Here is a 576,716-nt window from a genome sequence, read left to right on the forward strand (position 1 = left end):
AATTCTGGAATCATACTGTCAATGGAAAACATAACAAGGTGGAAGGGGGTGGGGCAGTGAAGGCAACAACTCTCATATTGAGGGTCTTAAAATGCATATATGGTAAATGATGTCGATGTTCCCTGACTGTCCCCTAGAGCAGTGAGAAGCTTTAGGATGTTTTTTGGTAGGATCAGTGGAGAGTTAGACCTATGTTTGATTACCTAAGGCAGTGATGGCGAACCTATGACACACGTGTCAGCACTGACACGGGTAGCCATTTCTGATGACACGCGGCCGCATGCCGAGGATGAAACATTTGCTGCTCCTGAGGATGAAACATTTGCGACTAGAGTCTTGGAGTTAGTTTTTTTCCTCAAAGTGACACACTACCCGAGTTATGCTCAGTTTTTTGGCGAAGTTTGACACACCAAGCTCAAAAGGTTGCCCATCACTGACCTAAGGTAAAGTTGGAGAGACTTGAGCCACCATTAGATTAGCTGGTCACACCCAGAGATAAATAGAAACATCTATCAAGGGTGGGGGGCAGTTGGTGTACACCTCCCTCCCACCTTGTTGGGAGTTGCCTCTGATCAACTATTCTCCCAAGATTGCATCCTGCCCATGACCTCTCACATTTTTCTTGTCTCTGTGTAAATTGCTATCTTTTCAGGAGGTGCATGACAGCCTCTGTTAGCTGGTGCCTCCATTTGTACAGAAGCTGTTATTACGGAATAAGTTTAATGGGTCGTGAATTTTGTGGAGAAAGGGAGGGTCTCTCCATGACTTTGTATGTACCAGGCAGGGACCTATTGGCTCCACAAGGAGTGCATTAGGCTAAATATTTTTAGCCCATTGACTCTGGAGGTAATAACCCTAAATGCTTCATTAAATTTCGTGGGTGAGTGACAGAAGCTATGAGGGGAGAAAAAACAAAACTCAAATCCACCACATTAGCTTTATTATTACACAGCTGGAAGGCAGGAGTTTGGCTCCTAAAAAGGATCAAAGTAAACTTTTTAAGGAACTGTTGCATTTCTCTCTCTCTCTCTCTCTCTCTCTCTCTCTCTCTCTCTCTCTCTCTCTCTCTCTCTCTCTCTCTCTCTCTCTCTCTCTCGGCTTCTGCTCCAATGGGGCAGTCCTTGATTTGATTTTCCTCCCACACCTGGCATTTGGGTCGCTGGAGGCCAGTATATCGCAACAGGCATTTACTGGAGTTGAATCCAGTCTCAGGGTAGAAAAATTTCCAGACCAACCCAGTATTTTCTGTCATTTATTGGATCTTTGTGAACTAAGACCAGAAGTAGGGAGCTAGGGCCCTCCGCTCCTGTTCTAATCTGAGGCTTTTGCTCTCCCAGGATCCTAAGAAAGGGAGTGGGGAAGGTGGAGAGGAAGGAGAAGAGTTGGGGTTAACCTAGGCCTGCACCCTCTCAGGGGCAGGAATCCCTTGCTAGGAAAACCAAATTGATTACAACCCCCACCCAATTCAACCTGGGAAACCTCAGGGAGGACCAAAGCTGCCAAACCCGGTTTGACCGCTGGGGGCTAGCGCCCCCTCCCGCCAAGGGATGTGGGGGCAACACGGCCTCGCCGGACCTCCGTTTTAGTGTTCGCCCTCTGGCACTCTGGATATTTGGGTGTAAGATTGTAGGGAGGCTTGGATAAAAGAGTAGGCCCTAGGGAAAAATGAGGGAGGCCAGGCGGGGGCTGCTGGTGGTGATGGTGACGAAAACACTGGACACTTACTAAAACCCAAGTCCGCTAGCTTTCCCCCCTTCTCTCCTCACCCCTCCACCCGCCCGCACAGCGGGGGCGGGGACCGGCACTCAGGCCAGGCTCGCTCTCTCCGCGCCGGGATGCGGAGTGAGCGCCACGGGTCCACAGGCGCGCCTGCAAACCGCGGCGCCCCCGCTCGCTCGCTGGCTCGCTCTTCCTCCTCCTCCTCCTCGTCGCCACCGCGACTCAGCTAAGCTCGGGTGGCGCGGGAGGCGCCCGGGCGGGAGCGGGAGCGGGAGCCGCGAGGTCCGAGCCAGGGGCGCGCGGCGAGCGGACCTGAGGCTGCAGCCCCGAGCCAGCAGGTGAGCGGCGCTACAGGGCGCCCCGTGGGTGTGCGGTGGGTGGGGCGGGGGCTGCGGGAGGAGGCGGGTCTGCACGCGGGGCGGTCTCCTCCCCCAGCTCTGACGCGAGGCCCGTGGCTCTAGGGGAGGATGGACTCCGCTCCACGCTCGCCCGGGCTTCCCCGGGCTGGAGAGCGCGCCTGAGTGCCGCCGCCCGCAGGGCACGGGGAGCCGCTTCCCGGGCGGCTGCGGCAGCGGAGGAGGATGCTCGCGGCAAGCCGAGGTGAGGCGCGGGCGGGAACACAGCGCCGGGACACCCGGGGCCCCCAGGGGCGGAGGAAGGCTCCTGGGGCTCGCCTCTCTGGAGTTTGGCTAGGGGTGCCGCGCGGAAGGCTGCTGCAGTTTCCTCCGCTTGCTGCGGGGGAAGGGGCGACCTTTGCCCCTTCCTTGTGGGTCTTCCCATAACCCCTATTCTCCCTACTTCCGACCACGCGCGATCCCCTCTCCACCCCTGCTCACCGAAACGCTCCTCTCTCTCCGGGACTCCCTGCACCCTTCTTCCTCCTGCGCTTTCGGCTCTACTCCTTTCTCCCACTCCTGACGCTACCGGTGCTCCCGAAGCCTCCTTCCCGCCTCGCTAGCGGCGTGCCCGGGCCGGACCCTCTTTCTTACTCGCTGCTTTTCACTTGCCTACACCTGGGCAGCGCGCGTCTGCCCCGACCTGTGGAAGAACGGACCTATCTCAGTAACGCCTAGCCCTTCGCAGGCACAGGGCTACACTCCGAGTCTCCTCGGACCCCAGCCCTTCCCTGCGTCCTCCGTGGGCTCAGTTCTCTGCCGCGCCCCCCACCTCCATTCCACTCCGCAGTCCCACGCCGCTCCGACAGACTCCGCGCTCTGCTTCCGATGCAGACCTCAGGGTTTTGTGGGGGGCTTTGTTTTTTTGTTTTGTTTTTTCTTCTCCTACTAGGGAAACTTTAAAATCCCTGCCGTTTGGCTCGTAAAGAAGCCCAGAGAGGAGGGCTAAGGCTCGGGGAAAACCTGGAGTGGGGGAGTCAGGGATGCGGGGAGGTTGTGCCGCGGCGTCGTAAAGGGGCCATTGGATGCACATTTTGAAATGTGCAAAGTACGTTTCAAAACCGCGGTGGTTGCTGCAGCCCAGACTCTTCCTCCCCCCGCTGTCTCCGTCCCGGGAAGTATTATTGTGACCCCTGGTGGGAGGGCGCATCTTTTCTGGGCACTTTTTAAAGCTCCCCCTCTCCCCTTTTTCCTGGTGTTGCTTGTGGACCGGGCCGGGGGATTGGGGGAAGTGGGGGGGGGGGGGCGTGCACCAGGGGAGGCTGACTCTCGCGGCCCACGCCACTTAGCTTCTGTGTAGCTCCCTCCGGGACCCGCCAGACTGTGTCTGTCTCACTCCCAGTAAACTCGCCTCCACCCCCAACTGCCTCACACAAGTCTTCATTGTTGGGGGTCTGCCTGGGCACTTCCGCCTGGGCTGGGAGAGTCTGAAGGAATGGGGTAGGGGTGGGGAGGCCCAGGCGCTGGGCCGCCGCGGCGGGGCTCGGGCTGGGTGCTCGGCGGCGGCGGGCGAGGCGGAGAGCGCCGCGGCGTGGGCATCGGTGCGCTGCCGCGGGGGCCGGCGCGGGGGGGGGGGGGGGAGTGCCCGCGTGGGTGCGCGCCTGCGGGTGTGTGGATGCCGGTGCACTGCTGGGCTTCGCTCCTTTAGAAAGAGGGACGAGTGGAAAGCTTGCAGAAGAGAGCGCGCCCTTTGCTGCTCCTGAGTGGGGTGGACGGGCGGGTTCTCTGGGATGGGAGCTACAATGCAGTTCTGGGCGAGTGGCTGGGACGCCAGAGCCGGGATCCGCTGACCCTTGGCGCTCCCTCCTCTCCTCCTGGCCCCTTTGATACACTTTCACAATGTTTATGGTTTTGAATAAAGGCCTTGTGGGGTTCGGCTGACACTTTATAACGCTCAACATATTTTTAAGTAATCATATAAATTAAAGGTAGCTTACGTCCACAACCCCCTAATTATCCTGTTCACGTCTGTACATTTATGCACCAATTATAGGTCTTTGGGAAATCCATAACATTACAAACCATCCCCACCCCCTGAATTAGCACCCATTGTTTTTGTTATCTCAGTGGTGAGTGATACTAAATGGAACCCTGTATCACACTGGCTTGGAGAGAGAGATACGGGGGAGTTGGGGGAGGGAGAGGTTGGCTGGAGTAGGAACACTCCTCCCACCACCCCATCTCTCTCGCTTCCTATCCTGACAAGGCTTGGTGATAATTCGGGAATCTAAAAGGGATCAAGGATTTTCTTGATTTCCTATTGAGAAGGGCGACCTAATCAAAAGCTGTGCAAAAGTCAACTTCTAAGCAATCAGAAATCGTCTGCTGATGTCTTTGATTGAAACCCGGCATTCAAATAGAGTATCTGAGTACTCGCAGACATGGCTTTTGAAGCACTATTGTTCTTTTCCATACATAGAGGCCCTCTTAAAGGTTTAGGAAGTTCAAAATGCGGTGATTTGAAAGAGTGACATTGGAACTATTTGGCCACGCTGAGAGGCTCCGGAGGGATGAGAGAAGAGGCTGAGGTGGGAAGTGCAGACGTGTTGTTACTACCTGCTTGGGAACGGTGCCCCTCTCAAATGGGAATTCAGTTCTACACATCAAGTTGGCAATTCGAGCTCTTCCTACAGCAAATTTAGAAGATGGTTTTTATAAGGTTTTTTTTTTTTTTTTTTGGTGGTTTGCTTATGGGTTGAATAGGCGTATCTGAAACATTTAATCATGTGCATTGTATTCAACAATAAAATCTGAATAAAAATTACTTATTGTTGATGAAGCTCATCTCTCAAGCTGTTTCACAGTATGTTTCCTTTGCAAGGCATACCATTGTGTGAGGCTGCCAGGAAGAGATGGTATCACTCATTGTTCATTTTCTCCTCCCAAAGCCAGACAGGAATCTGCCGCTTCACTCCTCCTTTGCCCTCCAGAGTAATTTTTCTGAAATGGGTGGGTGTTTGGCATGGTACCCGATAGTACCCATCTTGCAAATTGCAGTTGGTGGATTTCAGATGCCTAGAGCTATCCTGCAGGCAAATGAAGAATCTAATTTAGGCAGCATTTCATTTTGATAATTCAATCAAGTCAAACATTTTGTTTTTTGCTGAAATTTAATCCTTCTCTGAAACTAACAAAGCTAACAAAGCAAGAAAATCACAATTTATGTCTTTTAGATGGCACTTTTAAAATTGAAGGCTGCTGTCAGGAACTTTCAATGCTATTGAGGGCTTACTGTGACAATGTCCACTAGTGATGGAGGATAGTAAGTCACGCTCAAAACCTCAGTTTCATCATTTGCAAAACAGGGGCAATATTATCTACCTTGTGGATTTTTGAGCAATTTTATAGGGGGGAAAAAGTCTCATTGGGTGTGTTGGCAGGATTTCAGGAGAAAGGTAACTGTTAGCAACAGAGAGCATGAGATTCTACTATGGAGAGAGCATAGCATTTGGGATTGGAAGGCCAGGGTTGAATTCAGGTACTTTCTGACTTGGTTATGTTTGGCAAATCAATTCTCTTATTAATAAAAACAAGATTAATTCACCTTTATGGAGTACTTACTAAGAATCAGGTATCCTTTTAAGCACATTGAATTATTTATTTATTCTTTTTACATTTTTAAAAAATATTTTTTTCTTGATTTCAGAGAGGAAGGGAGAGGGAAAGAGAGATAGAAACATCAATGATGAGAGAAAATCATTGATCGGCTGCCTCCTGCAGGCCTCACACTGGGGATTGAACCCACAATCCGGGCATGTGTCCTGACCTGACCAGGAATCAAACCATGATCTCGTGGTTCATAGGTTGATGTTCAACCACTGAGCCATGCAGGATGGAAAATTCTTCTTTTAAAAAGTATTTATTGTTGAAATATGACATATGTCCCCTTTCTCCCACTGACCTCTTATAGCCCCACCTCTACTAATTTATTCTTTAAGTAACCCTAGGAAGTAAATACTTGTATTCTCATTTCCATTTGATTGATAAGGAAACTGGAGAGCAGAGAGTTGGTAACTGGCCCAAGGTTACCAACATGGCTGGGAAGGAATAGAACTAGGATTTGAATCTAAGCATTCTGGTTCAAAGCTGCCCTAATCACTATTATGCTGCCTCTGAGTGGGGAGGTGACCGCAGCCATCTCTCAGGGGAGTTGTAAAATTTAATGGGGAATAGTGGTGTAACAGGTGATTAGATGTCTGGACATGGGTGCTAGACTGCTGGGTTCAGACCTCAGCTCCCCCAGCCCTGCCAGCTGTGTGGTCCTGACCAACTTACTTTACTTCTCTGTGCTTCCGTTTTCTTTATAATAAAACTAGAGGCCCAGTACACGAATTTTGTGCACTGGTAGGGTCCCAAGCGGCTGCAGGCTGCCGGCCGGGTACTCCCTCCCTTCCCCCGGCTGCCTGCTCCCCCCGGCCCCCGCCCCCCACCACTGCCACTGGTGGCCGCCTGCGAGGCCTGATCGCCTAGTTGATCACCCCGCTGATCGCCCCACAGCTGCCTGGCTCCCAGGTGCTAAGGGAGCAGGACAACAGTGCCACCCCCTCGCCACCACCACCGGTTGCCCTGCGATCAGATGGGCGTGCCATTGGGCCCCGCCTGGCGACCAGTGCCTTGCACCTGCCTTGGCCTGGCACTGCCCACTCAACTGCTCCACCATCCCGCCCTGTCCCACTGTCATCGGGGCCCATTGGTGCCTGCAGCGCCTCCACTGCTGCCGGCTGCCAGCGCAGCATCACCAACACCCACCATGTTCTGTGCTGCCCCCTGGTGGTCAGTGCACATCATAGCAAGTGGTCAAACTCCCCGCAGAACTCCTGGTTGAGGGGACAATTTGCATATTAGGTTTTTATTATATAGGATAACAGCACCTGCCATATAAGATTGTTGTAGGGATTATAGGACTTAACACAAAGTGCTTAGAATAGTATCTAGCATGTAATTTTATTTAGCTATTAATGTTATCCTTCAAATGAGGTAAATCCATCCCCGATAAAATGTTTCCTATTTGTAACTGATATCCTGGGCCAAGTATCCCAGTAGTATCTTTTTTTTTTTTTTTTGCTACCCACTGGGTACAGTGTAAAATATATATTTCAGCATTTCAGGCAGAAGTTTTGTTTAGCATACTGGAAATATTTCCTGAACATTTTCCCTCTTAGTGAAAATAATTTTGACGTACACATAATGCTAAAATCTCCATACCATTGCACTTTTCAGCAATTACTTTCAGGGAAATAAAATGACTATTTGGTTGAATTTTAGAAGCAGAATAGTCATCTCTCCCAAATTATGGATTGGAAAACAAACCAGGCTCGGGAGATACATAACTTCACACCTGAGAGGCACTATCAGAACCCAGAATTATTGCACTCTTTGTCCAGTGCTCCTTCCTCAGGACCAGATTGCCTCTTATACCAGGACAGAGAAGTGGCATGAAAATATAAATAGAACATGGAAGCATGGAGATAGTGCCAGGCTAAGAGCAGGAGCCAGCCAGATGTTCTGTTCTGAAAAAAAAAAAAAAAAAAAGAAAAGAAAAGAAAAAAGAGTATCCAGTAGGAAAAGGAAAGCGCTCCCCTGGCAGTACATTTATATACATGAACATGAGCACTGAACTCAGTCTCTGCAAGATAGGAACCTGTGCTAAAAAAATAAACATCAAGTCAATGAATCACTTGAACACTTCCCTTAGGTTGGAGCACAAATGATCAGGTTTCCTTTTCTGTGAGATGCTCTTTGTATATTTCCTCCATTTAGTCCTCAGATGTGGAAAGGTTTTGGTTCAGGAATCACAAAACTCCTCTGGCTTCTAGTTCATGAAATATGCAGCATATTCTTTTGGAAAGAAATTGCCAGCTTGCTTTTATTATCATCATTATTATTATTATTTTATTTTATTTGAACCCGACATACAACCAATCTACATTGCCAGTGGGGGATTCTCATAAAGAAAAAGGAAAACAAATAAAATTCTGCTGAACAGAAGAACTCAAAGTTAAAATGATAAAAGTTCTGTGGTGGCGAAGATGGTTGTTTAGCTTAGGGGATAAAAATGAGAGGAGGGCCCTCTCAGATGGAGGTGACACATTCAGAGGGAACCCAAGTCAGCGGTGTTGCCTGCTTGCCATGAGTCTTATAAAGTTACCAACCCTGCGTATTGGCTGCGAGCTTCATGCCAATTTCTGACTCTCTGTTGGTCATCCTCTGTTTCTTGCTGGTCGCATGATTTATCGGTTCACTAACCATCAGTTAGGCCATTCCTTTCTCTTCCTTGTCTCTCCTTGTTTCTGCCTCAGAGTTTGTCTCTCTTTCAGTCCTTGTGTGTGTTTGTTTCTTCTTAGTGCCCCAATTGACAATAAAGACTAAAAAGTTATGAATATGTATTGAGAGGAACTGGGAATTTGAGGAAGCCAGTCATCCTCATAGACATCACTTCTCTGTCCACACATATTTACTGAGCACCTACTGTGTGCTTGCTGTGGCTCTGTACTGTACTAGGCATTGTGAGCAGTGCCAAAATGCAAAGATGCAGTCTTGGCCATCTAGGCACCTGGCCTCCGGCATAAATAACTGCTCCAGTGTGAGATGTGGTACAGAAAAATATCTGTTCAGCACTGGAAGCTTCCCGAGGAGTAATTTGTTCCACCTGGAGAAAGGAAAGAGTGGGGAAGTTATCACAGATTGCATTTCAGCTGGAAGCTAAAGGGAGACCAGAAGTTTCTCAGGGATCGAAGGCATTCCAGACTGAAAGAATTACATGGGTAAAGACAGGTGGGCATGAAAGTTCATTGTTTGTTTGGAGCTGGGCATAACTGTGTGTGGCTGTCATATAGAATATGTGGTTAAAATGGGTGATTTTATAAAGCATTTCCCAAAACTATGTTCCTGAGAGCACGAGTATCCCCCAAGAGAATCATGCTCAGGGGTTGAGCATCAACCCAGGAACCAAGAGGTCACTGGTTCCATTCCTGGTCAGGACACATGCATGGGTTTTGGGCTCAATCCCCAGTAGGGGGTGTGGAGAAGGCACTGGATGATTCTCATCATTGATGTTTCTATCTTTCTATCCCTGTCCCTTCCTCTCTTTATCTAAAAAAATCAATAAAATTTTTTTTTTTAAAGTTTCCAAACATATTTGCCATAGAGCCTTTGATTTCAAGGAGCCACTTCAACAATGTCTTATGAGATAGATTAGAGAAAATGTTTATAGGTAATCACTTATGTTTCTTAGGAACAGCAATTAATTAATTTTATCATGAAAGTAATGTGTGATTCGAAATATAGTATAGTACATTAACACATACAAAGAACATAAACAACAATACTGTAAAAAACAAACGACAACTCTGTACCATAACTCAGCTTAAGAAATAAAGCCATACAATTGAAACCATTTAGTACCCTCTCCCTGATCATATCTTTCCCTCCTGCCAGAGGTAACCACTATCCTAAATGTGATGTTTGTCATTCCATATATTTCTTTTGAATATGCTTTTCAGAGGGACACACAAAGAATTCCATTGACTTCTCATCCAGTTTAAAGCTCACCACAACAGAGACAATAAGAAACAGTTTTTTATCCAATAAATGTCCAATAAAGGACATTTATAAGTTCTTTAGGGGAAGGGAATGTGGCTTCTCCTTTGAACAACAGTTCCCGAAATGTAGTTGATAACTCAACAAGTTTCTGCTGGATTGCAATGAATTAAATGTGTGTAGTCTGATGTGGTTCATTAAGTTCATGTAGATAAAAAGATTGGGGTAAATTGTTTTTCATTGACAGTATCGAAATGCTTTGCAATCAACGATCTTGAAAACATATTGTTTTGTTGCAGTTCTTTATTTTGTAATCTGGATTTGGAAATGAATAGTAACAGTCTTCTATTGAAAGTCACGGCAGTGTTTTCTTGACATCTTTAGAATCATTGACAAGAACTACTTACCCAAATCTGTCCTGTTAAATGGCTGATTCAGTGGAGGCATCTACTTCCATTACAGAAAAACATGATTAATATAAATGCTTTCCATCAAAAAGGAAACTTGTAAATTACAATGCTAATTAATTACTCAGCACCTGGACACTAAATACTTTGGGGGTCCTATCCTTAGGGTCCCCGAGAAGTAACTTACTATTAGTGACAGGATGTTACAATTAGGCACTCTCATTCCAACACAAGTATTTCTCTTGATGTATGTGAGGGACATCCTCTTGAAAAAGCTCACATAATCTAAAACATATGTCCTATTTGGTTGACATTTCCCTTTCTTATTTTCCTACCCTATCATATATCACTGTATACATGTCAACATGTAGAATGGACATTGGAATGTTGCTGAGGGCTGCAGGGTTGAAAGAATGAGAGGGGAAACAAAGTAGAAGACTTCCAGGCTCACGGGGAGAGGCTTTTTGTACTAAAGCATGGTCATTATGGGACAGAGCAGATTAGCTTTTCCCACAGGATTGAAGTTGATCATGGCAGAGAATCTACCCTTAGGGTTTCTGCCTTTGGTTGCCCTGGTACCGATTTCTCCTAGTAGTTTTGGGAGGAGTAGTGTAAAGTCCAGCAGATAGCAGAATGAGAGTTAATGTGGGGTGTGAATGGTCAAGGATGCAAACACAGCACAGAAGGCAAGGAAGGGAAACCATGCAATGCCGTACCCTTGTGATTGCCCAGTGATGCCCACATACTGACAATGACATTTGTCATCGTGGGACACATTCTGAGCACTATCACATGCATGCTCACAAAAGTTCTAAATATAAAACACAGCCGTTCAAATATACTCAAGTGAAACCATAAATGCCAATAACCCAATTGTGGATGAAGTCAGAGATGGGCCAACCATATGCAGAATCGGAGCTATGGCATGTATTGTTAGAACGTAATTCCAATGAATGCAAAAAAGGTTACTGTAATTTATTCCTTTGGGAAGCTGAATAGATTTATAGACACCATAGAAGTTGGATTCCTGCCAACCTTCTGCTATCTAACTTCCTAATTTTAATGTAGTTGAATTTATCAATCTTTCTTTTATGGTTAGTAATTTTAATGTCTTATTTAAGAAAGCCTTTTCTTTAACCTTGATGTCATAAAGATATTCTTTTTTATTATCTTCTAAACGCTTTATTGTTTTGCCTTTCACAGGATCTATAATCCATGTGGAGTGTGTGTGTGAGAGTGTGCTTGTGTGTGAGTGTGCATGATTGTGTTGTGTGTGTGGTGTGAGGTAGGAATGTGTTCTAATTTTCTTCCATATGGGAAAACAATCATCCTGACATTTAGGGTCAGTTTCTAGGCATATATTTTGTCCACTCTTTTGCCCAAATCATGCTTCTTTATTATTACAGCTGTATAGTAAGCCTTGGTATTGGGCAGGACAATTCCCCAGAATGTCCATTTGTCTTCCATATACATTTTATAATCATCTTTTAAAATTACACAACAATACTTGAGATTTGATTGACATTAACATTGATTTTAGGGATTATTGTAGGAAGAATGACATTATTATATTGAGTATGCTTACTTATTGAGCTTTTATTTATAACTCTCTGTCAATACACATTATAGTTTTCTTCATAAACGTATGTACTTTTGTTAGATTTATTTCTAGGTGCTTTATATATTTTCAGGTTCTATTGTAAATGCTATCTTTAAAAATTATATTTTCTAATTATCTTATTTTTCATCACATTCCACCTGCATTTCTTAATCTGGATGGTGGGAGTTAAGGAGGACCGTAACTGGGGCTTGAGTGCTTACTAAGCATAGGTGCCTTACAAGCTCTCATTTGATACCCAGAACAGCCTCAAGGGGATGGCTGTGGGTAGCTTAGCACCGCTGATCACTTCTGTTCCTTAGAGACTGACAGTGCAGGGGATGATGTCCTTTGTCCCAGGGCCCGTGGGAGTGCGGAAGTGACAAAGGAGGCTAGTAAGGGGGAGATCAGTCCAAGTAGCAGCCAGTTACCTTGTTCAATGGGCAGAAGTCTTTGAAAGACATCTCTGATTTTCCCCTGGAGAGCGAGGGGATGTGTGCAGGATGGCACAGGCCTTCCCTGGTTAGATACCTGTCTGGCGTGAGTAACTCTAGCTGCGACCTGGGGGCCAGAGTGTGGCTCCCAGACAGGCTGGTCTGGCATTGCGGGCAGGCCATAGTCATCTGGCGGCCTGAGGGATGCAATTTGGCTGATAGCTACAGTCTAATTTGACTTTGCAGGGCTATCTCAGGTCAGTGACCATTATTCCCACTTTCAGATGGGGAGACACAGATCTGGAGAGATGGAAGATATGGCCAAGTCATCAGGCTGAGCTTGAGCGAGGCCCAGGTCTTTTTGCACCCATATCAATGCTTTTTCCACCTCACGTTGACTTAAAATCCTCAAATATGTTATGATGCTATTATAGTGCAATTCTGGAACCACTTTTCATTGGAGGAAATACCATTATGCATAAAAATTATAAAAAAGGGATAATGGGAGAGATGTCTGATTATGGCCCATGTGTTGACTATTACTTGTCACTTTGCCTCTCTTCCCTTCCCCTCTCCTCCCCTTTCCTCCCTTCCCCTCTCTTTCATTCCTTATGCCCTTAATTCTTTTATAAGCCCACTCCCGCTCATTTCTTCTCATTCAAATAATATTTATATTTTAGGATATTCATTTCTCTCCAAAAATTGTCCCTACGACATCAATATTGATAAAATTTCAAATTATCAGGTGCTGTACCTCTGCCCTCTTCTCTCATATCCCACCATCAGCACATTTCATTGTCTTTTCTGGAATGAAGATAACACATACCGTACTCGTTTAGGTTGATGCAAAAGAGGATCTCTTATAGAAAGCATGATTAGGGGAGAGACCACTTGGTTAATTTGATGACACTATGTATATTTTTTCTCTTTGCTGTACATGTGGGTTCATAGCTATGGGGTCAGATACCATTCTGTACACATTTGACTGCTCCAAATGTAGCAGCGGAGAGCAAAGTCCTGGTTGAGTAGCCATAAATCAACAAGGGTGGGAGAAGGGGGTTGGATTCTGGACTAACATTGCCCTCTTAAAAAAAATAAATGAAGAGCATTCAACATGGGTTCAGTCTAAGTTGGCTGCGTCCCTCTGCCTGCCTCTCCCAGGCATGGGTGTCTTTCTCAGGTGTCTGGAGCCCCGTCTCTATTAAACACTATACTTCATTACACCCTCAATTGTTCTGACTGTGGACTCCTCTACAGACTGAGAGTTCCTCAAGGACACTGTAGGCTTGTCCTTCATGCCCCATATGCTTGCTTTTTGAGGCAGTTCAACTTAAATCCTTGCTGCCTTTAATTTTTAAAGCCCATCATAGCTTCTTTGCAGTGGAGGTAAAAGTGTCCTTATAGAGAACTATTTTGAGTCTATGAAAATGAAATAAGTGCTTTCTATTGTAATTTTAAACATTTCCTTTTGGGACATGTTTTTAGGTCAATTTATTCCAAAAAAGGTACCTTTTCTGTCCTGTCTTCCTTCCCTCTCCTTTTTTCCTTCCTTCCTGTTTCCCTTCCAGTTTTATCAAAACAAATCAACAACAAAAAAGGGTTCTCAGCCTCAAGGTTTATGCATGATCTTACAGTCACTAGGATGTGCTGCATCCCCCTCTTTCTCACACGCACCTTTCAGCGCAGGAGGAAATATCTGGGGAACGGGCAGGATGTGGACTTCGTAGTTCTTGTCAGATGCCCTAGTAGCATAAGTATTTTTGTGGGTGATTCTTACATGGTGAACTGTTGGCAGCTGATTTAAAAATGACATCCTAAAGAGGAGACTCTGCCAAGCAGCAACTGTCAGGGGTGTTATCCCTCTCTGTATCATCCCTGAACACACCCAAGCCCACATCAGCCCACCATGACTCCTAAGCAGAACTGAATACTTTTAATGATATACACGGTATCAGTGAGAGTCTAGTCAGGAGACACATACCAGATCGCTTAATAGGATGAATTTAATGCAGGGAACTAGTTATGAGGTGTTGGAAAAGCTGAAAGTAAGTGTGACAACAAAACAAAGAACCAAGACTAGCCCACCTGCTCCCAGACCTGCAGGCACTAAGGGGTGGAGGGGGGAGGGCGGGGAAGGTGTTACCAGAGCCCAGGAGCTGGCTGTTGGGAGCTTAGCAGAGGCTGCATGGTAGGAACAGGCACCCATAGGGGTGGCCTGGCACCTTGGCAGAGACTTGGCCAGTTCTGGGGATGCTGCCTTGAAGCAGAAAGAGAGGGAGGAAGGGGGAGAGAGACCTTAGCTTCTCCTTCCCTCTCCTTCAGGTCTCCTGCCAGTCCTCCCATTCAGTGAATCTAACTGGAAGCCATTGGCCCGGGAGCCTGGGAAATGTAGTTGGGATCAGCCTCTTGCTACACTCAACAGAGCAGGGGATGGAGAGGGAGGCAAAGAGGCAAAGGACTAGTTCATAGGCCAGGAAAAGGAATCTCGGACAGAAGTGGTTAATATTGCAGAGCTAAAGGAAAGCAAGGAGGTGAAACACTTACTCCTCCTCTGCCCTCTGCCCCCACCCATCCCATCCCATCCCACTCTGCAGAAAGCTGAGAATGGCTCTGCTGGCAGTTGCATCTCTATCACCAGGGTGAGCTGTCTCAGCGTTGGGTGCCTGGGGAGCGGTGCATTAGGAGGAGGACCATAGAGTCCCTTTCTGCAATTCCAACATCTAAAAGCCTCTGAAAACTCAGTGTGTGTTTATTTTTTTTTTAAATAACCCATTTAGTGGCCAAACCTGACCTCTCCTGAACTGTCATGAGGCTACTTACAATCTCTATTGATCTCTCTGAGTGCGGATAGTCAGACGTATAGCTCAGGAAGCATTAATGAATTTGATTGCAGGGTGCCACCCCAAACCCAGGAAGGGATATTATAAGAGGTAAGTGTATGGCGTAGGATATGCTGCCTTTCTAAAATGCAAAATAAAATCTGTGTTCTTAACACGTCTGACCCAGAGGATTTGAATAGGGGATTGTGAACCTGTGTTTTGACCCGACCGAGGGAGAATGAATGGAAACATGGCCCTATAACCATGCAGTTATAAGGCCATGACTGCAGCTCCTTGGCAAGAAGCTGTCTGTGCATGGGTTTCTGCTCTGTCTAATGGAGATGGTGATGCTGGCAGCAGTGATGATAGTGATGCTGAGGATGACGGTGCCTCTCTGGAATCATGGAGGGCTGAGCCGGCTTGGCCCCTGGAGCCTGGCAGAACAGAACAGCCCACTCGTTCTGTGGAAGAGGGGACCTTGCTTAGGTAGGAGGCCTGGCACATGTGCCATAGGGGCACCAAGGTGTTAATAGTGGAGTTGGAACCATGTATTTCCCATTTTCAGTGAATGATGTTTTAGGTCTGATTCTTTGGTTACGTTCAAATGTTTAAATACTCGACATTTAGATGGAATAAAGGAAGCCAGCAGGTGCACACATAGGTGGATCTGCACTCTAGTCATATATTTCTGTAGTATGTTGTGTGTGCGTGCACGCGGGTATACACTATTCAGATATTTTGTCCTTTGATCTTTAAGATAATCCTGTCAGATAGACAGGATGGCCATTATTATCCCCACTTTACAGATGTTTAAACCAAAGCTTGGTTTGGCCAGTAACTAGCTCTGTGGCCATGGGCGAGAACCTTAACTACTCCGAGCCTCAGTTGGAAAAATGGGTTCTTATAGGGTTGTTTCGTAAATCAAAAGAAGTAACGCCTGCAACACTATTAGAACTGTGCCTGGTGCACTCTGACACTGCACAAGTGGCACTTCTTTCTGCCACACCCTCCACCTGCAGGCAAGGGAAACAAACTACAGGAAGTCACACAGCTCCTTCCTGTGAAAAGGACATGCTTCATATAATGAAGACAATTCAGACTTGAATGACCTTCACTCTCTGTGTTTTGTTTTTGTTTTTTTTTTTTCAGCTTTAAGAGGAAGATCTTGAACTAATGCCACCTTGTGCTAATTTTTCTTTTCTTCAGAAACTGGGTCATGGTTTGCTGTGACCTTGGTGGCCTCTCTTGTCTTCCCAGGTCAGGATACAGTTTGATATTTTGTTTACTCCACTTCTGACGGGAGGGGAAAGAGCCGCCAACAGCACACACAGAATTTGCTGCAGAAAGCAAGTTTATTTCTTGTCAGCACACGGGGGACTTGATTGATCATAATTCACTTCAGATGGGCGTAATAAAATATTTTCTTTTTCTGAATATTTTGAAAGATTAATAGAGCTGCATTCTTAGGGAAAGTTTATTAATCCATAACTTACAGAAAACTCCAGAGAAAGAAGAGGTGAGATATGTTCTATAGGTACAGACGTCAGGCACGCCACCGCTGGAATTGAATTGCGCATACATTATTCAGCGAGCTACCTTCCAGGTGCATTACAGTTTGCTGATGTGTTGGTGACTGTGTCTTGGGCATGATTTAAACAAGCTGTTTATTTTATTTTTAAACTAGAGGCCCAGTGCACGAATTTGTGCACTGGGGTGGGGGGGGGCATCCCTCAGCCCGACCTGTGCCCTCTCACAGTCTGGGACCCCTCAGGGGATGGGATGTCCGCCTGCCGGCTTAGGCCCGGTGGGGAGCGGGCCTAAGCCAGCAGGGGGACATCCCTCTCGCAGTCCGGGAGCCCTCACTCCTTACTGCCCACCTGCTTGCTGCTCCTTACCACTTGGCTCACTGTTCCTTAGTGCTGCTGCAGAGGTGGGAGAGGCTCCCGCCACCTCCACTGCACTTGCCAGCCATGAGCCCGGCTTCTGGCTGAGCAGTGCTCCCTCTGTGGGAGTGCACTGACCACCAGGGGGCAGCTCCTGCATTGAGTGTCTGCCCCTGGTGGTCAGTGTGCATCATAGCGACTGGTCGTTCTGGTTGTTCTGCCATAATGTTTGCTTAGGCTTTTATTATATAGACTAGTGGCCCAATGCACAAAGTTTGTGCACTGGGGGGAGGGGGTGTCCCTCAGCCCAGCCTGCACCCTCTCCAATCTGGGTCTCCTTGGGGGATGTCCGACTGCCAGTTTAGGGATTGGGCCTAAACCAGCAGTCGGACATCCCACTCCCAATCTGGGACCACTGGCTCCTAACCACTCACCCGCCTGCCTGCCCGATTGCCCCTAAGCACTCCGCCTGCTGGCCTGCTCACCCCAACTGCCCCCCCCCCGCCCCCGGCTGGCCTTCTTGCCCCCAACTGCTCCCCCTGCCGGCCTTCTTGCCCCCAACTGCCCCCCCCTGCCGGCCTGCTTGCCCCCAACTGCTGCCCCTGCCAGCCTGATGGCTCCCAACTGCCTCCCCACCCGCCAAGCCTGCTCACCCCAACTGCCCCCCTGCTGGCCTGATCACCCCCAACTGCCCCCCACTGCCAGCCTGATCACCTCCAATTGCCCCCCCTGCCAGCCTGCTCACCCACAACTGCCCACACTGCCAGCCTGATCGCCCCCAACTGCCCCCTACTGCCAGCCTGATCACCCCCCAAGTGATCCCCCACTGGCCTGATCACCCCCAGCTGCCCTCCCCTCCTGGGCTGATCTCCCCTAACCACCTCTGCCTCAGCCCCGCCACCATGGCTTTGTCTGGAAGGACATCTGGAAGGTCTCCCGGAAGGTCTCCTGGTCTAATTAGCATATTACCCTTTTATTAGTATAGAAGATAGAGGCCTGGTGCATGGGTGGGGGCTGGCTGGCCTGCCCTGAAGGGGGTCCTGGATCAGGATAGGGGTCCCCTTGGGGGGGCGGGATGGGCCTGGGCAAGGGGCTGATGGCCGTTTGCAGGCTGGCCATGCCCCCATCGGGGTGGGGGTCCCTTCTGGGGGTGTGACTAGCCCGGGCGAGGGGCTGAGGGCCGTTTGCAGGCTGACCACGCCCCCATCAGGGTGGGGGGTCCCTGCTGGGGAGCGTGGCAGGCCTGGGCGAGGGGCTGATGGCTGTTTGCAGGCTGGCCATGCCCCCATCGGGGTGAGGGTCCCTGCTAGGGGGTGTGGCCTGCCTAGGCGAGGGGCTGAGGGCCATTTGGGGGCGTTTGCAGACCAGCCAAGCTCCTGGCTTTGTCTGGAAGGACGTCGAAAAGGTCTCCGGAAGGTCTCCCGGTCTAATTAGCATATTACTCTTTTATTAGTATAGACTAGTGGCCCAGTGCATGAAATTTGTGCACATTAATTGGGAATTAATTAGAGGAAATAATTTAATATTGCTATTTGCTCTTTCTCTATAATAGAAGTGTCAGAGATGAAAGAAAATTAGTAAAATGTATATGAAAACCTTCCTCCTGTCAGAGTCTGAGGCACACCATGGGACCCAGAGTCAATTCCTCGCCCACCCACATGCACTTCAAAATCTCATGAGACCCAGACCCAGCTGCCCCCCCCCCCACCCCATTGGGCTAGATCCAGACCTGGCCAGTCCCACCCTTGTGAAGCCCTGCCAGGCAGGGGGCATAGCCTTGGGTCCCCTGGCCTGGTTCCAGGATGGGGGACATGACCTGAGATCCCCTGCCAAGCCCTGCTGGGTGAAGGGTATGGCCTGAGGTCCCCTGTAAAGCCCCACCAGGTGGGGGGGGCACAGCCTCAGGTCCCCAGCCCAGCACCAGGAGGGGAGCTCAGCCTCAGGTCCCCCATCAAGCCCCACTGGGCGGGGGCATGGCCTGAGTTCCCTCAACGCAGCACTTGGGGTGCACCTTGAGGTCCCCCATCAAGCCCCACTGGGTGGGAGGCGCGGCCTGAGGTCCCCCGGCCTGGTGCTTGGGCGGGGGGAGCAGCCTGAGGTCCCCTAGCCCAGCACCAGGATGGGAAGCGCACCTTGAGGTCCCCCATCAAGCCCCGCTGGGCGGGGGTCGTGGCCTCAGGTCCCCTGGCCTGACACTAGAACGAGGGGTGCGGCCTGAGGTCCCCCAGCCTGACGCCAGGGCAGGGGGTGCAGCCTGAGGTCCCCTGTCAAGTCCTGCCGGGTGGGGGGCCCGGCCTCAAGTCCCCTGTCAAGCTCCACGGGGGCGGGGGAGGGCATAGCTTCAGGTCCCTGCTGATTGCTCGTTAAGGCTCCTTATGGGAACTTGTCCTCAGCTGTGGGTGCAGCCATCTTTGTATTCTCTCTTTATTAGATAAGATTGGGAGGGTGTGAAAGAGTAGGCGGCAGCACGTAGAATAATCACGGTCATCAGGATGCCAATCCTTCCCATCCCCATGGCTGCGCTGCAGCTACGTTAGACACAGAGGCCTGCATGTGGTCCTGGCTCCTTGGCGTGAAGCTGCCTAGTGATGCTGAAGATGACGGCGATGAGGAGGATCATGGTGCCTCCCTGTCTATAACAAGGCGTAATGATTTATGGGAAAGGACTTTGTGCTCTATCATCTCATCCATTTACTCAGCATGTATTGATACTGGCACAGGGGTGGGCTCCATGGTGATAGCCATTAAAAAGACACAGGCTACCCCCTGGCAGTGGGCAAGGAGACACCTGATTGGTGGTGTTGCTCTTATATCATTCAGGAGCAAAGCAGATGTACAGTCCTTAGTTCATCCTAGCTTGATGCCTGTGTCAGTGGCCAGAGCTGTTTCATGCCTGAGGCACATATAAAAAAAAAGACACAGGCTCTCACCTTACGACTCAGAATTAGTCTGAGAAGCACAAATGAATAGGTAATAATACGGTGGCTAAGTGTAACCAAAAAAGTATTAGCTGAGATAAAAAATAAGACAGATGGATTTTGCCAGGGTAAGGAAGGGCCAGCATCTAAGTTAAATATTTTGCAGTGACTTGAAATTTGCTGGTGAGTCTTTTATGCATTAAACGTGTTCTGAGTACTGTGATGGGCTTACAGGGTTAGGGTGACAGAAACTACAGTTGCTCACCTAGTATGTACAGCAAGCATGTCAACTCGTGGCCCACGGGCCACATGCCTCATTTATTTGGCCCATGTTAGCCTTTGAGTTTGACATGCTTGGTGTAAAGTCTACTGGGGAAGACACAAAATGGATGAAGGAGGCATGCCCTAGGTCAGGGGACTATGACAATGATGGGCACTTCTGTGTGTGGGGAGCCCTAAGTCAGTGATTATGAATGGATCACAAAGGGGCGGGATGGCAGGAGCCAAGGAAAGTGAGGGTGGGAAGGTAAACGGCCAGTTCATGGAACACCTTGTCACCAAGTGTTCACCTGAGACTGTGATTGGGTGAAGTAGCCTTTCCTAGTGTCACCTTCTCTGTACTTCCTGGATTCTTCCATTGACTTGGGTCAAAAAGCAGTCTAAGGACAACTATGGTTATATTTAACTAGTGACCCAGTGCATGAAATTCATGCACATTAAAAGGGGATTAATTAGAGGAAATAATTTAATATTGCTATTTGCCCTTTCTCTATAATCGAAGTGTCAGAGATGAAAGAAAATTAGTAAAATTTATATGAAAACCTTCCTCCTGTCAGAGTCTGGGGCTCACCATGGGACCAGAGTCAAGTCCCTGCCCACCCACATGCACCTCAAAATCACGTGAGACCCAGACCTGGCCGGACCCCCCCCCCCCGCCAATTGTGCTAGATCCAGACCCAGCCAGTCCCACCCTTGTCAAGCCCTGCTGGGCAGGGGGCGTAGCCTCAGGTCCCCTGGCCCAGCGCCAGGATGGGGGCGTGGCCTGAGGTCCACCAGCCCAGACCGGAGCAGGGGGCATGCCTTGAGGTCCTCTGTCAAGCCCCACCTGAGGTCTCCCATTAAGCCCCACCTGGTGGGGTGCACGGACTGAGGTCCCCTGGCCTGGCACTGGGGCAGGGGGGAGCAGCCTGAGGTCCCCTAGCCCAGCACCAGGATGGGAAGCGCACCTTGAGGTCCCCTGTCAAGCCCCGCTAGGTGGGGGGCACGGCCTGAGGTCCCCTGTCAAGCCCTGCTGGGTGGGGGCCATGGCCTGAGGTCCCCTGTCAGGTCCCTGCTGATTTCTTGTTAAGACTCTTTATGGGAACTTGGCCTCAGCTGTGGGTGCAGCCATCTTTGTGACAGAGTGATTGTCAATTTGCATATTCCCTCTTTATTAGATAGGAGGATTAGGTGAAGTGAGGATGTGTGTGTGTCAGGTGTGGTGCATTAATGGTGTCTCCAGGTTTAAGAACTACATGCTCAGGTGCCTACAAGGGCCATGTGTGAGTGAAACTGTCAGGAGGACAGGTTGGGGAGCACTGGGTAAGCAGATAGTTGTAATGAGAGAATGCTGGACCAAAGTAGCCAGTTCTTCAGCCTCTGCAAGAAAAGCTGGACATCTTGTATTTTAAAGGTGAAATCCCTCTATTTAAAAAGTTAGCACTAACGTAAAACAATGTTGAATGTCAGCTGTAATTGAAAAATAAGAAAAACAAAAAAAGTAAAAATTTGGCACTAAGTCAATTAAAACAACAAATAAAATACATTTGTAGACTAAAGATAATTGGACTTTAGGATTTTTTTTTTAAAGCTCAGGAACCATCCATGGTGAATTCTGACCTCTTCATAATTAGTACATGATGATTACATAAGCTCCCTCAGGTGGAAGTCCAGTCAATTTACCAAGTGGTAAATTGGGCCAATTTTGGTAAAGGAAAATTTCCCTGTGACAGTTTAATGGTGGAAATCGGTCCTCATTTATGTTTGTGTTTTGACAATCATCTTGTTTGTTGTTCTTGATCAAATGCTTCCGATACAGGGTAGAACTACAGTAAAATCAGTGTCCATGACAATTCTGGTGTGTTTTTAGCTGTTTGCTGGACAGCACTGAGGTTTGTTTCTGTCTGCATCTACAGCCGCCTTAATTAAGCTGGTTATGTACGGCCACCCTGCATTGAGTCAAACGCTTCCTCTCAGGGTCTGTCAGTGATAGGGTTCTGTGCCTTTCTCATTTAGGGTTGAGACTCCCAGCCACTAAAATATGCACATTTCAAATCAGAGTGAGCACATGAGCAACTTAGTAGTTATTGTGGAATTGAGTGGATGTCATAAATATTTATTTATCTTTTTCATAGCTGGCGTAAAAATGTTAGGATATAAAAAAGTTGTTCCCTATAAAAACAACAGAAAATTCATTGGCTATACATCTCCAGAGTGCGTGTGTCTCCTTGTGTTTTCATTAGTGTCTAGCAATATACTTTGAGAAATTAGATTTGAACAGAGGCTCCAGCAGAATCTGAAAGCTCCCGGTGTTCATAATTAACCCGTTATCAGCAAGGATCCATTGCCTACTGCCGTCATCTTTTAACCAAACAGTGGTTGTAGTCAAATTCAATGAATTTTTCTTTCAGAGTTTTTTTTTTTTCTTAAAAAATAATCTTTTGTTTAGTGAATTTGGAAAATACAAAAGAGTATAAGAGAGAAAAAGTCACTTCTAATATTTCTACCCAGAGGCATCACTGTCAGTGTTTTGCTGAGATAAAGAGGCTACGATTTGAAGTCAGACCAACATCGGTTTTAGTCCAGGCTCCTCCATTGATTTAATCTTGGCAAGTCTTATTTTTCTCATATGTAAAAAAGAAATAAAAATACTATCTATTTTATTTGATAGTTTGATTATTAACCCAGATAATGGATAATGCATATTAAGCATTGAACACGTTGCTTGGCACATAGAACACATTTTAAAAATGAACTATTATGATTACTTTTTATATTCTTTTTGTATAAACATCTCTATGGAGTTCATGTAGTCAATATACTATTTCTTTTTTTGTAAAAAAAAACCAACTCACATTGTTCTCATATCTCTTTAAAGAACATTCTCTAAATGTTATTTTTAACAGTCATATAGTATTTCATCACATACCTGTGTCATCATTTAACTCTTTCCCTGTATATTTAAGTTGTTACTAATTTTTTTTATTATAAATAATTTTGGATGAATATTTCCATTCATCAGTCTTTTGCGGCAACTTGATTTTGGTGAGAACAAGTGACTACATCCCACATCTGGAATGGGCAGAATATTGCAGGCATTTTCCATTGGAACTTTTGGGAATGTTCTATGTCACTATCCAATTAGCCACATATGGCTATTGAGCATTTTAAATGTCATCCATGTTTTAACAAACTGAATTAAAAAAATTAACACTATTTAATTTTAGTTTAAATAGCCCCATGTGGCTAGTTGCTACCATATTTGACAGCATGGGCTTATAGTGCTCTGGTGTGAAGTGTGGAGCAGACTTAGGCTACAATTTTGTTTTTTATATAGACATACCCATAGAACATTTAGCTTTTACTTCTGGCCTTTTAACCTCTGGTGTATAGTCTCAAGATATTGTATTTTCCCTTTCTATACAGACATCCTGTTTCTTTTTTTTAAAATATATATTTTATTGATTTTTTACAGAGAGGAAGGGAGAAGGATAGAGAGTAAGAAACATCGATGAGAGAGAAACATCGATCAGCTGCCTCCTGCACACTCCCTACTGGGTATGTGCCCGCAAACAAGGTACATGCCCTTGACTGAAATCAAACCTGGGACCCTTAAGTCCGCAGGCCGACGCTCTATTCACTGAGCCAAACCGGTCAGGGCCATCCTGTTTCTTTTGATGGAGGGTTGATAGAGAGTGTCTCTCATGCCTGCTACTGTGTTAAGTTAGAAGTCTGCATTTAAATTGTTGACTCTATGCAGACTCTTCAGGTTGATAGTGACAAGAATTGAGCTCAGTATGACTTCAGTCAAAAAGGGAATTTCTTGGCTCATGTAACCAAGCCTAGATGTGGTCTGGTTAGAGCGGAGGGCTCAGCCAGCTCTACTTTCTCTGTGTTGACTTTGTTAGAAAGCTCTCCCAAAGCAGGGACAAACCTGGCCACCAACAGTACAGGATTACATCCTGCTAGCTTAGCAGCCCTGGCGTGAGGAGAGAGCTTTTAGTCCAGTAGATTCACAGAATGGTGTAACGTTGGCTCTCAGTACACTTGTTCTCATTCCTGAAACAGCAACCGTGGTCAGGGTTGGGAGGTATAATTCATGCCCATTGGCTACCAATGGAGCCAGATGGTGAGGTCAGCCACACCCAACGACATGAACTAAAATTGGGATAAGAGGATGATACCCCAAAGGAAAATCAAAGTGGGAAATGCTTGCTTGGCAGGTGGCAGATGCTATACAACTGATGCTCATGGCACTGTCTTGGAAGTGTTCTTGGTTCCCTCAGTTCTCCTCTTAGGAAAGTCACGTTGTTGGAAGAGGGAGCTAATTTTTTGTCCCATGAATTGCTATCAATTTACATAGCAGGCTTCTGACGTTTAATGGGATATATTTCCTTACCCGGAGGACGGTCCCGAGATGCGTCTTCCAATTATGAAAGCTTTAGGACACTTGGATTTAGACTGGTCTTGCTGTCTGTGTTTGTGACAATATGCTCACAAGCTCATTCCTCCTCTCTAGGAAGTAGGGAACTATGCCCTGGAGAGTTAACAAGGTACTAGTAAGCAAATCGATGCATCTATTGTGATTATTTTTCTTTATGAAGAAGGCAAAATATATATGGCCTAACCCCTTCCTAGAAGTATTCAATCAAAGCTGATGGGATTTGCATGTCAGAGTCCAGATAATCTAGGAATCTTTTAGAGTGGGCACTTCAGTCCCCAGCTGCTGTATTGAAGAGGCATCTTGGGGCTTCTGGGTGTAATTAAACCATCCCTAGTAGTAATTACAAAACGGGACTCATTGCCCTTAAAGGTGACTGTAACAAATCAGATCTTCATAAAAGCATGAAGCTATTTATTTCATCAGCAAAATTCATGTAAAAATATTTTATTAATATTCCAATTTTCTGATTCAGCTCTCTGTGCAATAAAATTTGGTGACTAACACAGTTTCCTTTTTGCTGTTCTTGCTCAGCCTCATAAGGGAGGTTGAGATTTTTTTTTTTTTTTTTTAGTACCACTCATGTCAATTTTCCTTTAAAGTTTCCAGCGTAAAGCATGTCAGCAAATTAATATTCCCTGACTCGGAGATGAGATTGACCTCATAGATATAAGTTCATCTCTTGTCCTAACATCTACTGTACCGTGAAATTAGGAGTCTTTTCCTTTATCTGCTATATATTTTTACTTCATTTGCACTGTGGCGGGAGAGGTGGTTAGGAGCCCCTATTTAGATAATGTGTCACCTAACATATGATGCTCGTAACTAGTCCGTGGTTACTGTCGAATGATGCAGGCAGTGCCATGATGCAGCTCCCTCTTAGTGCTCTTTCATTCCAGCTGGAATCATGGAGAAGCTCTCCAGAAATAAAAGGAACTGAAAACATGGAGCTTCATCTTAGGGAAACCCTGGGGTCACCTCTGCTGAGTCCCCTGTGCTGCATGGAGTTACCTGTGTACAGGTAAAAGATATGAAGCACTGGTGGGCTGTATAGCAGGGAGTCCTGGGATACCATAGAACCGTGGTCGGCAAACTGCGGTTCACGAGCCACATGCGGCTCTTTGGCCCCTTGAGTGTGGCTCTTTCACAAAATACCACGGCCTGGGCGAGTCTATTCTGAAGAAGTGGTATTAGAAGAAGTTTAAGTTTAAAAAATTTGGCTCTCAAAAGAAATTTCAATCGTTGTACTGTTGATATTTGGCTCTGTTGACTAATGAGTTTGCTGACCACTGCCATAGAACATATGGGTTCTGTTTTCGGGTCACTCAGAAGATCTGTGTGTCCGTGAGCTACTTCCTTGACTTCTCTGGACTTACACATTCTCAACTGAGAAAGAAGGGTTTGAATAGACAATATCTAATATCCCTGCCCACTGTAACCCTCTGATTTTATGCACACTTTGTTCATGTGCAGCAGAGCCTAATGACGAGTGTTTAGAGTTCAGAGTTACATGCACACACTCTCCCCCTCTCTTTCAGATTTCCTTGACCTGGGCTCTGTCTGCCTCTGTTCTTAATGTACTTTTAAAAAAATTCTCACCCAAGGACATGCTTAGAGAGTGGAAGGCAGGGGTAGAGAGCTAGAGATAGAGACAGACAGACAGATATTGATGTGAGAGAGAAATATCAGTCGGTTGCCTTCCGTATGCATCCCAACTAGGGATTGAACTTGCAACCTGGGTATGTGTCCTGATCAGGAATTGAACCAGCAACTGTTCAGTGCACAGGCCGATGCTCAACCAACTGAGCCACTAGTGATTTTGTGTATCAGAGAGGGTGTTTCTATGTGTCTTATCCTCCCCACAAGCTGTGAGTTCCTTGAGGGCAGGTGCCTTTTCATACATAGATTCCCATATATGAAAAGTATTTTGCAGCGACTCTCAGTACATACTGGCAACCATCATTTAGAGATCTTACGGGGAAAGACAAAAACAAATACAGATACAAATATGTCTGAAAACTCCTGTGTAGTTGGTGAAATTGCTTAGGTCCTGACACCATGTAAAGTTAACTCAGTCATTTCTCAGGGAGGGTTCATGTTAATGTAGATGGCATGCCTGATTTTTGCAGTTGCATGGAGCAGTAAATCACTTCATGCACATAATGGAATCCTTTTGTACATTTCTGATTGCTCAGCGCCTTATGGTAGGGCTGTGCTCTGTTACTTCCTGACCTGCCCAGATGTGGCCTTTTGGGGGTCAGGTCATTTCAGTGCTTTTAAGACAGAAAAGAGCTCCCGCCCTTCTCCCTGGTGTTTTGAGGTTGTTTTTGCATGGGCTCTGGGAGAGCCAGTCTGCAAAGCTAGACCCCGAGAATACATCTCCCCAAATCAATGCGAACTGTGCTGGCCTCTAGAAAATTAGGTTGGAGCCACATCCACGTGAGTGCCTGAGACCGAATAAATCCCATTTCGTGATTGCGCTGTGTAAGAATGGTGTAATGTGTCTAGATGGACACCAGCTATGATTGCTTCTCTTTCCTCGGCATTACTAAATGGTAATGCGGTGGGCTCCTGTGAGAAGAGTCTCAAACAAACAGCCCAGGCTGCATGAGATAATTCAGGGCCCGCACTTGGGGAATCTCTGTGGACCAGTGTAAGATGTTACCATCAACCAGAGACAATGGGAAAAACATCCTTTGTGGCTTTTTTTTTTTTTTAAGACTGATATTGGCAGGAAGCAGACAGTGTCCTGTGTAAGCTCACCATGTTGTTGTGGTAAGAACCTCCAGTTGGGGAGTTAGTTCAGGGGGAGGTCAGGTGACCCTTCATGACCTTTGTTCATTCAGCCCCAGGAGTAAGTGCCTACTATGGGCTGAGCACCATTTTAGGTACTGAGGGTGGCGGTTAAAGTGTTTACATAGAACACCTTTGCAGACTGAAAGCCTACTGTGTTTGCATCCTCTCCACCCCACGTGTTAAAAATTAACTGGAAAATAAATGCTCCGGTACCGATGACTGTTTGTGTCTCGCACAGACTTGCGGACTCTCAGGGGCAATGTTTCAGATCTCCAGCATTTTATACTGGGAGCGAGCTTTCCCAGGGATGAACCCTCAGAGCTGTCGAACACCAGCACTATTGTAAGTTTGAAAGAAATTTAAATGGTAATTTTAAAGGCCCTCTTACCTCCTAATTCTTTGGAAACTGCCCATAACTTTAATTCAGGGCATGTTGGGCCTAGGCAGCCACGCAGTCAGCCAGTGAGTACGTGGAGCGTGGGGAAGGTAGGACAGCAGTGCTGTCCGTTTTGGAGCGATTATCTTTTTCATTTCAGCTCTGGCTCCTGATGTCCTAGAGTTGCTGGGTCTTCCTTGCAAAACAAGAACCTCGGAGTTAATTGAGTCCATTAGGACTGCTATGGCTGGAGTTGATGCATATTATTTTTCTACCTTGAATGTGAGTGACCAGCTGTCATGGAGAAGCAACAGTAAAGTCAGTCTAAGCTAGGCAGCTTATAGCTGTGTGACCTTGGGCAAATCACTTCACTTCTCTCAGCCGCACTTTTCCTATCTGTAAAGTGAGGGCTCTTTACCTTTAACGTTCTAGGATATATAGCAGGGGTCCTCAAACTACGGCCCGCGGGCCACATGCGGCCCGCCGAGGACATTTATCCGGCCCGCCGAGGACATTTATCCGGCCCGCCAGGTGTTTTTGCTGCCACTGCCTGTCCTGCTTAGCAGCCGACTCCCGGGCCCGCAGTGCGCATGTGTGGAATGTACGCCGCACTCTCCAACTCCCCTCCTTCTCTCTGAGGGACAGTGAACTGGCCCCCTGTTTAAAATGTTTGAGGACCCCTGATATATAGATAGGATTCTGGTTCTCAGTGCTGTGCTTGTTAGACCAGTCAGCTGATGAGAAGCATCTGGGTCCTATGTGCTCTACAGGCTACTGTGTGCATTTATGCATATTATCCAAGTAAATACGCCTGCCGATGTCCTAAGTTATTTCACAAAATAATATAAGCCTAGAATTCCAAGCTTGAATTAATATTAAACTTTTATTTAATTAGGACAGTTCCATTTTGAGACCAGGAAACTATGCCATCCTTCCATTCATCATGTTATTCTCTTACTCAGTATTTATTAATATTAAAAATCTGCTATATGCTTGGTGCTAAGAAAACAAAGAAGAATAAGATACAGTCCCTGTCCAGGAGTCAGCATTTCCCTGATGAAAGACTTCAATATTGGAAGAACACATATTCAAGACTGTACCCCAGCCCTCAAGTAAGTGTTCAAAGGAAGTAAAAGGTGACACAGAGAATGAAATGGAATAAGGTGTCCCGTGAGGAAGGGGCCAAGGCTCAGGAGGCCTTGAAAAGCCTCAGTGTGGCCAGTCCCCAAGCCCGGAGCCAGCATCTGTGGGCTCTCTCAATGGAGGAGCAAGTACCCACATTGCTAAGACATCCAGGGTTGTGAAACGAAGGCTGGAAGGATTTGCCTCTGACTTGAGAATATGGGGTGTTTTTACTTTGTAGTTCAAGATAGAAAAGGAATAAATGTTACTGTAAACTCTCAAATCACAAGCTGGAAGTGGAATGAACTGTTCGTAGTTGGGGAGAGGTCTATGAGATGACAGTTAACACACTGACTACTTTTCAGGAAAGTTTCCCAAAGGGAGAAAAATATTCCAGAACAAACACACAAAAAATAGTTGTGTCGCTTGCATCATTTACAAACCCATTTTCTGTAAGTTTCTGTTATCTCCCTTTCCCCACCACTGCATGCTGAACTCCTGCCTATCCGTCAAGGCCCCGGTCCATTGCCCTCCTCTCCCTCAGGCCTTCTTAGACCCTGTCCTCTCAGACAGAATGAATGGCTCCCTGAACCCGCTCCACAGCACCAACATTAGGCCCCAAATTCTAGTTATTCATCTACATGCGGTCACTTCCTTCAGACTCTAGTGTCTCCAGTGCAGTGACCGTGTCTCAATCACTTTATAATCCTCTCCCTTGCCTGTGGGCCTTGCTCACAGAGGCACTCAGTAATGTTGACTGAATGAATGGAAGACCTTAACTATCCAGTATCTCTGCTAAACTTGAGCCGCCCTGTGGAAGTCATTTCGTTGTGAACAATTTCTAAGGGATTAGGAGAAAGTGGACAATTACCCCTGCCTGATTGGCAGGAAACACAGAGACCAGAGAGCCAAAATGATAGTCATAAGACAGATCTTCACACACAAGAAGGTTGATTGAGTCAAATAAGGTAAAATTTAAAAGCACTAAATGCAAAGTCTTGTGCTAGGTGTGAATCATGAATATTAACAGCTAAATACAATGTGGTGACTATCTGACCATTCTTATGAAGGAGATGGGGAGGGAGGGAGTTGATTTAAGTTAATTCAAGTCACCAATACACTATTGAAGATGCCTGCTCAGTCTTGGGGTAGATTCACAGAAGAATTTAGTACCTAAAGAAGAAGTTAATAGTGAATTCCTGTCTCTGCCCTCTGGGTGGCCAATCAAAAGGTCCAAGTATGTATGGGCACATCTGTCTCCCATACCAAGTAGTGACTCCCTGAATGTGGCATGGTATCCTATAACTCAGCTCCTTTCTCTGAGCCTAGCACTGCGCCTGGAATGTAGTAGATCAGATAAATGTTGGTAGAATGGCGGCTGACCAAACTAGAGTGTGTCTGGAGAAATATAGTTGAATGGTTAAAAAATAAATAAAAAGAAAGTAAAGATTTTTCCTCAAAGAATTAGAAAAGTAATAGTAGCAACTAGAGATATTTATACTTTAACATACGTGTTTGTTGGCATGGATGGGTGTATGGGGGGAGAGTGGAATATAATCACCATCTTCAGATATTTTTAAAACTGCCATGTGGAATAGGAATTAGAATTCTTCTGTTTACCATCAAAGGAATGGAGGTTAAAACAAGCAAATTTTGATTTAAAGAACTGTCTAAATGTGAAATGGTGTATATGAGATAATGGGCTCCCTTCCCCAAATGTTGTAGGCTGAAAAAATTGAGGGAAAAGTGTATTGGAGGAGACTGCCACATTGGATAAGGGGATTGGATAAAATGATTTCTAGGGATCCTTTGAATCATAACATTTTATGATTTCTTTAGAATAAATAGTTTCTTTTTAACTCTCGAAAAACTTAGTTTATTAATATTAGAGAAACTCTTGTTGTGGTACTTTACCTTCTTACCGCAAATGAACATCATAAGAGATACGCACATTCTGTAGATTAATAACCCACTGACTTGGTGTGGACAGACGACTTGTTCAGGGTTGTTACAAGATTTGGGTCCTTCACTTAATAACAAGAGCTCACAGTCTGGCTATGTTAGCAGTTCAGAGATCCCTAAGAGGTAGATTCCATTCTTGTCCCAATTTTAAGATGATAAAACTGAGGCATAGAGAGTTTAGATGCTACTACATTGTCAAGGTCAAGGAGCTGTTAAGTGGCAGAACCGGTGTTTGAACCAGACAATGTGATTTCAAAGCTCGTATTTTTAACCTCTGTGGTGGCTTTTCTATAATCAGTATGGTATGTCTGAGGACAAATTGCTAACATCGTCAAGTCAAAGAGAAACTGATAACTTACTTGGCCATTAACCATTCAAATGATCAAGATACAAAAGTAACAACTAAAAAGTGTTTCTTCCCCCCAAATATGGAGTCCTGGGATCTGTGTCAAAGGTTAGCAAGAACAGTCAAAGAAAGACACAACTTCCCAGAGAGCCCCAGAAAATCTGGCCCCTCAAAGTGCTTCATGACAGATGCACCTCGCTCACCTGGCCTGTTCAGCATGGAGATGTTTAGGTTAATGGATTTTTCTAAAACCTGCATCTCATGGTTTGAGCATCCAAACCTTTTGTGTGCTTCAGTGACAGCAAATAGAAAATGAAAGTATAACATGGTGAAGTGCAGCCTTTTGGCCATTTTTTAATTATCCTAGACTTCTGGGTGCTCTTGACCTCCTTGCTGTGTCTTTGCCTAGCTCACCTTAGAGCTTATTAAAATCCTTTGGGTGGTTTGACCCTACAAGGAATATCTCTAGCCTGCTATGTTCCCCTAGCTTGTGCTTTATCTTTCTCATATGTCCTGCTTTCACTTTTTTTTTCTACTATACTTGCCATGTCCCATGCCCATTTTCCCTCTGACTTACTGTCTTTGAGATCCATTAGCTCCTTGATTAGTAAGATAAGGTAGAACTTGAGGTTGATAGTGGAAAACTGACAGCTTCTTGGTTTCTATATAATTGAGTCACATAGCTTCTGTCTTTAAGAAAGGAATCGATCTATACTTTCCAATATGGTAGCTCAGGCTCCTGTGGCTATTTACATTTAAACTAAATAAAATATAGTAAAACATCCAGTTTCTCAGTCACACTAGTCACATTTCAAGTGCCCAGTAGCCTCATGTGGCTAGTGGCTAGCGTAATAGAGCTAGCGGACAGCACAGATAGACCATTTCCACCATGGCAGGAGGTTCTCTTAGCACTGTCCAAGTGTGTGGACTAACGTTGTGTTATTGAAACCTGAGTATAGATTGAACCAGATAGGCATGAGTTCAGTGCTTGTTATTTTGTAGTTGGGAAAGTTACTTTCAAACCCCCAATTTCCTCTTCTGCAAAATGAAGAAAAAAAAAAAAGGTAACCCCATCTTTTTTATAGCTGCATAGTATTTCATTGTATACAGCTATAAAAAAAGAAGGATCTCTTACCCTTTGAGATAGCATGGATGGACCCTAGAGAGTGTTATGATAAGTGAAATAAGCCAGTCAGAGAAAGACAAGTGTGACATGATTTCACTCAGATGTGGAATCTAATCAACAAAATAAATGATGAACAGAATAGATCCAGAGACATAGAAGCATGCAACAGACGGGCGTAGTTAAGAGGGGAGGTGGGAGAGATTAACCAAAGAACTTCTATGCATAACCCATGGACACAGACGATAGTTCGGTGCAAGCCTGGGAAGGGGGCAGGAGCAGGGTGAAGGGAATCAATCAAGGAGGGGGAAACGGGACATCTGTAATACTTTCAGCAATAAAGATACATTTTTAAAAAAGTAATTCCATTGCAGGGTTGTTCTGAAGATTAAATGCAATGTTACATGGAAAGCAGTTCTTGGTTTGCAGCAGTGGCTGAAGGGACATTCATTCCTTTAGTTATGATCTGTGACATCCAGTTTGATGGCTTAGAGCCTGTTTGTAAGGCTGTGGTTTGCAAACAGTCTCCTAGAAGTTGTTTCCCTTGGTGTTGAGTGATAATGTAGGATTCAATATGTACATTAGTAATGGTAGTGGTTGTTCAGGCCCCTTTAGTAGGTAGAATGGCAACAAAAAACCACCCTGATTTTTAATGAGAAGATGCTTTCTAAGAGAGTATCTAAAGTAGGTCACGTCTGTTAGGAAACATTTCCATAACCTAAAGAATGCGTCTTCCAAGCTGTGTTTCTGGGAAAATCAGTCCCACGATGACTTCCATTCATCCGATAAATTTGGGAAACACTGGATTTTTATTTGTTCTTGGAGACTCATAATGCACAACTTAAAGGCTCTGAGAAGTCCTGCTGAAATATGTTTCACCTTTTTAGACTCCAGTGTTTTGAGCTTTCATGGACATGGGCATGGACCCCCTTCCCGCTCTTATAGAGCAACTATTAAAACACTGGTAGTGTTCACAGAAGTCATTCAGAACAGACTGCTCCGAGCACCTGGGCAACCACTATTTGCCAGAGGCATCTGCAGGGAAGGCTCCTTGAAAAGCACTTCTTTCTGCACTAACCCCTAACGCTAACATAATAAAAGGGGGAGGAGGGGTGCATGCAGCTCGGTCTCTTTTGTAGCTCCTTAAGGAAAGGATAAGTCTGAAGCTAGTTCAGGACCCGAGAGTGACCTATTTTATCAAGGGTTAAGGTTCAGTAAACAGCGATTGAGATCTCTTGTATTTCAGACAAGCACAAAAACGGTTTTTGTTCTTCAAGACTAGAGGCTAATGTAACAGTGTGTTGCCAGTGGAAGGCCAGCATTTTCGAAGCTCTCTGCCTTCAGCAGTTTGTCTTTGTAACACAATGCCCATTGGGTCTGACGTCTGTCTGATGGAAAAGGGGGAAGGTAATTCAACCTGTGCTAGTGAAATGATTGCTTTGAATAAAACTCTCCCCGTGTTGGCTCTAATAATCTGCTAAGATCTAAGGTAATAGTTTTAACTCTGTTCTCTACGGCAGCACATATGATAAAAGCTGACAGATAAATCCACACATGTAAGCAAATCACAAGATGGTAGGACATGGAGAACTGCTAGTCAAAGCCAGTGGCCAAAGCAGGAATGGATAATGACCACATTCTTGAGTCAAGTTTCTGGATTATAGATACACGTGCATATCTATGTGACATCATCTCTTTTTAAGCCATTTAATCATCTATCTCTAGGGGTTGGCAAACTTTTTCTGAAAGGAGCGAGATAGTAAAGATTTTTGACCTGGTGGGCCATATATTCTCTGTTGTAACTACTCGATGCTGCTGTTGTAGCTAAAAAGTAGTCACAGACAATAAACAAATGTGTTCCACTAAAACTTACAAAAACAATCAGTGAACGGGATTTGGCCCACAGGCAGGAGTTTGCTGCCCCATCATCTATGTTTTTGATGATCAGTATGAGCACCAGTTATGGGCAGTTCCTGAAGTACTTGCCCACATCAGATCCTTATGCTGAACTGGGACTTTGGGAAAACCAAAAATCCTTTTAATGAACCACAGGCAACAATAGTTTTGTTAGAGGTGGATCATTAGCGCAAATATTCAGTGATTGGGCATTATTCTAAATGCTCATTTAGCTGTCACCACAACCCTGTGAGGTAATTACTATTTTATCACTTGCATTTTGCATAAGAAACTGAGTGAGGAATTAGACTTCTCAGGGTCACACAGGAGGAAGTGGTGAGTCCTGAAAGTACAGGGCAGGCAGTTGGAGCCACTGTGCATGGGTGGGGGAACTGGGATCAGATACCAGCTCTGTCACTGACTGGTTATGGATAGGACCAGATGAGCTTCTCCCACACAGCTGGAAAAAAAGCATGGTTGCTGGGAACAGGGTTGAAAGACTTAAGTTCTTTCCCAGAAACGATCATATGGACGCTTTGAGGATGGAAGGATGCCATGGAGACAGTTGTATGAATCATGGTGCATGCAGATATGGAAGGAAAAATAGCCACAGCTTGGGTTAGGAATTTGGAGGTCCAGAAAGCAGGTTTCACCTCTGGCACCAGCTCACACTGTGGTAAACAGGAGTAAAGTTTGTGAACGGGAAGTTGGGAGAAGAGGGAAAAAGCAAAAAATAAAAATAATGAAGATCACAATAGGATAAAAAAGTGAAAAGAAGCCAAAGCCGGATTCTTTCCTTTTCTCCTTGATTTCTCCCTGCCTCATTCTTGGGGCAAACCAGAATCATGTCTGCAAGGCCTTTTCAAGGGAAGATCTGAAAGGAGGAGTAAGTTTATACAGGATAAGTCTGATATAGTCCAGAAAGAGGTTGCATGCTGCGGCTCTGATTAGTCATGCCGCCAGGATAAATTTAGGGCACACACTGGCGATATGTCAGTGTTCATGAATAAGGAGCTTCCGGTGATTTTCATATCAGGAGCATAAGCATGGTTATTTGGGTGTCTGACTAGAACGGCTAGAATTGGAATGAGTACCTTTTGCAGATATTTTTATCGATATTATCTAATTTATACTTTAGAGCATCCCTATGGGAATAGGTGTTATTATCTCCATTATAGGCAGAAATTGAGGTTCAAACTAAATGATTTGCCTAAGGCCACACAACTAATGAGCAGCATAGATAGAACTTGAATAGATAGAACTTGAATCCCATCAGGTCTTTTGACTCACACTCCATTTTTTTTTTTCACTGTGATGGGCTCTCGAAGAATGTTACGGTTAAGAGGGCCATGTAGGCCCAAAACTTTCATCTATAATGAGACAGTGACCATGCAAGATACTGAGGAGTTACTGAAGAGAGCTTAGTATGGGTTAGACTGCTTATGATGATGTCACTGCCAAGGTCCCCGTGACTTAGTTCCATGTGCCTCCTCATTGCCACAGCAGGCCTATGGGAGACTGTATCTGGCCTCCTGGAACGGCAGAGTCGGTGTGACCAGGATTTCCGGTTTCCCCTCTTCATTTGAAAACTTTGATATGGAGATCATGTTCTTCCATGAGAGAGGGGGGGAGGGAGAGAGAAATACATATTTAAAAAGAGCAGGTGAAGAAGAGGAAGAATGAGACTGTACTGTGTGGAAAGGGGAAGAATTTTATCTCAGGAGCAAGCCCCCAACTAATGGAGTTTCCTTAGGTGACTCAGGGCCTCGTTTGTTAATCTGCAAAGTGCAGGAGCTGATCCATTTGATCTAGGTTTTCCCTAGATCTTCCAGGCTCTATTCTAGAATATATAGAACGATCACAGGTTCTATTCCGTCTTGGGTTCCTTTGTCAGCAGTATTACAGGACTACTCTTAAGTCCCTGTAGATGCCATGAAAACTGATAAAAACTCTGCCCCATCCTTCTTACGGAGATAAACTAGACAGCGCCCTATTTTCCAGGGGCCTGAGTGGTAGAGAGAGAAAACAAATTGGCATTCTGTTGTCCTGTTGCATAATTATGTCTGTTTGACCCACTAGCCTGAGGGCTTTTTGAGGAGACAGGACTGTGCCTTATTTATCTCAATCCCCAGTGTCTGGAACAGTGCCTATGAAACGTCTGATGAGAGAATGAATAAGTGGATGAATACCATCCATGCCATTTAGGAAGTGCTGACCATGTGCTGAGCACTTGATCTCCGTTACTTCACTCAACCTGCACATCAACCCAGTGAAATAGGAGCATTCTTTCCCCCGTGTTATATTGTAGACACCGGCACTGGGCAGCTCGGTCCGGTCCTTCACTTCAGACCTCACACCCAGGGAGCGACAGGCACAGCTGGGATCGAAGCCTGGGCGTTGCTAACTCTACAGCCCATGCTCCTAACTCACTGGGATGTGCGCCTCTCAAGAGGTGGGTAAGGACATATTTAAATTCCTCCCAAGGGGAGCGATCAATGAGCCATCATTTTTTGTAAGCAAAATGAAATCAGCAATGAAGTGAAGCACCATTTGGTTGTCTCCATGGCACCTTGCCATTTTGGGGACATTTTTTTTTAAATGGGGACACACGATCATATGGCTGGAGTTAAATTGCACTTCGTTCTAACCCAGTAATTTCTTAGCCTCTTCTCTTTCTCGTCTCCTGTCTGGAAGCCACTCTTACTGAGCTATTTACTCTTTCTCTGAGTGCCTCATGCTGTCTCTTGCCTCTGGAATCTGCACGCCCTGAAATGTAATTACAGGGTCTCGTCTCTGACTCCTCAACTGGACTTAGTCTCCTCGAAGGCAGGGGCTATGTCTTATTTACCTGCATGTCCTCAAGGCCTGGCCATGGGCTAGTTTAGGGTAGTTTCTAACTAAATGTTTGCTGAGTGAATGCGTTACAAATCATCTGAAAGGTGATTTTCTGATGCCCTGGACCTGCACAGAGAAATGAGCTTGTGAAGCTGTTTTTGCCGCTCAGCTTGTTTTATGTAGGCGAGGCCATGCCTCTGTCTAGGAATTTCTCTGGAATTCTGAAGAACAAAAAGGGCTTAACACAAATCCAAGGGGGAATTTTCGGTGGAACACCTATAAAGGTGTTCAAGGTTCTATTCTACCTTTTCAAAATATGGTAACATACTTGCGATGATTTGCAGTGTTTGAATAATAGCGTATCCCTCAGTTCTTCATCTGGGCAGTGGGGGTGTGGGGTCTGCCACAGAAACCTTGAGAAAGTGTATCCTGTGGCTGCTGTGACCCTGGGCGGACACCAACCCATTTTGTGAGCTGTACATTATCTGGGAGGGGTTTGTGTTTCTGTATAAACCATCTGTCTTCGCAAAGAGCACCTCATGTGGGGGGGGGGGGCAGAGTGTACATTTCTAACATGCTGTACAAACATCGTATACACACCTCCTTACCCATCTTACATTATTATTTTTTTAAGTTAAAAATTTAATTGTGGTAAAATACATATAATATACAACTTACCATTTTGACTGCCTTTTAAAAATGTTTTTATTGATTTTTAGAGCGAGAGGAAGGGAGAAGCAGGAAAGGAGAGAGGGAGAAGAAGGGGGGAGAGGGAGAGAGAGAGGAAGAGAGAGAGAGGAAGAGAGAGAGAAACATTGATCCATCGGCTGCCTCCTGCACTCCCCTTATGGAGCCTGTAACCAGGGTATGTGCCCTGACTGAGAATGGAACTGGGAATTTCTTGGTGCACAGGACAATGCCCAACCAACTGAGCCACACTGGTCAGGGTCCATCTTAACTACTTTTAAGTGTTAGCTGTATTCACATTTTTGTCCACCAATCTCTAGATTTTTTTTCTCTTGCAAAACTGAAACTGATCCATCAAACAACTCCCCATTTCTCTCACTCCCTAGCCCCTGGCGACCGCCATTCTGCTGCCTGCTTCTATGCATATGACTACTCTAGATGCCTCATCTAAGTGGAATCATGCAATATTTGTTGTTTTGTGACTGGCTTATTTTACTTAGCATAATGTCTTCAAGTTCGCCCATGTTGTAGCCAACTTCAAAATGTCCTCCCTTTTTAAGGATAAAAGGATGCTCCATTGTATGTATATAGCACATTTGTGTAGTTATACATCCATCAGCGGATACTGTGTTGCTTCCACCTCTTGACTATTTGGAATAATGCTGCTAAAAACGTGGGTGTACAAATATCTCTTAAGACTTTTGTTTCAGTTCTTCTGGATGTATACTTAGAAGTGAAATTGCTGGATAATACAGTAATTTTATTCTTAATATTTTGAGTAATGCCTTGCTGTTGTATTCCATAGTAACTGAGCAATTTTACATTCCCACCAACAGTGCACAAGGGTTCCAGTTGCTCCACATCCACTCTAGCACTAATTTGTTTTCTTGGTAGCAGCCATCCTAATGGGTGTGAGGTGGTATCTCATTGTGGTTTTGAATTATGTTTCTTTAATGATTAGTGGTGTTGGCCCATTTGTGTATCTTCTTTGGAAAAATGTCTATTCAGTTATTTGTTCATTTTTTAGTTGGGTTGTCTTTTTGTTGTTGTTATTGAGTTATAGGAGTTCTTTATATATTCTGTATATTATACCCTTATTGGATTTATGATTTACTAATATCTTCTCCCTTGCCTTTTTACTAGTATTCTGTTGATTGTGCCTTTTCAATGTAGTCTAATTTTTTCAATGTAGTCTAATTGTTTATTTTTTCTTCTGTTGCCTGTGACTTTGGTGCCATATCCAAAAAGTCATTTCCAAATTCAATGTCATGGAGCTTTTCCCCTATGTTTTATTCTAAGAGGTTTATAGTGTAATATTTTTCATTTAGGTCTTTGATCTGTTTTGAAATAATTCTTGTATATGGTGTAAGGTAAGGGTCCAGCTTTATTCTTTTCTATGAGGCTATCCATTTTTCCCAACACCATTTGTTTCAGAGACTGTCTTTTATCCATTGAATGGTCTTGGCCCCCCTGTCAAAAATCATTTGACCATACATATGCAAGGATTTATTTCTGGGGCTCTCTATTCCATTATTTTGGGTCTGTAGGGCTTCCTTTATCCCAGTACCACACTATTTTAATTACACTAACTGATCATTCTTCTCCAAATAGCACAAGATTCCAGGGTCAAGTGTCAGTGGACCCATGAAGACTTTGGGATCTGGGGAGGGAAGATGTCCCAAGTCTTTCACTTGTTAGTTGAAGAGCTGGGCCTTTGCACTCTTCACCTTGGGCCAAGATACCCCACCCTAAGCACCCGAGGGACAAATTTTAGCAGGCTTTTGCTTTTCATTGAAAAATAATTGCTATTGGAAGGAAGAAAAGAAAAAGTATATGCTTGGCTCTCTAAATACATTTGTGAAAATTAATGACCTTGTCATTTCCCATAATCTCAGTTTCATGCATTTGCCCTCTGACCAGCAGCTCACTCTCTCTAATACATATTACCCTCACCTTTAATACGAGAGTCCGCTCCCCGGCATTGTCATTTCCCTCCCCCTTCCCTTCCTCTGTTTACATTTTTTCTGTAGCACTCATACCCCCTAACATCCTGAATTCTTTGCTTATTTTTTATGTCTGCTGTTGATTGACCCTGGAATCTTTACTCCCTGAAGCAAGATCTTCCTCTTGTCCACTGATATCTACAGTGTGTGCTTACTGTAAGCAGAACACCCCCTAAAGATCCCCATGCCCTAATCCTTGCAGCCTGTGACCATGTTGCTTTATATGGCAAAAGAAGCTCTGCAGATAGGACTCAGGTTAAGGGCCTTGAGATGAGGCACTGTCCTGGATTATCCAGGTGGACCCAGAATAATCACACAAGCCCTCAGAAGCTGAGACCCTGCTGGCTACAGAGAACTGGAGTGCAGCATGAGAAGGACGCAGCCTCCATTGCTGGCTTTGCAGATGTAGGAAGGGGCCGCCAGCCATGGAATCAGTGGCCTCTGGCAGCTGGCACAGACAAGGCAGTGGATTCTCCTCTAGAGGCTCCAAGAAGAGCGCAGTCCTCTCAACATTGGATTTTAGCCCAGTGAGACCTTTGTTGGACTTCTGTATCACGGAAAACCATAAAATTGTGCTATTTAAAGCCACAAAGCTTGTTAGGGCAGCAATAGAAAACTAATAGAGCACTCAATAAATGTTTGTTGAAAGAATGAGTACATGAGCCTCCCATCAACATTGGCAGGTAAGGACGCACCCTCAGAAAGGGGGACAGACTGCAAGGTGAGGCAGTTTGGTGGGTGGCCGCAGTCCGTGATCAGCAGATCAGGGTCTCCCATCTGTCTGCCTCTCAGCCTTCGCCCTGTGTTTCCTTCTTCGCTGTTGCATGAGAGGATGTTGGTTTGGTATTGCTCTCCCCAACCACACACAGCACCTTGGCATGTCAGTTCACCTTCAGATAAGGTGGGCAGCAGGGTGGATGTGTTTCACACCTGAGGCGGGGAGGGGAATGAAAGCATTCGTCTGTCCTGTATACTGGAGACCTATTGCAAAACTCAGCCCAGACCACAGGCTCTGTTCTTAAGACAGACAGGCAGACAGACCATCCAGGAGCTTCTTTGTTGTGACCTTCAAGCAGCAGCCACAGCTTCCTTCAGCACCTTGACTTGGGAGATGGTTTGGGGAAGTTCTCAGGGTCAGCTCACCTAGGCCCAGAGGCTGTCGTTAGATCTGGGAAGCAGTGAGCTAAATGTTTAATTTCACACCATCCGTTCTGAGAGGCATCTCAGAACGAATGTCCAGTTGTTAACATTAAGGTTTGGGATAGACAGAGGAGTTATAAAGCCACATTCTTAGGGAACGGATTGTACGTACACAGACTTATTTCCATGGATTTGGAGCCACTGTGCATGGCAGGGTAGCCAAGGCAGATGGCATGTGCGGGAGAAAATAGTGGGGAGACTGGTTTCCTCATAGAAATGTTCCACTGAAAGCTTGGCTGCAATGTGGAGGGGATGCCTTCTGGACCTGCACAGCATGGAGGCCTCCATATGAAAGAGCAGTGAGCAGACTGCGTGAGTGACATGCCCAACTCTGAGGTGCAGGCAGTGTGTTTAATCTACAGATCAGTATCTTAAGAGTAACATCTTCTATATAAAAATACGCAAGAGCCTTATGCTTTAATGCTCTGGACTCCACGATGATTACACTCCCTCCTGAACAGATGTGAGACGCCTGGATTGATTACCAAGGCTTGTTTCCTCACTTCTGTTTCCCTCTCATTTGACAGGTACCACTATTCATTTGTTACATTAGCTTCTGAGTGCGAATTGGAAAAATAAGCTAAATCAGAGCAGTCTTTCTTGAGTTATAAAACCAGCCATGTGAGGATGCTCCGAGTGCCGTTCTGCTTGTATATAACTAAGATCCAGCTCCTCGCAGTAATTTTGCAAGTGATTAGCCTGTCGTGTAGAAGCCTCCCTTTGGGGATGACAAAGGAACAGTCCCTTGTGCGGCTTTACAATAAGCAGATTAATCAAGAGACTTTCTTCTCGCCACTCCTTGGAAGTTTCTGGAATGGAAATATTTTAGAGAGGGGTGAAGCATAATCTTGGAGGAAGTAGAAGGGACTTATAGTCATCAACTCTTACATTTCCAGTGTGATCAGCTTGCTGCTGTGTGTGTGCTAGGGCTAGGGATTTGAGGAGAACTTAGACACAGTGTCTCTGTTAGGGGTGCCCTTTAATTTGTATTCGATAAACTTCTCTTTATCCTACATTCCTAGGTGTCATAAATCAAGGCTGCCTCCTCTGTGAAGCCTTCCTTGATTTTTCCTGACAGAAACACATCTTATCTTTTGCTCTAACGCACTATTTGTCCCACTCCCTCTCCCGTTGCTATATCACCTTTGTATCCTTAGTATTGGCACTCAGTAATTATAGTAAAGGCATTATCACCATCATTCTCATTCTTATCCTCACTGTGCTCCAGGCTTTGTACTAAGCAGTTTATCTGAATTCAATGCCAATAATGTTAAATAAAGGTATTCAGTAAGTAAAGACACAGATATTAAATATGATAAAAATATATAAATATCCTATATAATAAAGAGGTAATATGCAAATTGACCCTCACACCCTCACAAGATGGCTGCTTATGACCAGGCCTACAGGGGGGTTAGTGAGGGATGACCAAATGACTGAACAAGCAGTCTGTGTGGGGCGACCAGGCTGGCAGGGGGGAGGGCACTTGGGGGCGACCAGGCTGGTAGGTGGGGCAGTTAGGGGCGATCAGGCCAACAGAGGGGTGGCAGTTAGGGACGACCAGGAAGTCAGTCAGGTGAGCAATTAGGAGCCAGTGGTCCAGGATTGTGAGACGGATGTCCGACTAGCAGTTTAGGCCCGATCCTACAGGGGTCAGACGTCCCCCAAGGGGTCCCAGATTGGAGAAGGTGCAGGCTGTGCTAAGGGGACCGCCTCCCCCACCCCCATGCATGAATTTCGTGCACCAGGCCTCTAGTGGTATATGATTGATATTTGGGAAATAATGTACTAAGCAGTATGGTAACATAAATGATTATGATAGTAGGTGCTATTTATTAGTACCTTCTCTGGGCTAGATGCTTTGTTTACATAACATCATGTCAGCTTCACAGTAGCCTCCAGGGAAGATAGAGCCTACTAGCTTTGTGTCAGCCAGTTTAGATCTTTAGATTGTTATTAATTTCTTTAAGCCTCAATTTTTAATGAAAATTGTAATACTTACTTCAAAGGGTTGTTGTGGGGTTCAATGAAATGATGAACTATGTCTAGCACCTCATAGGTGCTCAATAAATATTTGATGACAAGGATTTTTTTTTAATATATATATATATTTTATTGATTTTTTACAGAGAGGAAGAGAGAGGGATAGAGAGTTAAAAACATCGATGATAGAAAAACATCGATCAGCTGCCTCTTGCACAACCCCTACTGGGGATGGGCCCGCAACCAAGGTACATGCCCTTGACCGGAACCGAACCTGGGACCTTTCAGTCCGCAGGCCAATGCTCTGTCCACTGAGCCAAACTGGTTTCGGCAACAAGGATGTTAATACTATGAAAAGTGCTTGGCATATTAATTTATTTACAACTAAAATGTGTGGGAGGCTTGGGTCGCCTGGGCCGGCTGCCAAGGGAGGGGCTTGCAAACGGCCCTCAGCCCCTCACCCAGGCTGGCCATGCCACCATCAGGTTGAAGGTCCCTGCTGCGGGACGTGGCCAGCCTGAAAATGGCCTTTGGCCCTTTACCCAGGTGGGCCATGCCCCCATGGGGTGAGGGTCCCCCACCCCAATGGAGGCATGGCCGGCCTGCAAACCATCACAGGCCCCTCGCCCCCCAAGGGAACCTCCATCCTGATTTGGGACACCCTTCAGGGCAAACCAGCTGGCCCCCACCGTGAACCAGGCCTCTATCTATACTAATAAAAGGGTAATATGCTAATTAGACTGGCAGACCTTCCAGATGTCCTTCTTGACAAAGCCATTGTGGCGGGGCCGAGGTAGAGGCGATTAGGGGCCAAGAGGGGACAGTTGTGGGTGATCAGGCCAGGATGGAACAGCCGTTGGGGGTGAGCAGGTAGGCAATGAGGGCAGGTGGGGGCGAGCAGGCTGGCAGGGGGAGAAGTTGGGGGTGATCAGGCTGGCGGGGGGGGGGTAGTTGGGGGCGAGTAGGCTGGCAGGCAGAGTGATTAGGGGCAATCAGGCAGGCAGTCAGGTGAGTGGTTAGCCGTTTGCACTCGCTTGCTTTTTTCTCGACATCCGAGTGCAAAAGGTTAGGAGCCAGCAGTCCCAGATTGCGAGAGGGATGTCCGACTGCCGGTTTATACCAGCAGTCTAACATCCCCCAAGGGGGTCCCAGATTGGAGAGGGTGCAGGCTGGGCTGAGGAACACCCCTCTCTCCCGTGCACAAATTTCATGCACCAGGCCACTAGTCCTATCTAATAAAAAGGGAATATGCTAATTGAGCCTCACGCTGTCGCAAAAGATGGTTGCGCCCACAGTCAATAAGGAGGGAATATGCTAATTGACTTCCCCGCCCTCAAAGATGGTGGCGCCATCCCCGTCCCCTCAGCCCCATTGGGGCAGCAGGCACATGGCAAGGCCGGGCCCGCCTGCCTCTGGAGTCCCCCAGTCCCCTCAGCCTCCCAGCCCCCCAGGGTCAGTCCATGGCACAGGGAAGCCTCGGATGTTGGCTGCTCAGCTGCCCAGGGCCAGCCCGGGGCGCAGGCAAGCCTTGGATGGCGGCTGCCCAGCTGCTCAGGGTCACCCGTGGCTCAGGTAACCAGGGCCAGCTGAGGCGTGTGCTGCCGGCAGTGGCAGCAGCAGAAGTGTGATGGGGCGTTGCCTTCCCCTGATCGCTGGGTCGCCTCCCGCCCCTGAGGGCTCCCGAACTGTGAGAGGAGACAGGCCGGGCTGAGGGAACCACCCCCTCCAATGCATGAATTTTCATGCACCGGGTCTCTAGTATTAATTGAGTGTTACTGTGTGCCAAGTACTTTTCTAAGAGCATCACCTGGGTTTACATATGCACTAATGTCACCTGTTCCATTGGCAAGTAGAGGAACTGGGATCAGAATGGTGAAATAATTGGCTCAAAGTCATGACATGCATGAGTAGTGGACCACTCTTGGAAGCAAGTCCTCAACCTTGATTTCTTTCTGTTGTGTCAATTTCCCTGTCTGCAAAATGCTGAGAGTAGTAAATCATATTCTACAGGTGACTTGGAGATCAGCCTTTATCCAATGAATTGATGCTGAGTCTGTCCTCATTTGCATAATACAAGAGGCAGTTGTTCCAGCTGGTCAGAGAGCAGACAGCCTTATTTGTGTTACCCGGGGCACCCTCTTGGTTGAATGATGGAGGCTGGCTTGCCTGTTTCCAACCACAGGCTGTTGCTAACATGTCATGATCAAATCATTGCTGAAGTAGCTCACCCATGCCTGGCGGGAGAAGACCCAGTCTACCTTTATTCTAACAAATATTCATAACAAACTTGCCTGAGAGCCATGGTATTAATTTCACTCTAAATAAATGATTCTTCCTCTGTAGCTTCATTAAATACATTAGTTCATGCTTTATAACTAGAAGGTAGAGTTGGGCAATTACTTCGTATTGTCACAGCTTTTAATACAATGGGATGTGACTGAGTTCATAACATTATCTTATGGCACATTTTGAGGAATCTTAAAGACCAGCTACTTCAAAGTGTTTGTTGTGTTTGAAGCAGTGGAAACCTGTTTAAACATGAGATTTAACGTGTAACTCCGCTGAATGAAATTGGTAAAGACTTGGGGATGGCTCTCAGCCAGCAGCCCCTCCTGACCACCACTTTCCCCCTCACCTTCAGGAGCCCTCCTGTTAGTCCCTGAGACAGGTGTAAAACAATCACCCCAGGCAACCCACCTCACCGTTTGGAAACTCCGGGTTAGTAGCTTCAATCCCAGACATTTATAGCTTAGCTGTGACAGAGGCAGCGTGTCAGAGCCAGGTCATTGGACATTTCTTCCATGCTCCCCGCCACTGCCCCCACTACAATTAACTTACTTTAAAGGGAAGTTAATCAAAGGTAGGAAATGCTTAAAGTAGCAACAATTTTAGGAGGCAGTGACAGTCCTCACTATTCTCCTTTTGGGTTCATGAAAACGGCTATTAAACACATGCTCTCAACCCACCTCCAAGTCGCTGAGGCATGCTGTGCTGCTTTGCCAAATTCTGTACATTCCAGTGACTCCTTCGTCTCCCTGATGCATTGCTAAAAATAAGGACACTCACACCAAAGCATATGTTGTGGTTCGCCTTTGATTTGGACACAGATTATCCAAGTGTAAAAGCAAAATTGGTTGCTCTCTCCTCCTAATGCACAGATTTGCACATCTGTACTGTACTAAGTGGGGGCACTTGTAAGTTACATTTTATAGGGCTTGGCAATTTCACGAAGACACCTAATACCCACTGTCTCCTGTGATGATTATGGGAGACATACCAAGGTAGGCAGAGAAGGTGATGGTTTTATTGATACTCATTTGATCATTGAGAAAGCAAATCAAATTTGGGGCTCCATTTCACAGGATTTGAAACGAGCACCTCAGCTCCAAATCTTCTCTCATTTCCTGGCTGACGGCCTATCTCTCATTTTTAGGCAGAGGTGGAATTTTAGCAGTTCTGGTTGGTATTGCCAAACCAGCCTTGGGACTGTGGGTGAGAATGTGACTACTTGGGTTGGTAATTGTTTGGAGGCACTTTCCCTCCGGCAGAGGGGTCACAGATATGCAGTGTTCGTATTGAGTGTGTTCGGGGCTTGTCCTGGACACCTTCTGTTTGCCCCTCCAGGTTCTGCCTCCATTCTGCTCCGCATGCTGGAAGGCTGACAGGTATGACTCCTTTAGCATCTTTGTCCTCTGGCTTCTGGTTCATTTTGCCAGTGGGGACATTGGCAGAGGCCAATGGAAGGGCATGAGTGAAGTTGGGGATTTTATTCTCCATCTCCCTCATTTCAGGTTCACTACATGCTGGTTGCTTTCTTCCATCGGAGGTCACCGTCCAATAGGATGGCCCTCTCCACCCAGCCTCTTGTTCTTTTTTTATTTTAAGACTAGAGGCCCAGTGCATGATTGAATCATGCACGTGTAGGGTCCCCTACACGCTTTCGCTTTTGATCATGGGGGAGCTGGGTGCCTGTCCGCTGGTGCACCAGGCCTTTCAGAAGCCTCCGGCATGGCGAAGGCTTCTGAAAGGCCTGGTGCCTGAGCGGACAGGCACCCAGCTCCCCCGCTTTTGATGGTCCGCAGTGGGACGTGAGCTCGCTGCCCCAGAGGCCCCTTCTGTGCCGCAGCACAGCCAGGGCGCAGACGCTGAGCTCGAGCCGCTGCGTGAGCTCAGCGTCCCGCCGGCCCAATCGGCCACCCCGTCCACCCTGAGTCCCGCCCCCCGCGCCTCCTGGCCAATCGCGGGCATAGCGAAGGTACGGTCAATTTGCATATTTGTCTATTATTATATAGGATTTTTTTATTATTATTGATTTCAGATTGAGGAAGGGAGAGGGAGAGAAGGATAAAAACATCAATGATGAGAATCATTGATTGGCTGCCTCCTGCACGCCTCCTCCTGGGGATCAAGCCCAAAACCTAGGCATGTGCCCTGACTGGGAGTTGAACCATGACCTCGTGGATCATGGGTCAATGCTCAACCACTGAGCCACACCAGTGGCCGGGCCAGTCTCTCGTTCTTTAGGTTCCAGTGACTACTCCTTCCTGTGTCTCTTTAGGACTTTGGGTGGTAATAGCTCTCCAGTAACAGCTCCCATGGTTCCTAGCCCTGCAGTCTGCGTTGTGCCTGAGGCTTCCCTGGAGCCCTACCCAGGCCTTTGCAAATAGTCCCTTTATCAAGCTCTCCTAAAGTTACCCAGTTTGAGGATCTCATTTAGGTTTTGCTGGGCCCTGATAAAAGCTTCTTAGGTCACATAGAATAAACCATGATGGCCTACATTTTTGAGTCCTCCATGTAGACAGAGTGGGACTTTTGGGGAAAAGTCCTGTGCATCACCGTATTGTAGTTCTCTTTGTCTAACTTTCAGATATGCCCTTGGCAGTAACTGGAGTTGAGGACTACATACATGTGTCTATGATTCTCAAGTTTTATATGCATAAGAATCACCTGCCAGCTTCTGAGTGCCTCTCTGCAAAGATTCTGTAGATAAGATTTGCTTTATATAGTTAGACTAGACTAAGGGAAATAATTTGAATAAATGCTTTAATATTTCTATTTGCCCTTTCTCCCTCAGCACCTGGGAGCCGGGTGGCGGCCCCAACCCTCACCGCTGCTGCTGGTTGCCATCTGCGGGGCGATTGGCGGGGTGATCAGGCCCCTGCTCGCACCTGCCTTGGCCTGGTGCCGCCTGCTCACCTGCTCCACCATCCCTCCATGGTCTGGCTCTCATAGGGGCCCATTGGGGCCAGCAGTGTCTCCACTGCCGCCCGCTGCCAGTGCTGCATCGCAGATGCCCACCATGTTTCGCACCGCCCCCTGTTGGTCAGTGCGCATCATAGCGAGCAGTCAAACTCCTGGTCTCCCCTTTGAACTCCTGGTCGAGGGGACAATTTGCATATTAGGCTTTTACTATATAGGATTGCATAAAGGTTTACAAGGATTATATCCTCTTGTTGGATTGATCCCTTTATCATTATGTAGTGCCCTTCTTTATCTTTTATTATATCCTTTGTTTTAAAGTCTATTTTGTCTGATATAAGTACTGCTATCCCTGGCTTTTTTGTTTGTTTGTTTCCATTTACATGATGTATCCCTTTTTATCCTTTTACTTTCATTCTGTGTGCCTCTTTTGTTCTGAGGTGGGTCACTTGTAGACAGCATGTATATGGGTTCTTTTCTTATCCTTGTCTGACCGACCTCATAGGGGTCTGGTAGGATGCATGTGCTTATTTACGTAAAGAGCTTGGAGCAGTGCCTGGGTCAGAGCCAGCACTATGCAACTGTTGGCTGTTATGGTGGTTAATAAACAATGGGTGGTTAGAAGCATGGCTGCTATAGTCTGAGTGTTTGTGTTCTCCCCAAATTCATATGTTGAAACCTAACCCCCAGTGTGATGGTTTTGGGAGGCGCTAAGGTCATAAGAGTAGAGCCCTGATGTATGAGATTAGTACCCTATAAAAGAGACTCCAGAGAGCTTCATTTCCCCTTCCACCACGTAGGAGATGGCTGTCTATCAACTAGCAAGTGGGCTCCACCAGACACGGAATCTGCTGGCACCTTGATCTGGGACGTCCCAGCCTCTAGAACTGTGAGAAATATATTTCTGCTCATAAGCTGCCTAGTCTGTGGTATTTTGTCAGAGAGGTCTGACTCAATGGCCTTTGTCATCAGAATTAGATCCAAGCTCCACCTCTGCTACTTCCTGGCTCTGTGACCTGAGGCAAGGATGTCACCTCAGTTTCTTCCACTACTTAGGTGGTCATGGTAATGTCGCCTGACTTGGAGAGCAGTTGTGAGGGGTCAGTGAGATCCCACTGATCAGGCAATGAGCACAGCACCAAGAACTCCCCACCCGGCGTGCTCAGCGGCGGTGGAGGAAATGAGCGGCGCTGAGACAGCCACCTGCTTGTGTGGAGGGCTTCTTTTGGGGGAAGCTCAAGACTAGGCCCAGGAGAGTCTTTATGCCCATCAGATGCTCCATGCGCCATTCTGTGACATAGCCAGGGGTACAGAACTATGGGGATGGAGGGTGGGGGCAGAACAAGTCCTAAATGAAGGTACTAGCATTAGGATTAGTTTCTCTCAAACCTGGCAGAAGGCTGTCACCTAGGACAGAGTGGCAGGTCCTAGCAGGACCAGCTACTACAAAATGGGATGCTAAGCCCTGTGGGAATTTAGAGAGGGACATTGAGCCTTCCAGTTCTAAAGGGTGGGCTTCAGCTACTCTCCAGGGATGAGGCAGAGCCCTCAAGCACTGATTACACATTAGATCTTCTTTAATAAATACCTATGTACAGGTCAATTCCAAAGTAATTACATCGTTGTCTTGGGAAAGATATGACCCAGATAGTTTATAAAAGATCCATAAATGATTGTAGTGTGCAGCCATGGTGCGAGAGATCCCCAGGCAGACTCTGTGGGCAGGGCCAAGCTGTTCTGTTAGGAGAGGAGAGGTCAGAGTGTCCAGGGAGGGTAAGGGAATGAGGAAGGACTTGGCAGGTCTCTCAGAGAGGTTAAAGCTCTTTGTATCTTAAACACTCTATTTTTTTTAAATCTCCAAATAATGCAACTTTGAATTTATTCAACATAATTAGAAAGGTGATTTACTCTGGGATAAGTTTTTTTGTTACGTCAAATATTAGTAGAATGGTAATTTGTAAGATTATTTACTTCCATCGAAAGATTGCTTTCCAGGCAAGAAATAATACTTTGCTTCATATAGAAGTTTTAAATAAATTAATAAAGGTGTACATGTTCTTGATTTATTAGTGAACAAGGCATTGAAATTACAAAATTTTTCCCATTAGGTGGTCTGTATTATACATAGTTTTGACAAAAATGCTTATTTATTCTTAGGACTTTTTTGTTTATTCTTTTCTTATTTACTTTCCTGCCAAAATATTTAGCTTTATCATCAATCATAAACTATCCATTTGTTCACCTATTCAACAAATATTTACTGCTAAAGCAAAGGTTTTTGTTTGTTGCTTGGTTGGTGTGTTCTAATTTGTCACGAGTATACTTAGCATATCTGTATCAGCACATTCAAATCCCAGCCAAGGGACCTGACTCCCTGCATGTGCCATAGAAAGGCTTTGCAATCAAGAATTGTCCTGGCTTAAAAAAACAAGCACATGCTTCTTTTTTTTCCCTTTGGGATATGTTTCCTGGAGGAGTTGGAAATAAGGCTAGAAAAATTATTTCCAGTTCTTCTTTAATAATCTTTTATGTATCTTCCGATATGCATTTCAGAATGGTGCTGCAGATATCTCATTTTCAATGGGAAAAATTAACTTGAATTTTACAAGGAACTAGTGATTATGTTCTTGAAATCTGTTCATGCCTATGCTAGTGGCAAGGGGAGCCACTCTCTCTGATTCATTCTGCTGGACCAGAATTTGCAACTGCTGATTTCTTGCATTCCACTTTTGCTGATAGAGTCAGGAGGTAGTTTTCAGATGTAGAAACAATAGATAATCTATACTAATAAAAGGGTAATATGCTAATTAGACTGGATAGACCAGACATCTTCTGGATGTCCTTCCAGATGTCCTTCCAGACAAAGCCACAGTGGCGGGGACCAAGGCAGAGGCAGTTAGGGGTGATCAGGCTAGCAGGGGAGAGCAGTTAAGGGCAATCAGGCTGGCAGGGGAGAGCAATTAGGGGCAATCAGGCCAGCAGGTGAGCAGTTAGGGGCATTAGGCAGGCAGGCAGAGGTAGTTAGGGGCGATCAGGCAGGCAGGGGAGCAGTTAGGGCATCAGGCAGGTAGGCAGAGGGGTTAGAGGTGATCAGGCAGGCAGGCAGAATGATTAGGGGTGATCAGGCAGGCAGGCAGGTGAGCAGTTAGGAGCCAGCGGTCCCAGATTGCGAGAGGGATGTTGGATCAGGCCTAAACCGGCAGTTGGACATCCCCTGAGGGTCCCTGGATTGGAGAAGGTGCAGGCTGGGCTGAGGGACCCCCCCCACTCGCCCATGATTGAACTTCGTGCACCAGGCTTCTAGTAGATAATAACAGTAGAGCATAGGCAATTTGAAAGGTAGATAAACTTATATAGTTGAGATCTCTTCATTGTTTTGCACTTGTAGCTGCTGTGCATTGTCTTTTTTTTAGTTTTTCTTTTCTGTCATCATTTCTCCCCCCTACCCCCTTCCCCACAACTCCCCCTCCTACCTCCCCCCACACAGTCACCACACTACTATCTGTGTATATGACTTCTTTTTCTTTTCTTTCCTTTTTTGCTCAACCTCTCCACCCTCCTCCCCAACAGCTGTCAGCCTGATCTCTATGAGTCTGTCTCTATTTCGCTTGTTAGTTCATTTGGCTCATTAGATTCCACATATAAGTGAAATCATATGGTACTTGTCTTTCTCTGACTGGCTTATTTCACTTAGCATAATATTCTCCAGGTCCATCCATGCTGTCGCAAAGAGTAAAATTTCCTTCTTTTTTATGGCTGGGTAGTATTCCATTGTGTAAATGTATCACAGTTGTTTTATCCACTCATCTACTGATGGACACTTGGGCTGCTTCCACATCTTGGCTATTGTAAACAATGCTGCAATGAACATAGGGAGCATATTTTTTTTGAATTAGTGTTTTGGGTTTCTTTGGATAAATTCCCAGAAGTGGAATTGCTGGGTCATAAGCCAGTTCCATTTTTAATTTTTTGAGGTAATTTCATACTGCTTTCCACAGTGGCTGCACCAACCTGTATTCCCACCAGCAGAGCACGAAGGTTCCCTTTTCTCCACATCCTTGCCAACTGCCAACATTTGTGTTTGTTGATTTATTGATAATAGTCATTCTGATAGGTGTGATGTGGTATCTCATTGTGGTTTTAATTTGCATTTCTCAGATGATTAGTGATGTTGAGCATCTTTTCATATGTTTACTGGCCATCGGTATGTCCTGTAGTGCCTATTTAGGTCCTTTGCCCATTTTTAAATTGAATTGTTTGTTTGTTTGGTACTGAGTTTTATAAGTTCTGGATATTAACCCCTTTTAGATGTATTGGTAAATATGTTCTCCCATTCAGTGGGTTGTCTTTTCATTTTATTGATGATTAGAGGCCTGGTGCACGAAATTCGTGCATGGGGGATGGGGTGTCCCTCAGCCCAGCCTGCACCCTCTCCAATCTGGGATCCCTCTCACAATCCAGGACTGCTGGCTCCCAACTGCTTGCCTGCCTGCCTTCCTGATTGCCCCTAACTGCTTCTGCCTGCCAGCCTGATCACCCCCTAACCACTCCCATGCCAGCCTGATTAATGTTTAACTGCTCCCCTGCCAGCCTGTTTGCCCCCAACTTCCCTCCTCTGCTGGCCTGGTCACCCCTAACTGCCCTCCCCTGCAGGGTTGATTGCCCCCAACTGCCCTCCCCAAGGCCTGGTCCCTCTCAACTGCCCTCCCTTGCAGGCCTGGTGCCTCCCAACTGCCCTCCCTTGCTGGCCATCTTGTGGTGGCCATCTTGTGTCCACATGGGGGCATCCATCTTTGACCACATGGGGGCAGCCATCTTGTGTGTTGGAGTGATGGTCAATCTGCATATTACTCTTTTATTAGATAGAATAGAGGCCTGGTGCATGGGGGAGGGGCAGCTGGCTTGCCCTGAAGGGTGTCCTGAATCAGGGTGGGGGTTCCCTTGGGTTGTGGGGCGGCCTAGGCGAGGGGCCTGTGGTGGTTTGCAGGCCAGCCACGCCCCCTGGCGATCCAAGCAGAGGCCCTGGTATCTGGAATTTATTTATCTTCTATAATTGAAACTTTGTAGCCTGGAGCGGAGCGAAGCCTCCTGCTCGCGTCGTGGCGGCAGCCATTTCTGTTGGAATTTATGTATCTTCTATAATTGAAACTTTGTAGCCTTAAGTGGAGGCCTGGGCTGGCCAGGGTGTGCGGAAAGCTTGGCTTCCTCCATCACCCAGGGCAACCCTAGCCTCCTGCTCTTCTAGCTTAGTGGCTGCCACCATTTCTGTTGGAATTTATTTAACTTATATAATTGAACCTTTGTACCCTTGAGTGGAGGCCTGTGCCCGCCAGGGTGTGTGGAAAGCTTGGCTTCCTCCATTGCCAGGGAAACCCAAGCCTCCCTCCTGCTCTCTGTGGCTGCAGCCATCTTGGTTGGGGTTAATTTGCATACTCCCTCTGATTGGCTGGTGGGCGTGGCTGGTGGGTGTAGGGGAGTGATGGTTAATTTGCATATTACTCTTTTATTAGATAGAATTTCCTTATCTTCCCTTAAATAAAAATACTTTCATTTGGGCTTGGAGGGGCAGAGAGTTGTATAAGGATTGCTTCTGCTACACACACACACACACACACACACACACACACACACACTTTTTTTTCTATCTTCAGGGAACTTTACATGCCCTTAACTACTCACTTGGCTTATCAGCTGAGTTACCTGTTGTCAACCTTTTATCACCATTGAGCGTCATTAAGGGGTCATGGAAGCTGAGGAGGCAGAGGGATGGAGCAAACCTACCAGCAGCTAAGTGTGTCCCTCAGTGGGTACCTTGATTTATTTTTTTAAGGTAGCCTTGGAAGGGAGAGAAGACTGTTTTTTTTGCTTGCAAAGGGGATGAACAAGAAAGTATATTACATATTTATTTTAAAGGTCACATGTATAAGCGGAAAGATTTCTTGAGGTCAGTATCATATTATTACAAGATAATCTACTGTACATACAGCATGTGTCGGTACTCTGAAAGTAAAATGGTATTTTTTATCTGGGCTCTTTAGTCTTGATAGGAAAAACAGCAACTTAGATATATTTTCTTGAAGGCAAGTTATGTGAAAACCCTTTTATGGAGCTTGTGTGCTACAGCATGCCGTGCAAAGTCAGCCTGAGGTCATTACCGTTTTTATTAGGTGATTATATTATAAATATGAGTTGGGCCTCAATCATAAGCAGAGCCTTTATGTGTGTTTCTGAATGTTCTGGCTCCAAAGTGCTAACGTCCAAATTGGAACATTGATTGTCTGATGCCTGAGTTACAGCCTTCTCCAAACCTTGAATTGGACCTTAGGGTCCATGTGTCTTTCTGGAGATAAGGTCTTTTTGTAATTGAGAGATTGAAGGTCTGAAACAGTGGGCCCCACACAGTGGAAAACCCAAAGGCAGACTGGGGCGCTGTCCTCCCCCGGTGAGGGGGGAGGTGTGACACACACTATTTTGTTATGTATAAAGAAATTGCCATCAGTTGTAAATGTCCCCCAATTTCCTCCCGGGTAAGGCAAACATTAATGCAGTCCTGCAAATGTTTTTTATTTCCATGCAAATTCAATTGAATCGTTTTCTTTGATTCTTTAACTTTTCTTTTTCATGTAACCTCAGGCTTCTTTCCTAAATTTCCCACTTCTATAAAGCTCCCTGCCTTTTAAAGTTTAACCCTAGTATCTGAGAATGGTCAAACACACTTGAATCAGGAATTCTCAGTCTCAGGCCCCTTAACGTTTTACCTCCGGTGGGTGTTTGCCATAATTGTAGGATGGAATGGTTAGCTGCCTTCCTGGCCTCTGCTCAGTAGATGTCAGTGGCACCTCCTCCCACTTGTTATGACAACCCCAAGACATCTCCAAACGTTGTCCCCTGGTGGGTAAAAGAGCCCCTGGTTGAGCATCACTTCCTCAAAGGGGTGTCCAGTCAAGACGTGTCGACATTCTAAATGCAGAATGAAAAGAATCTCAGAGTTTAAAACAAGAGGCAGCTGCGAACCTGAGTGTTACAAATATTGTTCATATACTGATTTCCCTCTAGGGTGAGAGGGGAAGGCAGGGCTGTGTTTTTGTATTGCTTATAGCCTGGGACTGCTGGCCAAGTAACTATTTGCTGGATGAATAAGAGAAACCAATTAGTTGTCACTAAATGTATGTTTAGCTTCCATAAGCATATGTTTTTATGTATATGTATGTACATATGTACTGTGGATGTATTTCCATATCCTATATAATAAAGATGTAATATGCAAATGGTCCTTATGCTGTGAAGTGTAACGACTGACCGAGTAACGACCAGATCACGGATCAGCAGGAGGGTGGGGCAGTGAGCTACAAGCTGGTGTCAGAGAGCTACAAGAGGGGGCAGGGCAGCAAACTATGAGTCGGGGGTTGTGGGGAGGAGGGACAGGGGAAGCTACAGGAGGGTGGGGCAGCAGGCGGAGAGCTACTGGAGGGCGGCAATGAGCTACTGGCGAGCTACTGGCACATGGATTCGTGCACAGGGCTACTAGTTTCCATATAAAACTCAACTAAGTGTCTTTATTATTATTTTCTACCCCAGTGTCCAAATAATGGGCATAAAGCAGATATTTGGTAGATATTGGTGGAAAGGCTACCTGGCATAAAAAAAAAAAAGTTCATTAAAATGACTAATTAACAGAACATTCATGATCCCGTGCTGTCAGAGATGTGTTTTAGGGGTGATTGCAAGGATCTGTTGTTGGAGTTGGTTACCCACAAATGGGCACTGTGAGAGGCCTATTTGCTTGGCGCCCTTTGACCGTCACATCTGATACTCTGGGTGTCCAGGTCCAAGGAGGCCTGTTGGGCACTTCTGGGTCCACACTGGCAAGAGGGAGAATGCTCTGGTTCGGTGGGGGATGAAATCTTTTATTTTACAATCCCAGGTCATCACAGCTGTGCAGATAGGTGCTTCTTATTCCCGGGCCTCTCCTGGCTGCCCTGCTGGAGCTATGCCCAGTCTTCCCAGGATGGCTCTGTTCTGAAGGCCTGCATTTAAAGTCATAAAAAAGTCAGAGGATAGCAACCTTCCCCAAGATTTATGCTGAAATGGCACAAAAATTTAGTGTTATTGGAAGGTATTTGAAATCACTTTTTAAAGTTTAGATTTAAATTCATTCTCTAGGCTTTGACCATTTACAATGGTGTGAATTTTAAAAACATTTACAAGGTACAGTGGATTTCTAGGTCAGGACTCAAGGCGTGCGCAGGAAAGTGGAATTAAAAGGCCCTTCAGTTAAAATCAGAAAAGATGGTAGAAATGACCTGATTCAGCCCTCTCAATTTATAGATGGGGAGACTGGAAGTCACTGGAAGCTCAAATGACTTGTCCAAGGTCACAAATTTTTATTTTTATTTTTTTACTTATCTTTTGGATTTCTCTGTCCCCTCTCCCTCCCTCCCTTTCTCATTCCTTCCCTCTGTCCTTCCTTCTCTCTCTCTTTCTCCACACCCATAACCAATAAAATTAGAACCAAATTCACATGCACAGATAAACAGTGGTTTTCCTAGATTGCCAAAAGATATAGTAACTTAAGAAATAATGAACTGTGCCCAGACTGGTGTGGCTCAGTTGGTCGAGCATCGAACCATGCACCAAAAGGTTGCTGGTTTGATTCTTGGTCAGGGCATATGCTCTGGTTGCAGGATAATCCCTGGTGGGGGAGTGCAGGAGGCAGCCAATTGATGTTTCTCTTACATCAGAGTTTCTCTCTCACACCCTCTCCCTTCCTCTCTCTCTAAAATCAATAAAAATGTATTAAAAAACATACAAATCATCAAATGCAATTATTCGATTTAATTTATGAGAAACCAGAAATCCAGAGATAGGGGATTGTGCTATTGGCAGGAGGGGGTAGCCCGTGACAGCAGCTTAAACCCAGGTGTCCTCTCTGTTCAGTTAGCCTTTCACTAAAGCATACAACTTTCTTATTCTATTTTGCATTCTTCTTTTGGGAATCATTCATTTATTCATAAGCTAATATATCCAGCTGCTTTATGTTGAGTAACAAGACACAGCATTCATCAGGGCATGGCCTCTGCCTTCAGGAGCTCAGATTTTGGTGAAGAAACAGAGAAACCAGCAGACAATGCCCACTGAGCATAGTATTAGGGCTGAGAAGACTGTGTTGTGTGGCTGTGAGTGGGGACTGCCAGTGAAGGTTCCTGTTGGAGGTGACCCTGGGAACATGATGGTCATTGCAGGCAGAGTGTTGTTCATCACAGTGGCTGAGAGGAAATGCTGAGCCAGGCAGGAAGCCTGGAAGGAGAGTGAGCAGAGTGCTGGGGAAGATCACAGCCCCAGACTAAAGATGAGGCCCCGTGACTTCTCAGCTGCATGGTCTTGGCTCAGTCACTCAGAGTTTTTGTCTGCATTGGGGATAATGAGATGATCATTATAGTAACACTGGAGGCCTGGTGTATGGATTCGTGCACCAGTGGGGTCCCTCGGCCTGGCCTGTGCCCTCTCGCAATCTGGGACCCCTAGGGGATGTTGGAGAGCCGGTTTCAGCCTGATCCCCGCAGGCCAGGCAGAGGGAACCCACTGGTGCACGAATCTGTGCACCGGGCCTCTAGTATGCATATAAAATCTTTAGTTAATCTCTTCCTGCCCTCCTCCCTCCCCTCTTCCCTCTTGAGATTCATCAGTCTGTTCCATGTCTCCATGCCTGTGCATTGAGCATCTTCCCCCTGGTGGTCAGTGTGCGTCATAGCTACCGGTCGAACGGTTGAACGATAGAACGGTCAGCTGGTTGCTTAGGCTTTTATATAGAATAGATTTAGTTTCATTATATTCACACACATTCTTTTCTGAGCACTAGGTCTCCAGTCCTGTGTTAAGTGCTTGGAAAGGCATCGTGATCACATGAGGTTCCTTCATGTTCCAGAGAGGGTGGTTTTCTATGGGTTCAGAGCAGAGCCTTGATTTCATCTCAAGTCTGACTCCAGAGCCCACGCTTGGAGCCTGTGCTGCCTCTGGGAGTGCAGGACCCTTCTGAATATTCAATGGGCTGATATCAATACAGGGAAGCATACACTACATGAATGGTAATTGTTCTATACAAGACAATTTCCTCTGTGTCCACTTTGTAGGCTCATGTCTGGGGATATATATTTGCATCACTCATATTTCTCATCAACTAATTTTCTATTCATGGTGGATGGGTAAAATATGAAAAGGAAAATGTTTATTAAGAATATCAAGTGCTTGGGCTTGTAAGAGGAAAAATATATATTTTATTCTTTAATACTTTATTTTAATCCTCACTAGAGGACATGCTTGGAGAATGAAAGGGGGAGAGAAAAAGAGAGAGAGAGAGAGAGAGGAAAACATTGATGTGAGAGAGAAACATTGATCAGTTGCCTACCATAGATGCCCTGACTGGGGATTGAACCCACAACCCAGGTATGTGTCCTGACTGGTAATCAAACCAGCAACCTTTCTGTGCACAGGATGATGCTCAAGCAACTGAGCCACTCTGACTGGGCTAATTCTTTTTTTTTTTCTTAAATAAACTCTGGAATTTGTATCACCTTGAGACTACATGAGTACCAACCCCAGAGATAAAAGGATGGATCTTCTTCCTGTCCCTCCCTATCGCAAGGTTTGTTGGGATTTTACTCCCATTGACTAAGCTCTTGCTCTGTGCTAGCCATTGTGATAAATCATCACAGCCTTTATTTTTTTAATTAAATATATTTTTATTGATTTCAGAGAGGAAGGAAGAGGGAGAGAGAGATAGAAACATCCATGATGAGAGAGAATTTTGGATCGGCTGTCCCTCGGTTCCCCACTGGGGTTCGAGCCCACAAACCAGGCACGTGTCCTTGACTGGAATCGAACCTGGGACCTTTCAGTTTGCAGGCTGATGCTGTTTCCACTGAGTCAAACCAGCTAGGGCTCATCACAACCTTTATAACAGGAATGTGGACACCAAGGCCTGGAGAGGTTGCCTGCCCTGCTGCCAGCAAGTGGAGGAGGCAGGATGCGACCCTGGTTCTGTCTAGCTTCTACAGCCAAGCTCTAACCACTAAGCAGTATTGCCCATCTCCTTGATTTGAGTTCATTCTTTTGGGCATTTTCTGCCACCCATTATGGAGAAAATGAAGTGCTCATTCTCCTAGAGTCCTAAGCTACATCCTTTCAATCCCCACTCACCTATTCCCTACCTTTCTGTGTGACCTTTATCTAAGTTTGTGTCTAGTGTAAGCCTTTTACTAGTTCTGGGAGGTGAGTGTAAAAATACCTCTTGGGTAGGTTTACCCGTAGTTACTGAGTGGGCAAGTGCATGTCCTGAGACGTGGACTTGAACTTACACAGTTCCTTTAGGTAGCTGCCATTCGGGGAGCATTGGCTGTTTTGCTGATTTTGGTTCTCACTGCAGTAGGCCAGGGTAGATGTTACTGTATCGTTTTATAGTGGAGGAAATGGAAACAAGTTCTTGGAGTTACTGGTGCCGGACCCCAGTAAGCCTGTGGAAATACGGGTTCTCAGGTTCCCAAATATGCAGGGCAATTGGATTAGAACTGTCTTTCAGACTCCAAGCCTCTTGCCTTTTTCCAGCATGTCACTGTGTGTGACCTTTATAGTCAGGTTGCATTCCTGGGCTCCATTCTCTCCATCTCTTCTAAGAGGTGTTCAGGATAACGTGAAGGTTGAAGACACAGGTGGCCAACAGCCTGGATTCCAGCTCTGTCGCTCCCCAGGTATGTGATGATGGGCAAGTGCCATCATCATTTTGAGCCTCACTTTCCTTTCTTTGAAATGAGGATAAAAACAATACCAGCCTTTTGATATTATTACAAGATTAAGTGAGTTAATGTATGTAGGTAGAATGCTTAGAACCATTGTCTGACATATGATAAGCTTTTTCTATATGTATTAGCTATTATTATTTACTCTTTAAACATTTAATAAGCCATTACCATGTGCCAAACACCGTGCTAGGTAATGGGCTGGATCCCGGTGCCCTTTCAGCTCTGACTTTGAGTGATGGGTGTAAACAACTGGACCCTCCGTCACGGGGGAAGAAGCATTGTAGGGTTAGCTTCAGGGGACTCTCTGACTCTGCTTACAGATCGTTATGTGTGAAATGAAAAATGCATTTAGCTTTCACTTTCTTTTACCCATCTTGTTCACGTAGGTGGATTGTATTTTACTACCTAATTAAGAGTAATGGAAATAAAATGGAAGGAAGCACATTTGTAGCTTATGTGTGGGTTGAAATTTCCCGAGACGGGAAACAAACTCATAAACAGGAAAGACAATAGCACTGTTTAAATGAGAAAATCCATGGATAGCAGAAATGCAGTCATGCCATTTTGTTATTTGGGGTTGGGGGAAGGAAGGCGTGAACGTATTTGCACATATTTGCACATAGTGTCCTTGGAGAAAATTGGCCTTTCAAAGAGCAAGATACATTTGTAGATGAAAATTACATTCAGACTGCCATATTAACATACTCCTATCTTTCTGTACATCTTTCCAGTGCCGCCAAGTATCAGAGTTAAAGTCCCTGACCTCATGCAAACCTGATCAGGGGGGGATAAACTGGAGGGGCTTAGTCTGCTTCCTCTCTTTTGGAACTAGCATGGCAATACTAGTTTCTCTTTGCCTACAGTTTACAGGATTTAGCCAGGCATGCTGGGAGGGTCCTGGACTTTAGGGTCAGATCATTGACTCCTGCTCTTTTAATGATAAATTCCTGGGCAACCTTGAATACAACACTTCATCTTTCTGAGAATCTTTCCTTCTTGGTAGCCTGGGATAGTAATTGTAGTTGCCCTGCCTACCCAGAACCGGTGGGGTGGAAAGTACGTGGGCTTTGCAGACAAAGAGACCCCATGGGACTCATGGTCCTTTTCCTTTATTGAACTGCCCAGAACCAGTTTTCTCGTCTGTAAAATAAAGCCAAGCTGTTGTGGGGCTAAATGGTATATAGCATGTATTTGGTTCCAATACAGTAGTCCTCTTTAATTAAAATATTGGTTCCCTTTAGACCTGTTTTGTGTGTGAAATACGAAACATGTGAAAAAGAGTCTATGACCACATATGTAGATAATTAATGAACAATAATAAATTTAAAATAGAAACCCAACCACCCACTCCTCAGGCCATGAAGGAGGATGTGATGAGTCTCTGGAAGCTTCCTAAGGGTTCCTCCTTGATAGCACCCCCTTTCCCCCAGGCACTTTCTAGCCTGAATTTCATGCTGCTTATTTCCATAGCTATCCCTAAACCATTTGTTATTTCATTTTATCCTGCCTTCTTTTGAACTTTATAATTATATTGTAAAATAGTCACATGGCTTTGCTTTGCATCATATTTCCTGGATTTCGTGACATTGATGCCTGTAGGTACAGCTCATCAGTTTTCGCTCTTGTGTAGTATTCTGTTCTAAGACTTATTGATCTCATCTAGTACCTTTATTGATCTCATCTAGTAAAGGAGACATTTGGCTAGTTTCTACTATTTTGCTTTTATGAAATGTGTTGCTATAAATATACTTCTATCGCTTTGATTCTTATGCTGAAACAGTCTTTAGAGACTGTTTGGTCTGACACCTGGCCTCTGCCTAGTTGGTTTCCTTATCTAAGGCAGCCGAGGCCTAAGAGATCAAGGTCATTCCCAAGGCTTCTCAGCTAGTAAATGGCAGGTGGGGCCAGTAAGCCAGGTCTCCTGTCCCCATTGGGCCCATTGCTGTGACTAGACAATGTCTGATAGTTGGCCTTTTTATTTTGAACAGAAGTTTCCCATGCTATGGCTATGACAAGTTGGGAATTTTTATTTAGACTAGCTCTTCACTACTCTCCTAGGAATGTGCTTGACATTTGCTGTGGAGTTGACTTGCTCCCCATCCAAAGTTGGGGCAGTGCTGGCTTCTCTAGGGTCCTGTCTGTTAATGCTGGCCCTGGGCACACTCCATGGCTATGGGCCTGTGGACAAGCTTCTACTGCTTCATCACTGAGACCCTCCGAGACATGTTTCAGTGAGTGAAGGAGTCAACATAGACCCAAAGCGGCCTGGGTTGAGGGGGGACTGCTGAGGAAAGAGGATCCGAATCCTTACCAGGCACTTTCTCAGGAAATGTCCCTTTACTATAAATAGGAATGGATATTCAATTTTAGACCTACTTAAAACAAAACTCTCTGAGACTGAAATTAGATTTGAGGCTGACGGAATGAATGTCGGAGGGGGCGTTCTGTGCCATGCTGAGGAGCGTCTGAAAGTCTTGAGCAGCTGGTGCGGTGGAACAGCTGAGCCACAAACAAATATCAGCTGATTTGAGCACTTCTTATTTCTAGATGCCCTGGTTTGTGAGCTCCAGCACTTGGCCCACTTGTACGTTCTCTTCTTGAGGCCCCTCAGCGTTTCATCTCGCTCTGCCAACGGTGAGCCACGCAACCTTGGACAAGTTATTCCTCTTTCTGGGCCCTGCATGTTAACATGGGAATAGTAGTTGCTGTTATTCAGAGCTTCTAATGTGTGGGCACTGTGTCAAGCACTTTCCATGGATCACCTCTTTTAGTTTTCATGGCACTATGAGATAAGAACTGTGATTACCCCCATTTTACAACGAGGAAATTGAACACAGAAAATTGAGGTACAGTTGGTCGACTGATCCCCATTAAATAGGGTATTTGGAGACTTGTTCTGAGAAAGATCTCTTGGGGCCTCCGTTGTTCATACTTTGAATTGGGAACTATTGTATTTTAGAGGTGTCCCCCTCCCCACACTCTCTTTCACCACTGACACCTGGCCATCACGTCATCTATCACAGAGGAGAATGTGGCCAAGAGTCTGAATTCTTGATGTGCATTTTTTTGGAGAGAGTGCCCAAGATTTCTGTCACTCTCAAAAGGGTCTGTCACCCCAAAAAGTTTAAGAACCCCTTAATGACTTCGATGTTAAAGTGGGGGAAAACAACAAACAAAGCAGCCGGCCTTTTCAAGACAGGGAAGTATATCTATTTTGCTTATGAATGGATAAACTTTTAAAGGCTTATATTAATTGCTTTTTAAATGATCAGATATTTTGGAGTTGTAAAATTACAATGGAAAGTCTTTGTAAGGAATTTACCTATGAAACAAAAATGATAACCTATCTTGTGAGTTATACTGTACTTAGCCCAAATATTTCACCACTGTGTCTTTTCAAAGGAATTGAAAACAATTTTTCTTATTAATTATTCAAATATGGTAACAGAAACTCTAACAGTAAAAAGGATTGTGTATGTGTGCACATTTTGGGAAGGTCATCAGTTTATAGTTAAACATAAAAATAAAATTTGGTGTTTTATACTTGGTGGCACTGAGAAGCTATAGGAGTAATCTCAGTAAATTATTGCAGGTATTAGTTATTGAATAGTAATAATAATCCTAACAATGGTTTACATTTATTGAGCACATATTATGTTAGACTCTCTTTGAAGGACTCTGCATGTATTAACTAATATGATCATCACAACTGCTGTTTGAAGTAGATGCAGACCTAGACCTACCTATCCCTTTTACAGATAAGAAAATTTAGGTACAAAGAGCTTAAGGACTTGCCCAAGGTAAATTTGAGAGTCAAGCTAGAATATGTTCAATTAATTCTAATGGCAGGTATCTCATATGGAACAAATGAATATATTCATGTTTTGACATGACCTTCATTATAATTATTTAGCTCTGAGACTTTTATTTCTTCCTGGAAGGTCCAGGGTGAAGGAATCAGACATTAATTTAAGGCCTAATATGGAACAAGTGTCTTTACATGTGTTAGTGGTTCTTCAATACTATCCCATGCATGCATTTATCATGGCACTTTTCTGATTGCTGTATCATTAGCTGTTTGACTTCCTGTTAGCCTATGATCTATTCATTCATTTATGTGTTGGTGAACCTTGGCTGTAGTAAGAAGCCACCCTCACGTTTCAGTAGTTATTCAGGTCCCGCAGTTCTGCTCCACTCTGTTCTGAGATCTTCTCATTCCAGGAAACTACGCTCTGGGAATAGTCCCCTCTGGACCATGTGGTCTTCATGACAAAGGGCAGAAATACAAATGTCTGAACTGAACAACCTAAGTGCATTTCAAGTGCTGCTTGGTTGTGGTGCACATTATGTCCACTCATATTCCACTTGCCAAAGATAGCCACTTGGCCAAACCTGACTATGGGGTAGGGGATATTCTCCATCTACCTTGAAGGGCTGGCAAGTTCAGAGATAGCTGGGAACCAGAATATAGCATACTACCATCTGAGTGTTCCTAAAACTCCATTTTTATGCACAAGAAAACTGAAACCTGGAGATGTTACATACATACAGATTACATATTTATATAATTCGAGCTCATTTTTCTGATTCCATGTCTTTGCTCTTTTTCCATCTGGTTTCCCACTTCATCTTTTTCTTCCCAGAAACATAAACTGTGTTCTTGGGACACACTGGATTTTATGTAATTTACCAAAGCGATTCATGTATTTGTGACTTAGCATATGATGTTGTATCTGCAATTGCATTTTCCTCTCTCTATGCTGCTACACATTCATTCCCCCCTGAAAAGTTAGGCCTTCTGAAAGCCTATTTTTTCCTCCTTGACAGGCAGGGAGCCCTCCCTCACTGCTCCCTGGGGTCCTCTGTTGCCTCATAGTGATTTATCCCTCTGCATATTAGTTGTATATGGACTTCTCTCTTCCCCTAACTAGGCTTAGAGTCTCTGGAAGGCAGAGGGAGAGGGCCTGCTTTTTACCCAGGGTTCCCAGTGGTGCAGAGAAAGGACCTTAAATGTGCATTGAAATAAGGAGTAAATGAAGTTTTCCTACAGAAGAATGACACTTGTCATTGTAGGGCCAGTAATCTTGCCTTCCATGTACATGTCAGGTACGCTGGATTGAAATCATTCCAGAACAAAGGGCCTGGGACATCCGTTCACTATCATGACTTACACGTGTTCTGTCTGCAGATTGTTCTTCCTTTGAAAACTCAGCAATTTTTATACAATGTGTTTCCAAAGTGATTGTTATCCCTCCATTTTCTAGTGTAAAATAGGCTTCAATTATTCTCTTTAATTAAGTGGTTTTATTTTATTAATTGTTTCTAACTTACAGGATTCCCTAGGGACCCTTTACATGTTTCCAAATGAAGCCAGGAAGAAAACTGTATTAATTATACACACAAACTCCTTTTGGTGAATTAAGCATGATGCACAGTGAACATGAAATGACTCCCCCTTCTGAGCTATCAATCTTGTCATTAGTGATGGCTTGTATTAGTAGTATTGACATGGGCTTATCCAAATTGGATTCTTCAAAGAGTCATTTCAATTTTGCACAAATATAAGATGACAAAGTAGTTTGACGTGCTTTTGTTAAACATTCAATTTATTGGGGTGACATTGGTTCGCAAAACCATATAGGTTTCAAGTGGACAACTTAAAACATCATCTGAGCACTGCATTGTGTGCCCATCCCCCAAAGCAAAGTATCTCTCTGTCCCCATTTATCCCCCCTTTGCCCACCTCCACTTAGCCCCACCCCCTTTCCCTCTGGCTACAACCACACTGTTGTCTGTGTCTATGCGTTATATGTGTTTTGTTTTTGTTTTTTTTTGCTTAATCCCTTCACTTTCTTTCATCCAGCCCCACAATCCCCCTCCCCTCTGACAGCTGTCAATCTGTTCCATGTATCCATGCCTCTGTTTCTATTTTGTTTGTCGGTTTATTTTGTTTATTAGATTCCACATATAAGTGAGATCATGTAGTATCTATCTTTCTCTGACTGGCTCATTTAACTTAGCATAATAATCTCTAGGTCCATCTATACTGTCGCAAATGTTAAGATTTCCTTCTTTTTTATGGCCATGTAATATTCCAATGTGTAAATGTACCGTGGCTTTTTTATCCACTCATTTACTAATGGGCACTTGGGCTATTTCAAGATCTTGGCTATTGTAAATCACGATGCAGTGAACATAGGGGTACATATATTCTTTCCAATCAGTGTTTCAGGTTTCTTTGGATATTCTATATAATAAAAGGCTAATATGAAAATTGACCGAATGGTGGAACGACTGGTCACTGTGACGCACACTGACTACCAGGGAGCAGACACTCAATGCAGGAGCTTCCCCCTGGTGGTCAGTGAACTCCCACAGGGGGAGCGCTGCTCAGACAGAGGCCGGCAAGCACAGTGGCGGTGGCAGGAGCCTCTCCCGCCTCCAAGGCAGCGCTAAGGAGCAGCGAGCCAAGTGGTAAGGAGTAGCTAGCAGGCGGGTGGTAAGGAGTGAGGGGTCCTGGACTGTGAGAGGGATGTCTGACTGCCAGCTTAGGCCTGCTCCCCGCCGTCAGTTGGACATCCCCCAAGGGCTCCCAGACTGCGAGAGGGCACAGGCCGGGCTGAGGGACCCCCCTGAATGCACGAATTTCATGCACCGGGCCTCCAGTAGGATATATTCCCAATAGTGTGATCACGGGGGCAAAAGGCAGTTTCATTTTTAATTTTTTGAGGAAACTCCACACTGTTTCCCACAGTGGTTGCACCAGTCTGCATTCCCACCAACAGTGCATGAGGGTTCCCTTTTCTTTACATTTTTACCAGCACTTGTTGTTTGTTGATTTATTGATGATAATCATTCTGGTGAGTGTGAGGTGATATATCATTGTGGTTTTAGTTTATATGTTTTTTTAAACCCTCTATTTTGATGAGTGTCTTGAGCTTTTCAATTTGTAATTCCAACTTAATATTTTATAGTGCTCTAGGATTTATAAAACACCAGATGTTCCTGTAAGCCACAGGGCAAACCTAGATCACAAGTGAGTTTCACAGGTAAATAAATTGAGACTCTGCAGCTAAAGGTTTTGCCTCAAATTGTATAAATGGAAAGGGCCAGAGCCTCTTGAGGTGTGTGTGTGTGTGTGTGTGTGTGTGTGTGTGTGTGTATCCTATATAATAAAACCGTAACATGCAAATTGACCGAATGGCCGAACAGCGGAACGACCATCTGGATGACCATCCAGGACCACACTATAACACCCACTGGTGCCAGGCCAGCCAGGGCGGGTGCAATGTGATTGGTCAGGGGCCGGCCATCGCCCCATGATCGCCACACAGAGGGTGGCCCAGGCCGCCCACTGGTGGGCTGCGGTGGGTCCCGGATGCTGGCAGCCGGAGGGAAGCCCAGGTCCCAGGTGCCAGTGGCCAGACGGAAGCCCAGGTCCCAGGTGATAGTGGCCAGAGGGAAGCCCAGGTCCTGGGTGCCAGAGGGATACCAGTACTGGCAGCCTGGGAAAGGAAGGCCTACTCTTGCATGAATTTTGTGCATCAGGCCTCTAATATATACACTGAGTGGCCAGATTATTATGATTTATAAACGCATAATAATCTGGCCACTCAGTGTATATCCTATATAATAAAAGGCTAATATGCAATTGTCCCCTCGACCTGGAGTTCGACCAGCAGGCAGGCCGGCCAATCACCCATGTCCCTTCTCCCTGGCCAGGCTGGCCAGACCCCAACCATGCACAAATTCATGCACCGGGCCTCTAATACACACACACACACACACACACACACACACACACGCTGAGTGGCCAGATTATTATGCGTACAGAGATCATAATAATCTGGCCACTCAGTGTATATGTGTGTGTGTGTGTGTGTGTGTGTGTGTGTGTGTATACGTCTATATCTATATATATAAAAGCCTAAGCTACCAAATGACCGAAAGACTGAGCGACCGGTCGACAGTTCGCTATGATGCGCAATGACCACCAGGGGACAGATGCTCAATGCACAGGATCAGGCTCCCTCCTGTCTGGATTGGGCCTATGAGGATCAGGCTGAAACTGGCTATCCAACATCCCCAAAGGGGTCCCGGATTGTGAGAGGGCACAGGCCAGGCCAAGGGGCAGAGGACATGGGTGGTTGAATCCGTGCACTGGGCCTCTAGTATATATATATTTCTCTGAGCAGGGATAGGGGTTGATTTGTACCTAAGCCTCTTTCCTATCATTTTTAGTGAGCAAGTAAGAGGAAATTTGGATGTGTTTATTACACTGTCAATTCACTTGTGGGCACCTGTTGTTACATTCTAAAATGTATTGATGAGAAAATATAACATTTTTGGACATGTACTATGCTCCAGGCATTCTTCTAAGTGCTTCACAGGATTGACTCAGTGAATCCACGCAGTGACCCTGTGAGATAGAGTCCTTATTGTTCCCAATGTGCAGTTGAGGAACAGAGAGGTTAAGTCACTCCCTTAAAGTCATACAGTTAGAAAGTGGCAGTTGGGATGCAAACCCAGAAGTTGGGCCCTAGCTCACAGCCTCTTCCCCAGCAGTGATGCCCTTCTGTTAGGATGCATGTGGTCCCCTGCAGGAGGCATTCAGAATTTCAAAGTAATATTGTAAATTGCCATGGTAGCTGTATGATGATGTCATGGAAGATGATCCTCAGTGGCTTGAAGGCCCTCATTCGTCACAGCTGAGCATCAGTCCTATAAAGCATATTTCATTTCCAAGACTTCTTTCTCTCTGAAGAGTGTACAGAGTGGGGCAAAAGTAGGTGTATAGTTGTGAGTATGCAAAACACCATTTATTTTTGTATTATTATTTAATTCATTAAATAATGTACTATTTTATTTTTTAAAGATTTTTGTTGACTTTTAGAGAGAGCGAGAGAGAGGAAGGGAGAGGGATAGAGTTAGAAACATTGGTCGGCTGCCTCCTGTATGCCCTCTACTGGGGATCAAGCCCACAACCCTGGCATGTGCCCTGACCGGAGTCAAACCAACAACCTCTTGGTGCTCGGGATGATGCCCAACCGGCTGAGCCACACTGGCCAGGGCTATTGTATAATTTTCCATACGAACAGTTATAATCCTACTTTTGCTCTACCCATGTATAGTGATGCCTAGAATACTCTGGAGAAATTACTAATCTTCAGACCAGAAGAGAGAATCCTTTGGGTTAATGGTTCAGATTTCTGATGAATCAGAACCATTCATTGAGCCTCCGACTAAGACCAGGTCAGGTCTTCAAGCACTTCCCAGGCGGTGGGGATTTATACGATATCTACAAAAAACATAAAACCATAGTTGACATTTATTGAGGACTTACTAAAAGTCAGTTACTGCTCTAAGTTTTGTTACATGACTTTTTATTGTAACTACTTTTAAAGTAGGCATTTCACCTGCATTCTGCAGGGAAGTGAGACTGAACCAGTTTAAGTGATAATATGTCCTTTAAAGGCAGTGTCTTTTGTTTAAATAAAATGCTGAGATGATTGGGCTTTACTGTCTTTGAAAAGACTATTTTATTCAACAATATTCATGAAAAATCAATTATGTGCGTAATTCTGTTCTAGTACCAAAGGATACAGCAGTGGACAAAACTCAAATTCTTGCTCTCAAAATGGAACTTATATTTCAGTGGAGGCAGAGAGATGATAAATAAAATTAATAAGTAAGTCTTGTTAACCTAAAAAAATAAAAGGCCTGTCAAAGGGAGAGGCAACAAGCATTTATTCGAGATCAAAACAAAGAATAGCTATTCAGGAAGCGCTGATTTATGCAGAAGCCCAAATAGTGTTCCGATTAGTAGATGAAGACAAGGTGTGTTTCTGAGAAAGGGAAGGGGAAGTTATATCTGCAGAAGGAAGGCATTTCTATTGCTGCAGATGAGCTAACAGAGTGATGTTAATTTTAAACAGTGTTTTTAATTTTCAGTCCCATAGCCATCAGTCTGGTAGTCAGAATATCTGCTTTCTTGTTCTTGCAAACAGTTCTTAGGACACAATGTTGCTTTAGGCCCAGCCCAAAGGCTGATTTGCCCAGTTTTAAACAGTATTCTAGATCAAAGGATACAGCAGAGGACAAAATTCACATCCCTGCTCTCAGAATGGAACTTACATTTCAGTGGCGGCAGATACATGATAAATAAAATGAGTGAGATTTGGGGTGTAAGACATGCAAGGCTGTTCTTCTGGCATGGCAGGTCTGGCTCCATTTGGAAGTGGCTCTGTTTGTATTTTTACAATCTGCCACTACATGGTGATAAGTGCCATGGAGGAATACAAAGTAGGGAAGGGGGATAACTAGTGAGTTATGTTGCACTTTTAAAATAGTGTGCTCAGAGAGGACCTGTGTGTGTGTGTGTGTGTGTGTGTGTGTGTGTGTGTGTGTGTGTGTGTGTTTATTGAGGTTTAATTAAAAGTCTAGTCACCACCACCACCACCCCTTCTGCTTATGGCTGTTATTTCTCCCCATTGCCTTCGTAAAATCCTATGTACATTTTCATAACAGGGCCTTATCTGCCTCTCCAGACTCACTTCATATCACTTTCCCCATTCCCCATGAATCATGCTCCGACTTTACTGATCTACCCACCTTTCCTTGAAAAGTCCATGTCCTTTTGTCTTGCTGCCATTGCACGTGCTACTTCCTCTGCTGCCAACACATTCCCACTTCATCTGGGAAGTTCTTCTGAACATCATGGCCCCTCTTCCCCCATGCTACTGTATTCTGCAGCACTGCTGTTTTATTTTCACTATATTGGGATTGTCTCGATGTGGGGGTCTGTCTTCCAGTAGACTAAGTTCTCCCATTAGGGAATGGTTGTTCTCTGTAAGTGCTTAATCAGTGTGGAAGGAAGGAAAGCATAGTGGTGAGTAGGTAGGTAAGAAAGAAGGAGCGGAAAACAGGAAGATAAGCCAGAAAGGAAAGGAAGTTAAAGGAGGAAGGAAGAAAGAGAAGGAGGAAGGGAGAAAGGAAGGAACATAAGAGAGGAAAACAGGGGGAAGCAGAGGAGGGGAAGGAGGAAAGGAAGAACAGAATGTTTTGAGCAGGCATGACAAGATCAGAATTGTACTTCAGAGACAGCAATCTGGACATTGTGGGGAGGAAGTTGCTTAATCCAGACACGCATCTGCCTCACCTAACACATCTCTTCAAGTTTCATTCTTTGGGTGGGGAAGACACTGAGTTTTCTCTGGCCCCTAGGACTTAACTTGGCTAATAGGAGAAGGGAAGGCGGGGCTGATGGAGGAATATGCCTCTGCAAACTTCTTCCCCCTCCCCCACCTCCCATAGCATGATGAATCCTGGAAGTCCTGATTGAAAATTCTAATCACAGCTCTGCAGTCCCTCAGACCCCCAACCGCTGACAGTTGATCCACTCCTTTTCATGCCTGCTGCCTCTCTCTAGTGATGGTGGCTCTTATGCATGAGTCTATCATTAGCAGACAAAGCATGATGGATTGGCCAGGGTTCCCTTCAGCCCCAGAATCTGGGGAGTGCTTCTTTTTACAGTCTCTCAGGGCCTGTGTAGGATGAGTGAAAGAAGGAAGCAATACAATATTGGATGTGCCTGTGTGTTGCCAGTGTTTAGAAGGAGAATGATGCATTATGGGGAAGGTAAGTATAGAGTGTGCATCTCAGCCCCCACCCCCAGTCCAGTGGCAGCTGATGTGGAAAATCATCGATCACAATCGATGCCCCAACTGAGTCTGGCGATTTCCTTGAAAATGTCTAGCCCTTTCAAAATCAAGTCGGGAACACTTTCTAAAATTGAACCTCGAAAAGAAAATCAACCCACGTAAAATCTTCGGATTTTAGACATGATCGAAGACCCAGAAGGATTAGGGTGGATTGATTTGTATCTGGGAAGTGGGTTCACCATAGTTCTCAAATTCGTGGTCTCTTTGGGTATGATGCTACGAATGTCATACCCAATATGTGCCTGGCACTAGTATATTTTATTTTTAATTTGATTCTCGGACCCTGAGTCTGTATTTAATGTTTCAGTGAGCAAAACAGTTATGCTTGGCTCCAGTGAAAGATTGATAGAAGCTATTTTTCAGATGTGGAATCAAAACAGAGTGAAAAAAATGTCACGTTTAAATAAAATGCAGTACTTGCAGGCATCATGTGGCCTCATAATAAATGAATTCACGGCACAAAGTTGACATATTTTGAAGGAGAATTTCTTTTAAAAATTTGAGGTGATTCATTTTTATGATTAACTGCAGTAAAAACAATTACTAGAGAATTTTTAAGTGGAAGGAAAAGAAGCTTTGAGGTATTTATAGATAACATTCGATTGCCTTCATTTTTTTTAATGCTTCACCTCATATAAGCGCTGAAGTTGTATGTTTGTGGAGTTTGGCTGAAGGCCCTGGCGCTCTAGGGGTGCCCACTCATCCCAGGCCTCCTCTGTTGTTTGTAGTTTGGGAGGGTTAGAGCAGGGAGCTGTAGCAGAAGCAGTGGGGGAAGTCCGCTGGCTTTGGGCTCCAGCAGACCTAGGTGTGAATTACTCTTTGTGACTGTGGGAAGGTGATAGAGCCTCCCAGTGTTTCCCTTCCTGCTCCTTGAAACTGAGACAAAAGGAGATAGGAGTGAATGCCCAGCACATGCGCAGGGAAGGGTAAAATAAGCAAGTATAGATAGTAGTCACTTTGTCAACATGGATGGGCATTTACTCGGTCTATTTGAAGCTCTGCACTTGATGTTCTACAAAGACTGGTCACAGATCTCAAGGATCTAGTAATCCAGAAAGACGATGGGTAGACTAACAAGGGATGGACACCATGGGGAGAATAGGACTGAGTGGAGAGTATCATCTTGACCTTGCAATCAAGTCTTGTGCAGTGCCTGGTTCAGGTGGAGCACTCAGAAAATAATCGGCTGAATCAATTGAGTTGAAAGATAAGGCCTGGGAGGGGGGTGGGGTGGAAAGTAGAATTAAAAGAAACCTATATATTAGTCAAGGATTTCCAGAGAAACAGAACCGATAGGATGTGTGTGTATAGAAAGAGATTTGTTACAAGGAATTGACTTGTACAGTTATGGAGTCTGGCAAGTCTGAAGACCAGGTGGTGCAGATGAAGTCTGAAGGCTGTCTGCTGGAAAACTCATTCTTGATTGGAGAGGTTGATCCCTTTTGTTCTAACTAGGCCTTAACTGATTGGATGAGACCCACCCACATTCTGGAAGGGTAGCCTGCTTAGTCAAGGTTCACCAATTTAAATGTTATTCTGTACCCTATTGCCTGTGCCCATGGGCTATGCATATAAGTATATAAGTTCTTCGGTTTATCTCTTCTTGTCCCCCGAACCCCAGATCGAGGTATGTCAGTCTGATCCATGCCCCCATGCTTTGGGTCTTATTTTGTTGGTCAATTCATTTTGTCCATTAGTGAAGACCTGGAGGGAGGAGAGGGACTGGGAGGAGAGGGGAAAGGGAGAGAAAATGGGTGATACATTTAAAATAAATAAATAAAATAAATACTATTTTCACCCCAAAACACCTTCCAAGCTGACACATAAAATTAACCATCCCACCCCAGGAGTAATGAAGTCTAAACAGATGCCTTAGGGAAGGCTCCAAGTTGCTAGAATATCTGAGTTTAAATCTTACTCCTTCCATTTCTACCTGTGTTATCATTGGGCAAGTCATTGAATTTCTGTGTCTTGGGTTCTTTGCCTATAAAATGGAGGTAATAATAGTGCCTGCTCCACAGAGTGGTTGTGAAGTTCAAGCGAGACAGTGCAAGGTGTTATGGTGAGTGAGCTCTTCATAAACCAGAGTGCTGTGATTGGAAGTATTAGAAATACTCAAGCATTTAAGCAGAGGCATACCCAATTCAAGCCTAAACTCTTCTTATATTTTAAGAACATGTTTTAGACAAACGTGTTTTTAGATTATATTGAATCCTAAAATTTTCATGTTGCTGTGTAAGTATGGCTTGTCATCTACTGTGCTTAAGTACTTTATAGGCGTTTTGGGATTTGATCTTTATCAAAAACATGTCATTAGGCATATATGTGCCTATTTCTGATGAATTGAGGCTTGAAGGGGTTGAATGATGTCCTCCACACCATACAGTGACTCAGTGGTAGGGGCTCCAGCAGAATTCTCTTAAAAAACACACAAACGTTTTTATTGATTTTAGAGAGTGAGAGAGGAAGGGAGAGGGATAGAGAGACAGAAACGTCAGTGAGAGAGACATAGATCGGCTGCCTCCTGCACGCCCCCTACTGGGGATTGAGCCCAAAACCCCGGCATGTGCCCTGACTGGAAGGAATCAAACCAGGGACCTCTTGGTTCATGGATTGACATTTAACCACTGAGCAACACTGTCTGGGCTCCAGCAGAATTCTCTTGACTCTTCTTCATCTGGTTCCTTTTCCATCTTATCATGCCTGTGTGTTGTTGGATGGGACAAAGTCAGCCAAGTCTAAGTTTACTGCCTCCTTGCATTTGAAAATACAGTCACTTCAGGGGCTCACTCTAATAGTTTCCTTTTCATGTAAAGAGATTGTAGGTACTCCCATTTTTCATTTAGTTTTGATTTGTTTTCCTTTACTTTGCTTCATTTCCTCTTTTATTATAGTCAGGTCCCCTAGAAAATGACAGGTGCAAAACATGCCACATTATATGTGCTGGGTACTTACTTTTGAGCAGGAAGACATAAGTAAACGCGTGCAGGTGTTTGATATAAGCTAAGTGTCAGTAGACTTGGCTCTTTGCAGCTGAATGGCCCCATGAAAGTCAATCACAGCCTTAGCTGAATTCTGCTTGTTTTCACTCACACCTGGGATCCAATAAAACTCAAACTAGTCCCTGTTCTGGGGAAATCACCCAAAAAGATGGTGTGTGTAATGTTCGTGCACACATGTATATGTATGATCCTTTAGCCTGTTCACTGCCTATATTTCAGCCAACTTGTTATCCTGATCCTAGTACCACTTTATATAATTTATGTACAGAATTCCTTGCAGCTCCTTAGTGGACTATGATCTCTTATGCCTCTGGGCTACTGAATTCTTTCTGCCTTGAATGTTCAACTCCTGCCTTTAATATTTTTTTTTAATTATTATTGATTTGAGAGAAGGGAGGGGAGAGAGAGAGAGAGAGAGAGAGAGAGAGAGAGAGAGAGAGAAACATCGATGTGGGAGAGAAACATCGATGTGGGAGAGAAACATCAATTGGTTGCCTCCCACAGGCACCTCAACTAGAGATCAAATGCACAACCTGGGTATGTTCCCTGACCAGGAATCAAACCTGCAACCTTTTGGTGTTCAGGATGAAGCTCTATCCAACTGAGCCACACCAGCCAGGGCTCGACTCCCTCCTTTATTTGCCTGATGAACTCCTAGGTTTGCTTCAAAACCTAGTTCAGGTATCACCCCCGTGAGGGATCGCCTGCCTTTCCTTTGCACCCCCTAAATGGATCCCTTTCTCTTTGGTGGCTCCTCTTGGATGTGTGTATATCTCTGTTGCTGCTCTTATGATGCTTCAATAGAATTTCTGAACATGGAGCCAGCGCAACTTAGTGCTTAAGATAAAAGTCTTTGGAATCTGAAAGATCTAGGTTTCAGTCCCAGCTCTACTATTTACTCGATTTTGAAACTTGAGCAAGTGACTCAAAAATGCAGAGAACAGACTGATGCTTATCAGAGGGGCGGGGTGGTTGGAAGGGGGGGGGGTGGTGGAAAAGGTGAAGGGATTAAGAAGTACAAATTGGTAGTTGCAAAATAGTCATGGGGGTGTAAAGTACCGCACAGGGAATGTAGTCAATGATGTAATTACTATGTGTGGTGCCAGGTGGATACTTGAAATATCGGGGGAAATCACTTTGTAAAGTATATGATTGTCTAACCACTAAGCTGTACATCTGAAGCTAATACAGAGTAATATTTAATGTAAATTATAATTGAAAAATAAAATTTTAAACCAAGTAGGTAATAAGGATGAAGCAACTAGCACAGTATCTGGCCCGTGATAAGTATACAGGAAGTGGGATGCTAGTGTGGCTACCTCAATATGTTTGTCACTCTGTTTCATTCTAGCTTTGTGAGGTCAGAGGCCTTGTCCTATTTATAGCTGTAGTATTTCTAACCTTGGCTGGTGTAGCTCATTTGGTTGAGCATCATCCCATGTACCCATAGGTCTCTAGTTCAATTCCCCATCCAGACATATGCCCCATGTTGTGGGCTTGATCCCCAGTAGGGGGCATGCCAGAAGCTGCTAATCTCTGTTTCTTTGCCTCCTTCTCCCTTCTCTCTCTCAAATCAATTAGAAAACCCCCACATGTTTTCATTTTTGTGTCTCTAACTCTAGCACAGCGTGCTCGGGAAATCTCTAGTAAATTCTATGTGAGCTGAGTCCATAGAATCATTTTCCAAACCCACTGGTTCTGGTTTACCAAGTTCACCATGATCTTTCATGTCATGTTAGTGTTTGGAGATGTGACTGGCGCAGCTATTTTTCTTTGAAGACACCTGATGCCAGATGTTTGGACTTTGCATGGAGTCACCTGGAATTTGAGATTTATATATCTTTTGTTTGTTTTTTCTCAAGGTCATTGTCCCTTTTTCATGTCAGCAGAGGTATAGGCATGCCTTTGATTGGCTCAGTCAGGCACGAACTTAGAGTTATTGCTTCTCTCCCTGGGAGACATCCTACAGAGTTGATCTCAGTACAGAGAAAGCTCATTCCATTCAGGTCTAGTGGGAGCTGCACTGCGCTTTTCCCGGCACCTTTCACTAAACATTTCACACAGTCAAACACGCGTGAGTGTGTGGTTTGTTATGACACAGCATTGAATCTGTAGGATTGGTCAGCTCTATTAGTGGATGATAATGGCAAGTATGGAAAAGTAGACAGTGATGAAATCAGACAGATCTGTGTTCAAATCCTGGCTGCACCACTTGGAAGTCCTTAATCTCTCTGTGCCTCAGTGTCCTTATATAAAAAAAGGATAAAAGTAATGCCTGCCTCATAAATATGGAGGTTGAATGACTTGAGAGATATTTAGGTTATCACAGGGCTTGGCATATGGTAAATTCTCGATAAAGAATTGCTGATCAGCACAGCCCTCAGGATGATGTGCCAGTAGGCTATGAAGAAGAGCACTGGGCTCTTGGCCATGTGGCCGTTTAAGGAATTAGTTCCATTTAGGAAGATGTGTGCCGATGGCAATGGCTCACTGCTGTAGAGATGTAGTATGCTATGCCTGTCACTTCTCAGCCATGAATAAATGTATCTGTCTCAGAATAGCCACCCAATGGGAAGATTCCACAGGCATGATTGTTAAGGAAAAGAGGCCACGGTCGGCATCTTAGTCAAATTAGAGTATGTGCTTTTGGAGTGACTCTTGGACAATGTACAGATGAACGTAATTCATTTTGGGCCACACCTTTATTTTGTTTTGTTTTTCCCTTACGAGGGAGGACCCTCCCCCCTCTGTGAGAATCCCTCTGCAGACACTGAAGCAATGCACGTGGCTTTCCCCTTGAGGGTGCCTAAGTGGTGAGGCTCTGTGTTAATCATCAGTCCTGAAAGGTGTCATTTAGCAGCAGGGGAAATGTGTTCCTCTTGCATTAATGCAAAAGAGATTATTTTCAAACATTTTAAAACCCTGAGGACCCTCTTCAGGGAAATTCCTTTCTTTTTCTTTCTTACCCACTTAGAGGAAAGTTACCATAGTTTTCCACGATTTAGAAACACGGCTCTAAGGCTGGTAGAGGGAGCTTAATGTCGGAAAACTTAAGGCTAAATGTGGGATGCTCAGTCAGTGTGGGGTCGATAGCCCAGATCACAGAGCCCTGCCACACACATACAAAAAAAAAAAAAAAAAACACAAAAAAAACCCCACAATAGTCCTCTACCCAAAATGTGATGGTTATTTTACAAAAGCAAGGCAAGGGTTAGAGAAGTGCTTGAAAATCCCCCCAATGCCTGATGGTGTGGGTTGGAAGCTCTCTCAATTTGACTATGAAGGAGAGATGAAATCAAAGGAAAATGAAACAAAGAATGTCTGTGTGGAAGGACCCACCGTCACGGGACGGGTTAATACAACCGGATGAAGAAGGTCCCGTCCTCTTTGGAATGCGGGGGGGGGGGGGGGGGGGGGGGGGGGAGGGCCGGGTTCACTTGTCCAGAACTTGGTTTTAGTGGGTGAAATAAATTTCCAGTTCCCTTTAGAATGGGAGGCTGAAGGTTCTCTCTTCCCTGGTGGGAAGGAAATGGGTCTGAATGACAGGGCTGGGCAGAAATAGGTATATTGGTGTGAGCCTATGAAACACAGACTTCTTTCCTGTATTATTATGTATTAATTGTTGCACTGTTTTCCATAGGAATAACTTAACCCTAACCCTAAACCTACTTTTGCCCCCCCCTGTGTATGTCGGCTCTCATGTCCCGCGCTGCTGATGGCTGGACCCTCCTACCTCTGTGGCCAAACACTGTGTTTGGGAAGATGAAAGGATGAGGCCAAGTGTTCTCTGGAATCTTCTTAGAGAGAGAAAGGAACTCACGCCACAGGTTAGAGGGCTAAACGCGAGAGATGTTTCCGGAGGGGAGAAACCAAGCTGCGTGGCTCCAGCTTTGCATAGTTGTTCTGGTCAGACAGGCAGAGAGGATTGGTGCCACTGAGATGCTGAGAAGGCGTCGCGTCATGGAGGTACTTGGGGTGGAGAAAGCATTCCAGCCAGCTTCCTTAAGGGTAGATAGGGTTTCATTTCTGGCTCTGGCAAGTACATTTCTGCGTCTGTTACTTCACCTGGATGGTGGGAGCCTAAATGGGGCAAGGATTATAAGACACACACTAGTAATGCTGGGCCTCACACATAAACATTCGTCCTTGCTTCTCAGCCACCCTTTCAGTATTTTGCAGCCATTTATTTACATTGTAAGCTATAGATTAAGGCTCACCTACTACAGGAAGAGTTCTCTTTCACCTTTTTTAAATTTATTTTATTTCTTACCGAATTTACAGGGGTGACATTGGTTAATAAAACTATATAGATTTCAGGTGTACAGTTCTATAACACATCATCTGTATATTGTATTGTGTGTTCACCACCCAGAATCCTCTCCTTCCATCACCATTTATCCCCCCTTTATCCTCTTCTACCTCCTCCACCCCCCTTATCCTTGGGTAATCACCATTGTTGTCTGTGCCTATGAGGTGTTCATTTTCTTCTTAATCCCTTTACCTTTTTCCCCAGCCCTGTGACCTCCCTCCCCTTCTTCCACCTTCTACACTGGACCCAGCCTCCCTTCACTCTGGCTCTCCCTTTCCCTGTTCCCAGCTTGGCTGTAGCCCTGTGACAGTTCAGCAGATTTCTTAAGTCACTGATGGTCCATTTCCTACAGTAGACAGCGAGCTTCCAGAAAGCAGGGAAAAGCCTCTACATTATTCCCTCCTTATCTTTGGGGTTGCTTTCCACCGTTTTAGCTCCCTGTGGTCAAATGCATGCGTGTGGCGTGCCTCTCACTCCATCTCGTCACACAGGCATTTTAGCATCTCATCTCATCACAAGAAGAAGGGTGATTATAGGACAATAAGATATTTAAAAAGCAAGAGAACACATTCGCATACCTTTTATTATAGTCTATTTTATAATTATTTTATTATTAGTGAGCCTAGTGTATTATTTAAACTTCATCATAGACATGTATGTAAGTATAGGAAAGCACACAGTATGTATAGGATTGAGAGCTCTCTGAGGTCTCAGGCATCCACTGGGGGTCTTGGAGCCTCTCCCCACGGATAAAGGGGCAATTGTACTCCATTCTGTTTTCCCATCTCTCAGTAACTTGTCTGGCACAGAGGAACGCGGGTAAGTTTTGAATGCGTCAGTTTGGCCCTTCGGTCTTGTGTTCATGTGTCATTGGAGGGGAATTTTTATTCCTGTTCTCCCTGGGATACCTTCCCTGATGGCTCCAGGTATCCGTGATCAAAGGGTCAAGTGCTCCATCGAGAAATTTTAAAAAGACACTGTATTTTGAGAACGGGCCACATGGAAAGTTTTCAAATATATTTCCTCGAGCTTAGAATAAAAACAAAGGAGTTCTGCTGTAGTGTCAAAGGAGTGATGGAACCCCGAGACCCATCCAGGGACTACAGTGTGGTAACCCCTCATTTTATCTGGAGTCATTGCTTACCTGGAATTCGCTCTTTTTAGCAGTAACATAACTAAATAGGACTTGGAAGGCAGCTCTGATACTTTAAAAAAAAACTGAAATACTGCCTAAAACCAAATTAGAATAGGCCTTTTGGATAAGCTATTTTTGTCTTTCATTAGTGCTGATAATTAGCAGAATTAAGGATGGGCATTTAAATTAGCTTTAGACAACAAAACATCTCTAAGAATGAAATTACCATTCAACTTACATTTTCAGTAAAGATTTTGAAATCATTTAAATGAGTCTGAAGAATGCTTTGATACTGAGGGCTCTGAACTCCAGAACCAAAGTGGATCATTGGAATAATGATAAAACTGGATGTGATGACCATTATCTCACACTTTGTGCAGCAAATTAGAGTTTATAAGGCTCTTTCATATCAATAGAATCTTAGCAAATTAGAGCAGGAAGGGGTCACAGAAGTCGTGTAATGCAAACCCTTCATCTTATGGGCGAGGAACTATTTATTTTATTTTATTTTATTTTATTTTATTTTATTATTTTATTTTATTTCTGTTGCTTTAAAATCACTTTAAAAATGCCTAGAAAATTACAACTGCTATTACCTCAAAACAGCTTTACTTTGGATATTCCTGTATTTTGTTATAGATGTTTCTTATGAATCATTTTGAACCTGGCCATTTATATTTTAAAATCTAAGTACTACCAATTGAAGTATAAAAAACAACCGGAAATCTTTTCCAAATTGAGATATAATTGACATATAACATCGTATTTGTTTCAGGTGTACAACATAATGATTTAGTATTTGGGATGTATTACAAAATGATCACCACAATCAATTTAGTTAATGGCCATCACCATACCTGTTACTTTTCTTTTCTTTTAATGAAAACTTTAAGATCAGATCTCTCAGCAACTTTCAGATATACAGTACAATATTATCTATGATAGAAGTTTGTACCTTTTGACTACCTTCACTTGTTTCCTCCTCCTGCTCTGGGAAATAGGATGTTTTATGGGATGTTCACAGCAGACCTATTTTATAAGGTAGGCAGGACAAGTGTTATTATTGTTACTGTGCCAGATAAGGAAGCCAAGGATTGAAAATGAGAAATGTTTGGGCCATTTTGACACAGTGGAGCAGGACTTTGCTAAGGTCCTGCTGACCCTAACTCCTCCCCTGGTGTGAATAACCCATCCTTGTTGATAGCTTTACCTCCTAGAGGGGCCTTCCCTGTCCTTGACTGAACTAGTCTCTTGTCTTCCTGCCTCTGCCCAGCACTCTCTCTCCTTACCCTCTGTGATGTCATTGCTCTTATTACCTCTTCATGTTATAGAAGATGTATTTCCTTTGATTTGTTGATTTTCTTCATCAGAATAACTTCATGGACTTAATCTATTTTGTTTACAACTAGAGTCCATGCACCTGAAACGGTGCCTGGCACACCATAGGCACTCACTAAATACTTGGTAAATGATTGAATAAATAATTGAAAGAGGTAAAATGGAAATTTAGATAGTTTTAAGGAAAGAGAGTTAAGAGAACTGGTGTGTTGAGAACTGGTCACATGGCCCAATAAAATGGCCTATCCATTTACTCTGTTGTAACCTCTGTTTTTACTTCAGTTACTCTTCTATTGAACAAATGGTTCAGAGGGCTTCCTATGTTCTCCACACTGTTCCAGGCATTGGGGACCTGCAGTAACAAGACTTTAGGAATTCTTGTCAGAGGAGAGCTTCCATTTTTGGTAATCAAGATGTCACTAAATAAATGTATGAATGAATTTATAAATTTGCATCTTTATGCCTACTATAATAATTAAAACGTAAGTAGGAAAGCGAAGCAGAGCTGAGAAGTATGGGAACATCCTTTTGCATGAGGTGGCCAAGAAGGTCTCTCAACATTTGATGAATGGATGAATATTTTATCATTCACTGTTTGTTTAAAGGGTGAATGTCTTAAAATACTAATTATTTCTGCATCAAAATACCTGAGGTAACATTCCTCAAGTAAAATGCATAGAAGGCTTTTAAGTTCTCATTTATGAAATGAAGTGAAAGGTGAAATATTATCTGGAATGTTGTGGATTCCCCCTCCACTTTCTCGCTTCTCCTTGGAGATTGGTAAGAACTGCCACTCAGGATCTGACTATGTGAAGCCTTGATTTACTGGTAGACATTACTCAGCCTAGTTAAGCCCTTTTGTGGGTGAAACAGCATAGCCTGAGCAGCCAAATAGCACGAGTTTCCAGCTTCACTCACCTCTGTGACCTTGGTCTAGTTACCTTCTGCAATCTCCTGGTTTTCATTTTCTAAACGATGACAATATCTCCATTAGCTGTGTTTGGAACAGGCTTACTCATGCTTGACCTCTACAACAGTAGCTCAACAAATGTTCATTGCTTTCCCCTTTTGTATCTGTTGGGCGTTAACATTGCCCTTGTTATCAAGGGATTAGAATACAATGCAAGTGGGAAGAAGAAGCAATCCAGATTCTTTCCGAATAGGCACCAGCAGTAACTGCCGGGCTGAGATACATGATAACCATCTCAGCTCATCCACCATGGCACGTTTTAATCAGATTTTAGATATTAAGAAGGCTCCGAGTAATTGCAGTTATTTTTGCCTTAAAATTGAACTGCTGTTATTGAAATTCTTTTATTAAGCCCTTTTCCCCCTTTGGTAGTTATGAAAGATTGTACAATTTCTGAGTCAGATGACTGGGCACTAGATGTCACTTAGATATAAACTCTGATTACTTAGATGCAGAAATAGCTCTGAAAGGTGACATTGCTCACCAAGGGCTTGCTGGTCAGGTGGAGCCTGTAGGGAGGCGGTGGCTCTCCTGTCATCCCTGCTGGCTCCCCCTTCATCCCCTATCCTGCGGGGAACTCTTTCCCCTTACAGAGCACCCTCATGTCTGTTTGCTCTGAAGCAGTTATTGTTATTTTAATTTTTCCAATGAGAAAATAGTGGTTCATATATGTTGTTGTTTGTTCATCAAAGCTATTTATTGCCCAGCCGGGTGGCTCGGTTGGTTGAGTATTGTCCCGTATGTACACCATAAAGGTTGCAGGTTCGATTCCCAGTCAGGGCACGTACCTGGGTTGCGAGTTCAGTCCCCGGTTGAGGCGCGTACAGGAGGCAGCCGGTTGATGTTTCTATCACACATTGATGTTTCTCTCTCCCTTCCTCCCTCTCTAAAAATCAATAGAAATATCCTTGGTTGAGGATTTTTAAAAATCCATTTACCAATGATGTGCTATGTTTGAGGCGCTGTGCCAGGCTATCGAATGCTCTGTACTGCTGCCCCTGCCCAGGAGGAACGGCAGATCCAGGGTGGGAATGCAGGTCCCCAGACTAACATGTATCTATACCTCTTTTTGCTCAGTTATGACCCACTCAAAGTCTAGACTGTTTTGCTACTAACATTATTATGGATGATAATAAAAGAATAATCATCCTGAAGAAGACTGGGATCTAGGATGATACAGACATGCCAGGAGCATCGAAGTGAACAGGACAATGTCTCTGCCCTCAGGGTATGCACATCCTATCAGTGTGGTAATGACAGACACCATAACAATAGCAAATATTGACTGGCTTCTTACATGGGCGGCACTATCCTTAGGTGTTTCCCATATGCTGAAGAATTCTAGCAAAGCTTTATGATGGCTGTATTGTTATCATCCCCATTTTACAGATGACAAAACAAAGGTTTCATGTCTTACATAATTCACCCCAGGCCATGTAGCTTGTAGGCTGCACAGTGGGAATCAAACCTAGGCTTGTGTGCCCCAAAGTCTGAGATCTCAGAGAAACAGTATTGATTTTGGGGGGAATGCCTCCTTAATGAGGTTACAGCCTGGGACAGTACACACTCACATTGTGGGCCACTGACATGTCTCTATACCTCTTTTTGCTGGATCCTTCTCTGACTTCCCCCTTGGCTCATTGGGGTGACCAAGCTTCTCATTTGAGAGGCTGCTGGGTATGCCTAAAGTAACAGCATTTGAGCTAATTGTATACAATTTAGCATTCCCAAAGCGCTGACAGTCCTCATTCAAACCAAGTGTGAAAGTTTTAAATTAGCTTTCACAGTTTGATTCACAAGCAGCAAATGCAAAACGGCACAGGATTAATTTTTCCAGCCACCACCACGATGGCATAGCTGAAGGCTATCTTAGCTCATTTCCTCTAACAGTTAGAGGAGAGGCTAGACAGAGGCAGTGTTCTTAGGGGATTGATGTTCTAGAAGAGACCTCAGTGCTCTGGTTACAAAAAGAATTGGGTATGCAAATTACTCGGTGGCAGCATGGAACAGGGTGCGTGAGGAGCAGGAACTTTGGAATAGGAGGGTCTTGGGTGCATGTGGTTCTGTTGAGCATCTTGCAGTATTTTGTTCTTGCAAACTGGTTGTGTGAATCGGGACAGGTTAATTACCCTGCTTTAGCCTCACTTTATCTCATTAAAAATGGAGGTAATATTTCAAATGTGTGAAAGACTTCTGGTGAGGGTGAAATGATGGGCTCTATGGCATGGCTTGTCATAGTAGCTGACACATCAGAGTATCTTAGTCAATCAGAGCTATTATTGATATTATCTCTGAACTTTGTTTTCCTGCAAAAAATAGTCATGGACATAGGCAGGGAGTTTTTTCTTTCCCTAAGGAAACATTTATTGAGCCTGTGCCCAGTGCCGTGCCCAGCCCCGGAGAGAAGGAGAGGCAGACACAGACACATAAAAACATCCTTGTCATACAACAGCATGACGAGCGTGGTGGGGGTGTCCAGAAGGAGCTGATGATCCACCCTGGAGGCAGTGGGAAGAGAAAACCTTGGGGACAAGCAGAGCCTCTAAATCTATGGAGGAATCATTCAGATAAGAGGCAGAAGAAATAGCCCAGGCAAAGGCAAAGAGGCTGGATAAGCCAGCTTCATTCTGGGAACTTCTGAGTGGTTCCAAAGGGTTGGAGCAAACCAGATGAGCAAGTTATGTAATTCTGCCTCAACTTCCTCACCTATAAAATGGGCATCATGATAGTAGCTGCCTCATAGGGCTGTTGTCAGGATACAATGAAACAAGGCAAGGAAAGCACTTGGAATAATGCCTGGCACAAAGTACCGGGGAATGTTCTCAATGGACATTAAGTAGTGTGGGACAGTGTTCAACAGGTGTCATTACCAGAGAGCTTCTCCGGAGTTTCATAATATCTGTGTATCTTCTGAAGCATCATAATGGTTTTTTACATGCATTCCCTGAACCTATTTGACCATTGCATGGGTGGGAAATATTTCTTTTTAGTCAATTCTTGGTAGTAATCTTTTCTCAGAACTTTGTACTCTAAAGTTTGGGAAATGCAGTGGTTAGCTACTGCAGACAAGTTCTGTTTTCTTGTCTAAAATAAATTAAACCAATTGAGAGTCTGTAGCTAAAAAGAAAAGAAAGAAAAGCAAAAGAGGTGTTTTTCTCTCTTCTCTTTTAGGGACTCTTGTTTCCTATAGATGCATCAATACTTGACATTTGAATAAAAACCCACATTCAGAGGGGTTAGATCCTGAAGAATTAGAAGGAGTCTCCCTTTGTTTATTAGAATTCACCTCTGATACTCATTAGACTACTAGTTTTATTGTATAGGTGTCTGTGGACATGGAGTGGACAACTGAAAAATCCCAGGGCACAGAAATAAGTCCCATGGCTTGATTGCTTAGTGCTAAAACCAGGGTTTGGTAACAGATCATCTCCCAGCTCCTTCCCAGCTCTGTGACAGAGAATAAGCAGGCAGAATGGATTGATCTGAATGTAGGGAGAATAGGGGTGGAAGGCTAGAGGGTTTAGACATAGGGAGCCTCTGATCAAAGATGTAGCACAGGAGTTAAGAGCACACCTCTGAGATCAGACCATCCACATCAGGATCTCTGCTCTGCCATGCACCAGCTATGTAACCCTGGGCAAATAGCTGATTACATGGGCCCCAGCTTCCTTATATGTAAGAAGGGGGTGAAGAACAGTAGTACCCATGGAGCTGCTGACTGTTACTGCATGAAGCTCTTAGGACAGCACCTGGTATAGGAAGGGCTGTGTACCTGCTGACTGCCAGGTGAAACCCAGCTCTGACTTCTCCTGGGTGAATCAGTCACCTTCCCGGAGCCTCCATTCCTACTATCCAGAACTGCCAGGAAGATGAAAAGGTACAGTGAGTGGGTGCTCAGGTGCTCGGACATGACTTGGCCTGGAAGGCCCTTCCAATACTGGTGTCAGACTGACCTGTGTACTAACCACGAAGCCTTCCTTGTGTACTCAAACTTGGTGCTTCAGCTTCCTCAGTGCACACACCTCAGTGGTTGTAAGGGTTAAACAGTGCAACCCATTCACTTAGCACAAGGCCAAAGAGAACCATGCTCAATAAACGTGACCTGTTGTTATGTACTGAGCCCGCTGGTCAGAGATGGCCTGCATACTGCAGCTTCTGAAGGAATTGAAGCAAATGTAGACTGTGTCTTGATGGAGCCTAGCAAATGGTTCCAGTGGCTGCCTGCACAGTGGCTGTCTCCATGGTGGCCACACAAATCAGTCCAGATGGCTGCCTGATCAATTCAAGTGCAGTGTATCTGTTAGACAAGACTTCATGGGCCATGGCTCACAGAGGCAGCGGTTTGCCCCAGCCACCGCAGCAGGATGGAGCTTCCTTGTTGGCTCCTCATGAGGTCCTGGGTGCTTATTTTCCAACACAGAATGCATGCAAATTGATAACAGGCACACACTCTTAAATGTAATCAAGAAGACTACGCTTGCGTACAAGCATGAATTTGCTTTAGTTCAGTGTCAGGATTTCCAGAGTTTGGTGATATGTGATTTTGGGGGGATTTCCTTTTTCTGGAGAAGGGTTTAAGGCATATAAGTAGTGTCTTAGCTGTTCTTCCAGTTTTCAAATGAATCAAACGTGGGCAAGTTTGCAGTCATGTCTACTGAGCAAATTCCCTTCAACTTGGGGTACTTGAAGGGCACAAGGATTTGGCTTCTGCTCTCTGAGGTTTTCCCTTCATGCCTGAGTGACCAGCATTGGCAGTTTCCATCACAGGACAAATCTGCTATGAGTGCAAAGTGTCCTAGACCCTGCTCCGTCTCCACTCTACAACATTCAAGAGTGCTGCCTCCCTGGTGGTCACTTGGAAATTAATTAAGTGCTGCTCTAGGATAATAGACCCTATTGCTTAAACATTCACACCGTTTGTTGACACTGAACTTTTTGGCACTGAATGTCATTTTGTATTACTAGATCGTAAGAGCTGTGATGAGGGGCCACTTCTTCATTTTTTAATTCAACACATTTCTAATTATAACCCTTGAAAACTGTCTGGCATCTAATTTGGTAGCATCATGCACCTTGTGTATGTTCAGCAAATACTAGTTGGATTTTGATTAAAAGGTGGCTTTTTGAAAAATGAGACTATTAGTACCTTAAACATATCAGCTCAATTAATGTGTCAGCCTGAATTTGTTGGTCTGCAGTCACTTCTTGTCATCCCTACTTTACGTTCTTAAGTGTGCCCTTAGAATTAGCAATTTAGCGATAAGAATATAACAGAGTGCATTGTGAAAGGCTTGTGAAAAGAGAAGTCAAGGAGAAGAAGAGCAGAAACATTATGGACGTGTCCTGAGTAAGGACCGTGTGGCAGGCTTTCTTATGCACCTTCTCTCCTCTAATTTTCACTCAGCAGTAAATTACTCTACAGCTGGGGGAACCAAGGCTTAAAAAACATAAGAAATTTGGCTAAGATAATATAGCTTCTACACATTAGCGTTTATACATTACTTGCAAATATATATCTAATTTGTTCCTTTCAGTAAACTTAGGAAATCGGACTTCTTAGTAACTTTATAGTTGAGATAACAGAGCTGGAATGGCTGTCCAAGGTCCCTGAAACTGTAAGGGTTGAGGCCATAACTAGTACACAAGACTATGGACCTCAGAGACTGCATTTGAACATTATTGCATTACATTGCCCACTGAATTATATATATATATATATATATGAAGAGTTACAGGCTTAGATTGGGGTTACAGCTTCCTCTATAAAGCTAAGTAGAAATAGGTACATGTATGTGTTTAATTAGGTCTCTTTGCCTCTCTAAGGTTATGGACGTGTGCTGAGTTGGGACACCAGGAATTCAAGGAGGAATGGATAGAGAGGAAGGAAAAAGAGAGAAGAAAAAAGCATGAACAGGAAGACCCTGGAATCGCAGCAGTCCCTGGGGGAACCTGGGTGGCTCTGGGTGCAGTGGATACTCAGGGAAGCCTGAGCTGTGCCTCACACTTCCTTCTCTCCTCACTTGCTCCTTCATGCACATGTTTGTGAGCACTTGCTCATGGGATAGGCATTGTCCCTGGTGCTGAAGGTACAGCAATAAATCAAACAGTGTCTGCCATTATAGTTGGGAGATTTGCACAGTAAACAAAATTCGTGTACAAGGTTCATGGTATATTAGAAAGTGTGATGAAGAAGTACATAGGGGAGGCAGATTGGGAGCCCAGGGGAGGGGTTTATAATTTTAAATGGGGACACTGAGGAGGGCTTCCCTAAGATAGTGACATATTTGCAGAGTCCGGAAGGAGGCTGTGGGTGCCTGCTGTTGTGATATCTGGGACAGGGTGCAGCAAAGGCAAAGACGGGCATGTGTTGTGTGTTTGAGGAATGGCCTGGCAGTCATGGTGGCTGGAACAGGCAAGAATGGTGGTCAAGGCAGTCAGAGAAATAAAGGGGGTTAGGTGGGGAGAGATGTATTTATAGAGAGCCGAGTGTTAGAGGTGCAGCTGCTGGGAACTTTCTGTTATAGAGAGTCCTTTAAGTGCTTATTGAGTTTGTACTTAGGTGCCAGGCACTGAGACACAGGGAATTGGATAGGGGAAGAATCGTGTCCTTCAGTGGTGAGTAAATAACACACACTTGATTTGAGAGGCTCCTCAGAGCAGCAGTCGCCAACCTTTCGGACCTCATAGACCACCAGTGATCCACGGACCACCAGTTGGTGAACACTGCTCCAAAGGTTTCCTTAAACCAACAGTCACCAACCTTTCAGATTTCATGGACCACAAGTGGTCCTCGGACCACTGGTTGGCAACTGCTGCCTTAGAGGGCCTGTGACCGGGAAGGAGAAGCAGTGCTCTGTAGGAGAAGGAGATTGGCCTCCAGAGTTCCCATCCTGCCCTGCCATGTGCTGGAAGAGGGGCCTTGAACAGCAATCATTTAACCTTTGAATCTATTTTCTTATTTGTAAAATTAGAGGCCTGGTACACGAATTTGTGCACAGGTGGGGTCCAGCCGGCCTGCCCTGATTGGGGCCAATCGGGTTGGGCCAGCCAGGGGGAGGGGCTGCGGGTGGTTGGCTGGCCACCCTCACCCCCGATTGGGGTGGAGGGGGCCTAACGGGGGCAGAGCCAGCTGGGAGGAGAGGCTGTGGGTGTTTGGCCAGCTGGCCCTGCCCCCTGGTCGAACTCCAGGTTGAACCCCCGGTCGAACTCCCAGTCAAGAGGACAATTTGCATATTAGCCTTTTATTATATTGGATAAGGTGATCTCTATTTGTATATAGTAATCCCTCCTTATCCTTGGCAATATGTTCCAAGACGTCGAGTGGATACACAAAACCATGGGTAGTATTGAACGCTGTACATACTATGTTTTTGCCTGTATACACATTCTTATGATAAGAGTTTAGTTTATAAATTGAGTACAGCAAGAGATTAACAACAATAACAAAAGATTAGGACAGCCGATCTGATGACTGAGGTGGCTGCTAGGTGAATAACAGGTGGATAGCACACCATGTGGGTGTGCTGGGCAAAGCGATGATTCGTGCCTCAGGTAGGAAGGAGTGGGGAGGTGTGAGATTTCATCACGCTACTCAAAACAGCCTGCAGCTTAGAACTTATGAGTTGTTTATTTCTGGAATTAAAAAAAATATTTTCAGACTACTGCTGACTGTAGAAAACCCAAATTTCAGAAAGAGAAACCTCAGATAAGGAGGGGGGGGGAAATACTGTACTTACCCTAATATATAAAAAGCCAGGGACCGTCACGACCAAAACAACTGGACAGATGACCGAACAGCAAGCTGCTGGGGCGACAAGGCCAGCAGGGGGGTTAGTGAGGGATGACCAAACGACTGAACAGCAGGCTGCATGGGGCAACCAAGCTGGCAGGGGGACAGTGAGGGGCAACCAGGCCGTAAGGGGGGAGCAGTTGGGGGCAACCAGGCCAGCAGGAGGGGCAGTTAGGGGTGACCAGGCCAGCGGGGGGGGCAGTTGGGGGTGACCAGGCCGGCAGGGAGGGGGCAGTTGGGGGTACCAGGCCGGTGGGGGGCATTTGGGGGTGACCAGGCTAGTGGGGGGGCAGTAAGGAGCAACCAGGCTGGGAAGGGGGACAGTTAGGGGTGATCAGGCAGGCAGGCAGGTGAGCAGTTAGGAGCCAGCGGTCCTGGATTGTGAGAGGGATGTCCGACTGCTGGTTTAGGCATGATCCCCGGGATCGGGCCTAAACTGGCAGTCGGACATCCCCCTGATTGGAGAGGGTGCAGGCTGGGCTGAAGGGACCCTTCCCCCGTGCACGAATTTCATCCACTGGGCTTCTAGTCTAGATAATAAAAGCCTAAGCGACCGTTACAATGACCGGAATGACCAGAATGACCAGTCGCTATGATGTGCACTGACCACCATGGGGCAGATGCTCAATGCAGGAGCTGTCCCCTGGTGGTCAGTGTGCTCCCACAGGGGAGCGCCGCTCAGCCAGAAACCAGGCTCATGGCTGGTGAGCACAGCGGTGGTGGCGGGAGCCTCTCCTGCCTCCCCTGCAGTGCTAAGGAGCAGCAAGTAGGCAGGCAGTAAGGAGAGAGGGGCCCTGGACTGGGAGAGGTCGCGGGCCAGGCTGAGGGACCCCCCATCCCCAGTGCATGGGGATTTTGTGCACTGGGCCTTTAGTGCTGTGATTAAGAGCCCAGACTCAGAAGAGCCCAGACTCAGAAGCTAGACATCTTCCAACACATAACTTTGTACTCACGGGCAAATTACTGTGCCTCATTTGTAAAATGGAAAAGGTGGTACACCTCCTGGGGCTGGTGTCTGGATCAACTGGTCTACTATGTAGCACATTGCCTGGCACACAGTAATCAAGACTGGTCCCTAGTGGAGGTGTGAGTCCCTAGGAAGTGGGTCCGAATATCCTCAGGTCACTCTCAGCACCTTTGAGCCACCTTATGCCCATTTCCAGTGCATTTTTTATTTCCATGTTTTCTAAATCCAAATTTTAATGGTCGAACAATTTCACTGAAACCCAATCTTTGTATTTGGTCCCCTGTTTAATAAGAGCATCTTTTTATTTCTTCTTGGACCAGTCATGTTTACCCTCAGCCCTAACAATGCATCCCAGCCTTCAGAAAGAAAATGACAATAGCGGCAACAAAGTCGTAGAGGCTGTGTAAACTTGTCTTACTCGAAGTTAATGTGAAAAATGTGGAGAAGAAAATAACGAGGGGGAATTTGGAAAATTGGGCAATGATGTTTAACCAGAAAGACAGCGGCTCTGCATGTAAATGCGCCACTGCCTTCCTGCCTCGCTGGCGGTGGCTGCTATCCTGAGGTTTTATCACATCGTAATGTGGTGATGAGGTAGTTCTCTGCTTTTTTTCAGTCTTCCCACTCACAGATGCCAACAGTGATTATTTGTAATTCCAGAAATAAAGATGCTCAAAAGCAACATCTGTGATTCCATATTTTTCTGCAGGATGCAAAATACATGTCTTATTCCTATCTGTAACCGGGGAATGATTGCAGTCTGACGTGGTTCCTCGGTAGTTGATTCAGCATGGGTCCAGACTGACTCAAAGATTTTACAAGGGAGCCCGGGCTCTCGGTACCTACAAAGTGTGGATTCTCAACCTTTTAATCCCCATTTTCTTTAATACAAATAAGAGAGAGTTTTATCAGTTGATTCAGATGAGTGGGAGTGTGCCATGTAAATTTCAACGAATTATGCATAAATTACAGTACCCATTTGGGGGCTTAAATGTTATTCTCCACTACGCGGAATTGGCATGGATTTTATTTGAACTGAAATGGCACACAGTGGCAGGCAATTATTTTTGTTATTGTATTTCCTATCCTGGCTTCCAGAACCTAAGGACAATGGAAGGGGATGTTCATTTATAATTTGACCTCCTGAATTGTTCTTGAAATGCAATTTAATCCCCCTATCAAGCAATGTCTAATGTTGTATTTGCCAGTAAAATAGTCATTTGCATTTTTTATTGACAATACAAATTGTGTTTAATCAGGCAGCCGGCATGTTAGCATTTCCAAATGATTGAAGACCCCCAGGTTTGTTAAACTACATTCCATTTTGGGTCAAATGTATTTTGTTCTTTTAAATGATCAGAGCACATAAAGTTGCTTTTTAACATTGTGCTTTAAAAATAAAATTACCCAGGCCTCACATAGGTGTATTCACTTGATTCCAGAAGGAAGCTGGGAAGCTCCTCCATTAAGTTTTCACATTTACAGGTTTCAGGCCAGCTCAGGGGAATAGTTAGAACATGTTTCTGCTAACGTATTAGATTTTTGAAAAGACTATGTTCTGGAAGGCTGTGTTGTTTGAATAATCCAGAAAGAAAGTGACAGTCAGTTTTCCTGTCTCCAGCTATGTGAGTCTTTCTTTCTTTATAAACTGGAAGGACAGTGTCCCTTCATTTTCTTTAGGATTTTCATGAGGTTTTATCCTTTGAGGGGTATCATAACTAAACTGGGTCAGAAGTCCAGCTCCACTTCTACTAACCAAAAGCCTCAGGCAGGTTCATGAATCCCTGACTCAGTTTCCTCATCTGTATAGTGGGTATAATCATAGCATTTACTTGGAAGGGTTGTTTTAAGTCAGAGTTCATATATGGAAAGCTTAAAACATGGCCTGGTCTGAGGGAAGTGCTATTTATGTTTCCTATTATATTATTATCATCATTCTTCTTAGTACTAGCATTTCCTCACAGGGTTATTTGTAGGTTAAGTCAATTATATTTGTGAAGTACTTTCAACAAACCCTTGCATGTGATAAGTACTGTGAGTGTATGCTAATATTTATTAATTATCTACCTTTTATTAAGTGCTTACTGTATATAAGACTTATGTTAGGAATCCTTGTAAGTAGCAACTTTTGAGGGAGGGGTGTTATTAACTTGACAGATGAGGACAAAGGCTGAGTGGGTAAGCCACTCGTCCAGGGGAGTCCACTGAGTGGGCAGCAGTCGGGACGGGAGAGCAGGGTAGCCACAAGAAGGCAGCCTTTCCCGTTTGGGCTTCCTCTGGCCTCAGTGTCCTGGGCATGCAGTCAGTCCACTCCAGACAGGTGTCCTCTGAGCTGCCTTCCAGGCTCTTTGCTCACACACAGGGCTGCACAGTTTAGTCTGGCCTCCATATTCACCATGGAGACCTTGGCCATGTCACACCGCCCCATGCACACCCCCCAGGACAGCGTCCACTTTCCTGGTTTTCCTACTTCAAGGAAACAGGTCCAAGTCCTGGGGACTTATTTCTGTTTCCTTTCCCCCAAAATACCTGCTGTAGCTCTATCACTGCCTGCCTTCCCTACCTCCTCCAGCCCGGTCTCTACCTTGTTATTCCCAGTACAGTGTGCTTTGCCAACATAAGGGCTTAGGACAACGACAGGGATAGTGATGGGCTCTAGTTTGTTTTGAAGTAGACATTCAGTGATAATGGAAAAGATCAGATTTGTTTAGATTGGTCTACGCAGACACAGATTAGAATAATAACAAACATTTTTTGAGAGTTTACTGTGAGCCAGAACTGTTCTAAGCAATGAATACATATAAACTTATCGAAAGCTTGCAGAACCCGAGGCAATAGGTACTAACACTGTCTGCAAACTACAGATAAGTCAGCGGACCGCCATCTGCAGGGAGCTGGATAGGTGTGTGAGGGGCAGAATTGGCTGATCTCTAAACGCTCAGTTCTGTGTATACTTCTCTGTGTTAATTAAGCAGAAATCCTCTAACACCATGCTCCTGTAGGAGATGCCAGTGAGTGGAGGAATAAGAGGGGGCAGGAACAAAAGTTTATGGGCCTGTATGTGCCAGGCACAGGGCTACATCCTCTACCCATGTTGTTGGATCCCATGTTAATAGCAGTCCGATACGGTAAGTAGGCCCATTTTCACGTTAGATGTGAGGATGTTCAGACCCTGAGCCTCTAGGTGGGTTGCTTTACCTCACAGTTACCTGGCAAAGTTGGGATAACAGCTTGGTTCTATTCAGGTGTTCTTTCCTCTCTTCCTCCTTCCAGCTTTAAGATTATGGTGGGTAACAAAACAGGCTAGATGTCTGCCTTAAGGAGGCCCACATTCCAGTCAGGGACTCAGTCAGTAAACAAATAAATAAACAGATCGTGCCAACTACTTTTATTTTTAAAACAGGAATAATGAGCGTATTTAACTAATAGGGTTATTGGGAGGATAAAACAATATAGTCCTCATAAAGCGATTGCCATAGTGTCTGGCATACAGTAAGTGCATACTAAATATATGGTAGCTGTTCTTACTATTATATTTTTACTGTTTTTCTTGTTTGCGGGCAGTTTCTTTGCTAACGTGTATGGATACCGAGAGTCAAACAAAACAACACAGCCTTGCTTTGTAAGGGCTCACCTGTTCAGACTTGTTTGTCAATAATAATTTCCAATGTTAAGTGTAATGTTGGAGCGAGGGGCAGCAGTAGCCTAGGTGAGGGAGGGACTGAGGGTGCTTGGCAGTGAACGGGAAGAGATGGGCAAGGGTGATGTAGTCAGGGATGAAGGGATGGGCGTTCACAGAGGGAGGGTGCTCGTTAGATGGCTAAGGAAAGGGGACTGACTTCTCAGGGAAGAGGAGAAAGAAGGGTAGTCCTGGCCTAGGGAAGAGCATATGCTCAGCAGTTGCTGAGCCCCAGAAGGGTCACACCTGAGGGGAGAGTTGCAACTATTTCCAACAGGCTGAGTGGGGGCAAGGCCATGCAGCAGGCTTGAGCATGATTCCTTTGTCCCAGGTGCTGCCCTTGGCCCTAGGGATACAGTGAACAGTGAGGTGCAACCCCTGCTCTCCAGAAGCACATCCCATAGACACTCAGTCTTTTCATTTGCTAAGTGGGGGAGGGGAGTGAAAGAAGCCTAAATTGTGTTAATGCAGCTGCTCTATGCCAGATTTAAGGCTAGGTGCTTGGTGGGCATGGTCTCGTTGAACCTCTAGGTCATTATTATTCTCTCCCTTTTACAGACTAGGAAACTGAGGCTCGGTGAGTTTAAACGAGTGGTCCAGAACTGCCCAGCTGGTGAGTGGAGCAGCAGGGATTCTGATTCAGGTTTCTCTGATTCTCAAACCCCTGTGCTCCACTCACTGCACTGCTTCCGGAAACCTGGGTGGTACCACTGGCACCACCCCTGGTGGTGAAAAGCAGCAATATCCCAGAGCATTTCAAAGCCAGATGCAATATCAATATCAGGTGCTGGGGGGGGGGGGCGGGGGGGCGGTGTGTGGGTCATTTTATTTTAAGGTGAAAGAAAAGCCCCTCCTTTAGGACTGCAGTAAATTTCCACAAGCTTGTCAGTTCTTAGCCACTCTGATTTAGCTGGAGTGGAGCTGTCCATGGTGCTTAAGTGAAGGCGGAGGACTTGATTGTAGTTCAATGCCTTAGCTGTCACCCAGCTGCCTTCCTAAATATGATCCTTATTGCCCTGCTCACCCCTCCATAAACACCACCGTGATGAAAACATAAAACATTAAAAACATCCCCTGGGTGACTGCTATCGCCTTTTGAATTAACACCAGTAATGCTCATTTGAGAGCTGTGGTTTAACTCCCGCAATATTTCTTGACGGTTTAATGAATATCATATGTTATATTTTAACCTAATATAGCACCATCAATTATTTACTTATTGATTGACCTCTTCCGGATTATTTAATAGTAGATTTTTCACTATTGAGAAGATTTAATGCTGAGCACGCCGGCACCTGCTTTCTCTGTTATGAGTGTCCTCTGAATATAGAGGTGTGTGTGTGTGTGTGTGTGTGTGTGTGTGTGTGTGTGTGTGTATGTATGGATGTATACATATATTCTGAGAGAAACAGATTGCAGAGCATCCTGGAATTAATGAACGTGATGCATAAATAACCTTGCTAAATCTACACATAAAAAGAGGCTCAGACTGCAGATGACAGTGGAGAAGGCTTTCACAGAGGCCAATCATCAAGCACACACAATTTTAATCACTGTTTAAATATGCAAAAAGCAGAAAGGCAACCCTGGAAGTGGAGGATGGGTCGCAAAATCGGTGAAAATGTAAAATGTGAGTATAATAGCCCATAAAAGCCTACCTATCAGTGACTTCATAACCAGGAACTAGAGAGCAGTATAGAATTGTGTCCATTTAGCCTGTGTTATGGGACACAGTATTCAGCTTCCAAGGACCTCTCGTGGGCTGTACAGGAAGGAAGGAGGATGAATCTGGAAGACAGGCTGCCTGGGATCCACTTCTCTCATAACACCGATTCATTTTGTGACCTTGGGATTAATTGGTCTGCTAATCCACATCTCTTGACCAGAGTCTAGTTCTCCTTGCATTGAACTCTGGCTGCTCTGTGGGCGTTGTTCTATAAGGGTGGGTGAGGGTTTCAGAATGACTGCAGCATATGAACTATGGAATTATAGGAAGGTGGGATGCTGGGATAGCAAATTTACTCAGATCAGAAGATTGTGTTGGAATTTGTTTCTTGAAGGGTTGTCAACATAAATAACTTGTCCTAAAGTCCCCTTTTCATGTCAGCCATTAGCACTCTTCATATATTAATGTTATTACTGATAATTTTATCACTGATAGCTATAAATTGATTTATAATTTGCAAAGTAATATCTAGATATATTATTTCATTTCATAAACCAAACGGACAGACATAACTTCAAGCGGGTGTCCAAGTTCCTCCCCAGTCAGTTTAAGTCAATGGTGGAAATAAGAATCCTGTCATGGCCTCCAGGTGTGGAAACTGGTGGAATAGAGCGAGAACTGGTCATCGGATGACCTAGCATGGAGTCCTACATTTCCAGTTATTCGTTTTGGGATCTTAGTCAAACAATCTAAACCTCATGAAAGTCTTCCTGCCAATATTCTTACAACATTTTAAATAAACCTGACCAAGAAAATGATGTACTCGCTATTGGGAAATACAGTGAAATGTGTAGGATTCTTGTAGCCTTGGGCTGTCAAGTCCCTGGCATCTGGGAGACCACAGCCCACTTTGACAGTGAACATCTCTAATCTCCTGTGGCATTCTTCCACTGACTTGATGTGCAGCCTCAAAATACTTTCTAGTACAAGACTCAGGGTGCCTCATTCTAGGTGTTCAAACATGGCAAGTGAGATGAAAACTCACTTGCCCTCCTAGCCCTGGCCCAGATATGGGACCCAAGATCTGCCACCATCCTCCCCGTCCCCCAACTCCTCAGAGGTTGTCCTTTCTCTTTGCCTCTATAATCTGGCCCCCAAAACTCACAAACTGCCCACCTCTCGGCAGCTAGGTAGATATGTTCTGTACTACTAGTTAGGTGGCACCTGCGAGAAATGTCACCCTGCAGGATGCAGCAGCCGTCATGGTTAGCAAACAACCTCGTGACGCCAAGAGATGTGTATTTTTAGACCCTAGAGACTCAGTAACTTGTGCTCTGCTATGATTAGATTCCTTTCCCAAAATGTGACCTGTGGGGTCCTTAGAGACCCCAATTATTTTAAAAAATCACTGAAGGTTGATTTTTTAAATATATATATTTTTCATATTGAAGGGGTGGGGGGGAAGAGAGAGAGAGGGAGAGGGAGAGGGAGAGGGAGAGGGAGAGAGAGAGAGAGAGAGAGAGAGAGAGAGAGAGAGAGGAGAAACATTGAAAGGCTGCCTCCTGTACACCCCCTACTGGGGATCAAGCCTGCAATTGGAGCATGTGCCCTGACCAGGAATCAAAATCAATCTGGTGACCTCTTGGTTCATGGATTGACTCTCAACCACTGAGCCATACCAGCCAGTCTGAAGGTTGATTTTTCAATATCCTAATGGAACCTGAAATCTGAATTTCAAATCTATCAATCCCATGTTCGTTCATTTATTTATTTTTTATTACTTATTTATTTTTATTTATCTTTAATGTCTTTGGCTTTGAATAAGTGATTTGGCCATTCACATCTCAAGGGGCCACTGTGGCACTACCCAGCCCATAGGACTGGAATCCTTTGCTTCCCATTTTAGTTCCATTCCCTGGCAAACTGAATGCAATTTGTCTCAGCACTTACACTTCCCCTCTCCTACCAAGGCACGGACACTGCTTTCTGGCTATCATTTTGGTGCTCTCTTAACCTTCTTTTTCCCCTGACCCCTTCCATGGCAGAGCTAACCATATTAGGAGACCCGGTTGTTGGTTTGGCAGCAGATCTGAAGAGGCCCCATCTGTAGCCCTGGAGGACTGGAAGATGCTTTCTCTGTGGGTCACATAGAGATGCAGTCACACCCTTAAGAAAATGTACTAACAAAGTGCTCTGAACGCATGGCCCTGGTGCTGCAGATTGTGGTGCGTGGGCTAGACTTGGGGAAGACAGGTGCCTAGCTCTCCCTCATCTGATGACTTGTACTCTAGATGATCTCAGCAAGTCTCCAAGTGTGATACTGTAGCCACACTCAGTATTCCTGTAAAGAAGGCTCTGTGTGGAAAATGCTGGGCAGTGCTGCCTGTTACGGACTGATAATTGTGTCAAAGCCCTACTATCCAGTGTGATGGTATTTGGAGGTGGGGCCTTTGGGAGGCAATTAGGTTAGATGAGGTCATGAGGGTGGGCCCCTCATGATTGGATTAGTGCCATTTAGCCAAGAGACACCAGAGAGCTTGCTCTCTTTCTCCCCACCATGTGAGGACACAGCAAAAAGGTTCCATCTGTAAGCTAGGAAGAGAGCTTTCACCAGAAATGGTGTCTTCCAGAACCTTGACCTTGGACTTCCCAGCCTGCAGAATTGGGAGAAATAAATGTATTGTTTAGCCCCCAGTCTGTGGTATTTTGTAATGGCAGCCTGAGCTGAGTGAGGTGCTGCTTGCTCCGTCGTCTTCTTGGAGAGCATGCAGGAAACACCCAAACTGGTTACTAGTGTCAGGGAGGAGTCCAGCTCCATGGTGGAGATAAAAGATCATCACAGTGCCAGCCATCCATTATAGGTCCAAACACTGCTGCCTGCAGCATCTTGGTATCAGAGTCTCCAAGGAAAACAATGCAGTCAAGCACTGGATGGAAAGAGCTTTACTTACACGGAGAAGAGATAGATTAAGATGAGCTTCAGCAGTGGGCTTTGGTCCCCCAAGGCTGGTAGCCAAAGCAAGGCAATCAGCTTACACATACCTCCTCCTCCCCAGCCTCATGTGGAGGAGTCTGAAATACTAAAAGCTGGGGGCATACCTGATGGGCCATTGATGAACAACCCTTAAATATAACAAAGGGGCACACACATTGATTCTGAAACAGGGAAATACATTCCCACATAGAGCAGAGCCCAGTACAGACAGTGTGGGCTCTTTATCTCCAGGTATGGAAGTGTTTCAGCACCAAGAACCATTCTTATGTGGCTCAGGGGGTATTGAAGGACTATATGCAAGAGGCTGCCTTTCCCTGGAGGAAGTCACCGAGTGTATGGTAACATCAAAGGCTCTGAGAAGTCCTGTAGTGGAGAGATTAACTCAGTGCTCCCCAGATGCACCTGTCCATAGAACCCATTTTCAAAGCACTTCTGTGTCCTATTTTTATGCAGAAGTTACTTTGGGAAAAGCTGGATTAGGTCATAGTTTGCTTCCGGCTACATTTAGAATTTATGCCTAGCTCAGGTAGAACATGAGCATTTCCTTTTTGCTTGACCTGGAGCTTAGATATCCCAAAGTTCATGTCCATGTATGATCTGGGTAGTTTGGGGGCTAACAAGAACAAGGTGAACTGAATACTGCCCAGTATTTTGAATATAAAAGCAAACTATGGAAAGAACTATAGGGTCAATTTCCAGTGTAGTTTTAATTATTCCCAAACAGTTTACTGCTGGACTGTGAGCTCCATGAGGAAAAGAAGTGTGTCCCATGCATTATGCCCATGCCTAGCGCATGTTGAGAGCCCCAATAAATCTAGAGCACATGCTTGTTGAATAAATGAAATCATTTGTAGGTAATAATAAATTCATAAACCTTTAATGCTGGAAAGAAGCCAAGTGATTATTTAATCCAGATTTATTTTAGAAACAAAGAAAGCAAGAGAATGGAAAAGAGATCAGTGATAGGCGGGTGAAATGGCCCTGATTTGCAGATGTGATAAACAATGACGAGGTCCAGTTAGTTCCTGATTTCTTGAAATCATGAATTTCATTATTTCTAGAGGGATATTCTAGAGAAAGGAGTATGTTCTCTGGGTTGGGGTGTTTTGAGAATGGAATGTTGAGAGAGGCCAAAGATATTTCACACATTGAATTTGCCCTTTATCCCCGTTTAGCTTTAATTATTTACTTCAGCAACTATTATACCTACTTACAATGGTTGACTTGTGGTTTATAAACAACAAATTTATTTCTCACAGCTCTGGAGGCTGAAGTCTGAGATCAGGGTGCCAGCATGTTCGGGTGCTGGGGAGGGACCCTCTTCAGGATTGCAGACTGGTCTTCCATGTGTTCTCATATGGTGGAAGGGGCAGGGAGTCCTCTGGTCCCTTTTATAAGGGCACAAATCCCATTGATGAGGGATCCATCCTTATGACCTAATCACCTCTCAAAAGCCCCCACCTCCTAATACCATCACTTTGGGAGTTAGGATTTCAATACATGAATTGTGGGGGGCACAAACATTCAATCTATAGTCGCTTGGCTCAGAGCTCTAGAGGGGAAAGTGGTAAATAAGACACAATCTGTGAATATCTGGTTATAATAAGAGTGCCCACTTGGTACCAGGCACCATGTTAGGCCACGTTGCATATAGTGGTTCCTTTAGTCCTCATACCAAACCTACATTCAGGAGAAGTTTATCCTCTTTGTACAGGTGGAAAACCAAGGTTCAGAAAGGTTAAGTGATTTGTTCAAAGCAGCAGGGCCAGGTTTTGATCCTCGCTTTGTTTCCCAATGTGTCATGCGTGCACACCAGAGCAGACGGACCCCCTATGGCTGCAGCAACAACACTGGGTCTAAAGAAGGGACAGCTGATTTGTGCCAAAGTCATGGGAGCTGTTTTTTCTCCCTCCTCTTGTCTTCCTGCCTCTGCCCAAGGCTGGCCTGAAAGGAACTTGGTGGGGGTGGATGGGTGGGTGGGTGGGTGGGAAGAGATCAACCAATAGAAGGCCTGGGTCAGTGGACGGCCAGATGATGGGCGGGCTAGAAGGGGCCAATGGGGGAAAGAGAGGGATATATGTAATACTTTTAACAATAAAGATTTAATGTTTTTTAAAAAAAGGAACTTGGAATTGAAGCACAGGGAAATCTGGCTTCACTGGAAAGTAAAAGTGAAAGGTGAGAAAAAGAGGCCAAAGGGGCGGGGCTCCAGGATCAGTGGGATCTACATGATATGCCTAGCTAATGGGGGATGGAGCAAACTTCTGTTGAGCACCTGCTCTGTGCATGGTATGGAAATAGAAGAGGAACAAATCTCAGCCCGGCTATGAAATAGTTCTCAAGTGTCAGTTGAAACCCAAATGCCAGAGTGATGGGGCATGGAAGAGGGGACGGTAGCGGGAGGAGACTGTGGACTTTTTCACAGGATGCAAAGACTAAATGGGAAGTCAGTGGGAGCAGAGAAGAGAGGACTAAACCAGGGTGGTGTGTGAGCAAAGGCTTAGAAGCTGAGAAGGAGGATGGATGTCAGGGAGGGGCTGGCTAGTGATGCATGAAGAGGCAAGGCAGGAGGGAGGAAAGGCTGGTGGGGACCAACCTGGGGAACCTTCAGAGCCCTGTCACATGGAGGCATTTAAATATGAGCGAGTCCCATCTCTTAGTGGTCTCGTCTCCAATACCCACTGCTAATGGATTTTTTTATACACTCCAAGACCCACATTAACACTGTCTATTTTTAATTCCATACAATGGGGGAAATCTCCTTTTATTGACTGCTTCTTTATCTGCCTTCACCTAATTAGAAAATAAACAGATAAAGTGATACCTTTACTAATGAATAATTCATGTTTTCTTTGTCTTTTGTCATAAAGAAAGCCTCACAGATCTGTCTTAAATTAGGATATCTGTAGATGAGAGAAAAATGTGAGCAATTCATTCCAAATTGAGATGAGTGCCGATTTCTGAGAATCAGATTCCTCCTCTGTAATGAAGTGCAGATTGGTTCACGTAATGGTTCACCTGGCTCTGGTGGAGCCCAAATTCAGAACATATGAGTGCTGTTGACCTGTTCATTTGGAATGTGTTAATCTGCATGAAAACGGGTGTATTAATTATCTCGAATTAACCAGGGCTGACTATAATAATGTCCGATTGAATTAGGCTGACTTTCCTTTCTCTTAGCCCTTTGCAGTTTCATTTGCCCAAAATATGGGTAATATTTTCCCCTCGATGCCAGTAATCTGAACACGTTAGGCTGTGCTGCTCTCAGATTAGTCACAAACCACACCTGCCTTCTGCAAATTTACTATATGTATATATACACACACCCCCATCATCCTCACATTGTCTGCACTGCTCGACACCTCTCTCAGAAACGTTCCTCTTTTCTAATTACCCTTGGTAGCATTTCTCCACCCCAGGTGCACTGCTTTACATTGTTTTCAAAATCTCAGTAAATAACTGTCATGTCTTACACCAATCTGTGCTTCAAAGAAATATTGGAACTGAAAGATCAATTTTTAAAATCACAATTTATAATTATCTTACAAACATACTCTGAGATCTGTAGTGGGCTGGACACCCTGTTTGGTACTGAGGGCATGTAATATAGTTGAACGTGATTTGGCCCTTGAGGAGGTCATAGTGTGATTCTGGATTAAATGTATGGAAAGTTAAGTAATGGTTCAACTCAACTGTGAAAGGAAAAATACCAGGTCAGATATATGGTTAAATGAGTGATGGAATCTGAGGAGACTAAGAAACACTTAAGTTTGCTGAATAGGTCCTGTGTTTTGTATTGCCTCTGCCCCCCCTCCCCTGCCCCAGCCCCCATTTCTAAGGCTATGCCCAGTTCTTTGCTGGGTTTGGAATAACTTTCCTCTGTGTAACTCAGTGAAGTTACAGCCTGTTTTGGGCAGCCTTTCTTGGCCACCACCAAACCCTTTTCTGATTAGATGTCCTCTTCTGGGCTTTCCTAGCTCCTCATAAATCATCATTGTGTTTGTCTTACCATTTATTTGACTCTTTCAATTAGCTAGAAGGAAGGGTTCAACTTGCAGTATACTATAAGGAGGCAAGACTGGAGAGTGAATTTAGGGAGAATTAGATGGTATATCCCAGGCCTGTGCTTTATCAATATGTGATCAATAAACCAGTGCAGTGGCATTAGCATCTTCTGGCAGGGAATTAAAAAGGCAAAATCTCATCCTCTACCTCAGATCTATAGACTCAGCATCTGAATTTTAGGAGATCCCAGGTGATTCACATGCACATTAAAGCTTGAGAAGAACTGGGCTGGTTTAGACTACTGCTTCTCTAACTTGGCTCAACATTGGAATCCACCTGTCGTCTTTATGAAGTATTGATGCTTGGGTCCTACCCACAAAGGTCCTGATTTAATTGGTTGGGGTGTAGCCCATTTAAAAGCTCTCACGGTGATGCTAATATGCAGCCACATGTGTGGCCTGCCTCGGGGCTAGTGTTTCCCAACTGCTATATCCCCATCATTTCACTTACCAGGTGGAATTATCTTTTTCATTTATATGCCTCTCTCCTTTTCCTCTTAAGGGTGTAAGAGCTCCCTTATTCATCCTGAGACTATTACAGTATCTCTCAGTAAATACTTGTTTTTAAAAGTGAATGAAAATGAGCGTGAGTGGAAGCTGAATTTGAGGACATTCTATCAATTTTATTGAAATATACTATCAATAGTTAGGATGAAGAATTGAGGTATGATTATTAAGACATATGTCAGAAAAAATGATTCAGAATGTTCTCACTTGGCCAAAGTCAGAGTCTACAGGATAAGTCAAATTTCTGGTGCCCATACTTCCGGGGAGAAAGGGGAGACTTAGCATGATCCTTTTTGATAGGGGGAGGGCAGACTTAACAGGTTTCATTCACTTCAAGCCCTGGATGATGCAACAGTTATTTTTATCTGGCTTCTCAGAAAATCACTATGTGAATTTGGAATGCATTGATGAAGTGCAGTGTTTACTCGTACAAGGTATTGATTGGGCTTCCGTATCTCCTCTGGGTGCCGTGCTTTGAGGAAGTAGTGAGCATTGTGGATAAAATCATGCCGTGGGAACGGGTGCATGGGAGTGAATGGCTAGAGAAGAGAATGTGGCAAGGACATGATTGCTTTTTTCCGGACGGACTGTTGTGTGAAAAGAGAGCAGAATTGTGCTGTGCTGCTCCGCAGGACATAGCTAGGACCAAAGGAGTCCATGGAGGCAGGTTTTGGCTCCACGTAGAAGAGACTGTGTGCCAGTGAGAGCTGTCCAACAATAGAACCGGCTGCCTGGGGAGATGGTGCGAGTGCACAAGCTCTCTATCTTTGGAAATGTACTAGCAGAGCCTGGATGGCCATCTGTCGTGGGTATTGTGGAAAGATTTATGCATTCGGTGGATGAACAAAATTTTGTTGATGATGATAATGGATGTAAATGTGACTACTATATACTGAGTGCCTATGAAGTGCCAGCTACTGCTGGGCAAGTCCTTATCCATTATCATCTTTAATCCTTCTAGAGCTGTTAGGAAAATGAGATTATATAACTATACCCATTTAAAAAAGGAAATGGATTCAGAGCTTGGATTTGAACTCTGGGCTTTCGGACTTCAAAATCTGTAATTTTTTAACCATTTCACTTTCCTTTTATGGTCCCTTCTGTCCCTGAGATCTTATGATTTCAAGTGTATACAGACACTGGATTTGAGGCATCTTTGTGGAAAAGGTCCTTTGGAGAGCTGGACACAAAGGCTTGGGGGTTGAGAGATTGGTCAGGTTGGCAGATGTAGACTTGAGCATTCTCTACCAAGAGGTGAGGGTCAATAAGATCCCCAAGGTCATGACTGCAGAGAAGAGGTCAGTATGGGCTTGTGGAATACTTAAAGCCATGGGAAGAACTGTGAGTTCTACTTTCTAAGAAGGAAGGAGTGGACAGTCTGTTACTGCATTTTTGGAGTTTGATTTTTAACCCAGTAAAATGTGAATGCTTCTATCAATTTTCAGATTTTAGATTGAGACTGTGCAAGTCAAGTTATGGCTCAAGGAAAAGCTTCTGCCTGCGTTGATATCTGCATACCGCTAGTCCCTAGCTATGTGTCTTTCCACAAATTACCTTTGGTGCCTCAAATTTAGCATCTGTTAAATAGAGATGCTAACACAACCTACCCCCTAGGTTTATCATGAAAATGAAGTGAAATAATGCAAATAAAGTACTTAAACAGTGGCTGACATATGATAAGCACTTGGCGTTTATATTCAAATTAGTTTATTAAATCTAAGTAAACCCTAAAATACCACAAATGGAATAGTTTACTTAGGATACTCAGTTGTCACTTTATTCAAGCCATACTATACGAATTCAGCCCATATATATATATATATATATATATATATATATATATATATATATATATACATACACACACACACACGCACACACACACGCACACACACATACATATATATATATATATATATATATATATATATATATATATATATACACACACACATATACATACACACACATCCACTAGGTGTACTGGTTAATAATAGCGGATTTTGTAATCAAAGAAAACACGATAATATCAAGAGAAACATCAAAAGTGCTTTATTCAAAATAATGTCCATCGCTAGCTACACATTTCCCCCACCTTTCAGGTAATTTGTGGATACTGTCCCAATAGGACATTTCTTGTTTTGAGGCAAACCATTCAAAGACCCAATTTTCCACTTCTTCGTACGTTTTGAAGTGCTGCTCAGAAAGTGTGTGTGCCATCAATTGGAACAAGTGGTAATCTGAAGGAGCAAGGTCTGGTGAATACAGAGGGTGGGTTAATACTTCCCAGGCAAGACTTTTAACATGTCTTTAACTGGGTTTGAAGTGTGTGATGGTGCATCATCATGAAGCAAAATTACTTTGCCTTGTCTTCTGGCCCATTCTGGTCGTTTTACGTTCAAAGCTTGGTTCAAATTGATTATTTGTTGTCGGTAGTGATCAGTATTAAACAGTTTCACCTGGTTTTAGAAGCTCATAAGACACCACACCTTCCTGATCCCACCAAATGCAGAGCATTGTCTTCTGTCCGAAGCGATTTGGCTTTGCAGTCAATATTGATGGTTGACCTGGATCGACCTATGATTTTGTGCATTTGGGATTCTCAAAATCCACTTTTCATCACCAATCACAATTCAATGCAAAAAAGACTTTTTTTCGTGCCGTTGAAGCAACATTTTACTAATGACTTTTTGGTTTTCCATTTGTCTTTCGTTCAGTTGATGTGGCACCCATTTTCCTTCCTTCAAAATCTTTCCTATTGCTTGTAAAGGATCGGAAATTGTTTGCTGAGCAACGTTTGATCTTTCTGCAAGTTGTTTTTGAGTTTCACATGCATCTTCATCCAATAATGCTTGTAATTGTTGGTCTTCAAACATTTTCGGTTGACCTGGACATTTTTTGTCTTTCACATCGAAATCATCACTTTGAAAGTGTTTAAACTAGTGTTCACAAGTATCTTGAGATGGAATATGTTCACCATAAGCTTCCTGAAGTATCCAGCAGGACTTTTCTTCAAAATAAAGTAATGAATTAAAACTTCCCGCAAATGCTCTTTTTTTGGCACGAAATTTGACATTTTTAAGCATAAAAATATCTATGATGTTAACACCTTCAGCAAATTTGACATATGAAGTTTTGAAGCTTGCTGTCAATACAACAAAATAGCATGCATATCAAATCGCATATATATCAACATATCTGTAACTCCATTTATTGAAAAAAATCCGCATTATTAACTGGTACACCTAGTATATACAGTATATATATATATATAAAATTAAAATGCACAAATGATATTCCTAGTTAATTCAACATTTCAGCTTAATAGTATAAGCTATTTTGTTGCTAAGCTTTATTAATGTACTTCTTCACTGTAATACAGAGTCTACTATACAGAACGGAGGCAGCATACAGTAGAGATTAAAAGGACTGTGTAGTCAGATTGCCCGAGTTAAATGTTAACTTCACTGTTTACTAGCTCTGTGACCTTGGATAATTTACTTAGTCTTGCCAAAGCCTCAGTTTCTTTTGTATTAAGTAGAGATAATAGTAATGCCTACCTCATAGGGTTTAGAGATCAAATGAGATTGCATAGCATGCTTAGAAAGGTATTTTGGGACCTTTGAAACAGTAAACATTCACAAGTAATGATGAAGATGCTACACATATCTTGTAAGACTGAAGAACTTAAAGTGCCTTTGAGTCCTTATTGTATGTATCAGTATTGATTGTATAATCCCATTATATGTGTATATAAGATGTAGGTTTCCCTATGAGCAGGCTATTAATGGGTTAGAGAATGCCCATAGGTGAGATGCAGAGGATCTGTGATGCTCCTGAAATTGTAGGCAAACTTGGGGGTGTGCATACTTGTATGGAGAATATCTATGCTTCCATTCATTGCTCTGTGACTTTACCAAGTTTAAGAAGCGTTAGCATAAGAATGTCAAAGTAGAACATGAGATTGTTAGTAAGAGAGAATTGAACACCTGGCTCATATCAACTTTAGGAATAAAGTAATTTTGTTATCTCATATAGCAAAGAATCAGAAGAGGGTGGTCCTGAGATCCATGCAGTAGTTCAGATTTGTTATTTCGGGGCTCAAGTTTTCTGCACTGTCATCCTTAGACTAATTGCTGCATGGTCTCAGTACAGCGGCCATAGGAACAAATACCACATCCTATATAATAAAAGGCTAATATGCAGATTGCCCAAATGGTGAAATGACTGGTCACTGTGATGCACACTGACCACCAGGGGACAGACGCTCAACGCAGGAGCTGCCTCCTGGTGGTCAGTGTGCTCCCACAGAGGGAGTGCCACTCCGCCAGAAGCCGGGCTCATAGCTGGTGAGTGCAGCGGTGGTGGTGGGAGCCTCTCCCACCTCCTTGGCAGCATTAAGGATGTCCAACTGACGGCTTAGGCAAATTTCGTGCACTAGGCCTCTAGTCTTTATATAATCATTGAGAACAGAAAGAATCCAAGGCAGCCAGGTGATAGGATAGAGCTTTCCTTATCTGTCTCCTATCTTTTATCAGAGATAAAAAAAACAAAATAAAATCCAATTCCCCAGAAGAAACTCCCAGGAAGCAAGCTACTTCTGGTCTCCCTCTTATTCTTTATTTGCCAGAACTGCATCATAGTGCCACTTCCAGCCAGAAGGGGGGCCAAGAAAGCAAGTATCAGGCTGTTCAGTGTCTCTAAGGGACTGGGCAGGGAGAAGAGGCAGTGCAGGTGAAGCAGCTTCCCAGTGTCAGGGAAATGTGAGAGCTTAGTGCCCTGGAGACACGGAGAGGTCACACAAAGTATTGAATGGTGTGTGTGTGTGGGGGGGGGGAGTAGGTGGCAGGGCTGGGGAGAGGGAGGAAGAGTTACTTGGTAAGAAGCAGACAACATCCTGAGAAAGGAGCAGGGGAATCAGGTAGAGCTTTCAATGCCTTCAAGATGTCTTACTCTAAGCAGGTGAAAGTAATACAGAGGCAGGGCCTGGAGTCCAAATATGCGAGTAGAAAAGCTGTCATGGAATGGTTAGCCAATTGCTTTTGTTTGCAGCTGCTGATTCTGACCCAAATCCGCCCTCCCCCAATCCTCAGCTGCTGATACTAGCTCTTGGAAGCTGGACCGTGAGCTCTGCCAGGATAAAGACGCCCATCTCCATGGCTCCCCCAACTCTCCATACAAGTTGATCCTGGGGGAGGGGACAGCACACGCAGTAGTAGCAGGTCTAGTAATTAGCAGCAGCCCCAGGGCCTTGCAACACTTCTAAAAAGAGAGGGTGGTTCAATCAGATCTGTCACTACCCCTGAGAGTTTCCCAGATGGAGAGACAGGTGGGAATCCCCAATGCAAACGACATGGAGGCCCCTGGAGTTGTTAGGGGGCATGAGTTGGGAGATGTGGGACAAAAGCAAAATAGGTGGACATGGAGTGTGCATGTCTGTTGTTGATTGAAGAGACTATTTTTACACATAGTCTTGGCAAACTGTGCTATCCTCAAGAGTAGGCAGAGAATCCACAGAAGTATGATGATGTAGTCATGTCCAAGTAAACATGCAAAATGTGAAAACACTATATAACAAGCCCAAGCCTTGCCTCATTTCAACCCCTCAATCCAAGGCTCAGGAATTGTGTGTTCATTTTTGCACATTAATTGGTAAATAAAAGTTTGACATTTTAATAGCACATTTATCACACTGAGTCAAAATGCCCTACGTTGCTATAATAATTTTTTTTTCTAATAAAGAATGGAATATAGAGTAGTAGAGGTGTCAGGTCATTTGTGTAGGTATTCTGGTGCAGGAACAGCACATAAAGGGCATAAAGTTGTAAAATGCAAGGAGCATTGACATTTTGTTTACTCAGCACTTTCCTTCCCTTCTCAGTACTTTTTTACCAAGTCCACTGCATGGTTGCAATGGAGCTACCATTCAGCTCCAGCCACATAGACACAATTGTCTATTCTGGGAGCGTACAAATGATGTGTTAGGACCAACCAAATTCTTCTCTAGGATTTTTGAGCTGCAGTTGGGAGAGAGATTTTGGTCAGCCCCTCACTAGTGACAAACTAGAGGTGAGGTGTAGGATTTATTAATGGCTCTGACCTGCCATTTGGGAAGGTGACAGAAATCTAGGTCAAAGGAGCTTAGATCAAAATGGCATTGATTGTAAAATGTACCTAAGAGTAGTCTCTGTGTCTTTCATTTCTGTGTTTACTTTTACAAGAGCAGACCAGGTACTTCCAAATGGTGGAAATCAGGATCAACAATAACTTTCATGTCTCACACTTGATTGGGATTTGAAGGGATGATAGGAGACAGAAAAAAATTAATACATATTTTTAGAACATTAAAAGTCTTTTGTAAATGTTGATGTATCCCTAAGTTGCCTTCCTATCATGCAAATTTTGACTCAATAGGTCTGGAATAGTCCCTAAGATTTGCATTTCCAACAGGCTCCCATGGGATGTTGATGCTGCTGTTCCAAAGTCCACACTTTGACTGATAAAGTGTTCAAAGGTAATGTTTAAGCATTAGAGAAATATGAAAGGCTGGTGCAGTATGTGGTGGTATGGGAATGGGGGTAGAAGTGAGTTACAATTTTCAGTAGGCTGATCAGAATAGGCCCAAGGAGGTGACATTTGGGTAGACTAAGAAGAGGTCATTGTATTGACATGATTTATAAAGATATATTTTCTGTTTTAAGAACACCTGTTAGTTAACTACTACTACATAATAAATTATCCCCAAACTTCACACCTTAAAGCAACAGACACTTATTAGTTCACCACTCCAGTGGGATGCCTTAGCTGTGTACTGTTGCTCAGGGTATCTCACAAGGCTGTAACCAGGGTGTGGTCAGCGCTGCTGCATTCATCTGTAGGCTTGCCTGGGATGGGTCTGTCCCCAAGCTCACTCATAGCTGTCAGCAGTCCCCAGTTCCTCACAGGCTGGTGGCTGGACGTCTCTCTCAATTCCTTGTCACCTGGGCCTCCCCATAGGGCAGCTCACAATTATGGCAGCTGGCTTCCATCGGAACTAACAGACAAGGGGACAAGAGAAGGCCTGCAAGAAGGAGCTAGAGTCTTTCTCTAACCTATTTTTTAAGTGGCATCATCTCATTTGCCATATTCTAATTAATAGAACTGAGCCAGTACGTCTGTCTCACACCCAGGAAGAAGGAAGAGATTCCCATAGCAATGAAATACTGTGAGGCAGGAGTTTCTCTGGGCCATTTTAGTTACTGCCTACCAGATCATATATTTGCCTATTCCCTTAAAATCTGGGTGTCTCATGCCCTTCTTCAGGTTGTTGTTTAGCCAAGAGGATCATGGGAATTTCTTGGCCCCAATGGTTCTGACAAGCATAGTTGTCTTGCACTGAGCTGTAACTTTTGTGGCGGGTCCAAGCTTGTTTCTTCTCTTTGAGGCATTCAGGCAGAGGCTGGCGGGCCACCTGAGAGCTCATGGACAGCTGAGCTCTGACTGACCCCCCGGCCATTTGAACGCTGCCAGTAAAATTGCCTGAGGAGCCTGCCAAGGAGCCAGATGCTACTGCCGGAGAAACACCTTCTGTAGCCTGCCATTTGTCAGTAATTGCTCTCCGAGAGAAATAAACTCTTCATGTGAAGGGGGAGGGGGATGCCACCTGATTGTCACGTATAGAGATGATTTAGAATGCATGCTGCGAATGAAATGCAAAAGATTTTATTAAAAATATGGAAACCAGTTGTATAGATCAAAACTTAGGCTTCCAAAAAATCCACTGATTTGGGAAAATGCTTCCTGTTTTCCAGGCGTGGAGTGAGACCTAGTGAATTGAATTATGTGTAAAAGTGCCTTACCTGTTCCCTCACGCCCATTCCTTTTGCAGCCACATGTCTTTTAATAGTGAGAGCCACCACTTCCTTTTGGCTTATAGATTTATGATGTAGAAGAAGCACTGACAGGACTGGGCAGTAGGCTCCACCACTTACCAGTAAGGAATTCAAGTTTTTGTCCATTTTCATCTTTAAACTGGGATAGTAATACTTCTCTCATAAGATTGTTTTAAAGATTAAGTTAAACAAAGTAAAGCCAGGAAAAGTTCCTTGCTGCTTAGAAAATATTTAATAGTGTCTTCATAGCTGTATATGTACAATAACTACATTGGGAAGCACTTAATTATTAAGTCCTCCAACATAGATGGGGGATCTAAGGCCCAGAAGGCTAAAGGGGTTTCATAAAGATCTTATATAATAAAATCCTAATATGCAAATCAACCAAACCGCAGAATGACCAGTGCAATGACCGGTCGCTATGATGCACGTCTGCCCCCCCCTCCCCCCTCCCCCTGCCCCAAGAGGGAGGCGGGGCCAGCCTGCTGGTGGTGCCAGGCCACCAGCCAAGGCAGGTGCCAGCAGGGTCCCCTGCCCCGCCATCACCCCGCCTGCTGCTCGCCCCACAGATGGTCCTGATCGCCGGCCAGGCCTAGGGACCCTACCCTATATATTGGGAACAGTCTCTTCGATTTAAAAATTAAAACCTGGCAAGACTACTCTATAACACTGAAAAAACAGAATGTTGCAGTGATGACATGCATGGACTCGGGCTTGCACATTTTGTGGTCAGCCCTGATTCTGACACTTATAACTGTGTGACAAAGCCATTTACTTAACTTCTGTCTGCTTCAGTTTTTTCACCCATAAGATGGAGAAAATGGTACTACTGCCTCAGAAGGATCATGTTATGTACTACTTTTTATAATCAGGGCAAAAAAAATGTAGTTGCCCATACAACAGCAAGATACCTTTCACCTGTATGAAAAGTATGGTCACTGGTGCATGCAGCATCCTGATTGCGAGAGGGATGTCTGACTGCCAGTTTAGGCCCAGCATCTCCTGAGGGGTCTCAGATTGTGAGAGGACGCAGGCCAGGCTGAGGGACTCTTCCCTCCCCCACCCCGACCCTGTGCATGAATTTCATGCACTGGGCCTCTAGTTATATAATGTGTTCCACTCATCATCCATCCACTCATCCATCCATCCATCCATCCATCCATCCATCCATCCATCCATCCAGTAGTTATTGAAGTGTACTTTGAGTAATCTTTCTCATTGCAGTGGCTACAAAGATGAACAAGTCAGGAAAACTACCTGCCCTCAAGGGATTAGACAATGAACAAACACATTCTTGATAGATTTTAAATGAAATAGCTACTGTAAAACAATAGAGGTTGAAATGACTGGTAGGAGGGACATGGGAGGCTGTTGTATGTTGGGTGAGCTGAGACTTTAAAGCGGTAGCATTTGAGGGGAGTCTGTCAGATAAGAGGGAACCAAGAGAAGGAACAATAACTGCAAAGATCCGGAAGCAGAAGAAAAAAAAAAAACAGAAAGAAGGACAGGATGGTGAGTGAGCAAGTCCCAGAACAGAGGAGATACTTATAGTTATGACAAGGAGAAAATTTGCTTAAACAAATGATGGAATTTCTGTCATAAAGGTAAAGCAGTTTTTTTTGTTTAACAGAGGATCCTTCAATGTTTTTAATATGCTAATATTTATTAAAAATTTTCAAGGTATCAGGGACCATTATATTTTGAGGTATTTTCAGAACTATTTAACCATGTCTGGCTCCCTCCCTCCCTCCCTCCCTCCCTCCCTCCCTCCCTCCCTCCCTCCCATTCTTCCTTCCTTCTTTCCTTCTATTATTTTTAAAGAACATCCTTAAGGAATAGAGAGTTTTGTGGGAAGCCCTGGTAAATTGTTTAATGAACTTTTGTTAAACCCTATGAGCCTCACAGCATCTCTGATGTAGGCAGGGCTGGTTTCTCATGCTAGAGATAAGGGATTTGAGGCTTAGAGTGCAAGGGACCTGCCATGCCTCTGATGGGAGCAAGTGGGACCTGCAGAGTCCCCATGAGCCTCCACGTTAGGTGCTCTTCCCAGAAACCCACAGCCCCGCTGCAGGCCCAGCTTACTGAGCCTGGGCCATTGATGTTTTTTAAGTGCTTGATGTTTTTATATTTAAAAAAAAAATTACAGTAAGACAAAACAGTTTTGGTAAAGTGTCCCTTTGGTGGGAAAATGTTTCCTTTGAAGCTCATGGTGGTTACTGAGCAATGGCCATGTTCTCACAGCTGTTGGGTGATGCTGAGGGGTTGATAAATGAATAAATGACATAGAGAACAAGCTCATGTCTCCTATTCCAAAAGGCTCACAATCTTGTTTCCTTTAAAGATTGGCCAAGTTATATTTTCTGAGTAATAACAATAACATCATATTAAGAGCCACTGAGTGTCTGTCTGCTGGATATCAGTCATGGTGCTACGAGAATTAAAGATTAAATTACTAATGCTCTCACTATGCTGAGAAGTAGGTGCCATTAATTCCATTTTTCAGTTAAGGAAACGGTGGCCAATTTAGCTATTAGCAAGCACAGCATCGCAGAGCCTTGGATAACCCTGTACCTTTAAGAGCCCACAAAACATGTTTTACTTTCTTGTAGAATCAGGAGAAGGAAATGAACTTTTAAGGCCAAATATTATGTTTCTCTTTGAGCCAACACAGTCGTAGAGTGTAATTTTAAAACATTTTTTTGTAGCGGAAGAAGAGCTTGGCATCTCCGCAGGTCACAGTGTGGGGGACCATGAGAGGGCTCAGAGAGGTGGCAGCTTGCTCAAAGCCATGCGGGGATATGACACAGACAGACACAGACCCGCGTCCTTTCTCTCCTGTACCTCGATGCCTCATTCCCAATTGCCTTTCCCCACACTCTCTAACGTTTAGCCTGAGCATTCTTCCCACAGGAACAGTCGCTGCCTGAAAACTGGGCACTGCACCCATCATGTTAGCACCCCATCTGCTCTGGGAAAAGGAGACAGAAAGGCACAGAGCCCTCTGAGAGGCTCCTCCCAGGGTTTCTGAGCAGCCGCACAGGCCCGCCCAGGGTCCTGCTGAGAGCAAGGGCCTCGCAGAGTCCTGTTCTGCTGTCCCTGCCCTGTGAAAGCAGGCAGTTCAGTCCCACAGAAGCGCCCCTGTCCACTTAGACTGAGCGTGGAGCTGGCCCTGCGGAACCCTCGGGCAGTGAGCCAGTGGGAAAAGCAGCCACGCTGGAGTTGAACACAGCACTCTGCCCACCAGCCACTCTGTAAATCAGAACCTTTGCCAAGTCCGGCTTTCATTTCCCTGAGCGGGAGTCCTGTGTAAATGGGGGTCACTTTCCATTCAAGGCCCATGGCACTTTCCTCCACTCTCCTGTGTAAAATGAACTTAACCTTTGTGTGATTCAGGATATCACAACAACTAGATTTGATCCCAGGTACATTGGTCCATGCCCTGATGATGGTCCCCATGGCAATGAGCTTGTGATGCCATTCTGTCTTTGGCTTTGTTTATCAAGAAGTTTCTGAATTGTTATAGAAGGTAACTTGCTTAGATAAAATTGCATGTCCCATTTTGAGCATCAGTTTCCCCCATTGGTAAAATAAGATGCTTAGATCACTCTTTGTAAACTCTGCCCTAGCTCTAGAGTCTATCTTTTGAGTGACTACTGTATGAAAGACCTTAAGTTAAGGTCTGGCGATTTGTTGTAGGGATCAAATGAGATCACGGATGGAAAACCTTATTCACTTTATTTTATTTAGTAACAGCTTTTGGCTACCGAGGAACTACTATGGACCAAGGACTTTACATACTTTTTTTTCCGTAATAATATTGCAATATAAGTATCGGCATTCCCATTTCAGAATTGAGGAATTTAGACTCAGAGAGGTTAAGAAACAGTAAAATTTAGAGCCAGGAATTAAGCTTAAACTTTACCTTTTGGTCTCTGTGATTTTTATCATCATCATACTATTTGTTGCCATTTTCCAGTCAATTGAGAAGGTAGATTCGGACATACAGGCAGCACACTAACTCAGCCAGGTTCCAGTGCAGTAGACTTCAGGTGAGGTGACCCCTAGCTCCATTTGCCTGGATATGGATTCTGTTGGAAATTAAAGGTATAGTTCATTCCAGGAAGAAAAGCAACCAGAACATGTTAGCTTCTCCTGATGCGTCCAACTGAATCTCAACTTATTGGGAGCAAGGTCCAGGGCCATAAACCTCTGCTTATCAGCGTAACTGAGTTCTTTCCTCTCCAGATGAGCTGCAGGCAGGAAGCCTTTCTGTAGAGAAGGAATAACCGCTGCCACTCTGACAGCTCCTGAGTATGATGTCTCTCTTTTTTACTTTTCTTCCCCTTCAAAGCTTGACTTTCAAGTCTGGGGCATTTTATAACCTGGATGGCTACCTCAGTTTCCCAACTTGATCAGACTTCTGGAACCCACACTTAACAAGAGAAGCCAGATACATTGCATCTTGCAACCCTCTGATTGTAGGTATCCCCACGTGGGACCATCCAGCCCTCAGGGAAGGATAGAGCACTTAGTTCCACAGCCCCACATGGCATACAGTCACTAGGACAGCCACAGCCACCACGAGGCCCTGATGCCCGTTTCATGCTGCGTGTCACTTCCAGCCATCATTTTCTTGGCGCCGTCACACAGGCAGTGCCGTGGCTTTTGGAGTCCCAAAGACCTGTGTTCAAATCCCGATTCTGGCCCAGCCAGTGTGGCTCAGTTGTTGAGCATCAACCGATGAACAAGGAGGTCATGATTTGATTCCCAGTCAGGGCACATGCCTGTGTTGTGGGCTTGATCCTCAGTGTGTGTCGGGAGACAGCTGATCAATGATTCTCTCTCATCATTGATGTTTCTACCTCTCTCTCCCTCTCCCTTCCTCTCCGAAATCAATATAAAGTATATTTTAAAAAATAATAAAATAAAATCCATGTTCTGACACTCCCTATACTCTTGTGAGCAAACACTTAACTCTTGTGTGTCTGTGACAAGGAGAAGCTAAGGTTAAATCCACGTGGTTGTTCTGTGGAGGAAGAGTGATGACATGTAGGAGTCTAGCATTGTGAAGTCACCTTAGGAAATGATTCGGGAGCCGGAGGAATGGGACAGAGGAGGTGAGATTATGAGTGTTCTTATTTTTCCAATTAAAGAAAGGGAGCCCCACAAAAGTGTTCCTTTCCTGGGTCTCCTGGCTAGTGAATGGGAAGCTGGCTTTGAAACACCAAGCCTTCTGGGCAGAATGACTGCTGTGGTCTCCCTGGGAGCAAAGACTCTGCTTTTCTCTCTGCCCCAAGGGCCTGACTCTGGCTTCTTCCTCTGGCCTCACCCTTTGCTTCTGTCTTCCTCTCCTCTATATTCACAGCGGCGCGTCCTCTGAAAAGACTTATTTCTGTCTAAGAGGTTTGGGGCTTGCTGCTGCCTCTGCCTGAATGCTCTTCCCCCAGACATTTGTCTGCAGGCCATGCACCTTGACCTTTTAAAAAGTTGCTCCAATGCCATCTCAGTGAGACCTTCCCTGAGTACGCATTTAAAAAAACCTACCCCTTCCCAGCACTTTTTAATCCCCTCTCCATCTTTAATTTTCTTCATCTCATTTCCCGACATCTGATCTATTGTATACTCGACATTCATCTGTGCCTCTCTGCCTCCCTCCACTAGGACCTAAGCTACATCCCCAGCGTTGAACCCTGTAAGGCAGACAGGCTGTAGGCAGTAAAGTTAACCTGTGTGCTGATCGAATGAGTAAAGAACTGTGTTTAGAGTGGAGGGGCCCTGTGTTTGGATGCCCCTTGCCCTGATGGTGCTCAGGGCAGAAGACAGCTGCTTTTCCCCACGTGATGGCACTTTGCCGAGAGCTCCTCCTCTGGTAACCACCGACACTCCCCCATTGTAGTCCCGTCTGTGGATGAACTTTGTCCTTCCTCCTTTGTGGCATGACTCTCAGCTCCCACAAGGGCCAGGGCAGCTGTCTCTCCAGGAGCTACGCTTTGCAACACGATCACAGGGGTAATGGAACACTTAATTTTTTTAAATCTCTGATTTGAGCTGTTTATTAGAAATTAATTTGCTCAGGTTGTTGGGTCGTGCTTGCTTTTTGCCTGTGCTTGAAGTTTCAGGGAAGTGTTTTCTAGAATCTCTCTCTGTGAAGCTGAGTCTTGGGAAATTATGTCTGAACAGAGGGCTCCTTCTACTGTGTGGGCAAACACTTCATTGTCCTGTAATCCTTTTAAAGGTCTCTTTTATGCTTTTTGAAATGTTTCAGAAATAACTTGTATTGGGGGCAAGAATCCTATAAGAGTGACTGATGTTAGAAATTGTCTAATAATATGAAAACATGGATGTGCTTTCTATGACTGATGTTCCGAATGGAGCACACATTGGATCACAGTGGTGTCAGAAATTGACTAGGAATCAGGTGACCTGGCTAATGGTTCTATGTGACTTGCTAACTGGGCAACTTGGGACAAACCATTCAGTCTCTAAAAGACACATTTCTTCCTCTGCAAAAGGAAGACTCCAGATGACATCCAAGAGTCTTTCTTGCTTTAAAACTCTAGACTGGAAGCCTAATGCCCTTGAAAGTGGACACTGCCGCTTGTTAGGAGCGGGGCAATCACCTTCCCTTTCAGAGCCCGGTTTCTCAATCTTTGAAATGAGGGTCAGAAATTCCTGTTTTGTGTTTTCCCAAGGGAACTAAGAGAATTTTATTTGGACACACAGATGTGACAGTACATTTTCACTTGTAGAGTCCTAATATTATTAGAAGCAACTTCTTATTTTATTGTGATTTCTGGCAGTGTGCCAATAAAATGGCGAGATAAAGATGTTGAGAGATGAAGAGTCATTGAACATCATCTTGACAGTTTTTAAATTGTGCTTTACAAATATATTCCTTTTGCCTTTTACTTTTGGTTCTTTTTTTTTTTTTAATCCCTACCTGACATCTTAAATTCTTGACTCCAGCATGGGGAGAAGGGATTCTTAGCTTTCATGAAGGTTTTCAAAGCAGTATTTGATATCCTGTTTTTTAAGCTCTGTGATTTTTTTGTAGGTGTTTCCCCGTGGAATTCTAGAGGGAAGAGATCTCTTCATGCTTCTTCTGATCATATATCCCTCCCTCCTTGGATGGCTATTAGTTGCGAATGCCCAGAGAATAACAAATGTCGAGTGAATGATTGTTTGCAGGACTAGCTGCTTTCTGAAAACTGCCAGTTAATGGGGACTTAGTCAAGATGGGCACACATTTTAGAGATAAACCCAATTAAAACTCTAGAGTAATTCATTTACCAGTGTGCCTCTTGAAAGCCATTTAGTATTAATTTTGTTATCTTTATCTTTATTTGTTATGCCTAAAGGATACTTCTAATTTAGACTGTAAATTTGAATGTCCAAAGACTGAAATTCCCTCCAAAGAGGAAAAAGGCATCATTATTGGGGTCAGTGGCCCCATAGGCCTTGGCCAAGGTCGCTGTGCAAAGATACAGAGATTCAGTGGACAGAAGGAGGTGTGGTCTAGATTCAGCAGGTGGTGAAGGAGATGTGGACTTAGCAGCTTAGGAGTCAGAGCCGGGTATGGCCAGTTAACCTACTAGCAACAGATTCTGCCCTCTTACTATTGTCCCACCCCATGTATGGGTTTTAACCTTAGAGCTAATAATTTATAAGAAAGCATGATAAAGGCTCAGGAGTCAGTTTTGTGCAAGGTACAAATAAAGACCTTGGAATCCAGAAGACATGGACTGCAGTCATATTTTCAATACTTGTAGCTGGGAAATCTGTGGTTAGAGATATTGCATCTCCTTATCCACCCACAGTAACATAGGGATGGCAATACCTACCTTACTGGGTTGTTATGATGATGAAGCGAGTGCACGGACAGGAAAGTACTTGGCAACCCTCGACAGTCCTTAGGAAGGAAATGGCACTCATGGGCATAGATGAAGGGGCAGCATGAGGGCACCCTCCCAAGAAAAGCTGGAGATCCTTCCTTTTCACTGTTGCTCTCTTTTGACCAGGCTCGTTGTCTCCCCATTGAATGAAAATGAAATGGGTGTGGAATGGAGGAAGTGGGTTGTTTGGGCCTCAGGCCTCAGCCTCCACATGGAGCTCACACCAACTCACCCTGGCTGCCCTGCAGAGGAGGCAAAAGGAGTAAATGACGAGATGTCAGAAGGGCACTTGGGGGCTTCTAGAAATACTCACCAGGCAATATTACATGCACATGATGTCAGCTATAGGAGCTGCCATGATTGTATCATTAATCACTTTATTGTGTTTATTATCTATACTAATAAAAGGGAAATATGCTAATTAGACCAGATAGACCTGACGACTTCCAAACATCCTTCTGGACAAAGCAACAGTGAGGGGGGCGGGGCAGAGGCCGAGGCAGAGGTGGTTAGGGGTGATCAGGCAGGCAGGCAGAGCAGTTAGGGGCGATCAGGCCAGCAGGGTTGAGCAGTTAGGGGCAATCAGTCCTGCAGGGTAGCAGTTAGAGGCGGGACGATCAGGCAGGCAGAGGCAGTTAGGGGCAATCAGGCAGGCAGGCAGGTGAGCAGTTAGGAGCCAGCGGTCCCAGATTGCAAGAGGCATGTCTGACTGCCCTGCGGGATCGGGCCTAACCTGGCAGTCGGACATCCCTCGAGGGGTCCCGGATTGGAGAGGGTGCAGGCCAGGCTGAGGGAACCCCCCCTTCCATGCATGAATTTCATGCACCGGGCCTCTAGTTAGTAATAAAGACTTTAACTGAGGAGTCCATTTTAAAAAAATGTTGTTGCATATAATTGAGGAAACACATAATGTTCCTTTGAAAACTTTGTATAAGAGAAGACTACCCAGAATCCCTGTACTTGGCAGGCAGAAATTAATCTAAATTGTTTTCCAGATTTACCAAGTGCTTGCCTGAGTAGACAGGGAGCCTGGGGGCATTTCTTGTGGGAGTGTTGAGATGTGAATCCCAATATGAGATGTGTGTTAAAAAAGAAAAAATAAAGGTTCTGTGTAAAGAGGGAAAAGAAGTTTTTGAATATTTGACAAAACAGGTTATTTTTAAACTGAAGGAAAATAAGATTGTGGGGATTTCAAAGGTTTTGTGATTTTATGTATCCAGAGATATGCGGGCTGTTCCTGCATCTCATTAGCACAGGGGCAGGAGGAGATGCTAGAGGAAGAGAAGAACACCTGTGCCCTCAGGTGACCTTCACACTCCTCCAGGGACAGGGTTAGGCAGATTTGAAATTGACAATGCATGCAAGGCAGTATGGTTTCATGGAAACACTGATATTTGGAGTCGGATGCCCTGGGGTTCTAGATCTGGATCCAGCCTGGAAATGGGACCCAGGCTTGATATTTCATTAATTCAGTGCCTCAGTTTCCACTACTACATAACGGAGATAATAATACATACCTTCCCAACTTGTAAAGATGAATGAGATGAGGGAGGCACAGTGCTTTGTGCTTAGCACAGAACACGGCACATGTAGGTCATCTTCACAAATGTAATTCAACTTCCCTCTCTTCGTTTCCTTCTGTTTTATGCTCTGTCACAAGGAACCATGTCTTCATGAAGTCTCTTGGGGATTCTGAAGAACAGGGGCTGTGACCAAATATTTTTCAGGGAGGAAGATCTTCACGTGGACCTTGGGGCGGGGTGGACTGACTTCCGCTGTCCCTTGCAGAGGCACTGTCTGCTCTTCACTCTGCTTTCACCAACCTGAGGGCTAACCTGTGTGGACTGCACCTATGGGGCTTCTTCTCAGTTCCAGCCAATACCCAGTTCTTGCAGGAGGCTGAAGGGCAGGGAGGAGGAGGGTGAAGGCTATGTGTCTTGATTCACTTTGGGGCTTTCTCCTGGCTGGGTTTCCTTGGGCTTGGTGTGTCCTACACTGAAGGTTAAGCTCCTGTTAAGGCAGTTTTCTCTACAGGGTTCCTCCCAGTTCTGGTTGCCTCTCCCTTCTCTAATCCCTTCTTTATAGGAGAGGTAATGGTCTGTTAATCTCTCCCTGGGATACTGCACTGTCCTTTGGAGTTTCCTTTCAACACAATTCACCTTTGTGTAAATAATCCCTGTATTAACTTTCTTAGAATAACCCTATTTTGCATTTGTCATCTGTTTCCTCAAAGGGTGGGCCGAGTTTGAAGAGATGAGGAGGTGTGGCATTGGATGACCAGGCTGTGCCCTGGGGTCTGTGCCAGACCTAGTGTGGCTGTAGCATGTACTAGTATTTCCTGTGAGGCGGGGGGTGGGGAGGGTTGGGGAGGAGGGGCGCGCTCAGCTGGGAGTTTGGGAGGCATGCTGGAGTGGAGCCTGAGGTCAGGTGAAGTCAACATGTCACATTTAATATCACAGCAGAGATAGTTGTAGGTGGTTATTTTCTGACTCATTTTGACAGGTATGTATGGAACAACTAATAGGTAGATGCTATAGGAAATAAGTATTGGGAACTTCTCTCTTTTCCTTCCAAAGAATTATATGCAAATGAAATAGAAGGAAGGGAAGGCAACTACTATGTAATGATACTCCCATAGACCCAGGCAGTGCACATAGCATCTCATGCATTCTAGTCAGCAACCATCAGGGGTAAGTTGCCTATTTCCCAGCTTTGCGGAGATAGAAACTGAGGCCCAAAGTCTTCAAGGGACTTGCCAAAGGTCATGTATTTGGCACTTGGTGGAGCCTCGATTTGAAAACCCAAGGAAAGTCTGTGAGTGTGATGTTCATGTTTTTTCGTCTTGTCTTTGATAGCCACAGTCTATGCCTACTGAAGTACTTACAGGCTCAGATGAGTGGTAGAGGTAAGTACACCGGAGTGAGAGCCCCAGGCTATTGGTTACAGCCCTCTGCCCCCTACCGGCAAGGCAGGGTGTGGCACTCTAGGGCCATGCTAGCAGTGAGGCCGGGAGGAATTTCCCCCCAGTCTCAGAAGGAGCCAGGCAGCATGGCCTCACAATGGCTGCAGTATGATTCCATGCCAGGAAAGAGAAGGTTCCCCTGTTCCATTGCTCAGGCCCTGGGTCACTCCCTGTCATTGGTGTCCTTGGTTTCTACTTCTACTGAAAATGTTCTCTTTCTCGCTCCTATTTTCTCTACCTGGTCTTGACTTCTGCTAACTCCTAACTTCTGCTCAGTCATCCCCTTGCTACTTCACTGCTTCTCCCTGTGCATCTTTTAATTCCGGTCCCATGACCACTGGACAGAATCTGTATTAATGAGTTCATATTCTTGAGAGAGAAAGAGAGGGAATATGCATATTTTTTCATGTATCGAGTTTGGATCTAACTCTTCAGGTCAGGCCAACCTGTGGCTGCTGGTCAGCCAGTGAGTTGTCCTTTGGTAAGGAATCGACCCCTGTGCAGTCAGCTGGGACTTGGGTTAGGCAGTGGACATCTGTGGGGGCCATTATTTTGTCTATCACAGTCCACCTCCTGGCCCCTGAGATTCACATCCAGCAAAATGTGCAAAGGCAAAATAGGTCTCTCTCATCAGGTCAAAACCTCAAATCTCATCTAAACCTCATCAGTTCAAAAGTCCAAATTCTCATAATCTAAATCATCAGTCACCAACAGGTGGTCTGCGGGGCACTGGTGGTCCTTGAGGTCTGAAAGTTTGGTGACCACTGATCTAAATCATTCTGATGATTAGGGCACGGATGTCTTGGAAGGACCATTTTCCTGCCTACCACCAGCACCATATTATATTGATTATATATCATTTACTACACCTGTATTCTCAGAGCCATCACATTTTGCAATGAATGCATTCATGCTCTGTGGAGTTCAATAATGGGCCCAACCCTCTAAGACTAAGGAGAGGGGTCATGCTGGCCCTGAAGGCGAATGTAAATTCTCCTACCAAACTTTGCTGCATATTCAAATCACCTGGGGGAGTTCTTAGGCATCCCAATGCCCAGGTTGCACCAGTTAAATGAGGATTCCATGGTGGCGGACAAGTGTCAACATTTTTTCCAGCCGCGCAGGTGACTTCCACCATTGTGCAAAGTTTGGGAGCCTCTGCACTGTGCTGCCTTATGCCTCAGTAGAGGCTAGTGTGCAAGGAGAAGGGTGCTTGTCAGGCTGGTGTGCAAGGGGAAGGGTGCTTGTCAGGCTGGTATGCGAGGGCGAGGGTGCTTGTGGGCTGGTGTGTGAGGGGAAGGGTGCTTGTCAGGCTGGTGTGCGAGGGCGAGGGTGCTTGTGGGCTGGTGTGTGAGGGGAAGGGTGCTTGTCATGCTGGTGTGCGAGGGGAAAGGTGCTTGTGAGGCTGGTGTGCAAGGGGAAGGGAGCTTGTGAGGCTGGTGTGCGAGGGGAAGGGAGCTTGTGAGGCTGGTGTGCGAGGGCGAGGGTGCTTGTGAGGCTGGTGTGTGAGGGCAAGGGTGCTTGTGAGGCTGGTGTGCGAGGGGAAGGGTGCTTGTGAGGCGGGTGTGCGAGGGGAAGGGTGCTTGTGAGGCTGGTGTGCGAGGGGAAGGGTGCTTGTGAGGCAGGTGTGCGAGGGGAAGGGTGCTTGTGAGGCGGGTGTGCGAGGGGAAGGGTGCTTGTGAGGCTGGTGTGCGAGGGGAAGGGTGCTTGTGAGGCGGGTGTGCGAGGGGAAGGGTGCTTGTGAGGCTGGTGTGCGAGGGGAAGGGTGCTTGTGAGGCGGGTGTGCGAGGGGAAGGGTGCTTGTGAGGCAGGTGTGCGAGGGGAAGGGTGCTTGTGAGGCGGGTGTGCGAGGGGAAGGGTGCTTGTGAGGCTGGTGTGCGAGGGGAAGGGTGCTTGTGAGGCGGGTGTGCGAGGGGAAGGGTGCTTGTGAGGCAGGTGTGTGAAGGGAAGGGTGCTTGTGAGGCGGGTGTGCGAGGGAAGGATGTGTGTGGTCAGGGAAGCCTTCTACAGGAGGGGAGCTTGAACTGGGATTCAAGGAGTTTGCTGGGGTAAGAGTGAGGAGGGCGTATTATGTTTTCCCTGTTGGTGACTTGCTCAGTATTTGCCCAGTGTGATTAAATTTTATGTTTCTGTGAGACAGTTGAAATAAATACATTCACAAATCAGGAAACAAACAAAAAACAGAGCTCCTTTGTCAGAGCATCCATCCCCATTTGTGGCTTTAGGAAAACATAGCCCCATGGTTATCACTGTTGTGTGTGCTTTTTGTGAAGAAGATAATTGTGGAAATTGGGTGGCTTCCCATCAAATACAGATCCTTTTGTGGAGAAAATTTGAGCCATCCTTGTCTCCCATTTTGGATGGAGAGGGACAGTAATTGAGACCGGGCTAGCAGATCATTAGTAAGGCAAAGGAAGATGACCTGCCCTTCTTTTCTAAAGAAAGGTGGTAAAAACGAGATATTTGAGAAGAACGAGAAGAATTCATACAGGATGTCAGTGATGGGAGAAAGCATGCCACTCATGTCTGGGTGCTCTGGGCAGGGAGAAGATGGTATCCATTGGTGGAGACCTCATGTGGGGCCAAGGGGAAGGGATGTTGCTGGGGCAACGGAGCAATGGAGATAGGGATGAGGACTGTCACTGGAATGTAGAGGGCTTGGGAATGAGCCCTGTGCAGGGCCACCCTCGAAGCTAGGCAGCGTGGGGACATCTGGTGTACAGTCCCCGGGCTTGCCTCGTACAGATGTTCTTTTTCCCATTATCAACTTTGAAGATAATGAAATGCAGCTTGCAGAATGAGTAAATAATGGCCGTGTATATTTTAGGAAAATCAGCAGGTGAAGCTGCCAAATGCCACATTTGTTTATTTAAAATCCCGTTCAAGGGGAGGTCCTCATTAAATACTCGTCTTTGTTTTCTGCAAGACCCTGGGGAACGCAGTAGTTCCCTGTTACTCAAAGACACTGTGGAGGGAACAGGGATGAGAGTAGAGGGACTTGAGTCATGAAGTGCAAATACACAGTGTACCCACCTCCTCACCTGGCTAGGGGGTACAAATGAGGAATGGGTAACAGTAGGGCCCCATGTACTGAAAACACTAATGGAATTATTTTAGGTTTATATACTTGTTGTTTTTTTTTTTTTCTGATACTCTGAGTTTATGTAATGAATTTTCATGGTGCAATAAATACTTAATGAAACTGTGTGATCCATTAGTTAAATGAAATGTTCATAAGTATGTGTGTTGCTCTCACATAAATTCCTTCATATTGCTGAAACCTGGTCCTGGCTTTTGTTAGCTTTGAGTTTGATTAAAAACACAGATTTTTGTTCCTCCCATCATCACCTTGCTGATGGTTGACAGATACCTTAATAATAACAGTGCCAGCCTTCGGGAACATAGCATTTTATTTTTCTGAAAGTATCTTCACATACGGTTCATTTGCTGCCATTCTTTTAATTCCATAGTTTTATCTAGCATTATCCCATTTTATAGATGAATAAACTGATAAACCATTTAAATATTTTTTTTAAAATTCTAGTTTTACCCTAGAAAAGCCAGACTACCAGATGGCTATATCCCACTTATGTATTTTTCAATTTAGTTTCTAAAAGAAAGCATTGTTCAAAGAGAATTTTAATGATTTGGGTGGCATTTTTGACCCTATTTAAAAGTATTAATACTAAATTATGCTCTCAACATAAATTAAGGGACATTGAATATTCTCTATTGGATATTTTGTAGAACTAGTGCTGATGTTAATGCCCATTATAACACATGGTATTGATTTTATGAAAGCTGATAGATTCAAAGGAATAAAAAAAAAACCAACTTTAGTTGAGCATGAACTTTGTGACATCTATAACTGATCATACTTCCTTCTTTGCCCTGGCCTCTAGGAGTCTCATAGATGGGTTTGTAGCCTACCTTCTGCAGCTGTACAGATATTTTGGTGCCCTGTCCTTGCTTCTGCCTTCACCTTCGTTTTCAATCTTTTGTTCCCTTTCACTTCAGTTTTACTTATTTGTTACCTACATCCTGTTATAGAGAATGGCTTTCTATAGAGCTTTCTGTCAACTGCCAGAAATTCTTTTTCTGTTTTCATAGCATCAGGTAAACATAACCAACAAGCAATATAATGAAGATGAGCTCTCTGCCAAGAGATGTTTTCAAAATCTGTGATTTTTCTCCCCTTTCTTGATGCACATAGTGATGGCAAAACAGCATTGACTGGGTCTGTAGTAAGGTTGTTAATCTATCAACTTTTTGGCCTTCAGAGTTGGGAAACCAGGGATATGTTCTATCCATGTATTATTTTTCTTGAAGGGTTTGGTCAAAGCTAGAGATGGCTCTACATTCCTTACGAAGATGGTGGTACTTTCTCAGTAGAGAGAGATGTAGTATTTTTGAATATCATTCTGCTAAAGTTTCGACAGCCTTTACATTGTGACACTCCCAGCAGCTTTTAATAAGTGTTGCCATTGGGTTGCAGCAAAACCTTACTCTTCCCTATTTTCTTGTCCCTGAAAAGAACAATGAATGAATTTTAGGTATTTTCCAAATGGGCTAGATTATATATATAATCTCTGAATGCATAATAATCTGGCCACTCAGTGTGTGTGTGTGTGTGTGTGTGTGTGTGTGTGTGTGTGAGGCCCGGTGCATGAATTCGTGCATGAGTGGGTCCAGCCAGCCTGGGGGAGGGGATATGGGCGGTTGGCCAGCTTGCCTGCTGGTCGAAATCCTGGTTGAGGGGACAATTTGCATATTAGCCTTTTATTATATAGGATATACACTGAGTGGCCAGATTATTATGTGTTCAGAGATCATAATAATCTGGCCACTCGGTGTGTGTGTGTGTGTGTGTGTGTGTGTGTGTGTGTGTGTGTACATATATATATGTATGTGTATATATATATGTATTTTTTTTTAAGTAAAAGGTTTACAAGTTAAAGCCATAGTCTTTGTGATGGAGAGGGAGAGGATCCATGAGAGGCTGATTTGAGCTAAGTAATGAAGGAGATTGCCGTGATGTGTGGGGCAGATTGCTGAAAGGCCTTCGTGGGCAGATTCCTGGCAGGAGGGCGGTCTGGAGAGGAAGGCCTGAGCTCGGCGGAGAAGAGACCTGCTCAAAACGGCCTTGGTCCACAGACTTCTGCCAAGTCAGGTAGTCCGGGCAGATATGCAGTGAAGTTGGAATCAGTAATGAAAAGTGACAACCATAAACTAATTTTAAACTCAGCCTGCCTTGGGAATTAGAAAGCATGCTCTAGGGAGGTGAAATGGGTCTGAACTTAAGCAAAGAGAGGCCAGAAGTAGCTTTGTTCCATATCTCTTCACACTAGGGTCTGAACTACGCTTTTCCTTCCTTTAAATTTTTTTTTAAATTTGGAAATCTTAAAATTGTAGGAAAAAGCATAAGACTATACAAAAATACCCTATTCTCTCTATTTAGATTCACTTATTGCCTTATCATTTGTGTATTATCTCCCTCCTTATGTATATGCATATATACATGCATATATGCATGCATGCACATACATACATGTATATGTTTTTCCCATGAATCATTTGAAAGTAAGATGTACATATCTTAGCCCTTTATTCCTAAACTAGAGGCCTAGTGCACAAAATTCATGCATGGGGTGGGGGGGGTCTCTCAGCCTGGCCTGCACCTTCTTGCAGCCTGGGACCTCTCGGGGTATGTCCACCTGCTGGCTTGTGGCTGGATGGCCTTCTGCTGCTGCACGGCCTGCTGCTTGAGCTTCAGCAGCTGCTGCACATGCACGGGCTGGGCCACCATGGTCTGTCCTGTGAACACCATCAAGTCAAGTGAGTCAAGCGTGGAGGCAGGCTCATCCTGAGTTCCCTGCACATCTGAGTCACTGAGTTGTTCAGACTGACTGCCTTCTACAGAGAATGCCATTGGGATCGGGCCTAAACCAGCAGTCAGACATCCCCTGAGGGATGTAGCAGTGCTCCAGGTGGCGGGCAGCCAGGGAGGAGCCCGAATCAGGGCCGGCCCGCTGCGCCTGCTGCTGCAGCTTGGTAGTGCTGCCACAGGGTCGGGAGAGGCTCCAGCCGTGGCAGCTGTGTTTGCCAGCCATGAGCCCGGCTTCTGGCTGAGTGGCCTGGCTTCTGGCTGAGTGGCGCTTCCCCTGTGGAGCACACTGACCACCAGGGGGCAGCTCCTATGTTGAGTGTCTGCCCCCTGGTGGTCATTGTGCATCAGAGTGACCAGTCGTTTTGGTCGTTCCACGGTAATGGTCACTTAGGCTTATATATCTATATCTATATCTATATCTATATCTATATCTATATCTATATCTATATCTATATCTATATCTATATCTATAGATAGATAGATAGATAGATATAGATAGATACATGGTGACTATTCCCTAAGAAAATGAATATTCTCTTACACAGCCACAGGAATGTTATCAAATCAAAATTTAACATTGAGAAAATATTTTTACCTAACTTACCCATTAATTGGTCCAATAATTACCTTTGTAGCATTTTATTCTCTTCAGTACAAATCCTGTCTGTACATGTAGTTGTTAGTTGCATTAGGTTGTTATATCTGTTTAATTTCTTTTAATCTAAGATATTTCCACAGCCTATCTTTGTTTTTTACTACTACATATTTGAAGACTACAGTCCTTTCCCCCATTTAAAAAGGAAGGAAAAGCATATAATCTGAATAGATTTCTGGCCAGAATACTACATGATACTGACATGTTCTTTCTCAGGGTGTCACATGATACTCATCTGCCCCTCTTTGATAATGTTAGTTTTGATAACCTAACTTAGGTGTCATTCAATTTCTCCATTGTATAGTCACAGATTTTCCCCCTTGCAGCTATAAACAGTGAGTGAGAAGGCACTATAAGACCTGCAGATGTTTTGCTTCTCATCAAAGATTGGCCCTGGCTTTAGCATTTATTGGTGATTCCTGCCTGGCTAAACTTTATTTTGATGGCTGCCGAATGGTGATTTTTATACTCCAGCGCGCCCTCTGTATTTACCAGGCAGTACATGTTCTGGTTTGTTTATCTGTCTGTTATCTGGTTTGTTTATCTGTCTGTTATCACTGTTATCATGGATTCCTATTTTTTCAGCGGTTTATCATTTAATACCATCCTTAAATTATATTGGTGTTTTTATTGCTCCAGACTAAGACAGTGAGAGATCCTCCAAGGTGCCCTCTGTATCCTTGTGACATTCCCCCATCAGTTGTGTTTGTTTGGAGCACTTTCTTACTTTCTGGAATAACAAGATATTTCAGGCTAATCTTGTACTTGCCCTGCCTCAGCTTTGGAATCATCTTTTCTCCAGACAACCCCCCCTCCCCCTGTTCCTTTTACTTGGAATGGTAGTAGAAACCAAAATCTCTGTATTAGGTATCACATTGTTACTGGGGTATCCTTGCTCCTAGACCCAGTCAGTAGACAGAGCTAGGAGATATCTTCCTATAAACACATGTATACAGACGCATGCATATTTTATAAATCATGAATTTACCCTACAATCTCCAATTTCTAATCTATCCTCACTGTGTTCTTTCCTGCCATCCCTCTTATTTTAATCTCTTCGTCCACAGTGAGAAACTTAGCTCTCAAGAATATAAAAACATTTACTTCTTTGTTCAATCCTATAATACATCTAAAATAGTTTCATAATTGCTTTGCCCGTAATACTACCCAGAAAGCCTAAAAAGAAAAAGGATTTGAGGTTTGTTTGCAGCATCCTGTGACCGAACCCTGCCCAACTGAGTATAAATAGTCAAATCCTGTGTTTATAAATTATCTGGATTAGTTCTTTCTCTCCCACTCCTTCAGGGATTGTGTTTATGAAGTTCATTTGAAATACAATTGGATTAATTTGTTTAAGTCCACTTCTAGTTTTAGCCTTTCCTCCACTTTCTACCCCTATTAATTTATTTTTCAGATATGTAGCATATTAGTATGCTTCCAAATGTAGCTTTATGCAAAAAACTATACTCTGGGAAGTAGCGCCCTCTGTCATGTCCTTTTACCTAGTCACCCTGTCACTCTACCACCCAGGATCTCCCCATGGACAAAAGCAGCTTCACTGTTTTTTTGTTTGCTTGGCCTATGTTGCTTTTCGTAAAGATAAGTAGATTTATGTCTCCTCCTGCCTTACACAAAGGGAAACATGCTGTAGATTGAGGTAGGCTTTGGAAGTGCCCAAATCTCATCAACCTTCCAAGTCTTAAATACTTGTGGTTATGTTCCCATTTTACTGATGAGAAAACTGAGGCTCCTCATCTGCACTGTTGCAACCTTTGTGCCATGTTGATAAATGGTCTGTTTTCGGTGCTTTATAGGTTGGGTGAAGCTGGTTAAGATGCCCCAAATCACAAAACAGGGAGGTGGTGATAAGCACCTTATAAGCTATGCAATCGCTGCCACTCAAACCCAAAGTCATGGTTTTGGGAAGACTGGTTTGTAAAGCTGGGTTGTCCCTTTAGACTGGAATTTGTACTATTTTAGCATATCACATAAGGCTTAAATCAGGGTGTAGGACTTGGCTGGGAAGGGTTTTCTTTGTTTTGCTAAGTTTAGGTGAAATTCACATAAACATAAAATTAACCATTTCAATGTGTATAATTCAGTGGTATTTTTTGCAACCATCACCCCCAAAGGAGGCACTGTAATCAGTGATCAGTGACTGGCCCTTCCCACTTCCCCCAGTGCCTGGCAAGCACTGACCTGCTTTCTGTCACTGGATTTACCAATTTTGTATATTTCTTATACATGTAATCATAAAACATGTGATCTTTTGTGTCTAACTTCTTTCTCTTGGCATGCTTCTTCCAGGTTTATTCATGTTGTAGCAAGTATTATTCAGCCATGTTGTGGCTGAATAATATTCCATTGTATGAATACACCACATTTTTTATCTGTTCACCAGCTAACTGAAGTTGGGAACAAGAGTGACTTGTACCCTGCCCTGTGATACTTATTAGTCGTATGACCATGGATAAGCTACTAAACTGGCCTCACTTTCCTTATCTGTGAAATGAAGATAATAATATATAACTTTCAAGTGGTTGAAGGATTGAATAAGGTAATAGATGAGAAATTGACAGTATAGTATGTGGTAAATAGTGGGTCCTCATAAACATTAGCTATTTTACTGTAGAATCGTATGAGGAATGGGGTGGTGCACAGATTTGGGTTACAGTAGGTGTTCTAGTGTGTGTTGGTTCTGTTGTGGCTGCTCAAACCTTTGTTGCTTTGTTGTCATTTTTTTAAAAAGTCTTATCTGCTTTCTCTGCTTGTGGTTTGGTGTTGTCCCCACCCCCAATCACTGAACATGGGATTTTACATTTAGCAGCAGTTCACTAGATGAAATGTCTGTAGTGGAATATTACATAATTCACATTTAGAGTTGAAGAGCTCATTATAAAAACCTGACACACTTCAGGAATATTAAATTACCGCAGATTGTGTGGGGCAAAGAAACATTATTGAAGCATTTTAAATTCTCGGCCAGCCTGAGTTTCACTGATAGGGTTTCACAGCTTTTGCTGGGAAAAATGATTTGAGTTGTCACATGGTTTCTGGCCCTAGAGGACTTTAATCTTCTTAATTACAAAGAAATGAGTTTCCTAAATAATTTGGAGTTACTTCACAGCCTTTGCTCAACCTCTGGCTTTTGGAAAATTAAAAGGGGAGGCCAGGGTCTCAGCTATAGTACCTTCTCTCTGTACTGCAGCTCCTTATTGAAGTTTTTATTCAAAATAATGCCGGTTTCCTTTCATTATTGATATAAGGATGTACTTCAGAAAATCACAAGTAATGCTTATAACACTTGAACACAATCACATTTGGTTGAACAAGTGGCACTGGAGATACCCACAGAATAGGGACAGGTACTGTATTATGGCTTATAATGTTGAAGGGAAGGAAGGGGCCCAAATCCAATGTAGTTCATACCTCAACTTTGAAGGCTCTGATCAACCTTGGCTGATGGATGAATGCCCCACTGTTGGAAATGTCTCCACGGGGCTGCTCAAGAAATATGCCTTTGCTATATTTTCTGGGTGGCATTTAGTACTTCAAAATAAGAAACATGGGAAACAAAAAGTTGGGTTTTGCCTCTCTTGAAATTGTGTAAAATCCATATATTTCATCTCATTTTTGTATTTTGGGATTAGGTACCTACTGTGTGCAAGACCAGCATGATAGGAATATCTTAGAGTCTATCATTTCTTACAATTTGTTCTTAGAAAGTGAATTTAAACTGCTTGAGTTTACTCTTCTGTAAAAGGAAGATAACAATAATATGGGCTTATGGTCACATACCAGCCATGTGACCTTGAGCAATTAATATAGGAAACTATAGGGTGTCCCCCCCAAAAAAATTTATGCACACTATGTCTGTAGATTCTATTACATTTTGAAAATAAAATTTATTTTAATAAACACTGCCTTTATATTATTCAAAGTGTGTATACATTTTTGGGGACACCCTGTATTAGTGCCTAATATTTACCAAGTACTTGCCAGGTAATGTTCCAGGCATTCTTTTAAGCATGTTACATATGATCACACGTAAATTTTCATAGCAGCCTTATGAAATTGATATTGTCATCTCCACTATAAAGGTAGATAAACTGAGGCAAAGAAAGGTTGAGTAACTTCTTCAGTATCCCATTGCTTGTATGTGGCTCAAACTATGAAGCAGGCCAAACATCCTATATAATAAAAGGGTAATATGTAAATAGACCGAACGGCAGAACAACCAATCAAAGTGTAATATGCTAATGATATACTAAGGCTACTCAACCACTCGCTATGACGTGCACTGACCACCAGGGGGCAGGCAGTCGACCAGTCGGCCAGTCAACCAGTCACTATCACATGCACAGATCACCAGGAGGCAGATGCTCCAACTGGTAGGTTAGCTTGCTACTGGGGTCCAGCAGGTTGGGACTGAGCATGATGGGCCAGACATGCCCTGGAGTCCCTCCCCGGCCCAGTCATGCACCGGTGGGGTCCCTCAGCCTGGCCTGCACACTCTCGCAATCCAGGACCCCTCAGTGGATGTCAGAGAGCCTGTTTCAGCCTGATCCCGCAGGCCACTCCCCTTGAGAGGGCGCCAGACACAGGGATCATGGCTGTGAGTACTGCTGCGGCAGCACAGGCCTCTCCCAATTGGGACTGATTGGGCGCAAGCCCATGGCAGGCACAGTGGGGCTGGGATGAGTGGGAGTGGCAGGTAGGAGCTGCAGGCGGCATTGGACTGCGGGTTTCGGCCCAAGCCTTGCAGGCCACCCAAAGGGACCCCATCTGTGCACGAATTCGTGCACCAGGCCTCTAGTCAGATCATAACATATGTAGGGAGAGATCCCATTGAATAGAGGGATCAGAAAAATCTTTCTGCCTGAGATATTTCTTTGAACTGAAGCTTGAGGGGATCAATGGACTATCAAGGCAGACTTGAAAAGAAAGATTCTATGGAAAGGTAACACAAGGGAAAATTGGGGAGATGGGATCGTATATCATCACCTCCCTACTAGACTTATGCTTCCTTTTATTAGTTTAGTTGTCAATTTCAAGCCTCCTTGTACATTCTGGTCCTTCTGCCTGAAACAGCCATTCATTCCTTTATTATTCATGCATTTATTGAGTACTCATTGGCTCTTTCCCTTATTACCCACTGGACTGAAGCATCACTCTGCAGGATCTCACAGGATAGTATTCTCTGTGAAGCTTCATTGACTTTTCTGAGCAGAGGTGAATCATTGATACTGTGTGCCCCAGCATGCTGGGTACATGTCGGTTTTAGTTCTGGCCGTGTGTATTGCAGTCCTTTACATAACCACACCTCTGCTAGGCTGAGCTTCTTTGAGGACAGGAGTCAGACTTTGCCTCTGTACTCATGGCCAGCATGGTTACACAGGAGATGTTTGTTGACAGGAAGGAGCCAGGATTTGCACCTGGCCCATAGTTGGTTCCTCAGTAGATATTTGTTGTTATAAAATGATAAGTATCATTAATAAAATTATGTCCATATATGACTGAGTTTTATGACTATGTCATCTCTCATGGAATGTTGTCTCTTGGGGGAGGGGAGAGGTTAGGCGAGTGGCATGGTGCAGATAGATGGCACAGCAGTGGCAGAAAAGTTCCCATTTTTCTATGAATAATTTTATGGACCCTATTCTAGGAAGACCATTTTTCATTTTCCTTACTTGTAACCTTAGATCCTCTAGTTAAGGCTCCTTTCATTCAGGACTAGTGTCCTTTTAAAAAATAGCTTGTTAAAAACAAACTAACCAGCCCAGCCAGTGTTGCTCAGTGGTTGAGCATCAACCTATGAACCAGGAGGTCAGGGTTCGATTCCTGGTCAGGGCACATGCCTGGGTTGGGGGCTCGATCCCCAGCATGAGGCGTTCATGAGGCAGCAGATCATTGATTATCTCTCATCATTGATGTTTCTATCTCTCGCTCCCTCTCCCTTCCTCTCTGAAGTCAATAAAGAAAAAACAAACTTAAAAAAAACAAACACCTAACCAGATATCTTTGGATAAGGTGGAAATTTCCCCCAATTTAAGCATTACTATAATTTCATGTGGCTTTTATATTAGAACTTCTAGTTAAGCCATCTTTAGTTGTCATGAGTAAGAGGGTTGGGTCATTATCCATTTTGAGCTGAAACTGGCATTTAAGGTCAGCCTTGTTAGATTAAACTATTCTAGATCTGTGGGATGAGCTAAGCATTGGCTGAACTACACAATTAAAGATCCATTCCCAGTAGCCTGATCAGCCTAACTTGATCAGAGTCTTGGCAGCTCCAGATCTAGTTTTATTTAAATATTATCTTAATATTATTTACAAATGGGTAACTAGTGAAATGTTTGTTTTCCACTAAACTCTCAGATGTAACTATCAGATAGGTAGTCATTGGGAAAGACTGCTGACTTGACACAGGGAATACATTCATTCAGTGTAATGAAATCAAATGAGATAATGTATATGAAGCAGTCACTGAGGGCATAGTATATAGTAAGTGCATAGTAAATACTAGCTGTAATTGAAGTGGTTGTATTATTACTGTTTTCTTTTCCCAGCACAGTGTCTGAACTTAATACTCCCGAGCACTGTGCAACGCATATTTTATTAGAGAAAGAATGAATGAAATGTGTGTCTGCCTGCTTCTTTTTCTCCCCACATTAAATGCTTGTCTGCTCTTATAGCTGGGGGACAAGCTGACATACAAATGGGCTTGCTGAAAGTTTCTCAGTCCCATTTGTCACCTTACCCTTGGAGCCCAATTGTATGTCAACTCCATGTCCCGCCTGCTGCCTGCCAGTGAGGGGCAGACCCAGGCCACTTCCCTATGATCTGCTTTAGCTGCCAAGGCTCTGATCAACCTTGGCTGATGGATGGGTGCCCCGTTGTTGGAAACATCTGCACGGGCTGCTCAGGAAATATGCCTTTGCTGTGTTTTTCTGGGTGACATCCACTTCTTGAAAATAAGAAACATGGAACACAAAGATTTGGGCTTGCTCTTCTTTGAAAATCCAGAGTTCCAAAGACCTATTTTGAGTTACCTGGTTTGAGAAATGGTTTCACATTTTGCACATAGGCCTCTCATTCTCTTTGCTATAAACCCTGTCCATGGCTTGAGGAAATCATGTAAGCAGTTTGCACATGGAGGCCAAGATTTTCTGGGTTTTGTATGACTCTTCCCCCCACCCCACCCTTAATTTCTGTTTAACGTCAAAGGGGTGACTATTCTGAATGACCACCTTGATCATTCTCTTCCCTTGATTTGCAGCACTCAGGAGTGAATGACATGTGCAGCTCGGGGCGTCATTTCTGAAGGGAGGCGTCGTTGTCTGGGAGAGGAGTCCCCCATGAGCCTGGCCGAGGCCCTGGATCTGTGTGCAGTGGACTAAGGATTTAGTAGGATGTCAACTGAGACAGAACTTCAAGTAGCTGTGAAAACCAGCGCCAAGAAAGACTCCAGAAAGAAAGGTAGGGGTGACTGTGTTCCTTCCTTTGTGGCTGCTTGTCTGTATTGGAATGAGTTTTTAAAAAATATATATTTTATTGATTTTTTACAGAAAGGAAGGGAGAGGGATAGAGAGTTAGAAACATTGATGAGAGAGAAACATCGATCAGCTGCCTCCTGCACACCTCCTCCTGGGGATGTGCCCACAACCAAGGTACATGCCCTTGACCGGAATCGAACCTGGGACCTTTCAGTCCACAGGCCGATGCTCTATCCACTGAGCCAAACCGGTTAGGGCTGGAATGAGTTTTTATCTCTGTAATGATATATCTTTCATCTTTGTAAACACACACACACACACACACACACACACACACACACACACACACACACACGTATATATTTAGAGTCACCAGCATGATTGGATATTTTTGTACTCATAATATATTTTAATGGATCTCCATTATTCTATGGGTAAAATCTAAAATTCTTTTCATGACATATACCTTCTTCCCATCCCTCCAGCAATATCTGCCTACCCCCCCTCCCTCACCGCATCCCCGCTTTTAACCCTGTTTACCCTCCAGGCATTCTGTCCTCTGTGGTTCACCTTTGCATACACAAGTGGTTCTCAGAGGAGAGGCCAGCAGCACCAGCATCGCCTGGAAGGTTGGTGAAAGCACAGATGGCCGAGGCTCATCCCCAGGTTTTGGTTCCCCAGGTCTAAGATGGGATCCGAAACTTTGCATTTATGATGCTGTTGCCGTTGGTTCAGAGACCAGACTTTGAGAGTCATTGGACTCTTATTAGTCCAGCCTGAAATCACTCTCCACTTTTTTCTAGAAGGACTCCTCCTTATTGTTCAGGTTTGAGTTTAGTGGGACCCCCTGGGGAGTGTAGGGCTTTCCTTACTCCCTGAATTGGGGCAGTTGCTCATTTGTTTGTCAACTCTATCATACACTCCTTCAGACCTGGAGCTCTTATTCACCCTTTCACTCCCAACACTTAGGAAGTGCTGACACAGGTAGACACATAGCCTTCTGGGAATGAAGACTGGCGTGCATAGTGTGATGATGAAATAAATCTATCCCTTTTGATGTTTTCTGAAGATTTGGGTCCTATTGCTTTATGACCGTCCCTTTCAGGAAATGTGTCTCCCTATTGTAATTGGATGCCAGCAACTTCTTGCGCACTGTGTGTGTGCGCACACGCTGTGTGTGTGTGTGTGTGTGTGTGTGTGTGTGTTTCTCCCCGTGGTTTCAGCTCTTTCCTCCCCCTGTCTTCTCCGCTGCATGAAGGAGGATTAATAGAGCTCTCTTTCAGCTCTTGAGATCTGTCAATATCAGCTTGCAAACCCGGATGCCTCTGGTTGCTCTGTGAGGCAGTGATTTGTTTGGGACTGCACTGTGCCTGCCCTGTCATGTTGGTGATGGCACTTGTCTGACACTCTGGAAACAGGGACATACATGTAATACATATGCAGCTTTCGGACAGCCAACACCCCAGGGAGACCTATGCATTATACTTTAGGTGTTTATTGGAAACACAGATATTTTGGAAGCAGTCTATTTTATTCTCTAACACTGAATGTAAACCTTGTTCTTTATGCATTGTGGCCTAAGCGTAATAGAAGAAAAGCAAGTTGGTGAGAAAACAGGTCTTGGGAGAACTGCTACGTAGGAAAAAAAATTGCAGAATTTGTTATGTACTAGAATTTAAATCCTTTTTCAGTGGAAACTGACAGGTTATATTATTTTTGCTTCAAATTTAACCTTCCCACTAAACTTGTACTCTTAAATGCTTAATACATTAAAAATTGTATCTTAGTGCACATCTTTTCATTTTTAATTTTAACATTGCGAACCCAGAAGTATTCTAAAGAGAGGATTCAGGTTTTCAGAACATTGGCTTAGTGGAGGATTTGGAAGGGGAGTGTGAAGGTGACCTTTTTATCTCCTCCTCATCTTCATATCCTAATAAGCCCTAAAACCAGCACAATACATATGCAAGGAATATTCTCTAGTGAGTGGCTAATCCCCCAGAGTTTGGGCAGGTCAATCTGAGTCAAATTCTGGCTATACCGTTTCCTAACTATGTAACTTTAGAATATTAATTTACTCTCGGAGCCTCAGTTTTCTCTCCTATAAAATGAAAATATAATATTGCAGACCTCAAAGGCTCACCATGAAGATTAATTGAAATAAAGCAAATAAAACACTCAGTATAGGCCTTGGCATATATTAAAGGCTCAAACAAGTTTAGCTTTGTTCCTCCTTTTCCTCCCCCTTTCTCCTCCTTATTCTTGCCCTAGTGCTTCCCATCCCCTTCCTCTTCTATCATCTTTCTTCATTTTCCTTCTCTCACTTCTTTTCTCTATTTCTCTTATTCCATTTCTACCCATCTCCTCCTCTTTGTCTTCTCTACCTTCATCATCCTCATCCTCTTCTTACATTGTTTTCTCTTATGCCATTGTAGAGCCAAGGGGATCTTAAGAAGTGTATAATGGATTATTTGTCCCAGAGCAAGAGCTAAAAATTGTTTGTAATTATGTAACAGAGATAAATCTTTATTCTTGATAATGTGTTTGGTCCAATCACCATGAAAACACATTCATACATTAAAACAAGAGAGAGAATATGCTGGTAACAGGATTAATTTATTTATTATCTTCAGTTTTGACTTTGGAATGGTCAGTATTCTATTAAATGAATGTTGGTAACTGGGCCCAAACAAGTAGAACTTGAAAAAGAATAAACGGTGCATATCTTGATCTTGAATATAATTGTATTGCTAAACTCTTACTAATACTTTCTCCATCTCCTCTTTGATTTTCTGTGGAGGCAACATATAACCTTGTAAGTAAGTTTCTGTCTTCCTCTGCAATCCTTAGGTACTTGTTTTTCTTATCATAGTGCATTGGCTAGTCTGTCAATACAATATTTAGTGATAGTAGGTATCCTTGTCTTGTCCTTAAACTAGTAGAAATGCTTCTAAATTACTGTAAGTGTGATATCTAAGTTTTTACTAAAGAATCTTTTTAAATATATTTTTATTGTTGATAGTATTACAGATATCTTCCATTTTCACCCCTTTTCCCCCTTCTGCCCAACCCCTAACCTTCCCCCCAGGTTAAAGATTAACTATTAGTTCTCCTTCATTTATCATTTTTCAGGAAGTCTATTTTAAAGTTTTGAATTTACATGTTGAATTTTTATTATATGCCTTTTTATATTTAAATCAATGCATATTTTTACTATTTTAATTTATCTTACGGTGGATTTCCCTGATAGATTTTCTAATCTTCATTTCTGAGGTAAATTCTACTGGTTCAGGTGTATTGTTTTTTTATATATGGATTTGATTTGTTGATATTTTATTAGGATTTTGATATCTATATTCATCAGCAAGATTGATAGGTAACTTTCTTTTTGTGAACAGTCTTTGTGCCTGGTATTAGTCAAAGTTTATATAAAGCTTTCTGTGGTAAGGAAACACTGAATCATATGTAGGTCTCTTTCTGGGAAAATATATATATTTATTTTTTAGTGATTTTCATTTTTAAAAAAGCTATATATGCTTATTATTAAAAATTAGAAAAGAAAAAGTAAGCATGCGTATTTCCATAAATCAAAAGTAACTACTGTTAACATTGCAGTCCTTTTCTTATGGACTCACCTTTCAGAGTGGCTTGAGATTATACTATTCATACAGTTTTATATCCTCTTTATTTTGGACATTATATCATAAGTACATTTTTAGATTATTACATGATATTATAGCCTAAAAAAGTTATTTTCCTCTTGGCAAAATTCAGATAGTTCCTGGGCAGATATTTTATTTCCTAAAAAAGAATACCTCAGGACATGGGCCACCTATTGAGAGAAAGAGTGGCTTAAAAAAAAGTTGAGAAACTCCTTAGAATTTCCCACAAACCTGTCACCCTGGTTCTTCACCCAGGCTGCTGAAACCGAGTCAGACAGTTTTAAATGCAAGTCACACAGGGGCACATTTCCCCATCAAATGAGTTTCTAGACAGGCCATGTATGAGAAATAACGAGAGTGTTCACAATTTAAATAAGGAAGGGATGAAAGTAGTGAGCAATAAAGTTGTTTTCTTCATTTCATTTTTATTGGATTGTGTCACCACGCATACAGCTTGTCAAACAGTGCATATTCCAGGAGTGGGGTTGGGTGGAGGACTGGAAGAGGAGAATGCTTATTTTCAGGGTTGCTACCTGCCTTCAAAGGGGACAGCAGTTGACACAATTCTTGTTATTGGTCATCCCGGCATTAGGCCACCCAGTGGAAGACTGTGGTGGAGGAATAGGTCCTGTGATAAAGCAGATGCAGACATTTCTGGGGGCAGTGCCTGGGGTTTCCACTCAGCTCCACCTGGCAACTTAGGGGAAAGAGCACTAACTTTGGAGCCAGTCACACCTGGTTGTTTAATACTAACTCTTTCCTTATCTGCTGTGTAACCAGAGATGGTTATTTAGCCTTTGAGCCTTGTCTTTAAGAGGGTGTGGTGTGTGTGTGTGTGTGTGTGTGTGTGTGTGTAATACTTGTCATCAGAAGGGCAGGGGATATGTCCTGGGTAAAGGGCAGCTTGGGATCTGCAGCCTGGCACCTGTTTGGTGTGTGTTAGTTTTTTTGCCCTCTTTTTTCTGAAACCACAGTTCAGCATTATCTCCTGATTTTATTGAAACACCTGAAGATAAACTTACTCACTTTCCTTATGTTTATGTTAGCATTGTGTCCAAGGGTCATGAATTAACAACAAGAACATGCTTCCTTAGTATTTCCTCCCAGAAAGAAGCAGCTGCAAGAATCAAGGCTCTGGTGGGATCCAGGAGAAGGTGGTGGTCAGGTGGCTGTGCCTTAGCTTGGGACTCAGATCAAATTGAATTAGAACCTGGCTATGTGCCTCAGGAACTATGAACGCTTTTGGAGATTTCTTTGAAAATTCTGGTCAGTTTTGGTTAAGGAGTGGTTTTGATACTGCCATCATCAATTATGATCCCTGAACTGGCCAGTCAGCCTGGGAAAATAATCTGTGTTAATGGTGGTCTGCCACTTAGGAGCTTTTAAGGTGCTGTTGTATTCATTACCCCATTGGATCCTTGGGACCCTGGGAGATTAATTTAAATAAAAAATACATTTTATCAGGCCCATGGGTCAGAGCTGCTGTTTCATCGCTTCTATCCACTGCTGTTGTCCTGCAGGGGAGGCAGCCTGGGGTCGGTCAGGACACTGGATTTGGGCTCAGACCTCGTACCTACCGCTCTCTTTCTCCTCTCTCTCGAGTCACTTCTACTTTTTAAGCTTTAGTTTCCTCAGGCACTAAGTGGATAGAGAAATTATATTTGCTCGGCCAATGTGAAACATAGATGAGACATTAATTGCTCGCTTAGTTCTTTTGTCCACAAGCATTTATCCAGCCCCAGCCAAGAGCTCTGACGGCCTCAATGTCCTGGGGGAGAGAAGCACCTGGGAGGGGAGTGTGACCCGTCAGTGCAGGTACGGCTACCTCTGGAGGCCCTTCGGATTTTTACGTCTCACCCTTCCCTGAAAAAAAAAATAGATTCCCCTACTTTGCAACTTTTATTTATTCTCAGTCTATTACTATTCATAAGATTGGTTTAACTTTTACTCCAAATTTATACATATTGATTAAATATTACATGTTTATCATCATAAAGAAAATTCTAATTAAAACACTTTTTTGTTCTTTCCTGACCAAAAGCAAACGAATTTCATCTTAATAAACACAAGTAACACAATACTCTGGAAGTCTGTACACATGGACACGTGAATGGGTTCACTAGATGTTGAAGTACATAGACGGTTCTAAGGGATTAGTGTGGGGCTGGCCAGAGCCCCTTCCTCTTAGATGACAGTGACATGACCACAGTCACTTAGTTGATCAGTGACAGAGCCAGAGCTGGAACCCAGGCATGACTCCCTGGCTGGTGTTTAGATTTCAGACTACTTACACTCTTAGGAATAACCTCTGGGTATTTTATTTCCTGTTCTTCTTTTTTTTTTTTTTAATTGATTTCAGAGAGGAAGGGAGAGGGAGAAAGAGATAGAAACATCAATGATGAGAGAGAATCATGGATCAGCTACCTCCTGCCTGCCCTCTACTGAGGATCGAGCCCACAATCCAGCCATGTGTCCTGACTGGGAATTGAACCATGACCTCCTGGTTCATAGGTTGACCCTCAACCACTGAGCCACACTGGTTGGGCTGTTTCCTCTTCTTTACACCAAAGACTCCAGGAAGAGCCCATGATTTAGAAATATATAAAATTACATTTGGGTCAAGGCTCAGCCCATTTTCTACTTGTCTGTCTCAGGCTAGCCACATAATCTTTCTGAGCCTCATCTGCACTCATAAAGTGGGGAAAACAGAACCTATCTCAAAGTGTTGTAATAAAGATTGCATGAGTCAACTATTTAAAACACCTAACACAATTATGTGTACATAGACTCAAGAGAAGGAAATTGTTCTCCCCCCCCCCCCCATCTTTCCTACCAGCCCTGAGAGGTGGCACTTCTCTTAGTACCATCAGGTATAAAGAGAGGTGGAAAATACCCCTACCCTCAGAGTCGCATGGGCTATTTAGCCAGTGAGAAAAAACTGGTCCATCTTCAAATGGATACTTGTTCCAAGAACAACTGGGAAGGTGGACAGGAAGTACCAAGGAAAATGGACCATGTTGTCAAGCTACAAACATTTATTAATAACCATCATTTATTGCATGCTTCGTGCATGCCCTCCATATTAGATAAATTGTCCCTAATGAGCCCATATCCTACATCACCTCATGGAACACATAAGAAAATAATGTTCGGAGAGATCAAGAGACTTTCTCAGGTCACATGGCTTGTCCAATGCTAGAGAGCACTGTCTGCCCCATGTGAAAGCCTGTGCCGTGTTCCCTGAATGCATTCTGTGGGTTCATCCTGTGCCCTGATGCTTGGGGTTGGGAAATGTGAACAAATTACAGGGGCTGCACTGTTTTCGGGGGCTGCTCATGGAAGCAGATCAGCCACATCATGTAAATTTATGGTGCCTCTGGCTTAGCAGGGGTTTGGATCTTGGTGAGCTAATTGCTCTCTGCTAACTGTGATTTGCAGGCTTTGGAAATTCGAAATCAAGGATTTAATTACAAGACCATATAAATCTCTCTGAGGTGGATCCATAAAGCTCGTGGCTGAAGGGCTGGGGAGGGAGGGAATATTGTTTTAGGTCAAGAAGTTCTTACTTAATGGTAAGATTGACTGTCAGAACATATGATGTGTGGTTGGGAGAGACTTCTGTATTCTCCATGAGCACATGGTCTCAAATTTATTACAGGACACCTCACCCACTGTGGTCATTTCATGAAGACAAACTCATTTTAGGTTGCATTGGTGACCTTGTTCAGGGTCTCATTCTAGATGGTTCTAAGTGACTTAGGAAAAGCCAGGCTTTCTTCAATTCCACACCCCTGTTCACCCTTGACCTTATTTTATAACCCCAGAAGCATACCACTCAGGACAACACACTGAGCAAGCTTTTTGAGATCTGGTCCCTGTCACCGATTCTGTGCCTTTGTCACACTGAGCCACACAGAGCTTCAGATCCCAGCGTGCACCTCTGACTTTTGTGCATACTGTTTTCTCTATTGGACCACCTTTCTCACCCTATTCACTTGGCTAACTCCGCGCCATCCTTCAGAACTCAGCAACCATTTGATTGGACCATCATCCTTAACATTTGAAACTTCAAGATGCCCTCAATTAATAAACCACCAATTATCAGTCCCTGCGACCTCCTAAGTATCTCTTAAATCCCATTGTTCTCTCTCCTCACTGCCTGTCCTACGGTCCTTTAGGCTGTCTGGATCATCCCAGCTCCTGCCTCAGTGGTCTTCCCGTTTCCTGTTAAACCGCTCTAGGCTGTTCTTGACACTCTCACTAACATGAATATCTGATCAGGTCCCATCTCTGCTTCAGACTCTTCAGTCAGCAGCTCCCACTGCTCCCACTGCTTATCTGGCTCCAGAGAGGCCCCATCTGGTATGACCTCTCCTTATCTTTCCAGTCACATCGCTCACCACTCTTCCACAATGATACTTCCTCCACTCTGGCTCAACTGAGCTAATTTCAGTTCCCAGACCCTACCATGTGATCTTTCACATTTGGAATTTTGCAAATGCTTTTTTATCTCCCAGGAATACATTTTTCTTTATTCTTTTCAAAGCTAATTCCACTTTTGATTTAGTTTAAAGTTAGATATGACTTTTCCCAGAAATGCTCTGGTGATTTATTGCAGCCCACAGATACGACCCCCAGTTGTGGGTTATGACTGGTCTGTGCGCTCTCAAAGCACCTCATTTTGCCCATCATAATACATTATTTTAACTATCTCTTGATTCCTCTTTATCACTCACTAGCTGAGCTCTGTGAGTACAGGGACCATGCCTGTCTTGTTAACCACTTCACTCCTATCCCCAAGCTCTTCAAAGCACAATGCTAATAGATGTAGGCACACAGCATTGTTTGTTGAATGAATAAATGAATTAATAAAGGAACTTATGACTAACGAAGCCTTCCCTAACTGGATTTGTGAGGGGTCCATACCATCTGGTACTTATTCAAACCATCACACTTGCCACATTTTTTTCCTATAATGGTTTACTTATTTCTCTGTTTTCGATTAGCTGTGAGTTCCTAGCACAGCACCCAGAACATGGCAGGTACTCAGGGAATGTTTGTTGAACTAATTATCATAAAGTATGGGGGAGAATGATTTGTACTCGGAGAAAGAAAATTTAGAAACACTCACATCTCCCCTAAATGCTGGCTCTTGAGAGTTTGATAATGTTGCTCTGAAAAATCCCTCCATTCTGTGAGCTGCTTCTCATTTTGTGATGTGTGTCCAATCATGTCTGGTGCCGTAATTTAGCGTGATGTGGGCCATATTGGTAGTAAGAGCTGTAAGATTTGCCATATTAGTTCATCCCACTGCTTCATTAAGCCCAGTGTGCTGCCTCTGGAAGTGGCTGGGCCTGAATTTTGATGTTTGGGAGAACAAAGCCCTGCACATTAGCCCTCCAAGTCCCAGGAGTCAGGTAAAGTGCACTCCTTCCTGGGGTCGGAGAGGCCTCATCTTTGCAGATAATCAGTAAATGCCCAGAGCAAGGGGTTTTATGATCTCTGTGGACTTGCTGAGCAGGCGCTGTGCCCCGGTGTGCTGGAATTTCAGCAGCCCTCTCCCATTGCAGCACAGCTTCTGGGATGGTCAGGGTACACGAGTTTCAAGCCTGAGCATTTCTGCAGTCCATCAAGAGAGCACCTGATGGGAAAAAAGGGGCCTCTGTAATGCTTTCAACAATAAAGATAAAAAATAAAATAAAATAAAAGACTAAAAAAGAGCACTGGCCAGTTTTTCTCAGTGGTTAGAGTAGCAGCCGTGGACCAAAGGGTCGCAGGTTCAATTCCCAGTCAAGGGCACGTATCTGGGTTGCAGGTTCATCCCTGGCCCTAGTGGGGTGTGTGTGTGGGAGGCAACCAAGCAATGGTTGCCTCTTTCTCCCCTCCTTTCCACTCTCTCTAAAACTCAATGGGAAAATATCCTGGGTCAGGATTTAAAAAAAAAAAAAAAGAGAGAGGGAAAGAACCTTGGATTAAAGGCAGAAGAGGGTGGAGTGGAGGTGAAAGAGGAAATAATGCCTGTTGTTCATGTTATCTCATTTAAGCTGGAAAACAACCTTTAGACAAGTATTCCCATTTTACTTGGGAGGCAGCTGAGATTCAGAGAAGTTAAGGCCACACAACTTGTAAGTATAGGGAAGCATTTGCATCTAGATCTCTCTGGCCCCAGAGCCTATTCACATGCTTAACATCAGACTAAGCTGCTCCCTGCTGGTTGGTGTGTGCTCCTCCCAGACATCAAATAATGCTGCCCTGCAAGACATCTTCCTGCAGATGCCAGGAGTAGCACCATGAGGTGGAGATGCCTCAGCAAGAGAAAGGGTGATGACACAATATGGTGGGGTTAGAGAGGGAGTGAAAATACATAGGCAGCACTAGCTCTTCATCCTCCTTGGCGGCGTGTGTGGGGTTGTCACGCACAAGGGCTGAGCATGATTGAGAAGGAACCATTTTCTAAGGATGTCAGTTACTCTATGTTTTCCAGGTATCCAAAGTAAAGACTAGGTGAATTTGAAGGCTTTTGATTTTGCATAAATCGAAATGCATTTCTGGATGTTAGTTTGGAACAAGCACTCCAATTTCGCAAATGCTCCTACTCTATGAATATTATAATCAGCCCATTTCACCTTCCAGGAGGCGTCGCCACATCAGAAATGATAATGAAGATGCTGGTGATGAGGGTAGTTGCTATCTGTCAGCAATTACAAAATATCAGGTGATATATTCAAACATTTACATGTATTTTTTTCAATCAGAACAACCCTTTGAGAGAGCTCCTTTTTGAAATCTCCAGACCACAGATGAGGAGCTGGGAATTGGAGAGGTGAGGCAAGTCAGTGCTGTGACCCCAGAACCTATGCTCTGAATGGCTGTTCTGTTTCCCCCATCCATTCAGCAAATGGTACACATGCCATAAGCCCCACCTGGCACCTTCTGAACACACTGACCTGCTGGGCCCTCCCTGAGTCTTCTTCAGCTCTCCTCTCAACCTGAAAAAAAAAAAAATCCCCGTTTCTTATCTACCTGTAACGGCCCACCTGAGCCTCTGAGACCCAGTTCAGACGGCACGTCCATGAAGCAATCCCTTAGCATGCCTCTCCTCCCATTTGATTTATGCCTTCCCCCCGCCTCCCAAGATTGTCAACATTTTGTGTGTTGTTGTTTTTTTTATTTAATCCAGACAAAGCTTCTATTTTTTTCTTCCATCAGTTAGGATTGTACTTATATGTCTTTCTTCCTTGCTAGATTGAGTCTCAAGTAGAGACTGGATATCAGAGACAGTGGCTTGTGCATCATTGTATTCTCTCAAAGGCTGGGAGGAGGAGAATTTAGAGTTCCCAGTGGAAAACATGGGGAATGACACTAATTACCTGATTACTGAAGGCAGCCAGAGAATATAGTGAGAATGTAAGAGATTTTGTGGTTGATAATGCTCCCATTTTTCAGACACAGGAACATTACTCAGATAAGTTCAAGGTCACCCATCATGTAAGTGGAAGAATGGGAAGGTTTCTGGTTTTGGTTTTATTTTAGAGAGGGAGAGAGTGAAGGTAGAACGGAAAGGGAGGGAGGGAGGGAGGGAGGGAAGGAGGGAGGGAGGGAGGGAGGAAGGGAGGGAGAGAGAGAGAGAGAGAGAAAGAGAGAGAGAGAGAGAGAGAGAGAGAGAGAGATTGGTGGTTCCACTTATTTATGCTTTTATTGGTTGATTCTTGTATATGCCCTGACTGGGGATCATACCGGCAACCTCCGTGTATGGTATGACACTCTAACCAACTGAGCTATCTGGCCAGGGAGAACAGAAATTTTAAACTGAGGTTTGAAGGACACCAAGCATGGGATTTTTTTGCATTGTCTTGCTGTTTTCCAGCAGTGGCTGTGGAGTAAAACCTCGGTGAAAGCTCATTTGCTTGGGGTCTGGTTCCTGTGGTCAAGTGGTAGCAATATCTGCAGTTTACTTTTATAAAAAATTTCTACATTGTCCTTGTAGATCCACTTCCCTGCAATTGGGAACTGTCATCACTTGGTCTTCTAGCCTCCCTGGCTGGTGCCACTGCTCGGGGGAGACCTTGCCATCTGATCCTTAAACCTGAGGCAGGAAGAGCCAGGCAGGAGCTCGAGTTGGAGGAAGCCCAGCAGATGATGAATAACAGACCTGAATCTTATCATGTATTTCAGAATGATGTACGGACTGTGGGAAACTGCCTTTGACAAATGTGCACGGGAAGGGGAATTATCTCCAACAATGAAAAATGTTCTTATTGTGTGATCCTAAAACGGATCAGGACCCCTATCATTGAGAAAATGATCATCCCCGTATCCCTTATTAACAGCGATATGGAAGCGTGTGCTAAAGACATTGGGTGTCTTGCAGAAGCTGTGATGGATGGCCATGAGCTGGAATCAGGTGGGACTTATGAAAGGTAACTTGATGCTTGATAGCAGGTGGGTAATGTGCAATGAAGCTGAGTTCCCTTTTATTCCTGGATTCCTGAGGCTCTGTAAGACTTGTACCTGCTATCTTAGCCACGTGCCCACTGGCTCTGGTCAGGTTGGAGATGTGATTAAATAGTGGAAGGTATGTGATGTAGGTTTGTAGGGAATAAAACCACTTCTATGGGGAGAAGAAGACTAGTGTGCTAGGCATCTGTAATAATAAAAGCATAATATGCAAATCAACTGAATGACCAAACAGCAGAATGTCCAGACGATCACACTATGACACTCACTGGCGCTAGACCAGCCAAGGCGGGTGCAATGTGATTGCCTGGGGGAGCCCCGCAATCGATCACCCCAAAGAGGGAGGCCCAGGCCAGCCAAGCGATCACACCCCACACCTATCGCCTGCAGGGGGAGGTGACCAGTGGTGGGGGAGAGGGAGGTACCCCCGCACAGATGGCAAGCAGTGGCAGTGGTGGGGTGGGGCCAGCTGCCGGCAGCTAGGGGAAGGAAAGCCCCGATAGGCCCTGATCGCTGGCCAGGCCTAGGGACCCTACCGGAGGGGTCCTGGATTGTGAGAGTGTGCAGGCCGGGCTGAGGGACACCCCCCTCCCCATGCATGAATTTCGTGCACTGGGTCTCTAGTTTTAAATATTTAATCTCATTAGATTTTCACATTTCACGTACATATGTAGAAACCCAGCATCCTAGAGATTCAGTAGCCTGGCTAAGGCTAGAAACTAGCAGAATAAGGATTTGAACCTGAACAGTCTGATTTCAAAGTCTGTGCTTTGTCATCCATAGTAACTTTAATAAATAACCTCCTGGTGGGAGTTGAAATAGTAGTAATAAAAACAACTGAACACATATGTGAAGGAGGATGCCTACAGCAGCCTTTAGCACATAGTAGATGGTCAAGAATTGTTAGTTAAATCAAGAATTGTCTTTTTTTTTCCAAGTTAATTTTGTTAGGGGCTGTGTAATGGTTATGAAGTTCTTTGAGTTCCATCCTTTCTTCCCTCTTTTCTTTTTTCTTTCTTTCCATTTTTGAGCATTTTCTGAAAGTAGGTAGAGTGCTGGCCACAGAAGATTGTAAACATGTTCTGGGCTTAAGTAATTTAAGATCTAATACGAAAGATAGACAAATAAGAAGCAATTATAGTTTGTTGCAGTAAGTTGAAATCCCAGAGCAAAGATAACCAAGCATCCAAGGACTTCCCAGAGACTGGGTGATGTAAATAAAGATTCTTGGAGTTAAGATTTACGTATTTTTTCACTCAGTGCATGCTTTGTGAAATATCTTCTAGTATTTTAGACATTGTCTACCTATTAGATTTAAAACCACAGCTGTGAAAAATAAGTTCTACCCTGTCCTCCAGTGAAAAGGAAGACCAGCAGATTAGAAATCTTGCTTGGCAGTAACTTGCCTCCCCGCCTCTGCTAGATTAGAAGCTCCTTCAAGTTATATACATATATTATTCATTTCCTTTTCTGCATAGAACCAGGCATATAGTATGTGCTCATTAAGCATTTGTTGAACAATGGAATAGTCTATATTAGTTAGGTAATTCTTTGGCCTTTGGCTTACATTTTCCTAGAATCAGTAATTTATATTCCATTAGTTTTCCGTTAATGTTTTAAAATAATGATTACTGTGGCTTCTCCTCCTGCTCCCAGAGTTATAGATTGCAAATAGATTTTGTGTAATTTGTTAATGCCGGTCGATTTTGATGGCTGCTTCGAGCACTAGGTAGAGGATTCTGAAGTCATATCCTGGCTTTGAGCGAGAATAGCTAACACTCAGGTATATTTTCTTTCAATTTTCCCCCTCCACACCCGTCGGCCCCTTCGCATGAGTATGTACACACAAGCATGCAAGCACACGCTTCCTACTTTGATCTCACTGCGGACTTAATTCTACGTAACATTTTTTATGAGGCCTTACACTTGAAGCTATCCCTGTGTCATTACACATTTTTACGATGATCCTTTTTTTAACGTCACGTGGTCTAATTTCCCTTAGCTTTTACTCACAAAGCCTCTCTGCCAACCCTTCTGCCATTGCTGCCGGGTTTCACTGTCCATTCCCCAATTTCCCAAATTGTGCTGCAGCTGAGGCAGACAGATCTGCTTTCAGCAGCCAGCGACGCATCCTCTTTTCACCCTTGAACTAGTGTGTGTTTCTCTTCTGTATTTGGTGGCCGGGAAGGTCCCAACTGGCTTCCTGCAGCAGGAAGAAGCCGGGGACTTCAGAGTGGGCTCCCCTTCAAGAGGGACACCCCCAGGGGCTGCCCCTCCAGGAAAGCATTAGCATTAGGATTCGCCAGCGGGTGCCTCTGAGCTCCAGTGGTTTTTTTGCCATTCAAACCTTCTAACCTCAGCTGATCAGCTTTAATATGTTGTCCCGGTGCCTTGATTTTTTGGTTCATCTGTTTTAATGTGATGAAATGTAAAAACGGAGCTCCGTGTTGTCCCCTCACAATGACCACAGGGGGTTTCAGCTGATAACCTCTCCCTCGCCTGTTAAGGATTCGAATTTTAAACAGCCCCAAATACATTTTCTGGTATCTGCCATCAAGTGATTAGTGCAACTATTTAGTTCTGGTCGTCTTTCCTATTCTTGGTAGATTTATTTTCTCTTCTTAGAATTCTTCTGCCGCCCTCTCTGTCTGGGAGACTGGAGATGCCATTTAAACCTTGCTTATTAGGATTCCATTATTTGTCTCTCCTATACAGTCAGCTAAATCAAAAAGTCAGACGGTGTTTTTAAATTGCAAATTTAAATGACAATTTATAGACCAGGTCTACTGGAAATTTTCTGTCCTTGGCATCCATCATTGCCTGTGTGTGTGTAGTTTTATGCTCTCTCTCTTTCTCTCTCGTTTTATCTTCTTGAGAGCACAGCGCATATATCCATCAGAAGGATCAGAACTGCTTGCAATCAAACAAAAACTGCAATAGAGATCTTGAAAGGAAATGAAGACAAACACCCTACCCCAGACCTTACTTGAATATTAGTTCTCTTCCTCCTCCTTCCCCTCCCTGCCTCTTAAAAAAGAAACTTACGTTAGTCAGTTGTTTTTAAAGTGTTGAATGATTTAGATTCAGAACAAGTAAACATTCAATGAGGGCCTGAAACTATGGTAGATACTGTTATCTAGTTCATCTAACGATAAAGCAATGATAATGACACTGTTATTAATATTATGATAGCTAATATTTATTGAACACTTACCATGTACCACGCACTGTTCTATGTGTTTTATTTGTCATAACGTAGTTTAGATAATAATATGTGGATTTCTGAAAGAGGGAACTAAAATTCATGGGAGACAACTAGCTCAAGGCCCAAAGCTGAGGGAGGGAGGGAGCGCCAGCTTCTGACTTCGGCTCTGTTCGCCACAGTAGCTTCTGTCCTCAACAAGAAAACTTGGGATTTCTTTAGTATCCTTACTTTTTAAGAACGACAGGTTGAAAAGTCGTCTCGCTATGCCTTGCTCAGTTTTAATTTTTAGCAGATTGGTATAGAAGGTGTGGCTTAACACACTGAAATCACCTTCTTTTCTTGGTCCATTTTCTCTAAGAACAGAGTAGATTGGCAAAGCATTATGATCTTCCATTTCAAAGCTGAAGGATTACCTGTCTCGATGGGTAAAATCATCTCTAAAATCCCCCTGAAGCTGGCTGCAGAGGTTGGTACATTTCAGAAAATGCCTGTGATACCCAGCAACGTCAGTGATGAAAATGAATGGTGGAAAATTTGCATCTGAGGGCCCATGTTTAATATGGTCCCACTGCATCCATTATGTCAGACTTTTGCATTTATAACAGGAGGCTGAAGGTCTTTCTTTCAGCCTTTGCTCACCAGGCTCCAATGTCAGCAGCGGCGGGGGAGGCAAGGGTTCGTGGGATTCCAGCCGGACATAGGGGTGAGGGCATGAGGAGATGAAAAGGCTTCCTCCCGCCTGCGAGGGAAAAAAAATATGGAGGGAACCAGAGGAAGCGAGGGAAGCCATCAGATAACAATACAGGTTTGGCCCAGAGTGAAAGAGAAGGAAGGAAGGAAGAGTGGGTGGGAGCATGTTAAGCAAGGCCTTTATGGAGTTCTTTTTTTTTTTTTAATATATTTTATTGATTTTTTTCACAGAGAGGAAGGGAGAGGGACAGAGAGCTAGAAACATCGATGAGAGAGAAACATTGACCAGCTGCCTCCTGCACACCCCCCAGCGGGGATGTGTCCACAACCAAGGTACATGCCCTTGACCGGAATCGAACTTGGGACCCTTCAGTCCGCAGACCGACGCTCTATCCACTGAGCCAAACCGGTTTCGGCCTTTATGGAGTTCTTGAGCCAAAGTTGATCATCAGAGGAGCCCTGTGTCTCCTGGGAGTGGACCTGCCTGAGTATCCCTCCCCTGTTCTGCCATTGGCTGGGACCAGCCTGTGGGATGCGTGGTCTTGGTGCAGAGGTGGTTTTCTGAGGGCAATATTAGGGGCATTTGCTCAGTTTGTTTTTCTGCAGTCAGAAGTCTGAAAGATGCATTTCACATTGCACCAAACGGATGCTCAAGATACTCACATGTATAGGGTGCTCTGAGATGTCCTCTCTAACGGCTCCAGCTTGCCACCATTTGGTGCAGACTCACAATTTGGATTCCTCTCCCTATGCCACCCCATGTCCCGCAGGCAAAGGTGGGCCAATGTAGGTTAAAGGTGGTGCTAATTAAAGTCAGGTCCCAGCTTCTCTGGCCAGTTAGTCCAGCGATCCCCAGGATATTTTGCCCTATAACAGCCTGCAAAGCCTAACAAAAGGGGACCAAAAGCAGCGACTGGGTTGATAGTCCAAGAAGGAAGCCCTCTTAGTACTTAGTGTTCTTCCCACACAACAGGGGAATGCCCACCCTGTTGAACCAATGCCAGGAAGGCTGGGGAGTCACATTTTTTGAGCATCTTTCTGATGGCAGTGTGCATGGGGCCTTATTTAAGTCAACTCTCTGAACCTCACAGCAACCCCTGTGCTCTTAACAGTATAGCTTAGTGATTGTGTTATTGTCTTCAGAATTACAAATTGATCCGTCACAGCTCTGCTTTTTAGTAATTAATCCATATGACCTCAGGCAACTTCTAAATTCTCTCAGCCTTAATTTCCTTACATGTAAAAGAGGAGTGATGGGACCCATCTCTTGGGAAGCTAATTTAGACCAAATGAAAGCATACAGGTAAGTGCCCCAGCACGGTGTTTGATGTATATGTGGTGACATGCTGGTTTTCTGCTCTTGTTACTATGGGAAAACCAAAGTCCAGGTGCCCTGGCTGAGTCTTGGGACCCTGTGCATGTATGTGCCCATTCCGGATCTGATCCAGGGGTGGCGGTAGGCAGATACCAGCTGCACCTTTCCTGCTGTCTTGGAGGCTACCACTTAGCCATCCAGTGTTACTTGCTGGTCCTTTAAGCACTCTGTGCTCCTTGCAGATCCTGGCTCAGCCTTCACATCGGCTTTCCTGCACGGTCATTTGTTGCTTGGGACAGAACCACTCATAAAAGAAGCAATCTGGAAAGCTGGGCATCCGAGGACCTACAGCCTGGCCCTGGGCAGCCAGGCACTCAGGGACCCCCCCTCTCATCTCTCCAGAGCTACCTTTCTTTGCTCTTTCCGGACCTGCTTCTTGCTTATCCCTCTCTGAAGCCGGTCCCACCTTGGTCACTGTGGTCATGGCTAGCTTGACTGGCTTCTCCATGCAAGATCCCAACTAACTCTGAGTTGACAGGGTCCCAGTTCCAGATTTTGGACAAAGAAAATCTGCAAAGCTCAGTCCAGCTCTGACAGTGGTCATTCCAGAATTGGGGACATAGAATGTGACCATAGGTATTACAGCCCATCCTGTGATCATGGACAGGGACCAGTATACAAAGTAGTGAGGCATAGACTGAACAGACACAATTCCCAAAGAGATTCAGCTTAGATGTCACTTCCTCCGTGAAGCCTTCCTGGACCCAGCTGAACAAGGATACTTAGGCCCTCCTCTGCACCACTCAGATTCTGGGCACCAGCTTCTGTTAAAGTAACTCTCATGATGTGCTGCACTTTCCCCAGCCCCATGTCCATCTTTCTACCACATGGTGCCTCCTGAGGGCAGGGACTGGATCCACTTTCTCTTTCCAAGCCCTGGCTTTAGGCCACTTCCTGCCACACAGTGGGTACTTATCAATGTTACGAATTGAGTATCACTGGGGAAACAGACAAATAACAGCACTGCAGGATAAGTATTCCCAGTGACAGTGGGAAACAGTTGTTTTGCCAGAAACCAGTTGTCACACACACCCGCCCCCCACCAAGGTGCAGTGAACATCAGTGAGGACGGAAGCAGAGCCTCATGGCCGCTTGTCATGTACCGTCATGGTCTGTGCCTTTGATCCCAAACTCCTTTAGGTTTTGCATCTTAAAGAGCCTTCTGCAGCTACTCACTTACAAGCCATCGGCACCCTGTGCATTAATGCCAATTAGCCTGGGAAAGAGGAAAACTTGGGGGACTTTTAATGAGCTGAGTTGGCACCTGTTCACTCAGCACTTCAGCCCGCGTCTCTTGAGCTGCTTAAGCCAACTGGAAGGGGGCGGGTTTAACCTTTCTGGGGAAAGGCTTACAAAGGCATTTTTGCTGTAGCTTTTCCCAGCTTTCAGTTTATCTTGGGTGAGTGGCCTAAAAATTTTGGCGTGAATGTCTTCAGAGCCTGGGCCCCTGCCATACTTACACCTCCACCCCCACCCACCCCACCCCGGGCACTACCCATTAGCGCCAATGCTCTGAGGCTAAGGCGGTGTGTGTTAGTCCTGGAGACGGCATAGGTGTGACATTCCAAGTGGCCTTTCCACTGAAGAGCAGTGTGATAGGGCCTCGTATGATGCCTGTCACTCAGGTGCTCAATGGATGTTGGTGGAGGGACTGTCACCCAACACACTCCAGTGTCACCGCTGTGAGTGTCCACTCCCTCAGGACACTGCTGGGTGCCCAGGAAATAGTTGCTGAATGAATGAATGAAGTAACACATGATGAATGGTAATTAAAAGCAGCTGAGGGACCTGGATTTGAATCTGGCTTCTGCTGCTTCTGAATGTGGTGAACACGGGCAGTTTACGTCTCTCAGATGCTGGTCCCTCATCCTTGACTGTGAGGAAGCCTCTTGTGGTTTGGGGCTCACCTGTAAAGCACTTCTTGGTACTAGTAAGTACTCATCAAAGTGTCCGGTACATAGTAAGTACTCATCAAACAGTAGATGTGCTTAGTAAATTTTATTTTTATATTTTTAAAATATATTTTTATTGATTTCAGAGAGGAAGGGAGAGAAAGATAGAAACATCAATGATGAAAGAGAATCATTGATCAGATGCCTCCTGCACACCCCACACAGGGAATCAAGCCCGCAACCCAGGCATGTACCCTGAAGGGGAATTGAATGTGACCTCCTGGTTCATAGGTCAACACTCAACCACTGAGCCATGCCAGCTGGGCAATAACTTTTATTTTTAATGGAGTAACTTTAAACAAATTGCTTGACACCCACGTCTCAGTTTTCTCATTTATGACATGGAAATGCTCTGCCTGCCGTACAGGGTTCTGATGAGGAATGATGCGATGCGGTGTACAGAGCGACATGGCTGGTTGAGCTCCATGCTCAGTGACTGGGGGGTGATGCCATCATCATTAATTGGAGGTCCAGAGGGCTCAGACAGTAGCCACCATCTCCCGGGTGGTGGGCAGGAGGATGCGGGCAGCTTGGAGAGGGTGTTGTCTGCAGCTCTGGTGTGATAGGCACGTTCATGGACAGACACACGATGCTCTGGCCTTGCCTTCGCCTTTCACCCGAAAGAACTCAAGCTTTTCAGAGGCATCCGAGGCCATATTATCAGATGTGCACCTAGCAAGCCGCTCTCCCGGAGACTGACTTTCATAATTCTCAAGACCAAATACTAACCCTTCTTTACCCAAAACCTCTTGATCCTTTGATCTGGTCTGAGGGCCACAAAATTATTGTCTGCTCCTACTTGCCATATATGATTTAAAGGGGATTACTGGGCAGCAAGCACAGTCCACTTTTAACCTTTCTCTCCCCAAACAGCCAGGCTCTTTCTAATAGGAAATTATCCTGGTCCTTCCATTCCTGGAAAATATCGCTGGAAAGAGAAGAGCTAACTAAGCAAGTTGCTGGGGCAGAGGCAAGGGGCATCTCAGTTGAGAGGTGAAGGGGATATTCTAAAAGGGAGGACAGGTGAGTCTGGATATACACTATTATCCAGTGAAAGAAAACCCAACCATGTGGTTTGAGGTAAGCAGAAGCTCACCTGGCCTGCTTCTTGACGAAGCACCGCCGTGCATGCCATCCTGCGTGACCCTCGAGTCAGCTCTCTGGGTGGATAAGGCTGCACATGGCTCCAGGTGGCTCCCACAGAACAGGCGCAGGGTGTGCGTGGCTTGCTTGTGGACCCGTGATGGGCAATGGCATGTCAGAGACTGGACCCCAGTTTCTTCTGTCAGCAAGAGCAAGGACTCAGAAGTAAGACAGGCCTGGCATGGCGCTCACTCACCTGTTTGCTCTTTGATTCATTCTCCACCGTGCATGGCAGGGTGTTCTGTGAGTCCCAGAGAGCGAATACTCACCATCTCCACTTCCCTGAGCTTGTCTGACAAATGGCTTCCCGCTGGGCTCAGCCAGGGGAAGGGGCCCGTGGGAGAGTGGAGGATGGGGCAAGGGGAGAAGTCAGGGCACTGCTGCCCCTCGCTCTGCTCTGGTTGAGGTTCTGGCAGTCACTGTGTCTGCTCTGTGGATACAGGTCCTGCCAGAGGCCCCCCTTTCTGGGTTGCCGCCCTCCCGGGCAGCCCTGCCAGAGTTAGCTACCTCTCCATGGTGGCCTCTCCTCCTGCATCTGGTCACCTCTCCTCCTTTGCTTGGCCTAATCGAGGGGCTGGTAGAAGCAGCTTCCTGCTCTCACTAATCCCTAGGTCGCTTCTTTTTTCCCTGGCTTTTCAGCTTTTCCAACACCATTGGAAGGGCTCCCCACATTAAATTCCTGCTTAGCATAGCTGGCAAGGGCTTGATCTGTCTGACTAGCCCTTGACTGATCCTTTGTGTTTGAAACCTGGCTCCACAATGTACAAGAAATATAACTTGGGATGAGCTACTTACCCTCAGAGCCTCTTTGTTCACCCATACAACTGGGATTTTAGAGCTAGAGAGGATAACGTACAGGACCTAACAGAGAGGGCTTTGCACGTGTAGGTACTGACTGAGTGGCAAATCTTAGTTTTATATGACAAGTCATTTAGGAAGAGAGTAAAGAATTCTCAAGGAAGGAATGCGGTCTTTTTAGTTTTTAATTCCTAGCAGGACGCCACACACTTAATACAGTAAATAAACTTAATAAAGCTGTTGAGTCTCCCAGCATCATTCCAAGATTCCTAAAGGAGGATTTACTAAGAGTTTACTGGATTTTCTAGAGAAATCCTATCAGTAGTTTCACACTGGAAGTTCATTTTAGATGTTAATTTGCCACAAAGTTAAGGAATAGAAAATACCGCAGGAACCTTTGGAAGGTACTTGTTATGGTAACAGCATCAGTCTTTTTTTTCTTCTCTTTTTTTTTTTTGGGGGGGGGGGTGTCACTGTTTCTTCTCCTTCCTCAAAGTAGTTGCTCAGTAGCTCAGTCTATTAACAGTCCCCGGTGGCCGTGGCTGGGCCCTGGCACACATAGACTGTCCTGCATCAGAACTCCTGGGGAGTGGCTGGCTGCTCCTTGCTTTGGGGGGTGGGGAGGGAGGATTGCAAGGTTTTACAGTCACACTTGCTAAATGTGTAAAAACTCTGGTGTGCTTGTCGACCTTGGGGAAATCCCTACTTGTAAATATTTATGGATTAGGAATCAAATATTAAATATTTACCTCAGCTTCTTGGAATTACAAATGACTTAATAAACCCGTTGGGGAATTGAAATGGCTTTGGTTTAGAACCAACTCATATATTTGTTTCCTGAACCCCAATCTACTTTTTTAAAGACCAGCAGCATGGGAGAGTGTGGGGTGCCCATGAAGAGAGGGAGAGTTCGACTTCTAAGTTGGGGCTTGGTTTGTTCTTATAATTTCCCTTTATGCATTAGCTGGCATGTGTTTGGAGTGGGCGTTCAGGTTGGACTGTGGGGGGAAAAACCCAGCACTTCAGTGTTGTAACATTCCATTGCACTATGTAGCACAACCACCCACGCATTAATACAGGTGCCAGGCTCTCCTCCAGCTCCAATGAGTGGGCATCTCCATAGGCGGGGCCTGGGCACCTGTATGTGTCAGAAGCTTGAAATGAGAACCACTGGCAGTGTCTGTCTACCCAGGCTGCCGGGAGAGAACCATGACATCACAGAGAGCACAAAGGCTTCTGGGTAAGATGGGTCCGGGTCTGAATCTCACCTCTGCTAATGAACAGCTGCATACCCTGGAGAAAACTCTTCTCTCTACTTCGGCTTCCTCATCTTTGTATCAGAGGTGCAAGTCCTCTCTGTATTCATTTCCTGAGACTGCTGTAACACATACTACCAACGTGGTAGCTTAAAAAACAAAACAAATTTACTCTCTTATCTGGAGGCTGGAGTCCAAAATGAGGGTGTCCTCAGGATTGTGCTCCCCATGGAAGCTCTAAAGGAGAATCGGTTCCTTGCCTCTTCCAGCTGCTGGTGGCTATTGGCACTCCTTGGCTAACCGCCACATCTCTTGCTGCTCTGTCTTCACGTAGCTTTCTCTTTTGTGTGTCTTTTATAAGGACACTTGCCGTTGGATTAGGGCCTACTCAAATAATCCAGGGTGAACTCCTCATCTCAAGATTCTTTATTACTTTTGCAAAGACCGTTTTTCCAAATAAGGTCACATTCACTGGATGCACGGATTAGGACATGATAGCATCTTTTGGGGGCTGACAGTCAGCCCATTATATTATCTAAAGGGCTGTCACTGAAACAGTTCTGATTGACCATTGCCCATGTCATAAGTTTCCTTTGAATAAGTCTACTTTGTGGAGATGTTGTGGGTGATTAAAATTATATAGGCATGTTCCTATGTGACTAGGATATGGTAGCCATTCATTAAACAGTAGCTTTTTTTTAGTAACCTTTACAAGGTTTTTATTTATACATATTACTCATCATATATTCATTAATTCGCTATTCATTTAAACAACAGTTTCTTGAATACCTATCTGCCATGGGCCAGGCACTAGTTAGGCCCTGAGGATATAAAACATAAAACAGTTTCTTTCTTGAGACACAAGCTGGTTGTGAGTATAGACAGTGAAACATCTATAGTCCACTCCTCCTCAATGAAGGTTTTTACCAGGGGTGAGAGGAACAATAATAAAATAAATACCAGGGAGATTGGAGAAGGCTTCCTGGAAGAAGTGGCATTCAAGCTAGATCATGAACATTGATCAGAAGTTTATTGAGGAAAAGGAAGCCATGCATGGGCTACCTGAGTTGCTCCACGTATGAGGCATAAGGAATCACAGTGTTTGGAGGAATAGGGAGACATTTTAGTATGCTGAAGCATGGGGCTCGTGTCCGGGAGTGGCTGGAATGAGAGACCAATAGGAAATAAAAGCCAGATTTCATTCGGTACTCACAAAGGGAAAAAAATGATTAACCCCATTTTACTAGGGAGGAAAAAGAGATTAACTTTCCCAGCATCACATACCTAGTCAGCCTGAGACTTTGTGCCCAGTTTTCTGCACTTTCTGATAGCAAGAGACCAGATCCCTCAACACCTTTCTTCCATTTTCTGCAGCTGGTTCTTTGCTTAATTGCTGGTCCTTCGAGGGCCCTTTGATTCCAGCCCTTTGATGCCTTGTGCCTGACACCCACCCCTGGCCTGCCTGTGCCTATTGCCCAAAAGGCTTTGAGCAAATCTTTGTTAGATGAGTTTTACCGCAGCAGAAATTCTGGCATCAAGCAGGAGAGCTGGATAAGATTCTTTGTGAAGTCCTCCCTGACCTCAAGCTCCTAGATTCGGTTTGCTTACATGGGAAGGTGAGATTTCCTTTTGGGATCAAAATCTACGGATACCACCTGGGACCTATTGTTGCTTATTTCCCGGGGGCATGGTGTATTTCCACACAGAACCTGCTCTCCATCTGTCGCATGCTTTTTTATTTGGTTTACATGTGTAGATAGATCTATTTATGTTTGCCGTCCACAGGAGGTGCTGCTTTTCAATAATTCATAGAAATGCCACACAAAATTAATCTAGGACGAGAACATGAACTTGACTAAAGCCAAAGCCCTTGCTTGCGAATGTCTTTGTTACTGTCAGCATCTCCTCAGTGTTTCTTAAGTTCAGAATTCTTTAAGAAGAGCCAGATTGAGGAAATCATTAATCTCTGACAGTTGTGTAGATATAATTAAAGATATATGAATTTAAAAATATCTGCTATCTCAATTTACTTCCTAAAAGAGCTGGGGGAGGGGAGAGAGTTCTTTTTAAAATGTCAGATACAGACACATTAGGCTGTGTAGTCAAAGCACTGTGTGTCTGTCACTCATGAAAACTGACAATTAGGTCCATAAATAGATTTTACAGGCTTCCACACAAGAACGCACACCCTGCATGGCTCAGCCGCATGAAGATGAGGAGTGCGGAAGGCAGCCGCTGACTCATGGGAAGGGAGCAGGGAGGAGGTGGTGAATGAGACATTGGGAACAAATTCACTGCACCTGGGGCCTGGGTGTGGGGCTCGGAGGTGGAGGGGAGCCCACTGATGTTGGAGAAGAGCATGGCATCTCATCCTGGCTCAGGCATACAGTCTCCTCACCTCCAGGGTGTGGGTCTGTTTCCCCGTCTGCAAAATGAGATCAGTAACTATGGTCTAGACCAGTGGTCGGCAAACCGCGGCTCGCGAGCCACATGCAGCTCTTTGGCCCCTTGAGTGTGACTCTTCTACAAAACACCACGGCCTGGGTGAGTCTATTTTGAAGAAGTGGTGTTAGAAGAAGTTTAAGTTTAAAAAATTTGTCTCTCAAAAGAAATTTCAATTGTTGTACTGTTGATATTTGGCTCTGTTGACTAATGAGTTTGCCGACCACTGACCTAGACTCCCGATTCCAATAATTACAGGCTGTTGTTGTTCTTTGTGATTAAGCCCCTATCCCAGTGGTCGGCAAACTCATTAGCCAATAGAGTGGCAAACTGCGGCTCGCGAGCCACATGTGGCTCGCGAGCCGCAGTTTGCCGACCACTGGTCTAGACCAGTGGTTCTCAACCTTTCTAATGCCGCGACCCTTTAATACAGTTCCTCATGTTGTGGTGACCCCCAACCATAATTTTATGTCCTAATTTTATGGTTTGGGGTCACCACACATGAGGAACTGTATTAAAGGGTCGTGGCATTAGAAAGGTTGAGAACCACTGGTCTAGACTATTCCTACTTCTAAGGGTTGTCAGGAGGATCAACTGAGATTAGAGTCAGACTCCTTGGAAACTGAAAGACCATGCACATGTAAGTCATTGGTCTGTTTTACTAAGATTACCGTTGTTGATATTGACAGCAGAGGTGTTGATACATACACCAGGAAGAGATAGGGTAGGTGATCAGAACACACGTTAAGACCAAGACTTCAGCGGACCAGAGAGATGTGCCAGAGAATAAAACTGGACTTTCCCTCACCTTTGACAGCAGGAAATTCAGCCACAGGACTGAATGAGCGAGAGAGAGCCTGGGAAGGTGGGGTCTGGAGATGAGGAGAGCTGCTCTCAATGTCTAGGCTCCATGCTCAGGGGTCCTCACTCTCTAGAGGTTCAAACTTGTTCAAGGCCCATGGCATCTCTGACCCTCAGTTTCTATCTGCACAGAATAGAGCACATGATTCTATAATTAACCTTCCCCACAGGACTATTATAAAATCAGGTAAAATCACAGACAGGCATTGGAAAGTGTAATGAATGCCAATATGAAATTCATGATTAAAAATATGATCATGATCAGATTGGAAAGGGGTCAGAGGCAGGTCAGGTACACATCCTCTAGTCTGTCACTCACTTGTTCATTGACCTCATTCAATAATCATATATTTATTTATGTTTCCTGTTATTGTGTCCTACTGATAGAATATAAGTCCTACAAAGGCAAAAATTTTTTTTTTCTTGGGGGGGGAGGTTTGTTCATTGAAGTGCCTCAAGTGCATAGGAGAGTCCTGAGACCCTGGTCAGTGAACTATAGATATTTAGTGAATTAAATCTGTTGTATGTTAGGCATTATGATGAGAACAGGTGCTGGGGTGCAGAAAGGAAGAGGAGACTATTTTCCTTCAGATTTTATAGTTTGGTATTCCGCCAGCCAGGTCCATGATGATGAAGGACCTCTCAAGGAGTCCCTATTCCTGTTATCCATAATTTGTCCCTTGTGTAGGGCCAAGAGTATAGGATTGGAGTCTTCAACCCAGACTCCACCATCCAACAGCTGTGATCCAGAGTAAGTCACTTAATCACTTGTACTCCCATTTTCTTCTTTTGAAAAACATTGTGAAGATTTAATGCTATAACAAGTATAATGAAAATTATTGTCACAAAAGGTGGCACTCTGTAAATGACAGGTCCATCCACCACTATTCCTTTGCTTTTCTCTCCAACTCGGAAATAAACACCGCTTCTTCATGTACCTCGCCTTTAATAATGATTTTTCTTAGCCCCTCCTAGCACTTAAGCGGTCTAGCACCTTGTCACTACTACTCCTGTGGCTGCTACCACTGCTTCTGCCTCTACTGCCCCCACTGCCCCCACCATGGCCATCCTTGCTCTTTCTCCTTCCCTTTACTCCATGACTGCTATTACCAGTCTACCACCACCTATGCCATTGCTACCTACCACCACTGCTGTGCCCAGCTGTTGTTAATGAGCACTTACTTTCTAGGTTTTGCCCAAAGCATTTTATATCCATCACTTCATTGAATCTTCCCAACAGCTCAGTGACAAAAGTGGTGTCTTCTTATTCTACAGTTAATGATACTTAAGACTCCAAAGGGTTCACTAACTCCCCAGGTCACACTGTGCTTAAGAGATGGATGCCAGTGAGGGACACGGCTAGTCCATGAGCTTCTTCAGGGAAAAGAAGGCCTCTTAGCACCTGACACATGCCTCGCACATGTGTGATACTCATAAAATACTGCCTGGCTGGTGACACCATGCTCAAGCCCACTGTGTTCTGGGATACCTGGAAGGTGGGCTTGCCCTGGTACTCTTGGAGCGTGGGAGCCATATTCCCAGGACTGGAGAGCAATTCCCAGGGACCTTCTCTCCCAGACTCTGGCTGGGAACCGGGGTTATGAGGATGGTGTGCTCCTGCCTATTGTACCCAAAATAGGAGGCTCCTGGGTGCTCTTGATCACATTTCATATAATGGTTCAGGACCTTACAGAGAAGAAGCTGAGCCCCAGTGGTCAGACTGGATGCAAATGAGTCTCTTAGAGATGCAAATGACTTTCCTACAAAGAGCTCTGGGTAATTGCTGAAAAGATGTGTGACTAAAACCACTGACTACTAAAAAAAGGAGGAAATATTCCTTTGGGGACTTGCCAGCTAATTAGCAATGCCAGCCCTGCTTGGTGGCCCGCCTGCAAATGGGGGCAGACTTGTGGGTTTGGTGCTCAATCTTTATCCAGCTCTGGTGAGAAGCACCCAGGGCAAGAGCACAGGCCCTGGGCCCTGAGGTTCCCCATCACATGACACCCAACGTTGCTAAGAGCTTTCTAAGAGAAACAAAATGTGTCTTGGACTGTTTTGCCTAATGATTGTATCTGATGTAATTCTAGTCTGACAAGCCTGGTTCAAATGTGTCTCCTGCCACAGAAAGCTGTGTGACCTTGGGTAAGTCATTTAACCTTTCTGAACCTTGGTTTGCGCATTGGTACCATGGGAATAACACTGCTCAGGGACAAGAGTGGTTGAGTAGGAATAGATAGAATCTGCCTGACATGTTGAGTAGTTTCTCAATCCTGTCCATTGCCTCCTTTCTGCCCTCTCTGACATGCATCCCTAGATTACATTTGTTTTGATGGTCACTTTCTCTGTTGACTGGCAAGAAACCACCCCTTACCTTCTTCCAAATTTTCCTCTCTCCATCCCCAACCAGTAACTTCCTTAAAGAGAATGGCTGCAACTCTTTTATTTCCATTTGCCCAGTACAGGTACTGGTTAGATGAATGATGAATAATGAGTAAATGTGTGACTGCTGATGGCCCTGTCATTCTATGCATAAGAGCCACAGTAACATTTTCATAGCACGCTTTTGAATGGAAGCCCACTGATGTGGGCTGAGGGGTGATGGGAGAGATGTACAGTGAAATCACTCTGAGCATCAGAAAACCGAGAGCACTGATCACCTCAAACCTGCCTTTTGACCTCAGATGAGCCTCTTCTCTGTGCTTTAGTCTCCTTGTCTGTACCAAGGTGGAGGGTTTTCTAGGCCATGAGGTTTCTGGGCTATGGGGTTTATGTCATTTCATTGACTCTTAACAGTCAGTCTAATTCTTAATGGTTAAGGTCCCAACTTGTGAATTCAAGCTGATTTAAACTTGAATTGTGGCTCCACATTTCATTGCTTGGGTGGAACAGATTATTGGGGATGAGTAGTAGCTTAAGCTGTGCAAACTGAGCCTCAGTTTCATTGTCTGTTAAATGGACCTGCCAAAAGATTCCCCTCCTCAGGGTTATTGTGAGGATTACACTAGATCATGTATTTGATAGGCCAACTGCCTGGCACTCTGTATTCACACCCAGGTAGTGGTGGCTTCATCCTAATATATAAAAAGGCAGGGGCTGTCACAACCGAAAAACCAGACGGACGACTGAACAGCAGGCTGTGTGGGGTGATAAGGCCGGTAGGAGGGTTAGTGAGGGACGACCAAACGATTGAACAACAGGCTACGTGGTGCGACCAGGCCAGCAGGGGGGTTAGTGAGGGACATGAAAAAGACTGAAGAGCAAGCTGTGTGGGGCAACCAGGCCAGCAGGGGGGTTAGTGAGGGATGACCAAACAACTGAACAGCAGGCAGCGTGGAGTGACAAGGCTGGCGGGGGGGGGGGGCAAGTTGGGGGTGACCAGGCCAGCAGGGGGGGCAGGTGGGGGCGACCAGGCTGGCAGGGGGGTAGTTGGGGGTGACCAGGCCAGCAGGGGGGCAGTTAGGGGAGATCAGGCTGGCAGGCAGAGGCAGTTAAGGGTGATCAGGCTGGTGGGGGGGGGCAGTTAGGGGCGATCAGGCAGGCAGGCAGGTGAGCAGTTAGGAGCCAGTGGTCCCGGATTATGAGAGGGATGTCTGACTGCCGGTTTAGGCCCAATCCTAAACCGGCAGTTGGACATCCCCCGAGGGGTCCCGGATTAGAGAGGGTGCAGGCTGGGCTGAGGGGACTCCCCCCACCCCCATGCACAAATTTTGTGCAGTGGGCCTCTAGTCTAATTATAATATCACTAGAGGCCCGATGCACAAAATTGATGCATTCGGGGGGGGGGGGGTTCCTCAGCCCAGCCTGTGCCCTCTCGCAGTCTGGGAGCCCTCAGGGAATGTCCGACTGCTGAGGAGGCAGGAGAGGCTCCCACCACCACTGCTGTGCTCACCAGCAGTGATCCCAGCTTCTGGCTGAACAGCGTTCCCCCTGTAGGAGTACACTGACCACCAGGGAGCCGCTTCTGCACCAAGCACCTGCCCCCTGGTGGTCAGTAAATGTCATAGTGACTGGTAGTTCCACCATTCAGTCTATTTGCATATTAGCCTTTTATTATATAGGACTAGAGGCTCGGTGCACGAAATTCGTGCACGGGGTGGTGTTCCTCAACCTGGCCTGCACACTCTCCAATCCAGGACCCCGTGAGGGATGTCCGACTGCCCTCCTCTGCCGGCCTGATGGCCCCCAACTGCCCTGCCCTGCTGGCCTGGTCGCCCCCAACTGCCCTCCCCTGCTGGCCATCTTGTGATGGCCATCTTATGGCGACTGAGGGTGGCCATCTTGTGATGATGTCACGCGAGGGCGTCACGTGAGGGTGTGATGCCACCTAGGCTTTTATTATATAGGATGGGGACTCTGTGGCTCACCCACCCTAATGTATGACCACCTTGAAGGAAGGCAGGGACTATGTCATCCTCTTCCTGTCTCTAGGCACTGAGGGTAGGACCTAGTGAGGTCGTGTTGTCAGCATGTTGTGGGTGGAGGGATGAAGCCTTTGAATGGCTGGGTCTCCTCTGGGGGAGCAGGTCAGCAGGGCTACTCTGGGCCAGGCTCTCTGTGCACCGGGGTCATTGCAACTTGTATTGCAGAGAGCTTCCAGTCTCTAAGGATGCTGTCAGTCTTAGACAATCAAGACTACACTTACAGATTTGCAAACTGATTCCTTTGTTTTTTTAATCACCTCACTCCTTTCTTCCTCAGTATATTAGCAAACAAGAAATGGAGGGCAATATTTACAAAAAATCTGGGGAGCTGTGGAGTCCCTGTAAGACAGTGTTTGATGCCCTGGCCATTTTTAATCGGTCAGTTCCCACTGCAGGATCCAGAAACCCAGAGATCCTGGGCAGCAGTGAGCAGAGGGAACAATTTCTTTTAACAATGGTTAATATTCTTTTCAATACTTCTTGTGCACTAGGCGCTAGTTTCATTGAGACCCAAGTGAATGACAAATCATGCTGCCTTCACAGGTATGTCCTTTACTCCATGTGCTTTGCAGTTTTTCACTGTCACTCTGCTCACCAGGAACCAACAGGGCTTCAAACCTTCCAGAACATTCCATGCCCTCTCATTCTTTAGGTCTTTGCACATGCTGTTCACTTAGATACTTGCCTCTCTCTCTCTCTCTCTCTCTCTCTCTCTCTCTCTCTCTCTCTCTCGGCCAACACCTGCTTGCTGGTTAAGACTTAGTTCAGCTCCTCATTCTGGAGTCAATACCCTGGTGGGTCAGCCCCAGTTTGAATTAGTAACTTTCCTTTCTCCTCTTTTGGAATCTTCTGCTTCCCTCCCTATAGGCTTCCTGTCACTGTGTTTCAATGACCTTATTACTGGTCTTCCTTTTGTATAAACTGAGTCTCTCTCCCAAGGATAAGGGCTGGGTCTATGTTCATTATCTCTCAGCTGCTACTTAACATATTTTGTTGGCTGAATAGTTCATAAACCCAAAGAGGTCCAACAGGGTCCTGGACACAAAGAACATCCTACACAGAGAAGGCAGGGACCAAAGGATAGAAGGTTGGCAAAGGCAGTTTTGTCTTGAGCTTCTATTACACAGCAGCTAAATGTGTACCATCATCCAGGTGTCAATTATCTGTGGAGCGTTGCTCTCCAAGGTGCTTAATCAAAACCATCTCATTAACCCTCACAAAAATCTTCCAAGGAAGCAAGAAAGCGAAAAACTCATTTTTTTTTCTTTAGCATGAAAAAATGAGACATCAAAGGTGCTGATCCTGCATATTCCGGGGTTGATGCAATTAGCTCCCTGGCTCTTGGGGGAGTAGGTACAGAATTCACTCTCCTCATCGACCCCGCACCTCCCATTCTCTGCCTGGCATCATTCTGATAGGTTTCCACCCCTTGCACCCCACCTCCCACCTTCCCACTCCCATCTATTTATGACTTGCTGTGTCACATCCAGGCTCACAGATGATTTTAGAAGTGAAGAGTGCACAAATCCAGTTGAACAATTTAACCAGATTCAAAAGGATTTGGATCATTTGCGTAATTGGGCTAACAGATGGTGAATGTAGTTCAAAGTACAAAAATGTAGACTAATTACAAGGGGAGAAAGTAAGACAATTTATGGATGAGGAAAGAGATTTGGGAGAAAAGCTCATTGAAATCATCATGTCGATGCATTAGAAGAGAAGGACAAACAGCATGGCTCTGGGTAATGGAGGCAGAGTACACAGAGGACTGATGACTCCCTAACTGGTTAGAGTACAGAAGAGAGGCCCTGCCTCTCTGCTAGAGGTGAGAAAGGAAACGGTTGGGGTAGACAGTGATCTGAGGAGAATGGTCTGGGAAGAATGGTGATTGGTCAGCCAGAGAAGCAGTCATGATCATTTATTAGGTTCTTATTTCACCTACTTCCTTCTTGATCCCTCAGCAAGAGGTAAGAATTTATTTCCCCCTGAGCCTCAGTTTCCCCTGCTATATTAGCAGACTGATGCCCACTTTCCTGCTACATTGATGAATATAGGAGATCATGGATGTGAGGAAGCATGCATCTTGTTCTAGAAACTCAGTAAATTCAATCTTATGAGTATTAATTTTATATTCATAATGCCCCCTCCCCCCAAAAAATCCCATGCTTTCAATGAATGGAAATTGGAAAATTGGAAATGGGTTGTTTACTGGTGTGGCATTCTGAATAACATCCCCCCAAATATCCATGTCCTAATCCCTGGATGCGGTGAATGTTACCTCATATGGAACTTTGCAGATGTGATTGAATTAAAGGTTCTGAGGGAGGGAGATTATCCTGGATTATTCAGGTGGGCCCTAAGTACAATGTCCTTTTAAGAAGGAGGTTGAAGGAGTTTTGACATAGAAGAAGAAGGCAATGGGGCCACTAAAGCAGAGATTGGAGTGATGCAGTCACAAAGCCAAGGACTGCCTGCAGCCAGGAAGAACTGGAAGAGACATGATGGCACTGTCTCCCAGAGCTTTTAGCAGAAGCACAGCTTTGCTAATACTTTGATTGCAGCCCGGTGAAACTGATTTGAGACTTTGGCTTCTAGAACTCTGGGAGAATAAATTTCTGTTGTATTAAGACCAAGTTTGTGGTAATTTGTTCACAGGAAACTACTAAAAGTAGAAAAAGAATCCGACCAGCACAGAAAAGATCTGGGTCAAGTCTAGGCTTTGATTCTCACATCAGTGGGACCCTGGATCATCTATCTTGACCTCATTTTCTTCATCTTTAAAGTGAGATAATAGTCCATATCTTATATAGATTATTGGGAAGATGTGAAAGAGATAATGCATGTATCTCACCCACCATAGATGCATAAACAAATGATAGGCATAATTTTAAGTTTTGAATTAGGCCTTATTTAGTCAGCACTCAGGATTCCAGAGCAGCTGACAGAGCACTGTTTTGAAGAATGGAGGTAACAGTCAGCATCATGGAGGCAGCTGGGAATAGGAGGCAGGACCATGGCCACCAAAAGGGGGCTCAAGTCTAGCTCCTGTCCTGGAGATAGTTAGGGTGTGAGAAAAGGCACGTGAGCAGAACCCAAGGGCTGGCACCACGACCTAGAGAGGGGGGTACACCAATTAGGAAAACAGGGTTTGGGGCAGGGAAGTTATCCTAGGGCAGAGGACAGCAAACTCATTAGTCAACAGAACGGCAAACCGCGGCTCGCGAACCGCAGTTTGCCGACCATTATCCTAGGGTCTCATGATCCCAGGTGACTACCAGGGAAGGAATGTTAGGTACAACTGTCTGGCCCAGATCCTGGGTTTCTAAGGACAACTTGAAGGCCACGCCCTAAGATTTTGAAGCTGACGTTTTAAATCCCACCTTCTTCAGAAAGGGCCCTGGGACTGGGGTGAGTCTAGTCCAGGAGAAGTCGCTGCCAGATGTTGAAGGAATTGAATTCTGCTTTGGGATTTTGGGCCACCCGGTCAAGGACCTCTGAACTGGACCGAGGTGCTTGCTTCTGGAGAGGGCCAGGGTTTATACCACTTCAGAAGACACGTGAGCTGAGCAGCCACTACACATCTTGACTAAGAAGGAAAACGAGAATAGAGAACTGGCAACATTTTCCAAGGGTTTGAGTCTGAAGGACCAGGCAAATTCGTAAAAGGAAGTGAGTAGGGCACAAGGTCAGAATCTGAAAAGATCAGCCTTGTCTATAAAGTTGAGTGCCTGATGGGTGCAAGTGGTTCTGGCTAAGACCCATCAATGGCAGGAACCGGCAGGAACTGGAGGGCCCTTTGTATGCAGGAGGCGGGTGCTGCCTGTGGCCTGAGAAGGCTCTGATGGGCCTAGGACCTTTGTCCTTTGCCAGGTTTTGAAACTGATCAGACATTACCTTTGTATAGGTCTCTGAGGCTCTTTGTTCTTGAGTTTAAAGAGGTTACATTCCAGATTCCATCTCTGTTCTAATTAGCATCCAGTTTACAACTTTTGTGCTCTGTGGTTACCCCTGGAGCCTTTGACCATCATTTAAGGAAAGAATGTTCAGGGAGAAAGGGAGAACTCAGAAATAAGAAGTAATTAAACATAATCAACCCCTTGAGAGTAGCCATTAATTTGAATGTGAAATGTAAAATTGCCTTTAAAGTAATAAGGGATAATATCGAGCAATTGTGTAATACCCAGCCTGGGAAGTAACATGCTGGTAATGTTGCACGGGGCAGGATAATGCATGTGGCAGTACCCTGACTTTTGCTGAATTAATGATACTGGGTTCATTTCACTGCTGATTTAAAGTATACATTTCATAAATGGCACATTAAGGCAAACGTATCAAAATTGCACCTAAAGAGCTGAATAGCCAGGAAATGGCAGCCCTTTGAACACAGCAAATTTATATCCTAGGTTTAATGTGTAATCAAGTAGATACTAGTATTTATGACTGATTATATTTATTTTAATGCCTTGAAATGCTAGGTCAGTAGAATTATCAGAATGTTATCAAAGGGGCTGTGACTGTGTTGGGTAACATTCTAATTTAGTCAGTAGACTAAGAAAGAGACCAGAATACTCCAAAAAAAAAAAAAAAAAGACTTGGCAATTTTATTTAACAGAACAGAAGAGCTGGCTATTACTTGTCATGGGAAAAGAGATGTGTTGTTTGGGTTTCATAGAATATGTATAAAGTATATAATAAAATGAGTTAAAGCTATTTCAGTCAAAACCAGGTTTGACTCAGACTTTACTCAAGAAATTATGATGAGGGAGGGTGCTTCTGACTTACTGGTCTGTGGAGGGTCAGTGTGATAGACTCACTAGTATTCAGCTGTTCTAAGGGGAAAACCATCTATCCATGTATTCATTCGTTCATTTGTTCGTTCATTTATTTATGTTATTTTATTTACCCATTCATCAGATATTTATTGAGTACCTCCTATTTGCCAGGTACTGTTTTGAGTGTTGGGGTTCAATAGTGTTTCGGTTTTTTTTTAAAGTGGTCTCTTACATTCTATGTTGTGGACATAAGATAGAGTATTGTATGCCATAAGTTGTGTTTTTGTGTTTTTTTTTAATGGTTAAGGACTTGACAAAATTCTTATGATCTAAATGGAAAAGCAGAATGAGCCCTGGCTGGTTTGATTCAGTGGTTAGAACGTCAGCCCTTGGAATGAAGGTAGTGGGTTCAATTCCAGTCAAGGGCACGTACTTTGGTTGCAGGCTCCCCAGCCCTGGCTGGTGTACATGTGTGCAGGAGGTAACTAGTCGATGTGTCTCTCTCACATTGATGTTTCTCTCTCTCTGTCTCTCCCCCTCCCTTTCACTCTCTTTAAAAATCAATGGAAAAAAGTATCCTCGGTAAGGATTAATGACAACAACAACAACACCAAAAATAAGAAGAAGAGAAAGGAAAGCAGAATGAATGTTACCTTTGTGACAGCAGGACCTGGAGAGCATTGTGCTAACTGAAATAAGCCAGTCAGAGGAAGACAAGTACCTTTCACTCATATGTAGAATCTATTGAACAAAATGAACCAATAAGCAAAATAGGGGGAGGGATTGAGCAAAAAAGAAAAAAAAAAAGACAGAGAAAGAACTCATGGACTCAGACAGCAGTGTGGTGATTGCGGGAGTAGGGTGGAGGTGGAGGAAGGTATGGGGGGATAAATGGTCATGGAAAAAATATCTATTAAAAATATAGAGTAGCCCAAGCTGGTTTGGCTCAGTGGATAGAGGGTCAGCCTGTGGACTGAAGGCTCTTGGGTTCGATTCCGGACAAGGACACATGCTCACGTTGCGGGCTCGATCCTGGCCTGGGGGTGGCAGGGCAGGGGCGGGCGCGTGTGCAGGAGGCAGCCGATCGATGATTCTCTCTCATCATTGATTTTTCTCTCTCTCTCCCTCTCTGAAATCAATAAAAATATATTTTAAAATATAGAGTATTTTAAAACCTGTTTATAATACTGGGTTTGGATGTCATTCCACCATATAAATGTTTAAGCATTACATTTTCATTATCCAATGTTAAAATAAACTTCATTAAAAAAAATCTACATTTTCAATTTTATCTGTGTGTGTGCGTATGTGTGTCTATTTGGGCAGGAGTAGAGGAATTAATTATTGGAGTGAAATTTGCCGAACATTGGATGTGTCGCACTGGTTTTGTAGATTATGCATAGGTTTTGTTTTCTTTTCTGTACTTACATTGCTTTCCTCAATAAATGTCCAGGGCTTAGGGAGAAAAGAAAAGGAAGTAACCAAGGTGTTTGCTACTAACTGACCAGCATGGGTGAGCAGAGGGTTTTTAGAAGTGCAGCTATGTGCCATAGAAAACTCTATGTAAAACTGTAATTTATATATGTTCTTTGTTTTCCATCCTGAATCTGCCCTTGTTGTAAAGCCGAGAAGTCCTCTCTCTTGTTGGGCATATTTTACCTGCAGCAAGAGCCACGATTTCTGCCATGATGAAGGGATTTCACGCTAGTGAAGGATGATTGAAAAAATAGCCGCTTTCGGTAATTGATTATTTTGTGTGTGTTACCCTAATGATACTGTTTGAAGGATGAAATATCTCTCCATTTTCCGGAGCTGCCTTCATTCAGTAACCCCAGTGACAGTGGGCGGCCCTCCCTGGCTTTGCCTGCTCCACGGAGGCTCCTGGTCCCAGCCTGGGGGTGCTTCCTCCACCAGAGGGAACCCGGCTTGTGGACCCGCCCACAAGAGCCCCTGAGCTGGGCCTGGAGTTTGGGAACCATTAGAAAGCTGGGCGAGTTCATTATTCATTCACTTGAAATAATCCCGGGACTGCTTTCAGTGACATGGTTCCTTCGGCAAATAAAGATAAGCCAAATCCCTGGGCACTCAAAGAAGGGGGGGATTCTCTAAATTAATTCCAGGCTCAAATAATTCAGCAGTATTTGTAATATTCTGTGCATAAATTGGCAATTTGCTGGAGAGATCAGGAAATGATAAAGGCTTTTTTTCCTCCCTCCCCCTCCTCATTTCAACAACTGCTGAGGCAGCTATTGGGATAAAAGAAACGTTTTATCCTTAATAAATGTCCTATCAGGTAATGCGCTGATTAAGGGTGTCCAAACACGGTGCCCCCTCCCCCTTCAAAGCAATTATTTTTCGTCAGAGACTGAAATAAATGGGGAGCCGAAGACAGTCTTGATGTGTTTTTTTGACACGAGAAAGTTTTATGTGGAAAATAAGTACACTAACAATATGAAGAAATGCAGAAATCAGAGTGCTAAATTACAGGGTTTTCTCTTCAGTGTAAAGGCGTTTTGGTTGCGTTGTTTTTGTGGTGGCTTTGAAAGACCTTGTGTCCTTTCTTACTGCTGAGACCACGTCCTTAATCCAAGTGTCAGTATGTCTGCAATCTCTTTTCTCCTTCTCGCATCCCAGGCCATTTGCTTGATTTTGGTTCTTACTGGGGGACCTTTGGAGGGCTGGCGAAGCTTGCCCCTCTCCCTCTGCATGTTGAGCCAACTGCCAACCAGGGAGGGACCAGGCAGAGATACAGATTCCCTCGTGTTGCTGCCAAAGCTGGGCTGGATTCCTCCTGCTGGCCCTCCAAGTCTATGCCCGGAGCCTTACTCGAGTCATAATGAGGTCTGCCGAGTTAACAGTCACTCAGCTGGTCACGGAGATGAGGACAGTATCCCTCTCATGTCCCCTCTGAGCTGCCGCTCCCAACAGGGACAGGGACAGGGCTTCTCCTGGCTGGCTGACACCTGTGTGCTTGCTCCCTTCAAGAAGCGTAGGGGAGGGATGCAGGAGCTGGTTTCCTTCCCCTTGTTTGAAAGACAGCGAGGGTTCCATTGCATGGACTACCAGCATCTTTCTCCCTTTCAACGTGATTCATCCGTCCATCTGCCTGGCCCTGGCTGTTTGAAATCACCTTGCAACACAAAACCGGTCCTGCCACTCTCTGGCTTTCTCATCTTTCAGGTTAGCATGGTTTTAAGCTACTTTGTGATGTGCCTACCATTTACCCCCACCCCCTATTTTATAACTATGCCCCAGCCAGACCCAGCTGTGTGTTCATAGGGCCTTAAGCCGGGTCTGCCTTCTCAGCATTTGCTTCTAAAAAACATTCCCATTCTCCTGGGTTGGGCGCCCTGCCCAGTGACCAAAGCATCTGTGTCTACTTGGCATCCTCTGTATTACTTATCACAGCATAGTTTCACTGTTGGTATATTTCTCCATCTCTCCAAGTAGACTTGTGAGACCTCAAATTTGGCACATCGTAGCCACTCATTCATTTTTGGTGGGGTTCATACAGGAATGGAAAAAAAAAAGAACAATAAGATTCACATTGAATCCCACAGAAGGGAAGTTGCCAAACTGATTTTTTTGTTTTTCTTTTTTTTTTAAATAGAAATAAATATTTAATTATTTCTTCATTATTTTAAAGATACCTCAAACCAGGCATTAGGTTTATTGGTCTCAGTGGAGTCATATAGAATAAGATCTCTCACCTCATTCAGGGTCCTTCACAGGCAACCTACATGACTTTCGAATCCAATGCTTAGGTTGTGAGGACTAGTTTTACTTAGCTGAAATCTTGCCCACCTCACTACAGAATCAAATAAGAGAATATGGGCTGTGGGCCAGGTTTGCACTGAGAATTAGCGATGGATAAAAGTTATTTTTAAATATAAGGGAAGGGCAAATGAATGTATCTTTACATTGAATATAAATGGAATTTTCCCCTATTATTAAATCTACTCTTTTAAGTTATACAGAAGTCTTCTTTGAAGTCTTTGACTCACTAACATGGGGTAACAATGGCTGTGATTTATCCTTAAGGACTTAAAGGAAAAGGAAGACAGCTGGAGGGGTGTTTCACTTTCATCTTGCATGGGGACTCTCTTCATGCGTATTCAGGCCCAGGTGGAGCAGGGATGCTGGGGCGGGGGGAGAGGGGGGTTCCCGGACATGGGGTCATTTCCTGTCAGTAGGTCTACATCAGCAAACCGTGAGCCCTCCCCAACCCTCTAATCACATAAGGAGTCCAACATTTTCTGTTTCCAAAATCACTGTCTCCAAAGAAAGAAGGAAAACTGCTGTCAGCAGGTTTTACGTGGAAGAAAAGGGTTTCAGGGACAGCAAGAAAAAAAACACCTTTCTATTTCAATAAGCATGTTGAAAGGAAAGAGTTTTTTCTTTGCTTTCTGTAGAAACTGAGCTGATGAAAGTCCCCAAAAGAGAAAATCAAGGGGGCAGCAGTTAAAGCACCTGTCTAATGATGCCTCTCTCTGTCTCCTCAAGAGTGTGTTTAAGCTTCTTAGTAGCTGCCTCGGTGTTCTTGAGGTTATTGTCTGTATAAAACGCTAAACCTTTAAATACTTCGTTATAAAATTATTCAGCTCTAGCAGGCGAGACAGTTAGTTATAAAAGATTGGTCTCTAAAGGAGCCGTCTGGGCTTAAGATGAAGCTGTGTGTGTCCTCGAAGAATATTCTGCAAATCTCAGGTTTCAATGGGTTCTAAGGCCATTTGTGATTGACAGTGATACCCAGGCAGTATGATAATGACTGGGTCCTCAGAAATGGCCCTGCACGAGGGTAAGGCCAAAGCCACTCTCTTCCTTCTTGCAGTAGAACCTTTCACTTCAAAAAAAAATATTTTGTGTTTGCACAGACAGTTGACTATTTAAACTAGCATACTCAAAGGACAGTCATTCTCATTGGGACACTCTGGGGGCCTTTGTGTGTGTGTGTGCCTGGCCCAGAATGACATGTGGGCAACTAGACATCTTAATGTTTTTATTTAAAATAATGTATACTTTTAAAAATAAATTCAATGACATCACTTTTTTTTTCCATCAATTAATATTACCTCTCCCTCCCTTGCCCCGAACCACTATGCTCACAATTTCTGAACTCTGATATGGTAAAAAGAATATAAGCTTTGAAACCAGAAAGACCCAAGTTGAAATTCTAGGCGGTGAAGGGTGGGCGGGTGGGAGGTGATCCACCACAGAACTTGTATGCATGTATGTATAACCCATGGACACAGACAATAGGTTGGTGAAGGCCAGGGGTGAGGGTGAGGGTGCGCAGGCGCGGACTGGAGGGGGTCAATGGAGAAAGAAAGGGGACATATGGAATACTTTCAACAATAAAGATTTAAAAAATAAAAAAATAAAAAAATAAAATAAAAATTGCTGTCTGGCTGAGTTTAGTCAAGTTACTTTACCTCTATGGGTCTCAGATTTCTAATTTGTAAAATGAGGACTGGAAGTATTCTCCTTAAAGAGATTACATGAAATTATGCATAAAAAGCATTTAGTAATTTAATGAGGTAACAAAAAAGAACTAAAAAAGTGTATTTACCAAAATAATGAATTAGTGAAAAGCTGTTGGTTAGTGAGTGGTTCCTAGCTGTGGGCCTAATATTTTGTAATGGTAGGCAAGTACAAATAAAGAAATGCTGTGGATTCTTACTAGAATGTGAGAAAACGAAAAATCTTAGATTTGCTAGTATCTATGTTAAATATGTGCTAGGCCATAGGAAAATCTCAAAAACAAACACAAAAAAAAATCTCAAAAAAACAACCTCTCTAGGTTTACCCTTCCAGGATTTCAACATGGGATAGGAGGAGGAAGATAAATATAGTTTTTAATATCTTTGCTGTCTCCCCTAGTTTATGACCTCCTGTGAAGGTACTGCCTTAGTTTTACATATTTTTATTTCTTAATAGTTGTAGCCTGTACACAAAAGATATTGAAAGATTAGTAACATAAATAATCACACTATCAAACGTAGATAGATTGGTGTACTGTGTTCTGCCAATTGAGGTGCAGAACTAACATTTGTCTCCATACAAAACTCCTGCAAACCACATGGTCCATGGCAATGAATTTGATTTATCTGGGCAAAGGCACAGATCTAGTCTCAGCTCCGCTGCTAACTAGTTCAGTGGTCGTGGGCATGCACTTTTATTACATTGGGCTCTGACTTCCTCCTCATAAGTTGAGTCCAGGACAGCCATAGCTTGCTGAATTAGCGTGTGCCAGTCCTGATTGGACACATGGGGACCTACAGGTTAATAAGACACGGGCCCTTTCTTCTAACACCACCTTTTAAGAGGGGAGATAGATCTGTACATTTCTAATTAGAACATGACAAATGCAAAAAGAAAATTACTGCAAGGTACACAGAGAAGAACATATTTTAGTCTAAAAAAATAGATGATCTGAGCAGCATAATAGAAGAGGAAATGCCTGGGCAGAAATCTGAATGGAGAGAGTAACTGCCAATGCAGAGAGTTGGATTGATGGAGTGGAGTAGGGGAGTGGAGTGGAGGAAAGAGCAGTAGGTCATGCTAGGCAGAGGGTTAGCCTGTGTAGATTCAGAAAAAGATATGATGTGTTTGGATCAAATTGTAAGTAGAAGTATTTGGTTGAGAGCTTATTAAAGTGGGGGCATTATTTTATTCACTGATATATCCCCAGCTCAAAAAAGGGGCCTGGGACATGATATTCAACAAACAAATAGATGATGGAAAATAACTTGGCATAATGCAAATATGGATATTTTTCTCCATATATCCAAGGTTCTACATCATAATTCAGTGGCTATCTCTAGCCAGTGTGGCTCTGTTGGTCAGGCATTGTCCCATGCACTGGAACTTTGCAGGTTCAATTCCTGGTGAGGGCACACGCTTGGGTTGTGGGCTTGATCCCTGGTAAGGAGCAGGCAGTTGTTCGATGTTCTGCTCTCACATCGATGTTTCTCTCTCTCCCTCTCCCTTCCTGTCTCTCTAAAAATCTATTTAAAATGTTTTAAAATATACAGTGACTATATTTCTTTGATTATTTGTCTTATTTTCCCAACTAGATCCTAAGTTCCTCACCATCAAAAAGCACATAGAAGGCCTTCAGTAGACACTTGACAATTGAGTAATTGGGTCAAGTCTGAAGCACTGTGTGAAATCTTATGGGAAGGTCTGACCTGGCACAGCCCACATCTAGGGATCATACCTCCCTTGTCTGAGGGGCAGCAGAAATCAGGTGGGGTGATGCTGAGAATTATCCTGGGAAGCATGATAGTCAAGCCAATACAGCCTCAGCAAGGGACGCGACTGGGTTTCACAAGGAGGAGGAAAAGTGCTCGGGAACGATGCATTGGAGATTAAAAAACATTGCATGCACTGTAATGAGGGTCTGAGCAAACGCAGATACCTGTGGTTACAGAAAATAACAGTTCCTATGCAACCAGTACAACTGTGGGTGTCGGGGACCTTCCTACTTCATTATTCTGAGGAATAGCATTATCAGGGAATTGCAAAGATTTGAGCTTCAAAATCAATGTGTGCTGAGAAGTACACGGTAGGAAAGCCAGAAGCTATAATACTCTGAACACTGTGTTTATAGTCAATTTTGAGAAAGTCTATGAATTCAAATTCAAGGACAGGTTCTCAGCACTGGCACTTGTTAGCTGATAGATATAGCCATGCATTTTTTTTTCTTTTAGAAGTGCTTGACGAGTATTTACTATTTGCAAGCACTGGTTTAGTTCTGTTGTGTATTCAGTGCTGTGGGTGCTGCCCTAAATAAGGTGCAGTTGTATTAGTTAGGGGACTTCCAGCCCCTTTCATGCGAAATGTGTAGTCATTGAAGAAAAGTTGGAGTTAAGTTCTTGGTCATGTTAGTAATGGACAGATGAACCGGTTGGTGGGCATCTGTTTCCATGCAGTCATTCAGGAACACAGATGAAAGGAGGCCCTGCCGTTCTCTACAAGCAGATTCAAGCCCTTCCTAGGGCTGGCCTCCATTCTGGGCAACTGGAAGAGACAAAGGAAAGGGAAGCCTGTCCACAGGTGATCTTTATGGGCCAGGCCTGATAGTGGCACTCATCACTTCCACTTATATCCCGTGGGCTAGCACTGGTCACAAGACCACACCTAACTGCAAGGGAGGCTGGGAAATGTGGTCTGGCTTTGAGAGCACCCTGCGAACTCTGATAGCAGTCTACTACAGAAGGTATATTAGGATCCAAATCCCTGGCAATACAAGCAAAAGGAGGACCATGTGAATGTATTGACTACTAGGTGATCACCCTTTGCTTTATACTTCCACATAAATGAAAGCCTTTTGTCCTCCAAATAATTTCATGAATTATATGCCATTATCTTCATTTTACAAAAGAAGAAATAGAGACTGGGTGTTGTAAGTAACTTTGGATGGTGTTTATTTGAAGTCACAGGTTGAAAGAGAAAGGAAGTTTTGATGCAATTTTGTGTCCCTAATTTACAGAGCAATTAATATTGTTTTCACTGGTTGAGAGTAACAAAGCAACAAGTAGTGTCCTGTACTTCTCAAGACAGATTTTTCAGCAGGAGATTATCAGTCCTTATTTTAATCTGTCCTTTAACAAATTGTTGATATTATGAGGCTTCATCAGCTATAAGGCATGGAGCGGACACTCGTTGCTTAGTCATTTGCCATCTATATCCAACTTTCTGACATTGGTTCATTTGTTCATCTGTCCTTTCTTTTAGGAAACATGTCTAATATTTATTGTGCCTGTTGAATGTGCCTAGCAACATGTTTGATATTTGGAACCTGAAGGCAAGAGGACATGGTGCCTTGCCTTTGACAAGCTCGCTGTCTAGTCAGGGAATCGAAATAGAAAAAGATAATTAAAATGTTGTTAGATTTTTTAAAGGGTATGGGACAAAAATGCAATTGGTGTAAGACCATGGTCAGCAAACTGCGGCTCGCGAGCCACATGTGGCTCTTTGGCCCTTTGAGTGTGGCTCTTCCACAAAATACCACGGCCTGGGCGAGTCTATTTTGAAGAAGTGGCATTAGATAAAAAATTTGGCTCTCAAAAGAAATTTCAATCATTGTACTGTTGATATTTGGCTCTGTTGACTAATGAGTTTGCTGACCACTGGTGTAAGAGATGGGACAACCAACTTCGCTAAAGAACAGCCCAGGAGAGGATGCAAAAAATAGGAATACATAGACTGGGGAAGTGGTATATTTCCACATTAAGCAAGGAGCAGGCAGAATATTTTGGTAGAGAAAATAGTAAAGATTAAGGAAACGAGGAACCTGAAGCTGGATTTTTATTTTAAGCTGACTAGAAGATGACTGTGGGGAGTAGCAGATGTGAATGGGCTGGATCTAAATGTTTAAGAAAGGCACACCCTCAATATCCTTTTCATTTGCCTCGATAAGTCAGGCTCCTATGCAGTTGTTGGGATTGGTCTATATTCTTGGTGTGTAGAAGCCACCACCAACATTTCTTTTGTCACATGGTAGGCAATGCCAGGATCCATCTGCTCCCAGTGGATCTATCTCTCCAAAGGCCCAAATGATGACAGGATCTGACCAAGGAATAAACTTCCGGTGCATCAAAAACTGCCTGGTCCAGCAGGCAAGCCTGACATGCAAAATGGGAGTCCTAGGTAGGGTCAAAAACTGGATGGATGCAAGAACAGAGGAAACAGTGAACAACAGAGTACAGAGCAGGGACAAGGGAGGGGGTGGTGGTGGGGGGGGGGAGGACCAAGGCATTGGCTTTGAGCATGGTTGACGGTTGACTCTCCTCTCCCCATTCTTTACATTCTTCCCCCTCCCCCAAAACACACACACACATACACACACACACACACACACACACACACAGAGAGAGAGAGAGAGAGAGAGAGAGAGAGAGAGAGAGAGAGAGAGAGAATGGAGAGAGAATGTGTGCTTGCGGTGGGGGGAAGAGGAAGGAAGAAGGGGGAGGGAGATGGAGAGAGAAAGAGATTAAGATTCTGCTTATTGGGAGCTTGATGGATGTTTAGAGTTTGGTTAGTTTAGTCATCAGCAAAAGACACAGGATTGGAAGCAAAAAGTCTCTGGAGAAGTTACTGTGTAGGTGCATGCATATGAGAGTGTGCTGGAGAGATGCACCATTAACCACTAATCCTCTATAGATTTTTTCTAAGTACATCTCAGCTGCTATACTCATCCACAGTGATTTCAGGGACCACTCATAATTATACCAGTAAGGCAGCCCTTAAGAATGATTAAAATAAAAATAATAATAATAAACATGTAAGTATTGATCCATCCTGACTGGTCAAGCATGTCTTTCCCATTTAGCTGGTGGGTAATTAGTGCTGTTAATGTAGTGTGATGGCTCTCACATAAACTAGAGTAACTCCGCAGGAGGAACCTCATAGCACCCACTTTAGGACTCTCTAGCAGCTGGTGACAAGCCATTTCAAATCAATTCAACAAGTATTTATTGAGCATCTACTAAGTACATGAATTGTGCTGCTAGAATAACAATGATCAAAGGATACTGATCTGAAATTGCGCTTCTTAAAATGTTTCCAGTTGCTTTGTGATGTTCAGAATCATGGCTCTAGGGAATGACAAATGGAAACTGTCTGAAAACATGGGTTCTGTTTAAATGTGTTTTGAAATGCTTAGTGAGAATTTGGGTTCTTTTACAAATGAAAAGGACGTTTAAAAGTTGTTTTAAGAATGATCAGTAGATTATGACCTTTCATATTTGCTGGTAAATATTAGAATTCTTAATAGTGACTTCAAAAACTGTTACATGGGTTTAGAAAACACACTAAATTACATAGAAGTATGTCTAAAAATTGGAAAGCAACCAGCAAGGGGTCATATAAAGACCCAAGAAATTATGTGGGTGTTGTTATTGTCCTCGTGTATGCCTTTGCTTTCTTCCCTCCTCTTGTTTTTGCCTTTTCCTTGAGAAGGGAGATGAGAAATTGTAATTCTGAGTGCCTCCTGTAGAAATGCAGGCATCTACTGTAGTCCCTGACATATACCCCTCCCCCCTTCATCTCCCAGGAAAGGGCATGGCACTTTCCACTCCAGAGGAGTCTCTGTCTCTTTATCTCTTTGCCCAAGGAAGGCCCTCTGTGACCCCTTTGCTCAGAGTTAGAAGATTAAAGGCGGAAGAGAAGCATCTGAAAATGCTTTTGTCACCAAGATGCTCTGAGTCCCTGAGGGTAAAAAATAACGGTAAAGATGGTTTTAACGCTTAGAAGAAGTTTAGGATAAGTTGAAGGTTGCTTTTTTCCTAGGACCTTGGAGTTGGGCCTGTAAAATATGCTCTGCTCCTCCCAGTTTCAAGCTTACTTATGATATCTTTTCATATATAGTGCCTATAAAAGATAAACTAGCTCCCTCAAACCTAAGACTGCATGGTTGTCATAACTCAAGCAGGCTTGCCCTTGAGATGTTCTAAGACTTTAATGTGAGGTTGAGAAGTAGAAGGAGCCCTCACTGGTTTGGCTCAGTGGATAGAGCGTTGGCCTGCGGACTGAAGGGTCCCAGGTTCGATTCCGGTCAAGGGAATGTACCTTGGTTGCGGGCACATCCCCAGCAGGGAGTGTGCAGGAGGCAGCTGATCAATGTTTCTCTCTCATCGATGTTTCTGACTCTCTATCCCTCTCCCTTCCTCTCTGTAAAAAATCAATAAAATACATTAAAAAGAGAGAGAGAGAGAGAGAAGTAGAAGGATTAGGGGAAGTCACTTGACTGTGGCTGGAGGCATGAGTACGCAGTAGCACAGAGCACCTTCAAACCTGGGCTTTCAGTGGTCCATGGGCTTAATGTGGTCCATGGGGATTATCTGCGGAAGGTGAAAGCCATGGGTGTGAGAAGCTCAGCAGGTGAGAGGAACTAGCCCTGTGGCATCCTTTCCATGGCAGAACCCAACCAAGAACTCATAGTAAGGGAAGTAGCCTCTTAATTCCCAGGGCAGCATCTGCCAAGGGCTAGACTCTGGAGTCTAAATAAATGGGTTGCATTCCTGTTCTAGGTAAGGAAAAGTTGTCAGTGTTGTCCAAGTTCACTGGCCAACGCCACACAAAGATAAATCACTCATCCAGTAAATAACCCCATTCTAAGTCCAACAGGTATTAGGTCTATGGGGCAACATGACCAATGCCAGGGCCCAACTTGCTGCTGAGGCTGATGATCTGTTTTCTGCTCTGGTTGACAGACGTTTAGACTTGATAGACTGGAACCTGTATGTTTCATACAAAGCTCTCCATTAGAGAGGAGCTGGAAAAGGAAGGGGCAGGCTGACAAAGGTCATAAAATACACTTCTCAGTTCTTGATCCCTGCTCTTCTTCCTTCACCCAATTATGCTCATTATTTTTGTATACCTTTTTGGCTCTTCATGGTTATTTGGGCTATTCTTTTTTCTTAGAGGATTTCTTATAATAAGATATTAGAAAAAATATAATTACTGTCTTTGCTTAGCTAGTTAGCAGTAGAAAATAGGAGTGCCATTCCAAGAAAGAAAATCTGCTTACTTCTCTGCGTAGAGCCCTGAGAGTGAAAAGAAATAAATTCCTCTAGATGAATGATAAAAGTAACAGGAATAATTTATTTTCCAATCTGGCTTACCTCTGGGCTATTAACAAAGTTTCTGAAGTGGTTTGTGTTTAATTGTAAAGCTTCCTTAGGAGATGAACTGTCTCCCCATGGGGGAAGGGGCAATACCTGCTTGAGCTGCCTGTGTTCTCTGTGTCAGAGCCCAGGCTTAACACAGCCCCTGCCCTCCCAGAATGGAAATCCAGAATAAACACAGCCCCTGCCCTCCCAGAATGGAAATCCAGTGAGTGGCAGTCAGTAAATAGAGTGCCAGCCATGCCCCCTAAAGGGACAATCTGTCTCACCCCAAAAGACTGGGAGGCTAGAGCACCTGTGAGGAGGAAATGGAGCGGGAAGCAGCTGAGGACATTCTAACACTCTGTTCGCCAGTCACAGTGAGGCAGGCCAGCAGGCCAGGGCAATCGGAATAGGGAAACTGAGACAGATAGTTAAACAGCCGTTGCAGCCATCTAGTAAATGCTATCTTCCCTAAATCCGGGACACCTAAAAATTAATGGTTTACACTTCTTCTCTCCAACCAGAGGGTAAATAGTTTAAACCACCCTACTTAGGGAGACAGATAGCAGAAACCCAATTTGTGCCATTTGACAACCACACCCAAGGACAGATGGAGTTAAGAGAATAAACCTCATTTTGTTATATCAGCATAAAGCTGATGGATATTCTTTTGAGATCTTCAACTAAGAGCTCCCCTACACGTCCAGCCTTTAAAACCCCTCAAAAAGGAAGGTCCCAGCTCCAGCTCTCCCTCTCAGGGGAAGGTCTGTGGCTCCCATCCCCACTCCTCCATCACAGGTGTGCGTCTCCTAAACTGTAAGGGACCGCACGAGGCTTGCAACCAGTGGAGCAGTGGGTAGTGGCAGTTCATCCAGGGCAAACCCCCAAACCTGTCCCCCAGACTCCTTTTCCTATGACTTCTGAGCCAAAGCAGACCAGCCTAGGCTCATTTCCTCAGCCCTTCCTTATTTCACTGTCCCCAGCTTCAATAAATGTCTTCACCTGGACTTGTGCTGTGAAATTGTTCCTGCACAAAGTCCAGAACCCACACACTACAGGCTGGCCCTAGGCCAGGGGTGGAGAACATCTGGGCGTATAAGGCCCGTGAAATCATTTGGTCTGGCCCTGCCAAGGCATTAGGGATAAATGTTTGACCAAATATAGCAGGCTAATTTTTAAGTTGATAATTTTGTATGGCCCTCAAATTCTGGTATATATACCCAAATGGCCCTTGGCAGACAAAAGGTTCCTCACCCCTGCCTAGGCAAATCCACGTAGGGCCAGGTCCTCTTTCTGGTAAAAATAGTCCCCACTTGCCACATGTGGCAAGTGTAAATTTTAATTAATTAAACTTAATTTAAGTTGAAAAATCATTGCCTGACTTGCACTAACCACATTTCATGATCCAAAGCTCCCTGATAGACAGCACAGATGTTTCCATCAGGGAGGGAGCCCTGTGGGGCAGCCTGGGAGTCTGGCTCCTGTGCATTCTCGAGGGGACCTACGGGCCTGACAAGGGCCAATGACATCAGTCTCTCACCAGCTCTCCGCCGCTTCAGTTTGACTCCCTCTACCCCGAGAGCAGTATACGTCTCCTCGCAAATATCCAAATTTCCCATCTGAGATGGGAAAGAGTTCTTGATTTTCTGCTTGTGAGGAGAAAGGATAAACTCTTTAGCTTGACATAAAAAGTCCATCTCTGGTGTGCTCCTCCCCTGCCGTTCCTGTCCCATGTCCCACGTGTGCCACTGCTATCTTGAGCTCACCGTTTTTCAGCCATGCCCTGTCATTCCATTCTTTTAGCCCTTTGCCTAGAATGTATCCCCTACCTTTCGCCCCTTCCCTTGTATCCACATTCTTTGTGCTTATCCGTTAATTTTAAAGCCCTGGTTAAAGGTCTCCTAAAAGTCAGCCCCTGCCTTCCCCAGGCTCCCATGGCAGTTCCTTAGCATTTTTAAGACCTGTTGTAATGATGTAATTTACATGCCTCTTCTACTCCACTGCAGCTCCTTGAGAGCAAGAACTGCACTTGGTGGCCTTTGCCCCCTCTCTGATAAAAGGGGAAGTGAAAGTGACATGTTGACTGAATGGATTCCCACATGAATGGAGAAATTGCCATGCAAATGGATAGATGAATGAGTGAGTGAGTGAATGAATGAATGAATGAATGAGTGAGTGAGTGAATGATAGAGTAGACTCCCCAGGCCAAATGTGAATTAAAGAGCTTCATAAAAGCCTTTTTGGGCTCCCCCTCGACCCCTGCGCCTTTCTGTTTCCCCTCTTCTTCTTATCCTCAGGCACGTTGCCTTTTTCTTTCCCTCTCCTACGCTTTAAAGGCCCTTCTTTTGCTTCTGTAACTTGTTTCCTGAGCCCATTTCTTCTAGGGCTTACTTCTTCTACTTCTGGAACTTCTAAATAAACTTCCTCTTATAATTTGAAGGGGGGAAAAGATGCCGTTTTGGACCCCCAGTCCAATTCTGTTTTCTTCTTTGCTGTAAAATTCTGGATGGTCTCTCCGTGACCAGAGCCAAGTACCTTTGAACTCAGGATGTTAACCTAGATAGCAGGGCACTGCTCCCCAGGATGAGTTAATCATCTTAAGAATAATGTAGGTCAGGAGATAAGGCGACATGCTGGCTTCTATTTAGACAGATGTTGCTAACAGGCTCTGTGTGTACTCCTAATGAAGTGGGCCATAAATTCTGAGCTGTGCACCGCAGCAAGGTGGCACGCTGGCATTGTGATGAGTCTGCGTTATTCCGAGAGGTTAGTAAGGGGATTAAAATGCAAGCCACTGAATTCTGCTTACGGTGGTAGGTGCAACAGATATGATTCAGCCATGCGCAGGGCGATTGTTTATTGAAAGTTTTGGATGAAAAGCACAGAACTAGGGACTAAGGTTTCAGTTTGAGCTTTGGCTCTACTCTCATTTAATGAGGAACATCAAGCAAATGACTTGAACCTTTGTGATTTGTAAAATGCAGGTGGTAATAACTCATTTACCTAATATGGATGTTGTGATGCTTAAATGAGATGACACACCACCATGTAAAACATAAACTCCAGCATGGTCGGTATGGTTCAGTGGTTGAGTGTCAACCTATGAATCAGGAGGTCACAGTTCAATTCCCGGTTGGGGCACATGCCCGGGTTGCAGGCTTGATCCCCAGTAGGGGATGTGCAAGAGGCAGCCACTTAATGATGATTTGATAGATCAATGATCCTCATTTTTGATGTTTCTTTTTTTTTTAAATCTTTATTGTTGGAAATATTACAAATGCCCCTTTTTGTCCCCCATTGTCCCCTTCTAGCCTGCACCCCCCACCCGCCTTCACCATCATATGTCTGCGTCCATGGGTTATGCATATATGCATGCAAATTCTTTGGTTAATCTCTTCCCACCCACCCACCCACCTCCACCTTCCCTCTGAGATTCAACAGTCTGTTCCATGTTTCTATGTCTCTGGATCCATTTTGTTCCTCAGTTTATTTTATTCATTAGACTCCACATACGAGTGAGATCATGTGATACTTGTCTTTCTCTGAGTGGCTTATTTTGCTTAGCATAATATTCTCCAGGTCCCTCCATGCTGTCTCAAAGGGTAAGAGATCCTTCTTTTTTACTGCTGCATAGTATTCTATCTTATAAATGTACCACAGTTTTTTTATCCACTCATCTACTTAAGGGCTGTTTCCAGATCTTAGCTATTGTAAATTGTGCCGCTATGAACATAGGGGTGCATACATTCTTTCTGATTGGTGTTTCAGAATTCTTAGGATAAATTCTTACAAGTGGGATCACTGGGTCAAATGGCAGTTCCGTATTAATTTTTTGAGGAAATCGTCATTGATGTTTATATCTCTCTCTTCCTCTTCCTTCCTCTCTCTGAAATCGATAAAAAATATATTAAAAACAAAACAAAAAACACACACACACACAAAAAGCATAAGCTCCAGGGAGAAAGAAGCTAATGTATATCAGGCACCTGCAGTGGGCCAGGATGTAGGACCTTTCTCCTAAAACGCCCCATCTTGGTGGCTGGCAGTGGGAGTCCGACATGCATTATATCTGACAGCTCTCAAAGCTTATGAATCAGCTCCCCAGCTCCCTGCCTCCCCACTCACAGTCAAGCATGTAGTTCCTTTTTATAGTCTGCGGAGGAGGCCTTGCCACTCACCTGACAGCCTCAGGTTTAAAATACGTTTGTTCAGAATGGGAGCAGAAACTGGAAGCTGCGTTGCCGAGCTGGGAGAATCCTTCCTGATGGGGCAGAGCTGGGAAAGGCAGAGAAAAGCGTAACTCAGAGCAGTATCCCAACTTGGAGCGTTGGCGTTTGGTGTTTCTTTTAGTCTCGGGAGTGGGTTCCAGTGTCTTTCTATTTTTCCTACTCAGCTCTATTTTTAAATTAGCCCCCCTTTCTCAAGACAGCCCACACAGTTCTAGTAACATGTCATGCGATGGGAAGCTTCAAGGAGACGAAAGAAGGCGGCTGAAATGCCTTGGAAGCCTCCGCTGCTTGGGAACATTTTACCGGACATGGCCATGCTAATGACAGTCCCTTTCTGAAAAATTTATGGGGCTCCTGCTATCTTCCCAAAGAAATGGCACCACACTGTCAAATTAGCTTCCCTGGCTTCTGGTGGAGCTGCTGACAGTGGCATTGAGGACTGAAAAAAAAAATCTCCATTCCCTGCATGCCAAGCCTGATGAAATGTCCCTGATTTCATGGCGCCTAATAAATGTCAGCTCACAGGTTGCTCATCAGATGGGCGCCATCTGGTGTACTGGAAAGAGATTTCAATGGGGAATGGCAGGGAAAGTGCCATTTCCTAGCTGGTTGCATTCCCGGTCTCAGTTTCCTCCCTAAAACCTGGCGAGTGTGTTTAGATAATCTCTAAGGTACAGTTAATCTGTTAGAGCTCCAATTATGTATTAAGAATATAAGTCTCATGGGGGAAGGACATCTGTTTTGTTCACTGTTTTATCTCCCTTGCCTCACACTAGGCTCAGCAGGTAACTGTTCTATATAAATAGTTGTTGGATAAATGCTCGAATGAATAAATAAATGAAATGAATGCACTAATGTCGATAAAATGAATGAAGAAATCCTCACTTTATATTATTGTCGTTTATGCCCATTTTGATAAAGTTCTTACCAAACAAAGGCAGCTAGTGCACTGCCTTTGAAACGTATATGAGCCGTGGGGTGTGTGGGAGCGATAATGGATGTATAGCGCTTGGGCTCATCAGACCCCTAAACAATTAGTCTCATCCTCAGTCTTGCCTGTTAGTTAAAACCCTGGGATACAGGCCAGTCTATGAATTACGTGTCCTGATGGACACTGTGGCAGGGCCACCGAGGGTGCCCCGAGAACTCAGAACCCAGAGCCTCCCCCCGGACCTCAGCTTTCAGCTAGGAGTTGAAGTCTGCAGAGCTGAAAGGCAATAGGTTCCACCGGCCTGGACAGATAGTACACAGGGCCAGTGAGTGAGAAACTCGGGGAAAGCAGCCGAGAGATAGGGCTTAGAACCTGATGCCGCAGAGCAGGCTGGATGAGGCAGAAGTGAATGCTCTGCTTCTTGGGGCCCACACATGAGGGTCTTCATCCTGAAAGTGATGATTTGCCTGCATTTTCCCTAAATCACGTTCATTCTGTAAAGTGGGTGATACAGGTTAGTAGAGAGAATAAGGGTTTTAGACTTAGAACAAAGGGAACACCCCTGAATGACTTATGTCTCTTGAGTTTCCGTTTCTCCATCTTGAATTATGGCTAATGATTGTGCCTACTTCATAGTGTTATCCCGGGGTCTGTATCACGTGGTGTGTAAAAAGTACCTAGTAGCTCTGTGTCTGCACACAGCAGGTGATCAGTAAATACTTGTTTTTGCTTTCTCATTGTTAGTCCTACATTAAATATTCATTGAGCTTGGTAGGCACTGTGCTTGATGTAAGGGTAAAGACAGGAAAGAGACCATCTCTTCTCTCCTGGAGCCCTCAGCTGAGTGGAAGGAGCAGTAGAGAAGACAGTAAATAACAATATAGTATAGTTTTATCTATATTAAAAATACTGAAGCCCTGGCTGGTGTGGCTCAGTTGGTTGGGTGTTATCCTGTGCATGGAAAAGTTGCCAGTTCAATTCCTGGTCAGGTCACATGCCTGGGCTATGGGCTCGATCTTTGGTAGGTGGCATGCAGGAGGCAGCCAATCAATGTTTCGCACTCATATCTCTCTCTCTCTCTCTCTCTCTCTCTCTCTCTCTCTCTCTCTCTCTCTTTCTCTCCTTTCTTCTCTAAAAATCAATCAATAAATAAAAATATTTTTTTAAAAGCATGAACTCTGAGTGTCCAGGAGAAAAAATCCCCAGCTCTGACTTCTGTCTTGGAGAGTCAGGAAGGCATCCATTGTTCTTCAGTTCAAATTTTTTGGAGATGTCTATTCTAACCTCAATTTAGGGAAAGAAAATGTTCTCTAATATTTTGTATGTTGTTGTGCAGTCTTTCTTTTTAGAAGTTTTAATTCTACATTTGCGTTGTAGGAATCAGGACCCCTTGATTGATAATCCACGGAAAATAGCATCAACGTCTCACTGGTGTTATTTATGTGCATCAAGTGATGATAATGACTAATATTTATGGCAACTAAGAATAATACTAATAATTAATAATTATTCATTCCTTTTTAATATGTAATAAGCATTTTCCTAAGCTCTTTCATTCATCATCTCAGTTAATTTCCCATAGATTTCCATAACATACATACATATTTTTATCCCATAACACTTTCACCATCCCCATTTTACAAAGGAGGAAACTGCAGTTTAGAGAAGTTAAGTAATGTCCACAGATCACCTGCTAATAACGTACAGAGTTATGACTAGAACCTGTTTCTGTCTGTTTTTAAAGCTCATGCTCTATATGAGAACATCACGTTGCCTCCAGAAATCTCTTTATTTAGAAAAGAGAAATAGCATGGTTGAGTTTGTTAGCTGCAGATCCAAATTAGAACATTGGAAGTGATGTTTGTTCATTTCTGTGTAATCATTCAATTTTAATGAATCTATTTCCTTATCAAATGACATTCTTTTTGAAGATCTGATAAGTACTCTTGATAACGATGTTGTCATTTAATTCACTTAACATCTGGAGCAGCTGCCTTGTTTCTTTCTGAAGGAATGGTAGTTGTTATCTTTCAGGGAAAATTTTCCCTTTTTTATACACATATCCAATATTGAAAACAAAACAAATGGTTAAAGCAATCTCTGAGCTGTAGCTTACACATTTTCAGAATAGCTGTTAGCTTCCATAAAAGAAGATAGCATAGGCACTGTCAGAATGAGAGTTAAAAAGCTCAATTTTAGGTTGCTAGAGAAATCATCTGTAATCACGCGCAAGATTACTAGGATACTCATTGAGTTCAGAACTGAAATATAGAAGGCTGTGCAAAAGTCTTGTGCTTTCCATGTTAGGGAGGAGAAACATATACTTCAATAAGCAAGTCTTGATTATGAAGACCAAATAGGGAAGGTGGGGACTGAGTATGACTCAAGTCATATCAGTCTCATGCAAATTTCCCTGTGGATGTTTGGGGAGATGGTTTGGGCCATCGAGTTGAGTCAGGGGCTCCCATTCCAGACTGAGTCTGCTTGAAATACACTTACTCGACTCCAAGGGACCCCAACATGGAGTAAAAAGCAAATTCAGTCTTCCGACAATGAGTGTAATACAGTGTGATTCCTTTTGCTTGGAAGCAGAAACATAATTTTGGGAAGATACATAAGGCCATATATTTCTACAGCTGGCCACCAAAATGCTGAAAAGTCTCACTTGCAACTAGTAAAACTATCCAGATGTTTTATTGTTGCTTTTAAAATTATGCATATTTTAAGCTTACAGGTAAATGTAAAGAATAATATAATAGACATTACTGTACCCACTATCCAATATTGGCAAAGATTAAGATTTTACCTTTTTGCTTCAGACTTTTTTATTTAAGAACTAGAGGTCCGGTGCACAAATTCGTGCACCAGTGGGGTCCCTTGGCCTGGCCTGTGGGATGGGGCTGAAACTGGCTCTCCGACATCCCCCAAGGGGTCCCGGATTGCGAGAGGGTACAGGCCAGGCCGAGGGACCCCACCAGTGCACAATTGGGGCCAAGGAGAGACGCAGGAGGTTGGCCAGCCAGGGAGGGAACGGGGAAGGGCTCCAGGGTGTGTCTGGCCCTCCTCGCTCAGTCCAGATCAGGCAAACCCCAGCAGCAAGCTAACCTACTGGTCAGAGTGTCTGCCCCCTGGTGGTCAGTGCGTGTCTTAGCGAGCGGTTGAGCAGCCCTAGCATATCCTTAGCATATTACACTTTGATTGGTTGAATGGCCAACCGGTTGACCGGACACTTAGCATATTAGGCTTTTATCATATAGGATTAAAGTATTATAGATACCCGTAAAGCTCTCGGTGGTACTCCTGCTTGAACCTGTTCCATCATTAAGTAGAGTCCAGTACTATGAATTTTGTGTTTAACATTTCTAAGAGTGTTTTTATATATTATCTATCTAAAACAAAATGTACCTTAGGTAATAGCTATTAAAACTTTATCAAAATGCATCCACACCGAACATGAACATGTCACTTTACTTTTTCTGGCTCAACATTGTTGAGGTTTATCTATGTTGTTCCATATCTATAAGTAGTTCAGTTTTATTTCTTTTAACTATTTTGATTTGGTTAAATGACTGTAACAATATTTATTTACCCAGTCTTTGGATGATGAGCATTTAGGTAGTTTACAATATGGGACCCTAACAACAAAAGCTTTCATAACTGTTCCTTTATCTATCCCTTTGGCCTCATGTGACAGGATGCTGCAAGGGAGAATATTTAGGACCAAATTGTTGAATCTTACTATCTATGCATCTTAGATTTTAGTAGATATTGCCAAATCATATTTTAAAGTGGGTTTCCCAATTTATACACCCACCCACAGGGTATGAGAGTTCCCTGCACGCCATGCAAAAAGCAATAATGAAATCATTTGGTTCTGTGTTAGGCTTTTAGTTTTTGCCAATATGAGGGGTATGGAATGATTCTTCATCTCTGTTTTAATTTGCATTTGCCTGAATACATTGGAGATTAGCTTATTTTCACGTGTTTATTGGCCATGCAGGCTTTCTCTTCTAGGTTTCATGCTGATATGCTTTGCCCTATGTTTATCTTGAGTGGTTCTCTTTTTTATTGATATGTAGGTCTTTGTGTGTTCTGTATACAAATCTTTTCTTGGTTTATTTATCAATATTGCTGTTTTTGCAGACAATGCAACACATTCAGTGCAACTTAGATCAAAATCTTAACATGTGTGGGTATGTTTATAATTTGACAGATTTTCTGAAATTTATATCAAAATGCAAGTGTCCAAGAATAGTGAAGACTGTTTTGAAGTCAAACAAGTGTCAGATAGTAAGGCTTATTGATTACGAACTATGTGCCAGGCACCATTATAGACACTTCAATCTGTTAATCCAATGAAAGGTTAGAAGCATTTCCTTTAATGCTTCAGGAGCAAGAAGAATTTCTGCTGCATCTGCTTCAGGTTACATGAGAGGTGATATAAGTAATGCTTCTAAGCTCACCATTCACCATCAAGTATAATGTTTACTCCTACCACTCACCTCCCACTAACTCTGCTTCAGTGTAGCTGGCCTCTTCCTAATTTTTCCATGCATTAAGAATATCCCTTTCTCCTATTCCTTTTACTGGTTGTTCTCCATTCTCCCTATGCCTTTACACAGCCTTATTACTCTTTATAGCTTATTAATACTTGACATTATCTATTTTGTTTTATTGTGTGTCTCCCTCATCTATAATAATAAAAGCCTAAGCGACCATCGCAACTGAACAGGCTGTGTGGGGCGACAAGGCTGGCAGGGGGTTAGTGAGGGGCAATAAACAAATGAGCAGCAGGCTGCATGGGTCGACCAGGCCCACAAGGGGGGACAGTTGGGGGTGACCAGGCCTGCAGGGGGGGGCACAGTGAGGGGTGACCAGGCCAGCAGAGGTGGGCAGTTGGGGGCAACCAGGCCGGCAGGGGGGGCAGTTGGGGGCAATCAGGCCCGCAGGGGGGGCATTTGGGGGCAGCCAGGCCAGCAGGGGGTGCAGTTGGGGGTGATGAGGCCATTAGGGGGGGCAATTAGGGGCCATCAGGCAGGCAGGCAGGTGAGCAGTTAGGAGCCAGTGGTCCTGGATTGTGAGAGGGATGTCCAACTGCAGGTTTAGGCCCGATCCAGGGGTCCCGGATTGGAGAGGGTGCAGGCTGGGCTGAGGAGACCCCCCCCCCCCATGCACGAATTTTGTGCACTGGGCCTCTAGTTAGACTATAAGCTCTGTGATGACAGTCTTCTGTTCTGTGTTCATTGCTGAATCACCAGGTCTAGAATAGTGCCAGGCATATAGTAAATTTTCAAACAGTATTTGTTGAATGAATGAATGAATGAATGAGTGAATGAATGAATGAGTCAATCTGTAATGTATTTTAAAATCTTGTGTGTGTGAAATGGTATATTTCAATTCCACTAAGGCTTATGTATTTTGCATTTAAAGCACAGAATGGTTTCTTGGCGGTACAGATTATGATTAAGAGTATGGGCATTGGATTCAGAGGAGCTGGTTTTAAATCATTCCTGTTCCATAACTTATAGGTGGTGTGACTGTTTACTTAACCTTTCTGAGCTTGTTTCCCCACTTGTAAACATTGACATAATCTTACCACTCTTGAGTTGCAAGGTCTGACTTGTATTCTCAAAGGCTTGCTCTGGTGGCGGTGGGTGTTGAGAATCACTGTGATGAGGGAGTGCACATGGAAACAAGGAGATGTGGAGGAGAGGAAGTGGTGGAGGTGTTGAGAAACAACTAAATTCCAAATGAATTTTAAATTTAGAGCCTGCAGAGTTTTTTAGGACTTTGGTGTATGAGAAAGAGAGAGCAATTGAGAATGGGGCTAAGAAACTGGGAAGGATGGAGCACCCACTTACTGAGTGGGAAGCACTGAGGGAGGAAAAGGCTGCGGGAATGTTAGTTTGGACATCAGTTTGAGATGTGGAGTAGACGCACAAGCATAGTTACGGAGCAGGGACTGCATAAAGGAACTTGGAGCACAGGAAAGAGGTATCTGCTGAAGGTGGACATCTGGGAGACTTTGTCATGTAGCTTGCTTTTGAAAACCACTTGAATGGTTGAGAGTGCTTAATCAATGAGTTTGGGTAGAGAAGGGAACAATTTTGAGGACTGAGGTTTGGGATGTCTCAACATTTAGAAGTTGGGGAGATGAGAAAGAACCAGTGAAGGAAAGTGAGTCAGAATGGCCAATGAGGGAGGAGAAATCCAAGAGAGAGAGAGGCCAAGAGAAAAGCTGTTTCCAGGAGTGGGAATGACCAACTGTGTCCATTGCTGCTGGCACGTCAAGTGAGACAGGACTAAGACTTGATTAATGTCGCCCTGGCTGGTGTGGCTCAGTTGGTTGGAGTGTCATCCGTACACCAAAATGTTTCAGGTTTGATTCTGGGTCAGGGCACATACCCAGGATGCGGGTTCAATCTCCAGTGGGGGTGTGTACGGGAGGTAACTGACTAATGTTTCTCTCTCTCCTCCCTTTCTCTCTCTCTAAAATCAATAAAATATCCTCAGGTGAGGATTTAAAATATTTTTTAAAAGAATTTATCAATATTAGGTTAAATGGAAATAATTTTGCACATTTTTATTTAAGGTAAATGATGTGGTAGAGCTTGACCTAGGAAAATTCTGAAATTAAAAAATATATATACAAAAACACAATACCCAGCTGGCCTGGCTCAGTGGTTGAGCTTTGACCTATGAACCAGGAGGTCATGGTTCAATTCCTGGTCAGGGCACATGCCCTGGTTGCAGCTCAATCCCCAGTAAGGGATGTGCAGCAGATCGATGATTCTCATCATCAACGTTTCTATCTCTCTCTCCCTCGCCCTTCCTCTCTGGAAAAACAAACAAACAAACAAACAAACAAAAAAAAACAGGAAAAAAATTGTTTCTTCCACATTCATCTCTTTAAATTCTTAAAATAATTGTGCTTTTCAGAGAGGGTTGGTTTTCAGCTGCACACATTAGAATTAGCTATCACTTAGTTGTGCTTTGTTTTTAAGACTTTATTTTTTGGAAGTGCGTAGAAGGAAGGTCAGAGAAGGGGTAACTTACCTGAAGTCAAAGAGCTAATAAAAGGTAGAGTCCAGAATTGAACCCATGCTTTTCTGACTTCAAAGCTAATTTTCTCCAAAGCATCACACTGCCCAGCCTGAAGCAGCAGGGTGATGGGAAGGTGAAAGGCTGTGGGTCCTGGCTCACCAGCCCTAGGGACAATGGCACTAGGACTTACCCCAGCCCTGCCTACTGGTGGATGGTGATTGGTATGTTGGCATGTTAACCGAGTAGAGCTGGGAGTGCCATTGAAGAGCCTTTAAGGTGACTGCTAAGTAGGGCTGCCCCCGCAGAATCCCCTGAAGAGAGTTCTGCTTGGTCACTGCAGTTCCCCATAACACCCCAGGGGTTCCAGCAGCATCTGTCTGCTCTGCCCATTTCCTGCTGAGACAGCGTGTCCTACAACCAGCTGGGCTTTCATCCACGCTGCCAACAAGGAGGAGGAAGCCGGGATAGCCGGGTCCTCGTTCTGCTTAATGAATGCCCACTTCTGCTGAGTAGATGGACTAGAGACACGGCCTTCGTCTGGTCACCCGTAGCTCGAAGGGGAGGTGACAGACATGGAATGACAGTGACCGGCTGTCTGTTTCCAAGCCAGTCAGGCATGTTTCCAGTGTCTGGGGAAGGACTTGGACCACATGGCCCTGGCAGGTACTGTCTGTGGACAAAAGCTGTGCCATGACCACACAAACAAAGCACCCTCTTCTCCAACACCTACTGTTTTGAAGTCTCTATTTTCATCCGTTTTCTTCTCCCTTTTAAAAATGAAATTGAATGAGCTTTTGGAAACCTCCCCTGTCGGCAGTACAGTTTATTCCCTTCGGCCTCCCGGGCCCTTCCCCATTTTGCTTCTTTAACAAATGATGACATTGATTGCGCTCTGAATAGCGCTCGTCTTTGTTTTCTTTCGGGCTGAAGCAGGAGAGACGTTTTTGTGGCAGAGGGATTATGTGAGGAGCCCCAGGAATGTCAGCCGTTGGAGGTTTTCTCTTGCGGGAGCATTCAAAGGCAGCACAGGGGAGATTGTAGCCTGCTAGAAGGAACTCTGCAAGACTTCGCGGAGAAGCCAGCAGGTGCCTCCCACCCCAGGAGGCATCAATGTGGGCAGCTGTGCCCAGATCAGGTGTGAAGTGTGCTGTGAGTCATGCTATTCATAGTAAAGTATGAATAATTGCAAATGACTTACTTCCTAAAAGAAAACTTGGACTGGATATAGGGTTCTTTTTATCATTAACTCTCATGATATTTGATTTCTTCATTTCTTTTCATTTTAATTTTTAATTACAATTTACTATCAATATTATTTTGTATTGGATTCAGGTATACAGCATAGTGGTTAGGCAATCATACTTTACAAAGTGCCTCCTGCCCCCACCCCAGTACCCAAAAAGTACCATACATAGTTACCTCAAGATAATTGACTATATTCCCTATGCTGTACTTTACATCCCTGTGACTAATTTGCAACTACCAATTTGTACTTCTTAAGCCCTTCACCTCATTCTCCAGTCCCTCAACCCTCCTCCCCTCTGACAACCACCCATCGCTGTGTCTGTTTCAATTTCATTTGCTCATTTATTTTGTTCTTTAGATTCCACATATAAGTGAAATCATATGGTATTTGTCTTCTTCTAACAAACTTATTTTATTGAGCATAATATCCTCTATGTCCATCTGTGCTGTTGCATAGAGTAAGATTTTGTTTTTTTATTTTTTATGGCTGAGTAATATTTCATTGTGATGCCTTCTTTTTTTATGTGGGGAATAAAGGGAACAGAGTTATAATTAGAGTGTACGAAATTGAGCATAATTATATTTACACCTATGAGTATGTGTTGCAAATGTGAATGTCTTATCTCTTTGGAGATAATGTGTGAACCTGGGCTGTGGTGGGTTAAGTCCAGGTTCCTTAGCTTTGCACAAAAGGCTCGAGCCTGAGTCACCCTGTCACTGGCAGTCTTTTTTCGCATTCAGCACCTCAGGCATGCTGACCACTTAAATGGCAGGACCCTGAGCCTCCTCATTCTAGGTACATCTGGACCGTGTGCCCTGCTCTCTTGGAGGACTTAGCTCAGCTGAGCCTTCCCTGACTGCTCAGTCTCAGTGACCTTCTCCAGGCTTCCGCTATTTCCCTCCCTCACAACATGGAACATTGTTATATTGTTTTCTACACTGAAACTCTTTAGGGTAGGACCAGAACTTTCTGTGCCCAGGGCCAGAGATTTGTTCATGTATTTGGAATGAGGAAGCCAGGGAAGGAAGGAAGGAAGGAAGGAAGGAAGGAAGGAAGGAAGGCAAAAGGAAGGAAAGGGCAGGCTAAGGAATTATATATACTTATGTCCCATCCAAAGCTTTTCTGAGTCATATCAAGCACATTTCTTCGCCTGGAAAAAAAATAGCAATAATAATAATAATATTTTCCTTATTGAATTGCTGTAAGGTTTAATGAAAAAACATTTATAAAGGGCTTAACAGTCTTTGGCCCTTGGAAGGCAATAAATAAATGCTAGTTCCTGATCTGTTTCTCCCAAATAGTTACTTTGGACAAAGAAAAATAAAAAGAAATTCATGTGAAAGTAACTAGGAAAAAAAGCTATAAACAAAATAGATCCAAAGACATGAAAGCATACAACAGACTAATGAATCTCGGGGCGGGGGGGGGGGGCGGGGGGGGTGGAGTGTGTGTGCAAAAGTTGCCAAAGTACTTATATACAGTATACAACCCATGGATATAGACAATAGTGTAGTGAAGGGCTTGGGAGGGGTGTGGAGGGGGTCAATAGGGGACATCTGTAATACTTTCAACAATAAAGATAAATAAAAAAATAAACTTAAGAGTAAACAAAAAAATCAAAGTTTAATTATCATCTACATTAGGGTACAAAACTTTTGTTCTTTAAATATGAATCAGAGATAATGTTGCAGTTAGGAGATAATGTCTTGGGGCATTTTGTGACAGGAAAAGGAAAAGATGTATTTTTTGTTTATGCTTCATTGAGAACAGTCACCACACGTGATGTCTCTATTTCTCAAGCCCAATGTAGGGAAGATGTGCTTCTATTGAAAACAGATTAAGTATTCCTGTGCTGTCCTCCTCAGAGGTCCTATCTCACACCTATTAGCGCAGGAGGGAAGGGCAGGGAGATTAGGATTTCCATAAATTGTGGAATTAAGCCCCATGAATGCTGGATGGTCTCATTCCAGAGCATCGTGGTTTTGTTCATGAAAATGGCACTAGATTTGTGTCAAAGAAATGTCTCCTACCAGGTGACCTTGGGCATGTTTTGTAACTTTTCTAAACGTCACTCTCCCTGGTTGTACGATGAATATACTAATTATAACACCTGATACCGTAAGACTGCTGAAACAATCAGGTGTTATGATGCTAGGAAGCCTGCTATGAAATCTGTGTGTCAGTCATGGTTATGTTTGTTACGATCTGGATTCCCACATCGGGCATCACCCCACCCAGCTCTCTTGGGAATTTTTGTCTTAGATCTCAGGATAAAACTGTGCTGTTGAATGTCTGATTTGCAACTCAGAGCACACAATGGACTAATTCTGTTTCACCAGTGTCCTTGGGGAGATCCCCTTGGCTTTCCATAAAGATATTAGCAATGTGATCGCAGCCCAAAGGAACCCCCCAGAGGACTTTTGGAACTATAAAGACCACCGTGTAACAGCTCCAACTGCATGTTTTCCACTATTTCAGCATCCTGATAAACAGAGACAGCATTACTGACATCCTCAGGGCTAGTCCCGTCAGTCTGGAGCATTTTACTCCCTAGCATTTATGTGCAGACAGCCATTCTAAGCCCTGTGAGATCTTCTCTCCAGAAGCTTGTAGTGTGGTGCATTACTTAGCTATTGCTGCATAATAACTTAACATAAGCTTAGCTGATTGAAACACATTATCTCACAGTTTCCATGGGTCTGCAATCTCGGCCTAGTTTACCAGGATACTCTGATCAGGGTCTAGAAGGTGTCAACCGGGCTGTGATCTTTTCTGGAGCTTAGGTTGCTCTTCCAAGCTCACATGGCTGTTGGCAGAATTCAGTTCCTGTGGTTGTAGGACTGAGGATCCAGTATTTTGCTGACTGTCATGCAGGGGGTACACGCAGCTTATCAAGTTCCTGAAGTTCCCTGTCTCAGGGCCCCCTAACACCTTCTTCTTCAAGGCCTGCAAGAGAATCTCCCTCCAGCCTGCTAAGATGGAGTCTCATAGGATTGATGTGGGCGACCATCCCATCACCTTCACCATATTCTGTTGACTAGAAGCAAGTCACAGGACCTGCCAGCACTCAAAGAGGAGGAAATTATTCAAGGGCATGACTCATTGTGCGTCACCTTAGGGTGGGTCGGCCACATATGGTGTTGGATTGGGCCTTACACAAAGACATTTAAAAGTGCTGATTATCCTTCTCTGAACTACACTGATTTGAAATGAGAAAAATAAGCAGAGTGGTATGGGATTTTCGTAAAGCCATATTGAATTTAAAGGCTATCTTTTATTTTTAGATGATTCAACTATATTTTAGTGTTGAGATGTCTTTGATTTATGACAGTTTTACCACAGGTCCTTGAATAACATTTTGTTCAACACCATTTCATTATAACATTGATGAGATGCTGTAGGAAGTTAACTATTGTTTATATCAGAATTGGTTTCATTATATATCTTCTCTCTGAAAGTCTCAGAACTTATGGACCACGTTAAGTAAGGACTTACTGTAACACATATATTTAAAACATGTTCTTGATTGGTAAAATATAAAGATAGGAACCCTATTTATTTATTGGAAATTTCACTAATTCATAAAAGTCTAAAACTCTGAAATTACCAGGTTTATTGTATTAGCTCTCAATTTCTGTCCACTCTAGGGCCCTAGACTGCCTTTTTTCTTAAATATATTTTTGTTGATTTCAGAGAGGAAAGGAGAGGGAGAGAAAGATAGAAACATTAATGATGAAAGACAATCATCGATCTGCTACCTCCTACACACCACCTACTGGGGATCAAGTCCACAACCCAGGCATGTGCCCTGATTAGGAATCAAACCAGTGATCTCTTCCTGGTTCTTAGGTGGACTCTCAAACCCTGAGCTACCCAGCTGGGCCAAGAATGTTTTTGTCAATGCCTTTCCCCAGCACACAAAGCTTTACCTCCACTATGTATAATTCCAGGCCAAAGCAGGACCATCTGATCTGGCTCAATAAGTCCCTCACCCATCTCTCTGCTGCCATCATCCTGAGAGAGGGAAATGGGTCTAAGGCCCCAACATCCCTTCTCTCAGCCAGCGCTGCTTTGTCAAAATAGCCCTTCCTCTCCTGTCAATGACTTTAGCACCCCCCTCTCTGCAGGACACTCATTCACTTTGTTTTTTAGTCACTGAACACAGAGAAGACTTTGGGATGTGCTAAAATGTAGGTTATGGGAACAAAAAGGAAGGAAAGATAATTTTGCCCAGGATAGTATACAGAGATTACTTATAAGAGGTATTGTTTGAGCAGAGTTTTATAAAGTGGGTAGGATTTCAAGAGGCAGATGTAGTGAAGATGATGTTGCAGGTAGATAAAGGCTTTCAAATGAGAGGACACAAAATGGGGGAGCGCTTTTTCTGTCCTGGGGCCTTTGTACATGCTGTGTCTTCTGCCTTCAGCCTTTCCCAAGCCTGTCCCATTCGATGAATACCCCCATTTCCTTTTACACATGGCTCAGACAGCTCAAGACGCCCTCCTCTGTGTTCCCGAGGCAGGGTGTAACTCAGTTTTGGTGTACTTGTCACATTTCTGTAATTAGGGATTTCGCTCACTAGACTGTGAGCTCCTAGAGGCCAAGGATTATTATTCATGTTTTCATTTCCGGTGCCTAGCAGTGCCTGACACCTGTACCCATGTCTGGGTAAAGGAATAATGAATCAATGTATGATTTGGCCCATGCAACCTGAACGCAAGGTGTATAAGGAGGCATAGCTGGATATCATGGGGGAAGGGAGACGGTGGTAGATGTGATCACATCTTAGAGGAGTTAGAATGGAAATTCAATAATTTATTCCTCAGATTGAGGGGTCATTGTTCCTGTATAAGAAAGTGACACCATAAGGTAGGACTTAAGTGAAGTAGTAAAATGACTACCCACCTACACATTCTGGGCCCCGTGATTCCACGAACCTTCACTGGAGGTTTGCCAGATATTGTCTGCGATCTCCTTCTGTCATCTCGCTCCACTTACCACGCCTGTTTGTGTCTGGGCTGTTCTTCTGAGTGTTTCTTCATATGTTCTTTTTTAGTTCCTGAAGCTGGCAGCTATGGTGGCATAAATTGGAGTTAGTGCAATGTCACTTTGAGCCAATAGGGAAGTGTTATTCAGGGCTTGTGCGTTCACTGCCAGTGGAGAGCCTGCCTTTGTCGGGACCGGTCTGGCAGGCCGACGTTCCCACAGGTCACAGACTGACCAAGCAGGACCAGAGTTCAGATCAGAATCCCTAATGCACTTTAGTATCAAACTTAAATACATAGCTTTTCATTTAAATATTCCTATCTCGGAGGAGCTTTACGAAGGCCATTAAGATACTGGGTCACTTAAGCATTGTGAAGGAAATGATGGCTATTTCAGGAGAAGATTAAAAGCGATGCTCTCCTTTATGAGGGCTAGTTTCCTCTCTTTGGCACTCTTCCAGTGTGAATTATTGGTGCCAGCTGAGAAGGCCAGTTTTATAGGCCATGAAACATGAGCAAGCCCACCCTAGACCCAAGGGCACAGCTGGTGGTGGAACTAGAATCTCACCACAATACTGGGACATGAAGGCCGTAGGTAGGCAGCCCAGTAAATGTCTGCTGAACAAATGAATGAAATTTACACAGCCTGGACTTCTCCTGGAGCCACTATAGAGGGACATCAGGAGAGGCACCCGCTTTAGAACGAAGAAAATCTGAGTGGAAAGTCCAGTCCTGCTATTTATCAAGTATTCTTGGGCAGTTTCCAGACTTTTCTGATTCCTGGTTTTCTCATATGTAAAAACTAGAGGCCCGGTGCACGAAATTCGTGCACGGGGTTGGGGTGTCCCTCAGCCCAGCCTGCACCCTCTCCAATCTGGGACCCCTCAAGGGATGTCCGACTGCCCGTTTAGGCCCGATCCTAGGATCGGGCCTAAACGGGCAGTCGGACATCCCTCTCACAATCCAGGATTGCTGGCTCCGAACTGCTTGCCTGCCTGCCAGCCTGATCACCCCCTAACCACTCTCCTGCCAGCCTGATCAATGCCTAACTGTTCCCCTGCCAGCCCAGTCATCCCCAACTGCCTTCCCCTGACAGCCCGGTCACCCCCAAATGCTCTCCCCTCCTATTACCTCTTTAGTAGATAGGGTTTTTTTCTTTAACATATTGGACTGTGTACCTGCCGTGGTCTTCACAAACCAGTAAAAAATGTAAACCCAAACTAAAAGTGTCATAAAATAAACTTAAACAGGAATTTCATGAGACCTTAGAAAGGTGATATGATGTGGTTGTTTCTTTCTTTTTTCTTTCTTTCTTTTTCTTGATGTTTCAACTTTTGTCCTTTCTTTCTTTTTTCCTTTTATTCCTTTTCTGTCCTCTCTTTCTCTTAACTTTTCCGTTGGTAGAATTGTCAGTACTTGAATCTGTCTTGCTTCCAGAAGACAAAGAAGAGGGAAACACACAGTCATCTGAAGAAAAAGATGATCTATGATGGGATTGGTGGTGTTTCTGGTTTTGCTCTTTTCCCGGTTTGATTGTCATTTCTGCCGGCCCCAGCATCTTCAGGACTTGTGCATGGGCACTTCTTATTCATGTCTACAAAACCTCCCTGCCTTGGTGAAAACTGTAGGGGAAAAGGCCTTCCTGGGTGGGCTCAAGCCCTGCCCAAGGTGCTGAGGAACCAGGGTGGGGAGCACTCTGCACCGCCACTGCAGAGCCAACCTCCGGACCTCGGGGTACTCTCCAGTAATGTAACTGCAATGTCCAGGTTTGCCTTCAGAAATTAGTTGTAAGTTACTTCTGATGTGAAACCCTATCTCAGACATTTCCATGTGGTTCCTAAAGATTTTAAACAAAACCCATTTACCTCCCTAACCTGGTCAGAACTTTCTACCCAATGGGAGAGGTTTGCTGGGCAGCATCGCCCAGATTACTAACCCCCTCCCTCTCCAATCACTCGGCTGGCGGCAAGGGAAGTTCCAAGGCTATAGTGTGTGTGGGGGATCACTCCATGGGGGTGCACCCTGACACCCCAGGCTGCCTCTTGGAGGGAATAGCTCTGGGGGGCACGGCTGCCTCCCAGGCCTACACCCCCCAGCTGCAGATGGGAGCTGATCTCAGAGGGGGCAGGGTGGGGGGGTGGGAGGGAGGTGTATAGGCAGCCTGGGTCTCCCAGGCCCACAGCCCAGGCTGGGACAGGCAGCAGACGGCTCCTGCCATGCACTGGAACCTCGCAGGCCCAATGCCCAGGCCACTGTGGGCAGCTGATCGCGCCTGCCTTGTGCAGTTGCCTCCCAGACCCACGGCCCGGGTCGCGGAGGGCAGCTGATCAAGGCAGCTGGTCTCGGAGGGCAGCCAATGGAGGCGGCCGTGCGCAGGCGCCTCCCAGACCCACGGCCCGGGTCACGGAGGGCAGCTGATCCAGGCAGCCTGTCTCTGAGGGCAGCCAATGGAGGCGGCCAAGCGCGGGCGCCTCCCAGACCCACGGCCCGGGTCGCGGAGGGCAGCCGATGGAGGCGGCCGTGGGCGGGCGCCTCCCGGACCCAGGGCCCGGGTCGCGGAGGGCAGCCGATGGAGGCGGCCGTGGGCGGGCTCCTCCCGGACCCAGGGCCCGGGTCCGGGAGGGCAGCCGATGGAGGCGGCCGTGGGCGGGCGCCTCCAGGACCCAGGGCCCGGGTCGCGGAGGGCAGCCGATGGAGGCGGCCGTGGGCGGGCTCCTCCCGGACCCAGGGCCCGGGTCCGGGAGGGCAGCCGATGGAGGCGGCCGTGGGCGGGCGCCTCCCGGACCCAGGGCCCGGGTCGCGGAGGGCAGCCGATGGAGGCGGCCGTGCGCGGGCGCCTCCCGGACCCAGGGCCCGGGTCGCGGAGGGCAGCCGATGGAGGCGGCCGTGCGCGGGCTCCTCCCGGACCCAGGGCCCGGGTCCGGGAGGGCAGCCGATGGAGGCGGCCGTGCGCGGGCTCCTCCCAGACCCAGGGCCCGGGTCCGGGAGGGCAGCCGATGGAGGCGGCCGTGCGCGGGCTCCTCCCGGACCCACGGCCCGGGTCCGGGAGGGCAGCCGATGGAGGCGGCCGTGCGCGGGCGCCTCCCGGACCCAGGGCCCGGGTCCGGGAGGGCAACCGATGGAGGCAGCCGTGTGCGGGCTCCTCCCGGACCCACGGCCCGGGTCGCGCTCCCGGACCCAGGGCCCGGGTCCGGGAGGGCAGCCGATGGAGGCGGCCGTGTGCGGGTGCCTCCCGGACCCACGGCCCGGGTCGCGGAGGGCAGCCGATGGAGGCGGCCGTGCGCGGGCGCCTCCCGTACCCACGGACCGGGTCCGGGAGGGCAGCCGATGGAGGCAGCCGTGCGCCGGTGCGCCGGCGCCTCCAGATCCACGGCCCGGGTCAGGCATGAAGCTGATCATGGCCGCCGAGCGTGGGCGCCTCCCCGACCCACGGCCAGTTTCAGGGCTAGAAGAGGATCTGGCTGGAGGGCAAAGCCGCCTCCTAGGCCAACAGGCTGGGCTGCTCGCTGCCTTCTCTCAGCGGCAGCCTTCCCTGGGACTGGGGGACTCCTGCGGGCCTGGGCGCCGCCATCTTGTGTCTATGGGCGCCGCCATTTTTGTCGCGGAGTGATGGTTAATTTGCATACTACTCTATTATTAGATAGGATGAGGAAGATAAAATACTTTGCAAGGTTATTCTGCAAGGGAATATATATAGAAGTGCCTTGTGAACTATGATGTGGTATATAAATAAAAGGGGTGATTATACATATATTCACTGTATCTTATTACCTTGCACTTTATTATAGGTGTTTCTGAGTATGCCCTTTCCCCCCTGGAGGCTAGGCCTAAACCCATGCTGAAAAGCTTATCCAGAGCCAAACTAAAGACACATATTTACAGTGAAACTGAAGAGACTATTTGAAAAGGATGCCATTCCAGGAAATCCAAGGTACACCTATAACTCCTCATGCCCCTTATAGGGTCTGGCATCGTGCCATTGCCTGCATGAGTGTTGGCAGAAGTGGAGGTATATGTTCTTAGATAAAGGAGTCACTTTTCTTGACTACCTGATATGCTCTAGGCACCATGCTGGGTGCCTTACATATATTTAATTCTTGCAGCAGTCCCAGAAAGGGAGCATTCACTCTACTTTATAGGTGTGGAATCTGAAAGTCGCAGAGAGGGTATGTAATCATCCCAAGGTTACACAGCAAGTAAACTGAAGAACAAAACCTAAGTGAACATATTAGACTTTTAAGTTATTGTTCAACCTCCAGCCTCTTTTTAAGTGGGCACATCGCCCCATGCAAACAGCATCGAGGATGTCTAAAATGCTAAAGGTAAGCCAAGGACGTGTATTTCTTGAATTAATTCTGGTTAGTTCCTTTTCATCTACCAGTTGTAGTCAGACTTTCCTGGTTCTCCAATCAGTGTGGCCCTGCCCTGCGGATCCCAGAGGGAACCTGGAGCCCTCTGTGGACATGTGGACAAACGGGGGGTGTTTCACTGCACCTACGTTTTCACACACAGCTGTCTGGGCTGCTCCTTGTCCAAAAGGAACTTTCTGAAACACACTGACATCCCTCAGCACCAGTCTGAATTTGCTCAGGAGAAAGTAGGTAAGAAAGCAAGCTTGTGCCAAGGTCTACTCGGGGAGGAATACGGGAGGGGGAAGGAGGCAGTTTCTTACTTTCAGTGATCACTGTGTTTCCATTAGGAGTGGGATGACCTTCTCGCAGAAAGGTTACAGAATCATTATTAGAGATGGTCAGAGCTGACTAGACACTGGATTAATGGGGATTTGGTAGATTTCTATAAAGAGCACTTGAAGGCAAAATTCATGGATCAACACAAAGACATTTTTTTTCAAATCTCAAAGACTCTACTCAGAAAGTTTCTGGCTTCAGGAAGCTGATATGGATTGTCATTCAGCGTGTGGAGGGGTGGCGTTGCTGCTTCCTCTTCTCCCACAGTCTGTGCACAATGTCGGATATGGAAACAGTTTGTCCGAGCCAGTCCTCCTGGGGAACAAGTGCTTTTTTGTTTTCATTAAGCTTCTACTTACAGATTCTTCCGGGGTTGCCTTTACCCTTCATCTGATTTGGAAAACATTGCTTTTTCCCTGCATTTTTTTTTTTTTTTGTATCACGCTAATGTCAGGCATCCATCATGGTGTGGGAAGCTGTGAGATCACAGCTCAGGATCAAACCCGAGCAATAGCAGTCTCCGTGGGGTAGCTGGACCCTCACAGGGGGTTGTGAAAGAGCTTGCGATTGTGTCCCGGGATGCTAGGGATGCTAGTGATTATTTAGCTCTTTGTCTCTCAGTCTGAAGTCCTGCCTTTCCCTTGATGCTCCAATGTAATGGATCCTCACTATATGTTTTATTTTGTTTCTCTAATCTGAAGCAGAAACCATGCCCTCTCCCTCTTAGGCTGCGTCGGCCAACAGCAGTGTCAAGTTTCCTTGCTTTGGATGGAATTTTGTCCACTTATGTGACCACACAAGATGGCCCTTGCTTACACTGGTGAAGACCACTGGGCAAAGAAATTGTGACTTACTTAGTGCAGTATCTCTCTCTATCTCATACACGCGCGCGCGCGCGCGCACACACACACACACACACACACACACATATATGTATGTATCATCTCTGGTCATTTTTCTTTATAAAACTTGCATCGTTCATTGAGTGTGAGCTATAGGCCTGTGATAGGCACTGGGGTCTTCATGATGAGCGACATATCTCTGATCTCAGTAGTTACCATGAAGTAGGGGAAACAGATACACAAACAGGTAGTGGTGTAGCGGTGGGACACAAGGTATAATGAGGCCACCAAGGTAAGAGTGGTGTGTGTGTCCCGTAATGGAAAAGGGGTGGGGCTTGGTTTATAAGGAATTAGCTCACACAACTATGGAGTCTAGGAAGTCCCGTGACCTGTCACTTTCAAGCTGGAGTCCCAGGAAAGTCTGTGGTGTAGCTCTAATCCGAGTCCAAAGGCCTGAGAATTGGGATCACTGACGATGTGAGTCTGTCCCAAGGCAGGAGAAGACCAGTGGTCCAGCTCCTCTGCTGCAGTCCGGCAAAGAGAGAGAAGTCCCCTTTCTCCTCCTTGTCTGTTCAGGCTGAGACCCACCAACACCAGGGTGGGCAGCAGCTTTATCCAGTCACTGACTCAGATGCTCATCTCCTCCAGAAACATCCTTACAGACCCACCTAAAAAATGTTTAACCAGATATCTGGGCGCACCATGGCCCAGTCAAATTACACATAAAATTAACCACCATAGCAAGCAAAAGGAAGAAAAAATGATGACATACTGAAGGGTTCCTGGGTTAGTCAAACCACTTCATTTTGTAAGTAAGGCAACAAGGTCTGAAAGAGGTTACCTGTCTATAAGGTAATGCAACCCAACCCTTGTTCTGCAGTTTTAATACTTTCTGCTTCCTCTCTGATTCTTTACCTGAGGAGAGACAGATGGAAGGAGAAAGCTGTGACTAATGCAAAGGGGTCCTGGGCAGAGCCTGCATTTTATAAGATCATAGACCCCGGTGAATTGTTGTGCTTCTCCTTTTCGATCTTCCCAGGGTCTAGAGGTCAGGACCCTGTCCACCTTGACCCCTACCTGGCCTCTAGATCTATACTGACCAATAGGCTGGCCACTATCCATGGGCAGATGTTGAACACTGATATGTGGCTAGTCAAAGTTCAGATCTGTTCTGAGTATAAATACACACCAGATTTCAACACCTTAGTGCATGTGCATGCGCACACATACGCACGTATGTGCACACACACACAGAGAATGTAGAATATTTCATTAATAATGTTTTACATGGATGACAGTTGAAATGATAATATTTTGGATGTATTGGGTTAAATTAAATATATTAGTAAAATTCCACCTGTGTTTTTTTTTTACCTTTTTAAATGTGGCTACTAGAAAAGTTGAAAGCACATCTGTAGCTCACATTCTATTGCTTTTGGATAGCACTGCTCAAAATCATTCATCTGGGCCCTTGGCAGTGCAGTCCCCAGGACTTCTACTCATCTCCCACCTGCTGCCCTCTAGCTCTCCAGGGTGGGGTAAGCCACTACCCAGCCCTCTTTCTGCCACATGTCACTGGCCAAGTGCTCAGGCCCTGCGCGCTACTCTTGCTCTGTGCCTTATAGCTCAGTATAGGGTGGCAGAAGGTGGTCTGGAACTGGGGCAAAATCCAGCCTTGAGTCCAAACTCAGCCACTGATTAGTCACTTAACATTGGGAAGATTAGAACCCCTTTTTGAAGGCTAGGTTCCCCCAGTTTCAAATGGGAATGACAATAATACCCTACCTGTCTCATAGGGTATTGTCAAGATAAAAATCAAAAGGAGTTAGTCCATGTGAATGTGCTTTGTATATAACAAAATGGCATGTACATGTAATATTGCCAAGAATTATGTTTTTGTTTTTATATCACAGTCATAACTGTCATTACCCAACCCCTGCCTCTGACCCTCTAATCTTGGACCATGTGGTCCCCCTCATTAGGTGTCTGGTCATTTGTATAAAAGGGGATGGCTAGGCACCCCTTAGAGTTGATGGTAGGCACAGGATGCTAGGGCATAGAGGACCTAAGCTTGGGAATTGCCAGCTAACTGTTAGAACCACAGCTGGCTCTCTCTCTGGGCCCTCCCCAGGGTGGCTGGAGTGGTGATGTTCCTGGTGATGTGGACACTCTGTCTCCTTAGATGGCATTGAAATTGATCTCATCAAGTTGGTGTGTTGTATCATGGTCCTTGAGGTGTGGGCCATGTTTGGGGCCTTCCTAGACACATGGCCACCACTGGCCCAGGTAGCTGACAAGGGCTGGGTAGAGGTGTTGCCTCCAAATATCATGGCAGTGCTCAGCAAGGATGCTCTTCGATGCCTGCAGCACCTCCCTCCCCACCAGCTTGAAGCCCTCCCCTCCCCCCCCCCCCCCCATCTCTCAAAGCACTAGATAATATCCCCAAGGAGCTGCTGCTACATCCCATCTAGTTTCACCACAACCAGGGACCACTCCTGATCCAGCAGGGCCCTCCGGAGGTGGGAGCACATGGCCTGGGCCTCAGGCAGTGAAGGGCCTGCCCTGGCCAGCAGAGCCCCTGGAGGGACGGAGGACAGAGGGCCACACACCACATTTTTGGTTTGACATTTCCACAACACTTTGAAGTAAGTATTTCTGTACCCCTAGTTTGCTGACAGCTATATGGAGACACCAGTGGTTAAGTGATGTCCCCTGGGTCACCTGTCTGGGGGGACACAGGGATTTGAATGTGCACCTCTTCCTAGCATGTCATATTGTGTCTGACAGGATGAGACTAGAAAAACCTTTCTTTATTAAATAGTTGCGGTGTAACTTCCACCACTCTTGACTCCATACCCTTTGGATGAAGAGAGCCCCCAGCCCGGTCGTGGGGTCCCAGCATTTTGTAAGAGTTGAGCACTTGAGAGGCTGTGCTCCTTCCTCCCAGAGACCCCTCACTGAAGAGCCTAAACGAACTCTGAGTGTTTTCATTGACTTTTGTGATCTCCCAACGCAAGTTAAAAGCATCATTTTGCTTCGCTGTCAGTCAATTTCACTTTTGTGAGAATTTTAAAGATGTATAAGCCCCTAAGGTGACAGTCCCAGCCTGATGCTGTCATGCTGAGCTGTGTCGTATCGAATTCTGTCACTGGAGAGAAACAAAATGAAATGCACCCAGGTGTAAAACCCAGGCCTTGTTCGTTCTTATCAATACCAGATTAGAATGGCAGAGCCTAATATTGTGAAATTGGAATGATGAAGATTGATGTTTAAACTTTAATGGGTTGGTAGTAAAATGTGTCATTTGTATATTCATGTATTCATAGACATGCAGAGTCATGTACAGACAGGGAAAACCAAATCCTTTGGCCTGAGGTTTTAATGTTACCTGTTTTCTGTTGGCAATTAGACTCACTACCTGTTAAAATGTAAATATTCTTCCTTTGCCCTTCTTTTGAAACCAAATGAATTCAATTGCAGCCACATGGTATTTTCATCCAATTTTTCCATAAGCCTATTGGTTTGAGATGAACTTTTATCTGCGTGGATTATGTGTGTATGTTTAGGTACATTTTTTCTTATAGTGTTCTGTGAAATTTAGATTATTTTTTGAGACAGAAAGTTGATGAATGAGGCCTTTGATATACCACTGAGGATACACAGCGGTCTAGGAGACATGAGACTTTTATAACATTGACTAAGAAATCACTACCCCGCTATCTCCATGCCCCATAACAAGGGGGATATGGGAGTTCCTGCTGACTTGACCTAGCAGGACACAGGCAGAAATTTTTTCTTTATTATTCTTGAGTTCTATCATTATTCAGCAGAACAGCTTATTTTCAAGAGTTTTATGGCAGGAAAATGTTAAATGACTGTCCCATCTTATTGTCATGTTCAATATGGTTTGGGTTATGTTTTAAAAATCATAGCATTATACATATTCTCTGAAATATTAATGGGAATCTTTTATCTTTAAATCACACAATAATGATGACTCTGGCAACACCATGCTTATTAATATTAATACCAGTGCTAGTGAGAACAGCTGCCACAGGTCACGTTTTTAAGGCACTGGTTCAGACAGGGTTTCTCCCTTCCCATTTCATCTTCACAATCATCCTAGAATTTCGACATTTTTTTCTCAGTTTTCTTAATGAGGAAACAGAGCCTTAAAGAGGTGAAGTCATTTGACCAAGCCCACACCACTTGTAAGAAACTAAACTGAGATTTCAATTTAGGTGCCGTTAGTCCAAGCTCTGTGGCTTTTCTGTAATCATATAAATACCTTCTTTTATGAAATTGTCTTCTGTTTGTATTACAGCAGACCACGCGGGCTGAGAAGTGCCTGGTGTGTGTGTGTGAGGGGACAATGGAGGATGCCGTGTTGGGACCAGAGCAGAGGAACAGTTGAGAGCCTCTGAATTAAGCAATAGGAAGAGGGCAGTAGGATTGGAACCAGGCATTACCCACTGGTTTCTCCCGCTTTGCAGTTGCTGGTTACCCAGTCACAGTAGTCAAAGTTCAAGAGCAGATTAAGGTCAAATAAAGCAGCAAAACGTTAGCTGTCAGATCTGTTCAGCTCAGTGACGCGAGATGTGAGTTACATTACAGGGTGGTCCCCATAGCGGGCAAGACCGAGGTGTGAAGTGAAACTGAAGCTGACCATCAGGCACCCATCTTCCCTTGTGACTAGGTGACGGGCATTATTGACAGCAACCAGCACCTCCACGGTGGAGGGCCAGCTTTCAGTAGAGCCCTCACTACTGCTCAGGCCCAGTTTGCCTTGCAAAGCACAAAGTTCCCTCAATTCATGGAACTGTCTTTGCAGCATAGGAAGAGCATGTGTTCGGGCAGAAAAAACCCAATACGCTTAACCTTTTGCACTCAGATGTCGAGTGTGACTCAACATAGTTAGCATTGGTAGCAGCTCTTTTTATACTCTTTGAATGTATCAATAATTTGAAATATTTAAAAATCCAAATAAATAAGTTTGTATGAAAATAAACTCCAGTTTTTTATTCTACTGCCGCGCTTTGTAAAATCTTGGGTATTTAAAAAATTAAATCCCGAGTAGAATAAAGGAATCGAGAAAAAAGCAAGCGAGTGCAAAGGGTTAAAGTATATGGATCAGGCTTTCCAAATTTCCCTTAAAAATGGTGGTGTTCAATAAAGGCTGCTCAAAAGAATAAAAACTGCCCTGACTGGTTTGGTTCAGTGGATAAAGCATTGGCCTGCGGACTGAAGGGTCCCGGGTTCGATTCTGGTCAAGGGCATGTGCCTTGGCGGACACAACCCCAGTGGGGGGGTGTGCGGGAGGCAGCTGATCAATGTTTCTCTCTGATCAATGTTTCTGACTCTCTAACCCTCTCCCTTCCTCTCTGTAAAAAATCAATAAAATATATAAAAAATAAAAAGAATAAAAACCCAAGTCAGAGACACCCAGGGCAATAATGTCACTTGCATGCTGAATCATCATCCTTCATGGCAGCGCTCATCTTGTCACATCCCTTCCGCTCATTCTGCTATTTATCTCCTAGTCATTTACTTATTGCTCTGTTCAGTACCTGCCCCTCCCCCCCGCCCTGCCAGACACATACTTTGTGCCAGGCCCTGTGAGTTTGGAAGGGCTCTGCTATCTGGAGCTCACCTTCTCAGGAGGAACTAGCGATTGAATGGTATATCTTATGTGGCCTATGACACTGTGCATTTGTCTCCAAAGCTTATAATGCACTTAAAATTCATTGTAGCCTTGCCTGAATGCACCCCGTATACTTCAGGTTTCTGTTTCACAGTCTTGCACAAAAAAGACATGGTTTTGGAATCAAAGGATCCTAATTTGAAGCTAGGTTTTGCCATATTGGTGTGTTGTTGTTTTTTAACAGAAACTGTTCTTTTTTAAAATGATGTTTTATTCATTTCAGAGAAAAAGGGAGAGGGAGAGAGAGATAGAAACATCAGTGATGAGAGAGAATCATTGATTGGCTGCTTCCCGCACACCCCACACTGGGGGATTAAGCCTGCAACCCAAGCTTGTACCCTGACTGGGAATTGAACAGTGACCTCCTGGTTCATAAGTCAACGCTCAACCACTGAGCCACGCTGGGGAGGCAGTTTTGCCACATTGGAATTCTTAGCCTTTATCGCTTAACTCCTCCATGCCTCAGTTTCCTTACCTATAAAATAGGGAGGAACATTAATAAAGAGGGATGTCATAGAAACTAGGAAAGCAAAATGCCATGAAAATAAGCCCCTCGGTGTTGAAGTCTCTGCTTTATACTCTTGTCACAGTGTATAAAGAGCACCGGGTCAGAGTGGACTCATTATTTTAATAAGCACGTGCTGTTTATTAAATCATGTGCCAGATGCTGTTCTGGGTGCTTCGACTACAGAGGTGAGTGAGAGGCAGATGGTTTGAGTCCAGTGCTCTAAGTAAGCCGGTGGAGAAGGTATGCCAGAGGAGATGGCTGCTGAAGGCTAAGAAGGAGCAGGCCAGCTGAGAGGGTCCAGAAGGGCTTCGTCGCTCATCTGCATTTCCATGATGTCTGGAGCAAATAGTCTTTGTTAATAATAAAACTAAGGGTGGCTATCATGAGAGTGCTCCGCACATGTCAGACAACGTCTGCCAAGCATGACACTTGTTTGTTACAACGGCCTGTGTGACACGTGAGGCTCGGGCTGCAGGGGAGTTTAAACCAGGTCTCTCTCACTTCAGAGTGCCGGTGTGTTCCTGTTTCCAGATCCTGGCTCTTGGGAGAGCCCTTTGCTTGGAATTTGGTTCTGATCAGTAGACACAGGCCAGCAAAAGAGCCAACCGTGGACATTCACAAGTGGCTGTAGAGCCAAAAGAAACAGAAATTCAGACCTGAGCTTCAACACAAGTTTTGGGGGAAATTAAGAACCTCGAGCCACAGCCTGGCACACAGTGGTACTAATTCGTCTACTTAGATGGACAACACTTGGGAAATGAAGGCCTGGGGGAGGGGACACACCAATCCTGAGATATGAATTTGAATACAAAGGAGAGGTTAAAAATAAGCCCCTCGGTGTTGAAGTCTCTGCTTTTTTTTTTTTTTTTTTTTTTGTAGTAGAATTGTAGACTGTTCCCATATTACAGATTTTACCGATGAGGCAGTCAGAGTTAGGACTTTGTGGAGCTAGAAATAGAACCTGCATCCTTTGACTGCAGGGTTAGTGCTGTTTGGTAGGTGGAGGTGTCATTTTAACCTCCAGGTTTGGAGGGTGTGTGTGTGTGTGGTGATAATGAAAGAGATCATCTCCTGAAGCTTAAAGTCTCTAGTTGCATTCACTAAGCATCCTCCCTTCCCCTGCAACCTCCTCCTTCCTCCCTGTCTCCCCCCTTTACCCCTCAAAGCCTTTATAACAAACTCTTCGTTACCTAAATTACAGAACAAAACCAGCCTCCTGCTAACCCCTCTGGACTTCAATTAAGGACTTATTCAAATGTGGTCCCTGCTCCAGCACCATCAGCACTAAATGGCACATAAGCACTTTTGCAGTGCTTAATGTAAACTTGTTGGAAAATGTACATTATTTTTCATTGACTTGAAATTGGATAAATGCTCACTGAAAAGAATAAAGCCAATTGGTATTGGAAGGAGCATTAAAGGAAAGAGAGAGAAGAGAGAGAGAGAGAGAGAGGAGCCAATAAAGGCATGTGGTTTCTAAATGTAGATCCGCTAATTTCTCCTTGCGGCAGCCATTCGATCTGCACTATTTGAATGTGCTTGGAGACGTTGTACATATTAATGAAATTAGGTTGGTGAAGCCAGCGTGCTGCTGATGCACGTCGTAGTGAAAAGGCCTGGACTTGGAGATCAGACAGTCTCAGGTAGGCTACTGCATAGTGTGACCCTGAGCAAGGGACTTTGCATTATCTAAGACTCAGTTTTCTCATCCGTAAGAAGAAAGAAATCTTCTGTAGTGGTTGTGAAAATTAGATGAGGTCACGTATTTATGCATCCTGCAGTCTCTGACACATAGTAGGTGATCAGTCTCTCTTAGTTCTATTTCCAGGTAAGAAAATCGGCTGGGTTCTCAGTCACAAGACTGTTTTGGGGGCTTTGGTGGGAAGACCTTTGGTTCCCCATCCCCTGCTTGCCCCTTAATTACGCACAGAGTGGGTGGAGACCATGCCTCTTTTGTTCACTGCCCTGAACTCAATGCTGAGCCCATTGAAGGTGCATGATAAATATTCATTGGTAAGAACAATGAGTGATGCTAGGCTGAGCCAGCCAACCGCTATGGGATAGGACTGCCAGGAAACCCATCTTGTGGGAGGCTTTCGTTTCCAGGCTCATGGGGACCTGGTCTCTCACTAGATGGTCTCACAAATCCTGCTTTGTGTTGAGCGCAGATGGGCTTTTCCCTGGTGCTTCATGACAACTGAGGAACACTGCAATAATGAGAGAATCCACGAGGGCTCCAGTGCCTTCAGAAAGGAGCCCCTTTCCTTGAAATTCCATTAACACCCCGAAACTGGTGGGCTTTAATTTCTCACAAAGCAACCTTACTTTCCAAAGGTGAGAGGATCGCATGAGAAATTATATCAACCATCTTCTTTTCTTTGCATGGAAAGCTCTTTAAAATTAGTGTTACCATTTGTATTTTAATGGGGGTGGGTGTTGAAGATTTATTGCCCTTTTTCATAGCCCTCTAGGCATATATCTGATCACAGTGAATGAAAGACTGCTTTGGTCATAGTAAATGGCAGTAATAAATAGCTCATCAGGCTTCATCACAGATGCTAATTCAGCTTATATTTGTTGCTTGCCTATTATGTGAAATACTTTATGTACATGTTATCTAAACTGCAAGGCAATTCCAGCAATGCCTTTATTATGATCCCCACCATACTGAGAGGTACACTGAGGTTTAGGATGCTGAGATGACTGACGTACCTAAGATCATGTCATCAAATAAGTGGGAAGAACACAAGTCACACTTCAGTGAATGTAAATCTACATCTTTCCCCTTAACGTTTCAGATCTGGGTTGAATGCCAACCTGCAACCACACTGCATTTTTCTAGACCGATGTTTTCACTTCTTGTTCTGTGGAACCTTAGGTCTGTGGAGGTGCCTCTAGAGTAAGAGCTCAATGGGGAGCCTGAGAAAATGGCACCCAGTGTCCATCACTGCCATTTCAAAAGAACTGTTTTATCTTTTTAGGTTTTGGGGTTTCTAAGTATTCTTTAACTTGAAAGAAAAAAAAATCTGCTGATATCTTTTTAAAAGCACTGCTCTAAGAAGAGGTTGAGTCAAATCTAGCAAGACGTGCCTCCATGTTGATGTCAGTTCTCCAAAACTAGAACAGGTTTTGTAATGTCCTTCAAGGAAATAAGTATTGAGAAACATAGAAGTTGAAAAGTCCACAGCTGTGGGCTTGAGTTGGAAAGGAGACAGTGCAGTTCAATGCAAAGGCCACAGAGCAATAAGCCTGCCACTGAGGAGTCACTCAGGAGGCCTCTTTCAGTTGTCAAGTAGAGATCATACCGGGTCACTTTATTCCTGTTGGTCTTCTAGCTGCTACTGCCACTGTCACATGTTCTATTGAGAGGAGCATCTTGGGCAGCATGGCACAGCCAGTCCCTTGGTCAACTGGTGCGCATCTCACTAGCCCCCCCCCCCCCCCTTACCATCTCAGGCAGTGGGTCCCAGCTCAGCTCACGCACACACTTGTGGGTCACACTTCCCTTCCCTTGCCCTCAGGGAGCCTATACAAAGAGATAGAGGTACAAGGAAAGCTTATGGAGAAGCAGTGAGGGAGGTGACAAGTGAGAGGTCACCTGGAGAATTAATAAGAGTTTAGTGGAGAGAGAATGAAGGGCTCTTTCTGTTAGATTGCGCAAAACTTGGAGATGTGGAAAATTATGTGGCGGTTACTCTGTGTGGCTGTGGTTGGGGGGAGTGGGTGATGCTCTTTCTCATGTTCCTTTGTAGCCACTGTATTCTGTGCCTGAATATATCTCTGCATTATTCCCCCAACCCTCTCTTCCAAATGCCATCTCCCTGCTCACATCTCAATGAACAGAGGTCGACTTAAGTTCCCTTTCCATCAGGACTCCCTATTTTGGGACTTGTGCTCAAGTTGATTGTCTGTCTTTCCTTGTCCTTCTGGGAAATGTTGGCAAGCAAGGACTGTGCATGCATGTTTATTATGGGAGAATAAATGAATGATAGAAGGCATAGCTGTGAAGGTGGGTTAAACTCAGATATGGTGAGCCTGGACTTTAGACTTTATCCTGAGAACACAGGCTCCCTCTCAACTTGCTAAAGGAGGGGAATTACATGATCTGATTCATGCAGATAAAAGATCATTGGTACCAGTGTTGTTACTTAATCACAGGGTTTCATTGAGGATGAAATGAAATGATGGATGGGTGTTTTTAAAAATGCTTTTCTAAACTAAAATGCTATCCAGTTGGAGGGTGTAGCTACACTATCCTTTTTTTTTTTTTATTTTTTTTTTTTTTTAGTATTTCAGTGTGTGAATCCCACCCTCCACTCCCATCCTCCAATTTCTAATCGTGATTCAACAGGTAATTCATTTTCTCATTTTCCAGAGTGAATGTAGGCAAAGGGATCCTAGTTATAGCCCTGGCCTCTCTCTGCATTTCAATGAGTTCCCAAGTGGAACTGCCAAATTCCACTGTGCGATTAAAATGGGCAGCACACCAACAAAAGATCTATCATCAAAAATTCAGGAAAATAAAATAAAAAGATGTAAGGCCATATTTTCAAAGGATTTAGCCTGACCTCCCCCCCCCCCCCTTGTATTTTTTGTGTATGCTAAAATGTATTTTTTTTTTGCACCTGCAAGCACAGTCTCTATAAGCCAACAACAGCCTCCAAATTGCCAAGGCTTTAAAAAAATCTGCCGCTCAAATTCAGCCCAGAATCGCAGCAACGAAATAAGGATGGGGTGGAGGGCTGCCCAGAACTATTTATAGGCATATTGGGTGGGATAATTACTACCTTGCGGCTTGTTCTGAAGTACCTCTGCTTGGCAGAAATATGAGAACCACTCAGCAGAGATCGAAGGGAATCCTTATGGAGGGCAGGCCGCTTGAATTTGTGACAATAGCAGCTTGTTTGAACACCTTCCTTTTCCTTAACCCGTTTCTAAAATCAGCCTGTATAAAATGCTGTGGAAATTTCAAAGGCATTCATTCATTCCTGCTTGCATCCGTCTTCCATCTGAACTTCCCGAGAACTCGCTTCGTGGGCACCTGGCAGGGTTCAGGCTCGTGCTGTGCTCTGCAGGTTTACTAGTAATGGTGGACAGAGACCCTTCTCTGTTCTCATAGATCTTCCAACTGAGTGCAATAGACGGCCCGCTAATGATCATCCAGATAATTAATTACAGAAAGACTCTAGTATTATTAAAAGATGTTACTGCAATTGCGTAATGATTGCAGTAATTACTCTAGTGTAAGAGTTCTGGGAGAATATGCCACATTCCCCTGGAGAGGAAGTTCCCATGAGGGCAGGGAGTTTTGTCTATATAATTCATGCCGAGTTCCCAGTTCCTGGAACTGTCCTGGCATGCATTTCCGCATAAATTTTGAAATGTAGGGTGAGCTATGTGGGAGGGCCCTAACGTCAAGTCCAGGAAAGTGGATTCAGAGTTGATATCAGTATATTATTAGGTAGGTAATACCTATTTGTTCCACAAACAAATAAACAACAAAGTAATCTACTAGAGGGAGAATCATAATTGGGTTTGCCTCATCTCTTTCTGTTTCCTTGGGGACCACAGGTTAGTGGACTTTCCCTGAGTCCCCTGCGCCTTTTCCTCACAATGAGCCCTGAGGCTCAACGGACCAGTCCCCCCTCAGACCCCGTCTCCACCCAGGAAATCCTGAGTGTACTATAGCTGGCATTTCTGCCTAATTTGGATTCCTCCATATTAGTACTTAGCTGCCACTATTAGTACTTTATCGCTTAGGACTGGGCTCTAGACCCTTTTCCTGTGCATATATGTCACTTACTCCTTAAAACTGTGCTGTGAAAGACCGGCCACTCTCCTCATCTGGCAGGCAAGGAATCGTGGGCTTGGAGACATGCGACTCTTTGACCCCAGGAGAACTGGTCATGTGGCTGCAATTAGGCCTCATACTTCTGACTCCAAACCCCATCCCCCCCCACCTTTTTTTTTTTTTTAACATTGCTGAATCTTTGGGAGCAACAATTTTATCCCCCAATCATCCACAGTTGCCCTGTCAATAACCTGTGATTTCACTACCGTCAGAGTTGCTCTCGTACCAGGGAAACGTGAAGAAATGATCCGTGCATAGCCCTCGGTCCTCCTGCTCACTCACAGCCGTCATGGCTGTGGTTACGTTTCCCCAGAGAGAAGCACTTTCCCACAGTGGTGTCTGCTGGGCCATCAAGAGACAAGCTGGCTGTCGCTTCTCACCAAGCCTCTAAGGGAAGGTGACAAGGCAGCCCCTTCCCTCCAGGTGTGGGCACCCTCCTGGAGCAGCCCTGCGTGGCCTGTGCTGGCTGCACACGCAGTTCCTGCTGCTCTGTTCCTTGCTGAAGTGCCTGAATATGGGTATTGTAAAAGGTATCCATTTGTTAATCCCCCTTTTAAAAAATCCTGCTAGTTAGAATTCTTACTTTGCCAAGAGAGGAAGTAATACAGTTAATCCTTCTTTTAAAAATTACTGCTAGTTAGAATTCTGGCTTTGCCCAGAGGAGAAGTACGTCAGGAAAGCTGCAGGAGCCTCGTTCTTCTTTTGGATCCATTTCAGAAGGCACTTAGCGAGGTAACCAGGAAGCTAACCAGAGCTCCGACGGGTTGGATGGAGACTCAGTTCCCTGGCGGCTTCTGGTCCAGTGCCAGTTCTCGCTAAGTGTAACCTTAGAAAGTCTTCCCCTGCCCCAGCCTCCCTCCCCTGTCTGGACAGCTCTGGTCTCTCCTGCACACAGCTGCCAGAGGCTGTTTCTTTCCAAACAAATGTCATAAGACCAATGCCCTCATTCCTCCTCTGGGGGCTCTGGTGGCGCACACAGCCCATTGCAGAGGACTGACCTTGACAGCTGACCCTGGGGAACAGGGCCTTAGAGGCTGCTCCTGTCTTATCCTGCACCCAGCACTCTCCAGCACCCCATCCTTCCCTTTGTCCTCCTAACATGCCCTGCTTTTTATAGTTCAGCACTTCCACCTACTGGACCTTCTGTCTCACATTTGCCTTTCTTTTCTCACCTCCTCCTTCAGATTCCAGCTGGCATGTCCCTTCCTCTGGAAATCCTTCCTTTATTCTCCCAGGAAAACTCCATGCTTAACGTGTGTATGTGTGTGCGTGCGTGTGGAGGAGCTGTGTTCCAAGTAGAAGAGAAAATGCAAAGGTCAAAGAGGTTCGGATACTTGGGGGACTGGAAGAAAGCGGACGTTCCTGGTATGTAGCCAGAGTAATAGGAGATGCGTCTCTAAACTTAAAGTCTTAAAGGTCATGCTTAGTAGTTGGTATTTTCTTCTAAATATAGTAGGAAGGTTTTGAGGGACTTTATTACACTCTATTTAATCATCTTGCCTTAGGACCATTTCTGCTAGACTGCAAATTCCTTGGGGGCAACATCAGTCCTTCAACTCGACATTCCTTACTCTGTATCATAGAGTCTATAGCATGGAGGTGCTTAGGAAAGGTTTAGCATGTAGTGGAATAGACACGAGGGAGGGAGGGGTATGTAAAGGAGCCCACGCCTGCTAGAAGTTGCTAACATCCCTTCTCATTTCTTCCAGCTCATATTTTAATAACATTCCACCTGATTTGTATAAGTTTGGCAGATAGATTTTATAGGAAAAGCACATTTTCATTTATTATAGTTTATGTTTATTGTATGTACTATATTCTCATTACTTTATGTGCAAAGACTGTTTCTTATGTGATACTCTTTGGGGAGATAATATGCAAAGAGATCTTCTATTTCATTTTTACTAACACCCCCACAGCTTGCTAAATCATCACCTTCAAACCATAGTTTAATTTAATTCACTTTATTGCTTTCCAAAGCATTTTCTATGAGTAAGATTACATTGCCTGGATTTTAAAAATAACTGACTCTAAATTATCCTAGTGAAGTTAAACAGGTGTTTTGTCTTCTTTGTTAAGTGGTGTTTTGAGCCTTTTGGTACCTGTGTGTCTGTCTCTCCTATTTGAGTACTGAAACTTCCTGACTGGAGAAGAGGAATATATTCCAAGGGGACTGAAAACCATGTGCTCTAATGAGTAGTCAGTGGATTTGGAATTGGGTGAATCTGGTTCTCAAATCTGGCTCTTGTGCTAATTAACAGCGTGAGGTCTTGAATTACTTAATATTTCAGAGCTTCAGTTTCCACATTTGTATGATGGGGATAATTGGATCTAGTTCATGTTGTGATTTTAACATCAGTTTTTAAAAATCAAATGTATAAAGTGCTTGGCCAAGTTCTAAAGCACAGTAGGTGCTAAAGAAACAGTAGTGGTTCTTGTTAACAGTTAAAATGCTACTTCTTGTTGTGTGGCTTCAATCAAGTGAACATTTTGTGCCTCTATATTTTCATCTCTAAAATGGGGCTAATGGTTTCAGTCTATGTGATAGACTTGTGTGGATCAAATAAGCCATTACCCATGGAATGCTTCGGAAGTGCCTGGCATATGTCGGTGAATGTCACCTTCTCTCATTACTAATGTCAGTTATCATCATGTGTGGTTGCTCCCCGATTTCAAATGACAAACAAAAGTGAATTTTCTGACTACATAAAGGCTAAGTTTTGCCCAAGCAAACAGGACTTTATCAGACATTATTGATTCCTCGCTTTCTGTAATGTGCCTGCGAGTCAGAAGTATTTTCAATTTCTGATTTATCTGAATGATGGCCACTGTTGTGGTAACTATAATAATCTGGAATTCCCTTTACCACTTAGCTTTGTTGACCTCATTGAGAGATGCCCCATGACTCAAGTGACAAAAATTACCTCAATTAGACACAATTGTCTAGATGAGTGTTGGGCTAACCCGAGAATTATTATAAACCTTTCATTAACAAAAGCTCCTCCTCATTATGTTGTCCAAGACATCATGAAATAATCAAGTAATGTGTGCTAAGCCCCCTGGCTTGCCCAGCGCCCACCTGCCTCCCGCTGTCACTGCCTGGTCATCTCCTCCTGCCGCATGACAGAGTGAGAAAGAAAAGAGAGACGTGCTGAGACGTGAGCTCAGCTTGACTTGGCGTAATTCTCTTTGGAAGAGAAATCTGAAGCCGCCTTGCCCACCTACACAGTTGTGCACTTGGACTCTTCCTAGTGACTGAGTGTGCCCTACTCCTGGGGACTCCACGCATGCACCTCTTTCTATCCTCACAACCCTGCATTGCCATTTCTAGGCTGAGGAACCTGAGGCTGGCTGCACCAAGTCCCACATCATTCTCTCCATCTCACTGGTGATGGCTGGAGGCAGTTCAGGCTCTGGTGACAAGCCCAGCTCTGTGTTTAGAACTGGGTTCAGTCTCCGGCTGTAGCACCTCCAACAGTTGGGACTTACACAAGTTACTTACCTGCTGTCCACCTTATTTAGCTTCCTCCCTGCAAAATCTATACTAATAAAAGGGTAATATGCTAATTAGACTGGATAGACTGGACGTCTTCCAGACGTCCTTCCGGACAAAGCCGCAGTGGCTGCGAGGGACAAGGGCCAGTGGCGAGGGAGAGGCGGTGGTGCGGGAGAGGCAGCAGCACGGGCCAATCCAGCGCTGCGGCCGCTTCTGCAGAGGCGGTGCAGGAGAGGCCGCGGTGCGGGCTGGTCCAGTGCCGCAGCCCCTTTCGCAGAGGCGGCGTGGGAGAGGCAGGGCGTGGGAGAGGTGATGGCGTGGGCTGGTCCAGCACCACAGAAGCAGTGGGAGAGGGGGCTGTGCGGTCCCGGTCCCAGTTCTGCCCCTTCCACAGAGACAGCCACAGAGGCAGTGACAAGGCCCGGTCCTGGCACCACGCCTCTGCAGAGGCTGGACAGGGTGTGACCAGCTGTGCCTCAACCTCCCACAGCCCCTTCTCCAGCTGGCCTGGCCCCAGATAGCCCCCCACCCACCAGTGGGCAGGGGGCAGGGCCAGCACTAATGGGTCCCAGACTGTGAGAGGGGACAGGCCAGGCTGAGGGACCCCCCTCCTCCAGTGCACGAGTTTTCATGCACAGGGCCTCTAGTGAGAATATGATGGTATGAGGCCAACACAGTCTTAAGAGACATACATAAGCAAGTACACTCATGAAGTGTTCAGTGAGTGGTAGGTCTCTTTATTACTGCTAATGTGCTATGGCTGCTCAATATTATATTTGAATGAAGGCAGGAAAAAAAATCCCCTTGACTATTAAACAAACAACCTGCTAGTATCAGTGGACACCCATGTTGTGTGTTTTAAATGGTGAGAACAAGAAAAAGAGGCTAGGCCATCATGTGGAATCTGATGTTGCTGCTCTGACCCTGTGGATTATTTCCTGGCTTCTGCTAGACTCAGTAAGTATTGGATGACTAAATGATGGATGGATGAAGGAGTGAGGGTGTTTTGTCCACAGTAGCACCACTGCAATTCTGAATGATGGGGAAGCCCATGTCAGCAAGAGTATATTATGTCCCCACATCCCATTGAAGGTAGAATATGGGAAGGTGTCTTTTATTCATCAGTCAATTTGTATTCATTTCCTGAGACCTAAGACCCAGTGTTACTAAGTATCACATGTACAAATAGGCACATGGTGAGAACAGGCCTCTTGTCCTGCCATCTGTCTGTAGGCAAAGCCACGGTATACTGTGCTGGTTGCATCCTAAATGGTAATTACTGGGCCAGCAGTGGGTGTGGTTGGGTTCCATGGTCTCCTGATGTCTGGAGGCAGATATGGTTTCACCCCCATGGTTCTCCGCATGGCTCACCACCACCTAGCACACAGGCCAGTGCATTTCGGATGGTTTGAATGAGAATTTGGAACTGAGGGTTGGAGATGTGCTAATGGGGCTAGCTTTGTGAGAGGAAAGAATTGTACACACCTAAATCTTAGTGGGGTTTCTTTTTCTTAACAAAGACCCAAAGAGGGGAAAAAGGACTTTCCAAAGTGACACAGCACGTTAAAGGAAGTGTCCTTCCCGGAACAGGATTGCTCTTCCTCTTTTATCCGTCATTGAAGCCTTTTCTTTTATCACTGTCTTGAGGCATCAGGAAATGCATCAAATAACAAAATAGCCAGCACTTATTGAGGGTGCCACGGGCTTTTGTAAGCACTTGAGCTGAAACAACTCATTTAAACTGCACAACAACCCTGTGAACTAAGAATTACTATTATACCCATTTTGCAGATGAGAAAACAGGCACATAGAGGTTAAGTGACTTACCCAAGGCCATGTCACTAATATCTACTGGATCCAGGATTAGAACCAAGGTCTGGCTCAACAACCATGCTCTTCTCCACAGTGTGGCTGGTGATTCTCATTTAAATGAATTTATTTGTGAAAATTGGTTAACACAGTAATTAACTCAAAGAGGAAATTCAGAACTCTTTCTCAAGTCCATACAGAAAAAGTTGGTTGGAACTTTCAAAAAATATACATGATAATGGAATGGTGAGGTTTTTTTCCCAAGGGAGGCCCTCAACAGAGAAGGGACAGGAAGGCACCCATAGGGGCACCACACAGTGCACGGAGAACATGGAAAGACACAGCTATAATAAGAAAGAGAAGTTCCCAAAAACACAGTAAGGAGGATGCTGCTGATGACAGCAAGAGCAGCTCTACCTCACTGAGCCCTTACGATGTGCCAGGCACTGTCCTCAGTATTTTAACTCATTTAATCCTCTTTCTCGGATGGGCAACCTGAAGTCCAGAGAGATTAAAACACTTCCTCAAAGGCGCATGGTAAGTGGAAGAGCCAGGATTTGAAGCCACATGTGTGGTCCAGTGCCTGTACTCTAACCACTGCACTCTTAGCCACCATGCTGCCCTGCTTGTTTGGCACTAAGAGCAGCTACTACATTCATGGTTTTAGCTCTTGCAGGGCTGCACCCTTATTATAGGACTAGAGGCCCAGTGCATGATTGAATCATGCACGTGTAGGGTCCCCTACAGGCTTTCGCTTTCGATTGCGAGGGATCTGGGAGCCTGTCCGCTGGTGCACCAGGCCTTTCAGAAGCCTCCGGCTTGGCAGAGGCTTCCGAAAGGCCTGGTGCCAGAGCAGACAGGCACCCAGCTCCCCCGCTTTTGATGGTCCTCGGCGGGACGTGAGCTCGCTGCCCCAGAGGCCCCTTCTGTGCCGCAGCACAGCCATAGTGCAGACGCTGAGCTCACGCTGCCGCTGGTGACACGAGCTCAGCGTCCTGCTGGCCGAATCGGCTACCCCGGCCACCCCGAGTCCCGCCCCCTGCACCTCCCGCTGGCCCAATCGTGGGCGTAGCGGAGTGATGGTAATTTACATATTACCATTTTATTAGGTAGGATGGCTTTCTGCTCAGTTTCGTGTACATCCTATCTTTTGATTCTGATGACAATCCTGGGAGATAGCAGGGTTAGGGGATTATCAACTGCATACTACAGATTAGGGAATTGGGGCTTCGTAGCCTAAGCCGAGTAGGTATCCCATGAGAGCCAGGTATCCTGGCCCCCTACTCTGCCTCTGTGGTCCAGGCACCATAATACACCCTCAGCCTTTAATATGTGTGCTCCAGTGTGATCAAGATGGAAAATCAAATTTCCACCATGGTTTGCAAGGTGCCTGTGGGCAAGAACTTTGAGTGGAGCCCATCGAATGGTGATTGTAAAGCACCATTTAGCTTTGTATGAGCAAGGGGGCAAAAGGGAAGGAAGAGGTGAAACCATCAGCAAGAGAGGAGGACATGGTTCTTAGAGCTTTGCCTCAGGAGTACCTAAGAGGGCACAGTCAGGGTGGTCCTCGAGGAATGAGACAGTGGTAGAAGAAGGACTAATGAACAGTGACACCCCATACAAACTGTAGAGTGATCAGGCTATAATTATTGCTGATTTGTTGTTTTGTGTCTTGAAATCCACTCAAGCATTCCCTACAAATTCTACAATCTGGAACTTTGCCACAGTACAAAAAGGGAGAATGTTGCACCATCCTGTGAGGTCTCCCAGGTGCCAGCATCCACATGTCTCAGGTGAGAAAACCATGGCCAGAAAGCTGCTGGCTTTTAATAAAATGCAGAATCCTGAAGTAGAGAAGCCAGAGTCAGGTCCCCTTTGGAGGTGGGTTGAATTGTTACCTATTGGAGGAAAGGGTTAAAGGGTTGCGGGTTTGTGGAGACATCTCACGGAAGACAGAGTAGCCTTGGGAGCTAATGGGTCTTTCTGAGATTCCCCTGGAGCTGGAACTTTTTTTTTTTTTTTTTTGAGAACCAATAAAGTAGTTTTAAGGTCTTGAAGACCTGGCTACTGACCCTGGCTCTGCTTCTTTCTAGCTGTGTGACCTTGACCAGGCCACTTCACCTTTCTGCCCCTCGGTTTCCTCGTGTATAAAATTAGGTTTACAAAGCCCGCTTTCATGATTGTTAGGAAGATTGAGTGTGACCATTCTTATGGACTGGGAAGCAGTTCACACACAGCTGAAGCTGGCTTCTTCCCTAATTGCCTTGCCTTCACTTCAGCAGTGGTTCTCAAAGTGTGGCCCCTGGGCCAGCAGACCAGCCTTACCTGGACACTGGTCAGGATGCCCATCTCAGGGACCCATCCCAGACCCACTGAACAGGAACTCTGGGGATGGGTCAGGGCTCTGTTCCTTAATAAGCCCTCCAGGTGATTTAATATGCACTCAAGTTTGAGAGCCACTACTCATATGGGGTCTGCTCTTGCTTCCAGATTTTGAGCAGGTACAGACATTGACTTGAACATCATGCCACAGGCTCCTAGACCTCCCCCTGCTCAGTCCTAGCATCAGCTGTTATATACTCCTGGGTATCCTGCCGGGTCCTTCTGGCTATGAGGTACTCGTATGGTGGTCTTGTTTATTTTTATCCCTTTGCTATTCTCTGCCAACAAATGTTGAAACACTTCTCAGGGCTAGCCAAATACCTCCATTTTGGACAAACTTCTTTGTCTTTCTGTTTTTGTTGTTAATCCTCACCTGAGAATATTTTTTCCGTTGATTTTTAGAGAGATTGGAAGGGGGACAGAGGGAGAGAGAGAGGGGAGAGAGAGAGAGAAACATTGATGTGAGAGTGACACCTGGATTGGTTGCCTCCCACATGCACCCCGACTGGGCCGGATTGAACATGCAACCCAGGTACATGCCCTTGACCTGGAATTGAACCCGAGACCCTCCAGTGTGTGGGCTGATGCTCTAACTACTGAGCAATGCCAGCCAGGGCCTCTTTGTCTTTTTAATTGATCTCCTGTTTGCCTCCCTGGATGCCTGTGCCCATCCATCCCGTCTCCTCTCCAGATGGTGGGTGGATGGGCCTAATTCTCCTCATCAGTGACAATGTGGTGGCAACTTTGTATCTCCAGGATCAACATTGTGACCTGCCTGCCCTTTCACTGTCAGAGATGACAGGGACGCAGGATAGCAGGTGGCCAGTGCTGGGGAGAATTTATTAGGGTTAGCGATTCCTGCAAAACCATGTGCTCCAGACAAGAGATTGCTTACAAATAACCGTCTCTACAACCCAGGGTCTGTTATCCTCTAATTAATTTTGGATTAGAAAGGGCTAACAGGACTTGACCTTGGAAGGTCAGAATAATTTGAGGAGATAACTAGGTTTGGGTACTCCCTGGAGTAAAGAGGGATGTGTGAGACCAAGTTTTCAGCACTGCGGTTGAAAGGAATCCATGTCCTTGCTTTTTCTCTGATAAATGATAAAAGACTGCATTGATATGATTTCCCAAATGTCTGCTATTTCTTGTGTTAAAACCACTTGGAGAATGATACTCCTATGACATCAGCCTCCAAGCTCTTAGGGTAGAAAAGTAGAAGGGGCAGGAGAGGAGGTAAAAAGATTAATGATTAGGAGGTGATTGTGTTTCTCCAGACAAGAGGTAATGAGGGCTTGATTAGGATGGTGGAGGGAGGTGGGCACGTGGAGTCCAACAGACCTGGACTGAGTGTTCCCCCAACCTTCTCCCCTCCTCTGGCTGTGGAACCTTGGGCAAGTTAACTCTTTTGACTCCACTTGCTGATTTTTAAATGGAGGGAAAATAAATTACTCTCCCTGTGGCATCTTTAAGAAGATTGAGAAAAAAAATTAAAATGATCTATTATAGCAAAGCACCTGGTACTTTTTAAAGACTCAGCACATGTTAACTCTGTTTTTATTGAAGTAGAGGTGATGAGTTAATGTGGCGGGTGAGGCAGAGTAAAGTCTAGAACTGCACCCCAGGATTCTTTCTCAAGTCATTGGTAATGGGACAGTTTTGGGTAATGAGACAAACAAAATTGAAGGAAACCCAAAGACCAGTGAGTAGCAAGAAGAAGCAATGGAGGTGGGATATGAAAGCACTGGGGCTTTGGCTATTTCTCACATCTCACACACACACACATGAATGCACATGTACACACATGCATGCTCACACACACACCCTCTTCCTTGATGTTGACCTCATAAATGAGGTGTGAGGCAGGGCACAGGGCACACTTCCAGAAGGCCTTGTTGGAAACAGGGCCAGCCTGCCCGGTTTGGCACAGGCAGCAGAGTGGAGATTGTTGCATCTGAAGAGAGTCTCTCTCCTCTCATCCCCCCCTCTCTCCCTTTCTCTCTCTCTCTCTCTCTCTCTCTCTCTCTCTCTCTCTCTCCCTCCCTCTCACCCCTTCTCATCCCCCTCTCTCTCCTCATCCCCCTCTCTCTCTCTGTCTCTTAGTGGGAAGCAGTGATCCAGTCATTGCTGAGAGACCAGCTGAGATCAGAGGGTGGTATAAAACTTCTTAAGGAGACACAAAAGAATCTGGAACATGAATGGATATTAGATATTTTTTAAAACAGGTCTAACTGGCCCTTCCTTTTTCCTCCATTTGGTGAAGAGCCAGGCAGACACTTTGGGTAGAATGCCAGCCTACCACTCACTGGACAAGTAATTTGGGGCTAGTTAATTTTGTTTCTAGCCTTCGTTTTGTCTGCTGCAAAGTGAGGATTAGAACACATATTTGCAAAGTTTTCCTGACGTCCCAAGCGGTGCCTCCTGTGTGTTCCCTGCCATGGGGTTTTGCATATTCACCTAGAGCTAGAACTGTTGAGATGTCTGTCAGTCTTAGATGTCTGTGTTGTGTACCACTGTTTTCCCAGCCCCTTTCTGAAGGCCCAGGAGGTAGTAGATGCTCAGGAACTACTGGCTGGGTTGAATTGAATAGTATGTCATTGAGAAATTACTTTGTCCCAACCCAACACATGCCTATTAACCATTTACATTTACAATCTCAAGAAGCACCTCTGGAAAGATCCCTCCTCCTCAAAATGTTTCTGATAATAGTCCTTTGAGTTCATCGACCACTTTGTTGTTTCCAAAGCCCGTTCTGTCTGTGACCACCCTGAAGGGGATGCAGGTTAGACTTCTACAGCCGGAGGGGCAGAGTGAGGCTCCCTGAGGAGGCATCAGGTGTCTATAATCACAGTCAGAAGGTGGAGGAACTGGGATCTGCACACAAGCTGGGTGACTGCCCCAGCCTTTGTTCTTTGGACTCCACGTTCCCTCTCTTGATTTCTCTTTCAGAGTTTGCTCTTAGATTCATCTCCATTGTTTCTCACCCGTGCTCTCAAACACTTCTGTATTGATTTCACAGACCAAGGTGATATATTCACACATGGTGTAGGCATGATTCTCAGCCTAAGGAGCCTTCTGACTCAGAGATCGGAGAAAGCACCCTCCTTCAGAGATAAACAGAATCAATTGAATAAATTTGGTCCATTTTTTGGAAAATGGCCATTGATGTACCTGGGGAAATGGAAGAGGACTTTATCCTTTCCAAATATTTTTTGTACTTCTAGCAGCCACCCCAAAACTTATTTAGAAATTAACCTAATGGTTTTATGTCCTACCAGAACGTTCCTTGTGAGTGTTGTGTATTGCCCAACCTTGCCTTGAAGAGGAAAAGTTAGCAAGCCTCTGAGGGCATTTTTCACCCCCATGAAGATCCTTGGTCCAAGCAGTGGCCATGTACCCCAGATTTCCTGGGAATGTCCCAGTTTTCAAAATCCTGTTCCATGAGCCCACAGCACATGCATATCTTTGGTACATACATTTTCAGGATCATATGCAGCGTGCTATATAAAATGGTGATGCCTTATATCCTACCTTGCTACAAAGATGATGGGAGGGGGTTTATAGAGAAGCTTGCATTATAGGGCATTTTCATTAGAGAACTATGAAAACAAGGAAATAGATGCTAGGTAAAATTATGCAATAGGTCCTGTTAGTTATTTGGTGTGGGCTACAGATTTGATTCTGAGCTTCCTAGTGGTCCAAAGAAAAAGACAAACACAACCAGTTTTAAGTTCACAGTGTTTTTAAGAAACAAACATGTTCATCTGGGAAATCACAAGTTATGTGCTGCATTGACAGTATGTGCATTTTTAAAAATTGTATGTGCAGTATAAAGTTTTATACTCTACCTAGAGGCCTGGTTCACGAAACGCAGGATCAGGCCTAAGCCAGCAGTCAGACATCACTCTCACAGTCAGGGAGCCTTCAAGGGATGTAGCAGTGTGCCAAGTGGCAGGCAGCCAGGGAGGAGCCCGAATCGGGGGCCAGGTGCTGTGCCGTTCACGCTCATGCCGGCCTGCTGCTACAGTTGGGAGAGGCTCCCACCATGGCAGCTGCACTCGCCAACTGTGAGCCTGGCTTCTGGCTGAGTGGCGCTCCCCCTATGGAAGCACACTGACCACCAGGGGGCAACTCGTTCATGAGCGTCTGCCCCCTGGTGGCCAATGCGCATCATAGCGACCGGTCATTCTGTGGTAATGATTGCTTAGGCTTTTATTATATAGATGTGGTAAATTTATATCCCAGGATTTTTTAGATCACTCGTTTTTAGGGAACAGGGACAATAGCCACCAAAACTTAGTACTCTGGCACAAAATGGAAATCAAGCAAGCTTTAATTAAGCTTCTAGTAATTTTCAAGACCTATTTAAACAACAGTCTATTATGCAACTAAAAAGCATATATTATTCCTTATGTAACTGAAACAGAGTAATTTCCCAGCAAAACATCCTAAGACTCCTGGCAGGCCTTCACTAGGGATCCAGTATGTCTTTACTCCCATGAACAAAACTTTGCTAATTAAAAGTTCTTGAAGTTGGGTACTGGGAGAAAAATGTTTCCTGCACATTACAAATAATGCGCCTCGGTGGGGTGAATGCTGACTCGCGCCTTTCAGGTTTGAGCTTATTTGGATATTCATAAGGGTCCCTCTTTGCTGATTATGTCAGCACAAGCTCATTATTGAATTACGGTTTGGGTGTTTAATCAAGACCCGTGCCTTATTATTAGCTGTGTAGCATTCCATTGTTTCAGTGGAAAGTGGAATGTATAAGACCTGATTCACATGAAAATCTATTGGCCCACTAATAAATAATGTTTTACAGTGCTCTCTGGGAAGTGAGAACAAATACTAGTAAACACAATTCACGCTGATGGATTGGGGCAGTACTTCTGGCAAAAAGGTGGCCAGCTGGACCCTGTGTGTGGGTTTTCATGAATGTGCTTCTATATGAATTCTGAACTTGAGAGTTGGGGTTGGTTTTGTAGAAGCATTATATATATGTACTAGAGGCCCGATGCATGCAGATTCATGCAAAAATGGGCCCTCCTTCCCCTGGCTGACAGCACTGCCTTTGCTCCGGCCTGGAGCCGCCTTTCTGCCTTCCCACGCTGCCCAGAGGCCCAGAGCCGCTGGGGTGGTGCGGAACGCCTGCGTCCCACCCCCGGCCGCTTGGTGCCTGCGTATGCAAATTAATGTGCCATCTTTGTTGGGTTAATTTGCATACCCACTCCTGATTGGCTGGTGGGTGTCGCAAAGTTACAGTCAATTTGCATCTTTCTCTTTTATTAGTGTAGATTGGAGAAAATTTATATTCCAATGTGATTGCTCAGTGAGGAGGTTAGATTTAGGCTCGTGATTCTGACCACTTGGTTGCATCTTGAACTTACATAAAACCCTTAAAATGCCATCACCTGGGCCCCACCTCCAGAAATGTGAATTTACCTGGTCTAGGTGGCCCAGGTCATAGTGGCACTGTGTTGTGCTTCTCCGGAGGACAAATAGTTACCCTGTTCAATGGCTGTGAGCTGTCTCACCTCCACACTAGGATCTCTGAGGTTTCTTCTTTTGGAATCTCATACTCTGGGAGTCTGTTAAAGCATTTACTGCATAAGGGAAAGGACCCAACTTGAAGTCCTTAAAATTCAGGTTTGTGTCCTGGTACTTCCTACCTGGGACACCCTGAGAAATCTGCCTCACTCTCTGGAGGAAAAATCAGAAATCTTGTTTATTGTGAATTTAGAATGGTTTACATGGAAGATAGGTCAGTGCCCAAGTACCACCTTGTAGCTGCATTTATATTTGTGAGTGCAAGAAGGGGATGACAGTTTTTACTTCTCCAAGCTCTTGTGCAGATTTAAATAAGAGCATGTGGTAAGGGGCCCTTTATGTGGGATGTTGTTGGTAAAGGTTTGTTCCCATTCTCATTCCTTGGCTCCCCCAAGATGCCTTCCTCTCATCTTTGTTTTTCTTCTTATATAACTCTTGAACATTTTCCCTGAGAATCTTGTCTACCAAATGTTTCTTTCCCTGTGTGTGCCCAGGTGCCCAAGTCAGAGGCATGTTAACCCTAGCATTCCCCGAATTCTGCCCTCGACTGTCTCTTGCTGCCATTGCCAATTAATAACTGGCCTCCAGGCTTTCTTTTCTCCAGATTCTCCTTTTGTAGCCACTGCTACAGCCCAGAAATGACTTTACAGAGTAGCATGGTAAGTGCCAGGAGAGGGAACGCTCAGGGAATGCCCAGGGTGCTGTGGGATCACAAAGGAGGGTCCCAACTCAGGCGAGGGGGCTGGCATTGAATCTCAGACTTACTGGAAAAATGCCATTTCAACTGAGTTCTGAAGGTTTCATTGGAGTCAGCCTGGCACAGAACTGGGAAGAGTGTTTGGGGTAGGGGGACAGTATGAGCAAAGACCCAGGGGTGAGCAAGAACTTGGTAGGCTGGAGAGAATCAGGATGACAGGATCCTGGGGCTGGAACTCATAGAATCTATCACCTGTTTCTAATTGCCTCCTCCCTTCTCTAGCATGTTCCACGTGATGGTCACCTTCTACTCACACATTTTTGGAGTCCATGATCCTGGGAATGATCGATTCTTCCCTCTCTCATTACACCCGGTATTGGTTCTCTGGCCCATCTCCACCCGTTCCCAGCTCTCCATCGCTATAAGTCTTTGCACCAGTTAACTGTATTTCTCATAATCCTCTCCCTGTCTTGCCATGTAGTCTCCACCCTGCATCCTGGGTGACCTTTCTAAAACCCAGACACGTGCATGTCACTCTTGGCCTAGAACCCTGAACAGCACCCTGTCATCTGGGGACTCCTCATGATTAGCCCCCCACCTCTTTCTCCAGCCTCTTCTGTTTGTACTCTAACCATTTGCATTTGTCATTCAAAGTTAAATACCTCCAGTGCTGTCCACAGGACTTTCTGTGGTGATGGAAATGTTCTGTGTCCTTGCTGTCCACTAGGGTAACCACTAGCCACATGTGCCCATTCTGCACTTGAAATGTGGTTGGTGTGACTGAAGAATCAAATTTTTAGTTCCATTTAATTTTAATTAATCTAAACGCAGATAGCCATATGTACTAATGGCTACCCTATTGGACAGCACAGTTCTAGACTCTTACTCCTACTGGTCCAATAAGAATCAGCTGAGCGACTCCCCCCACCCAACACCGTCCCTAACTGGGAGAGTAAATTTGGTGCTTCTTCAGCCTTGTACTCATCCTGACCATGGAACTCACTGTACAGTTTACTTTCACTTTCACCATTTCTTGCCTCTGCCTTTCTACTTGCATTTACCCCATTAGAAAATAAAATTCTTCAAGTAGGAGCTAAATTTCTCTTCCTGGGACCCCAGGAATATAGCACAGCACCTGTGGGCCCACACAGCAAGAGGCCTTGTGATACTGGGTGAAGTGGGCAGAGAGTTCTGCATTCTAGCCCTCTTTCTGCTTCTTACCAACTCTGCAGCTTTGGCCAAGCCCACCTGGCTGAGCCTCAGTGTTTTCACTAGTCGAAGGAGCATTATCATTCCTTCACTGAGGAATACTGATAATATTACTTTAAGGACCTGAGATATGGCAGGCATTCAGTAATTCATAGCTGCTATTATTGGGTATTCTGTAAACATTTGAGCCTTTACCACTACAATTCCTCAAGTCCTTGAGTGCTATTCAGTGTGGGAAGTACTTGATCATCAATGTAACAATAAGCTCAATAAGACAGTTATTACTCTCTCCATTTGATAGTTGAAGTTATACTCCAGCCCTAGGAAGTAGCTTAGTTGGTATGCAAACCCAAATTTTCCTGAATGCAAAGCCCGTGCTAGACTTCCTCATGACTGCTCTCACATGTCTTTGTACTTAATTCAGGTAGCAATGCACATATTCAATTAACAAAGCTAACCATGAGAGGAAATCGCTTTAACACAGCCCACAGAATTTCCTTGAACTAGTTGATTTGGGAGACTGCATATTGCATTCCTTATATAGTATTTCCATTCCCTGTTTGCAATTTTTAGGTAAAGAGATAAGGAAACATTTAATCCATTCTCTCAATTACGTTGTGTAATAGATTGTCATGGGCATTTTCAAGATGTGTTCAATGAGAGTGTTGTGAAGTGCACATTGATCAGCTGCGTCTCCGAAGCTCATTGATTGTCAGGTCTGCATAAAGCAGAGAGGCAGCTAGGATCTGATCCTTGGATGCTCAGACTTCAGTGTTTGAAGGCAGCTCATAGAACCACCAAGTTAGGAGCTTCACTTTCCTCTGTGAGCCTTGCTTTTGTAGAGACTCAACTGGGGGCATGGATTACGGGCATTTAATTTCAGAATGTCTCTTCCTACTGCCACTTTTAGAGTGTCTACTACATATAGGACACTGGGTTACCTGCTCTGGAAAGACACCTGCCACTGAGATAGGACTAGATATTTGACATTTGAGTAGAGGACAAAGATAAAATGCCCACACACAATCTGATGCAATAGGCACCAGATAACCCCATTTTAGAGTTGGGGAAACAGACACAATGAGATTATATATCTTGCCCAAGATCACACAGTTCATAAGCATTAAAGCTAGGTTTTGAACCTCAGCTGTCTGGCTTCAGAGTATTTGCTCATAACCACAGTGCTACTAGTATAATGCCTCTGCATTATCGAACATGATTACAATATGAGGTAACATGGATAAGTGGTGTAGTTGGTTCCCAAACTAGTCTATGTCACACGATTACCCATAAAGCCTTTTAATAAAGACCATTGTAGTACATCACCCTAAGCTTGCTGAGTCTGAATCCCTGAGAGCTTAGGAGAAAGAAAGCAAAAACACATGCCTGAAAGGAGAAAATGTAGGCATACTCTAGAGCAGTGGTTGCCAACTGGTGGTGTGCGGACCACTGCTGGTCCATGAGGTCTGAAAGGTTGGCAACTGCTGCTCCAGAGAGAGTAGGTGTACTGGGTCCTTTGTCTTAAGGGTTTTTATCTATTTTCTAAAGGTAGGAATTTTAGGGGAGTTCTCATGAGAGGATTGCAATAGAATATTCATCAGCTTTCCAGGTGTGTTCTTTATTATGCTGATTCATCAAAATGAGTGTTAGGGTAAGAGTCATCATCTCTCCTGATGGGTTGGCACTAGGGTAGGGAGTCATTGATCATTGCACCTGGTCCTGAGGCAGCCTTGACATTGCTTCATCTGGTTTTGCTGCTTTTCTATGTCTGGAGCTGAACACAACTGAGGCCTAGCTGTTACCTCTAGTTTGACCAAAACTCTGTCTCTGTGGTCAACAGACCCAGACTTTGCTCCTAAGATTATTTGATGCTGATCAAAACCTCATTGTGCCAAAACCGGTTTGGCTCAGTGGATAGAGCGTCGGCCTGCGGACTCAAGGGTCCCAGGTTCGATTCCGGTCAAGGGCATGTACCTTGGTTGCGGGCACATTCCCAGTAGGGGGTGTGCAGGAGGCAGCTGATCGATGTTTCTCTCTCATCGATGTTTCTAACTCTCTATCCCTCTCTCTCTTCCTCTCTGTAAAAAATCAATAAAATATATTAAAACAAAACAACAACAACAAAAAAACCTCATTGTCCTGAGGGCTTAATGCTTAAGGGATTGGTCCTGCAAGGGAGAAGGAGGCAGGTGAGTCAGGGTGCTGGATGAGGACAGTTTGAATCCACTATCTGTCTCAGTTTCCCCACTCCACTTGCCAAGGAATGTTCCTAGCTTCTTACTCTCCTGCCTCAGAAGGGTATGTCGGGAGCTTGTTGACATAATTTGTCATTGTTACCCAGGACAAATATTAGTGTCAAATACCTTGTCTTATTTGGCATGATTTCAGGGCCTCCCCAAATTTGCTTGAAAATTTTTGGCCACCTGTCCACAACCTTGAAATGTCTCAGAGTTCTGCCTCTTGATTTAAGCCATTGCTCGCAGCTGAAAAACAAAAAGTCCTGGATGCGAACACATTTAAACATTAAACATTAACATTAGCAGTGCAGCTCTTTTAACCTTCAGGGACATACCAGAATTGGTGGTGGTGGTGGTGGTGGTGGTGGTGGTGAGGGAGTGATGTGAAAATTATCAGCCAAAATAAGGTGTGCGTAGTTGAGTAAATGGAGTGAGAAGGTCTTTGGGTTGGGGAAGGAGGAAGGTAGAGTTTAGGGGCAGGAAGACAAAGGCACTGTCCCCTGGCCCCCTTTGCTGTGCTCTGTCACCTAAGGCTGGCTTTATCATTTCCAAGTCAAGTTTGCAAACAAAGTTGTTCTTGGAGTCCATGAAAGGGCTGAGTGAGGATCCCTAGTCTGGTAGGATTAACACTTCAGGGTGTGAACAGCTTGTGTTAGTGGAGGGGTTCTTGCAGGGTTTCAGTTTTCTTTCTCTTTCCTTTCCCCTCCTCAACTAGGACAAAACAAACAGAAAAGAAAGGCTAATTATAAAACACCCAAACTGGTCTGAGAACATTAGCATGCTGCTGTCATCCTCTGGTTGACAGATTAACACCCTAAGGGTCAGTGTTCGCCATCTGTCCCAATGCTTGCCTTGTTTAAGAAGAACTTTTTCTTACTACATGCAGAACAAGCCACTGTAAATTACTATACACTTACGGAGACCAAACTTCCGACTGCCTGCCCTCCACCCCCATGCCCACACAGAAAAAAGACGGGGAAAAAAGCCATTTCCATTTAATAGCTAATCATTGTCTCGTGTGCACAAAAAAAATTTTTTTTCAAGAATATATCTTTTTTAAAGAAGATTTCACCGTTTTTCCCAATGGCTTTTACAGCAGGTAGGATTGAGGATTCAAGGTGATTTATTTTGACGATTTCAGTAATAAAACTCAAGGGGAAAATTGCTTCGCAGTGAACACAGCCACTTTTCATTAAATGCAGCTAAAGGCCCAAGAATGAATCCGAATCGGAGACTCGATCTGCCATTTGAATCCGGGACAAATACACAATTTGCATCTGACATAAATTCTCATAGGGTCATGTTAAGAATGCAGCAGGCAGGGAATGAAAATTAAATTGACTCCTCACCTATTGTTGTCCCTCCCCGGCTCTGCTCCTCTAGAAGTCATTAATGGCAGCAGGTACAAAGGGCCTCGTGTAGCCCTTTGGGGTTTCCAGGCACTGAGGTGTTTAGCAGATTGCTGCTTTAGGCCTTGATCCGCCATCCGCCTCGGCTGAGCTAGGATGTCCTTTAAGTAAAAGCAGCGGGCCCCTTTGAGTGCCACAGCCTGGCAGAGCAGCCCCATGTCATTAGACAGCGTGTCTGGGCCTCTCTTCTAATCCGCCCAAACCCCAGGAGCCTCTTTGCTGTGTGCAATCGGAATGTGGAGTTTCAGGGTTTCTGATGATATTCTCCACAATTATTAAAAAAAAAAAATCACTTTCCTTTATTAACAGGAAACCAAGTAAGTTGATTGTTTTTAGTTGAGAAAACCTTTGGAATGTTATATTCTGTGCCCTGTTCTCGCCTATCCTCTCATCTCTAGGAGGCAGACAAGGGGTGGGAGCAGCTCTCTCTCTCTCCATTTTTGCACCTAATAGGCATCACAGACTATGTTAGACGTGATTGTATTTCTTTCTCTCTCTTTTTTTTTTCTTCAGCTTTAACTGTGCGGTAAAATAAAGATACAGAAAAGATAGTGAATTGATTAAACATAAATGGACAGCCTAATGAATGATTGTAAAATGAATGCCCATAAAGCACACACTCAAATTAAGATATTGTAACGTAACTGGCTCCCCAGAATTTCCCCACATCCCTCCCCAACCACAACCACTTCCTCCCCCCTAATGGAAATGCCCATCTTTTATGATATTCCATTACTATTCTTCATAGTGAAATCCATCAATAATGTTTCATTTTGCCAGATTTTTAATTTCACGTCAATGCAAGCACACAGTGTGTAATTTGCCCTGCTTATCTCTGTTTTACAACTTGTATCTTTATGATGCATCCACACTGTTGCATAGAATAAAGTCACTTATACAGTAGTTCATTTATTTTTATTGCTATAGAGTATCCCATCCTAAATATGCCACAGGTTTTCAATCCATTCTGTAACGTCTGGGTTTGGAATGCTCTGAGCAGGGCTAGTATGACCGTGTTTTACACATAAGCTTGCATCTAGCTAGGATAGGCCACAGGATGTGTATATATATTTAGCTTTGAATAGGGTACGCATATTTTCAGCTTTAGCATATGTCACTAAATTTTACCGAAGTCATTTCCAATCCTAGCAACAGTGGTCCTTGTCCTACAACTCTTGATACTTTCAGACTTTTAATATCTTTATTATATTTATTCCTATAATTTTCTTCTAAGGTAAATAGAGCCCATCTTACAAATGAGGAAGCCAGTTTCTCCGTTTTTAGAAAAAGATGCCATCAGCACATCAAACCTGGAGTAAACACAAAAAGGGCAGAGTCTGTAATTGAATAGTCAAGAAATGCAAATACCTAACGTTTCATTTGTACCTATACTGTGATTTGGGTTGCGGGGGGGGGGGGGGGGGGGGGCGCGGCGCATATAACTTGTTGCACCCAAATATCTGAGCTGTCTTGTATTTTATTGCTTTGGAGGTAAACAGCTTTTTTTTGGGGGGGGGGGGGAGTCTTGGAACGGTGTCATTTGGTCAAGATAGGAAAATAAACTGAAAAAAACAACTGAAACAAAGTAGAGATGATGGTGATGATAACCCCTCTGTTTGCCTTGAACACTGATCTGGAGCAGATACTGTGCTAAGCAGTTTCCATAAATTGTTCCCCGTGTGCTTGTCCATGTCTGTGATGAGTTCCAGGCTGATGTGAGAGCAGGCAGAGCCTGCTTTGGTTTTCAGAGTCTTGGGAACAGTTAGTATTGCTTCGGGCCCTGGATGTTACTGCCCAGTGCTACCTGGTCATTGTGGAAAAAGTCCACATTAGAAAGAGAAAACCCCTCCCTCATCCCGCCCCTGTGACCTTGTCCCTTGTCCATGTTTGCCTGGGAGATCTTCTGACTTCTCTGGGTGAGATCTACAAATACCTGCCCATAACCAGAAGGATCCAGATTTTACTAGATCTCTTGGCATTCAATCTCTCCCCATGTTAATGAAGTAGAAAAAATAGTCATAATAATATAGATTTTTACATATCACCTACTAAGGAAAGGGTGCAATATTCTCAAACAAGTTTCAGATTATGGTGGAGGAGTTTTTGTTTAATAGAGAAGAACACTCTTCTAAAACATTGATTAATGCTGAAACTAAAATGCCAGACCCCCAAGGGGAGCCAAGAATACTGCCATCCTTCCACACATCTTTTGTTTGCCCCTCACAACAATCCCATAAAAGAATCACTACCATAACCACATGATAAATGGGGAAACATCGCTTTAGAAGGTTTAAGTAACTTGCCCCCAAAATCACACAGCTAGAACGTGGCAGTGTCTGCATTTGAATCCAGGCCCATGTATATTGCTCTTAACCGCTATGTATGCTATAATGCTTCCAATGGGAGAAAAATTCAAGGTGGAAAGTTCAGCCCATTCGGACCATTGGCCCGGAGGCTGCTTTTCTGGGGCTGTCTTTCCAATGGGTTTTGAACTGTGTGTCCACTGAGTGTCTGGTGTTTGATACCCTCTGCAGTGGCCAATAGTATTTAAGGGAATCCTATTAGCAGAGAGCAAGCACCTGCAGCATCACACCCCCCCCTACTCCTGAAATTTGTACAGGAAAATTGGGATCTTTCTAAGAAATTCTCCAGGTTGGACCATTGTTATGCTGTTTTGGGGCCCCGTTATTTCAGAGCAGATATGCTATATTATAAATGATTAATATTTTCCTACTGTTCACCAAAGAGCTAAAAGCAAAGGCTATATATTGGATGTCATCTTTTGTGATAACATAAATATAACTCCATTTGAAATGAGCTGAATTAGAAAACTCATGAGTAAGTGCCTTGACATGATCAGAATCCTATAGCAGGGAACTGACCTACTTTGCGGGAAGACTCTCCCAGAGTGTCTTAACGAATAGAATGTTAACCCAACAGAGAAATCTTCTGATAATACCACTGAGCACAGAAGATTGGAACCTGTAGTTGATCAGGTAATAAAAAAAAATTAAAGCCAGCAACCATAAAAATGATTCATGCCTTCATTTAAATTTTATTTCAATTGAAAATATATAATAAATGTGCATCAATTTGTGGATCTTCTGATGTCATTATAAGGACTTGTTGGCCTTGGACTCGTTTTGCTCATTGGAATGCTGTGTACACTTCTGATGAAATCCACACCCATAAAACACATCTGTGATTTTCGGTTTGGGTTTCTTTAAAGTGGCAGGAGGATTTAAAAGCACTTAAAAAAATAACCAGAATGTTCGAATCCTTCTGCATCTCTGTGTTGTTTCACTTAAAAATTTTAGTAGTACTTTCTTTTAACAACTTACCCTTTTTTTTTATTATTTCCAAATATTAAACTTTATTTTTTTAGAAATAACTCCCTTTTTTGTATTCTGTTCCACTGGTACATGTAATATTTAATAATTGTGTACTTAACAATAACAACAACAACTCTCATAAACAGGTTTGGGAACAAAGGTATGGGATTCTGGGTAAACATCTAACATGAGGAAATTGAGCAGAAATCACTAGAGTTCAAAGTGAAGCCAGCATCAGATAATGTGAAGGTTTAACCCAAACCTATCTGAAGATTTGAGATAAAGTAAAGTAAGGCATATAAATAAAGTGACTAGCGTTAAAAGGGACAGATACACACTCGGAGCTCAGAAAATTAAAGCATTTGTTTCCTCTTTTCTCACTCCCATCCATTCAGTCGATACATTTTTATTAGAAAATTATCATTGGTTTCAATCTCTAGTTTTTCTACTAGATGATGAGCCTGCTGGGGACAAACGGCATGCCGTAGTCATCTCACTCTCTCTCCTGTATTGCTCAGCACCTAAGAGGCCTTCTGAGAATGGCTGCTAAGAGCAGGTGTTAGATGGTGATGCGTGGAAAGGTGAGCAGTGAGTGTGGAAATATCAATAGATACCAAGTCTGAAAAGCCAGCCTGAGGGTGGGGATTGCGGGCCAGAAGTTCTGTTAGACCAATTTCTCAAACACCCCTCCAGGAACCTCCTTTGTTGTTGTTTAAGTCCATCCAGCTGACAGCAGAAATCAATGATCAAACTTCTTATGCAGACATTGCTACCTGGTAAGAGGATGCTTGCAAAGGACCCAAACCTGATTCCAAACCTGGGAACCTCTTAAGGGCTGTGACCATATCCTATTCATCTTTAGATCTCAGTTTCTGAAAAGACAAATTAGAGATTTAATTGGGAAATTCGATTAAATTCTAGACTTTCAAATTAAATCATTTTAAAAGCCTCACAGTCCTTCCCCTCCCCCTGCCCGTTTCCAGGTAGGCTGAAATTATTGCCATTCTTTCTTCCTGGTGAAAAAATACACTCTCCAGTTGTTGGCAACTCTGTTAATACGAATCAGATATGTTTTATCTAAATCGTATCTAAACAGTAACATGTTTTTTGGGCTCTGCGCCAAATACCAAAGAAAAGAAACAGGCTTTATGAAATGTCGAAAGGAAGCCCATTTTTGCTTTAGCTGCGTTGATTGGAAGAACACTCTCTAGTGCGGAGCCACAGGGTGTACAGTCTCCTCTCTCATCTGCTTCTCTGCCTGGCAATTAGACTCTCTCCCCACCTCAGGGCTGCTTCTCGCTTTAATGACCCCATGATTGGGTATTCACACTGTCTCAGGGGGAAGTGGCTGGTACCCGGGGCTGTGGCCTCTGATCACTGTACCTGTGACATCCAGCTCCACTTTGCTGATGCTTGGAGCTCGTTAGGAAGGACTGACACTCATCAGTGGCATCAGGTGGACCGGTTACCTGGGTGTTATCCTGTGGCCTTGATAACCTCCCATTGGAGGGTATGTAGTGGACAGAGCATTGTCTGTGTCATCACATTCCGGTTCAAATGTTAGCCCCATCCTTGCTACCTATGCAATCTGGCCAAATAATTTCACCTGACTGAGCCTCTACTTCTTCAGTGGAAAGGGTAGCCTAGTGTCTTTTTTCCCCCCATGGAGTTGTTTTGAAGATTAAATGAGCTGGCATGGATAAAGCACCTGTGTCTCCCTGCCTCAAAATTTTTTATACAGGGGTGGGCAAAAGTAGGTGTGCAGTTGTGAGTGTGAAAAACATAGAGTTAATAAAGCTGTTGGAATAATCATAACCTGCGTGTCTTTTTCTGAACAAACAGCTATAAAGCTACGGTTGCCCAACCCTGTATGTTGAAGTCCCAACTCCTGGTATCTCAGAATGTGACCTTACTTGGAAATAGGGCTGTTGCCGATATAATTAGTTTAGGATGAGGTCAGTAGGATGGATCCTAATCCAGTCGACTGGTGTCCTTACAGAAAGGGGAAATGAGTACATAGGCACACAGGGAGAATGCCATCTGCGGAGAATGGCAGAGATTGGAGTGATGAATTTATAAGCCAAGGAATGCCCAAGATCACCAGCAAACCACTGGAAGCTAGAGGGGAGGCATGGGACCAGGCTCTCTCACAGCCCTCAGAGGCACCAACCCTGCGGACACCTTCTCTCGGACTTCCAGCCTGCACAACTGTGAGACTATAAATGCCTGTTTTTTTAAAGCCACGGAGTGTGTAATACTGTGTTACGATAGCCCTAGGACACGGACACACACCTATCCCTCAGTGGTAGTTCATTACCTTTCTTCTCCCTCATCACTTCTCCTCCTGTGGCCTCCTAATCAAACCCGTGTTCCGCAGGACCCCTCTGCAGGTGTCCACCGAGGTGTGCAGCATGCCCCATGTCTGATGTTCCAGATGGCACACAGAAGAGCTGTCCTCTTTTGTATGAGACGCAATATGTATTTTTAACCCTCTGGGCAGTGCCTGCAGTAATCTTGTACACACACATCGTGCTGGGGAAGATTCGACAAGAACTGCCTCAGGAGGCCGGCCTAAAAAGGAATAGCACATATAATCATGTTTCGGTTCTTGTCATTGTGAAACAACACTTTTAAGGCATCTCAGAGAGCTGGGAAATGAGGGATTATTTTCTTCCCGTCCTCCTGTCTCTCCTCTAGCAGGAAAAGGGATTCACAGATGTGGTGGAGACAGCGGAAGGGAACAAGAACAGCTTCCCTGAAAATACCCTGAGTGATTTGTGCTGTATTAAGTGAGCACAAACCACCTCACTCAGTTCTTCATATTCATTGAGCTTGTTTAAAATTGAAAATGGAGTTCCATCTGGGTTCAAGTTCAAGGCTGTGCCCTACCTATTGCCTCACTGACATTTCCTTAGCATTGGCCCTAGTTGGTACAGATGTTCTATGGAGAAACTCCGCCTGGCTGGGCAGTCCTTTCGTTATGGCCACACTGAGCAGCTTTGATGTAAAGAAATTCAGACTCTGGGAACCAGCAGCACTGGCCCACTGGCTCAGAGGAGCATTTTCCAGCCACAAGGCAAAGCACAGGCTTCTCTTTTTCTACTGAGCCATATTGAGCCCTTTGCCCTGATCTGAGAACCGAGGATACCGGCACCTTCAAGTGTTCCAGGCAGCAGTGAGGGAGCCAGGGCCCCGCAGAGCGAGCCGCCTGCAGGCTGCAAATTCCAGCAGAGAGAGGATGTTTGAAGTATCAAAAGCTGCACACCTGTGGGTGATTTCCATACAGGGACTGAGAGCAAGAGTAGACAACCCGTGACCTCTCCAAGACACGCCTTGGAGGAAAGCAGTCCCTTTTTGTTTTCCTAGACGTTGCTGGAAGAGAAAGAAGATGAGGTTTGTATAGGTTCTGGAGAGAAAAGAGACAGTGGGGCCATATCAGAGGGCACTGGAGCTGGACTCAGGCATGTGCATTCCTCATGCACCTGCGTAGTTATTAGGTGGGAAAAGGTATCAAAACGCCTGCACCTGCCAGAACCTCAGTTTCTTTATTTATAAAGCAGGTTAGTAATAATTTCCTGACAGGTCTCTTGCCAGGATTTTGTGCAGTGGTGTATCTGAATACGGCTTGCCCTTGTGATTATCTGTCAGCCTGTTTTCTCTCTCCCCATCTATCATCTACCACATCTATTGAATGATTAACAGGTACCAAGCACTTTGCTAAGTATATACTATTCATTAATTACATACCTAACGAAGGCAGTTGTGATTGTTCATGGTAAAAATATGTTTCTTGAGCTCAAATAAAGTCCAGCTGTCTGTGTAACCCCTTTACCTCTGAAAGACTTGGTTTCCTCATCTGTCAAAGAGGGATGATCAGTGCCTACATTATAAGATTTTTGTGACATCATGTTTGTCAAATATTTTCACAAAGCCTGGCACATAGTAAAATGATCAATAAATATTAGTAAAAATGATTTGTGGAAGAGTGATTTTCTCTATAACTGCTAAAGGGGGGGGCAGGGGGGGCACACACAGCCCTGTAAGGTTGTTGATGACTCAATCTGTGACTTGATTTTAATTGTGCTAGAAAATGTGCTTTGTAAATTAGTTGACTTCTGTGTGTGCCTATTTCAGTTTATCTTTATTTTAAAGAAATTCTTCAATATGAACTAAAGAGAAAGGGGCATTTGGTAATGCCTGGGAATGGAATTAATAGGTTGTGGGAGCAAGAGAGCATTTTGGAAGTAACTAAATTTATCATTTTGAGAGAATTGGGAGGCAAGACTCGCCAAAATTTGGGCTGGTGGGCAGAAAGTGGGAAGAAGAAAGTGAGCTATGGAAGTGGCCTGGCATATGGGATAGGAGAGGCTCATGTTCCTGAAAGAATAAATGGTGCACCCTGGCTGGTGTAGCTCATTGATTGGGCATTGTCCTGTGCACCAAAAGGTTGCCTGTTCAATTCCAGGTCAGGGCACATGCCCAGGTTTTGGGCTCGATGCCCGAAGGGCGGTGTGCAGGAGGCAGCCAATAGATGTTTCACTCTCACATAGGTGTTTCTCTCTCCCTCCCCCTCCTCTCCCCTCCCTTCCCCTTTTCCTTTCCTCTCCTCTCTCTCCCTGTCCCTTCCTTCCTCTCCCTCCTGCCAATGATAATCAATAGTAAAAAAAAAAAAAAAAAATGGTGCAGGAAAATGCACAGATGTCCAGACTTGGAGGATGTATTCTGGGACCTGGGTTTCACTGGGCTTCAGTTAGCTGAAGCAAAAAGCATATGTAGGGGGAAGTGGCAGCAAGGAAGAAGAAATTAGTCTTTTTTTTCCAATTTAAAAGACTGTGATCTTCACAAGGGCAAGGAATTTGTCTATCAGGCTTACCTCTAGCTCCCTAGTTCTTAGCAAGTAGATGTACAGTGGAAATTCGATGAACTATTGAATACATGGATGGAAATATTCTTTTTTATTTGGTTTGGAGGGTAGTAGAACCCTTGAAGACTTTTGAATAATGGAATGACATTATAAAAATGTCCTACATGAGGAGCAATCTTGTACTTCTCTAACAAATGGTTAGGAGGAGGGAAAAATTGTGAACAGGGAAACCAGTAGACCATGGAATTATCAAGGTGAGATTTGAGGACCAGAATAAGTGAGGATATTTTAGAAAAATTATTTCTAATTCTTAGATCCTGTGTGAAAGACATGGCAAAGAAAATGGAAATCATCAGGCTCTCTAAAATGTCTACCCTGGGTACACTGCCCATGGCATTTACTTATCTGAGAAATGTTACCTGCCTGCTGCCGGGCACTCTCCTAGACACTGAAGGCTCAACCATGAATAAGAATTACAGTGGTTGCAGCAGGCCTGCAAATAACCTCACAGCGTGCTGGGTGCTGTTGCGAATGTTGCTGTAAATGAATTGTTAGATTACAGTGTTGTGCTTGCACTTTAACTTGGTCCTTATGAGGTTTCACGGGAGGGGGTGGGGGTTGGGATGGCAGTGGAACTGGGCATTGAGAGGGAAGAGACAGTTTGAGTAAAGGAGAAATGGGTCATCTCAGTTCTGTACGTATTAAATTTTGGCCATTGTGAGAAACTCAGATGCGAGTATTCAGAGGGCAGATGGAAATGTGGGCACAAGCTCAGGAAGGTATTGGAGCTAAATATGTTGCCTGGATGTCCTGTGGGAGAGGGTGAGGTTATTGAGTTAAAAAAGAAGACAAGGGACAGAGCATTAGAGAATACCTCCATTAAAGATCTGGAAAGAAAGGATGCATAAATCAGGAAAAGAGGAGAACCAAAATAGTCACAGAAGGAAGCATAAGAGGGACAACTTTTTGCCCTAGCTGGTTTGGCTCAATGGATAGAGCGTCAGCCTGCGGACTTGATGTAAAAATATTTCTCTCTTTTCTACATCCAGCGAGGCTAGAGAGTGGGTCCAGTTCCTGAGTAGAGGAGCTGGGGATTGAGAAATGAAAGAAAGAAAGAGACAAGACACAAAATGGAAGGATAAAGCTGGGAACCAGGTGGGACCGCTGTCCTCTTCTGCTGGAGACACAGTGACCCAAAGCCCATACAGTGTGTTTATTTTATACCCCCAAATACCAGGAAGTTTCACCAAAAGTCAAGACAAAGGAGATTATTTGCATTCTTGAGTAGGCCCTGAGAGCATTCCTGGTGCTTGACTGGATTTACATATCAAAACCCACTAAATGACACCTGGGCTGAAATGAAGGTCAAGCTGATAACACCCTTGCCTTTTTGGCAAAGCGTTTTTCCAGGGCGTGGCTTTGCCAAAGCCACTGGGTTCAGCTGACAATAATTAAAGAATGCCCATGTGCCTTCCCAGGTGCTGTCTACATCAAGAGGGACAACTTTTTGCTTTAGCTGGTTTGGCTCAATGGATAGAGCGTCAGCCTTCGGACTGAAGGGTCTCAGGTTGGATTCCAGCCAAGGGCAAATGCCTGGGTTGTGGGCTCGATCCCCAGTAGGGGAATGTACAGGAGGCAGCCAATCAATGATTCTCGGTCATCATTGATGTTTCTATCTTTCTCTTCCTCTCTCTTCCTCTCTAAATATATACATATATATATATATATATATATATATATATATATATATATATATATATATATTTTTTTTTTTTTTTTTTTTAAAGAGGGATAATTTTTTAAGAAAAAGCGGGCAGGAAGCTGCCCTTTGGTATGGAGGGACCGAAGCGAGTGAGCATGGAGAAAGGACCTTTGCATGAAATAATTCCTTGATGACTTTATCTTCATGAGAGTATAGCCTATGGCCAGGTCTCCACAGTGACCTTTGATTGTAGCTGTCTCACATTTAGTGATTTTGGAAGCAGACAATTCAGTTTGTGGGCTGTCATGGTCTTTGTTGCCTTTCTGACACTTGACTTCGCATTAATTCCTTTCTTAAAAAAAGGTGTAAAAGACTCGTATTCCCAATGTCAGTTCCCCTTACTTCAACTGGACTTACACACTTACTCCGTAATAATAATGCCCCTGAGCAAAGACATCGTTAGCACCCACAGAGAAAATCTGAGCTGGCATTCCCCACCCTCCAAAATTAGAGCCCAGACACAAGATCACAGTGGAAAGGGGGTAAACTTTGGAGTCAGACACATTTGAATGCAGAACCCCCTCTCCCAGGCAGACTGACTTAAACAACTCATGTCACTCTCAGAATCACAGTTTCTGTTCACCTACAAGTTACCTAGTACTATTCCTGGTCCGGTAATTTGGAGCAGAGTTTGATAAAGGCTCATTTGTATCAGCTTTTCTGACCCTGCTCTTTCTTGCCTTAATGGTGGTGGTCCGTGTCCCCCACTTTGTGTAAATCATGGATATCATTTGAGACCTGGCTTAATCCCACCTCTCCTTGAAAACTTCCTCTGAGGGGCATTCTTCAAAGTCCTGTGTCTCTCCTGCCAACCCCTGGGACCCTGCTCAGTATAATATAGATGCTGGTTGTTCCTGGGCTGACCTGGGCCATGACTTCTATTGTCCTTACCTTGTTTTTCTATCTTGATTTCTTGTTTCAGTTTTCAGAGGTTTATGTATTACTTCCCTGACTTGATTGTAAATTCCTTGAGGCTAGAGAAAGGCCTTATAATTTATTGCACCTACGATATATAGCTCTTTTTTCTTTTTCTTTTTAAGTTTGTCCTTCAATTCTTTAGAAGACATGATCTAGTATGGAAAATACATTACTTAGAGTCAAAGAGACCTGGGTTTGAAATAATTGGCAGTCAAATGAAGATTGCGTGTCATGGAAGAAGTTACCTACCCAGGGTGCACTCTACTTTCCTTATCTCTAAAATTGAAAAAATTCATAATACCTGCTTCATAGGGTCTTTGAGGGCATTAAACACCACATAATTGGTCTTCAATTATGATATTTGCCACCACTCTCTGAGCCTTACTGAGTAGGTGTGCAATAATGAATATTTCCATGTTGTCAGGATTCCTTTGGAAGATTTGCTCTGGGACCCTTTACATCCCTTAGTCCCCTATTGAAATGCCACTTCATCCATGTAGCCAGGCCTCCCCGTCCACCAGAATGTGTGATTCTCCCCTGGTGCTTTCTTTGCTCTTTGGTGGAAGCTGTATTTATTGCACTGCCTTTTTGAAACTATGTTTCTTCCATTACACTGGGGACTTTTTTTAAAAGAAGTAATTCCATTTTACTCATCTCCTCGGGGAGACAACTTAGGTACAGTGGAAAACACATAGAGATGTGGAAACAGACATAGCCAGAGTGAGTCCTGGATAAATCACATCTCCTGTTGACCATGTGAACTCTGGGCAGGTTGCTTGACCTCAGAAAGTCTGTTTTCTCTTCTGCGCAAAGTGAGGTCAAAATACCACTTAGGGCTGTGGGACGGGCTAAATGAAAAGTTCTGTGTGTGAATGTCAATCACTCTACCCGGAACCCAGTAGGTGTTTAATAAATGGTAGCCCCAGCCCCTGGCACAAGGTCAGTCACATAAGAAATTCTCATAAAATGTTGGCTGAATTACACTAAAAGGGATTTAATACTTATCTCTGTTTTTCTTTGATCCCTTGTATCCTACTATTGCTGATGATCAAAATGTGTCTCATTTTCTCCCTGGCAATCTACTGCAGTGGTTTAAGAAGCATTTAAGGTCATGCTGGCGACCGCATTGAGCGACCGCATTGAGCTCTTTAGAAGGGAGATGCTTGCTGAAATCAGCAAGGCTGTGTAGGTATTCATGATTTTGTTATCTGATCAAAAAGACCTGTGTATTTTTTGTTGTTGGCAGAAAAGGGACGGCAAGGAGTTGTTTAGAAGATAATTGCCTCTTACATATTAACTTCATTGAAAGACAGGCCATTCAGGGAGATAAACTACAAAAATTAGTTTGAGGCCTGAGATTTTAGTGATAATAACATGGGAAAGAGCATCTCAATCCCAAATGTTTCTCCTTTTTTGGCTTTCTTAGCAGGGGAAAATCCAGAGAGAGAATTGGGGATAAAGCTAGAACCCCTGGGGCAGTGGATTGGGTGCAGCCATCCACATCCCTCTCTTTAGCAAACATTAAATGACTGTCTCCCTGTGCCCCAGTAGTGGGTGAGGGACTAGACCAAGGGTGGGGAACCTTTTTTCTGCCAAGGGCCATTTGTATATTTATAGCATCATTTGTGGGCCATACAAAATTATCAACTTAAAATAAATTAGCCTGCTATATTTGGTCAAACATTTAATTAACTCACCCCTGATGCCGTGGCAGGGCCAGACCAAATGGTTTTGCAGGCCTTATAAGGCCCTCGGGCCGCATGCTCCCCACCCTGGAATTGACGTACAGCAATTCAAATCCATTACTAATGAAAATTTTCTAGTTTGAGTAACAGTAGTCATCCTCAGTGGACTTAAGTATAACAGAGGGACATACCATAATGACTCAGAGACGTCTCACAGAACCTCAGGAATGTCATGTGTGAACTGAGCCTCTGGAAAGACCACGCAGGAATATGGAATCAGTAAGAACCCCAATGATACTTTCTCTTTGTGGTCACCTCTTTTTCCTTCGCTTTTTCACAAGACTGCCTTTCTCTTACCAATGGAAGGAAAAGATAGCCCCCTGAATTCTACAGCCTCATGCTCAGTTCTGGTCACAGGAGAGACTGACTCCTCTGTCTGCTTCAGTTCCCAATTCCTCAGGGTGGGCCTCTAATCAACACAGCGAGGACCAGGTGTCACTGTCTGGTTCAGTCGAGAGGGGCTTGAGGGTGGGGTCATGTTGTATACACATGGCCACTGCGGGCAGCTGGGGTTTAACCTGGGAGATCTGGCTGCTATATCAAATGGTGTCTGCTCTTTTTTGTTGTTGTTGTTAATTCTCCCCCGAGGATATTTTTCCATTGATTTTTTTTTTTTTTTTTTTTAGAGAATGGAAAGGAGGGGGAGAGACAGAGAGAGAAATATCTATGTGAGAGAGACACATGGATTGGTAGCCTCCTGCAGGCGAGACAGGGGCTGGGGATTGGGCCTGCCACCAAGGTACATGCCCTTGACTGGAATCGAACCCGGGACCCTTCAGTCCACAGGGTGAACCTCTATCCACAGAGCCAAACTGGCTAGGGTAAAAGGTATTTACTCTCTATATATTTATTTATTTCAGAGAGGAAAGGAAAGGAAGAGAGAGAGAGAAACATCAGTGATGAGAGAGAATCATTCATTGGCTGCTTCCTGCATGCCCCACACTGGGAATTGAACCCGTAACTTGGGCTTGTAACCGGGAATTGAACCATGACCTCCTGGTTCCAGGTCAAAGCTCAAACACTGAGCCATGCTGCCCGCCCTTCTAAAGCAGCGCATGGAGGCGCCTGACCTCCTCCTTTGCTGCTACCCCCCCTTGATTTTTCTGCTTTGATCACACTAACTTCTTCCTGTTTTGTAAACAGGCCAAACACATTCGCTCCTGGAAGGACTGCCCTATTCTTGCTGTTTACATCTCCTTTCAAATGTCAGTTCTACAGAAATGCCCTCCTGGGCCAGCCTGCCTAAATTAATTGTTCCCCACCCTGTCCCAGTCACTCTTCATTTCATCAAACTATTTTATCATCCTCATAACACTTATCACTATCTGGACCGATCCTGTTCATTATTTATTTACTGCCTTCTTATCTTCCTTTCGCTTTAAGGTCAGAGGCTCTAGGCCAAGAGGGGCTTTCTCTCTCTTGCTCATGACTGGACCCTGGGACCTGGGCCAGTGCTACATAGTAGGCATTGCACACGTGTGTGGCATGCACGAGCATCAGGCTGACTTGTCAGAAACAACACAATGTCTGGGGGCACTCCGTCACTGTCTCCTCCCGCACATTCCACTTAAACCCTCCATCACGGAGATTTATCTCCGAGTTTAATCAAATGTAATTTATATTGAAGCCTCCTCAGTAAATAATTGATTTGCCCTCTCCGTTGTCTTCATCACAAATACTTCTTTGTACTCTAAAGAAATAATTGAATCTGTCGATAGTATACACAGCCCTCTTGTGTAGAAGGCAGATGGAAGATAAAGCATGATTCTCGCTCACACCAGAATAATCTGGGACCAAAATAGTCCCCCTTAAAAAATAGTCTGCAAACAAGTTGGCAGCAGAGATGCCCAAATAAAGCCTCTTGTTTTTCTTAATGAAGATGACCCCCTGAAAGTTGTAGCTGCCACAGAAGAAAGTTCTTGGCAAATTACAACTGCCTGTGAAGATAGAAACCCTTTTTCATTAATTAACCTCTGTCTCAGTCCAAGAGCAAGCTTTCAAATGCCGAGTGCACATGCACATTGGGTGGCCCCTCCAAACTGGGGGTTCAGCCCTGGCTGTTGTGGCTCAGTTGGTTGGACATCATCCCATTCAATTCCTGGCCAGGGCACATGCCCTGGTTGCTGGTTGCAGGCTCAATCCCTGGTAAGGGGTGTATAGGGGGCAGCCAATCAATGTTGACGTTTCTCTCTCTGGATGTTTTACTCTTTCCCTCTCACTGAAAAATCAATATAAGCCCTGGCCTGTGTGGCTCAGTTGGTTGATGGTTGTCCCATGCACCAAAAGGTTGCTGGTTCCATTCCCAGGCACCAAGAGGTTGCTGGTTCGATGCCCAGTTTGTGGATTCATTCCCTGATTGTAGTGAGGCAACAGATAGATTTTTAAATCTCTCTCTCTCTCTCCTTTCTTCTCTCTCCAAATCAATAAATACATATTTTTAAAAAATCAATAAAAAATACTTGGAATGGGCTGTTCTGTGCTGCACTGTGACCCCAGCTCACGGAGGAAATCTGATCCTCCTCCTTCTGTCTTTGGTCAGTTGCCTGGCTTTCCATGGTCAATATGTCCAGAGGGAACAAGATTCTTCCAACTCACGCAGTTATCTACCCTCCCCCGTGTGGGTTTCTCCCACAGAAGACACTGGGAGAGGTACATTTGGCATCTGTTTTCGCACAGTTTTCTATTCGAGTCCACACCTTTCTGAAGTGGAGGAAGGGGAGGGGAAAATAATGAAGTGTCAACTCTGACAAGTGTAGAAAGATTCCATGCGTCCTCACTGGGAAAATCCTTCCTCCTTTTGTCTTTCAAAGGAATTCTCAATATTGTCTTTCTTTACACTGTTTTAATTGGAAACATCTTGACGGTCCAATAATTGGGCACTGGATATATAAAGTTTGATACATCTATAGGATGGGATATTGTGAGCCCCTAAGAATCACATTACAAAAAAGTGCCAATATGGAGGAGACTATATAAAAACACTGTCAAATGAAAGAAGCAAGCTACAGACTTCCAGTAGGAAAACATTGTTGGAAAATGTGTGTTTGTATGTGTGCACTTAGGAAAAAGTTTGCATCACTCAAATGCAACCATAGACAACCCTGGAAGGTTTTAGGAGTGACTTCCTCTTTTTATCTTGCCTGCATTTTCCAAATGTTAAGGTTCGAGCACATTTCACTTTGTAATTAGGGGGAAAAAAGCAGTTGTTTTAAAGAACAGAAATAGGAAACGTTTTAAAAATGTCTCTGCTATTTCTCATTTGAAAACAAGATTGTTTTCACTTGTCATCAGCTCCCAGGGCTTTGCAGGTGCCTCATCTCTGCTATCATTGCATTTGCCAAAGGGAGACAAGTTGTGAACATTAGAAAAGCAAACTGCACTTCTGGTGGCAGCGAGGATGCACTTGGGTGGGTAGTCACCCCACTCACCCCTGCAGACTCAGCTGCCCATGCAGGCTGATGAGCACTCCACAGTTCCGCCAGGGGCCTGTGATCTGCATTTGTTGAGGGGTGTGAGTTCTGGATTTACCTTCTTGATCTGGCTTAGCCTCGTGGAGCATCAATATCAGTTCTCATGATTTGAGCACTCGGGCTGCCTCTGAACCCTGCGCCCATCTCTCTTAGATCATTGCAGGCACCTGCTGGCTTGCTTCCCCATATCAAGACCCTCTCTTTCAGAATACTCGCCCTCAAATGCATTGATTTTGTACTGACTTTGATCGAGTTCCCAGGAAACCAGTGGCGGAAACAGATTTGCTGTGGGAAGCTTATTTTGGGGTGTGCCCTCCAAATCAACCCTGACTGGGAGTGCAGGTGGCAGGACTGGGCAGAGGGAGGAATTGAATGGTGATGCAGCTACATCAAGGCCTCGGCTGATTCCACTGTTCCAGGGGGAGCTCTCAAGTTGCCTTTCAGAGTGGTCTCAGATGGAGGCGTGGGGCATGGGCTTTTGTACCTACCCCAGTCGAAACAACCAGTTATTGATTGGATGCAGCTACAGTGGGGGAAGGGAATGAAGCGAGGGAATAGGGCATTGGGTGAGGTGCCTCTCTTTGGCAGAGGGCAACTCCCTGAAATGGACTCACCCAAGAGCCTTCCCGGGCCTGCATGTCACCTGCAGGGAATGAGTTTTCAGACTTGAAATTGGGTCTGGGAGACATACCACATGTAGCCTGCAGTTCACAGGAAAGGAAGTGAGAATAGTGTCCACATGTGATAGCAGCCCAGAGCAGCACTGCGGTGCTGGGTGCTTTCCATAGATGAGTGCACACAGGTTTTTACAGTAATCCTGCAAGACAAGCTTATTATCCTCATTCGCAGAGAGACCAAGTGGCTTGCTCTAAGCCAAGAGGCGCCTAAATGGCAAAGTCAGCTGAGGACCCAGGTCTCTCTTGGATGCTCTTCTTCCCCACTCACTATCCTGCCCCCATCCTTCCTGTGATTATAGATCCAATTTTCCTGTTATACTTAGTATGCGTCATTCTGCTTTGCCTTTGTCCAAGCAAGCACTGCAACCATCAATCATATGACCCTTTCGGTTGCAAATGACAGAAACAAAAATAAATGTAATGACTAAATTCAGACCTGTTCTTCCTCTGCCTCCTGCAGTCCTATTTCTTTTTTTTAATCCTCAACCAAGGGTATTTTTTTATTGATTTTATAGAGTGAGTGATGGAAAGGGAGAGAGAGAAACATTGATCTGACCAGGGATTGAACTCACAACCTGGGTATGTGCCCTAACTGGCAATCAAACCCATGACATTACAGTGCATGGGACAACGCGCCAACTAACTGAACCGCCCTGGCCAGGGCCTGCAGTCCTATTTCTTACCCACCCTCAAGCTTTAGATTCTCTCCCTTAATGCTTCCTTTGATTGATTTCATTTATTTCCAGCACTCCTGGCTCTGCCTTTTCCTAGCTCTGTGATCTCGGTCCAGTCTTTACCTCCTGGAGTCTCAGTTTTCTCCCCTCTACAAGAAGGCACGAATTGTGCACGCCAGGCTAGGTTGTTATAAGGAATAAAAGGACAACGAAGAAGAACTTACATGTTGTTCAAAGCCTATTCTGTGCCCTGCACTGTGTCATCAACACTAGATAAAAGCATAAATTTTACTCTCTTTGCTCCTTGGCCACCAGGAAAAAGACACAAGCCCAGCCATGAAAAGATCAGGGAAGTGAATGGTGTGCGCCGTCCTCAGGGAGCAAGTGTACAGATCCTGGACAGTCCTTCATCTCCAAGTTAGCAGGATGCACTGAGCTCTCGGGCATCCCGGAGGGACTTCAGGAGGACTCAGTCCCAGCCCCACAGATTACAGATATCTTCACAGTCTTCACCTAAATATATATTTTTTATTTATTTAAAATAGATAAATAAATATTTTTGTAGATTTTTTTTTATTGATTTCAATGATGAGAATCATTGATCAGCTGCCTCTTGCACAGCCCCTAATGAGGATCAGCCCGCAACTGGGGCATGTGCCCTGATGGGCAATTGAACTATGACCTCCTAGTTCATGGGTCAATGCTCAACCACTGAGCCTCACCGGCCATTTAGGCTGTGACTAAAATTTAAACTTGGTTTTCCAAAGTCATAAGACACTATCTATGTGGTTTGGAGGAGGGATGTTGGAAACAGAGGGTAAAGAAAGTCTTCCCTACTAAACGTATTTACTTAGTCTGCAAATGAGTTTTAAGTACTCTATTCCAGGCCCTGTCTGGTGTTTTGGGGATGCACAGGGAGCACGTGTCAGCCCTCTGCGAGCACACAGTCCATGCCCGGCTTCCTCCTGCCTAACATGCTCTCGTGCCTGGGAGTCACCATGAGGAGTGGGACGCATGCCCCGGACTTACTTGGCAAGATCATCCCTTCACTTTTTCTCCAGGGAAACTTGGATGGGCGTTTTAGGAATTTGTTGGTCTAAGGCAGTGGTTGGCAATGAGTTTTGTTGACTAATGAGTTTGCCGACCACTGGTCTAAGGATTTTTCTGGAGTGTCAGGCTGTTGCCCATGATTGATTTCTTTCCTTATTAAGAGTTTATTGATGATGCCATACACTTTTAATAATAGATTTTTTTTAATTAAAATTTCTGAAGACACAGCGTGGGGAAAACAAACAAACAAATACCAGAAGGAATTGTCAAGGAAATGAAAGAAGGACCAATGTCAGAGCATAAGGTTTGGATCCCCAGCCCTGGCCGCTGTGGCACAGTAGTTGGAATGTCGCCCCATGGACCAGAGGGTCTTGGGTTCGATTCCAGATTAAGGGCACATACCTGGGTTGCAGGTTCCCTGGCCCTGATCACAGGAGAGGCAACCAATGGATGTGTCTCTCTCACATCGATGTCTCTCTCCCCCTTCCCTCTCTCCTTCATCCCTTTCCACTCTCTAAAAGCTAATGGAAAAAATATCCTCAGGTATAGATTAACAACAACAAAGAATTGGGTCGCCCATAGGGGTCCCCACAGGGCCTCCCTTACACTTTGGTGGCGTCATCTGGCTCGGCCTGGGCACCCTGGGCTGAGGCTCAGCAGTGCAGGATTTCAGAGCCTCCAGCTAGACTCTGGCGTCCTAGCACTTGGCTTTGGACGAAAGGTGCCAGTGCACTCCAGATGCCCCTTATCTGGAGCTCCCCTCAGCGGCACCCGTGAAGAACGTTTTTATAGAAACGCTGTACAGGAATTGTAGGTTGAATATGATTTTAGCTCTTTAATTAGTTTACCTGTTAACAGTAATGACAGCAACCATGTTCATAAAAGCACATTTGAACAGCCCCTGAAGTGTGCTGCTCCCCTTATGCTGCCCACTACCCGGCGAGGTAATTACAGCAAATCAGCATTCTCTCCCAGGCAGCCGGCAGACATAATTATTTGTCCATTGCACATCAACACCTGGATAATTGCGAGGTAGAATTCTTAGTAAAATAAGTTCTCTCTGTGGATGGGCTCTGAAATCCCTCCCCCCACAATCTGTTCTTAAATTGGACAACATAACAGACAATAGGGTGCTTGCAGCAGGGGACAGAATCATGTTGGACAGGCTGGAAGACACAAATTCTCTTTGAAATTTTCTTCATCGAGATGGATGGCCTGGTGATTCAGACAGATATGCAGAAGGGGGGGGGGATGTCTCAGTGCGGGCACCGTGTTAATAATTCATAAGGTGATCCCGCTGCCTTCAGGAAGGAACATCCTGTTCCTAATTGCACCTTTATTCCCAGACAACCAAACAGAAAAATGTTCCCTAACAGCTGGGACCATTACTCCCACGGCAGTATGACTTCGCTGCGGTTAGCTTTGGGCCACTGGTGCTTAATGTGAAATATATTAGGAGGGGAGGAGGCAGGCAGTGAATATTTACTGAGTGACTGCCAGGTCCCAGGGAGTGTGCGAAGAACAGAACGTATATTATCTCCTGTAATGCTAACTGTCCTAGAGAGGAGTGCAGATAACTACAGCATTGTGCAGGTGGAGAGTCTGACACTCAGAAAAGTTAAAGGACTTTCCCAATATCACACACACACACACACACACACACACACACACACACACACACACGAAGTCCCAGAGCTACTGCAATACCTTCTGACTCCAAAGAATCAGGCAACTGCACCCCCCTTACTAGCAGCATGGCCTTGCCCCAGTGCCCTCACCTCCCTGTGCTCCAGTCCCCTCCTCTTCTGATGGGTGTCAGCTTCGTCACCAAGAGCAGTAAGTTTCAAGGAGACCCTTTCTGAAAATGGGATGTGCCTGTTTGTCCATAAGACATCTGCTCATATAGCTTTGACACAAGATGAAGAATGGCAAATGCTATAGCAGAGTATCTAGTGAGGTCACCAGAGGCCCCAGAGCCTAATGGTTCAAAGCATGATGGTTAAAAGCATGGAAGTTTGAAAAAAAAAAAAAAAGCATGGAAGTTTGCATAACACTTGGCTTCAAATTCAGGCTGTGGGAGTTGAATAGACATTTCCCCAGAGAAGGTATGCAAATGGACAATAAGCACATGAAAAGATGCTCAATAGCAATTGTCCCCAGGAGAAAGCAAGACAAAACCCTGATGAAATGCCACCTAAGGTCCATAGGTTAGCTAAAGCGGAAAAGACAGAAAGGGATGTTGGCAAGAACACCTGGCAGAGAACTGGAAACCTTCCTACTTTGCAGGTGAAGCTGTAAGCTGGTAGGGCCACTTTGGAAAAACGGTTGGATAGGTCCTAAAAAGTTAACCATGGACTTACCAACAATTTCCCTCATGTGTATAATACAAAAAGAATTGAAAAATACACCCCAACAAAAACAGATACATAAATGTTTGTAGCCGCATGATTCATAATAGCCAAAAAATAGAAACAACCTAAATATCCATCAATTGATGTGGTATATCCATACAATGAAACATTATTCAGCATAAAAAAGGACTTGAGGTTGGGATACATGCTGTAACGTGCAGTAACCTTGAAAATGAGATGTCGAAGTCCACATGTTGTATGACCCTATTTATATGAAATATAATTTGCCCCTACAATAGGCACTTCTATGGAGAGAGAACATAGACTAGTGGTTGCCTAGGTTTGGTGGGTTTGGGGGACATAGGGAGCATTGCTAAGGGATACAGGGCTTCTTTTGGGGATGATGACAATGTTATGAAATTAGCTAGTAGTGATGGTTGTATAACTATGAATGTACTAAAGCCACTGAATTGTATACTTTAAAAAGGAGAATTGCATTGGGATGGAAGTTATATGTCAACAAAGCAGTTATTTTAAAAAAATCAGGCTGTGCTATTGATGTTGAGTGTTGGTGTCATCCCCTGTAATCAAGGGCTCATTACAGAGTCTAGCTCAAAGAGCTGTATAAGGATTAAATGGCAGGTTGTAGGTGAAACTCTTGGCACAGTGACCAGTTTAGTCCATGCTTGATAACAGATAGCGATGATGTTAATGTTTTTCCTTAAATATGTGGCCTTTCTCTTGTCCATCCTGAAGCATAGGGTCACTGGTGCTTTCAGTGAAATAAGTTGGGGATGCATGATGACTTGGGATGCGTGAAAACTGACCCTCTCTCTAACACCCTCAAATAGGATGTGCCTCTGAAGGTACAGCCTTATGGCTCTGATAGCTGTTATTTATTTCTTAACTAATATAACTGAGACCTTGCTCAAGATGTGATCATGAAAAATTACCCTTTTAATGGTGGAGCATTTAATGAGAAACTGGATTATCTAGTGCATAAGTGCCCTTCATACAAATTAGCTTGGCCCTGGGTCCTAATCTAAATTGGGTTCCCTACTTTCCTCTAAATGGCCTAATATTTTCTTATTAATCTCTGCCCTTATTCACCTGATCTGGCTCTGCCTCCTCTTACGAAGCCTCCTCCTTGGCAGAGATCCGGCCCTGACAAATGTTTCCTGAGTCTGCCTTTGTGTCTGACTCATGGGCAGTTTTTAGACATGACGTGCAGGCTGGAAACTTCCATTTTTAGGCTGTTTTTCCAATGGAGTTTTTTGTTGTTGTTGTTGTTAATCCTCATGTGAGGATAATTTTCCATTGATTTTTAGAGAGAGTGGAAGGGTGGTAGGGAGGGAGGGGGAGAGGGAGAGACATTGATATGAGACATACACATTGATTGGTTGCCTCCCAATCAAACTTGCAACCCAGGTACGTGCCCTTGATTGGGAAGCGAATCTCTGACCCTTGGGTGCTCAGGCTGACGCTCTACCCACTGAGCAACACTGACCAGGGCTTTCAAATGGAGTTTTAATGCTGCCAGTGTACTGAGTATCAACAGTTTTGGGCCAGGTAAAAGATGGGGCTTTATAGGAAGTTGGGGAGATGAGAAAAAATCCATCGTAGTGGTGAAGAGAAAGGGCTTGAAAACACTGAACACAAGCAAAACCACAAGTGTGGGCTCCAACATCAAATAGATCTGGGTTCAGGTCCCACTTCGTGAATTTGCACAAGTTGCTTAATCTGTAATGCCTGAATAATAGTACCCACCTTTAAGATTTTTTTCTGGGACTAAACAAGTTGGTGCACATATATGGTTCATTGGATTCCACATATAAGTGAGATCATGTGATACTTGTCTTTTTATGACTGGCTTATTTCACTTAGCATGATACTCTCCACGTCCATTGACGCTGTCTTAAAGGGTAAGAGACAGGGGGAGGTGACCTGTATCAACATGGGCCCTATTGTTTAGCTAGATGTCCATAGAGGGTATATCATGGCAAATGTTCTCTTTGTTCATAGCTTCAGTCTCTGACACCTGCCCTCACTGAAATCCTGGAGACTTAATTTTTACATTGATTACAATTTCTCACTAATCATTCATGTGTTATATTTGCTTTATGGAATATTATTCAAAGGCTTGAATATACTAGGAGTCAGCAAAGATGCAGTGGGAAAAACACCAACGGGGGGTTGGGGACCATAGGTCAGGCCTGGCTCTGCAGAACTTCCTCCTTTGTGCTCTCCTGCCCTCATAGGGAATCTTCCACATGCTTCTTTTACTGGGCCACCAAACTGGTGGCAGCTACCTGTGATAGAAAACTTAACACCTGAATACATGCTTTGCACATACTATCTCATTTAAGTTACTATTCATAACAGCTCTGGAAATAGAAATTTAACCTTCATGCAACGGGCAAGGAAATTGAGGCTCAGTAGATAGGTTAGTTGGTTTGCAAGGGTGAGAGTCATGGTTTAAATGAGGATGTCTGACTCTAAAGTGTGTACCTTCTTTCATTCCCAGCACAATGCATTTTTACTTGCAGTCACCAGAAACTTGAGCTTCCGTGGGCATAGACTTTGTCTCATTTACCTGTTGTCAGTGAGGAACAGCATCTGGTACAGAGATGCTCAGTAAGAGATGAATGAATGAAATGCAAGTCCTGTTTTGTCTATTGAAAAGTATTGTACAATGGTTAGCTGTTGTTGTTGTGTGTGGGTTTTCCCCTATTTTAAGCATTTTCTCAAATAATTCTCAATCCAGCCTTATGGAAAGGCCTTACTTAGTTTTGCACATCGTAAGGATACATAGAGCGAAATGGGCTGAGTTATCACTAATACCTTCAGCTCTAAGTGTCTGACTGTTGAGGGAAGGCATGAGAGAGGGGTATATTAGAAGTTGAAGTTCATGATGTTTCAAGAGATGAAGAGCAGAAGGCAGGGGCATTCCAGGTTTTTAGAACCACATATGCAATGCCCCAAACAGTGATTAGTTTGATGCAAGTTTGATGAGGTTAGAAATTTGAATTCCAGCCCTAACCGGTTTGACTCAGTGGATAGAGCGTTGGCCTGCAGACTCAAGGGTCCCAGGTTAGATTCCGGTCAAGGGCATGTACCTTGGTTGCAGGCACCTCCTCAGTAGGGGGTGTGCAGGAGGCAGCTGATCGATGTTTCTCTCTCATCGATGTTTCTAACTCTCTATCCCTCTCCCTTCCTCTCTGTAAAAAATCAATAAAATATATTTTTTAAAAAAGAAAATGGAATTCCTATGTAGTCATATTTTTTCTGACTGTGTAAACTTAGATAGGCTACCTGGATTCTCTGACCTTCATCTTGATCATCTGGGAAATGGATATGGTTGGCTTATTGTGAAGAATGGGGATACAGTTTATAAAACATTTTATATGCATAAGTACTCAGTTCACAGTTACTTTACTGCTTGTATTTTATGTGGATGTGTTTGAATTTCTGGCTGGTGTGTCTTAGCAAAATATTATGTTAATAATAGTATGCTATTGGGAAAGCCTGTTGCAAGCCTGTAGACTTCCATATCAAGTAGTGTGGAAGTCTATTTCAGTACACACATGGGTTGGCAGAAGAGAGATTGTAAAACCATTTTTTATTATAATTGTCGTGGGTCATTACTTGATACAAAGCAATTACTCTGGAGTCTCACTATGAAACAGCCCATGGAATTGGGTATAAGGAGGATCTTGGATTCTGGCCAAAGTCATATTAAATGCTAGAAATGCTAAAGGAGTTCAGTGCTAAGAATGTCAGGGGGTGATTATCATTTATTGAAAACCTAGTGTGTAGCAAACACTGCATTGGGTGCTTGACACATGTTGCCTGATTTGTTTACCTTGATGCCCTTTTGGGGTTGGTTAATCTTAACTCCTTTTTTTCTGCCTGAGAAAACAAAGGCTGAGAGAGGAGAAGCAGTTTGCCCCAGGGTTTGAAAGGGGAGTCAAAATTTGCGTCCAGGAGTACTGCCGTGTTTTTCTACTTGATCTACTGGTTTGACTTTCCTAGAACACAGTGAAGCAAGAGAGCAAACCTCGGTGCCGTGGGTATTCAAAGCCAACAGGCCCTGAACGCCTCCATCTCTGAATCCTGCTTTCCTCTATTTTTAGGTCAGGATCGCAGCGAAGCCACTCTGATAAAGAGGTTTAAAGGTGAAGGGGTCCGGTACAAGGCCAAACTGATCGGGATCGACGAGGTTTCGGCAGCTCGGGGAGACAAGTTATGTCAAGATTCCATGATGAAGCTCAAGGTGCAGTGCAAACATATTTTACTTTAAATATTATGGGTTTAATATGGCTGAGAGAAAGAAATGATTGCAGTCATTATGGTAAAAAATGTTGTTTACTCATTTATTGGTAAATTATTTACTCATTTATTGATTCACTGATGAATCGCTGCCTTTACTCATTTTGAAGAAATTTCACTCATTCAGCAAATGTTCATTGAGCACCTCCTATGTGGAGGCATTTTATTTGGCCCTGTTTTATTATTTGATTTTCACATTTTATTCAATTATATCTTATTCACGCAATGCCTGCGAAAAATAAAAGTAAAATCATCAAATTGTATAGTGCCTCAGGTTTTATAAATTTTCACCACTTTATTTTTAATGAAATTTATAGATTTTACTGTATGGTAAATATGGGAAAAATGCTATCTATAATAATAAAAGGATAATATGCTAATTAGACCAGCCGTCCTTCTAGACAACCTTCCAGATGAAGCCAGGGCTGGGAGGGAAGCCCTGGTCCCGGGTGCCAGAGGGAAGCCGGTGCCAGCAGCTGGGGAAAGGAAGGCCTACTCTTGCATGAATTTTGTGCATCGGGCCTCTAGTGCTAAGATAAAAGCTAATTTTATTCATTTTTGTAACTAATATTAATGTCCTCAAATACTTTATAAGAAGGGGAAATATTTTCTAAGTAATATGTAACCAGATATTGGAACATGAAGATACCATAAAGAGGTTTCTTATTTTAAATGCTTTAAAGAAATCTTTTAATTGAAACGCTAAGAAACTGGAAAAAATTTAATATGCAAAATTTAAAAATTGTAATTTTTAAAGATCTCTTAACATACAAAAAGAAAATTTTTTGTTCCTAGATTGTGGTATCCAAGTTTTTAAAAAAAATAATATCAAATAGTTTTAAAAATAAAATGGTTTGGCTCAGTGGATAGAGTGTTAGCCTACAGACCAAAAGGTCCCGGGTTCGATTCAGGTCAAAGGCACATACCTGGGTTGTGAGCTCCTCCCCAGACGGGCCCTGGTCTGGGATCTTGCAGGAGGCATCCAATTGATGTGTTCCTCTCACATCTCTGTCTTTCCTCTCTCTTCCACTCTCTCTAAAAATCAATGGAAAAATATCCTCCCGTGAGGATTTAAAAGATAATAAATAACAATAAATACGTAAAAATAAAATGGTTTAGTAACAACTCTGTAAAATATCTTATACATTTAAAACATTCGATTTTACTGATTATAGAATTCACAAAATGTTCATTATAAAATATTTTCAAAATACAGAAAAGTTATAAGGAAGAAAATTGAAATCATCCTCATCCCACCACACAAAGAAAATTAGTGTCAACATTTTAAAAGTGTGTGATTTATAATCTCTTTGTATTTTATATACATTATATAAAATATACATATATGTTTAATATAATTGGAATAACTATACAATTTTATATTCTGCTTTTTTCTCATCTGATAATAATATGTTATGAGCACTTTTAAAATTATCTTCAAATTGTCACTGAGGATACAGCTTGGTCAGTATACTTTTTTTTTTTAAATATAAGAAAAAAAAGAATTAAAATAAAAAAGCGGGCCAATGCCTAAAAGTATTAAATGGGACAGTATTTGTGAAACACTTTTCTTTAATATTTGCTTAATAGATCACAGCTGTTATTTGTTTATACTATAAGATTTTCTCAGCAGTTTGACATGTATATCTGATGCTAAGTCTCCCTAAAGTATGACTGTAGGAATCATCATTTTTAAAACCTTTTAATTTTCTAAACTACGTATCCATTACTTTCTTTTTATTTTTATTTTTTGCTGTAGCATAAGCAGACTTTTTTGAACAGTTATGTGTCTATTGATTGTAAGGTGTACTAGAAAAAAGACATAAAAGACATCCAAATTGTGATTTCACAGGTTATCACCTTGGAAGAGGTTAATGTATCCTTTTTGATAATTAAACAATGTTCTGAGCTTTGAGGGAAGTCCAACAGTGAGCCCTCTTCTTCTGCCAAGTTCAAATCTGATTGACAAATAGACAAAGGAATCTGAAAGGAAGAATTCTAAATTCCAGCTTTATTACTGATAGGTGCTGCTCTAGAAAACATGATGTAGATACACGGGCATAGCGGGTATCCTTGAAAGAGACAGGCTATCCCACTTGATTTATGGGGAATTGGATAACCGCAATCATCCCTATTCTCCTCATCCCCGTTGCTGCTCCAGAGCAGGACCTTGACTCACACATGAGATCAGACCAGAATGCAACCTCACTGCCAGCAGGCAGCTCGCAGAGAGAACCCAGAAGAGACTGAGCCATGTGCGCTCGGCTTCTCTCCAAACTCCCCAATCAGGTAGAGCCACACCTGCTTCCCACAGAGACCCTAATGCAAGGTGGGGAGAAAGGCCAGGGTCTTGATTCTTGCCGAAGTCCCTCCTTACTGAGTTTGAGGCCAGGCAAATAGAGATTTGCTCTTGACAAAATGCATCCCTCCCCTATACCCCCATCTCCAGCATCCTGGTAGATAGCCACTCAGCAGGCATCCATCACAGAGTGCCTCATTGGCCAGTGGGCTTCAGGGAAGCACCAAGGCCAATGTGGACATGAGGCAGGAGTCGGCTTATGCTCCCTGAAGGATCACGTAATGTGAGCCATGTTAACTGGATCAGACCTGATGATGACTGCCGACCTCGCATGTGTGTGTGTGTGTGTGTGTGTGTGTGTGTGTGTGTGTGTGTGTGTGATCTGCAATGAAGTGTCCCTTCTGGTTTTTTTTTAAGTGTCCCATCTGTAAACCTTCATAGCAGAGGGGCTCCCAAAGCCCCGAGAGTTTGTCCTACTATACACACTCTTTTCAGATCTGCTGAACTTGAGGGGCTTTGATTCATGACAATTGTGTTTCATTATTTGCAAGTTGCCAAGAAGAATGTTGACATTTCAGTCCCAGTGGTCTTTCTTTGGGAAACACAGAAACATAAACGATCGAGTAGTCCTTTGGCCCCCTGCCCAGGAAAGAGAGAGACAGAGAAGTACAAAATGCCTCTTAGCGTTGCCAAAAGGCCCACTTGTTCACGGTAGACCATATGAGCAATGAAAATAATTCTGTCTTTCTTTGCTAGGCTCTCTGAAGCTGGTGCCTTTCCTTGGAGAGTTTTCTCTTGGATTTGAGAGATTTGAGACGGGGTTCACACTGGGAGTCTGAGTGAGCCATTGCCTGTCTATCAACAAATCACTGTCATCAACATATTTTAATTTTAGGGTCAGCAAAGTACTTCAGTATACGTTATCTCTTGATCATGTGAGATAGTAGCCTGCCAGTCTTATAAATAAGAAATCTGAGGTTCGTGGTCATTAAAGGATTTGATCCAGATCCTTCATTTAACCTTCATTTAGCCCAGAATTCAAATGCAGATCTTCAGAAGACTAGTGTTTGACAAGACATAGTGTAAGGCTAAATAATATTCTCTTTGATATATATATATATTTTAAATTAATTTCAGAGAGGAATGGAGAGGGAGTGAGAGATATAAGCATCAATGATGAGAGAGAATCACTGATAAGCCACCTCCTGCACACCTACCAGGGATCGAGCTTGCAACCCGAGCATGTGCCCTTGACTGGAATCGAACCTGGGACCCTTCAGTCCTCAGGCCGACACTCTATCCACTGAACCAAACCAGCTAGGGCAATAATGTTCTCTTTTGATCTGCATTTAATCTATCTTGGTTCCCCTCCTAGATTTTAAGCCTAGCACATGGGATTGCTTGCTAATATCAATATTAGTACTAATAATACTGGTAACTTAGTTGCTGAGTTCTCCCTGCACACCTTACAAAATGCAGATGTGCATGCTCACTTAAATGCTCCAGCATCCTTATGAGGAGAGAAGCGTGATTAGTCTCATGTCAGAGTTCTCCTTCACAACTGAGTCTGGAAGCAGGTGGCCCCTCCTACCTATTTTCAGAACATCTTTGACATGCCTGTAGTATATTGTGTAGTCCATTTATTTCATCTGTGCTTCTCCTCACGTCCTTTACAGAGTGCTATTACAGAAGGAACTCCAGTACTGGAATCTGAAAAATCACTGTATTCTCTAGGTCTTATATGTTCCTTGAGGTTTGGGGTGGTCACCTGACCCTCCAACCTATGTTTCCTCAGATGTGGAATAAGAGAGGTCATTCTTACAGCCCAGGATTGTCGTATGGGCTATATTATACAGCACATCAGAGAACTTCTACATAGTGGGTACCCAGGGAAATGTTTGACTCCCTAATTTCCAGGTTTCCAAATGTGACTTCCTAGGTCAGGCGGCTAATCCTAGGCACAGAGCCCCAAAAGGCACCTACTTCCACATCTTTGATCTTTCCAGCCAGCGCTATCCCCGGGCCTCCGTGAGTTCCATGGAGCAGCAGTGAATCATCCTGGGGAGATGAGACCCAGAGGCAGCACGTGCTGTCTGGTGGCGGGTGTGCTGGGACTTCGAGCAATTTTTCAGCGTTTGACTCAGGGTCTTGTCTCTTAGGAGAAACGTGTTCAATAAATTTGGAGTTTTATTTCCCCAAAGACAGCATCACGTGGATAGTCCTTCTTGCTTTCATTTGTCATGTAAAGCGAACGCCAGCGGCCCCAGACAGAAATGCTCCTGGAACATGTATGTCTGCTCTGCCCACCTTCTTTATGTTCCACCCTATTCCACCAGGGCGTTGGTGATAGCCAAGTGGAACCAGGAGGCAAAGGGGAGCAGTACCTAGCCAGCACTACTGTGTGGCGGGCATTATTGCTGTTTGATGTGGCAGTAATTCTAAGTGCGAGGGACTGTGAAGACTGTTTTGGAGAGACACGTTGAAGCTAATCTTCCTGACCCAAGGTGTAGCCCTCTCCACCCTCTGTCCTGCGATGTCCTCACCCAGGAAGGGGTTAAACAAGAAGGGGCTCCCCTCCCTTTGACACTATCCTTCCAGTCCTTCCGTTTATGATAGGGCTACTTCATGTTCTCGCTTTGTGTAAGTCTGGCTACTTGAGGTTGAAGGTTAGGCAGAAGAGGGCTGGCAGCATAAGTTATTTTACTCCAAATCCAGCCAAGAACACAGTTTTCAAAGTCAAATTTTCCTGGGTTCAAAGCCTGGCTTGTTCATTGCCAGAGCGAGGGGCAGTCGCTTCACCCTTTTGAGTGCCCGCTTTATTCCGGGCTGTTATTGACACTGGGCACGTAGAATGAACAAAACCAAGTTTTATGAACAGTTGAGCTTTTGTTCTGTTGGGCAAAGGCAGCCAGTCAGCAAATGAATACATATCTCAGATGGTGGTAAGTGCCATGAGGAAGAGACGTCAGGGGAAAGAATGAGACAGAGTTTGGCAAGGAGGGTGGAGGGGTCAGAGACCGTGTCTCTGATGGAGTGGCATCAGATGGAAATAGGATTCCCCTGGGATTGCAAAGACACGGACTTGAACCATTCCCCCAGGTCCTTAAAATCATTCCTCAGTAAATCAATGAGAAAGCAAGCAGTGTGGTGAGGAATTCAGGGACCTTTGAATAGGACATGGGTGTTAAAGAGACAGAGGACTTAGCTTTGAGGATGAGTCCCTTTCTTTACCTATTTCCTGGGCAGTCATTGGAGGTGGAATCTTATATCAGCATGTAGCAGTCCCAAACACTGAAGGAGGAACCCTGGGTAGGGTTATAGGAATGTGTCAGCTTGCTAGAAAAAAGACACAAGGTAAAGAAATATATCTTCTCTCTGCGCAAGAGACTTGAGAGCTCAGTTGTATAGTATCAGCTTTTTTGTTTCCCCTCCAACTCTACCATCTCTGGACTTTCTAGGCATCATTTTCTCATCTGTCAATCTGTCAGTTGGGAAATTGGGACTGATTAGTTTTAAGGTTTTTTCTGGCTCTAACATTCTGCACATCTGTGAGTACAGAATAAGAGGCATTTAAGAATGAGTGGGCAACTCCCCAGGTAGTGAAATTCCTACTTGTAGGCACCTAAACAGTTACTGGAACATATGTTTTAAGGGACAATCATTCATTTACTAGAAGAAGTTATTTTTTATTACATCCCTGCAATGTACCAAACATGGGGCTAGGAACTTGAAATAAAATGTTATTTAATTCTCTCAGCCATGCCAGGGAGGTATTTACACTTGGGGAAGTGGAACTGAGAGGTGAGTAATTTGTCTGAGATCACAGAGAGCTAGGAGTATACTTCAGATGTTCTGAGTATTTTTAATACCCAACGTGAGGATGATCAAACAATCCCAAGAGAATGAACGCCCCTCCCTGTGCCTTCTGGTTGTGTCGATTGCTCTCTAACCTCAGTTGTTCTCAGAAACTGATGTTGAGCATTTGCTCTTCTGAGAATAGCACGGAAGACTTTTATCTCCTGGAAATATGAAATCAGTACTATTTTAGACTTTACTACGCCGAAAAATCCAAACCCACAACTGCTGAGAGTTGGGCTTCATATCACCCTCTGCAGAGGCTAATGGTGCTGAAGGGGCTGGAAGCCTCAAAATGCTTAAGGCAGAGTCACCAGCAGCCCTTGAGTGCAAATCCCTAGATGTGTCCTTATCCTCCAAGTCGTAGCCTCGTATGAAACCCATGCTTACCTATACTTGGCCACCACAGAGGCAATTTAAAAAGCAAGTGTCTTTAATCTTAATTTGCATCATATCGACTTCAGGAAACTCAGGATAGAATGTTCATGGAACAATAATTTACGGAGACCCCCCTGCCCTCCGGGACTGTGCTGGGCACCTGGGAGAGAGCAGAAAGCAGAGCAGTTTCCCTACCTTTTATGACATTTACCTTCTAATTGACTCATATACATACCTTTAGTTTATAAAACATTTGAGAAAGTGTGGGAACAGATGTTTTGATAAATGGAATACTTCGGGTAAGTAAGTACTTTATTTGAACACCCAGGAAGGATAGGAAAAGGAGTAGGGGGACAAACAAAATGTCTGTGGGTAAATGTTACGAACCATAGGCATGAACTATGATCATCATATTTTTCCAAGCAAAAATTGAGACCTGTAATAATTTGGCAATAATTTTTATTTTCTTAATGTTCTCTAAATTGATTCATATGAAAAGTTTCCCCAGAAGCATAATAAAATAAAATATTTAAGAATCTATTTCATGACTGACCTTTATTGAATAGATGAAAACCATACGCAATGCAAAACCCAGCAAAGCTATTAACAAGAAGACCATATTGTGTGTCTCTAGGGATCGCAAATTCTGAGCCGAGTACCTAGGCACAGAGTAGGTATTCTATAAATCTTGGTTAGCCAAATGAGTCGGTGCTCAGATATCTATTTATACAGTGTTCGAACAGCGAGGAAAAGCATTCCCTGACCACGTCAAGCAGAGGCAAGCTCATCGAGTCGGGGAACCTGGAAGGAGCAGAGAGAAAGGCGCGTGCCTGATTGGTGGCACTGCCTGATGGTATCTGACATGCCTTTGGGACCAGAGGGCATTTTCAAATGAAAACACTAAAGTAAAAACCATGTCTTTCCTCTCAACAGGGCGTTGTGGCTGGCGCTCGTTCCAAAGGAGAACACAAACAGAAAATCTTTTTAACCATCTCCTTTGGAGGAATCAAAATCTTTGATGAGAAGACAGGGGTAAGTAAAAGAAGCACGTGGCATTGTGCAATTGAATCCATTGACAGATGTGCCCTTAAAAGCCTGTCTGCGCTGGGCAGGAATATCAAACGAGCATAAAAACACATAAAGCAGCTGACAAACTTGATCAACTGTGATCGTCCATCAAAGGGGGGCTCTTCCCGGACTTGGCCACAGTGCGGCTGCACCATGTTTCTTAGCGTGTAATTGTGATAAAAGTGTCACCCGGTCCCGGGAATCTAATGGGAGATTGATGAGCTTTGAGGAGTGGTGGGCAATGTGACGGTTTAAGTTGGATTTCTTTGTGTGTTGGCAGCTTTAACGACATGCGTCCTAGAGGGAGACGCATAGGGCTCTTTTGACTCGGTCAAAGCATCCAGACTCTCTTGAGTTTAACCTGTGGAACCTTGTAGTTGCTGCAATCAAAAAGAATAAATGGAGTTTTCTATCTTTAAAAAAAAAAAATCTATCACTGCATGACCAGGAAATGTAAGCGCTAATATGTTTGTTGAACGAACCAAAGACATGGTTTTGTGTTTTTATCAGCCTCCCAGAGGCAATTAGCTCCCAGGTTCATCCCCAGGGCTTGTCTGACATTGCGGGTCCTGTGTATTGATGGTAAGGGAGAAACAGAAAAATAGTCTATGACCTGTTTCATTGAGAGGGCGAGCGTCAAATGGACATATTTGTCCTTTTACTCATGTATTCGCCTCCACTGAACTTCACAAGGTAATTTATCAAGCACTGTATAAATAATACTCTACTCACCAAGTTAATTAACCTTTGTCATTTTGCATTATCTTTTTCTCCCCTTTGTTCTGACTCATACTAGGATAAAATGTCAGTAGTAGGGTGATGATTTAACAGTGGAAGTGGGTCTTCCTGAAGAAAAGTTACTCCTGAATAACCAGTCATGGGACAGATAAGGGCACACCCATGCTCATAGCAGCTTTATTCACAACAGCTAAATGGTAGAAGCACCCCAGGGGTCCTCCCATGGATGCACAGACAAGCCAAATGTGCATATGCAGACAATGGAACAATGTTCAGCACCGAAAGGAGGCAAGTTCTGACACATGCTACAACATGGATGGACCTTGAGGACATTTTTCAAAGTGAAATGAGCCAGTCACAAAAAGATAAATTCTGAAGGAGTCCACTTATCTGAGGTGTCTAGAGGAATCCAATTCAGAGACAGAGAGTAGAATGGTGGTTGCCAGGGCCCGCGGGGGCGGGGGGGGGGGGGGGAGCAGTGAAGCGTTAGTGTTGAATGGGGACAGAGTTTAAGTGTGGGAAGAAGACAGCAGTGCTGATGGAAGTCTGCAATGGTCACACCACAATGAGAATGTGCTTTATGCCTCTTAAAAATGGTTAAAGTGGTAAATTTTATGTTATGTATATTTACCACAATAAGAATAACTGGTAATAATGTCAGTTTATTGAGAACATGCTATATACTAGGTGCATATTAGTCACTTTACACACATTATTCAGTTTTCTCCTCACAAACACCCTTTGAGATAATCATAACAATAGCTCCTTCATCAAGCACATAATATGTGCCACACATTGTTGTCAGTCCTTTGTAAGTACCCACCCATTTAATCCTCACGGTAACCCTATGAGGTAGGGCGTATTGTTACCTCCATTTTATAGTTGAAGGTATCGAAGAGAGAAAAGTTTATTAACTAGCTGAAAGCCAGTGGCTGTGGAGACAGGATTTGAACCCAGGCAGTCTAGCTCACGAGTCTTTTCACTTAACAGCATTGCAGGTTCTCTCTCAGTATAAGTGGCTTTCCTAAGTTCACCAGCATGGAGGAGGCAGAACTGGATTTAGCCTCCAGCTGACATAAATCAAAACTCAACACAATTGACTTCTAGACAGAGAGAAAGGTGGGGCTGTCTATCTGGGGCTGCCTCAGTAGGAGGGAGCTGAGAATGAAGATGTTAGCATCAGTAGTGAAGGAGCTTGAATGCTGCAGATTAAGAGCCTAATGTAAGCCTCTCCTACCTTCCTGAAAGTATGGTTTTCCTTTTCCTGGGAAGACTATAGATTGGACACCAGTGCTCAGTTTTGAACCACATAGTTTAAAAAGGATAAAGCAAATCAAAGAATATCCTGGTAAAGGAGACCAGGGCAGTTGGGGGATAGGAAACTATGCTGAGCCAAGATTTCTTAACACACACATGGCCTCATGGGATCCTGGATACACACAGGAGGCAGAGAGCTTTGGGCTTGGAGAAACGTGGAGGATATGGAGTCCTTAGCATCCTTTGTGGGAGGGAGGCAGGTAATACAGATCAAGCCTGAGAGGGTTTCACAGTGATTCATATGCTGCGATCTTACGTCATCATCTTTAGTCTCCCTACCCATCACCATGACAACTGGCCTAACCAAAGGGACAGGAGTGAGGCAGAGTATCAGATGCTTTATCTCGTTTGGGGACATATTTTGAGGCCTTGCTATTCTATCATGTACCCCACCACCAAGTAGGCTGTGCCCAGCTAATTAAAGTTCTAATCACCCAGTTTAGCTAATGAAGTGAGGTAGTTTATATTCTTTACATTTATCTAAAACAAACTCAAGGGTAGCTAAGTTGTCCCCAAATAAAGATACCACCAAACCTTATAATACTAGTTTTGATTCACAACAGTAAAATCATTATTTCAGTCCAAAGCCATCGGGCCTTATGGAAAAAAATATCAGATCCCTAGTGGAGAATCAGATGGAAGGCAGAGTTCAATGTTGTCCATCTGGCTTAGTCCACTCTGGTTCTGTTTGATTAACGTTGGGCCTCTATAACTCCTGCTTTTGCACCCTCACCTTGTCAATGTGCCTGAACATAAGTCTGGGGAAGCTGGTGGAGGGGACTGAACGTGTGTAAGCCTGAAGTGGAGACGACAGGGAGCAGGGCGCCCCGTGTTAATAGTGTTCATCTCTCCAAAGAGTTGTGTGGTAGAAGGTGGTGATTTGTTCTGTGTGACTCATGAATAGAACCAGACCTGGTGATAGGAGTTTCTAGGAAGCAGTTTCATTTATGTGTAAGAAGAATTTTCTACCACTCAGAGCTGTTGAGCAGTTAGGTGTGATGCCTTCTGTGCAAGTGAGTTCACGGTGGCTGGGAATATTCAAGCAACAACCATAAGAAGGGAAATTGTGGAAGGGAGATGAGTAGAAATGAAGTGTTGAGCCAAGTCACATCTAAGGTGATGACACTGTTTTTAAGAGTCTTTGTCTCCCTTAAAGTAAATTCTTTTCAGTATGACTTATCTTCAGATAAATAGAGGTTTTACAAAACCTTCATTGGAGATTATAAGCAGGAAAGATTTCTTAAACCTTTGTCATTGCCCAGCAGGGGACCGATTGAATTGTGCAGGGTAAGAGTCCAAGTGAAGTATTCTGCCCTAAATATCAAAGAGAAGGAAAACTGGGTCTTTGTTATTTGGAATGTCCAATTTTAGTTGTTTATCACGTCTGAAGTATTTCTGCTCAAGCTTGACTGCACTTTTTTTTTTTAAATCAAGAAAAGAAACATTTGCAGAACGTGACAATAGCTAGAATTTTAAAATCCAAAAGCTGTCAAAAAATGTTTTGATCCCAATTAAAGAGACCCTTTGCAGCAATTTACACCTTGTCTTGAATTTCAAAGGATTCTTGATCCCAATCCTTATATGAGTAAATTTTGTTTTATTATTAGCATGTTGCAGGGAATAAGTCAGTATTGAAAAGCTGTTCCTATTTTCAGATACCGAGGTATTGGTACTATGTCAAAGGAATCAGTGAGAAGGCAGAAAATGTCATATATAAACTCACTGTTGTTAGTGACAGTGGAAGCAGTAGCAAATCGGGAAAGGTTTCATATCAGTATGTTACTGGGTCCTCAAATCAGACTAGTGGACACGGAGGCAAAAGGGAGGTCATGTTTATGTTGTAGATAAGGAAACAGGCTCTGCAAGTGTTCCTGACTTGCTGTAGACTCAGAACAGACCTTCCAACCCTAAATCCTGTGCCTTTCCAGGGAAACTCATTGAACTCGCTTATTGTCCCATTTACAGTCTTGTTCCATAGAATTATTATAATTTTATGCCATAAAAATCATCCATATTTCAGGATCCTAAAGAGTAGTCTGTTTCTCAGGATGGAGGACAGTGGTCTGCATCATCTTCTCAGGATGATGCAGCATCTTGTTGCCACCATCCCGTGTGCAATTTGCTTGTTCATTTGGTTTAGCCATCACTGATTTGGCACTGTTATGTGCACCATTCTAAGTGCATTACAACAATTCAGTATAGATGCTGTTATTCTCACCATTTCACAGATGAGAAAACTGAGGGTCAGATCATTTAAGTCACACAGCTACTAAGGGCAGAGCAGAAATTCAAACCCAGGTAGTCTGGCCTAGAATCCTTAATGCTAGTAAAATATTGCTAATTATAATGGACCTGCCTTAACAAAATACCATAACTAAGTGGCTTATAAACAACAAGCATTTATTTCTCACAGTTCTGAAGGCTGGGAAGTCCAAGATGAGGGCCCCGCCAGATTCAGTGTCTTGCGAGAGAGCTTACTTCCTTATAGAGGGCGCCATTTTGCTATGTGCTCATGTGGTAGGAGGGTCAGGATGCTTTCTAGGGCCTCCTTTCTAAGGACACTAATCACATTCATGAGGGTTCCATCCTCATTACCCTCAAAGGCCCCACCTCTTAGTACCATCACCTTGAGAGTTAGAATTTCAACATACGAATGGGAGGGGTGCACAGAAATATTGAGACCACAGCAATAACAAATTTTAGAAATGATTTTCTTTTCTATATATTAGAACAGATTCCATGTTAGCTCTGTCTTATTGTCACCATTGTTCACTTTCTGATGAGCTTTCCTGAGTGAAGACAAAAGGGTGGAGTTACAACAGGGACTGTCTGGTGGACAGAATGTTGGCAGTGGAACCAATACCTGGTCAGGCAGCAGCGTGTTGGATGCCTATCCTCTGCCATGTGATGCTCTGTGTTCTGGGGAGTCACAGATATATAATGAGTGGTCCTTACCCCAACGTGGTCACAGCCCAGTGCTAAAATGAGACTCACTGATTGAACTGACAGCTGCTTGAGATACAGGTGTGAATGGAGTTGACAGTGCTCAGGGCATCAAGACTGGGCTGTCCCAAGAATATGAAGGAAGGTTTTTACAGAAAAGGGCTCACTGATTGGCTGTGGAGGAGTATGTTGGGGAGGACCAGATGAGCAAGTCGGAAAGAGAAAACTGCATTTCTAAATGCACAACTGTCTAAAAGAAAAAATATGTGTGCTCATTCATTCTTCCCTGGAGGAAATGTTCACTGAGTTCTTCTAAAATGCACAAATGAAAGGGTGCATCTTTCTGTTCATCACGTTTATCTGGTTAGCATAATGATGTCCACATAGTACATGCTCAGTGATAGATACTGCACAAAAAAATAGACTTAGTGCTTGAGAATTGGCAAATGTACACAGAATACGCAGGGCCTGGCAGGAGAGAGGCAGAGAGTGGCCCAGGATTGAACATCAACCATTATAATAGAGGGGTCACCGTGTTTTAAATGCAAGGGCTGCACTTACATTTCAGGGCTGATTTAATAATTTATTCTCCAGTGAAAACCAGATGTCACCTTATCTGTGTCTCATCAGAAACAGGACTGTTCTTCCCTCAGTTCTAACCAGATGGTTTGGGAAGAGCTCAGAGGAAGAGGAAGGAAAACTGGTCCTAGGGAAGAAGTCAGGGAGGATGGTGAAGGGGCTATAGAGCAGGATGCTGGGACCTGGGGGACCTAGGGGTATCCCTGTCATCTTGTGTGCCACTGAAAACTAAACAGTACATACTACTCTCACAGGACTGGTGATATATCTTTTTTAATTCATGTTTTGGACTTTTTCGGATAAATACACAGATGTGGAATTGCTGGGTTGTAGGGCAGCTATATTTTTAATTATTTGAGGAAACCATATGGTTTTCTGTAGTGGCTGTACCAATCTGTATTCCCATCAGTAGTGCACAAGGTTTCCCTTTTCTCTACATCCTCTTCAGCATTTGTTATTTTTGTATTTTTTTAAATGATAGCCATTCTGAGAGATGTGAAGTGATATCTCATGGTGGTTTAAATTTGTATTTCCCTGCCCTAGCTGGTTTGCCTCAGTGAATAAAGCATTGACCTGCAGACTGAAGGGTCCCAGGTTTGATTCCCGCCAAAGGCACAGGCCTGGGTTATGGGTTCGATCCCCAGTAGGGGGCGTGCAAGAGGCAGCCAATCAATGATTCTCTCTTATCATTAATGTTTCTATCTCTCTCTCCCTCTCCTTTCCTCTCTGAAATCAATAAAGAAATATATTTTTAAAATTTTGTATTTCCTTGGTGATTAGTGAAATTGAGCATCTTTTCATATGTCTGTTAGTCATCTTTATGTCTCTTTGGAGAAACATCTGTTCAGTTTCTCTGCCCATTTTTAAATTAGCTTGTTTGTTTCTTCTGGTATTAATTTGTATAGGTTCCTTATATATTTTGGCTACTAACTCTTTTTCAAGATGTATCATTTGCAAATATCTTCTCGCATTCAATATATTGTCTTTTCATTTTGTTGATGGTTTCTTTTGTTGTGAAAAACCTTTTTAGTTTGATGTGGTCCCATTGTTTATTTTTTCTTTTGTTGTCCTTGCTCGAGGAGACATGTCCAAAAAGATATTCCTAAGACTTATATTAAAGATTTTACTGTCTGTATTTTATTCTGAGTTTTATAGTTTTAGGTCTTACATTTAAGTCTTTAGTACATTTTAAGTTTGTTTTTGTATATGGTGTAAGAAAGTGGTCTAATTTCACTTTTTGCATGTGTATCTGCCCAATTTTCCCAATACCAGTTACTGAAGAGACTGTCCTTATTACATTGTATATTTTTGTCTTCTTTGTTTTAGATTAATTGACCATATATTTATGGACTCTGTATTCTATTCCATTGATCTATTACCTGTTTTTAGGCTAGTGCCATACTGTTCTGATCATTGTAGCTTAGTGGGATAGTTTGAAATTAGGAAGCATGATACTTTCCACTTTGTTCTTCCTCAAAGTTTCTGTGGCTAGTTGGAGTCTTCTTTTAGTTCCATCTACCCGTTTTACCATATTAATGACTAACCTGTAAGCAGGACTGTATGGTTTATAGCAGGCTTTTGTGGATCTTGTCTCATTTGACAGCCAAACAACTCTTGGAGGTTTTTATTAACCCCCTTATATAGCTGAGTCAACTAAGGTACAGGTAGGGTGAGTGGCTTGCTCATGGCTACTATGTGTAGCAGAAGCTGAATTCAAATTCACATTTTATAACTCCTAAGCTTGTTTTCTTTATTTTACTCCAAATATTCTTCACTTGACTTATTCTGTACCCCTAATGGGTATTTTTGATATTTATGTAAGCATTTTTAGTGGTATCATCTTTTGTGTTAGCCCTTTGTACACCATAAGCGTCTACAGACGCAAGCGGTGGATTTTTTTTTATTAAATTCAAAATATTGTGGCGTGTGGGAATGGTTTCGGTTTTGGACATGTGGCAGTTAACTGGTTAAGGGTGGTAATGCAGGATTTTATTAGGAACTGAAGATGCTAAACATTCTGCAATGTATAGGACTGTCACACAGCAAGAAAGTTTCCTTTGCCATGTGACTTTCTAATGTCTTATCAGACACTCATGTGGATGAAAAGCCTATTTATATTACCTGAATCTCAAACCTCACTCTATTTACCATATAAGCAAAGTATTTCTGTACCAGATCCACAATACTGAATTTCCCAGAAATGCAACTAACCTGAGAGAGAGAGATGTACCTTGTTGTTCATCATTTTGGAAAGCCATACCACTGTAATGCGTTTTGTATTTGAGTTATCAACATAGCACTGCTGTATCCATTTCATATTCACCATAACTTAATTAATTTGGCTCTTCTTTAAAATGTCAAATATAAAGAAAAGAGTGTCAATAATGAGTTGAATGCTCTCTTAAACCCAAATTTATTCATTATAAGAAAGTGTAAACATAATACTGTTGTTACATTCTTTTATTGTAGTTATAATTAAGTATAAAGAAATCCACATGATTTTTATCAAAAATCATATTCTTTTATTTCTCCTTTATGGTATAATTTGGAAATTTTGATTTGCTTAAACTTTATTTGTATAGGTAGATTATATAATCATTTTAGACAATAAAGGAAGAATTACAAAATATTTGTTATTAAAAGGAGTTGTTGAGTTAGATAGGGTAAAGAACTGTCTAGGCCATGCTACCATTTTCATTGGTTCTTTCTTTCATTCATTTATTCACTCGTGCTACATATGCTTCTTGGTGAATAGGGATGAAACCTTTCCTTCGAGGAACTTATAGGAGGTAAGACATGTATATATCAACTAGAGGCCCGGTGCACGAATTCGTGCACAGGTGGGGTCCCTCTGGGTGGCCTGCAGGGATCGGGCTGAAACCCACAGTCCAATGCTGCCTGCAGCTCCTACCTGCCACTCCCACTCATCCTGGCCCCACTGTGCCTGCTGTGGGCTTGCGCCCAATCAGTCCCCATCAATCAGGAGAGGCTCGTGCTATCACAGCAGCGCTCACCAGCCATGAGCCCTGTGTCTGGTGCCCTCCCAAGGGGAGTGGCCTGTGGAATCGGCTGAAACCAGCTCTCCAACATCCCCCGAGGGGTCCCGGATTACAAGAGGGTGCAGGCCAAGCTGAGGGACCCCACTGGTGCACAATTGGGCTGGGAAGGGACCATGGGAGGGCTCCAGGGCGTGTCCGGCCCATCTCGCTAAGTCCTGATCAGCTGGACCCCAGCAGCAAGCTAACCTACCAGTCAGAGCATCTACCCCATGGTGGTCAGTACACCGATCATAGTGACTGGTTGACCAGTTGACTGTCTGCCCCCTGGTGGTCAATGCACATCATAGCGAGCGGTTGAGCAGACTTAGCATATTATTAGCATATTACGCTTTGATTGGTTGTTCGGTTGTTCTGCAGTTCAGTCTATTTGCGGATTACCCTTTTATTATAAAGGATAACTAACATTCATAGCAAGAATAATGAATGCAATAAGAAAAAGAGATAAAACTATCATGAGAGTTCGAAAGAAGAAATGGTTTCTTCTATGTGAAAACATATGGACTGATTAAGGAAGAGGTTGAACCTTGAAAATGGTCAGGGCTTGAAGTTGGAGATATGAGAGGATCCATGTCCAGGCAAAGGGATTGTTGACTAGGACTCTGCAGTGGGAAAGTCATGAAGGAGGATAGACATGGAGAAGAGTGGGGTGCCAGTGGCTCCATATGGGAGGACTGTGATGTTGTCAGTGAAAGATACACTGAAAAGGTAGGCCAGGGCTAGATTGTAAGGCCAACAAATTACATGCAAACTGCCTAGGCTTGAACAGCACTCTCTGATGCTCACAAAACAGGAAGTAGAAAGTGTTCTCTTTCCTTCCTCCACTTCCTTATTTTGCCTTTCTTTCCTCTTTACATTTTTTTCCCTCTATCCCATCTCCATGCTCTCTGTGAATTCTCTTCAGTGTTTCAGCTCCCACATGCCTGACAACAGCCCCAGATCCATTTTAATATCAAAGAGACTGAACATCTAAGGGGAAAAATTGGGTCACCGGATGTTTAGTATCTTGTTGGATGATATTGAATTTTAATTTATCACAATAAAAAAATCAATTTATAGCTCAAAACCAACCTGTTTTTAGAAGTTGGAACTGTCAGGAAGTGGCCTCTGTAAGATAATTGAGACAGGGGTTAATTCATAATGGGGAAGAAGGATGCTCACATCATCCTAGAAAGTGAGACCATGACTGCTCTCAAGCAGATTTAGTAAACTCAGAAATGGGATAGCTTTCCCGTAATGAATTATTTTTTATCAATTTTGGATTTTAAAGAGGGAAAGAAGTAAAATTTTCTGTGTTAGCAGCTTTCAAATGCTTGGGCTCATTAAATTCAGTCCCCTAAGAACTCAACTAAGAAAGTATTATTCCTATGAAACAGATGAGGAAACTGAGACCTTGAGAGGGTAAGGGACTTGCACCAAGCCACCTACCCAACAAATTGCAGAGCTGAGGACTGACCCCAGCATGCACGGTGGCTATATCCATGCTCTTTGCAATCCTGTGGTGTCTCTCCCCTTCAAGGGCACAGTAGGGCCTCTGGTGAGCAAGTGACCATTCATTTGCTCCAGGGCAAAAGTCAAACTGCCCTTAGGGTTGTCATCATGCAGAATGGCCCTGTGACTGAAGGTTTATCAGATGCTGTTTGGGACTCTGAAGGGATGTGTGAGCCCCTAGGTCTCAAAGTTTCAGAGCCTAAATACGCAGTGTGATGGGTGTACCTTATCTGCTTGTTCTCAGTGACTCTGTGTCCTCCTCTGGAAACTCAGGGTTGTTCCACAGGCTTTTTCTTAAAGATCCAGATAGTAAACCTGGTGAGCCATATGGTTTTTGGCAAATATTTAGTTTTGCTATTGGGATGGGAAAGCCACCACAGACAATATATAAACAAACAAGCTGGGCTGAGAGCCAATAAAACTTTATTTGTAAAACTTTATCAGCTGGCCCATGAGCTGTTGTTTGCTGGTTCTGTTCTATACGGTTATTAAGGAATCTTCTAGTTTTCTCCTTCTGACCCCACAATGAGCACTAGGGCAGTGGTCGGCAAACTCATTAGTCAACAGAGCCAAATATCAACAGTACAACGATTGAAATTTCTTTTGAGAGCCAAATTTTTTAAACTTAAACTTCTTCTAACGCCACTTCTTCAAAATAGACGCTCCAAGGCTGTGGTATTTTGTGGAAGAGCCACACTCAAGGGGCCAAAGAGCCACATGTGGCTCGCGAGCCGCAGTTTGCCGATCATGGTACTAGGGGAATAGGATGGGCACAAGCTAGAGACCGTTCTTTATCTCTGAGCCCTTTGAGTGGGCATAGTAGTAGTTTTTATAAACCTTGAAGATAAATATTCAGCTCTGAGGAATTGCATTAGTTATTGAGCACTAATTGCCCAGACACTGCTAAGTACCTCACATCTATTTTTGCCATTGAATTTATCTCTTTTTAAATTTATTGTTGAGAGTATTACAGATGTGCCCTCTTTTCCCCTCCTGCCCCCCTGCAGCCTGTTCCCACCCAGCCTCAGGCCTTCACAGCCCTCGGGTAATGCATGTATGCACATAACTTCTTTGGTTAATCTCTTCCCATCCTTCCTCGCCCCCTTCCCTCTGAGATTCATCAGTCTGTTCCATGCTTCCATGTATCAGGATCTATTTTGTTCATCAGTTTATTTTGCTCATTAGATTCCACATATGAGTGAGATCATGTGATACTTTCTCTGACAGGCTAATTCTCCAGGTTCCTCCATGCTGTCGCCATTGAATTCCTGCAATCCATCTATTAGTTTTGTATTATTTATTATTTCCATCTTACAGATTAGGTGACTGTGGCTCAGGGAGGTTAGGTCACTTGACCAGGACTACTCTTACATTTTTACCCATTTTTTCTTTGAACGAATATTCACCGAGTACCTGCCAAGGAGTATTCTCAGGGAGTGCATACATCGGTGAGTAAAAGGAAGGCCTGTACCTTGTGGGGTTTGCATTCTGATGTGGGGAGACAGAGAAGGAACAGTAGACATACATAACTGATGTGCTCTGGTCGAAAGTAGCAAGTGCTCTGGATGAAGAAAACAGCGAGGCAAGGTCGTGGCATTTCTCCACCGTGCTCTCTGCGTCCTTGCAGACGCGCATTATAAATCACAAGTATTAAACGCAATCTGAGAGTTGTGAGGGTCAGCTGAGTAATGGAGAGAGACACTTCTGAAAATTCTCATCCATATCCCAGAAGCCGTTACACTTGATAAATCAAAGCTGTCCATTTGGGTGTCTCTGCTTTTATTTAGACGACTGAATGCTTCATATAGAGCCTGCTGTTTGTTATTTTTCTATCTCATGCATTTATTTTATATTTTAATTTAGAACTCACTTTCCATGAGTGTGCCTTGGTTATTTAGTAGGTGCTTCTGTTTTTGCAAAGGCACTCCTTAGGAGAGCTGTCTGTATAGAATTAGTGGTACAGTAGCATTTAGAGGCAGCACCGATACAATGGCTCTGTGCTTCTTTCAAGAATGTCTCAGCAGCGGCCTCAGATGGAGCAACATTCATAGTTCTGGGAGCAATAAAGGCATGTGTTTCACAGAAAGCAAGAGGTTGGGTCCAGGTAAGAGCCTGGTAAAATTCACCTGTCAGGGGAGAGGTTCTGTCTGGGGAAATGTACGTGGAGGAACCTGTGAGCTAGGCGAGCTGTGTCATGGAAAGTGGTCTGTGTTGCTATCAGAAGGCCTGAATTTGAATTGTCACTCACTTATAGCAAGTAAAGGTTAAACTGAATGATAAAAACAACAATGGCAATAAGAGGGATGATAATAATAATGAAAACACTTAATGTTGTCCCAAATCTTGCTGGAAGTGCTTTCATACATCTTATTTCATACTTGTATAGATCACTGAACCTCTTAGTATCTCAGTGTTCTCCTTTGGAGTGTGAGAGCAGTGATTAACTAGCCAATCTTTACTACAGTCTTGCAAAATAGAGGTATTGTCTCTTTTTTACATGAGATAACACTGAGGTTCTGTGAGGTGTGGTGCATTGCCAGGATGTCCATCACATTACTTCTCACCACCAGTCTGCTGGCTGAAACAGGGAAACTGGTGTGTGAGTGTGTCTTACATGGATGGTTAGATGTTACCTGGAACGAAACATTTCAGTGATTTCCTGGTTGACTTTGTTATCAGTTGCTACAGTTAATGATTATATATATTTTTTTTGTTGTGAATCTTCACCCGAGGATATTTTTCCCATTGATTTTTAGAGAGCATGGAAGGGAGGGAGGGGAGAAGAAAGAGAGAGAAGCGGGGAGAGGCAGAGAGAATAACATCAATGCGAGAGAGACACATCGATTGGCTGCCTCCTGCATGTGTCCCAACTGGGGCCAGCAAGAGAACCCACAACCCAGATGTACATACCCTTGACCGGAAATTGAACCCAAGACCCTTCAATGTGCAACCAAAGCTCTAACCTCTGAGCAACACCAGCCAGGGCTGACTACATATGTTTTTAATTCTAGTATTAACAGTGAGGTGAATCTAATGCCCTCACGTTTTTATGTCCTATACACACAGTCCCTACTTCTTTCTTGCACCTTTCCCAGCTTTTCTATAAAATGGGGACATTTGCTTGCCCTGATTACTTGCAAATATGAAAGGTGGGGAGAATTTTAAATAAATAAACAAACAAAAATGCTAGATCAGGTAATATGAAGGCAGGGGGTCCATGATTTGGTCATTCTTGTATCTCCCACCTTCTGGAACGTGGTCAGTTCCCCGTAGCTATTTGTGGAATTGCACTGACTCCTTCATTGTAGAATCAAGCAGCCCCTGACTCCCCTCCTTGTCTAGCTGTGTCAACCTAGCACCCTTGGCCTTGGTGGCTGGCATCCAAGTTCTAGCAACAGTTATCTCTTGGAGAAAGACAATGGCAGCTCCTTCTCCTCTGCTGGTGGCCTTCAGTAATACAACCCATCTTACTCCAGCCACATCTGTCTTTCCCTGGTTCCTTTAACTTCTAGAGCAGTGATTTTCAACAGGTGTGCCACAAGAATGTTTAAAACATGCAATACCTGACTTCTTTTCCCTTAGATTGTCAAATTAAAAAAATGACTATAGCTAACACAATTACCATCTGGTGTGAATGAATCAAAATTATACGTACTTTTTGGTCAGATCTGCAAAAGACATTTTTTGATGTGCCACAGAATTCTAGTATTTAATTCATGTGTTTCATGAGTGAAAACAGTTGAAAATCACTGTCCTACATGAATAGGTTGTATGATATTTATTAAAGTTTGCATATATATATTTAATCTCACCTACCACGTGACTGATTTTCCCCATTTTCCTTTTTTTTCCCCTCATCCCTTTTCTCCTACTCTCATATGCATGTAGATATAGTCACTTTTCTATATTGCCATATGTATTTTCAAAGACTTAATGAAATACCTACTATGTGTAAAATAAGTTTAACTTGCAATGAAGCAATGAAAGAAGTATATTATGCAAATTGAGGAGAAGGTAGGATCTAATTGAGGGGAAGGAGAAGAACTAACATTTATTGAGCGCCTACTATGTTTTGAGCCCTATTCTAATATCTATATATATAAAAGCCTAAGCTACTGAACAACCGAACGAATAGTCGACTGGTCACTATGATGGGCACTGACCACCAGGGAGCAGATGCTCAATGCAGGAGCTGCCCCCTGGTGGTCAATGCGCTCCCACAGCCGACCTCCTATGGCCCCTCTCCCCCACCAACCTCCCGCGGCCCCTCTCCCCGGCAAACCTCCTGTGGCCCTGATCAACCCCAATTGCCGGCCAGGCCGAGGGACCCTACCCATGCACAAATTTGTGCACTGGGCCTCTAGTTACTATATATAAGTTCCTGGAGGACATAAATTCTTGCTTTCTTCCACCCATCCTGTGCACTGCCCAAATGGGGAGTGCTTCCCAAGAGTGGGGTCCACACCTCAGAATTTTGATGGTTGGGCACCCTGGGTCCTGTCTGCCTGGAGCATTTGCAAGCATGTTCTGATCCAAAGGATGAGAGAGTTAGCCTACCAGAGCTGGTACAGTGAGCGATAACCTAGGAGTATTCTAGCTACTGTGCAATGAATTACGCACACTGTCTCACTCAGTCCTTGCAATCACACTAGGAACTATGGGTATTACTAACCACATCCTACTGCAGGAAGCCATGAGCCTGGGGTTTGGAGGACAATAGAGATGCTATAGGCACTGGGGACAAAGGACAGGGACTTGATAGTCTGACTGGAGCCTGCAGCCTCACAGCCTGTGTGATGAGCCCAACGTCAGGTGCAATTACAACTGTTTCAGCTGTGGGCAGCTGCTCTGCTGTGGCCTCGGCCACATGTTTCTATTGGGATCACTGCCATGCTCAGCCTCCCTCCAGCTGCCTCAGTCACAGAGCTCAGGGATTTGCCTGCCAGACTGGATTTGACTTCTTTAACTATTCAGAAAATCAGGAGAGTTCAAATCTGCAAGAATTTACCAGGGAAACATGGTCTTAATATTTAAATACAAAATGCCTGCATCTCCAGAGACTGAGGTCTGAATTTTTCATGATGTCTAAGAGACGTGCAGACTGTTTTGAAATTCTGTATGTAAAATTGAGAAAATAAAGATTGTACTGTCAATTGTCTAAACTCAAGACGCTCATAACCTCACTTTTGAGGAGAAAATACTTCATCTTCTATATAAATGGGTCCGAGGGGAGTGTCTGAGACTCCAATTCGGCAATGCATCATCTTGTGACTCTGTGCGGTGTGATATACCCACCCACACAAATAGACACGCATACTCCTTCATGTTTATTTCTGCGCTGTCAAAGTCTGTGCTTATATTTTCCCCCACTCATCAGTAGCCTATGGTACAACTTCCCTAGCACTTACCTAAAACATCTTCATATGATACAGTGATAAAAAGGATCTTATGTTTGAGAATCTCTTTGTAGTTTTGCAAAAGATTTCACTTTATTTCTTACTAGAGGCCCAATGCACGATATTCGTGCATGGGTAGGGTCCCTAGGCCTCATTGGTGATCAGAGCCGGCCGGGGCCTTCCTTCCCCTGAGTGCTGGCTGCAGGCCGGGGCCTTCCTTCATTCCGTGCTGCCCCCTGGTGGTCAGAGCACACCATAGTGAGTGGTAGAACTCTCTGTCGGTCGAACTCCCAAGGGGACAGTTTGCATATTAACCTTTTATTATATAAGATAACTCATTAATCTTATGAGGTATGTATTACACATGCAGTTTTACTGGTGAAAGACCTGGGGCTCAGAAAGGTTCATTACCAGCCCCAAGTCACACAGTGATAGTTGTCGGAGCCTAATCCATATTTGTATTTGATGCCTTTTCTATTTATAAAAGTAGTGAATATTTGTTATAGAAAATCTACAAAATATAGATAAGTTGAAAAGAGATACAAATTATCTGAAACACCACCTCTTAGACATGAACCCAAGCAGCATTTTCATGAGTAAACCACCAGTGTTCTTTACACAACCATATTTATAATTGAAATTATACCATATATGCTTCTTTGTAATACACTTTTTTCCTCATCTACATTTTTTCTTTTATGAAATATTTAGTAACATCATTTTAAGTCACCATAAAGCATTCTAGCATATGAGTGAGACATAATGAACACCATATTGTTAGTATCTGCATCTTTGGCAGGTCATTATGCTCCTTTATGGTTACTTCTTGAAGTTAAATTTCAGAATTAACAAGTAAACATGTATATTTTTATTTGGGTCAAATTATTTTCTAGAAAGTTGTACCACTGGATGTACAAATACTGTCTGTTACACTACATAACTGTCACCACAGAGTATTACCATTTCTTTCAAAAATTTTTAAAACTTTTTTTATATTAAACTTTAGTTTAAATGCCTCTATCTTAATTTTATTATCTGCTCTTTATAGGGCAACGATATAATTGTAGAGTCTTTTATACTGATGAGAATAATGGCCCTTCGGCTTTACCTACAAATCTGAAAGGCACTGAGAATGGACTGGAAACGGGATTTCTCATTGAGTTTGACTTATTAATTCTCAAGGTGTTACCTGCCTAGACCACCATTTTGCCCTTAATCATACACTTTCTCTGGCCTATGTTTAGGGCAACTTTATCAATTCCTCATGTACGCATAAATCCCACCAAGAGGAGAAAACTTGACCATCATTATTATTATAATTTAAGATTTCTGATCTTTGACTTTCAAGCAGAATGAAATGTATTTATATATGCATCCCCACACATAAAGCTCTCTCGTCTGGGGTGGGTCCTCACCACTCTGAGCCTACATTTGCTCAGGTATGACATGGGGATAGCTTGGGTCTTCTTCGCAGGTCTGTTGCAATAATACAGGGAGAGAGAATGCATGTTAAAGTTCTTGACCAATCAGGTGTCCTTGATGGTGTACATTATTTTTGTGATGAGAGAAGAATAAAGTTGGCATTCAGCAAATGTTTATGAATGAATAGACTCCTTTGATGTTCTTCATTCTAATAACTTTGTGTAATTTATGGAGACCAGGTCTATTGAGCAAAGGAATGAAGCCTAGGCGTTGTCCAAATTCAGAACTAGTGAGACCGAAATGATGAGATTTTACTGTGGGCTCCTTCCGGATCGCTCCAGTGCCCAGTGGCACTATCAGGTTGGTTTTCTGCTCATAGCGCCTGTATTCCCACCGCTCGTTCAGGTCTCCTCAGGTCAGAATGCACCTTCAGGTAATTTCTCCAGTCTCAGAGTAATTTCTGTACAACTCTGCCTTGGCTTTTATTTCTTTATGAAACTATGGATATCATTGGGAGAATTGAAGTTAACTATCCCATAGAGAGAAAAATAACATCCTTAAAAACCAGAGCTCCTGTCAGCACCTTGGAGAAGTCTTGTTTTGCTTTTCCTGATACTCTCATCTCTAAAAATTAAATTCTCTTGTCAAACGTGTACTGAACACGCACTGTGCACCAGGCACTGGGTGTGAAGATGAGTCAAAGAAATCCCGCTCCTCCACAGGACCCAGGATCTCGCAGCTGAGTAAACAGCCAATTATGCAACAGTGTGATAAGCAAGATCATGGTGTGGCCGCCTCCCTTCAAGTTCATCCATGTGTGCGTCTGTATTAGCGACCTGAAAAGGAAAGCAAACAGAATCACTCTGATTAAAGGAGCAGATGATATTTAATTGACTCATACAGGGAATGTTGATGAAATAGAGATGTAATGCAGAGATACTGTGCGGAGAACAGAATCACCGTCCAGATAGCTCAGAGGGGGAGCAGAAATCCTCTCGGCCTCACTTCCCGCTGACCCCCAGGGCCAAAGGGGAACCACTCTCAGTTCAAAACACGCCAGTCTTTCTTGGCCTTTGCACATGCTGAGTTTCTGCTTTGTTTCATTTTTCAGCCTAGAGCTTTCTTGCCCTGCCTCTGTCTGGCCCACTCTGTGTTCACCCTTCCCTTTCTCTTGCTGACTTCAGTTTATCCCACAGACCACTCTGCTCAGACACCTTCTCCTCAGGAATCCAAGTGAGAAATTCCTGGACTATATTCTCACATGCCAGCCATTTCTTTATAACACTTATTAAAATGTGTTGTACAAAAGGTGAAAGAAACCCATTAGTCCATCCAGGGATGAGTGGATAAACAAAATGTGGTATATACATGCACTGGTATAGTATTCAGCCTTAAAAAGGAAGGAAATTCTGGAACACACTACAACATGGATGAACCTTTGAAGACATGTGCATAGTGAAATAAGCCAGTCCCAAGAACGCAAATATTGTATGATTTCTATTACAGGCGATTCCTAGAGTAGTCAAATTCATAGAGACAGAAAGTAGAATGGTGGTTGCCAGGGACTTGGAGGAGGCAGTGGAGAGAATGGGGTGCATATTTAATAGGTACAGAGTTCCAGTTGGGGAAGATGAAAAAGTCAAGGAGATGGTTGGTGGTGATGGTTGCATGCAGTGTAAGTGTTCTTAGTGCCATTGAACTGCATGCTTAAAAAAGGTTAAAATGGTAGTTTTCATGTTGTGAATATTTCATCACAATAAAATTATGTTACAGTGGGGTATACTTTCTAATACCCTAGGCTCCATTGAGAGCAGGGAGCATGGGTTTTCACCAGTGCACTCCCAGGGTGCTAAGCACACAACTTGCAGACAATAGATACTCACTGAAAAGAAAAAAAACGAGTTGAAAAATTAATAAATGTAGACGATCAGACTAATACATTCTAATTCTATTGATAAGGAAACTCAGAGAGGCGCAGTGTCCTTACTAAATTCACACAGGTGGTAGATGTCCAAGTAGGCATGGAAACCCAGATATTGTCACCCTACGTCCAACAATATTGTTTTCATTGTGCCAGCCTTTGTTTGCCTTCACTTTCTACACGCAGTTTAGATAGAGCCAGAGAAGATAGATGCAGATAAAGGAACCTGAAATTCCATGCTTTAAGTTAAAAATGATTTTAGAAGACTGCATAGGAAATGAAAAAGGAAAGGGAGAGAACAAGGCTGATAGAAGACTTTCCCTGGGATACTGTCACTTTTCATTTGCTTGTATGTTTTCCAATCTCTTGCCATGTAACCAAAAGCATTGCAATAGGGAGATGGATTGGGCAATCAGTTCTCTCCCAAGGGCTGTAAGGGAATCCCAGCCTCTTAGGTAATCCAACCTGGGAGGGGTTTTTGCTGTAGGGAACAGCCCACATGGTTGGGGATGGACAAGATGATTTAATAGGCCTCTTCCTGCCCTAATTGCTAATCTTCCTCATGGGACCCCTCTTCTCGTGCTGCATTAAAGACTGCATTAATTTGTTTATATATAAATTCAAGCTACTTCTGTTCTGTCACACTTCTGAGGGCTCCCATTCCAGAGCCCCTGGCTTGTATCACCCATCAGGATTTGCTGATAAGAAAGATGCATTGTGCATTTTATTGCCCTGTCTATGGAGCACATGTGACAACTATAAAGTACGTCCATGTGTAGTATGAATAACTGTCAGGGTAATTGATAAAGTAGCCTGTAATAAAGGTAGCTGGAATGGCATTCCTAGATACTGAGGTCTCTAAGTGCTCAAGAGGAGGGGGGAAAGCCACTAAATAAATCTAGTCTCTCAGAAATTACTGGCATTCAAAAAAAAATGGCCAACCAGAATCCTTAGGCCTGCATTTCACTTTCAAGTGTAATTACTTTATGTTGCAATTCATATCTGCTGACACATTGGAATCAACTCAAATAAAGGAATGCCATAAATCTTGCATTGTTTGCACGAAGCACGTGGTGGCGGCACTGGAACACGTCTGGGAGGAGGCTGCCCCTGCCTGAAAACAGTTGAAGAGAATCAAGTGGCTAGAAATGATGTAGAGCCAGTTAGGACAAATGGTCTACCCGCAGCCACCCAGCCTGTGTGAAATATGCAAAGAAGTGAGAGGCTCAGTACGTTATCCTTGCAGATGAATTGCAGCTGGCCATTATAATAATATTAATAACAATCATAGCCAACACTGTCACTCACTGGGCTTTCACTGAGTGCCAGCTATCGAAGTATACTGGTCTTTTATCCTCAAAACAATTCTACTTGGGAAGTAGCTATGTTATCTAGGACACGTTCTTTAACTTCTGTGTAACCCAGATTATTCCTTTGGTATTGGAAATAATGATAACAACCCTCAAAGAGTTGTCGAGAGGATTAAATTAATTCATGTATGGAAAGTGCCTAGGTCAGGGCCTGACACTCAGCAGCAAGTGCTCAGAACTATGAGCTAACATATAATTTTCACCTTAAAGATAAGGAAACCAGTCACAGAGAGATGAGGAACCACACCCAAGGTGATTGATGGAAGGTTTCAACCTGGCTTTTTGTTTTTATTCCAAAGTCAAAATTCATTCTACATGTGTTGCCTATCTGTGATATGTTCTCCTCATGAGCACCTCCCATAGGTCCTTGTCTGACTTTTGAGCATGGAAGGCGGGGCTTTGTCTTCTCTCCAGCCCATTGCTCCCCTAGTCTGTGCAAAGCTGAAGGAGTGGATGGAGCACCCTCCTTCACCTGGGATCTTCTAGCACCTTAGTACATGTTGCTCTTGTCCAGATGTAACTTAGTGTGGCCCCTCCAAACTGTCAGCCTTTTGCAGTATGATCTCCACTTCCTTTGCCCCATGAAAATCGGTTGGGTGTTGTTACAGCCACCCTACACTCTTACTATAGAGTCTGTTTGAAGGATGACTAACCATTGTTGATCTCCGCCATGGCTGTATCCTTCTCCAGCTGTTTTGCATTTGAACTTGGTCTTGCGAGCTGGAATAAGTACTGGAGGAGGAGTCAGATCCAGGATACAGGCCACCACCATATTCCTTTACCTGTGTTCTTTGCAGTAAAAGATGAATATGGGCTATTCTTTGCCCAAGGAGACTGAGCTGCACTTCCCTGTCCACGGCAAGTGCCAGGCTGTATTCCTCAGCTCAACTGAAGATTCACTGAGCCAGCAGGTCCATGGCTCATGGATCTACGCGCTGAGGCCATGCCAGGACTGGCCCATCACCCCACTCCCCCACGCCATCTTCAAAACCCTGCCATCTTCCTGAGACTCTTATCACGAGGGCTGGAAGGGAAGTGGACTTGAACATTTAATTTAAGAAAGATTTTTAGTGTGAGGGGACAAATAAAACAGCTGAGAAACAGAACCAGTGCTAGAACCAATAAAGGATCAGTGGAGGAAATACATGTTCAGTGCTAGGCCCATTTGTGAGCTATATTATCTAGGCAGGTTATACAAATGCTCTGGAACTCAATTTTTTCACTTGTAAATAGTAATACACACTGCACCCTGGGTTGAAGTATACTCTGCATGTCAGAAATGCCTTGAAAACTGCTAAATGCCCTGCAAAATGTTCATTGCTGGAGAGTGAAATTTAAAAACCAAAGATAGGAGTTTATGTGGCTGTACCACTGGCCAGTTGTGTGATCTTGGACACTTCACAACGCTGAGCCTCATCTTCTTCATCTGTAAAATGGGTGAGATCATCTCACTACTCCACACCTGTTTCGCCGAGTGGTTGTCAGGCTGCAATGCGATGCAATTGAAAGTGTATGTTTAGAAACTGAACTCCAAAGCACTCTCCAGATGGTAGTCACCATGCCCAGGATAGGACTGGCCACCCAGTGGAGAGTCTCATCATTGTCCTTGCAATTCCAAAGGGCACCTTTGCAAATGTAGTCCATTTTTCTCCTGGAGAAACCCTTACTTTTCATGACAAGAAGATTTCCAGCTTTGTCAGCCAAATGACTCTCCTCATGCCTTAGTTGGAGTGAGAATAGAGAGGAAACAGAAGTCATGGCAGGAATCACGGGGGGTTTTCGGTGTAGGTACAAATTAGAAGAGTAGCGGAGCGATTGCCCTTGCCTCTCATTTGGCTGTCTGCCGGACGGTGTTTGCACAGGGCTGGGATGAAGTAACTAAGATCGCTATTCAGGATAAGTGCTAGTTCTGCTTTGTGCCACAAGATATATGCCAGGACATAAAAAGAGCTCTCTCCATGGTGCTCCAGTTAATTCACAGGAGTTATAGAGAGTCATCAAAAGCCACCTAATTACTTCTTCTCCCTGTTGTATATTTGAAAGATGGCAGGTATCTTAGTAGATTCAATATAAGTCTGGTATTAAAACCACTGGGCTATAATCCTTTTTTTTTTTACCCCCTCTTGTAACCATCAGCTTGATCTCTGAGACAGAATATTGGCCCCAAGAACCACTTTTGTCCTCGGGCTCCCTTTATCCTTATAGGAGTGGACGAGACGCTGAGTGGCCCCCTTTGCCTCTGCTGGCATCCATTTGGCCTTTTGTAAACTGAGGGCGATCACTGGGCCAGCTTCTAAAGAAGCATGTCGGGCATGTATGCAGTAGGACTGAGGGAGCCTTAGGGGCCCAGCCTGCCTTCTGAGCCAGTCTGTGTACAAGCACCCAGCACTGCACGATGAGAATCACGTCAGCTGTGCTGTGGAAACAGTAGTTAGCCATCATTGACAGGTTCATGATCCCCTCGGTCATCATCAGGGAAGGGAGATGGACCAGAATTCCCACGTAACCGCTGAGCTGTGGAGGCAGGCACTACCATTTTCACGTCACCGGGTCCTGCTGAACAGTGTTCCCCAGGGTCTAATGAGGTTTTCTTCCTGAGCTTGGTCATCAGGCTCTTTGAAAAGAGACTCGAACCCAGCCCGACTTCAAATCCCTTCCTTCCCAGAACCCTACCCCCTTGAGAAATAGGCCATGGCCTCATCACCCAAAGCAAGGCCAGGCCTTCCCCAGGTCAGACTCTGTACACCTTTGAAGAGACCAGCTTGGAGGAGGCCCCACCCCATGTGGCCTTCCCCCCTCAACCCAACTGAAAGCCCTCCCTTTGCTTTCCGGGTCCCAGGAACCTCCAGGTGCTCCTTGGAGAGGACCCGAAGGGTAGTTGGTACAGCCACCCTATACTCTTACTACAGAGTCTGTTTGAATGATGACTAACCTCCACAGCCTTCTAAAGAGAAACTCCATTTACATTAAAGAAAATTTAGAAAGTGAATCAGGATTACGGGTCTGTAAACAGTTTACTTCATTCATTTCCTACCTCCACAGCCCAGCTGTTACGTGGGAATTCTAGTCCATCCCCCTTAGAGTGCATCAGCCAGCCTCATTCTGAGGCACTGAGATGTGCTTGATGTTTGCATCCATTTGCACACGTTTGCAATTATTGTTTCATTCTCCTAAGAGCCCCATCATGCAGATACTTTTATTATTGTACTCTGGAGATGAAAAGAAAAAGCAACCTGAAAGTTAAGCCAGGTGGTGGCCGGTAAGTGGCAGAGCCTGGAAAGGGACTCAGGTGGTCTGACTCAGAAGCCCCATCCACTGGATCTTGCTGCTTTGACTCCCCTCAGTCTGATTTCAGTATCACTCCCAGCAGAAGTGTCCTCCTCCTCTGCTCAGATCTGGAGGACCTCGGGAATCGTCTGCTTGCTTTGGGAGGGTAAACAGAGCAAATGTCTGAGTGGAGTGGATGCTGCTGAGTGTAGGAGCTTATCTCATCCCTGGAGAGCTGGCCCTGGGTAAAGGCTCGCCCTCTCCCTCGGCTACTGAAGTGCTAATCGATGCAGCAAATACACCTGATCGACTTCTTGTCAGAGCCCCATCTCGCAACAATGGACAACATCTTCTGTAATTTGAAAACTGATTACAGACCCGTAATCCTGATTCACTTTTTTTATTTTCTTTAATGTAAATGGAGTTTCTCTTTAGAAGAGATAGAGGAAAAGGTTTTTCTGGTTTACTCCATATGATTCCAAGGAGGTTTCTTTGCCTGCCCCACATGTAGTTAATCTATTAAATTATAGTAACTGGACTTGAAGATACAGCAGAGGAGAAAATAATACCATCTGCATTCCATTTTCATTCATTAAGAACTCTGAGTGTGACAAAAATGATGACCTTCATAAACAGTGTTGATTCAATTTTCTGGTCTATTAACAGATAGATTCTATGTATAAAGTTGGTGTATCAGAAATCCCAACTACAAAATGGCTGGGAGAATAGATAAGAACATAGGGAGTGCTCCCCAGCTCTGCATTCATATTTTGGTCAGGGGAGGAAATTTAAACAAGGATCACCAAGGCAGGGAGACCAGGTCAGTTTCCATAGAAACTACTTCTGACAGTGACTCTAAGGCATCACCAAGAGCAGCAGGGAAGTGTTCCAGCCTCGAGCTGAATTCATTCTAAGGCTGTGCATTCTGAATTCTCTGCTATACTCCCAGCATTCCTCAAGAGTAGGAGCATTCATGAGAAAGCATGTGCTTTGGAGTTGAGTCAGGTTGTATACTAATAGTGAGGAGAACAGGCTTTGGAATCCAACTGGATAGGCTTTAGAGCCAGAGTCGGTCTGTAAGGCTCAAGCCAGCCTGCCACCTGTTTTTGTCGTCAAAAGCTCAGAATAGCTTTTACATTTTTTAATGATTGAAAGAAATCAAAAGAGGAATATCACTTCACAACATGTAAAAAGTATATGAAATTTAAATTCCATTGTTTGTAATATAAGTTCTTTGCAGCACAGTCACACTGATGGGTCAGCCCATTGTCTCTGAGGTTTTTGCATGACAACGGGCAGAGTTGAGTAGTTGCAGTAGAGACAATGTGGCCTGCAAAAGACAAAGGTATTTATTTACTGTCTGGCTCCTTATAAAAAAGCTGGCTGAGCCCTGTCTGGTTTTGCTCAGTGGGTAGAGCATCAACCTGTGGACTGAAGGGTGCCTGTTCGATTCCGGTCAACAGCACATGCCAGGGTTGTAAGCTCAATCCCCAATAGGGGGCATGCAGAGGACAGCTGATCAGTGATTCTCTCTCCTCATTGATGTTTCCATCTTTCCCTCTCCCTTCCTCTCTGAAATCAATAAAAACATATTAAAAAAAAAAAAAAGCTATCCGACCTCTCCCCTAGAATCTAGACCCCTATTCTCAAAGGTCATGCTACTTAAATTCTTTGTATCTCAATTTCCTCATCTGAAAAGGAGGCTTAGTAATAGTAGTTACATCAGCAGATTGTGTGGATAAATGTGGTGCTATAGGTATATGTTAGCACAGTTCCTGCACACAGTAGACACACAATAAATGTTACCTGATGACCACATGACTTTGGTCAAGTTACTTAAACTCTCTGAGCTTCAATGATCTCATCTTTAAAACAGAGATAATAATACCTACCTTATAGGATTTTTTAAAAAAAGTAATGGGATAACCCACCAATAACATAATGGCCGATTTTTATTTAGCACTTACTTGACAGCTGTGAAAACTGAGACAAAGGATCTCTAAGTGACTTGCTTAACCCATCCAGGTACTAAGGGACAGAACCGGGTTATGAAACAGGCCATCCCTAGGGCCCACTTCTCTGTCTACATAACTGTCCTCTAGCCTCAGTGCCTGCCAGGTAGTGAGGCTGTATCCATGCCCTTCCTCCTCCTCCTGGCTCCAAGTGGTGCATTCCACATGCCTGCTGTTCAGCTTTGTAATACAGCTCTTCGTGATTCTGTCTCAAGCATTCATGTACAATTGTATTAGGATTGATCAAATGTGATTTTGCCATCCTTTCTAGAATGTGATTTTCTTGAGCTTGAAAACCATATCTTATCATCCTTATGACCCTATTGTCTAGCATGGTCCGTTGATAATGCTAAGTTAGTGTTGGCCGGTTGTCTGAAGGAATGAATTAATGAGCAACAATATGAAGTTGTTGATACTGTTTGTGAATTTTCTTACACTAATCCTATTGAGCTTCTTTAGTGTATTCTTTTTCAATTTTGCTACTGTTATGAATCGTAATGTAAATATCTGTGTTTTTCGATGGTCTTAGGTGACCCTGTCGTGACTCACAATCGGAAAACACAGATATTTACATTATGATTCATTAACAGTAGCAAAATTACAGGTATGAAGTAGCAACAAAAATAATTTTATGGTTGAGGGTCACCACAACATGAGGTACTGTATTAAAGGGTCGCGGCATTAGAAAGGTTGAGAACCACTGACCTATAACAAGCACCAAGGATTCAGCACTGAGCGAAAAAGACAGATGAGGCCATGGCACTTATTACCCTTGTTTATATTGGGAGAGTCAAATAATAACAATGTAAGTAAATAAATAATTTCAGATGGTGATAAATACCGGGTTGTTACTTTTTTTTTTTTTTTAATTTTGGGATGATGTGGTAGGGAGTAACTGGCAGGGATTGCAAAATTAGATAGGAGGGGTCAGAGAAGGCAACTCTGATGAGGGGACCTTGAGCCACGACTTGAACTGTAGAAGGAAGCATGGATGAAAACATGGGAGTGGGGAGTGTTACAAGGGAATCAGTGAGAGCAGCTGCTTGTGCTCACAGGTTGAAGCTGATGTAGGTAAAACTGGTGGTCTTTTCCTCACTGGTGAGTGTGCCCCAGCCCGGATGCTGTAAGAAGGATGTATGGTCAGCTCCAGAGGGGCTCAGGATTCAGATTGGTTAAACTTTCCTTCCTCTTGTTAACAATTCCATTTCTCCTCTTGTCCTCATCCAAAGCCCACCCATCCATTGGGCCTGGATCAGACAGATTCTCTCTCAGAAACCTTCCCTGGTTCCACCCCCAATAAGTAGTCTTCTTTCTCCAGTGCTCTTTATCTAAGCATATTCTTCTCTGTGCTGTATATAGTTCAATCCTTTCATTAAGACGGGAGTGTAGCATAGTAATCAAGCCCATGGCACTGGAGTTGGGGCAGGCTCTGGGTTTCAGTCCCAGCTTTTTGATGTGTGATTTGAGGCAATTGCTTGGTCTCCCTAGACCTCAGTTTCATTATCCATAAGTGAGCTTAATTACAGTGTCTATAGAATAGGGTTATTCTCAATCAAAAATGAAATGACACCCACAGAGCACTTAGTTCATAGTAAGCATTCGGTAGATGTAAATAATTGTAATTATTGTTACTGTATGCCTCACAGCTAATTGTTCACTTTATTAGGCAGAGAACAGCGACTGTGTGTGATAAATGTTAGTTAGTATATGCATGGTCTAGCCCAGTTCCTGGAACATAAGTAGCGCTCAATAAATCTCCTGAGTGAATTAGTGAAATCTTTTTTCTTTCTTTTATAGATGCAAACATTACAACATTATAGAAGTTCAGAACTAGAAGGAACCTTAGCATAGTTGAATTAATTCAACCCCTTAATTTAAGCAACAGAAAATAGAGGCCAACAGATGTTAAGGAGTTAAGCACAAAGTTACAAAACCCATTGCTGGTAGATCTGCAAACAGTGTCTGCTTCCTCCCAGAGCAGCAGTGTACACGGAAGTAGGTTATAGAGAGCTCTGAGGGTAACAGAGCTCCAGTTCTCCAAGATGAGCCCAAATTGAGCATATTTTGTCCCATTAGAGCACTGCTTCTCGTGAACATATGGCCTAGTTTTTACTTGAAAATGATGGCAGAGACTGGTCCCATTCATCTTTTCATCCCTAGCAGAGCACAGACCCTTGGACAGAACGGATGCTCCATAACGTGTGATAAATGAATGGACACGTGGCCACCCCACTTAGACCTCAGTGATGTCAAAGTGTTCAGGTGCAAAGTAATCTTGAGGTTTACCTCAACATAGAATTTGGAGTTATGCTACCTGTGTTATATAATAACCGTTATAATCTCAGCCCTCACCCTTTTTCCATGGACTCATTGATGCAGGAAGCAGTAAATTTCCACCTTGATTAGAATATGCATTGATTCATCTATGATTGGAGGCTTGTGAGCATTTCAGTGACACTATGGGTTACAAAGTGACTACAATATTCTTTGAATTTTCATATTAGAGAGCTGCTTCTCTTCATTATTATTATTACTAGAGGCCCGATGCATGACATTCATGCACGGGGTGGGTAGGGGTGTCCCTCAGCCCTGCCTGTGCCCTCTCGCAGTCTTGGACCCATCAGGGGATGTCTGACTGCCGACTTAGGCCCGCTCCCTTGTGGGAGTGCTGCTCAGCCAGAAGCCTGCTCACTGCTCCTTAGCGCTGCCTCGCAGGCGGGGAGGCTCCCGCCACTGCCACTGCGCTCACCAGCCATGAGCCTGGCTTCTGGCTGAGCGGCACTCCCCCTGTGGGAGCTCACTGACCACCAGGGGGTCGTTCCACTGTTTGGTCAATTTGCATGTTAGTCTTTTATTATATAGGACTAGTGGCCTCGTGCATGAAATTCGTGCACATTTAAAGGGGATTAGAGGAAATAATTTAATATTGCTATTTGCCCTTTCTCTATAATAGAAGTGTCAGAAATGAAAGAAAAGTAGTAAAATGTATATGAAAATCTTCCTTCTGTCAGAGTCTGGGCCACACCACAGGACCCAGAGTCAAGTCCCCCGCCCACCCACACGCACCTCAAAATCATGTGAGACCCAGACCTGGCCGCCCTCCCTACCTCCTCATTGGCCTAGATCCAGATCCGGCCAGTCCCACCCTTGTCAAACCCACAGGGCAGGGGATGTAGCCTCAGGTCTCTTGGCCTGGTGCCAGGACAGGGGGCATGGCCTGAGGTCCACCAGCCCAGACTGCAGCAGGGGGCATGCCTTGAGGTCCCCTGTCAAGCCCCGCTGGGTGGGGGGCATAGCCTGAGGTCCCCCATCAAACCCTGCCAGGCAGGGGGGGTTGCAGCCTCAGGAAGGGGGCACAGCCTCAGGTCCCTCGTCAAGTCCCACCAGCACAGCCTCAGGTCCCCCGGGGGGCATGGCCTGAGTTCCCCCAACTCAGCACTGGGGGTGCACCTTGAGGTCCCCTGTCAAGCCCCGCCAGGTAGGGGGGCACAGCCTCAGGTCCCCTGGCCTGGTACTGGGGCAGGGGGTGCAGCCTGAGGTTCCCCGGCCTGGTGCCGGGGTGGGGAGCGTGGCCTGAAGTCCCCTGTCAAGCCCCACCTGGTCAGGGGGTGCGGTCTGAGGTCCCCCAGCCTTGCGCTGGGGTCGGGGGGGGCAGCCTGAGGTCCCCTAGCCCAGCACCAGGACAGGAAGTGCACCTTGAGGTCCCCTGTCAAGCCCCACTGGGTGCGGGGCAAGGCATGAGGTCCCTTGTCAAGCCCTTTCAGGTGGGGGGTGTGGCCTGAGATCCCCTGTCAAGCCCCATGGGGGTGGGGGAGGGCATAGCCTCAGGTCCCTGCTGATTGCTCCTTAAGGCTCCTTATGGGAACTTGGCCTCAGCTGTGGGTGCAGCCATCTTTGTGATAGAGTGATGGTCAATTAGCATATTCCCGCTTTATTAGATAGGATTATTATTATTTGTTGTTGTTGATTTTAGTGAAAGTGGGAGGAAGAGAGACAGAGAGAGAGAAACACTGATATGAGAGACACACATTGATTGGTTGCCTCCCACATGTGTCCCAACTGGAGTCAGGGATTGAGCCTGCAACCGGGTGCATGCCCTTGACTGGAATCAAACCCATGACCCTTTAGTCTGTGGGCTGATGTTCTAACCATTGAGCAACCAGTTAGGGCTCTTCCTTATTTTAAACTCACTTTCTTACCAACTCACTTTATCTATAAATTGGGGATATCAGATAAGATGATGCCTGAAATCCTGTCCAGCCTCCTGGTACCCCATCATCTCCTTGAAGGTGGAATCCCGCTTCTCAGAGAGCTCATCAGAATTGGTCAGTCTCCTGCTGTTTTGTGTGTTTTTATTTTTTATAATGAACATGCTTATCTGCTTCTGTCCCTCTATCAACCTGTGTGTCTCAAGGGTAAGGACAAGATCTTATTCATCTGGTTTCCAACTCCTCCGACACATAGAAGGTGTCCAGGTTATGAAGGGCAGGAAATACTACTCCTTTATTCCTTTATCAACTTAACTAGAGGCCCGGTGCATGAAATTCGTGCACTGGGGCAGAGTGTCCCTCAGTCCAGCCTGCACCCTCTCCAATATGGGACCCCTCAGGGGATGTCCAACTGCAGGTTTAGGCCCGATCCCTGTGGAATCGGGCCTAAACCTGCAGTTGGACATCCCTCTCACAATCCGGGACCGCTGGCTCCTAACCGCTCACCTGCCTGCCTGATTGCCCCCTAACTGCTCCCTTGCTGGCCTGATTGACACCTAACTGCTCCTCTGTGGGCCTGATTGTCCCCAAATACCCTCCCCTGCTGGCCTGATCACCCCCAAGGCTTTTATTAGTATAGATATGATCCTGCGCAGAAAATTTTACTAACCCTGCTGTACAATAAGGGCTTGACGATTGAATCATTAGGACCAGACACCAAGATTTCCTTTCTTTGAATAGTGGACGGAATAATTATCTTGTCTTTAAGTTGCCCGGAAATTAAAATGAGATAATGATTTAGAAAAGTATAAAAGTATAAAAGCACCATATAAAGACAACTGTCTTTTTAATGAAGTGGTAAAATGAAAAACACTATTTTTATTCTCCCCTTCCTTCCTTTACAGCTTTTATTTAAACTTTGAAATTTATAAAAATTTCACTCCAATTTTCATTTCTTTACATTCAATATTATTTTGTATTGGTTTCAGGTTTTATATTAGTTACAGAATAGTGGTTAGACAATCATATACTTTACAAAGTGTTCCCCGATATTTCTAGTACCCTGGCATCATACCATCATTACAACACTATTGACTATATTCCCTATTTAAGTGACAATGGGTTTACAGGTTCCTTTCAGTCTTTCTTTTGTGTTGCTCGTCCTTCCTTTTCTTTCTCACTTCTTCCCTCATTTTCTTTATATAGTATCTCAATTGGCCATCAAAGCTCAGTGAAGGCACTGGGACACGCTTCATCCATTTTACAGACCAGGAAACTGAGGCCAATTCCAGTTGGCTGTGGAACTTGACTCAGCACACAGGAAGCCCTCAGAGCCATGCTCTTTGCGCTTCCTAAGAGGCAGCCACCCGGCAAACAGAACAAACCTTCCAGTCAGGCTTCCGAGCCTCTTTCTAGAGCACTTCTTCATTGCGGATGCTCCACATTCTTTCCTCTCCCCGTCCCCTGCCCGCATTCTTTACTGCCCCCGCTTCTCCGGAGCAGGTGGAAGGCTTCGCACTCACTGCCTAGGCATGCTCTGCCATGGGGCAGGGTGTCTCGGGCTTGCTTTTGGGTCAAGGCAGGAGCAGGAGTCTCCGCCTCTGAAGTGTGAAGGCCGCCTGAGCGAGGCCCATTAGCACTGGGAGCTTCTCTGAATCACATCAGTCAGTCCAGTACCCTGCAGTGCAGCACCCCTCCACTGAGGTGGCACCACCCCTCAACCCCCGCCTCAGGGGTGAGGGTCCTTGCCCTTCTGCCCGGGAGTCTTTCCATGCCCCTTAATCCCTGGCTGGGCGCACCTGTGTCTTGGGGCCACTGCAGAACCTCTGTCTCTCTGCAGATGAGGCAGATCCCTGCCCTCGATCTCCTCGAAGCTATGAATCTGTGGCCAGAGGCCTGGTCTGTGTTTCAGCAACCCCATGCCTGCAATGTTCCCAGGGACCCCCGGGAGTGGCTAGGCTGGTCTGGCCTTGCCTCCCCGGGGCCGCGATCGTCCCAGGGACCCCCAGGAGTGGCTAGGCGGGTCCAGCCTCGCCTCCCCAGGGTGGCGCTGTTCCCAGGGACCCCCGGGAGCGGCTAGGCAGGCCACTGCCCCTCCTGGGGCCTGTGATAGACCCAGACTTCTCCTGTGCCGTCTGGCGCTGCCCACCCCACTGCCTCCCCTGCCGATGGACTGGTACCTTGTGGGTGGTGTCTGGCGCTGCTTGCAGGGCCTCCTCCGCCCCCGATGGACCCGTACCCCCGAAGCAGGCCATGGTGCTGCCCGCCCTGCCTTCCTATGCAAATTAACCGCCATCTTTGGTGAGTGAATTTGCATACTCACTCACTCTGATTGGCTGTGGGCATAGCGAAGGTACGGTCAATTACATATTTGTCTATTATTAGGTAAGATGCCTTTCCCTGCACCTCGCTTTCTCTACCATTCGATCAAAGGGAAGCCACTCTGTATGTCTCCAGCACTTCCTATCTTTGAAGGCCTCATGCTATAAGTGAAAATTCAAATGTTCAGGATCTCTAATCCTCCATGGCCCTCCCTAGACAGGGAACAGACAGGAAGCTCCACCCCACCAACTGGATCGCTCTGGGAAGGCTCCAGACCCACATACATCAAAGATGGGTTTTGCTCGTTGTTTATAAAAGAGCTGTGTGCCCTGCAGAACATGAGGCATGGCCTAAAATTTGTGATGAAGCATTTAAATTGGGCCAACAAAACACTCGCACTTCCCACCCCGTACAGAGATGGACTTAATGAGCCTGTGTCTTGTTGAGATGAAAGGAACTAAAAACCCACCACCTTCCCACCCCTAAACTTAGTTCAGTGCAGAGAGATAACAATGGGGGGTGAGGGGAGAATAAATGAACAGGGAGAGAGGTTGCAAACCATCAAATAAAACAGCAGAAGCTCTATGTGTCATTTAAGATCTTGTTTCTGTTTTAGGAACGGTTAACCCAGGGTGACTGTTGTTGCCTAAGAGAAAGGGGAAAGAAATGAACAGGAACTGAGCACCGCTAGGGGCCTCATAAGACAGGCCAAGTCAGCGGGGCAGGTTTTCTTTCAGTCCTTGCATCTAACAGAGCGGGAGACTGAGGCTCACAGAGGCTGAGGGATCTGCCTGAGGTCACCTCAAAGAGGAAGCATCTAAGCCTGGATTCGGAGTCGGGGCTCCCAGCTCCCCGCTCACACGTGCTTTTCTCTGAATCCGGCCAAAGCGGGGCATTAGGAAGAGAACTCAAAAGCCCGTCTGGCTGCAAATCCTGTATCTGCCCTCGAAGGAAATCGCAGAGCTCATAAGATTACAATATGAGAATTGAAAAGGAAAGAAAGAAAGAAGAGTTTAAGGAAAATCAAAGCGGCGCAGTGACATGGTGCCGGGTGTTGGAGGTTGTCTTTGCACAGACTTTAATTGGCATCGTATTTTGAGGGTTAGATTAGAGGAAGAAGAAAAAAGACAGTGTTCAGACTGATTTACATGAAAATGAGAAGAAGGGGAAAAGTGGGGTGTTACAATGTGGGAGCTGAATCCTTAGATCTCTGCCTCGTGAGGGGTGCATGGCAGAACTTTTAAAATGGCTACATCGCTTTAATTGAAATATAGAATCGTAATAACACAATGTGACAGGCACCTACTGAGGGGGGCGGTGGCGGCTCCCACCGCTCCCTGGAGCAGCAAACAACTGGGGGATGAAAAAAAAAAATACACACCAAGAAGCACTTGAAAGGGCTTTGTTCTTTTCCAGGCTGTTTGAGCTTTGCCTTTTGAAAAATGCATCTTTTTTCTCTCATTCGCTCCAGGGTCCAATTAATCCACCCCAACCCACCCCCATTCCCAGCGTGTTCCTGCTATGGAGGTATTTTGCATCCGTTAGGGTGTTTGTTGTATACTGGATGGAAGGAAAAGAATTTGTAAAATGTCCAGATTTGCCAACAAAGATCCCGAAGCTGTGGACAGCCTGAACCACACTGAGGAGTTGGATGGGGATCTCACTACCCCCTGAGGTTCCCCTCCCGTCTCTGCATGGCTCTGATCATTTCAAGTGTGCACAGATGTTGACGTTTACTGCAAGGGTCCTTGACCCAGAGGCAGCCCTGGGAGACGGGCCCAGGCGGCAAGGACAGTGCTGATGAGGGCAGACTGTGAAGTGACCGAGGTCTGCAGGGTGGGTCCCCCGGTCTTCTCTCTGACCTGGCCTCCCTAAGTTCTGGCCCAGCCTCTCGACAGGATCCATGCTCTGATTATGACTGTCCCAGGCAGCCCTCTACCCCAGCCCTCTTCCAACTTTTTCTGTAGCACATGTTTCATGGATCCCATCTCAATCCTTACCTCCTCCATTTCCTAACCTGTACCTCATCGAAACGCCATGCGGTCCAGCCAACACCAGCCCCATCCTACAGGCAACACATTAGCTGTGTTCTCCTCACTTCGTCGTTCCCCATAAAGTTTATGCCTAAAGTCTCCTGAAATATACAGCTTTCTTCAACCATAGGGTGTAGATTCAATCAGCTACGATTTAAACCCATTTACGCCCTCCTTGCCCTAATTCCCAGCACACCCTCTCTTAATGCCAACCCACTTTCGTGTTAAAATCAGCAGACGTTCATTGGAAATTTTTCAATTGTGAGGTTTAGATGAAAGGGGTGTTCCTTTTCATCTATTTGTGGTGAAGGACTAGTTATTTTCTTTCCAATCCATCATGGACCAAGATGGGGTTCTATAGCGCATGCTTTGTGCCCCGGTGACTTCCCACGGGAGCCCCGAGGTAACTGCCTCGCCCCTGTCCTGCTTGTGAGACAGGCCCACTGAGCTCACACAGTGTTGCAGCAACAGCGCCATAGAAGTTTCTAACCTACTGTTTTCAAACTTCTTTCATCACAGTTTCTTAACAGTTTGCAGACCAGTTCTAGCCTGCAGACCACAAATGCATGTTCGGGATATTACCGGCTTCTCACTCCCCATGGCATGTAGTTAGGAGGTGGAAGATGCTGGTACCCTTCAGGGCCCCTGTCCTTGGCACCACCGTTCATCCAGTTGCACAGCCAGCCAGGATTTGCCATTGACCTGTCTTGCAGACGCACCCACCTTTCCTCATCTCACTTGCCATCATTACAATCCCAGCTCCCCTCACCTCACCTGGCCTTCTGCAAGGCCTCCTACCTGGTCTCTCTGTAGCCCTTCTGACGCATTTCAAGCCATTCTATAAAATCAAGCCACAGCACCCTCTTTAAAGTATACATAGAGCAAGTCTCTCTTGCAGGCATGTCAAACTCATGGCCAGTGGGCCGCATGCCTTGTTTATGCTTGGCTTAAAGCCTTCAGTGGCTCATTCTGCTCTTCTGCACTTGACATGGCCTGAGAGGAGTCCCTTTCCCTGGGACACCTGTCCCCACTCTCCTCAGGAGTCCTCTGCCTCCCATCCAAAGCCTCCTCCGGCCCTTTGCACCTGCTGCTTCTCTTGATTACAGTGCCCTCCCCACACTCCCAGTACATATAGCTACTCCTCCAGGGCTCTGTTTTAGGTACTTTGCAAAGGGTGATCCCTGCATCCACAAGATATGATTAATCCTATTTTTTAAAATATATTTTTATTGATTTCAGAGAGGAGGGAGAGGGAGAGAAAGATAAAAACATCAATGATGAGAATCATTGATCAGCTGCCTCCTGCATGTCCCCTACTGGGGATCAGGCCCACAGGCATGTGCCCTGACCTGGAATCGAACTGTGACTTCCTGATTCATAGGTCAATGCTCAGCCACCGAGCCACACTGGCTGGGCTGATTAATCCTATTTTTAAAATGAGAAAACCCAAAGCTCAGAGAGGTTAAAAGTTAATTAGTGAGACCCACGGCCAGCCTGTGCGATCCCAGGGCGTGAGCAGGCCTCATCTGTGCTGCTTCATCCACCGCTGGGCCTAAGTGGGCCTTGGCACGCTGGGCTTTAGGGAATTGTTACAGTCTCTGTCTGCCCCCACGCCACACTGAGGCCTCCTCTCCTGTGCTTCTCTGCTTTTCACCACGCCCCCTCGAGCTGACTCTGCTCTTCTTTTAGCATCTCATCTCATTTACTAGATAATGCGAGCACCAGGCTGTTAGCACCCAGGGAGTCATGATTAGGCAGTGCCTGAAGAACAGCTAAAAATAGCCCCATTTTCTCTGTGAAGGCCTGGGTCTGTGGATTTCTGAGACCCCCATCATAATTGTGTTGACCTTGAACTCCCCTATTTGGGCCCTGCCATTCTGAGGAGAGAGCCGCCTTACTCAGGGTTAGGGCTTGGTCCTTTTCAGCTTCTTGATAGCAGCTTCCTTGAGCTCCAGGCAGAAAGCGGCTGAGCTGACCATTTTCAGGAGGCCCCCAGCATATTCTGGTCTCTTCACACATGGGAATATGCAGTCAGAAATCCACTTACATGAATAAATGAACTATTCAGGACATGAAAAACGTTTTTCCCCATTTGAAAGAGGAGAAAGAGAATCCCCTGCACTCTGCAACTCCATGATATCCTATAGTTTGTGTCATTGGCTCCACTGGAAGCAAGAGAAGCTCTGAAAAGAGAGAAGAAAAAGCTTTCGCGATGAAAATAGTTGGACAGGCACTGGCAATGAGAAAAAAATCATATGCTGTAATTATAGATTTTTTGTTTGTTTTAAGTCCAGGCGCTTCATCCATGAGCTCGGTTTAATAATGAAATACTAGAATTATGCATACAAGTGCAAATTTGGTATCATGTCAGTCAATTCCAAACACTATTTACAGAACGGAATCATTACAGTGCATTAATGTAATGAAGATAGCATTGTAGCCTATTTCAGTACAATATCCCTAAAACACCACTGCAGGACGATGGCTCTGTACCCCTAGTACCGTGGTCATGCTCAGGAGTTTGAGCTTATCTCAAGCCATCAGCTCATTTAAGCTCTGCTACTTAAATAAAGCGGCTTAGGTTGTACTGTTGGCAATGTGTATGGTAACTGCTTGTGATGAGAGAGAGAGAGAGAGAGAGAGAGAGAGAGAGAGAGAGAGAGAGAGAGAGAGAGAGAAGAGAAGAGAAGAGAAGAGAAGAGAAGAGGAGAGGAGAGGAGAGGAGAGGAGAGGAGAGATGGATAGAGATTGAATAGGAATCCCCTAAGGGAAGCTCCTCTGGCCGTGGTTTTCTATAAACATGCTTTTGTCACTGCAAAGATCATACTGCTTTGGTATTTGATTGCTTATGTGTCTCTTGCCTCACTAGACGGGGTGTTCATTGATAGCAGGGTACCTTGTTTATTTATCTCTGAAATAGTAGGCAGCATGGCACAACGATTAAAAGCACTGGCTCTGCAGCCAGACAGATTCAAATCTCAGCTCCGCCAACATAGCAGCCTGGTGGCTTTGCATCGCTAATTAACCTCTCTGTGCCTCAGTCGCCCATCTCATAGAGTTGCTCTGGGGATTAAGTAAGTGGGACCCTAGAAAGATGCCTGGCACATAGAAAACGCTCATTGGATGTCGGCTGTTATTCTCATCTCTGTACCCCTCGTGCTCTGTGCGGTAGCTGCGCTACACTACACTAGACTACCAATCAGTGTTCCAGGGGTAGGAGGATGAATGGGTGAATGGGTGAATGAACAGCACGGCTATACTCCACAGCATGCATTGCTTATCTGAATCTATAGCGTTCTTTGTGTTTCCGTGGCTCTGCCAGAATCCAGGCCTCCTCTTTGTTGGGACTCGAGGCTGCCCAGAGAGGATTGGACTTGGTTCAGATAGCTATCGGGAGAGACAAAGAGGTTTGCACATCAGGGACTGAAGTCGAGCCTTCGCGAATGTGCAAAACTGAGAATGGATGCAGAAGTCATTATTAACTCACACATTTAACAGGATGCTTGCCTTTCAACAAAGGGTGACTAATTAATATAACAGTTGATTATGTAGCTCCCTTAATTTGTTACTGGTTTTCAAGCACCAGAGCCATTACATCGCTAAAGGAGGACAGTGGCTGGGAAGTCCGTGTACAAAAGAGATTCTGAAAGGTTTCACTCTCTTGGTTCCAAGCCCTGTTTGGATGTAGTCTTGTGTTTGGGTCTGACTTGGCAGCAGTTTACAAGTCCCCCCGTAGAAGTCAAACCCTGTGCCCTGGCAGGGTGAGAATGAGAGTCTGGCAGGATGAGTAGGTATGTGGAGGGGCTGTGGTTCAAATCCTGCCTCTGCCGCTGACGTCTGGAAATGCTGTTCCCAATAGTACCTCCTTCACGAGGAAGTCGGAAGGATTAAAGTGCTTAAGACTTCTGGCATATGATTAAGGGCTGAAAAATATTTGATATTATTAGTCATAATCTACCTCCTGCTTTTCTCTCCAGCCTTGTGCCCTTACGTTCTCCTCATGGATCTGATTTCCCAAACTCCTCCTGCCCCGATGACCCAGGCTCTCTCATGCTATTCCCTGGGTCTCAGAGCTTCAGTAATTCATTAACATACCCCCATACCCCACTGCCCCCACACACTCTCACCTCTCCCACCCAGCTTGGCCTGCTCCTCTTCATCCTGCAGATCTCAGCCTAAGTCCTCTTTGAAACACCCCTGCGTCTGCTGGGTAGACGTGGGCACTCCGTGTCCTGTACAGCTTTATCCCTTGCATATATTATGTTTCAGTGATTGTAAGATCCTTCTTTTCCTCACATTTTAGCATCTCTGCAATGAGGCTTTGGCTTGGTCTATAGCATCTTGGATTCAGTGCAATACAGCACCTCCATGATAGCTTGTCCTGTCCCACATGTAGTATCGTTATTTGTGTGTCTGAGCAAACTGAGGGTGGAGACTATGATGTATGGTCTTTGTACTCCTCAGCCCCTAGAGAAGGCACTCAGTCAGTGCTGCTAAACAAATAGGAGAATAAATGAACAACAATATAGCTTGGAGCCTGATTCTGTTGCACCATCTTTTTGGATATATGCAAACTTCTGAAAAAATAACCACGAATGTAGCACTTACTATGTGCCAGGCACCATTCACAGCAGGTACATATATTAATTGATTCACTTCATCTTCATGATAACCCGATGAAGTAGATTCTACTTTTATCTTCATTTCACAGATGAGGAAACGGAGTTTCAGGAAGGTTAAGCAACATGCCCAAGATCCTACCGCTAGGGATGATGAAGCTGGGTTTTTTAACCTAGTAAATCTTCCCCTTAGCCTCTGGCCTTTTATTGTTGTGACTGGATTGATTCAAAACTCCTTAAGCGGCCATCCAGAGTCTTTCCTAATCTGTCACTCACTGTCTGCCTGGACAAGCTGTGTACTCCAGCTGCCATGCCCTATTCTCACATCCTCGGTCAAGACAAGTGCAAATTAAGGGAGCTACTATATTTTGCAAATGTCACTTCTCTGCCTGGAATTACATTTTCCTTCCCTTTACCATCAATTTAAATACATAACTGGCTTCAAAGCCCATCCCAATCCATCCTTCCTCCCATGATGTCTTCATAACCCACTCCTCCCTCCCCGGAGTCCCTTTCCCTCTAACTCACTGTGTGTAGTAGCCTTTAAAAATTATATGTGTGCCAATTTATGCATCTGTAATGAACCTGAGTTAGAGTTTATGTTGTGTTGGCTTTTTCTAACTCTGTTTTCACCTTTGACTGCCAACTATTTGAGAATAGGGTCAGGTCTTAAGTACTTTTAAGGTCCCCCAAAATCTTCCTATTCCAAAGCCCCAGAAGTAGTAAGGATGAAATGTGTTGATTAAAAAAATCTTATGAGAAACTATATCTGTATTATACAACAGATATTATGAGTGATATTAACATTTATCACTCAACAATGTGTAGTGTCTATTGAGCACGCATGGTGTTCTAGGAACTGAGCTAATTACCATTCTCCTTACAGCTGCTATTACTACTAATAATAGCACCTAACATGTATTGAGCACTTACACTTTCTCAGACATTGTACTAAGTAGCATATCCATCAGTTCTTTTAATCCCTACAAAACCCTATTATCTTTAATTTACAGATGAAATTGGGGCTTCGAAATATTAAATATTATGTCTTATAAACACCATAAGTGTTTGTTTTTGCTCATTTTTTATACACCCAAAAGTTTCTGACTCTTTTGTGGAGCTCAATGAATATTTATTGATTGAGTAAATGGGTGAACCAATGAGTTCATTTTAAAAATCGCCATCTGGCCCCAGAGTTGTCAATCATAATTATTATGCTACCCTAACTTTCTCAGCCCTATTTTACAGATAAGGATCCTTAGACTATGAGAAGTAAGGTAATTGTCTCAGTTCATGCAACTAAGAAATAGCAGAGTTGAGGAAATACTCAGGTCTATCTGGCTATCCTTGAAAAAGAACATTTAGCCCAAGGGTAATTTTACTATGTAAATGGTCTATAGGATAGAGTTACAATGTGTCCTTTTTTCCCATCTTTCTCAAAGACCCTCAGGCAGTTGACATTAGATATATTTAGTATATGAGTCTAAGAATTGCCCTCTTTTTATGGAGTATTGTTTCAGCTCTCTAAAAAGACCTCATGATTGCTCACAGTGTACTAGAACATCGATCCGTAAGTTGTAATCCTCATTTTTTTTCATATTTTTAAACATGGAACAAGCCATAATCCTCGCGTGATAAATCAGAAACTTTTATATGGTGCAGTTTGAATTTTTTTTCCTAGCGCAGCTTATAAAATGCTTTCACAGGATATTAGAGGTCAAAGGGACAGTAGAAAGCATCCGCCTCAGAAGTTCACTCCTGTGCTCCAGAGGCATTGGGCTCCAGTTAGAGGACGATGGGTTCGGTGAGCTATTTTCACATAGACCAGTGGTTCTCAACCTTTCTAATGCCGCGACCCTTTAATACAGTTCCTCATGTTGTGGTGACCCCCAACCATAATATTATTTTCGTTGCTACTTCATAACTGTAATTTTGCTACTGTTAATGAATCGTAATGTAAATATCTGTGTTTTCCAATGGTCTTAGGCGACCCTGCTAGCGGTTCTCAACCTGTGGTTCTCAACCTGTGGGTCGCGACCCTGCTAGCGGTTCTCAACTGCTGCTGTAGAGCCTAAGACCATCAGAAAAACACAGATATTTATTCTCTGTCAAATAAGTGATCATGAAGCCTTCCTCACTTGTAATGAGAGGTAAGTTTGATCCCATAAAGCAAGCTGAGCATCAGGCACGTGGGAGGTGCTCCCAAATGCCCCCTCCCACTGGCCGAGCCCTTGGATGTGTCCTATTGTATCCACATGGTGAAAAACTCCGGCTGCCTACTTGTTGGCATGCATGTCCTGCAGTGCGGAGAGGGCATTCGGAAGAAACCCGTGTCTTCCTCCTTTTGCTCACCTGCTCGCAGGTGCACCGGGTGCCGGAGCCTTCCCTTCAGCAGGCGCCTTTGTTCCGCTGCAGTTGCAGGAGCCCAGCTAATCCTTCTGCTTCCCAGATGCTCCGGGAGCCGCTGTATTTTTAGCTCATCTCTTTTATGTGCCTCACTCCAAAGACATATTATTATTCATTTCAAAACTTGACAACTCCTATCACGTTGTCCCCTCATTCCATTTTGATACACAAAGGAAGGACAGAATGAAGCAGGCTCAAGCCCAGTTCTTCTCCTGCTCAGTCCCAATCCAGAGCTGCCAGGATTTCTGGTCCAGTCCAATCATGGCCCCACTCTGGGTGTCAGGAGGACTTGTTCGCATCCTCATCTGCCCCGTGTTGTAGAATGTGCAACTCTGTACCGTGGGCAGGTGCACTCAAGGGTGCCACACCCAGCAGTCACAGCCCAGTTCTGGGACAAGACTGTAAAGCACGTGGCAGTGAATAATATAGCCAGTACGAGCATTTCTAACATTAAGTTGTTGGCTCAACAGATATTAGTTAAGTGTTGACTGTGCACCAGGACGTGTGATAGGGGAGGACTTATATTTTGCATAAACGAAAAAGGTGGTCCCTCATAGGCTATGCTTTGAGTGACTTGGAGATGACAATATCACATGTATTAAGCACGTCCTGTGGTCTGGGCACCATCCTAAGCATGTCATGTGTTCACTCATATAATTCTCATAAGCACTCTTGTGAGATGGAGACAGTGATTTCCATTATACAGGTGAGAAAGCAAAGTCACAGAAAGGGAAAGTGACGAGCCCAGATGTCACAGCTTGTGATGGAAAAGCCGGGCTTTGCACCTGTGCTCTTAAGCACTGTCCATATTCCCCCTGGTCCCCCCAGATGGCCTCCCCTTCCGGGGTCCTAATAGCTGAGGTGGTGCCTAAAAGCCCAGAGCCTGGGCCTTACCATAGTAGAGATTGTATTGCTGGTGTGCGGTCAGGGACAAACACAGCTGGACAGTAAAGTGGTGAAAACCGATTTTATTTAACTGCCAGTAGGGGAAAGAGCTGAGCTCCACTAGGATTTATGCAGCAGGACTGGGCGTTTTAACGGGAAAATGAGGGAGAGGGAATAATGGGAGTTTGTGTAGACAGCCCAGACCTGTGCAGAGCAGTTTAGAAAAATTAGAAAAGGTGGGCAGGTGAGGTTAGTCCACATGAAACTCACGTGGGTTTACTAACTAATGTTCCTCCAACCTCCCATGGAGACTGGGAGACGGGGGAACCTCTGCGGCCTGATGAAAGGGTCTACGCAGTTGAGAATAACAGCAGAGTGGAATACAAAGGAGCTAGACAATTTCACCGCCACCCCAGTTTTTAAAATGAGAGAGAGAGAGAGAAACATCAATGTGAGAGAGAAACATCGATCAGTTGCCTCCTGCATGCACCCTGACCTGGGATCAAACCCACAACCTGGGTATGTGCCTTGACCAGAAATCTAACCTGCCAGCTTTTGGTGTATGTGACCATGCTCCAGCCAACTAAGCCACACTGGTCAAGGCACCACCCCAATTTTCTATCCAGGCCTTAAAAATCCTGCATCCCTCACCCCTGCCTGCCTTCTCACTGCCACTTTCTGCCTAGCATGTTATGGTCCAGTAACCCCAAACTGATTGCAGTTCCCAATGCATAAAATGCTATTTTATAGCTTCCCGTGTCTTTGTTAATGCTTCTGGGTGAGGTGTCTTGATTCCTACTACCCCCATGGTCTCTAATTTTTACCTGGTCAACTCCTATGAACCGAGTCCACTCAGGCCTCTATGCCTACCCTGTTCTTACCTTTGGTAAGGCCTGAGCACAATATTCACTTACTCATTCCACAAATCATCACTGAGCCCCACAGTTTCAGTCACTGTGCTGGTGCCGGGGAGGCAGGAACGGGCATGGGACTGCTTTCCTAGTCTCTGCAGACTGATGGAGGGGACATATATGAACCAGGGAGTTCATGCGAGTGAAGGGATAATTACAGACTGTGGTATGTGTTAGGAAGAAAGGGAATGGGTTTCTTGGAAAATAGTAAACAAAGGCACCTGACCCCCTGTCTCTACAGAGAATATGAGCTCCTTAAAGGCAAGGATCTGACCAGCTCTAGTGTTGTATTGCCAGCCCCCAGCACAGTGCCTGACACGGAGGAGTCCCATTACTAGAATTGAGTCTGGGGGCATGTCACAGCCAGGCCAATAGCTGGTGGTATTTTATGTAGGAAGCACTGAGCAACCAAGCCAGGCCTCCTCACATGTGCCCTGGGTGCAGCTGTCTCTGAGTCTGGCACAGACATGAAAATATATTTCGGGAAGAAAGGATACATGAGCAGAGAGCTGGGCAGAACCTGGCCATCACTGCCCTGAAGGAGATGACCTGATATAGAAAAATGGGCATGAAGTTTGCAATCACACCGATGTTTTAGCACCACCTCTGAACACATTGATTAAACAGTGGTGGGCAAGTTGCTTAACCCCTCTGAGGCTCGGTCTTCTCATCTCTAACAAGGAAAAGATAGAGCCAGGCACTAGAATATATTAGTTCATGCCAATGTTTCCCTCTGAGACCCTCAGGTGAGGTGAAGGAAATGGTGTTTGGCACATTTTCAATGAGGGGGCAACTTTGTGCTAACTTCTTTTACTGACAGTTCATTTTCCACGGTAACCACCTAACAAGTCATGGGGCCAATTAGTGTAAGAAAAACAACTGAGCCTGGTACTCAGAGAGCTCGGCCCACCACGCCAGTGGTCTGGCAGCGTATGTGAGGAAATGCTGCATAGCACTAAATGGGAAGTAATTGGATAGATGTGGCTGTAAACTGCACAGCGCTGCACCACGCCCAGCCTCTGATTTAAGCAGCCAGGTCCGACAGTAATAGGGAAACTGAAGGGTTTCCCATCCTGCATTAAAAAGCAGAGCAGAGCTGGCTGGGACCAGTACTGCCTCTCATTTTAGAGACGAGAAAATGAAGGCTCATCGAGGGAGCAGAGACTGGACTAGATATCTAAGAACCTGTTGTTTCACCCCTGTATTCTCTTGGCAAACTCCTCAAACTAAGGAGATAACTGCATTCCTTTCCTAAGATGGCCATAACAGATGATGACAACCAGGTGGCTTATTGTCTCAGAGTGCTGAGAGGCAAGAAGTCTGAGGTGAATTTCATATATCGGGCCTCTAGTTAATCTATAAGATCCCTATTTCCAAGGAAGGTCACATTCTGAAGTACTGATTTTAAGGACATCAACATACAGATTTTGGGAGGGCACCATTCAACATGGAAAAATATTGATTCCTTCTGAGGATTGTGAGAGGGATCTGTTCCATGCCTCTCTCCTGGTGTCTGATGGTTTGCTGACCATCTTTGGTGTTCCTTGACCTCTAGATACATCACCCCAATCTTGGCCTTCATATCTGCCAGGCATTCTCCTTGTGCATGTGGCTGTGTCCAAATTTCCTCTTTCTATGAAGACACCAGTCCTATTGGATTAGAGGCACACCCTATTCTAGTATGACCTAATTTTAACTAATCCTATATAATAAAGAGAAGATATGCTAATTAGGCCAAAAGGCTGAACGACTGCCTGGACACCCTTCCGGACGACCATCTGGACGACCTTCCAGATAAAGCCTGGGCTGTGAGAGCCAGCCAAGGCAGTTGGGGCTGGGAGGGCCAGCTGAGGCTGGAAGGGCCAAGCCCCTTGCACGAATTTCGTGCATTGGGCCTCTAGTTAATTTATAAGATCCCTATTTCTGAGGAAGGTCTCACGTTCTGAAGTACTAACTTTAAGGATGTCAACATTACAGATTTTGGGAAGGCACCATTCAACATCGAAAAATAACTGACAGTTGAGATAACAGAATCTTTGATCTGGAGAGGAACTGCCATTTATTAAGCATCACTAGGTGCCAGGCAGGATACGAAGAATTTTATCAGCATGATTTTATTTAGTTCTCACCCCAATCGAATTGAGTATATATGGGACACCAAGGTTCAGAGAATCTGGGTGATTTGTCTAAGGTGACACAAGTAGTACAGATCTGGATTTCAGATGCTGGCCTGTGTCTAATCCATAGTCATGTGTTTCCTTAGAACCCAAGTGTTTTAATAAAAAATGGATCTTAGAAGCCATGTTTACCACCACCTTACTTTATAAATAAAGACAGCTTGACCTGGAATCCCAGCCTTCTCACCCCTAATCTAGTGTTCTTCCTATTAGCTTCATTTTAGTCCGTTCATTTTTTTGGTAAGTTTCTGTCGGCATGCAAAGCTTCACTGTGACCAAGGCGGAGGTTAATTTCAGACTAGTTACAATGCAGAAAGTAATTTTCCATTAAATATAATCACCTCATTTCTGCAGTGACTTGTGGCAAAACATGCTGTTTCATTTCCATTCATTCACACTCATTTTCCTACTTGCTGTAGTAATTTTACACCGTAAGCTAAAATGTTGAAATCATTGGTTACATTACTGAACACCTACAATGGTTATTAGGATTCTTCATGCAGAAAGTAACAGAAATAAAAATAAGAATTTTAGGAGAGCGAAAAATATAGGCATTTAAGATACATTCAAAACTGTGTTCAAGTGTAGAGGCTGCCCCGGGTCTGCAGCCATACCTGGCAGCAATACAGGGTCTGCCTTTTATCAGCAGTGTGACCTGGGCAAGTTACTCGACCTCTCTGTTACCTCAACATTACAAGTAGGGGAAGTAATATGGGAGGCTGTTGGGTGAATGAAATAAATGAAGATTCTGTATGTAGAGTACTTGGCAGGATGCCTAGCATATAGTCAGCACTCTCTGAATCATACCCTTTTTTAATATAATAAAAATAAAATCTGAATCCTTATGCATATTTGTAGAATCTTCCAAGTTTGGGATATTTTTTCCCCAGACTTTCAGAAGTGTAAATTTTTCTCATATTTAGTCAACCTGAACTTTTTAAAATGTGGTTGTAGAAAATAGAAAAGTACTGGCTGATGTTATTTATGCCATAGGAATGCAAGGACAAAGAAAACTCTAACTTTAAGAACTTCTAAGCCACTAAACGACCTTCTATGTTGGACCAGTGGTTACCTGATGGAACTGATAAAAGCCTTTTGTCTGCATTCTACTTTCAGTTAAGTCTTTGAAGTGATCAGTGCCTTGATTTCCCCAGAGAGAGGAAGAGGGAATGGGAGGTAAAGAAGGGAGCATGCTAAGATTTATTTTTTTCTCCAACATATTTTTATAAAAATGTTTAAATAAACAGAAAATTTTACCTTTTGCCATATTTGCTTTCTCTGACTCTCTCTCTAGATAGGTTAAGTGATCAATGAATAGACAGCCAGATAATAAATAGCCATGCTAGGTGTGCTCCTTGCTGCTGGGGCTTTATTGTTTCTAGGCCCTTCCTGTGAACAGTGCTAGGAATATAGTTTTTAAATCATGAGTTCATATTGATATTTCCAATTAAAAAGTAAAATGATTAGGTAATTTCTTAATTTTGTATTTGCATATCATTTTCTTTCACTGAAAATCTTACTTTCTAATAACTATGTATTTATTTTATATTAATACTAGAGGCCCGGTGCATGAAATTTGTGCATGGGGGGGGGTGTCCCTCAGCCCAGCCTGCACCCTCTCAAATCTGGGATCCCTCTCACAATCCAGGACTGCTGGCTCCCATCCACTCGCCTGCCTGCCTGCCTGATTGCCCCTAACCACTTCTGCTTGCTAGCCTGATCACCCCCTAACCACTCCCCTGCCAGCCTGATCAATGCCTAACTGCTCCCCTGCTGGCCAGATTGCCCCTAACTGCCATGCCCTGCTGGCTTGGTCACCCCTAAGTGCCCTCCCCTGCCAGCCTGGTCACCCCTAACTGCCCTCCCCTGCCGGCCTGGTTGCTCCCAACTGCCCTCCCCTGCAGGCCTGGTCCCCCCACAACTGCCCTCTCCTGCAGGCCTGGTCCCCCAACAACTGCCCTCCCCTGAAGGCCTGGTCACCCCCCAATAGCCCTCCCCTGCAGGCCTGGTCACTCCCAACTGCCCTCCTCTGCAGGCCTGGTTGCCCCTACCTGCCCTCCCCTGCTAGCCCGGTCACCCCTAACTGCCCTCCCCTTCTGGCCTGGTTGCCCCTAACTGCTCTCCCCTGCCAGCCCAGTCACCCCTAACTGCCCTCCCCTGCAGGTCTGGTCCCCCCAACTGCCCTCTCCTACAGGCCTGGGTCCCCCTAACTGCCCTCCCCTGCCAGCCAGGTACCCCCCCACAACTGCCCTCCCTTGTAGGCCTGGTCCCCCCAACTGCCCTCCCCTACAGGCCTGGTTCCTCCCCCCCCCCCCCCAACTGTCCTCTCATGCAGGCCTGGTCTTCCCCAACTGCCCTTCTCTGCCAGCCTGGTCACCCCTAACTTCCTTCCCCTGCTGGCCTGATCACCCCCAACTGCCCTCCCTTTCAGGCCTGGTCCCTCCCAACTGCCCTCCCCTGCAGGGCAGCCATCTTTGACCACATGGGGGCAGCCATCTTGTATGTTGGAGTGACAGTCGATTTGCATATTACCTCTTTATTATAAAGGATGTACCCAAAGCAAATTCAAAATTTCAATTCAAATATTAATTACTGTTAACAATAAACCAGGCATAGACTTCAGTGTTGATGAGACTTTCTAAAAGCCCTTGTCAGCCTGATATTTCTTGGGCAAGTCACTTCTTTCTGAGACTGTCTCCTGTTGTCTAAGATAAGGATAACAATGATTATTGTGTTGTTCAGAAATCTCTTGGTTTGCAAGTAATATGAAACTCACCTCAAAAATTCTTAAGCAACAGAAGGAATTCACTGATTTATACAACTGGAAACTACAAGTTAAATTTCTCTGGATCAGGAGATCCAGGTTCTTAGATGAGGCTATAAAGTTTGAAACTCTCTCTTGAACTCTTAGCTCTTTCTCTTTCCCACCATCCTTTGGCTACTCCAAAACTATTATCCTGTCATCACTAAGGAAGAGCTCACCTGAGGGAACCGTGCTTGGCAATTGAACACTATGTAACATAGCCATTACATTGATAATTTTAATCTAGGTTGCCTGGGATAACATCCAAGGTATTAAGAGCCTACCATCTACCAGATACCCTGCTAGGCACATTAAGTAATCTTCCCCACATCTCTGTAAGGGAGGGATTTTTCCCATTTTATAGGTGAAAAAAAACTGAAGCCCAGTGAGATAAGGTGACTTGCCCATGGCCTCAAAGCTGAGATTCAGATCCTTCCATCACACATGCTTTGGAAGTGGGGACAAAACAACACAATGTACAAAGTACTCTGAGTATGTAGCAGAAAAGGAGCCCTCTGCCTGCCTTCACACACACACACACACACACACACACACACAGACACACACACACACACACACACATACACACACACACACACCACTGTGGACTTTTGAGAGCTCTAACTGCATCTTAACCATCTCTGGCACCTAGTGTACCCTCATACCTAAGGGCTTTGGGGCTGAATGAGAATGGAGTGAGCAGACAGCTAGGCCAGCCCACCACCAGCTGTGGCTATGCGGTAGCCACATCACAGGTCATGGGACATGGAGTTTGGATTGAACCCCAGTGTTAGGAGACTAGTGTTTCACATAGAAGCCTGTTTTCTGTTTGACATGGTTTTTGCATCTCCTGCACTGAAATCTGCTTCGTTCTCACTCTGGTGATTGCTAATTGATTAAGCACACCTGGCTCCACTTTGCCTGTGAGACAAATTTAAACCCAAATCATGGGTCTAGGATGTTCTCAGCTGGTTAACTGGTTCATCTCTCTATTTTTAGGTCAGGGCTTTGGTCCCATCTTCCAGTGCCGTGTGTTTATGACATGTGTGTAGAGAGTGACTAAGAAGCTGTCTTTTATAGCTGTCATCTTGTTATAAAACTTAAAAAAAGGATTTAAAGAAGTGTTGAGAGAAAATCAGGACATGAGAATTTACTGGATCCAATCTCCTCATTTTCACAGCTGAGGAAAGGAAAACTGGAGAGGGAAACAGAGGCACAAATAAGCAAAGAGTCAGTGAGGTTGTGGGGAGGGGGAGTGGTTTCAGGGAAAGACTTGAACTCAGGATCCTGCTGACATTCATTCATTCAAAATATTCATTTAAATATGGCAGTCTCAAAGAGGTAGAAAGTAGAATGTGGTCGCCAGGGGCTGAGGCAAAGGGGGGAAGGAGAGTTAGTGTTTAATGGTGGATGGTCAGTTGGGGAAGATGAGAAAGTTCTGGAGAGAGATGGTGGTGATGTTGCAGAACAATGTGAATCTACTTAATACCACAGAACTGTAAATTTAAAATGGTAAAAATATGTATCTTCACCACAATAAAAATATATACAGACTGAATTCTGACTGCACGTCAGGCACCATACTTAATGTTCAGGGTCGCCTCCGGTATATTCGCCGCAAGCATCTTTGCTATAAACATCTTTGCATTTTTACCGCAAACATTTTTGCAGTACAATTAATTGGCCATAAGATGATTCACCGTGAAATATAAGATAACTGGTTGACAGTTTGGTTTGCTGTTGGCAGATTTAATGTATGTAAGCTGGTTGTCAGTTTGGTGTCATGTCTCCATTATATTTTATCAAGCTGAGCCTTCATAATGGGCTATACAGTGACGAGGAGATGTAGTAGCTTAAAATAGTGCATGATGACAACTATGTGTAAACCAGATTGCAAACCTACATGTTAAGTCAGATTGCATACTATGCTTGAAAATGATAACACAGATTGCAAATCCTTCGGTGAACATATTATCCCCTCCTACCCTTTAAAACCAAAAGTTTACCAAGCTACAGGAAACATAAAATAAGCTACTACTAATTCACTACAGTCTGTGAGAGCATTAATTATATTTTTTAGTTGGAAAATGATACCTCTCTTAATGAAGGAAGAAATTGTAGCAAAAAAGGGAAAGTGCATTGCCGAACAAAGAAATAAATCAAGTCAAAAAAATTGCATAATGCTATGAACAAAAGACCTTAAAGATTTTTTTGCAATAGTCCTTTTTAAATCTTGTTATCAATAGTTTGTTTTGTTGTATCATTTTTAATGTTCCTCTTTTACTTTTTATTTTACCTTTGATGACAAAATTGCCTTCTGGCCAATTAGTTGTGTAGTGAAAATGCTTGCGGCCAAATGTCAAGAAGCACTCAGGATAAGAAGATGAGGAAAAAAGATATTGTTGCTGCCACCACGCTGGAGCTAATGCTTATGCATGTGCCCCACATGGGAAGTCCAGGAAGCTGTGAGGTCTTGCAGCTTGGGAACCAAGTCTCTGCAGGAAATTCAGAGGCACTTTTGAGAATAGACATCTGTCCTGAGGTCTGAAGGGGAAGGAGCTGAGCTGTCCAGGCAGACGGACTAGCATGTGCAAAAACTGGGGTGGGAGCATGGTGCTTTTGAGGAACTGAAGAATGGTCAGGTGCTAGGAAACAAGGGGCCGTCATGGGAAGTCAGGCAGAGGCCCTGGCAAAAGTTTTTGCCTATTTTAGGTTTTCCATAGCTTGGTAACCTTTTGGTTTTATCCTGTGATGTGGTTTAAGCCTGAGATCGACCTAATTAAATCTGGCAGGTTTTCCCTCAGTCCCTTCACACACTGGTGTCACTATTAGAAAAAGTGGATGAGTAGGGGCTGGGGCTACTGTGTGAATCCAGGCCGGAAATCATGGCTGTGACCTGGGTCTGGTGATGGAGATAGAGAGGAATGGCCAAGGTAAAAGGTGTTTGGGAGTGAAATTGATAAGATGTGGTTATGAGGGGGGTGAGAAGGACAGAGGCTCAAGGCTGACTGTGGAAATGAATGATGGTGTGCACACTAAATTCACCAAATTCAAATATGAAAGACAAAGCATTGTGCCTTTTTCTTTATTTTAATATTTGTTAGTATTTTAATACATATCAGTATTGTATATAGTATAAATCAGTATAAATTTTTAAAAAATTATATATAGACTAGAGGCCTGGTGCACAAAATTTGTGCACTTGAGGGGGGGCGGGTCCCTCAGCCTGGCCTGCCTCTTCGCACAGTCCAGGAGCTCTCAGGTGTCCCGGTGGGAGCGGGCCTAAGGCGCAGTCTGGCCTTCCTCTGCCAGAGGCGACCTGCTGATCAGGGAAAGGCACCACCCGCATCATCCCCTGGCTGCTGCTGCCTATGGCCTCCCTCTGCAGGAGGCGACCTGGCGATCAGGGGAAGGCAACGCCCCCATCACACCTCTGCTGCTGCCACTGCCAGCTGCAAGGCTGCCTGAGCCTCGGCCTTTGCAGCCACTGTGGCTTGCCTGAGCCTCACCTGGCCCTCATTGCCTGAGCCTGAGCCTTGGGCCCTCGCAGCAGCAGCAGCCATTGGCAGCTTGCCTGAGCCCGGGACCAGCCCTGGGCAAGTGGCAGGCGCCATTGCATCCCAAACCCTGCAAGTCCCCGCCTCCATCCCCGACACTGCAAGTCCCCGCCCACCCATGCCTGCTGCAAGCGAAACCTGCTGATTGATCGTTACTGTGATGGTGTCCCAACCAATTTGCATATTATCCTATTATTAGATAAATAGGTCGACTAGTCACTATGACATGCACTGGCCACAGGCGGCAGACTCTCAATGCAGGAGATGCCCCCTGGTGGTCAGTGCACTCACACAGCCAACCTCCCGCAGTTAGCCAACTTCCCACAGTTGGCCAACCTCCTCTGGCCCCTCCCCTGGCCGGCCCCAATTGACCCTGATTGCCATCACCGGCCAGGCCAAGGGACCCCACCTGTGCACAAATTTGTGCACCTGGCCTCTAGTTATAAATAAGCAAGAAGCAAGATTTTAAAAATCAGTAGCAGTCCACCACTTGAAAGAACCCTTGTTAAGATTTTGTTGGATACATTTCCAGATTTTTCATACACACACACACAGAAATGCATACTTTTATTTTCAAAAACAGTATATTAAACATACTATTTTGTGGTATGCTTTTGATTCATTCAACAAGATATTATGATTATATTTCCACTACAAAAAATAAATTATGTCCCCAAGATGACTTTCAGTGACTGCATATTATTTCATCGTATAGAGAAATGCAATTTCTTCAACCAGTCAGTTAATGTTCAGCATTTCTAATTTTTCACTGGTCTAATAGCACTTCGGGGAATATCTTGCATCCAAATCTTTGCCCACATCTTACATTATTTACAGATAATTGAATTCCTACAAGAAGATTCATAGGGTCAAAGTTTATGCATGTTTTCAAGGCTTTGAAACATACAGCCGGTCTGCCCTCCAGAAAAGTTGCAGTAAATCACACTTCCACAACTAACAAAAATCACCATAATGGCCAACACTTACATAGCCCTTACTATGAGCTTTGCACCCTTTCAGGCCATTTACATATACTCACTCATTAATCCTCCTAACAGGACCACAGAGAGGCACTACTATTATCCTCATTGTACACAGAAATCCAGGGGCCCAAGGAAATACCTGTTTCCCCACACTTTTGTCAACACTGAATGGGAACCATTTTTTCTCTTTTTTGGTGGGGAGGAGGGGAGTGGCATCTCATTTATATCTAGTACTAGAGGCCCAGTACACAAATCTGTGCACAGGTGGGGTCCCTTGCGTGGCCTGCAGGGATCGGGCCCCAGCTCACGCCCTCAGCCTCACAGCCCCACCTGGCACCCTGCCGTGGCCTGGTGCCACCCCCTCACCTGCTCTACCATCCCACCTGCGGGACAATTGATTGGGGCCAGGCCCCCTGCCACTGCTGTGGTCACCGTCCAAGGGCGATTGGGCCCCTGCTTGCACCCGCCTTGGCCTGGCACCACCCACTCACCTGTTCCACCATCCCGCCGAAGCCCCGCTCTCATAGGGGCCCATGGGGGCCTACAGCTGCCACCCGCTGCCAGCACCGCCTCACTGACACCCGCCATGTTCTTCACTGCCCTCTGGTGGTCAGCGCATATCATAGTGAGTGGTTGAACGCCCCATCAAACAATTTGCATATTAGGCTTTTATTATATAGGATAGTTTATATGAATCAATGTAATATTTCAAACAACCTTTTAGGTTCTATGTCATTCTTTGTATTATAAAATGAGAGAAAATAAGGTACAGAAAGTTAGAGTGATATGCCCAATGCTACACATCTGATAAAGTAAAGAGCTTAGATTTGAAGTGTGTTCTCTCTGGTTCCAAGAGTCCATATTCTTTCCTCTGTTATCACACTGCCTCCTCAGCTAGAGACTAGGGTATTCAGAAATTTAGTCTTGTTCTTGAGTAAAACTTCTGGAAGATCTTAGAATGGGAACTCCAGGAAGAATTCACTCTGACCTTCTCCATATAGCATATGATGATGGGGTGTCTGGGACTGGTACAGAGGTTGCCTCCCAGCCTCATTGGTGCTGTGATGCAGGGAACACATCCAAAAATATGTTAGAAGAGAGAAAGGCCTTTATAATGAGCTTTTGTCTTGTGAGGTTTTAACTACTGTAATTGCCTATAATGTGAAGGAATGTATTTTTCTATATATCTATTTTTATTGTGTCTATCTGCATACTTGCTTTTTTATTTTGTTTTGTTTTTTATTAACTCACTTGAATGCTGGTGGGTATTGTTCCTGTGAATAGTTTTGCCTACTCATACACATACATACATATACACACAATAATAATATGAAGGCTAAATGGAGTAGAATTTATTCTTTACAAAAAGCTAGTGGTAAAGTCTGAGCTGATGACTTTCTAATCCATACTGTATTTAATTGGCTGTATTGAACCATGGTACAAATTAAGTCTTCTCTGTAATCTATTATGTCAGATGGTAACCCTCCAAACAATTTGATACTTCATTTAAACATTGGTAAATGGCTCATGGAGATGCTAATGAAAAAAAAAGATTTAATGATGATCAGATATGAAACCCGCTGTTCACAAAATGAATCCTGTGTGAAATGTCTTGAATTAATCTCATTCAATTACTCATTGAACATTTATTGAGCAACTACCTTGTGCAATGTATGTCTTCAGATGCTTGGTTCTTCCTTTCTTCTTTTTTTTTTAAATTTATCAAACATTACCCAGCATTTATAGTTCAAAAGGAGCAGTATTAGGAGCTAGGATAAGATTGAGGAGGATCAGACATCTATCTTTCTTTTTAGGAGCTAACATCCCCATAATGGAGAGAAAGTATGTTCTTGTGACCTAGAGGTTTTTCAAGCTTAGTTCTTTCTGCCTAGGATGCTTTTTCCCCTGATTTTCTGGGAGCTCCCCTTTTATAGGATGCTGGGTTCAACGTCAGCTCTCTTGTCAAAACTTCTCTGACACCGTTCCTCGTTCCTGCTCTGAGCCCAAGTAACATCCTACTTACACATTTACTATAAAGCTTGTCTTGCTATGGTGTCTTTGCCTCTCTGTGTTATGCGATTATTAGGTCCTTGAGGGAGGGACTCCATTCTAATCATCTGGATAGATGTAGCACTTAGTATGATACCTGGAACATAACAGCTTCTCAAGAAATACATATGGTGTGAAAAACTGGATGAATGGATAAATGTGAAACAAAATTAAGAAGTATGAAGCATCCCAGATTGAAGAACTAATGCAATGCAATGAGATCTAGGGAAAGGTATTATGACTAAGGGGATTGGAACAGTCAAGGGATGAGCAGGATGTGGGAGCCAGGCCTCAAAGCTTAAGTGATGTAATTATATGGAGTCGATGAAGTGTGAGCCAGGGCTGAAGAGCGAGATCAGCGTGACCAATGGCACAGAGGTGGGAAAGTACAGACCCTGAAGTGGAGTGATGAGTTCTTCAGATTATCTGCAGCCAAGGTTACCTGAAGTTCACTCATGGAAGGAAGGTCAGACTGGATTGAGGAGTTTGATCTCTGAATTGCCCTTGGAATTGTTCAGAAACAACTTTCATCCACAAAGCAATGAGGAGGGTTCTGATCAGGAAGAGTAAGTAAAGCTGTGGCAGAGAGATGGGGTGTTATGGAAGACTCTTTTTTGTTAAGAATTTTTATTGATTTTTGAGAGAGAGAGGAAGGGAGAGGGAGAGAGAAACATTGACATGAGAGCGAAACATCTATCGGCTGCCTCCTGCACGCCCCCTAGCAAGGATGGAGCCCGCAACACAGGCCTGTACCCTGACTGGGTATCGAATCAGCATCCTTTTGGTTCATGAGGCAATGCCTAACCAACTTAGCCACAGCGGCCAGGGTGAAGCCTCTGTTTTTAAAACCAGAATCTGGCTTTGATTTTTGGCAGTGCTTTAATATCTAGACTAAGTTTGTCTAAGACAAAAATTGTGTTTTCAAAAGAGATGTGGAAGAAGGATGACCAGAATCCTCCCCATCCCCCTCAAGCCAGGGAATCTCTGATGCTTCCAGAACAACCCATGAGGTCCCAGGAACACCCCACAACCTGGGATGAAGCAGTGCTTATCTCCCTCACCTCATCTTCCCACGGAGGGCCTGGCTTCCGGGAGTAACTGCCAGATCATGCTGGCTTGTCCTTTTTCTTTGAGACCCTTATAGCTGATCTTTACTCCGACCTGATTATGACCTTCTCTGACCTCAGATACCTGCTGAAATCCAGAACAGCTTCAGCTGTGCTTTCCTATCCAGCAATCAATCCCTTTTTCATCCCAGTTTGTCAGGGGTCATGGTTTTGTAATACAGACACATCAATTGGTTGCCTCTTACATGCACCGCGACCGGGGCCTTGGACCAAGCCTGCAGCTGAGGCGTGTGCCCTTGATCTGACTAGGGAGCCAAGAGTCTAAGTAAAGGAGGCCTTGATTCTACATAATCTTATTTCCTTTTCTCCATTCTTTGTCATCCTGAGTAGGGAGAACAGGACCTGGGTTTAGTACTGGGCTTGCCAGAATTCTCTCTGAGTTCTTTTATGAATAAACTCAGTCCTTTTATGAATCAACTCAGAGTTGAACTAGATGGTGTTTAAGGCTCCAACTGTCTTTGATTGTGCTGATAAAATCTACTGGAAGACCCGAAGCAATTTTGAGGCTCAATGAACAAGTATTTGCAAGATCCTCTGAGTTGCCAAGATGAATGCGATAATATGACTATGGGATTAGCAGGAGTCTAATGTATTTGTATTTCCAAGTGTCTATATTATATTTGCACGGTTAAGGTTGTAGAAAGTGGAGACACATCCCCTCACTGACTCCAAATGAATGAGCCACTTTCTGAGCATTCCTTTTTTAACATGTCATAAAATTAACTCCGGAAAAAGACAATGTTACAAATACCTTTAAGCACTTTATGCACACACGCAGCTACGCTTTGCAAGGCAATATTAGGTATCATCAGGCATTAAAAATGTTTTGATTTTAAGACACTTAATGAGGATTCTCAGGTAAATTACATCATCTCTGTCTGTCGCCTTGCATCGTAGGTGATATGTTACTATTGCACAATCATCGCCAAATCTAATTCCACCAGGAACACTTCTAATCGCGGTTTAATTTTAGAGCAATATTCCACTTGGCAATCAATAAGCTGCTGTCATCAAACTTTGATTTAATAGGAGACGTGGATAACATCCTCCACATTATACAGAGAGAAGACTACTTTCAGGAAAGGGGGAGGAGAAAGCCTTTGTCTCCCACTTCCCTTGCTGCCTACCATTGGCGCTCACAAAAGCCTATAAATCAATACCCCCACGTAGTGTGAATATAAGTCTCATCAATTTTACATCATTAACACCATGGAAAAGCTACCGCTCTTTGAGCAGTTTTTTTTTTTCTGCTGGCTAAATATGTGCTCTTAATAAAACAAGGATGAATAGATTCTGATATTCTCCTAACAAACACTTCTTTCTTCACCCATCGTGTTTGTGTTGAACTCCACTGGAATTATACAGTGATGTCCACTTGGGCGGCTAGGGATACTGGGCACTGACAACACCCTTCAGACATGAAGTCCAGTGGGCAGCGGGCAACCTGGACAGGGTATGATGCGGAAGGGAACCTCGCAAGGGGAGTAAAGAGGTTAGAGAATGGTCCGCATTGGGAAGGGGAAGGTGTGGCAGCAAACCCTGCAGGGATGATTCACAAAGTGAGAAGCCCGGAAAGGTGGCACCCGGCTGGGAAGAGGAGTTTTGGAAGACCCGGGCCAGTGGTCCAGAACTAAGGTGATGACGGGCATGAGAAGCAGATGTCTACTGTCTTCAGAGGCTGGTTGTGTTCTGTGAAGTTCTGCTGGCTCATGGATCCAGAGAAATGGAACAAGACCTTGGAGAACATCTAGTCCAGTGGTTCCCAATGTTTTCCTGACGTAGTGCTCATTGAATACCGTGTCTTCCTCCATGGGCTCAGGAAGGAGGAAGATTTGTGTCAAACCCCCCTCCCCTAAAAAAAGAATGCATTGATAGTCATTCACGTTCCTACCTGAATTATTTGAACCCATAATGAATCTCCAATGAGAATCTGCTCAAAGATTAGCTAAGGAGCACAGCTACCTGGTACAATCCCAAATAAACTTGGCATTTTCATTTGCATGCACAATGAAATGTGCAGTCTTACTAGGAATAATTATTCATTTCTGTTTAGCTTTTTTAAATGTTTAAAATTGCTTGGGAGTTCTTTTTATTACCTTTAATGACCTAGTAGGTCCAGGGCTTTGGATTAGGAGTCACTGACCTGATACAAACATCTCATTTGATAGAGGAATGCACTGAGGCCCATATAGTGAGTGCCTTACGTTCACACAGTGGTTAGAATTCAAGCTTCTTAATAGCCAGCATGATGAAAAGGCCCTTCAAGTTATAAGGATCTTAAGCAGGTGCATACATAACCCTGTACACAGAGTACTGTTTAATGAATGTGTGTGTGTGTGTGTGTGTGTGTGTGTGTGTTTGTTTTAGGTAGACTTAATATGCAAATGGTTATAAAGGTCACTATCACCAACAGGATAGTGAATATTATTTGTTGAAGCTTAGATAATCAAGGCAGGGAGGTCAGTTTCAAAAGATTTTCAAATTACTGACCAGCTATCCCAGTTTACCTTATTCAACAACTTGGGGCAGGCACAGTGCAAGTTTCTGGGATGACAGAGATGAGGAAGACAGACCTGGTGGAGAAGACAGGCAAGGGACCAGGCAAATATGTCAGAAAAGAAGGTCTTGGGAAGCAGGCGCCCGGGGAGCTCTGTGTGAGGAGTCCATCAGGAGTTTCCCCATTGCTGAGACTGACATTCCATGGAAACACAGAGGGAGGGGGAGAGAAAGCCTTGTGCAGGGGAGGTGTCACAGAGGTGGTGCTATTTCAAATGGCCTTTGAAAGAGGAATAAGATTCGAACCAGTGGATAAAAGAACAGGCAGACAGAGAGGGAGGGACCAATTCATGAACAGCCTGAGATATGGGGGACCCCATGTCTAGCCTAGATGGTGACTTTGGACAAGTTAGAGAAAGGGGTTTGTTCCTCAAGACACTCAGTCACCACCTGTGAGAACATCGCAGCCATGCGAAGGCACGGTTCTGTGATTGTGAGTGTCGCCCCCTGTGGCCGTGCAGTGTAGGTCTTCCGCCTGGTATGTGAGTGTGCTCCATCTCCAGCCAGAGCTTGGACTGGGCTGTGTCAAGAAGGATGTAGCAGAAGCTCCGCCACTGAGCGAAGCTGACTGGCTCGACAGGCTGAAGGAAGCCAGCTCACAGACGCTCAGCCAGCGTATGAGCAGCCCTGTTTACCTCTCTCTCGGGTCACAGCACTAAGACCTAGGAGGGGAGCCTCCCTCTCTCGCGGGCAGCACAGCTCTCTTTCCTTCCATCTGGACCAAACAGCTTTTCCCAAGCCCTGCGGGCCTGTGCACGCGTAGCTGAAACACATCTCTTATTGATTAACAGCTCGAAGGGGAAGTCCCCTAAATATGCTCTTCCTTTTGTCTCTCGCAGGCCCTTCAGCATCACCATGCTGTTCACGAAATTTCCTACATTGCAAAGGACATCACAGACCACCGGGCCTTTGGCTACGTTTGTGGGAAGGAAGGGAACCACAGATTTGTGGCCATAAAAACAGCCCAGGCGGTGAGTACCCCATCCAAAGAGGGCACCTTCCCTTGTAACTTGCGGGGGCAGTCACACTGCTGGTCCCTGGAAGCCCACTCTGATGTTTGCCTCAGCGATGCTGATACTCAGGTTCCCATCTAGAAAAGATCAACAGCCTGGAAGCCGGAAAACACCTCATGCCCATCCGGGTTTGTTGTTGTTTTTACTAATGGGTATTTCGCAAGGACTGACTATTTTCCTTTCTGATTAAGCAGGTTTGGAGGCACAGTATACAAATAAGTTTCCTGGTGTTCATAGCCTCATTTAAAAAGAAAATAAGAGAAAACAAATAGCCACTTTGCATAAGGCCTACTCTAATTTTATTGTATCCGAAATTACTAATAACTAAAAGCATTGCCTTTTACGCCTATGATTATTATGAATTTATAAATATAATTAGTTGGAGAAATGAACTTTAGCCTAGATGCAATTTACTAAACCAATACAAACTAGGTAGAATTAATTAAAGATGGAATGCTTTCAGTTTAATAGGAAAAGGAAGAGCTGTGGGTTGTAGCCAGCACACACAAAAGTGGGTCTTCGCAGCTCAGGCGCATCCCCTTATTAATAATGCTTTTTACCACCTTTCACTCCAGGCTGAACCTGTTATTCTGGACTTGAGAGATCTCTTTCAACTTATTTATGAATTGAAGCAAAGAGAAGAGTTGGAAAAAAAGGCACAAAAGGATAAGCAGTGTGAACAAGCTGTGTATCAGGTATAGCTGTGAGTTTATCCCGGTACCGGGGAAGATTGGGGCTTAAAATAAATAGATGTGAAAACTGACAGTCAGGGCTTCTCTTCCTGCCGCCAAATAGCAATAAAGATGAAAGGCTCTCGGGGAAATTACAAGCTCAGAAGCAAGCAGTGAGAAATGACCCCTTATTCTCTGAAATTCTAGACATGTAAGAGAAACGGAAATCTTGAATCCAGAGGAAGATTTCAGGGGAGGACAATGAAAGAAACACAATTGCTCTTGCTGTTGTTACAGTGGGTGGGGGTGGCTACAAGGGTTTTGTTGTTGTTTTCTGTGTGTTTTCTACCTAATGGCCCCCGAGCCTGTCCTACGCGGAACTGGTTTCTTTACTGTCCTATAACTTCTGAATCCAGTCTCACATCTCTCCTATGTCCTCTGCTCTCACCCCCACCCCTGCCCTCGCTCTGCTGTAGACAATTCTGGAAGAGGATGTTGAAGATCCTGTGTACCAGGTAATTCCTGAAACCAAATGGGTTTTTAGGGTCCGGAATGGCTAGGCCTGTGGTATAGACTTGAAGCATCTGCTGCCTGTGGAGCCTAGACAGGGACAAGATGGTTTCTGAGGGTGAGGGCTGCCAGCCCCCGCAGGAGCCAGTTTCCATGAGAACTAGCAAAAGTGTGGCCAGCATCAGGAACATGGGGTGTGGCGATGCGCTCTCCCATCTTGCCTTGCCTCAGCCCCCTCCATGATCTGTAAATGTCTGATCCTGGAGCTGAACGTTTTCACGAGTCTCTTGAATATTCTGAGTTCGTGAGAGAGACTGAATAATGAGGTGGTTTCTCTGAGTAAAGAACTGGAGATGGGGACTGGCGTTCAGACATTTGAATGCAAACCCAAAGGATGGGTTTGTAAGCTTTGGAAAGGCTGTGAGAAGCCTCTCCCAGCTTGATCAGCCAGGCCGCCCCTCTGATGAGCTGGCTGGTGCCCAGGGGCTGTTGTGAGGAGGGAAGGGGAGATCCTAGAGTCATCCCAGCCCACAGCTTTCTCTGCACGCTCTTCAGGGTTGCAGCCCAGGTGTGCGTAGAGACATGACTTCTCTTGGGCTCAGGTATGTGCTCTGCTCAAACAGATGCAGGGAAAAGGGAAGAGGTGGCCCCTGCCCCTCACCCCAAATGCTTTTTCCCAAGGAGAGAAAGAAGCCCAAACATGTACTTGCTGGACATAAAAGAAAACCTGAAACTTGTATTTCTAACTGGGACACAACGTGGGTTCTAGATATGTGTGTGTCACACATGCATAGATGTGAATGCATATTTGCACACAGAAAGCTGCTATGCCAAAATTAAGATAATATGGATTTTAAAAGCAGCACAATATGGATAACTTGTAGTGGAAGAAGTATCTAGCACATAAGACTAACAGAAGTCATATGCACTTAATGACAGCCTTGGCTTTATAGTGAATGCTGAGGCGAGGATTTGTTTATAATTATAATGCGAGCTCAGCCCTTGGCTAACCGGCTCCAAAGAATGAAGAATGTTGGCCTTTTAGAAATGGGCTGGTCCTTTAGAGTCACAAACATGCACATGGCCATTCTGATACCTAATACTTCAAACGGAGAATGAAATCCAGGTGATATTTATGGGACGAGGGAATTTGGGACTTATGAGCACTTCAAAGATGGCTTAGGAACCTGAGCCTTGAGCAAAGGGAGGCGACTGCTGTGACCCAAAGTTTACAAAGGTGGGACCCAGGCATTCCCAGGAGACGCCATTCTCACTCAGCATGCCGCACAGGCAGGCAGTACCGAGATAAATGCCACTGAGTGAGGAGGCTGTGGCTGCAGAGGAGCTGTTGGGCCCCGTGCAACCATCACGGAGGACTGGCTGCCAGCCATCTGCAGATTTCTTTAGAAAAGGCAGAAATGTGCAAGGCTTGCTGGTATCTCCGTAATTCAGTGGTCTCACTAAGATATGTTCTCTTGCGCCCGTTTCTTTAATGCTCACTGTGATTTGTATCTTGAATTCCAAATGCTTTTTTTTCCCTCTTTCTTTTTCCTCTGACCTTTCCTCTCTGGCCGCTGCATAATAGTACATTGTGTTTGAGGCTGGACACGAGCCAATCCGTGACCCCGAAACGGAAGAAAACATTTATCAGGTATAAAATTGCTTCTCTCTCAGCATTGCACCATCACCAGCAGATGTTCTGCGGGGTCTGAAGGACCAGGGCTCTCTCCGCACACACTCCATGCAGTCATTCCAGGCTGGTTAAGATACCCCTGCTTTCGGCTTCCCTCCAACTTAACAGCAGTTTTCATACCTAATCATGGAATGGCTCATGGCCAGTTGGGTGCAGTGTTTTAACTTCTAATGTATCTTAACTATTTTCAGTCGACCCAAAATCAGCTATTCCATTTTTCTAAATTAATTCATTGGAGGGTTGTTGTCCATAATATAGCAGGGTCCTTCGTTTCTCAAAAGAATGTGCTCATCTGGTTTCTTTAAAAAGCTCACCACACTACTAAAAATGAAGTACAGATTCAAAAATGCTACTTGAAAACAACATTGGGAAAGTTCACTGAAAAAAAAAGAAAGGAGAGCTAAAGGTTTTACCCCTGCTGAAGGGAAGGTAAATTAATATTCTTAAATGTCTGCTTATGTGAAAAACCACGAACACACTTTTAATCCATTTCATTCTCACAAGTATTCGATGAAGTAGGCATTCGAATTCCACTTTCACCAGGGGAAGCTGAGACTCGGAGAAGTTGAGTAGCTTCCTCAGGGTTGTACAGTTATTTAGGACTGAGATCAAACCCAGGCACGTGTGTGAAGGCTAAGCTCATGCTTCTGCCCCATGCTTTTCCATCAGAGAGTTTGAGTAATTGCAGCCTAGCAACACATCAAACAAATATGACAACCTCCAGTTTTTCACTAATTAGAATTTCAGTCCTAATTTGAATATAAACATTAGAGAAGTAGGAACAGTTTTAATGTATTTCATAAGTGATTTTAATTTTCTTAATTTACTTAGTTGTGTGGTCTGTTATTCTGCCTTGGGCACACATTACTTGTGTAATAAAAACAAAACAGATTTTCAGTTTGGATCAAATGCACGGAATTCTAAATGACCAACGTATGATGTTGGCTCCATCAAGTGCTCCGTTTTAACCAGCCCCGTGGAATAATAATCTAAACACAGTTGACCATTGAACCAACGGGTTTAAACTACATGAGTCCATTTGTATGTGGATTTCATTCAATAAATACCTGTACTGTTTTCGATTTTTGGTTGGCAATCCGCAGATGCAGAGGGCTGACTGTATGCATTGCTCTATCCCATTCTGTACAGGGGACTTAGCATCCACCAATTTTGGTGTCCAGTGGGGGAGGGGGGGAGGGTGGTGTCCTGGAACCAATTTCTGATAAATACCCAGGAACAACTGTTTTCAGGGAGTCAAAAGTTATACACAGATTTTCAGTGCAGGGGGCAGTGTCCCTGACACCACATTGTATGTTTATCCACCTGATCTGTCTGGATTGGATCCAAGTGTGAGGTTGTGCTTGGAGGTTTTGTTTAAAATCATCACTGACAAAGTTTCTGTCTTCAAACAGATAAGTTGCATCTTTATCTTCAGTGGCAGATTTTCAAGTACAACCTGGCAGTGCCTGAATATGGGGTCAAAGGAACCATGAACCAATATTCCTCTGAAGAGAGAGCACCTTTTGTTTTTCACAGTTTTCCTTCTCTTAATTTTTATTTTTAATCGCAGTTTATATTCAATATTATTCTGTATTAGTTTCAAGTGTACCACATAGTGGTTAGATTGTCAAATACTTTACAAAGTGTTCCCCCTTATATTTCCAGCATCCACTGTCACCATACATAGTTATTCCAGTATCATTGACTATATTTCCTATGCTGTACTTTACATCCCCATGACTATACTATAACTACCAGTCTGTACTTGTCAACCCCTTCACACTTGCACCCAGACCCCCATCAATAGATGAGTGGATAAAAAAGCTGTGGTACATATTTACAGTGGAGAGAGCACCTTTTACAATAATAGACCTTCAACATAAGAGGTTTCTGAATTCAGAGTTAGTTGTAGTTGGCAGGACTCATGTTGTACCCTGTGGGGTGGATAGGGGGAGGGGGTTTTAGGCAAGTTGAAAACTGGATTCTAGTTGTGGCTCTGTCGCCAACAACCTTTGGCTGAGTGGTACTGGGCAGGGTACTTGGCCTCTCAGAGACTCAGCTTAGCTTCCCCAATGACAAAATTGGGGAATAATTTTTTCCTAACGCACATGTTGGCATGAGAACAAAACAAGCTCATGTGGAGAAAGTATGGAAGATGCTCATCTGGGTCACACACTGAGCCCATCATATGTGAATTCAGGATCTTAAGTATCAGTACTACCAACTCAGCATTACTGTACCTTGTCAAGTTCCTTTTCTCCTCTGGGCCTCAGTTTACTCATCTGTAAAATGAGTCAATGAAACCGGAAGTCTCTCAGGCAGTGCCCTTTTCTGCTCTTTGCAACTAGTTGTCTCATCATACACTTGTGATTCTTCAGAGGAGCATGTTTTACAGGCAACAGGAACAGTGTGTGTGTGTGTGTGTGTGTGTGGTTTTGGTAACTTGTTGAGCGCTGATTGTGGGCTGCTCTGTGAATGAGTGTTTATATGTAGTATCTTAATATCCCTCACAGCAGCCTGATGTGGTTTGAGCCATTATTCCCACATTACAGATGAAGAAAGTGAGGCTCACAGGGTTGCGGAGCTACAAGAAGTAAAACTCCCCAGTCATACCCACATCTGTGTGACTCTGTAAATGAATAGATTAACCCTGGGGCTCTCCTTAGCTCAGAAAATGCTGATGCTGAATCTCACAATCAGATTCTGTGCATCTTCAAGTCACCATCTAAAAGTCACACTTGTTCTAACAGTTCTGACCTCCAATCTCCGTCTGTCCATCATGAACAGGAAGGTGCCATTTAAGAGAATGAATATTTTACCGCCCCCTATTGGAAAGGCCTCTGGTCATTTTCCTCTCTTGCAATTGCCAGGCTGGGCCTCGATTTGCTTAACAAGAGATAAACTCTTGGGCCTAAAGATAGGTCTGGGCTTTTAAGGAGCTGCAATTAGGAACCTCATTATTTTTTTGAAGGGCCTCCAAGTGTTGCATAGCTATTCCTCCTGAGTAGATTGCAGTGTTCCTCATACTTCAGCCTAGCCCAGACTGAACTCAGACTCAGTTCCATCTCCCCTTTTCTGGAATGAAGGAAAGGGGACTAGGGCCTAATCCTTTAACTATTTGATGACCCTGAGGGAAGTACATAACTTCTGCATCTCAATTTCCTGAGCTACAAATAGGGATATGATATCATCTGCTTCTCGAAGTGATGTGAAGTTGTAAAATGAGAAGATCAGCACTCGGGCCTAGTAGGCTCCTTGTAGATGTGAGCTCCCCTCTCTCACCAACGTTGTCAGCATCTGCTGCTGCCCAGCTGTCTGACGATGATGTGTTAACTGAAGGGGAACATGGCTCGCTCACCCCATCTTGTCCGAGAGCTGCAGCTGCTCCCAACTGTGCTGTTTATAACTCCAGCTGACAGGAGGGAGGGGCTCTTGAGTAAAGTAACCTCTCTTTGAGGTTCCCCAGTCTCCTTTCCCAACCGGATTGATCATCGTAATTGTCTTTCTCTTTGCATGCCTCAGAAAAGTTAGCAGCCATCCCTTTAAAACGACACAGAGCCTTGCGGTTCAAAGCATTTTTACACGGTTCTCAGTTTTGACCCTTCCAGTACCTCGGTGAGATAAAAACAGCTATGATGACAGTTGCGATGACAATCATTTTAAATGTAAGAAAGTCAAGTCCTCCAATCTGAGTGCTGGGTCCAAGGCCAGCGCCTCTGATTCTGAGCCCAGAGTTCTTTCGTTTCTTAACAAGCCCCCCGCCTGAGTGAGATCACAGCTTCCTGTGCAGGCATGCCCCAATTTTGTTCTTTCAAAATCATTTTTAATCACCCACCATGTGTCAAGTATCATTACTTTAAAATGTAAGTCTCTAGTCCTATGTCACTGCCTCTCCACACTACTAATATGCTACTGCACTGAAAGTGTCTTCTGTATGTACAGTACTGAACATATAGCTTTAGAGTCATATCTCATCTATTAATTGGTTCATTTAAAAAGTAATTATGTATCGAGCACCTAGCCAGTGCCCGGCCCATGCGGATGTACTGGTGACCACGGCATGGTCTCCACCCTCAGGGAGTTTATAGGCAACCCCTTGGGTGCTCATGACAACCAGATGAGGGCACTGAGTGCAGAGAACAAAGTGACCTCTGAGGTCACACAGCCTGTGGCAGAGCCAGGATTAGAAACCAGACCTCCTGCTTCCTTTTGATCCAGAACCATTGTCACTCCCAAACATCATTTTTCCCAAATTGGTCTACCAAAGGCATGGGCCCGCCAGGGGAGAAGAGAGCCAGGACCCCCGCTCTTTCTGGTCCCCGTCCCTGGAGCACCTCGGACAGTGTCCTGCCCTCAGCACACACGTGGTAAATGTTGGATGCTTAGAGGTTTCTTGCTAACCAGTGTTTACAGATGGGAGAACAAGGATAAGAAATATCAGCCCTGCCCTCAGCAAGCTTGCAGAGCAGCAGGAAGACAGAGGACCCGGCAGCTGCAGTGCGGTCTCCCAAGTCCTATGTAAGAGAAAGCCCCTTTCCCACTTCACTGTACAGCCTGGTTTCTTCCATCTCCCCAACAAGCCAGGGGCTCTGAGCAATCAGGGGCCATATCCGTCCCCGTTTTCCATCATCGTTCCAGGCAAAGTACCATGCATGATACAAAATAGGTACCTGGCAACTTTTATTTTTTAATGAAAGGATGCACCAGAGGTTACAAGACTACAGAGAAAGGTTCAAACGCAGCCTGGGGAATCAGGCGAGGCTCCCAAGAAGATGTCTGGGCTGAGATAAATCTTAAAGGACAAACAGGCAGATTGATATCGCACCCATGGGAGAGAAAGCAGAAAAGCTTTTTCAATTATGCACAGTTTGGGTTTATCCATCCCGCCGCTTTTCCCCCATTTGCAGGGATAATTGAGAGTCAGCAGCGGTTCGGCTTGCTAAGTGCCCACAGTGAGCAGTGAATTACGGGGAGCAGGAATGCTGTTTGTTGTGCTCAGGAAAGGGTGAGCTCATGGAAATCAAGCGTGGGCTCAGAATTTATTGGCCCTCATTAACAAGGACTCTGTGGGCATTCTTTGAGGATTCCTTTTAGATGGAGCCCAGTTATCAGGAGCAAAGAAAATTGCATTCTTCATTGGCTACCTGCAAACGAAGGTTTGTAAGAGTGGTTCTCAAGTGCCTCTTTTGCACAGCCATGCTCACGCATAGTCCCACTGTCTGCAAGAATGTGCAGGAGCTTCCGGAAGTGCAGAATGTGATGGCAGAGAAAAAGAAGCCCCTGGAACAGCTGTGAGAAGAGTGGGTCCAGGGCCCAGAGATAGCTGTCTATATACCGTATTTGCCGGCGTATAAGACAACTGGACGTATAAGATGGCCCCCAACTTTTCCAGTTAAAATATAGAGTTTGGGATATACCCGCCCTATAAGATGACACCTGGCATATTAGACGACCCCCGACTTTTGAGAAGATTTTCCTGGGTTAAAAAGTCGTCTTATACACCAGAAAATACGGTAGTATCCTATATAATAAAAGTCTAATATACAAATTGACCAAATGGCAGAACGACTGGTCGCTATAACTCACACTGACCACCAGGGGGCAGATGCTCAATGCAGGAGCTGCCCCCTGGTGGTCAGTGTGCTCCCACAGGGGAAAACCTCTCAGCCAGAAGCCAGGCTCACAGCTGGCAAGCGCAGCAGCAGTGGCGGGAGCCTCTCCTACCTCTGCTGCAGGCAGGTGGTAAGAAGCAAGGGTCCCAGACTGTGAGAGCCCCGGACTGCAAGAGGGATGTCTGTCTGCTGGCAAGCAGACATCCCCTGAGGGGTCCTGGACTGTGAGAGGGCATAGACCGGGCTGAGGGCCTCTCCCCAGTGCACAAATCTCGTGCACTGGGCCTCTAGTAGTAGTGAAAAGGACATCTGCCCAGGCTCCACCCTCTGGCAGGACCCTCTCTGGGCCGCACTTTCTGGTTGTCATTCCTCCCTGATTGATTTGTCCTGAGGATTATGTGAGAATGCCCGTAAACAAATGTTCAGAATAGTGCTGGCACATAGGCAACAATAGTTCACACTCTTCAGAATAAATGTCTTGTTTGGTAGCCAGAGGAGCTGGATTTGAATCTGATCGCTTCCTGGCTATGGAGCTTTGAGCAAAGTTCCTGAACATCTCTGAGTCTCACTTTCTGCTACTTAAAGTGGAGGATACAATACCAATTTCTTAGGGTTATTGTAAGGATTTTAAGTTAAATGAGAGTGAAAATGACAAAGGAACTCAAGAAATAAGCTCAAATTCTTACTTCTTTAAGCATGGTTTGGTTACCTAGCCCAAGCCTAAAAGGTATTTTTTTTCTTCACCATTTCCCACATTTCCCTACGGAACATTTACCCAGCAGACACAACTGAAGGCCTACTAGCCTACTGAGCAGTATGCCTGCTCTTAGGGAGCCCCCAGTCTGAGGAAAGACATGCTATCAGACAATTCTAAAACCACTGTTGGCTGATCCCATCCATGGAGGTGTGGGCTAAGCTCTGCTAGGTGCTGGGGAATGACAACCAATGATTACTTTCAATTTGGGACATTTCAGTACAAAGCCCTTGATTGACAAATGAGAGCAGTATTCACTGTATCCACTGTTGTTAAGTATTATAAAATGTGTGTGTGTGTGTGTGTGTGTGTGTGTGTGTGTGTGTAATGCACTCATGATAAAAGAAGCTATCATTCTAACATTTTTCCATATTATGGTTCCTAGTACATTTTGATTATTGACTGTCTATTTTCTCATTTGATCTTCACAATAATCAGAGTGAGAAGCAGAGCCTATAGCACCGTTTTATAAGAGTGCAGCTCAGAGGAGCTAAGTGACCAGCTTAGGGTGTTACCATCACCATGTAGCCCAATCAGACTGGATGGGTGACTAAGAGAAGAGAGGGAGAGAAGACACAGATATGTGTTTTTAAAAATTAAAAAATGAGATTTTTTTTCTAGATCCTAGTCTCACACTTTTCATATAATTTCTGGGTCCTTTCCTTGAACAAAGCCTTTGGTGATTACCCAGTGGCTTACACGTGATCCCAACAGAAGTGGAATTTTGTACGAGGACCTTAATACTTGCTATATTTTAAATAGCCTGGATCTCAGTCTTAGGGTTGAACAGTCTAAGCTCAGCTGCAAACTGTGTTTAATCACTTTGGGCAACTCAGAGAACATCCCTGGGCCTCAGTTTTGTCTTTGGTGAAATGAGGATTATTTGTTTCACCACAAGATTGCTGAGGTCTCTGCAGCTTCCTGTTCTGTGGTTCTGTGATTCTGTGAAGGAGCCCAAAGGCAGAGGCAGCCTGCAGACATGTGTTAAATGATTCACACACACAGCCCTCCTGGCCTGCTGCTATCACAGCCCCTTGGAGTTGGCTCCTGGGTCCTCAGAGCCGTTCTCTCACACACACATATCCCCTGGGGTCCCCTTAGAGTTGAGTTCTGGTTGCTTTGTTCTTTTAAAATGGAACACCAGAGTGTTTTGACTGTGTTGAATTTTTATTTTTCCGTAGGTTCCCACCAGCCAAAAGAAGGAAGGTGTTTATGATGTGCCAAAAAGTCAACCTGTAAGTGTAAGTACATCTCCTTTCTACTGCCAGGTTCCTGTGACCTGTGTTCATATTTCTGCAACCTGAGGAAAGGGACCCCTCTTCTGGATAAGGGTCACAACCCATGTGGCTTCACTGGTGACTGCATGCTGGGACTCCTTAGTGGGTGGGAGGGAAAGAAGTATACGGGACAGACTGGTGGGGCTGCCGATCTGGATGAAGGTCTGGCTTCATGAGTGGCAGTGAATTGAATTGTGCAAACCACCACGTGCAAGGGATTGGAGGTTTCAAGTGTTCTTCAGCCAAAGATTTTAGGGGACAGTGTCTTTGTTCTGGGAAGACTTTTGGCCATCCAACTTGGAAGTGGTTGAGAAGTTTAAGAGGAACAATAGAAGAAGGGCTAGTCAAAACCTTTACAGTGTGTAAGGGTCCAGCCAGTGGCCACTGCATCCGGACCCCATGTGCTGGTGGGACTCCTGGAAATACAAGAGAGAAAGGAAATTTCATGCTCTGAGGTATGGCCCCAGAGCACTCTAGGCACAGACCTACATTTAGGAACTCCATTGGCACTATGACCCCTCTGTATAGGGTGTCCCCAAAAATGTATACACACACTTTGAATGATGATAAAGGCAGTATTTATTAAAATACATTTTATTTTCAAAATCGAGCTCTCTGCTGTTAAAGTGTGTATACATTTTGGGGGGGGACACTTTGTATAATTAAGGGTGTACTGCAGGGCCAATGAAGGCTCTTGAGCAGGGGGACATGAGATTTTGCCACAGTGTATGTAAGACAAACAAACTAACAAAAAAAACTAGGATGTTTAATCACTATTGATGTCAATCAACTCAGCAGTGGGTGGAAAGAGTATGGTCTTGAAGTCATGCAGACCCTCAAGAATCCCAGCTCTGGCCCTCACAAGCTGTTGGGAGAAATGACTCTCTCTGGAACATTGTTATAGGTCTGGACCCCACACTGTGGGAGGTATAAAGACACACCTGTGTGTTTCAAGATCAGATTGGTAAGGGGGTTTGAAACCCCATCCCCTGAGGAGTAGCTGAAGGACTTGGAAATGTTTGACGTGGAAAAAAGAAACCATGGAGAAGAGAATGTGGAGATGGGAGTCCAGTGCACCACATACAGAGGGGACTGTGGTGCTCTGTGCCAGCCAGCTCAGGGAACTGGGACCAGTGGGGGCAAGGAAGCCAGTTCCAGCTCCAGTGAGGGTGAGCATCTGAGGGGCAGGGCTGTGCAAGGGTGGAGGAGCCGGCAGCTGAGAGGGTGCGCTCCCCAGCCTGGGAGACCGCCTGTCAGCAGGACTGTGGGAGATTCGAGCATGGGATTGGCAGAGGGCTGAGTGAGCTCTTGATGTCCTTCCACATCTGAGGGTTTGGATTCTCTGAGTTGGGAAGTCTTTCTGGTCTAATTCTTACTCCCTCCTGACCCCCCTCCCCTTTGTACTTGTGAAATTTCTTTTTGCTGAGTGTCCATTTCTCTACCCCCACTGGGCCAGGATCTTTCTGAAACCACCATACCCTACCTAAGTACTGCTTCCAAAGCCCAATTCAGGTTCGTTTTAATGAAAAACAAACAAACAAACATATCTAAATATGGGCCTCTTTCCAAAATCCCACGTCTGGAAACATAGTAGAGATGATGCAATGAGGGCCACTCAGAAAAAAGTAATTTTTCTCCCTGAGGCCCTTGCGTTTAATCGGGCCTCCTTGTCACTGAGACATGGGTCTTTCCAGTTTCAGCTGGTCCAGCCCCCCTGGACACAGCTCCCCACGATTCCATTTGTGCCTACATTGCCTCACTGGCCCCTAGCAGGGGTAGATACTAGAGGAAACATGCCTCATTTGCCACCTTCATTTTAGTGAATTTACTAACCAACCTGGCCTCACCATCTCCATGCTTAACCCTTTGCACTCGCTTGCTTTTTTCTCGATTCCTTTATTCTAATGCTAACCGTGTCGAGTCACACTCGACATCCGAGTGCAAAAGGTTAATAGCTAAAATAAACAAAAATCCAAGTTCCTTAGCCTACACAGCATAGACAGCACTTGGGTCCCAGCCTCAGTCTATGTCTCTGACCGCCTCCTCTTGGTCCAGCTCCACCACACTACAGTTTCCTGAAGGAGCCAGCCCTTACCCCCCACCCCACCCGCTGCAGCCATCCCCTAACAGGCCAGCTTAGCTGCAAGCTCTGTGCCCTTAGGGAGACTTTCTGGATGTCTGCTCTGAACAGTGTCAGCTGAGCATCCCTGACTTGTGCCCTCATAAGCCCATCATTCCTCTCTTCATAGCCCTTACCACACAGCGGGAATCCTCCTCCTTCCCCATTGCTTCCAGGAGCTTCGTGAGGTTCTTGTGTTACCGGAGCAGGCCCAGGGCCTGGTACATGAAAGCCAGGCACCTCACAGCCGCTCAAGGGATATTTAGTAAATCTATGAATGATTCTGCCCTGTAGTACAGATTATAAAAATCCCCGGCACTTTCTTTTAATGGGAATTCTCTGTTTGTCCGACTCTAAAATAGCTATTCAACATAATACAGTTTTGTTGGGAAATATCTGGGCTGCCTGAATGGCCCGCCGCGGCTCCAGCCTGCTGTTCCCACAGGGTCCTTGAAGCATCTGATGGTGATGGTGGTTTTTCCATGAATGATTGCAGCATTGCTAAAAGTCTAGAAGAGGCAGCAGGTAAAAGTCACAGCTCCGATGGAGAGGCAGACGGATGCAGCTGGAACGTCAGCTCCTGCTTTTACCACTGTGGGACTTCTGACACATGTCCTTGTCCCTCTGAATCACAGTGTTCTCATCTACCAAAGGGGTTTTGAATCTAACTTGCAAGGCAATTTTGAGGAGGAAATCGTATCTGTATTGGAAAGTTGGTCCCACTTGCCTAAACCTCTCACATGTACTTTACATCCCCCACCTCTTCCCCTGTGTGGGCTCTTCCTGCCCTCTAGGCTCCCTCCTGCAGACCTGCTGCCCTGATGAGGCAGCTCCCTGGGACACCTCTGTACTGTCCCCTTCTCCTAACAGGTCTGTTCTTGGGATCATGCTGTGCTCCCCTCCACCCTTTCCTAGGAACTCTGAGCCAAGATAAGGATGAAACCCTCTCACTACTGGAAGTACACATTTCAGCTCTTCCTGGTCAGGGCAGCCAGAAGCTTTGCACAGGGGCTGACCTCTCCTGTGTTGTGAATACATGGGTATATTTTTTGTGTCAGGATCCCTGAAATCCAATGGCATAAATGCTTGCTGACAGGAAATGTTAGATGGCTAGAGACACAGGAAGGTTACAGGCAAGAGGGTATGCTTTGGGCAAAGCTTTGAAAGATGGGCAGGATTGGAACAGGCAACGGAGAAACGGAGCATGTTCTAGGCAGATCATCGAGGTCCCTCTGGCCCCTGAGTCCACGCGGCCTGTACTTAGCAGCACTCAGAGTGGATTAATGTATGTTCAATTTCCTTCTGGAAGAAACGGGGACATACTGGTGGTCTTCCTTTCTGCCCGCTGACACTGCTGGTCCTGTTCTTTAGACAGATATCCTGCCTCTTTGGGACATTCCTGAGTGGGGAGGAAGGTGTGTGCTCCGCACCCCATTACTGTATTCATTATTTAGTGCTTTTTGCTCCGTTAACATGATTCTAGCTCCACAGAGGATCCTCAAGTGGAGCAGGGCAGTCACAGGCTCTGAAGTGCCTATTTCAGACCCTTATATGCCCCACAACACTGAACCAGGTTGAAACTTACTGTGAAGGTCAAATGTTTCAATGACACATCCTAAACTTTAGAATGATTCATGTCGGTTTTTGCATGAGAAATACTTGGTGATTTTCTTCTTTCCTCCCCTCTTACCCCCTCCCTATATTCTTATGGCTGAAAAATATCTTTTATCCTTCACCTTATAGTGGCCCAGTTTAAAAGTATTTTATGTAGTTGTATCAGGCATAGAAGACTTTCTGATGATCAGTAATAACGTTTGGGGACCTTCAAAAGGGAGATTCTTGAAAGTTTGGCATAATGGTAAATGGGAAGGACACAGGTTGTCAAATTGATAAATTGGACTCGACATTAATTTCCTTTTAATGAAACACGGATTCAGAAATGGAAAGGAGATTCTTCCCTCGCGTTGGGTGTGATCTTTGTCAATCACTTTGACTTTCTCGGTCTCATTTTTCTGAATGAAAATGATGACCATCTTCTTCCAGCATCTTAGGGCTCAGGTGAGACTCATGGGGCAGTGTGGAAGCATCTTCTGTAACAATGAGACTACTTTCATAGACCCTGGGGAAGTGAGGAGTGAGGAACTCTATGGATTAGTTGCCTCCACTTATTTTATGGAATGTCTTATGATAAAGATAAAGGCCCAAGTTTTATGATGAGAGACCAAATCTGGGTTCAATATAGGAAAGAAATTTCAGACTCTCTGAGCTGATTTTCAGGAAAGGGCAGCCGCTTAGAGGAGTGAGGTCTCTGTCCCTAGGAGTATTCAGGCTTCAGGGAAATGGCTCCATAAGGATTCTGTTTTGTGAAGGTGGCTGCAGTCCTGGGCCTCAGAATGATTTATCTCCTCTCTCATCCCCATGTTCATTATGTCCAGTATTTATTTACCTCAACATCCTCTTGTTCCCAGTATCCCAGCTGCCAACCCACATATGCTAGAGGCCCCATGTCTGCCTTTATCATTATGACCTTGGATTGAAAGTCACCCACTCGGAAGTGCACAGCACTGACCTGGGGAGTTGGTACTCTGGGTGGAAGGAAGTTTACCAGGTATAATAACCAAGTCATCTCACTGAGCAAGCATTTGGCATAGTGTAGGGCCTAGGAAATCTGTTTCTCCTTAGTTACCTCTGAAGAGCTTGGAATTCGGGGCTCTAGATCTTTCTGCTGTGTCCTGGGAGAAGCTGATAGAAATCCCAGTGGGATTTGAAGCCCAGGCCTCCATTCTGTTCCTTTCTCTGTTTTATAGTGTCAGCAACTGGCCATATGTACTAAGAGTCCAAGGTTGCCTTAACTGTGGAAAATGCAGGTACACTTAATTGAGCATCTGCTGTATGCCATGGACTGACTAGGTTTTGGTCTTCGCTTATCTTTCAGTAATCCCAAACCTGGGAGGTAGATGTCATTTAGCTAAGGAAGCAGAGGCGTCAGAGGTCACATAACTCACCCATGATCACAAGTGAGTCAGTGGCAGAGCCAGAATTTGACTCAGGCACCCACACAATTTCCACTAAAACATGCTGCCTTCAAGGTGAAAGAAAATACAGAGCCCTTTCTCTCCTCACCATCACCCTAATCAGAATGAATACTCAGGCTGCAGTTCCCCTCACCCAGTTCTCATTGTTTTTAAGTCTCTATAATAGCACTCGGGCCTCAGGAGGTCCAGTACTTGGTCGCTGGCTGTGAACACCTTTCTCGTCCTTTAGAAGTGCTGTGAGTCGGGCCCATGTCTAATTCATTCCTGGACCCTCTCTCTGCCTGGCACTCTGCTTTCATCCTCCTGATATTGAAAAGGTATCTGTGATTCACAAAGAACCAATCTTGATACAAGCTGCCCATCTCTGAAGATCAGAAAGCCTCTCGTGGTGCCACTTCTGTCTCCTACCCTCCTGGTGCATGTGTGTTGCTTTATGAGACCCCATTCGCCCAACCATCAGTTTTCGGTTGATTTTTCCTTGCCTTAGATTTAATTTATTTCCCTGCTGCCAATGTAGGAAGAGTCAATCCATTAATTGAAGAATTTCTCTGGACAACTGTTCCCTACCTCTCCCCTCCCCCACCCCCTCATCTTTCATGGCAAATAAATTTTCATTCACAATTCAGCAGTTGGTTTTTCCTTTAGTTTGAAATCTGGATCAAGACGTTGCATAATTGGATTAAACCTACTCTGAACATTTGTCAGTTTCACTTCCTCATTAAGCACCGCATTGTAGAGAAATTATAATTATCTCAACACAGTTAACATAGATGTCACACAAGAGGAGGTCGGCTCGAAGTGAGGGAAAGGAATCTGATCTCCGTATTCCCACAAATGAAACAGGATTGTGATGTTTTGCTTGAGTGGGCTTTCTTTTAGCTGTGCTTATAAATTGTCCTGAGACAGAATGCTGAATTTCTAGAAGTCCCAGAGCTAGTAGGAATGTTACAAGATGCTCCCCAGCAATGCAAGAGTCCCTGGAGAAGGATTGTGGGAAGTGCAGGTGAACATTCCTGACTCTTTGGCTTTGGCTCACATACCTGCAGTGATAGACCTTCATTATTTTTGTAATCTCAGAGCTCCAATTGTTACAAGGTCCTTCTTTTATGGACTTTCCTTACAACTTCTACTCATTTATTTATTCATTCATCCACCCATTTGGCAAATATTTGCTGAGAACCTCCTACCTGCCAGGCAGTGTTCTATTCACTAGAGATACAAAGAAGACCGGCTGCTTAAGCATCTCAGTGGTCTCAAACAGAAAATAATGTATAAAAATAATGACAATCAGTATATCAGGACTGTGACTGAGACGCTCTGGGAGCAGAGTGGAGGCCAGTAAACTTTGCCTAAGGGATTTGGTGAGGTCTTCCCCCAGGGGATGGAGTTGAGGTAGAGTCTTAAAAGATGATGGAAGTTTGGCAGTGGAGAAAGGGAGCAAGGGTGGAACAGCATTCAGGAAGAGGGAATGGAAATGTTTAAAGACATTGAAATGTGGAAAAGCCTAACATATTCTAGGGGCTGGTGAGTAGTCTGGGGTGGCAGGGCCACAGGATGTCTTTGTGGGAGCAGAAGACAAGGATACCAGGTAAAGCGAGCCAAGGTCCTGAAAGGTGGGGCTCAGAAGCTGGAATTTGTGAGGAAGCCACTGATGCTTTCAGGTGGTAGAGTGACACTATTAGAGTTGCATTTCCCAGCATCACTCTTGTGGCCTGTGTCAGGTGGCTGGGCAGGTGGGGAAACCATTAAGAAGCTAATGGAATTATCTGTGTGTATCCATCAAGATGGAGTCAGGAAAACAGAGCCCACACCAGTGTAATACAGGAAATTTAATGCGGGAAATTGTGACAAGGGTATTAAAAGGAATGAAAAGCCAAACAGGACACTGGGACAACCCAGATTAGTAATATTTGGAAGGTGCTTCCATCCATAGGGTAGAAAGGACAAAGGAAGGAGGTGGTCTTAGCACAGCCCAGGAGCTGGGGCAGCCAGGATCCCATTACCAGCAGGTACTGAGGCACAGAGGAGCTGTCCAGCAGGTCAGGACCTTGGAGAGATGACTGTCTGGAAGAAACTAAAACCATGGAGAAGACTCAACCAATGCTGAATACTATGAAAGAAAGATGGGGAGAAATTCACTTCTCCCTTCTTCCCACTATCCAGTTTCCCACTACTGCCTCCTGTTGGCCAAACGTAAATGGAAATGTGTTGGCAAGGGAGCCTGGGTAATGTAGTTGACAGCTCTCAGTCCCTGTCATGCAGCACAGAGCAGGGAGAGGGCAAGAATGGGTCTGAGGGCAAATTGGTCAAGGAGTAGACAGATGAGGACCAGGGGTAGACAGGTGAGGACAGGGCTAGACAGGGTCTGGACTGAGGGTGGGGCCCTGCAGAGAGAAACTGAGAGAGAGAGAGAAAAGTAAATTTGAGTGGATGGCTAGGGTTTGTCTGGAAAGATCTTGCTGATGTGGAAAGTGAGGTGAGCACGAGGTCCAAGCTAGCTCCAAGGTGACAAGCTTTGGGAGGTCAGGTATGAGGCGATGTGGACTGACCGCCTCCTCTCCTCTCCTATCGCTCTGTTGTTTAACGTACCTGCTGTTCTACATCTCCAACTTCTGAGAGTGCTTGTGCGTCAGCTTTTCCACCTGCTGTCTTCAGGTTCTTGCCAAGGGTGGTTGTGATCCCTTTCATCTTCCTCTCTGTTCTCAGTCCACGACTCTCCTTTGGGCAGTGTCATGTTACCCCCTTAAATGATATCTGGCTCTTTCTCCCAAGGTGGAAAAACTGAGCTGTCATGAATGGAATCCAACAGAATTGTAGATAGCTCGCTGTCAGATCATTGCTGGGACTTGTTTTCCACAAATGCAAATGGGGATGGGGATCAGTGTTTGCATAAGCTGCTGCCTGTTCTACTGTTTGCTCAGTTGTGTGTTGGCAAAAATCATGTCAGAATAAAACAATAATCCCTCCATGCCTCTGCTAAAATACCTACCAGTGCTCTCCTGGAGGGATGGTCTTCAAACTTTTTATAAGACCCCGGAACCTTTATTCAAACAAAACCTGCCCAGTAACCTTCTATATAAACAGAGGAAAGAAAGAAGAGATGTGGGTGAAGCTGGGTTCAAACTTACACAGCTGGAAGCCCTCCCCCTACCCACTCTGAAGGACAGGAGTTTTTGCAAGGGAAGAGATCCAGGGAGGGTAGTGTGAAATCCACTGTTAAAGGAACCACCAGTTCCTTCCATGGGGGTGAAGTGAGGAAGTCAGGCAAGGAGGAGGCCCTTTGCATTCTTGCCCCCCATCAGAGGCTCTGTGATTCTGGATCCAAGAACCCAGGTGGTGAGCCCACTCTTAGGGAGCCACTAACCCAACAGGATGAGCCTGTGGTTTGAGTGAGTTGGAGCTTCACACTTCTCCGCTATGACCCTGGGTAAAGTGCTTTATTTTTCAGATTCTTCTTCATGACCAGTAAACAACATAGAGCTACTTCTCTGGGTCTTGTGAGGATTAAATAACAGATATGACTTCTGGTGTGTTTGACACAGAATAAGAACTCAGTACTTTGTAGGCAATGTGGAATTGAAGTTAAAAGTGTGAAACTTGTAGCCAAACTACTTGGGCTTGAACATTTTCTCTCTCAAATACCAGAAGTGTAACCTGGAGGAGTTATTTAAACTTCCCTGTGCCTGGATGTGTTCACTTGTAAAATGAGGATAAGGACAGTGTTACCTACCTTGTAGAGTTCTTTTGAGGACTTGGATAACGTATTATATGTAAAATCTTTAGAACAGCACCTGACACATAGTAAGTACTCTGTAAATGTTAGCCATAGTTATTTTTATGAGCTATAATATGGACAAAAGTCTGTATCAACTGCTTCATGAGTAAGACCTGGCCCAGCCAGTAGGGTGCTTTTATTCTACTGGAAGGAAGAAGGTTAATGTGCAGAGTAAAGGGCTGGAGTGCCTTCAGTTCTCCATGCCCAAGAAATAATGTCAACAAGATCAAGTTTAACTCAATATCCTGGGGTGGGCTGAATTGCAGGGGAGTGCCATGCTGTGGTTCAGGAAAAACACACAATTGTAGCTGCCAAATGTTGAGCACCCAAATAAGGCACTTCATTCACTACTTCAAGACAGTCCCCAAACAGCCACGAGACATAGGTCTCTTCTCTACTATAAAGGATACTGAAGATCAGAGAAGTTAAATCACTTGGCACGGTTAGAAGAGGCATCACTAAGAACTTAATCCAGCTGCCTCTGACCCTAAAACTAGAGTTACCTAGTTTATCGTCCAGACTGGGTCACTTTTGAAAATAAGAATTAGAGCAGGTCACCAGGCATGAGGAGCAGTCTTAGGTAAACCAGGGTGTAAGGCCACCCTACCCAAGTTAGCAAATGCTCTTCCTTCTGGGCCAATCTGTCTCTAGACCAGAACACAGTGAGATTTTTTCAAACAGCAGGTAGGAAGCATCTATCCTTCTGGTTCCTAAAACTCATTGCCAGTAGTGCTACCTGTGCTGCAGCAACAGCAGTCCCATCCCCAAGATGCAGGTGCACCGATGCACGCTTGCTCCTTCAGTGGGCATCAATCAGGTGATTCAGAGATCTGTGCGTGGTAAGAAAATATGAGTCAGAGGTATCCGTTAACTGCTGCTGCTGTGAGTCTGTCATTATTCCTCTAATACAGATCGTTAACATTCACAGAACCTTAACTATAGCATCGCTAATGAGCAGAGCTCTAATATGCACGTTCCCCATAAATATCCATCCATGGTGACACATTCTCTCTTGGTACAGTAATTCCGCTTTTCTGGATAAATCATCATGTTGAGGCTCTTTCTTTCTCCCTAACTGCCGTTATTAGTGGTTGCAGAAGAATAATGAACAAACTTTAGTTGTAAAAAAAAAAGGGGGGGGGAGATAAATGAATGATCATGGAGAATAAGAAAATATATATTGGTGACAGTCCCAACCCAAAGTGCACAATCCCTTGTTTTTACAATGACTTAGAGAGGAGGCAAGAAATGAGCATTTGTTGAGCAGTTACTGGGGCCGGAGGCGCAGCTGGGCAAGCTGTGTCTGTTTCAGTGATTCCTCAGCACTGAGTTTCCCAACAGTCATTTGTGACACTTCTAAAGGCACAGCTTCTCGGGGCCCGCTCCCTCAATCTGCTTTCGAAAGGCTTGAGGATCTTTTTCTATAAAGGGAGATGTATAAAGCTCCCTGGTGGATTCTGAGGCTTGACTAAGTGTATCTAGTTTCATTAACATGACAAGTATTACTTTTTTCCATTTTATGGATGAGAAGGTAGAGGTTGAGATGCTAAGGGGAGATAGTCTAGTCATCAGGGACGAATCACTTGCTTCTCTGCCTGTGCATAAAGAATGGCCCATGTGAAGGTGACGTTCCCTCTCGCTTTTTGCAACATTGTCTCCCATGTTCACCTCCCGTTCTCTGACCTGTCATAGCGTCCCGTCAGTGTGTCAGCGTGTTTCTCTCCATCAGGCCAGCCTCTGTCCTGATCGCTGCATAGTGCGCCTTTCCCGCTGCTGCTGTCAGCTCAGGACTTTGTGTCTTCCCCCCTTTCCAAAATACTTTAGTCTCATGGCCTTGTCTCTTTGGCTATTCCTATGTTGTTGTTGTTGTTGTTGTTGCCTCAGAAGTTCTAGTCCCCCCACCCCCTGTAATCATTGGAAGGACAACACTTGCAGTGTGACCTGGCCATGGCCCCACAGAGAAGATTGGGGTGGGCTGAGGGCAGGTTCCTGAACTGCCCACCAGGGTTCTCCTTCCAGAACTGGACCTCCCACCCTAGTCTTAAAACACAGGTCATCTGACACCCTTTGTTCTCTCCCCATAGCATAATGGTTCAGAGCATGTACTCCAAAGCTAACCCACTTTGGTGAGAATCCTAGCTCTTCCACTTACTACCTATGTGATCTGGGGCAGGTTAATTAACCCTTCGGTGCCCAAGTTTCCTCCTCTGAAGACAAGGATTACAGTAATAGCACGTACATGTGTTGTGATAGTTAAATGAATCCATACTTGAAAGCACTTGAGAATAGTGTCTGACACATACACAGGAAGTTGCACCTAAGTATTAGCTGTTATTTCTATCCTGCATGACCCTTGCCTGGCCAAGAAGGGATGAGGTTTTAATATTACTGTTTAACCCAGTCCTTCCTCTTTAGACCAGAATGGGTAGTTTGGGATACATTCTAGAAATAGAATCACCATTTCTTAATGAATGATAGGATGTCAGGGTGTGGAAAAGAGAAGGATTAAGAGTAACAGGTATGCCCTAACCGGTTTGGCTCAGTGGATAGAGTGTCGGCCTGTGGACTCAAGGGTCCCAGGTTCGATTCCAGTCAAGGGCATGTACCTTGGTTGCGGGCACATCCCCAGTAGGAGGTGTGCAGGAGGCATCTGATTGATGTTTATCTCCCATCGATGTTCCTGGTTCTCTATTCCTCTCCCTTCCTCTCTGTAAAAAAATCAATAAAATATATTTAAAAAATAATAATGATGTCAACCACTTGAGCCCTAACCAAGGAGATATTGTTTACTTTAAATCAAAAGGGTCTGTCATAGAAGAGACGGAGCAAGTAGGTGGGTAAAGAGACCTCTGCTTGTGGAATCTTTGTAAGATCTCACTGAATATACCATCCTCTTGCCCTAGCTACATGATCTTCAAAGATAGGGTGCCCGTCACCAGAGAACAAGCAGGGAAAAAGCCAGAGACCAGAATACTTGTGTCAAAGTGACAAAATTGGCATTGCCTTGTCCCTGCGGCAGTATGCACAAAGTGTCTCTTTCTTTTTAGTTTTATGTTTTCTGCAACAGTGGAAGGTGCTTCCTAGAACCAGTGTCTGGTCACGTGTGCATTGCTCTGTTCAAGCACCCATCCCGCAAATACCATCTGGGTCCACTGTGTGTCAGCTCTGTGCCGGCCACTGGTGCCATGCAGGTCAGGCCAGGTCCCACCCATTGCCCAGCTCACACTTCATGGGGGAAGGCTGCCAACAAACAAGTAAACAGGCAAACGGGTGTGCGTGCTGGCCACAGAGCCAAACAGGGTAACATGGCAAGTGCTGGGGGCTGCGGCTGTATTTAAGTAACGAGTCAGACAGAGGAGGTCTCTCTGGGGAGGTGACATCTGAGTTGAGATCTGAATTATGAGAAGAAATCAGTCCGATGAAGAGTGGGACCGGAACATGTGACAAGGGCAAAGGCCTTGGGATAGGACTGTTCCAGTGGTCCATGAGGAACCAGTGGTCTGTGACGGACAGAGAGAAGATCAGAGTATGGTGCGAAAGGGAGACTGATGGGAGGTGAGTTCAGACACAGAGGCAGTGGCCGAGCATGGACAGGTTTATAGGCAGTGGTAAGGAGTTTGAATTTTACCCTGAGTGTAATGACAAACAGAGCAGGGTTTTAAGCAGGGGAGTGAATCTGGTATTTTACTAGTAAAAAAAAAAAAAGTACTCTAACTGCTCTTTGGAAGATGAACTTAAGGGGACGAGAATGGAAGCAGCAGCCTCTGCAAGAAGGAATGCTCCAGAGGTGATTGAGAGAGGAAGAAAGAGCTTGAATATGTGTAGAGAGAGAATTAGCATTTAATGAATAATTGGGTGCCAGGGTGTGGGAGACAGAGGGATGAGGGGTAACTTGTGCATTTGAGGGCTGGAGCTTCTAGATGTGAGTTGGTGGCCTTTACAGACATCAGAAGACAAGGAAAGAATGGTTTTGGGGAGATCAGAAAGAAGTTCTTTGAACATGCGAAAGTTGAGGGTAAGTGGTATGGGACACAATCGCTTCACCAGTTGCTAGCTACTAAGAGAAGGAGTGAAAGATCAGATATTGGCTAGCCAAGTCGCAAGGATGCCACAGTATGACTGCCACCTTGAACCAAGGATGTTTCTCACTAATGGGGAGGACTTGAATAGTTCAGATGGAAATGCCATCGGATATTGGAAGAGCCGGAAGGACAGTGTGCCCCTTTTCTTACAACTTTTTTTTTTCTGGGGTATCTTCCAGTATTTCTTTGAAGTTAGAACCAGGCCCATTAATCTAATTACAGAACCTCATTAGATAAATGACAGAGTGGATATGACATCTTTTCTGGAATTTATAATAACACATGCCAAGTCTCTGTGAGTGAGCGAGTGTGTGTGTGTGTGTGTGTGTGTGTGTGTGTGTGTGTGTGTGTACATGGGGCACACACATACCAGTGCATGCTGAGCATTTGAAAACACCATATGGACTACCATACCCTCCACTTAGTAAGTCATATTATCACCAAGATATTTTCTGTTCAGTTTTCTATTCTCTTGTATAAGCAAGTTTATCCCCTCATTTATTCTGTGTGTGTTTTTTAATGTATCAATTGAATATAACTTCCTTCTGTGTCCTAGCCACTGGACTACTGTATCTAGATATTAGGAATTCAAAGATGAGAAGGGACTTAGAATCTCTACAAGGCCATAGTCTGTAATAGAGAAGAGAAAAGGTAATCAACTACAACTGAACATGGATGGTGCCCAGGGAAGGATCATCTAATTCAGTGGTTCTCAACCTTTCTAATGCTGCGACCCTTTAATACAGTTCCTCATGTTGTGGTGACCCCAACCATAAAATTATTTTCGTTGCTACATCATAACTGTAATTTTGCTACTGTTAATGAATCATAATGTAAATATTTGTGTTTTCTGATATCTTAGGCTCTACAGCAGCGGTTCTCAACCTGTGGGTTGCGACCCACAGGTTGAGAACCACTAGCAGGGTCGCCTAAGACCATCGAAAAACACAGATATTTATTCTAATTCATCCCAAAGGCCAAGGAGGAAAGCTTGGAAGAGGTTACTATAGACTTAGGTCTCAAGGGATGTCTTACAGTTCTCCCGAAGAGTGAGGATGGGGAGAGCAGCCAGTCACAAGGAATAGTTCATTCCAAGGCCTGACAGGGAAAGAAATATATAGAGACCTGTTAAGAGGGCATGTGAAATTATGACACAAAGTTGCAAACTATATGTAGGTTGGACAATCAATCTGAGACAGTTGAGGATAATGCTCTTCCAGATTTCCCCTGACTTCAAATCCTTAGGCTCCCATCCACGTCTGGCTTATTGGTGAACATCATCTCACTTGATCATCAGAGCTCCATGAAGAAGCCGTGTATGTCCCTGACTGTTTTACTTATGAGCAAGCCAAGCTTTTCCTGGGCCCCCAGTTTTGTTGCTGTAAAATATGAGCCACGTTTCTCTGCTCTGAGTTATTATTGTCCCTTCTTGCTCTATACAACTGTGAGGGGAATTGTGATTGGGTAGAAAGGAACTAGACTAAAACTTGGGAACTTAAGAGTGTTATCCAAGCTTTTCCATTAAAATTATCATGATTTTGAAAAAGTTGGAGGCCTGTTTCTGAAGAAAGAAAAAAACAGGGTTGAGTTGAGTTAGAGCTCTCTACAGTCTCCTCTAATTCTATTACTCTGCAATTTTCAAACTATTCAACATGCCATCACATAGGTGCTACAAAATCCTCATATTCCTAAAGGATACTCCATTGAATTATTGACTTAATATTTGACTCAAATAAGCAAGCACTAACGGAGGTCTTACTGTGTGTCAAACACCACGCTAATTAAGCTATATTACCTTAACTCTTACCCAGGGAAATCGTCACACAGTCCTGTGAGATGGATATTTCCCTAATGTTACAACAAAGAAAAATATGAGAGATGGATAAACTAGTCAAATTCCTTCTACATAGAAACAGAATTCTCGGTTTGGTTGTTTGCAGTGGATTTGTCTTCAGTCGTGTGAGTGGCATTGTACCCTCTGTGGAATGGGACACACTCTGTGGAAATGCTCAGTGTGGTACACGTGTTAATACTCTCTAGGCTCTGACCTGAATGGGTTCCCTCCAATCTCCCTAACTTGCCTGTCACGCTCAGGGAAGGGATAGTGCCCGAGTCCTCAAAATATCAGCACCATGCCTTGCTCACCATGGGCATCAGGAGAAGTTCCTTAATTATTCGTTGACGGCCTTGCGAATTGAATCCAAGAATGAAGAAGTGAATAAGGAAATTAATGCCACGCCTGTAAAATCTGCATTCCTCCAAAGAAGAAAAGGAGAAACATTTTGCACAGAACAGCTGTCAGAGCAGCAGGCAAAGCCCTCCTGACTATTTTTTCCTGTGCTGTGACATCTCTCCATTTGTGATTGCCTCTGATTTGCTCCATGCTCAGCCAGAGCCTCTGCTACTCTAGCTTGATTTCAGCTCCATTCAATAGTTCCTGGTACCGTACCGTTGGCTGCCATCTGGCCTGCAGGAGTAGCCCCTCCAAGAGAGATGCACCAACACAGAAAGAGACAGCTCTCGCTTCCTCCCCAAAGCATGCTGATCATGTCATCCTGCTGACAGGAGCCAATTCCACATCCCTGGGATTCTAATTCACCCCCTTTTCAAAGTACTGAACGGATGCCAGGTCTTGTTAGGAGTTTTTTGAAAAGGCCTTGAGTTGTTGCTAATGTGGAACCGGAATAATAGGTTTTTCAAAGGAGAAGGGATGAAGGAGGAGAGATTTAAAAACAAATAATTACAAGCTTTGGGAAAGGACTCCCCTTGGTTTTTAGTTTTCTCTGACACTTACACCTGTGCAGGTGTGTTTGTTCTATGGACAGTTGTTAAAGTAGGAAAGCCATCTCACACCCTGCCCCCATTTCCCCTGACAGAGGAGCCAACGTCCTTGTCAAATGGCAGGTCTGTGGGGTGAGATCATGGGTTGGGACCGGGATTAGAGCCCAGGAGGCACGAAGAGAGAGGAGCAGCAGCCCCGTGGCTAGGAAGGTGTTTTCCACGTTCCTTCGTCATTCCCGTCACGGGCCCCATTTTGGCTTTCACCATAGGAAGAGCTGTCATCATCTCTCTCTTTATGACCACTGTCCACTGTCCTCAGACCACAGACTGTCACCATCAAATCCCTGACACCAGTGCTGGCACCATCTCAGACCATCTGCTGCTTCCGGTTTCCCTGACTCCTCAAGATTGGGTTGAGCAATATGTGTTTAACAGTAAAGGCAATAGTAGCAGCCATCACTGGCATGAATCACTTCATCACTCTGAACCAGGCACTGTATACTAAAGGCTTTATGCGAATTATCTCATCACCAATCACATGATAATTGCCTGTTTTCTTTTCCACCTCCCTCGTGTGATACAAGGGCAAGGACTGTGCCTGTGCAGACTAGCTCAATAAATCGATTCGGAGTGGATGAGTGACGGGTTATCACTGTCTTATGATAGCCATCACCCCAAGCACTGGCATCATCATTTTTCAGGCATGACAATCATCTCCTTCCCTGTGTCACTGTTACTGAGATCAAACCCACTTAGCTATTAGTGTCTTATTGCACAATCAGCAGCCTGAAAATCGTGCCACCAACCCCATCCTTATATATTGCCAGGAAAATAATGGATGTGTTTTAGAAAACCTGGGCATGAAAGTATGGGGTTACCATCCGAGTTTTGAAGTGGGTGGGAGGGGTGGGAAAGAAGAAGAGCAGAGGCAAAAAGGGCATGGGGTTGGTGGAATGAGGGAGGACAGTCCCGCCTTGCCACACCAGGGTTAACTGTGGGGAACGCGTAGGAGCAGGAACCTGCTTGGACCGAGCATCTGCTCTGTGAGGACCGTGTTGCACCTTCAGCTTCTCCTCCAGGTGACTTCACTCCTTCCCGAGGCCAGTGTTTCCCAAACTTTTGCAATAGCCTGGATCCTGCTTACCCTCCCCTTCCCCAACAAGTCATTCCACAGCTGTATAATTCCTCCCTCCCTCCTAAGTTCTTCCTTCTCTCCCTCACCCTCTTTTCTTCCTTCCTCCTTGTCCCTGTCCCTCTCTTTCCTTTCTGTAATTTTGGAAGGGAACTGACATCCATTGAGATTTTACTCTGCCAGTTACTGGGCTAATTCTTTGCATACCAATCTTCTTGCTGGTTTTTCTTAGCAAGCTCACCTTGTAAGCATTGTTACCCCTATTTTGCAGAGGAGGAAAACTGAGGCTCAGGGTGATCCAGGAATTTACCCAAGGAAATGCCAATAGAGAAACAGCAGTCTGACCTCACAGCTGCTGTTTCCTTCTCTCTCTCTCTTTCTCTCTCTCTCTCTCTCTCTCTCTCTCTCTCTCTCTCTCTCTCAATCAGTAATGTATTGATTTCAGAGAGGGAGGGAGAGAGAGATAGAAACATCTATGATGAGAGAGAATCATTGATTGGCTGCCTCCTTGCACGCCCCCTACTGGGGATTGAGCCCACAACCCAGGCATGTGCCTTGACCTGAAATGGAACCATGACCTCCTGGTTCATAGGTCGATGCTCAACCACTGAACCACCTCGGCCAGGCTCACGGCTGCTGTTTCTAACTTCTCTCCACTACCCTACCCCACATTTCCTAAAAGCATCAAATCTCTCCCTTTAAAGCATCCATTGCTTTCAAATGCAAGCAAATTCATTTTCTTGGTATTAGACTAAAGTTGGGAAACTCAAAATCTAGAGTTAGATTCCTTAGCCACAGCTGTCCCCTATGCATTCATGTTAGCTTGTTCAGATCAGCTTAGAGCCCTGTGCCCAGGGGCCTGCTTTTCTCAAAACACCTCACGAATGCCCCAGCAAATCCCTTTCACCACCATTCCCCATCTTGACTTTCTCTTTGCATTTTAAGAAAGGCAATTCCAAGGACCATCTCAATTTTTAGGAAGCCTGGTGTAAATATTTCATTGCCCAGGGATTTGTGGAGATATTACACCTGCGTGCACTTCAAAGGGAAGATGTAACTTTCATTATAAGGTCTATGCATTTCCCTCCACCCTCTAACCCAGGGGTCCTCAAACTTTTTAAACAGGGGGCCAGTTCACTGTCTCTCAGACTGTTGGAGGGCCGGACTATAGTTTTTAAAAAAAAACTATGAACAAATTCCTATGCACACTGCTAAGTTGGCTGCTAAGCAGGACAGGCAGCGGCGGCAAAAACACCCGGCGGACCTGATAAATGTCCTCGGTGGGCCGCATGTGGCCCGCGGGCCATAGTTTGAGGACCCCTGCTCTAACCTCTGGACAACCTTTGGGACCTTCCTAACATGGTAGCTGGGGGCAGGAGGGCCTTTAGCTGCTACAGTGAGGCCCAGCTTTGAGTAATGAAAGGCAATTCTTTAGTCATTATAGAGACAGGTCCTCAAAACGGCACCAATTCCTCTCTTGGATCAAGGCTTTGCCACACAGTAGCCACAGTGCAGCCACTGGCTACCACCTGGGACAGTGCAGATAGGGAACTTTGCATCATCCCAACAAGTCCCAATCCACAGCTTTGCTCTGGGAGGAAATCATTTATTAACATCATAGTTTCCACTCCTCAATCTCAGCTCCATGGTTCTTCAATTACAAAGCAGGTTTACCTGTCTCTCTCTGCCAAGCCATGGGAAAGAGGCTGTTCACTCTTGGCTAAAGGTGATAGACTCCTAGGTCCCCAGGGGGATTAGTCTTCATTAGCACGTGTCTTCCCTCTTAAATCACTTCCCAAGGAAAGGCACTTGCATTCAAATGCCCAGAATCACTCTGTGCCTTAGGAGTACCCACTGCGGTGCAGTTACAAATCACTTAAGTCCATCCATTTCTCCTGAACCTTCTAAATGGATAATTGAATTCATCCTTCTGCAGCAGTGGCCTGAGTTCTGAGTTGAGATCTAGAAGCCATGTGTCCTCCCTGTTCCATCCCACCACCCCCAAGCTAGAATGACGACATATGCTGGCTCACTCTGAGCTGCAGGAGAGCAGGGGCCAGACATGACTCATCTCTGTAGCTCCGGTGCCTCGCCAGGACGTGGCATGTGGAGAGCGCCCGGTGAATGTTTGTTGAAGAAATTAATTAGTCAATTACATAATCAATCAAGACGCCTTCCATTTTCCCAGTGGGATTTCCACTAATTATTCCTGCAGAGAGTCCATTCCCCAGCACAGTGATCAGCAAATCTGGCTGCGCATTAGTATTACCTGGGGAGCTTTTAAAAACCTACAGATGCCAGGGCCCTGCCTCAGACCAATGGAGTCCAAATCTCTGATGATGGGGCTCAAGCAGGGGTAGTTTTGCAAAAGCTCCCCCAAAGGATTGCACTGTGCAGCCCAGGGTGCGAGCCCCTGCAGGGTTCTGATGTGGCAGCCATAGCAAGTTTTCATCTTTTTTCTTCAGCCCAAGTCCTACCTTATCCACTGTCACTTTGGCTGCAAGAGTAACAGGAATTTGATCTTGATAGTTACCCTACTCAGTTAGGGGACAATCCTGTTCCCACTGCTCCTATAAGGGAGTATGGGAAGATAAAACTCCCTGTGGGAGCTTTACTTTTATATCTTAATGAAGATTCAGGCTAGAACTGGGTTGAAACAAAACAGGGGAATCTCTTCCTTTGCTTCCTCCCTGGAAGTTTAAGTTGTGAGTGAAATTTGATGTCATGTTGATGTTTTGAAAGCAGCGTGGGAAGCTGTGTTCATGCTATGGTAGTAAGTATGGGAAAGATATCTATAAGAACGAAAGGCCTGGGGATAATCCTGCTCTGGAGCCATTTGCTTTTTTATATGGGGCTAAGTGAGCTAGAACTCTAGTAGTGACTGTAGGTAGAGCAAGAGCCAGGGGTGTGGGGAGACTAGCAAATGGGTTCCAGGTCCTGCCCATGAGAAGCAGCTGGGAGAGTATATGGGCTGGATGTGGCGCACCGGGCATTACCACAGGCTGCCGTGCGCGGGAGGAAAGAGCGCTGAGCCATGACTGAGCCAGGGGCAACCAGGAAGGGACCACAGGAGCCAAGGACAAAGTGCATGGATGGGAAGAGGATGATCAGACAATACTGAAGCCAGAACTGAGGTGAGAGGGAGAAGATGGAGTCAAGAATGGACAGAGAGGTTCAGAGCTAAGGCCAAGAAGTGCTGGGCATCCTTTGACACGGGCTCTGGCCTGTGCTGTCAGGCAGGGCTATTTCTAAACAGGGGCATCTGGCAGGGTATTTGTTTCTTCTTCCTCTTTCTTTCCCCAAATATTACATAATAACAGTTTTCTAGCATTAAGCCCTGGGTGCCTGTGCATTGCAAAAATGAGTCAAAAGAAACAGAATGAAGAGATACTAATAATTGCTACTATTTATTGAGCACCTACTATGTGCCAAACACCAAACAAGACTTTGCACCCACATCTCAGTTCATCCTCTGAGAGGATGTCATCGTTATCATCCCCACTTGAAAAATGAGAAAACTGACGCTCATTGGGTTGTGAGAGTCAGGCGGCCAGCACACTGCGCAGCCAGGAGTCAGTCCATGTTGGTGGGACTCCAGAGAGAGGCATTGGCTCCCATGCATTTCGTCTCCAGCTCCATCTGGATGAATGAAATCGCCTCCTCACACCCCAGCTCCACAGCTCACCAAAGGCCACGTCTCTGTCACCAGGAAAGCGACGGGCTCGCGCCAGCATCGGTTATCCTCGCGCGTTTTCATTAGGTGGTGGGGGGTTTATGAGACTCGACCACAGGCTGTTTTTCAAATTTATTTAATGCATCCATCATGCTCTGAAGCTATTTGCTTCTTTATATTGGACAGATGTAATGAGATTTTGGACACTAAAAAATGTTTTTATTAAAAGTTATGACCCAGAGCTAGTTGGTAGGGACTGTGCCATAAATCCCTCGAAGTGTGCGAATTTATAAAGGATGTAGCGACATAACCTTAACCTTTTAGGCCACTCCATAGATTACAGGATCGCTTAAACTAATGTTGTCTCCCCATCTCTCCCCACCGCTGGCCAAATAATAATCATAATGTATGTGGTTATCCGATGTGGTTGCTCGTCCTCTGCTCTTAGCCACAGTTGACGCTTGGGGAGCCAGTGCCTGGCAAAGCCGATGGTTGATGACGGAATTCGCTGATGGTTGGTCCCAAGGCCCCGCTGTGGTGGGCACGCTGGTTCCCTGGCTCTGCTTTGCAGCCTTGTCGCTGGGGCTGGCAGAAAGTCACGTTTGCCGCAGAGGGTGAGAGTGAGTTCTGATAGATGAGTATTATGAGGTTATTGGGTGATGGTTTCTCCATTCCTCTATTGCCAATAGCCAGCTCTCCTAAAAATTAGGAAATGATACAGTTATTTCTGTGCATAATAACTCATTGTAATGTCAATAGTATCAGATATATATTCATGTTAAAGTGCTTGGAAAGCATCCAAAGAATAATTAGCTCGTAATATAGACCAAAATAAGGTGATATATCTATTTACAGAGACATTATATATTATCTATAGTAAATCTTACTGTTGTGACTTTGTTAAATTAACATTTATTAAGTTGAGCCCTGGGGCATCAGATGGAGGGCCGCAGTTCAACAAAGACCACAAGAGAATTGAAGTAGAGAAGCTTATTATTCACAGGCCCTGGAGGAGGGGTCACTGGGAGAGGTCAAGGCGGCTGGCCTGAGAGAGCCACAGGACCTAAGGCACATGCCTTTGTTAGGCCCGTGGGTGAAGTGCCTGCATTTCCTGGGCTAAGCCTGGATTGGGCCATTCAAACCAAGAACAGCAGGGCTTGGGGTCTTATCTAAGAGGTAACAAGGGGAAGGAAGGCCTGGGCAGTGGGCAGACTGCCTACCATGAGAGTCCTCACGGGACATGCCTCCCCACAGGGGTTGGAGCCAGTTTAAGGCTCCTGCAGGCCGCTTGGCCACACAAAATGGATCCTGAGACAGCAGTATTTTGGAGTAGTGAAATGCTCGACAGTTATAAACAACAAAATAAAGAATTAAAACAATTAGATCTGGTCAACAGCCAGCTGCTTGTAAAACATGCATTCATTCATGTATTTTTAGACACTGCTGTGTGCCAGACCCTCTGTTAGCTCTGGGGATTCAAAAGTAAATACAGCATGGTCCCTGCTTCGGGAAGCTCACCGTGGGGTCGGCACAGATGATGTGCTGTTATTCTCAGAGGAGGAGTTTCAACTCAAAAGATCAGGGAAGGCTTCATGGAAGAGGTGGCCCTTCAGCAGGGTTTGAGAAATGGGATGAGCTCTGAACATGCAGGGGTGAGGGGAAGAGCATTTCAAGCAGAGGGGACAGCGGGCACAAAGGCACTTAGGAAACCAGCTGTTTACAGGCTGCTCTAAAGACTTCGGTTTGCTAACGCAGATAACATTTTTTGTCTTTTAAAACAAAAATCTCAAGGGTAAACATGCTCTTATCAGTTGAGACCGGCTGGGTAATGTCTGTAATTTCAGAAAGATGAACTTTGAACCACTGCTGTATTTCCTCATCAGGCCCCTATTTGATCAACTGCTTATGCTGGGAACACATTCCCAGGATTTTCACAGAATGTTGGCCTCAGCTCCTGCCACTGAGACCATGGGAGCATAAACCGTAGATACCATCCTCATCAAACTCATTAATCCATGTCATTTGTGTGTCATTCACTTCATCCTCATTCATCGCCCCTTCCACTTGCAGAATGGCCATCCGATGGAGGATTTTGAAGAACGCTTTGCCGCGGCCACCCCGGTAAGAGTGTGAGGGCCCTGTCTGTGAGCTGTTTCATGTCATTGCCCCATCATTCATTTCATGCTCATAAGCCATGCCTTGTGCTTACAGAACAGAAACCTGCCCGCGGACATTGATGAGATTCTTGAGGCAACGAAGGTAAGGCCTCCAGGCTCTTAAGTGAGGGTTGTTCTGGTCACTGACATGCATCCCATAGCATCCCCACCCAGCCTGCGTGAGAAGCAGGCGCTCGGCTCGGCTCTGTTCTAGTGTTCACAGGAAGACACCTGGTGGGCCCTGCAATAGGGTCAAATAATAACTGTGTGTGTATGTGTTTGTGTGCACACGTGTGCATGTGTGTGTGCGTGTGCGCATGTGTGTGTGAAAGAGGGTATATTGGACAGGAAGTGATACTCCTTCATTTCATTCAACAAATATTTTTTGAGCTTCTAACAGGTCCCATTCCAATAAATGGCTGGAGATGTAGTGGAGAGGAAGACGCTCATAGTACAACACAGTGCAACACTGCATAGCATAGGATAGAATAAGGTAGGGTGGGTGGGAAAGGTAGGGGAGGGAAGAGTAGGGTAAGGTGGGGTAGCCTAGGGCAGTGTATGTAGTGTGACAGTGTAGTGGGTATTCAAACACAGAAACAGCATGTGCTAAGTGCCCCATTGGGAATAAAAGACATGCACGACTGTTCTTCAGTCAGCATACCCTGGAGTAGATGTACTGGTTTACAACCAATATTTATACAGCTTGGCTGATATATAGGCCAATGAATATGATCACCCCTGAGGGTGCTTGGGAGGCTTCTAGGGGTTTTTGACCTTGGCTGCAAAACAGAATCACTAGGAGAGCTTTTAAAGTTTTAGGTTCTAGGCTGTACTCCAAACCAGCCAAGTCAGAATCTCCTGGGGTGTGAACAAGGCATCAGTATTTTCCCCCTGGTGATTTGGGTGTGCATCCAAGGTTGAGACCACTGAAATAAAAGTATCACACAAGCTGTTCTGAGTAGTGCGATGGGGTATAAACTGAGTTAGGAGACATTTACCAGGGGGAGGAAAAGTCCTCTAATTTGTCCCCTGAAGGATGATGGGTGGACAGGCAATGGGGGAAGGAATGGGTGTTCTAGGTAGGAGGAAAGGCATGTGCAAAGGCCCTGAGGTGGCCTTTCCTTTTATAGCCCTCATGCTTCTGGGCTCCATGGCACTGCCCTGATTGTGTCTGTGGGCCTGCCTTTCCTTCAGGTAGCCAGCTCATGAGAGTAGGAGCAGGAACATGCCTCATTCTTCCCTGTATCCCCTGCTCTTGGCACAGTAGCTGATGTACAGTAGGGGAGCCATACTTTTCCTAAATGAAGGACCTCCTGATGCCAAACATAGGTAGTGGGCCTGCAAGAATGTGATTTGGGGTCAGTCAAGGCCATCTCAGCCTTCAGCAGTGGTGCCTTCAGAATTTCTCTGTAGAAGGGGCTAGGAGTCTAGTTGCCATAGTCTAGTTCAGTGGTCGGCAAACTGTGGCTCGCGAGCCGTGGTTTGCCGCTCTGTTGACTAATGAGTTTGCCGACGATGGGTCTAGTTGAACGAAGGACCCGGAGGCTAACCTTGGAACAGCGGTTGTGTAACACTGCAGATACTCTTGTGAAAACATCACTTGTCGTATCAAAGAATGGCTGTGGAGAACAGGCCTGATGCAGACATTGATGGGCTGCCCCATCAACACCCAAGCTACCCATCCTCTCCGTCTCTGGCCTTGGCATCTTCCGGTGTCACTCTTCTTACCCTGGACAATGCCAGGCCTGAAGAAGGGGCAGAATCTGCCGGCAGCTGCCAAGTCTCTCTTCGCCTGAATATGTCTGAAGTGCTAGTAATGGAAAGGCAAGGAGGCACCTTGAGCCGGCCTTCCAGATAACGTCTTCAGATGGATGTGACTCGTGGCAGACCTTTTAGGAGCTCGGCTGCCGGTTAGAGAGTACGGTGGAGCTGGACTTCCGCAGGTAGGAAGGTAACCAAGGCTCTGTGAAGTGACAGATAAACGAGATGCTGCTCAGGCTGCGGGTCAAGCCCAGCTCTGTTAGCTCACTGGTCAGAGGCAAGTCACTTAACCTCTTGGTCTCAGTTAGCTCATCTGCAAAATCCAGACAATGAGAGAGACACCTGTGCTGCCGATGTCATGAGGCTCGGTGAGCATCAAACATGATGATAACGTATTACAAAGTGTATTGTAAACTGTACAATGTTTTACACATGTGGACGGTTAGTTTTATACTCTTCAGAACCTTAAATGACTCATTATGACCATCTTATTCGAAGGAGCGTGGTTTGTTAGGTTACAAATGAAAGGTCTGGGGTTAACATGGGGATGGAAGTTGTTAAAATAGATGTTACTCCAGATTCTCAATCACATATGGCCATTAGAATTGTTTTTAATTATATGGCGTAAGAATCCATTTTTATATAAAATTTAAATTAACTCAAGGTTCCATTTAAACAGCAAGTCCAATGGAATGAAATAACAATCTATGTGTTATGCCTCTGCATGCTGTTCTCGTTCAGTCCTTGAGTGAAAACCATCAGGCAGGGGCAAGTCTACATCTCAGGAATGAGGGTTATTTTAAAAGTTGTGTTTTCATCTTTAAAAACTAAACTAAAATAAAATAAAAGATGTGTTTAAGGAGAAAATGAGCCAGTAAATTATATGAATGATGTTAGCAACAGTGTGCCATGAGGTCAACACATTTGAAATGTAAATTGTGAAATTTAATTATTAACTTTATTTTAATATTTTCTTACCAGTGAAAATAGTGGAGACCATTTTAAAAGCACTGGGTTCCAACTGTAGGAAGCCCAGAAGCTTCATTTGAGTTAAATAGAGTTATTACTCGTGTGAATTTTGGAGAGAGTCTAAAGGATTGGCATAGTTTCACCAAATAAAGTAAAATAATGGAAGCAAGCTAAGGAAACAAGGAGTATTTAGGGTCCAGCCAGATTTGGGAGAGCACCCAGCATGCTGGCCACCCTGTTACCAGCTCACTACCATGGGCCATTATCCTCTGGGAGAGAATCAGGTAGGTAGAGAGTGGGAAGAAAAGACTGAAATGCACTGAGTCCCACACGAGCTGGGCCCTGTCCCCTTCGCTGTCTCCTCTCCTGCTTCTCTCTCCACCCACACTGGTTCAACCAAAATGCTCGACAGCCTGGGGCCGCTACCCCTCTTGCTCCTGTATTTCCATCTGCCTGGATGGCCCCTCCTCATCCTGGTTGCCTGGCTGACTGCTCCTCTTCTTTAGGACTCAGATCAGGTCTGTTTCTTTGAGAAAACCCTCATTGAGCTTTTTTGCCAAGAGCTGGCTGGTCCCTCCTAGGCTGGCCCATGGAGACGTCTGTTGCCATTCCTGCCACAACACCTTGAAATTAGCTCTGTCTCTGGGTTGTCCCACCAGACTGTAAGCTCCCTGAAGGCAGGAACTTGGCATTTCTCATTATTCTGTTCCCAGCAACTAGCACAGTGCCCACCACCTACCGCTTGTCCAGTGTGTACGGTACGGGAAAAGCATTGCGTGGTTGGGAAGGAAATCAGTATGCACAGGGCCCTGCTTTATGCCAGGCACTACTGTTCTTCTGAAAGCTTAAAGGGAAAAGTTGAATGTGAGTTAGCCAGGCTAAGCTGCTTTCAGCCAAAAGAACCTTTTGTGCCTGTTAAACGGGGCTTCGCCAAACTCCAAAGGAAGTCCTGCTATCAGTATTGTCAATAAATCTGCAAAGGAGATACTACCGTCCCCATTGCCCAGGTGAGGGAACTGTAGCTCTGAGGAGTGGCAGAGATCGGAGGTGGTAGAACCCAAACATATGCTCAGGTGGGCACCTTGTCCGGCCGCCAGAGCCCCTCACCTGTTGGTAAGAGAGAGCATTCCCTTCTTCGTGGTGAGTCGTAGAGAGAGGTAGGAATTCAGGTGCAGGGGCCCTGCATGGCAAGCAGGCAAATGCGCCCTGCTCTGTCCTTTCTATTGAATGGTTTTAGGTGGTTTTAGGTTCCCCTGAGGAGAGTTGTAAAATCCAAAGGGAAGCAGAGTGTTTTTCCCTCGGTGGGCAGGTTTGCACAAAGCATATGATTATGTACTTTAAGTCAGGGATCCTGGCCGGGGATTCCCCACAGTTGCTGCAGCTGGGAGAGTCTGCAGATTCATTTCTAAGTGTATCTTAAAGGGTCCCTTCCACAGCTACTGGCTGGCGTCACTCAGACACTCCTGGGTGATGGATGGGGGATGTAGATGACACGGTGTCTGCAGCCATGGAGTTCCGAGGAGTGATTAATAGTGTATCCGCTGAGCTGTTTTTGATGCCCTTCCTGGTATTAAATACTATGATTTCTTTTCCTCCAACTATATTTTTTATTCTCAAGACAGACTTTTTCAGGGACTATCATCTGACTGCATACTCTGTGTGGAGAAAACTCAAGTCTTAGCCTCTATGAGGCTCAGTTTACTCATCTGTAGAAATGGGAATGATGATGCCTTCCTCTCAGGGTCACTGTTGCTGGGAGCATGCACGGAGACGTGGCCATGAAGTCTGTCTTATTATACTTAGTGTGTGAAGGGCTAAGTACACTAGTGAACACACTATACTTAGTGTGTGAAGGGCCAAGTACATGAGTGAACACACGCATGCAAGAAAAACCAATGACGGGACTGCCTTCTTGCATTGTTTCCTGGAAAAGAGACAGCGCTGGCATCGGTGGTAAATAGGTGAAAAGGGTCTTAGTGTTGCTTATGGGAGGCGGCCAAACGCGGATCTCCTGGACTGAGTCCAGATCAACAGTCAGACACCTTGAAGCAAGAATTGATTCTGGCCGCATCCCAGGTGTTGTCTTTAGGGTCATGAGGTGTAGCAATGACCAACTGGGCTTATTGTTTATGTGGGGATGTTGAGAAAGAGAAATACTCGTCCTCCTAGGATGCTGTGTTTCAAGCAGTGCCCCTGCGGCAGCAGTATTCCTCCCGGTGACATCATTATCTTTTATGTCTTTTCAGGCTGTGACCCAATTAGAACTTTTTGGGGACATGTCCACCCCTCCTGATATAACCTCTCCCCCCGTAAGTATGCACCGCCCTCTGTGCCCGGCATCCCTGCCTTTCCCTTCTTCAGTCTCTCCGGGAAAAGCATGTGCTCTTTGTAACAGAGGCCTGCTGGTGGGTGTCAGCCCTGGCTCCTTCAAGCTGTGTGCTCTGGGCAAAATAGCTAGGGATTCTAAATCTCAATTTCCTAGGCTGTCTTTTAAAAGGAATTATGATACAGGCTTCTGTTTTGAGAAATAGATACATCCGTGCATTAGCAATTACAGGTCCCCTGGGGACTTGCTATTCTGCTGGGCAATGGGATCATGAATGGGATGTGGCCGCTGCCTGCAGACCCAGCCGGGAATAGGGCAAGAAACTCAACAGGACAACAATGCGATGAGGCATCTGACAGCACCTACCTGGCCCACATGGCCAGGTGGTCAGCCCAGTAAAGGAAGCATCTTCTCCCCACCCTTTCTTTCTTCCTTTCCCTCTCTCCTTTTTTTCTGATCTCTCTCTCTCTCTCTCTCTCTCTCTCTCTCTCTCTCTCTCTCTCTCTCTCCTTTTTCTTTGCTCTCTCCCTCCAATCTTCCTGCTGGCTTTACTGAGCTTCTCACAAAGCTTTGGATTCCCAGCTCCAGGTTCAGCAGGTACCTCAGTCGGTCATTGCTGGCAGGAGGGAGACAGAGGTTGCAGGAAGCCCTCATTTGAAAATTAAAAGGAGAAAAAAGGGTATTAAAACCAAAACCAAATAGAAACCCAGACAACTGGGTGCATTCAAAGGCCACCCTGCAGCCACTGCAAACAGCAGAGCCAGCTAGATGGCCCGTTCAGCTCCTCCCCCCACTCTCCACTCCCCGAGGTGGGTGGGGAGCAGTCAGCACAGCTGCACCAGCTGAAGCTGCTGGCGGGGGCAGCTCCCCTGGGCACTGCGCAGTTGTGCAAACCCAGGGATGGTGCTGTGGTTCATTGGTGAGATGCGCCTCACAGAGAAAAGGCTGTAACCTCACCACTGAGGACAGATGGCACAAGACCCCGCTGCCCACAGCTGCCGCCAGGGACTCTAGACATAGCTGTTCTGCCCCAACACCTGATGCCCAGAGCAGCCGTGAAGGCGGGGACAGCAGCTCCTGTCTCCAGGGAAGCTGGGAAGCCGGGCAGCTCTAGCAAGTCTCATCCCTGCTCCATCCCTGGGCGAAACAGCTGTGTCCTGGGCACTGGGAATCTCAGAACCGTGGGCTATGGAGCTAGAGAGGCCTGAAGGGATCTTCTAACCTTATTCCCTTCATTTTACAGATGAGCAGACTGAGGCCCAGAGAGGGCATGTGACTCACCCAAGGTCACATAGGGAAAAAGGGAATGGTGTTGATTGTGTTTAAAAGTGCTTATTGCAGCATCTCATGGCTGTGTTCCTGGCCCTGAACCCAAGTGCAGTCCAAATGGGTATTTAATTATCCTCAGAACAATGCCCTTCTTCTCACAAGCTGCTAGTCTAAATGGCCTTGTCTAATTGCCATGGTTTCAGGATTAATTGCTTGCCCCAGGCTATCCCCAGGGTGTATGTATGGGGTGGGGGGAGATAAGAATGTTTGTCATTGAATAGATATACACTGTAGGCAAAGGGCCTCTGTAAATAGGGAGGACCTTTAAAAAGAAACTGCATACTGATGGTTTTAATTCAGTGCCCCTCACCTTCCCCAACAGTTCATGCCACAGACCTTCCTGGAACCCCAGCATGGCCAGGCACTGTGCAGTTTACAGCTTAGGCATTTTTTTAATTATCTTGAAAATCTTCACTTCTTGCAAGTGAATATTCAGGCAAGATTCAGGGAGGCACCAGGAGATACAAGGACCTCTGTTCCAGTTCCTAAACTTTATTTGTTCATTTCGTCCACAACTATTTACCGACTGTTTTCAGTGACAAGCCCTGAGCTGGGTGCGCAGTAGTAGATTCTGAGTGGAGTATGTCAGTTTGGATTGACCGCATCTAAAGAAGGAAAGCCAGGTATTATGGAATAATTTGAAGGCCTGAAAACACCCCTAAGGGGTAGGGGCTCAAACTAAATAGTCACGATCCTGGCCTTCGTTTGCTGAGCACCTACTATATGCCTCAGCATGGTGCTGAGTGATTTGAATGCATGACCTCAGTTAATCCTCACAGTCGCTCTGGGAGTAGGTATCACTTTGCCCATTTTACAGATAATCTGTGTAACTAGCTAGTGGTTTGCACACCACCTAAGTGGCCAGACCCTGGCTGGTTTCTGCAGCATCCCCCTCCCCACAAACACACACACACACACACACACACACACACACACACACACATTCCTGCACCAGCTGCCTCCCGTCCTTGATGATCACTGAGCCAGGTCTCCCAGGAGCCTCATGCATCCGCCCCCTCTCTCTGACAGACTCCTGCAACTCCAGGTGATGCCTTTATCCCGTCTTCATCTCAGACACTTCCGGCGAGTGCAGACATGTTTGGTTCTGTACCTTTCGGCACTGCTGCTGTACCCTCAGGTAAGCCCCCTTCCTTCCACCTGCTTCCCTTCCTTTGCAGAAAGGGTTGGACCAGCTGCCAGATGTGCCAGAACACCTGTGGAACCACCGTTCTCCCGTTGTAACTCTTCAGGTGACACTGAGAAGCTGCCATGGGGTGGCGGGTGGGGTGGCGCCTCTCACAGAGGTCTGGTATGCTGCTGGCTGGAATACAGTGATGGCCTTCACATAGAATGGTCAAGATTCCATGTTACTCAGGTGGTTTGCTTTAGGGAGCCTGGTGCACACACAGCCATGCAGATCAGCGCAAGTCCATTTCTTCCTGTCCGTCTGAGCCAGAGGAGAAGAGGTGGCAAAGGGGAGTGGGTGAGTCTGTTCTCCAAAGATCTCTTGAGATCTGATGGACAGACGTGATCTGCCTCCTGGTTTGGTGGAGATTCAGGAGGGCGAGGGTCCCCATACAGGAAACCTAAGGGACAGAGCAAACTACTTAACGGTGAATTGGGAAGATGATGGGGCTGTTAGTGATTTAGAACAGCGGTCACCAACCAGTAGTCTGCAGACCACTGGTGGTCCGTGAGGTCCAAAAGGTTGGTGACCGCTGATTCAGAAAGTATTTGTTCTCTTTTCCAAATATTATTTTATAAAAAGCATAGACTACTTTTACAACAGGGTAAAAATCTATAGCAACAACATTAAAGGTGCGTTACAAATCGTGGGAGCTCAGACATCTTGTTTGGATGGCATCAGGCACTCCAAGTGGCCAGTCCACATGGCTTGGACAGAGCCAAAGTTGGGACTAGTTCTGCTTCTTGCATCGGGGGGAGACTTAGACTTGTTCACTTTCATTAACTACATATTTGACATTCGTAGCTTCATCTTTCTTTTTCTACTGTAGTCTTATAAATAGGAAATGGAATTTATTCTAGAACACAGATCTTCTTGCATTTTTTCTATAAATAATTACTTTTAATTACACAGTGTTAGGAACAAATTCTTGCCACCAAATATAAACCTCGTTGTTATTCAAAGTGAATTAAAAATGTAGACCCTGTTCTGAAATAGTTACACTTACTCCTCATGAGCCCAGGGATCACCATGAACTTTGAGAAGCAGCAAAGGTCAGTAGCCACTGGATCTGCTTACAATTTAGAAGATGCAAGTCTAGCCTCGAACTTTATTCATTGCTAAGTTTCCTAATTGAATGTTTTATCCACCTTTAAAATAGGATAGTATTGAGGAATAGTTTTCCTTACCCAAAAAGGATCTTTAAATTTCCTTGTGTGTCATTTGAAATAAGAGAAGCAGTTTCCATCAGAAATGCACCACGTTCCTGTGCCATCAGCCCTGTGTTCAGAATCCCCGTGCTGTGTCATTCATGAAGATATGCTGGACAGGTGATGGGAACCCCAGGCACTAAACTCACTAATTCCCAGGCATATTTGTCCCACAGATATTGATTGAGGGCCCGCTGTGTTCCAGGTTCTGTTCTAGGCGCCTGAGGTGCGTCCGAGAATACAACACACACAGACACCTGCCTGCAGAGAGCTTACTTTCTAGCAGGGAGACAAAGAACAATCTAGAAATAACATGTGAGACAATGATAATGGTATGGACAAAGAGAAAATGTACAGCAGGCTCTAGGGGCTTTGAAGCAGGTGAAAGGCAGGTGTGAGTAGAGATTATAATCAGGAGGGGCTCATACTAAGAAGAGACGTGAGCAGACTGGGCGTGGCGAGGGAGAGAGGCAAGCAGGTATCAGGGTTAGGAGGACTCCAGGCAGAGGAAGGATGATCGGCCCCTCCAGTCTCTGTTCCCCTCCCTATAAGTGAGAGGGTAGGACTGGGTGCAATTGCACATGTCTTCCAGCCCTAGTATTTGATGAAAAGCACCTGATGACATGCCCGTGCCAGGTAGCACTACCCTGGGCCTATTCCCAAGCCTGTGACAGGGGCGGGCTTTGAAGGCCTAGATTTTAATCTTTCTGGTTGACCAACCTTGTTGCAAACTATGGACAAGCCATTTCCGCACATCCAGATTTGGTTTATACAGCTACTAAAAAAAAAAAAAAAAAAGTGAGTAGGTTGTTCCAAGCTTCCAAATTTTAGAACATAAGTCTAAAATTAATTTTAATTGGCATATTTTTGCTTTCTTACTTTACTTAAAATACAGTGAGGAGCAAAACTAGGCTTCAGTTGTTGTTAAATGACTTGCCTTTTTCCTTCCTTAGCTGGCCTTAAAAATCTCTGCAGCTATTGCATCTCTGTCCACCTGTCCCTAATTGTCGTGCCAGTGACAGGTGGACGGGGCAATGGAGTGGGGCATGTGGTACAATGGACAGGCTGTGGGAGGCGTTTGCCACCAATGGACTGGGTCTGAATCCTGGCTCTGCCATTTATTTATAAGCTTTAGGCAAATTACTTCACCTGTCAGAGCCAGAGTTTCTTCATCTTTCTAACTGAATTGAAAATAATAGTTACCTTGCAACAATATCATGAGGATTAAATGAAAAGTTAAGTACCTTGAAAAAGGCTGGTATTTTGTAGATGCTTCATGTAGAAAATTCTATTACTATTATCATTACTCTGATTTCTACGATAGAAGAAAGTATGTCTTGTCATACCTATATTATTTCCCTTTATCTTCTTGGAATGTTTTTTTTTTTTAAACGCATCTAATAAAGCTTAGGTCTTTGGCCTCCTGACTGCGCATGGAAGAGCTGGCCCAGGGAACCTGGGGGCCTGGAGAATGTGAGACCCCACCACTAACCAGCTATGTAATACTCAGCTCAATCTCTTCTGAGCCTTAGAAACGTATCTGTAAAATGGGAATAAGGATTCCCCCTCGTGGGGCTGTTCTGAGGATTGCACGAGTTAATACATGTAGTAAAATATTTAAAGCAGTGCCTGGCAGTGTTTCCATAAGAAAGCACTCACCTGACGCTTGCTACCTGTTCAGCAGGAGCCCTGCTCTGCTACCCACGCCCTATGTAGCTGCGTCAAACCTCCCTCCTGAAGCTACAGTTTCTCTAAAAATGTAAGCTCCACGAGGGCCAGGATTGTTTTTTAACTGTTTTGTTCTTCACTGAATCTCCAGAGTCTAAAACAGTGCTGGCACCCCGTAGGCATATTTCTGAATGAATGACTGAATCAATCAATCAGTCAAATGAAATAATGTAGATAAGAGACACCATGTAAGTTCTATATATATTGGATAGTCCCTTAGTTTTCAGTGTTTTACTTACATTTTAGTCTGATTTTCTTTTTCTTTTTTGCAAATAATGAGCGTATCCCCAGTACAGACCAGCATCTGGTTATAAATTGCAATTTTCAACACTTTTTAAAAACCTCACTGCAAGGCAGTGATGCAGGTGTTTCTCTTCACTTCACAGCAAGGAGGTTTATGATGGATCTCAATTCAGTGGCATAAACAGATGCTCCTTGGCACCTCCTCCCTCCGCTGTGGAACGTTAATGAGTAAACAGTCTAAGCAGTTATGTGGCTATGGTGGCAGCCACCAAGTGGCTCCCTGTGTCCGGGGCTACCGCAGCCCTGCCCCTGAGGTGTCCCGTCAGGCATGTGCGAAGCTGTGTGGCCAGAGCACCTAGGAATCAGGTCTGGGAGGAGCTTGGGCTGCAGGCACTGCCCCCCACAGGAAAAGCAAGTGAGACCTGCACGTTCTCCAACATGATACTCAGTTACCCTGTGCTGCCTTTTTTCCTGTTGAATATTGTACTTTGGTCTGAAACAGATGGCATGAAGCCACAGAGACATGCTAATAGCTCTCTCCAGAAAAGTGTGTACAGTCCATCTGTTGGTTCCTTGTAGAAAAAAATGATGAGGAGAAAAATAAAAGTCCTGCCACCAACAGTAGATTCACCAGAGATCACAGCACTTACAGGTCTTGGAGTCTAGTTGCATCCCTGGAAAGACACAGTGAGGCATTCATTCTACTCCGACTAACTCACCTTTATAGAGAGCCTTTTCCCAGCTCAAGCACTTATGGAGCAGCCGATGTGTGCCCCAAACTGCTAGACGCAAGGGGGCGGGGAGAGAAAATAAAGGGTTTCTGCTAGCAGGTGGTTTCTAGTCTAATGAGGGAAGACAGAATAAGCAGGCAATTACAAGGCTTGTGGCAAGTGCCATGAGCGATGAACATGAGGGCTGTGGAAGCTCAGAGAAGGAGAACCAGTGAGCCCAGAGGTCAGGGAAGCTGTCCAGGGGGGAGGTGCTAAACTGAGTTTCAAACAGCATATAAGGGGTAGACACACGAAGAAGTAGGAGATGCTTTCTAAAGGCAAATGGACCAGTAGAGGCGAGAGTGAGCAAGTTGAGTGTTGTCTCCATTGGCTAGAGGAAAAGGTGTCAGTGGGAAAAAGATTTGAAAATGGGGGTGAAGTGCTGGAGAGGGGACTGTCCCCCCGCCCCCGCAAAGGCTCATAAGGCAATCTGAGCCTGATACTCAAGAAAACGAAGCACTACATTTGCATTTTAGAGCAGTCCTCTGGTGGCACCGAGGAGGGTGGGAAGAAAGCAAAGCAAAATATAGGCTGGGGGAAGCCTTGCATCCATTCACAAGATGGGCACCAGGTTTCTGGAAAATGAGGGAGGACAGAAAGATCCGGGAGTAGCTCTCCACAGTCAGATTCAGTGCTCTCTTCCCATAACAGATACTTGTGTTATTGTTAAATGAAATTCATAGAAAGCGTACCAGCACGTGAGAAGGCCCTGGGTCTAGCAAAAAGGGAGGCAAGATTCAAACCCAGCCATGCCTGGTTCCTAGTCCTCTGCCCTTTCCACTGAGATATGCTGGCTGTGAAGGCTATGTGATGTCAGAAGCCTTTAACACTCGTGGCAGTATTGTTCTCGCCCCCACATAATGCCTGGCTTGCTCTCTCACTGCAGTCTAGTTTCTGCTTATGAGTCATCTCCTCAGAGAGGTTTCCCATAACCACTGCTCTGGCAGGCAGGTTCCATGAGAGCAGGGACTTCTGTCTTAGTCATCCCTGCATCCCCAGTCCCTAGCACACAGCTGGACACTTAGGGGTTTGCTCAGTACCTTTTTGCCTGTCACCTGATTCCAGGAATCATTCCTTCCCAGGATGCTTGACTCTCCTTTTCCACCTTCCAGGTTATGTTGCCATGGGCGCCGTCCTCCCATCCTTCTGGGGCCAGCAGCCCCTCGTCCAACAGCAGATCGCCATGGGTGCTCAGCCACCAGTCGCTCAGGTGATGCCGGGGGCTCAGCCCATCGCATGGGGCCAGCCGGGTCTCTTCCCTGCCACTCAGCAGCCCTGGCCAGCTGTGGCCGGGCAATTTCCGCCAGCCGCCTTCATGCCCACACAAACTGTTATGCCTTTGCCAGCCGCCATGTTTCAAGGTCCCCTCACTCCCCTCGCAACAGTCCCAGCCACGGGTGACTCCGCCAGATCAAGTCCACAGACCGACAAGCCCAGACAGAAAATGGGGAAAGAAATGTTTAAGGATTTCCAGATGGCCCAGCCTCCACCCGTGCCCTCACGCAAACCCGACCAACCCTCACTCACCTGTACCTCAGAGGCCTTCTCCAGTTACTTCAGCAAAGTCGGGGTGGCACAGGATACAGATGACTGTGATGACTTTGACATCTCCCAGTTGAATTTGACCCCTGTGACTTCTACCACACCATCAACCAACTCACGTGAGTGCCCTTCCTAAACCCAATGTGAGTGATGCCTTGTGTCTGGGCTCAGAGAACTCAGTTATCTATATATATATATAAAAGCCTAATATGCAAATTATCCCCACAGGAGTTCGACCAGGAGACTGATCACCTGCTATGACATGCGCTGACCACCAGGGGGTGGCGCAGAATGAAAGGAGGCCCCGGCCGGCAGCCGGGGAAGAGAGGCCCTGGCCGGCAGCCAGAAGGCCCCGATCAGCCCTAATCGCTGGCCAGGCCTAGGGACCCTACCCATGCACAAATTTTGTGCACCGGGCCTCTAGTAGTCAATAGGGCTCTTTGTTTATGTTACTCTGACTACTAATAATAATAGATGCCAATTATTAGGTACCAATTATAACATCCGTACCTCCCCACATGCTTTACATTTATTATTTTTATGCTCAGAACAATGCTTATGACAAGTTGCATTAGACCTATTTGACAGATAATGAAAGTGAAATTCAAAGAGAATAGACAAAGTGGTAGAATTGAATATAAACCTGTTGATTTTCTGTCATGTCACTCTGCCTTAGGTTTCTGTTCATTTGCTCATTCATTCATTCTTTTATTCATTTATTCACTCACTTGTGTATATCCCAGCAATGACACAGGATCTTTGTATGGTTCATTAAAATAAAAATGAATGGTATATGTGAATTAAATAATTTTAGGAACAAGGATAAAAAATTAGAACGTTAAGATCAGGAAAAAGGGCAGAGATATAGCAACCATAAGGCCTCCTACAACTGGTATAGCTGAAGCCAGATTGGGACTCAAAGCTAAGGCTAGTCAGAGAGAAAAGATGATGGCCAGCAGGAGGCTTAGGACTGGGAACTGGATGCAGCTTTATTATTTACTAGTTTTGTGCCTCTGCACACATCATTTTATTTCTGTGAGCCTTGATTTCCTCATCTATCCTGGGCTCAGGATTATTAGAAGGATTCAGTGGTACATGTGCTAAAACATTATGTAGTATACCTCACAGGATTTGAAGTAGTTTTATTGCATATTGTTTTATTGCATGTAGTTTTATGGAGTGGTTTTGTGCAGAGCTCTGGACCAGGGCTCTAATCTTGGCTCCTCCACCACACGCTGTGTCTTTGGGTGCAGGTAGGACTTCTCTTAACCTCAGCTGTGTTGTAGGTAAAGTAAGTGATAAGCACTGTGCCCCATTCCAGTTCTGATATTCAGTGGTTCTAGCCCAGCTCGCTTTTCTACTGCAAACATCTGGGAAACCAGAACTGTGCAGCCAATCAGAGTCCAGATACACTTGAACACAATTGTGCTTGGTCGACACCGTTTAGGGAGGGTGTCTGGAGATTCAGCCTGTGCCTTGACAATTGATGAGGAGAAAGAAAAGGCTCATGGAACAATGAGTTTGATGTTTTCATTACTGTCACAACTGACACGGATCATTGCTTGGCCATTGCCATGAATTGTCCACACACACACAAAATCTAATGTTCACATAATTAGATACTGTCATTGCAGTCAGATTGGGGATACTGTTCTGAAATGGATAAGCACCCTACTTCTGCTTGGGCCAGATGATCTACATGGGGGAGCATCTCAATGTTTCAGGGAAGAATAATGAATAAAAGCAATGAAATATTAAAGACATGATAGTCATGCATAAATAAGCAAGCATCGTTGGAAAACAAATATTTCTCTTTCAGTGTGCCAGCCACAAACAGCAGAGGGGAGTTGAAGTCCTTTGAGGACAGGAAGTGTGTCTTCATTATCCCTACACGTCTCGTACTATTGGCAGAGTATCTACAACAGGGGAAGGTTGCCGAGAATGAAACAGACAAAAGCAAAGTCACCCATTTACTGGTGTGTCTGGGAGCAGGTTTGGCAGCCTTGGCACTATTGATGTTGGTTGAGGAGGCTGTCCTGTGCATTGTAGGGTGTGGAGCAGCATCCGTGGCCTCCACCCACCAGATGCCAGTGGTATTATACACCTGCTTGCTAGTCATGGTCAAAAGTGACTCTGGCTGTTGCCAAATGTCCTCTGGGAGTGAAATTGCCCCAGTTTGAGAATTACTGTTTTAGAGCTAGAGATAGTCCAAAAACCTCCTAAAGGTTAAGACACTTGCATAAATTAACTCCTAGTTATGCTCCCTATTGATGACACCCGGTAAGTATGAATCTCTCAGAACTGGCAGGTCACCTGGGGTTCTGAGCCTTTGGTAAGCAATAAAACACTTCAAATACAAGTCAGAATCAAATTATATTAATAACTTTTAAACAATTTAGAGTGTTTCCATATAGCTTATCTTACTTAAACTCACACTAACTTGTTTGTTCCATAATCGTCTCATGGAACAAAACAGACTCCTTTTAAACTTAATATTTTATTTTAAAGAAAATGTGTGAAACCAGCCTTTTGTCCTCTTTTCCATCAGTATCATCTTTAATATGTTTTGAGTGGAGGATCAGTTGGGCCAAAAGTAAACCTCCAGTAGAAAAGCACAGTTGAGTAGACAGTGTCAGACAGTGTTAAATTCCAGTGCTCCTCCCCTGGCTGGTTGCTCAGTGGTTAGAGTGTCGGCTCAAGTACCGAAGGGTCATGAATTTGATTCCCTGTCAAGGGTTTGTATCTTGGTTGCAGGGATGTGTGAGGGAGGCAACCAATTGATGTGTCTCTCTCACATCAATATTTCTCTCTGTGTGTCTTTCTCCCTCTCTCCATTCTATCTTTCTTTCCTCCTCCCCCATCCCTTCCACTCTCTCTAGAAATAAATGGAAAAAATATCCTTGGGTGAGGATTAAATTTTTTTTTAAATCCTAGTGCTCCTCTTTAATAGCTGTGTTAACCCTGAGAAAATCACTTCACCTCTCTGAGCTACAGTATCTTCATCAGAAAAACAAACAATGGCATATTTATATTAGAAAGTATAGTGGATGCGAAGTGCCTAGCACTGTCTAGCTTGCTGGCACATAACAAACTGCATTGTTATTCTAAATATAAGTCCATTGAGGCAAAAGCAACTCACCAAGTTTGAGATTCACTCACTGTCTGATAAGCAGCCAGACTATAGTAAATTTTGAGAAGTGATGATAGGGGGTGCTTATCAATGGTGTTGAATTCAGCTACCAGCTTAAGCCACGATACCCCTCACTTGGTCCAAGCCAGTGAATGGTATTTTCAATAGCAAATTAGAAATTTTTTAAGGAAGAGTAGTTTCAAATGGCATATTTGTTATAAACCTCTGGAACAAATGAGACAAGGAAAATGTGGGAATATCAGGACAGAAGATGAACATCTGTATAGAATGAGGACTACAGCACCAGCTTCGAAGTGACCATCAGTTACAGCCATTTTCCCAGATCCCTGAGACATGCCTTATTTAGCACGTGTTTATCAAACAAATATCTACTGTGTGTCAGGGGATGAAGCCAGGTTCTACCAGTTGCCAACTGTGTGGCCTGGAGCAGTTTACCAAGCTTCACTTGCCTCTTCTCTGTAATTGTGATAACCCTACTCCAAAGAGTTGTTATGAGGGTTACAGATGTTGTCTGTAACATTTCTGACAGTATCTGACACATAGATGGCATTCATTCAATGTATATCATTGTTCTCTGATCTACTTATTCTTACTGAATTAATTGTATGATGTTAAGCAAGAGAGAAGGAAAAAAAAGTATGGTTCTCAACTTGAGCGTGCAGAAACATGGTCTCGGATTCAGTAGGTCTGGACATTTGCATTTCTAACAAGTGCCCAGATGTGGCTGATGCCACTGATTCAGGGACTATCCCTTGAGAACCACTGTTTATTTCATTCATGTGGACCAGCTCCTTCCTGACCGTTAAGAATGTGAGATACATGGAACAGACTGACAGCTGTCAGAGGGGGAGGGCGAGGGGAAGGGGACTAGAGGGAACTGAATGAAAGAAAGTGAAGAGATTAGCCAGAGAATGGACACAGACAAAAGTGGCCAGAGGGAAGTGAGGTGGGGGCTGGGTGGAGATGGGCAAGGGGAGGTGGGGGGGATGAGAACATCTGTAATAGTGTCAACAATAAGAATGAAGTTAAAATATATTTAAAAAAGAATGTGAGAGAACAAGATAAATACGTACAGAGGAAATATTAAACTATTCACCTGATTTGACCTGTGATAGGAAGAGGAGTCCTGTGACTTGACTCGAACATAACCAGATCCCCGAGGTGTCTGTGGGGTACACACGTTTGCAGCCAGACACTTACTGGGTTTCATCTCTTTCCATGGTCTCTGTTCAGCTCCAACACCAGCCCCTAGACAGAGCTCTCCGTCCAAGTCATCTGCATCCCACGCCAGTGATCCTACCACAGATGACATCTTCGAAGAGGGCTTTGAAAGTCCCAGCAAAAGCGAAGAGCAAGAAGCTGTAAGTGATGGGCTTATTCTTTCTGTTTTTGTTTTTCCTTAACATCAAAACCTCTCTAGCTGAAATGGACAATGCATGAGAAAACCTAAGTAGAAAAGAATGCTGGCTCAGGCGCTTAAGTTCTAAAGGGGTCACTAAGGGGCTTTATGTTCCAATGAGCAGCTAAAAACCATTGTCCTTTTATTAAGTTGTTCTTACAAGTTCTCGCATTTGTGGGTGCGGTATTCTCTAACTGAAGTTGCTGCCTGCATTAAAATAGCCGATTATTTGTGTGCATGAAAGTGTGCCTAGCTGTCTTATATTTTCAATTGTTGAAAAGAAAAAAAAAAGTGTTATCTTCTTGTGTTCTAGCCCGATGGATCACAGGCCTCATCCAACAGTGATCCATTTGGGGAGCCCAGTGGGGAGCCCAGTGCTGATAATATAAGTCCACAGGCCGGTAGCTAGATAGCGCAGGTCGGGGTAGGTATCTGTCCTTTTATCTCCTTCATCCTTAAGCCATCTGCTTTCCCTTTTGTTGCCTGTTCCTCACTTTGAAAGTTACGTCCCTGATCTTTGTACCATCTCTCCTTGCTGAGCGTATCCCTGAATGTTCACGTCATCTCTCCTTGCCTGGTGTCTGTTTGTCACCTAATTTTTCCTCATGGATGCATGACATTTGACATACATTGGGAGGTAGGGGTAGGGGTAAAGAGTGGGGAATGGCCCTATTATTTTATTACTTATATGTTTGCAATGACTGGCGATGACAGAATGAGGCGTAGTCAATGCTACTTAACGTGGATCCAGTTTCTGAAAGCATCAATTCCGAGATGGACACATTCTGCCCACCCTGATCAATTTTTCAGTGAGACGTGGTTCCGATGTTTTAATCTTATAAACAAAGTGTCACTGCATTTGCCTGCACTCCAACCAAACACACTGAGAAGCCAGACTAAGAAGCAACAATAAGTAGTGCTTGAAATAAGACTGATAGAGATGTAAGATCATGGTAGCCCATTGTGTCTAGCCAAAGGGGCCCTGCCCTCTTCCCAATGGGAAAGGGAAATTCAAAGGCCAAAGACATGCAGCATTCGCTCCGGGGCTCTGCAGTTTACACCTGTGCTACAGCGTGTGCTGGCCCCCAGCCACTTCAGATTCCATCAGCAGCTACTTTGAGAGAGGTGTGCTCACATTTACTACAAGTGGCTTTTGGCACTTGAATTTCAATACATCTGATTTGATCCAGAGAAAGAGTTGCTGATGAGGCGAACCTTCTCAGGAGACAGAAGTATACCTTGTTACCCAGACATGATTTTTCAGTCACTCCTTGACAAATGTGTTCAATTTTCAGATACTTTCCTAGTTTTCCATAGTGTGGGGGACTACAAGGCTGTATCCACAGAGCTTCCTTTTCTTTAGTCCTGAACAGCGTGGTCAGAACCATTAAAATGGTAAATAGTTTTCACTGTTCATAAATGGATTCTGAGGCTCCCTTGTAATCATTCTCAGGTCACATGTAAGTTATTGGGATGGTTATTGAAAGCTAAGAGTGCTTTGAGAGTGCATTTTGTTAATAGAGTTCATGATCAAAGAACTTAATATACTATATATTTTCCATGTTAGATCAGTACAATAGCACATAATAACACATCATGCCATCCAAAACCATGATCAGTCTTTGCAAGACTGATACCCATCTACAGTGTCAATCTTGCAATGCTATTTGGGGAGCTGGTGAATTAAAGGGAAAATCATGTTCCAGGAAAGAGAAAAGTTGAGGATCCTGGATGGACTCCTTTGGGAAGAATCCCCAGGAGGTTTTCTACCCCTTGCACATGTGTTATTTCACATGCTCCATCTTGCCTTGAGAATTTTGATGAATGAACTAGAGGCAATGAGCCATTCATCAGGATAACAGCAAACATCATCCTAAAATTGAAGTTCTGCTAGAAAACAAAGATGACTTGGACCATTTGCAGATCAATGTATCAAACCCTCATATTTATGAGTCTGTTGAGCTTGAGAGAGTGATGTAAGCTGAACTGTCTTGTGGGGCTTCAGCCTGTTCCGCATTTGTTGCTCCATCCAGAACCCTAAGCCGTGGCTGAGTTGTGAATGGATATAGCATGGTGTAGTGAGAAGAGCTCAGGATTTGGAACTTGAGTTCAAATTCTAGCTCAGCTACTTAAGAGCAAGAAGTCTTGGGCAAGAACCATAATTCCTGTTGAGTCTTGGTTTCTTCATCTGCTAGAAGAGGCTTATATTATCCATGATGTTAACTGAGAGAGCATAAGGTGAGTCTCTAGCATAGAGGCAGACACTCAGTACCCAGCTGAAAACTCAGCTTAAAAATCTGGGTTCTGGAGTGAAACTGTCCGAGTTGAGAATCTGGCTACCACTTACTAGTTCTGTGACCCTGATGAGATTTTGAACTGTCTCTGTCTTATTTTGAAAAATTAGGATAAAAAGAGTGTTGCCTCATAGGGTTATTGTTTGAACTACATGAGGTGATGTTTGTGAAGCTCTTAGTACCATGTCTGACACATAGTAAACACCTAATAAATGTTAGCTGCCACACCATCCCATCATCACCACCACCACCACCAATCCCAACACCAACATCACTGCCAACACCAACATCACCACCATCACCAACAACAGCACCATCAATACCATCAATAATAACACCATCACCACCAACACCACCACACCTCCACCAACATCACCACCAATGCCAGCATCATCATATGTGCTCAATAAATGTAGGTTCTCCACTACCTTAGATTATGTACATTAGATCTTCTGTTGAATAAATTCTACCATAAGGACCCAGGCCATTGGCTGGGAGATTTTGCTTTGTACTTTATATCTTCAGATAATTAACTTTTAACTAGCCTCAACACAGTTTTGAAGTGGGGAAGAAAAGAAAAACCCACTTCTTAGCTCTCTGACCTTCCCTGTCCTGTAGTCAGAATGACACTGGTTAGGGCCTCACAGGCCTCTTTTCACTTAAAAACAAACAAACAAACAAATGAACAGTCTTATAGTTACATGTAAATCATAATAAGCAGCTCCCAGCTCCAAAGGAGTGCTGGACTCTAATCTGCAATGAAGCAATTTTCTCCCTTTGAAAGCTGAGCCTGGCAGTTTCACAATTGCCTATGAAGAATTGCATATCAAGAATTGCATGCCAAGGGGCTGATGCCAGCCTTGCAGACATATCCCCTAGGCACCCACCCGGAAGTCCAAATGAGCCTTTCCGGACCTCTCCATCAAAAGCAAGCCACGTTTGATTTTTCTGTCTCCATTCCATTCACCATCCAACCAGCTGGAAATTTACTAACCGCAATTTCTTAGTGCCTTTCCAGGCGTTCAGAGAGGATAACATGCAGGGATGGTTCCATCCGTGGTTTTATTTTCCCCTGTGCCTTCGTACAATGGGAAAGCAGGAGTCCCGTCTTCCTTATCGCCCTCACAACCATTATCTCCAGCTGTTTTTTTTATTAGAAATACCTGCACAATTCTGAGTAGGCAGGGTGACATCTGTTGATAAGTTAAAGCCGCTTTGCACCACAGTAAGAGGAAACTGAGGGACTCCAGGCTTGAAGGTGGGAGCTTCAGGGCCCATCTCAAATGGCATTCCTGTGTTAGCAATAAAGCGAAATATCTTCAGTTATTTCATTTCCCCCTCCCCTTCCACCAGGGAGAATCACGTGTCTTTGAAAGACTGGATCAACGGGGGCAAAAAAGAACCCAAATAATATTATAATGGCTGGTGTGGGAATGGCAGGTAATTTATACTTCACCGATGTGTTGCTAGACCAATTTTAAGGGCAAAATGTTAGCGTTTGAGGAGATGAAAGAAAAATGAAAACATTTATTTGGTTTAATGGCTAAGTAAATAAACTGCCTATCAGACTTTCCCAGCTGTCAAGCCAAAGTAGCGTCTGTAACAATAGGGAATTGTTTGCTCTGTCTCCCTTACTAACAGCAGATATTGCCATAAATAACAAGCTGCTGTCGTTTTTTAATACTGATCTTCATAGCAGGAACCCAAGACATATAAAATAATACCTGATGGATTTCTAGTGTTCAAGGGAAAAGAAAGCTGAACTTCAGATGCTCGGAGAAGAAGAATCGTAAAAAAGAAAAAGGGATTGGGGTGGGGGGGTGAGGAAAGGAGGAAGGAAAAAAAAAAAGACACTCAGAGTTCAGGGGTTTGGGTCTGAATGATGGTTCCAAAGCAGATGGCTCTAGACAAACATATAACCCCTCTAAACTCTGGTCCCTCATATGGATAAATATGGATAATTAAAACAGCTCCTCCCAAGGCTTTGAAAGTACAATATGTGTCTTTAGGATGATTATTACTATTCTGTTTTTGAATAGAACCAAACAGCAGAGTCTTAAAACAGAAAGCCACGGAAACAGAAAATAATCATCCATTCCACAGGCACGGCACTCAGAGGGAAGTCCAACCCACGCCATCGGGAGGGCTCAGGCAAGAGAGGTGAAGGGTCTGGCTGAGGGCACCGTTGGCCAGGATGGGGAGGTAGGCTTTGGGCCAAGAGATACCTAAAAGATGACATCAGGAGGAAATTAAGACTGAAGGGAAATGGGAGGAAGGGGACGGAGTCTAGAGTTACCCCCAGGCTCCTGATTTTGAGGCCTAGGTGGTACCAATCCCTGCCCTAAGGTACATAGAACAACATGCTTGAACAGAAAAAGGCAGGTTTAGTTTGAGACCAGAGATGCTGGATGTGAGGCTCTGGAGGTCAGAAAAGAAAACCCAACAGGAGATTGAGATTTCCGCGTGGTTTTAAGTCACGTGGAATAGTGGGCACAGCTAGAATACACTGTTTGCCCTGTACTATCAGCCAAAGGAGCTGGGCTAGATGGGGGAGTGAGGAAACCAGCACAGAAATGGGATCAGACCTGGGCTGCCCTCCTGGCTCTCCACCGTCTCTCCTGGACTTTGGGCTAAACAGTCCTCAGACCTGGAGGCTTCAGTGTCTTCCTGTAAGACAGGAACTGCCAGCCTGAGGGCCCTTCTTGCTCTGACACCCACACCCAGTAAGTGGTGGGGAGTGCAGTGGCTGGATGTGCTTCCAGGGAACTCTAGGAAAAACAAATCTAATTGATAAAGGTCGGAAGCCGATCAGTGGTTGCAGCACCTGAGTGAGGGGTGGACTGAGAAGGACACAGAGTTTTTAGGGTGAGGAAATGTCCTACTTGATTGTGGTAGGTAGGCACTCAGGTGTGTACGTTTGTAGGTAACTGCATAGGTAACATGGGAACCTTTCATGGTATGTTTAATCATACCTCAGTGAAACTGATTTAAAAGTCAGAATCGGTAAATTCGTAGAGATGGAAAGTAGATTAGACGTTACTAGGGCTTGGAGATAAAGGGGAATAGGGTGTTACTGTTTAAAGGGGACAGAGTCTGTTTGGGATGAAGAAAAGAGTTTTGGAAATAGTGGTGCTGGTTGCACCACATTGTGAATGTAACTAATGCCATTGAATTGTATACTTAATGATTAAAATGGCAAATGCTATGCCATATATATTTTATCACAAAATTTTTTAAAGCTAAAAAAACAACAACAACCTAGTTATATTTCAGGTCTGCCCTGTGCTGGCTGAGTGGCCTTGGGCAAGTCACCAAACTCTGGGGAGCCTTGCTGCTTCTCTATAAGTGGAGATAGGATTGCCCGGGCCACAGCCTCAGTGTGACGCCCACGTGAGATCACGAATGTGATACAGAAAAGGCCTTTAGAGATTGCAAATGTTTCTGTAAATGTAAGCTGTTATCGCTCTGTGGTTCTGCCTGGCTGCTTGCTGTACGTGAGCACATGATTCATACTTGTGTTCTGGTCTGCAAGTATGTGGAAGTCTCTGGTCTCCACAGGGCCTGCAGCCAGATTCCTCAGATGAACCCACATTCTTTCTGCCCAGTTTCCCGGGCTGATCCACGGACAGTATTAGGTTTCATCACAGAGCCCAGTTGCAGCGGCTCTTACATGCTGTGAAGGAGGAGCCACGGACAGGTGATTTTAGGCCGAAGAGCATCTTCTGTAGAGTAAGTGCAAAGCCACGGGCCAGACATATGGGAACCTAACCTTTCTTAGAGTGCCTCCTCTGTGCTAGGCAATCTCGGAATATTTTCCCCTTTAATGCTCACGGCACAGCTCACAGAGAGGATTTCTAGCTTCATGTGACAGATAAGAAAACTGGCTCTCAGATGGCTAAGGGACCATCACAGAGTCTTACGGTTACTAAGTGGGTAACAGTGAGAAAGAGGATGGCAGCCTGGCAGCTAGGAGCCCCACCCTCACAGCGAGGCCTTGGTGCTCTGTTGACTGTGAACTATGTAGTTCACTGATCATCAGCATTGGATAAGGCCACTCTGTGACCATGATGGTCAAGATCACTCGGTAGCCATGGCCCAGGACAGATAACATAAGCACCGTCCACATTATAAAAATGACCAAATGTCCTTCTCTCCTCCCTTAAACCTTGCTTCATTCTTTCTGCCCTCAAGATGAGATTTATTAAAATAACCATAGTCCCACTTCCCGATGGGATCCACCCCAGAGAAAACCCTTACGTTCTTGGCTCTCCCCCAAATCATTTAACATTAGCCCAAGCTTGTAACAAGCCCTTCCTAAGGCCCTCTTACCCAGATGCCATGGCTCCCTCGCTGCAGTGAGTAATCAGCCCAGCAGGTTCCACTGCAAGTGTGTCCCCGGGGGCCCCGGGCTGGAGGGACTTGGCAGTGGGGATACTAACTAGATCTGCCTGATTTCAAATCTGTGTGCTTTCATCCCTTCACTGTACCTCCCAGCAAACAGGGGAGTCAACTTAAGTCAAAGACTGGGGAGTTGATTTGGGTTTTATTTGTATTGTCTGGTTTTCCATCTACATCGTTGTCTTGGAGAAACGAAGATATTAAGATGTCAGGCCCAATTGAGCTTAAAGTTCATGAAGATTCGCCAACTCCTGATAAGAGAAGAACTGCTCATTCATTCACTCACATCCTCGTTTTCCACATTGTTAGCAGATGTGCCGCCCATGTTCCAAGCTCTCACTCAGCATCTGGGATACCGATGTGAAGGGTGCAGTGGAGCTCACTGTGTAGAGGGTTTAGGAGTTAACATGGTGGCACTGTAGACAGAGGTCTACACAGAGCACTAGAGAGGCTAGGAAGCCTTTGTATTTGAAATGATTCTGAAAGTATGGAATCCCAGGTGCAGGGCAAAGAGAGGCCCAAAGGCAGGAGGAACTGCCTGAGCAGAGTCTCAGAGATGGGAAAGGCCTGCCTCGCAGGTAAACCAGAAGTACCAGATGGAAGGTGGGCATAGGAGAGAGAGAAGCCATGTTATTGGAAAGGCCTCCTGTGCCATGCTGAGGCATTTGCATTATCCTTGGGGATAATAAGGAGTCAGGAGGGTCATTTCAAGCAGGAGACTGGCATGACCCAATCCATTTGAGAAAGAACATTCTGGCAGAGGTGTTAAAAAACAAAACTTTTTTTAAAGCCTGCAATACGTGACCTGAGGGTTGAGTTTGACTCGTGGTCTGGAAGAGGCATTTATTAGCTCTAATGGACTAGGAGACTAATGGGTCTCATGTGCCCGGCTAAGGAGCTTTGGCCTTGCCCTGTGGGTAATGGGGAGCCTTTGAAGGATTTGAAGATGTGGTCAAATCCGCCCAGTGAAAACTAAAGACACCAGCGTGCTGTGCTAACGTGTGATTCCATTTAGACATTTTGGAATGTTGAAAACAGCCTCAAGACCCCATCGTGACCTTGCGGGAGGTCAGGTCGGAAATTTCTGGATCGGATGATTTCCAAGCTCCCACAGCTCTGACAGTCTAAGGTTCGGTAACAAGGAAGGCAGAGCTGCTGCCCAAACGGATAATGCATCACAGTGTCAGACTTTGGGACGATCTGAGGCTTGGGGTTTCCACGCCACTGCTCCCCTTCATTAGTGGGGATAATTGAGAGTTGACTGCACTCGTTACCGCTGTTGTGATGGGTATTTGAAGCTGAATTCCAGCAAGCAGGGGATGTGTGAATATTTATTTCAGCTACAGAAAGTTAATGCAGTGTGGCATTAATTACCCCGTCGGAGCCTGCTGTCGTCTTCTGTTTTAGGGTGTCATTCTCCGTTGAATAAATTAGTTCCAAACTTAGAACAGAGCACATTGTAGGGTGAGATCGAAGCAGCCTGACTTTGGGCATCCTAAAAGAAGAGTGGGCTGAGGGAGTCTACCCAGACAAGATCCAGAGGCATCCTGATAGCCCAGCGTAGGCCCCCAACATGGCTTTTCCCAGGACTTGTACTTGACAACACCTTGGCTCCCCCTCCCCCCTTCCCCCTCCCCAAGATTACAAACACACAGGAAACGTACAAGTTTAGCCTTACAACAGGTATTGGAAACATTTTAAGACGTTAGAATAGATTAGGTGCTTAATAAATCATCTTGCTCTAGATCTTGCTAGATTAGATTTTGAGAGAATTAAAGCCAAATTGGAGTGGTTTTAGCAAAGAACATTGATATTGTATCATATTCATTCATTAATTCAACAAACTTTTGTTGCACACACACTGTGCTAGGTTCACATGTAAAATGACAGAAGGAACTGGCGAGCAGTCACCAGAAGCAGGGTGTGGAGGAATGGGCCTCCATACTTTGTCACTGGATACTTGGAAGAAGAATTACATGTTTTCGTTATGTTTAAAGGGCAGAATGAAGTCCCATGGGTGTAAATCATGGGAGGACAAATTGGTTCTCTTGTACATTATGAAATAGGGTGCCTGGAAGGGTAGGAGGGGCCTTCTCCCTGGAAGAAGCTAAACAGTAAGTGTTTAAGAAAATAGCCTGGATCCTGTTCTCGGCACGGTTACTAAGTAACCCTGTGACTTTGGTGAAAGAAAACCTCTCTTCTCTGGACTTCAGATTCCTCATCTGTAAAATGATGGATCTGGACAAATTTCTCTTTTAGTGCACTTCAACTTTACAATCAAGATAAACAATGTGATTCAGGAGACACATGAGGGGCAGCACAATGACCTTGAGATCACAGACCTCCCTGACCTTCCATTTTTATCTGGAGAATGAGGATAGAAAGAATAAAAGCTATTCTTAGGACTCTTAGGCAGATAAAATAAGACACGAGGGAACTTGATAAACTCCAAAGCACTCTACAACACTACAGCTTGAAGAGTTGGTCCCTTTTTTTATCAGCTGTTGTAATAGACTAGGACCTACTTTTAAGTCTCATGCCCCAAACTCACTGGCTATGTGACTATGCGCAAATGACTTAACTTCTCTGTGCTTGATTTCTCATTTGCAAAAGAGATAAAACATTTGTCTGACATGGCTATTGTGATAAATTAAAAAGTCAGTGTACTCTAAAATGCCTAGTGTGCTAGACACACAGGAGGGGCTCACAGAATGCCATTTCAATGTGATGGTTCAAGAAAATCTATACTAATAAAAGGGTAATATGCTAATTAGGGCAGATGTCTTCTGGCTATGAAGGGCCGAGGCCCAGCTGCAAAGGGCCCAGGCTCAGGCAGCCATGGGCAGCTGCGAAGGGCACAGGCTCAGGCCAGCAGTGGAAGCAGCAGCAAGGTAATGGGGGCGGTGCCTTCCCCTGATCCACCAGGTTGCCTCCCGCAGAGGGAGGCCAGACTGTGGCTTAGGCCGGGGGCCGAGGCAGAGGTGGTTAGGAGTGATCATGCCGGCAGGGGAGCAAGTTAGGGTCGATCAGGCCAGTAGGGGGACAAGTTAAGGTCGATCAGGCCAGCAGGGGGGCAAGGTAGGAGCGATCAGGTTGGCAGGGGGGCAGGTTAGGGGCGATCAGGCCAGCAGGGGGGCAAGGTAGGGGTGATCAGGCCAGCAGGCAGAGGCAGTTAGGGGTGATCAGGCAGGCAGGCAGAGGGGTTAGGGACGATCAGGCAGGCAGGCAGGCAAGCGGTTAGGAGTCAGTAGTCCCGGATTGCAAGAGAGATGTCCCAGATTGGAGAGGGTGCAGGCTGGGCTGAGAGACCCCCCCTCACCCCTGTGCATGAATTTCATGCACCGGGCCTCTAGTAAGCAAATAAAAAAGATCCACTACTACTCATATGACAGGTTACAGGCTAATATAGAATATATGGCATACTTAGGGTGTAGCTATGTTTATTTAATTCTGGAACAAACATCCAATAGTGGCAGCATAAAGGTCAGTTTTAATGGAAGGGCCTATCTATGCTTAAGACCAGAGCATTGATCTAGTCTGCTTGGCCAGTGCATCCCAGGCCTTTGACATGAAGTCCTGAAGTACTTTCAACAAGGCCAAACACCATTTACCATCTACATTTGGATGGAAAGGTTGCTACGTTCTATATTGGCAAAAAGACTTGTGTATGTATGTCTCAGGACAACTCCAATGGGTGCAGGCAAAGGTCTGGTCCAAGCTGAAACAGCAGATGGAATGGAAACAAGTCCCAGAAGTTTTTAACTAAGAGCTAAAGGCACAATTGCTGTTTCCCTTGCTGTGAAGTGTGCCCAGTCATCACTGCTTAAAGAAACCAAAGAGCAGGTCGAAATAGAATTTCAGCTGTATCAAGTGGACATTCATAAAACTGTGTTGAAAAAAAATCTCCACTTGACTCATGATAATAGTTACTATTTTCTGAAGACTTGTTATGGCTGAACACCGTGCCTAGATGCTTTATCTATAATCTTTCAAAGCCCTGTAGGGTCAATAGTATCATATCCATTTCATGGTTGGGAAACTGAGTCTCAGACAGAATAAGTTCCTTGTCCATATCACACAGCGTGTCCAGCTCTCTCTACTATATCATGCTATTTTCCTAACAGGGCAATCAGTCTCACTTGAAAACCAAGAACAAAACAGGGTGAGTAAGTTCTTCTTGATGATTAAAATAAGTTGTCAAAATGATATGCACCATGATCAAATACTCCAAAAATCACCCAAGGTCATCCATCATACATTGTCACCTTTCTGTTCTAATCCCAAAATCTCCTTCCCAAGTTGTCTCAGAAATTCCTATCTGGAAAAGAATGGGTCTCACTTTGTCCCTCTGTCCCTAGGAGCTGGAGCCTCTCTATGCACAGATCCACAGACCTAAGAAATAGCATCAATGCGGGCTCGTGGCGGGTGCTTCTTCAAGACTAGCATGGAAATCAGCATCGCGACAGGCTCTTATATTCTTTCACCTCACTTCATCCCACAAAGAAATTCATAATTGCCCAATGGAACTCGTTTGGAGAAAGGAATTAAGAGTTTTTGGCAACCAACAGCAGATACCTATGGCAGCACAACAAAACAAAACAAAGACACAGAAAAGTATAAGAAAATCATGCCCAACGTTAAATCACAAATCAAGCAAATGCTTACCCGACAAACCTTCTGAGCTCTCTTAATATGGTTTGAGAATGACCCCCGCAGTATGCAAAATCGTAATTCTCTTTTTATTTCTCTACGTGTTACCCACTGTAGAGACGTCCAACTTGGAGTGACAGGCCTCAGAGTCTTACAGCAAGGTTGGCACTGACTTCTTTTAGGCAAAGCAAGAGGTCCTCTGTGACCACACTCTCATCATCCATATGCCTTTTGACATGTGCTGATGTTACTTTATCACTGCACAGGGCCTGGTCTGCCATTCTCCCTTTCCTTCCTTTGTCATGTTTGAAAATGAATGGGTGTACAAATTTTGTATTGCTTTTGACTTTTTTAAGACGTGGATGAAGAAATCTAAGTGGGGGAAAAAGTCTCATATGAATGGATTAACTTGAAATCACAAGACATATAAGTGGTTGATTATTCTTTATGATCAAGAATGTTGCCAAAACAACCTTTTAGCTATTTCTGCATCCTGGTGAAGAACGACAGCTTTTGGTTTGAACCCTCATTCTGTGAGTAGGAAAGGACATCAAGTCCCATTGATGAGAAAGATGAAAAATGCATCTGATTTCCTAAGAAGCTCTAAATTCTAAGTACAATGAAACAATATTTTTTATTTTTCCGATCTCTTGCTGCTCTGATGCTATGCAGACAAGTGTCTTCTCCATGTGCCATTTTCAAAGAAAAGTCATTTGCCAAATAATTCTGGTACAATCCTGGTAATGTGGCCCTGGATCTTAAAAACTGACTTTCTCATGGAACAATGGTGGCGTGAGTATTCAGAGTAACAAACTGATTCTGTGATCATAATGGTTCATCTCTATCTCTTTTTGTACATCAGAAAATTCAAATGGGATTTTTATTTTATAACTTGGAAAAAAAAACCTTACCATTAAACTCTTTAAATATTTAAGGGAAATGGCTTTAAGGAGTTCTAATGAAAAAAAAATTGCCAGGTGTTTTTCTTTTTGTAAATATAAATGTTAATGAAAATGCTTTTTAATAATGCCATTACACTGTAGAGAAGGTAGCAGATTAAGTGCAAGATGTGACAAACGTGATGGATGGGGCTGGCTTTCCAGATGTTACTCTGGTGCATATGGGAGGAGGCTGAAGTTCAGGGACAGCTGGCATCAGCAGCTGGCCAATCAGCAGCTAGTGAACAGGAAGGGAGCATGTGACTCCATCATCTCATCTAGCATTTCCACAAGAGTGTCCGCCCTCTATGTAAAACAAGAACAAGGCAACTCACATTTTGAAGGTCTGTCCTTCAGATTCTAACCCTCCCTCCTGCCTCTCCACTCCCACCTTCCCCTATGGAAATCACTGGACTATTTGTACATGAAACAGAAGAGTTTAAGCTTCCTTTTTTTACATTTATGAGACAGAAAAAGTGTAGTGTTCGGTTCGTATGTTTAGCACATGATTTTCATAAAGAATATATATTTTTGCCCTACAGAGAATTGTTCTACAGGTCAAGTGTGTTTTCCGGATGTTCCTATGCAGTTACAGTATGTTGAATTTAGTGGTTTAACACTAAGAAGAAAAATTCAGAGAATCATGTGATTAATTGGATTTGAGGGTAATTACTATTATTTGGTTTTAAAATTTGAAAATTAGGATTTATATTGATATGATTAACTTAAATAGGCCTGTGTACTTCGGTTCCTCATATTAATAGAAATTGAAATGCTTTGGAAGAAGGTAAACTTGCTCACAAAGAAAAAATTGATAAGTCCATGTGGTGGTTACTGTTGAAAGCCCAAATTTTACATTATCAGGTCACTGGAATCCAGCTTTTTTCCAGTTAGATAAACTGACCAAATGTCCATTACAGAATCCATGTAAATGTCATCCTAAGGTGGAAGGTCTGAAGAACCCGAAAAGTGAGAAGGGCCATATTTCCCTCCCTCCATAGCTATCACTGTTGATCCACATGACTCCTCCAGAAACGTGCATACATTTGACGATTAGGTCATCTTTTCACATGAAGGAGGAAATGGGAAAGGCGTGCGAACCATAAGAGATGTCCTGAAACCAGTTTGATGGTGTTTTCTGGGGATTTGATAAGATGGGCAGTTCCCATGAGGAAATGGCTTACATTGCTATGTTGTCCGTGATTCAGATTCTAAACAAGTGGTGCTATCTTTTTCCTCGATATGGCTGTCTTGAGTGTGTCTGGCAGTATCACCCCATTGTACAGATTCTTTGGGTTGCTTCTAACACATTCAGAGTGAACCCTGGCGGAGGTCACTGTATCAGTTAAAAACCATCTAGAGCCAATGTCATAGCAGAAAGTGACAGCCCAGTGAACTCACCATTCATTCATTAAACATGATTGAAAATATAACTGGCTCTGAGCTAAAGATGATGGCCCGTGTGATGCATTCCAGTGAGGGAAATAAAGTCAAGATGTTAGACTGCCATCCATGTTACCATTGGCAGAATTCTGATGTTTAACACTGTTTTGTGAGCTCAGAACCACTGCATCTTATTCCAGTAGTACAGTGGAATTCCCAAATAAGAGTTGAGGTGCCAATACCAAAGGGCCGTGGGGAGTCTGCACAGTTCCAGTTAGATTGATAGAAAAATCCATATGTCCAGCTGTTAATTTCTCATCCTGTTAATTTCTCATCCTCCACTAGCACTAAATTTGTCACTTTAAATTTTGAAACCAGGGAAACGCCACCTGTCATTCTGTCCCCACTTCCCATAGCTCTTCAATCTTTACATGCCACAAGACTTTTGTGACAATTTGTACTCATCCCAGTGTCTGCTGAAACCCCATCATGTCATGTACCGGGCACCTTCTTTAAAAAAAAAAATGTTTACTCTGTGGGTTTGGTTCATTTCAATTTCTGCGTTCTGACACCTATTTTTTTAATAAAGATGAGAAAGAGAAATGACTGTTGCCGTACATTTCTAGACCTACTTTAACTTTACCTCAGATGACAGTTTGTTAACATATATGGACATATTATTTTTAACTTTATGTACAATGCATTCAACAGAACAGCGAAATTTTTAGAAATTTTCCATTAATTTCTGTAACACACCATGTAAAACTTACAAATAAACATGTTTGAGAACAACAGCTTAGCCTGGTTTTATTCCACAGGTTTCTACTGGATATTCAGGTGAGGGCTTGAAAGATGAAATCGCTTCTCTGTAAGCTTCCATCTGACCCGTGGAGGCCTTGACCTGGCACTGGGCTGGGAGGCGGGGAGGGAAGGGGGCACGCGATACGGCGTACACAGAGAAAGCCTCTGTCAGAAGTTGAATCAGTTCATCTTCAGTTGACTTCAGACACTGGATATGCTTGAGAAATTGGCCACAGCGAAGAATGAGGAGGATGTTGTCAGGGAAAGCACTACCTGTGTAGATGTGGTGTTTGGACCACATTTAGCATGGGGCTTTCAAAGGGGGGAAAAGACTCAAGGACTAGCTTTATGGATTTAGAAATTCTCCTTTTAAAAAAATAGATAAATAAATAAATACCCTGCTAAACTGTTGGTCGTTAAACCAAGGTTAATCTAGACTCTCATTGAGTTCGCCATAGTTCATTTCAAAGTCAGTTGCTTAATGGACCCAAAAGAAAGAAGCATTTATTTTTCTTCACATTCCCTGCACACACACACACTAGTAAAAGCCTAGGTGGCCCTCGCACCCTCACATCATCATAAGATGGCTGCCCCCACGTCATCACAAGATGGCCACCAGAAGATGGCTGGCAGGGGAGGATAGGTGTGGGCGATCAAGCCAGCAGGGGAGGGCAGTTGGGGGCGATTGGGCCGGCAGGGGAGGGTAGTTGGCGACCAGGCCGGCAGGGGAGGGCAGTTGGGGGCGACCAGGCCAGCAGGAGAGGGCAGTTGGGGGCGATCAGGCTGGCAGGGGAGCAAGCAGTTAGGTGGCGATCAGGCTGACGCGAGCAGTTAGGGAGTGATCAGGCTGGCAGGCAGAGGCAGTTAGAGGTGATCAGGCAGGCAGGCAAGTGGTTAGGAGCCAGCAGTCCCCAATTGTGAGAGGGATATCCAACTGTCGGTTTAGGCCTGATTCTGCAGGGATCAGACCTAAACCGGCAGTCAGACATCCCCCGAGGGGTCCCAGATTGGAGAGGGTACAGGCAAGGCTGAGGGACACACCCCTGCACGATTACGTGCACCAGGCCTTTAGTATATATGTTTTTGTATGTATGTATGTGTCATTCTCATTTCCTCTTGTTACTAAAACAGTCTGTCTAGCCAGATTACAGATTATAATTAGGTCATTGAGATGCCAGAAAACACCTCTGTTGAGGAATGGTTATGTTAATGGTTGCATAAACACATGCCCACAATCTGGCCTCCTTATACAGAAAGTATTAAACAGATGTTATCACCAACTTTGCAAAAATGAGGGAACAGCTTAGATTCCAGCAAAATAAATTTGAGGCAGATAAAAGAAACATTAAGAAATGCTCACTCCTGGATTGAATTGCTAAAAATTGTTTCACAAGCTCTTCGGCATAACAACAGTGGCTCACAAGTGTTAAGAAGCTAATATGTGCCTGATAGGTGCTAGACAACATGAACCAGGGAGATGTTATCCCCGATTTATTGATAAAGAAACTGAGACTTAGAAAGGTAGAATTAATGTCTTGGTAGAGTTGAGATGTGAACTTGAGTCTTTACTCAAAGTTGATTTTAATTTAAAAAAATACTTGGGCATTAACTCTTTTAAATAGTTTTATGCAGGCTTGTTGAAAAGCATTAACCTCCTATACCTCTTCCCACACCTGTTGTTGATCTTTGGTAATAAGTTAGACTTTTAAGTTCCTCCAGTTTCAAGGAAAAATAAAAATCTATTAGATGTACTATCTTAAGTATGTTACTAAATACATAGTTTTTCCTTTACTTGGCACTTTGAAAGGATATGTGGCTGAGGAATAAAGAATACACCTTTTGGCCCAACTAGTTCAAGTTTAGCTAAAGCCAAGCACTGGTGATTTTCTTCTCCAACCCAAGTGAATCTTAAAGAAGTGACAAATTAAAAGCTGTCCTATTTAACTGCTAGGCAGACGCCAAAATAAGTCAGGCAGCCAGTTCTGCTTTCATTTTTTGCCCGAGAGCAAACTCTTGTTTTGACAGTAAATGTTTTTTGTTTTACTCTGAATGACAGGAGGAAAAATGCCTAGAATAAAAACAGGTTTCATTGAAATCAACCTTCAAAGCTTTGAAAGCTTTTAAAAGATGTTTAAATTAAAGGGTAATATGAGCAATAAGAGATTTTTTTTTAAAGGATGGAAATGGCTTTCAAGCCTTTTGGTGACCAGATCTGAGTATTTATGTTAAGTATGAATAATTGCTTCTATCTGTAGGTTCAGCTCATTTTCTGTTATTTATAAATTCTTACACAAAACCCGAAAGGAAGTATGCTCCCCATTTTACAGCTTAGGAAATAGAAACTATAAGATGTTAGGAAACAGTTGTCAATCACCAGAGCTGAAGAGCTCACTCAGAGGCCGTCATAGTGCCCAGGATCTGACTCCCAAGGCTCTTTGCTCCACTCCTGGCTGCTTCTGTGTTCAGGGTTCCTGTGATGTCACATTGCTCACGCACCTTCTGTAAAACAGTTTGAGTCTTTCCGTATTCAATTTCAAGGAGTGTCTGTGCTATTAGAAAAATCACACTGTGCATTACCCTGACTGATTAGTACAGAAATTGATTCTCAAGTGAAATGACTGCAGGTATTTTAAAACAAAGAAAAATCCAGTCTTCTTCTCAAGAGCAGTAATAGCTCTAACCCAACCTAATGAATATTTAATTTCAAAACAAAATCCTTGCATTCGCTTTATCTTCCAAGGTACAGAGATCTGAAGGAGGAACCTCTTTGAAACAGGCTTTCTGTTCATCCTTTGCAGAAGAATATGAATGACTGCCAAGTGGAAAGTGTCTAAATATTCTTGTGAGATGGAAGCCTCTGGTGACTAGGGTCTTTAATCTTCTGAACAACCTCTTGCTACTTCTATCACTCATGCTGGAGTCTCAGGCTGGAGTGGGGAAGAGGCAGGAGTGGTTGGAGATGGGATGAGCAGCGATCAGGGCTGGCATACTGTCGAGCGTAAAATGCTAAACTGTCCTTCATTACCACACTTTTAGCAACTCTACTGTGCCTTCCCTTTGGGGGTGAGAGGAACCCTGAAGTCTGTCTCATTTCAGATTATAGGTCAGTGTCACTCACCTGTAGCTCATGGCCACAAGCTCATAAATCTAGGAACTTAGTTATTAAAGGAAAGTTGTTTTCTGTTACCTGTCTATGCCCTTTCAGACTTTTAGAGAAGGAAAAAAGTGGTCTGCAATCACACTGCCCATGGTATGCTTTCAGGATGAATCAACCTCACAGTGTAAACTAAAAATCAAGAAAACCTTACTCAGTGGTTGGCCCACGTTTATCAGAAGAGAGATGCAGAGGTCAAGCAGGTAGATAGATGTTCTGTTGTTGTTCTTATTGTCCACTGAACTTAGGCAGAACCTGGGAAGTAGGGTACTTGAGCAAATCTCCACCCTTCGCCTATTATGTGTTGATTTTCTCGCGTAAGTGGAGCACACCGTCTTTATGGACTAGTCAATATGGAGTCGCTTCTAGATGATGGATTCAATTCAGAACGTGCTGGTTTAGGCTCTGGCTCCAGGACGTGCCAGTTGTTTGACCTCAGACAAGTCACTTAGGCTTCATTGCTAGCATTCAGTTCACTTGCATTTAACATTCAGACAATACTATATACCTCACATGGCTATTATGAGAAATAAATTTGATGATTTCCTACCTGGAAAGCAGTAAATGCTCAATACATGAGTTATTATTAATATCAAAGAAAGTCTGATAGCTATTGTGTGTTTTTGTACTCGATCCTTCCACTATATACTTTATGTTCCCACATCCATTATCCTAGCACAGAGCTCTACCACGTGTGCGGGATGGCAGCAAGTGATTGTTGTCTCTATTGGACTGTAAAACAAAGGCAAAGACGCATACCTCTTTGAAACTTTTTTACTGGCAAAGTTTAAAGATAAAACTTACTATTAATTTATTCATGTAACAACAAGTTATGGAGCACAGGCTATGTGCCAAGTACTGTGATAAGCACTGGAGATTCAATTAAAAAAATTACAAGAAACATATATGACTGTCCCCACTTCAAGAAATTCAGACTCCAGTGGGAAAAATAGGTTAGTAGATTAATAAATTATAGTAGAAACCGTGCTGAATCAAAGCATGTGCTGATCCTATGGAAATGGTGGGAGAGGGCTATAGAGAAGCATTGGTGTTAAGGTGGGTTTTAAATGAATAGGAGTTTACCATGAGGTGATGGCAGTAGGAAAACATTAGCAGAACTGGCAGGACCAATGAGCATAGTGTGCCTGGAGTGGCTGTAAGTGAAGGGGGAAAATGACACCTTGTTTAAGCTATTAAATAACACCAGAAAACAAGTTTCTCAATTCAGATTTCAAAGCTAGAATAATAAAACATCAAAAAAGTAGTCCAAATTATAGCCTAATCTTTCTAATGAATAATCAGAAATTTCTAAATTAAACATTAGTTAATTAAACACAGCTGTAAAGCATAACTAAATAAAGTTGATTCTTGGAATGCAATTAATAGGTCAAGGGAGAGTGTCTCATCTTAGCAGATACCAAAAGGCATCTGATAAAATTCATTATCCTCTTTGCGAGGAAAAAAAAGGAAACTAGAAATAGAGCATTCCCTTCACATGATAAAGTACATCTATCTCAAGCCAACAGCCAATAGGAAACGTAGCATGAAACTTGAGGGCATCCCCAATAAAACCAGATGGAGGTCAAGGCTGTCAGCCATTACCTCTATCATTCAACATTTTCTGAAATTTGAGGCAATTTAATAAAAAGAAATCAAGTATGTAAAAGTAAAATGAGTAATTTATCAATGTCTGCAGATAACATTTTGTAATAGAAAAGCTGTAAGAACTAATAAGAGAATTAAGGTGGTTAGTTTAATATACAAAAATCAATATTTTCTATATTGCTATAAATAACCATTTAGAACACTTAATAGAAAAATCAATTCTATTTCTAATAGCAAAAAATAAAATACCCAAGACTAAATTTAATACAAAAAATGTAAAATCTAGATGAAAAAAATTACAAATCTTTGTTGAAGGGCAGAAGGTAACTGAACAAATTGAGGAAGGTTCAACATTATAAAAATGTCTCTTCTTCCTAATTTATGACAGTGCAATTCCAATCATAATCTCAGTTTTATATCTTCAACTTCATATTCTTAAGCATATCTGAAATAGAACAGCATGTGAGAATATTAAAAAAATTAATGTAATGAGAATAAACTTATACTATGTGATCTGAAAACATAAAATCAAAATAATTTAAAATAATTGGCACATGACAAAGAAAAGAATGATCAATAGACATAATATAAGATATAGAAATAAGCCCAAGAAATTCATGTATAAATAATTAATGTTTAATTGAAAATATTCAGATCAAGCTCAGCCAGTATGGCTCAGTGGTTGAGCATTGAACTATGAACCAGGAGATCACGGTTCGATTCCTAGTCTGGCCATATGCCAGGGTTGTGGACTAGAACCCTAATGTGGGCATGCAGGAGGCAGCCAATCAATGGTTCTCTCTCATCATTGATGTTTCTATCTCTCCCTCCCTCTCCCTTACTCTCTGAAATCAATAAAAATATATTTTTTAAGTATTCAAATCAGTGATGATAAAGACTTTAATAAATGGAAATTGGTAATAACAACTGCTAGAAAAAGTTAGATTCCTACCTTATACCATATAGTTAATTAAAAATCATATAAATTAATATCAAATGTATCATATGTAGCCATGAAAGTATCTAGGAAAATAAATGAATATTCATATTGAGGTAGGAAAGGCCCTCAAGTATAACACCAAATGCAGAAAATATACTAGTATATTTATAAAAATATGGATAGATTTAATTTCATGAATATATTTAAAATGCCATAAAAAAGATTAAAAAGCCATAGAAAATTAGAAAAATATTTATAATTTACATTATAAGCAAAACTTCATTATCCTGAATATAAAGAAATCTCCTAAAAGCTTAAAGAAAAAGATTATAGAAAAATTGATAAAGAATATGAACAGATAATTCTCAATGGAGAAATACAAATGACCCATAAATAATAGCTAGAGATAGAAAACAACTAACTGTTTCAATGGGAAGCACCTTGACTAAATTACAGTATTATGCAGCATTTTCTAAAATAATTTTTTATTGATTGATTTATTTTAGAGAGGAAGGATGGTGGGGGAGAGAGCAAGAGAGAGAGAAATATTGCTTTGTAGTTCCACTTATTAATGCATTCATTGGTTGATTCTTGTATGTTCCCTGACTAGGAATCACACCCACAAACTTGGGGTATCATGACGATGCTCTAACTAACTGAGCTACCCAACCAGGAAGCATTTTAATTAAATGAGTGTAAATAAGCTTAGAGGAAACAATGTCACGGATATACTATAAGAAGAGTAGGTTTGGTAAGTTCCCATTCCTATTACTATAAAAAGTATATATATAATTGCTATGTATTCATGAAACATTTTTATATGGTATTCAGGAAACTGCTCATTCATTTGATAAATATCTGTTGAGTGCCTGCTATGTGCCAGGCATTTTTCTCTATGCTGGGGAAGCAAAGTCCTTGCCTCCTGGAGCAAACTCAGACACCTGCCAACCCAGAAGTGAAAGGGGGTCTCCAGGTGCAGAAAACAAACTTCTTATCTAAACTTAATTGTACTTTTTGAAATGTCATGATACTACATACTTTCTGTTTCCACTATTATTAAATGGCCAAAAAGAATTTATTTAACTGCATAAATGTTTGTAATCAAAGAAATTTAAATTAAGATAAGTTTTGCCTATCAAATCAGCAGTGATTAAAAAACTAGATACCCTTTGAGTGTTTGACTCAAGGATATCTTTAAATCAAATCTTTTAAAAGGTACATAATCTTCAAATTGTAATTCCATGTCTAAGACTGGAATTTAAAAGATGGAAATGCCCATGGTAGTGAACAAATAGGTATTAAGATGTTTTTCATTTATTATGTTTAATACAGACATATTAGAAATCTAAATTTCCAATATGTAAGAGACTGTCTAAATGTTATATCTGTAAATGGATACATGCTTATATAATCAATGATAATCCCCTTGAAGACAAGAGGCCATATCTCTCACTTTTATCTTCAGCATCAATAAGCATAAGTTTATGAATGTGTACTATGCAGTCATTAAAACAATGTTGTAGAACCTCTATTTATTCTCATGCCACTTTTTAAATTAATAATTCAATTTAGCAGAGTATAAAATCATGTATGCATTGTGATCCCAATTTGATTATATAAGTACTAGAAGCCCAGTGCACTAATTCATGCATGGGTGGGGTCCCTCACTCTGGCTGGCGATCGAGGCCTATGGGGGTGCCAGCCGGCCTGGGGGAGGGACCCCAGGAGGTTGGCTGGCCGGCCCTCCCAATCTGGGCCATGGCGGGGGGGGGGGGTCGGCCAGCCAGAGGGAGGGACTGCGGGAGGTTGGCCTAGCAGCCCCACCACCCCCCATCAGAGCCTGTGGGTAAGGATCATGGGAGGTTGGCCAGCCGGTGAGGGGGGGCCATGGGAGGTTGGCTGTCTGGCTCCCTGATCAGGGCTGATTGGGGGGCTGGCTTGCCGGGGGTAGGGAGAGGGGCCGCAGGAGGTTGGCCAGCCATGGGGAGGGGCCACGGGGGGTTGGCTGGCCAGGGGGAGAGGCCACGGGGGGTTGGCTGGCCAGGGGGAGAGGCCATGGGAGGTTGGCTGTGGGAGCATACTGACCACCAGGGGGCAGCTCCTGCATTGAGTGTCTGCCCCCTGGTGGTCAGTGTGCATCATAGCGACTGGTCTAAAGGTCATTCCAGTCGTTTGCTCATAGGGTCGCTTAGGCTTTTATATATATATAGATGTGCATTCATAGAAAAACAACTGCAAAAATCTGGGTGGTAGGATTATGTATAACTTCTGTCTTATTCTGTGTGCTGAATTGTTTTATTTTTCCGTTTCTCTGTAATGAATATTTATTGCCTTTTTAAGCAGAAAAAAAAAGTTATTTTAAGAGAAGGAGCCATTGGAAAAAGGTGTAAAATGCTACGCAGGCATCATACTAAGAGGTAATATTTACAGAGTTTTTAATTTGTGCCAGATACTGTGTGAAGTGCTTTCCCTAGGTCAGTGGTTGGCAAACTCATTAGTCAACAGAGCCAAATATCAACAATGTCATGATTGAAATTTCTTTTGAGAGCCAAAAGTTGTGTGTTTTTTTAAATATATTTTATTGATTTTTTACAGAGAGGAAGAGAGAGGGATAGAGAGTTAGAAACATCGATGAGAGAGAAACATCGATCAGCTGCCTTTTGCACACCCCCTACTGGGGATGTGCCCGCAAGCAAGGCACATGCCCTTGACCAGAATCGAACCTGGGACCCTTCAGTCCGCAGGCTGACGCTCTATCCAGTGAGCCAAACCGGTCAGGGTGAGAGCCAAAAGTTTTAAACTTAAACTTCTTCTAACGCCATTTCTTCAAAATAGACTCGCACGGCCGTGGTATTTTGTGGAAGAGCCACACTCAAGGGGCCAAAGAGCCGCAGGTGGCTCGCGAGCCACAGTTTGCCGACCTCGGCCCTAGGTCATCTCAATTCATCCTCCTCACCACAGCTCTGGGAGGTTTATACTATTATCATTCCCATTTTACAACTAATAACGCTGGGGCTCAGAGAGAAAGGACCCAGGTCACAGAGGTACCTGTTGGAAGGGCTGAGAGTCACACCCAGTCCAACTCCAGAACTCAGGATTTTAATTAAATGTTGACTCTTCAATTAGCATCAGGATAAAAAGTGTTATTGAACTGTTATTGGAGGTGATTTGGTGATCTTAAGCATATATGTTGGAGAAAAAGAAGAGGATTTGGAATCAACAAAACTGGCTCAAACATGTAAGCAATTTCTCACTCCAAGCTTCAAACCAGCCTAACAAAGCAGTCTGTGGAGACCTGTCAGTCCCCTTCTCAAAGGAAGTTGATCTTTGGACAAGGTTTGAATGCCTCATTATCATCCTCTAAACAGGTTCAAAGGGACCATAAGAAAGACCAAGCACCCTGGTCTGCACGAGGCTGTAAGAGAGGTGAGAACAGTTGGGGAGGGAGGACTACTGTAGCCATAGCCAATGAGTCTGCTAACACAGCAGGCATGAAATTCACTCTGAAAACCAAAGACATTTCAGAGATGGTGGCATTCGGTGAGCTAGAGGAGGAAGAGGACCCAGAGAGTCCCACTGTCGAGCACCCACAGTGGTCTTCCTCCTCATTAGCATCATCACCAGCCTCCCTCACCTGAGAAAGCCATGCCATGATCAAAGGCAAATGAGCTATGAGACACATTATCATTTACACTCAGGACAACAGCATTCTCTTTTCTTGAGCATGCACCCTTTATTAATTGAAGTAAATATACAAATATAGTAGATATAAGAATATAAGGCTTTCATAAGTTAACTCCTAACTGTGCCCTCTCTGCCAACCCTATTTTTCCATTAGTTTTTTAAAGTGTATTTTAATTACACGTTAATTGTAAATACATTCTTAACATAACAATAATTTTAATGTTAGAAAACTAAGTCTTGACCAGGCTCTTTTATCCTATGTCCTTTTGCAAAAAAAAAAAAAAAAAGGTCACCCAGTCTGCTCTTCTGGAATCTTCGAGGTATTTACACTCTCAAATATTTACTTCAGAAATACATCATTTTATCTTGTAGGTGTTTGCTTTTTTAATATTTAAGTAGTATCACGCCCTGTATCCTTGTTTTTCTTCAGTGAACTATGGGTTTGGAATATCATCTTTCTTGTATACATAGATCAATATAGATGAATGTGTGTGTATGTGTGTATAAAAACTGAGGTACAGTGTTCCTACAGTAAAGTACACAAATCTTCAGTACACTTCAAATCCAAGCTGCACAGCTCTGTCACCTAGGAGCTCTGTGACACTGGGTGAGTTAACCTCTGTGAACTACCATAACCTTATCTGTAAAATAGAGATGAGAATATCATTGTAAAGAGGAGTAAATGAGCTGGCATTTGTAAAGTGTGTGGCACATGTAAACTCTACATTTGTGTCTGTTCAATATTAATGAAGAGTCTGAGCTCCACAGCTGGTGAGGAGCAGAGGTCGACTGGTTCTCATTGATCTACGTGGCTTCTCCTTGGACTCTGTTATGATCCTCTCTTGGGAGTGGGGCGATCACTGATCCCACCTTTCAGATAGGGAAGCAGAAGCCCAGTAGAGCATTGGATTGGAATTCACCTATGGAATGAGCGTGGAGAGCTTTCCATCCCTCCCTTCGTAGGCTTTGCCTGGGCCAACCCACATGGCTGGATTCTAGCCTCACCCTTTCTTATAAATCCCAAACTTTCTGAGCTTCTCCATTTCAAGGGAGAGTGGAACAGGTGAAGACTCCCAGCCTTTCTCCTATAGAGACAAGGTGCCTTCAGGGGGCAAGGGAAGAAGTGTTGCCTGATCCACCATCTAAACTTCCTCCCCCAGCCTTTTCAGGAGAATTCTGACAATTTCCCTCCGTTTACACATCCATCTATCCCCCCTCTCCATCCCATTAACACCACAGGACCGGCCACCTAAGGGTTCACCTTGTCTGCCCTTTTAAACAATGTCTGATAAATCTTCCTTAACAAGGATCTGCTTATTTACTCTGCTATTCTAAGACCTTCCATGGCTCCATGTTACCTTGTAGCATTACCCAGGTTTTCAAACAGACAAGGAGGAATTAAAATGATAATGAGTGGCAAGGTCTCTGGAATTTCACCATAAAGTTATACCTGGACAAGCTGCTGACTCTCCTCATTAGTTGTCCTAGAAGTCTCGTTGGTGCTCTGCTTGTCAAGATAAGGACTTAGAGAGAGATTTGGGGACATGTTGTAGGTTTCTTCTGTCCTGTATCCAGCTGCCATCAACACCACTCTGCTCAGCGCTGAGCCCATTCTGACAATGGAAGTAGTTTGTTAGCAGTCACGTCCCCACCAGCAGGTAGGGCTTGGGGCTGGCTTTGCTGTCTCCTCCCGGAGCCATAGCCTTTTTTTTTTTGTTTGTTTTTTTTTTTGGTTAATGGCTGTGAGAATCCAGTCCCAGTGATCAAGTCTTAGTTCCAGTGTCCGACGACTGTCCAGGGCTATGAGGACTTTGAAGTGCAGCGTCAGTCCTCAGTCTCCCAGAAATCCACTCGAACTCACTAAGAGCTGGGCCAGACCAAGTGTCTTCTCCGCTTCCACATTCTGGAGACCACCATGCCCTTCTACCTTGTCACCCCCAAATGGCTCATCCGGAAGTGTGTCCCTCAGCCAGCTCATGCTTCCTGGGGAAGGAAGAGTGAGGTGACTGTCCTCCCGCTTCCACCTGGGATCCAGCTGGCTCTCAGGAAGCACCTGGGCCATGGCCTGTTAGGCTACCTGTCCCGGTTCTTTCCTTACTCACCTGAACAGATGATGGAAAGAGCTCAGCTAATATCTGTTACGCCAATGCAGGAATTACCACTAATAAGGCCTTGTTATCTCAGCGGAAACATCTGGTTTATGGATCACGAGCTGGAGGTTTTATCAAACTCCACATGAGCTTACTCAAAAAATAATCTACAAAGCCATCCAGGCTCTGTGCTGATGTCATTTTAGGTGGAACAAGGATTGTATCTTGCAAATGTGCTATAATTTGCAAACCAGGTGCTGTGCTGGAAACCATCATCTCAAGAAAGATGTGCATTGGCAGATTTGTTCTCTATGCAAAAATAAAAAAAAATGACATGCCAGAGGCACAAAGAAAGTTGGCCAATGGAAACATCTCTGTAATGGTGCCAGCATTAGGTTAATTTCATTACAGATGCAGGGACTAGCCCGGGGGAGATGAGGGTGGCAGTGGTGTTTTGTAGGGCTAGAAACTAGAGCAGAGAATCTTTATCAAGAAAGCAAGAGACAGCCCTAACTGGCTTGGCTCAGTGGATAGAACGTTGGCCTGTGGAGTGAAGGGTCCCAGGTTCGATTCCGGTCAAGGGTATGCAGGAGGCAGCTGATCGATGTTTCTCTCTCATCGATGTTTCTAACTCTCTATCCCTCTCCCTTCTTCTCTGTAAAAAACAATAAAATATGTTAGAAGGAAGGAAGGAAGGAAGGAAGGAAGGAAGGAAGGAAGGAAGGAAGGAAGGAAGGAAGGAAGGAAGGAAGGAAGGAAGGAAAGAAAGAAGGAAGGAAGAGAAAGGGACAGCCTGGCCACAGTGGCTCAGTGGTTGAGCGTTGACTTATGAACCAGGAAGTCACTGTTGGATTCCAGGTCAGGGCGCATGTCCAGGTTGCGGGCTTGATCCACAGTGTGAAGTTTACAGGAGGTAGCCAACCAATGATTCTCTCTTATCATTGATCTTTCTGTCTTTTTCTTCCTCTCTTTGAAATCAATAAGGATATATATTTTGAAAAGAAAGCAAGAGACAAATTGAGAAGAACCTCAAGGTCATAAAAGAGAGCCTGGGTACACAATGCCAGAATAGTCAGATAAACTCCAAAACAGGGGGCAGAATATGGACAAATGCCAATGTCAGAGCCAGAGTACAGTGTGAGGGGTTCAGGATCAGGCATGAGGCAGCTCAGGCATGTGAGCACAGAGCAGCGTTCCTAAGGGAGCATTAGCTGTAACCTGTGACCCACTGTCAGGAGATGATCAGCACATCAATGAATCAATGGGGCTTAAACCTTCCTGGGTGCTTTAGATGATGTGGATAAACATCTTTGCTTCCCTATTAGACAGTGCACCCCTGAGAGCAGGACCATGTTGTGTTAATCTATCTCCCTGCACATCGCTCTGTGCCTCGCACATAGTAGGTGAGTGGCAAAGGTTTACTGAACACATTGGACTGAGAGAAAGGCACAGAGCTGAATTAGGGGTCCTAGAGTTGACTTGCAACTCTGCCTTCAGTAAGTTTCTTTACTTCTCTGAGCCCCACTTTCTAAGGAAGAGGTTGGATGATAAATATAATGCCTATTTCAGTGTTATAAAGTATTCTGAGTCCATGGATAAATGAATCAGTGACTAATAAAGACTGTTCGACAGGGTTATTAGCATTCTTACCAGCAAGGCAGTATCATAAAAGGATAACAACACTACAAGTGATCAAATGAATAAGGACAAGGAGTGCACAGGTAGAGGAAGATGGTAGTTAAAGAATTACAATCCAGTGTCACAAATACCATGGTAAAGATAGTGCTATGGGGCCAAAAGAGGGAGTGATTCCTTTTCTTGGGATGATTAGGGAAAACTTGGAAAAGGAGGTGACATTTGAGTGGATCTTGGAAAGAGGAACATGAGTTCAGCAGATGGAGAAGGGAGTCCAGGAGCAAAGTCCACCCACACAGGGGGAATGGCATGTAACAAGTAGCACAAGGCAGAACCTTTAGGGTTCATCAGGGGAGACTCGGACTTCGACCCAGAAGGTAATGTATTTTCTCAGAGAAAGGAAGGAAAGGAAAAGAAGGGAGGGGAGAAAGGGGAGGAGAGAAGGGAAGAGGAGAGGGCAGAAAATGCCATTTGATTCTAGGGATACATTTGCCTCTATCTTACCTACATCGTTGAGTAACATTCAAGTGCTAATAGAGTAAGCAATGAGACAGCAAGGCAATGATTTCGATTCTGGAGCGTTGGAGCCATATAAAGTGAGTTCCAGGAGCAGCTTGGAAATCGTCCACGCTAAAACTTCCCAATGTGAACATTTTGTCTTTCTTCTATGCTTCCTCTCCTGCTGCCTGATGGGACATGGGGGAGGGGGTGCGTTAGATTTTAAATCCTTTTTTCATTTCCAGGTAAATGTGACCTGGAAACACAAATTACAGGTGAACACTTATTTTAAAGGTAAAGCTGAGCCTGGGTAAAGGAGGTTACTTTCTCAAGGCCTCAGAGCTAGTGAGCGGCAGGGCTGGGAATAAAGCCCCAGTCCCTCTGCTTTCTTGGTTCAAGTCCATGTCTTATAACTTGTCCAAGCTATGGTGGGCACTTCTGCATGCCTCTTAGGCCTTTTTTGATAAGGAAATGAACCATGGAGAATTTAACCCCCTCGTCCAAGGTTACAGGGGGACAACCTGGCAGGCTCAGGACTTGAGTGCAGATCACCCTCACTCCAAACTGTATTTTTAGGAGCTGTGTGACCTTGAGCCACAGAGGTTCCTCATCTGTGACACAGCAGAGAGTCATAAAAATTCATGTTGTGGAAAGACTCACAGAATAAATAAATCAGAATAAAAAAATAACTCCTACCTATCAGGCTTGCTGTCAGGATTAAATGAGTTGATATGGGAAAGTGCTTTGTAAACTGCCATACACCATATAAATTTTATCATTATTATTATTTCAAAAAGTATGGCTTCTCCCATAAAATAAAACCGTCTGTGGCATATATTTATGACAACATGCCTCAGAAACAATTTCCATTCTGATGGGTTGCCTCCCTATCTTGGTGTTAAAAGAAAGGTTAAGGAAAATGAACAATGGAGGATTAAGATTAGATCTTTCCCGCATGAAACCACAAAATCAATAGAGCTCCTGTAATCCATCGGTGACATGAGGAAATATACCGAGGCGCCTGGAACAATTACTCAGGGAAGTGCCAACAGGTATTGACAAGAAATTGGCAAGACAGCCCATGGCCCAGGCTCAGCTGCTGCCTCCCTCGCTTTAGCGCCCTCCTGGCAAACGAAGACTCACATTTGAAAACACAGGGCTGTGCTGGTGCTGAGGAGAGGGGCACTTTCCTTTTCCCAAAGTTCTGCAGAAGCTATCGTTTTGCAATTGGGTTATAGCTCCTTAGAAAAATAATAGCGCGAGCAGCACCCTGGGAGCCTGGGATCACACCTACATGTGTCCATATGTGAGCCCATTTGGTTACACCTGCTCTGATTATCCTTATGCAGTGATGGCCATTATCACTGTTGTTCTTGCTCAGTATTTAGAGTTTGCCACCTTTTCCTGCCACCTGTGGGGCTGAGGGACAAGGCTGAAAACTCAAAGTGGTGAGTTCTGTGTGGAGGGTTTATTCTTCCTGCCCAGCTGGAAAGGGATGCCTGGAGATCTCAGAGTTCTGGAGAGTGTCCTGCTCAGGATTTTCCCTGAAAAATCTGAGATTTGGTTTAAATGTAGGATTAAAGTCTGGCCCTGGGGTGCCCTAAAATGGGATGACCTGTGATTAACCTTTATGGTTGCATGATGCTACCTAGATCTGTGCGACCTCCTCCACAGTCCTGAACATGGATGGGGCATTGTAGATGATAATATAGTTTCAGTTACAATTGAAATAATGGCTACCATATTTTGAATATCTACTGTGTACCAAGCACTGCACAGGTGACATATACACTGAGTGGCCAGATTATTATGATCTCTGAACCCATAATAATCTGACCACTCAGTGTATGTGTGTGTGTGTGTGTGTGTGTGTGTGTGTGTGTGTGTATATATATATATATATATATATATATATATATATATATATATATATATTAGAGGCCCAGTGCATGAATTCGTGCATGGGTGAGGTCCAGCCAGCCTGGCCAGGGGGAGGGAACATGGGCGTTTGGCCGGCCTGCCTGCTAGTCGAACTCCTGATTGAGGGGACAACTTGCATATCAGCCTTTTATTATATAGGATATACACTGAGTGGCCAGATTATTATGCATTCAGAGATCATAATAATCTGGCCACTCAGTGTATGTTGCTTCTAATCCTTATAACCCTCACTAGGTTATAGTGAAAGAACTGAGGGTCAGAGAGGCAAAGGAACTTACCCAAAGTCACACAGCTAATAAGTGACAGGAAGGAGATTCTAACTCAACCCGTTGTCCCACACTCTTTGGCACTGCCTCTCAAAAGTGCAAGTACTATTGTGATTGGCTCAGGAATGTACGACAGGACTGCCCTCCCACCAAAGGAACAGCGAACAAATGAACTCAGGATGGTGGAAGTAACAGGAGAAGATGCCAGAAAGGAGCAGAGGGTCAGAGCAGAGTAGAAAATGCTGGGCTGATTCTAGAAGGTTTGGAAAGAAGCCTCGCCAGCAAGGCCAGCATGGGAATGACAGGGCTGACTCAGAGGGGCAGTTAGTGCCTCCCACAGACCTTCTCCCAGCCTCTGAGGACATAGGTCGCAGATTTGGAGGATATGAAACCACAGTCGCTCACTCTGCAAGTGTCTGAACACAGCACAGCAGGCCGGCCTCTTGTGGTCCTTTTGGCCACTTTTAGTGGCTGGACTCCCATCATCACCTACTTTCTGGTCTCTAAGGGAATCCAGGTGACTCTGGTTTCACTGCTGGGACCCTCAGGCTTGCCCTGCCTCAGCAAGAGTCCTGGGTCTGAAATGCCAGGGGCCCGTTTACAGGGCATGTCATACTTATCTTGGAGGTCAGAAAGATGTGACCTTTGCAAGGACACACACAGGTGGTCTAGAGGAGCAGGGATGGGTCCTGAACCTCAAACTCCAAGGTGAATCTCCCATAGAAGAATCGAGAAGCTGGGGCCAGGCTCTGGGCATCAGGAGGAACTGTACACCTGGAAAAGGTTACCCCTCTATTTCTTTTCACATTTGTTCAAGAAAGTCCTTGGAGTTCATAGTCAGGGTCCAGACAGGGGAGGCCTGAGGACTGGGATAAACTCCCACACTGGATATAGAAGCTGAGTGATAATAATAACTAATGCTTATAAAATGGACTCATCCATCATGTGCCATGGGTTGCTATAAATATTTTATGTATTAGCTCATTTAATCCTCACAAGAGCCCTATGAGGTAGGTACAGTTAGCCACATTTTCCAGATAGGAAAACTGAGGTTAACATAACTAATCAGTGCAGAGTCCACTGTGATAGCCTGAGTGCTTGTATCTCCAAGTTCATGGTTGAAACCCCATGCCCACTGTGATGGTATTTGGAGGTGGGGCCTTTGAGTGACTAGGTCATGAGAGCAGAACCTTCGTGAATGGCATTGGTGTCCCTCAGCTGAAGGTATAGTATTGGTTCAGGTGGGCCAGATGCCCTTCTTGGATTTGATGTCAGATCTGCTGGTCTTCTGAGTGGCCCTGCTCTTCACTCTTGTGCTCTGTCTCTGGATGGCACCACTTCCTGTATCAGGGGTCTTGAAATCCTGTGAAAGCAGATCTTGGTCTTTCTACCTGCCAAGTCTCCAAGTCCATGGCAGTCTTGAGTCCTGATCAGAGAGTCGCTGCTTCACTCGTGAGTCTGGAGGCGCAGTTTCCCTGTGGCTGGTGAAGCAATGAGTGGCACACTTTCCACTCAGACAGCTCTGCCCACCTCTGTGAGCCACATTCTCTAGCAGCAGCAGTTAAAGGAAGGTACTTTCAGATTCTTTGGGGGAAAAAGAGGTCTTCCCAATTAAGACTTTTATGAAAAAACTAAATGTAAGAGCTGGTCCCCAAAGATGGTTCCCAATGAAATGCACTGCCTTGTATTCACACTTTTGTATAGCTCCCAACTCCCTCCCACATTTGGGCTGGCGCTGTGGCTCACTTGAACTTGCAGAATGCTATGGAAGTTCTGCTGCACCATTTCCAGGCTGGAGCCTCAAGAAGGTCCGGCAGCTTCTGCTTTTATGTTCTTGGGGGCCCTGAGCTGCCGTGTAAGACATCCAGCTACCCTGTTGGAGAGATCATGTGGAGAGGCCTTGTGGAGTGGCCACATGGAAAGGAAAAGGCCCTGAGGAGGACCAAGGCCCCAGTCAAGCTGTCCCATCCAACCCTGAGCTGTCCAGCTTCCCAGATGAGTCAACAAACATCTGCATGGAAAAACCATCTGGGATGGTCCAGCCCCAGAAGACAGACATCACATGGAATAGAGATGACCACTCCTGCTCTGCCCTGTTTGAATTACCCACAGAATTGTGAGTAATAGTAAAATTATTCATGTTCTAAGGCACTAAATTTGGGGATAGTTCTTTATGGCAACACCAGATAGCAGAAACGCTGTGGGACATTATGTAACATCAGTAATAACATCAGTAATTCAGAAGTCTGACTACTCAACCAGTTCACCCTTTGGTTTGGGGCTTCCAAGCAAGGGGAAATTTCCAAGAGTTCCTTCTGCACCCCCATCTATCATGCCAATGACATCAGGGTAAGTGTATGGTTATAGTGCTTCCAATTACTCAAGTGATCTTTATAGATATGTGTAATTACTAGAGTTTATTTCCTCTATGAAACTGGAAGCTCTATGTGGGCAGGGAGCCAAGGATGATATTCACTGCTGCATCACCCACTTTAACACAGTAGACACTGAGGGGGGAAATAATAATTATTAATTATTTGCATGAATAAATGAATTGGTGTGAAATTCAGAGTTGCTGAAGTATACCTACTGAGAAATCATACACTTGCCAGGCTAAGGAGTTAGAACTTGATCCAACAGTGAGTGAATGAACGGATGAACAAGGTGGCTTAAATTTCACTATTTGCTGCAGTTAATCCACAAAATCAATGCCACTACATAATCCATCGAATTGTTTCAAGTCCCCCAGGTAATTAGTTTCCTGGAGCATTGCCAGGTGGATTCCCATTTTCCCTCCTCACATATTTCTAGCATTCCTGGAAATATCTGAAATGAGAAAATGACCACTCAATATTTTATTTGTTAAAAATTACCCTTACTTTAATATAAACTCATTTATAAAAATGTGTTGCTTTGAGTTGAATTTGAGGTGTTTCATTGCCTATGAAGTCAGTAAAATATCCTAAGACTCTTATGATGTGCAGTGCTCCAGAATTGAATGTAATTATGTATACACACTGAGAACCACTGGGTGGCCTGTGAATCATCCAGCTTGCCCACATGAGGGTCCTGGACACACTACTGCTTCATGATCAATGTCTCAAAGTTTTCCCCATTTGGGGGACTTTATTAAAAGCATAATTCTCACCACCGTCATGGACCACCTGTCTTCTAATGTTTCTCCTTTACCGCTTCTCACATATAAAGGTGGGTCCTCTCAGATTGACACTCTGGTCAATGACCAGGAGCCAAGCCCACTCTAAACCCTCAGTCTCTAGCACCAAATCAAATTGTGTCTAAAGGGCTCTCATCTTCTCAATTGTATTTGCCAAGTACATCCCAAATGATAAGGCAAAACCTGAAAAGTCACCTCTCCTGCGAACACCTGGGCCAATGCCCACCTTGGAGCACACCGCTGGCCTCTTCTGTCTGCCTGGTCTTCAGAGTGATGATCATCACTATCAGTGCTGGTTAACTATTCTTGATACACTTCCTATGTTTTCCTGACCCGTATGGCTTTCACTTAGTGTCCTATATCTTCCTCCTTCCCTTTGACAACCAGAGAGAAATGCGTAGCTATCCATTATGAACCATACACAATAGAAGAAACAGAGCACTGTGTGTCCACAGAGAAGAATACATCCACACCTAGATATAGAAATATAGGTTATAGCGGACACAGAAGTTCCATGTCTGTCAACACAAAGGACAAACAGACTCTGGAATAGACAGGGAGCTTCCTCTGCTAACCACACCCTGCCTACTGCCACCAGCAGAGTTGTGTCATAGACACTGCCTACTTAAGTGGCTTTTTCCAACGCATAACTCCTTTTTAGCAAATGCTCAGGAATTCTGTGAAGTGGGGAATGGGAATTATGGGAAGGAGGGTGTATTACTTTTGGTAATGCTAGTCATTATCAGAAAAACACTGGAATCTCAGCAGTTTAACACAATAGAAGTGTATATCTTCTTTGGGCATATTCTAACCAGCAGGGGTGTGGAGGACTCAGCTCCATGTGGTCATGCAGGAACCCAGGCTGCCAGAGGTTCTGCCTTCTTCAACTGGCTTCCAAGGCCAGCCTGGGCAGCCACATTCAGCTGGCAGACAGGAGAAATAGAGAGTATAAGACTGTACAAGGGAGGGGGTGAAATGGCATACATCACTTCTCCTTGGTCACAGGGCCAAGTACAATTGCAAGGGGCACAGGGAAATGTCATGTAACTGGAGGCCTCAGAGGAAGGGGTCGGGGATCCATGAAGAGTTATTCTCTTTGCACAAAAGGGTGAGACTTTGAATTCATTTTGCTTGCTATCCCTTTTTTCTTACTATTTTTCTATTTGGGAATAGAGCCATTTCCTTTTCTCCTTTGGGCTATCCCCGCCCCCCAATTATTCCAAAGACCTATCTGCCCACTCAACCCACCCACACTTCCTTCTGGTCCAACTTTGAACCCCAATGGTGACCATACCCCTGCCGTGAGTGAGGAGTCCCATGAGCAGAACCACCTCCAGTAATGCAGTCACCACAGCCCTCTGCTGAGGCTCTTTCAGGTTCCCCAGGTCTCCAGGAAACCCCTGTGGTAGAAATCTTGGAGATCAGGAGGTCTCAGACACTGATTAGGACTCTGGAACAATGGATCTATGATGTCTCTAAGTGATTTATTTTTTAAATTAACTCTTTATTGTTGAAGATATTACATATGTTGCGTTTTTTCCCCATTTGATCCCTTTTAGCCTGCCCCTGTCCCCCACCCCAGGCCTTCACCACTTTATTGTCTGCGTTTATATGCATATAAGTATAAGTGATTTATTTAACCCATCTCCTGCCATAAGCAAAGGGACAGAAGATCAGTATACTGGTCATCATGTGATACAAAGAAAGAAGGTCAGCTTAAGGTCCCATCCCCTTTTCTGGTCCATGTGCAGCATAATGGTCTAAACCAGAGCTGTGGTCCCCACTAGGTAGTGGTCCAGGTTCTCTTTATTCATCTTCATAGCCAGTTGGAAGCAGATTTACATGTACATTATGGAATATAGAGTATGGTTACCACCTCCCCAGGAAAAGGTTTTGGGCCTGATGCAAAGATGGGGTAGGCAACAAATTCAGGTCTCTCATGCTTTCCATGGTATGACTCCAGAAAGATGGTCAACAGGCTCACTCCCACCCTGGGCAGTGCAACACGGTCACTGAGGCCTTCAATATGCGAGCTGTGCCTTCCCTCCAGGATCCAGGGAAGTTGGGTCTGGAAGACAAGGACCTCACCTAACGTGGACCAGCCTCTGCACTTTAATCTTCAGGACTGTGGGTGACGAGCAAGGAAATGTGTGCTGTATGGAGCCGTGTGCTTTGAACAGCTGCCAAGCTCGGCCCTGGGGACTTAATATGCTCCTTACCAGGGAACCATAATCGCAGTCAAAATAATCTCACATGTGTGCAGAGCTGCATAGTTTACAAAGCCCTTCACAAAGAGTGCATTATTTACTCCTCTCAGCACCAGCAGACAGATACTATGGTTATGCCCTCCTCTCCATCCCTGCTCCCACTGCCCTAATTCAGGCCTTCGTCATCTCTCAGTGAACTATTATAACAGCCTCCTAACTGGTCTCTCTGCTCCAATTTGCTTCCCTCTAACCCATTCTCTACATGGCAGCAAGAGTAATCTCTCTTACAAAGAAAGCTGCCCCATCCTCCCCCTCTTAACACCCTCCCACAGCTCCTCCTTGCACTTAGAATAAAACCTGTATCATTAGCACTGCCATCAGGCCCTACACGATCTGGCTCCTGCCTGCCTCTTCAGTTTCATTTCTTCCCACTGCTCATGCTGAACATGGGCTCCAGCAACACGGAATGGCCTACAGTTCCCCACAATCTGTACGATTTCTCACCTATGGGTTTTGATTTTGCTGGCTTCTTCCTTGCAATGTCACATGCCCTCCTTTGGTCTGTTGACTCCTCGTCACCCCATAAGGGCCAGCTCTAACCTCACTCCAGAGAAATATTCCCCAATGACCACAGACACATGCACACCCACATGCCCACACATTTGGCTATATCCAAACCATACTCTGCAGATCTCTATGACTGAACTCGTCACACTCTGTGTTGCCCTGATATCTTATTGTGTCCATTCTTCTCACCAGGTTGTCCTGTCTTATACGGAAGATCTATTACATATTCAGCTTTATAACCAGACACCTAGCATTATGTCTGGGATCTAGTAGGCTCTCAATAAATTATTATTGAAGCATTCATTCAATAAGCCTGCATTTTAAACTACAGAAACCATTGCTCTGAGGGCTTAAGGGATTTGTCCAGGGTATAAACTAATAAATGGGAGAAATGAAATGCTAATCTAGGCCTGTCTGATGCCCCCAAAACTTCAGACTATGCCCCACTACTTTCAAAGGGACCATGGATAATTTTGTGAGCTAAAAAGGTTACTTCTCTTGAGGGAATTTTTCCTTTTGATTTGTTTTGCTTTGACTTTGTTTAAATCTCTGATTCTGTCAAGAATCTGAGGAAAGCTATAGATTTTTTTCCCCAGAAAAAAAATGTGCATAAACACCAAATATTATATGTAACATAAGTGTGTCAGGATAGGGTAGCTATTGATGCAGTAACATATAAACCCCCACATCTCAATGACATAGCACAACAAAAGTTTAATTCTATTCATATAAAGTTGTTTGAGGGTCAACAGGGTCTCTCCTCCATCCAGGAAGTCAGAGGGTATTGGCTTCCTCCACCGTAAGACACTATTATCTAAATACACACTTTTTAGTTAGCAAAAATGGGGAATAGAGAAATGAAGAGTGCACACTGGCTTTGAACTGCTTCAGCATGAAAGCAGCACATATCTCTGATAAATTGCAAAATTAATTCCAACCTTGTATAAACACCCCTTTGCAAAGTGACTCTGCTTTTCCTCCAATTGACAGGTATGGTCTATGTCTCCATCTGTTAAATGTGGGCTCAGCCATTGCTTTGGCCAATGAAACATCAAGAAAGTTAATTCAGAGAAACCAAGATGGCGGCATAGGTAAACACCTAAACTCCTGACTCACACAACCACTTCAAAACTACAACTAAAAGACAAAACGGACATCATCCAGAACCACAGGAAGGCTGGTTGAGTGGAAATTCTACAACTATAAGGAAAGAGAAAAGCACAGAGACTCACAGGAGCTGCGGAAGGCAGAGGTACGGAGGCGTGCACACAGAGAGGGCTGGAAACTGAGTATGCAGCTGGCTTTCTCAATCAGGAGGGAGACAAAAGCTCCCAACTGCTCTGAACTCCAGTTCCGGGCGAGATTCTGGGGACCCAGACTCATTCGGGGAGAAACTGGACTGTCTGGCAGCGGACGAAACTTGAGGGCAGCTTTCTCTCACAGGTGTTTGCAGCGATTAATGCGGGACACTGAGACCCAGGGGCCTCTTAGGGCAGGGCTGACAGGAAGCCATTGCTGTTTGCTCTGTTTGCTCCTCCCTGAGACTCTGCCCCATCCAAGCTGAGTGCAGAGGCTTTTGCAAGTCTTGTCTCATAAGGGTGTCTCCAGCACAGAAGTTCTCCCAGCATAGACACAGCTGATCCTCACAGCCAATTGGCCTGGAGGTCAATTCCTCCCGGTGATACCAACAACAATCAAGGCTTAACTACAACAAGACTGTGCACACAGCCCACAAAGCGGTGCACCAAGAGTGTCCACCTCAGGTAACTGGGGAGGCTGAGCCACTGAGCCCTTTAGGACACCTAGCACACAAAGCCACTCTATCAACTCAGGGAAGCAGCCAAAATGTGGAGACAAAGAAACAGGTCACAAATGAAAGAAATGGAGGAAAGCAAACGACTGGCTATAGAGTTCAAAACCACGGTTATAAGGTTTTTCAAGAATTTTCTAGAAACCACCGATAAATTTAGTAAGACCCTTGAGGATATGGAAAAGGACCAACTAGAAATTAAGCATACACTGACTGAAATAAAGAATAATATACAGAGATCAAACAGCAGACTAGAGGATCGCAAGAATCAAGTCAAAGATTTGAAATACGAAGAAGCAAAAAACACCCAACTGGAAAAGCAAAAAGAAAAAAGAATCCAAAAACATGAAGATAGTATAAGAAGCCTCTGGGACAACTTCAAGTGTACCAATATCCAAATTATGGGGGTGCCAGAAGAAGAGAGAGAGAGAAAGATATTGAAAACCTATTTGAAGAAATAATGACAGAAAACTTCCCCCACCTGGTGAAAGAAATAGACTTGCAAGTCCAGGAAGCGCAGAGAACCCCAAACAAAAGGAATCCAAAGAGGACCACACCAAGACACATCATAATTAAAATGCCAAGAGCAAAAGACAAAGAGAGAATATTAAAAGCAGCAAGAGAAAAACAGTTAGTTACCTACAAGGGAGCACCCATATGATTGTCAGCTGATTTCTCAACAGAAACTATGCAGGCCAGAAGGGAGTGGCAAGAAATATTCAAAGTGATGAATAGCAAGAACCTACAACCAAGATTACTCTACCCAACAAAGCTATCATTCAGAATTGAAGGGCAGATAAAGACCTTCACAGATACGAAAAAGCTAAAGGAGTTCATCACCACCAAACCAGTATTATATGAAATGCTGAAAGGTATTCTTTAAGAAGAGGAAGAAGTAGAAAAAGGTAAAGATAAAAATTATGAACAACAAATACATGTCTAGCAACAAGTGAATCTAAAAATCAAGTGAATAAAAAATCTGATGAACAGAATAAACTGGTGAATATAATAGAATCAGGGGCATAGAAAGGGAGTGGACTGACAATTCTTGGGGGGAAAGGGTTGTGGGGGTGTGGGAAGATACTGGACAAAAATCGTACACCTATGGATGAGGACAGTGGGGGGGTAAGGGCAGAGGGTGGGGTGGGAACTGGGTGGAGGGGAGCTATGGGGGGAAAAAAGAGGAACAATTGTAATAATCTGAACAATGAAGATTTATTTTTAAAAAAGTTAATTCAAGCAGAGGTTTGAAAAGCACTTGTTAATTGAGACCTGTCCTTTCTTGCTGCTTTTGGAACCATGAGATCACCATGAAAAAGCTTGAGCTAGTCTGTTTGGCAACATGTGGCCCAGTTATCCCTTTGCTTCATCCAATAGCCAACACCTACAGAGACAGAATGCATCCTCAAGCAGGTAAGGCATCCTGTATCAACCACCTCCCTGCTGACCCACCAGCTAGCTGAGGTTGCATGAGTGAACCCAGGCAAGACCAACACAACCACCTAGCTTAGCCCAGACCTACTTGCTGACCCAATGAATTGTGAGCTTAAAAATTACTATTGTTTTAAGCTACTAAGTTTGAGGATTATTTGTTATGCAGCAAAAGCTAACTAAATATAAAAATAGGTACCAGGAGTGGAGTGCTGCCATAACAAAAACTTAAACCTTGTAGCATTGATTGTATGATTATGGAACTGGGTGGAGACTAGAAAATTCATTAGCAAAGGCTAGAGATACAAATAATTGTTATCCAATCCATTGACCTAGAGCTACTGATTCCTACATACAAGTTAAAGGGCTAGAGATGCATGATCATTTTTAAAGCTCTCTTATAGTCAGAGAAGAGAGCTATAGCCTTTAATGAGAGCAGCTAGATCAGAGAAGTAGTGAGATTGTGCTAGACCTAAATCAGTCCTGGAACTTCCTAAGAGGAGATAGCATCTTGGAATTATAAAAGAAGAGCTTGGGAGTGAAACAAACAAACAAACAAACAAACCTTGTACCTGATCATCAATTTGCTGCTTAGCAGCTGTGAAGCCAGTTGTGGAACCGCATCTCAGAGACATGGAAGATGATACTTAGTTTGTTCGATTATTGTCAAGATCAAACAAGATGATGTATGGAATCCCCGTTAAATTGCTAAGAACTATCCTTTTAAATTATGTATAGCACTTCATCCTAAGGCTGGAGTCTTCCTGGCATGACCTCGGATGAGTGGCACCTGAAACCACCAGGGGGCGATATGAGGTTGGACTTCCAGGAGATCTATTAGATCCTGGAACCAAAGAACCCCAGAAGAGCCAATCAGGAAGGCTTCCTTGTGAAAGTGACATTAGTATGAAATGTAAATAATGACTCATGTTTAGCTAAGTGGCACATATTTTGGGCAGGGGGACAGCTTACACAAAATATCTGAAGGTGAGAGAGCACATGTAACTGCCTCTAAAATTTGCAGGTTCCTCCATGTGTCTATTAGGTTGAGGAGGTGGAAGGGGAACCCTATCTGGGAAGGCCGTGGCTTCTCTTAAATGCAGGCAGACATGAGAGGGGGCATGAATCCTTCTTGAAACACAATTTTCTGCTTGTTTACAAATGATTAACTACTGCAATCAATTGTGTCAAAGTTCAGGTCATGCATCCTTTGGGACAACAGTGAGATGGTGCCTCGTGCTGGGGCTAACGATAACTGGAATGCACACAGGATGGTGTGACGGCAGACCTTGTGTTCTGGGCTCTGGTGCAATTTGTGTTTAGAGATGCCTGCCCTATGTGCCTTCCCAGCCATCCCCTTCCCAGCACAGCCCAGCGCTCTGGCAGACATGGCCAGGTGGGGAGAAGGCTGGCACTCAAGAGTACGGCCAACCTGGGTCAGGAAATAAGGGCTCAATGTTTTATATATTCAAACTTCAGAACCATCTTATGAAGTGGATATTAATAAATTCTTATCCCCATTTTACAGATGATAAAACAGAGTCTTAGAGAAATTAGGTAGCCTGTTTAAGGAAATAAAATCCAGGCTGTGTTCTTTTCCCAGCCCACGCTCCAGTTACCTGCTGCTGTCCCCCGAGTCCTCACACTGACGGACACCGGCCACGTCTGCATAGCCCTTTATGGACTGCAGATCAGTCATATATGCCAGGTGAGTGCAGTTTGGACTTTAATTTGCTGATTCTGAGGAGTCAGTGAGGGTGTTCAGGGAGCTTTGTTTGAGAGCCTTGGCTATATGCACACTGCCTTTGAGTTTGCCTCTTTTACACCTCACTCCTGCGTCCCTCACACAGGTAGGTAGCTACCGTCTTTGGGTTGGGAATCAGGGATGACATGCTGTGTCCACATTGGAACTGAACATGGGAAGATAGCCATCCCACATCTGGTTACAGGCAATCTGGGAATTACTCAAGAGGTCTTGAGGTGAACATTTCCTTGACTATGCCATTTCAGGAGCACCTTAGTGTGACATATTCTTTAAATCCAGTTTAACAGTGAGGACTCTCAGAAATGACAGGGCAGGGCAACAGACCTAAATAGAATCTTTTCAAAAGAAGACAGAAGGAAGGCCAAGAGACACATGAAAACATGCTCAACGTCACTAATTATCCGAGAGATGCAAATCAAAACAACAATGCGGTACCATCTCACACCTGTCAGAATGGCTATCATCAACAAATCAACAAACGACAAGTGTTGGCGAGGATGCGGAGAAAAAGGAACCCTCGTGCACTGCTGGTGGGAATGCAGATTGGTGCAGCCACTGTGGAGAACAGTATGGAGTTTCCTCAAAAAACTGAAAATGGAACTCCCATTTGACCCAGTAATCCCACTCCTGGGAATATATCCGAAGAAACTAGAAACACCAATCAGAAAGGATATATGCACCCCTATGTTCATAGCAGCACAATTCACCATAGCTAAGATTTGGAAACAGCCTAGGTGCCCGTCAGCAGATGACTGGATCAGAAAACTGTGGTACATCTACACAATGGAATACTATGCTGCCATAAAAAAGAAGGAATTCTCATCATTTGCAGCAACCTGGATGGAATTGGAGAACATTATGTTAAGTGAAATAAGTCAGTCAATGAAAGAAAAATACCACATGATCTCACTCATTTATGGATAATAAAGAACATTATAAAATTGAACAAAAAGATAGATACAGAGACAGTAAAGCATCAAACAGACTGTCAAATTACAGGGGGAAGGTTAGGGAGAGATGGGGGAGATAAGAGATCAATCAAAGGACTTGTATGCATGCATATAAGCATAACCAATGGACGCAAAACTCTGGGGGGTGAGGGCATATATGGGAGTGGGGTGGGGGGGGGCAATGGCAAGATATGTACACATATAATACCTTAATAAAAAAAATTGGAAAAAAAAAAAAAAAGAAAGAAATGACAGGGCAATTGGTGAACTATTCTGAATAATGAAAAGATGAAGGAGAAGCACTCTTCCAGGCTCAAATAAAACAAGATAGACTCCCCACACTTGAGTGGCACCTGTCTTTGCTGTGTTCAACCCAGAGGACAGACAACAGATCTCCTCTGACCTTTAAGGTGAGAGAGGTGACAGGTGAAGGACAAAGGCATTTACTGAGGTCCTTTTGGGTTCTACTACCATTTGTGGCTCTTAGGGTGACTGGAAAATATTGGGGACAGATATTAAATTCATCTAATATCCTAAATAAAGTTCTATGTAAATTATATAACAACAACACATATTTGGTTAATTATTACCTTATACCTATCATTTTATAATGCCTATTTGTGAAACATTTTCACGCTTAGTACCTTATCTGACTCCTCCAACTTTGAGTGACAGGTAGGCATGGCCCTCTGGATTTTACATATGAGGAAACAGAATCAGAGACAGTCACCTACAGAGAGAGCACATAGTATGTGCCAGGCACTGTTCAATGTGACTTAAATATTAAGATTTATCTTACCTTCACAACAACCCTGTGAGGTGGGTACTGTTTTATAGATATGAAACTCTGGCCCCGATGGATTAATAATACTAGTATGACTCAGGTCACAGAGCTGGTGAAACATACAGAGATCATTTGAACTCAGGTAGATGGACTGTAGAGTTCTACAGCCTCTTGCCAAGTTGCTCAAAATCACATAGCTAGAAAAAAGGAAAAGTGGAATTCAAAACTTGGTGCAACTCCAAGCCTTGCATTCCACCTACTAATATAGGCATGTTCTATGCACGTTAGATATGTTAACTTATTTAATCCTCATTGTTTTTCAAGTGAGGAGATTAAGGCATAGAGGGAAAGTAACTTGCTCAAGGTTGCAAAGCTAGTAGGCAACGGAAGGATTTGATGGATAAAAAGCTGTTGTACATATATACAATGGAATTACTCAGCCATAAAAGAAGAACAAAATCTTACCATTTGTGGCAGCCTAGCTGAACCTATAAGGTGTTATACTAACTGAAATAAGTCAGTCAGAGAAAGACAAAGACCATATGATTTCACTTATGTATGGAATCCAAAGAACAATATAAACGAACAAAACAGAAACAGACTAGTAGATACATCGAACAGACTGATGATTGACAGGGGAGGGATGTCGGGGGACTGGATGAAAAAAGTGAAGGGATTGAGAAGTACATATGGAATATTACTAAATCGTCATGGGGATGTAAAGTACAGCATGGGAAATACAGTTAATAATATTGTCGTAACTATGTATGGTACCAGGTGGGTACTGGAAATATTAGGGGGAACACTTTGTAAAACATATGATTATCTAACCACCATGCTGTACACCTGATACTAATACAAAATTATATTGAATGTAAACTATAATCAGAAAAAAAATGTTTAAAGAAAGAATCTAAACCCAGGCAATCTGGACTTAAAGGCCACAGTCCTTATTGCCTGCCCTCTCGGCGGCTTACCTAAAAGTCTGTTAGAGAGAAATAAAAACCAAGCTGCTGCAGAATGTATCACTGTCATTGCTTTCCAGAGTTGTGGGTAAATTTTCTGTCTGTGCAAAGTCTAATGGGTTTCCTGTGACTGGTTCTGTTTACCTTGCTGAACTGTTTGCTCTGTGGGGCCAGAGCTGACGGTGGCACTCCCTGGGCAGGCTTTCCATGGATCTAGGCGCCACAGCTGGACCCCCGTCCCAGAGAGAAAATGAAGACATCCTGGGCGTGGGCTTGGAGGGCTCCGGCTGTGCTCTTTCTTCTCTGGGCTGCCCTGGGTTGTCTCAGTTTGCCTGGCTCCAGGTAAGTGACAGTTTCAGATGATTCCCTGATCACTAATATGACAGGGAATATAGAGCCACATAACGCTGACCTTCTCTTTGTCGCCTACCTATTGAATGAGGCACATCTCTTGAAGCAATTTGCATGCATCTATTAAAGTAATATCAACAGCTGTCTTCAAATTATTGTGGAAGCAAGCGGCTGACTTCAACAAAAGTTCCCATAAGAAATTGACATGTTTAAGTGTGTTTTGTCATGCTGAGAAGAATAGGATACTTGTTCTGTATTCTGAACAAAGCCTTGGTGTGATTTGGTATGCAAAAGAAGGTTTGTTATGTATGAAAAAAATGAGCCAATTCCTATCAGTGATTTTACAATGTGAGAGTGACCTACTCTACCTGCTCATCAACTCAAATTAGGGGGTTTTCAGTCTCTCTCTCTCTCTCTCTCTCTCTCTCTATCTCTATCTCTATCTCTCTCTCTCTCTCTCACACACACACACACACACACACTTTCCAGATGTTCCCAGCAGTTAAATGCTAAATGATTTACTTCATCATTTTTGTGTTGATTAATGAGATGTACAATAGGCTAAAGAAAATATCTGAGTCAAAGCTCAAACTCAATCTGTCAAAGCTCAAATTTGGGCTCCAGTGAATAAAAGTGCTAGTGACTTGGCAATTCAGGGACCTCCTGGCAAATGAGAAGTCCCTACCATGAGCTGTTGAAGCACTCGGGCATCCCAGGCCCCCTTGTGAGCAATCCTATGGGAAGAAGAGCTTTTTTTAAAAAAAAATAAATCTTTATTGTTCAGATGATTACAGTTGTTCTTCTTTCCCCCACCCCACCCATAGCTCCCCTCCACCCGGTTCCCACCCCACCCTCTGCTCTTACCCCCCACCACTGTCCTCATCCATAGGTGTACGATTTTTGTCCAGTCTCTTCCCACACCCCCAACACCCCTTTCCCCCTGAGAATGTCAGTCCACTCCCTTTCTATGCCCCTGATTCTATTATATTCACCAGTTTATTCTGTTCATCAGATTTTTTATTCACTTGATTTTTAGATTCACTTGTTGATAGATATGTATTTGTTGTTCATAATTTTTATCTTTACCTTTTTCTTCTTCTTCCTCTTCTTAAAGAATACCTTTCAGCATTTCATATAATACTGGTTTGGTGGTGATGAACTCCTTTACCTTTTTCTTATCTGTGAAGCTCTTTATCTGACCTTCAATTCTGAATGATAGCTTTGTTGAGTAGAGTAATCTTGGTTGTAGGTTCTTGCTATTCATCACTTTGAATATTTCTTGCCACTCCCTTCTAGCCTGCATAGTTTCTGTTGAGAAATCAGCTGACAATTGTATGGGTGCTCCCTTGTAGGTAACTAACTGTTTTTCTCTTGCTGCTTTTAATATTCTCTCTTTGTCTTTTGCTCTTGGCATTTTAATTATGATGTGTCTTGGTGTGGTCCTCTTTGGATTCCTTTGTTTGGGGTTCTCTGCGCTTCCTGGACGTGCAAGTCTATTTCTTTCACCAGGTGGGGGAAGTTTTCTGTCATTATTTCTTCAAATAGGTTTTCAATATCTTTCTCTCTTCTTCTGGCACCCCCAAAATTTGGATGTTGGTACACTTGACATTGTCCCAGAGGCTCCTTACACTATCTTCATATTTTTGGATTCTTTTTTCTTTTTGCTTTTCCAGTTGGGTGTTTTTTGCTTCTTCGTATTTCAAATCTTTGACTTGATTCTTGCAATCTTCTAGTCTGCTGTTGGATCTCTGTATGTTATTCTTTATTTCAGTCAGTATATGCTTAATTTCTAGTTGGTCCTTTTTCATATCCTCAAGGGTCTCACTAAATTTATCGGTGGTTTCTAGAAAATTCTTGAAAAACCTTATAACTATGGTTTTGAACTCTATATCCAGTCATTTGCTTTCCTCCATTTCTTTCATTTGTGACCTGTTTCTTTGTCTCTGCATTTTGGCTGCTTCCCTGTGTCGATAACGTCGCTTTGTGTGCTAGGTGTCCTATAGGGCCCAGTGGCTCAGCCTCCCCAGTTACCTGAGGTGGACACTCTTGGTACACCCCTTTGTGGGCTGTGTGCACAGTCTTGTTGTACTTAAGCCTTGATTATTGTTGGTATCACTGGGAGGAATTGACCTCCAGGCCAATCAGCTGTGAGGGTCAGCTGTGTCTACGATGGGAGAACTTCTATGCTAGAGACACGCTTATGAGGCAAGACTTGCTTCAGTGGGGCTTTGGTGCTCACTGAGTCTGCCCACTGAGTGTGTCCCTTATGGATCTGAGGAGTTGTGATCTGGATGGTCCCCCTGTCACCCCTGGATACACTGGCTATTGGATTTCCAAGGAGGTGCTAATTTAGCCTCTGCTTGAGGCCACCCAGCAGGAGCTACGGAGAGATCTGCAGATTCCTCTTCCTTGTTTGGGGTTTGGAGGTGCCCAGATGAGGCCCAGTTGTGGAGCAATGCAAGCTGCTATGGGGCCTTGGGCCTTCTTTTAGATGTTCTGGGTCTCTCTGACCCAGCTGCAGTTTGTTAGGTAATTTTAGAATGCAAAGGGCCAGGCCATTCATATGCAAAGCCCTCTGGGCACAGCTTGGGTGGGGCGGGGTCTCAGGGAATCAATAGGGTGGAGCAAACAGCTATGGCTGATCCTCAGCCCTGCCCTAAGAGGCCTGGGTCTCAGTGTCCCATGGTAATCGCTGCAAGCACCTCTGAGAGAAAGCTGCCCTTGAGTTCCGCCCGATGCCAGACAGTCCAGTTTCTCCCCATATGAGTCTGGGTCCCCAGAGTCTTGCCCGGAAGTGGAGTTCAGAGCAGTCAAGAGCTTTTGTCTCCCTCCCGATTGAAAAAGACAACTGCGTACTCAGTTGCCAGCCCTTTCTGCGTGCGCGCCTCCGTACCTCTGCATTTTACTCCCTCACCTCCTCTGAGTCTCAGTGTGCTTTTCTCTTTCCTTCTAGTTGTAGAATTTCCACTCAGCCAGTCTTCCTGTGGTTCTGGATGATGTCCGTTTTGTCTTTTAGTTGTACTTTTGAAGTGGTTGTGCGAGGCAGCAATTTTAGGTATTTACTAATGCCGCCATCTTGGTTTCTCCAAGAAGAGCTGTTAATGCCATTTATTCATTCCATAAAATTGTGATTATCAAGAATCTCAACTTGTCCCTAAGAAGAATCAAGCTGCCAAGGCCTTCCTTGTGTGTGCTCTGTGTACACAGAGAAGCATCAAGGATCCAAGGAAATGTGTCTGGAATGGAAGGTTTGAAGGAATCATATCACCCCTATCCACAGCACTGACCCTGTGCAAGACCCCTACCCCTGTCAGCTCTAAGAACACAGAGATGAATAAGCTTATAGTTGTGAATATGCAAAACAGAGTTTATTCTCATTTTTAAAATAAGTATTTTATATATTTTTTAAAATATTTTCATTGAGTTTTTAGAGCAAGGGAGAGGGAAAGAGAGATAAAAACATCAATGATGAGAGAGAACCATTGATCAGCTGCCTCCTGCACACCCCACACTGGGGATCGAGCTCACAGCAAAGAGCTTGTGTTCTCATGGAGAAAGTCTACCTCAGCACACACTCTGTGTCCTGTTGCAAGAGATGGTGCTGGTGCAGGTGGAAAACAATGGAGGGATTGATCAGCTCCACTAGGCACAAGGTCTGAAAAGACTTCTAGAAGGAGAGGTTTTCCTATGCATAGGTGTTTGCTGAGTGACCAACGGGGGTAAGGATGTTCCAGGCACAGGAAGCAGCACAGACAAAGATGTGGAAATGAGAGAGAACCTGGTTTGTTCCTGTAGCTGCAAGTCTACTTCCATATCCTTGAGTACAGACCAAGGTAGGCAGTGACCAGAAATGAGCTCAGGTAGGAGTCAGATCATGGGTGGAGTTGAAGGAGGCACTAGAGTGCCAATTAAGAAGGTTGTACCTTATAGAAGAAGGTATGGGGGGATAAATGGTGATGGGAGGAGACTTGACTTGAGGTGATGAATGCACAATACAATATACAGGTGATATATGATAGCAATGTACACCTGGAACCTACATAATTTTATTAACCAGTGTCACCCCAATAAATTCAGTTTAAAAAGAAGCTTGCACCTTATCCTTTAGGCAGTGGGGAGACATTGAAGGGTTTAAGCAAAGGAGCAACACAATGATATTTATATATTAGGACATTCACTCTGAGTAGGAAGTGGAGGCAAGATAGAGTGCAGGTTGGGAAACCTTGTCTAATCCTCCAACCATGTCTCTTACACTGTGGTAGAGTGAAACTGGTTATGAGAGAAAAGATATTAACTCAGATTTCGTGAGTCTCAAACACTCACCCGAATCCAGGTGTAATGCTCTGGCCTCTACCCCTAACTCCCCCAGGAAAGTCCTAAACACAGAATGCATTTGATTTCCATCCATGAAGTGGAAAAATTGCTTTCAGTTCTGGAACAGAAAGTGCTTAGAACTCCTTCCTATCAGCTACGAAAGGCTTTCATTTCTAGTTACTCTTGCATTCAGATCAGATGAAGTAATCACCTTGTCCTACGACCTACGGTTTATTCATTGCCACTCTGTGCAGGCTCCGATCCTCACGTTTATGGGAGGTGAGTGCTGTGGCTTACAGTTTACACAGAGAGAAACAGATTTGGATGTAACTGTCACAAAGCTACCTTCTTAATATGTAACAGACGATGGACTCAAATCCAGGTTTATGCTGGTTCCAGAGCCCATGTGTATCCTTGCATCTTTCACTCATGCACTGTCCCCGCTCCACCTGCGTGTGTGTCTGACTTGCAGGACTCCCGGGCCATTTCTGTATCTCTGAACCACACATGTGTTGCCTTGAGATGCTGCTTTAAATTTCACCTCTACAACAGCACATGACAGAGTGGGGAAATGGAAAATCTGCCACCCAGAGGCTGCCCCTGCCAGCAACGATGAACGATGAGATTTGCAAAGGGGATGCAGCTGCCTAACTAACTGGATGTGGCAAGAGAGTAGTTGTGTCAGGACATTTCCACAGAAACCCCAAACATGTTGACGCATGCCATCTGTATGCACAGAGGGCTCGCAATTTGCTTCTGACCAAAGCCTGCTGTACTTGGTGGGTCCACCTTTATTTTGATCAGAGACTCCTGTTAGCGAGAGTGAAGGAGATAGGGACCCAGTGACATAGGTCCTGAGGCTGCAGCAGCCTTCCATGCACCTTGGGGAGGGGCATGTCCTTGCCAGAGTCAATGTAGACAGAGATATTCCAAAGACTTGTAGATGGTATGTACTGTAGCATTACTTGCAATTGAAAAACATTGGGAAAATGTAAATTCCTTAAAAAAGAAAAAGAATAAATTAAATGTAATATATGTTCTATGATGGAACATCTAGGTAAAAAGAAAGAACTGGATCTCTTTATGAATCGACGTGGATAGGCCTCAGAAAAACAATGTTGACTGACAAAAGCAAGTTGCAGAATAATATGTACAGTATGAGTAAAGTACACAAAGCAAAACTGTATTGTGTATATACTGTATGTATATACATAATACATGTACATATGTGTATATGTAATACATATATATGTAATATTTTAAAAACTGGACGGATATATACCTAATTCACAACAATATTTTCCTCTTCAGAGAAGAAGAGGAAATGGAACTGGAGCAGATGTAAAACTCAGATGTGAAACTTATAGCATTATTTTTTATTTTTTTTAAAAAACCTTGAAGGAAACATACCAAAATGTTAGCAATTGCCAGTTCTGGGTTGTGAGTACATGAATGTCTATTATTTTGTTTTCTGTACTTCTCTGGGCATGTCTAATTTTTCAGCATTAAGGACACCGAGGATCTTGAATGACAGAAGTCAGGTCGGTGGGTCTAAATGTCTGTGTGATTTGTTTTCGTAGAAATGCAGAAGCACAAAGAGCCTATGTTATAGCCATATGCTGAGGCCCTGACTGGCCCTGCCCTTTCTTGGGTCCGTGCTATTTCCAAGAATTAAAGATGCGATTTAATGCTAGCTTTTCTTTAAGATTTGCATTTTGTAGTACTCATAAACCACACACATCTTATCCAATGTAATTTACAAACAGACTATTTATTCAGCTGATTACTTCTTAGATTGCCACATCTGTAATGAAAATTGGGTGCAAAAATGAGAGATCTGCTGGTTATAACTACTTTTTACCAAGTTCTTTCTCTAAGCGATCATCTTGCCCATTAACAGGCTTTTCAAATCTCAGAGGAGGAAATAATTGTGTCTTAATAGTGTGTGTGCATATTACTTATCAACTCAGTCTCAACTATGGTCTGAAATTGGGTTGATGGTTGCTAAAAACACAGTGTAACTGTTTCTTAGTCGAAACAAGAAGAAGAGACCCTGCTGCGCTGTCAAATACATACTTAGGAGCAGCCAAATCACAGACAACATAGTTTCTTCAAACCTGCAAATTAGTAGAAAGAGCACATCCTGCAGTGCCCCCTTCCCCGCTGGCGTGCTCATCCTGCTCCAAGTTACCATCTTAAAGTATCCACCTGTGGTTTCCTGTAGCATCTTTGACCTTTTGTTAAAGATCCAACTTTACTAGGCAATTGATTTTTGCTGGTCTCTGGGGTGGTCCTGGAGATGGATTTCGCTGTAGTTAATATTATCCTCTTTTTAGGACTTTTGCCAAGTGAGAATGTATTGGTTAATGACCTTGTCTGGAGTGATGTACTGTGTATTTGAGACATTGGAAGCGATGTGATTCTCTTCCTAATGGCTCAATCTTGGACGCAGGGAGGAGAGGCATGGAGACAGAGGAGACTGGTGGAGTAGATGCTGACCCGGTTCCCTTCCGGGCAGCTGGGCCGTGGACACAGCACAGACTCAGAGTCAGCAAACCTGGGCTCAGACCCCATGCCCACTGCACAGCTGCAGGGCTCTGGGCCATCTACCTGCCCCATCCAGGTGGCAGTGTCCAGGCTGCCTTGTAGCATTGCTGTCAGTGTTCAATGAGATCATATGGGAAAACCCTCCACGGGGTTTGACTCGCCCTGGGTGCTCAGCAAATCTCAGTGCTCTTTCCCTTCTCTTCACTTTTTTTTGCCTTGAAAAGGAACATCAATTACAATGAATCTTATAGTGCTATACACTCTCTCAGATGGGAAACAAAAAAATTCATACTATTTCCATCATCCTATCTAATAAAAGAGTAATATGCAAATTGACCATCACTCCAACACACAAGATGGCTGCCCCCATGTGGTCAAAGATGGCTGCCCCCATGTGGACACAAGATGGCTGCCACAAGATGGCCAGCAGGGGAGGGCAGTTGGGAGGGACCAGGCCTGCAAGGGAGGGCAGTTGGGGGCGATCAAGCCTGCAGGGGTGGGCAGTTAGGGGTGATCAGGCCGGCAGAGAAGGGAAGTTGGGGGTGACCGGGCCTGCAGGGAAGGTCAGTTTGGGGGGACCCAGGCCTGCAGGAGAGGGCAGTTAGGGGTGACCAGGCCTGCAGGGGAGGGCAGTTAGGGGTGACTAGGCCTGCAGGGGAGGGCAGTTAGAGGCAAACAGGCTGGCATGGGAGTAGTTAGGCATCAATTAGGCTGGCAGGGGAATGGTTAGGGGGTGATCAGGCTGTAAGGCAGAAGCGGTTAGGGGCAATCAGGAAGGCAGGCAGGCAAGCAGTTGGGATCCAGCAGTCCTGGATTGTGAGAGGGATGTCCCGGTAGGATCAGGCCTAAACGGGCAGTTGGACATCCTTTGAGGGGGTCCCAGATTGGAGAGGGTGCAGGCTGGGCTGTGGGACCCCTCCCCCCGCCCCCCGTGCACGAATTTCGTGCACCGGGCCTCTAGTATTACATGAGGAACCAGGAGACCTAGTCAGATTGAGTCACATGATCACTCATTCACCTTTGACTGAATGTCCTGCCTGTGTAGGGAACTTAGCAAAAAGCTTGGCCTTACCTTCTAGACATACTTCAGGCTGCAGGTTGCTTGACTGCTCTGTAGATGTGATGCTGTCTGCCTGTCCCTCCTCACTCCCCAGACTGCCCCTGTCCCCCAGCATCTCTGCACCTGGACTGGCAGGCACAGTCTCTCCTGGTCTCCTGGTGGTGTTGATGCTCCCCAATAGCTCACCTCGACCTGCTTCTCCTCACAAGGACAGTCATATCCTCTCGCAGCTTTTCATGATGACATCTGTGCTGTATCTGTAGCACAGATCTCTCTCCTGAGTTCTAAAACCACATCGGAATAATGTATTTGAGTGACTCCACATAGGTGTTTTGGGGGCACCTGGGGCTCAGCACGCTTCAACCACATCTTCCCCAATAACCTCCTTTGCCCCTGTGTCCCCCACCCATCCAGACACTCATACCGGAAACCAGCACCAAACTAAACCCCTTCCTCTCTCTAACCCACACCCCATCCAGTTACCCAGCACTGTCTATCCATTCCACAGAGACGTGTCTCACACGTCTGCTCTCATTCTCTCTCCACTGACACTGCCATACTTCAGGCCTACATCACTCGCTGGGTCGACGCATGAGCCCTCTGCCTGCTTTCCTGCCTCCAGGCTCTCCCACCCCTGCACAGCCTCCACACTGAGTCACCGTGATGTCCTGAAGCATAGCTCTGGCCATGGAGCCTGTACCTTTAACAGCCTTGCCTACTGGGTAAATTCTGGAAGAGCTGAGACATGGGGCATGTTTCTTTTCCTATTCTAAGTCAAACCTTGAGTTCCAGAAGGCAGAACCTGTTGGTATAGTTCTCTGTATCCCCTGTAGCACAGCACCCTGAATACGGTTTGTTCTCAGCAAATGTTTCATAGACTCTTAATGTGAGAGGCACCCTAAGGACACCCTAAAGACCATCTAGTCCAAATCTCTTACTTTTCAGTGGATAAAAACAGAGGCTCAGAAATAGAGAATTACTTAAGATCATACATCCTGCTGTGGTGGTATTCCCCACATATACATAGCATTTTAGAGTTTATACAGTGCTTTCACATACATTTTATTGATCCTAGAAATATCCTTGTGAGTTGGGTATGAATATCTCATTACATAAGTGAGAAAAATGAAGCTCACACAGGTTGCAAAACCAGACCAAGATGACCCAGCTGCTGATGGACTGTCTTTTTTAATTTTTTTTTAATAGGAACTAGTGAATACTTGAAATTTACTTTAAATAGACATGTCTTCAGAACTGGAAAAGAGAAAGAGGAGTATTTCATGCATAGCTGGAAATCACCTAGGTCCTTCAATCCTATAATTACTTAAAATGTCTCATAGTAAGGTGATGCACAAAGTAGCTAACTTACATCAAACTGCTAGTTGGAGAAATGTTTCATATTTATAGAATCGTGCCCAGGCTTTTACTGGTCTACATGGATAGAAGTACTTGGGTAGCTCTTATTCTGAAAACTATGTTCTGAGAACAAAAGCAATGGAAGGCAAATTATTTTGGCAATTAAGCACAGAGATGTTGTATGTCTAAACTGAAGTTATCATATCAAAGCTTATATAGTCTAGCAATCTTAAAAAGGAAAATTTTTTTCTGTTTCATACTATAAATTTGCCTTTTTAAAACATCAAGAAGTATGTGGTTGTGGTGGTGCCCTAAGAGGGATGAGGGCAGATTGAGGGAGATAAAATGTTTCTGAAAGTTTAATTCCTAGTCTTCCCCTTTAGCCTAAGAAACTGATCTGTAATAGATTGATCTAATTCCATTATTTGAGAACAATTTCTTCTGAGTGGAAAATTAAAACAGGGTTTTTTTTTCCCCCCAGTCTCAAATGGCTGATCTCACATTCAGTTACACATATTTTATTATGTATTTGACTAAACTTACATTAAATATAAAATAACCTATTTTGATGGAAATACAGAGTGGGGCAAACGTAGGATTATGGTTGTAAATATGCAAAACGCAGAGTTTCTTCTTGTATTATTATTATTAATTATTTTTCATAAGAACAACTGTAAACCTACTTTTGCCACACTCTGCATGTAAGATCCTAGATGTTCTTGATGGTTAGGGTTTATTCTTTTTAAAATTATTTTTAATTTTTTAAAATTACAGTTGACATACATTATTGTATTACACCCCAGTAATTAGACATTACATAACTTATTAAGTGATCATCTCAAAAAATCTCTCACCCATCTGACACCATACATAGTTATTAGAATATTATTGACTATACTAGTGGCCTGGTGGACAAAATTTGTGCACAGGGGGAGGTTCCCTCAGCCCAGCCTGCACCTTCTCCAATCAGGGACCCCTTGGGGGCAGTCAGACATCCCTCTCACAATCTGGGACTGCTGGCTCCTAACTGCTCACCTGCCTGCCTACCTGATTGCCCCTAACTGCCTCTGCCTGCCTGCCTGATTACCCCTAACCCCTCTGCCTGCCTGCCTGATCACCCCTAACTGCCCTCCCCTGCCAGCCTGGTTGCCCCCAACTGCCCTCCCCTGCCGGCATGATCTCACCCCCAACTGCCCTCTCCTGCCAGCCTGATTGCCCCTAACTGCCTCTGCCACAGCACCCACTGCCATGGCTTTGTCTGGAAGGAAGTTGGATGTCTGGAAGATGGCTGGTCAACCCGGTCTAATTAGCATATTACCGTTTTATTAGTATAGATAGATTATATAGGGTAGGATTGCTTAAATGGGGGGGGGGCGCTTTTTCAGCAGGAGGAGATGCTCTTGGCAGACAAAAATACATAATCCCTGTATCTGGACTGATAGCCAACCATATGCACTATACTGCCAAACCAGTCATTAAAAAACTGAACTGCTTTCTTACACCTTACACCAAACAGCTGTTGCCCTTAAAATCCCTCCTCAGCCCCCACCTTAGATTCTGCCTTCGCAGTTCACCCAAATTAGATTCTGATTTGTTGGTTTCTATGCCAGTCAGTGTCAAAAGCTCTGCCTCCTAGGCAACCATTGGCTCCTTGCAGTTCACCCAGATTTAGTTCTGATTGGTTGGTTTCTGTGCCAGTTAGTGTCTTCAGGCCTATCTCCGGGCTTGATCAGAGAGGCGGGGCTGATCAACAGCCACCCCAGGCTGCTGTTGAGCAGGCTGAACTGCTGATCTGTTGGAGAGAGAGAGGCGTGGTTGCTGGCGAGGCCCAGAGAGAGAGAGAAGCAGGGTCTGATCTGCAGCTTCTCTCTCTCTCCGGGCCTTGCCAGCAGCCGCAATAGCCACTTATCACTCCTGCCTCTCTCTCTCCTCAAGAGGTCAGCAGTTCAGCCTGCTCGCATGTGCAGTCTGGCATTCGGTTGAGCCTTCGGTCGTTTTGGACATTACAGACCCTGGGTTTTTATATATTAGGATTCCCTATGCTATACTTACCATCCCCATGACTATTCTGTAACAACCAATTTTTACTTTTTAATCCCTTCACCTTTTTCACCCAGCCCCTCTCTGGCAACTGTCAAAATGTTCTCTGTATCTATGAGTCTATTTCCATTTTGCTTATTCATTTATTTTGTTTTTTAGATGCAATTGTTGATAGATATGTATTTATTGCCATATTATTGTTCACATTTTTAATCTTTCTTCTTCTTCTTAAAGAAAACCTCTTGACATTTCATATAACACAGGTTTGGGGGTGATGAACTCCTTTAGCTTTTTTTTTTGGTCTGGGGAGCCCTTTATCTGTTCTTTGATTCTGAATGATATCTTTGCTGGGTAGAGTAATCTGGTCTCTAGGTCCTTGTTTTCATCACTTTGAATACTTCTTTTAATCCCTTCTGGCTTGTAAAGTTTCTGTTGAGAAATCTGATGGACTGTCTTCTGATCCAAGTTCAATACACTTTTGACCATAGCTAGCCATAATGTCAGGCACTCACTGGGTGTTCAATAAATATTAACCTGTACTTGAATGATAAACCAATAGCCTTGCAGAAGTGAGCAAATATATATTTACTGACTGGATGGATAGGTGGTTGCATATATACTTAATTCCCTTCTGATATTTGACTCTCTTCTTGTGACCCTGTAGAGCGGAAAGGCCACTCTATCTTGAGTCAAATGCAGTCAATGGGAGCCTTGCCAAGAGTAGGCAGACACGGAGTGTGGATATCACCTTGAGGCCTGTTGATTGTGAACTGTCCAGCTGGTCCTCCTGGACCAGGTGTGATCCCTGTCAGAAGAAAAGGGTAAGTACCCAAGCCTTAAGAGAGCTCCTCTAAGCTTCCAGGATCCCTAATCCTCAGCGAAGATTGGCTAAGGCACTACGTACAGTGCCTGGCACATAGTAGGACCTGGGTAAATGTTGACTGATTTTATTAAGGAATTCTATTCCTCTGAGTTTCCAAGTAGCAATTATATCCTTTCTTTGATCTTTCGGGTTGTGGTTGTTTTTTTCTAAACATGTGTCCTTGTTCATGTTAACAGCTTCCTAATTAGGCTTCCTGCCTCCAACCTTGCCCTTTCAATCCATATTTCCTCATGCACCCAGAGGGAGGCAACATCAAAAATGCAAGTCTGGACTGTCTTTTCCCAGCCTGAAATCATTCAAAGTCTACCCAGGGCCCTTAAGATCAAATCCATACTTCTGGTAGTAAAGGCTCCCCATGACGTAGACCTGGCCTACATCTCCATAAAACATCCCCCACTCTAGCATGTTGAACACATGCATTTCTCTGACCATTTCACCCTCTCTCTGTGCCTTTATTCATGCTGCTTTCTCAGTCAGGAGTGACCTTTCCCACTTCTTTTATTGGCTAACATCTACTCACGATTTAAAACTCTGCTTAGGGGCCACTTCTTTTGAGGAGCCTTCCCTGATTTCTCAGCCCCACTTAAAGTTAGATAGGTCCCTTTTTATGAGCTTTAATAGCTCCCTCTTTGGGTATCCTTGCATTTATCATTTACCTTTTTTTTTATTACTTAGCTTTCCATTACACTGTGAACCACTAAAGGCTTACTCAATTCTTTATCTTCAGTGTGTAGGCCAATTTCTGGCACATGATACGTGTCCCACAAATATGTGTTGTTTGATCTCTGTAAAGAAGGGAGCATAGTCATTACACTCTCTGTTAAGCAGATAGATAAACAGATACTCAGAGCAGGTAAGTGAGTTCTCAGGTTCACCTAGTAGCAAATGCAGGCATTGAACTCAGGCCTATGGTTTCAGGTCTAGTGTTCAACCAGTCAAAACACACAGTCTCTGCAGTATTTGTACATCTGGCTCCCTTGTCCTGGGAGGCCTGGCCCAGGACCCCAGCTCTGAGAGCAGCAAATGTGTCAGAGAACGGTTGCCATTTCCCCAGCTCCTTGGGAAGCCAAACCAGCCATGGGCTAGGACCCCAAAGACACTGTGGAAGTTAGGCCCAGGACAATTACACACTTAATTGGATCAATGTGGAGAGCCAAGCAGGATCATTTGGTTCCCAAAGTAGGCTTTATTGCTGAAGTTACCAACATTGATCCGATTATCTGGATAATTGCTTCATCCGCACCATAAACCAGGAAGACTCAGTGTGAGTCGCCCACTCATCCAGCCATCCAGAGCTCTTCACTCTGATCTTGTAGCACGCTTCTCTCAGCTGGCATCGTCACTGTCAGCAGGCTCACTGCTGGGGCTTCATCCAAACCTTTCAAACTGGAATTGGGAGATGTCTTTCCTCCACTATTTTCACGCTTCTCAAACTAATCTTCTTTTTGGTGGCTGAGATAGTCTTCTGACAGTCTTCTTGCAGGCCTTATCCCTGTCCTGCCAGCCTCTGACTTCTAGAAAGAAAGAGCGCATATATATACATATATTGATGTCCAGATAGTATACAATTAATAACTGTGGCTGGTTAACATATCATTCTGCAAAAGGACTGCTAGCCTGGTTTGCCCACCTTTTTTATGTGTGTGTGTGTTTTTAATTTATTTTAGAAAGAGAGGAAGGGAGAGGGAGAGAGAGAGAAACATCCATGTGAGAAACATCAATTGGCTATCGGGGATCGAGCCCAAAACCTGAGCATGTGCCCTGCCCAGGAATCAAACCTGTGACCATTTGGTGCATGGGATGATGCCCAACCAACTGAACCACACTGGCTAGGGCTGGTTTGCCTCTTTAGTTGCCCCAAAATCTTGACTGCAACTAGCATTTGGAAATACCCAAATCTGATCACTTCCTTCCCCTGCTGTAGTTTCATAAAATACTAAATCCAACCTTACTGAGACCTGGAAGGCCTACATTACCTGCTGCTGCCTCTGTCTCCCTCCATCTCTTGCCTCTCTCCCTCTTGCACTCTTTACTCCAGCCATGATGAATTTTGTTTCCAAGAACAAGGCCCATTATCTCTCATCTCTCAGCTGTGGCACAGCAATTTCGTACACTGGACCACCCTCCTCTCCCCTCCTCATACCAGCTCTCTGGACTTGCCCAACATTTCTGTTCATCCTTTGGTCTCAGTTGAGATGGCACTTTAACCCTCTCACGTTTGCATTGGGATACCTTTATGAATTTACAGAGCACTCTGCACTCCCTCCATCCTGGCACCCATCTCATTTCCCTGACACCGCCAGCTGCCATCCCTACCAGCACCATCTGTGCCCTCCTTGAGGGCAGCCTAGAGGGCATGACTAGGATTAAAAACAAACAAAAAAGCAAGCATAAATAATACCTACTTTTGTCTTAACCATTGGGTGGCTCAGTCAATATTTTGGAAAGTCAATCAACATTCCTAGAATAAACTGGAAGGCAGAGATAGAAAAAGATTGACTACTAAAATGTATTAATAATAAAAAAGAAAAATAAGTACCAGAAATTGAATGCCTACTATGTACCAGACAACACAGTGAGATTTCATATATACATCGTATATATAATTCAAACCCCATAACTGTACATTTAACGTGGTTCATTATCTCCATTTTAAGGATCAGTAAGCTGAGATCATTGAGGTTAAGTAACTTACCCAACATCACATAACTAGACAGTATCAGAGTCTGTTGTGGGTCCCAAGCGCATGCTTTTGCATTAATAAGATACTGAGTAAATGAGAATACTTGAGTCAGCCCATTGGAGTAATCAAGCTGAGAGGCTGTGGTTTTGTGTTATTGAATTGGCCACATCAATCTATTTACTACCTTTGGACTCCAGAGCCCATGCTTTCCCCACATTCAGCAAATCTTTACTGATCACAGCAGATCAGAGATCAGACAAGGTCCCTGCCCTCAGAGAGCTCACAGGGTAGTTGAAATAGGCAAGCAGCCAATTGCAACATAGACCTTAAAGGTATTCCTAAGCTCCCAAGGCCCCTGAGGCTCTGCCCTCCACTCACCTGACTCTTTCCCCTCCAGTACAGACATGCTGTCTTGCTGCGGCCCTCTCAGTTCCATGGGGATCCTTGCAGACTCTCTGACAAGGAAGCCGAAGACTGTGTTACCAACGCACCCTGCAGAAGTCAAGTGCGATGTGAAGGCTTCGTGTGTGCACAGACAGGTATAAAGGGCCACAGGACTGGGAGGGAAGAGCTAGCAAATTAGGCAACGACATGTGATGCTGGTGGCACTGGCCATTTCCTGGTGCACAAGCTCAGGGTCATGTGTCAGGTAGGAGGCTTCCTTGTTTTCCTATCTCTACCTCCTTTCCCCTGTATCACTTCAGCCCTATAAAGAGGATATTATCCCCATTTTATGTATTAAGAAATTGAGACTTGGAGACATTCCTTGCCAAAGGTCACACAACAGGTAAGTAGAAAAAGCTACCATTGGAAATGTGGAGTTCAAACCACACTCACAGACATTTCAGACACCAAAGGGATGTGTGCTGGAATCGGAACTCCTGAGTCAAGTCTCATTTGGACTTTGTGACCTAGGAGAAGTCACTTAACCTTTCTGCATCTTGGTTCTCTCAGCAGAAAATCCAAAGTGATGGTAAAACCTTATAAGTTTGTTATAGGGATCAACTGACACGATGGGTATGAAAGCTCCATTCAGAGGGTGAGCGCTGCTGGCTCTCTCGGAGGCAAAGCCTGAAACAGTTAAATTAGGGTGGTTAGCACCATTTACCTCTGAAAAATCTTTGGAGAGATAGTTCCTGCCTCTGCATTTCTGAATCAGCAAGTCCAGCATAACCCCTAATGTGTGATATAGTCAGTAAAACATAATGGATGGAAGGAAGGAAGGAAGGAAGGAAGGAAGGAAGGAAGGAAGGAAGGAAGGAAGGGAGGGAGAAAGGAAGGACAGATGATGGACAGACGGAAGGTAGAAAGGAGCACACAAATAATCATCAGCTACAGGACTAAGTAAATACTTATCTTTTCAACTCATTCATCTGGCTCATTCAAGCAAACATATGCCTCTCTATTCCTCCAAGTGTCCAGAAAAAAACAAGAGTATTTTGACCCAAATTCTGTAGGTAGGAGCTACCACTCTACATCTACTGTACCCATGCGGATTGTGCTTTGGGAATCCTTCAAGAAAGAGTGAGAGATTTGTAGGACAATTTCTAGGGCTGATTGAAAATGCAAAATTCCATCCAATAAATCTGAAAGACTTTTTTACAATGTGTCTACAGATTGATTATGCCATCATTCCATGATTCTGACCAAAGCCATAATGGTTATTCAGGCAGGCTTTAGTTTAAATGCCTTGTAAGAAATATCTGAGGACCAGATTGTTACTCTTCTGCCTTTAACACCTCAAGAACTTTGGTTAAAAGTAACCAGACACATCTAAGGAACTGTCACCTGTATTATGAGCTTTATTTCCCAAGAATATACAAATAATAAAGGAAGCCAAGTTAGTCAAGTGCTGTAAATAATTTCAAACATATCATTCAAATATGCTTGAAAAAATAGTCCAAATGGCTATGGTGCTGAAGGCAGTGTGGGTTAGTGGAAAGAACTGTGATTAAACAGCCATAGTTCCAATCCTGCTGCAAATATTTACTGGCAATGGGCACATAGCCCACAAAAACACTAATTATAGTAATAACACTTATCTGGCATGTCCCATGAGTCAGTACTTTTCTGTTTACTCATTTAAGTTCCCAGCAACCTTCAGGGGTAGGTATGGTATGATGAATTCCCTATTTTATAGATGGGTAAGTTGAGGCATGGTGTTAAATAACATAGGGAAGGTCACATAGCTGATATGACTTCAGTACCCACCAAACCCACGTCTCTTCCCAGCCTCACTGTGAGAAGTCCAGGCTTCCTTTCTGTCGGGCCACTCGACTTCTGCCTCCACAGTGCTTAATAACCTCCTCTCACAATGCTTTCTGAAATTCAAGACTGGCCTCTTTGGGGGAATAAGATGTAAAGGTCATTACCACCATGATACATGTCAAAATGAAGTATTGAAAGCCTGGAAAGTGCCTGGTGCAGAGTAGGTGCTCAGAGCATGTTGATTGCCCTCTGACAGCCACATAACTGTGTGTAACATCCTCTTTCCAACCCAGGGAGGTGTGTAAACCGCAGACTTCTTTGCAATGGGGACAATGACTGTGGGGACCGGTCAGATGAGGCAAACTGTAGAAAAGTTTCTAAAAAGTGTCAGCAGGAAATGGACCAGTACTGGGCAATTGGCAGTCTGGCCAGTGGGTAAGTTACTGTGTTTCTATTGTATACATGGGAAGGTACAACATTAAGGGTAATTCTAGAGAAGAAGAAGCTGATAGGAAAAGAGTGGCTTCTTCTCTCTTTTCTGAGAAAAGACTGCAGTGTAAGCGGATGCTTTAGTTTTGTCACCTGCAGAAAGATGTCAGTAATACCCTTCTCTTACGTTCAGGGAGGACTCAATAAGCTAATCCTATCTAATAAAGATGGAATATGCAAATTGCCCATCATTTTGTGACAAAGATGGCAGCGCCCACAGCCAATAAGGAGGGAATATGCAAATTGACACAACAAAGATGGCGGGGGCCAGGCCGGCATGCTTGCATTGTCGCCATGGCAACGATGCAGGTGTTACACTTGCCCTGGCCGCTCTGGGCAGTGTGCGTGCATAGGTGGAGCAGCTGGGGCGGGGCAGGACGCCTGCTATTGTGGGGGAAGGCAGGGGGTGGAGGGAACTACAGGAGGGCAGCAGGGCTGGAGCGAAGGTGGAAGGCAGTGGCCAGAGCGAAGGCCTGGCTCCCAGGTGCTGGAGGGAAGCCAGTGCCGGCAGCCAGGGGAAGGAAGGCCTATTCTTGAACAAATCTTCATGCATCAGGCCTCTAGTCCTATATAATAAAAGGCTAATATGCAAATCGACTGAACAGTGGAACGACCAGTCACTATGACGTGCACTGACCACCAGGGGGCAGACGCTCAATGCAGGAGCTGCCCCCTGGTGGTCAATGCACTTCCACAGGGGGAGCACTGCTCAGGCAGCAGCCAGGCTCATGGCTGGCAAGTGCAGCATCGGCAGTGGGAGCCTCTCCCACCTCCACGGCAGTGCTAAGGATGTCTGACTGCCTAAGGTGTATTAGGGACCCCCCACCCCGAGTGCAGGAATTTCATGCACTGGGCCTCTAGTGTGATTATAATAAATTAATAAGTGAGAGGCAGCTTGTGTGGTGGGAAGAATGCAGCCTCCATTCTTGAACTAGACCCTCAGACTTGGAATCCTGGCCCCACCAGTTGTTTCTGGCAGTGAGACCTCAAGCAGGTCAATTACCATCTCTGTGCCTCACTTTCCTCATCTCCAAAATGGGCATCATAATAATAATCCCTATCTCATCAGGATCAAGTGACTCAATATGTGTAAATTAATTATTACAGTGCCTCCACAGAGTAAGCACCACATTATATTATTTATTAATAAAATTAATAAATATTCATTTTTATGATACATGAAACCCTTCCATAGGGAAGAGAGCCTAACACAATTCCGTTAGAACTGAGACCAATAGGCAGAAGCTGAAAGTCAACAGAGTTCCTTGCAACACCAAAAAAGAACTTTCGGTAGCAGTCAGAACTGGACCGGACGGAGGCCTGCCTTCAGAGGCAGTGAGCAGTATGTCTAATTAGAGACGGGATTTTCACCCTTTCTACAAGGACATAATGATATCTACCGCCCAGGGCCCCAGGGACACTAAGGTGCTGCATGGAGCCACCACTGAGTTGGACCCTCAGTAAATTTTAGTGTCTCATGATGTGAGTCATACAGAAATTCAGAAGAACCCCCCGCCAGGGGCATACAACCCAGTGGGGACAACAGACACATTTAATTACAAGCATTGACCAAGCCATATTCTAAACACTTAATAAATATGACACATGGACCCCGCCCAACAACCCCGTGAGGTAGGTGTTCTCCTTACTCCCATTTCATAGTTGAGGAGACTGAGGTATAGAGAGGTTAAGGACACGTGTGCCCAAGGTCACGTAACTTGTAAATAGCAGAACAGGAATTTGACCCCAGGCTTCCGGTTCCAGAGTTTGTGTTCTTACCTATTATGCTCGAGTGACCATCCTTGCAAGGCACCTGTAATAGTACAAAACAATAAATTCAAGAGGGGCAAGCACAAGGTCAGAGGAGGGCCTCTGACCCAGCTTGGTACAAGAGTCAGTGAGGGCTTCCCACAACAGGCAACGACCGAGCTCAATCTCGAAAGAAGAAAACAAATAGTGAATGGCTGGAAGGGCATTCTAGACATAAGGCACAGCACTTACACCTACGAGAAGGAGCAAAGCAGATTGGAGGAAGAGCGGGCTTCTTTCAGTGGCTGGGACTAGAGTATGCAGTTGTGGTTGGGAGTGGCCAGACATGAAGCTGGGAAGCTGCTTTCTACCAGATATCAAGGGCCTTGGATGCTGTGCCAAGGAATCCTATAGGCCCACCTACCATTTATTAGCTCTACCAATTGAAATTATTACAACCTGCCACTTACCCATCCTTCTTCTTCCTCTCTGTGCCTTCCCTACAGGATTAATTTGTTCACAAACAGTTTCGAGGGCCCAGTTCTCGATCACAGGTATTACGGCGGTGGGTGCTCCCCCCATTACATACTGAACACGAGGTTTAGGAAGCCATTCAACGTGGAAAGCTACACCCCACAGGTAGGTGCAGCCAGGAAGCCCCTGAAGGGCAGTGGGAAGGCAGGGAGGAGCCAGCCAGCAGGAGTTGCAGCCAGGCCTGCCGCCTGCGACTGGGCGAGCGTGGCCACATCACTTTATCTCTGAACATCACTCCTTCATGTGTAAAATGGGTGGTTCCTTCCTCAGGACACATGGCGAGGCGGACACACTGCATATGATGACAGCAATAGTTGCAGTAGCAGTAATTGTACTAAAATAATATCCAAAGCTACCATGAGGACAGAAGTATAGCTTAGGATTTGGAGTCTCGCAGATTTGGCGGCTCTGCAGTTTACCATCTGTGTATTCCTAAAGGCTCTGAGCCTCCCCTTTGAATTGGGAGTTATAAGGGTCCTGTCCTGCAGGGAGAGGTCTACTGAGGAAACCTGTGTAAAGGCTCAGCACACACACCTGGTTGTGTGGCGCGTCCCCGGGAAATGTTAACTCTCGGTGTCACCAAGCCCTTGCCTGTTAGATGGGGCATTGTGCCAAGCATTTGAAGTTGTAAAACGCTCCACTAATAGAAGCCTGCTCTGATTAACATACAGACGCAGAAGCACTCTCACAGAGAGGGGGTTAGAACTGACGATGGTCCTGCGAGGCACATACACTGAGAATGAGGAGACGACGCTGGGGTTCGCGGCCGGCTCTGCTCTGCCGCAGGTCCCGGGTTCACTTACGCCTGGGTTCCTTTTTCACTCTGGGCCTCCGTTTCCCCACTTGTCAAGTGAGGGGCTGAACGAGATAACCCTGATGGTAGTTTCCACTCCTAAAGCTGTGCAGTCCTGGCCGTCAGGGCACTGCCCCCTCCTCCTCCCTTCCCTCTCCCTTTGTTCCCACACATACTTATTGGCCAAAAAAGAAAAAAAAAATGAGCCTGAGACAAACACACCCTCCTCCATGAGGCCAGCGCCAGCCCACAGCCTCTACTGTCAGGGGAGGATCCTGGAACAGCCATTTATCAGCCAGGCTAAAGCAGCTCCTCGCCCAGCAGGATTGGGAGGCAAAAGTAGGTTTATAGATGTTCATACGGAAAATAATACAATAATTAATAAATAACAATATGAGAATAAACTCTGTTTTGCATACTCACAACTGTAAACTTACTTTTGCCCACCCCTTATATTTTCATCACCAGCTTTTTTTTTTTTTTAACGCTGTGTCAGGCGCTGTACAGTGTTTTACCCGTATAAACTCAACCCTCGGAACAAGCCCAATGGAGGAATAATTATTGTCTCCATGTTACACATGAGGAAACTGAGGCATGGAGATGTTAGATCGGATGTCCAAGGTTACCCAACTTGAAAAGGGCAGTGACACATTCTTCTCAGGCAGCCTCATTCCAGGCCACACTCGTACTCACGGCTGCTTCTCTTTATTGACAGCTGGGGGGCTAGGGAGCCACAAGCATCTAGAAGCTGATGGGATGGGGGTGGAGACAGTTTGGGATTTGTCACTCCAGGGCCACCGAGTGACCAGTCCCCCCTTGGCTGTTCCCCTGTGCATGGGACAAACAGCCCCGATTTTCAAGCAAATAGTCCTTCTGGGTTCTCTCAAAGGCCCTTTCCTGCCCCTGTCACTTCACCCCCCTGCACTACCTGTGATCAGACCCTCATTACCTGTCACTGGCATTCCTCTGACAGCCTCCTCCTTGGCCTGTCTCTGACCCCACATTCGTCCCCACCAATCCACCCACTAAGTTGTCCTACAGTGATCTTCCCGAGGCTCGGCCGCTTCCTCTGCTGGCTCCTCTTTGGATGAAGTCCAACTTAGAGCAAGTCATCTTAGAAGCCCTGGCATGTTTATGCCAGCACATTCTCTCACAACGCCTCTCTCTGCTCCTCACTCTCCAGTCTTCCGATTCGACCACACTAGAACCCCTTGCAGTTTTTAAATACGTCCTGCCCTTTCCCACCTCCATGCCTCTGCCTAAGCCGAGTCTACAGCCCAAAATGTGCTCTACTTTTCTGCCAGTTGAAATCCAAACCAAGTGCTCATTTCTGAATATTACCCCACAGTACTTACTGAACACCTCTGTCTCTCCTACTGGGTTGGGAGCCCTGGGGATGGGGACAGCGGTGGCTCTGAGTTCCCTGTATCCAGAGCGCCTGGCACATGGTAAGAGGACCTTGGGTGTTTGTTGACTTGTACAGAACTGATGCGAGTCAGATGACATAAGGAACTTTTTTTTTTCTTCCTTTAGACCCAAGGCAAATATGAATTTGCTCTGACAGAATATGAATCCTACTCAGATTTTGAGCGCAATGTCACAAAGGCGGAAAGAAGCCAGTTTAGTTTCAGCTTTGGTTTTGCAATCCCGGGACTATTTGAACTTGGCATGAACATGGCAACTGATAATGGCCAACGTTTTGTCAGCCGAACCAAACGATTCTCTTATACTGTAAGTACCCTCTTGGGGCTCTTCATTTTCTCTATATTCATTTGAATTTTCATGCCCACTGATGTGTCCATATTCTACATTACTTACTAGTCCTAGCAACCAATTATATTTCTATTATCTTGAAAATATCTTCACACACACACACACACAAAATAGCATGGTCACATGTTGACTTACTTTTTAGAAGACCAGGCAGCGGTAGCCTTCTCAAATTATTTACCCTCATTTTCTAATGAGCTTTCCCCCTTGGTTTTCATTCATTGAAGATTGTAGCTTTGCCAGGCCAGATCAGCTCTGTAGGCTTTGCAACCCAGCAATTGTGACTTCCATCTCGAACTTTCAGCTGACTTTCTGCGAGTACCCCACGTTGGGCTGCCAGTTGCGAGTGTCCCCCCTCTCCCCCCCGCAACGTCCCGTGTGGTTCAGGGTTCAGGTTCAGGGTTCAGGCTCTGGAGGAGGCCGCACGCAAATGAAAGAGACTAGACAAGAAAATATTAATTTGGGAATTGGGGGCCAGGCGGAAGCCCAAGAGCGGACTCTGCTTTGCTCTGGCCTTACCATCCTTTTTATTCAGGTCTGGGGTACACCCATAGCCCTTAGGCAGGCAATTCCAGTAACAGCTCGATGATAGCCCATCAGCAAGAATTTACATAAGACTAAAAGGTGGAAGTTGCTTCAGCTCCCTTTGTCTCAACTAGACAGTGGGTGCATGGCTCTGACCCTTGCCAGAGACTCAAGGTTGACCAGCCTTCCGGACTCCTTGTGCACACCTCTCTGCCAGTGAAGGCAATGGGCAGCTTCCAACAACTTTCCTCTCCAGAAAGTCACACAAGACCTCCCCTTGGACTTCTTAGGGACATTGGGTGGAGCTGACCTCACAGCATGCACCTGTTTCTTCTGTATTTGTCCTGCTCCTTATTCGTTCCCTTCCCGGGTTCTAATATCCCCACCTGGTCTTTATTTAATTCATGACACCTTCCCTTCTGGCTCCACAGCCCTCCTGGTGACCTCTTCTATCACTGCCCTCCTCTACAAAGACAAGCCCTGAGCCTTCCTCCCACACAACTTTTTCTGTAAAGGGCCAAGAGCAAATATTTGAGGCTTTATGGGGCCCTAAGGGTTCTTTCCACTACTCAACTCTGCCACTGTAGTGTGACAGCAGCTTTGGACATAAACACAGGGGCATAGCTGTACTCCAATAACACTTTATTTCCAAAGCCAGGCCTCAGTTTGGTGTGTGGGCTGTGGCTGGTTGTCTCTGGCCACACACAATGGCTAGCCTTCCTACAGCCTGGCTATTACTCTTTTTCTGCAGAAGATCATAAAGAAGTTGCTTCCGCGGGTCAGCAAACCCTGCATCCCACCAGAGTTGCCGCCTGTGCCCCTGCTGCCCCTGCTACCCCTGCTCTGTCTGTTTCTGGTTGCCTCCCCTTCTCATTCCCCATTTGCTACTTTAAGGACCTGAGCGAAGAGCTAGCTCTTCCACGCTGAAAAGGACATCGGACTATTTATGAGACTGGAGAGCTTGTCGGAGTGGCCGTCTCCCTCAAGTGTCCTAAAGGAATCTTAAGAGTGATGACCCCGAGCCGAGAACACCGGGTGGTATTTGTAAAGTTCATCTTCTCGTTCCAGATTCCTAACTTTAAAGGTCTGCTTTTCCCATGTTGGTATTTCATTTAGGGAAGCACATTTCTGCACGCGCGCTCTGACCTTGAGGTGGCCCGCTATAAGCTGAAATCCCGAAGCCTCATGCTCCATTACGAATTCCTCCAGCGAGTCAGGCAGCTGCCCCTGGAGTATGCCTACGGCGAGTACAGAGACCTCTTCCGCGATTTCGGGACCCACTACATCACGGAGGCCGTGCTGGGGGGCATCTATGAGTACACACTTGTTATGAACCGGGAGGCCATGGAGAAAGCAGGTACATGGCCCAGGGGAGCATGGCTTTCCTGACGGGGCACGTGTGAGCTATGTGTGTTCATGGGGAGAGGTGTCCATGAGTTGCCAGGAGAGGAGTTAGAAGCTGTGCTCCTTATCTCCTCCTCCCTCCCTGGCTATCCTTTCGGTTTCATTTGCAGATTCCTCATCCATTTTTTAACTTGGTAATGTTGGTCCTTCAGCCAGCCCTCTGTCCGGGCAGACCGCTTTTCTACAACTATTCTCTCCAGACAATAGCATCGAATCTCAGGGCTTTAAATGCCTTCCACATGCAGATAACCCCCAGTGTGTATATCCATCCTGCACCTCTTCTCGCAACCAAGAGCTTATGTCAAAATGCCTCCTTGATATCGCCATTCGAGTCCTAACGACCATCACGCCCCCAAAGAGAACACTTGCTTTTCTTTCCCAAATATGTTTCTTCCAGAGTCGTGGACATCTCATCCAACCTGGGGCTCCAACTGAAAACCTAGGAGTCAACCTTGGTTATTTTCCTTTCCTTTCAACCTATTAGCAAGTCCCATTAGCTCCAGCCCCAATCACCTTTTCTCTCTATCTTTACCGTTTCCATCTCACCCCAGCACCAGTCCTCCTCAAACGGTGAATGTGAATTATTTGAGAATCTTGTAAGAGGCACATTATGATTCAGTAAGTTTCAGGTGAGACCCAGGATTCTGCATTTCCAGCAAGCGTGGACGTGATGTCCATGCTGCTGATCCACAGACCACACTTTAAATATCCAGATGGGAGTTCTTCACCACAGCCTCCAAAGTAATATACAACTCCCCTTTCTCCTCTGTGATCCTCTCTCCATACAGACAATACAGGTCTTTCCAAGTGTAATCTGCAAGTCTAAGGTGTGATCCCTGCTTCCCAGTCGGTATTGTTTCAAACAGCGTGGCACTTGTCAGGTTAAGGGACCTGCGCCAGGTCACACGGTTTACAGTGGCAGAACCGGGCCTTGGTTATCCTTCCAGTGTGCTCACTAGAAGCCACAGGGTACCAAATATAAGTGTGTGTCATGGTGGCCTCCGTCTTACCAAGATCAAGGGCTCCACACCAATAGTTTATAAAGGGCTTCCATACTTCCTCAAACAGGCTCTGTGATCAAATAAGTTGGGGGAACATAAGCGATCCCACTTTAGGAGTTCCCAAGCACACTGCCATGCCATGACCTCTTCACCTCATCTGATGCCACACTGGTCACACTTACTGGACCACAGAGGCCCCATTTGCTTATAAAACCTACTGGTACAAGAATTATAAGTGATAGTATTAAGGGATTCATATTTCAAGGAATGCATGGGGCAATACTGATTACCAGACAACCCAAGCAGTCAAAATTCCTGTTCTTGCACTGGCCTCAAAGTGCTACAGGAAGGTGCTACAAGGCACCCTGAGGTTCCAGCAAGCCAGGGGAGGAGGATGCCTTGGGGAGAATTAGAGCGGGGCAAATGGGAAATGATCCAAAAATGAAGAAGGAATGAGGAATTGGCCCCTTTGCCCGGTACTGGACCAGACATTTCATATACATTACCTCAATTAATCAATTTACAAACTCTCTCTACTGCATTGAAGATTAGAGATGGGTGGGTCGGGGAAGGGAGACATTGCAACAGCCTATATTCCCTGGACCAGTCCCTAGAAACTTGATAAGGAACCACGTTTTTGGAAAAGGACTCTGAGCACTTCCTCTCGTGGGTGAGTGGCAAACGCCCTCAGAGACCATGTGGAGGCTGGGGGGAAGGTAGTCCTGGTTTCGTATGCGGTCTCGGCCCCCAGTGCAGAAGCTGCTTGCATTTCCTGTCATCAGTCTGGTTTCCCATTTGTCTGAACCCAAGTCCCTGTGTGGCCATGACACCCGGCAGGCAAGGGCTGGGCCTCTGGGATCAACCACAGGAAAGGCACAGGCTGGATTACCTTTCAGTCATGAGCCTCCTTTCTTGCTTCTTGCAGATTATTCTCTCAAGGATATTCACGCCTGTGCCCAAGCAGGTTTTAGAATCGGTGCTGCCTTTAAAGCAGTCTACCTCAAGCTCGGTGTGTCCATGGCCCTGTGCGCGGGTGTGCTCAAGGAAATCAAAGGTGAGCGTCAGGGGCACATGGCTTCTATGCTTATCATCTTTCCCTTCTAGGACTCCAGGACTTGTTCTTTCTTTACGTTAAATACTGGATATTCCAAGGCATTTCAATTAAAATAGTACGTCAGCCCTGGCTGGGGAATATTCTCCACACACTAAAGGTTGTGGGTTTGATTCCTGGTCAGGGCACATATCTAGGTTATGGGTTTGATCCCGATCAATATTTCTTCCTCTCCTCTCTCTCTCTCTCTCTCTCTCTCTCTCTCTCTCTCTCTCTCTCTCTCTCTCTCTCTCTCCTCTTTAAATCAGTAAAACATATCCTTAGGTAAAGATTAAAAATTATAATTCATTTAATAAAAATGTGCCTACTCCTACTTTGTGCTGGGCATACAAAAATGAATAAAATTGTATTTCTGTCACATGAAGTAGGCAAACAAGGAACCAATGACAAGACAGTGACATGCACCAAACCCAGTCGGGAGCATCAGGGAAGGCTTCCTAAGGGGGGGCGGTCATTTGATTTGTCGCTGGAGGAGTAAAGAACCAAGGTTGTGCTTTAGGCAGGAAAAAGATCTAACAATGGAAAATTAGTCTGGGTCTGGGTGGGAGTTGGCCTGGCTAGAGGTTAGCATGCTAGAGCTGGGGGAGGCAGGTGAGGAGGCTAATCCTTCTCTCAGACAAAGGGCTTTACAGAGACTAGAAGAGCAGGTGAAGCCACAAACCATACAGAAGAGCCCATGTGGCAGGAGAGACCAGATCGGAGTGTGGCTGAGTTGGAAGGTGCATAATGAAGCCAGGGTGTAAAGCCAGGCATCTTAGGAGCAGGAATCTTGAAGGCCATACAGGGGAGCTAGGAATCAATACAGCCAGTGGAGTGGGAAACAGAAGCTGATCAGCAGGGCTGCCGTCCCCAACCCTCTGCACCTCCAGCAGCTGTGCTTTGTCTGCTCTGCTTACTAAGCTTATGCAAAGCAAGTTTCACAGCCAAAACAAAACAACAAAAATCAATCGCTGGTCTCCTGCACTGTGGCTGATGTGTGGTTGACATTGTTGTTTGTTCATTTTGGTGCTGCTGGGTCAGAAGGTGCGTCCTACATGTGGAGGCACACATAAAACATAGGCGCTCGCCTTAACTGGTTTGACTCAGTGGATAGAGCGTCGGCCTGCGGACTGAAGGGTCCCAGGTTCCATTCAGGTCAAAGGCATGTACCACCTTGGTTGCGGGCACATCCCTAGTAGGGAGTGTGCAGGAGGCAGCTGAATGGATGTTTCTCTCTCATCAGTGTTTCTAACTCTCTATCCCTCTCCCTTCCTCTCTGTAAAAAATCAATAAAGTATATTTAAAAAAACACATAGGCACTCTTTAAAGACAACTTGTGAAGTAACCCCCATCACGTCACCAGATGGAACATTGCTCAGCACCCCAGAAATCCTTGCCAACCATGGCTCCTCCCTTCCTTCTGGAGATGACACCATCCTGACTCCTCCTTTCTTAATAGTTCTACCTCCCATATGACCCACTGACCAGTGGCTCAGTGTGGCTTGTTTTCTAACTGTTTATGGATGGAACATCATCTTTTCAATTCTGTGGGTGGGTGTGTTTTTTTTTTTCATTCAACAGCATGTTTTTGTGTATAACTATAGTTAGTTCATTTCCATCGCTGCATAGTATTTTGCTGTATGAATACAAGTTTGTCCATTCTGTTGAATTTGGGTCATTTGCTATGTCATGCACTTAGAATCAGTGCTCCTATGAGTGTTCTCACAAAGTCATCTGGTCCCTGTATCTCCAGGGGCTACACCTAGGAGTGGAATTGTTGGATTGTCAAGGATGTACTTTTTTTAACTGTCTTCTAAAATGGTTGTCCCAGTTTATCCTCCTACCGGCATTATGCCAACCTGCCTTCATACGGTGCATGGTGTTGCAGGCTCAGAGCTGAGTAGTTACTTGACACCAGTTCTTTTGGCCTTGGGCACATAGATAAATTAGAATGGAATGACTCACTGATATGATGGAGGGCTTTCTGGGAAACTCCATGAAAAAGCAAATCACTTTATAGTAGACACACTTTTGTAGGTATGTATCCCGTGAAGAGCCCAGCCTTTACAAATTCTCCCAGCTTTGTCATCCCACACAGTGAAGTGCTAGAGCTTAGAGTTGGGCAGGGCTATATGCATGAATTCCTTCATACCCAGTGCCTAAGAACTCTCATCTGCAAAGTAAGGATTATATAGGTCTATGTCACAGTGAAGATTGAGTGAATACATGTACAACATTTAGAGATTAGTGATTAATGACTGACACATAAATGATCAATAATCTACCTATCTACCAATCTACTTACCTATCTATGATCTATCGATCTACCCATATGAATGTATATACGTATGTATGTATGTATCAGCTATCTACTAATTATTTACATACTAGAGGCCCAGTGCATGAATTAGTGCATGAGTGGGGTCCAGCCGGCCCACCCCAATTGGAGCCGATCAGGGAGGAGTGGCCGCAGGTGGTTGGCTGACTGGCCCCGCCCCCAATCGGGGTGGTGGGCCAATTGGGGGCCGGGTTGGCCAGGGGGAGGGGCCATGGGAGGTTGAGGGAGCCAATTGGGGCCCCGATTGGGCTGGTTGGCCACCACAGTGCACATCATAGTGGCGGATCATTCCGGCCATTCTGTCATTCCGGTTGTTTGGCTTTTATATATATAGATCTACAATTTATTTATCTAACCATATCTATCTATCTATCTATCTATCTATCTGATATCTACCTTCCATTGATTCACTTAGTGACTGAAATTTATGGATCCTCAAAGTAAATGTCCCCTTGTTCTGCCTCCAACTTGTGTCCTATATGATTGGGTGAGCTGCCTTTTTCCCATTGCTATGTGACTTCCTTCTGGCAGGGATGTGTCTATCCACTTCTCCTGGGAAAACTCAGTGAGTATCATGGTACCCAGATTGTTAGTTGGCTTGCAGTAAATGCTAAGGTGCAAAAGTAGATTCCCTGACCTCCCAGGTCTCTGTGTCCATATCAGACAGAAACAATAGAAAAAGCATGGTAGAGGATTTGGTGGTCCGTGTGCGAGGAGGAGCAAGTGAGTACATCACCGCCCTGGCCTACAAGGACCTGCCGACAGCGGACCTGATGCAGGAGTGGGGAGACGCAGTGCAGTTCAACCCCGACATCATCAAAATTAAGGTACCGTGGGCGTGGGGCAGCTGCTCTATCCATCCTCCCCTCTGCTCTGAGCCAGGGTATGGGATACAGAGCTCAATAAGGCCAACCCTTAATCTTGAGGTGCATACATGAAAATGGAAAATATATCTAGAGTGAACCAATTACAGTGTAACTGCTCAGCACCAGCTAGTGACCTCCAACTCCCTCTCACTGAGGCCCCCACATTGCTAAAGAAAATTAAACACCAGCTTCTAACTATAGCCTTCTTACATTAATATTGTTTCCATTCCATCAGAGAATTACTCATTCAATTATTTGCTCATTTAAATATTAATTCAGGCAACCAACAAATAGTTGCTGTGTTTCAGCGATGTGATAGGAACTAAGGTGCTGGAGGAAAATAGAGGGAGGTGCAAGGGTGAAAAATACAGTCTATGCTGCACAGTAAGACACACTCAGTCATAACTCTCTCACAGGACAGGATAACACATCATGGGAATCATTAACATCTTTTGGGCACCTACTATTCCCATGACACTCAGCCAAGGGCTTTCACAGTGTCATTACATTTAATCCCCACAAGTCTGCAAGTTAATATGTTTATTTTGTGGCTGATAAAAAAAATCAAGGTCACAGAGGTCGCACCCAATTGTGGCTGCTTGGGAGTCTCTATTGGGTCCAGACCAGAGATCTGCACCTTTCCCCTCCCTTCCAGATTTTCCTGCGGGTTTAGAGAATAAAAAATAATGATCCCAACCACCTGTCACCCAAACAAGAGCAGTTTTGCAAACTAAAACTGAAAGGACGTTTGCCAGAACAAGACTGTCACACACATCAGCAGTGGTAGGTGCTTGCCTGTGGGGCCTTCAGGATGGTGTCCATGTCATACTGTACACCATCCTCCTCTTGCCATCATGTGTACAGTCATTGATGGTCCAGTGTCAGCCCCTGGAGGTTTACTGTTGCAGCGAAGGAGGGCAAAGTGAGGGGCTGGAGCTCCGACGCGAGACTCTGCAGTTCCCAGCCCTGTCAATTTCCTACAGGCTCTTTATTTGTATGTCAAATATATCGTTTATGCAGAACAAGAAGGCTGCCATTCACGTCCTCTATTCAGTGGTGACACTTAGGCAAGCATCGAGAAGGACAAAGTTTCAGGCAGCTCCAGAGAAATCTGGGGTTGGTTGATGGCATGGTGACATTGGGTGGCATCACATACGGGCATGGGAGAGAGAATAGGGAAAAATACATAGATCCCTAGTATTTACATTTTACTTATCTCTTACCTGAATTTTTTATTTAAAACTGAAAATTAATGAATTGCCCTGATTGCCTACCTAAATAGGTTGGATGTGCCACCCTGCACATTGGGAATGTCAAGTGCCAAGTATAGGATGTGATATGGGATGTGGTGTGTGGGGGGAGGGGAGGGGGCATGTTAGCATGCTAAGCATCTCAACCAGGCCTGCAGACAACCACAGGTGTAAAGCACTTTACTGAAGCTCAGACGTTTCTCTGCACATATGGGATGCCATTCATATCCTCTATTCAGTGGAGGGCTCTGGAGGGCTGTGTGGGCTGATGGAGGGGAAGAGGTGAGAGAACCAGAGATGTTTTGAGGAGCAGGGGAGGCAGGATTCTTGGAGGTGTTGATGCACCTCCTCTGTCTGTCCCTAACCTGAGTTGGAAACATATATTCTGGACAACCCACTCCCTCATGCAGTTTCTGGCAAGAGAAAACTACAGATGGCTTCCCATGGTCTCTGAGGAGTTCTTCTCTGCAGAGTCACTGACCAGGTAGCTGAAGCTGTGATTGCTTCCAGGACAGCAGGGCCCACTATGGAAGCAATTCCTAGATACAGGTGGTGGCCAAGGCTTATGCATAGTCCTGCGCTGAAGAGCACGATCATGATTCCTGTAGGAGCCAGGTGGGCAGGGCAGAAAGCCACAGAGGAACCTGTACACATTGTTTGCTGGTAAACTTGAGACACAGAGAGATGGCTCTCTGTTCAAAGGAGAGTTACAGGAAAGTGATAGGCAAATAAAGAGCATTCTGAACACAGCAGATTGACATGACATTCAAGATGCAGGAGGCAAGGGTACATCTGAAATATAGAAAAACAGAAATAAATTTGGAAAGTATCTGCTTTGTGATTATAACAAACATCAAGAAAACGAGGAATTGATGAACTTAAAAATAGAAGCTGAGATGTTTAGACACTAATCAGATGAAAAGGGAAGTAGCTGAATACAGGGAACCAGGAGCACAGTAGCAGAATTAAAACCCACATTGGAAACTATAAAGAACAGAATTGACACTGCAGGAAATTGAGTTGGTGATGTGGAAGGGCTATAAAAATGTTCTTAGAATGTAGGAGCGAAAGACAATGAGATTAAAACAATGACATGAAAGAAATATGACGGAGAGAGCACAGAGTGGAAATCAAAATCTCGGGGCCTTCTTCCTGAGAAAGAGACAAAAGTAAATGTGAATATGCGTTCATCACTCACATAATGAGGGGAATTTCCCTGAGCTGACAGTGCCTCATTGAAAAGTAGGCAAAAGTACCGGGGTGGGTGGGGGGTAACTATCCTGAAACACATCCTGGTGATGGTTTTTTGTTTGTTTATTTATTTTGTTTTGTTTTTACTTTTAGAACAAATATAGCCTATAAATATAAAAGTCACACTGGCCTTAGAATTCTTTGCAACACTAAATACCAGAAGATAATGGAGTGACAACCACAAGGTCTGGAAGGAAAAAGCTTGTGGCCCATTGAAATGATCCTTAATGAATAAGAAATCCCAAAGATATGTTGAGATGTTAAAGGAAGTACACACAGGGTGGCCAGATTTAGCAAGTGCAAATCCAGGATGTCAAATTAAATTTGAATTTCAGATAGATAAGGAATACTTTTTGAGTCTCAGCATCTCCTCAGTATTTCATGGACTATATTTATACTAAAAAAGTTATTTGTTGTTTCTCTCAAATTCCATTTTACCTGGGAATTCTTATTTAACTGGCAACCCTAGTCACCAGGCCTATGATCCATGTACATTTCTCCAGTGGTCAGGGTAGCTAGATTGTGCTCTGAGATCCAGGCTGATAAAAGACGTTGTATGGAGTTTGGGCATTGCCTAAGGTAGAAAAAGTATAGTAGCGAATGGTGCCCACAAAGATGTCAGGACAACCTAGGTTACACTGCAGTAAGAACAACACCCAAATCTCAGTGACATGTTCCAAAGTGTACTGGCCAGGGGGCTTTCCTAACATCACTCAGGGGTCCAGGCGATGGAGGCTTTATCTTGGCATCTGCTCCCAAGATCGCCACAGCAGTGGTGAGGGAACAGGAAAAGTCAGCTCACTTTGCTCCCAGGGTGTCACTAGGGAAGGGACACTCCCTCTGCACACCTTTCACTGCCCAAAACAAGTCACGTTGCAAACCTGTCCTTAAGGATGGCAGAGATTGCAGCCCTGCCACCTGCCCAGAAAGCAAAGAAGCTGACATATTTGCTCAACAGTGATAACCAGCACACCATTCTAAAGCAGCTTCGTCAAAGATGCTCTCAAAGCACATCACTCTGACCAAGGGTAGGTTTACAATACAGAAGGCGTGGTAGCATTACCTGGTAAGATAATGTTAGACTTAGACTGCTGGATAGCACCCTTAACAATAAATTCTGAATTTCAAATGAGGAAACCATGAATATCTTTAAATGGCAGGTTACACACCAACAAAATAATTTTGCCACAAATGAAATTCCAAATGTGTCTGCAATTTATAAGACACATCTCAAAGAAATAGACAACACTCAGAAGAACTCAGAGGATGAATAAAGATGCAAAATTTTCAACTTCTCTAGGAACTAAAAATTAAAGTAACAAAGCAATATTTTTAACCTATCAAATTGATAGTTATTAAAAATCTATAACAATGTCCATTGAGAGTGATGAAATGAGCACTTTTATAAAATGAGATGGGGCTGTAAATAGGTACAACCCTTTAGGAGAAGAATTTAACTTATATATCCAAACTTTAAAAATGCTTATAGCTTTTGATTCAATAACCCTACATGCAGAATCAGCTAAATAAATAATTTTAAAAGTTGGTAAAGATATATGTATAAAAACACGCCTTGATTTATGTTGTGTGTTATAGCAAAGGAGAAAAGAAAAAAGGAGACAACCTAAATATTTAATAACAGGGCAAGCATTGTATATACTCTAGTTCAAGCATGTCAAACTCTAGGCCCGGGGGCCACATGCCTCGTTTATTTGGCCCATGTTAGCCTTTGAGTTTGACATGCTTGTTCTAGTTCATCCATACCTCAGGATTCTATGCAGCCATAAAAAAAAATCTTTTATGCTCATAATATGATGTGAAGTGAAAAAAAGTGGAATATAAAACTACACTTGTCTTAAACCACCTATTTGGGGTAAATATTTTTCCACCTACCGATCCAAAAATATATACTTACAAGAAACAGACCACAATGGTAATAGTTCAAATCCTTTCTCACTCCTGTGTGGCTCCTGTTAATCTATTTAACTTTTCTGTGTCTTAGCCTTTTCATCTGTAAAATGGGAATATAGAAGACCACCTTACCTGACTCATAAGATTGTTGTGAAGATTCAGTTAGATTATGTTTGTCAAGTATTTAGTTCAGCACCTAATAAATGCTAGCTATGGCAATAATTATTATCATTGAAAATGTCAAGCACCAGGGTCCATTGTAGAGAAGTGCATGGCGCTGAACAGAGAGCACCCATCATCTCTGCAGCAATATGATAAGTAAACTTTTTATAAGGGCAGGGATGCTAAGGACCCAATAGTCAAGGTCAGAAATTGGGACTCTGTATTTTGGGGAAGAGATGGGAAGAAAAATGAGGGAGGAAAGCAGGGAGAGAGGCAGGGAGGAGGAAGAAGAGCAAAGAGGACCAGCAAAGCAAAGACCAGGCAGCTGTGTCATATTAACTTGATTTAAAGAGGGAGCTGTGAAGATCTGAGAGTTGCTGCTCAGAACTCCAGCAAAGTCTGAAAAATGTGGAGAACGCTGGGATGAGGTTAGAAATGGAAATAGTCAAGCCACTTTTATTAGTAGTCATCATGAACTAGTAGGAAAAACAAAGGCTTTGGGTTAGAACCCTAGCAATGCTATTTTATGAGTTATTTGACTTTGTTCAGTTACTCAACCTGCCCTGAAAACAGGACTAATAACTGCTGCCTTATGAGAATGAAGTGGGATCGTATGTGTAAACCACCAGCACAGCTTCTAGCACAAAGTATACCTGGAAGACTTATTCCAGTTTTGCCTCTGACTTTCTCCCTCGCCTGGAGCAAATTTTCAATGCTGATAGGAAAATGTCTGGGTGGGTAAAGGCAGCCTTTCAGGGTTCTCTGAAGGGAACGCTGCTGTTGGAGCCTGTGGTTGGTGTACAGCAAACCCTCCCCCATATGCAGGCCAGCAGGCTAGAAGGTTCTGCAAACAGCCTCTGGATCAATTCATTGACCACAAAACGGTGAGACAATGGGACCACCAAGGGGCCTTGCTCTGCCCACTGGGGCGAAGGTCAGCATCAGATGCATTAAGAAATGGAAGCAATTTTCTTCTCACTGGAGGTTTCTATTAGGCATGATTGCCTGCATTTAGACAGACCCTAAACTGTCTAGGGCTGGATTAGGGCAGGATCACAACCAAAATCCGGAGAGGAACCTGGCCCTGGAGCTGAAACTAGAGCCAAGAGACTGAACAGTTTTAACTACCTTTGGGATGTGGCCTCTGGCTTTTTCTGACCTACAAACACCACCACTTCCATCTGTGGCTTCCAAGTCTCAGGCACTGCCAAGCTCTCTGAGAGACCAGCAACCCTCTTTGTGCTTCTACAGTTCTGCTATGTACACCCTCTCCTCCATGCCTGCTGCTACTGGCCTGATGGTAAGGTCTTCAGTCCCCCTTGAATTGATCCAGTTTATCAGCGGTTTTCACTAAGCTCAGGGCTGAATCCCAGAGGCAGAGCTGAGGAGTTTGTAGCCCTGATCTTCAATTTATAATCTAACTAGAGGCCCGGTGCACAAAAGTTATACACTGAAGCGGGGGGGGGGGGGGGGGGGGGGGGGCGGGGGGTCCCAGCCTGCACCCTCTCCAATCTGGGACCACTCGGGGGATGTCGGGATCGGGCCTAAACCGGCAGTCGGACATCCCTCTCACAATCCGGGACTGCTGGCTCCCAACTGCTCACCTGTCGGCCTGATTGCCCCTAACCGCTTCTGCTTGCCAGCCTGATCACCCCTAACCACTCCCCTGCCAGCCTGATTGATGCCTAACTGTTCCCCTGGTGGGCCAATTGCCCCCAACTACCCTCCCCTGCTGGCCCAGTCTCCCCCAACTGCCCTTCCCTGCCAGCCTGGTCATCCCTAACTGCCCTCTTCTGCTGGCCTGATTGCCCTTAACTGCCCTCCCCTGCAGGCCTGGTTCCCCCAACTGCCCTCCCCTGCCGGCCTGATCGTCCACAACTGCCCTCTGCTGCCAGCCATCTTGTGGTGGCCATCTTGTGACCACATGGGGGTGGCCATCTTGTGCAAGGGTGTGATGGTCAGTTTGCATATTACCTATTTATTATATAAGATTAGAAGAGAGAGATTTCAACACATAAAAAATGTAACAAGTAAGCAAAAGGAATTTGTATTGAGTGAGTAGTAGAGTATTGTGAGCATTTCATGTTGGAAAGGTGTTCCGTGAGCTCTGGAGCTTGGGAAAGGCTTCCTGATAGTGGCTCTGGTACAGTGTGAATGCTTTTGATATATTTTGACGAGGGAGTGATGTTAGGACTAGGTTCCTTTAATACTTTCAAAGAGCTGCTTGAAAATCTCCTCCTCCCCCCATCAAAGAGAGATGAACCACCTGGTCCTCTCTATCCATTAAAAGTTTCCCCTGTTACCTGTGCTGTAAGTACCGGTTAGTATGCTTGTCTCTACCTTTGGATTCTGAATTTCTTGTGAGTGGGGATTTTATATTTCCTTACTTGTGCTGACTTCCTGGCACTTAGGAAGTATTCAGTAAGTATTGGTTGGCCTGAACTTGAATGAGCTTATTTGTGGATAGCAGGTGGAGTGGGACAGAGAGACGATGGGGAATCCATCTATACGCTGGGGCATTTATCCAGTGCCATAGGGACCTACTTTGGGTTTCTGTGTACTGACCCCTTGCCCTTTCCTGGGGAGCCCTGTTTTACGCTTCTATTTGATGAATGTTTTCCGCTGACATAAATGGCTTTGTTCGCTTCCCAGGCATCACCGCTGTATGAGCTGGTGACCTCCACAGACTTCGCCTATTCCAGCACAGTGAAGCAGAACATGAAGCAGGCCCTGGAGGAGTTCCAGAGAGAAGTCAGCTCCTGCCTCTGTGCCCCCTGCAAAGGGAATGGGGTCCCTATCCTGAAAGGTACCATTTCTGGGCAGCTGGTGTCCCTGGTGGGAGCCATCATGTGGAGGGCTGGTTGTGGGGCCGGAACATGTTATCAAAACCACATACCCTCCAGAGTAGTTCAAGGAGAGTTTCTAGGTGAATCCCTAGCATCTGCCTTGAGCCCCAGGGTCTGTCATGAAGCTCTTTTCATTATCTCAATGGGGGGGAAAAGGGGGCCCTGGACACTGGAGCCTCTTAAACCTGAGATTCTTCAACCTAACTCAACATTAGGACCATGGGCATGCCTCGGAGACAATGCAGCCCCGGTTACTGACAACAGTAACAAAGTGGGTATCTCAATAAAGTGGGTATCTTAATCTTTTTGCTGGTGGGGAGTCTTGCCTTCCCTCTGTAAAAACAAAAACAAAAAATAAAAAATAAACAAAAAACCAAACAAAAAAAAGCAACACCTGTGAAGGGGCAATAAAGTGAAGGGCAATAAAACAAGGTATGCTTGCACTTGAGACCTTCAGAACTACTGATGCTTGGGCCCAACCTGAATCTTGATATGAGTATCTCTGGAGAAGGACCCTTCACCAGGATGGTGACACCCTCCCCACCACCCTGGGTGTGACCCACAATTGCTGAAGTTCCCACCTCTCCTGGACGCACTTAGGAGACCCCTGCCCTCAGGTGCAGCTCAAGGTAAAGTGTAAACCATTCCTCTCAGGCAGCAGATCCCATCCTGGGCTGCACGTGAGAATCACCCAGAGAGCTTTTCACAAACACAAAGCTGTTGGCCCTGCCCAAAGTAATTAAAGTGAATCCTTTGGATTGGCCTTTAAAAAAGCCTCCCAGATGATTCCACTGTAGAGTCAGGGCTGAGAAGCTGTTCTGTAGCTGAATTCAGTGGTAGACAGGATCGAGGATTTCGATGAGCTGATAGACGAGTGAGTGTTACACTGAACTGCACTAAGTGCTAGTAGAAGTGTCTGTTAGTCTAGCTCCCAAGGAGTCAGAATGTAGGCAACTAGGACATGCTGCTCTGGCTGTCAGGATACCTGGGTTCCAGCCACAAGGGACACAGTAGGTGACAGCAGCATTAAACTGAAGACAGGAGCAGGCTGAGGCTTTGTGGTCTGTAACAGAAATGGGGATGGACTCAGGGAATTCTTCTGGCCAAAAAAGAAGCCCTGGGCTGAGCAGAGGAAACTGTTTGTGCATCTCCTGACCAAGACATGGTGAGAAGATTGGAGGACTGGGGAGGGGTCGCAAGGATGGGTCACTAGGACTTGATTCCTAACTTTGAGGATTACATTGGGGTCCCTGCAGTGGGCAGGACAAACATGGAAGAGGCTGGGGCCTGGCTTCTTATGCTCACTCCTCTTGTGATGGGCTAGCAAAACTCTGAGGAAGTGTCCAGTCCAGCCTGGTGCCAAAACACGGCACCTAGAGCAGCTGGTCCCAGCAGATTCCAGCCCAGAGAGCCCATTGGAGTTGGCAGTACAAGCCAAGTGGATGGAGCAAGCTCAGCAGAGAAGATCTGTTCTCATGGAGAAAGATCCCAGCTACCCAGCGGAGATTGAGGAGTATGTGTCTACCTTGTTGGACAAGATGGATATGAGCACAGAAGACATTAAGTGAGAGCCTAAGGCTGGCAAGTTCTACCATTAAGACAGGGACACTGAGTGAGGGTCAGTTCAGCAGGAAGGAAGTCAGCCACCAGCTCAAGGTTTTGACCTAGGGTTGCTGAAATCCCCATTGCCTTGTGTGAAATTTGGACCTGGGAACTGGGACCCACTTGAGGTTCTATCCTGGAGGTGAGGGAGAACATGAAGACAGGGCAGGGATGCTCGCAGGGCCTGCTTTATGAAAGACAGTCCCGTGAAGAGATTCAGTGTGACCCAGATGAGAAGACTCCAGGGTGACATGTTACAGATTAACACAAGGAATAACTTACAGGGTATTAGACTTGGCCCAAGGTAGGATAAGACATCAAAGTGAGTTCCCCATCACTAGAGGTGTGCAAGCAGAGGTTAGATAATTAACTTGTGGTGAAAATGACCAGTGGCCTCGCTGACCACAAATGTAGCTTTTGACTCTGAGCACATAAGACTAGGTCAAATATTTACTAATGAGTAGTATTCCTCAACAACCCCATATAATTCAACTCCATATGACGGCAATAAATATGTTCTTTATGAGCAAAGGATCCTCAAGAAAGGAGTAGGTATTCTTGGCATTGAACCTTCTTATTTCAAATGATTCAACTAAATGTCTCTAACCAGATGGGAACGCAGTGATGTAGAGAACTGAACTCCAAGGTTCTTTCATCACATGGTTATAGTTCATGTTCTCTCTGTGTTGTCTTTTCAGAATCGCACTGTGACTGCATCTGTCCCAGTGGATTTGAAGGCCAAGGCTGTGAGATCACCTTTCGGAAAAGTAAGGCGCCTTTGAGAGTTGGTGGGGAAAGGGAACGCTAGAGGAAGTCTAGAGAGTAATTCGAAAGAGCAAGAGCAAGGTGGGAGTTTCTGGTAGGGAGCTGGATGCTATGAAACTTGAGATCCATCCTGGCTATAGATTGTATATTTCATTGCTGTCACAACTGAGAGTGCTTCATGTTATAGGACTTCTAATGGCATTTGCAAGTCTTCTGGAATGCTTACCTTTTTTTTTTTTTTTTTAATTTAGTGAACTCCTATTCAGTCCTCAAAATCCAGTGCAGGTGCCCCTTTGTTCTGTAAAAAGTTTCCTAACTCCCTTCTCTCCCCAAGTAGAATTAGTTAATTCTTCCTTTGGACTTTGAACATATATTTACTATAGCTCTTAGCACATTGTACTTAGGGTTCTGTGTGTCTATTTCCCCTGTATCTTTGAGTAAGGATGACATGTTTAATTTATCGGTGTCCCCATGTCCCAACACAATTGCTGCTCAGTGGTATGTGTTGAAGGAACAAATGAAAGTCTAAACTATCACTAAGATCCCTTCCAGCTCTCAAATTCTTTGGCTGGTTTATTATCTAAGAGTTCTCAACCCCTTACTCCTCCTTTTATTTTCCTTGCTGCAGCTTTTTGGTGATACCATTATAAAAGGAAATGGCACATTAAGTAGAAACAATAAACATTTATTAGGCCCTTTACTGTGTACCAGGCACCTTGCTGAGTGCTTGGACTCAGCTGGGTTCAAATTCCATATCTATCATTTAATAATGTAGCCTTGAACACCTTACTTCACCTCTTTGTACCTCAATCTCCTCATCTGTAAAATGGAGATGATGATATTAACTTTCTAATAGCGTTAGTTGTCTTGAGTTTCTCATTAGACATATAAAGCACTTCGAATGATGCTGAATACATTGTAAGAGACAAATGATTATTGGCTAGTTTTAAAGCTAAGTAAATGGTGCTACCTACATTAAATCCTTTTGATTTTTACACATATTTTGTAGTTTACATAAATTAAATTTGCATTTTACACATATTAAGTTCTTTAATCCTCACAACAACCTCATATAGTAGATACTACCAATATCCCCATTTTACTAGTAAAGGTGAAGAAACAGATTTAATGAGCCATGAACTAATGGTCACACAGTTAGTACAGGTTCAGGTCCCTTGGGTCTGACTCTACAGTCTTTGACCTTGACTCCTGCCTGTACTATTCCTGTCCCTAGCGACATGTTTAGGGTTGTCTTCACTCCCTCTCTTCCCACACCTCAACCAGGCCCCACCCAGGGACCTGCCAGCGAGTGTGCAATTGGACAGCCCCAGGATTTCTGCTGGTTGGCAGAGACCTTGGAAAAATGCTCCCCCAGTCTTCTCATTTTACAAATGGGAGGCCCAGAGATAGGAAGTAGTGTACTCAGAATTTCACTGTGAGTGAGAGGCTCAGCCAGACACATGGTATATCTTGGTGGATATAATTGATCATTTTCCAATCTCATCAACCAAAAAATCCCCAGAGCAAAAGCAAATGTCAGTGTTATTACCTCAGTTAACACACACAAGGCTCACAGTAGATGACATAGCTCCTATTTTACACATTGAGAAATAAAGTGTCCAGCGTCCTATAGTTGAGAAGTGTCTAAGCTGAAAACCATTCATTCAACAAATATTCACTAAGGGCCTCCTATATACCAGCTCAAATGCTGGGATTCAGTAGAGAGAGAGAGCAAATGAGATATAGTTCCTGTCATCATAGAGATTCCCTTTTAGGAAGAAATGCCAACATTATTTGAATTGTCCCAGAAATATATTTAAAGTTTTAATTGTAACAAAATGCTACAAAATGCTACGAGAGCTTCAAATATGAACAATTGATAGGGAGTTAGGGTCAGGGAAGGTTTCCCTGTAGGAGTTAATACTTATACTGGTATCTGAAGGGTGAATAAGACTGACTAGATCCGTGGTCGGCAAACTGCGGCTCGCGAGCCACAAGTGGCTCTTTGGCCGCTTGAGTGTGGCTCTTCCACAAAATACCACGGCCTGGGCGAGTCTATTTTGAAGAAGTGGCGTTAGAAGAAGTTTAAGTTTAAAAAATTTGGCTCTCAAAAGAAATTTCAATCATTGTACTGTTGATATTTGGCTCTGTTGACTAATGAGTTTGCCGACCACTGGACTAGATGAATAGAAGAAGGAAGAGTGTTTTTGGCAGGGGGACAGCATGGGCAAAGGCCCTGTGGTAGAAGGAAGCATGGTAAGAACAATGGCCTGAAAGGACAGTTGACTGGAGGTGGAATATCAGAAACTCAGTCTCCCAAAGCCTTTTGGATTATACATCCTACCCCACCCATAGGGCACTACAGTGTAACAAGGGCTAATTCATGTTCCTTGACCTTCTTTCTTATAGATGTCCCCACTGATGGACAGTGGAATTGCTGGTCAAACTGGTCTCCATGTTCTGGAGGACATAAAACAAGACAAAGGCAGTGCAACAATCCACCTCCTGAAAACGGGGGCAGCCCCTGCTTGGGCCCTGCTTCAGAAACACTTAACTGTTAAGGAAGGGAGAGCTCCCTACTGATAACACTAGTGTGGGCTGCACACAGCAAGAGTTTTGAGCCCTAGGTGCTCAGGCAGCCCACCCCACACTAACTGCTCCTCCCCACACTAGCTCCCACCGCGGCCAGCCCAGGGCTGAAGGGCGGTACCATGCAGGATGCTTAAAATAAAGATCTGAAATGCACATGACCGGAACACACAGTGAATTAAATAATTATAGGTTCCTGAGGGTCTTAAGCACCTTGGTAATCCTCACTTCACTGACTTCTACAGTTTTCTTTCACTCACATTTACTGTGTTGGCAGTTAGTCACTTTGAAGTCCTACTGTCTATCTGTGACTGGCACAGAATGGGTGTCCAATAATGAATCAATGAATAGATATTAAGTTGTTCCTCTCTTGAGTATACTGTCTCCTTCAGTGACGGTGGCAGTTCATATTTATTGAATGACTAGAGATCTGGTGCACGAAATTCGTGCACGGGGTAGGGTTGTCCCTCAGCCCAGCCTGCACTCTCTCCAATCTGGGACCCCTCGGGGAATGTCTGACTGCCGGTTTAGGGATCAGGCCTAAACTGGCAGTCAGACATCCCTCACACAATCCGGGACCGCTGGCTCCTAACCGTTCACCTTCCTGCCTGCCTGATCACCCCTAACCACTCTGCCTGCCAGCCTGCTCACCCCCAACTGTCCCCCCCCCCCGCTGGCCTGATCAACCTCAACTGCCCTCCCCTGCCAGCCTGATCACCCCTAACCTCCTCTGCTTCGACCCCACCACCATGGCTTTGTCCAGAAGGACATCCAGAAGGTCTCCCAGTCTAATTTGCATATTACCCTTTTATTAGTATAGATTACTTTGTACCAACCACAGTACTTAATTCATCAGCGTGTTAATTCATTCCACCCTCATGACAACCTTAAAAGGTGAATGCTATAGATGAGCCCTATTAGCAGGTGTAGGAGGTGGGGGGACTGAGTCTTAGAAGAGTAAAGTGACTTGTCCAGGGCTACACAGTTAGCAAGTGGCAGAGTTGGGCTGCAAACCTGGGCACTTGGGTTCCAAGGTTTTAAACTCATAATTATGGTGCTCCCTTCCTCTCAATAAATTCAGGCATTTGATTAATGAATATTTTATGAAAACATGGAAGACAGTGCCGTGTGTGTGTGTGTGGGGGGGGGTGCATGTGTGTATGTGCGCACGTGTACACATGCGCACACAAGCGAGCGCACTATTGAAAAATCTCCCAGGTATTCTAAGGCATGGATTCTGGTTCCTCAGTGACCTTGAATGCTGAGCACAGGAAGGGTGTGGTTGTGGATATTGGAAGCAGGAGTTCTGGGTCAGAGCTGAATTGTTGTGACATAAGTGGATACTCAGAGAAGATCCTGAGTTAGAGCTAAGTGCCAGGGAAACCGATCGCTACATGAGAGACAGTTTAAAAAAAAATGAATGGAAAAAATTAGAGGAGAGGTTGTGTTGGCTGGAAGAGGAAACATGTCAAGGAAAAGTCCAAGTTGATGGTGTGGGGCAGTGTGCCACGTAAACCTTCCTCACCTTTGTACATTCTACTTAGCTCACTCAGGCTTCTGTGCAAACCCCATTTTGGGAAAGGAGGTATTTGAAGAGAATAAGAAGGCAGTTGATCTTCAGGTTACTAAAAACCAAAATATTTTTATTATTTAGATTGAGTCAAGTGATCATGTAATCTTTATTGCCCTCTTTTGTTCTATGATATTAAAATATCCCTTAATATTTTCTTTGCTCCCGGGTACTTTCTGACTGATTCTAGAACTTTATGTGAATTTTGAGATCAAATTTGGTAGGAAAAAATAAGTTAATGGAAGGTGAATTGGTTCATCCTATTCATTTTCAACAAGTTTTTTGTTTGTTGGTTGGTTGGTTGGCTTGGTTTTTGCCACATCATCTGCTTTGAGCTTGCCATTGGGGCTCAGTGCTGGGGCCTAAGGACCTTCACATGCCCATGACACCAGCCAGCTCTTAACTGAACAACCCCCAGAAGGAGCTGATACTTTACTGCTCAGGGATTGTTACAGCAAGCGAGACGGTTGTCTGCCTTCCTGCATGCCCGTGCCCTCTGCAATTGAGCTGATGGCTCTGGGCCTTTTTTAGCTTAATATTATTTATTTGCTGTCTGCTGTTATTTCAACAGGCTAATCCAATAAGGTTTTATCTCTTTCATTAGACCGAGGCCGTATAATTTTCTTGAGTTATAATCTATCTTCTTTTAAGATTCCCCAGGGACAGGGGAGAGCAGTTCTGTGTTTGGTTGATGGGTGGCTCCCAGGAAGCCCACATCAGCATGTTGAAGCAGGTGCCGCCAAATTAAATCCTGCATCTCAATCACAGCCACCGCTTCTAATGGGAGATTTGAGTTGATTATGGAGATGACAGCCCAGGTTTGCGTTGATTGCATTTAGCAGAAATTGTTTATCCCATTAAATATGGTCTTGAAGGAGATACAATTGGATTGCGGAGCACCGGCGAATACCCGGGTGACGCCCAGGCACTGCTAAACTGTGTAATGATTATATTCTTATTTGTGGGCTGAACTTCCCCTCGTGGCTCTTTCTGCAAACAAATGCATTTAGGAGGAGGCTCAAACATAATGTAAGAATTAAACAAAATAAATACAAACTGGGCTTTTGGAAAACCTTGGCAACGACTATAGTTCGCACCAGTATAACCGTGTCAGAGCTGCAAGTCCCTGTGGGGCACAGTGTAGGCAGTGGGTTGGCAGCAGGCCTGGGAGCTGAGCACAGCACAAGATACCTGGCGTAGGAGAGCTTTGCATCCGAAAGCATGGATTTCTGCAATGCTGTGAGCTCTGCCGTGTGCTCGATGTGGGGGACGGGGAGGTGCTCTGAATCTATGCTTCCTTCCTGTGTGACCTTGGGCTAATCACATAACTGCTATGGGACTAATAATTATTATAATTATTACGATAATAATAGCTGCCAATTACAGAGTGCTTTTCAGTTTATGGAATCTTTTAGCCTACATTATCTCATTTAATCTTTCTCTGAATTTGATGTCAATGCAATTACCATCTGACAGGTAGAGAAAGTTTCAAAAGGAATCCGGATCCTTACAATAAATGCACTGACTATGGCATTAGTCAGCAAACTCGTTAGTCAACAGAGCCAAATATCAAGAGTACAATTGAAATTTCTTTTGAGAGACAAATTTTTTAAACTTAAACTTCTTCTAACACCACTTCTTCAAAATAGACTCGCCCAGGTTGTGGTATTTTGTGGAAGAGCCACACTCAACGGGCCAAAGAGCCGCATGTGGCTCGCAAGCCACAATTTGCTGACCACGGGACTATGGAAATCAAGGTTGGGTAGTGGTAGAATGTGCGGGGAGGCTGGGAGAAAGAGCACCTGCCAGCAGAGAATCCAGAGGAAAATGCCATCTTTGTTGTGAAGAGGACTCTGGCCTCTCCCAAGCACTTACAAAAAACACACAGGGCGAGTGTGCACCTGGAGCAGAAAGCCCTTAGGGTCCCGGCCAGCTCTCCCTGGGACTTCCAGGATTAGCATCTTGAGGAAATATTTTGCTTTGCAGATTGAAGATGTCTGAATGACAGCATGTCTACTCGTCAGTGTTTCCAGGCTTTGCAGACATTGTACTATAATTTACTCATTTATCATCTCTCACTCCTTCTCAAATATAATGTCTATGGAGGCAGGCATAGTGTCTGCCTGCTGCACTCATGTGTCCCCAGCACCCAGTACAATGCCTAGGACACTCAGGCAACAATGAATAACTGCTGCATGAATGAATGAACTAATGGAAAAAGAGGTGAGTAGAGCCATGTGCCAAGCCGGCCCACATACCCATACTCAGCCCCACGTTGGGCGCCATATGCGCCAAGCTGGCATGGCCATGGGTGAACCTGAGAGGGGATGGTGAAGGATTTAAAAAAGACAGACAAGAGAATAAAGCTGGGTGCTAGGTAGGACGCTGCCCTCTCTGATGGAGAGACAGTGCCACAGCATGCAAGCCAAGTCTTTATTTTATAGCTAGACTCCACGAGGCAAAGTAAGGGCATGGTCAAGATGTTTGCAATGTTCTCACAGGTTTCGAATCTACTCAGTTACATGCACCTGAACTCTGTCAAGCCCACATCACTCAGCCACGTGGAACCACAGGTTCATATCATCGGTTCGAGCTTACAACTATAGCCTTTGGCTATAATTGTGCTGGGACTTGCACGTGGCTTTGCCATGAAAGGATCGTGCCCTCTCATTAGTCCCATTACAACCTGTCCAAACGCCATAGCCACTCTCCACAGAGCCAAGGGCAGAACCTTCCAAAGACAGTGAGAAACTTTAGTGCATTGGTGGCACATGGTGGAGGCATCATGAAGTTTGGGGTACAGATGCCTGATACTGGGGCAACCCACACAGCAGTGGCCAGGGGAGGTGCCTTCAGCCAGCGTCACAGGCAGCATTGCACCCAGAGTCAAGTAGGAGAGGCCAAAAGCTTATGTCAGGTAGGGGCTGATCACACTTGTTCAGGGTGTTGGTGACCCCCACTGGGGACCACTAGGAAACATCCGGGAAACTTGACAGAGGAGAGCAGAAACATCAGCAATCATGGCACTGGAGTGACCCGAGAAACACATTTACAGGTTGGTGAAGAAACCAAGGCTTAACAGAGTTAAGGGGACTGCCCAGTATGTGGCAAAGGCAGGAAATGAATAAAGACTCACTTAAGAAGACTGTTTTCCAACATTCTGCCTCCACTTTCATTTTCTCATCACAGTAAACCAGAGCGCCCACCTAAAACCTAGCAGCGACACTCGGGAATGGAGCACTTGGATCTGTGAGATTCCTGTTTACTGAATGTGAAGTCAGAGTTGTGTTTCTCCCTGAGTTATCTTTCTTTTTTATAAAAAAAAAAAATATATATTTTTTTTATTGATTTCAGAGAGGAAGGGAAAGTGAAAGAGAGAGAAACATCAATGATGAGAGAGAATCACTGATCGGCTGCCTCCTGCATGCCCCAAACTGGGGATCGAGCCTGCAACCCGCGCATGTGCCCTGACCAGGAATTGAACCATGACATCCTGGTTCATAGGTGGACACTCAACCACTGACCCACGCCAGCCCGGTCCTGAGTTGTCTTTCTTAAATGTTGGCCAGATTCCAATACTGAGGCACTTAGGAACTCAGAAATGGGTTTACTGAGATGCCCAGGGCAGCGTAACTTCTCAGGCAGAACTGGACACATGGGGGCCGAGTAGAGAGAGAAGCGCTTAGACTTATGTGCTCGGGTGCCAGACTCCTGCATTTGCAACATGCCTGGCGCTAGGACTCACTAGTGTTGTGCTCTTATGCAAATTAGGTAGCCATATGTGCCTCTGTTTCCTCCCCCGTAAGACAGGGATGGTGATGGTAGCAACCTCTGGGGTTCTGTGAACTGCTACCCTCAGGAGGGCCCCTGAGAAAAGCCAGCCTCCACAGTTAGCTGTGTCATTGACATCACTGTTTCAAGGGATTCGTAACACATCAAGAACTCTGGTTTGTTTGTTTGTCTTTTGAAAGTCATTGAAAACTGCTTTAATGATAGGGTTTCAGTATAAAACCCACTACAATGCATGAGAACAAGAAAGACATAAAATAGCTTAGCACCTAGGAGAGGTATTTATAAAGGACATAGAGAGCTTTTCTATCCCAAGCTCTGGGTTAAGGGAAAGTGGAACAGCATAATCACTGATATTTGCAGAGGGCATTATCAGCTATAGAGAACGTTCACATACCGAATCCAGCTTAATCCTCTCCGTGCCTGCAAGAGGAAGGATATGATATCTGCCTCTGACAGGTGATGAGAAGGAACCTCAGATACACTAAGCAACCTGATCAACACCACACAGCTTGAAAGAGGCAGGACTGCCCCAGTCTGAGGGCGCCACCACAAAGCTGCCTGTCTTCCCACCGCAGCAGAAGTGTACCCAGCTTCACTGTGCAGCGGGGGCCTGCCTGCCAGCCCACTTGCCTGGTATGGCACTTGGTGTTGGAGAAGCAGAGCCATTCGGGGGGCTTTGGGGCAGACAGACAAAGGCACAAGACCCAATGCCACTATTTCCTAGCTGAGCAACCTTGACAAGTCATTCATCTTCTCTGTGCCTCAGTGACCTCATCAGAAAACGTGGCCAATACTCTCAATGGCACAAGTGTAAAGATTGAACGACATAACATATGCTATCACCCCGTAGGGCCTGGCACATGGTGGGTGCTCAGCTGCTTTCCTATCCCAGGGTCCTAGACAACCAGCCCTGCCTGATATCTGCCTTTTATTCTTCACCACACCTAGCTTCACAAGGTGGCATTTTACAGAAAGAAGAGAAGAAATGGGGACTGTGTTTGCAGTGGGAAATTCTTGGAGCGTTGTCAAAGGCAGTCAAGTGGCTGGTCTGACATTCACCTTTGTGCAGGAGGCTGCTCCGGTGGTTGGGTGCTCCCATTATCGGTGGCTGTGTCCACCGGTTATCTCGCGTCTACACCTTGCAACCCCAGGTGTTCCTTCATCCATCATTGACCATTGTCTGGTATCCAGGCCTCCGTCTCCCACCACCTCTGCCACACGGGCCTCCTTGTTAATAAGCCAGTTTGTTCATATCCTGAAAACTATCTGATTCCGGCGCCTTTTATCCCAAACACCATCCATCCATCAACTGCTTGCTCCACAGGCTTGGTTAGGAAAATGGGAATAGGGGAGGGAGACAAATAATAGATAAAACTTCTTAGCTGCTATCTCTAAAGAAATAGAATGGATAAATAGACCCGTCAGACATGTATCATGCCACTGGACAGCAAAGTCCATTTGTTAAAAATAGGTTAGGACGGGAGGACTTATCTCACATTTTAAGCTGTTAATATAGAAGGGAAACATATTTTCCTTTATCTCTCCCAGGGGTTGGGGGAAAACCCCAAGGCCACGAATGCAGAATTTTTAACTCGATTTGATGGACTCTCCTTGACTAAGGTGGAAAAGGCTCTCTCTTAAATGTGTATAGCCTCTAGAGATGGCGTGGGCTCTCCTCAATGCACCCCGAAGGTTGCAGGACCCAGGAGTCCTGGGGGAAAATCTTCCATGAGGTTCTCTCCCACAGATTTCTGTACACTACATGCAAAGCCTGTTTCAGAGCCTCTCCCTCTAGCACAGCGATTTTCAACGGGTGTGCCCCAAGATTTTTTAAAGCAGCACTACCTGACTATTTAGTCAAGGGCACTGATCTCTTTCCCCTTAGATTGTCAAAAAATGACAACAGCCAACAAAATAGCCATCCAGTGTGAACCAATCAAAATTATACTTTTTAAAATCAAATCAGTAAAAAGCATAATATGTTGTTTGGTGTGGCACAGAATTTTAGTAATTAGTTTATGTGTGCCATGAGATGAAAAAGGTTGATAATCGCTGCTCTAGCACAGAGGGACCAGAGAGAGAACAAACTTTTACTGGGAAGCTCCAAATACTATGCATGCTAGGTGCTGGGGCTCGAGAAGTAAATATGGGTCCCCATCCACCCTGTAAGAAGGCACGGGTGTTGGGGGAGGGATGAGAGAAGACAAATAGGCTACAGGGATGGAGTATGTAAAATTCTGTGATATAGAGCCATATGAGGGGAAGCACCTGATGCAGTGTGGGAGAATGGCAGGGGTCAGGGTTGGCATTCTGGGTGCATGGACACCTAAACTACACCCTGAAGACCCTTGGTGAAGAGATAAAAGGTAGGAGCTGGCAGGTGAGGTACTGTCTGGGTAGCATGTGCAAAGCCCAACCTATTAGGGAACTAAATTGGAAGTAGTTCATTCATTCAACAATATTTACTGACCCCCTATTAAAGTCAAATACTATTGTAGGTACTGGGAATCTAGCCATGAAAAAAATTTGCATCTTAATGGGGGAGATATACTAAGGTGGGGGATACCTTGGAATGTTTCCTCAGGTAGTGATAAGTGCCATGTAAGAAATAAATGCAGGTAAAGTCTTTGGAGGGGTAATATTTGAGCAGAGACTTGACTGAAACAAGGGAGTGAGTCTTGGGTGAGCTCATTTAGGGATGAGTTTATTTAGGGCCGTGGTCGGCAAACTGTGGCTCAAGAGCCACATGCGGCTCTTTGGCCCCTTGAGTGTGGCTCTTCCACAAAATACCACGGCCTGGGCGAGTCTATTTTGAAGAAGTGGCGTTAGAAGAAGTTTAAGTTTAAAAAATTTGGCTCTCAAAAGAAATTTCAATCGTTGTACTGTTGATATTTGGCTCTGTTGACTAATGAGTTTGCTGACCACTGATTTAGGGGATGAGATTTCAGGCAGAGGAGACAGTAAGTGCAAAGGTCCTGAGGCATGAGAGAGCTGGGCATGTGGGGGGAACAGCAGAAAGACTTGAGCAGTTGGAGCAGCATGACTGAGAGAAGAGTAAATGGAAGAAAACAAAGAGAGCCAAGGGCTGGTCATTACGGGGCTTTGTTGATCATGTTAGGGACGATAGATTTTTAGTGCAGTTGGCTCACAGAGTCTGAAATGGGAGCTACAGATGGAGCAGTACATTGCGCCAGATCAGAGACAACCTTGTGAATCCAGTTCAGAATGCTCGGGCCTTATAACAATGGCTGTGGGGTGTTGAACCTCCAGGACACCTGAGGTGAACAGGGGAATGCCTGACAAGTGTGTATCTATGGAAATCTCCCAGGACCAAGCACTGGCTGCCCTCAGGAAAGGCCCTGTGACCAAACTCAAGGTCCAAACGCAGCCTGAGAATGTTGAGGGCCCATAACCAGTTGCTGAGCAGTAACTGTCCCCAACCCTCCTCATGGTTTCCCACCTCTGTGACTGCACATGCTATTTCCTCATCTTCCTTTGCTTGTCTCACTCCTGCTTATTTCCTCATCCTCTCTGGCCATCTACTCCTCCAGGCTGTCTTTCCTGTCTCCACAGTCCCTGGGTTTCCTGCTGGTACCCTTCCTGCCATTGTTCACAGGCCTCCCCCAGACCAAGCGTCCTCCCGGGGCGGGACCATGTCTGATTCATTTATGTACCCCCAGCACCCAGCTCCCAGCACGGGGCCTGGCCAAGAGCTCACCCATTCCTGAATGAAGGGGTAGCAGCCTCCCTCGATCGTCCTCATGGAGAACAAGGGCCCATTGCTCATCTTCATTACAGCCCCTCCCTCGCGCTGCTCCTGATGGCTTCATGCTGCCATCTCTCATTCCTGCAGTGTGCTTTTGGAAGCCTACCCTTTCTCTCTGTCCATTTTCTTCACCCTAAAGGCATAGAGTTCAGAAGAGATTCATTGAGTGTGGATTGCTTTAGATCTTCCTCTGTCTCAAAGGGGGAGGGGGGAAGGAAAAAGCATCTCCTGATTGCTTTTCATTCTGCCATTAATTTACTTTTCAAAAGACGCCTTGTCAAGCTGAAGATTAGATCTTTAAACCATGTTTTTACATCCACTACCTATAAAACCTAGACTATAGATCTCCTGAAAGGACCCACGGGAGAATCCACTGGACAAGCTTCCTGCCTTTCTCTCAGAGAGAGCCAGGCGTTCTTGAAGAGGGGAAGGCACAGCTCTGGTGAGGGGCTGCAGCTGTTGAAAGTGCCACTGCTGCTGTGTTGTCACTTCTAAATCTGCTAGGGGGTGCAGCATCTTCAGAGGAGGGGCACAGGCACTGGCCTGGGTTCTCTGGCTCAGATGACAGGTAGATGGCATTGCTCAGCTGGTGGTCTTGGCTCACAGTTGATCCAGGAAATTGCTTAATTCCAACATTCTCAGCTCCACCCACCTAGATGACCACACTTACCTCCTAAGAGCCTCTCTTGCCTCTGGTTTCTTCTCTCCCCTGTACCTCTCACACCATCCTATACCCCTCCACTGGTAGACAGCACAGAGCAAAGGTAGAGGAGCATATGCTTGATGTGATCTTACAAGCTCCTTGATAAGACGGGATAAAATAGCACAGACAGACCTTACTGTGGCTGCCCTTTTGTTTGGTCACATACCCCATTTCCCATGTAATGACTCCTGGACTCTCCAAGGCCCTCAACCTTGGCTGCATTGGAACCACCTGGGAGCTTTTAAAGCTACTGATGTCTGGCTCCCACCTCCAAAGGCTCGGATTTAATTGATCTGGGGTGCAGCCTCTGGACAGCAGTGTTTTAACTCCCCAGGTGATTCTAATGCGCAACCAAGACTGAGTACCACAACTTTGGGATCAAGCTTGAATATCCTCTGTAAATTGCTCTCTTGGCCTGGCCAGTCTGGCCTCCCATTCTAGTATGGAACCACCACTCCCCGGGAAATAACAAATGGAAATTAGTTATTAGTGTAGATTAACTTAAAAAGTAAATTAATAGCAGGAATAGAAGCAATAAGGGAGTCTTCTTTTTTCTTCTTTCAGATAGAAGATCTAAAGAGTTCAGGAATAAACTTTTAAACTATAAGTTTTAATTAATAATAGTAACAATAATAAGATTAAGAGTGATGCCAATAAATTGTATGTGACAGGCACTGTTTTAAGTATTTTATATAACTTACTAGAGACCTGGTGCACGAAATTCATGCATGGGATGGGGGGGGGGTCCCTCAGCACCCTCTCGCAAGTCCAGACCCCTAGGGGGATGTCTGACTGTCGGTTTAGGAATCAGGCCTAAACCAGCAGTTGGACATCCCTCTCACAATCCGGGACTGCTGGCTCCTAACCACTCTCCTGCCTGCCTGCCTGATGGCTTCTAACCACTCTGCCTGCCTGCCTCATCACCCCTAACCACTCGACTGCCTGATGATTGCCCCTAACCATTCTGCCTGCCTGCCTGATGCCCCTAACTGCTCTCCTGCCTGCCTGATTGCCCCTAACCACCTCTGCCTGCCTGCCTGATTGCCCCTAACCACCTCTGCCTTCCTGCCTAATTGCCCCTAACCACTTGCCTGCCTGACTGATCGCCCTAACCCCTCTGCCTGCCTGCCTGATTGCCCCTAACTGCCTCTGTCTGCCTGCCTGATCACCCCTAACCCCTCTGCCTGCCTGCCTGATTGCCCCTAACTGCCTCTGCCTGCCTGCCTGATCTCCCCTAACCACTCTGCCTGCCTGCCTAATCACCCCTAACTGCTTGCCTGCCTGCCTAATTTCCCCTAACTGCCTCTGCCTTGGCCCCCGCTGCCGCGGCTTTGTCTGAAAGGACGTCCGGAATGACGTCTGGAAGGTAGTTCAGCTGTCTGGTCTAATTAGCATATAATGCTTTTATTATTATAGATTTCTTTACATTCACCATCATCCCCACTCTATAAAATTCACACAAAGAGACCAGTCTCTCCCCCACCTGGCCTCCCTTGGCACTTATTTTATATGTCACATATTTGGCCATTAACTAGACAATTTCCTGTGTCCCAAAAACCCATTTAAATTGTATCATGTCTATATAAGTCCTATTATCATCCTAAAAAGATTGAATATTCTGGAAGGATAGAAGGATTCTGGAAACATGTTTCTTCTACCAATTGGGAATACAAATTCTACCTTTCAGGAGCTCACAATCTATAGGAGAAACTTATAGGTAAACAGAAAAGTCAGTGCAACACAACACATCCTGACTGGAGTGCTGTGGGATAATGAGGCTGCCAGGTATGATTGGCTGCCATGCAGGTGTGGCAGGGAAGGCGCACCGATCATTATTGGTTGGCCCCTCCAATCTATGCTCCACTCTGGGTACCTGACCAATATGGACCCCATCTTAGAACTGTTTCCTGAGCTCAGTCCCTCACTTCATACACAGGTACTTGTTAAGTCTCTCCCAATGGAAGGCATAGTCCTGGCCTCTGGGGATACAGTGCGGAACCAAACAAAGCTAATCCCTGCCCTCAAGATGGGCAGATAGGTCATAGTCACTGGAGATTTGGGCACCAATATATAATTACTAATTTTAAAAAACCCAGCAAAGGAAGAGAATAGTGTGACAAAATAATTGGGAGAAACGTGATGTTGTGGTAAGAATTTAAGCAAACAGGACATTAATTGAAGGAATACAAGAAAATGTTGAGTCAAAATGAAGGAAAATTGAAGGAACTCAAGTCAATCTTTATTTTTTCTCATTATTTCACTGTGTCTGCTTATCCTACCAACTAATCATTCTATGAATGAACAAATATTACCAAAGAGCCAAGATAATTCTCATCATACTTTATTTTATTGGCCTTGATTGGTTCAAGAGCCTGTGCCTGCTTTGTACCCCTAACCTTGGGTTGAGATTTCTCCTTTTCTTTGGATGATCAAAGTGCTGTGAGAAGGACCAAGACTAGCTAACACTTAACACCTAGTTGTTGGATGACTGAATTTTGCTGATTGTAGATGGCCCAGCCTGGTCCCAGGCCTGGGAGCCAGCAGGAAAAAGTCCATGTTGATTGGTATTTATTCTCAGCTGCAAGAAGTCACTATCCAGTGGTCAGTGCAGGTGGTAACATCTGTTGCACGTGTCCCACCCTGTGCCCAGAGGCCCTCAGCAAGCTTGGGTCTGCACGTTCCGCCCTGGACACGAGAGGCCTCCATTCTTGGGGGGAGGATTATTGCACTCTCTCCTCCTTTCCCGAGTCCCTGCCGAGCAAGCAGACCAGGTGCTCCAGCAGCTCCAGCGACCCTCCGCCTTGGCTCCTGCACAGAACATTTCCCAGGGGAGAAGGTTAGCATACAAGCAGCCGCTCAGACCATACGGAGGGAGGATCACCGCTGCCCTGGAGTGGTCTGTAATCTCTCTTGGGGAAATGCCTTGGTGGAGCCAACCAAGACCTATGCTCGCTGGCTTGCACTTAATTTGAAACTCTGGATGGAGTGAGAGAAGGACCCTGGGAGCCCCTCTCATGAAATTGGAGTCTGTGGTTCCGTGGAAGATGGATAGCAGAGTAAGGTGAAGAGACATGCCCTTCTGGAAGAAAGACAGCCATGGAGGGTGTGAGGAGCAGGATGCAGAGCCCAGCTGGGGATTCACAGACACCCCTGTGGAGAGCATTGCTGAGCATTTGAATGAGGGCTTGCAAATCAAAACCCCTCAGGCTCTGACAATGGGCCAGGGTAGGTGACAGGCTCTCTGCACAGAGCATCAGAACACAGGCTCTGACCAGATGCCTCTGGAAATCCAGGAAAAAGTTCATGTTGCTTGGCATTTACTCTTAGCTGCAAGAAGTCACTGTCCAGTGGTCAATGCAGGTGGTGACATCCTGTAAACCCTCCCCCCACCAGCCTGGGGCTGCTGTCACCACCTGGCTCTGTGCCTGTGGGCAAGCTCATCTCCCTTCTCAGCCTGAGTTTTCACCTCTGTCAAATGAGAAGAGTGGAGTTTTTCCATCATTTTTCCCCCATTATTTATTTATTTTTTCCTAAAATGAAATCTTTCATGGGCCCCAACGTGGAAGTCAGATGAGAATGGAGCTGTTCTATTTGAAGCTGGCGTGTCTATCAGGTTCGCCCTGCTCCCCTGGGGCAGCCCCTAAAATCCCAGTTCCCTCAGATCCCAGTGTGACTCTCATTGGATTAGATTATCTACAAGTTCCTTCCAGCTCTGTAATTATACTCCCTGGTGGGGCAGCCACAGCAGGGTTCTCCGTCTCTATTTCTCCACCTCTGTGACTCGGTCCCCACAGGCAAAGGTTTGCTGGGCAAGTCTCGAGGGACCTGTGTCAAGAGTCTTCATGGAGGCTGACTCCCCAGCCTTAGATCAATGCCAATTGATCTCTGTCGGGTTAAAAGTTCAGTCTGATAGCCCCAAGGCCACCTGATGTCCACACCCTGCTTGGGACAAGGTCAATGGAGCACCATGGGCTTCCTGAAGTTGACTGACTGTAATTGTGTGGGAGGAATGGTGCTATGAGGAGGAGGACCCAGGCCTCCATGCCCTGCCATCACCCCGTCGTTGGCATCATGACACCCTTCTCCAATGTACATTGTATGTACAGATGCTCAGCATGGACCAGTTCTGAGACCAGCACTAGACCATGGAAAAACATGTCTAGGTAGTTCCCACTCCCTATTCTCTCTGTCTCTATGCTGTGTGGACAGGGATCCAACTAAGCCATTGGTTCTGAGGGCCCTTGACGTGCTATAGTTATACTTACCCAGGCCGGGCTCACATATGTCACTTTAAGCCAAGTCAGGCTGATAACTGGGACATACATACTTTCCACCACCCCGCCTCCCCGGCCCCAAATGGTAGTCGGTGCAATCATCTCAAAATCTCTGCCCTTATTACCCAGATTTCCTGATTCTTGGGATGTAAATCAGTAGAATGCAGCAGTTAAGAGCTTGGGTCCTAGCATCTGACTATTTGACTCCAAAGCCTAGCTCTGATACTACTCATGAGTAGTTATCTCATCTTCCTCCTGCCCCAGTTTCCTCATTTTTAAAATGGGGATATTAATAGTATTTCTCTCATAACATCCTTGGGGGAGAGTGCCTGGCACAGAATAAGAGTGAGTTATTCTTCCTACTTGTTGACCTTGGTCCCTCTGGGAAAGCTGCCTGGCCAAATGGGGGCTTCCCATCCACACTCTGCTTGAAAAGTCAAGAAATCCTTGGGCTCTGTAGTTCTAAGCCACTGAGCTTATGGTAATTTGTTACAGCAGCCCTAGGAAAATTCCTCCAAAATTGAACTCTATTAACCATACATACTTTGACGAAAAACAGTTCTCATCCAAGAGAAGGTCTTGATGACAGAGAGCAAGGATAAGAACCATTAACTGTGGGGTCAGCCATATGGCTCAGCATGAGCATTCTTAGGGTAGGGGGCAAGAGGGCACAGGACAGAGAGGCTGGGGACGCCAAAGCCCTCCCGTGCTGGCCTCTCTGAGCTGGGCCAGGCTTGGACCTGAGTGAGGATACACGAGCCTTACCTTGTTGCTCCATTTGCTCACAGGCAAGGCCCTTGCGACCCAGGGGACACTGGCATTTGCAACTGGTGCCCTCGAGGATGGGCACCCCATTGTTGAAGCATGGCCCGCAGCGGCAGGCGTTGAATTCCATCAGGTACTGATCCAGGGCCCGTTGCAGGTTCTGGCGTTTGGACTCCAGGGTTCCCAGGTTCACATGCCGCAGCAGCTCATGAATAGGCTGCATCTGTGGGCACAGAGGAACAGAGGCCCTCCCTGGGATCATCCAAGTTCCCAGAGCCCAAGTGCTGCCCATCAAACTCCTGGAAGGCCTGCTCCATGGCAGACACAGAGCCAGGCTCTACACCATCTCCTTGCACTGCATCCTTGCAGCCACTCTGTGGAGCTCATAGATGCAGAAGTGGAGGCTCAGAAGTGAGTGACCAGTTCAGGATCACACAATTAAGTGCAAGAGTAACTCTGAACATAGACCTACATAACTCTGAAATATGTGGTCCCCCAATCTTCAAGGAAGAGGGGAACTCAAAAGCCATTTAACCCTAGCCTATTTGGCTCAGTGGATAGAATGTTGGCCTGCAGACTGAAGGGTCCAAGGTTCAGTTCTGGTCAAGGGCACATACCCAGGTTGTGGGCTTGATCCCCAGTGGGGGATGTGCAGGAGGCAGCTGATCCATGATTCTCTCTCATCATTGGTGTCTCTCTCTCTCTCTCTCTCTCTCTCTCTCTCTCTCTCTCTCTCTCTTTCCCTTTCTCTCTGAAATCAATAATATATATATATATATATATATATATATATATATATATATATATATATATATATATATATATGTATGTACGTATTTTAAAGCCATTTGTGCCAACTTATCTGCACCCTCCAGCACTTTTAGGAGTCAAGGGTGTAAAGGATGTGTGTGTGTGTGTGTGTGTGTGTGTGTGTGTGTGTGTGTGTGTTGATCGTTAACCTTCAATGTAGAAGTTAACCAAGTCCTTGATAGGTAGTTATGCTGTCATTGCTGATTATGTGCTTGGGGAAGGGGGGGCGTTATTTTCATTGAGGCAACCTGTTCCAGGAATGACTGGAATCCAGGGCTCCTCAGCCTTGGCCCGCACAACTGATTTTCCAACTGGCAATTCCTGTGCATTATAGGATGTTTAGCAGCATCTCTGGCTTTTACCTACTAGATGCCAACAGCATCTCCTAGTTGTGAAAACCAAAACTGTCTCCTGACATGGCCAAATGTCCCAGGGACAAAGTTGCCCCTTCTGGCTGGGCAGTACTGTGGCAGATGTGGAGAGCTGGAAGCTGGAGGAGGAAACCTGGTCTCAAACCCAGCTGTGTGATCTCAGCCGCATCACACGTGGAGCCTCCCTTCTTCCTCTGTAAAGTTAGAACAAGAGTCCTTCCTCCCAGGTTAACTGTGAGGATGAAAGCCAATGGATGGGCATGGCCTGACTCATAGTAAAAGCTAAATAAAATGCAGCTTACCTAATAGCTTTATGGCTAGAACTCCTAATTGCTCCTTTCTCAGCCTGAGCCTCATTACCTACAAAATGAAATAATAACCCATTTCCTAGAATCCTTATGAAAATCTAAAGAAGTAATGGATGTGAGATACCATTGCAAAAGGGAAGAACAATCTATATATATAAAAGCCTAAGTGACTGTTACGACCGGATGACTGGATGACCGGACGACCGGCTGGTAGCTATGATGTGCACTGACCACCAGAGGGCAGACACTCAATGCAGGAGCTGTCCTCTGGTGGTCAGTGTGCTCCCATAGCCAACCTCCCGCATCCTTCCCTCTGGCCAGCTGGCCTCAATCAGGACTAGGAGATACGGCCCCAATTGGCCCAAATCTGACCAGGCCGAGGGAACCCACCCATGCACTAATCCATGCACTGGGCCTCTAGTATAAAACAAAGAACTAATTTTATTAGTTGGTTGTGATGATAGTAAAAAAAAAAAAAAAAAAAAAAAGCCTATATTTTTCAAATTTCATGTACATATGGTTACCTTCAGCATGCTTAATAATGCTCTATATTTTAACACACAATCATAAAAGGAAAGCTCTTTTCCAGATCTCTCATTTTACAGGACAGTCACCTGAGGTCCTGAGAGGGGAGTCGCTTGCCAAGGTCACCGGGAAATTTCGAAAGAGGACTGAGCCATGCTGGAGCAATCTCCCCTCTCTGGAACCAGAGTTAGTAGAGGGCATGGCCATAGCCTAGAATGGGTTCCTGGAAATGTGTACAGAGAGACCTGTGGCAACAGACCTTGGCCTGTGCTTGGGGGCTGTGGCTGAGGTCATCAGGTTGGTCATGGCAGGACTGGCTGGGCCTCCAGCCAAGGGAAGGACACCACTTACTGGAAGTCCAGGGATCATGGCCTATCATGAGGAAGTCAGTGCAGCCTGGGCCGCCCTGGGGCCTGGTTAAGGTGACTTAGTTCCAGGGAAAGCCCAGGACCACCGGGCAACTTCCCTTTGACCTTCCAGCGAATTTTAGCACTCAGTCCCAGGTCTCTCACCTCTCCCTCCCAGAACCCTCGGGGAGAGGAAAGGGAGCACTCCTTAGTGCCGGGGAAACTTACAGGAGGGAAGAGGGGTGGAGAAGAAGAATCTCAGAATGTTGTTTCCATTTTACAGATAAGAAAATACATTCAGAGAAGGCAAGTGGTGTGATATGGCAATACAAAATAGCCTAACACATAACTCATAATAATACAGGGTGTCCCCAAAAATCTATACACACTTTAACAGCTGATACTAGTAACTCAATTTTGAAAATGTAATGTATTTTAATAAACACTGCCTTTCTAATTATTCAAAAGTGTGTGTATATATTTTGAGGGGACATCCTATATATAACATACAGCATCATCACTTCACACAGCATGATTCCTACATTCACTCACTCTAAATATCTGCCATAAAGAAATACTGCTAAGCTCTGGGATGTACAAGTGAGTAACTGTTTCCATTCTGATCATCAGGTTCCAAATAACCCCTTCACTGGTCCCCTTGCCCATAGTGTCTCTCTCCTTCCATTCATCCCTCACACTTCTGTGAGCATTCTCTATTTTTAAAGAACAGCTCAAGCTGTGTCACTTCCTTGCTCTGTAACCCACCAACAGGCTTAATGCATCGAATCCAAACTAGTTAGGTGGTAACATATGTTGTGGTTGTGGGTGTTAGAGTCAGTCAGACATGGCTCCACTTGGGCTCTGCTGTTTACCAGATACGAGCCTTGGCCAGCGCACTTAACCTCTATGAATCTGTTTCCTCAACTGACATCTCCTAAGCGCCCACTTCTCTCTTCCCAACCTTGGGACAGAACATGTCATTATCCCCATGTTATAGAGTGGAAAAATGGGGCTCAGAAAACAGAGTTGTTTGTCAAAGGTTATACATCAAAAAGTTGCTGAGCCATGAGCCAAACTCTACTTTCTCACCCCAAACCCAGGCTCTCTTTCCCAGAAGATAGCATTTGGTCTTCTCCAAATCATTTGGTCCTCCCCTTGGAAGTTTTGCTCAAGGCAAATGCAAAATTCACCTCTTTCCCATGAAAATTTGTGTATTACTCCTGATATCAATTTTACAGTTTTTCCCCAAATCACTAATAGCTTGATGATTGCAATTTTCAGACCCTATGTGAATTACAGGTGTGTGAAAATTGTCTCCTACTTATTGAAGCAGAAATAAAATCAGGGTTCATTCATTTGACCTCTTTCTTCATAGAGAGCAGGGTTGTAATAGATTTTTTAGATTTCACTGTTGGTATATATTTTAAGAAGAGGAATGTATCCATACCTGAAATTTTAATTATGTGTAGAAAATTGGCCAGGGTCAGGAGAAAGTGGGCAAGAAAACAATCATATTTTACTAGAGGCCCAGTGCACGAAATTCGTGCACGGAGGGGGGTTGTCCCTCAGCCCAGCCTGTACCCTCTCCAATCTGGGACCCCTCGAGGGATGTCCCACTGCCCGTTTAGGCCCGATCCCAGTGGATCGGGCCTAAACGGGCAGTGGGACATCCCTTTCACAATCCAGGACTGCTGGCTCCCAACTGCTTGCCTGCCTGCCTTCCTGATTGCCCCTAACCGCTTCTGCATGCCAGCCTGATCACCCCCTAACCACTCTGCTGCCAGCCTGTTTGCCCCCAACTTCCCTTCTCTGCCAGCCTGGTCACCCCTAACTGCCCTCTCCTGCAGGGTTGATCACCTCCAATTGGCCTCCCTTGCAGGCCTAGTCCCTCTCAACTGCCCTCCCTTAGAGGCCTGGTCCTTCTCAACTGCCCTCCCTTGCAGGCCAGGTGCCTCCCAACTGCCCTCTCCTGCTGGCCATCTTGTGGTGGCCATCTTGTGTCCACATGAGGGCAGGATCTTTGACCACATGGGGGCAGCTATATTGTGTGTTACAGTGATGATCAATCTGCATATTACTCTTTTATTAGATAGGATAGAGGCCTGGTACAGGGGTGGGGGCCAGCTGGTTTGCCCTGAAGGGTGTCCCTGATCAGGGTGGGGTTCCCTTGGGGCGTGGGGTGGCCTGAGCGAGGGGCCTGTGGTGGTTTGCAGGCTGGCCACGCCCACTGGCAACCCAAGCAGAGGCCCTGGTATCTGGAATTTATTTTCCTTCTACAATTGAAACTTTGTAGCCTGGAGCTAAGCCAAGCCTGGGGTTCCCTCCATGGCCGGCAACCATTTCTGTTGGGGTTATAATTGAAACTTTGTAGCCTTAAGCAGAGGCCTGGGCCCGGACAGGGTGTGTGGAAAGCTTTGCTTCCCCTGTTGCCTCCGGCAACCCTGGCCTGCTCTCTCAAGCTCCATTCTGCCGCCAGTTCTGTTTGAATTTCTTTACCTTCTATAATTGAAACTTTGTAGCTTGAGTGGAGGCTTAGGCCTGGCAAAGGCAGGCGGAAAGCTTGGCTTCCTCTGTTACCTAGGAAACCTTGCTTTCTGTGGCTGTAGCCATCTTGGTTGGGTTAATTTGCATACCCACTCTGATTGGATGGTGGGCGTGGCTTGTGGGCGTGTCGGAGGTATGGTCAATTTGCATATTTGTCTATTATTAGGTAGGATTTTAAAACCTCCAATATAACTCTTTTTTTAATGGATTACCCTTGCATATGAATAGAATTAGTTTGACAACTGGTAGAACCATGACCTATTTGCAGTTTGAGTACAATTTTACTAACTTTGCAAAGCTAGGGATTAGGGCAGAGTTTCTCCATATTGGCACTATTGCCATTGGGGGCTAGATATTTCTTTGTGATGGGGGCTGTCCTTTGCCTTTGTCCTGGCCTCTCTCTCTAGCTGCCAGTAGTACCCTCCTGGTTGTGATAGTCAAACATGTCTTCAGACATTACCAAATTTCCCCGTGGAAGCAAAATTGTCCCCAGTGATTTATAATCATGGCTATAATGAAGGAAGTAGGATAGAGGGAAAATGAGAACCGGGTATGAAATCCAAAGGTCTGAGATCCAGGTACCACTACATATGAGCTCTGGGACTTTAACCAAATCACTTGAGTCCTTGGAGCTTCAGTTTCCTAATCTCTTCAATGGGGAGAATCATGGCCTTACCCAGGGTTCATTGTGGTGAAGGGATGAGATCATTTAGAGCAGGGGCAGCAAACTATAGTTTCAGCTCAGAATGACAATCCACATATGACCTTTGAGCTATGAATGGGATTTATATTCTTAGAAGGTTGTAAAAAAACAACAAGAAGAAATAAAACTTGTACAACACAAACTGGATGTGGCCCACAAAGCTTAAAATATTTACTATCTGCTCCTTTATAGGAAAGTGTGCCTACCCCAATTTAGCAGATGTGTTTTTTAAGTCTTATATGTATAAATGCAAAATTTTTTTTAATGTCACCTAATCCTGAAGAAATTCTGGGGTGACTGGTGTAAAACTAGGCACTGACCAGGTATAATGCGTCTGGCCCCGCTCTCCTGTGGCCTGGGTCTAGTCACACACTCCCTAGAGTCAGGCGTGGGAAGGCCACTGGTTCAGTGTGCCGTTAACATTTAATCTTGCTCTTTGATGGGCTCATAATAAGAAATATGAAATGATCTGGTCTGCTTCACTTTCATTCCTCGCGGACATAGAGTTTCTTCAACTGCAAAAGGACTTACCTCAAAATCAATAACAGCAGGATTATACTTTAACGACCGCCCCCAGGAACGGTACGAAATGTAGCTCATGTTGTGTGCCAAGCCAGTACCCCAGCCAGAATTGCCACCTCGCACCTGAACAATGATGTCTTCCACAGCCTTGTTATCTTTTTCAGTATCTAATCAAGAGGATAACTGCGTTAGCTCATTTCCCAAAAAACCAAAGGATGTGTTTGCAAGGGCCACTAATGAGATTTGGGACAAAGTTTATGTGCTGTCCTTAGAGCTGTCATCTATTCTTCTATTTTGCTCGGTTAACTAACAGGACAAATCAGAAGAGAAGGACCAAGACTTAGCAATAGAGCCTTCCTCTGAGGTAGAGCTGGCAATGGGAGGACAGCCCAACCCAACATGGAGGAGGGAGAGGGTGGAAAATGGATGATCATTCATTCATTTATTCATGCACATGTCAAATGCTTACTCAGTGCCTGCTATATGCCAAGTAGGTTCAATTAAACAGTGAAGGTCTCTGTGGGGCTCAGTAGGGATGCAGGGAAAAAATATGGTCAGATCTACAGGAGGGTGGGGAGACTGAACAAGAAGAAAATTGAGTTTTCTGGAAAAGTGAATGAACCTTTGCAGGGAAATGGAGAGGGGAGGGAAGGGCATCAGAGAGAAGAAGCAGTTTGACCTAAGGCCCTGAGGCATGAGTAGCCTAACACCATGGGAGTAACTTGAACCTGTCTCATGTCTACCTCCTCCACTGCACTGTAAATTGTTTCATCATCCCTGCATTCTCTGTTGTCTCCCACCTGAAAAAAAAGTTCAATCCATGTTTGATGGATAAATGAATGAATACATGAACTCTCATATTGACTTTTTCAGGAAATGCCACAAGTATTCCTGTACAATCTTCCCTTAATAATTCCTGTACAATCTGTACAATCTTCCCTTAATAATTATTCTTTGAGCTTGGACTTAGTAACCAAAGGCTCCTCTCTCAGGGACTTCTTTTTTCGCTTTGGACTGTATCCCTATGGGTCTTTATTTCAACAGTTGTTTTCCAGGTTCTGTCTACACATTTCTTTCATCCTGGGTCTCACTTAGATCTTTATCTAGTGCTTGAAATTTAGGAGCATGCACCATACAAAGTCAAGTATTTCTAAGGTGATCTCAATGTACCGTGGATTCACCACAGGCAGCAAAATCTCAGACATATGCCGAAAGAACTTCTTCACTGATACTGCTCCTAGGGCAATGGAAGCTAAAGGGAAAATAAACAAATGGGACTACATCAAAATAAAAAGCTTTTTCACAGCAAAAGAAAACATCAACAAAACAACAAGAAAGCCCACTGTATGGGAGAACATATTTGCAAATGTTATCACTGATAAAGGTTTAATCTCCAACATCTACAGGCAGCTTATACAACTTAATAAAAGGAAAATAAATGATCCAATAAAAAAATGGGCAACGGACCTAAATAGAATCTTTTCGAAAGAAGACAGAAGGAAGGCCAAGAGACACATGAAAACATGCTCAAAGTCACTAATTATCTGAGAGATGCAAATCAAAACAACAATGAGGTACCATCTCACACCTGTCAGAATGGCGATTATCAACAAATCAACAAACAACAAGTGTTGGCGAGGATGCCGAGAAAAAGGAACCCTCGTGCTCTGCTGGTGGGAATGCAGACTGGTGCAGCCACTGTGGAGAACAGTATGGAGTTTTCTCAAAAAACTGAAAATGGAACTCCCATTTGACCCAGTAATCCCACTCCTAGGAATATATCCTAAGAAACTAGAAACACCAATCAGAAAGGATATATGCACCCCTATGTTCATAGCAGCACAATTTACAATAGCTACGATTTGGAAACAGCCTAGGTGCCCGTCAGCAGAAGACTGGATCAGAAAACTATGATACATCTACACAATGGAATACTATGTGCCATAAAAAAGAAGGAATTCTTACCATTTGCAGCAACCTGGATGGAATTGGAGAACATTATGCTAAGTGAAATAAGCCAGACAATAAAAGAAAAATGCCACGTGATCTCACTCATTTGTGGATAATAAAGAACATTATAATATGATGAACAAAAAGATAGATACAGACTCAGTAAAGCATCAAACAGACTGTCAAATTACAGTGGGAAGGTTAGGGAGAGGTGGGGGAGATAAGAGATCAACCGAAGGACTTGAATGCATGCATATAAGAATAACCAACGGATGCAAAACATTGGGGGTTGAGGGCATGAATGAGAGTGGGGTGGGGGAGGGGGAAAGGGTAAGATATGTACACATATAATACCTTAATTTTAAAAAAAGGAAAAAATGTACCATGGATTCAAAAATAGAGCCAGTCCAGTCATTGGCTTGGGGTATTTAGCAGTTATGCAGTTTGACCATTGACTGGAATGGAACCAATTGGGGATTGAGGGACATGTGCCCTGATTGTGTGTCCAAAGAAAAGTCTGGCTTTGCATTTTAGGAGACTCTTTACTAAATACTTACTATCATCGCCATCTCCAACTCTTTTACAAACTTCCCCTGATAAACCTCCTCCAATTGTTGTGCTCTTCATATAGGTATAAGATAAGCCCAAAGACCCTCCAAAGCACTTCTTGATATCTTCATAGGTAACACCTGCAGCAGGGAGACAGAAACGAAGAGCACTATGATGTTGAATGACTGCTACTATGGTACAACCTCTCACAGTAGTAAAAGCTGCCATTGGTTTTGGAATCTAAGAGATCCGAGTTGAAATCCAATTCTGTTGCCCAGTTTCCATGTTTTCTTCCAAGTGGTTCCAAGCCCAAATAATTCTTGAAATGAGAAAGAATATGTATTGCACATACTAGTTGCTCAAGAATACTAGTTCCCTTTCCTTCGCACATTCTCCCCTGCGCCTCTGTGGGGCAGTGATTCTCATCCATCTCCATATATCTCTGTGCCCAGCAGTGCCTTGCCCATTTTCACTCTGTAATTTTGCACATGTTGCCCCTTTCTCTCTCCCTTTCACCGTCTTTCCAAAGTCTGCTCGAGCCCCAATTCAAACATCATTTACTCCAGGAAGCATTTTTGGATCAGAATGCTTGTACCTTTCTTCAGATCAACCAATGTGCTTTGTTTGCACCTGGATGATCATAGTTGTCATGATTCTTTTTGCCCAGGTTCTCTTTGCACCCCAGAGAGGCCAGAGTGCTGTTAGAAGATGGAGATGTCTCCAAGGAGAGTGTGCCTGCCTTCTAATCCCAGGAGAACTGTGAGTCCCACATTAGCAATCTCTGTGTTTGTCTACATCTCTGTATTCGTCCCCCTGAGGAACCTGCACTTTGCAGGTGAGGAACATATCTCTCAATACAGTAAGGTCATGTTCCCTGATCTCACAGCCTGTAAATGGACAGAGCTGGGTTGCCATCCCTTGGTCAGTCTGGCAAGATGAGGCTAGAAAAGCAGATCAGAGCAAGACGTGGACTGTTGCTGTAGAACTCAACTCTTTCTGAAGCAAAAGTCTTCTGATGGTTGTGAATTGGAGTTTGTAGTTTTGGAATGTCATTACTTTTAATTAATTGCAACTGTATAATAATTATTACCAGTTATTATGTTATCCTGACAACCACAAAGGAAAAATCATTTAGGGCTATAATTCAATTGAGCTGAGGATTAGATTGAATATTTTTTCAAGGGAGTGTTCAGCCACCAATTTTACCTGCCAGCAACCCCATTACACTGCAAACTCTATGAGTTCAAGGACTTTTATCTTATTCACCACTCTCTTGTCAGCATAGCAGTGCAATGTCTGCCATGGAGGAGGAGTTCAGAAACTATTTTCAGAATAATGATTGAGGAATAAAAAAAAATGAGTGAGTAAATGAATGCTATGAGTCAGTCCTTTGGTAAGGGCTTCTGATGGAAAGTATCTTGGAAGTCAGAAATCCTGAATTCAAATCTGTCACTCAGATGAATGGATTTTTAAAAAGGAGATATATATATATTTGCATGTTACCTCTTTATTATATAGGTATATATCTTTATTATATAGGTATATATCTCCTATATAATAAAGAGGTAACATGCAAATTGACCATCACTCCAACACACAAGATGGCCACCCCCATGTGGTCAAAGATGGCCGCCCCCATGTGGACACAAGATGGCCACCACAAGATGGTCAGCAGGGGAGGGCAGTTGGGGGCAACCAGGCCTGCAGGGGAGGACAGTAGGGGGCTATCAGACCAACAGGGGAGGGCAGTTAAGGGTGACCAGGCTGGCAGGGGAGGGCAGTTAGGAGCAAACAGGCTGGCAGGGGAGCAGTTAGGCATCAATCAGGCTGGCATGGGAGTGGTTAGGGGGTGATCAGGCTGGCAGGCAGAAGCAGTTAGGGGAAATCAGGAAGGCAGGCAGGCGAGCAGTTGGGAGCCAGCAGTCCTGGATTGTCAGAGGGATGTCCCAGTGGGGTCGGGCCTAAATGGGCAGTCGGACATCTCTCGAGGGGTCACAGATTGGAGAGGGTGCAAGCTGGGCTAAGGGACACCCCCCCCCCGCCCCCATGCACGAATTTTGTGCACCGGGCCTCTAGTATATATATATATATTAGTATATTCCAGGCTCTGCTTCTAACAAGGTGTCCCTAAAAAAATGTATACATACTTTAACTGCTGATAGCTCAATTTTGAAAATGAAATGTATTTTAATAAACACTACCTTTATAATTATTCAGAGTGTGCATATATATTTTAGGGGGACACCCTATATATAGAAGCAGAGCGTAGGATAGGGGGGCACCAGGAACCAGGAGGTGAAGATGGGCGATGTTGGTCCAAGGGAACAAGGTTGCAGCTATGTGGACTGAGGAAGCACAGAGACCCAATGCATAGCCTGAGGACCACAGTAATAATATTCTATTCAATACTGGAAATTTGCAAAGGGAATAGTCTTCAGGTGCTTCCTCATACACACAATAAAGGTAACTGTGTGAGAAAATATGTAAATTAGCTTAACTGTAGTAATAATTTTCCTTTTATATCAAACCAGAGGCCCAGTGCATGAAATGCGTGTACGGGTACAGTCCCTAGGCCTGGCCAGCGATTGAAGTGTGAGTGTCTGGTGTGGAAGGGCAGGTCCTAGTTGACCCCTGGACCCTAGGCAGCATCTGGGCCCCCCAGCCCCCATGCGCCCCCCTCCTCCTGAGTCATCAAGCCCCCATCTGCTCCCTCAGTGCCTGGGAGCTGGGCAGCAACCCCAACCCCCACCACCGCCGCTGGTCACTGTCTGGGGTGATCGGTGGGGCGATTGGGCCCCGCTCACACCCACCTTGGCCTGGCACTGCCCGCTCACCTGCTCCACCATCCCGCTGCAGTCTTGCTCTCGTCGGGGCCTATCAGGGCCAGCAGTGCTTCCACTGCCGCCCGCTGCCAGTGCTGCATCGCTGACACCCACCATGTTCCACACCGCCCCCTGGTGGTCAGCGCACGTCATAGCGAGTGGTCGAACTCCCAGTCAAGGGGACAATTTGCATATTAGGCTTTTATTATATAGGATATGTATATTAAATCATCATGTTGTATACCTTAAATAGATACAAATTTTATTTTTTTTTTAAAGCCAAAACAAAATCCCTGTCACTGACACCCTGTATGAGCTTAGAAAGGGCCTATGGTCTCACTGGGCCTCAGTTTCCCATTTATGGAGAGCTGGTCCCTTTCACCACAGCCCTCTGTGACTGGGCACGGCAGTTTCTGAATAACCCTGAGCCATGTGTGCCTGGGAGAAGCGATGCTCTAAGCACCAGCACTCAGAACCAGGCAAAGGGCTTCTTCTACCTTCTCTGTTCAAGCACTTTTCGTGTTTAATGCATTACTAATTGGAGAAGATTTAGCATATTTAATTGTTTTGATTAAAAAATGCTTCAACAGTAGTAAACAAAAGTGGATGAAAGGAATTCACGGGCAGAAGCCAGATTAATTACTTAGGTGAGTGGTGGAGTGCTGCCGAGTTAAAGTGACGGGACTGGCTGATTAGTGGGGGCTGGAGGAAGCATGTGGAGTGATTATGCTCGGGAGGGTCTGCCACAGCCTACCACGTGCTGCTGGGAGAAGAGAATTCCAGCAGCTTGATTTGAAAAGCATGCCTTGACTGCTAAGAATTACTTTCTGAGGACCCCGAAGTCGGGTACCACTGAGGAAGGGCAGGTCTGTGAGTTCATCATACAGTGTGAGAGCTGGTGCCTTCGGGCTCCCAGCCCACGCTTCTCATTTTTAGTTGTGATGCCCTACATTCATGAAGGTTAATCATCTTGTGTCAGGTTGTACAGCTGAAAAATGCTGGGGCTGAGATTCAAACTCAAGTCTGTCTTGTTCAGAAGCCTGTGGTATTGTCACTAATTCCAGTGACTGCATCAGACTAAAGAACTCTGCTGTCAGACAGAACAATTCAGTAAGCACCTACTATGTACCAACCCCAGCACATTGTGTGTTAAGAAATGTAGACATGGTGAGAACAAAACTAATAGGAATGTGATGCGAATCTGAATAAATAAGGGCTTTGAGCAGCCAGCAGGTGAGGACAATCTATTAAATGAAGACTCATTTCTATCTGAGAGTCACTTGTGTCAGTTTAGTACCAGGGCTAGAAGGGGAATCTTCCAGGAGCCCTGGGGAGGCCAACCCAGAGCTGTCTACAGCGCGCCCATGGTAAGCTGGGGTGCGGGCAGAGGAGCTCAAATGTGGTTCCAAAATCCAAGACACAGAACCAGAGGGCGGGAAGCTGAGAGCAGGGGAGGCAGCGGAGGAAGGAGCAGAGAAAGGCCTGGAGGAACTGTGCACACTTACCCAGATGGGTGTGTGGCACGGGTGGATTATGTTTATAGGACCAGGCAGTGCTGTCATGGCTCTGCCCCCGTCTCATCAGGCTGGACACCTGAGATGTCATCTTTGGACCAGATCACACTGCTGTTGGTTTTGGCTTTCGAAGGCAGTGAACTCTGGCGTTGATGGTTCCCAAGCCTGGCTACACAGGGAGATCATCTGAGTGCTAATTAAAAATACAGGTTCCTGGGCCCCACCTCGATCAATGGTGATTCTGTATTTCTGAGTCATCGGTGATCTGTATTTTAAAGATGATTTGGCATCTTTAAAGGTGATTCCTATGCAGTGTATCTTGGACCAGATTTTGAGCCCCACAGTCCTACAGAGAACCTTTGATGGCCTGCTGGCCTCTGCCCTGACTCAGCCAAAGCCTTCGTCAATGCCTTGGATATGGGCTCAGCAGCCAGGCTTAGTATATCTCACCCGGAAGAAGAAAACAGGAAAAGCCAATGATAATTCAGATAAAGAATCAGGATCCCAAAAGCCCTCAGAAGGATGGATTGATAGGCAGAGCAAACATAGCAAAATGAGATCCGGGTGGGAAAGCTATAACATCCTACCCTGGGGACAAAATACCAGTATAGAAGCTCAGTGAGGAATGGGCACAGCTTAGCAGGAGAATAAGAGAAAAGGCCATAGCTTTAGATGACTTCCAGTTCAGTAGGGTAATGAAGCCAGGTGAAAATTATAATCAATGAAGTAAAGAAGGGGATAATCTCACTCTTTATGCAGGTTAGAGAAGCTCAAAGCCTGGTGACCAGTTCTGGGAGCCACACTTTTAAAAGGAAATAAGAAAAAGGACACTCGTTGGACATTATTCAGCCTTAAGGGAAAAAAAAGGAAATGCTGCCATGTGCAACAACATGGCTGAACCTTGAGGACATTACATTAAGCAAAATAAGCCAGTCACAGAAGGACAAATACTGAGTGATTCCACTTAGAAGAGCTATGTAAAATATTCAAACTCATGGAATCAGAGAGTAGAATGGTCATTGCCACAGAGGTTGCGGGGAGGTAGAATGAGGGGTTGCTAATCAACAGGCATAAAGTTTAAATTATGCAAGATTAGTAAATGCTAGAGATGTGTGTAATATTGTCCCTGTTATTAAAAATAATGTAGGAGTTTAATTTTTTGTTAATAAATAGAAGTAGAGAATGATTGGAGAAGAATGAGCATAAGGATGATGAGAGTGAAGAAATTCAAAGCCATTTCTTTTTGGTAATGTTTGAGGGGATGGGAGGTGTTGACCTGAACAAGGGAGGAAAGACCTCCCTTTAAGAGAGATCCAAAGACCTGATCCAACTCTCCAGAGAGCTGTCTTGAAGACGAGGAATTAGGCTTGTTTGTGTGGTCACAAGGGGAAGAAGAAGGACCAAAAGTGCAGAAGCTACGGGGAGATGGGTTTAGCCTCAACACAAGATAAACTGTCATGATGGGCAGAGGCCAAGGAGACATGGTTTGAAGAATTGACCAGTGGTCTTTAAAGACCACAGTAGAATAATGGTCTCTAATGCCATTATTCTACAACTTAAAGAACACCTGAAGAACATTTGAGACCACTTTGCTAAGTACTTAATGACTTCTTTCTGTGTGCCAGGCATCTGGAAAATAGAGAACTAAGGTGCGTTCTCAGTGAGCTCACAGCCAGGTATGGAGCAGGAGACAAGTAAACAGGCAATTACTGCTCTGTGTGATGAGGACTTTGAAAGGAGGCAGCAGGGTCAGGAGGCCTTCCTTGGGGAAGGATACCAGAGGCAAATCTGAAAGGATGGGTAGGGATTGGCCAGACAAATCGAGGAGGACATTGAGAATGTAGGGAAACCATAAGAAGGCCTTGTGTCCCCAGCAGCAAGGTTCTCCTCAGAGAGGCCAGTATGACCTAAACTCAAGAGTTAAAAGGAGATGCACATCAGTCAAGGGAGTACTAGGAGACCCTGGGTCACTTCCCACTCCCATTGGGTCCCAAGAGGAGCTGTTGTGCTGGCCTGGCAGGCCAGGAGCCCAGAAGACTGTTGCTGGCCACCATGTCTCCTGCTTATTTCCCACCTGGGCTGGGCTGGGGTGCAAGTGTGGGGGTTGTCCTCCTGCCTGTGTGGAGATGCTGCATTAGTGGGGCTCAGAGGCAGAACCAGGCAGCCTGGCTTCTGAGGTGGCAGAACGCAGCAAGTTTCTGAGGTTCCTCAGATTGAAAGCATCTGGTTGGAAAACAGCAGGTGTAATGCATTATTTATTGCTTTGCAACAAACAAATGCCACTCACGATGCTGTGATTTATCTATGTTACTTTGCTACATTGGTTGAGCCCAAAGACAACCTCAGAATGGAAAAGAAGAATCATATTGTCTATTTTATGTCATAACATTGGGAAAGATGACTGTTTAGTCCGTGTTTGGATGGGCTGGGAAGTGTAAGCTAATTTACCTGCTCGCTCTGTGTTTCTGTTTATGCATGAAAAGGCACACTTCTTTCCAACCAACTGGAAATAATAGGACAAGCACCTCTGTACCTTTGCATGTGCTGTTCCCTCTGACTATAAAGTTCCCATACCTCTCTCATTGAGTTGCTTCACTTAGCTCTAGTAAACCTTCCCTCACTCTTGAGGGCCCTATCTGTGCCCCCACAATATTCCTGTGTGTCCCCCATGGTATCTGAAGCTTCCCTCCAACATAGTAGTCAGCATATCCTAGTAAATGTCAGTTTCTTGATCTATTCCTCCAATTATACTTCAAACTTTTAAAGTCATCTCTTGGGCTTACAAGACTCAGCACAGAGCCTGACATGTGACAAGCCTGAAGATGTGCTCAGGGATGGGCTGAGTCCCACCTGTCCCAACAACGCCTCTCAGATGTTTGGGAGCCACGGGTCTTCTTTTGGCTGACAATAAAAATCACATCTTTGTAATATCTCATGCTTAAGAGTTGGTATTTTATAAGAGTTGGTATTTCCTTTGCATTGTCTCATTGGAGGCTCACAACAATCTTATAGGGCTGGGAGGATTTACCCATTTTACAGGCTTATGGGTTGCAAAAGGCAGTGGTTATGGGAGTTAAGAGTGAGAACTCTGGAGTCAGAGTTGGACTTGGGGTAAGTGACTAAAAGTTTTTGGGTCTCATTTTCTCCATTTGTAAGATAAGGGTGATAACAGTTTCTACACATGAGTCCCTAAGAACAGTGTCTGGCACAGTGAAGTGTCAACAAATGTTAGCTATATTATTAGATAACCTACCCAAGGTTCCACGACTAAAATTCTGAGAATAGGGGTTTGATGTCAGGTAGGCTACATCCCAACTCGGTGCATGTTCCATTTCATCACATTAATGTACTCTGCAGAGGAATGCTCATCACATGGCATGAATAGCCATAGCCTTACCAAGCCCCTCATCCATGACCACCTCATTTTACAAAGCAGCTCAGAGATAGGGATCATGCTACCAATGGGAAGTGTTTAGACTGCAATCTCAGGTCTCCCTCCTGCCTGACCAGGGGCCATCTTCATGGACGCTGGCCCTCCTACATGCTTTTGGTCATGACAAGAGGCAGTGTAGCTGAGGGCCAGGCTCTGAGCTGGAATTCACCATGCTCACTTACAATCTGGGCAAAATGTTTAACCTCTCTGTGCCACAGTTTTCTCATCTGTAAGATGGGCATTTTAATAGTGTCTACCTCATAGGGTTCTTGTAGGAGTTAAAAGAGTTAAGCTTCCCTGGCCAGTGTTGCTACATGGTTAGAGTAACAGCCTGTGGACCAAAGAGTCATGGCTTCAATTCCCAGTCAAGGACACATACCACATACCTGGGTTGCATGTTCGATCCCCAGCCCTTGTTGGGGAGTGTGCAGGAGGCAACCAATCATGTGTCTCTCACATCAATGTTTCTCTCTCTCTCTCTCTCTCTCTCTCTCTCTCTCTCTCTCTCTCTCTCTCTCTCTCTCCTCTCCCTTCCCCCACTCTCCCTTCTACTCTCTCTAAAAATCAATGGAAAAAGTTATCCTCAGGTGAGGATTAACAAGAAATTATTAAATAAATAAAAGACTTAAGCCATGCTGGGGATAGTTCCTGGCTCAGAACTAGCAATATTGTCAATTCTTACTATTATTACTGTTGCTAGAAATGCTACAGCGTGCATAGATTGGGCCCTTCATTCCTGATCCTGAATCTGGAAAATTAGAGAACAAGGGAGGAGATTGTAAAAACTAATTTTCTTAACGTTTCTGCAGTATAAACTCTTAAGCCATGAGTGAGTGAATATGGCCCAGGGAACACGCACATTTGATAAGTTTCATGTGCTAGGTCAGTGGTCGGCAAACTCATTAGTCAACAGAGCCAAATATCAACAGTACAACGATTGAAATTTCTTTTGAGAGCCAAATTTTTTTAAACTTAAACTTCTTCTAACGCCACTTCTTCAAAATAGACTCGCCCAGGCTGTGGTATTTTGTGGAAGAGCCACACTCAAGGGGCCAAAGAGCCGCATGTGGCTCGTGAGCCGCAGATTGCCAACCACAGTGCTAGGTAAAGCTTTTCCATATGTTATCTGATTTAATAGTTACATGTCACTCCACAAACAGGGATACATATTCCCATTTTAGAGATGAGTAAATAGAGGCTTAGATAGTTTAAGTCATTTGCCCAAATAATTATACAAGGAAATAGTAGAACTTGGATTGAACCAAAGTCTGTGTCCAAAGCCCATTTTCTCCATAACACATTGTGTCACCCATGGGAGAGAGAGCTAAGGGTAGCGCTGGGAGTAATTCTGATATCATCTCACCTTCTCTCCTTTAAGGCTGAGGCTGTTTTCAGTGATCAAGATGGGAATTCAAAATCAAGACAAAAGCAGAGGTATGGTACTGAGCATCTCTCCATTCCATGTGTATGCAAATGACTTAAGGGGAGTGGGGACAGAGCCAAGACACCAGGAGCCTGTCAGTCAATCAATACCATCCATCACTGTGAAGCCTGGTTGTCATGGTAACTGGGGATAAAGCCTGGAGCCTGTTAGAATCTAGTGCCTGTCTGTTCAGGGTGGTTGGTTGGTTAGCACAGCAAAAGCCCTTCTGGGCCAGCTCAGACTGCATAGTCATAAATATAAGATCCTTCACCATCAGGGTTCTGCTCACCCCACTCTCCAGACTAGATCAGACTCTTTAAGAATCCAGCACTGACTCTGCAGGAAAGCTCCAGAGGATGCCCAGCATATATGGGCTTGGTTCTGAACCATGCCTGCTAGAAAGACAATGAGCCTTTCCTGTGGGCAGCCTCCGCCTCTGGGCAAAAACACTGGGGACATACCATTAACAAGATGCGTGATGGAAACAGGCAGTGCAATGGTGTGATACAAAGAGCTGAATCCCAATTCACTGTCTCCCAACTGGGGAGGCAGAAAGACTGCCTGGAAGAGTCCTATCTATGTAGAAACCAAGGATAAGTAAGCATTAGCCAGGTGAAGAAGAGAGAGGCAGGGGAGGGGAACACAGTTCAGGAGGAAGGAACAACACATTCCTCTTTGTAAAACCCCAAGGAGAAAGTGAGTATGATTAAGTCAAAGACCCAGCAAGTAGCTCAGTATAGGAAGCCCAGTGGTGAGCGATGGTGCTGGAGGGCTGGGCAGGGCCAGAGCATGCTCATTTGAGTGCTGGCCATCCCCTCCAGGGGCACGGACCCTCCTCTTCTTAATGTTCACCTTTGCACGGCTCCAGCAGCTGGCCATTTTGCAACTTGTCATCCTCTCTGTGCTCCCTGGAGGTCAACACTGACTCCATTTCCAGGCTACTGATACCATCCCTCTTCCTGCCATAACCTGGCCACAGGACTGCTCTCACTTATGCACTGGCCTCAGGGACCAGCCCTTCACAAGAGAGTCTGACCCTGGGCTGAACCTGGATACTTGTCTCCTGCTCCTTACCCTCACCCACTTGCTGCCTCAGCCACTTTATCATGAAACTCTGCTTAGAAAGCTCCAGCCCCCTTCTCTACCAGACAAGCTCGTGCTCCTACTGATTTTGAAAGATCAGGTTTGGATGTCTTTGGAGTCTAGAAAAATGGGAAAGGAAGCACGGTGGTTAATCCCTCCTTTGTGCCTCTACTGTATTTATTTCTATTCAAGCATTTATTCCATTGTATTATTTTTAGCTCCTGATTCACTCCACATTTCCCTAGGGCAAGGATCTGTATGATTTATCCCTGGGTCCCCAGAAATCATGGGTTCTCAATGGATATTTACTGGGTGAGTGGATGGGTGCATGGGCCAAGGGGTGGGTGGATGGAAATTAGATTCTGAGAAGGGTTTTCCTCGGAGATTGAGTGTTTCCTGCCTCCTACTTTGGGTAACAAGGAAATCTTCCTGAAAGGGAATTGTAAGCAAGCAACAGCAATTATATGTATACAAATGTGATGGAAAGTATGAGGAATTTGAAGGATTTAAATCATACATCTGCCCCACCCCAATTACTCTCTACACACAGCTTAATCATCTGGGCTGCTTTTGTCTCATTCTCATAAAGGAACAGGAAATACACAGCCCAGAGGCCCACATTCCCCCATCCCCTGCCTCTGACAGACATCACTAATTGATCACAGCACTTTCTGGCTGAGCCCCTATCTGGTGTCATAATCCTCAACTCAGCAGTCCCAGTAGCATTTGCTGTTAAACCACCTGCTGTCCCTGGTTTTGACACTTTTTCTGGCCTGCAAGTCTCTGAGGTTCACCACCTTTAATGCCATGGGCACTGACACACCATGCTTTTTCCTGACTCTGTGACTATACCTAAGCTTCAGAACTGACTATCACAAGCTGGTCACCTTTAACTTTCACAGTTCTCCCCATTACAATTCCTAACCAATGGGTCAAAATGACCCCAAACTGTATTTAGGGATGCGTCTTGAGTATAACAACACCTTAATTATTTTTAAAACCTGATTTAACTATTTTCAAAGCTATCACAAGCAGCTTAATGGTTTTTCTTAAAGAGAAAATAAGTGAAATAAAACATCCAGATGTAGCACAAGAGGCACTGAACTGGAAATTAGAAATCCTCATTCCAAACCTCACTCTGCTTCTAACCAGTGGTATCACCTTGGACACGTTATTTCCCTCCTCAATGCCTAGTTTGCCTCATTGTGAAATGGGGACCACCATAAACACAGCTCCAAGCACTGCCAAGAGGCTCAAATGAGAGGATAGCCCTGTAGAGACTCAGTATCTACCTGCCAGAGTCAGAACTCAGGGAATGCTTGCTCTTTCATTCCATGTGCATAAACTGTTTCTTTGCATGAGACTTTCTATTCCTGTCTTAGCAGTTATTACTTATATCTGCCTCTAGCTTTCCCCCTTGCCTACCTTCCTGTGGTGGTGAACTTTATTTCTTTTATATTTTTAATCCCTTACCCAAGAACATACTTAGAGAAAGGAAGAGAGAGACAGAGAGAAACATTGATGTGAGAAACACCGATCGGTTGCTTTCCATACATGACCTGTCCAGGAATAAAACCTGCAACCCATGTATGTGCCCTGACCAGGAATCGAACTGAAAACCTTTTGGTGCACAGGATAACACTCAACCAACTGAACCACTCGGGCCAGGCAGTGGTGGTTAATTTAACACATCAATTTGACTGGATCATGAGTGTGTCCAGCTATTTGGTCAGACATTTTCCTGAGTGTCTCTGTGAGGTTGTTTTTGGATGAGATCAACATTTACGTCAGTAGACTGAGTAAAGCAGATTGTTCTTCCTAATATAGGTGGGCCTTGTCCAATCAGGTGAAGTCCCAAATGGGGGGGGGGGGAAGAAAAAAAAAGGCTGACCCTTCCCTGAGTAAGAGAGGTCTTCCTGCCTGACTGCCTTCAAACTGGGACTATGACTTTCTCCTGCCTTGAAACAGGACCTGGAATGTGAGCTCTTCCTGAGTCTCAAGCCTGCTGACTGCAGATCTTGAGACTTGTCAGACTTCATAATTGTGTGAGCCGATTTCTTTCTTCTTTTTTTCAATGTTGTTGTTTTTTCAATCTTTATTGTTAAAAGTATTGAATCTCAGAGGGAAGGCAGGAGTGCGTGGGTGGGTGGGAAAAGACCAAACAAAGATCTTCAATTTTTTAACATGTTTTCTGTGCCAGGAACTATGTCAGATGTTAAGGACATAATTATAGATTAAAAAAAAAAGACATAGTCCCTGACCCCATGATGTTCACTACCTGGAAGTACTGACCTCTCACAATCCTTTAAGCTAGCCAGTTTGGCCATTCATCACCATGACTGATAGCTAAAAGGAAGATGCAGAAAGTGACATCTGTTGAATGTGAGCCAATTTCTTTTTGTAAATCTCTTTACATATATATGTAATAAAATCTATATACATCTCCTATTGGTTCTCTGAAACCAATTAGTTAGAACCCCAACTAATAATACATTTCCTAATGCCTTCCTTATGGCTATCAATGATTTTCCTTTATTTATTTACTTATTTATAAACATACATTTTTATTGATTTCAGAGAGGAAGGGAGAGGGAGAGAAAGATAGAAACATCAATGATGAGGGAGAATCATTGATTAGCTGCCTCCTGCACATCCTCTATTGGGGATCGAGCCCACAACCTGGGCATGTGCCCTTGACCAGAATTGAACCTGGGACCCTTCAGTCCACAGGCTGACAGTCTATCCACTGAGCCAAACCAGTTAGGGCTGATTTTCCTCTTTTTAAAGTGATTGAATATGAATATATGTCTGTAATCAGCACAGTGGGTTAAGACAGTGTTTTTAGTACTTTTTTGACTACTCCCAAAAGTAAGTAACATATTTTACATCATGACCCAGCCCACACACATCCAACTAAAGTAAGTTTCAATACTTGACCATATCAGTGTGACACACTCATATTTTTCCATACTATTATATCCTATTTCATTTTGGTATATGCTGGCCATGACCAACTAAATTTCTTTTACAATCTACTAATGGACTGTGACCTGCAGTTTGAAAAATCCTAGGCATATATCTCTGAGACATTATAGCATGTTGGTTAAGATCACAGGTTCTTGAGTTTGAACCCTAGCTCCACCAATTAATAGCAATGTGACCTTGGCAAGTTACTTAACATTGCTGAACTTCAGTCCTTCATTTTAAACTGGGGATCCTAGTATCCTCTTCACAGGTGTTTCCTGAGGATTAAATGAGATAGTATATTTAAAGTGCTTGATCCAGTATCTGCCACATAGTTAAATGCTCAGTAAATGTTGGCTTTCTTGCCACCATTCCTAGAGCCTAAGCCTCTGGTATATCATATCAGAATGAATGATGCACCAAGTGAGAAAGTGTGTAAGCTGATAAATACTTGGACAATACACAAACTCTACATTGCAAGACCTGGACTCAGTACTAACTGAATCATGTTGAGCCATTTACTTAGGCTCTTTGGACCTCAGCTATCCTATCTAATAAAAGAGTAATATGCAAATTAACCATCACTCCACTACACCCACAAACCACGCCCATCAGCCAATCAGGAGTGAGTATGCAAATTAACCCAACCAAGATAGCTGTGGCCATAGAGAGAGCAGGAAGGAGGCTTGAGTTTCCCCGGCGATGGAGGAAGCCAAGCTTCTACAGTCCTGGCCTGCTTTGGCCTCCTCTTAAGGCTACAAAGTTTCAATTATAGAAGATAAATAAATCCCAACAGAAATGGCTGCTGCCACAGAGCCAGCAGAAGGCTTGGCTCCACTCCAGGCTACAAAGTTTCAATTGTAGAAGATAAATAAATCCCAGATACCAGGGCCTCCCCTTGGGTTGCCGGGGGGCGTGGCCGGCCTGCAAACCACCACAGGCCCCTCGCCCAGGCCGCCCCACGCCCCAAGGGAACCCCTACCCTGATCCAGGACATGCTTCAGGGCAAACCAGCTGGACCCCACCCATGCACCAGGCCTCTATCCTATCTAATAAAAGAGTAATATGCAGATTGACCATCACTCCAACACACAAGATGACTGCCCCCATGCGGTCAAAGATCCTGCCCCCATGTGGACACAAGATGGCTACCACAAGATGGCCAGCAGGGGAGAGCAGTTGGGAGGGACCAGGCCTGCAAGGGAGGGCAGTTGGGGGCAATAAAGCCTGCAGGGGAGGGCAGTTAGGGATGACCAGGCAGGCAGAGGAGGGAAGTTGGGGGCAAACAGGCTGGCAGGGGAGCAGTTAGACATCAATCAGGCTGGCAGGGGAGTGGTTAGGGGGTGATCAGGCTGGCAGGCAGAAGCGGTTAGGGGCAATCAGGAAGACAGGCAGGTGAGCAGTTGGGAGCCAGCAGTCCTGGATTGTGAGAGGGATGTCCGACTGCCCATTTAGGCCGGATCCCAGTGGGATCGGGCCTAAATGGGCAGTCGGACATCCCTCAAGGGGTCCCAGATTGGAGAGGGTGCAGGCTGGGCTGAGGGACAACCCCCTGGGCACGAATTTCATGCACTGGGCCTCTAGTCTATATAATAAAAGCCTAAGTGACTGCTATGGCAGAATGACCAGTTGCTATGATGCACACTGACCACCAGGGGGAAGATGATAATGTAGGAGCTGCCCCCTAGTGGTCAGTGCACTCCCACAGGGGGAGCGCCACTCAGCCAGAAGCCAGGCTCACAGCTGGCGAGTGCAGCGGCAGTGGTGGGAGCCTCTCCCACCTCTGTGGCAGTGCTAAGGATCAGCCAGCCGAGCAGTAGGAGCAGTGAGCAGGTGGGTGTTAAGGAGCAAGAGGTCCAGACTGCAAGAGGGTGCAGGCTGGGCTGAAGGACCCCACACACACACACCCCGTGCACGAATTTTGTGCACTGGGCCTCTAGTCTCTCTATAAAAGTGGTAAAAATAATATAATTCCTCATAAACTATTATGAAGATCATCTTGAATACCAGATGTGAATGCAATGTACTTTACCAATATTAGGAGTTACTATATGTAATTATATTTTATTAAAACCAAATATTTCTGTTAACTCTAAGTACAATCAATAAAAATAAACTTTTAATTCATTTTGGGTGGTAACCAATTTTGCTGTCCATGTAATAAGTCATCCCTGACTCTAATCCAAGTGTTTATGGCAAAGAGAAACCCCCTTACTTTCTATAAACTCTCAATGAGAGGAAACATGTTGGTGTCTAGACAGTGCTTACTTGCCATGTTGTGTGTGCTTAATAAGTGTTTCTTGCATAAAAAGCTAAATGAATGAATGAATGAATGAATGAATAAAGGAAGGGAAGGAAGAGGAAGAGAACATAGAGCTGTAATTAACATAAACTTTAGAGCAGTTTTGTGTCCCTGTGGCCTTTTCTGCTCTGTGTGTGAGGTGGTAGACCAGCTGACTCAAGGACCTTAGCTGGAAGGTAACAGTTAATGACAGGCTGGATGCACTGTGACCTCACTGGAAGGGTCGTTCCCAGGGTCACTGTTATCTGGCATCTATCAAGGGGAGGAATGATGGAATGAGGCACAGATTTGGGCAGAGTTGTTAACACTTTGAAAGATAGTGATGAGAATTCAAAGTGACCTTGATAAATGGGAAGAGCAGTCCCTCCAAAACTGGATGAAGCTCTAGAGACAGAAATGAATGACCTGGATCACAAAAATGGGCAGGTGGGAAAGGAGGCATGATTGCTGAGGCTCCGAGTCCATAGCCAAAGCATTGACCACAGCAGGCTGGACATAACGATAATGATTTCCCTTCCACTTGAACAATGTCTCCGAGCTGACCAATTGCAGAGCCCTCTGAGATAGATCATCTTGTTATCCCCACTCTACAGATGAGAGGACGGTTAATATTATAGAGTTAACTGGGAATCTGGGAATAATAAACATGTGGTAGTAATAACACCAACATAGCACAGAAATAATAGGTAACATTTTTTAACTCTTACTATATGTCAGGCACTGGACCATATGCTCACATAGACTGATTCATTTCATATTCACAACAATCATATGAAGTATGTATTGTCATGTTTCACTTAGAGGAACAGGAAACTGAGGCATGGAGAGGTTAACTAGCATGCCTAAGGATCACATGGCTGATAAATGGTAGAGATGAGATTTGATCCAGGTAATTCTTCTCCAACAATTGTATTTATTGAATGCTTATTAGAGTGTGAGCACTGCCCTAAATATATTCTCTGGATACGTTCACTTATTCCCCACTACCACTTTGCCAGGCAAATGTCATTAATATCTCCAGCTTAACAGGTGAGGAAATTGAGACTTAAAATGGTTAAATAGCGTGTCCCTAATCACAGTTATTGACAGAACCGATGTTTTTAACTGCTTTTGCTATACTGATATCCTGCACTAAAGGAAAAATATCTGTTTAAACGTTTATCATGCCAAATTTCTTGGAATTATTCTCAAACAAACTCTTGTTATCATTCCATTTAGCACTTAAAGAAACTGAGATTCAGAGAAATTAAGTACCCAGATCAAGGTCATGCAAAACGGTAGACTCAAGATCTCACCCAGATGTATCTGACTCCAAAGTCTGGATGCCCTGCTATGCCATCACCAGCACTTCTCTTCACTCCACAGACCCTGATCAGATGACATTAGTACCTACTGACCACACCTAAAACTGCAATCTACAAATAGTCACTGCTGTTTAAACAGGGTTTTACTTATCGCGGGGCTTTGTAAAAATATCATCTTGGTTAATTCTCACCACAGCTGTTTGAAGTAGCATATTATCCATACATTAGTTATAGGGGAAATGAGACCCAGAGATGTGAAGTATTAACATTTAAATGGCAGAGCCTACATGAAAAGTAAAGGTATCTCAGTCAAAGGAGTTCTCACTCCACACTGCCTGCTGGCTTTTATGGGGCCGCCGAATGCTACCGGTTTCCTTCACAAGAGAGGCATCAATAGAAGTTATTTTCTGTAAGGTCTTGGCAGAGCTCCTTTAAATTGCCAAAAACTATATAATCATGAATCGTTGTATTCTTGAGGACTATTATTTACTTTCTATTCCATGTGTGGTTTCCATTATAGCGTTCCTGATAGGGGCATCTTATCAGACTTACTTCAATTCTTTAACTGATAGGAAAACGCTACATGTTGCATTTTGAGAGAGTAAGGGCACAGAAGCTGAAACAAATGTCAGGACTTATCTACATTAGCAAAAAGAGGAGGAGCTAAGAGCAGACCACCACCATCTTTGTCCCAAAGGTATTTAGAGAAATTTCATGTAATCTCTGATACTTTTCTCACTGCACATGTCTGCTTAGCTGGAGGGGACCTGCAGAGAGAACATGGCAAGCAGTAGTCATGGGAATGAATGGGAAGGGACAGGTTGTAGATACTGAGGAGGTGACTAACAAGATATGTGAGAAGAGAGATGGAAGATGTCAAAATTACTCCCAGGTTTGAGTCCTGACAAAAGCATCTGGGATAAAAAGGAAAGAAGCCGAGACCATAATTCAGATTATCTCGTGTATTTTTCAGTTACTAGTGATAGGACTTTTCAGCCTTGGTTCCTTCGTCTTTGGAAGTAAAGAAACCTATTGGCTCGCACAAAATCATAGGAAGATTAAGTAAGAAGATGTACCAGTAGCCAACAGGTACATTAAAAGGTGTTCAACATCACAAATCATCAGAAAAAGAGACATCAAAACCACAATGATATATCACTTCATACCTGTGAGGATGTCTGTTATCAAAAAGATAAGTGATCACAAATGTTGTCAAGGATATAGAGAAAAGGGGACTCTTGTGCCCCCTGTTGGTGGGAATATAAACTGGTATAGACATGGGAAAACAGTATGGAGGCTCGTCAAGAAATTAAAAATAGAACTACCATATGATCCAGCAATCCCACTTCTGGCTGTACTAGTATATCTGAAGGAAACAAAATCATTATCTCAAAAATATATCTGCATTCTCATGTTCATAGCAGCATTATTCACAATAGCCAAGGTACAGAAACAACCCAAGTTGGCAGATGAATGGGTAAAGAAAATGCAGCATAGATATACAATGGGTTATTATCAGCCTTACAAAATAAGGAAATCCTGCCATTTGTGACAGCATGAAGGAAGAATTAAGATGACTTCTGGGGCCGTTTATTTAGTTTTCTGTACTAGATCATTAGCTTTGCAAGGACAAGGACCATATTGATTTTGTTCACCTGGCACATAATACAAACTCAATAAACATGGTTGAAAGAGTGAATGTATACGGAAACAAAATAATGGGAGAAGGGGCGGAGGGATGCCAGGGCAGGTTTCACAGAGGCGGAGATGCCCGTACGCGTTCAGAAGGATGATAAATCTGTCAGGTTGGCCAGACAGGGAAGAGCATTGGATGCTGACAGCACAGTGTGTGCAAAGGGAGGCAGGAAACACATGACCTGAGCAATGTCACTGCAGTACTTGACCTGCCCAAGATGAATGATCAGATCTGTGACTGGCCCAGATTCCAAGGAAGCCATGTCAATACATTATTTTCTTTGCCATCCAAAAACAAAGAGTAAGATCTCCAAAGAGGGGATGAAGAAGGAGAAAAAAACTGGAATCCAAACATTCAAGCCCAGAGCCATCCTGATTCCTGCAGAAGGTAGAATGCTGTCAGCCACAGCCCTAGAGGAAAGTCTAGGGTCCCACTGAAGTCCAGCATCACCTCCCCACTGTCCAAGGCTTCACCTGGTTTTTGATGGATGGTTTCATGCTGTCTTTGGGGGAGAAGCATTTTATCTAAAGAACACATTGGAGCAAACAGCTTTGTGCATCCTCAGAATGAACCCAGGGAGGATCTGAGGCAAACCCCAGGACAAAAGATCCCCCCAGAGCAAACCAGCCAATGTTCACTAAGTGCTCCCATGCCTCACCCAGCTCTCTGGGGGTGTGAATGTGTATACCACACAGGGAGTTTCTTAGAAATAAGCACTTAATAAAACATAAATATTATTAAAGCCATATAGATTAAAGATACACAGTGACAAAGAGGAAAGACAGAGACACGGGTTGAGAGAGAGAGAGAGAGAGAGAGAGAGAGAGAGGCACCAAGAAAGAAAGGGAGTGAGAGAGAGGGAGGATGAGAAAGAGACAAAGAGAAATGTGGAACATGGAGAGAGGCTGTGCATGATTCCATTTGTCAAAGGGAAAGAAGGTAGATGTTTTGTTCTTTGTAGGTTAACATGTAAATGACATTCTGATTTATTAACGGGCTCCAGCAGATGAGGTGATGATTAGCACATTTCCATATTTATAGAAAAGCAACACTAACTTTCCAGATTTATAGAAAATCAGCCCTTCACAAATAGCCAATTGTGCTATTATCGACATATGGTTTTCTATAAACAGAGCTGAGGTAATTATCCCTGGGACAATTTGTTGGTGGGCTCCTTTTGAATATTAACCACATAGGAAGCCTATTTCTGCCTCACAGATTTTAAAAAGGAGGGGCCATGCGATAACCCAGGCAATTAATTAGTAATCCAACACCCAAGACGGAGTCCAAATGAAAGGGTTTCCCGTGACCACATGGTGGAAAGACCATGGATCCAGGGCTCTGGGGCCAGCTTCCTGCAGCCCTGGGCAGAGTAATTAACGTCCCCGAGGAGCCTCAGCATTTCTGGGGCTGAAACTGTCATAACACCAGCCTCCACTTGTCCTCAAGAAAATTAAGTGAGAATATATACCATAGGACCTAGATCCTAGTAAGAACTCAACAAATGTTAGCTCTTTTCCTTCCTCATGTTTTAGATTGACTCTAAAAAGACCCACTTGAATTGAGTTTTTCAAACTCCTTTTTTACATTGATCCATACTACATTATTTATTTTGTATCATGACTCTGTATGTGTCTGTATTTAACTGGAAAAAACTTACCTGCACTGCCTACAATCCACTATGATATTTTCTATTCTACCCTTTGTTGTTCAAAATGCCATTTGTGATCCATACATTGATTTCAAGACCTTCTATGGGGTTGCACCCTGCAGTTGGAAGACTCTTGTGCTACAGAGGGTAGGAACCATATTTAGATTTGCTCACCATTGTATCCCTAGCACCAGCACATCATAGACACTCATTAAACATGTAAATTATGAAAGAATAATGAATATGTGGATGCATGGCTGAACTAATGAGTGGCCCTAACCACGAATCTGAATGCATGCCCATTTCAAACTCCACGTCTTGCTTTGCACACTCACTACATACTAAGCCTACCATGTTGAGTGCTAAAGAGAAAGAAAAGCATCAGACATAATACTTGCTTTTAAGGATCTTGCAATCTACATGAGGAGAAAAATATTAACATTTGGAAAATTGTTTTTTTAAGACTAACCAGTGTGGAGTTTATATGAATGTGTTGAAGAAAAGAAGTGGCCAGCCTGGGCTGGTGCAGTCAGGGAAACTTCCTAAAACTGGGAATTTGACCTTAGCTTTGAAATATGGACAGATCTCTCACCCTTCTACTTATTTATGGATCAGGTCGGTGGTTCTCAAACTAGTGAGCACCAGAATCACCTGAAGGGCTTGTCATAACACAGGCCACTGGGTCCACTCCCAGAGTTTCTAATTTAGTGGGTTTGGGATGGGAGCCTGAGAATTTGCACTCCTAACAGCTTCCCTGGTAATGCTGATGCTGCCAGATGGAGTCCACACTTTGAGGACCACTAGTCTAGCAGTTTGGAGTGAGACCATGTTGATGTCATGCTAAAAAGTTTAGATTTTGTTCTTGGCAATTCAGGATATTAGGCAAGAAAGTGACATCCTTAGATCTGTGAAGCAGAAAGATCCTTCTGGTGGCAATAGTTGGGAATGGCTTGGAAGGGGTAAACCTTCCCCTAGAAACCATCTGGAGCTCATGCAGTAATGAGTGAAAGATGGGAGCCTGCCTACCACTGTCAGAGTGGGTGTGGAGAAGGCAGATGGATGAGAGCTGTTCAGGGGAGAGAACTTGAAGGGTCTTAGAGATCCCCAGGGGGAAGGAGGAGGAGGAGTCTGGGATGACTCCAGTTTTCTGGTATCGCTGACTGACTGGTATGGTGGTTCCATGAACCTAGAATCTCCATTGAAATAAGTTTTAATGTTTTGAATAGCAAATCCTAAATTATTACTAAAGAGGTAACCGTGGTGAAATAGAAAACACATAGTTTTAAGGAGCCAGACAAGTATGAGCTAAAATCACATTTTTAGTGCTTAATTAGCAAGTCTGTTTCACCCTCTGGACCTTTATCCCCTATAAATAACACCAAAGATACTATATAGGGTTGTCATGAGGACCAAATGATATCATGCATGGCTCATAGTCAGTGCTCAGCAAACTACAAACCATGTTCTGGTGTAGGCACTGGCCATTGTGTGCATAAAGCTTCTACTTACGCGTTTTTTCCATATTTTCTTTGTTAAGCACCAGGAAATACTCATAAATGCCACCCATTGATCCAGATGTTATGTAATGGGTGCCGTAGTCATTGATGAACTTGGCGTATGGGCCATAATTGTACTTCTCTGGAAGCTCCATCAGTGACTGCAGCATCCCTTCATCCAGCATAATGTTGTCCCTCCTCATCTTAAAATAGGCAGTCTGCACCTTTGTGAAAATTCTCATAAAGCTGTATTTCTGCCAACAACAACCACCGCCATGGGGAGAGGGAAAAGAACAAAGAGAGAATACATTTTACCATCTGAGATCATGCAAAAGGTCAGCACTTACTAGCTGAGTAGATATATGTCTATGTACATATACTTATATGCTCATCTATAATAATAAAAGGGTAATATGCTAATTAGACCAGATGTCATTCTGGATGTCCTTCCAGGTGAAGTTGGGGCCAGAGGGGAGCCCGTGTCCTGGGTGCCAGAGGGAAGCTGGTGCCGGCAGCCAGGGGAAGGAAGGCCTACTCTTGCATGAATTTTGTGCATTGGGCCTCTAGTATATATATAATTATATGAGCATAAAGATATGTCATGGAGGATTAGAATATTTTACAAGCACACATTAAACATCAGGGTGTTCCTGACTTCTTTTCCATGGCTGCATCTCTGTTCCCACTGTCCAGGTCAAGTTCTCATCAACACTCCCCTGGGTTACTTCCTGCGTTGTGCTTCCCTGTGCTCCTCACCTCTATTCTGCCCCCAGTCCATTCTCATCTCCACATTTGTCCCTGCTCCAGTTAAAGCATTGCATTTTGCAACTGCTTACACAAGTATTAGGTATCTAGTAAGAATGATGCTTAGAAATGTTTTCAATTACATGGCAAAATGCTAGGATTATTTATCTATTTAACTTACTGCACAAATATCTAAAAGTGCCCGTACTCACATGCTCTCTGCTAGGTGCAGTGGACATGATCTTGACTGAGAGAGACCCCTGCCCTCATGCAGCTCACATTCAAGTTAGTGATAATCATGTACCGTTTAGTAATAAAGAAAACCAGGATGCTGATGTAATAATAATAATGAAAAAGCAAAGACCAGGTAATGCTGAATTGGTTTAAGTGGAAGAGGGTCATGTGTGGGCATTACTTCCAGGTAATGAAACCCTTAATCCAAAGTGATAGTGAAAGTTTGACTAGGTAACCTGCTTTTAGAAAAAATATGTGATAGCCAGATTAGAGAACAATGCTTCCCCTTCAGATCTGTAGCTCATTGGTGGCAAAGCTCCAGAATGTAATTGATATTTGATGCATAAGTTAATTTTTGTAACTATATTTTTAAGATTTGAAATAATTTTTGTGCCCTAGCTGGTTTGGCTCAGTGGATAGAGCACTGGCCTGCAGACTGAAGGATCCTGGGTTGGTTTCCGGTCAAGGCCACATGCCCGAGTTTCAGGCTCAATCCCCAGTAGAAAACATGCAGGGGCAGCCGATCAATGATTCTCTCTCATCATTGATGTTTCTATCTTTCTCTCCCTCTCCCTTCCTCTCTGAGATCAATAAAAATATATTTTTAAAAAAGAAATAATTTTTGAGCCCCAACTAAGTCCACAGTTCTGGAATCGATATTATTGAGGCATTTTGGTAAATTTCTAACCTACTCAATAAATATTCCTCTGGCTCCTCATTGCCTCTCCATCCTCATCACTCCCTGGTTTTCCTTCCTGCCCTGGGCTTCAGCCAGCTGAAGCACTTTCCATCCCAAATCTGTGAGATAGTCTCTCATCTCCAGGTCTCTGTGCCTGCTGCTGCCCACGCCTAGAACACCCTTCAGTTAACTTCTGCCTCCCGTCAACTGGAGAACTTGAACTGGTCTTTATATTTCAGTTTAAGGAGATGTTCTTTCCACAAGTAAGGACTGTCTGACCCCTCAGGACAATAGGCAGTAGTGACTGTTTGATGAATAAATGAAAAACTGATGCAGCCCTAGCTGGTTTGGCTCAGTGAATAGAGCATCGACCTGTGGACTGAAGGGTTCTGGGTTTGATTCCAGTCAAGGGCACATGCCCCTGTTGCAGGCTCGATCCCTAGTAGGGGGCATGCAGGAGGCAGCAGATCAATGATTCTCTCTCATCATTGATGTTTCTACCCCTCGCCCTTCCTCTCTAAAATCAATAAAAATATATTTTTTAAATTTTTTTTATAAAGAAAGAAAATTGATGCAGCATGTCAGCCCTCTAATCTATTTGGAAAAGTAAGGCTTGCTTTAGCATTCTTCCAAGTCTAGTTTAGAGGGCCTGGCTGTTTCTCTTTGAGACATTACCATTCTAAGTATTTCCCTACATGCTCCAGGTAACCATGAAAAAGGATGGGGCAAAGTGATAAGGGCTCTCGTCTCATCATTTGATTTTATTCCCTCTGTGATGATCCTGTGTGCAAAAGTGTAATAAGGAAAACAAACTTGATTAACACTGATCAGACATTTCCAATTACACAAGCAAATGAAAGTTCAATTACTACTGTACTTTTTAATGCAATTAAGGCACTATGTGTTCAGTATGGATTATGGATTACTGTGCGACATGGGCATTATATTTTAATACCTTCTCATTATACTTGCTTAACTCATCCACGATTGAAGAGTTGCGTGATCCGGATACACCTACATCCACTGTTACAGGGGTGCCTGCTGGGCCTACACCAACGGTCAACCCACCTGACACAAACAGGTCATTTTTTAGTTTGGAAAAAACTTCATTTGTATCATCATATAACTCTGAGGAGAAACTAGTGTCTGCCAGGGCCTGAAAAGAAACAAATGGATGTTAGCTTTGTGCACATAGCGTTATATTCCAGTTCATACTTAACATTTAAATCTTTGTTTTGTAAAATATCCACCAAGTTTCAGGTTATTATAAATAAGTCTTTTAAAAGGCTAATCGGGGTCCAGCCAGCATGGCTCAGTGGTTGAGTGTCAACCTATGAACCAGGAGGTCACGGTTCAATTCCCAGTCAGGGCACATGCCCAGGTTGCAGGCTCCATCCCCAGTGTGGGGCATGCGGGAGGCAGCTAATCAATAATTCTCTCTCATCATTGATGTTTCTATCTCTCTCTCCCTTCCACTCTGAAAACAATATATATATATATATATATATATATATATATATATATATATACAGATATATAATAAATAAATAGACAAAGGCTAATTGAGCATCAGATTTATACTAAGATATAGAAAATACAGCAGTATTTTTAGTTACTATTTAATATTATTGCTAAAATATTTATTTACAGATACACACACAGAGATGGTCCTGATAAAATGCTATACTGTTCTGAGCACAGATTTCATTTTCACTGAGTTAAAAAGAGAAGGTCACTTGACTCTGCAATGGACAGCTACAGAAAGCCACGCCTGGACATGGACCAGGAAGGAAAGGGCCAAAGGAAGGCAGGTAGGTGATACCAGTTCTAGGCAGAGTAAGCTTGAGTGCTGCCCTCAAATGTTTGGTTATTTCATTCCAGGCTCACAGTGGGGTTGCATTTTTCTGCCACCCTGAGCTGAGGCATGGTCTTATGCTTTGTGGGAGCCAAGAAAGCAAGGGTTAAAAGCACATGAGTGGTTCACTGTGCAATCACAAGAGCATGTGGCAAGATAGAACCTCCATTAGTCAGGTCCCATGTGTCTGTGATGATGTGAGTTTCCTTTCCACCTTTGGATGGAAAAGTAGCATCAGTGGGGCACTACTGCTTCAAAGCACTGAGATTTCAGAATCCTTTGTTGCCACAGTATAGCCTAGTCCAGTGGTCACCAACCTTTCGGACCTCACAAACCACCAGTGGTCCGCAGACCACTGGTTGGCGACCACTAGTACCTGACACATATGCCCTGGCCTAGACGATCCTCAAGGATAGGAAAATAGCATCTTCCTGTCGGCCAGCATGGCTTATCTTAGACCTGATGGCAGAGGTGGAAGTGGGTGGGGGAAGCCAACTCCTTAAACACAGACTTTATCCTGTGCCAATATTTTTCTCTTGAGAAACTTGGAGTGATGAATATGACTTGGTAATTGTTTAGAGTCCTAAGATTCTACCATCTCTCTCTATAGACAGAATTCTATACAATAAAGAGGTAATATGCAAACTGACTCATCATGCCCTCACAAGATGGCTGCCTATGAACAGGCTGGCAGGGGGGTTAGTGAGGGACAAAACAAACAACTGAACAAGCAGGCTGTGTGGGGCAACCAGGCCGGCAGGAAGGGCCATGAGGGGCAACCAGGCCAGCGGAGGGGAGCAGTTGGGGGTGACCAGGCCAGCAGGGGGGAGCAGTGGGGGCAATCAGGCCGGCAGGGGGGCAGTTGCAGGCTCCATCTCCTGTGGGGCATGAGGGAGGCAGCTAAACAATGGCTCTCTCTCATCATTGATGTTTCTATCTCTTTCTTCCTCTCTGAAATCAATAAAAATATTTTTAACAATAAAATAAATAAATTACATCTATCCAGGCATAGTTCAGATAGATCTGGGTTTCAATCTTATCTCTGCCCCCTACTTCAGTACAGCTTTTGGCCTGACACTTTAGCCTTCTAAGTCTCTGGGGTTTTAGCATCTAAAATGGGACAGTGATAGCACCTACCCTATCATGCTATTATGGGAGAATTCGTGTGGAAGTAGAACTGATACACATTTGATTGACTCCACAGAGGCAGAACCTGCTAATACAGAGGGCTGACTGTTCTTATATTCTAACAGGTCCACAACTTGGAAACAGGTCTTCTGACTAGCAGCCCAGAGAATAGGGCCTGAGTCTCTTTTATTGATTTTAGAATGGAGCCACGATCTAGCAGGTGGGTGGTCACACTTACCTCATTCCTCTCTCTTTAGCACTGAGCATGTAGGGGGCAGGTGTAAAGGGGCCTTCAGCCACCTGCAAGCTCTACAATACATAAAATCTTCCGTGCAAGGCATTCATCTCCCCCAGCAAGCCTCTCCTTTGAGTGCCCCATTGAGACTTACTTCAAAGCGGTACATCAGGAAGTTGTAGGGTTTCCGGAAGTATTTCTCATCATCCCCATAGTACAGACGCTCGCAGGTGGAGTCGTATCGAAGTTCCCTCCATTCCCCGTTGTATACCGTCTCACACTGGCCCCCATAATACCTGGCATCGTACACATTCTGAGCTTCTGTCCGGGTCAGGATGTTATACCTAAATTGAAAAGGCAGGCAGATAGCATGAAGTAGCCTCTGGACGATGTTGCAGCTGGTGGCCTGAGCAGTGGTTTCTCAAACTGTGTTCTGTGAGCCCTCAAAGTACCTTGAAGGTCACTTTGGGTGATGATGGGAGACTGAGTGAGCTGGGCCTGGGCCTTTAGGCTCTCTTTAACCAGAGCACCAGACAGCTCCATTCAGCATCTAGAAAAGTGCTCCCACATAGGAGGCACCCCTAAGTACTCACTGAATAAGTTGAAGAAGAATGTGCACAATTATCAAGAGTTTAAGCACAGGAACCAGACAGTCTGGACCCATTTCCCATCCCTGCCCCATCTAGCTGTGTGACCTTGGGCAAATTATTTAACTCTCCATGCCTCGGTTTAATAATTTGGAAAAAGCAGTTAATACTACTGCACTCATAGAGTTAAACATAAGCCAAAACATGTAAAGGAATCTTAATAGTTATTAGCATAGGTTAAGTACTAAATAAATGTTGCTCCTAGTATTAATTCAGAAAATAATACTGCTGATAAAAAAATGTAGGTTTGAAATTTTCGGGGTAAGTCAGTGCTAAGCTGAGAATCTAATCCTCAGGGAGGCCATTGTCTACAAGGCGGTGTGGAATGTCAGAGGGTGCACAGTTTGAAAGTCAGAGAGACGCCTGTTTAATTTCCAGTTCTGCCATTTACTAGCTGTGAGATTTTGGACACATTCTAGAATCTTCCTGAAGGTCATTTTCCTTACTTGAAGAACAGACATAAATAAAACCACCTCTCAGGGTTTTTGTTAAGTCTAAATGAAAGTGTTAAAGTCAAACAGAAGTCAAGTTGATAGTACATATTAGGCACTCAACAATCATGCTTCCTTTCCCCCAGCCCGCTATTGTTCCAGAAATATTTTCCCATGCTTCCCTCTCTGGTGTATTTCAAATCTATCTGCTTAAGTTCTGTATTTTAGGCCATGGATGGTTTAACCCTATTTAGGTAACAATAATGTTAAACAGTTGAAATACAGCTTTAATTTTCTAAACAGATAAAGTTAATTGAACAAGAGCATTTAGAGTTGGTACAAGTTCCAAAATCTGACAATCAAAGCCTTTGATGTTATAGACAATAAAATGATTGCCCGTTTCTGCCTCTCAAACTCCTATTAAGCCTTCAGGACCCAACTCAAGCATTGCCTCCTCTGTACTGCCTTCTTTGATGATCTTGGACAGACAGTTGCCCCTCCTCTGGGGTCCAATGGCATTCAGTGCTTATCTTGTCATATTTGCCTGTGGCCTCTGCAGAAAGGCGCAAAGGCAGTAAGATGTGTAAAAACTAAATAAAACCTGCGTCAAAGAAGTAAATGGACAACTATAGAGCACCTAGCATGTAGTAGAAATTAAATGTAAATGAACTTCCTTCTTTTCTCCCTTTCTCAACCTCTTTCTTCATATTAGTGGAAGTGAGTAATAATAGCTCTGATGGATTGAATGCACACTCTACCAGACATTTAGCATACATTAGCTTTCAACCTCATGACAGTTTTGCAAATACAGAAATTGAAGCTCAGGAAAATTAAGTAACTTGCTTGTAATCGCAGCTAGATTTTTTCCCCCCTAGAGTTTTTAGGACACAAATCTGGGTTCTTTTCCTTTATTTCATCCTGCACTTTCTATCTTTCCCCCTAGTGAATGGTTTCTGCCTGTAGTTTATAAATACAAGCTCTCTAACAGGCCAAACAAAAACTCACAGGAATAATGTGTCCTAAGCTTGTACTGTAACCTCTAGGCCTACATCTATTTGGAAAAATCTGATTGCAGTTGCCCTAGTGAAAAGAAAAAGACAGTTGAGAAATTCCGCTTTTTGAAATTCTGCTATGTAGAAATATCCACACATGTGTAAAACAGTGTGTATGGAAAACAATCTATCTTTCGATTGGGAGTAGCTAAATAAGTTATCATATATTCATACTATAGGAGAAGAGTTGACAAACTTTTTCTTTTTTTACAAAGGGCCAGATAGTAAGTATTTTGGACCTTGCAGGCTACCGGTCTCTGCTGCAACTACTCAGCGCTGCCATTGTAGGGTAAAAAGCGTGTTCCAGTAGGACTGTATTTACAAACGCAGACAACAGCTGAGCTTGGGCTGCAGGCCATAGTGTGCTCTTATAGAACATAATATGGTACTGAAAAGAGACGATGAAAAATATGGGGGAAATCTTCAAAATGTATTAAGTGAAAAAAGCAAATTGTGGACTATATATAATAGGATCACATTTATGGAAACTAATGCCTATATGCACAATACATATTATAGGCACATTTTCCAAACAGTGTATATTGCCCATGCATTTTTCCATGATCTGGAAGTCCCTACATCACACTGTTACAGGGTCAGCTCTAGGAAGGACAGAGAGAGAGGGTGATGGGTGGGTGCAGGGCAGGGAGGGTGAGGGAAGACTCAGTTTTACAGAAGTCAAACATAGGTGACGTCTGTAATAATAAATACAAGTTAAAAAACTAGGAAAGGCTTCTAAGATCTTGAATAGAAAAAAAAACATCAAAATGTCAGCTGCTGGGAGTGGAGGAGGAGGAGCCATTCTAGTGGTTTCAGTGTCTGGTGTGGGCAAAGCACGACACTCCTAAGCAAATCTGTGATCTTTGTGCCAATAAGAAGGTAATTATGTTTCAAGTCAAGCCTCAACATTTTATGCTTCTGCTCTTTTCACCCAACAGTCACTTTCAAAATCTACAACAATCCCCCTTTATTGGTGTAAGGGGCTAAACTGCGTTCCCCCCTAACATTCATATGTTGAAATCCTGACCCCCCAAAACCTCAGAATTTGACTGCATTTTTGGTGGTAGAGTCATTACAGAGGTAATTAAGTGAAAAGGGAGTCATTAAGGTGGGCTGTAATCTGATTAAAAGAGGACATTTGGACCCAGACCCATACGGAGGGAAGACCATGTGAACTCGCAGAGAGAAGATGGCCCATCCACAAGCCCAGGAGAGAGGCCTCAGAGGAAACCACCCTGCCGACACCTGGCCACGGACCTTCAGCCTCCAGAACTGTGAGGAAATACATTTCTGTTGCTTCAGCCACCTGGTAGGTGATACTTTGTTATGGCAACACGAGCAAACTAATACTATTATCGGAAAGAAAATGGAATTTTAGAGCCTTGTCATAAGTGTGCATCTACGTGCGCTTACAGGACTCCATCCTATCTGGTAGGTGGGCTGTGACATAGGGCAGTTAAGCCATAATGAAGGCGAGCTGCACCTCCCAGCACCCTCCCCTGACCCTGCCTGGGCTGCACCGTGGCCGGGTCACTCTGTGATGATTACTCCATCTCCCCGCTCCCTCGTCTGCAAAGATCCAGTTCATCATATTGATTTCTTCATTCAGCCAATACTCAGTGAGAGGCTCTGGTGGGGAAAGCTCTGACATCAGGCTCAGGTGATTAAAAAGGAGGAGTCAGCAGCCTCTCTGCCTTCAAAGAGTTTACATTCAAGTTAAGGGACAGGATCCAGGACCAAGAGGAAGTGCCAGGGAGCTGACCACTGGGTATCACCAGGGCCGTGGCCTGTGCTGGGTACTGCAGAAGCAGAGGTGAGAAGGAGTTCTTATCAGGGGCCAAAGGACATTGTATCAGATGTCCCAGCCTTGCTGGATATGCACTGGGAGGCTAGGACACACAAAGGACTCTGGGAGCAACAAGAAGGGTAAGCCAGCCTAGACCCTGTCAAAAAGGAGGAGTGTCGAGAAGAGTGGAGAAGGTGATGCATAGGTATGTTAGCTCGGGCTGTCATAAAATACCACAGAATGAGTGACTCAGGGAATAAACATTTATTTTCTCACAGTTCAGGAGGTTGGAAGTCCAAGATCAAAGTGCTGTCAGGATTGGTTTCTGGTCAGGCCTCTTCCTGGTTGCAGATGGCCCCCTTCTCACTGTGCCCTCACATGACATCTCCTCTGCACATTGTGAGAGCAGTCTCTGGGGTCTCTCCCTCTTCTTATAAGGTCGTGAGTCCTATTGGATTACGGCCCCTCCCTAGGACCTCAGTCAGCCTTAATAATCTCCAAATATAGCCACACGGAGGTTAGGGCTTCATCTGATACATTTTAGGGGGACAGAATTTAGTTTATAACTCTAGGTAAGATGTTAGGCAGGTGAGAAACATGGGGAAGGACATTTCAGAAAGGAGGAATTAAACATATTAAGTCTCAAAACAGAAGAGTGGTGCATTCAAGAAACTGACCCTGAGCAGAATGTATAGGATAAAGTTAGAATCAAAGCTGACTGAATCTCAACAGATAAAGACACTGTGCCTGGGAGGTGTGAGTGAGCACTGGTAAAGTAGAGAGTCAGGCATCTCTCCATATCACCCCAAATCCATCTTCTTTGCCCTGTCAGCCCTGCTTATACCAACAAGTGCAGTCCAAAGCCGGATGTGAACAGGACTACTGGGGAGGGCACTCGGGTCAGAGAATCGCCATCCTCTGAGACATCAGGGAAACATTCATGGGAGACGTGGCTTCTCAGAGGGGCCTTGGTGATAGAATTGGGGTGAGAGGAGTGAGCAGTGAGTGGGCAGGGGAAAAAGGAGAGGGGAACTCTCAAGTAGAGACATAGAGGGGGAAACAAGTATGGCATGCAGGCAGGACTGGGCAAGCCCCCTGTTATGGACTGAGTATTGTGTGTCCCCAAATTTCATATGTTAAAGTCCTGTTCCCTGCTGTGATAGGGCTTGGAGGGGGCCTTCAGGAGGTGCTTAGATCCTGAGGGTGGAGTTCTCATGAACGGTATTGGTGCCCTTGTAAAGGAGACCCCACAGAGCTCCCTAACCCCTGCCACCTTGTGCAAGAGGGCCCTCACCTGACACCCTGATCTCAGACTTCCATCCTCCAGAACTGTGAGAAAGACATTTCTGTTGTTTATGAGCCACCTAGTGTGCAGCACTTTGTTATAGACCAAAACGACTAAGACACCACCTTTAATGGACAGTGACAGCTGCCTCATGGGAAGCACTTCAGAGGAATCCTCCAAAAAGACCCTCTTCTGTCTCTAAAACTAATATTTATGATTGAAGAGAAATCATTCCCTGCCCCCGAATGGCCAGAAGGCAGGGACTTACCCAGAAGCTGCCCTCTCGGATCCTGGAATTGGTTCATACAGGCTGCATTCGTCTTCAACGACCCTGACATCATCACAGTTCTCCTCGTCAGAGCTGTCAGAGCAGTCCTTGTCTCCATTACACACGAGGTGGCGTTTCAGGCAGCGACCTGAGAGAGAGACTGTGGATGCTCCTAGAGCCTCCCAGACTCCCCCCTCTCCCTCAGGACCCACATCCATCGTCACCAAGTCCATTCCACCTCTGAATCGCCCTCAGCCCTCTCCATCCTATTGCATCCTTTTTTTTTTTTTTCCTCTCTTATTTCCAGCCTCACTGTCTTCCTCCTGCAGCCCCAGCTCAGGCCCTGCCCCAGGCACCCTTCTATCATCTAGCCTCCACATTACTGCCCTGGGAGTCTTTCTAAAATGCCAATCTGGCCCTGTCATCCCCCTGACCTGTATCCTCCAGTGTCTCCCCATTCCTCTTCCAAAAGCTACAGTCTAGCCCCAGTTCCTACCTGGCCCATCCCCTGCCTCTCTTCCCAAAGACCTGACCTGTAATTATTCCGAACTGATGCGGAACCCTTAAATCCTCATGCTTTTGCACATTCTTTTTCCTAGAAATTCTTTATTTTCCAAGTTTCAGTTCAAGTATCATTTTGAAGCCTGCTCTGACTGTCCAAAGCAGATTTATGCACCCATGGACCATGTGCTAATGCTCATTCCCCTGGCTATCCCACAATATTGTCATTGACTCCTTGTAGGTCTCTCTCCCAAGGAGTACCTTGAGGTCAGGCACATTGGTGGGGTTTTTTGTTGTTGTTGTTTTTTAAATCTCTATATCACCAGCGGGCAGCCTACTGCCTGGCCTGTAATATGTGCACAATCAATATTTATTCAATGAAAAGATGAGTGTGTGGATTATATCTTTTTGAAAAGAATCAACAGATTTTCCTACAAACTTGCATCAAAATTACTTGGGCTATTGACTTGGCTTAAAATGCAGGTTCCTGGGCCCCATCTTAACCCATTGCTAGGGAAAAAGCTCAGGAGTCCCCCTTTTAACAAGCTCCCAGGGAAGTGTTTTGCATGTTAAGGTGACGAGCACATGTGTTATCCCGCTGGAATGTTACTCACCTGTCTCTTTACACTGGAAATCCTGTCCACACTGCGCTTGCCTTACACAAGCTGTGGGTCTGCGACAACTGATTTCATCCCAGACGTCACCACTGCAGATGGTCCCCCCAAACTTGTTTGGCTGCAGCAGGCTCCGGTGTCGGTACTAAATCAAATTTTGAACCAGACACATTCATTGTCTCTCAATCAACCAAGAGTTGTGCAGGCAGGTCTCAGCTCAACCTAAGGAATAACTGTCTAATGATTGAGAGCTGCCTAAAAGGCTGTCTTTTGAAGAAGAGATCAGTGTTCATAAAAAGTGATATTCAACCAGAGGTGGCACAGTCACCAGCTGCAATATTGAAGAAGGCCTCCAAGCACAAATGAAAGGCTTGAACACCATATTTCTAGGATCTTCCTAATTCCTGGGAAGAACCTGCTCCTCCCTTCTTCAATCAGTTAGTTCCTATTCACCTTTTGCAATTCACGGTATAGCTCCTCTGAAAGCCTTTCCTAACTAATGGATTCTACAGTTCCCTATGCATTCCTCTCTTCCTAGATCTTGTCATAGGGTTATGATTGATTGTCCGCTTCTTTGTTTACCTTTCTCACTAGTTTAGGAACAATTTGCACATGGGGGTAGAAGTGGAAAAGGAAGGACCATGTCTTCATTGGTTCAGTGCCTTGATCTATAGTCAGGTACACAGGAGGCACTGTTAGAAGAAGTTTGTTGTCTGGCCAGCTTGGCTCAGTGGTTGAGCATTGACCAATGAACCAGGAGGTCACGGTTCGATTCCTAGTCAGGGAACATGCTCAGGTTGTGGGCTCGATCTCCAGTGTGGGGTATGTGCAGGAGGCAGCCAATCAATGATTCTCTCTCATCATTGGTGTTTCTAGCTCTCTCTCCCTTTCCCTTCCTCTCTGAAATCAATTTTTTTAAAAATTAAAAAGACGTTTGTTGCTTCTCCTCCGCAACATTTCTTCTAGTCATGGCATCCTCTCTTTCCTTGAGACATATCTTATATAGTTCAGTGGGGATGAGCTCATCCCCTTGGTCACAGGGATGTCTGAGTATGAACCAGGCTGGACAACCAGAGCTTCATATCTCCCAGTTGCAATGAATGGCTCAGGGAGTGGCTCATGGCTCAACCTTAGGGCAGACAGAGTCCTCTCTGAGGGTTTTCTTTCAGAGCTACTGGGACAGACCATTTCTTTTTACTGAAGTTACTGGGAACTGTAGGCATTAAGTGGTCATCTTGCCTATTATGTAGAAAGAGCTCATCCAAGAGTTAGACAAGGAGAGCTCTAAGACATCATCTGAGGCCCTTCATCAAGCTTTGACTGCAGAGGAATGAATACTTGTTGAGAGGAGGACAGAAAGATAAAAATGCACACCAGTCTTGGAGCTCTATGGTTTCATGATACTGTAGAAGGAGAAAGCTGAACATTAGGCTATCCAGAGACATTTTGTTCCCAACCCTGCCTTCAAGAAGCTTAGAGTCTAGTTGAGGAAATAAAACATATAATAATACAAAAAATGCTGTATGGAGAGATCCCTACAAAATGTTTAATAAGGCGACGTGCTTTTAATTGCATGCCAGCCCCATATTTTCTGCTGTCTCTGACCTTGTATCAGATCTTCAGCCCTCTCCTTCAAGAATGTTAGTAAGGAAGTAGGAAGCAGTGATTTGAGCAGTAAGAGATATGGGCTCCTGACCTGAATTTATTTCTTACTTGCTATGTAAAGTGTCAGTGTGCCTCGGTGTCCAAATCTATAAAATTATGCAGTTGATCTAGTTGACCTCACTACTAACAATTACTAAAGATTCTTTCACTGTATCCTACATTTGAAAGAGCCAGGGCATGAGAATTAGACTGACTTGGGTTCAGATCCCAGATTTACTACCAACTGACCCTAAACAAGTCATTTACCTTCTCTGAGCTTCTGGTCTCTAATACATATGTAAAATGGATGTAATGACACCTTACCTTGAAAGGTTTTGTGAGAACTAAGTGAGAATGTCTGAGGAAGCACCTAGCCCTGGGCCTGGCATATCACTGGTGCTCAGAAGTGAAGTGGTTTCCACATCATCATCTTTATTAACACAGTCTTTTCCCAATGATTTGGCAGGTGAGTCTGAAGCAGAGCAGCTACCCCCGTCTCTCCCCCCTTGCCCACTCTTGCCTACTTAATGCTTATTAGCAGAGAGGCAGAGGTAGCAAACAGAGGCAAAGCTCACACCCATACCTTTGCCTTCCCTGCCTTTGAGTTAACAACAGCAATAAAAGAGTAGTAAACTCTGTGGAAGAGATTACAGTTAGTGATTGATTTGGAAATATGAAGATGTTTTCGTTTTCTAGCCACATCTTGCCGCACAGTGTGGTAAAGAAAGTAGCATCCATCCTAGCAACATAGAACCAGTTCTCTTTTCTGCTCCTTAAAATGTTCATCAGAGTTTTGAGGCCTGAAGTTACCAACATGGTGATAGTGGTACTAGTACCTATCCTGTATTGAATGCGTATTATTGTCCAAACTTTTAACATTTTTTGCCTGATTTAATCTCACAAGTTTGAGAGGTTATGTACTACTATGGACCCCATTTTAGACTTGGTTGGAATTCCAGTTCTACCATTTACCATACATGGTAAATTGCTTAACATCTCTGACCCTCAGTTTTCTCATCTATAAAGTGACAGCTACTTCAGAGGGTTGTGAAGATCCGTGATGATACATGTAACAAACTAGCACTTTGTCTTATTGCTGGCATGCAATCAGTAATCATAGTTATCAACACCATCATTATTCTTGTAGCCAACTGTTGGGCTACTCCAGAAGGATTTATGACTGAGTGGGAATTGGATTAGGTGACCCCCCTAATGTCATTGTTACTCTCCATAGTGTTCTGGGAGAGGCCGTAGAGTGAAGTGATCAGGCACAATGGGCACTTGAGAATCACACTGATCAAGTTTTAAACGCGGGCTCTGCCACTTTCTTAATGGGATGCCCAAGCAAAGGGGATGATGAGATCTATCATGTACAGTTGGCTGTGAAAGTCAGTAAGACGATTTATTTAAAGCATTAGCACAGTGCTGGTATGTAGACATTACTTCACAAATAGTGACTGTCCTCACCATTATCATCCTTCCTGCGGTGCCCATACTGAGAATAATGGTGCAAACATGTGGTTTGTTCCCACTGGCTCCCTGTTTTCTAGGTTGTTACCAAATAATGAAGACATTGTGTTGCAGGAAGGTTGGTGCAGACATTCCCTGAGGGACTTCTTCGTGCTGTAGCCTGTGGTTGGTGTCATTAAGACATAATTTCCCCTTTTAGCTCCTAGATAATGTTTCTTTCCAGAAATGCACATCTTTGTGTGATTTCGAGGGGAAGAAACATATTAATACTAGTAAAAAGGAACTAGAGTGTCTTTAACTCCACTGACAGAATTTAATTATTTTAAGGAAATCATTCAATTCTGATTTAACCTATAAGTCATTCACCTGTGCTATATGCTATCTAAACTGCAATGTATGAGAAAATGCAGTTTGGGATATATAGTAGGTTGAATAATGGCCATGCAAAGAAGATGAAGAATAAGAAGAAGAAGGAGGAGGAGGAGAAATCTTAACCCTTGAATGTTGTGAATGTTACTTTATTTGGAAAAAGGGTATTTGCAAACATTATTAAGGTTTTTTTAGATGAGTTTACTCTGGATTATCCAGGTAAACCCTAAATGCCATCACAGTGTCCTTATAAGAGGAAGGCAAAGGGAGATGTCACACAGACACACAAAGGAGACACACAGAGGAGAAGGCAAGCAAAGGGGATGATGAGATCTAACATGCACAGTTGCAGGGATTGGAGTGATGGAGCCACTGATTGTCAATAGCCATGAGAAGCTGGAAGAGACAAGGAATAGATTATCCCTGGAGCCTCCAGAGGGAGGGTGGCTCTGCTGATACCTTAGTTCAAACATCTGGTCTCCAGAATTGGGAGAGAATAAATTTCTGTTGTTTGTGGCAATTTGTTACAGATGACCCAGAGAACTACTACAGGATCTCAGAGCAAAATGAGCATTTGTGGGCCAGTCTCGAATGAAAACTGTGGCAGCATAGGATTCTTTGGCATATGTCGGAGATGGGAGTGGCAGAACAATGAAGTTCAGGGCTTGAAGTTGAATAAACTAGGCCCAAATGATGTTTCTACCACACTGTGGTTTTGAACAGCTCATCAAACATTCATGGACACTTTCACATCTAATTAAAGAGTGGGTCTGCCGAAACCGGTTTGGCTCAGTGGATAGAGCGTCGGCCTGCGGACTCAAGGGTCCCAGGTTCGATTCCGGTCAAGGGCATATACCTTGGTTGCGGGCACATCCCCAGTAGGGGGTGTGCACGAGGCAGCTGATTGATGTTTCTCTCTCATCGATGTTTCTAACTCTCTATCCCTCTCTCTTCCTCTCTGTAAAAAATCAATAAAATATATTTTAAAAAAAAGAGTGGGTCTGGAGTAAGGAGGGCCATCAGCCAACTCTGCAAAAACTCATGTAAGAAAAGGACAAGGTGCCTGGCCAGTGTGGTTCAGTGGTTGAGCATTGACTTATGAACCAGGGATTCTGAACAAAGTCAGAAATTTAATATTCCTCCCTGCTGGAACGGTGTGGAGGAGTGCTCCCAGCATCCCCCTTCCTTTGATATACCACTGAGTTTACCCACCATCGTGGACCATTCAAAAACACTTAGATGTGCATGATAGATACACATCAGTTCATTGGGCGTGTCCTCCTTTTCAACCTATGGAAGTGGAATCCTCAGGAGCACTCTCTGTGGCACGCTCTGGTTTGTCTCAGCTCATCAGGGTCATGGATAGTGAGGCATTTGTTCCTAAGCCACTCGTCCCTTCAGATGGCCCTCATTAGAAGGCAGTAGATTGGCCAGGACCCAGAGAGGCCATCATGGGTCAGTGTTCCCCTGTCCAAATAACCACTTTTCTGAGTATAAGCCATAGCATACACATATTTTGCAGCTTCACCCAATAATGCTTACAAACAAAATCAGGAGAGTCAAAAATAAAGTTCTACCATCCACATATCCATGGCTTCCAAGTACCTATTTCTAGACCCAATTTCTCCCCAAACCTCCAGATTTATAGGCCTGGGTGCTTATCTCATTTGAATGCCCGTATACAACTCAAATAGTAAATGCCCCAAACTGGTCACAATGTCTTACCTTCCTGTCCTGGCATTGAATGCACTCTGTCCACTCCGACCAGTCACTCAGCTGGCAGTTTACTGCTGTGAAGCTCCCAGCCCCCCGACTCACTCTCCTAAAAGAAGAAAGATCCCAGCTTCAATTTAAAATATTTTATTATGATAATTCCAAAAGGCCTTTTAATATGAAGGCATGTGAATAATACGAAAACAGATGCTGAACTTTTCCCTGTTTTATTGAGGTGTAATTGACAAAAATTATATATATTTAGGTATGCTATAAAATATATATATAATAGAGGCCCAGTGCACAAAATTCATGCATAGGTAGGGTCCTAGGCCTGGCCAGCCATCAGGTCCAACCTGTGGGGTGACCAGTGGGGCGATCGGTGGACTCCCACTGGCACCGGCCTTGGCTGGCCTGGGACCTACGGGCTGGGGGCAGCTCCTGCATTGAGCATCTGCCCCCTGGTGATCAGTGCGCATCATTGTGACTGGTTGTTCCACCGGTCGTTCCACTGTTCAGTCAATTTGCATATGAGGCTTTTATTATATAGGATATATAAATAATTACCACAATGAAGCTAATTAACAAATCCATCACCTCATAATTACTTTTTTTGGAGGGGTGAGAGCACTTAGTGCCTACTCTTTTAGCAAATTTCAAGTAAGTATACAATACAGTATTATTAACTACTAGAGGCCCGGTGCATAAAATTCATGCATGGGGGGAGGGGATGTGTCCCTCAGCTCAGCCTGCACCCTCTCCAATCCAGGACTGCTGGCTCCCAACTGCTCGCCTGCCTGCCTTCCTGATTGCCCCTAACCACTTCTGCCTGCCAGCCTGATCACCTCCTAACCACTCCCTGCCAGCTTGATTGATGCCTAACTGCCTTCCCCTGCAGGCCTGGTCACCCCTAACTGCCCTCCCCTACAGTCCTGGTCACCCCTAACTGCCTTCCCCTGCAGGCCTGGTCCCCCCAACTGCCCTTCCCTGCAGGCCCAGTCGCCCCAACTTCCCTCCTCTACCGGCCTGGTCACCCCTAACTGCCCTCCACTGCAGGCCTGGTCCCTCCCAACTGCCCTCCCCTGCTGGCCATCTTGTGGTGGCCATCTTGTGTCCACATGGGGGCAGCCATCTTTGACCACATAGGGGCAGCCATCTTGTGTGTTGGAGTGATGGTCAATTTGCATATTGATAGAGGCCTAGTGCACGGGTGGGGGCCGGCTGGTTTGCCCTGAAGGGTATCCCAGATCAGGGTGGGGGTTCCCTTGGGGTGTGGGGTGGCCTGGGCAAGGGGCCTGTGGTGGTTTGCAGGCTGGCCATGCCCCCCAGTGACCCAAGCGGAGGCCCTGGTATCTGGGATTTATTTATCTTCTATAATTGAAACTTTGTAGCCTTGAGCAGAGGCCAGGGCCGGCCAGAGCAGGTGGGAAGCTTGGCTTCCTCCATTGCCAGGGAAACCCAAGCCTCCTGCTTGCTCCATGGCCGCAGCCATCTTGGTTGGGGTAATTTGCATACTAGCTCCTAATTAGCTGGTGGCATGCCTGGTGGGTGTAGCGGGGGTACGGTCAATTTGCATGTTTCTCTTTTATTAGTGTAGATTATCACCGCACTGTATATTGCATCGCCAGAACTTACTCATCCTACAACCAAAAGTTTTTCCTCTTTGACCAATCTCTCCCCATGTCCCCCCATCTTCTATCCCTATAACCACTTACTATCATCTACTCTCTGATTCTATGAACTCAGCTTTTTTAGATGCAGTATTCTCTTCCTTTGTCTGGCTTTTCTCACTTAGCATAATGTCCTCCAGGTTCATTCTATGCTCATCCACAAATGGCAAGATTTCTTTTTTTATGACTGAACATAGGCTGACTTTTCTAAGTTGTAAAGTTTGCCCATTGATTTGGGCATCTGGGTACCCATGGCAGCAATGTCACAAAATATTCCCTTACCCTTCCAGTTATCTGGAGATGGGAGTGGGCAGAGAGCGGGGGGGCGGGGGGGGGGGGGGCGGGGATGTCCAGGGATGCTCAGTTATTCTTACCTGGAAGGCTTGGCTCTAAGGGCACTTCCACACTGGAATGATTTTATCTTCCTTCTTAAAAATTACATGTGGTGTTTTTATTTATTTACTTTTAATATATTTTTATTGATTTTAGAGAGGGGGGGAGAGAGAGAAACATCAATGATGAGAGAGAATCATTGATTGACTGCCTCCTGCATGTCCTCTACTAGGGATCAAGTCTGCAACCCAGGCATGTGCCCTTGACTGGAATCGAACCTGGAACCCTTCAGTCTACAAGCTGACACTCTATCCACTGAGCCAAACTAGCTAGAGCTACAGGTGGTGCTTTTAAAACAAAAGTTGTATGGCCTATTGCCCTTTCTCTTTCCCCCAATTTCTTTTATTGAAATAAAATACACAATACAAAAGTTACTATACTTTTAAGTGTGTGCAGTTCAATGCCATTAAGTACATTCATGTTGTTCTGCCACCATCACCACCATCCATCTCCAGCACTCTTCTGCTCCCTGCATCAGTTTTAAGTTGCCAAGCTTAAACAAAGGAAAAGCTGTGCATATTTCCCTTCCAGTCAGTCACACTTTTAAGAAATGAAAAATGAAAATTTTATCATGCCCCTGTTCTTGCAAGAGTGATGCTAGAGGGTTTATACAAAATCTCTCTTTTCATTCTATATGAATCTTATTTTTACAGAGATGAGTACTGAAGAGAATTAACATTTTTGAAGAGTCAGAGTAGCAAAAAGCCCAGTGGGTAAGAACATGGGCTCTTGGGTGAAGTGACTGAGTTTTAATCTTAGCCCCCCCACTGACTTTGAAAACTTGAGCAAGTTATGAGCTATATAACTCTCCCATCTGTAGAACTATGTTAAAAATAACATTACTTAATAGGGTTATTGAAAGCACATTAAAATGCTTATAACGTGTTTATTAAAGATTGGCTTTTATTATTACACACTAGAACATTACATGGATTATCTCATGTAATCTCTATAATGATCCTAGGAGGTAAATATAATCAACCCTATTTTTCATATAAGAGAGTTGAGATTCCTAAAAATTAAGTGATCCTAAAGTCATAGCCCAAGGGTGACAGAGGCAGAATTTGAACTAGTTGGCTTGATGGCAAAGCCTATCTCTTGCTCCTCATGATGTTTGCCTGGCTCCAAGCTTGAGCCTCTTTCTATAGCATCACCACCACTGCTCCTGTACCTTCGAAGCCTGGTCAGCCCACTGGGCAAAGTAGTCAGGTTGTCTATTACCACCCACGTTGCCACAACCTCTGAGAATCAGGCAGCCTCTGCTACGATGAATGGAACAACTATCTCCCTAGTGTAGAATTAAAAAGTACTTCAAATCTCATGCTAATTATGCCAGAGCTGCTACCCATGAGGAAGGATGGCACCTAGGCGGCAACCCTAGACAAGGTAGTCAGGAAAGTGACGGTCTTTAACACTAGTTCTCAAACTTGGGTCCCAGGACCCTTTTATACTATAACGTGCTACAGAGAACTCCAAAGAGCTTTTGTGTAAGTGGACTAGAGCTATTGATATTCACAAAATTCAGAATCGAAACTGAGAAAAACTTAAAAAATATATATTTATCTATTTAAAATTACAATAATAAACCCATTGCATGTTTCAATATATATAAAGTAAGTGTATTAAAAATACATTTCCAAGAATAATAATTAGTGAAAAGTTGTCATTGTTTTATATTTTTGCAAATATCTTTAATGTCGGGTAGTAGAAAGCAGCTAGATTCTCATTTCTGCTGCTTCATTCCATCTGTTGCTTTATGTGGCTTTGGTTGAATTCTATTAAAAAATCCCTCCTTGTACATTTATATAGTTGAAAAGTTATGCAGTTTAAGAGTGTTTTAATAGTCTCTTCAGATAACTGTGGCTGTTCTTTGATACTACACCAAAACTTGACACAGGCGATTCCTTAAATGTTAGTTGCAATGTGGAATCTAAAAGCATATCAATGAATTTTTTATACCCTGTCACATTAAAATCCACTAGTCTAATGTAAACTTCAAATGGATCTGATATCCATAGATGATTTTTGTAACATTAGGCATTGGAAATTTGAAAAATAATGGTTCACTGATTATGAATATATTAAAAATATTAACACATTCTTATGCAACATAAAAAGTCAAATTTATTAAGATTGCCAGTGATGTCTTCAAGCTCATCATAGTGGATATGTTTTTCCAAAATTTTAATTTTTGCTTGAAAGCTCAAGTTTTGTCATTGGTAACAATAATGTGTTGTTGTTTTTTTAAGTGATAAGCTCTCTGTTCGTTTTTGAGACAAAATCTGCCAAATATGTAAGCCTGAATAACTGCAGTTTGACCGTTATCCTGTTGAGTAAGAACAATGTTCCAAGGGAAAAGGTGGCTACTTTTACTTAAAACTCAAATGATTGCTTTTACAAAAGACAACCATCATACTTCAGTGCACAAAAAGTTCTTGGTGCATTCTTCCCATTTTGACACTCAGAATATTTAAATAACATGCATTCAAAGATTGAGGCTTAATAAAATTAATAATTGTTACTGTTTCAAAAAGGACTTTCTTGTCCTAGCTGGTTTTGCTCAGTGGACAGAGTGGCGGCCCACAGTCTGAAGGGTCCTGGGTTCAATTCCAGTCAAGGGCATGTACCTGGGTTGCAGGATCAATCCGAAGCCCTGGTCAGGGCACCTGCAGGAGGCAACCAATCAAGTTGTCTCTTTCACATTGATGTTTCTCTCTGTGTGTCCATCCCCTCCCTTACACTCTCTAAAAATCAATGGAAAAGTATCCTCAGGTGAAGATTAACAAAAAAATAAAACTTTCTTAAATAAAATTTAATTTCTTTCCTCTGAGTTTGGTGCCACTTCCTTGATTTATATCAAGGCCACAGTAGTTTTACCTGCCATTACTTTTGTACCATCCGTGCAAATATAAACACAGTGAAAAGGGCAAATGTCTTAATATTGTTATAAAATTGTTTTGAACCCACAGGACCTCCCACCTCAACCCACCTTTGAAAAGATCTTAAAGACGCCCTGGGCTCTATAAACCATACTTTGAGAGACACTGTGATCTTTAAAATGATGCTGGTATGCATATAACCCAACCCCTACTATCCCTTCAAAGAAAACTTCAGTGCTCAGCTCACCATATGCATCTCTATTCTCCCGACCTCGTCATCCCAATAAGTGAGCCATCCAACATTCTGCCCCCTTGGTTGCATCTTTTTCTCGTCTATGATGACTTTTTTTTTTTCACTCCAATGTCTTCCATGGTCACATCCTGGATCTTCTCACTTTCTGAAACAGCTTCTCCTCCAAATCACTAATTCACAAGTCATCTGCAAATCTTTACTTGGGGGTTCCACAGCCTCTTCTCATCTATTTTATATGCTCAAGGGTTCCCATTGCACTTTTATTTAGATCTCATTGGGCCTCCATTCTCTTCACTCCTAAGCATTCTTTCTATCAATAGGACCCCCTTCTATTTTTATTTCCCTTTATAACTAGGTTTGTATCCATGGTCTATAATTTTAAAATCTTAATTAAATCCTAAATTCCTAGACCCCACAGTTCTTTTGACTACATCTACCTGTGGAAGCCAATCCTGAATGAATCCAATTATCTGCTCCTTTACCTGGTGAGCTCCTAGATTTCTTTCTATCTCATCATAAACATTAGTTCCTTAGTGAGGCACTGTCACTAACCAGACTGTTTAGATACCTCCTTTCATATGATTTGGGTTTTTTTATTTCTTTTTTTAAATTTATTGATTAAGATGTTACATATGTGTCCTTATTCCCCCATTACCCCCTTATCCTCCCCCACTCATGCCCTCACCCCCGTTGTCTGTGTCCATTGGTTAGGCTTATATGCACCCTCCCCTACCTTCCCTCTGAGGTTTGATGGTCTGATCGATGTTTCTCTCTCTCTGGATCTGTTTTTGTTCATCAGTTTATGTTGTTCATTATATTCCATAAATGAGTGGGATCATGTGATATTTATCTTTCTCTGACTGGCTTATTTCGCTTAGCATAATGCTCTCCAGTTACATCCATGCTGTTGCAAATGGTAAGAACTCCTTTTTTACCGCAGCATAGTATTCCATTGTGTAGATGTACCACAGTTTTTTAATCCACTCATCTGCTGATGGGCACTTAGGCTGTTTCCAAATCTTAGCTATGGTGAATTGTGCTGCTAGAACATAGGGGTTCATCAAGCTCTGCACATCTTCTCCACACTTAATTCTCAAACTTGTAATATTTGTATAATTTCTATCTTCTCCATCAGATTGTAAGCTGTATGAAGGCAAGTATTGTCTGTATGCTTGCTGCTGAAGTCGCAGCATCTATCATGATGCAGACCCAAGCAAAGTGCTCGGTAAATATTTAGGAAAGGAAAAAAGAAGGAAGGGAGGCAAGGAGGAATAAAAAGGGAGGGAGAGAGGAAGGAAGGAGGAAAGGAAAGAATTGAAACAATTTATGGGAAATAGAGTGGCATTGTTTCAAGATTATATTTGAATCTAATTTTCAATTATAATATAATTAAGTGATTCTGGCATCTAGACATTCAAATGGACCAAGGTTTGTTCCAGCTGTCATTTTGCCGATAGATTGTCCTAATAATAAAAGTTTGAAGCATGGGGACAGAGAGAAAGACAAGGGTTCTAATTATCGAAAAGGTGGGAGAGAAGGTTTGGGAGCAGAAATGTCTCCAGCATTAGTTCTGCATCTCACTATAGAATTGTCAAGATAATGTCATTGTAAGCCTACAGAGACTGCATTATGATGTCAGAATGGAAGGAAACAGTATTAATGGATGGAAGCAAAAGCCTAGTCAGAGCCGTGCAGTGTTGCTGTAGTTTTAAAAGCTTTGTGACATGATGTCTAGACAGAGGCACACACAGTAATGCTATCACTGAAGCAAGAGTACAAAAGGTACACAGGACCATTCATTAAATCATAACGGGGCTCCAACCTTCTAGCCATTAATAATGTGACCAGCATTTTCTCTTATCGTTCCAATGAATTTTGAAATGTAGTTTATTTTTGCTGATTATAAAAGTAATGCATTCTCATTAAAGAGAACATAGAAAAGATAATGAAAGGGAAAATTGCCCCAGTTCCTGCCAATATTAGTATTTTTTCATATTTCCTTTCACTCTTTATTTTCATAACATAGTTGAGGTCATACAGAGTATTGCATTTTATACCCTGCATTTCCACTTGATATTGCAGCAGAAATGTAAACTATTTATGATGCTTCCACTCCTCTAACATCAAACAATTAGATTATCGAGCACCCAGTTTTTCGGTGTCCTAAGTTATTTATTGAAGATATATCCTGCAGAATGGGATGGCTGAGTGGAAGGATAGAAGTGATTTTAAAGCTTATGACACATATGGCCGAATAGCTTTCCAAAAGAATTGTACCAATGTTTCAATTACTTAAGGAACCATTAATAAATCTGTGGCCTAGTAAATCTTGGCAAATAGTTTAAAAGCATCTCCCAGCTACTAAAAATCAACTCAAACAATAAGACATTTACTATAGAGCACTGGGATTTGGGAGTCTTTGTGCATGTACCTTACTGTGCTACACTATTCAAGTTGATTTAACTATCTGGCTTTTAGTTGTTTCCTCTGTAGAATCACACAAGCCAATATAGTGCTACTGCAGGGTTTCTCAGAGAATGCTCTGTAGAGTACTAGTTCCTGAGAGATGTGACTGAGGCAGAAGAGGAAAAGACAAGATACATGGTCAAATACATTTGGATACATTGCATACAACATATTACTTTTGGAGATTCAAAATGTCCAACAACATATTAAAGGCACTGAGAAGTTCTGCATTTTAATTTACTTAACCTAGCATTTACCCAATTTTTTTAACATGTGTCATTTTTTTCAGGTGACCTCTGTAAGACTATGTAACACAGTTGAAGAAACACTGATATAACAGAAAGGGATTTGGTGTCCAACAAACATGAATTTAAATCCAGTTTCTTTACTTAATGAACTTCAATTTTCTTATTGCTAAAAAACAGGATAAGCCTAACACACATGTTAGTTTCTTATCTCTAACCTCCTTAACCCCACATGTGTCAGCAAACCTCTCCATCTTTGTCAAAATGTATTGAAGACCACTCTTCATGGGGGACTGGTGAGATGCTTGCCATCTGCCTTTTTAAATAGGGTGGCATATTGGGCAAAGGGCATAAAACCTGAAGATGAACCTACAACTTGCAGGTCTAATGCTTGACCCCATATTGTGGCCACCTCAGCAATTTAGATCACAAAGTAATAATTAGCTGCCAGTCCTAAACTAGAAGGGCAAAAGCCCTAACCCTGATTATTGTCAGGGAGCTACCTAATAAGTTGGCTCAGCTTATATTCAAAGCTGATTGTCACTAATTATATAACCTTGAGCCAGTCCCATTCAGTTACATGGAATTACATCATGAAACCGAAGTATTTTACATTTGATTGTGAAAGTGCTGAGTCTCCAGGCACCTCCCTTTTGCTAAGTCCAGTGAGAAGTCTTCCGGGTTGGTCTGACTTGCTCTCTGTTAACCATTGTGCCCTTCTTGAAGGCTTTCCTCTATTGGACTCCTCGTACCAACTGTCTTGCTCCCTTCCTGCGTCAGTGGCCAGTTCTCTTTGACTTCTCCAAAAACTGGAATTCCTCAGGGTGCAGTCTTGCCTCTCTTCTTTTCTCTTTCTGTTTTTCTCACTCCTGAGAAAGTGAGAGCCATTTTCTGACCTTCGCAAACTATCTCTATTAATGCCCCCTAAAGTAGATCTTCACCTTGGACCACTTCTCTGAAATCCTGTTTTGTTTATGCAACTGCCCATTTCATATCTCCATTACATGTCTCTCAGGCATGTGAAACGTAAAGGCTCCAATATAAACTCTTAATTTTCTCCTTTTAACCAGCTTCTGTCTCGGTTTTACTGACATCAGTAAGTGGAGCCACCGTAACACACCGTTGCTCAAGCCAGTTACCTGCCTTCATCTTTCATGCCTTCCTCCCTCTAGCCCCCACACCCAGTCCTTGGGAAATGTCTGTCAATATCACCTTCAGAATGGTATCACAAGTATCTTCTCTCCCACCTACCTGGATGGCCCCCCCGTCCTAATTTAAGGCATCAGTATCTCTCACCCATATTGCTGCTGCGGCCTCCAATGACACCTTCCACTTCACCTTTCTCCTATCCCTTCTTTGCACAGTCACAAGGATGGTTTTTAATTAGAAATCAGATAATAGCCCTCTTTTGTAAGACCATTTAGTATTGTTTTTTTGTTTGTTTGTTTGTTTTTACTACACATAGACTATAACCCAAATTCCTCATCATGGTGTCCTAGGTCCTCTGTGATGCTTTTAGACATCCTCTCATGTCACAATCCTCTCATGGCACAATCCCCTGCTCTGTGCTCCTCCCATCCTTCAGGTCCACCAACATGGCTAGCTGCTTCCCACAGTTGGGCCTTAACACGTGTGGACCTCTCCATTCTCCCCTGCTCCTTACGTGGTTTCTCCTTGCCCTCCTTCATGTCCCAGCTTAAATGTCGCCCCTACAGAGAACCACCCCCCAACCAGCCTATCTTCAGATATCCTCTAACAAAGGGCCTATTCTTTCCTTCATGGTATTTATCATGCATTTTTCTGAAATGTTTTGCTTACGTGTTTATTGCCTATCACTGCACTGTGAATTCCTTGAGGGTAGGGACATTATCTGTTTTGTTCACCACATGGTACCTAGCATACCTGGAATACTATATAATAAGAGAGGAATATGCTAATTATCCATTACGCCCTGAGGCATAACTACCAACCGAATAATAATGACGGGATCACAGATCTGCAGAAGGGTGGGGCAGTGAACAGAGAGCTACAGGAGGGGGCAGGGCAGCAAGCTGTGAGGGGGGAGGGGAAGGGGGCGGGGGGAGCTACAGGAGGTTGGCAGCAACCTACTGGCACACAGATTCATGCACAGGGCTACTAGTATTTAATAAAATCTTATATGAACCCTAACATTGAAAAATCATGATCTACCTCTGCATTTTAATGATACTTTATTTTTATTAGCTCATGTTTATCATTTTGCTTATTATGAAGTCTTAATAGAAAAATTGGGTGGTTTTTTCTTTTTTGAGAAAGACATTTCAAAACAGCAGTGATGATGTAAGATTTTATTTGGGGGTGGGGGGAGAAGGAGTGCCATTGTTAAATTCTTGAAATCACTGACCGAGCTCAAAGATCCATGCCAACTGGCACATTATACATTGGTTCTAATTTTTGTCAACCATCAGAGAGAATGTAAAGCCCCCAAAATGACCATACCACTCACACAACACCACTGGCCACAGCTCTCACTGGACGCTCACTAAGAACCAGGCATCATACCAAATACTTTTCATGCGTTTAATTCTTCCTCTTACTTTCCTCCCACGTTTTGCTCAGAAAAGTTAAGTAGCTTGCCTGAGGTCACACACATGCAAAATGCCGGTGCCGGAATCTGAACCCATAGTTATTCACTGCGTAGTTTTCTGTTTCCGGAGCCAGGGTCAGATCCACTGGCGTTAGACACAGAGACCTCGTGCTTTCCCACCTCAGCACTTTGTAAAGTATTTAATTGGCTCTCTTTTGCCTTGACTTCAAATTTGCCTCTTCACTGGTCTGTCTTATTTGATAAGTTCATCAAATATCAGGGTTCTTTGTTCATTTTCAAAAAGGATTACAATGATAAGCTTTTATAATTAAGAGTATCTCAGCAGAGATTTCCTTTTCCACAGTTCCCTCGCCTTTATCTTCTAATTATTAGAGATGAATTTTCTGATTTTGTTCAAAATGGTATTTGCTTTAAATACAAGTTGCAAATTAACTGCTTATAAAAATATCTTCCTCCCTTCTGAACTGTTACTTAGAAAAAAAATCTCTGTTGCTCTAGCATTTAAAAGGAGTAATGATTTAAAATTGAATCATCCAACAAGAATTTGAATAAAATAACTCTAATTACAATCTTTAATATTTGGGAGATAGGGACAGCTTCAAAACTGTCCCAAAGGTGACATAAGGAGCTGTTTAAGCTCCACAAAATACTTAATGTGAAGATATTAAAAAAAAAAATGAGACCAGGTTAAAAAATGTAAGGAAATGCATTGAGCAAAAGGCAATGTGCATATGAAAATATCACTACCATTCATTATCCCGCAGCAAAAGGTAAGCTTGTTTCTATTAAATGACCCAGCATCTCTACAGTGTCTCGCCTTTCCTAAATGATGTTATATACATTCTCTAATTTTATTCTCCCCAAACACTATGAGACAGATATTCTTATGATTCACAAACAGATGAGTAGATGTTAACTGTCCAACATTACTCAAGAGAACTATTGTTTATTGAGTGAAGTCTATTGTATTTCCAGAATCTGACTGCATGTTCATTAACTCTTACAGAAGAGGCATTATTATTCTCATCTGACAGGTAGGACAACTGAAGCTCAAAGAAATGAAGTGATGTATTTCCGATTAGCCAGCTCCTCAGTATTGCAACTGTGATTTGCACACACACTCTTTTCACTGTCCTCTAGTCCTTCACTGCACTAAGAAGAGCAGGAAAAGAGGTCACATTCCAACCTAAAACAGCCTGCTACAAGCATGAAAGTGTCTCCGTTCCCCACTAGGTGAACCCACTGTGCAAATTCTGCAGAGACATATGGCTGACTCACCGGTTTGCCTTCTCCTGTATGGTTACCCCAGGCAGACAAGTCATCAAAGACAAGATGAAGAAAGCAACAGCAAACATCTCATCCAGAATCCACCAGCCTATATCACCTAGAAGGAATTAAGGGATCTATTCAGGGAGTTGGAGTAAAAAGATGTCTACAGGCCGGGACCCATAAGATCTAATGTTTGAAACTAACAGAACTCCCTTGATTCTCATTCAGATGTGGTTAATTAGTTACTAGGGTATTGATTAGCCAAATACCCTAAAAACCCAGATACCAAAGGCCACTGTCCTTCAGACCTTTATTTTGAAAAATAATGCCTATAAGATATTTATTTAACCAATACCAGCTTAGCAAAAGGATCTTACTTTCAGAAAGAGGCATAAGTCAAATCAAGATACAGTTCCAGAATGCATGATCATTTTTAGTGGCTCTTGGAACTTGTTAAGGTCAGATCAATTTGTTTTGTAAGACAGAAATGAGGCTAATACTGGTATATCAGCTCAGCCATAAACAGCCAGCAAAACAGACAATGCTAACAGTCGCATGGAGGTTCTACAATGTATCACCAGACATCTGGAGCCTGAGAAATGTAGGTAACTCAATGAACTTTCCACTTTTTATCCAGACATCGGATGCCATTAATATCCAGCATATTGGTATCTTGAGGGGACCAGATGCCTTCAATCGATATCTCCAGAAGCATTCTCTAGAATTATAGGAATAGCTACACATGTCGACGGATGAGACCATACCTACATACACTCTCTGACTCTTCCAGGCATGATAGGCATTTCATAATGATTTTACTGCAGATGTGGTATCATAAGGGGTGTTATATCTGGATACCCTTAGGGCAGCTCAGGATGGTAGTGGGGATGGAACCCACTTTTCCCACCAACTCCCCAGCTGCCTCCCTTCTCCCTCCCTCCCTATCTAATCCACAATCCAAGTTTCTGAGATCGGTCCTCAGACACCCCCACCTCAAGTTTTCCTCCACCAGTTCTATTGCTTTTCTCATGTGGAGCAGACTGCTCCCTAGAACAGAGGTCTCAACTGGGGTGATTCTGCCCCTCAGGGGACATTTGGCAGTGACCAGAGACATTTATGCTTGTCACGACTTTGAAAGTTGTGCTACTGGCATCTAGTGGATAGAGGCAGGGATGCTGCTAAACTTTCCATGATGCACAGGAGAGCACCCACCACAAAGAATTATCTGCCTCAAAATGTCAGTAGTGCTGAGGTTGGGAAACACTGCCTCACAACAAGTCTAGTCTTCTTTTCCTTGGCCCTTGGAATTCTGGTGAATTAATTTTCTTCTTTTTACACGTAGGCTCTATTGCCTTCCTTTTCCACACAGCTCCTTCTCAAGAGTTCCCTGATGCCTTTCTCTTCACCCAAGACCTCAGCAGCCTCTAGGACTCCCCTTAACCTCTACTCACCAATCTCATCCTTCACTCCTCAACATGGTCACTTAAATCCTATTATATTTCCTGTGTAATATCTTCCTTCCAAGCTTCTCTCCTTCATTCTCAGTGCCTTGGATCCCTTTCAGAGCCTCAGCTTTCTCTGAAACTATCATAAGAGACTCCTAGTGGGTTCTGTTTCTCCTTATTACAAATCTCCCTGAATTGTTGCTGAATTCATACTCAAGAACTGCCTCTGACAACATCCTGCACCTGTCCAGAAACCTTCAGTGGCTCCCCATTGTCTATAAAATTAGAAGTCCCAATTCCTCCATAAATGGGTCCAACTCATCTGTGTAACCTTATGGATCAGAGCCCTCTGATTATCTCTCACTTACAGTCCAGGTTCCCTTACCTTCCTCACACTTTCTCACTGCTGTGACCACTCTTGCTGGACCCCCCACCAGAAATTCCTTTACCCATCATCTCTTACCTTTCCATCAAGTGTCTTCTCAAATAGTAGGTCCGTCATGGATCCTTGACTGATGGCTCCTTCTGGGAGGTATCTCTTTGTTACCTTGAACCTTATAAACACATGACGAGCACTTCTCATTTTTGCCTCATATTGGGCTTTTCTAAGGAAGCAGGGTATATCTTGAGAATGAAAGTTTATTTAGGGTAAATTCTTTGTCTGGATCTTCTTTGTAAACACCCATCTCACTTAGTACTGAATCTTTAATAAGAAATATGTATTGATTGAGTGAATTAGCAAATGAATCAATTAAAAATAGTTTACTATTACATGGTACTTTCAGGTTTCGTTTCTTATTTAATCCTCAAAATAACCTTGTGAGATAAATGTCATTATTATGAAGAGAATCCTGAGTCAGAGAGACAGTGACTAACGTGAAAAATGGAAGCAAGATGTATAGAGTACCAGCCATGTACCTACCCCATTACATGATTTTTTTAAAAATTAAGTCTCATCTTCACAGTAATCATGCAAGGCTTTCTGAGTAGTTAAGTAATTTGTCTGAGATCATACAGCTGGTGAGTCTCAGACTCATGGGTTTATAATATGTCCAACTTCAAAACATGAGATCTTTTTTGGTCTGATCACACAACTACTACACTATTAAGTGGTGTATTAGGACTAAAGCTTTGGTCTTCTCCAAGTCCAGTTTCTGCCTGCTATGCCTTAACTCAGAGAACAATATCATTTCTAGGGAACCAAGAAAGCAAAATAAAGTGAATAGAGAGAGAATCACAGGATAGAATCAAAAGAGATGAAGCTAAGTCAGATGAGATTAATCCATGCCTCTATGACGAAGTGTACTTGCCATGTGGTGTGTGTGTGTGTGTGTGTGTGTGTGTGTGTGTGTGTGTGTGTGTTCGGATGGGGGTGGGGCAGTCATCTGCTTTGGGCTAGAATGTCCTAAGATGAATGGGAAATGCCAAAACATTTTTAGGTTTACATATGTGGATTTCACCTTAATTGTAGCATTCTGTTATCAAAGACAGATAGTTATAAAATGCTATACAGAATAGACAACAAGATGCCAATTCATTTTGAAAATGCATTGCTTGTCTCAGGGAAACACTTTCCACTGCCTAAATCAGACCATGAGTTATGGCCTCCAAGTGGAGTGTTTCCTGCATTGTCCCAGACTGCCACCGCCGGGACATCCAGGTCTGTGCTCTCTGAAAAGCTTTCAGTATTCTACACCGCATTCCCCCTGTGCTAGACCTGCCTCTTGCCCATTGCAGTTGGGAGATCAAAACTCTGCAAATCTAATGCAAAGGGAGGCAATTGGCTAGAACACAACTATAGATTGAAAGTGCCACTAACCAATTCTTGTCTCCTTGCCTCAGTTTCTTTATCTGCAAAATGGATAAAATAATACCCATCAGGATAGAATCAAAGAGCTGATGACTAAATGAGGAAATCTATCCTTAACTGGGAATTTTGGAAGTTGTTATTTATTTCAATTTCCCCTTCTGCTCCTCCTTCCTAGTACCTATTCATTTTCTCTCATAAGCATGGGAGCTTTCATTTAATATAATGGGCGGGGGGGGGGAGAAGGAAGAAGGGGCATGGCAAAGAGAATGATGGAGGGTGTGGGATGTGAGAGGTCCATGTCCAGGTGACCTGTGCTGATGTCAAGGCCTTCTGGAGGGAGGATAGTACCTGCAGAAGCTGAGAGAACAGTTTCAGTGGTAGGGCCCAGGTGACAAAGTGGTCCAAGGGCCCACTTCCCCCTGTCTTCCCAGGTTACAGTCCATTCCAGCACCTCAAGGGTTGAAAAATTTGAGAGCAACTCAATGTAGCAACTTCAGCTTGGCCATGGCCAACCTGGTAATGGTCAGAAGTGAACAGGGCTTCTCCCAGCAGCTTAATGGTTGGTAGTCCACACGGATGGCAGAGCAGTTTTTGTAAGTGTGTGTGTGTGTGTGTGTGTGTGTGTGTGTGTGTGTGTGTGTATGTATTAGTGCTGCTCCCTCCCTGGAAAATTCTGCAAAACATTCAATACAACACCCAGCACCAAATCTACAGACAGTAGATGAGCATCCTTTACCTCCTCTTTCCAAGCTTTGCAAGACTGCATGTCTATGACACCTGTTTTCTCCCAAGTGCTTTCCTCAGTCCCAAGCCATAGCCAACAGACATTCATGGTGGGTATTCCATTGAAAATGCAGTGGGGCTGGTTTAAGGAATTGGTCTTAACCCAGGCTTTACACAGATGGGCTAATGCATGCCTACTGCATGTCGAAGCTCTGTGTTTGCATTGAAGAGGTGAGATGAAGGGGGTCAGTGTCTGGGTCATTTCTACATTAGTGTAGAAATTAAAGACCTTCTCTCAAAGAAGGCATTGAGCACTGAGAACAGCTCTGGCCAAATCTGGTGGTCCTTTGGGAAATTCCTCTTGGAATTTGGCTGCAATGATTACCAGGATTCATTTTCCACCTGAGCAAGTTCTCCAGGCATCATCAATTGATCAATAGTCTTCTCTGTGATGCCTTTACATGCAGCACGGTGCAGGCACTGCTTCCACTGTTCCCACAGTACCTCAGAAAGGCCACCGACTTGGTGGTTCATGCTCTATCCCACCTGTGATGGCTGCGAACTCGCAGGAGGCAGGGCTGTGCTGGCCCAGAGTCTCCATGCCCCAGATGTGTGAGAGTCAGCCCACGGAACCACAGCCCACCGACTTCATGGGCCCCACTGAGCATGCACACAGATGCTAAACACAGTACACACCCCACTAGAAGAAGGTAGGCTGGTATGATCACATGTGCAGGCAGCTTTAACCAGTGTCCATGGGAACCTCCCCGCACAGCATTCTCTCCTCCATTCCCCACCAGTGTCCCACTGGGAATTTCATGTGTCCCAAGTGCTGGCACATAGCAGGTGTTCCATACTTGTGTTTTATGCAACGCAGTAGGAAGATGGTACCTTTTACTCTAACAAATCTGGACTGAGATCCCAGCACCACCATTAACCAACTGTGCAACTTTGGACAAGTGATTGCACCACTCTGCCTTAATTGTTCCTCCTGCATAATGGGTTTGATGGTAATTTCATACATATATTTCACATATACATAGACACATACATACCTAATGACTCATACATGTTTGTTGAATGTACATGAATTAACAAGCATTTGCAGGCCTGATCATGATGGACACTGTCTCTCTTTGTAATCCTCTCATTCCTGCCCTCTCTGTTCCAGAACACCCTCTGGGGCTGAGCAGGTGGAGGCTCGTTCACAACTGGGGCTCAGGTGCCATTTGAGGAGTCAGTAGGGGGGTCAGGGTCACTGAGAGACTGACACAGTAGACCTATGTGTGTGCCATTTCTCTGTGTGTTTGGGGCATCTTTATGCTATCAGGTCCTAGGCACTTACTGCGTCGGAGAGGCTTCTGAAAGATATTGTGGCCTTCAGTCCTCAAACCCACAGTGATCCACAGACTGATCAATCAAAATATAAGCTCTCGGAGGCTGACCAAAACCATTTTGTTCACTACTATGTCACAAAGTTGCTGCACGCTGTAACCAATTAGTTATCATAGTCATTCTATCAGGGGTTGGGTTAGGGACTGTGGTGGGCACTAAACACTCAGAGATGAGAACACAGTCCCTGCCATCACGGTGCCATGCCCGGATGGAGTGCCATAGGGATCTGCAGGGGCCCACACTGTGAGCATCTGGGATTTGGGCTTTGAAGGAGGCAGGTGGGCAGATAGAAGTTTCTTTAGTCAGAGAGAGGAAGAAAAGGCATTCCAGGTAGATGAAACAGCATGAACAAAACCACGAAGAACCAAAGAGACACGGCCAGTTTGGGGATCAACCAGCTCTCTGGTGGGAAAGACAGCAGGACAGGCAAAGGCCACAGCAAAGGGCTTTTTGTTGCCAAGACTAAGATTTCTATTCCATCTCTAAGGATGTGGAGGGGCTACTGAAGGTGAAGCAGCAGAGCCCCTGGTCAGACCTCTATGTTGCAGTCTGGGGGACCATGGAGAACGGACCAGAGAAGGCTGAGGCTGGAGGCAGAGAAACCAGCTTTGAGACTGACTCCCAGGGACTGGAACTCCATGCACCTGACACACCCGGGGAAATGCTTGGGGACAAGAGGGCATGGTGGGAACTCAGAAGCTCCAGAGTCAGACCTCTAGATTCATATGCCGAACTCTACAGGATTGCATTGCACGACCTTGGGACAGTCCCTGGACTTCTCTGGACCTCAGTGTCCACGCCTGACAGCTGGTGCATCCACCACTGCCTCCTCCAGTCTGAAACTTTATCCTTCTGTAATCCCTATCTAAGGCACCCCTTTAGCACGACAGGACTAGGAAACAAATATGGATATATATTTCCAACTGTTCAAGTCTCTCTCAATACTTTTATTCAGGACTTGTACTCCCACGAGATACTCTGGGCTGTCAGTCTGTAATTAGACTGTCTCTGCTCTCACAAAGCCAGGCTGTGTGGAGGGGGAGACAGAGCCCGATTAGCCTACTGTAAACAAATTTGGTCAGGCCCCTCTCGCCAGTCTCAGTTCCAGCTGAGTGGATTTCAGCGGCTCCTGGGTGAATGCTAATGCCTCCTACGCACACAGTTGCAAGAAAATAATCCTGCGTGCCTCCCTTTCTTGAGAATGCTGTGGGTTTCATGTCTCAAGCATCTCTGTGACAGAGCATGGCGCATGGGGATGGTGTGGGTGGGGGGTGGTGTGGGGGTGCAGTAGGGAGGCCTCGCAAAGAAACTAGAAAGAGCCTAAGGCAGGACATAGGGCTCCCAGGTGTCAAGGCAAGTTCAGCCACTCATTTTCTTTGTAACCTTGCAATAGTCCCTTCAGCTCTCTGAGCCTCAGGTAGCTCAACTGTAAAATGAGGCTGAGAACACCTACCTCGCAGGCCTGCTGGAAAAAGTAATTGAGATAATGTACCTAAGAGCCTTTGGCAAAGCTCTGTGGGCGAGGGGACAGCGTCAAGGATCACAGCCTCAGCTTCCCTGTGCAAAGGGTCAGGGAGTCGGGCAGGTGTAGAACATGCAGGAGAGCTAGGCTCAAAACTCCCGTCAGCATCAGCGTCCTAGAAAATGAGAGGGGAGCAGCCCTGATGCCCTGACCAGCCCTCCCATTGAAATTGCCCTGAAATTGGATGGAGGCTTTCCATGTGTGGGGTAGAAGGAGGAACTCTAACACTTAGGAGCACTTGTGCTCTGCTTGTCATCTTTACAGTTGCTGTAGATGAGAATTCTTCTTTTATCTTTTTTTAACCATTATTTTTAATTATAGATGAAAATTCTAATACCCAGTCCAGAGATGAGGAAACTGAGACCAGAAGAAGGAGGGAGAGAGGATTTCAGGCCAAGTTATTCTGACTTTAAAGTCTGCCTAGTCTCCCTGTCTTTGGAATCACAAGCACATTGAAGTCATATTCAGATGGGAGGCAGATATATAGTAGGTTATGAAGAAATGGTATAGTTGGGGGAGCTCTACTCATCTTTTTATTGGGCATCAAGGAGGGTGAGTCCCTGTCATAAACTGTATGCATCATAAAGGCAGGGCTGTGCAAGCTGCAATGTCCCTGGTGCCCAAAACACTACCTCTAAATATTTATCGAATGAATGAATGAACCCTATGAGGCTCACAGTCATCCCCTTAGCTTTTCTGGCTGATCCCAAATAATAAGAAAGGAAAAGAAAGTTCTCCATGTAAAGTGTCCAAGAAATTTACACACATTTGTTGTACCAAATATTTCCATTTCTATTGCTGTGTAACAAACGGTCCCAAAGTTCAGTGTCTGAAGACAACTTTGATTTCTTATTTCTCAGGATTTTGTAGAAGGTCACGCATGGGCTGCATTCAGCCAAGGGCTCAACTGGGGCTGGAATGTGCATGATGGCCTCTTCCCCTTCAGGGTTCCTCTCCACACGGCCTCTTGTCATGCAGGAGTCTAACCTAGGCCATGTTCCAGCCCAGCCACTGACTTCCAAGAGAGAATGCTTCTGCTTAGGTCACGCTTGCTACTGACCCATTGGCAAAGCAAGTTTCATGGCCAATCCCAGACCAGTGTGGGAGGGGAACACACAAGGGTGGGTGTCAGTATCAGGATGGGTGGTTTGTTACAGGCAGTTGGCCACATCAGTCATCAGAAGCAGCACATAAATGAATTCATCTATGTAAAGCAGTTAGAAATGTGCCTGACACTTAGTTTGTACTACTTAAGTATTAGTAGTAGCTAATTATTATTATTAGCTATTTATAACATATTATTATTATTATTATTAAGTTCTTCACTGCAATTGCCTTTATTTTGTTGTGTATGAAATAAGAACCCCCATATTAGGGAAGCGCTGGTGTATCCTTCAAGCTTTGCATATATTCACCCTCTCTATTACTAAAATCACACAATTGAGTTTGAGTAGCTGAGTCATCGACAAAATACGACATTGAATTTTTCTTTCTTCTCTTCTACTCATTTTTTGGTCATTTCCCTAAACCTGGGTATGCTTTTTTGTTCATTCCTAAAAGTGATGTTGGAACCTAAAGAAGGATTACTCATTTGTATAAGAATCTACCCACTGAACAAGCATTTTCTAAGTCCATTATAACTCATATCTTGCCCTTTTCCAGGGATTCTCTGAAAGATGCATTTGGGACCCTGTTTCTTTTCTCTTTTTTAATATATTTTATTGATTTTTTTTACAGAGAGGAAGGGAGAGGGGGAGGGATAAAGAGTCAGAAACATCGATGAGAGAGAAACATCGATTCAGCTGCTTCCTGCACACTCCCTACTGGTGATGTGCCCGCAACCAAGGTACATGCCCTTGACTGGAATTGAACCTGGGACCATTCAGTCCTCAGGCTGACGCTCTATCCACTGAGCCAAACCGGTCAGGGCTGGGACCCTGTTTCTGTCAGAGGAGCTGCCGAGGGAATCTGTTGGTAACTTCTGAGGAAGTCTTTCTACCCTGATGACATGAACAAGGTATGCAAGGAGAATCCTCATTTCCCTTCCTGCCTTTTGACTTAGTTGAATGAGGGCATAATTCTTAGAGAGGCCTTTTATATCTCTGTTATTGCCATGAGAAGGATATGCCCTGGGTGGCCCTCCAGTCCTGGAGGAGAGGAGGCACATGGGACAGAACAGCTCAACCGGCCTGCACACCCTCAGGTATATTCAAGCTTGTATCCTTCAAGGTCTGTATATATTCACCTTCTGTATTACTGAAATCACACAATTGTATTTGAGTAGCTGAGTCAGCAACAAAATATGACATTGAATTTTTCTTTCTCCTCTTCTACTACTCATTTTATTTTTTTATATTTTTTTTGGTCATTTCCCTAAACTCTCTTGAATGAGAGTTGCTCAACCAGATCCAGACTCAGGCTAGCTGCCACGCCTGAAGCAGAGCTGCTTAGCTGATCACAGGTCTGTGAGGGGGAAAATGTGGTTTAAACCAGAGTTTTGTCATAGTTGCTATGCACCATATGTAACAACAGCTAAACACTACAGCATTTTATTCGCCCGTCTGCTATTGCATTATGGAATCTGTGGTCTCAGCCTAGGGCCGTGCTGATATGACAGGAACATGGTAAGAAAGTTCTTGCAAGAGGTGCCTTTGACATTCAGGAACTTAGATGCCTGCTTCTCTCCTAGTTTTGGAAGGCAGGAGACTCGCTGGAATAGCCCATGCAAGCAGGTTAAGTAGGGACCCAAGAGGAGTATGGTTGGGACAAGGAAGTTAAAACACTAGATTGATCTTTCCTAATTGCTGAATGCAAACAGAAAGCTGGGCATTTACCAGTAAGATGTGAGGAAGGGGATTTGAACAGAGCTTAGCTAAAGACAGTGACTGGAAAATAAGTACAACCAACTATGCTTTATACCCCTAGTTCCAATGGTTTAGTAATTCTGCTCAACTTAGTATTTCTCTCTGCCTAAAATAATTGGTATCATTTGCAAAGTGGAAAATTCACTGTGTACTCCTCCACCTGGACCATTGATCAAGTGTGGGCATTGGTCTCAATATGGCTCCCTTTCCCTTTCTCATTGTTTTTCTTTCCTTGCTCCGTGCCAATCTATTGCTTATATGCCTAGCTTTTGCAGGAGAAATCTTTCAAATGGTATTTGAATGTGTGTGTGTGTGTTTATGTGTATAATTTAAACCTTGTCTTCTAGCCTGTAAAAATTTTCAAGGAATATTAGTTTAGTCATGTGATCAACACTTTTATTGCTAAAATTAAAATTACTGATGGCAGCAACAAGAGCAACTAACATTTCCTGAGAACTTTGTGCAAGCCTAGCTCTGTGGAAGAGTTCTGTATGCAATTCATCCAATCCTCATGCCAGTTGAGTAGGTGGATATTATTATGCCGCGTTCTTCCAATAATACTAAAGCAACATCTGTCTGGCACTGCCTCTGCATCGGGCATTGAATGAGCTCTTTGCATGCATTGCCTTGGTGCCTTCTCACAGCAACTCTGTCAGCCGGACTGATCATGTCCCCATTTATCAGATGAAGTATCAGAGGATTCTGTGGATGACGGACCTTTCTTGTCATCACTCAGTCAAGAAGAGACAGTGTCGGGATTTGAACCCTGGTCTGCCTGATTCTAAACCCATACTCATTTTGCTTCATCATTGTCTCCCAGAAGCAGAAGCCAAGCTACCACGCCTGGTAGCTGACCTGTTGGCCCCAGGCCAGATTAGTCTGCTCATCCGTTCCAGAAATCTTCTCTGAACCAAAAAGCTGGATTATTGCATGTGCCTGTGATCCCATGTAGATGAAATCTGGTGACTTCAGGACAAAGGCAAGCTTAAAAGGAAAGGAAAAGTCTAATGACTTTTGACTGATGTCCAACCAGCAGCTCTGCCTCAGAGACCAAAGGGTCACCAGCCCCAGGGAGAGGGGACCCCACCCTGCTGATGGTGGGCCTTGACTGAGCATTAAGAAAAGAAACAAACACACATATTATCCTATATAATAAAAGCCTAATATGCGAAGTGTCTGGTCGTCCAATGACCGGTCAACTGTTCAACCAATCAAAGCGTAATATGCTAATGATATGCTAAGGCCGCTCAACCACTTGCTATGACGTGCACTGACCACTAGGGGGAAGACAGTTGACTGGTCAACCAGTCGCTATGACATGCATTGACCACCGGGGGTAGACACTCCAACCGGTAGGTTAGCTTGCTGCTGGGGTCCAGCTGATCAGGACTGAGTGAGATGGGTGGGACATGCCCTGGAGCCCTCCCACAGTCCCTCCCCGGCCTCCGATTGTGCACCAATGGGGTCCCTCAGCCTGGCCTATGCCCTCTCACAATGTAGGACCCCTCAGGGGATGTCAGAGAGCCAGTTTCGGCCCAATCCCACAGGCCACTCCCCTCGGGAGAGTGCCAGATACAGGGCTCATGGCTGGCAAGGGCTGCTGCGGTGGCACGGGCCTCTCCCGATTGGGACTGATTGGGCGTGAACCCATGGCAGGCGCAGTGGGGCCAGGATGAGCGGGAGCAGCAGGTAGGAGCTGCAGGCAGCGTTGGACTGTGGGTTTTGGCCTGCTCCCCGCAGGCCACCCAGAGGGACCCCACCTGTGCACAAATTCGTGCACCGGGCCTCTAGTTCTTTCATAAAACCTCACAGTTTACAAATCCCTTTCATATACTTTGAGTCTTTCATCCACTTGGTGAAATAAATATCATGTCCAGTTTATTTGCAGATCTCAGATGTCAAATGCAACTCTCCTTTATTAAAGACCTGGTATATGCCTGTTTCCAGCATACACGATACCTCTGTTAAATTTCACATCAGCTCTCTGGAGTAGAGATTGTGATTCCCAGTTTGAAGAAAAGGGAATTGAGATTCTGAATATTAAAGTGATCTATTGCCTGGCCAGTGTTGCTCAGTGGTTGACCATTGACCTATGAACCAGGAGGTACGGTTCGATTCCCAGTCAGGGCACATGCCCAGATTGCAGGCTTGATCCCCAGTAGGGGGCGTGCAGAAGGCAACAGTGCAATGATTCTCTCTCATCATTGATGTTTCTATATTAAAAAACAAAATAAAATAAGAAATAAAGTGACCTATTCATTACCACCCATAAAACCAATGATAGAGCCTAGAGTTGCAGCCAGATCATCTATCATCACACCTGTGCTCAGTCCATGGCACTAGGCTTCTATAAGACATCTCCCTCCAGACTGACACCACAGCCTGCCCTCTGCTGGACGTTGCTGCTCTGATGATTGGGGTGGTCTCATCATCATATGTGAAAGTAGATGAATTGTCTTGTTAGTTGACAGGACTTCTGATCAAGGAGCGGTATCTGAGGCGTGTATCCAAGGAGCCTCATGGACACCTGGACCTGCATAGATGACAAGATCCTAAACCTCCAGCCTGAATCTATCACCATCATGGGATGAGATTTTGGGGGGTATTGAGAGGTGCTGAGAATAGTTAGCATGTGGAATAAATGTAACTAATTTGTAGCCAGAGGGCAGACATGGCCATTTTAAAACATGATCCTACAACTTGCTGATACTCTTTCCACTACCGGGGGAGGGGGAGATGGGATCTATGTCCCTGGCCCTTGAATCTGGACTCTGGCCGATAGAATATGACACAACTGGTGCTGTGCCAGTTTCAGGTCCAGGACTTCATGAATGGACAGCTTTCACTTCCTGTCTGTGGGGCCATCTGCTCTTTACACGTAGACACCCTACTGCGAGGAAACCCAAGCCACACTGTGGAGAGACCCTCTTTAAGAAAACAAAGAAAGTTAATATTATCAAAGAAAATTAATATTTATTGGCCACCCATGATGTGCCAGGTACTCATGTAAACCATTTCATTCCATCTTTTCATTCGTTCTGTGAGATGAGTATAGTAGAAACTGAAGATCAGAGAGGCTGAGTAAGTTGTCCAAAGTCTCACTTGTACTGCCTCACAAAGGAAGGGTTCAGGCTCTGTCTCTCTTGTCCCATGCTTGTCCCATTACCCCAGGCTGCTGCTTAGTGAAGGAGTCTGCTCCTTGACTGCTTGGAGAGGGCAGCAGGGATCTTTTTAACACCACAGCCTGGTGATGAAAGCCAGCATCTTCTGAGCTCCATGATATTGCATGTCTTTAGAGCTGGAAATAATCTTACCTTATAATAGACCAACATGCAAATTGACCGCACCTTCGCTACGCCCAAGCCACGCCCACCAACCAAGCCACGCCCACCAACCACGCCCACCAGGAAACCGTTGCAGAGACGTTGGGGTGTGGCAGAGCCCAAGGCCGGGAAAGCCTCGGGGTGGAGGCTTTCCCGGCCTTGGGCACCAGCAGGAAGCCTGCACGGATCGCAGGCAACAACCAGGGGGTCGGCTCCTGCAATCGGTAGCAGGGACACTGGGTGCGGCCGAGCCCAAGGCCCGGAAAGCCGCCTGAGGCTTTCCCGGCCTTGGGCACCAGCGGGGAGCCTGCAAGGATCGCAGGAAACCACTGGGGGTCGGCTCCTGCGATCCTTAGCAGGGATGTTGGGTGCGGCCGAGCCCAAGGCCACTGCCCGGGGCCAAGCCCCGACCCTGAAAAAGGCAGAAGGCGGTGGCCACAGCCAAGGCCTGGGTCCCCGGTGCTGGCAGAAAACTGGTGCAGGCAGCCAGGTGAATGAAGGTCTATTGCACGAATCTTCGTGCAAACGGGCTACTAGTAACACTATACTTCCTAAAATAATTCTGTAATGCTCATTATTCAATAGCTTGGAGAAGGGTATTCTGGTTTACCTCCCCTGTGCTGGGAAAAAGTAAGTAGTTGTGTGGACACACACACACACACACACACACACACACACACACACACCTCCAGCTACCTCCCCAATCCCATCAAATTCCACTGCCTCAGGGCAAGTACTTCATGCCCACCAGGGCCAGAATTCACATCTTCTGATTGGAGTTTTAAAGACAGAGATTTACATAGGATTACAATCTTTTTTCTTTGGTTGTGGTTGCTTCCTATTTCCATTGTCTGAATCATAACCGGAGAATAAATTGAATCTTTTTCTAACATAGAATATATTACTCTTGAAATAGTAGGAAATGTTAATAATTGCCTTTTATTGGACTCACAAATAATTTATAAGCTGGTCTGATTTGAAAAATACAGATATATCAGGGTCTTTTATTTCTCCGGCCTCTTCCTCGGGGCTAGAAGCAGCCTCTAAATATAGCTGACTGTGCAGGGATGGGCCGAGTGCTCCTCCTGGTGGCCCATGAGCAGGATTGCAGACTCAGTAAAGTGACCTGAAGCTGCAGGCGCAGCATTTGAATAATTCTTTCTCCCCTAAGTACACAGAGAAATTTGATTTATTCTTCACAGCTATATCTGCATTACAGAGCACTCCTCCCTATAAAGTCCATCAGCTTTGAGGATAAGTAAATGATCAGTCCCTCATACACGTTATTATGCAGCGAACACTTCTCGGAGGTAGTAACAGATTCTGTGGTCTATCAAATATTAGGGAAGCTACGAATTACTTCTCTCCTTAAGCAAATACCGAGGAAAAAATACAAATTGACCTTTACATAAGCTAGGTAACTGATTACTGAGGGGATTAACAAAATGTAAATGTGTATAGGGTGAGGGAAGTTGGGGCAGGGGAGGAGCAGGAGAATTAGAAGGCCATGAAAATGCAATGCTTAGCTTAGCATCCTGGCTCCCCTGACAAGCTGTGGTGGCCCTACACAGGCGACAGATAGCAACTCTGAGAGACTGTATATCCCAGCCTCCCTTGCAATTGGGAGCCACGTAATGAGTTCTGGCCAATGGGGTGTAGATGGAATGATACAACACTCCAGGCCTTACCCTACAGCATCCCTAGTGATTGTTCACACTCTCTGTCTCTGTGTGCACACCAATGGAAACAAAATAGTCCAAGAGGTCAGGGTCATACAAAGGCAGTGAGCTGAATCCATAGTCATCACTTAGGGGACACTTACCCAGACCAGCCTCCTGGGTCTCCTCAAACTGTAACATGAGCAAGAAATAAATATAGATGCTAAGCCATTGAGAAATGAGGGCTATTTGTTGTCATAGCCAGCATTAATTGCTCTGACTATTAAAGCAAATCAGTTCACCTCTTTGAGCCACAGTTTCCACAACTATAAGTAGGGATGATGTATGAAGATTTAATGAAATAATCTATGTGGAAATATTTGGCACAGACTCGGGGCTCAATAAATGCTGCTTAAAAAGCAATTGTGCCTCACATAAGCTATGTTTTCATTCTGAAAGGGTATTTTCATTGTTATCACACAGGTTTCTATTGCAAGAAAAAGAAGACCCAACTCTAACTGGCAAACCAAGTGGGGATTTTATTGGCTCCCAGAGCTAGAAACTCCAAGTGTACATAAAACCTGAGGGCTGGTTTAATCCATCCAGAGGCGCAAGGACCCAGGTTCTTTGAATGTCTCCACTGTTCTTCTGCCTTGTAAGCTTCATTCTAAAACTAACTCCCCTAATAGTCAAAGATAGCTGCCAGCATGCTACTGCATGTTTCAGTCTGCCTTGAGAGCAAGAGGAAATCTCATCCCAACATTCTAATAGGGAATCCTCTGATTCTTCTGATTGGACTGGCTTAGATCACATGCTCACCCATGAACCAATCACCTCGTTGAGGTGGAGAGCATATGCTGATGACCAGCCAATCGGGACCTGGAGCTAGGTGTGGCCTCCGCTTTCCTTAAACTACATAGGCTTGTGGGGAAAGAATGAGAGCACGTGTGTGTGTGTGTGTGTGTGTGTGTGTGTGTGTGTGTGTGTGTTTAAAGAATGTTTTTAAGCAGGAGAAAGAGCGAGCAGGAGAAAATGAATGCTCAATAGACTACTAAAAGTATGTGCTACAATTGGTATGTTTATTTTTCCAAGAAGCAATTAACAAGTTGCAGGAATAGCTGATAAATGTTATTTTGTGATCACTCAAAATGACCACCCACCTTTCAGAAATCTGCACGTTAACTGGACATTATAGTTTCCAGTTTCCTAACCTCTAACAATGAGTTTCCTAAAATAGCTTCAGATATTGACTTCTTGAAATATACTCAGATATGACTTTCTGTCTCTCTTGACAGTGCAGTGTTAAAAAAAAAAGTCTCCTAAGAATAATTTAGTTTCTTGCTCTTCTGCTTTCTTTTCCCCTGTTTATTTCTTTGTATTTCCCTTTGATGTTGTACATGTGTTTTAGGAAGCATAAGATGTTCCACAAGTGGGAGGGACTGTTCTTTTCATTCACTCTTCATATGCCTAAAGTAAATCATAAAATAATGCAACTGATTTTTAAATGGACTGCTTAGATATCTGAATAAGAGTTGCTCTTCTGAGCATTCACCTAGAGAGGTGGTATTCATATTTCAATGTAACCGTAGCTCAAATTGTATTAATTACACCTCAGTTTTAACCAAAAAAGTATAGTGGCTTGATTGACCACATTATGCATCTGATTTGATCCCCAATCCACTGTAAGGCTTTAAAAAAATTGAATCTATCCTCCAAAGCAAAGATTTGTCTTTTTAAATAACGTATCGTGGGATCTGAAGACAATTGTCAATGGAGAATTCCAAAAAGATATTTTGAATAAATGGTAAAGAATGAGCACTCAGGAGGCACCTGAGTTTTACATTGTGTAGTGGAAGAAGAGAGGATCCCAGGGAATTATACTCTTTCTCTACAACCAAGGTGATCTGATTACCGCCCTTGTGCAGTCGCCCCACAGCTGAATCCCCCAGACTGCACGCTAAATCAGAACACAGCGCGCCCTCCAGGCCTTGAGCCACCCCTGCGTGCTGCTGTGGCCTCTTTGGGGCTGCTTTCCTGCCCACGGGCCCTGCACTCCTGCCAGGCTAAAGCTCTCTCTGCTCCCTGGGGATGCCAAGACCCCTCCGGAAGCTGTGGTTCAGCTCATGCCCTTGCCTGTCCAGAAGTGCCCTTCTCCCTGCCTTCATGTCATACTTTCCCACCTCACACATGACCCAGCCACCTGTCATCTCCTCCAAGGAGTTTTCCTAACCCTTCTCCTCCACAAGAGGAAGGACTCTGTTGCTCTTTCTTTTATCTTGGAGCTTAAAAAAAAAAAAGTCTATTATAGCACTTCCTCGTTCTCTTGCAATATTTTTATTTCTTACTCATGCTTGGCCTGGGAGAGACTGCCACAGACCCATTCTTCACCCTTGGCCCTGCACTTCTCTGTGTGGTGAGGAGTTGGACCCCTGCAGGCTGCATGACCCAGGCTCCTGTGTTAGTCGCTCTGCCTGGGTTTGGCCAATGGGAGGCACAGAGAGGGGACTGAAGGGTGGGAGGACAGGAGAAGCCAGGGTATTTTCTCCTTTCTCTAGACTAGAGCCTCAGGAGTATATGTGCCAGTGGCCATTGCGCGCTCTCTCTCTCTCTCTCTCTCTCTCTCTCTCTCTCTCTCTCTCTCTCTCTCTCTCTCTCTCTCTCTCTCTCTCTCTCTCTCTCTCTCTCTCTCTCTCTCTCTCTCTCTCTGTGGTTCTAGTTTCCTCTGAGTGATTCCCAGGTCCTGATAACATCCCTCTTCTTTGTCCCTCCAGTCTAGTGGCTCCCAGCTGTTGCTAATCTCTGGGTTTCTTGACAGTCCCCACTTTGGTCCCTTAGCTCTGCCATCCCAGGTATTACCAATTCTTTGTATTAAATCTCCTGTTTTCAAATGCTTAGAGTTCTGCTTCTCTCATTGGACCCTGACTGATACATCAGCTCACCTCCCCATCCAGCAGTTGAGAATGGTTGGATAAATAGACCACCATGGTTACTGCTCATACATAGATTTTTTTTTTTATTTCCACTTTCTAAGATACTTTCATGGCACTTCCTACCAATATATTTTTCCTTCTATGGCCAAAAGATTTATTTTTTTCAAGCCCTATCCACTTTTTTTAGCTGGATTCCCAACCCCAAACCCCTTGTTCAAGCTGACCTACACTCGGATCCAGCATGGCATCCTGGTACCTGACAGATGGTGAGGACATTGGGTATGGAGTGAGATCATCAAGCTCAGAACAGTTACAGAATCCAAAAATTGAGGGTGTTGGCCAGGACCCATAGCACAATGGTGAAGGATTCATTATCTTTCTGCTCTTCAGGTTTGATATGTGACTTAAGCAAGAGCCAGGCCAATTTACAGCTATTCTCAGAGCCCAGTGCAATTTGCAGATAAAAGGAAGATTCACATCCGTGGCCAAAGTGGAAGATCTGAGTATTAGCCTGGCTACTGAAACGTTCCCCTGTGCATGAGGCCTGCACACGGCCGGATGGTCTCCTCAGTGCTGCCCAGAGCATTATTTTATTTCCATGGTTTGGAGGCCAAATGAATCCATTTGGAAGGGACTTGGGAATGGTGAGGTTAAAGCTGCTGCTACAGTGAAGAGGATGGTACAGCCCGCCTTTCTGCCCCTTCCTGCCCCTCACATCTCTCCGATCACCTTACCCCTCAGGGGCTTGGCTGTAACTGAAGCTGGCTAGCTTTTGAGAAGAAGCTTAGCACTGAAGTGAGAAAAGAAAACAGTACAGCATAATGAAACCTCACCTGAAAGGTAGCACATTTATTGAGGAAGCATTTATTGAAGGCCTAGCACTGAGTTAAATATAGAAGATAAGGATGAGTCAGAACCAATTCCTGCCCTCAAGGTCCCCACTGTCTACTTGTTGGGGACAAACACGGGGGCAGAGGGACAATGGCAGGTTGATGGGTTGAATCAGTTGGGAGTTTATGCACAAAAAGTTCTTCATACCTTGTCCGGTGCAAAGTAAGCCAAGGACACCAGTGTTGTTATGATGGGCACCCTGGTAGCAGTAGGGAGGCTCCTCCAATATCTTTGTGGGCCCTAGACATTGCAGGGAGCAGCCAGGGCTGGAAAGGAAGACATGGTGAATGCCACGTGGTGACTTCAGCTGCCAGATAGCTTGCTGTGTGGGCACCTGGGAAGCCCTTTGGGAAGATCCTCAGAAATCCCAGGGGCAGCGATGAGTTTATAGAAGACTCAGAGATGTTGTCACATGGACGGAAACAGGACCAGTAGTGTAGTCCAGTTGGGTTATGAGATAAATGATGAGGGAACTGCGGGGACAGAAGATTGAGTAAATCACCCTCCCTGTGGTCATTGGGAAAGGCTCGATGCCAGCATCACCTGCACTAGCTCTGGGAGGTTAAGGAGGAATGGACAGGTGGGTGGCAGGTGGGTGCCAGGGACAGCATTCCAGATAGAGGAAATGGGATAAGCAAATATCCAGAGGAAAGAAATAGCACTGTGAGCCCAGGAATGATGAAGTGCTAGAAGCTCCCCAGGCCAAGTCATTACTTCTTCCCACATTCCATTGGCCAGACCCTAGTCATATACCCAAATCTAATTGCAAGGGAGGAAGGGAGGTTGGGAAATAGTCTTCTCATATACCCAAGAAAAGAAAAAGGAACTGGTATTTGGTGAATTTTTTTTTCTGTGCATCTTATCTCCCTTAATAAAATAACCTCCATATCCCCCAACATATGAGGAGAGGAAGCTGTGTCTCAGATACCTGAGTGTTCTATGCCCTTTCCTCCAGACTCCTCAGCCCTGGGGAGTTTCTCATTGACCAATACTGCAGCCAGTGACCTCAGAGGACACTGTTTTCACTACACCAGAGCTGAAGTTCAATATCTAACTAGGCTACATTTTACCAAAGATTGGAGGAACGATGCATGTAGAATAAACAGAGAGTTGCTAATTTGCTTTTTTTTTTTTAATGGAGTTTATATATCTTTAGCTTGAGTTTTCTATAGGACCATCTGCCTGCCATACTTCTGTCCTACAGTGATATGTCAGAGACCATCTGACCCCTACCACCCAGAAATGGTGACACATGGGCCTTAAGTCTACAAAACATAAGCATGGCATTTGAGGGGGAACAGTTAGAGACAGAAGGGGATGTGTACATGGGTGGAGGGGAGAGCTATCCCTCCCTAACTCCTCACAAGGAAAGCAATTCTAACTCTTTGATAAAGCTCCCAAATACATAAGAAATCAGCTTCCCAAATTATGATTCATAATCACATACCAATTGACCTGTAGATTCTGTGAAGAGACCTATCACTCCTATATCCTTGTACTCTAAACCCCAATCATGGCGGTCATGTGTTATTACTATGCCTTGACATCCAGAACCAAAAAAACAAGACCCAAAGAGAGAGTGACAGTAGGGGGGAGGTGTTCCACTTTGAATTTTTCATCCAAGGGCCCACTGTTCTGGATGATGGGAAATGGGAGTGACTGATATTGGGAATGACTCCCTACTTCCAGGAAAATCCACCTCCTTCACACAGAGGAGTGGTCTTCCTTTGATCTCGACAAGATAAGCAGATCAGAAAACACCTTAATACTTCACCTGAGTGCTTCATCCATAATGTAACTGGCATCAGTACAGGAAAACAGTTTCCTTTCAAGAACCTAAAGGGTTGCTACATCCAAGCACAGCACTTGGCACAAAGTAGGTCCTCAGATTGTTGATAACAGAATGCTAACAGGAAAGCAACTTGCCTTGGTCATGCTTGCTTAGCATCCTTCCAGAGAGCTCTTATTACACATTGTTAAGATGATTACTTAGATAAGCACAAAATTGAGATGTGAGCTTCCTTCAAGGCAAAAGATAAACGAGCTGGATATAGTTTTCACAAACTGCGTGAAAAGGAAACAGACCCTTTCTTGAACTCACATAATTTTACCCTTAAGTAATTTATCTTTAAATGATTGTATACCTTGAAGTAATCAACCCATATTTCGGCACTATTTATCCATCCCTTCCTACCTTCCCATCAGTCCTGCCCTCTACATGGCTAGTATCTTCACTCTTAGCCATCCTAGTTTACTTGGCTTTGTATTGTCCACTCCTTCAAGTCCTTCTGGAAACAGCATGGAGTGGAGGAAGGAAGAATAGATTGAGGTAGGGCAGAGTCCAAGTGGAGAATAAGCTATCCTCTGCATGTCCAGGGGATTTACCTTGACCTTCCTGAGCCTCATTTTCTTCACTTGTCAAGTAGGGATAACATCTCTTATCTCACCACATTGTCACGAGGAATCCAAGGAAATATATGTAACCTGTGTAGCTCATTACACAATAGGCTCTCAATAAATCTAACTTCCTCTCCTCTTTCCTTCTCTCCCTTTTGAAAGTAGTCAGGATATAAATTATACATAAATAAATTACATGTTACACTGGAAATCCTCAGAAATGATTAATGTAACCAATAATAATTTTAATATTAATAATAGGTTACTCCAGCAGCACCATCCTAATTCTGACAATCAATCTACATGCTCCAGCTTTGTCATCAGATAATATATAACGCTTAAAGTTTATGCTGGAAAGAGGTGAATGCATGTGATTTCCCATTTTCAGATATTTTTAAAATCCTGTTGTACATCAGCGTATTCTGCTACAAACGATTACTTATGGTGCAAAGTGTAAGCAATATGTTTGCCAAGAAATAAAAGCCTCAGACGTGAATGGAAACACTGAAAAGCTACAAGCAGTATCTGAGTCTGAAAGTAAGGTTTGGAAGCATTGAGAATATGCTGAAAATGCTGATTTCTACTGCTCAGTATGCCAAGGAATGGAAGGGGCCTTCCTGGAGAGTGTGCCACATCATCCTCCAAGACCAGGGGAAACAAACTGAGGCTACGAGCTTGAAAGACAGAAATGTCTAGAAGATTTTGAGCCTAACTTCAGCCCAGGTATCTACTAAGCTTCCTCACTGACTTCTTTCAAAATTGATTTGGAAAAACACATCCTTGCAAGAACCCTTCATGCTCTCTGATTCTATGAGTTGATTATTCTGCATTCCTCTACAATTTAAATGGAAGCAACCAGAGGGGTTGTGAGGGTTGGCTCTGGCATGTCTGCTCTTCCACCTTCTAACTGTGTTACCCAGAACCATGACCTACCTTGTGTGTGCCTCGGTTTCCTCACCTGGAAAAATGAGGATCAAAATAAGGACTAACTAAGGTGATGTTTGCAAGGTCTGGAGCTCTGTTCCTGGCAGGGCATTTCTGGGTCTATGATTAAGTGAAGATCACAGAGAGGCATCCTGGCCTGAACTAGCAGCCAGCCACCAAAGCACCTTGAGGATGTATAAGATCTCATACTTCTTTAATCAGTCGAATTACTTATTCCTAAGTATAATGAGCTCTCCCTACACTGAGGTCAAACCCCAAATTTCACATCCTAAACCCTCCCCACCATGTCTCAGGGATTAACGTGCGTGAAAATTTCTACAGTTTTTAGCACTAAACAGGCATCAAAAATTCAGTTCCATCTGCCCTGCCCTCTCCCCATGGAAGCATGCATGAGTTCTCCTTATATGAAACTAGATGCAAGGACCTGCTACTATGAGACCGGGGCTTACAGCAAATGGGGATCATTATGGGGAAGTAAAACACCACTACTTCATTTGTACATCCAAGTGGAGCATGTGGGTTTTGACTCCGACACAGCCACTGTTAATGGGAGAGGAGAGGCAAAGGGAGAGAGGAACTGAATTTTTGGTGCCTGTTTAGTGCTAAAAACTGGAGAAATTTTCACGCACATTAATCCCTAAGCCAACACTGCAAACCCTCTTACCTAGTTTTACAGATGAGGAACATACACTCACAGGTGATTATTGGCATTCCCAAGGCAAACAGCTGGGAAACTGAGGTTAGCACCTAGAGGATCATAAGGTCATATCAGGGAATCCTATAGAGTTCCAAGAGTCACAGTTTTTAAGTCTACTTTGCAATCCCCCGCCTAAGAGCTAACCAATAAGTAGTGCCTGCTCCATCCTATGACCTACCATTGTAAGTTTTCCTGAGCCAAAATGAAAAGCACAGAGCTCCCAGTGCCCCCTGGTCCAGCTCCCTCTGCATTTGTAGGTTGGTCGGAAGCCACCAGGGGGAGCCGTTGCATTTAGAGCAAAGGGGATTTGACAGCCAATTATCAGCTAGGGCTGGGAGCAGGGCTCTGAGTTCTCACCAGAGCTTCGGCGGGAGGATTCCTCATCATATTGCTTGCTAATGTATACAAGACATCCTTACCTTTGACTGGAGTGAGGACGGGGTGTTCGGAAAGTGACAGGGCGCCTTTGGCCTCCTCGTCGTTTAGCTTGGAGGAATGGACTCCACTCTGATTATGAGCAGAGCCCACAAGGCGGCGTGGATCCAATTGTGAGTCATGAAGTCAGTGTGGTGGGGTGTGCTGGCCATGGATTTTTTAAATGAAATGGCACATCATGGCTCAGAAAAGGAGAGAAACCATCAATGACAAAACCATTAATGAGAGAAACCATCAATGACAAAACCATTAATGACACAGCAAGATAGAGCCTTTACGTCATCACACATATACACATACTAAAATAAAAATTTCTCAAAATGTAATCACTCTAACTTTGGGTCACCTAATGACATCTTGCTGTCTCATTAATTATTCAAACACACTGACCTAAAAAGCTAAATTCCCAGATTCCCAGACCCTAGACCAGGCGTCCTCAAACTACGGCCCGCGAGCCACATGCGGGTGTTTTTGCATTTTTGTTTTTTTACTTCAAAATAAGATATGTGCAGTGTGCATAGGAATTTGTTCATAGTTTTTTTAAAAACTATAGTCTGGCCCTCCAACGGTCTGGGGGACAATGAACTGGCCCCCTGTTTAAAAAGTTTGAGGACCCCTGCCCTAGACCAGAACTGACTCGTGTTGAAGCCTGTATTCTTAATAGATTCCCTGGCAGCTGTGGTGATGAGCAGGTATGGGGACCAGCTGTTAGAGGAAACGGGCACACAGGGGGCTCTCCTCACCTGCCACCACCTCCTCGCCCCTGCACAGGGCAGGAGAAGCTTTGTCAGCAGCTTGGCCCTGACAAAGTATGAAAAGTCCCCGGTGGGTGGGGGCAGCCCTTGGCAGGCAGTAGGCACAGCACTGTTCCCCGCTGCGCCAGCTCCCAACCCCCAGGACCGGGGTGCGCTCTGGGAGAACTGGGAGCTGAGGGTTGGGTTTCCAGCACCAGCGCTGTCAGAACAAACAAAAGCAAAAGCAAAAACAAAATCACTTTAGAGTCAGCCAGACCTGGGTTCAAATCCTGATGCTTCTATCTTTTACCTGTGTGACCAGGGGCGGGTTATAAGGTCTCTCTGAGGCTCAGTTCCCTCATCTTTTAAATGGGGATAATAGTCCTTCCCAGGGCTATGGTCAGATCGAAGTATGACAATGTACCCTAATGCTTAGACAGCGCCTGGCCAAAAACTGATGCTCCATTATAGCCGCTCCCCCTCTGGCCTCCAGGAAACCGCCCTGGGGTTTAGGCACGCTCTGTCCCCTTTGTAGTTATCCCCATGGGCGGGGATGGCCAAGGCTGTCATTGATGGAGATTACATTGTCCAGCTGAGTGTTATGTACTAACAAGAGCCCTGCCGCCCCCATTCCACACTGACTCCCCCGCCTCGGTTCAGTGAACTCCCCTGGAGAGTGCCTGCTGGGGAGCAGTGGGGAGAGAGCCTCTTGCCCACCAGGGCAGGACGGGGTCGGGGGGTCCTCTCTCTCTCCCTTTCCCCCCTGCAGGCGCCTGGTCTTGAGAAGCTGGGCCATGGATTGCCCCGCCAGCGAAGGGATTGCTCCGGCCCCAGCCCCGGGCGAGGGAGGAGCCGCCGCCCAGGTGGGGCAGGTGCGCAGCCTGGGCTCAGGTGTGTCCCGGGAAAGTGATTGCTCCCTGGCCGGCGCAGGCGCCACAAAGGGTTCCCTCGGCCCCAGGATCCAGCTCTGGGAAGCTGGGTTTGTGTCCCAGACTCTGCCTCGGAGGAAAGCCATGGACGGGGTAAGGCGTGGGGCTCGGTTGTCGCCTTCTCTGTGTCGGTCTCACCGGGTCTAGTCACTCCCTACGGAGAGCCGCGGGGAAAGGCGGTCCTACGCTCCCCACCCCCTCTCCCCTCTCCGGGAGAGGAGCTGACACCTCCTGCGTTAGTGCAGCGCCGCTCCTGCCGGTCTTGCTCCCGGGAAAGTGGGAGTGAGGCAGGTTGTACTGTGTCCTGTGCCACCTCGAAGGGTGGAGGGTAAGGGGACAAGAGTTCCTGGGGACGGTGGCGTGAGGGACCCCAGCGCGCATCCTGCTAGCGAGGTTTCTAACTAGTTCCCCAGCTGGTCTAGGAGCCTGCTGGCTTCTCTCCCTTTGTGTTTGCCCTTGTGGCCTGTGTCTCCTCCTGGTGGTGAATGGGCGCCCTGGGCAGAAGGCAGGGGGCAGGGCTGCCATGCTTGTGGCTTTTCAGTGCACTTTGCTCCTAATTCGCTGTGTGGCCTCAGGCAAGGGAGTGGATCCTCCTGTGCCCCAGGGTTCCTGCTGCTCAAGTAGGATTGTGGGCAGTTTTCATTCAAGGTCTTTTCATATACCTTATCCCTGGTTTCTATCCATTAGCCTACGGTGAAATGTGTTGTTTACAACTAGGTTGTTTGGTTTAAAGTTAAGTGAGTTAATAAAGTTAAGTGAGGACTTAGTGTGGGACTAGTGAGTTACTAGTTTGTGAGATTATCCAAGGTGCTTTCTATGGGCAAGTGCCCAGCACAAAGCCGGGTGGAAATCCCTTCTTCCGTGCAGCGTGCTGCTTGCATAGTTGGAGAATTCTTTCGCCTGACTGGCCACATCTTGCTTTTTCCTTCTTCAGTTTTCCACCTCTTCGATTTCTCTCTTCAGTAAATCAGTTTCTTTCCGGGATGGGGGTGGGTGGTGCGGAGGTGTGTTTTGCTTCCATATCCTCTTTATCATGCATTTGGAATGAAGCTGTTTTCTGCTGTGAATCATGAGTCTTCCCTCAGAGGCTTGGCTTCAAATGGAGACAGGACCCTTTCAGTGCTGCCCCTGTGTCCCAGGGCGTGGGGCTCTGTCTCTGTGGCCCATCACTCCAGTGCAACCAGCTGAGCTTTGGAAAAGGGTGAGCAAGCTGCTTTCATCTTTCCCTCCTCCAAATCCCCTTCTCTCCCCCCCACCCCCGGACACACACACACACACACACACACACACACACACACACGCCTTGCAGTTTAGCAACCTTTGTAAAGCTCCTCCTTCAAGGAAAAATGTGAGGCTGAATAAATAGGTTTGGTGTGGTTGTAGGAAAAAGAAACTGACCTATAGTTTGCCCTTTCTGATGTTCCAGGATGTGCACTGGCATCCACTATTTCAGTTCATCTGCATGGTAACACAACGAGGTCAATGCCATTTGCCCTGTTTCATATGTTTGTTTGTTTTGTTGTTGTTTTGAGCGAGAGAAGGAAACTGGCGGTCAGAAGGTTATCACTCGCTTAATATCACACAGCTGACCAGTAGCAGGGCTGGGGCATGACCTTAGATCTGTCAATAACAAATACTGAGTGTCAGTTATATGCCAGCCATCGCTAGCAAGGATTACAATAACAAAACAGGTAGAATATTGGGCAATTTAGAGAAAAATGTACAAAAGGGCATGTTAGCTAATAACATTTTTATGGGCTAAGCTAATGTAGTTCTGCAACTTTTTCTGCTCAGAGAGAGGGAAAAATGATCGAAAGAGAAATATGAGTTATTCCTCATTTTAAAAGGAGGATTTTGTTTTATTTATTTTGTAAGTCAGCAGGAAAGGGCTGAAGGAGCGAGAGGCAGTGGGAGAGGCTGCTGTTTTAAATGGGATCATTTCGAGCAGACACTTGAAGGAGTGAGAGAGTTGATCATGTGGATATCTTAGGGAAGGACTTTCTACAGAGAAATTTAAGCACATGTGAAGGCTCAGAGCAGAAGCTTGTCTGGTGTGTTCAAGGAGCAATAAAATGGCCAGAAAGGCCAGCACAGAGGAGGCAATGGAGAGAGTGGGGGGAGGCAGTGTCAGCCGGGTAGGGCCCAGCAGACCATTGCAGGAACGTCACATTCCTCCCTGAGTGAGATGGAGAGCACCTGAGTGTTGTGAGTAGCGCAGTGGAGATCCCATTTATATTTTAAAGGGATCATCTGGCTGTTGTTGTGAAAACAAATGATAAGAGAGAGCAAGGCTAGAAGCTGTCTGACCAGGTAAGAGGCTGTTGTCAAAATCTAAGCAGGTGGGCACAGTGGCTCAGAACAGAGTCTTGGCAGTGAGAAATGGTCAGATTCTGGTCAGAAAAGGTAGAGTCAACAGGATTTACTGATGCATGGGACAAAAAATAATGTGAAGGAAGGGATTTGCAGGTGTGAAGCCCGGGCACCTGGAAGAATTGACATTTAATTAGATGACTTAAGATAGAACAGGTTTCCTCAGCCGGCATGGCTCAGTGGTTGAGCATCCACCTCCTATGAACAAGGAGGTCATGGTTTGATTCCCAGTCAGGACATATGGGTTGCAGGTTCAATTCCCAGATCCCCAGAGGGGCGTGTGTAGGAGACAGCCAGTCAATGATTCTCTCTCATCATTGATGTTTCTCTCTCTCTCCCCCGCTCCCTTCCTCTTTTTTTTTTTATCCTCAAATGCTTTCTTTTATTAGATAATTCCTTCCTCTTTGAAATCAAAAAAATATATTAAAAAAAGAGAAAGATGGAACAGATTTGCAGAGAGATCGGGAGTCAGCTGTATTCACAGTAAGTTGGAAGGTGAAGGTCCAAGTAGGCAGTTGGATATTTGGGTTTATAGTTCAAGGGAGAGGCCCAGGCAGGAGGTATGATTAAGATACTAGATTATCATCATCTAGCTTGATGTTGGGTGCACCCTAGTGTTTAGTATATGGGAGAGTAGAGGGCCCTGGGATTAAGATCAGACCGTCAGGGATGTGGCTTCCTGTGAGTTCCAAGGCATTTCTGAGAAGGGGGAAAGGGCAGATCATCAGTCACAATTCCAAAGGACTGGCCACCTCCCTTTCGTTTGTGCACAGAGACTGGGCTGCACTGGACTGTGTTGTTTAGTCCTTGATGGTGAAACATTAAGTGGCCCGGACACCTGCAGGGCTGACACCGGGCCAGTCCTACCCAGCAGCACTGGCTCCAGCCCTGACCCATTGTTAGCTTCCCATGGAGTCAAGCTCTTCTCCTCCAAACTGTGTACCCACCATCTCCACAGGAGCGCTGGTTCTAACAGGTGAAATTGGTCATGTCACTCCCCTGCTGTACCCACTTCGGTTGTTCCCCATTGCCTGTGGGGTAGAGCCCAGCCCTTTCGCCTGGCTGACAAGGCCAAGGTGCTCTGGTACCTGCCCTATGTGCTCCCATTCCAGCCTCCTGGCCCCACATCACTTGTGTTCCAACCTGTTATTGCTGCATGCACACTCTCTTTCTCCAGAATGCTTAGTTTCACTTCATTTAAGACTCAGCTAAGATATTGCCTCCCTGGGAAGCCTTCCCTAGCCCCTTGGTCACAATGGGTCTTCCTTCACCTTGCATGACCCCAGCCCTTTGAAAGGATCAAGGTCTGGACTGTGAGATCCCGGAGAGAAAGGACTAGGCTTTGCTCACACAGGAAGGATAGACTGGTACTTAAATGCATGGACTGAGGCAGCTGGACTGGTTTCATTTTCTGGCTCTACCATTTACTAGCTGTTCAGCTTTGAAAAAGTTACTTCATCTCTTTATGCCCCAGTTACCTCATTTGGAAAGGGAGATCATAATATTCACCTCTTAGCCATCAACTGAATTTTTACACAAAGAGCTTAGAATAGCTCAATGAGCTTGAAAGGTAGACTACACACTAAAATCACAATGTTATAGTAATAATAAATGGACTGTTATGGGTTGAACTGGGTCCGCTCCCACCAAATCCATATGTTGAAATCCTACCCCCTGTTATTCAGAAGGTGGCCTTCTTTGCAGATTGCGTCTTTACAGAGGTACCTGAGTTAAAGTGAGGTCATAGAGCCAACCTAACCCAATATGACAGTGTCCTTGTGCAAAGGAGGACATAGGGATACACACAGAGGGGAGGCAATGTGAAGATGTGGGGAGAGCCCCTGTGAACATGAAGACAGTCATCCACACCCAAGTAGAGAGAGACCTGGAGCAGAGGCTCCCTCAGCCCCCCAGGAGGAACCAACCTTGTCGACACCTTGATCTTGGACTTCCAGCCTCTAGAACCGTGAGACTAAAAATATCTGTTGTTTAAGCCACAGAGTCAGGGGTATCTTGTATGGCAGGCCTGGCAAGCTCAGGGCTGGACCTTATCAGCAAATTAATTAAGAGAATTAATGCAAATACTCAGGGCAGTGCCCTTCCCCCATCAACCTGGGAGGTGTTTGTACCATGTTGTTATTTTGACCTCGCCACAAATGACAGGTGTGTTTAGCTCTTTAGAGAAGAAATCGGAGAGGTGTTTATTACCAGTTAGTGTGGAAAACACACAAGGGATGGAAATAATCTTAGGACCGGGGTCAGTATTCATTCCTCCCTGATCGCAGACTCTTGGATTGGGTTTTTCTCATCTGTAAAAATTTAAAATAGAAAATTCTTGGGATGATTTTTAAAGGTTAGTTCAAACCTTTGGTTAGGACATGCTAAAAACAGAGGAGTTACAGATAATATGCTTCATAAATAATAAGCAATTTTGGATCACAATACGGGAAAAATTTAAAGTTTACTTCTTACTCTGCAATATTATAATTACTGATTTTATCTTCTCATTTTGTGGATGAGGCACAGTCAGGATCCAAACACAGACATCTCTGACTCAGGAGTCCCCATTCTTAACTCTTAGTTGGGTTCCTCTTTATGATCATAACTAGGGGCCCAGTGCACAAATTTGTGCACCTTGAAAGGAACTGTGGGCCGCGAGGCTGCAGTGGGCAATGGGGCGGGTCTTGGCCCATCCTCTGTGCCCCTGCCCAGCCCCTCCTGCCACAGCCCAGGTCCTGTGTCAGCCAGCAGCCCCGCTCCTGCCACCTCTGCTCCCATGCACTGATGGCACCACCCCGATCACACCCACTGATAGCACGGAGTGATTGGGGCCCACATCAGCAGTGCGTGGAAGCAGGGCCAGCACTGTCAGTGAGTGCAAGTGGCGGCTGCTGCCCCAATCACCCCTCAGGAGGAGGGGGAGGTAGAGAAATCCTGAGGGGTGATCGGGGCCAGCAGCCATCGCTCGCACCCGCTGATGGTGCCGAATGATTGGGACCGGTGCCCAGTGCCGGCTGCGGGTGCAAGCAGAGCCAGCGCCAGCAGCAGGTGCAAGCACCGGGTGGGACCATGGCGCATGGGAGCAAAGAATTTTCAGTAACCACCAGAGGCTTGCCCCGATGGTAGCAACCGGCACCCCATCTTGGTCTGGCACCCCCGCTCACCTGCTCCACCATCCCGCCACGGCTGACGCCTACCATGTTTCATGCTCTGCCTTGTGCTGCCTATGCCCGCCACGTTCTGTGCGTGCCCCTGTGAACATGAAGACAGTGAGTCCATGTGACTTTGGGCACGTCTTCAGAATCTTCACCTGCAAAATGATACATGGTGGTTAGTGCACGTCATAGCAACCGGTTGTTCGATTGTTCTGCCATTTGGTCTATTTGCATATTAGCCTTTTATTATATAGGAATTATATAGGATGAGCAGAACATTAGATAAATGTTTTTACAAATGTTCTAAATCAGAAGACCAGAATCTGAATCTAGGTCTGTCATTCACTTATGAGGCCTTGAACAAGTCAGTCATCCTCTCTGAGATTCAGTTTTCTTATCTTAGTGTGCCTAATGAAACCTATTTGATAATTTCATCTATGAATGCAGATCAGGCCTAATTCTAAGTGCTTTATAGAGGGTTAGGCAAAAGTGGGTTTACAGTCATGAGTACACAAAACACAAAGTTTATTCTTATATTATCACTTATTTATTAATTATTGTATTATGTATTGTTGTTAACCTACTTTTGCCCACCCCTGTATGTGTTAACTCACAACAGCAGCTGTAGGGTAGGCACCGCCATTAGACAGGTGGGCACTTCCCTTGAGAGACCAAGAGAGGTTGAATAACTTTCTGAAGGTCACACAGCCAGCAGGTGGTAGTTCTGAGATTCAAACCCAAAAGCTGAAGGTTTAGAGGACACCTTCCACAAGAGGTCTTCTCTCCCAGAAATTCTAGAACAGTGGTCGGCAAACTGCGGCTCTCGAGCCACAGGCGGCTCTTTGGCCCCTTGAGTTTTTAGCAAAGGCCAGCTTAGGAGTACCCTAATTAAGTTAATTACAATGTACCTAGCTATATAGTTTAAGTTTTAAAAATTTGGCTCTCAAAAGAAATTTCAATCGTTGTACTGTTGATATTTGGCTCTGTTGACTAATGAGTTTGCTGACCACTGCTCTAGAAGAACAGACTCAGCGGGTGGAAAGCACAGAGCTAGCTGTAAATGGACAGGCACCCACCACACCAGCGCCATGAAACCCAAGGACACAACTTGCCCCTTAGTCTCTGCTTGGAGAAACAAAAGCAGTTTTGACCACATACAACCCCAGGGTAAATGGTAGAGTCAAAACATTCTGTCTCTCAAGTTTCTCCCTCAGAAAAGATATCCCTTCGTAGTAGGCAGTGCATTCACAGTGAAAAAACGGCAATAAATCTCCCAGCAGAACACAGCCTGGCAATGCCCTCCATCTACAAAGTTGTTCGGCATATAGCTGCAACTGTTGTGCCTTCCAATGAACGCTTTAACCTATCAACAGGTGGAGGTGTTCATCCCTACCTCCTGGGTGTAAATCCTCGCTGTCTTCAGCATTGCTAAAGAGATACTGACTTTTAGCTTCATGAGACTGACTCGGTAAAGAACATTCAACCTGTAGACTCGCTGTTGGGAATGTCTGCCGTGTTCTGCTCCAGCCCAGGAGTGCAGTGGAGCTGGTAGCTACAAGGGGTGGGAGGGGATTCCAGGCATTGTCTTTCCTCGTCACCAGCACTAGGTGAGAGAGGGCCATGCAGACCCAGAGGGAGCTGTGTAGTACTGGTTAGGAGCATGGGCAAGGGTACCAGAGGTTCAAGTTCAAACTCCACCCCTTGGGACATAAATTTCCTGAACCTCAGCTCTCCTATCTGAAAAGTTGGAATCATAATATCTTGGTTTAATAATCTTATTAAAATGGTTCCCACATTGACATGAGTTGTGTTTCCCTGGGTCAGTTATCCCACCCAGACAGGTAGGGATAGTGTTGTTTAGAACTGACCTTGGCCCTGGTGGTGAGTCCATGTGACTTTGGGCACGTCTTCAGAATCTTCACCTGCAAAATGATACATAGAATAATGGTCTTCAAATACCACCCTGACTTCTGATATTCAAAGATTTTATAGTTAAACCTGATATCAAAGGAGAATTTCTGGTTCATGGGGGAGGAGGTTAAGATTAATGGTGGTTATTGTATTTATTGGTAAACCCACTATTTTACTCCAAGTGGAGTTTGAAACAATTGCCTCCATGCTTCTTTTTGACTCTTCTGGCTCATGAAGTCAAAATATAGTAATATGCTAGTTAACACTGAGCATTGAATAGCTTCAGGTCAAACATTTGGTTCAAATTCTGGCCCCATGACTTTCAAGGTATGTGTTGAGATGGTGGCATCACTAGATAGTGGTCCCTGAAGAATATGAAAAGCAGAACCGTCCCTCATGTCAGACATTTAGTGCATTCACACACACATACACACACACACACACACACACACACACACACACAGAGAGAGAGAGAGAGAGAGAGAGAGAGAGAGAGAGAGAGAGAGAGAGCGCGAGAGCGCGCGCGCACGCCGTTTAGGTTAAGCCAGTGGTCGGCAAACTCATTAGTCAACAGAGCCAAATATCAACAGTACAACGATTGAAATTTCTTTTGAGAGCCAAATATTTCAAACTTAAACTTCTTCTAACACCACTTCTTCAAAATAGACTCGCCCAGGCCATGGTATTTTGTGGAAGAGCCACACTCAAGGGGCCAAAGAGCCGCATGTGGCTCGAGAGCCGCAGTTTGCCAACCACTGGGTTAAGCCACTGAGACTTAGGAGTTGCTTGGTTACAAAAAATCCTAACCTATCCTGACCACTATATACCCTGAAGTTTTCTTTTCGGAGCATGCATCTTAGTTCCCTATTGCTGCTATAACATTATCACAAACATGGTGACTTAGTGCACACAAATTCACTCTCTGGCAGCTCTCAATGTCAAAAGTCTAAAATGGGTCTACAAAGCTAGTTCCTTCTGAGGCTCTAGGGAAGAGCCTGTTTCCTTACCCTTTTTTTCAGCTTAGAAGCCACCTACAGTCCTTGGTCCATGGCCCCTTCCTTCAGCTTCAAAAGCATCAGCCCAGCATCTTCTTTCTCTCTGACCTCTGCTTCCATCCTTACATCTTCCAAACTCTGATTTTCTTCTCTCCCTCTTATAAAGACGCTTAATTATTTTGCACCCACCTGGATAATCCAGGATAATTTTCCTTTCTCAAGACCTTTAACTCAATCACATTTCCAAATCTCCTTTTACCATGTCAGGTAACATATTCACAGTTTCTGAGGATTAGGGTATGAGCATCTTTGGGAGGGGTTGTTATTCAGCCTATCATAGTCCTAGCCTATCCTGACTATTATTCACCACAAATTTGTTGGGTTGTTGTTTTTTTCAGAGCATGTATCACAAATTGTAAAAACAAACAAACAAACAAATAAATTTATTATTTCTTTGCTAGGGTCCCCTTTAGTATTTTGCAGATTAAGATGACAGTAATAAGGGAAACTTTCAGGACAGAGTGTGAAATGGCTGTATGGATTGAATTTGACCAGGTCTTGTGCTGCTGTCCATTGTTCTGAACTAGCTTTGGTGGCTGGACAGGGTGCAAGGTGGGAAATGGGAAGGGGAGGGGAGAAAGAGGGAAGTTTTGTACAACAAAACATGAGTAGAACCAATGGGGTCAAGTAGAGTGAAAGCCGCAAGAAACCCTATGGATACTTGATGTCAGTGAAGGAGCGGGGGGCCAAAATTGAAGCACTTTGATTATTGGAAATGTAAAGTGCCACCCTACCAGAACAGATAACATTTCCCATCTGAAACCATCAGCCAGTTAATTCTGTACTTATTTCCGAAACATGTACTCTTGTCACAGGTAATCACTTCATCATGGCAGTCTTATGATGTGAATAGTTGTATCTCCATTTTACTCATTGGGAAATAGGGGACAGAGAATGGAAATACTAGCCTTGCCAGAACTTAGAGAGAGAGAGGATTCCAACCGAAGACTTTTCAACCCTAAAGCCCATGTTCTTTGCCCTACTGCTGCACTTAATGTAGTCTGGGCAGGAAGGGAAAGATGGAAAAGACACTAACAGTGTAGTAAACACTGCAGAGAGAAGTGCAGGGACCACCACCTCTCACTGCATTCCTGACAGAATGTGTCCTCTGCAGTTGAGCTGAGTCAAGCGAGACAGCTATTTTTCAGAAAATAAGGGAAATGAGCATTCCAGGCAGAGGATGAAATGTGTGCAAAAGCATAGAGGCCCTCATTACTTTCACAAATAGTTACTGTCTTCTCTGCCCCAGGCGATAGGTCAGGAAACCCGAGGGTGAATCAAAGAGAGAGAAATGAATGCCTCCTGTACAGTGAATGAACCAGAGGACATAAGACGAGAAGCTTTAAGAACAGTAAGTATTTAGAGGGGATATGAGAGGAAAAGACGCTGTTAATCCTACACCTGTATGGTGTTTTACAGTGCATTTCCACATGCCTTGTACATAGCAGGTACTCAGCTAGCTATTGAGTGAATGACTGAGTGAGTGATCTCTGTTGTCCTTTAAAACAGCCCATTTTCTTGTGACTTCCATGAGGACAGGGAGCACTTGTTCACCACCATCACCACTTACATTGGCAATGGAGCCACTGAGTTGTCCAATCAGGGTACACAGTTTACACAGTAGTATATGCGAATGGTCTATGTGATCCCCATGACCCTACAGGTGTACAACATGGTTGATGGGGTTCCCATCTGATACAGAGG

At 44.6% G+C, this 576,716-nt stretch overlaps 4 protein-coding genes across 5 annotated transcripts in view; 3 read left to right on the forward strand and 1 right to left on the reverse strand.

Moving 5' to 3' along the window:
• The first annotated feature begins 117,685 nt into the window (after positions 1–117,685).
• Positions 117,686–396,286, forward strand: DAB1 (DAB adaptor protein 1). Of its 2 annotated transcripts, none has more exons than XM_079776036.1 (14): positions 117,686–117,754; positions 136,421–136,620; positions 264,073–264,212; positions 271,734–271,832; positions 330,856–330,987; positions 331,605–331,724; positions 341,451–341,510; positions 364,214–364,264; positions 364,355–364,402; positions 369,276–369,338; positions 371,714–371,822; positions 376,932–377,480; positions 381,746–381,873; positions 392,962–396,286. In XM_079776036.1, exons 2-14 carry the CDS (start codon positions 136,554–136,556, stop codon positions 393,004–393,006), a joined length of 1,611 nt encoding a protein of 536 aa, XP_079632162.1. In that variant the 5' UTR covers positions 117,686–117,754; positions 136,421–136,553; the 3' UTR covers positions 393,007–396,286. The 2 variants fall into 2 exon arrangements, with proteins under 2 accessions (XP_079632162.1, XP_079632163.1); XM_079776037.1 differs by having other exon boundaries at positions 341,451–341,504.
• Positions 396,287–426,092: 29,806 nt separating this feature from the next.
• Positions 426,093–468,191, forward strand: C8B (complement C8 beta chain; the record flags this gene model as incomplete). The annotated part of the gene is made up of 12 exons (XM_079777770.1): positions 426,093–426,184; positions 438,175–438,331; positions 441,474–441,615; positions 443,578–443,719; positions 446,029–446,161; positions 448,383–448,580; positions 450,261–450,501; positions 452,475–452,603; positions 455,641–455,804; positions 463,070–463,223; positions 465,564–465,632; positions 468,040–468,191. 12 exons carry the CDS (start codon positions 426,093–426,095, stop codon positions 468,189–468,191), a joined length of 1,773 nt encoding a protein of 590 aa, XP_079633896.1.
• Positions 468,192–480,706: 12,515 nt separating this feature from the next.
• On the reverse strand, positions 480,707–541,909 carry C8A (complement C8 alpha chain; the record flags this gene model as incomplete). The annotated part of the gene is made up of 11 exons (XM_079777378.1): positions 480,707–480,858; positions 483,090–483,312; positions 489,229–489,386; positions 491,727–491,858; positions 513,420–513,660; positions 516,019–516,219; positions 518,436–518,625; positions 523,751–523,898; positions 524,866–525,010; positions 530,074–530,170; positions 541,833–541,909. 11 exons carry the CDS (start codon positions 541,907–541,909, stop codon positions 480,707–480,709), a joined length of 1,764 nt encoding a protein of 587 aa, XP_079633504.1.
• A 24,477-nt stretch (positions 541,910–566,386) lies between these two features.
• Positions 566,387–576,716, forward strand: part of FYB2 (FYN binding protein 2) — a gene marked incomplete at its 5' end in the record, with an annotated part of 111,286 nt that continues 100,956 nt past the window's right edge. The window contains one exon of the mRNA XM_079777376.1: positions 566,387–566,614. Coding sequence (XP_079633502.1) covers positions 566,387–566,614 — 228 coding nt within the window. The remainder of the gene's footprint in view (positions 566,615–576,716) is intronic.

This window comes from Cnephaeus nilssonii (assembly GCF_951640355.1).
Source record: "Cnephaeus nilssonii genome assembly, chromosome: 7".
In the NCBI taxonomy this organism is placed as follows: domain Eukaryota; kingdom Metazoa; phylum Chordata; class Mammalia; order Chiroptera; family Vespertilionidae; genus Cnephaeus; species Cnephaeus nilssonii.

What these genes read in the sequence shown, in the direction of transcription:
- DAB1 (XM_079776036.1), top strand. Translation starts at nt 136,554, where the DNA reads ATGTCAACTGAGACAGAACTTCAAGTAGCTGTGAAAACCAGCGCCAAG. An exon ending in TCTTTGATGAGAAGACAGGG is followed by an intron (nt 271,833 to 330,855) that starts GTAAGTAAAAGA and finishes TGTCTCTCGCAG; the next exon opens with GCCCTTCAGCATCACCATGC. An exon ending in GCTTTGCCGCGGCCACCCCG is followed by an intron (nt 364,265 to 364,354) that starts GTAAGAGTGTGA and finishes TTGTGCTTACAG; the next exon opens with AACAGAAACCTGCCCGCGGA.